Source organism: Oreochromis aureus, linkage group 7, assembly GCF_013358895.1.
Source record: "Oreochromis aureus strain Israel breed Guangdong linkage group 7, ZZ_aureus, whole genome shotgun sequence".
Taxonomy (NCBI): Eukaryota; Metazoa; Chordata; class Actinopteri; order Cichliformes; family Cichlidae; genus Oreochromis; species Oreochromis aureus.
In genome coordinates, this window is record NC_052948.1 from 31,343,072 (window position 1) to 31,894,066 (window position 550,995).

The 550,995-nt window shown below is 40.4% G+C and overlaps 2 protein-coding genes and 2 long non-coding RNA genes across 5 annotated transcripts; 2 read left to right on the top strand and 2 right to left on the bottom strand.

Annotated features, from left to right (window-relative positions):
- The first annotated feature begins 78,535 nt into the window (after positions 1-78,535).
- LOC120440869 lies at positions 78,536-80,939 on the top strand. Its single transcript, XR_005613586.1, has 3 exons — positions 78,536-78,672; positions 78,999-79,121; positions 80,059-80,939. It is a non-coding gene; the product is annotated as an uncharacterized LOC120440869 (long non-coding RNA).
- Positions 80,940-102,062: 21,123 nt separating this feature from the next.
- Positions 102,063-441,721, top strand: dcc (DCC netrin 1 receptor). Its single transcript, XM_039615624.1, has 29 exons — positions 102,063-102,628; positions 205,724-206,080; positions 220,324-220,611; positions 228,652-228,802; positions 231,745-231,881; positions 259,521-259,675; positions 261,021-261,141; positions 295,644-295,803; positions 307,639-307,793; positions 308,475-308,623; positions 308,807-308,945; positions 314,822-314,871; positions 337,656-337,797; positions 340,314-340,424; positions 341,833-342,027; positions 345,402-345,497; positions 352,865-353,103; positions 355,226-355,364; positions 360,523-360,630; positions 361,471-361,665; positions 361,773-361,805; positions 372,660-372,725; positions 383,181-383,337; positions 385,342-385,565; positions 385,888-386,004; positions 401,224-401,373; positions 406,002-406,304; positions 417,999-418,147; positions 432,702-441,721. Exons 1-29 carry the CDS (start codon positions 102,502-102,504, stop codon positions 432,789-432,791), a joined length of 4,503 nt encoding a protein of 1,500 aa, XP_039471558.1. The 5' UTR covers positions 102,063-102,501; the 3' UTR covers positions 432,792-441,721.
- Positions 441,722-523,632: 81,911 nt separating this feature from the next.
- LOC120440856 lies at positions 523,633-529,521 on the bottom strand. Of its 2 annotated transcripts, none has more exons than XR_005613575.1 (4): positions 529,446-529,521; positions 528,537-528,828; positions 528,322-528,446; positions 523,633-523,942 (listed from the first exon to the last, which is right to left on the bottom strand). It is a non-coding gene; the product is annotated as an uncharacterized LOC120440856 (long non-coding RNA). The 2 variants fall into 2 exon arrangements; XR_005613576.1 differs by lacking the exon at positions 523,633-523,942 and adding an exon at positions 525,205-525,241.
- Positions 529,522-539,495: 9,974 nt separating this feature from the next.
- tdgf1 (teratocarcinoma-derived growth factor 1) lies at positions 539,496-546,726 on the bottom strand. The gene is made up of 6 exons (XM_031728471.2): positions 546,374-546,726; positions 546,214-546,269; positions 544,064-544,351; positions 542,312-542,426; positions 542,014-542,123; positions 539,496-540,738 (listed from the first exon to the last, which is right to left on the bottom strand). Exons 1-6 carry the CDS (start codon positions 546,394-546,396, stop codon positions 540,632-540,634), a joined length of 699 nt encoding a protein of 232 aa, XP_031584331.1. The 5' UTR covers positions 546,397-546,726; the 3' UTR covers positions 539,496-540,631.
- Between the last annotated feature and the right edge of the window lie 4,269 nt (positions 546,727-550,995).

Consider the following 550,995-nt stretch of genomic DNA (forward strand, 5'->3'; position numbering starts at 1 on the left):
CACACACACACACACACACACACACACACACACACACACACACACACACACACAAACAGCAACAGCAGCAGCAAGTGAACAGGGGCTGTTAACAGCATGTTTCTAGGTCAGTCTTGCAAGCCTGGGAGCTGCTAAATTTGAATCCACCAATCAGAGAGGCTGTGTGCTTTTTCCCGCCAAAACTGGTGCACCAAGTGCAGGCTTTTACACATGCAGCACAGAGAGACAGGATTTTTGCAGTCTATTTCTCATAGTGAGAATTCCCCTCAAACAAACAGCCATGAATTTCTAACCGTAGGGGCTAAAACAGTCATTCTTAGACCATTTTATTCAGAAGACATGGGAGAATCTTGAAATGTTGACCATTTAAAATAAAAATATGAAATATCATAGATATATGACATAGATGATTGGTTGTCTTAGAAGCCATGATTGCCCCAATATGCAAGTTTGAATGTGCAAGGCCTAAGATATGATTGGCTGGCTGGGAAGCCATGAAGGCAACAATATGCAAATTTGAATGTGCCAGGCCTCAGATATGATTGGTTGTCTTAGAAGCCATATAAAAAGCAGTAAAACTGTACTATGATTTGGTAGAAAAACTATAATTAATCAAAATACTATATTTGGCAGAAATACTATTTTTAGCAGAAACACTATATTTAGCACAAATCTGATGAAATAGCAGAAATAGTATGATTTAGCAGAAATGCTGTATTTAGCACAAATACTGAAAAGCAGCAGAAATGCTATGACTTAGCACAATAGTAATAACTTAAATAGAAAAATTGGAAAAGCAAAATGGACAGCTGAAAAAATCTGAACATGCTAAGGGTCCCTCAAATGTAATTGTGAAATGAAAAAAAAATCAGCAAAAAAAAAGTATAACAGTCACACAATCACAAATATGGAAACATATGGAAACACACATGCACAGAGAGACACACACAGGATCAAATTCAGTCAACCAGGCTAAATATATTGAATTTAAATGACAGACAGACAGACAGACAGACAGACAGACAGCAGCATCAGCAAGTGAACAGGGGCTGTTAACAGCATGTTTCTAGGTCAGTCAAACAGCTGTGAGCTTCTCAATTTGAATCCACCAATCAGAGAGGCTGTGTGCTTTTTCCCGCCAAAACTGGTTCACTAAGTGCAGGCTTTTACACATGCAGCACAGAGAGAGACAGGATTTTTGCAGTCTATTTCTCATAGTGAGAATTCCCCTCAAACAAACAGCCATGAATTTCTAACCGTAGGGGCTAAAACAGTCATTCTTAGACCATTTTATTCAGAAGACATAGGGGAATCTTGAAATGCTGACCATTTAAAATAAAAATATGAAATATTAGAGATATATGACATAGATGATTGGTGGGCTTAGAAGCCACGAAGGTCCCAATATGCAAATTTGAATGTGCCAGGACTCAGATATGATTGGCTGGCTGGGAAGCCATGAAGGTCCCAATATGCAAATTTGAATGTGCCAGGACTCAGATATGATTGGCTGGCTGAGAAGCCATGAAGGTCCCAATATGCAAATTTGAATGTGCCAGGACTCAGATATGATTGGCTGGGTGGGAAGCCATGAAGGCAACAATATGCAAATTTGAATGTGCCAGGACTCAGATATGATTGGCTGGGTGGGAAGCCATGAATGCCCCAATATGCAAATTTAAATGTGCCAGGACTCAGATATGATTGGCTGGCTGAGAAGCCATGAAGGTCCCAATATGCAAATTTGAGTGTGCCAGGACTCAGATATGATTGGCTGGCTGGGAAGCCGTCCAGGTCCTGATATGTAAATTTGAATATTAGGACTGACTCCTGGGGACCTGGCAGAAATATATAGAAATACAATGATTACCCAGAAATCCTGCATTTAGTAGAAATACTATGTTTTAGCACAAATACTATAAAATGGCAGAAATACTATAATTAAGCAGAAATATTATATTAAGTACAAATCCTATAAAATAGCAGAAATAGTATGATTTAGCACAAATGCTGTATTTAGCACAAATCTTATAAAATAGCAGAAATAGTATGATTTAGCAGAAATGCTGTATTTAGCACAAATACTGAAAAGCAGCACAAATGCTATGACTTAGCACAATAGTAATAACTTAAATAGAAAAATTGGAAAAGCAAAATGGACAGCTGCAAAAGTCCCACAAGCACAGAGAGACACACACAGGATCAAATTCAGTCAACCAGTCTAAATATATTGAATTTAAATCATACAATAAGATGCTCCCATAAAAACTCTCTCTCGCCTCTCTCTCTCTCTCTCTCTCTCTCTCACACACACACACACACACACACACACACACACACACACACACACACGGAGAGAAAATCAAGTTTCTAGGTCAGTCAAGCAGCCTGGGAGCTGCTAAATTTGAATCCACCAATCAGAGAGGCTGTGTACTTTTTCCCGCCAAAACAGGTGCAGCCGTTTTTACACACACAGAGCACAGAGACAGGATTTCTGCAGTGAATTTCTCATAGTGAGGATTCCTCTCAAACAAATGGCCATAATTTCCTAACCGTAGGGGCTAGAACAGTCATTCTTACACCGTTTTGTTCAGAAGAGATGGGGAATCTTAAAGTGTTGACAATTTATCATTAAAATATGAATTATTGAAGATATTTGACTTCTAATGCACCATAACTGAGTAGAGGCAAGCGAAATCTGCCTTGACTTGCCCTCAAACAACGCATTCTAACTCTAAATCTATTTGGAGTATCAATATCATTCTTTCACCGTAAGAGACAGCAGGCTTTGGTGAACAGTCATGGAAATTTTCAGGTCTCTGTGGAAATCCAACAAAAGTTATGACGAGAGAAAAAGTGGTTCATTTCCAGAGTTTGAAATCTGAAGAAATCTGAGCGAAGGACGAATTTCCTACCCTCAAACAAGTCTAACTCATTTCAGAATGGTAATAGGTGAGAAACAAATTCTTGAATTGTGAGCGTCAGGAGTGTCTGAAGATATACGGGGACAAGCCTCATGTCGTAACTTTGCTTCGTTAAGGAGATATGACGATTCGAATATGCCTCTCATTACAGAAATCAAGCGGTGATTTTGAACAAACTCTCCATTGACTTTCTATGGAGAGTTTTCTGACTTTGTGTTGGTCTGAGGAGATTTGCGAAAATTCTATAAATCCCACAACAATGATAGTGACATTTTCAGAAAGCCAGCAAAAATACCTACGTTTTGATGTATAATTTGTGGGGTTGAGTGAAAATTGATCAAGTAGCAAGAAGTTGTTCGGACATGAACAGAAGACTGCAAAACCTTCAGTGGCACACTGAAAGCCAAGTGCATAGCAACCATAACAACGCATGTATTTTGTGAAAAATCACAAAAATGAAACTCAAAACTTAAAGAGGGATAAGATGAAAACTGTAACAGATATGAAAAAGCTGAATCACTCAGGAATAGCCCAATAATTTCAAAACATTTTAAAGTTTGAATGGCTGTTCTAGGTGAAAGTATGAGGAGGTAGTCAAGTTTCAAAATGAGCAAGTTTTAGCAGAATTTTGGAAGTTTTCCATTCATTTCAATGGGACAAAAATTGCATGAAAAGCTTAATATTTTAAAAAGTATAACAGCAAAAATACCAAAAGATATAGCGCACATTAGCAGAAATAGCAGAATAGTTTAAAATTTGAACGGTGAAAATCGGCTGAAAATTGTGGAAGTAGTTAAGTGCCAAAAAAAGTACAAAAATTGGCAACTAGAATAATAAAGTATAAAGAATAAAGAGAAACAGGAACTCAATAGTGTGGATGCAAAAAGCATCCACACAATAAAGAGAAACAGGAACTCAATAGTGTGGATGCTTAAAGCATCCACACAATAAAGTATAAAGAATAAAGAGAAACAGGAACTCAATAGTGTGGATGCAAAAAGCATCCACACAATTAAGACTGGCAGCAGCACAGATCAGCTGATCACCGTCTGCACCCAGAACCTACTGGAGCTCACAGAAGAAATCATTGTGACTTATTTCTAAGCTTTTCACACCACCACAGATGATTTTAGGTCTCCCACAGCTTTCACCCGTCCACACCGCAGGAAACCACACGTACAGCTGGATCCTTTGATTCCCTTTGATTTTTCTCTATTCTACATAATATGTTGAAGTTGAGTAGACTCATTAGAATTAGAGTTGAAATAAAAACTTATATTCCTGTTTTATTATAATATGACTTGAGGTTTTGTTAGCCTGACAAAAAGAAAAAAAAAGAAAAAAAACTGTCTTCCAAATCACTTTTTCCCCCTTTCATTTCAAAGCCTGCACTTTTCACTTTCACTTGAGTAAAGAAGTTGAATCAGTACTTCAGCTTCATTTAGAGCATTTCTAACACAAGTATCTACACTTTAAGTGAATAATGTGTGTATTTTTACCACCCCTGCCCAAGGTCAGCTACACGTGGCAGAGACTGAATAGGGTAATCTTGTCAACGCTTGGGGACGGTGTATTTAGTAAATACTCTGAAAACGTGACTGTTCACAACATGTGCACATGTTCCATATGTCTGATCGTCCGTATGCCAAATGCTTTAACTTCTAGCATTTTTAACAGGTTGTTAAATGTACGTTGAACAATAAACACATTGTTCTAAACACAAGATTATCAACATAATAGTGGTTCTTTCTGTTGGTTATCCAAACTGGAAAGGGCACCAATGCCCTGATAACTGTGGAGACAATTTTATAAGGACTAATGATATGACTATGGTGGGATTTCTCTTTACATACACTTAAATTTGAGATGTATAAAATCCAGTCTGTAATGTGTAAAAATAAGCACTTGACCCACACTGGTCTAAAATATCAAAGTCTAACAGCAGTTATAAACATTTACTGGAGCTGTCAGCCACAGGCAGTCGAACTATAACAAAGTGAAAATGCAAAGGATACTGGACTTTGTGAAATTTCAGCTGTAGCACTGTCACACTGTCTCTGTATGAACTTCAGACAAGAACAGTGTTGGGTAAGTTACTTTAAAAAAGTAATTAATTACTAATTACTAATTACTTAGTCAATATTGTATTTAAAATACTTATCTAATTACTGTGTCAGAAAAGTAACTTAATTACTAAATAAGTAATTTAACTAAATACTTCTTAAAATCCCTATAAACCTTGAGTGGACAAACAATAGAAATTAAACTCTTTTAATAATAAATAAATTTTTTTAAAGACGGAGACTCTACAGTACGCAGCGGTAGCATGTCTTCCACAATGTAGCCTGCAATCATTTTTTTAAGCTCACCTTCAGACGCTTTCTGTGCTGCTTAAGTAAAATCAAGTTTTGCCTGCTTAGCAGGAGTTGCCGTGGTGTTATCCATGGATGATGAACAAGGATCACTCCGATATGGAAGGAATGGGCGGGAAGAGATCATGGAAAACTATGGACAATCGGAGAACTTCAGGAAAGTGTGAGAGGAGCCAAAAACCCAACTTAAATAATCACTATTTAGAATGATGCTTGTCATTATGAATTAATCTATGAATGCTAGAAATGTATGATAATGCTTTTTTTAATATGTTTGGCGAGGATACAATCCACAACATTAAATAATTGCTGAGCAACAGCTGAGCAATGCTCTTTTGGTGAAAACTTCTTATTCAAAATTCAATAAAATCTGGGTTAAGGTGATTTTTTTAAAAGCTTCTTTCAATGCTGGAATATTGATTGGTGATATGGTTTGTCATTGCTCGGTGGGGTTATGTGAGCAGGCTGGAAGGCCATCGCTGTAAAAGAAACAGGAGTGGGAATCCACTTCTACAGCTATTCCTACGGTTGTGTCTGGAGTGCTATGGCTTTCGCTCACCAGGCTGCGTGTAGAAAGAATATCTACAGAAATGGGCACAAAGTGTAATTTCCTCCAACAGAAGCTCTGAAACTACATCAGTAGGTCAACCCACACAAAAAAAACTCATCAGCTATATCTACCAACCTTCAACACACATGAAACAAAAATATTATAACTTGTTCCGCAAAAAACTCTGAAATGTAACAATAAAAGTGAATTTTTCAAATAGTACTTTGGACCATTTCAGGCATGTAGACAGACCCAGGAAGGGGGAGAGCCTATTGCTTATCACATTAATCTTCATTTAACTTGAGAAAAATGTTGAGACAGTCTGAACACACTGAGCCCAGAGGACCAGGTAAACACAGTGTGTGTATGTGTGTGCGTGATGGTCTGCTGGGAGGAATCAATCAAATAAACACCACCGTGACACCACACTCATCCACTTCCTCACTTTCCCCCCTTTTTCTTTCGTGCTCTCTCTCTCTGTGTCTGTCTAATGCTCAGATGCCCTGACAGCACCCCATTAGTGTGACTGACACTGACAGACAGAGAAGGAGAGACCATGTGAAACACTGTGACTCTGTGTGTGTGTGTGTGTGTGTGTGTGTGTGTGTGTGTGTGTGTGTGTGTGTGTGCAGATCTTGTTCTTGCTGACAGGCCCACCTGCTGTGAGTGTTTGACGTTCACATGCACTATATAACAAGGGTTACGCTGCAGAAAAATCCAGCTTTCTGATTGGCTGGTGCATGTCCTCATATACTAGACTGCTTCTCTGCCTATTTTTAATCTTTAATCTGAGTCCTGATAGTCTGACTGAAACACATTGAGGCCAGAACGGTTGTGGGATCATTCAGAGTGCATCTGGTGGTGTTGCATGCATCTCTGTCTATGCTTTGATGTGAATGACAAGTGTTTTTTTACATGTTCAAATGTGTTTCATGTTGATGATCTGGCACGTAGTTCAGGCAGACCAAGAGTCCAGCTTAAAGAAACAAACTGTCCACAATAACTCAGTCCACCATGTGCTGGCTGTTTTCCCAGGTGTGTGTGTTCATCGTCTTTCAGCCCTGCACCTACTATGTAAAAAGACAGATTAAACACCAGGTGTGACTCTCATCTCACTGGTGCACCCTAAATCACTCTGCCCCACATCTCTTCTTCCAGCTAAACTACAAACCACAACCCACTACTAGAAGTCCAGACGCTTTTCTTTGCAAACTCCTTTGACTACGATGACCTGGATGACTGAGAACCTTCACAGACACAACCCACTACCACATATCTAGCTGTCTTAAAGGCCAGAGCGAGTTTATACGAGCTAGTTTAGAATAACCAGTTATCCCTGGATGCTCCAGTTTCTTCCCACAACTAAACTCCACATAGAAAGCAGGCCAGCAGATTCAAACCCACAACCTTCTTGTTGTGAGGTGACAGTGTTTGGGTTGATATGCAGGTGAAGGAAAACTAAAATACCGCCTTGAGAGTTCACTGTGACTCCTTTTGATTGGCCACGGCGGCTTTAGGGTTTGGTTGGATCTCTGAAGGTTTGTGTGTCACGCTTGTAATGCTGTGCTAAGATAGTGTTTCAAGTGGGCCACAGATCAGCAGCTGCTCACGGCTGATCTGACTGTCACCCACGATGCTTCCTCTGAAGCCACTTTGCAACCCAACTCCATCCCAGTTCCTCGTTTTCATGCTGTTTCTGGTTTAAGTGTTTTGTGTTTTACAGTGGTCTTGTTGCTGCTTTCCACACACTAGGCTTTGGACATTTGCACACGAGGGACAAGAACAGAAATATAAATGACCGCAGATGAGAATAATAATCTTTTGGATTTTTCTCATATTTTCTATTATTCTTTTTTTTTTTTATTTCTGTGGATGCAAGAATTTTTGTGAGAACAAAGGAGGAAAAGCTGTTAGAATTTTTCCTTCCCTGCACTCCTTTTTCCAATTCTCTCATCATCCCTTCACCCCCTCCCCCCACCCCCCAGTGCTCCCTCTCGGTAGGAGGTGAACCAGTGTTAACTACCTCAAAAATAATAATCTTCTCTCCATCATAATTGCCGTTCTTCACAAATGTAAAGATGATTAAAAGTGGCTTAGCGGCTTCAGGGGGAGGATTGGTTGGGCAGTGTTGCTCCCCAGGGCACACACACACAGACTGTCTGTGTGTGTGTGTGTGTGTGTGTGTGTGTGTGTGTGTGTATTAATCTGGTAAAAGTTAGAAATGCAATTACAGACAGTGTGAGTGTGAAGCTCAACCTAACAAGGTCAGAGGAGCTGCATCAGAAATATTAAAGCAATACTCAGACCCTTTTTTAAAGGGTGATTTCACCTAAATTACACATAATTACACATAATGCATCTGCCAACCAGTCAAGTTGAAGATGTCTGCATGTGACCGTTGACCTTTTCAATAAAATCTAATCACTTTATTTTTTTCCTGTTAAACATTAGAGTAAAAGATTATTGTTTAAATCCTGAACTTAAAGAACTTTCCTCCACATATTGCCTTGAGAATGAGATGACTTTAGTGATAAACCACCAGAAAACATAACTTAGGCACTGAGGCCTTTTATTCAGTAAAAATTTGCTTCCTGTTAGCCTTTTATGAAGCTTTCAGGGCACATAAAAACACTCTCGCAAACAGCCAAGGACCCTCATTGACACAATTCTTTCAAGGGTCCTTTACCGTAACATTAATTGCAACTAAATGCCTTTCCTCAGCCTCAACCTTTATCTATACATGTCTCACACATGAGCTTCAGGAAGCTTTGCCTCAGTGGAAACCTGTTGAAATATCCTTATTTGCTCTCCCTCCCAATGTTTAATCTCTTAAAATGAATGTGTGAGACTTCCCTCGAAAGACCACATCTTCTAGTTTATGTGGGTATTGATAGATTAAACTCACAAAGCTAAAATACACACATAAATCCACAGCTTCCATCACCACATAGACCAGACAAAGGGAAGCAAAAGCAAAAGCAGTTTCAAATATAAAATTCAAAAAGAGTATCAAATCCAACTGACAGGGAAAACACAGAAAGAGATAACAACCACTCTGACAAGGAACAAGAGACAGACAGCACTATCAGTACGCAGGGGGCTAATCAGGGGAAGTGGACACAGCTGGGAAACACAAACACACGATTAAGATAATGATACAGGGGAGGAAGTGAGACTCAAAACAACATTAGAGAAAGAATTAAATATCAAATTAAAGCAGGAAATTAATATGAACAACTTAACAGAGGGAACATACTGACTACTGGCTCAATCTAATATCAGAAAAAACAGATGAAAAGTAAACCAATCACAAGCAACATAAGGCAATAATTCTACCACCAGTAAACCTAAGAATGAACGTAGAATCAATCCAAAGGATAACCTAACACACTAAAGTCAAAGTACCATAAACTTCATAAAACTGAAAATCCTGGGAAGAAGATCCAGCATGACGCGCCTATTCTGACTGTCTTTAAAAGTAATTCATGAATGCTCAAAAATATTGAATTGAATGTGAATGTAAATGTAAATGATGTAAATAATCTACTCCCAACTCCAAATATAATATATAATAATAAACTGCCTTGTTTATAATTAATAAATATATGATGCAAGCTCTTCAGTCACCCCCCCCGAAAGCATGTAATGTAATCACAGTTTTGATTTTCACCAGATTTTTTGGGCTTGGGCTTGGGGGACATGATTACCTAGGTTGGCTAAGCATTTGACTTTGACCTTCATTGTTAGCAGGATCAAAGTTGACCTTTGGAAAAAAAAAGTTTCAATCAACCATATTTTATCATTTGAAAGTGTACGGAGCTGTACAACACTTTGTCAAAGTCACAGTGATGCCATAACAGGCTGACGGCATCATAGTGTAATAAAAAAAGGGGGACACCAGCATGTCTTATTAAAAACAGTATAACTTTTACCCTCCGAGGGGAGTCTGAGTACTTGTTTCTTCATATTTTGCTCGTGAAATGGAAAAACAGTATTTTAGTATTTCAGCAGTTTCAGAAAACGGAATTTATCCAACTATGGGCGATTCAGTTTGGCACTTCTCAGTGGTGATAAATTATGTAGTGGTAAAAGTTTGTAACCACTTAGAAACCACAATCTAACATTCAACATTCAGCTTATTACTGAAAGCAGCTCAAGGTAAGGTCTCCAGCAGAACACCCACGCATGGAAACATAAGACATCTAGCACTTAGCGCCCTGATAGAAGATGGAGTATAAGAGTTTGCTATGACTACCTTTATTCTTCAACACAACCTGAACTCTCTGAGGCAGCTTTCTGTAATTTCTTTAAGCAGTCTTCAGGAGTATTTCTCCAGGCTTCTTGAAGGACATTCAAAACTCTTTTTTGGATGTTTCTGCCTTTTGTTCTGGTCTCTGTCAAGATGATCCCACACTTCTTCAGTAACGTTGAGGTTGGGTTCTAGACAGGCCATGATGTTCATAGCGCCGAGACTTCAGGTAGTCACTGTCATTCAAGTATTAAAAACAATCCTTATATGTTTCCTTATATGCTGTTTATAAAGTGATTACTAAACAGTTAGAATACCACTTTTGTCACAAACCCTGAATTAAAGCTGAAAGTCTGCACTTTTATTCACATATTGACAGTTTGATTTAAAATTGTGTATCAATACAATATCACTTGTAGCACATGAATGCATGTTTGGTCCACTCGGCCAGGAGGGGACAAGGAACAATATTCATGAAATTTTGCATAAACACTAAGCTACTGGGAGGGCCACCATCTGTATAGTGTGAAAAAAATATTTTATACATATCCTAAAACCATACACGTCATTTCAATTGAGCACTGAATGGCAACCTTACAACTGCATTCAGTGTACGCATGCATGCTCATTATACTACCTCTCTTAATGATAAGAGCAAATTTTTAATCTGCCCATTGCAGCCAAGGGACTGCTTATTATTAATAAAGTTATTGAAACAAGCTGCTATAAAAACATTCCAGTTCTAGAAAATAGTTCAACATCTATGTGGTGATGAGAAGATGAACTTAGCATAATGATGACAATTTACAAAGACCAGTTGGGTGTTAAATTTTCTATGTCTATAATTCATCATTTATTTAATTCATTATTTATTTATATATTTTTAATATTCTTCATTTTTCATATTTATATTGTTCAAAATATGTCAAAATTTACCTATGTCAAACAAATTTGTTACATTATTGCAATCAGAATTTAGAATCTGGATTTAAGTCTGGTAAATTTACCAGGTGGCTGGAGATTTCCTCCTGTTAAAAGGGAGTTTTTCCTTCTCACGGTCGCCAAAGTACTTCCTCATAGGGGGTCGTCTGATTGCTGGGGTGTTCCATATATTATTGTAGGGTATTTATCTTACAATATTAAGTGCCTTGAAATGAATATTGTCATGATTTGGCACTATATAAATAAAATTAAACTGTACTGAATTTTGGCCTAACACCAAAGCAAAGATGTGGGGGTTTATGCAAATTTTGTCATCATCGAAATACTTTCTGTATTTTTGACCGCTAATTTATAAATAATATGTCAAAATGTCAGCAGTAACACTGCTGTGGTATTCATATACTGTTTCATGATACTAGACTGAAAAAGGATTCGATCACTATTGAAATTCAGATTTTTTTTCTCAAACAATTATGAAACCCAACGAATTTATAAAGCAGAATATGCATTTAAATTCATTTCAGACTGTAAAAAATATTCCTTTCCATTTTTTTGTCCCCATCCGCAGAAACGTCCTTTAAAAGTGCCTTTCAACAAAATTAAAAGTACAGCTAGCCCCAACACACACACACACACACACACACACACACACACACACACACACACACACACACACACACACACACAGTTTCCACTACAACATGGGACAGCTCTTACTCCACCCATAAATCAGAACTTCACCATGTGTTAAATCATTTACATCTGCATTTGCATGCAATTATTCTTTTTTTATGTCCATACTTCTGGCTTATTTTATTCTTTATTTAGTTCAAGTTGAACAGAAAGAAAGGGAGTTTTTATTTTTTTATTCAGTCTTTCACCTTTCTTTCCTTCCCTGAGCCATCCACCCTTGTTTCCTCTCATCTTCACTGTCTGATTCCTCCTTCATCTGTCTTCGTCTCCCCCCGTTGCTCTCCTCCTTTAATCAATCACTCTGACCACTCATCTGTCCTTTCCCTCTCCGTCCCTCCCCCACTTGCTCTGTGCTACAGATCATCCATTTTAAAATCCTGTTACGGCCCTAGCAGGGCCTCATCCTGAAGGTGCCTGTGTGGGTGTGTGCTACAATCTCCCATCTGCCTGAGGTGCCACCTTCTTTCTTTTGTGCAGCTGACTCTCGTCAGTAATTAAGAGTATTTAAGCACAGGGAAAGGTGAGCTCTGGGCCAGAGTGCCATGTGAGTGGTTACAGCTAGTGAGCTGAGTGTTTTTGCCGTGGTTGCAGCTGGTGAGCTGTGTTTTGTGGTTTGCGGTTTGCAGCTAGTGAGCTGCGTGTCTGCGTGTCTGTGTTTGCAGCTGGTGAGCTGCTGTCTCTTTTTGACTTACTTTGTACTTTATTGACCAACGCTTGAGTTTTGTTTGTTTCTTTAAATGGTGATAGCGGCTTGTCCGTCTCTTTTAGTTAGTTTTAATACAAACTTTAATAAAGCTATTTACTTTAACCATTTTGCCTTCTTGTCTCCTTTTTCTGACCCGGACACTTTTTGTTACTTCCCCTCACCGCCTAGACCCCTCAGGGGAACGTAACAAGTGGGGGCTCGTCCGGGATTGTCGAAAAGGGAGTTTTGAGTTGGAATTGGTTTTTGATTATCTTGTTTTTTCTACCTTTAGAGATTCACAACTTCCCCAACTACCCAGTTAAGTTAGGTGAGTGTCCAGCTGAGCTTATTGAGTTCTTCCTTCGGGCACTCTTTTGTTGTTTTGCCTTTCTTATTTTCGGAGTAATCCTGGGTGGGGATAAGTTCCCTGTTGGGGGTAGGCAATTCAGGGCTCCGGTCGCTGAAGTTCTGCCTTTCAAGTTGCCTCGAGCCCAGCACGCTCCAGAAGATAGGTAGGTTAAGTTTGGTGTGCTTAGGAACTGGGTAAGTTGTGTTTGTTTAACGTGTATGCAGTAAGAGGTAAGTTGGTCAGTTAAAGTAAGTTGTGTAGTTTTCTGTTAATTGTTCAGTTGTCTCTGAGTCGGCACAGGTGTGTGGTGGTTTTCTTCAGGCTGAGATGGCGTTCAAGTTGAATCAGCTGGGGCTGACGAGCACTGGGCCTATATCTGTTGGTGAACAGGTGTCCAGAGGCTCGTTTGTGAGCAGTAACATCCACCTGGTTCCAGTTTTCTGTGAAGCCAGTGTTGAGAGCTTCTTCAGTGTGTTTGAACGCATAGCGACTGCATTGCAGTGGCCTCAAGATGTGTGGGGGGTGATGTTGCTGTGTAAGTTGACAGGTAAGGCTCAAGAAGCTTGTTCCAGTCTTTCTATGGATGACTGCTTAGTTTATGAGAAGCTTAAAAGTGCCGTCCTCCAAGCCTATGAACTGGTACCTGAGGCCTATAGGCAGCATTTTAGAGGTTTGGAGTTGGCACAGGGTCAGTCCTACCTTGACTTCGCAAGGGAGAAGGAAAAGCTCTTTGATAGGTGGTGTTCTGCATGCCAGGTTAACGATTTGGCGTCGTTACGTGAGCTTGTGCTAGTAGAGGACTTTAAGAATGCGGTGCCTGAGTGCGTGGCTTGGCATTTAAGTGAACAGAGGGTTTCCACTTTACAGCAGGCTGCCACACTGGCAGATGAGTTTACCCTTATTCATAAACCAAATGCTGTAGAATGTGACATCCCTTCTCGCCATAGTACATCTTGGAGAGGTAAGAGTGGGCCAGCTAACAAGGCTGAAAAAGTTGTGGTTTCGAGACCCAAAACGAAGCTTTGTTTCTTCTGCCACAAACCTGGACACCTCGTTGCTAACTGTTTGAAGTTGATACACAAACAGAAAGCCCACTCAAAGCAAAAAGGGCCTGCTTTGAGAAAGGTCAGTCGTAGTTCTCAAACCGACAAGGCTGCCAGGCCTACTAAAAGGCTAAACTTGGAGCATAATTGCTCAGTAGCGCCCTGTGGTCAGTGTAAGGGGTCAGCTAGCCCCAAGCTAATGCTGGTTGACAATTTCCCAGGTCCTCAAAATGGCCTACTGGGGGACAAGTCATGCATAGCACCACCACTCAGATCTGCACCACTGGCTAACAAACATGCTTGTACCCCTGACTTGAGGAATTGTCTGCGAAGTGTTTCTGGAAGGCCCACTAGCTGCCTGCTCAGTTCTCGACATGTGATGGTTCAAAGCCCTGGCTAGCACATGAGAGACTGTTTCGAGGGTCTGGGGCCACTCTCTGGCAATGTTGTGAACCCACTCAGATGGGTTGGCAGTTTCCACAGGAAATGCCTAACCGTTCCTATGGGGTTTGGTAGGTGGAAAGCCTACAGTTTTGGTGGTGCAACGGTTATGGGACTTTGTTTTGGTTATTGTAATCATTTGACAAACCACGGGTTTGTATATATGGGAGGGGGTGTTACGGCCCTAGCAGGGCCTCATCCTGAAGGTGCCTGTGTGGGTGTGTCCTACAATCTCCCATCTGCCTGAGGTGCCACCTTCTTTCTTTTGTGCAGCTGACTCTCGTCAGTAATTAAGAGTATTTAAGCACAGGGAAAGGTGAGCTCTGGGCCAGAGTGCCATGTGAGTGGTTACAGCTAGTGAGCTGAGTGTTTTTGCCGTGGTTGCAGCTGGTGAGCTGTGTTTTGTGGTTTGCGGTTTGCAGCTGGTGAGCTGCTGTCTCTTTTTGACTTACTTTGTACTTTATTGACCAACGCTTGAGTTTTGTTTGTTTCTTTAAATGGTGATAGCGGCTTGTCCGTCTCTTTTAGTTAGTTTTAATACAAACTTTAATAAAGCTATTTACTTTAACCATTTTGCCTTCTTGTCTCCTTTTTCTGACCCGGACACTTTTTGTTACTTCCCCTCACCGCCTAGACCCCTCAGGGGAACGTAACAATCCTCACAGGTGTATTTCCTCCTGCTGTTTGGACTCTTAGTGTCTCGTGTCCACATTTATTTAAAGTACTACCAAATACTGCAGAGCAGGATAGTTTTTTATAAACGTATTTGTAATGTTTAAAACTATTTGTGTAATATGACCTAAAGAAAAAGTCAGATGCAAAGGCAGAGAGAAAAATACGAGTGAAACATGTAGGCTGTTCAAATGAGCTTCAGGAAAAGATTCACTGAGTGAAGTGCAGAGAAGGTCTCAGCCTTGGCTGTCAGTCATCTTGACTTATACATTCGTCAGAAGGTTCAGATTTATGCTGAACCTTATGATTAATTTCATGATTGATAATCTGTCCATTACTGTTTCAATAAGACACATGGAAGCAATAAATTATGCCTATCCAGAGCTCAAGGCAACAACTTTGCAACATAATGACTTAAGGTTTCAGCCCAAAAGGCAAGACATTCAATTAGAAAAATCACAGAAAGTATTTTCCATTTTTCAGTATAGCATTCTATTTATTTCTGACAATTTTAAACACCAATAACATAAATTTACAAGTAGCTGCATTCAGGAAGAAGCCTGACAAGCACTGATCCGTTTTTCCTCTTCAAAATGTTTATTGTGCTCAATATTTATGGCAAAATCTGATGTTCACACTTTTCCCTTTTGAGCAGAAAAAGTTGCTTTCACACAAGACAGTCTTTGGAGAATCAGATCACGACATCATCCACTGCTGTCTTGATATGTAGTGAAGGCAGGACACAAAATATACTCTTTAACTGTGGCTTTACTGGCACTTTACCTGTGCTTTTGCCATGGACTGGCAGGAAGTGGAATGCAAGAAATCCAGGTAAATGGCAGATGACGAACACATGCTAAGACAAAGGCTATAAATATACATATATATGTGTGTGTGTGTGTGTGTGTGTGTGTGTGTGTGTGTGTGTGTGTGTGTGTGTACACAAAACAAATAACCAAATCAAAGATGATGACACAAGGGAAGTAAAGGTGAATACAATATACAAGCAGACAGTGGGGAACCTCGACTAAACCTTGATCAGGACCCGTGTCATGGTCCTGGTCAATAAAACAGTATTTTGAATTTTGTTCTGGATTTGTTGTTTATTTCTGTGAAAATATAAAATAATGTAGGTTTTAGTTCCTGAGTATATAATCTTTGTGTGCCTCTGAATTTGCTCTTTATTTCTTATTTTATGTTAATTCCCCCTTCTTGTCCACTCTGTCTCGTCTCTGTGACTCTCAGTGTCCCCATGTTTATCTTCGACCTCTCCAGTCCTCATGTCTGTCTGGTGTTTCTTTGGCTGTGTCTCAATTCAGGGGCCGCATCCTCCTGAGGCTCCATTTGAAGGCTGATTACGTCACAGTGGCGCGATGAAGGCTGTCCCAATTTGAAGGCTGCTCCAAATGCGGCCGACAAATGCGGCCTTCAATTCCCCGAATTTGAACGATGGGTGTACTCTTCGTGGCCCAACCAATCCCAGAATTCATAGCCTGGCCCAGCCAATTCCAGTTTCCAACAATGGCGGCAGCTACTTCCATCCATCCATCCATCTTCATCCGCTTTATCCGAGATCGGGTCGCGGGGGCAGCAGCCTAAGCAGAGAAGCCCAGACCTCCCTCTCCCCAGCCACCTCCTCCAGCTCATCCGGGGGAACACCAAGGCGTTCCCAGGCCAGCCGTGAGATATAATCTCTCCAGCGCATCCTGGGTCTGCCCCGGGGCCTCCTCCCGGTGGGACATGCCCGGAACACCTCACCCAGGAGGCGCCCAGGGGACATCCTTGTCAGATGCCCGAACCACCTCAACTGGCTCCTTTCGATGTGGAGGAGCAGCGGCTCTACTCTGAGCCCCTCCCGGATGGCCGAACTTCTCACCCTATCTCTAAGGGAGAGGCCAGCCACCCTTCGGAGGAAGCTCATTTCTGCCGCTGGTATCCGCGATCTCGTTCTTTCGGTCACTACCCACAGCTCGTGGCCATAGGTGAGGGTCGGAACGTAGATCGACCGGTAAATTGAGAGCTTCGCTTTTACACTCAGCTCCCTCTTCACCACGACGGACCGGTGCAGCGTCCGCATCACTGCAGCTGCAGCACCAATCCGTCTGTCGATCTCCGGCTCGCTTCTCCCATCACTCGCGAACAAGACCCCGAGATACTTAAACTCCTCCACTTGGGGCAGGAACTCATCCCGACCGGAGTGGGCACTCCACCCTTTTCCGGCTGAGAACCATGGCCTCAGATTTGGAGGTGCTGATCCTCATTCCCGCTGCTTCACACTCGGCTGCGAACCGTTCCAGTGCGAGCTGGAGGCCCTCACCCGATGAAGCCAACAGAACCACATCATCCGCAAAAGCAGAGATGAGATTCTAAGGCCACCAAGTGAAAGCCCTCCGCCACTTGGCTGCGCCTAGAAATCCTGTCCATAAAAATTATGAACAGAATCGGTGATAAAGGGCAGCCCTGGCGGAGCCCATCACCCACCGGGAACGAGTCCGACTTATTGCCGGCAATGCGAACCAAACTCTTACAACGGTTGTATAGGGATCGAATGGCCCGTAGCAATGGGCCAGACACCCCATACTCCCGCAACACCTCCCACAGGACACCCGAGGGACACGGTCGAATGCCTTCTCCAAGTCCACAAAACACATGTAGACTGGTTGGGCAAACTCCCATGCACCCTCAAGTATCCTTGAGAGGATAAAGAGCTGGTCCAGTGTTCCGCGACCAGGACGAAAACCGCATTGTTCCTCCTGTATCCGAGGTTCGACTAACGAACGAACTCTCCTTTCCAGCACCCTGGCATAGACTTTCCCAGGGAGGCTGAGGAGTGATCCCCTGTAGTTGGAACACACCCTCCGGTCTCCCTTCTTAAAGATGGGGACCACCACCCCGGTCTGCCAGTCCAGGGTACTGCCCTGATCTCCACGCAACATTGTAGAGGCGTGTCAACCAGGACAGCCCTACAACGTCCAGAGCCTTCAGGAACTCGGGCGGACCTCATCAACACCAGGGGCTCTGCCACCGAGGAGTTGTTTAACTGCCTCAGTGACCTCGACCCCAGAAATTGGCGGGTCATTCCCTCATCCCCAGACTCTGCTTCCTCCTCGGAAGACATGTCAGTGGGATTAAGGAGGTCCTCAAGTATTCCTTCCACCGTCTGACAATTTTCTCAGTCGGCGTCAGCAGCGCACCGCCAGCACTATACACAGTGCAGGTAGAGCACCGCTTTCCCCTCCTGAGGCGCCTGACGGTTTGCCAGAATCTCTTGAGGCAGTCCGAAAGTCTTTTTCCATGGCCTCTCGAACTCCTCCCACACCCGAGTTTTTTGCTTCAGCCACTGCCCGAGCCGCTTTCCGCTTGGCCTGTCGATACCTGTCAGCTGCCTCTGGAGTCCCACAGGCTAACCAAGCCCGATAGGGACTCCTTCTTCAGCCTGGTGGCTCCCTTCACCTCTGGTGTCCACCATTTGGTTCGGGATTACCACCACGGCAGGCACCAACCACCTTGTGGCCGCAGCTCAATGCAGCAGCTTGCAATGGAGACGCTGAACATGGTCCATTCGGACTCAATGTCCCCAGTCTCCCTCGGAATGTTGTTGAAGCTCTGCCGGAGGTGTGCGTTGAAGATCTCGCGGACTGGGGCCTCTGCTAGACGTTCCCAGCACACCCTCACTCACGCGTTTAGGTGCACCGGGTCTGTCCAGCGTCCTCCCCCGTCACCTGATCCAACTCACCACCAGGTGGTGATCAGTTGACAGCTCAGCCCCTCTCTTTACCCGAGTGTCCAGAACATATGGTCGCAGGTCTGGTGATACGATTACAAAATCGATCATCGACCTGCGGCCTAGAGCATCCTGGTGCCACGTGCACTTATGGACACTCTTATGTTCGAACAAGGTGTTCGTTATGGCCAAACTGTGATTTGCACAGAAGTCCAATAACAAAACACCACTCGGGTTCAGATCAGGGAGGCCGTTCCTCCCAATCACGCCCCTCCAGGTCTCGCTGTCGTTACCCACGTGAGCATTGAAGTCTCCCAGCAGGACAACAGAGTCTCCAGGTGGGGCACCTTCCAGCACCCCCCCCCAGGGACTCTAAGAAGGCTGGGTACTCTGAACTGCCACTCGGCGCATAAGCGCAGATGACAGTCAGGACCCGTTCCCCGACCCTGAGGCGCAGGGAACAAACCCTCTCATCCACCGGGAAAAACCCCAACGTACCGGCAGCAAGCCGGGGGGATATTAGGCAGCTACTTAGTTGTAATATTACTCTTATTACTCTTTTCAATACTTTATTAATTAAATTATTATTCATAATATTTCCATAATAATATAAAACTACTTTTCAAAAGCGGCAATGGCGGAGGAGCACGGCTAAAGAGTTTGAAGTATTACTCTTTTTGACTTTTAAACTTTTAACATATTTTCAGGCGAGAATGTAGCTGTGTAAACTACAAATATGTGCTCGGTTTATCAAGACACCACATATTTGCAAAAGTGCTCCGACGTTTTCGTAGACTTTTGTTACCCACGGCCTCATACGGCATGTGGCGCGCGGTGAGAGATGCCAAACGCCGGTACCGGGAGCGTGTGGAGTCCCGCTTCCACCAGGGCGACACACAGAGTATGTGGCACGGACTACGCACCATTACGGACTACAAACCCAGGGATACTGCGCCGATCAACGCCGACTCTGCATTCACCAATGAGCTGAACCAGTTCTACGCCCGTTTCGAGGTTAGCCAGGTGGCTAATGCTATCTACCGCCTGACTACCGAGGATAGTGACGTCATCAGCGAGAGACCGGTGACCAGCATCGCGGAGCATGACGTCCGAGCAGCATTGAGGAGAGCGAACACAAGGAAAGCGCCGGGGCCAGACGGCATCATAGGCCGTCTGCTGCGCTGCTGTGCTGACCAGCTAGCAGGTGTGTTCACTTACATCTTCAACGAGTCCCTGGCAAAGTCTGTGGTCCCCACATGCTTCAAAAGATCCACCATCATCCCTGTGCCCAAGAACAGCAAACCCTCATCCCTGAACGATTACCGTCCAGTTGCACTGACCTCGGTAGTAATGAAGGTGTTTGAGAGGCTGCTGAAGAACATCATCTCCTCCTCCATCCCAGACACCACAGATCCGCTGCAGTTTGCCTACCGACCCAACAGATCCACAGAGGATGCCATCACCCACGTCCTGCACACCACCCTCAGCCACGTGAACAAGAAACAGGGTAACTATGTGAGAATGCTGTTTGTTGATTACAGTTCAGCGTTTAACACAATAGTGCCCAGCAGACTGTTCACAAAGCTCAGGGATCTAGGACTCAACAGCCGTCTGTGTGCGTGGGTGTTGGACTTCCTCACCGGCAGAATTCAGGTGGTGAGTGTGGGTAGATGCGTCTCTAACAGCATCACCATCAACACAGGAGCACCACAGGGATGTGTCCTCTCACCACTGCTCTACTCCCTCTACACTTCAGATTGTGTGGCCACCCACGGCTCCAATACCATTGTGAAGTTTGCTGACGACACAGTGGTGTTGGGTGCCATCTCCAACAACGATGAGGCGGCCTACATGGATGAAGTGAAGAATCTGGCATCATGGTGCCAGGACAACCATCTCCAGCTGAACATCGGCAAGACCAAGGAGCTGGTGGTGGACTTCAGAAGGAGTGAGCACAGAGACTACAAGCCCATTATCATCAATGGAGCTCCAGTGGAGAGGGTGCAGTCCTTCAAGAATCTTGGTGTCCACATCTCCTCAGACCTGACATGGGCTGCCCACATTCAGGTCCAGACCAACAAGGCTAGGCAGTGCCTGTACCACCTACGACAACTGAGGAAGTTCAGGGTCTCTCCAGAGATCCTCAGGATTTTCTATACAGGCGCTGTGGAGAGCATCCTCACACAGAACATCACATCGTGGTTTGGGACCAGCTGTGTGAAGGACCAAAAAGCTCTCCAGAGAGTGATCCGTACAGCAGAACGCTGCTGCAGGATTGCTCTCCCCCCACTTCAGGACACCTACACCAGGAGATGCCTGACTAGAGCAGTGCAGATTCTGAAGGACCCGTCACATCCTGGCAACAAACTGTTCCAACTTCTGCAATCTGGTAGAAGGTTCCGCATCATCCGGGCAAGGACAGAGAGACTCAAGAGGAGCTTCTATCCCCAAGCCATCCGGGCCCTAAACACGCACACACCCGCTCTCTCACATCATCTATAATTGACTGAGACAGGACTCTCTTTTCCAGACACTCTAAACCCAGGCACAATGTACATTTCAAATTCCTTTAATTTTAAATATGTTTATATTGTCTATTCTGTAAAATAGTCAGATGTCTATTCTTATTAATGTACAGAATTCACCTGCTTGCTGCTACTACTGCACATTCACCCAATGTATATACTATATATATATATATCATGTTCTTCCTCTACCCCCCCCATTTTTGCACATGTCGAGGAGCATGTCAGGATACATTTCACTGTGTTATACTTGTATAACTATGCATGTGACAAATAAAGAACCTTGAACCTTGAACCTTGAACCACCAGCTCAATAACTAGCCAGGAGGTCAAGGCTCACTAGAGCCAGCGAGAACAGCGGACTCGCACATCATTTTCAGACCCTGCGCAGTCTTTTGCTACTCAGGTTAAACATATAAGTCACTTAGATAACTTAAACATGTTATTGTTTGGCTTTTTTCAGTGTTTTATTTGTTCCTCAGTAAATCGGTTTGGCTGAGATTAAAGTTAATAGTTTTCACACAGCTGAATAAATGTCAAACAGAAAAATGATTAAACAGAAGTGTGAGATGATAGAGAATTTACTCATGTTATATTTTAGATAGCAAGGAGCGGAAGACTGACTTTATTAAACTCGGCCGAGACAGTGGTGACGCAAATTTAAAGGCTAGACCATCCCATTTCACAGCCTCGCACTTCCGGCCTTCTCGGTCTTCTGAGGACCCGGCCCACGTAGACCGCGAAGGCCGGGTCCTCCGAAGGATGCAGCCCCTGAATTGAGACAGCTTGTGTGCTGTCTCTGTGAAGACATTTGTAGTCTTGTCCCTGTATCCCCCTTCCTGTTCCCTTGTTCTTCTCTCTGTGCTTTGTCCCCGGTGTGGTCTCTGGCCTCCTGCAGGGGAGGGGGGGCACAGTGAGCTCTCAGGGAGGTGCAGAGGTGTGCCAGGAAGGCAGGTGCATGTGCTCAGGCTAATGATCCTTTTTTCCTTCTCTGTGCATTTAGTGACGAGAGAGTCGGGGGAGAAGGAGGCTTATGCCAGCAGCTAACGAATGCCTGTTCCCTGTGTACCGCATACCAAAACAACAGAAAATGCTGCTGAGGGTTGAATAAAGCCTCAACCACAGACTGTGTGTCAGGTCTGTTCTTCACAGTCCCATTGTCTCCTCAGTTTGTCCCAGTCCTCGTCTCAGGTTCACGTGTCCTAGTACGAGTTTCTGAGTTTCAGCGTGTGTGTGTTTCTTCATGTTTGATTTTGATAGTGTCCTGTCTCGTGGATGTGGTGTTCAGTTTTGTGTCCCCTGTCTCATTAGTTATGATTCTGTTCAGCTGTGTTCCTATGCATCTCTACTTCCCTTACAACTTATACCGGTAAGTAGATTTGTAATCAGCCCCAAGAGATTAAGATTTATAAACTCTAAAGTTTACCTAAAGAAAAAAATCTTCTTTTTTTTCCCAACCATTTTCTTCCTTTCTTCAAGAAAAAAACTCAAATTTTGCATGGATTTCACCTTTGGCTTTCCTTTGAACATCACATCTGCTATCTGAAAGACACATCTGTCCTCCCGCAGAGCGAGACTAAAGCAACACTTTGTTAAACAGCTGCTCTTAATACCTCACTCATCACACTGTATCAATCCATTTTGCTTTAGAGCTTCAGCCCTCACCTTTTTTTCTCTCTCTTCACTCCGCACTCTGTAATCATGGCACAAGTGGCCTTGAAATGAGTTTTGCAGGTAATTTTCTGATATTTTCATCAGGACTCTCAAAACGTCTCATCAGTTAAGAGGATTATTTAGAGAAAAACACACACAGATAAAGAGAAAGATGAGGGTCTCATTTATGTGCTCTTTAACAAACAGGAGCCGTGTGATTTTTTTAAAAATGACAAAGACGAGAGAGGAGAGTGATAGAGATGAAGGCTTTCAAACTCTCTTCTTTCTCCACGCTGTGTGGAAAAGTCAAGGTGTCCTGAACTGTCAGTTAAAGCCTTTGTCATGCTCAAAATTAAATCCAGTATTTTTATGTCTCCATTTTTGCTACAATGAAACAAAAGACTTTCTTCTCATGTGTACCCACTGGACACCTACTAAAATCCAGGACTGACTGCTGTGATGTTTGTTTTTTTGTTAATAACAGGGAGCTGTTTTGCTCGATCTGGGGTGAGTTTTTAAAAGACAACAACTGTTGCTCCATTATAAGATCTTTTCCTCCGAGGAAAATGGGATACCATCTTTGAAAGCACATTTGAGTCCGGACTGCTATAATCAAAATGGGTTTTGTAATTTGTGTTTTGTGGTGTAGCTTTGTCCTCAGACCTCTTCCGTGTACATCCCCGTAGGCTAGAGTAACAGCAACACGCCAGAGCAGAATAATGTGAGGCTGAAGTTCCAATAACCCTAAGACCTTGGTTATACTCTCCTGTGGATTAAAAAAAAACCCACTGTAATGGTAATTCATCCTTTGTGAACTTTCATTATTTTATTTTTTTAAAAGACTTCCATCAATGATAAAATGGAAATTTCTGTAGATTTCCAGCATATTTTTCATACCATTAACGAATACTTCCTCTACTGGTAAAATTGTATTTATAGTGACTGTTAAAAAAAAGTCACTCATTAAATGTACTTCTTTATATCCTTAAGCAGTGTTGGGAAGGTTACTTTTAAAATGTATTCCACTACAGATTACAGAATACATGCCCCAAAATGTACTTTGTAACGTATTCCATTACGTTACTCAATGAGAGCAACGTATTCTGAATACTTTGGATTACTTAATATATTATCATGCTTTTTACAACTACATGTATGTACTACACACTAAACAGCTAATACATGAAAGAAAAAAAAAACTTACAATCTTCTCTAGAATCATTGCCTTGCAGTTGTTTTTCCCCAGCCAAGCTGTTAAGTTGCTGTTTACATCCATGTCTGACCACTCATGAGTGTACTGACTCACAGTGGTACTGACCACTGACCAACAAACTGCAGTGAACACTTGTCAGAGATTAATACTGTAAAGTCTTCAACTTAAAATATTAGAAGTGCTTTGAGTTACCTGATGCTATATGAATAAAAGTGAATAGATGTAAAGAAGTTGTTCATGAAATGTGTTTATTACAATGGGACAGATGGATGAAAGAAGCCCTCTCAGCACAAATAGAAGTCCTTGTTATGACAAAATAAAGAGTAGCAAAGTTATCTGTGTCCCCACTTTGGTGTTTTTGTGTCCATTTTCTATAAAATGCAAACTTCAGTTCTTAAGCACCTCAGTTCAAAATCCCCCTTGTTGCACAGCATTTTCTCTGCACTTTTCTAAAAGCTCTCAGCTGTTTAAGGTTTAATGGTCATGAAATATAGCAAGCCTTTCTCCCCTACCAAAAGTTAGAGTAGCCTCTGAAAATGAGGTCACAGTCACATCCAGTGTAAAAACCTCTCCCTGCGGAGACAGACTCTAAATCGCAACAAATAAGATAATGAGACTGCTAAGTGATACAGGAGGGTAGGGGAAGCGCAAACATTGAGTGAGATGCTGTGTCTGTGAACACAGCTTTCAGTCTGCATGTTCACTCTACCACGTTCCACCTGAGCTTTGGAGAAAATAAGCTTGACTTTTCACTGGAGTTTCAGAGTTCATACAGGAAGTCCGGCAGTCTGAGCAGATGTGTTGCTGTTTTGTTCCTCCGTCTGTGTTTTGAGCTTTGTCACAATTTCTTCAGATAAAAAATAAGGGAAGCTATTTTTTTATTGTTGTTTTTCTTTTAGAGCAACAACCTTTGTGTGATAAAGGTACTCACAGAAATCCACAGCAGCTCTAAAACAGTTAGCAGTTCGACCAGTAAGGTGTTGGAGCCCAATCACTGGTGGCTCGGTATGTTTCCTTTAAAAAAAAAGAAAAAGAAAACAGGTCCCTTGGTTAGACGAGTCAGAGTTTTTCCAGAACTTTTTTGTGCAAGTACTTTAAGTACAAAACCAGAAAATCTAAAGTCCCCACCAGCAATGTCTGCTTTTCACTGACTGCTGGCTGTTTCTGTTGTGCGGGACAGTGTGTGTGGACTGTAGATTGATCACTCCTGTCATAGCAGGATTGCTGCAGAGTGCTGAACACAAGCTGCTAATTGATAGAGCTCCTCTGGGCCTCATTCACTCCGACAGCCTGGAGAGGAGACAGAAAAACTCTCCAGGTTCAAAAAAACAACAGAAACAAGAAGAGCCCAGTAAAACCTAATCTACATGGACGGATAATATGTCATCACCATGGGCACCGTCATCGTGGGCGTCAGAGTCATTTCAGGTAAATACTGATAGAGGTGATTCACTGCCTCTGAAAATGTTGGATTAAATGTCATTTTAGGGCTATGAAGACCTCCGTCTGTAGGTAATTGCCGGTGAGAATGGAAGAATTTATCATCAGTACCAAAAGTGAGACAAGAAACATCACTGTCTGAAATGTGAACATAGCCACTGTAAAGTAACACACTGTGAACTATGTGAATTAAAGCTTCCAGTTACCTGAAGCTGACTGACGTTCCATTAGCCCTACATCCTCTATGAAATTCCAAAAATGTCCCTAAGCCTTATTATGCATTCCTTGTTTGTCCTCCAATATAGACACACTATTACTTTATTACTGTAGGTAAAATTGTTCAACTTGTTAATGAAAATATCTAATCATCAAACACATGACAGCAATCCAGTGCACTGAGGCATGTAGACACGGTCAAGATCACCCACTGAAGTCCAAACTATGCACCAGTATTGGGAAGACAAATTATTTAAATGTGTTGTAGAACACATGTTCTAAATGTGTTGTAGTTGTTGGTGCCACACATGCTGGTCTGAGTATTTCAGAAACTGTTTATCTTCACAAACTAACATCTCTAGGCTTTACGGGGAATGTTCTCAGGGCAAAAATGCTTTCCTGATGATACAGGTCAGAGGAGAGTATGCAGACTGCTTCAAGCTGTTCCAGCCAAAGTATGTAGAAGAGCATCTCTGAATGCACAAAACATCGAATCTCAAAGGAGACTACAGCAGTCACCAGGCCATACCTGGGTGCTCATCATGTCCATCCCTTTACAGTCACAGTATTCCCATCTTCTGATGGCTGCTTCCAACAAGATAACACGTCATGTCACAAAGCGCAGATGATCTCAAACTGGTTTCTCGAACATGGCAGTAAGTTCACTCTACTGAAATGGCCTCAGCAGTCACCAGACTATAGAGCCAATAGAGCACCTTTGTGACGTGGTTTGGATCTGAACCAACTGTGTCAGTATATTATAGCATCAATATAAACCAAACCTTTGAGGAATGTTTCTTGCTCCTTGTTGAATCTGTGCTGTAAAGAATTAAGACACATATGAAGGAAAAACATCCAACCGGGTACTAGCAATGTGTACCTAATAATGTGTCATGTGAGTGTATCTGATTCGGAAGTGGAAGGTTTGATGTCATTTGTCTTATCCGACGTGTAACATTTGTCTCTAAGTGCTTCTTCCCTCAAAACATCTGTATTGGCTTTTGTTTAAATTAATGTTTGTTCATTTTTATAATCATTTTTTTTTCTTCTGGCTGGAAGGTTCTGAAATAATCTTCTCATATGACACCCTGGGAGAGACACACTGCATTTAGTGTACATGTCTGGTATATTTGCATTAACACTGCAGTAGTTGAACATGGTTGCTTTAACCAGTTCAGTCAGTGTTTGGAGCATGAGCTCCACACAAGCTCAATTCCATGGTCACATATTTTATATGGAGTGGATTTCTCTGATGTGTGCACCTGAAAGAATCCCTCATGATGAATATGGAAGAACAGAAACTGGCATTAAATACTGCAAATGGCTTGTCAGCCTTCCCCCACTCTGGTGTCAGTGCTTCACATCTTTCACACTGTTCAATATTTGATGAGTGGATGATTTGACGGATGCTGATGAACCACAGGGTCTGATTCCTCCTGCCCTCTTTCCTTCAACATTCCTCCTCCCCCTCCCCTTCATCATCCTCCTCCTCATTCCAGACTGTGGGCCAATGAGGCCATTTGACCTGTCACTCCAAGGCAACCATCATTTAACAAATGCTATGTCAGCTGAGCTACAAGATGACCGCTCAGCTGTAAACCAGAGCCTCAGGCTCATGTCTCTGCTGCTGCTCGGATTTTATGCATCTTCACAAATATACAGGACTGTGCAAAAGTCTTGAGTTGCCCTTTGTGTCTTTATATGTTGGTAGAAAAATTGAAAATAGGTGCAGCGAATTTCCATTCATGTTTGCATAAGCCGTTACAGGGCTTTCAGAGTTTTCAAGCTTTAGTATATATTTGATGTAACAAGCTTTTCTTATTCTTCAATACAGCCTTCAGAATAGTTCTCTGGGCTTCTTGAAGGACATTCAAAGCTCTTCTTTGGATGTTGGCTGCCTTTTGTTCTTTTCTCTGTTAAGATGATCCCACATTGCTTCAGTAATGTTGAGGTCTGGGCTCTAGGGAGGATAACCAATGAATGATAGTGTTCCATTGTGTGTATGCAGGTATGTTTTTACTGCATTGGCAGTATTTTTGGGATCATTGTCAAGCTTACAAAGGAAGCCCTTGCCAGTCAGACACTTTCCAGATGGAATTCCATGGTGGATCCACATCTGTACTTTTCTTCATTTGTAATTCTGTCAGTTTGAGAACATCTGCAACACCACTGGCTGAAATCCCTAAACCGCAATAGACTCTCCACTCTGTTTTATAGACGGCTGAAGGCACAGTGTTGGACCTCTCAATTGACCTTCTCCATACGTACTGGATTGATCACTCCATCAGACCTGCTGCCACAGATTTCCAGTCCAGGTCTTGTGTAATGTGGTACATCAGCCTTCTCTCCATTCCCTTGCCTTAAGAATGCCCTTGCCTTCTTCACAGCCACCCTTCCACTGAGAGCATGTCTGATGAGGCTCCAGTGAACAGTAGAGGGATTGGCTGAAGATCCAGATCCACTACCTAGGTCTGTGTCAGAGCTTTGCTTGATTTTTTTCTAAGACATTCAGAAACTGTTTATCTGGCGTTTTCACATTTTCTTCTTCTGTCCTCCACTTGTCCAGTTTCCACATTTTTTTAAGAAGACATTGCAGATGCTAAGATATGCGACATTTCAACTAACAGCTCTTTGAGAATCACCTCGATATTAAGACTATTTTAACACTATTTTTATGCCTGTTAAACTAAGACAGACACCACTGTCTAGAGGTGCAATTTAAGTTACCTGTAGACACAACCTGAATGCTTCATAGGTCAGTGTTAAAAAGCTTAAGTAAAAACATTTACTGAGTGGAGTCAGCTTTAAGATCAGAAGAGTCAATTTAATCTAAGTTTAATCTGATGTATACACAGAGAGTCCATCACTAGCTGACTCAATGGACTTTCTATAAAAAATAGGGACATTGTGGAAATGTCCTACCTTCTTTCAGATAGCCAGCAGGTGGCGACTTCCCTAGTAGAAGTCCTGTCAGTCCTGTAGACCTCTGTTGGGAAATCTCCCTTAATTTATGACCCTGATAAATATTTTCCCGATGAGTTTGTGGTATCAGTTGTTACTTTTAAGTCTTTATTTATTTATTCATTATTATTATTATTATTATTGTTGTTGTTGTTGTTGTTGTTGTTATTATTACTACTATATTACTATTTATTTTTTATTGTAGTGGAAGGTTTACAGTATAAATTATTGTCTTTATTAATGCCCAAATGGAGATAAAGCAGGATATGTTTTAGACCTACCTTAAACCATATGATGTTAAAGTATCTTTTAATATTTAGTTAACATTTCTATTGTCTTATGCTCTGAAAATTCATATTCAAATCATGAAATAGTGTACATTTAAAGTCATTTGCAATCATCACCATCATCATCCAAAGAAACCACATGTGACAGCTCTGTGACCCACATTCAGAGAAAACCATACAAAATTGTTCTGTGATTGTGAAAATAGAAAAAGAAATGATATGGTTTCCTTTTCTTCTGACAAAATTGGTATGTTTGGCCCACTGTCTGATTACAGGTTGTGAAGGTAATTTTGCTGCAGAGTCCATATAGTAAATGTCAGAGACAGTCTCAGTATTGAGTGGGCGAGGTAATGAGTCTGTGGCCTTCGAATTGATCAGTTTCCTAACAAGTTCGATGGTCAAACAAGTCCAGCAGCATGACAGGCCTCTGCCTCATGCTGTCAGACCCCCCCCCCGGACCCTTCCTTCTTGTCCTTTGACAAAACCTTAATGAACCATTTTCTGTCTCTGACTTGTATCCTTGATGCTGTGCTCCGCTCACAAAACTGGATACATAACAAACCCACGCAAGTCATTGTTATCTGCCTATATAATATCCACTTATCAAAAGCATACAGAAATATGCAGTATATTCATATAGGAATTGTTAGTGGAACTAACTGTGAGAGAGAAGCCAAAGACTCATGAGTTCCATGGAGATCATTTTGCAGGTTAGCATAGTTTAGAGCCCTGAATTTTATTTATGCTTGAATAATCTTTCATTTTTGTTTGCAGCACAAAAATAAATTTTGTGATAGAGCAACGTGTTCCCTTTCAGTCGATTCACTCGGTACAACACATAAGTATGGGATATCACGCCCTCGCGTGTCCTGGCTGAAGAAACTTTTATTCACGCCTTTAAGGCAGATGACGTGTGATGACACGTGCACGGCCCCGCCTGCACATATAGCCGCTGTCATCACAGTCATCCCTCAGTTCTTACGCTCTTCACCTCGCTGAGAACACCTCTGCTGAGTTGGGCTAGCTAGCTGCTGCTAGTTAGCTCTGTTGTCTGCCGACTTGAACTTAGCTTAACTGCCCCTGTTGGTGTTAGCCTCCACCGCCCAGTTGGTGTGTAGGCTGCCCGCGGAGCGCTAATTTCAAGTTTTTCCTGTGCAGCGTTTCGCTTTGCGTTTTGGAATGGACTCCAAACCGAAGCGAGCAAAGCAGAAATCTTCGGTTCGCCCCTGTCCTCAGGGATGTGGTTTCTGTTTGCACGACAGCGACCAGCACGATGCCTGCCCTGTCTGCCTGGGGATCGTCCACGCTAGGAGAGCGTTGACGGAGCCCGAAGCCTGTGCGTTTTGTCGCCAGCTCCGGCACTCGACCCTGGAAAGACGGGTGACGTTTGTGGAAAAAGTGCTGGGACGCTCGGCTGTCGCACGGCATGACCCTCTCCTTTCCGAGTCTGGAGCCCCGGCTTCGTCCGAGTCCGAAGACGAGGATTTTCCAGTCGATGTCCCCGCAATTAGCTGGGCTGACCACATGGAATATGTTGACGGGTTAGCCGATGACGAGCCGGAACCATGCAGGAGCGCTGACGGGCTTCAGCCTGGGTTGAAGCCCGCCAGCGCTCCCCAGGAAGACGATGACGTGCTGGACATCGGCCTGGACATCCATGGTTTGTCGGAGGATGAGCAGGAGAGCTCATTGTCGGCCCAATGTGCCGCCGCTGCTGCGCTGGTCGGCCACGATGACACCTCTCTTTTTTCCCTGTTTCGCCGCTGCTGCTGAGAAGCTGCAGGTGGACTGGCCCTCTCCTCCGCCAGCTCAGAAGCCGTCGCGGTTCGCGGGTTTTTCCTCCCACCGAGCCCGCAACAGCCAAAAACTGCCTTCCCATGTTCCCAGACTTTCTCTGCGAGCTAACAGCATCATGGGACAAACCTCTGTCTACCCGCGTCACTGTGCCCGGCTATGGACAGTACATGGATTTGGACGGCGCCGAGGGGCTGGCTTAGCTAACCCACCCCTATGGAGCCGTCTCTGGCTGCTTATCTGGCCCGTCCCCATAACCATGGTGTCGGCGGCCCCGCAACTCTGCCGTCCAAGCACTGCAGATTCTCTGCGTCGCAGCTGGAGAAGATTTATCGGGCTCAGGCCGGCACTGCTCGCGCCATGAGCTCCGTCACCATGCTCCAGACGTACCAGGCAATGTGCCTGGCGGAGCTCGGATCGCTGGTTCCTGATGACAGCCCTTTGGCACCTCTTCTTAACGAGGTCAGAGTCGCCACAGATTACATCCTCCGTGCGTCTCGCTGTGCAGCGCTCTCCCTGGGCAGAGGGATGGCTTCGACAGTAGTGGCGCAGAGGCACCTGTGGCTGACCCTCTCTGACGTCCCGGATAGGGACAGAGCTGTATATCTGGACGCACCAGTGTCTGCGGCTGGGTTATTCGGACATTCACTTGAAGCCATTCAGGCTAGATTCGATCTGAGGAAGAAGCAGACGGAAGCTCTGCGCGACATCATCCCCAGACATCAGCCGAAGCCCAAGCCCGCAGCTAGCTCTCACAGGCCCGCCGCTCCTCTGCCGACTGGCAAGAGACCGGCGCCCACTGCTGAAGTGGGTGCGCCGCCAGCGAGAGCACAGCCTCCGGCCCGAGCTCCACGCCAGTCGGCCTGGAGCAGAGGCCCACCCTCGGGCCCCCGGCGGGACCCGACGCCCAGGAGGAAGAAGCCTCAGCCCTCCTAGCTGTGGTTTCGAGTGGAGAAGGGGTCCAGCAGCAGGGAGACGCTGCTTTTACCCCTCTGTTGCCGCCCAAGAGGTGCCGCTTAAGTTCTGTTCAGGTTGTCAGCCCCAGAAGGCGCTGCACTTTCCTAACACTGTCTCCCAAGCACAAAACTCCTGCACACAAAATGCCTCAGGTAACTCCCTGTTCAGGTGTGTTAAATGTTCAGGTGACCACATCAAGTGTTCCCGCTGTTTTTCTTTGTTGTGCCCCAGAAAAGGTGCCTCCAACAAAATGTATGAATGTACATGTTCCCATGTTACAATCAATAAAGAGTGTTGTTTATTCTCAATCACAAATGCTCAGCCTGCGGGCAGAATGAGCCAGGTCAGGCAGGTGATGCAGTCCCCTGCAGACACACTGGGGGGCGACAACGCCCCGCCGACGGTGCTGCAGGTCAGCCGGCTGGCTGCTCACTTCCCTCAGTGGCGCGCTTGCGCCCCTCTCTCGTGGGTGCTGCGAACCGTTGCCATGGGTTACCGGTTGCAGTTCCGGGTCAAGCCGCCTCGTTTCCAAGGAGTCGTAAACACGACTGTCAACACCGAGGCGGCCATGATACTCAGAGAGGAAATAAAGGCGCTATTGCAGAAAAGAGCAATACGAGTGGTCCCTGCTTCGGAGACAGACAAAGGTTGGTACAGCCGCTATTTTGTTGTTCCGAAAAGAGGGGGAGGGCTTCGTCCCATCCTCGACCTGCGAGTCTTGAACACGTATCTACGTACGTACAGGTTCAAGATGCTAACACTCAGACAGCTCTTGAATGCAGTCGGCCCGGGAGATTGGTTTGCGACAATCGATCTAACAGATGCTTATTTTCATGTGGCTATACACCCGAAACACAGGCAGTTTCTGAGGTTTGCATTCGAGGGCGTAGCCTACGAATACCTAGTGCTGCCGTTCGGGCTGTCGCTCGCTCCTCGCACCTTTACGAAATGTGCCGAAGCAGCGCTAGCGCCCCTCAGAGAGAGGCATCCGCATCTTAGCCTACCTAGACGACTGGGCTCTCGTAGCTTGCTCCAGAGAGCAGGCGGAGACACAGCTGTCACTGGTTCTGTCACACATTCAGACACTGGGGTTCTCTGTGAACTTTCAAAAGAGCTCGCTAATCCCGAGTCAGCAGATTTCTTTCCTCGGTTTGGAAATATGCTCGCTTTCCAGCCGCCAAGCACGTTTGTCGGAGCACAGAGTGGCGCGTTTCATCGCTGCCTCGCTCAGTTTCAGCTGGGACGCAGACTGCGTTTCCAGACGATATTACGCTTGTTGGGCATGATGGCATCTATGATCGCCGTAGTGCCACTTGGACTGTTAAAAATGAGAGCGTTTCAATACTGGACTCTCTCTCACCGCCTGTGTGCATCGCGTCACCTCCGGAGGAGGCTGCCGGTAACCGCGTCTTGCATGCTAGCTCTCCGTCTTGGAGGGAGCCCAGGCTGCTGCGCTCTCTTCCCCTGTTGAAGCTGTCTCGCTCTCTGCTGTTATGGTGCAGTGTTCATTTTCTGTCTCTGAGAGCCACCCATGTCCCGGGCCACCTGAACCTGGGGCGGACCTTCTCTCAGGGGGGCCCTCTGGTGAGAGAATGGAGGTTACACCCTTTAATAGTGGCTCAGATTTGGGATCTATTTGGCAAGGCGCAAATAGATCTTTTTGCTTCCAGGGTAAATACTCACTGCCCCCTGTTCTTCTCCATAATCGACCACGATGCACCCTTGGACTTGGACGCACTAGCGCACCAATGGCCAGACGTGCTCCTGTATGCATTTCCCCCAGTGGAAATGATATCTCCAGTTCTAGAGAGAGTGCGTCGGCATTCTCTCTCTCTGATTCTAGTGGCCCCTTGGTGGCCCACAAGGTTGTGGTATGCAGAGATAATCAGCCTGCTAGCAGCGAGTCCTTGGCAGCTTCCTCTCCGCAGGGATCTCCTCTCTCAGGCGGGAGGAGAAGTGTTTCATCCGCGCCCAGATCTGTGGCGCCTTCATGCTTACCCGCTGAGAGGCTAAACTTGATTGCTAAGGGTTTGCCACCCAGTGTGATAGCGACAATCCAGAGCGCTAGGGCCTCATCTACTAGAGGCTTGTACGCTTACAAATGGCGAGCCTTCGAGCAATGGTGCCAGGACCGCCACACTCTCCCATTTCAGTGCTCTATTGTGGATGTTTTGTCATTCCTGCAGGAGCTGCTGGATAAGGGCCTTTCATTTTCGACAATTAAGGTTTATTTAGCAGCTATATCTGCTTGTCATGTTGGCTTTGACGGGGTGACACCAGGTGCACATCCCCTCGCCATACGTTTTCTGAAAGGGGTTCGCCGGCTGAGACCCGTGCTTAAGTCCAGTGTCCCTGCTTGGGACTTGTCTTTGGTGCTGGAGGCCCTTTGTAGCCCCCCGTTTGAACCCATCGAGTCTGTGGATATGAAATTTCTTTCATATAAGACTGCATTACTTCGCTTTGGCTTCGCAAAGCGAGTGGGTGACCTTCATGCGCTGTCCGTGCATCCCGCCTGCACACAGTTTTCTCCTGATGGCCACAAGGTCGTATTGCGTCCAAATGCTGCCTATTTTCCCAAGATCATACCTGCATCTTATAGCTCAATGGAGTTTGAGTTGCTGAGCTTTTGCTCCCTCCTTTTTGCATCTGAGGAGCAGAGGAGGATGCATTCTCTTTGTCCAGTGCGTGTGCTACGCACTCACATTGAGCGCACTCAGAATGTGCGTTTATGTGATCAGCTGTTTGTCTGCTTTGCCAATCCAAATAGAGGTAGATCTCTGTCCAAACAGAGGCTGTCCCACTGGATTATAGAAGCTATCTCACTGGCATACGGCACCAGAGGTCTTGCTTTGCCCCACGGGGTGAGAGCTCATTCCACCAGGGGGATGGCAACCTCATGGGCTCTTTTAAAGGGGTGTCTGTAGCTGATATTTGTGCGGCAGCTAGTTGGGCATCACCGCACACTTTTGTGCAGTTTTATCGGTTGGACGTTACAGCCCCTTCGGTGGCTCATACTGTCCTTTCTGCTGGGTCTACCACTCACTAAGGAAGTGGTGGCCCGATTCCGGTTCGGTGGCTGCTCTGCGGGGCGTGTATATATGTCCCATACTTATGTGTTGTACCGAGTGAATCGACTGAAAGGGAACGAATAGTTATGTCTATAACTTCTGTTCCCTGAAGGAGAGGAACGAGTACAACACAAGGTAACCCCACTGAGCAGTTTGGCTCGGTGAAGAGCGGCTATCGAACTGAGGGATGACTGTGATGACAGCGGCTATATGTGCAGGCGGGGCCGTGCACGTGTCATCACACGTCATCTGCCTTAAAGGCGTGAATAAAGGTTTCTTCAGCCAGGACACGCGAGGGCGTGATATCCCATACTTATGTGTTGTACCTCGTTCCTCTCCTTCAGGGAACAGAAGTTATAGACATAACTATTCGTTCTCATTCCAGGCCATCAAATTCTGCTGTTCTCTGTGACCAAAAGCTCTTTCACCCATACAGAGGGATCACAGAGATGTCCTTAATGTCCCGGCAGTGGCAAGATTTGATGCTAAAATAGACGTCTTCTGCACCTTTCTGCTCTCCTGTTTGGCTGAAACATTGAAAAGATTATTACTTCAGTAGTTATTATATGAATCTTTACTGTTTGCAAGTGGTGGAGGATTTTTTTGTTTTTTGGAACCATTTGTTTCGTAAATAGTAGCAATTAAAAACAATAAAGTGAGTGGTGTTACTGGGCTTGTTAAAATCTGCCAGGGGTTTGGAGGACAAACACATTTACAAGGAGCTCCAACAGTAAGAACTGTAAGTAGTAAAAGACTTAATCAGACTGTTTGAGTTTCTCCTGTGGACCTGTTTAAACATCAGGGGGTACATTAAAGGGTCAGACAGTGAAATGGGAAAAGGTTTTTCAGAGCCTCTCACAGGTAGTGCTGTTCTAACTTTGTTTACCATCCTGCAGCTGTTGTTGTGCATTAATACTTGTGATTTCGGTATTTTAGCATCACCATCAGGACAAATTACATTTTTAAAAAAATCTTTAACGGTAAGAAGTTAAAGCGATGAACACATGGGAAGACTAGGAGATGTGGCGGCAATGAAAATGTTAGTGAAGTCCAGTGACTTGTAGCAATGTCAATAACTGCTAGCAAATCAAAGTAGGCACGATCATTCACGTGTGATTCACGTTCAGTATTATTATCAACATGTTTATTGTCAATTCCCTTATGATCATCTACAAACAGTGTTGGGAAGGTTACTTTTAAAATGCATTCCATTACAGAATACAGAATACATGCCCCAAAATGTATTCTGTAACGTATTCCGTTACGTTACTCAATGAGGGTAACGTATTCTGAATACTTTGGATTACTTAATATATTATCATGCTGTTTACAACCACGTGAATGTACTATTGCTGTGATTTATTACTGTTACTAAAGGTCCGCGGCTCCGAACCGTAGTAAAGGGACCTCTGGCTAATACGGTGGGTTCCATGTCGGGCTCGTAGCCGAAAACTAGCTTTACTTTGTTGTCTGGGTCAACTTTGCTAGCTAGAGACAGAGAGAGGCGTTGAAAGGCTGCTCCAACGGAACTTATTTTTTTCCGAAGGAAAACACGAACACAGTGTACAGTTGAGTCTTAATAGCTTACTTACAGCTGGGCTCGTCAGGCACTCTTCTTGGCTGCAGTGGTTATTATTATATTTACATGCTTCCAGCTCCCGTTTTTGCTCCGTGACAGCTCGGACTTTTCCTTTCTCTCCCTCCCTCGCTCACAGACACATAACGAGTATGGCAGCCCATTCTCGCTGCAGCACGGACTACACTGCCCATGAGGCTACATTCTTTAGGGAATCATGCCTGTAGCATTCTGCCTTTTAGCTTAGCACAACAACAACAACAAAAAAGCGCTCTCTCACCCAGGAAACACGCAGAGAGAGAGCGTGTCACCCTGTAACCATGGCAACCGTAACGCTGCCGCCTGGAACAACAGAACGTAGCTGTCAAACAAACCCAAACAGTCCTGACCCGCGATAATATGAAACAGGAAAGTACCGCCGTGTAATCCATTTATTTCAACAAAGTAACTGTATTCTGAAGACCACCTTTTTAAACGGTAACTGTAACGGAATACAGTTACTCATATTTTGTATTCTAAATACGTAACGGCGGTACATGTATTCCGTTACTCCCCAACACTGTCTACAAACTACAAGCAAGACTGAATTTTCATTCTTTTTCTTCAGATGTTCAACAATACTAGCACTAGTATCCAAGTATCACCCCCAATACTATCCAAATCTGGAGTGGGCAAGATAGAAACTGTTAGGACTGCTGTGGTAGGCCACACCAATGGGCTTATAAAAAGATATTAAATTATACAATAATAATAATCAGCAGAATTGAGTTCATCTTATTGATGTGACTCTCAACAGCAGTCCCAGTTTCTCATGTGGCCCCCTTGGGAAAATGAATTGCGCACCCTTGCTTTAAACGTTCCCTGGATTTGTATGCTACTTTTGCCCTGAAGCCATTGACCTGACTTAATTCAGCAGAAACGACTTGTGCGCAGCAAATAAGACATGTGGGAATTTATTTCACATTTCTTTAAAGCAATGGAGTGGTAGCGGTCTTCCAAGTTAGGAATTACAACACCAAATGAATGCACAGTTAATTTACTCATCTATTCTTCTCTTGGAAAGGAAGATAGGAGTTCCTCAAAAACGTCTTATTCACCAGCATAGGTTCAACCATATATGTGAATTTTGACACATCCAGTAGATACAGAGGTGTTGCCAATATGATTTTATTTGAGTGGACTTGACAAATTAATATGATGAGGTGGATGACGACACAAAGCATACAGCTGAGGGGGATCACGGAGTGAAAAGATAATTTTGCAGTTTTTTGTGGTTCATCACTATCAGTCATTTTATTCCTTTCTTGCGTATGAAAACACAGATTTTATTGCATGTGCTTTAAGCAAACGCTGACTGTTCAGCTCCTCCTTGAAACATTCATTTGAGTGCATTTGTGTTAATGTCTCTAGCATACCACCTCTGCCACTCTGCTGTTTAGACACCAGACAGTCCTGCTGCTCTGAGTCTGAAACAGCAGGGGAATAGCGTCCGCCTCATCTGAAGTCTCTGCGATAGAAATAAAGTGCCACGTTCGAAGCAGTGTGCTGTTGGTCAGCCTGATTATGGTTTTCATGGCCAAATGAAGAGGTGGATGCCACATTAAACATATCTCTGTGGTGAAGAGACTCAGGGCTACAGGTTAACTGACTACCCTGATGCAGGATGACACGAACACACTGCAAAAATTTCCTGAAGGCCAAAGAGCGGTGGCTAGCCTAGACTTTCCTCCACAGTAATCTGACTTTAAATCCCACTAAATTACTGATTACTGAGAGTAATAATCCACAGATCCTGAGACTTTGGAACATGGTCATTCTGGGATAACCTGGGTTATACGTATGAAATACCAACAGAAACCAACTGTCCTGGTTTTGTGTTTAAATTCATGTCAATACAAAGAATTGCTCTTTTTGTGTTACTTTCAAGTTTTTTTTTTTGATTACCTTACCTTTCCTAGTCCATATCACCTGCGTTCTGCTATCCAGTCACTCCTGTCAGTTTTCACATTTCTTGTATTTTCCCAGAGTTTCTAGTTCTTCCAGAAATTCTTGTGTTCGTTGTGCTCTTTGTGTTTTCCTTTCCAGTTTCCAATTTTCCTTGTTTTCCTTCACATTTCTCATTCCTGGTGTTTGCTAAAATTTATGAAATTGCCTGATTGTTTCTTGAGTTTTTATTGCATTTCTCATATTCCCAATGTTCCTTTCCTAGTTGGTTTTTTTACCCTCAGCATTTTTTGTGCTTCCATTTATGTTCCTTGTGTTTCTAGCAAAGCTTGTGTTTTATAGGTTTTTTGAGCATTTCTCATGTAACTTGTCTTTTCCTATATTTATTCCCCCCCAGCCTTTATAACATGAGTGTGTAGGTTCTCAGCTGTCTGTGTCAAGGTAGTCTGAAGTGCTTGAGCTGAAGGCACCTGGTCTTTGTGTTTGGGTTACTTGAGTTTTCCTATGTTTTCTAGCATTTCTTACATTTCAAGTGTTCTTTGTGATTTCTTAGTTTATCCAGCATTTCTTATATTCCTATAGTGTCTCTATGTTTTCCTAGTTTTCTTAGCATTTTTCACTTGACTTGTATTGCTCCCAAGGAAAGCATGCATGCTAGATGAGGGGCATTTTCTCATACACCTTTGTGACACTGGACTTGCTTTTGCACCCATCCTGCTGGCTGTTAGAAACAATGTTACATACAGTTCTAAGGCACTGTGTGCTCATCCTCATGTGTTCAGATGATCTGAATCCTTTGCAGTGTGCGCTGGACGTTTGTCACCAATAGGTTCCCTGTGTTGTAAATAACAAATATGAACGAGCTCAGTCACCAAAGAGACAGAGAAGACAAACAGAGTGATGACAGCAAAATTATGTAAGATGACACGCACAAACGCCTACACACACTCATCTACAGCGAGAGCAATGAATGATGTGAAACAAAAAACTGTAGAGCAACAAAGAGAGGTGTAATCATTGGACAGACTCCACAGAGGAAGATTTTGTGTACAGATCAATACAGTAAATCAGAGTTTCAAACTCACACAAGCAACCACACACTTTAGTGCTTTATTAGCAATGGTTCAACTCAATGTGAGAAAATGCATTTACACACTATCTGGAAAATAGCCCGGATGAATGAATAGAGTGGTACAAACAGTGTGTTTGATTACAGAATATTGAATGTTATGCTACATTTGCTTTGGCTAGAAGAAGAAGACAGACAGAATGAGAGATATAGTTACAACAAAGTTGCAAGAGTTTAAGAAATGTAATCAGATACTGTTTGAGGAATCAGCAAACATAAATGTGGACCATCTGTGAGAGCTCACCAGACTGATACAAACTCTGTATCCATACATCTGCACAAGAAACCAGCCATTTTGCAGTCCAGGATCATGCTTGATTAGATCCTTCTTTTTTGACCTACCTCCTTCCTATCTTGAGGATGAAGAGATGTTCCCAAGCCAGCTGAGAGATATCATCTCTCCATCTTGACTCCTCTACTACCCAAAATATCTAATCTGAGACGTCCAAGTGTCATCCTGGTCAAATGCCTGAACAACCTTGACTGGTGATGTGGAAGAGCAGCAGCATTACTCTGAGCTGCTCCTGAATGTACAATCTCCTCTCTCTAAGAGGCTGAGCCCAGCCACACTTGAATGAAGCACATTTATATTATTTGTATCCTCAGTCTAACTCTTCCAGTCACTACCCAAAGATCATAACTAGGAGTCTCTCTGGAAATATAGTTACATTTATAGTAAATTTACAGCTTCATTTTTTACACTCAGTTTTCTCCTTGCCACTGAGGACGGGTGGTATCCATATCACACCATATCACATACTACGCGGTACGTTCCGGAGTTAATAAAACTGCAAAAAGTAGAATGCTGGAAACTGAAAAACTTCAGCCTTCAGAGTAAAAGTCACACCTTTGGAAACTTGGTGGTTGTAGCAATAAGGCACAATTTTTACTGTGAAGGTGGAAATTCACCATTTCCAGTTTACTTTTTCATTGGTAAGATTCTATAACATCTTTTGATCGCAGCAACCTGCTACCACCCAAAGCAATTATATCTTATAATTGTCTATAATAAGTCTTTTTTGTGGAGCACCCATTTTGCAACCGATTTACAGCCACAACCAGCAAACTTCAGGAACCACTAACAAGTTGAGCAATTGAGCAATATGCATTTTTTCACTAGATTGTGGCCAGAATTTGCAAACTGGTCTGTAGGGTTGTGTGACCAAGGCTTAACTAAGACAGCCACTGGTGCAAAAAAGAAAAAAAGACACCTTTTTTGCATTTTTGCATCAAGTACTTTAAGTGCCAGCACTGATGTTCGTAGCACTCGTTGCCTCGGTTCTCCTCAGTAAGCATTGATAGGGAAACTTCAGTTGCAGTTCTTTATTAAATTACCGAGAAAAATGCAATCTGGCAGTCAATCTGAAGCTGTAATTTTTATTTTTTCTAAACCCCAGTCACACAGACCTAGAGATAGATTGGTAACCATCTGACAACCATCCCATACAAAGGCAAAATGTGTATTCCCCGACCTGTTGTGAATGGTTGTGGCAGTTGCTGTGAAATTGACTGCAAAAGTACAGAAATGGAGACCCTTCAAAGTAAGCATTTTTTAAATGTGTTGGTTGCAGTCCTGAGGCACAACTTTTACTCTGAAGATGAACAATAGAAAGTAAAGGCAAATGTTTGCAGACAAGTTAGCATCTTCCATGCAAAAGAGGCTGCCACAGAAATCTGCTAGGTTCTACATTAATCAACAGGAGGTTTTTAGTGCACCTTCTTTGCAAGACATTTCGCGCAATGACATCCAGAACCTTCAATAACAAAGGTACATTTTTTTTTCTAGTGAGTGACTAAGGCCTGAGAATCAGTAATGCAGTAAGTCAGGAGATAAAATGTGTTAGAACAACAAAAATCCTATTTGTGATCATTAATTTGTATTTGTGTGTTAATGTGTGAATCAGGTGTTAACATTCCATCCATCACTCTAACAAAAGTCTAATGTCGATAACATTAGCATTCAGCGAGCACATTTCCCAATTAAACATTGACACTCCGTCAAATCCTCGTGGGAGCTGTCATGTGTTGTTGCAGCCACTGTCTCTACAGTCTGTCAGAGGGACTGTTCATCAGCTGTTTATGCAGAACACCAGAGGTAAAAGTTCAGCACACACTCACATAATTTTTCTTCTTAGGGGTGACCAACCATGTGTGGAGGACAGATTGATACTGCCCGGCCTGAAGACCCACTGAAGTATGGCAAGCAATATAAAAACTTAATTTAAGTGTGAGTGTTTAACATCAGCTGCTTCATACAAGTACAAAGTAAGAAACAGACAGAGGTAGAAATCGAAGCAGACATGGAACATACAGCTGGACTCACAAAGAGAAAATATGTAAATCAAGACAGCCCATATTATATTTACCCTGAGAAACACTCGACAGACCGACAGACCGAGGATCAAAGGCTGGGAGGGTTTCACTGCAGAGGAAAATCCATGCTGCTTGGTTCTTTATTTGAATAGCAACATATGGATAAAATGCCAAAAGATGATGGAGCATCACAGACGTCAGATGAAGAGAGTGGATGATTTCCAATTCAATCAACCAATTCAGTGGATTAGAAAGTCAAAATCAGACCAGATAAATTCACGGCGAACTGTTTACAAAGTATGTCTTCTTATTATTATTAAATCTCTGACAAGGACACTAAAATGTTTCCCATGTATTTGTAGATAAACTATACAACTATTGTGTTCCCAGTGCTGCAGCAGCAACAGCAACTCTAAAGGCAAAACTTTAGCTGCACAAAGACAACTCGTGAACAGCCTGTATTTTAAAGAGATTCATGTGGCAGCCCACTGGTTTTCCGAGCTTAACATTCAATTTTAATCCTAATGTCAGATTGTTGGAGCCAGAAATGAAAATATTTGGACAAGAAGCTAGGGTGCTAACTTAGCACAATCACAATCAGACTTTTAAGAAAAGGAGTATAGTATCAATGCATTTAGCATCCGGACAAGAAAATTAAGCCCATACAGAAGTGCCTTAAACTTTCATGCAATCTGAAGCCCACCCGTACTTATTAAAATGTCCTGACCTCTCCAAACACTTTCACATAGAGTTGTGGACTCTGTCACTCATTTCAGGTCATATGGAGCTAAAAAAAAGTTAATCTATGTTGCAAATTGGTCATACCATGTTTCAAATTGGAGGATTACCTGTGAAAATTAACTACATGCTCATTGGTTAATGACTTAACAGTCACCAATTATTACTCAGTGAGTATATGGTTTCATAGGCCACTCCCATTTTGAAGTCTAAAAAGCATCCAAATGGATGAAAAACAACCACTCCACTTACAGTTGTTACAAAGGGTAAATTATTTATAGCTAAATCGATTGACTGAACTGGATATCGCAATCACGTTTCTGGTTTTGGAAGTTTTGCAGATTTTTTTTTAACTCTTCGCTTTCTGAATGAATTTGATCTAACATGATCTTTAAGCCATCACTGTCATTCGTTATCTACCAGGTCACTGTTAACCCGTCTAACTGTAGATGGGTTAACTTCCCGCCTGACTAGATACCCCTCACCCCCAACTGGTCGTGGCAGATAGCCGCTCCTCCCTGAGCCTGTTTCTGCCAGAGGTTTCTTGATGTTAAAAGGGAATTTTTCCTTCCCAAGTACTTGCTCATAGGGGGTCTCTAGATTGTTGAGGTCTTTACAGTATAAAGCATCTTGAAGTGATTGGTTTTGATTTGGCTCTATATCAATAAAAATGAAATTAAATGAATTTCTTAATGGGAATTACCCAAACTTTCAGGACCCTACTATGAAAATGACATTTTCTACAAAACTACTTTCAAAAATTTAGGGTTAAATATCTGGCTCTATGACTCTATGGATACAAACTCTCAGGGTTGTAAATCAAGCATGCATGGTTCTATGTTAACTTGAAATCCCTGAATATTTGGATACCTGATCTCAGACAGCAGATGTGGAGGCCACAGTTTTGCAGGTTGGGGACTGATATTGTATTTACAGCTTGTCGTATACAACGTTTGGACTGTTATGGCAGTCCAAATCAGGTGAATGGTTTCACAGATATTAAAGCTTGAATATGGAAACAAAAACACATTTTCATCCAACTTCATTGTGATATTCCCCAGGTATGACACCACGCACAAAATCCAGATGAACCTTAGAAAAAGCAAGTTACTAATAGTATTGTATCTAAAAATACCCGGGGAATATCACACTGAAGTTGCATGAAAACATAGTTTTGTTTCCATATTCAAGCTTTAATATCTGTGAAAATATTCACCTAACTTGAACTGTTCTCAATAAAATGTTGTGCTTTGTGTATGAGAAGCTGTAAATAAAATGTCAGTTCCTTACCTGCACAACCATGGTTTCTATAGGCCTCTGCCACCAGTAATTGGACAACAAGATCTTAGCCTCATCCAGTATCTGTTTCTACATTGGATCTGTAAAGTTTGTGGATGCAGCTTTCTTAGTCATAATATGATGAGCTGATAGTGTGAGGCCCATCTCGCTAGTATTTTAATGTACAATACAAGGAGCTTTGACAAAACAGCAGAAAATAAACCAATGGATTGATCATATTCTGATTGCAACAGGTGGTTTCCCTGTCAAGACTGAACAATAATGATACAGATCACATGTTAATAGCAGGTGGAAATGGGGGCAGAGTTACCGTTTTAACTGCCTGGTGATTTCATTTCGTTTTGTTTCATATTGGCTCTTTAAAGGCTCCAGACATAATAAAACGTGTTTTTTTCCCTTGTTCTTGAAGGGCTGCTCCTTTGTGGAAAAATGTTTCTTTTTAACAAGGCCATGAACATCACAGGATAGATCATATGTGATTGGTACGAAGTGAATCTGTGCAATAAAATGGATTCCAGCTGTCAGTGTGGCTGAGTTATTCAGGATATTTCTCCTCAGAGGGACTCATTGAAATTCAATGGGTACATTAGTTATCTGACTGTGGGCCCGGTGGCGACACAGTGTGACGCTGCCACTGTTTTCCATTAATTTTTATCTGACTGGAAACAAGTTTTGTTTTCATAAAATTCATTTCTTTATCGACAGTTTACAGCAAAGAACGTAGAAGAAGTGGTGTGCAGATACACAAAAAGAATAACACAAAGACAGGGACAGTGTCTTTGGAAACACTCCAAACCTCTGCAGCTTTCACATAAAAACATCAGTGTTTCAGCCATAATCAGCCTTTGTCAGGTCAGAAGTTCCCATTCTTATCTAACACAAAACAAATACTCACTGACGTTAAACTGGAGCTCTTAGCACTTTATGGCAGTCTGTCACATTAATGAGGACATTCATGTTTCCTCCAAATGGCTCAGTGTAGAAATAACACCCACTCGCACCCTCTTTGTAAGTGTAATTCACTTTGTTACAAATCGGTGTCCTTTTCTGCAGTGATAATAGTTTTGTATTCACCAGAAAAGCTCTGGGAACACTATGACATAACTAAAAATGAATCACATTGGTCAACAAGCATCAGCAGTCACACGTAGAGATCCTGCAGGGCTGTGCACGTTTTCTAGGGAACCAACATCAGATCAAACCCATGCCAGTAAGGATCTGATTTTACTGGACATGTCTCAGGCTGTTTTTGCCCATGGGGAGTAGCTGGGGTGTCCCCCTGGGAATCTGATGCGGTTTTATCCAATTCTTTGGAGGGATACAAATCATAAATGGAATGCTTGAGCGGATTTGGGGTCACTGATTATGAAAGCTCTATGGTTTTTTATGTTTGGCTTCCTGCCCTTCACCTTTTGCTTCCAGCAGCTTCTGTTAAATATAGACTCTGCGTCATGGAGTGGGATGCTTCTGAAACCCACTGTGGCACATCTGGTGGAATTACAAGCATTGTCTTGGTGGATGTGCTCAGAGTATGATCAGTGTATACAAGGTTAAGATGGCCAGCACCTTTGTGTGGCCAATTGACCCCATAGGAGCATCTTTATGGCAGTTTTCAGAGGAGAAAATAGAACCTAATTCAGGGTAGATCTTTCTAAGCAGCCCTAAAAACCTGTTGAGAACTGGAAAAAACTCACAGAATACTGATTTGTTAAGCTCACAGTCAGCCAGAACAAAAACAGGAACCTTGTAGTCATCGACAGTGTTGGGCGTAATGCATAATTTAATGCATTATTGCAATTACATCACTATATTTTTTCAATAATGCAATAACCCATCACGTTACTGTACTAAATTCATCACAATCAGTGGAGTTTGCAGGATCACTGAACAGCAGACAGTTCCTTGTGGAGTTCTGGTTACGGTAAATTCAATAAAAGAGATCATTTGAAAGAATTGTCAAGAATTATTGTAGTGCAGAGGCTGAAGTATAAACTATACAGTGATTAGATTCAGATGACGGCAAGATAGCAGAGCAGATTCCTGACAATGTTAGAAAGTAGGATTAGACCTCTAGAGTCTAAATGCTGGTGGTGGCAGAGATGAAGTAAATGGAGAATGAGGCTATGAGTGATCAGTCAGGATGTGGTGGAGATGGAGATTACACACATTGCACAAATGAGAGTCTCAAAGGCAGAACGGTGAGAGGTACTGAGATCTAAACCATATGGCCCACAGAAGGCGAGCAAGAAAATGATCTGTTCAGAGCGATGATGACAGAACTGAGTTTGACAGCCTGGGAAGTAGTAATAAAAAATAGACTAGAACTCAAATGCCCACTAATGTAGGCAGACATGCATACAGATCTTTAAGCTTCGTGAGAAGAAAACTCAACTGATATGACCACAACATAAGACCTGAAGTACAGGACAAAAGCATTCTTCAAGGAACAGTCCAAAGAAAGTGGAGGAAAGCAGAGGACAACAGAAACTAATGGTCCAACAACAGTGAGGAGTAGACAGGATAAAACTCCAGAAAATTAAATGTCTTCTATTCTATTCTATTGGTGTCCAGTTTATACGGGTAGTGACTCCATCAGGAATTAAGGGGCATAGCAAGCAAGACCGATACATTCTACTGGATGATCGGGGAGAAACTTATAGGCGTTTGAAAGAAGGTATGCAAATAGTATCACAGAGCATTCAGGTTAATATTAGGAAATATTTCACAATGCAATTTTTTGAAGACTTTCAGTTTTGGCTAAAAGGTCAAAAATTTACTCAACGCAAATTTTTAAAAGAATGTGGGGGTTTTATCAACCCATTCTCCTCCACTTATCCTTGTCAGGGTCAGAGGGGGCCTGGAGTCTATCCCAGCTGTCTTAGGGCGAGAGGCAGGGTACACCCTGGACAGCTCGCCAGTCTGTTGCAGGGCTAAAACACAGAGACAGACAACCATTCACACTCACGTTCACACCTATAGGCAATTTAGAGTTACCAATTAACCTATCCCCACTAACTGCATGTCAGCTGGAGTACCTGGAGAGAACCCACGCAAACACGGGGAGAACATGCAAACTCCACACAGAAAGATCCCGGCCTGATAGTGGAATTAAACTCAGGACCTTCTTGCTGTGAGGCAACAGTGCTAACCACCATGCCAGCATGCTGCCTGTGGGATGTGCCAGGATATAAAATCCTGTGGGATTTTATATTGAAATATATTTGCTTTTCTTTTCGGTATCAAGAATTAAGTTACCAATTACCAATAATGACATTGTTCCTGTGGCTCTCATCTTAATGATCGGATGAAAGACATTTAGTGTCATGTCTCTAATAAACTGTGTTGTAATCCTGAGGGCTCTCCTCCGTGAGCTCTCTAAAGTAGAGACAGTTTATTTTGATGAGTGTTTAAACCCCATTGCTGTGAGCAAAAGTCAATAAACCTGTTTGTTTGACTTTTTATGTTTTGTTTAACTGGTATCTTCAGTGTTTGCACACATTTCTGTATGCTGGTTAAAAAAGATTTCAGGTGAGCTATGGTCCAATTTCACGTGGTCTACGGTTATTATTCCACCTCTTTTATGCTGTACCTTATGGTCTTTTGTGCCTCCCTAAATAATATTACAGTTTCTACTTTTTGTGTTTACTCCAGAGTCACTGTTGGATGTTTACTATTAGGATTACAATGGCTTTACTCTGTTAACTTTATCTCTGTGCTGTTTAGTTTGTTTGGTGCATATATATCAGACCTTTTTTGCTTGTTGGTGTTGAAAATAGTTTCATGTGATAAGAGGAAAACAACAGCAGGAAGATAAACACATTGGGGAACTAAGTAGCTGGTTTCTATTAAAATAGCAACTTCCAGAAGTGCCAAAAAGTGCAGTTCCTCCAATGACCACATGGTGTAATCATCAGAAAATATACTCCCAGTTTAAAATGTCCACCATTACAGCACAAACTAAGACACTGGAAAATATTTTAAAAACAAACATTTTTAATCATTTTAGTTTCATCTCGTTGTTTAGTAGTCCCGAAGTAGCAGCAATGGAGGTTAAAATCATTATGGCGCCTCTGCCATGCTTCAATTTTGGAACAATTTTTTCATGTTGTTATGGATTGTTCTTTCTTCTTCCCAAATAATTCAACTTCAGGACACAAAACATTTTGATGTTGTTTCATTAATAGTTTATCTCAAGAAGCGCTCTGGTAGCCAATAAGTAGCCAATAAGCATCCTCCTTTTTGACTCTGAGTAGGATCCTCATTTCCTAAATGAGTTGGCATAGTCAGCAAGATGTCAGCCTTGTGACTGAGACCAACAACATAAACTCATCAGGAAAGTGTTTGCTATAGTTCAAAAGAGCCATTTCTCATTGATTTCTGTACAAGGAGAAGCTTTTTTACCAATCAGAGAAGTTGCCCCCTGCTGGGCATTCAAAAAAAAAATGCATATTTAAGACATTTCTTTGCTTGTTGACTTTATAAACCCCACAAGCTGTGCAAATTTTTTATAGTCAGTCTGTGGTTCATCACTACCTGTTATTAACTTTATCACATGATCCACTGTTAATATCTCGGTACTGATAAGAGCAGTTTTCAAATTTCAGTTCTCTTCAAAAAGTGTGCATCATTGTCTGTAAATCCCTTATTTTCCTCACTGTGAATCCAATCTGAATCCAGTCAACATTCAAAGCCATTATATCCGGAGAGATAATTGCACCATGTTATAGCACTTACAGGCTCTTGCTGAGGAAGGGCTGGCCATAAACACAGAAATGATGCAATGGAAACCTCAGGGATCATCCCTTTACATTCACACCAGCTGATTTTTGCTGCTGAAGGAATCTGTAGGTGTCTCCTGGTTATTTCTGTCTTTCTGATTTGGTTCCTGTCCTGTCTCCCTCCTACATTCAATCACTGTCTTTGTCTCTCGCTCTGTTCCACTCTCCGCTGTGCTCTCTACGCAACGACCACATGCAGCCTCAGGCTCTCCATTAAATCTTCATATTAGAGAGACGTCGTGCTGCCGTCACTGTAATGACTGTGGGATTGCGGCGCATCTCTTCATTTGCTTTCAGGTCGATTCTCCACGCTTTACATCTCTCATTTTCCCCTCCATATGTTCCTCGCAGGATTTATTACCGCCTATCTGCGGCTTTCCCATATCTGCGATGCAGCCGGGGGGGTCATTTGAAGAGTAAAAGCTGTGGCTGTGGGAGCTAATCTGCCTGCATGTAAAGGCTTAATCCACATTGATCTACAGATGAACCCAGATCAGAGGAGATTAGATAAGGCTTGCTCACCAAACTGCCACCATGCTTCCTGCATCGCATGCTGCTCTGAAGCTCTGAAGATGAACATGAATCATGTCTCGCTGCATGAGCTTCAGCAACAGGAGCATCTGCCACTCAACATAGAAATAAAAAAACACCGTTGTTACAAAATGACAAAGGTCAAAGGTCAGGGACACTGAAAGTGCTGTTTTCAGTTGTATTTGAATCCAGGCTTGGTCTTTTTCTTCTGCATCACTGTTTTAGTGGTTTTACTGAGAGTTTTGTGCAAAGATAAGAGGTGAGAAAAGCATCCGTTTCTCTTTTCAAGCTGCTGTGATTCGGTTTGAGCCGTTCAATAATGAATGGCATATTCTGTGTGAATGAGGCAACAGACATCCTGCTGCTCTTCACTTCAATAATAAAACAAACATCAGATGCTCTCTGTGTCAACACAACAGGCATGCTGAGTACCGCTGTGTGTGTGTGTGTGTGTGTGTGTGTGTGTGTGTGTTGTGCAGCTGCAGGTGGCGTACTCACTTTGTCAACCACAACTGGAAATAAAAACAAAACAAAACAAAAAAATATACCTTATATTAAGGATAGTTTTTACCATCACATGACTAAAATAAAAAGTAAACTCTGACAAAATAGTTGAGGGGCAGTGAAGTTTCTGAGTACGCTACAGCTCCTGATTATTAATTGTATTAACATCAGAAGCTGATTTGAGTGCTTAAGCCACTTATAATATTTTAATACTATATAAATATGTAAAAAAAAACAAACACCCAGCACGCCCCTGCGGGCGGTTTATCCTTCAAGCTCGGGTCCTCTACCAGAGGCCTGGGAGCTTGAGGGTCCTGCGCAGTATCTTAGCTGTTCCCAGGACTGCGCTCTTCTGGACAGAGATCTCCGATGTTGTTCCCGGGATCTGCTGGAGCCACTCGCCTAGCTTGGGAGTCACCGCACCTAGTGCTCCGATTACCACGGGGACCACCGTCACCTTCACCCTCCACATCCTCTCGAGCTCTTCTCTGAGCCCTTGGTATTTCTCCAGCTTCTCGTGTTCCTTCTTCCTGATATTGCTGTCATTCGAACCGCTACATCGATCACTACAGCCGTCTTCTTCTGTTTGTCTACCACCACTATGTCCGGTTGGTTAGCCACCACCATTTTGTCCGTCTGCATCTGGAAGTCCCACAGGATCTTAGCTCGGTCATTCTCCACCACCCTTGGGGGCATCTCCCATTTTGACCTCGGGACTTCCAGGTTATACTCGGCACAGATGTTCCTGTACACTATGCCGGCCACTTGGTTATGGCGCTCCATGTATGCCTTGCCTGCTAGCATCTTGCACCCTGCTGTTATGTGCTGGATTGTCTCAGGGGCATCTTTACACAGCCTGCACCTGGGGTCTTGCCTGGTGTGATAGACCCCAGCCTCTATGGATCTTGTACTCAGAGCTTGTTCTTGTGCTGCCATGATTAGTGCCTCTGTGCTGTCTTTCAGTCCAGCTTTGTCCAGCCACTGGTAGGATTTCTGGATATCAGCCACCTCCTCTATCTGCCGGTGGTACATACCGTGCAGGGGCCTGTCCTTCCATGATGGTTCCTCGCCTTCCTCCTCTTTCTTGGGTTTCTGCTGCCTGAGGTATTCACTGAGCACGCTGTCAGTTGGGGCCATCTTCGTGATGTATTTGTGGATGTTTCTTGTCTCATCCTGGACTGTGGTGCTGACACTCACCAGTCCCCGGCCCCCTTCCTTCCGCTTAGCATACAGCCTCAGGGTGCTGGACTTGGGGTGAAACCCTCCATGCATGGTAAGGAGCTTTCTTGTCTTTATGTCAGTGGCTTCTATCTCCTCCTTTGGCCAGCCTATTACCCCAGCAGGGTACCTGATCACGGGCAGAGCGTGGGTGTTGATGGCCCGGATCTTGTTCTTACCGTTCAGCTGACTCCTCAGGACTTGCCTGACCCTCTGCAGGTACTTGGTGGTTGCAGCTTTCCTAGCGCCCTCTTCATGGTTCCCATTCACTTGCGGGATCCCCAGGTACTTGTAACTGTCCTCTATGTCTGCAATGTTGCCTTCTGGTAGTTCAATCCCCTCAGTTCTGACTACCTTCCCTCTTTTGTTACCATCCGACTACACTTCTCCAGTCCGAACGACATTCCAATGTCATTGCTGTATAGCCTGGTAGTGTGTATCAGTGAATCGATGTCTCGTTCACTCTTGGCATACAACTTGATGTCATCCATGTACAGGAGGTGGCTGACAACCGCTCCGTTCCGTAGTCGGTATCCGTAGCCAGTCTTGTTAATGATCTCACTGAGGGGTTCAGGCCTATGCAGAACAGCAGTGGGGACAGAGCATCTCCTTGGTAGATCCCGCACTTGATGGTGACTTGTGCTATGGGCTTGGAGTTGGCCTCTAGTGTTGTACGCCACATCCCCATTGAGTTCCTGATGAAGGCTCTTAGGGTCCTGTTGATCTTGTACAATTCTAGGCATTCCAGTATCCAGCTGTGGGGCAATATATATATATATATATATATATATATATATATATATATATATATATATATATATATATATATATATATATATATATATGTATATATGTATAGCTTACAAGGCTCAGTGAGAGAGAGAGAGAGAGAGAGAGAGAGAGATTATAATATTATAACGTGTATAATATTAATAACTTTTATTAGAATATAATATGCATTTTATCTCTAATAACTTTATTTCTCTGTGTGTAATTCAGGATTAGTCAATAATCGCCCCCAAACTCTACATTCTTAATGTCTTCTCATGCAAGAGGATCAGAAAATGCTGTTTTGTCAGATGCCATCTGTGTCTCTTCACACATGATGTTTTCCGGCATGAGTGGATGCTTTCAGAACACCGCACTGCAGTATTTTAGAGAACTACAATGTCCTAATAGGTTACATAAGAGTAAAACTGGACAGCAACCTCTGTGTGACTAGGACAAACCTGAGGTTATCTGTTGATTGTGTTTAATTTTTTCACATTTGACGGCTGACTCTAAGTAGCTGCAGTGAACTTAAAAGGAAGCTTAAGGTCAGGAAGAAACCTCTAGTTTACGAGGCTCAGGGCCTGGCGGGGATCTGCCATGACTAGTTGGGGGTGAGGGGATGAAGACAGAGGACTTCTCAAAAATGTCTAATGCATACTCTTGTGCATACAGACGTGGTTCCAAAGAATTAGAAAATACAGAAATTTCTGGCCCTAGTTGAAAAGCTAAAGTTAAGCTAAAACTAAAAGCCAGTGCTAACCAACTTTATTGTTACTATAAATACAATATATATATATATATATATATATATATACATAAAAATCAAAAGTCATTATTTAAGAGTAAAACTGCATACAGTAAGTAGTAAAAAGAGGAAAATAAAAAGCAACATTAATATGCAATCTCCTGTACACATAGATGAAATTTAGGACATAAAATGACATTGATTTGTTTTCACATTTAAAGGGCACTAGTGAGATGTCTATCTTTAACTAGTGAAGCAGAAATGTCTGTTATTGAATTTAGTGGAGCTTAGAGTATTGATCTGGCAATTAAATTAGCAGTGCACCAATGAGGTTTGGTGACTAGCACTATTATATATAATCTATCCATCCATCCATCCATCCATCCATCGCTCATCAGGGTCAGCCTAATGGGCAGCCTAATCAGCCCTCAGAGAAGGTTCATTTGTGCTTCATATATCTGCAGTGTATCCGTGAATCACCATATTGTCAGTGGCAGTTTGTCTGGTAGTATCTTCCTGCATGAGCTGATTTTTTTCAGCTGAATGAGCCCCACGATCCAGTCCTCCTGTTGATCCATCCCCAACACGAGGTGCCGTCAAGGTCAAGAAGAATGTGAATGGTGGTCAAAGACAGAGGCCTGGATGGTCTGAGCCCTGGTTGCTCATGTAACATAACAGATCATTAACTGGGCTGATATACGGTGACTGTGAAGAACATAAAGTTGACTATCTTGATACACACTTGACTAGGGCTGCTCGATTATGGCAAAAATGATAATCACGATTATTTTCACTGAAATTGAGATCTCGATTATTTATCTAACAATAACAATGTATTGAATAATGGCTTTAAAGATGTCAAAAAATAATATAAAATAGTGTGCAAATACTGACAACAGTGCAAATGTTTGCAATATAAAAAATAAATGAAAAATGTAAACATCTATGTTTAGTGAACTTCAAAATACTGCATAATACTGGTTGTTCACTGTGTTAATTGAGCAGTGGTCTTTGGCGAGTGAAAACGTTACCGCGTTTGTTATCTCCTTGTGTCTCTGGGAGCTGGTGGGATATTTAGTCGCGTTGTACAGGGTAGCATGAATGGAGGTCTGTGAGGATGAAGCAGGTGTTGTCAAGAGTTTTTCTCTATGTTCCTTCATTGTTTGATCGTATGTCACTTTGTGAGCGGTCTTCAACTGTTTGAATAAATTTGTAGTGTTGCTCTGTGGTGCAGCTACGACACCGTAGCAAAGTTTACACACTATGTCTACTTGATCCACGTCTGACTCTGCGAAACCATAATGTTTCCACACCACTGAAGTCGTTTTATCTCTTTTCAACCAACGGCATTCTTTCTTCAGCAGCCATTATCCTCTCCTCTCCAAATAACTTCTGCTTAGCTTTCCGAGCTTCCCTCGGGTCCTCTTAATTGTTGTGACGCGTGTTCGAAACGCGGAGAGGTGCGCTCGATTTGCCACACGGAGCAGCGCGAGAGTAAAGCACGAGGGAGGTGCTAATAATCGGTTCAGTCATTTTTAATGATCGTTGAAAGCCCAGATCGTAATCTAGATTAAAATTTGATTAATTGAGCAGCCCTACACTTGACCATATTTTCAAGAACTATAAAGTGTGTGTAAAAAGGTTTGCGAGATTACAGTCCCTTAAATTGGAGGTTTATAGGGTAGAAAACTTTATTTTTGTCACTTATGAACATTTGTGTTCTGCACTCCATTATGTTTTCCCCACTTTGTTTTTACCTTTATTTGCTCAACCAAAAGATTCCAGTCTGGGTTCAATACACCTTTTCACATTAATAGCATTGCACATGAAAACCCAGAAACTGGGAATGACACCTTCCACCTTTGAGATTTGTCCAGCTGTGCTCTTAACAATAGATCAGAGTTATCAGATCCACCACAAGGGGACTGTAGTGTGCCAAAGGAAAGCACTGCTTTTGAGCCACCAGCCCTCTCATATAAAGCAATTAAAGCCTGGAATATGCTTACATATCATGTGTGTATAAATGTATGTGTATGTTTGTTTTGCTTATTGATTTTAATTGTATCTGGCTGTTTGTTTTTAGTCTTGCCCAGAGACGGGGAATTGAGCTGATAGCTCAGTCTGGTACAATGCAGCTTTTCCTTTTATGTGATTAATGCATTTTATACATGGTTGCTGAAATAAAAAAAATGAAAACAGATACTAAGTCTCACTCATGTCATAACCTGGTGCCTAACACACTGCCATCATAAGACATCTTGTAAAGACCAGAGACACAGAAGCAACTTTGATCAAATTGCATTATTTTACAGCTTGGAAATGAAAACAGACAGACATTATATTACTCAGAATTCTGGATTGTTTCATTATTTACTTTAATTCTTTGTTATTATTTATTTGAAAGCAAAACTTTATGATAAATATGTACAGATTTTTCTCAGTTTTGCCTTCCATAACACCTCCTGTGCTTCTGGTCTATAGAGGTGGCAATCCCTGTGGCTGAAAAAACAAAGCCAGTGACTGCAGTTCCTCTAGTGGCCACCAGACGGTGGCTCCAAAAGTGACTCGATCCACATAGACTCCCATGTTAAAATATTCCATTTACAGTTGAAATACACATATCTGCAGACCACTACAAAAACAGGTTTCTGTATATAGTTTTCCAATTCATAACAAGTGTACAGATTATAGTTAATGTCTGTGTTCGTGCATTGCAGTTGTACACTCTTATGTGCAACTTGCTAACGAAAGCTGTGGTTTATAATTTAGCATGCTGCACCACTTTGAGCTCCAAAGACCAACATGGTGACATTGAGGCTTTAAAATTTGGAGTCTTAAACCTATTGCTGACATCACAGTGGCTATATTTTATACATTCAGTGTGTGGCTATGTAGTTATCCCCAAACAACATGGCTGCCTGAGGCTCGCATTGATGTGTGAATCCTATATTTTCCTTTTATGCTGTCTGTATACATTACACTGGCAGGAAAGACATCATTAAGAAATATCTATTAAGGATAAAGTAGACTATCCATGTTCAAAAGCATATCTATGCACAATGTGGATTTAATGTGATTTTATACATGAAATGTGGGGATTTGTGTGTTTCTCTGTAGCTGTGATCTCAGGCTGTGTCCATGCAGTTAAAAAATAGGTGGGTGGGTGTGTGTGTGGGTGTATTTGTGTGTGTCAGTAGCAACGCAAAGGGCAGAGCAGTGAGATGGAGGAGAGGATCTTCCATTATAGATCTGACCTGAGGGGTCACACACACACACACACATACACTGAGCTGAGGGAAGTTGACCATTAGTTTCCTCCCCATCACTCCACCTGCTGACTGCAACTGTCTCGCTCTGATTTATTTCCTCTTATTGACTGTCTGCTTGTGCGTCTGTTTGTCTTCCACTGCAGAGCAAATCTTTCCTCTGAAATCAACCATTTGCTCCTCTACGATGCCGTTTTGAGTCTCGTGATTATCTCAACTGGCAGCTGACCTTCTCCTGTGCCGATGCTGATCTTGTTGAAGTTGCCTTTTGTTGGTGTCATGCAGTTGATAATCCTCTCTGAGGATCCCCGAGGCAACACTAAACAAGGTGAAGGTGAGTGTCCTCCTTAGTTTGTTATCATCTCTCTGAGGACATGGTTGGAGGAGCTTGTGGTGGTGCCCACGTCCATCCCTCATTTAGCTGGGGTTACACTAGCATCAGTCTCTCTGACAAGCTTAAATGGGAGGTTTCAGTCAATATTCTCAGATAAATGGATCCCTTTCACCGTCTACTAAGCAGTAACTACAGTAACAGTGAAACTGAGAAGAAAAGGATTTAGCTCAATTTTATGTTTGGAAACCAACATATTTACTGCCGCTTCATATTTATATGTTACCATCAACAAACAGAAAACCAAGCATTTATTCAGTTGATCAGTTTTTAGATGACTACGTGCTGGAATAGTTGCTACTCTTCCACATCAAAAGGAGCAAGTTGAGGTGATCTGGCGATCCCAGGGTGCCTCCTGGGTGCAACCTAAGTGAGGAGTTTTGGGATGTCCTACCATGAGGAGGCTCTCGGGCAGATCCAGGACACTGGAGAGATTACATCTGTCACCTGGCACAGGAACACCTGAGGAGAAGGAGGTCTGGGCATCCCAGTTTAGACTGCAGCCTCCGCAACCCGGACCAGATAAACACTAGAAAATGGATGGATGAAAGAAATGTAAAAGTCATATTTTGGTCTTAATAATTCAATTTGGACTAAATATTTAGAGTTAATATTTTACTTTGTAGTACAGTTTGCTCATATATTAATATATCCAAGATTTTAGCAGTGGCCCTCATTTAAAGCCCTGTGGAACCTGCCATTGCTGAATGTGAACAATATCTTATTGTCAGAACTTATTATTAAACACTAAGAAGTCCTTAAATCTGATAAACACTTTTTCCAAATATAGGGCAATGTTTATAAATGTGTTTGATCTTCTATATTTATTATTGTTTTAAGAATAGAGGTATCTGGTCCTGAAGATGGCATTATAGGTTGTTTGCATTTATTGGTCACTTTCTAGCATTTCTCTTAGACTCAGCCAAATGTAAGCTTCACAAGTTTCTGACAGCTTGTGAATCGTGTTTTTTTTTCTTTTTGTTAACGTATAATCAAAGTTGTCTTTTGACGTCTTAACTACAGAAATGGAACTGGAGCTGCATCATCTGTCAAGCAGCCAAGAATTACTGCTGTCACTGATGATCGGGGCCTCAAAGAGAGGGAAAAAAAGACTGACAAGAACGTATGACAGCAGTGTAACTTATACATAAGCTGGAAAAATGTGGAATTTTTTTTTTTAGTGCTGAACTTTTTATATATATATTTTACATTTAGGGCTTTGAACTGACAGCATCAAGGGGGAAAGTTTCCCAGCAGAATGAGTTTGAAGGGTTTTTAATCATACATATGTGGACAAAAGTGACCCTTGTTTGCCGAGCTGCAGTTGGGTAAAATCTCATTGTTACATTATGCTATGATGTTTTAGACATGAGTTTGCTTTAATCATCCATCTTTGTGGGCAAAGAAAAAAGTTTTTTTCATTGTCATCAATCATGGTTGGAGCAGCAACACAGTCAACAAATCAGCCTTTTAATTACAATAATAAATGTACTGCACCCCCTGAACTGTCAGTCCTAAGATGACAGCAGTGCAGAATAAACCCTGACTGCCTTCATGACATGATGTGTCCAAACAAATGAACACAAGTTGGAACATCACGTTTTCTCCAAAAGTGGTCCACAAACTTCAGACAAAATTTACATGCTTAAATTCACATACCTCCAACTCTAATCTCTGATCTGTAAGTGATTATTAATGAGTCTCATTACAATCTTATCTAGGCGTCATGAAATATTCATAGGAGCTAAAGTTGTGTTTGTTGCCTTCAGCAGTTTGTAGGAGTCTTTCCTTTTATTGTCTCACGTTCTGTCACCATCACTGGGTGCTATGCACAGTGTTGGGAAGGTTACTTTTAAAATGTATTCCACTACAGAATACTGAATACATGCCCCAAAATGTATTCTGTAACGTATTCCGTTACGTTACTCAATGAGGGTAACGTATTCTGAATACTTTGGAATACTTAATATATTATCATGCTGTTTACAACTACGTGAATGTACTATTGCTGTGATTTATTACTGTTACTGAAGGTCCGAAACGTAGTAAAGGGACCTCTGGCTAATACGTCGGGTTCGTGTCGGGCTGGTAGCCGAAAACTAGCTTTACTTTGTTGTCTGGGTCAACTTTGCTTGTGGGAGACAGAGAGAGGCGTTGAAAGGCTGCTCCAACGGACCTTATTGTTTCCGGAGGAAAACACGAACACAGTGTACAGTTGAGTCTTAATAGCTTACTTACAAATGGGCTCCTCAGGCACTCTTCTTGGCTGCAGTGGTTATTATTATATTTACATGCTTCCAGCTCCCGTTTTTGCTCCGTGACAGCTCGGACTTTTCCTTTCTCTCCCTCCCTCGCTCACAGACACATAACGTGTATGGCAGTCCATTCTCCCTGCAGCACGGACTACACTGCCCATCAGGCTACATGCTTTAGAGCTATGCCTGTAGCATTCTGTCTATTAGCTTAGCACAACAACAACAACAAAAAAGCGCTCTCTCACCCAGGAAACACGCAGAGAGAGAGCGCGTCACTATGTAACCATGGCAACCGTAACGCTGCCGCCTGGAACAACATTACGTAGCTGTCAAACAAACCTAAACAGTCCTGACCCGCGACAATATGAAACAGGGAAGTACCGCCGTGTATTCCATTTATTTCACCAAAGTAACTGTATTCTGAATACCACCTTTTTAAACGGTAACTGTAACGGAATACAGTTACTCATATTTTGTATTCTGAATACGTAACGGCGGTACATGTATTCCGTTACTCCCCAACACTGGCTATGCACATTGCCTGATGGTGGTAACAACTCCAGCAGTACATTCAAACCACGCTCATATGCATGAACTCTGAGAAAACAATTCTTCTTGATTGACCTGTTTCAAGACTTGATGTCAAAGCAAACATGGCAACACTGAGGTTTAAATAAGTGAGGTACAACGTTGGAGGGTTGGTTTCTGCCTTTTTGGAGCTAATATTTCTTTTTCCAGCCTACATACTTTGTCTCTGTGCTGTGACTTAACAAACTCAAAAGAAAATAGAAACATGTTGCAAAAGCAGACAAAACCCAGCAAAAATGAAAAAAAAAAAAAAAAAAAAACCCCAGCAAAAAAACAAAAACAAAAACCAAGAAAAAAAAACATGAAACAAAACGGAAGTGCTTTTGGGGAGAAAATAATGTGACGCAACAGCCGCAGAAGTGACAAGCTAACGGTAAATGGCTGATAGCAAACATGAATCTACAGATTTTATGAACCACATGATTAAAACACATATTACTGCATCTTTTTCTCCCCCACAAGCATATGAACTTTCTGTTTATTTTAAGCGTGTCTAACTGCGATCCTTTGCACGGTTTGGTTTCTGTCACTTCTGCAAGTGGTCCGTAATCTTATTGTTTCCCCAGAAACACTAATGTTGTGTTTTGTGAGAGTTTGTTTTTTCTGCTTTCATTGTGCTTTATTCAAACTCTGTTGTGTTTTTTTGCTTTTTCAACATTTTTTTATTTGCTGGTGTCTTCTTAAGCTGCTGTTGGTTGACCTTTCAGGGGCACCGTACATCATTAATTAAGACTCAGCAGAATCTGATGGATTGTAATCGAGTGTTTCATTGGATTCTATTAAACGTTTTAAACTTTTTATTCTTTCATCTGTTGCCTTGGTGCTGTTTAATGGTGTGAGAGAAAGTAATGACTAAATATAAAAACAGAATTCAAAAGTAGACCTAGTCTGCATGCAAATTTGATGTAAAAACAAATAGAAATCCTTTTTCAGGATCATGTTATTACTTGTAGAACATGAAATCTGTTAAGAAATTGGTTCAGTGCATTATTATCGGTGCGCTGAATAACTGAATTTAAACATTTAAACTGTTGGATCTGAAGTCACATGTCTCCAGATTTGAATTCAGAGCTGTTTGGTCTCTTTAATAAATAATATACTAATTTATTTACTCAGAAGATATTTAATTGGTATACAGATCAAGTTAATTGCTGATATCCTGCTTGCCTGTGTTTCTACCTCTGCTTTCTCTTTAGTTAGACACTTTCATTTTAAACTCCTATCCAGTTTTTCTCACCAAAAATCTTTTCATTGCAGAGGTCTAATCTTTTGTGTATTCTCATAAATACATTTTTGAAGGATTTTTTATACTTTGTTCCTTTGTATCCAGAGACCTTTCATTGCTCTCTTGCTGTGGGTGACGCTTACCTTTGTAAAGAAAATCACAATATAAAAGCACCTGACCTGAAACCTAAAAATATGGAAGTATCGACACACAAATCCAATTTAACAGATAGTGTTAAATTGGACCCAGTACCGACTTATGAGCTGATTGAGCTCAGGTGTATCAGCCTCCCCCACAGCCGCGCCATGAACCACGCCCTGCCACACAGATATTGGTCCAACCATACATTTTCTTAATCCAGCCACTTATCCACTAATCCAACTCACAGTCAAGGTGAGAGAACCTGTGGTCTGGAAGCTATCCCAGCAATTATTAAACAGCGTGACATTCATTTTGAAATTATATTGCCATTTAGAAGAAAAATGATGACATGTCCCCAACAAATCATGACGATTTTTCAGTGTGTTTCACTCCAGAAACATTTTGGATTCAGAAAATGATCTTCAGCTTTTGGTACTAATCAACACTGAAGAGTTAGCAGCTTAGTTTTATCAGTAGATATGTTTAGTTACGGTTCAGTTATGGTCCTATCCGCTCCAAAAGAAAACAAAAGTTAGATACCGTTATCCAGAAATACAAAAACATGAGGCTACAAGATGATGGGTTACATCACTGAGGAGAACAGGCTCCAGGTCAGGCCTACGTGGTGATTGACGAGTTGCTATCGTATGAGTGTGTGGCGTTCCTCGGATACACAGTCAATCCACCTGATATTTGTGACATCTGGTTTCAAAAATCTAAGAAAGTGACATTTGAAAAACCTCAGCTTGAAACTTGAATGCATGCTATTGTCCACATCACACACACACACACACACACACACACACACACACACACACACACACACACACACACACACACACACACACTGTCGCGGGGTCCTCTCTTAAACAAACAAATGCAGGCGTAGTCGGGAAGCATTCAGTGTGGATAGTTTATTCTGCCGGCCTCCCAGGTGCACAAAAGGTTATTTACAAGGAAAATAGAAAACTAACTTAATTCAACACAAAACAAACATCTATATACAAAACACAGTCTGCATGTTACCCTCTCTGTAACATCTCACCAACTCCTCAGGTAGGCCCTGACAGCCTCTTTTATACCCCATTGCCCCTCCCACTAGGCATAATAGTCATCTCTTTATTATTTCGTTTCCCAAACATTCTTTTTCCCACAGCTTATTTCCTGCTGTATTCCTACAATACATTTATATGTACATACAGACATTTATGGCCAATTCCAGGCATCCTACAGTGTTTCACAATAAAAAACAAAACCAAAAATAATGCGGTTCACGTGACCTTTCAAGCGCGAACCCACTATTTGAACCCCGAACACCATACCATCGGCTTGCATAACCACCCGTATAATCGGCGATCACAGCGAGTCTCACGCGACCGGCTTTATTAAAGGTAAGCGGGAAAATATGTTGGCCCCACGCTGCGCCGCTCAAAATATACCTCTCACCCCTTTTGTTTATCCGCCCGGTCGATTTAAACGACGCCAGCAGCCACGGTAATGGTAGAAACTAATGGTGGTGGTGCGTGTATGCGCCCAGATCAGCTGTCTGCGGCCCGGGACGGTGTAACTCCGTCACACACACACACACACACACACACACACACACACACACACTGTAAACACACAGCTCTCTGTCATGGTCCTGGGTCATTTGACCCAGCCTTTTGAGTTTTCTTGTGTTTTGATGTCATTTTGTATTGTGATTTATATTTAAGTCCACCTTGTTAGTCTTGAGTTTATTCTGTAGTGCCTAGGTTGTTCTGTTTAGCATCTGATTATAAGATAAGATAAGATAAGATAAGATAACCTTTATTAGTCCCACACGTGGGAAATTTGATTTGTCACAGCAGGAAGTGGACAGTGCAAAAGTTATGAAGCAAAAATTAGAATAAAATAGAATAAGAATAAATACAGTACACAACTGTACAGAATAGAATAAAATAAAATACTATATACAGTAGAATAAAATAGAATAAAATATACAATAAGATAAAAATAGAATACAAATGCTATATACAACTGAGTAAAAATACAACGATGCCAGAAAAGATTATTGCACATTAGTGTTATTGCACATGTGTGGATGTGTGTGTTTGATCAGTTAAAGTCTTTGTTGTGGAGTCTGACAGCAGTGGGGAGGAAAGACCTGCGAAATCTCTCCGTCCCACACCGTGGGTGCCGCAGTCTCCCACTGAAGGAGCTGCTCAGTGCTGTCACAGTCTCATGCATGGGGTGGGAGATGTTGTCCAACAGGGATGACAGCTTAGCCACCATTCTCCTGTCACTCACCACCTCCACTGGGTCCAGAGGGCATCCTAGAACAGAGCTGGCCCTGCGGATCAGCCTGTTCAGTCTCTTCCTGTCCCCAGCAGAGATGCTGCCGCCCCAGCAGACCACACCGTAAAAGATGGCTGAGGCCACCACAGAGTCATAGAAGGTCTTCAGGAGTGGGCCCTCCACTCCAAACGACCTGAGTCTCCGCAGCAGGTAGAGCCTGCTCCGCCCTTTCCTGTAGAGGGTGTCTGCTGTTCAGATGAACACCAAGGTACCTGTAGCTGTCCACAGCCTCAATGTCCATACCTTGGATGTTCAGTGGTTGCAGTGGAGGATGTTTGTGCCTGCGGAAGTCTACCACCAGCTCCTTGGTTTTACTGGCATTGATCTGGAGGTAGTTCAGTTGGCACCAGTCCACAAAGTCCTGAGTCAGTCCTCTGTACTCCTTGTCGTCCCCATCAGTGATGAGGCCGACTATTGCAGAGTCATCAGAGAACTTCTGCAGGAAGCACTGGGTGGAGTTGTGGGAGAAGTCTGCAGTGTAGATGGTGAAGAGGAACGGAGCCAGAACCGTTCCCTGTGGGGCCCCCGTACTGCAGACCACCCTGTCTGACACACAGCCCTGAGTCCTCACATACTGTGGTCGGTCGGTGAGGTAGTCCAAAATCCAGGTAGTGAGGTGATGGTCCACTCCAGAGTTCTCCAGCTTGTCCTTCAGAACCGAGGGAAGAATAGTGTTGAAGGCACTGGAGAAATCAAAGAGCATGAAGCTGAGCCAGGACCAACCGCTCCAGGGTCTTCATCAGGTGGGACGTCAGAGCCACCGGCCTGTAGCTGTTGTCCTTGGGGCGTGAAGTCTTTGGCACTGGTACAACACAGGAGGTTTTCCAGAGCTGTGGGACTCTTCCCAGTCTCAGGCTCAGGTTGAAGAGGTGCTCCATCACCCCACACAGTTGGTCCGCGCAGGACCTGACGACCCTCGAGCTGATGCCATCTGGACCCGCTGCCTTCTTGGCTTTAATCCTCCGCAGTTCCCTCCTAACCTGGGTGGTTGAGAGAGACAGGCTGGAGCTTTGTGTTGAGTGTGTATTGGATGCTGTTGTTGGGGGTGGAGAGGAGTGAGCAGGGTGAATAGAGGAGGTGTGAAGTGTCAGAGGTGGAACAGCAGCAGTGGGGGTGGGTGAGTCAGCAGCCGATGTTGGAGACTGCCTCATGGATGAATCAAATCTGTTGAAGAAATTATTCAGTTCATTTGCCCACCTCACATCCCTCCCAGGCAGAGAGTTCTGATGTTTGTGGCCTGAGATGGTTCTGAGGCCTCTCCAGACTTCACCAACGTTATTTTGCTGAAGCTGGTTCTCCATCTTCTGCCTGTAGCTGTCCTTCCCATTCCTTATCAGTCCCCTCAACTCTCTCTGCACCCTTTTCAACTCCTCTTTGTCTTTGGATTTGAAGGCCCTCCTCTTCTGCTTGAGGACAGCTTTAATTTCTGGAGTAATCCAAGGTTTGTTGTTGGAGAAACACCGTACAGTCCTGGTAGGTACGGTGTTATCCACACAGAAATTAATATAGTCAGTAATGCATGTAGTAAGGCTGTCAATGTCCTCTCCGTGGTCGTCACAGATCACCTCCCACACAGTCGACTCAAAACAATCCTTAAGAGCCTCCTCGCTCTCCTCCAACCATCTCTGCACTGTGCGGGTGGCTGGTGGCTCCCTGCGCACTAAGGGCTCATACACAGGGACAAGGTGCACCAGGTTATGATCAGATTCCCTCTTGTGTCTTTGCCCTCTGTGTCTCTCTCTGTGCGTCTGTGTGTGTATATGTTGTGCGAGTTCTTGTGTCTTGTTTCCTTCCTCATGTTTCATTCTATGCTTGTCATGTTTATCCATGTTTGCCCTGTCCGTTATGTCTCTCTCGTCTCCTCTTTCTCTCCTTTGTGCTCCTCCGTGTTCCCTCGCTTCCTCTCGTCTGCCTCTCCTCCACTCCTGTGTCATGTTCCTCAGTTTCCTGTTTTATTTCCTATGTTCGGTGTGTCTTGTTTTGCTTCCCCTGTGGCATCATGTTAATTCGTGTCAGCTGTGTTCCCTCTGTGTTCACACTTTCTCGTTATCCTCCTGTATATTTATGTCAGCGTCTCCCTCGGTCCTGTGTCGCGATCTCCCTCTCATCCGGCTGTGTATTCTTTAACTAGTTTTGATTCTAGCATTCCCAGTTTAGTATTCTGTATTGACTTGTTTCAGCAATAAAGCTGTATTTTGTGTTAAAGTCCTGTCTATAGTCTGAGTTTGGGTCCAATCCTGCCTGCCACACACAGTTTATGACAGATCTCAGTCAGCAGCTGCACAGCTTCTCCTCTACAGTGTGTTCACACAGCCTGTTTGACAGCCATGTAAGAGCAGGGAGATAAAGGAGAAAAAGGCCACACATTTTTCAAAAACTCTAAAATCTAAGTATGTTTTGCTTTTGAAGTTTTGTTTTGTTTTTGGTAATTCTCTAACTAATGTTATTTGTTCTTGCGTGCCCTTGTTTTGAGTCAGTGTGAAACCAGGCAAAAAGAGTACAGAGTAAATTGTGCCTATACGTGTGTTGACTCAGCCGGGAATATTAAATGAAAAAACTGAGCATAATTATTTGAAAGCAATACAGAATGCCCAGAAGGCTTGCTGCATTATAATCCAGTATATCTGTAACTGTTTCTTTACATTTACGCTCTCAGTACTACTCAAAAATTTAGATCAGTTCACATTTTTACAGATACTGAAATCCCAGTTAGACAAACTCACAATTTTCTTTTTATGAGTATTTAACATGACCCCTTTTACAAAAATTCAGTCATCAATATATAAGGATAGAGACAGAAGTTATGTAACGGATTTATTATCAGATCACAATCAAATATATAGGCTCCATCTAACATCTGACTCTGACTCTGGAGAGTAAAGCATCTTCTAGACTGTTGGCCCATTTCCATGTACTCTAGCAATCGCTGTTTAAATAAATCTAATCTGTATAAAGACACATAACACACTGAACAATGATCAACTCTTATAATCAGTCACAAAGATGGGAAAATGTGTGTCACAGTTAGGATCTTGGAGGTATAAATATTTAAATGAAGCTGAAATTGAGACTCTAAAACTGAACTAAAGGTGTTTAAATTGACTATTTAAATGCAGCCTGGAGACAGTCTGATTGTAATTTCAGAGTCAGAGAGTTCAGAGTCCAATCCTCAACATATTTTCTATGGAAATCACCTAAATCAGTCTAAGTGTAGAACTAATCCACCTTAAGGCATTGTGGTTTTCTGATCCATAACGGATCAGCAAAAAACGTTGAGGCCGAAGTCTACTCACACAGCAAGATAGATTCATGGATTTAGACTAAACCAAGCCTGGATCCAATGTGGCTCTGGTCAGTACCCAGCTCATTTGTAGTGCCCTTTCAAATAAGGAATACAGATGGTATTCCATAGTCCTTCCTGTAAAACTGCAGGCTACTTATATATAAGATTTATTTATCCAAAATATACACAGCTCTTTAAAAGCTGAGACATTTCTTTTAACATGTTTGCCTTCACTGATAAATCTTCACATTCATTAAAGACTTGGCACGCTGCTGTGCATTTACAATGACTGAACTCTGCCTATTAACAGTAACTGAGTAAAACTTTTCTGCTAAAAGAGCCATCAGTGAGCTGATATTAGATCAAATTATAAATGGTTGAACTGAGGAGAATTAAAGCTGAGTTGAAATTGTCTATAAAAAAATAGTGAGTTTCTATCCCATGAGTACATGACGTTTTTACTGAATACTTATTGAAAAAAATCAACTGTATTTTTTTTTCACTATAATAAAAATACAGGCTTGCAAAATTAGCTTTGTCCAGCCTTGTCTAATGAACACTCAAGTTGGTTAAATGATCACCACAGATCAAACTTTTATTTTATCTTTGATGTTGACAGAGTGGCCTAAGCTGATTTAAATCACGCTTTTCTCCCCTCATGTGTTTAATGATAAATATGGTGGTCAGCGCTGACATGCATTCATATTCCTCAATTCACTGGATCAACATGGAGGCTCTGCTCTTTATTTACTTGTTGCCATGGTGAATCCTGGTGTTGGCGCTCCATTGATGATAGCTTTCTTTTTCTACTCACACATGCACTTAGCTCAGGGTGAACACTCAGAGTTGAACTTACTCTGATTGGCGGTTCTGGAATGGGAAACTCAGAGTTGCAGATCTCAGAGTTAATCAGCTCTGACTAGGGATGGGTATCGTTTAGGTTTTATCCGATACCGGTGCCAAACCGGTACTTTTGAAACGGTGCCGGTGCTTAAACGGTGCTTAACACGGCGCATTTCTCGGCTTTAAAAAAACCGCTATGCGTCGCCAGGTGTTTCATCGGATTTGAGGTGTTACCTCCTTTGACAGTATCACAGTATCAGCTTAAAGCACTTGTTGCAGGCTGCTGAGTTTGCATCTTTTGCTGTGAAGTACAGCCAGACTTTTGATCGCTTTGCCTTGGGCATTTTTAATCTGTAGCTCTGCTCTAAAAGAACTTACGTACCTGACCCCGCCTACTATCCTCAGAAACGTAAAATGATTGGCTAGAATTGGCTCAGGAAAAAAAAAAAAGCACCGAAATGTGCGCTGCTTTTCGGTCTGGTTACTACCGTTTATGTCAGAATGCCTAGCCTAACTTTGACTTTTAAACACATGCTTCTTCTGAATGTTTCCCTGCTGGCTCATACTGAAAATATTATGTCTGGTGTTTCTGGGTTAAAAAAAAACCCCCAATGCTCTCAGTTTATGTCAGTCCACAAGAAATCTCAACTGCACATTTCTCAGTCGTCCAAAGCTGTGTTTTGCATTGCATTCAAAGACTATTCATGATGTTGCTGAATTGTCTGTCTCAATATCTGTTTGTGTTACTCGGTCATCTCATTCAGACTGCCGTGCTGACCCTCCCAGAGACTCTATATTCTGTATATATAGGTGTTTGTGATTAACGGGAAAAAAACTCCAAAACCTGCGTGAAAAAGTGATTATCCCAAGAGCGCAGTGACACCTCATCTAAGAGGTCACAAAAGGCTCCAGAACAACATCCAAAAACCTGCAGGCCTTACTTGCCTCAGTTGAGGTCAGTTTTCTTGACTCCATCATAAGAAAAAGACTGGTCAAAAAATGGCCTGCATGATGGATTTCCAAGAGAAAAACCACCGCTGAGCAAAAGAAACATAAAGACTCCTCTCAGTTTTGCCAGAAAACATCTTGATGATCCCCAAGACTTTTGGAACCACGGTGGCAATAGTGTGATGGTCTGGGGGTGTACTGCTGCCTCAGGACCTGGAAGACTTGCTGTGGTAAATTGAACCATGAATTCTGTCGTCTGCTAAAACATCCTGAAGAAGACTGTCTGGCCATCTGTTTGTGATCTCCAGCTAAAGCGCATTTGGTTCTGCAGCAGGGCAATGATCCGAAACACACCAGCAAGTCCACCATTGAATGGCTTAAGGAAAACAAAATGAAGACATTTAGGTGTCCAAGTCAAAGTAATGACCTGAATCCGATTGAGATGCTGTGGCATGACCCTAAAAAGGCAGTTCGTTCTTGAAAACCCTCCAGTGTGCTTAAATTATAACAATTCTGTAAAGATGAGTGGGTCAAAATTCCTCCACAGCTGTAAAAGACTCATTGCAAGTTATCGCAAACGCTTGATTGCAGTTGTTGCTGCTAAGGGTGGCCCAATCGGTTATTAAATTTAGGGAGCAATCACAAACCTCACCTGGCATATGGAACAGCCACAGTCCCTGTCTTCAGAAAAATTTACTGTATTCTCTGATGAGCAGCCCCAGCCTCCAGCATCCCCAAAGAATCCCGTGTGTCCTGTGCTCCTTGGGTATCCTGTGTTCCCAGAACTTGAGCCAATGGGTCCTGTGTTGCCTGAACCCGTGGATCTTCCTCTGCCCTTGGTAGCCTCCTGCCAAGTCATTTGAGGGTTGTTGTCCTCAGCCCCTGTCAGACTACCAGGTGTCCTACTTTATCCTCCTTCTCTTCCTTTGACGCTGTTGCTGGCCTTCTGCAGAACCATCAGCAGGACTCCACCTTAGCTGCTGGCCACCTGGTCTGTCTCATCACTGTGGGCCTTCGATCTGTCTTGCTGATGGGCTCTGTCTTTGTCATTACTGGCATCCTGTCAGTCCTCCAGAGTGGCCCTGTCGTCTCTTTTGCCTGTCAATTTTAAAGCATCCTGAGGGGGCCCATCAAAGCTTCTTCATCTTGAAGTCACTTATTATTTGTTAAAAACCTGCAAACAAGTATGACTATATATGTGAAAGCCTGCACTGCACTCTATTGTATTCTAAACTCTGACAAGGTTTCACCAAGGCCTCACAGCCTGGTAAGACCTGATCACATGGCTAACACATACAGACTGTGTTGCATTTAGTGCACTAACCTTCACATTTGAAGAGATGAGCGACATCCTTGTGTGTTTTTAGGCATTTCTAGATTAATTTGTGTAACCTGACCTCATACTTGGATGGATGTGTGATTCCATATATTCCAAACTAGACTACTCACCAGCATAATGGAGGTCTGTCCATCTGGAACTGTAGTAAGTTTGAAACCTTTATCAAACTTTGTCTATCCATGAAGCCAGAAAACACACACAAATTAGTTATACTGCAGAAATGTCTTAAAGTATAAAGACCTGGATGACCTTTAATTTTCTGCTTCTATAATCAGATGAAACTGACGCAGTTGTGTTTGGCCCCAAACATTTTCGAATATCTAACCAGATGCTTACTCTGGATGGTATTACCTATGCCTCCAATATCACTGTGAGGAATCTTGAAGTCATTTTTGACCAGGATATGTCTGTCAATGTACATATTAAACAAATATCTAAAATTAGAAAATTCCTGTCTCAGAGTGATGCTGAAAAACTAGTTAATAATGAATTACAATAGTCCAGACTACAAGTAATACATGCATTGACAGCTTGTCCTGTTACTCTCTGAAAAGCCTTCAGCTGATCCAAACTGCTAGTGCGAGAGTACTGACAGGGACTAAAAAGAGAGCGTATTTCTCCAATATTGGTTACTCTTGACTGGATGCCTGTTAAATCCAGAATTGAATATAAAAAATCCTGCTCCTCATATACAAGGGCTCAAATAATCTGTTTTTGAATAATCTAAAGACCTCATAGTACTGTATCAACCTAATAAAGAACCTTGCTATCAGACTGCTGTTTCATTTGTGGCTCCTAGGTTATTTAAAAGTAGAATGGGGTTAAGCTTTCAAGTCGCTCTTCTTTGGAACCAACTCCGAGTTTGGATTCAGGAACGACACACTGTTACATCCCCCAGGAGGATGTCTCTTCTCCCTACTAACTCTTTGGGCGTTTCTCAATATGCGTACTTGTGCGTACTTGCGTTCTCGTGTACTCGTGATACGTCATCAGTCGGAGACCAAGTACTGTTCCAATTGGCACGCATCAAGCCGAGAACGCGAAAAAAGTCCCGGATGTGTTCTCGCTCCGCCCGTTTTATGGAGCATGCATCGGTGTGGACTTGGTACAGCTAAATATCCCAGAATGCATTTCGTCCAAAACTCAACAGCGGACTCCCGGCACATCGTTTTCAACCCCCCCGCTCATGGGTCTTCTCACTACTCAGGTTAAAGAAACCCCAGCAGCTGTCTATAGTATTGAGTGTCCACTAGAATAGAAATAAAAGTGTTCTAACATCTCACCTGCTTGTTTTTATTAAGGTATGTACACGTATGTACATGTACACTATTTTTATTAGTAGAGGTTTCACTACTGAGGTTAAAAATGATATATAAGTCACTTAGATCACTTCTAAATGTTAATGTTTGGTTTATTTCAGTGTTTTATTTGTTCCTGAGTAAACCGGTTTGGCTGTGATTAAAGTTAAGCTTCATAACATGTTACTCACAGTTAAATTAAGAGGGGACGGCAGTAAAAACTCCGGACCTGTGACATCATCACGTACGCAGGTGTTCCAATTGTACATATCGCGAGACCGTGCTCGCGTTCTCGGCGGGTACGTACTCCCGTGCATTCTCGGCGAGTACGTACTCACCAAGAACGCGAGTACGTACTCGCGTACTTGAGAATTGAGAAACGGCCTTTGTTTTGTCTAGGCTCCACCTCCTCTGTCCTGATTGGATGCTGCTCAGAGCCCAGCTAATTGTTAATCAGCAGAGCACTACTTAAGGCCTGTGGAGCTGTGTTTCTGTGCCCTCTGGCCATTTTGGTTGCCATACCTGTGCAGGCTTGCATGCCTCTGCGACGTGTATGTGCATTTTGTTTTCATGTTCAGACTGCTTGTAGGGGACAGCTGCCTTTTGTTTTGACATCCTGTTTTCTCCTGTTTATGTGTTGTTAGGTAGGTTATGGTTATAGGTTGTATATTTTGTTTTCTTTGGAGTTAGGTAAGTTTATTTTATTTTTACATCAGGGATGTTTTTGTTTGTTATGTTGGCCTTGGCTCTCCCTGAAGTTATACCTCAGTCTGAACCCAAATCTCATCACATGCATTAAATAAACCTTTTAAAATTACCATCTTGGCTCCTCCTTCACTATCCACCTTTATGTTCATCCCTTCAACCCCCTAGACTAGCCAGGGGACGTAACACACACCTTCTCCACTTTTAAGATTAGGCTTAGAATTTTCCTTTTTAGTAAAGTAATAGCTAAATATCCAGTAAGTGCTGGATCAGGTGACCTTGAATCCTCTCCTAGTTATGTTGCAATATGTCTAGGCTGCTGGCGGCTTCCCATGATGCACTGACTGTTTTTTCTTCACTTGTCTCTTTTCACTCGCTATGCCACATTATAAACCATTAGTTAATAATAATCTCTGGCTCTTTTCTTACCTCCAAATGTTCACGGCAGATGGCTCCTCCTCCCTGAGCCTGGTTCTGCCTGAGGTTTCTTCCTGTTAGAAGGGTTTTTTCCTTTCCACTGTCTCAAGTGCTTGCTCATAGGGGGGTTGTCTGATTGTTGGGGTTTTCTCTGTGTTATTGTGTGGTCTTTACCTTACATTATAAGGCACCTCACAGCTCTGGCCACTAGGCTGAAGAGATATGACAGAGAAACAGAGGCCAAGAGAATAAATGACCTGTTCTCCAAAGATCCATCTAGGTTTTACTCCCAGCTAAAAAGGCAATAAAGATCTGGTAACCACCCTTTGCAAGGGAAAAATTAATATCCCCTGGCTGTTGCAAGTTTGGGATAAAATCTCTGAAACTAATCCAGTGGTTGAAATTCTGCCTAAAGCTTTCAAATTTTATACAATGTTATTAGTTTTACTAAAAAAGACTCAAGGTAAAAGGAAACTTTGAATGTTTCTAAGAAAACTGTATTAAATACCATTACTTCCTTTTAGAGTAAGGTTGGACATTTCGATCAAAAAGCAATCCATCATGGCTGCCACACAACTGTTTAATTTTCCACCAGCTTTTCTTTTTATCTCTGTTCACTCCCATACGGAAAAGATATATATAAATCTTATAAAGTTTGTATCTGTCTTGTGTGAAACTTGTATGAAAAGCATACAAGAGTGAAAACAGATATAAGATCCCTTTAAAAATTATATAAATGAAACTTGTATGTTTCGGATACTTACTAAAACAATATATGAAAATAATGAGAAAGTGGCCACTTTCATGAGTAAATCATATAAGCCTTAAATGATTCACTATATGAAGTAGGCTACGTCTTATGCAAGTTTTTTCTATTTCTTTTCCATAGGGGCTACTCCGCAAAGCTTAACCTTGTCAGTTAAAAACCATGCAGTTCCATGTTTGCGACACGTTCACAGGTAAAGCCTGTTCACTGCTTTGTGTATGGCTTTTTTGCCAAGTCAAAAATACACAACAATTATACTACAGTTACAAGTTTTACAGTTTCATACTGTGTAGAGTGCACAGGTGACATTTTAGATAATGAAGTCAGGGTCAGGAGGACTTCTCCAACTTTGAGTGGGAAACTCAACTTGAGGTTAATAAAAGACTTTTGTTGTTCTACAAAACTTGGCAAGCAGGTTGAAAATAGTTTCTTTTTTAACCTTGCCTTGATCTGGTGACGGACTTGTTGGATCCCTGTGCAGATGGCATCAGCTACTGCCTTGAAGACCTGATTGTGGCACCATGTACATCTCCCCACTACCAGGGCTTTGGGGCAACAGCTCAAAATCTCTGCCGCTCTTACTGTATACACTGCCTTTCTACTCTACTGGTGATCTCAGTGCTTTACATAACATGTCTTGTACAAGCACTTACTTCTATTCTTACGGGCTTTGTATTAAACATTCACACAAAGATATCAAGCATGGAAACTGGAGCAACCATCAAACTCCGAGTAGTAGATGACTTGCTCTACCTTGTGAGCCTCATGCCTTTTTCCAAACAATGCCCTGAATGATATTACGTTCCCGTTGGTGAATCTTAGACTGCAGCTGCCGTAGTAGTTTGAAAGCTAAGCTTGCATCACGTTCTCTGGAACATGATGTGCCACCAGGGTCGCTTAGGAGGAACAGATCTGTAAGCTATGGCAAGGTCAAGCCAAGAGACTGACATATCTTCTTGGTTCTCTTTTTCTTTGAGAATTGGTTGTGATACTACTCCTGTGTTCTCCACACTGAGCCAGTTAGCAACCATGTTGAAAAAGATCTTACCTTCTGTAGCAGGATGAATATTATATGTGCCGGTTGATCCCACTTTTAGTCAGGCACATTAGGGGGCGCTAGTATAAATAGGAGCGGCCATCTGAGCATCCCCGAATGGCGTATCTGTCATCTCTTCCCCCGGTGTTGCAGAGATCACCCGTGGATTCCTTTCCTGAAGCCCCCATCGTGGCTGGTATGTGTTGATTTGGCGCATGCGTACATTATTTCACTCGGTGGTCAACCAATGTTGTTTATAGGTCGTAGCTGCAGAAGCCTCCTATGAGCCACTCTGTTAATAAGTCGAGTGAGGCCGTTTAATTGGTACGTAACTCAGCTTTGTTATGATCTCTGCCTTTTATTGTTTTTTTTTTATAGTAAACACTCATTATTATGCATTGCAGGAAGTGTGGGCCTTAGTGGGCAGCCAGTAGCTTTACAGCGGGGCCGCCACGGCTTTTTTAAGCTACGCTAAAAGAAGTGCTGCTGCTTTGCCTTTCCCCGTCTGTTTCCGTTTGCGAGGGTTCTATTTCTCTGCTGTTGCCAGCCTCTTAGGAGTGGACTTCGGTGTGGACAGCGGCTACATACATGCCGGCTACGGGAGCCGGCTGGCGTGCATGTTGATTGACTTAATTATTAAATTAGAGTAGTCAGGCAGACGGCAATTTGGAGTAGTACGGTGACTCCGTCTGCTCCAGATTTAAGGTTTTATTTAGTTTGTATGTCTGGCTCTGTTGTCTTGATTTGTAATTTGGTTTTTGTTACACCACTGGTAGGAGGCCCTTTGTCAGCTGGTGATCAGCTGATCACGGGGCCGGGTTTAAAAGAGAGACGCCACCCACCTGTTCGCCGCTCAGACATCGTTCTCTTCATGTCAGGAGCTCCGAAACCTTGCCTACGTCAGTCTCCGCCTGATTCAGCAACTGTGAGTGTTTTTCCTCTCGATTCTTTTTCTCATCCCGGCTCCGCTCGCTCTCCGTCTGTAACGCCAGTTCCGAAGCCACGCTTCGTGCACTGATCATTACTAGAATAACTGCGTGTCTGTTCCAACCCACCGCTAGCCTTCGCCGCGTTTGGGTCTAGCCAGCACACCACACGGGCACGTCGAATTACTGTGTGTAATTCGCCCGATCGTGACAAGATGTCTGAGCCACGTATAGACCCAGCGGAATTCGAACGGCTGAAAGCTGAAGTACTATATCTTCACGGTGTGGTAGATCGGATGAGCACAAAACTGGAGTCTCTCACCGAAACTGTCCTCCAACTTTCCACTTCCGTCACCTCGCTGCAATGTCAGCCGGCGCCGGTGAGCGCGGAGCCCCAGATCGGACTACCAGATAAGTGGAACGGAGTTGATGGCCGGCCTGATGGTTTGCTTGCCACTTTAGACATGCTGTTTGAATGTCAGCCCACTAAATACGCCACCGCCCGTGCAAAAGTTGCAATGCTAACCTCTCTCTTGTCTGGCCAGGCTCAGGAATGGGCCGCGGCTCTTTACAACAATAAATCTGCAGCTTGCAATGACTATGCCCTGTTTGTGGAGGAATTAAAAAAGACATTTGTTCCCCCGAGCAGTGAAGTGGAGGTGGAGTCACAGCTGCTTCATTTACGCCAGGGCAGTCGACCCGTCTGTCACTTTGCCTCCCAATTTCGTACCCTGGCCGCTAAGCTAAAGTGGGGAGATGCTTCTCTACGCTCCATTTTTGTGGAGGGACTGGCTGATTACATCCGAGATGAGATGACCGGCCGTGAGGCCCCTAAAACCCTGGATGAGGCCGTGGACCTCGCCCTGAAGATCAACCAACGAGTGATGTCGCGGCCTCGCCACACCCCTCGGGCCTTCAAACCCTTCCAGCCTCAGAGGGCCACGTCTTCGCAGCCTCCTCCCCCCTCTGAAGGAGCCGCTGCTAGCCCAAGCAGTACATCCAGCGAGGAGCCCATGCAGCTGGGCAGACTCTCCAAAGAGGAGAGAGAGAGAAGCTGGCGTGAGGGTCTCTGCGCCTACTGTGGATCAGCTCGACACCGTCGTCCCCAGTGCCCGCTACGTCCGGGAAACGACGACGCCAGGTAGACTGCGGGGGTGTCCCACCTGGCCTTTCGCACTCCTCTGACCCCTCTCGCTTTCTGCTACCAGTAATATTTCACCTGAAACGCCAACAGTTCTCATCTGAAGCCCTCCTGGACACCGGAGCTGCTGAGAACTTCATCGACCAAAAACTAGCCTCCCGACTTCGCATTCCGTTAACTCCTGTGGATCGATTCCTCCCGGTGACCTCAGTAGATGGGCGACCCCTCCAACCCTACCCGATCCAGTTCCAGACCCAGCCGGTTCGCGTGTCTGTCGGAGATCATCAGGAGGAGATCCGGTTTCTAGTAGTCTCGGCCACTTCCTCACCTCTCATCCTTGGATACCCCTGGTTCCGTCAACACGACCCCCACATCTCCTGGTCTTCCTGCCAAATCCTGGGTTGGGGTCCCCAGTGTCCACGCCGCTGCCTTCTCTCTCGGACCCAAAAGAACCCAAAGTCAGAAGAGGCCTCTCCCCCGGAGCCTATTGATCTGGATAAGATCCCTCCGGCTTACCACGACCTATCTGAGGTCTTTAGTAAGAGGCGAGCCTCTACTCTACCTCCTCATCGCTCCTACGACATGGCCATTGAGCTCCTCCCGGGAGCGGTCCCTCCTCGTGGTCGCCTGTTTTCCCTGTCTCCCGCAGAGAATAAGGCCATGCAGGAGTACGTTGCTGAGGCTCTCCAACAGGGCTTTATTCGCCCCTCTACCTCTCCTGCTGCTGCTGGATTCTTCTTTGTCAAGAAGAAAGACGGCGGGCTCCGCCCCTGTATAGACTATCGGGGCTTGAATAAAGTCACTATCAAGAACCGCCATCCTCTTCCTCTGCTATCCACCGCACTCGATTCCCTCTCCCAGGCCTGCATCTTCACCAAACTAGACCTACGCAGCGCCTATAATTTGGTGCGCATTAGGGAAGGGGATGAATGGAAGACGGCCTTCATCACCCCTAACGGGCACTGGGAGTACCTGGTGATGCCCTTCGGCCTCTGCAACAGCCCTGCCGTCTTCCAACATCTGATCAACGATGTCTTGCGGGATATGCTAGGCCGGTGGGTGTTTGCTTATCTCGACGACATCTTGATCTACTCCCGCACCGAAGTGGACCATGTTCGCCATGTGAGGGCCGTGCTGAGCAGGCTGCTCGGGTACCAGCTGTTCTGCAAACTGGAGAAGTGTGCTTTCCATCAGCGGTCCACCACCTTCCTGGGCTTCACCATCTCCTCCGATGGCCTGACCATGGATCCGCAAAAGGTCCAAGCGGTGACCCAGTGGCCTCAGCCCTCCAGCCTTAAGCAGCTACAGAGCTTCCTGGGCTTTGCCAATTTCTATCGGCGTTTTATCCGTAATTTCAGCACTGTTGTCGCCCCACTGACATCCCTCACCAAACCAGCTGACCTGCCTAAGCCCTTCTGCCTCTCCCCGGGTGCAAAACAGGCATTCCGAGACCTTATGCACCGGTTCACTACGGCCCCCGTCCTGCTCCACCCTGATCCTGCCAGAGACTTTGTGGTGGAGGTGGATGCCTCCAATGTTGGCGCTGGCGCCATCCTTTCTCAACACGGCCCGGAAGGAAAACTTCACCCATGCTGCTATTTCTCAAGGAAATTTTCTCCCACGCAGCAACGGTATGGTGTCGGAGACCGAGAACTCCTGGCCATTAAGTGGGCCTTAGAAGAGTGGCGGCATTGGCTCCTGGGAGCGAAAGACCCTTTTCTGATCTGGACTGATCATCAGAACCTGATCCATATTCACTCTGCCAAGCAACTCAACCCAAGGCAGGCCCGTTGGGCCTTATTCTTTGAGCCTTACAACTTCCACCTCGCCTACCGCCCTGGTTCCAAGAACGCTAAGGCAGACGCTCTCTCCAGACAGTTCGCCCAGGACGACCTCACGTCAGACCCTGAACCTATCCTACCTTCTCATTGCTTCACTGCCCCCCTTCGGTGGCCCCTGGAGGACTCTATCCGGGATGCCCTGACCACCGAACCACCTCCGCCTGACACCCCTGCTAGGAGACTCTATGTACCATCCCGGTGCCGTCAGGAGGCCTTGCTCTGGGCTCACTCCTCCCCGCTCTCTGGTCACCCGGGGCCTGACAGGACCCTCCAGCTCCTCCGTCGTGCCTTCTGGTAGCCCTCCATGACTCGGGACGTCCGTGAATTCGTTTCCGCCTGTGACACCTGTGCTCGGGCTAAGTCCTCCACTCAGCCTCCCGCTGGCGACCTTCGCCCTCTCCCTGTGCCGGGACGTCCCTGGTCCCATGTCGGCCTTGACTTTGTTACCGGCCTCTTGACACCATCCTCACCTTTGTAGACCGGTTTTCAAAGGCGGTGCACCTGGTCGCCCTGGCCGGCCTCCCTTCCACCAAATGGACAGCTGAGCTCTTCTTAGACCATGTCGTCCGGCTTCACGGGTTCCCCAAGGACATAGTCTCCGACAGGGGGCCCCAGTTCACCGCCAGGTTCTGGAAAGCTTTTTGCCGCCTGATTGGAGCATCTCCCAGCCTCTCGTCCGGCTATCACCCTCAGACCAATGGGCAGGTTGAACGGACCAATCAACAACTGGGGCGCTTCTTGAGGTGCTTCGTCTCCGCCCAACCGTCGCTTTGGCCTCGTTACCTGTTGTGGGCTGAGCTGTCTCATAACCTTCACGTCTCTTCTGCCACCGGTCTCTCGCCCTTTGAAGTCTGTCATGGCTTTCATCCTCCTATCTTCAGCCACCAGGAGGCGGAGGTCGACGTGCCCGCTGCTGAACGGATGGTCTGCCGCTGTCGTCAGGCCTGGATCAAGGCGCGGGCTGCCATTTCCCGAGCCAACGCTCTGTACGCCAAGCAGCATCGTCGCCGCCACTGCCCGGCTCATCCTCTTCAGCCGGGGGATCGCGTCTGGCTCTCCACAAGGCACCTGCGGCTCCGCACCGAGTCCAAGAAGCTCACTCCCAGGTTCGTTGGCCCATACGAGGTCACTGCCCGGCTCAACCCCGTGACTTATCGTCTCCGGCTTCCGCCCGCCATGAAGGTCCATCCGGTTTTCCACGTCTCGCAGCTTAAACGGCACGTTACTTCCTCACTGGCGCCCCCCTCCCCAGCCCCGCCCCCGCCCAGGTTCGTCGATGGGGGTCCAGTCTACACTGTCCGGCGGATCTTGGACTCCCCTCCCCGGGGTCGGGGGGTCCAGTATTTGGTGGACTGGGCTGGCTACGGTCCGGAGGAGCGCTCCTGGGTGCCGTCCCGCTTCGTCTTGGATCCCTCCCTCATCTCGGATTTCCGTCGCCGCCGTCCTGGACCGTCGGGTGCCGGTCTTCGGGGGGGGGGGTCCTGTCAGCTGGTGATCAGCTGATCACGGGGCCGGGTTTAAAAGAGAGACGCCACCCACCTGTTCGCCGCTCAGACATCGTTCTCTTCATGTCAGGAGCTCCGAAACCTTGCCTACGTCAGTCTCCGCCTGATTCAGCAACTGTGAGTGTTTTTCCTCTCGATTCTTTTTCTCATCCCGGCTCCGCTTGCTCTCCATCTGTAACGCCAGTTCCGAAGCCACGCTTCGTGCACTGATCGTTACTAGAATAACTGCGTGTCTGTTCCAACCCACCGCTAGCCTTTGCCGCGTTTGGGTCTAGCCAGCACGCCACACGGGCACGCCGAATTACTGTGTGTAATTCGCCCGATCGTGACACCCTTTTTCTAGCTGCGGATCACAAGTGTGTTCCTGCACTTGGGCTAACCCCAGCGTGTGCATATTAGTTTTTTTAGAATATATTATAATTTTCTTTGTTTCTTTTATTCAGATGCGGAGGTCCTGACGTGGAGGAGACTGGGGTGCCTTGGTGGTGGGATCCTTTGAGTATTACACACCTGCGCTTTTAGTTCACTAGTGCGAGTGTGTGACAGTGTGCTGCACTTGTGTATTGGTGAGTTTTCCTTTTTTTTTTTTTAATTGTTTCTGTGTGGTATCCCTGTCCCCCCACTGGTAAGCCTTGGCTCTGAATACTTTTTTAGAATATTTGTATATTGATATTTATGCTTGTGCTTTTATATGCTGTTTTAAATAATTATTAACAAAATGTCAACCTGTTTTATCATTGAACCACGTCTCTGTACTAAATATAACGAACCTAAGTGCCTTCTTGGTGATTAGTATTACTTCTATCCAGTATTCTCTGGGTGAAATTCCCAGGGTGGTGTAACAGACAACAGTCTGTTAAATTGTGAAGAGCATTTATTCCATCCCCACCTCCTGCTGCCACACTTCCATACTCAACAAGGAGATGGTACAGAATCGCATGATGTCCTTTGCATGCTTCTCCTTTGAAATCCAAAATGCTTCTGCATGGTGCCACTGTTTAGCTACCTTCACCCTCTGCTGCACTACCCCAGTGATTCTCCACAGCCTCTGCAGGAGTCTCGGGCAATGTTTGTAGACTTTGTATGGCACTCCACTTGGCCTTGGAGCAGTGCTGCCCCAAGCCATTCTAACTACTTCCCTGCCTTCTGCCAGGGTGGGTGCATTGATGTTAAGTTGAGGGGAAGGTTCGAGTGATGGAAGAAGCTCTCTATTGTTGATTAGTTTCTGTTTGACTTTGGTTTGTTTACTATAAACAGAACTTAGAAGTGACGAAATCCAGGACCATGACATGATCAGAGGCTGTGATAACAATATGTTAGTGCCACTAGTTTTGGAATTACAAAAAATATTATTAATGCTTAGAAATCTACAGCAATTTAATTAGCACATAATTATCAGGGACTTTCCTTTTTTTTTTACTTCACGCATGAGTCTCATTTTCTCCCTCCACTTCTCCTTTTTATGTTTTTGTGTGTGTCTGCATGTGTGAGGCTGTTTCCCAGTCTTTCCACGTGCGTCTCGTCCGCTGCAGCCGGCTGTTCGATGAGAACATTCAACTAAATGTCTGATCGATAGGTGCTGGCAGCGCTCCCCGCTGCTGCTGCTGCCAGAATACAGAGGAGGTGGAGAAGGTGGAGGCAGGGCTCAGACTCGTTATGTGTGAGCACTTGTTTCTCTTTATGTGCTTTCTGTAGGTGTTGCCTTTCTATGTAATGTCAGGTATAATCTCATTTGAAAGAGATACACCTGTAGGAAACCTGACCCATGAGTTTCTATTGTCAATGTCCTCACATGAACTGAATGTGTTTTACTATGTTACAGAAATCACAGTGACAACAAAGGCAACCTATTTATTTACAGTCACCATCTCTAGTTTGTGTTTTATTCATATTCAGCTCTGTGTTTGCGTCTTTTTTCAGAAGGTATGTGTTGATATAAAACAGGAAGTCCTCGCCTCATCTGGAGAAGCTATTCCGCTCATACTGACAGCAGGGAACCACCTGCAGAGTTTCTGCAGGTGGGACTTTGTTCGTCTTCGGTCCCCTGTGGAATCCCAACATGCTGTTTTCCTCTGAACTTTTTTTTTCTTGTGTAGTACAACAAAAAAACACTCAACAACATATTTTCACATTCATCATATAGCACAGTATATGAATGAATGATTCATGAGTCTTTTATCGTCATGTTTATGTGTTTGAATCATATTGTGAAAAGTAAAACATTTCTCACTCTTTTAAATGCATTACTTTGTGCTAAGTTGTAACACTGAGGCAGGTTTTGTTTTTTTATACATGTACTTTGGCCAATTATAATACAATAGGGTCAAAATATTTTCTGCACAGCAAAAGTAGAGATAGTCTGTTTCAAATGAAGATGCAGCCGACTTGGCAAACAAAGAATAAATGCAGCAGAATTCACACTTCTCCAAAATCTGACTTCATCAGTTAAAGACTTTATCAGTTAAAAACTTCATAATGTCTGTCACATGCACCTCTGTTGGATAAGTTCTAGAAAAGTTCAGGGCTGAACTACGTGTGTGAAAACAGTGTGTTATTTTCGATTGATTGATTTTCAGCCACTCTTCCTGCAGATCTCTTTAATTTATAACATGTTTTCAAACTGTTTAATTTTAACTGCTCTTACCATCAGAAGATTCTGATGGGCTTTCTAAAAGTCTCAGACCATCTTTCTTAAAATAGTTGACTGGGGATTTGGGGATCTGATTTGGACCCTTATTTTCATTCATTGTCTTTATTTATTACAAGAAATTTGCAGTCACACTATTTTACACCATTGACTGTATGTAAAAGATGAATGTACATGGTCTGAAAAGTGAAACCAGTGCTCAAGTTCCTTAAACCCACACCTTTCTAATGGGCAGAAAGGGGCACCTTCTCTGGTTGTGTACACATCCTTGGAAACGTGGCACTTGGCCCTGAGTCTGTGACATATGATCCTGAAACAAATAACCATTGATTAGTTAATGCCTTGCAATTGAGCAGCAGTGTCCAGTTTCAAAAAGCCAAAACAAACAAACAGACAAACAAAAAAAACAGCAAACCAATAGGTGACATCACAAAAAATGAAGATTTTTGGATGAAAAAGTGAAGCACTAACAGCTATCATTACCATCATGCATAGGAAGCTGCGTCCTTATACTGCACAGTATGGTGTACTGTACTCGACTGCAAACGTGTATTTCTCTTCTAAAGTTCAACATTTTAACATGTAACTCTGTGGGGATTCACTCACTCTAGAGGCAGCTCTTTGGCCTCCACACAACCCCAAAACCTTTTTTTCTCCAATCATACCTTTATGATTGGGGTGATCGTGGCTCAAGAGTTGGGAGTTCGCCTTGCAATCGGAAGGTTGCCGGTTCGATCCCCGGCTCGGACAGTCTCGGTTGTTGTGTCCTTGGGCAAGACACTTCACCCGCTGCCTACTGGTGGTGGTCAGAGGGCCCGGTGGCGCCAGTGTCCGGCAGCCTCGCCTCTGTCAGTGCGCCCCAGGGTGGCTGTGGCTACAACATAGCTTGCCATCACCAGTGTGTGAATGTGTGTGTGAATGGGTGGATGACTGGATATGTAAAGCGCTTTGGGTCCTTATGGACTAGTAAAGCGCTATATAAATACAGGCCATTTACCATTTACCATACCTTTAGTCAGCGAGCTCAGTTTGGGCTTCGTCCACAGAACTTGTTCCTGAAGCCACTCTGTGATGTTTACAGTTAAGCTTTTTTTTTTTTTTATGACTCTTTCATGTTAATCCACTTAGTACATCAGTGCTGTACACTGGAATCTGTAGGTTTATCCAACAGTTCTCTTTTACTTATACCTTCTCTGTAACTACCATTACTTAATGGCAGTTTAGCTGAAACTGAAAGCTCCTTTTATCTTCCTAAAGCTTCTCCTACATCTTGGTATCAGTTGGCTTCAAATGAAATCACTGGGTCACTGTTCCTAATGACAGTTCTTCACCTGCCTCACAGGTTTAATGATTTCATGAATACTTTACAAGTACAGCAGCATCTACACTTTCACGCATGCCACAATGTTGAATTTTTTAAGATGTTTTGCTATGTATTAATATTTAAAGATACATTTTAATGTCACAAAAGTTGTACTCCTTTTCATTTTCAAAAAGAATCAAAATTGTTGTTTGCCCAATTGCATATAAATTTAACTCAGTGATATCACTTTGCACAAGTAGCTCAGCTATTTAATATAAATGCAACCGAAAACCACACTAAAAAACATTTAATGCATTTTTAATATATTTATAATTTCAGTGTTTAGTTTTAAACAGTAGCACTGGAGATTTTTAAAGGACACATTCAGTGTTCTTTTAGTAGTTCACAGTACAGAATAATTACTAATGTTCGAAACCAATTTCTCTAGCAATTTATATATAGAAAACAAATGTGTAACAAAGACTGCTTTTTCTATATGTTTTTATTAAAGCTCATATGTTGTTGACATCTGTCTAACTTTAACCTTTCAACAGCCACCAGGTTACAGGAAAGTTGTTCAGGGTTAGTTTTTGGGATCTAAGCTAGAATTCTTCTATAATTAGGGATTTTCCCAAAGCGATATCTGTAGTATTTACGGAGAACAGTGCAAAAAGGGAAAATATCCAGTAAGTGGCCATTTGCTATGAGAAAATGCTTTGTTGATGCCAGAGGCCAGAGAAGAATTGCCAGACTGCTTGCAGCAACTGTAAATCAAATAACTACTCAAATTGCAACTCACTACAACCAAGGTACAACATGTTGAACTTTAAAACAGCAGAAGAAGACAAAACAGGGCGCCACTTCTTTTAGCTAAGAATTCACAATTCACTCAGGTTCACCAAAACTGGACAGTAAACAACATAAAAGCACAGATCCATCCTGCCTCATATCAGTGGCTTGGCTTGGGGGGTGGTGAGCTAATGGTGTTGGGGACAATTATTGGCACACTTTGGGTTTCTTAGTATCAACTGAGCATTGTTTAAATGTGCTCAGGTAGGCTGTTTAAAACACAACAGAAGTTGGAACTTAACCCCAGTGTCATCACCTGAGGATATGTTTGCATATCAGGGACACACCAGTGGCTTTAACAAAATGTCAGCATTTGACACCCTTAAAATAAATTATTGTTTATTGTACTAAGTACAAAAAAACTGATTCCTAAGGGACATGAACTGGAGTCATCCAGTAGACAGTACTTTGCAACAGTGTTGAGGAACCTCATTTTCTTTTGCTATAAAGGAGACAAACATTCTTGAACATTTTAAAAGTGGTCTTGAGAAATATTTCTCCAGGCTTTCTGAAGAACCTTCTCCAGATATATTGGCTGCTTTTTCACTCCTTTTCACTCCAGTCCTCATTTTCAGACACATGATGGGTTTTTGTTTTGTTAAACTGCTTAACACTGAGGTGAAAGTCACAAAAACTCCAGCAAACACCTGGCACAGGACACCAAGAGAGATGGTTCTATAGTTCATCAAAGCTTCATCAGAAATTGTGTCAATAGAAGAGTTGTTGTCAAGAAGCCATTTCTGAGCCAAGAAAAGAAGGAAAAGGCAGAGGTATGCCAAATTACTGAAAATCAGTGACGTCAAGTCTTATGGAATGATGATTGCAAATTTCAAATTTTTTGCTTTTAATCATCGTTAATACATTCAGAGGAGTTAGGAGAGAGTTATAACATAGAATGTCTACAGCCATCTGTAAACATGGTGGAGGCTCTGTCATTGTTTGGAGCTGTGTACAGCTATTTTGATGGCATATGGGAAACCAACAAATCTAAATTGCAGGGGTGGTCATTTGGCTTATAATGGATTTTTGCCTTCCAGGAGGATTTTGTGGTTAATCTGCACTGCATCCAATATCAGTACCACACAAAATGCTGGTGTCATTTATGGACCCCAGCTACAGAGTTTTATATATTTGGTGGATCTTTGTTCAATAAAAGGCAGAGCAGAATTCTCTCCTTTTTCCATCTTCATTCCTGTGCCTTTCACATTCCGGCTGTCTGTACCTCTCTATCCCCTCCCTCCATCCATGGCTGAGCAGCATTGATTAAAGTCTCAGTCCTCTCCTTTCTCTCTGTTTGCCGTCTCTCTGCTGCTCTTTGTTTTGCAGATACGATCCGACTTTCAGCCGACAGACACAAACAGCAGCTTGTTCTAGTCCATTTAGCTGCTGTTTGGACCCAGGCTACATTACAACCTTATCAGGGGAGTCTCTGGCACAGCACTGCTGCTAATAAACTGATAACACCTCTGAGTGTTGATTCTGGCCTCAAACAGGCCAACTTTATCCTACAGTCTGGCCAACACCGATAATTGCCACCAGGAACTGGTTTCAGCTTTTAAGAATTTTACATGTTTGAAACATAGGACTGTGTATTTCATATTTCTGCCGTTTCACATTTACAAAACCCATCAGTTAGGGCTGAGATTGATTTTCATTGGTGTCAGTTCATCTGTAGGAACAATAAACTTGCAGGGACTTAAAATGTGTTGCAAACAAAAAGATAATACATCACAGTTGATGATAAACTATGTTTTCAGATGAGTTCCACTGTCGTTATGTAAAACAGCTGGAGTCTGCAGAACAGAACTTAGCAAATTTGATGACACAGACCACAAACTGTCAATACCACCTCTATATTTGAAATATGGTACTGAACTTTTCTGCCTTTATTATTTTCACTGGTAAACAAACCAATTGCAGAAAACACTGGACATGTAAAATGTAAATAAAAAAAGAATGTAATTATTTTTAAATTTCATAAATCCATATTTTATTCAGTACAGAACAGAGAAAACATTAAGTCTTTAAATAGAGACAAAGGACAATTTTAAGAAAAATTTAAGGTTTGAATTTCATGGGAACAACACATTTCATAAAAATAAGGACAAGGTGTCATGGTGCTGGGTCATTTGACCCAGCGTTTTGTGTTTATTATTATTATGATCTTGTGTTCTAGTTCATTCTGATTATGTGTTCGGGTTTAGACCTTTTAGTTCTTAGGGTTTGGGGTCTGTGTTCCCTCTGTTCTCTGTCTGTACCGTGTCTCTGAGTCCAGTCTGTGCATTTCCTGTTTTACTTTGAAGGTCTGTGTCTTATGTCACTGTGTTCAGTTTTGTGCTCTCCTTGTCTCGTCTGTGTAATTAGTGTCAGCCGTGCCTCCCAGCTGTTTCCTCTTAGTCCTGTTCACCTCTTGTATTTAGTGTCTGCGTCTGCCCCTGCTCGTCGCCGTGTCGTCCCTCATACTACAGGGTGGGCCATTTATATGGATACACCGTAATAAAATGGGAATGGTTGGCGATATTAAAGGCCTGTTTGTGGCACATTAGTATATGTGAGGGGGCAAACTCCTCAAGATGGGTGGTGACCATGGTGGCCATTTAGAAGTCGGCCATCTTGGATACAACTTTTGTTTTTTCAATAGGAAGAGGGCCATGTGACACATCAAACTTATTGGTAATGTCACAAGAAAAACAATGGTGTGCTTGGTTTCAACGTAACTTTATTCTTTCATGAGTTATTTACACTTAAGTTATATCACTTATAAAATGTGTTCAATGTGCTGCCCATTGTGTTGGATTGTCAATGCAACCCTCTTCTCCCACTCTTCACACACTGATAGCAACACCGCAGGAGAAATGCCAGCACAGGCATCCAGTATCCGTAGTTTCAGGTGCTGCACATCTCGTATCTTCACATCTTAGACAATTGCCTTCAGATGACCCCAAAGATAAAAGTCTAAGGGGGTCAGATCGGGAGACCTTGGGGGCCATTCAACTGGCCCACGACGACCAATCCACTTTCCAGGAAACTGTTCATCTAGGAATGCTCGGACCTGGCACCCATAATGTGGTGGTGCACCATCTTGCTGGAAAAACTCAGGGAACATGCCAGCTTCAGTGCATAAAGAGGGAAACACATCATTATGTAGCAATTTCAAATATCCAGTGGCCTTGAGGTTTCCATTGATGAAGAATGGACCCACTATCGCTGTACCCCATATACCACACCAAACCATCACTTTTGTTGTTCCAACAGTCTTGGAGGGATCCATCCAATGTGGGTTAGTGTCAGACCAATAGCGGTGGTCTTGTTTGTTAGCTTCACCATTCACATAAAAGTTTGCCTCATCACTGAACAAAATCTTCTGCGTGAACTGAGGGTCCTGTTCCAATTTTTGTTTTGCCCATTCTGCAAATTCTGTGCGCCGATCTGGGTCATCCTCGTTGAGATGCTGCAGTAGCTGGAGTTTGTAAGGGTGCTATTTGTGAGTAGCTAATATCCTCCGAAGGGATGTTCGACTAATGCCACTCTCCAGTGACATGCGGCGAGTGCTACGCTGTGGGCTCTTGCTGAATGAAGCTAGGACAGCCACTGATGTTTCTTCATTAGTGACAGTTTTCTTGCGTCCACATTTTGGCAAATCCAACACTGAACCAGTTTCATGAAATGTAGCAAGCAGTTTGCTAACTGTAGCATGGGAGATGGGTGGTCTCGTAGGGTGTCTTGCATTGAAATCTGCTGCAATGACCCGGTTACTGCGTTCACCAGATATCAACATAATTTCAATCCGCTCCTCACGTGTTAACCTCTTCGACATGTCAATGGCTGTGAACAAAGAGAAACTTGTAAATTACTCATGAAAGAATAAAGTTAGGTTGAAACCAAGCACACCATTGTTTTTCTTGTGACATTGCCAATAAGTTCGATGTGTCACATGGCCCTCTTCCTATTGAAAAAACAAAAGTTGTATCCAAGATGGCCGACTTCTAAATGGCCACCATGGTCACCACCCATCTTGAGGAGTTTGCCCCGTCACATATACTAATGTGCCACAAACAGGCCTTTAATATCACCAACCATTCCCGTTTTATTATGGTGTATCCATATAAATGGCCCACCCTGTACTCTGTCTGTTCCATTTGCCAACTTGCCTGCCTGTTAGTTTTTGCTTTCCCAGTTTAGCTAGTTTTCTGTTCTGTCTGCAATCCCGCAATAAAGTGTGTGTTTTGAGTTCACTTTGCCTCTGTGAGTCCAGATCTTGGATCCACAATTCCTGCCTGTCTCCACACATTCATGACAAAAGACAATGCTTTCCCTTAGGTAGCATCCTCCTTTGTTTTAACTACAGTCCATAAATGTCTTGGAATCGAGGAGACAAATGGCTGGACGTTAGGAAAGGAATGTTGTTCTGTTCTTGACTGATAGAGGAGTCTAGCTGCTCCACAGTCCCAGGTCTTTTTTGTTGTATTTATTGTTTCACAATACTCCAAATCTTTTTTTACTTCTGACAGTGGACTCACCTCTGTGCTTGTCCTGCTAGACCTCAGTGCAGGCACGTGCAGAGGGGCTTGAGTACATGCCCCCTTCCTGATGGGTGCCCCATGTGCCCTTTTCCTGGAGTCTTGCCTGTGTCCCCCCAAAATAACGTTTAACTATTAATCACAATTTTGCTAAATAAAAGGATCTGGCTTGCATGAGTCACATGATGACCATTAACCAATGCTCACCCTTGACGGCAGAGCAGGCTGGTTACGAGCCGGGAATAAACTCGCAAAGAGCACGTGCATTTTTTGTCGCCCAGGTGGTGCAGAGCTGTAGGAGAAACACACAAATTAACTGGGAGATGCAGACTGATGCAACAAAAACCAGTAAGTAGGGTGTACAGTGTATTCTATGTCTATAGCACACAGGAGAATTAGCTATTAGAAACATATTCAATTCAATTTTATTTATACAGCGCCAAATCACAACAACAGTCTTCTCAAGGCATTTTATATTGTAAGTAAACCCTACAAAAATACATACAGAGAAAAACCCAACAGTCATATGACCCCACTATGAGCAAGCACTTTGGCTGCAGTGGGAAGGAAAAACTCCCTTTTAACAGGAAGGAACCTCTGGCAAAACCAGGCTCAGGGAGGGGTGGGGCCATCTGCCACAATACCGGGGTGAGAGAAGGAAGACAGGATAAAGACATGCTGTGGAAGAGAGCCAGAGATTAATCAGCGTGCCCTGTGTGTAACAGCGCAACAAAACATTACCTGTTCTTTTATTAACTGCACAAGTGGTGGTGGTCATTAGTTGCTAGCTAACTGGGTAATGGTGTCATGGGTCTGTAGCTCTGTTCACCGTTTTAGGGAACATATTTGGTTTTGAAGTAAGTTACAGGGCTTTTCCCTGCCTTTCTGGGGGGCTTATAATTCACTAAAAAGTATCTAATATGGATTATTATAATTATGCTATTTTTAAAAAAAACGTGTTTTAAAGTAAATGCATTAAGAAACCGATGATATTAGATTTATATTTCAAATATGACAAAATGCTGATTTTACAAAAGCAAAATTATTGTATCTGTACAGTTTAAACATTTCTGCCTGCACAGAGTGGTTAGTCAAACAAATTGAATCATTGTAAAAAATCATTATTATGATATCATCATTATTTTGTAATCTTTACTTTATTTTTTATTCTCATTACTTTATTATTATAGCACTAGGAATAAATAATAAGGGAAGGATTCTGGATCAGCACCATAATGAAAACTTGTGGCCATAGTATATACAGTATTCTGGAGAAGGTATAAAATGTGTGTGTGTGTGTGTGTGTGTGTGTGTGTGTGTGTGTGTGTGTGTGTGTGTGTGTGTGTGTGTGTGTGTGTGTGTGTGTGTGTGTGTGTGTAATTACTCATGATATAACATTGTTTCCTCCTCCTGTCCATCCAGTATGTCTGGACAGTGACAAAAGGAGCTATGTGAGGCTGCTAAAGGCAGTGAACCCCTCACCAGCTGGATTAAAAAGAGCACAGTTAAAAATAACATATGTACCAGTTGTTGCATTGCAGAGTTATTCAACTATAAAAACAATAATAACTATAACAACAGTAAGTCTTAAAGATATAAAGACCTGGATGTCCTCTAATTTTCTGCTTCTGAATTCAGATAAAACTGAGGTTATTGTACCTAAAAAATCTTAGAAATATTGTATCTAACCAGATGTTTATTCTAGATGCCATTACCTTGGCCTCCAGTAACACTGTGAGGAACCTTGGAGTCATTTTTGACCAGGATATGTCCTTCAATGCACATATTAAACAAATATGTAAGCCTGCCTTCCATTTGCGCAACATCTCTTAAATTAGAAATATTCTGTCTCAGAGTGACGCTGAAAAACTAGTTATCAGGATGTCCTAAAGACTTCCTGAAAAGCCTTCAGTTAATCCAAAATGCTGCAGCAAGAGTACTGACAGGGACTAGAAACAGAGAGCGGATTTCTCCAATATTAGCTTCCCTTCATTTGCCCCCTATTAAATTCAGAGTTGAATTCACATACAAGGTACACATACACTTCACTCTCAGACTGCGGGCTTACTTATTGTTCCTAGAGCAGCGGTCCCCAACCCCTGGGCCGGTCCGTGAGTTGTTTGGTACCGGGCTGTGAGAGTTGAGGCTCCGGTGGGAAATTGATGGTTTTCAGGGTTTGTATCGGTTTTTATCGTTATTTTTTTAAATCGTTTTTATCGTTTACTCGGTTTCTCTGGGTCTTTTCCCGTGTGTTATGAATAAATCTTTTTTTTTTTTTTTTGGGTGGCGGTACTGGTTTTATTTTTTTGTATTTATCTGCGACACCTTAAAGGCTGGTCTGTGAAAATATTGTCAGACTGCTGTTCTAGAGTATTTAAAAGCCTTCAGCATTCAGGCCTTTCTTCTGTGGAAGAGAGAAGAGAGTTTTTCCTTCCCACTGTTGGCAAAGTGCTTGTGGTCATTATTGTGGTGATTTCACGCTCTACAAATAAAACTGAATGGAATTGAAATTAAGCTATAAATATTTGAAATAAGATATTAAGATATAAAATTTATTTATTTCAAATTGGACTTCTCTTTGATGTTTTTATATTTTTATAGAATGTGATTTTTAATTCTGCAGCTCAGTCCTGCTTGTGGCTCTTATTTCTTTCTGTTATTTCAGAATCATATGAAAGATGAAATTCTGTTGCTTTGTAACAGACAATGAAGTTATTATTCTATTCTATTCTATTCTATTCTATTCTATTCTATTCTATTCATTAGCCTTCTTTGAAGGATGTCAGTGCTGTGTTAGAGAGGGTGAAGAACTCAGTGTCTCACATGAGACTGAATCAGAGTGAAATCTTGGATGTCTCCTGGATGCCTTCCAGTTAATGTGCTTCAGGCATGTCTAAGCCAGCTGACAGACCTCTCCTCTCCTCCTGTCTGTGGTCTCCCCCCACCCAAACATGCCAAAAAACCCCTAAAGGTGTCCAGCAGGCAACCTAATGAGGTTGCAGGCAACCTAATGGGACTGCCTGCTGTACCTCTTAGCTGGTTCACTTCGTTGTGTAAAAGCAGATCCTATTGATAGTCTTATTTCAGTCACTACCCACAGCTCGTGGCCAAAGGTGAGGGTAGTGAAGCAAATAGAGATCAATCTACTTTCTAGTTTTTATTTTTCAAAAAGGCATACAGATCTTCCAAATGGGAATTTCATTTCCAAGTATGTACTTATTAGACACAAGAAACCCAGTCTCATTAACAGTCTTTGCTTGATGGCGCTGTCTAAACATTCATGCCCCTGCCTGTATCCCAACCCACACATGAACACAGAAATGCCTGGATTTGTACAAAGACTGTTAATGAGACTCAACAAGGCAAGTATTGCAGAAGAGAAAAATGCTAAATGAGCACTTCTCTATTTTAAAGTGCTTAATCTTGATCATTGGCAGTCGTTGTCACTTTCTATCGCGTATGGAAGGTGAAATCATAACACCACCTTTTGATACAATACTTCTTTGCAAATGTGTTTTATTTCCCAGATTAGGTGTCATTAAACGCATCACCAGGGTTGGCTCCATGAGGAACAGGAATCTTACTGATTTTACATTTGTGTGGTGTGACAAGTGATGTTGATGAGCAACATTTAACCAAACTTGATTAAACCTTCTGCTTCCAAATTGTAACTCAGTAGATCACTGGATTACATCATGATTAGAAAAGTTCCGACCACAAGCCACTTGGTGTTGTTACTTTTCCTTCCGTCTCTGTCTAGATGATACAGAAAGTTAATTAAAGTAATTTCTTGTGTGCTAACACTGTGATTTTGTACTGCATGCGCTGCATGAGGATGAAGCTCATCCAATTAATTATCCTCCATTAAAGAACTCATTACATTTGGAGCTCTTTGTGTTTGTCAGAGTGTGGTGACGAGTTTGTGTTGAATTAGGTGAATTAGCAGCCCGGACTGTACTCTACAGCGAGATAATTATTTCCAGACAGTGAAGTACATATCCTCAGCTTTGACAAGGGCACACCTGTGCACATGCACATTCAAATCTCAGTACCAGAATTCACCTTCTGCCACATCAATCAGACCTTACATGACCTGCAAATGTAAGGCCCCCAACCCAGCATGTGTAATAAGACAGGGTTGTGGGTGCTTAGCTGCTGCCTAAAGCGGTAAAGGTAAGAGCTTTGAGCGTTAACTCATTTTGTACTGCTCTGTGAAATAATAATAATAATGCATGCTTTAGTAAAATATAAAAAAATATATTAAATTATTCAACTGTTGTCTGTTTGTGTTATTCTAAAATTAGAAGAAGACCACTCATAAAAAGGTAAAGAGCTACGTTTTGTCCTTGCATGACATTTAAACATGCAAACAGATAATTAGTGTTTCTGTTAAAGAGGCAAACTAAACTTTTTTTTAAAACTTTTATTTATATTTGTAATTTTTGCTCGAAATAGAGTAATGGGAAGTGATTGGCCGAGGCCATTAAAATTTGAAATGTGTGTGTTTTCTGGCATCCAAGTGGCCTCATACTGCTGTAAAAACCAGGCTGTGACCTTTATAAATTGCCACTCCTCACCTCGTTAGACAAATACTAACAAGATACTTGAGCTGACACTTCTATGTTTCATTGTAAGACTCTACATACATCAGTTTTCGTTCCTTGATTTGTGCATTAATTAAAAAAAATTTTTTGAAAAGCTACAGAGGCTCTGTACATGAAAGAATGTATGCAAATAGTCTACCATCCTGAAACAAAGATCAGGCTTAGGGCGGTTAGGTTTGCATCTACACCTTTATTTGCAATTCTCACATATTTGGCATAATCCTATAAGAGAAGAATTTTAAATGCAAAATGCCCAAATGCATATTAGAGCTGAACTAAAAACTTATTTTAATTTCTAAAACCATGCTTGGTTAGATGAGTTTCGAGGCAACCTTGTGCATTAAGTTTCTTCTTGTTTAATGTTGTTAGTTCTCTGTCTTGATTAGTCTTGTTTTGTTTCAGCTGTGTCCACATCCCCTAATTACCTTGAGCGTTTTGTGGGCATTAAAGGAACTGCTCTACGGTGTAAGTCTTACTTCATGAATAGAAGCTTCTCACTCTAGATAGATATTTATTCCTCAGCTGCAGCACCGCTTACTTTTGGAGTTCCTCAGGGATCGACCCTGAGCCAGTTTTATTTTCCTTATATATGCTGCCCCTGGGGTCTACTTTTAGGAAATAAAAATCTCTTTCCGCTGCTTTGTTGATGACATTCAAATTTATCAGCCCATTCATAAAAAGAAAACGAAAAACAAAAACCTTGAAAGTGTTATTGGACTGTCTGTCTGGCTGACTGATATAAAAGCCTGGATGAACTCAAACTTCCTCCACCTCAACAATAATAAAATGGAGATTATGGTATTTGGGAGATCAATATGGTCATGAAGCAGAGATCGGCAGTAACACGTAATACGATTACTTTTTTCAAGTAACGAGTAAAGTAAGGGATTACTATTGCAAAAAAAGTAATTCAATTACTAAATCGTGATTAAGTTTGTGAGAGTATCTCATGACAATGATGTACGCGCGTGCAACGTCCGTGGTAAGACGTGTGCAGATCAACAATAGAGTGCTTGGAAGTACTGACCTTAGTTTGCGTTTGACACTGTAAAAAGTGACAAAAACATTAGCGTCCACTCTACATGCTGGGTGGGAAAAAAACTTCTTTCTACAGCAAAAAAATTAAACCTCAAATCTGAGCAAGCACTTAGCAAGCTGCCACGGGAATGTGAAATTCACAGAGAAACCCCTGGATCCTCCCACTGACATGACTCGCTCCTGCTAAACAGGTGAAAGTAGATTTAGGAGCAACAAGACTTAGTGCTGCTGAATCTTTGATTTTATTTATTGCTGTGTTTTACTTGCATCTATTTGAAAGAGTGAGTGTAAGCACAACAAATTGTTTCATTTTATATGCTGGAATATGAAGAACATAGCTTGATGCAATGTGTATAAAGTTAAAAGATTAAAACTAATAAAGCAAGTTTTAAAAAGAGACCTTTTCATTTGATTCAATTTTATATGATGGATTATGCAGAAACAATAGAATTGGGCTGAAAGGTCTATTGCTTTATTACCTATTCAAGTTGTGTATCATGTTTTTTAAAAGTAACTAAGTAATAAAGTAACTAGTTACTTTTTAAAATACGTTATCAGTAAAGTAATGTGATTACTTTTTGGAGAAGTAATCAGTAATTAGTAACTAATTACTTTTTTCAAGTAACTGAACAACACTGTCTGGAAGTCCTAAAATCAAAATGTGACATGCCTCCAAGGGTGGCTGAGAATTACTAAGCTAATATCCTGTGAGACTTCCAGATACAGATGATAAAACTGCTGATGGCTAGCCAACTGGACATAGTAATGGGGGATAAGCATATGAAGAGTGATATATTTAGCTATACCAAGTGATAGCAACATCACGAGGAAGGAACACAAAACGCTAGAGGCACTAGAGAAGATGTGGGAGATAAAGACAACAGTGGTAATCGGAACACAGGGGGAAATGACCCCTCCCCAAACTGTGCATGACAAAGGCAGTCCCTATATGTTCTTTATAGATTTTTTTTCATTATCTGATCACATCTCTTTTTCATTTTGTGCAGAAAAAGTGATATGATATGTAAAACATCATTGTTTTGTGAGTATCTGAAGCAGAGAGCATAGGTTTAAGAATAAAGTTAATATCCACTGTCCTCCTACCCATTATCTCTATCTGGGGTTTTCAGTTTAGCAAAGTCAGCAAATACAATGAGAGCTTGGTTGTGTTGTGTACAGCTTCATAGTATACCCCTCTGGAATACACAAAGCAACATTAAGAGGCAAAGTGTGTGTGTGTGTGTGTGTGTGTGTGTGTGTGTGTGTGTGTGTGTGTGTGTGTGTGGGCTGATTGGACCTAATGATAATAATGGGCTTGTCAATTATGAAGGAGAGAACCTATATGAAGAAAAAGTTCTGGAGAGGATAAGTAACTATTAAAAGTAACTAAAGGACAGAAAACACAAAAAACATAGAAAACAGTGTGTAAATACCACCAGAAACATAAAAAGCTATAGGATAAATTAGAAAACATGAAAAAAAAAAACTTGTATGTTGTATCATAACACATCAGCTGACTAAACCTGAGGGTTTGGACCATGCTGGAAACACAGATAACACAAGGATGAAGAACTTTTGCTCTCAGTAAAATTTCTGGACATTAGGTCCTTGAGCAGCCTAAATGTAGATTTAGAGCCCTGAGAGGACTCACAGCAGGGAAGGGAGCTGTAGACTTATGATATGTTTTCATGAAGAAGTCTGTGGACATCTTTGTATCTTTTTCTTCAGTTTCCTGATCCAGCAGCACGTAGCTGCATCAGAGACTAAAAAGCTAAAGCAGTATGCTATGTGTGGCTATCTGAAAGCACACACACACACACACACACACACACACACACACACACACACACACACACACACACACACACACACACACACACACACACACACACACAAACACACCATACTGTCTTACTCTGTCTTCACAAACCTGGTTTTTAATTTCCCGTCTGACACTAATATCCGTTCACACATGAACACACACACTCATGCACTCTGGGGTTTCAATGTCCTCAACTGCTGTGTTGGTAGATCTGAGATGCTGATGAAACAGAGGGAGAGAAAAGGTAATCTAACCTGTGAAAGGAAAAGAAGTAGAAATGATAAAAGTACAGGAAATATTCCTTTCCATCAAAGGAAATATTCTCAAAGTCATGGACACTCACTTAAAATTTGCAGGCATCCACCTGCTACAAGATATCACTTTTTTTAACTTAAACATATAAATAATCATAATACAAGTGGACAGGCTGCAACTTGGCTAATAAATGAATGTGTAAGTCATTTGAATAAGGTAGAAAATGTAAAGATGATCGCTTGTCACCACAGACGTCCCTGCTATACCATTAAAACTGCTCTGATCGTTTTGGTGATGAGCACAGATGTCCAGTGGGGCCTTTCATCTAGTTTCAGTGAATCCTTTGGGCTGATCCGAGTGGAGTTTGAGTTTTTTTAACACCTCAGTGCATAAACTGTAGCAAAGGTATATTTTTACAGCCTCAGTAATAGCTGTTTGAATGGCATCAAGTTAGCTTTTAGCTAAGCCAGACATGACCACATTTGGACGTGAAGCTAGAGGGTTAACAAACTGCATTGATTTTATGTACGCTTTCCTGTCATTTCCTGAGCCTTTTCTCAGTTTTAGTGACAGGGCTGGGTGCTATGTCCTGCTGAGGGAGGCTGCTGCTGCAGCTGCGGGTTGTCTTTATAACTTCACCCTGAATGCTGGGACCCAATGGCTTGCCAGCGGAGCATTGTACTTCAAAAGTGGCCACCCTCTGAGAACCCTGGCTATAGAGCAAAAGGTCTGTGATCTGGTTTTATCCACATCTGTTGCTGCCACATTCTGCTGCCTGCGGCAGGTCAAATCACCTCACTGAAACCTTAGAAGTTTAAAGTTAGTGATAAACTATTAGGTCTGTGAAGGTTCTCAGTCATCCAGGTCATCGTAGTCAAAGGAGTTTGCAAAGAAAAGCGTCTGGACTTCTTTAAGTTGCTTGAAGACGTTTCACCTCTCATCTGAGAAGCTTCTTCAGTCCTAAGGTCAAATGGCCGAGAGTCCCAGATTTAAACCCAGTGGGAGTAACTTGACTCACAAAGAATATTTGCTATAGAAATTTTGAGCTAGAAAAAAAAAAACTTCCATATGAACAATAAATCAATCAGTTCAGGAATTCAGACATAATCAGCTGGTCTGAACATTTCAGGGAGAATGCAGTCAGACTGCGATCGTGACCTCTCAAAGAGGAGGAGGAGTGGGCAGCAGGCTGATAAATACTTGCTATCAGCTGTATTGTGCTCTAATTGGCTTCTATTCGAGGGTTTTCAATGTGAAATAAAGAGGGCTTTGTTAGACAGCGTCTCTCTCTCTCCCACACACACACACACACACACACACACACACACACACACACACACACACACACACACACACACACACACACACACGCACACACACACACGAAGAGGGCTGTAGTGTTTAGTCTGCTGTGAGTTCACAGTCTGATAATCAGTAATTAGGTAATTGTGTGTGTGCAGGTTGTTATCAGGCTCACAGTGAGAACAGAAGCACACACTGATCTGTGTTTGTGTTGATTTGTCACCTGAGCTGTGTGTGTGTTTGAGGCGGGGGGTGTGGATAAAAATGGTTGCCAAGTGTTCTCAGAAAGTTTTCAAAGTTGAGCACGTTTATCAGGCAGCGCTTGTTTAACTGCGAGTGTCTGAAGCGTTGCTACTGTCTCCATGCTTACCTGCACACTCGAGGACACTCGAATCTTTGACTTCCTGTAAAAGAGTGGATCAGTTGCTCAGTGAGGTGTCCACATATGATCAATAAGTCCAAGGCTACAGTGAGTGTGTAGTGCAACGTTATAATCATTGAAAGAGACGTGTGTGCAGTGGATAAATTATCTATATGAGCCACAGATATCCGCACCATAAATGTATAAATAGACTAGTTTTCTATATTTTGCAATGTTTGCATGGTTATTTTACTGAGGCTGCATAAAGAAACCAGTCGTAGTAAAAAGCAGCAAAGCATCCCTGAAATTTTGAGGCTAAAGTTATAGATTTATGAGGAAAAAAACACAGAATTTCTACAATAAAACTCAGTTAAGTTTTACTTTTTACAGTCAGTCTCAGCACAGTCACCTCAAAGCCAGCTGCAAACACAGAGCAGTGCTGCTAATCAAGACAGAGGACTTATTTTAATGAATATGAGCTTGTAGTTGTCTGCCTAAATCATATGATTCAAAAGACGTTTTATAGGTGACCTTTATTTGAGTGAACTTTATTTTTTAACTTAACTTTGAAAAATCAAGGACGATCATTTCAGGCCAAAAGACCCCCAAACCCTATTTTTCATTAGTTTTTCTCTCGCAAATTTGTCTCTTTTTTCCCCTTGTTTTGGGGGGCTTTTTGCCTCTGAGATGACCGTTGGTTTAACAGTAGGTATACCATCACCTTGATTTTCCCTATTGTTGTGCTGTTTGTGTTGCTTGCAAATGACATTACAGGATTTTCGGCTGCGTTGCTTTAACGACCCCAAGCAGACTGACGTGGTATCCAGTTGTAAAGGAAAATGACCGAAGCACATCTCATTAACACATCTAATTAGCCAATCAAATGGCAGCAACTAATTGCATGTGGGTATGGTAAAGACCACCTGGTGAAGTTCAAACTGATCATAGAATGGGGAAGAAATATGATTTAAGCAAGTTGAAAGAGTTGGTGATCCTAGATGAATTCTTCTGAGAATTTCAGAAACTGCTGATCTGCAGGGATTTTCCCACACAACCCTCTCTATGGTTTGGAAAGTGTGGTCTGAAAACAGAGAAAATATCCAGTGAGTCTCAGTTCTCTCGGTGAAAATGCCTTGTTGATCCCAGGAGCTAATTCAAAAATTCAGACACTTGGGACTCAAAACCTCTCTTCGTAACTGGTCACTGGAGTTGCTTGCTGGGAGGCCACAAAATGTGCAGATAGGCAGTAACACTTCAAAGACCATTATGCTGACCACTAGGGCCCCACAAGGCCTACTGCTCTTTATCCTGCTTACCTATGTGTGTGCACCAACCTACAGCACAAACTGCATCATCAAGTTCAAAACAGCTCAATCTCGCTTCTAGTTCCTCCACAAATTCAGGACAGCATGAGTCCCACCTCTTGTCTTGTGCTCATTCTACAAATGAGAGGGTCCTCCTTGGCTGCATCACTGTGTGCTATCGAGGCTGCATGACCTCCTGCTGGAAGATTCTGTAATGCAAAGTGAATAAGCCAGCAGGACCCTGGGGTAGGGCAGGGTCTGAACTGAAACAAGAAAGTGATGGATTTGGTGTACTGCATGACCAGCCACGGAAGCCAGTGCTACAGAATGACAGTCTTTATAACCAGATGGGAGGGCCTTCTTTGAGACAACACCTTGGCTCAGAAAGATGTTAAAGTTGTCACTGAAAGCATTTGTGACTAGAGCCAGATATATGGTCATGCACTGTGCTTCTCTGCTGTTACTGAAGTGTCCAGATAGTTTTTTTTACAGTACTGTCGTTTGCTTTCCTGACACCACGGGACAGGTTGGTCTTTGGTTGTTACTAGTCCTGCGGTGTTACCAGACCTAAAGGCTGCGTGCTGAGGACTCAGGAGCCTCGAACCTCTGCTGTCAGCCATTGTTTCTGGTTAGCATGGACAGACATAGTTTTGTGGTGATCATCAGTTAGTTTTGCATTGTCTGCTGCAACAGACTCGGTGTATTCCTCTATGTCTGTGTGGTGGCGATATCCTCGTTTATAGTGCTGAAACAGTCCTTCATAGGAGGCCTCTCAGGCCACACATGTACCTGCTTTTTGTTACAGGTCTGGGCACAATGGTGATGTGATGAAAGAGACTAGACTGGGAGGCGGGAGGCCTTGTATGCTCCCTTACAAGTTGTGTACACCAAATCCAGTAAGTTATGTCCTCTTTTTGTAAAGCCCACATGTTGGTGTAGTTTGGATAGTAAAAGCTTTAAATGTGTGTGATTAAAGTCTCCTGATGTGATGAGGAATCTGTTGTTCACTGATGCCTTGGTAGAGTTCACAAAGTTCCTCGCTCCTATCGCTGGTGTTGGTGGTGGGAGGAAGGTAAACAGCGGCGAGCATAATAGATGTAAATTCCCTCCCAGGTAGAAGGGTCGGCTTAATGATAATAAACTCCAGCAGTGGAGAAGAGTGTTTGTGCAAAACAGCAGCATTTCATCACCAAGAATCTCTGATGTCACTTACTGGGGGGTCCAATATGGCACTAACAAGGTGTAACCAATAAAGTGCCTGTAAACTACCGTGGATAAAACTACTATTAAAATAAAAACTAGGCCCTCACAATATTAAAAAAAAGTCAAAAGTGAAACGTGAAAGAATATTAGTTTTTAAAATTTGAACTATAATTGAAAAACTTAAAATGATTTATTAGTTAGTGTGTCTCAAAGTTGGTGTTTAGTGGACAAAAAAACATGGCTTATTGTTCTACTTTCTGTTATTTGTTTGCTAACAAGACTCGGGGTCTGTGCAGCCACAGCAGCAGTCACGGTTGTTATGGGGATGCCTCTGCTGTCAACCCATTGTGACCTGCTGTAAATATGAAACCACAGTCAATTCATCCTGAATTGAAAGCTGTGGATGCCTCATAAACTGGCAAACAGAGAAACCAAGTGTTTTCTAATGCAAGGCATCAGAGAAGTGCTCAACAATATTGTCTTATATAAGAAGATAAGTTGAAGTCTCTTAAACAGCCATAAAATTATATTTCTACTAAACAAAGGACTCCCATCACTAAGAACTTTTTTTTCTTTTTGTTCTTTGCAGGACCTTATGATCATTATTGACACCTTTAGGATGGATTTTTTTCATCAGGGAGCTGGGATGATTTAATGATGCCTCCCCTGGTCAATGATTTTAATCATATCATCAGACTGTGTATGAGAAATCTCTCCATGCTCAGTAATAAAGCTGAAATTGGTGCCAGTTTTAAGTGAAACAACTTTCTTTGTTTTGGTGCCAGAGGAAGGGTTTTGTGTTTGATTGGGGTCATTTCAAATTTGACTTTGGTTTAAAAATATGAAAGCTACTTTTGCCTGTTGTGTGTAAGTAAAAATGCTGCATTTAACTTACGGGGACACTGCAGGAGAACTCAGAGAAGCAAATCTCAGCAGTTGGCAGCCATCTTGGTAATTCCTTTTGCTTAGTATGTGTTAACTACAGCTCTAATATGCCACAGTGCCATAATATCGCTAATGTTTATTGTTTTCGCAAATGAGTGCCAATAATATTCTACCGAAACTATTAGCGCAAGGGTGTCAAACATAAGGCCCAGTGGACAGAATCGGCCCAGCAAAGACTCCAGTACACACTTTAAAATATATTTAGAGTTTACGTTTTACAGCTTTTTTCCCCTGATAACGATCTAAGTAACAGATAAACAATTAAATAGCAGTAAAGTTCCTTTTTCACTAAAGGTTAAAAAAAGAAACCAGGAAACAGGACATTTTCTGTAAATTAATAGAAACCTTCTGTTTTATAATTACAGGGCAGTCTGGACAATGACCACCCAGAACTTTTTCTGTAATTTTACACATTTATTTCTTATATTTTATGCCCAAAGATTTGTGCGGACACATTTCTCTCATTTACAACAACAGCATTTCTTTAGCATGGAGGAAAACTAAGAAACACTGTTGAAATTGCATTCATTTTTTATTATGTTAGGACATGTGTATTTAAACCAATCCTGCCTCTTTTGATAGGGTACAACTTTAATGATTTGTCAAAATAAATTACACTGTACACACACACACACACACACACACACACACACACACACATATATATATATATATATATATATATATATATATATATATATATATATATATATATATATAAATATTATATATAATTATATATAATTACATATATAATAATTATAAAATGTAATCCAATTATAATTTCTATGTAATTTTTTAAAGGTCAAAACATATTAACTAATAAATATTCATTCCTGGGTAGAAAATAAGCTTACATTTAACATCTTTTCTTGGCTGCATTTTACTTCCATATCTTTGAATCAGTCTGGGTTACGTTGTCTATTTGACATAAATACACATAGTAATAATAATAATATCATGCATATCATGATTTTATACCTGTGAAGTGATGGAGACTCTCTTCCAGCTGTGACTGATGTTTATATTCCCTGTGTGACCAGAGAGGGCAGGAGAGTTCAGCTAATCTCTCCCCGCCGTTCTGCCTCCTCCGCCGGGTTCCAACTCCCGCTCCGTCCCGCTCCCTGCTTCTACTCCCGCTCCGAGGTTTACCTCCAGCCTCTTTAGATCAATGGCTCCATACTCCAACAGGGTCTCTCGACCCTCTCTCTCTCCAGCTGTATAGCCCTACAGAGAAAAGAGAGAGAGAGAGTGGGTTCGACTCTTTCCCTCCACCCTCCGCCTCCCCCCCTCCTCTTCCGACCCTCTCCATCAGTCCTCCACGGCAGACGGAGCAGACCTCCGGGAAGGCAGCGTGGATTTTAACCATCCTCTCATCTGTGTGAATGGGAAGCAGCAGCAGCAGCGAGCAGGAGTGATGGAGACTCTTCACTTGTAGTTACTGGAACTTATTCTCGACTCTAAAAGGAGGAAACTGATCTGCATTTGTGTATTTTGGAAATTCCTTTCCCTTTTTCTTTTCTTTGGGGGATCCTAGCCCGACTGGGGATCAGGGATATTTTTGGGGAGAAGAGAAGCTGTTTTACCCCCTCTCTTTCTCTCTCCTCACCATCCTCTTGACTCAACACACTGTGGGTTTTTTCTCCTTTATTTTTTATTTTCTTAATTAACAGTTGGATTCTGTTGAGGATTTAAAAACAAAAACAAAAAAACACTGAAAGAACAGCGGGATTGTGTGTGTGTGTGTGTGTTTCTGTGCTTCCACGGACTCATCGGGACTGGAGCAGGGCAGCATGGAGCTGGTTTTGGTTGGATGTACCGGTGATGTTTGGGAGGTGCTGGTGCTGAGGAGGAGGAGAACAGGAGGACTGTACCTGCTGGTGCTCTGCTGGCTGCTGGCTGCTCACACCACAGCGCACGGTGAGTGGGGGGGTACATGCATGATTGCTGCCTCCATCCCGCAGTGTGTGTTTGTGCGTGAGTGTCCGTGCGGGCTCAGAGTGTGTGTGTGAGTGTGCGTGTGCCTTTGCTGGGTGCCGCAGACCTAACGATAATTGGCACATTTGTTGCGCGTCCCTTTTGGCTTTAGAGCCTCTGTTCTGACCCGGATGGACTCGGGTCTGACCATGCGGGTTCCTGTATGTGTTCTGAGGCCCTGGAAGGTTTGACAAGCTTCAGCATGTGATCAATGTTGCCTAAGAGGTTTCTAGTTTTTTTATTATTATTATTATTATTATTATTATTATTATTATTATTATTATTATTATGTCTTTGTTATTACTTATATTCCATTTTTACCTTCATTATAAGCTCCAGTAACCGAGTTACTGCATAGCTGTGAGACTGCTGGTCCTTCCCTCGGTTCTTGTGTGTTTCATGTGGCTGATCTGTTGGCTGACTGAGGGTTTGTTAAACCTTTCTGGATCTTTGCAGCCGGGTTAGACTGTCTGTGTGTTTTTGTGTTTTTTTTGTTGTTGTTTTTTTACCTACAATCCCTTGTCTGCACCGGATTTTCTTCAATTACCTTAATTTTCAGTTATTACTATGCTTAATTTTAAATTGCTCTTTGTAAGTCTGTTTCACCTTCATTTCATAGTGCTGAAGTTTAGGCTGCTGGATCATATTGGTGTGTATTTTTTAACTGCATATGCATCTCTTTACCAATTTGTCCCTGATATTTAGATTTATATATATATATATATATATATATATATATATATATATATATATATATATATATTTTACCAGGTTGCACTGAGTGTAAATAGTTTTTACTGGGCCTTAGCTAGTTTCTTAGAGTCTGATCATGTGCTAGCCTGTGGCTTTGACTGAATCTTTTTTTCCCCCTCAACTCTGGTTTAGTTTCACCTGATATGATTAAGTTTACAAGCCAGTGGCATGTTGGGCTGCTGGCTCTGATCTGCTTTTTCCAGGTTTTCCTCTCTGGCAGTCTATCTGTATATGAAACCAAGTGGGACAAGCAGACTGCAGTGAATCTTTTTAGTGGAGGATTATTTGTGTTTACCTTAATGTCCATTCGTTCCGGCTTACACTAATGATTGATTGGAGTGACTACTTTAATAATCCCAAAAGGAAGTGATCTATGAAAAACAAAAACAGAAATCCAACGAGACAGACAATTAATAAATAAATAACAGCTAGATAAAAAAAAATCGAGTTTCAAGCCTTAAAGCAGGATCATAATCCAAACAGTGATCTTCTAGATTTCACTGTATTATTGCCCCAAAAATGCAAATAGTACGAATGCTGCTGTGCAGGGAGGTGCTATCTAGGTCTGGCTTTGACTAGGAAGCAGCACACTGTCATGAATATCACTTAAACACTAAGTGCCATCAGATATCCTAACATGTCCAACCCATCAGTGTAACACCCTCCTTCTTTCTTCTGGTGTTTATTAGTGAAGATACAACACGTAATCTAAATAAATAAATTGTATTACAACTAGATCTGTCACACATCTTGTTGTAAGCAGCTCATTTGAGTGAATTTTTAATTTAATCTTTGTTCAATAATGAAAATCATAAAAGCAAAAGAGCAAACACTGCAAAACCAAACAGATCAGAGAGAGCTGCTGGACTCGGGCTCTCTCGCTCTCTCTCCTGCTGTCAATAAATTATGTCCAAACACTTTAATTAAGCTAATTGATGATATGAGAGTACACATTCACACAGACACACACACACACACACAATGTAGCTGCTGGATCAGCTGAGCAGCTCTGACTCAGAGTGTGCGTGTGTTTATTTGTGTGTTGCTGATATTTCTTCAACAGCTCAGCCATAAAATCTTCTTCTGAATATTTTACCCACACCAAGCATTTATCTGTGGGGAGGCTAAACACACACACGCACCCACACACGAAGGCCTGACTCTCGAAACCTTCCTACACACCAATTCAGAAAATCTCCTGCACAGCTGAAGCAGGTCCTGCTCACTTTCACAGGTGAATCTGCCTGTTTTTAGTCCAGCCAGTCGTCTCAGCAGGTGGTTTCACTGATGAGTTCCTTCACTTCACCTGAAGGAGAGTTAATCACTTGGTGGAGTCTTTGGTTGGATCGAAAACCCGCAGGCTGTTGGCAGACGATCATCTGAGGATTGGGCCAAAATCCATATTTAAAAAGACTGAATTTTATGCCAAAATCCACTCATTTTCAACTGAACTGCAGAAAGACTTAAGTAAAGCCACACAAATAGGACACGTTGAGTCTGACTTTATTGAACTTTGGCATGCAAAATCATTTCCCAGCCCAATGCTTAACTTCCTTACTGTAGGTGCTGAGCCAAAAGGCCCAAAGTCATGGTGCATTTGTTTACCTTCAGGACTTTAACTTACTCCACTAAAGAAAACTGGGTTCCTGAAAGTTAAAAGACAGCAGTGGGTTCCTTGAGGAGACAGAGTTTACAGAGCAGCTATGTGCACAGGAGACAGAATGGAAAATACAAAGAATTAATCCATCCATAGGGGCATTGTATCAATACCTTTCTATACATCTTAGTCCAAATCTTGTGTAGGACACAGTATTTAAACTGCCTTAACCTACAATTAGTTGCTACTATCACTACAAGCAGCTTTGCAACCCACCCCACCTTCTTTTCATGCAATTTTTTTGCTGATTTCAATGTTTAGAAAGGTGGTAAGGTCCAAGAAAAGACCCGTAATACCAACTATGAATTAAATTTGTGCAGTTTTGACTGAAGTAGTCCTTGCACAAATGGTGGGAACCCTGCAAGGTTCAACAGTTGTATAGCAGATCTTCTTGTGGAACCAGTTTTCCAGGGAAAGTGTACAAATAACCCAGACCCAAATAGGCTTGGTCTGTTTTTATTCTAGTAGGATCATGTTGTTTACAAATCTAAGGGTTCTAAATTAGGATGTATTTATGTTTAACAAAATGCTGTGTGCTTATATATTACTTCCAGTCTCGTAACATCTGTAATGTCACATGCTAACCACTTAGCAGCTGGGTTAGACTAAGTTTTAGCCACATGTTAAGCAAGATTTTACCCTGAAAGAACAGCTTTGTCCTTACATTTCTTGTGTCATAAGATTTCTATTTTGGTGTATGTCATATAAATGAAACCTCAGTATCAAGGATGTGACACCAACCCAAGCTTTAGATTAGTCACTAGTGAATTGGCAGATATTAAAAAAAATGAATTTTCCAGATCAATCAGAAACACAGCTACTAACACTCTTCTGTGGCAGCTTTTTTCACCACATTTAACTAAAAATTTCACTAAAACATCCGAAAAAACAATACACTGATGTTTTTTTCACTTCAAAATGTTTTTTTGAGATAAGTCTTAAATTTCCATGGCTTCCACTCAGAAAATGAAAATGTGGCTTAAAAAGACGTGGCTGAAAATGCACATTTGAGAATCTCACGACTTTTACCGGTCGCAGTTTAATTAGATTGAAGTCTGCAAGATCATTGCCTGACAGGAAATGTCTCGTGCCTGCTGTTAGACAATGTTACCACTTTCAAAGAAAGGATGAAAGCAACATGAGCTGAAAAGTGCTCAAAACTCTCTCTCGCACTTCTTCCCCCCACTAGGATGTTTCAGTCTATGACCAAATTATGATGGATGGAGTGTTTGATGAAGTGACAGAAAGGTGAATGCCTCATATTTGTTTTTGTTTTGGCCATCTTATTAGATTACTCCCAATGAGCTTTAACCTCCATGATTCATCATCGAACTTGACATGAGGCCGGTTAACCTGATGGAGCGAGAGCATCACCTTCATATTTAAAACTGTCACTGTAGGAAAGCAGCAACTTCTTTGTCTGCTTTTTGGTTTTTATGGGGTCACTTGTGGCCAGCAGGATGATGGGTAAGCAGCTGAACAGGACCTGATTGATATACACCATCCGAGAGTCGAGGAATCATTTTTTACATCGATCAGAGCTGATGGACAATTGGTTATATTCCAAGAATCCAGATAGCAACATGGGCCTAACCTGGGATCATTTTGGCATACATAGCTCCTTTACAGCACTCCCAACTTCTTGGTTAAGCAGATGTGGCCCAAAAGTCATGAGCTCGGCATGACATGGGTTGTCACAGCACAGCTGACATCTGACCTAAATAGGATGGATCTGTGGCACAGCTCACTCAGCAGTACTGACTTGTGTCAACACTGTCAGTCAAGTCCAAATGTGGCCTATAGGAAACTGCAGCATTAGGCCATATTTCAGACAAACATTCACTTTATTCTATAACCAGCTGCAATAATATGCTGATTTTTATTTCATTTTCTATACAGGATATATTATTTAGTGTCCAAAATCATACTTTAGTCAGGCCCACACTATATATAACATGACTATTTTATATGCCCCTTATAGAACAGATAAGGTATCGGTGATAGTAGGAGAACCATTAAATCAGAACCTGCACCCTGAAAATGAGGAGCAGTGATTGGGGGGATGTTGCAAAGCAGCTTGCAGATGCAGCAGCAGCTGCACGCTGGCTTCTTGGTGTGCTTGTTTGGTTTAGTGCGTTTAACATGTTAATATTTGCTGAATACAGCTTCCAGTATTTTTAAAAATTTTGCAGGAATTTAGTGATAAATATAAGTACTGGGTAGTTTCTGATGGTTGATAGTGCTGAACAAAACATTAGGGAGGTTGCTACACTTAATCCTAATGGTTGGAGGTCAGTTTTAAAGGAAATTAAATGGAACTCCAGCCACTTCTTCACTCACCACTTTTCACTTTGTCTTCACACCACTTTGAATTTAATCATGAGTTTAATCATGAGGCTGTCCTCCACAGTGTGTCTTTTGTCTTCCTCCCCCCAACCCCTATCGGCTGCAGCACTGGCTGCCCCTCCTGCAGTCTGGTCCTTAAGGAGGTATTTGCTGTTTAAAAGGAGTTTTTCCTTCCCACTGTTGCCAAAGTACTTGCTCACAGGGGGTTGTCTGATTGTTGGGGTTTTCTTTGTATTACTGTAGAGACTTTACCTTATCATATACAACACCTAGCGGTGACTGTTGTGGTAATTTGGTGCTATATAAATAAAACTGAATAGAATAGTTATGTCCCTCTATAGAAAAAAAAACGATCATTTAGGATTGTATTCATCCTCTTGGTAGCACAGATCACTGTATTGAATCTCCAAAATAAAATCCATCAGATTATTCATTAGAGTTTACTATAAACCAAAACTTTCTACTCTCTGCAGCTGCTGCTCAGGAAAAAGCCATCGGCTCAGGATCAAACCAGCAGGATTTAGCTTCTCTAGAAAAATTCAGGACGACCCATCAAACAGCTGCTGAAGTACTCCAGTTAAAAACCAGTTTAAAGCCATAAAAAAACAGTGTTATTCTCGGGGTGCTGCTCAGGTCTTTACAGCAGATTATTGTTATTGTTGTTGATGCCAGGTTTCAAGCTTTCATGGGTGTGAGGTGATTTTCCTCCACCTTTAAAGAACCCACTGCTCAAATGAAAATTCCTGGTTTTTTCGCCCTCCAACACAAAACTACACACTCAGTTCTCCTGCTGCTTCTGTGCCGTTTCTTTTTCTTTCTTGGACCTCGTCAAACGTCTTCTTCTTCATCTTCTCTCGTGCGGCGTCTCAGGGGATTATCAGCGTTTCATTCTTTTGGTTTAAGGCTTATGTGTGTATACACTAGCAACATGTGGGGGCGTGGTCATTTGAAGAATGCTTTAGAGTAAGTATTATTAATATTAAGACTGAGCAGATTTATCAAAGAAGCTTTGTTTTTATCCTGAGAGGATTTGCTTTACTGTTTCTGAAGTCAACACCTAATCTTCTGACATGCAGAATAACGCTGTTTTCATTTTTACATTATCTGCTCATGGTTCTGTATGTTCATGTTTGATGTTTGTTCATATATACAATAGCTTTGGACTAATTTGGCTAATCCGTCTTATATTTGACTGGTCTGCCTGGATTCCCTTCTGTCATCTGCTCACCATGAAATGAGGCACACCAACGCTTCTGATATGATTTATTACAATTATTAAACAACACTGTTTAGAAGCTTCCTGCTGAAAGCAGAAAGTTGAGGAGAGGAGTGAGCTCTGAATTCAATTCAAACTAGCCCAGACACGTCTGTGCTATTTTTAATCAATCAGTTCCACAAAGTCTATCCAGTCTTATCACATTTTATGATTTATTATCTCACAGACATATTCTTCAGCCCCATCCCTTCTCGACTTGTTAAGTCTACTCATCTTTGTCCCATCCAATCTTATGTCTCATTTTTAGGATAATTTCGCTCCCTTTCTCATTTCTTTTCCTGCAAAGTCCATCTAATCTCCTTTTGTCCTGTCACTTCACATATTATACCATCTTGTGCAATCTTGTCTTATTTTACTTAGAGGTGTAACACTAAAGCATGGCATGTATAAAATTTTATTTGTATTTATTTATTTTTTTTGTCTATAAAAATGTAAACCTTGCTTAATCCATCCTACTTTTTACCAGTTATAATTACCATCACATCAGGGCAGCTTCCTCTGGGGTCACTCTTTGTTGAAGGACCCCACAGTGGGGCGAGCTTTTCTCTGCTCAAGTATCAGCTTCTCATTTATCCTGAAGCGTTTTCAATATCACTTTTTTTCTGGATTTGCAGTGATTTACACGAAATAGATGAGAGCTCCCTGAGTTCCTGAGGAGCTCAGAGTCTGTCCTCTTGTCCATGATATGTTATCCTCGTCATGGAAAGGATGGCAAACTGTCCCCAAATGAGTGAAAAGTTTTCATCACGAGTAATTGTATAAAAAATCTTTACTGCGTTTCTTAAACAGTAATACCTCTGACCTAAAATACAGTTTTTAGATATGACCCATGGTATTCCATGTTCTTTTAACAAAAGCTGCTTTCATAGAAAATACCAAGATGCAAATTGGGGTTTTTTTGCAATTCAGCCTTACCTCTCAGCTCTAACCCGGATACATTTGGGTCTATTCTAGGCTACTCTTGGCTCTTACAGCTCAGTTCAAGCTTTGGTCCAAGTTCTGTGAGACACATGTGTCTCAAAAGTCATGAAGAGGGCTTGACTTGGACCTGTAGCTGAAGTGAGGCAGCCAGAGTCTCCATGAGTTAATGCAATCAATACAGGCCAAATGTGGCCCATAGAAAACTGCAGATGTGGCCAGAGCTGAGCAGGAGATTCATCACTATCTGCTAATATATGGCTTGGAAAACTCTTACAAGTATTCATAATGGTGCATATTAGAGAAGTAATTGTTCACCTTGTTTCATAAAGGACTGAAAAGCTGCTGCAGTACTTCACCACTCTAACTGGGATTATTCATATGTATGTGTGGTTAATGTCTCTGCTGTTTCTGGAAAGCTGAGGTTGAGATGGAGCCTTTGAAAAACCAGGTGTTTTTTCAGCATCGCCTTGAATAACAATCTACAGGTTTTCAGCCGACGGCAACAACTGAACTCGAAACTCTGAAAAACAACACACAATGGAAGCAAGAGAAACTAAATTCAATCAAGAATCACATTAAAGCTAAAAGCTCAAAGCAGTAAAACCTTTTTCATTAATAAGCAGAGCTGAATAATAAAGCCAGGGACGATCCATTAGAGACACAGCAGGCTTTTAACACCAAGAGGATGTTAATTTACACCTCCAACCATCCAGCCCTCCAAGAAGCTATCAATTAATTGTGTATGAAGGAGAAAATACCTGCATAATTAAACATGATGTGACTCTTCCGTGTTCACCCAAGTCCAAAGCAACAAGCATCGCTATGCTGCCATAATTAACGTGATTGGTGAAATTATTTGCCACCCTTTTTTTATGTGGTAATAGTCCCCCATGCTTGCAGCTAGAAATATGGTGCAATAACTCAAATATTAAACTTCTTTAGAGCGTCTGTGCTTTAACTTTTGAGGTGGCGTAATATATATGTATGTAGAATTTTTTTTCCAAAACATGCTGAAATAAGATGAATATTTAAGTGAAAATAGCCCTGTGAAATCAGCTTGCAACTACTGCAAACAGTTTTATCTAATATTCTGTAAAACATGAGGCTCATCAGGGAAAAGATCTATTTTTTATTCATTTTGTTTCTATTAATTCAGTGAATTATGCTGAAAAACTGGTACGTGCAAAGAAATGTTCCCATTTCTTGCTAAACATATTTTTGATTTCCTAATCTAGATATTTCATCCAGTCTTTACACAAGCTAATGTATCGTATTAGCTTAAGGTTGCCATTAGCCAATTTGCACATACAGAAACAAAACTAGAAGTTTCAGTATGGAATATTAAATGTTTTGTTGAGTTGTTGATATATCCAGTTATATGGCTAATTAATGGCTGCAGATGATGCTTAGCATCATTAATATGTATCACAAGGAATTGTATAGTTCATGCACGTTAGGTTAATTGGTGATTTTAAATTGGCCATGGATGTGAGGTACATAAAGTGCTTTAAGAGTATAAAGTGCTGTGTGAATGTATGGTTAAAAATGTGACTTTTGGTCTAAAGTGCTTTGAGTGTTGGTAAGGCTAAAAAGTGTTATATAAAAGCCATGTACATGGCTTCACATGGAATTAGGTGGTCTTGTCGTGGAAACTTTGAAGTACTCCATTCTTAACACTTTTTAATCAACTTGGGACTCACATGGGATTTGACTTGGACATGGTTAGTTTTGATTGATGATTTCTTTGTCTGGGTCTTGAAACTTAATCTTGACCTCCTGGTCCTGATTTGGGTTGTTGATCTTCATCTGGGATTTCTCTTGGGGCTTGATGATCTGACTTGGGACTTGTTAAACTGAGCCAGTCTCGGTCCTTCACTGTGTGTTGAGCCCCAGCTCTGGACTGGACTCTTTTTCTGTAAAATATGAAGTGTGCGGCGGTGAGATCTTGGAGGTCGATCCATTGGCCTAATGAAAAAGACTCCCTGTGACTAATCACAGCCAGGAGCAGTGGATTAATACGGCGGACGAGCAAAAGCAATGTGTTAGCTGCTTTCAGCTCACTTTTAATTTGGTTTTTCACTCTAGCAGCGGACAGAACGTCATTTACAAATCGGAAAATATAATTCACCGGGAAACCCTCAGAGGGTTACTGTGTGTTGGTGCAGCAGACCTTCATTTGTCAGACAGAGGTGGACCTGAAGCAAAATCACAGCTGTGTGGGAATGAAAAAAGACAAATATGACACATTGTGAAAGTACCCGCACAAATATTGCTTATCAACAAAATAAATTCCCCTATTGTGGTTAAACTGGCTCAGATTTCAAGGCTCCCTGTTGCCAGATTTATTTTATGATGTAACATTTCACATATTTCATGTTTTCTCAGACTCATAGCATGAGTTTTTGAGAGTCTATACAGATGGTGATTATGTTTCTGTGTGTGCCTTTACTGTATTTATGGCTGGTTCTATGAATATGAATACTCAATTCAGAGTCTAAGGTACTGCCGTTTTACATTGTATAACTTGTAAAGTTATTTAAGAAAAACAATCTTTACTCCAATGTTAAGTCCTGTTGGTTGCAAAGCAACGTTGGGAGATTCCAAACTTTGAAGACTAGTCTCAGATCAAAAAGTGTGACACTTGATTTGGAACGTCTGTCAGTATTTTGCAGATGTTTTGATGATGTGTGGCCTACAATGACTAAACAGTAACCAGTAAGATGTCAATACCTTGATACACTGTCGGCAGCACTTGTGGCTCTTGTGGTCAGCACTGTCGCCTCACCTTAAGATTAAGAAGGTGCCTGGTTTGAATCCTGGCTGGGAGCTTTCTGGAGTGCTGCACGTTCTCCTTGTGGGTTTCCAACAGTCCTCTCAGACTCCAAAGATGTGCATGTTAGGTTAACTGTTGATTCTAAATTGTTCATGGATGTGAGAAAGTGACTGAAGTGTTCAAAGTGTGTAAAATAAAATGCTACATGGATGCAAGGTTAAATATGTGTCTTGTATTCTAAAGTGCTTTGAGTGGCCAGTAAGAGGAGGAAAGTGCTGTATAAATACATAACACTGATATTAAGTGAGCATATTAAGTGGACCTTGTTGACATAGTGTTTATCTATAGGAAATTAATGGCTCTGTAGCTCCTCAATCTTATCTATTTTTACCATGTGCTCTAATCATGTGTGTCTACTGCTGCTGTGCTGTGTTGGTACAGCATCAGCACACAACTACATTACGTATTTGGATTTTCTTCTTCTTTAGGAAACAGTGATTCGAAATCATGATGATGAGAATGGCGAGACTTAAGAAAGCAAATTCCTTTGATAGGTTCAAGACTAGAATTGTGAGATTTGACCTAAGAAAAGGAAGAATTCTGTGGTTGGAGACGACTTTTCAATTCAAAATACTTGCCGTGTTTATGGGTTTCTATAAAGTTACTTTCTAATCAGGTTTCAGTCTCAGAAAACTTGACGCAAGCTCTGACAGAGATTCAAAAACTTTTTCAGCAGTGACAATGTTATGCTTCAAAAACACCTCAGCAGTAATTTCCAACCCGAATGTTTAGCATTTATGGCCTTAAAGCCTTGGTGTATATTTTAATTAAGCCTCTCAATGTGTCTCTGCATTATTCAGATGGTGGAATGAAAACAAAACAAAAAAAAGAAATGGGCCTGTGAGTAATTTACAGGAAGATAATTTGCCTCGCCTCTGAACATTAGTGTTTCATTTACGTCTTCTGCTCTCAGCTCTCTATATTTAACATCCACTGCTCTGCTCTGACATTCATACATTATTCATGTTGGGAACCTGCATTACCTGCCTGAGGAGCACTACATCTCCCTCACCTTTAAGTCCTACTCATCAACGCGCCTGCATGCTTTTACATTAATTGGTCTTTATTTATTTCATTCCTATGTGCTGCTTTTTTGTTGTTGTGGGTGTTTTTTTTTCTATCACAAGAGAAATTAAGGTCTGATTAAAAAGCAGAGAACAACTGGAGAGGTTTTCATACTTGCAGTCTTCATGCTTGCGCGCTTCTGTTCACAACATGATAGTAAAAAGTTGTGTGACGTAACTGAACAATGTTAGCTTAGTCTGTGTCTTAGTTGGTGAAGTTGTTTTGTCTTTTGGTGACCAAAAGAGTGAGTGCCTACCTGTGTACAGTGGTGCTACATTAATATTTCTAATTTGTTTCTTCTTTTTATGTAAATTATTCAAATCTTCTCTGATTCCAGATTCTCTCGTGGGAGGAGCTGCCAGGTTACTGTTTGATGATGCATATTTAACATCTTTGGCTTTGGGGTGCAAGCCCAACACAAATAACAAGAAGCTGAAAGCCACTGACTTCACTTCCTCTAATATCCACTAGAGATGGACCGATCCGATATTACGTATCGGTATCGGTCCGATACTGACCTAAATTACTGGATCGGATATCGGCGAAAAATAAAAAATGTAATCGATCCATTAAATATCAAAAAAGCATCTCACAAAACTTGCAACACGGCGTAACTCGGCTCATAACCGTAGCATGTCGGAGCAGTATGCATCACGTGATAGAACGGCTGTGTGTATTTGTAGCCTCGCTACCAAACCAGCATTTCATCTCCGAGGAAGTTATCCCAGAGAGAAGTAAAGCAAGTGTGTAAGTTCATCTCTGAATGTTTGTAAAGCATTCCAGCGTTAAGCTTAACAACCGATATATGGAGCGACTGCCTCTCCCTCACCTTCCTGCGCTACTTCAATCGTGAAACTGCTTAACGATCAGCTGATCGGCTTTTCTGTCGTGAGTCCGTCTCTCTTCTTTGTTTTTGGCCCACTTTGCACCAGAAAGAGGAAACCAGCGGCTGAACAACAGCAGCACGTTTAAGCTTGATAAGCTGTTGTTAGAATTTATTTAATATTACTTTCTACACCAGGATCCTTTTCTACGTAGCTGACAGCTGGTAACTGTGCAGGGGCGGATCTAGCAAAGTTTAGCCAGGGGGGCCGATAGGGCATGAACAGGGAAAAGGGGGCACAAAGACATACTTTTCTTTCTTATTCTCATTTAAAATGTCTAGCTTTTAATAATTAATTATCCGAATCTTACACCCAAAGTTTTATTCTGATGTAAAATGTATAGAAGTCCATTACTATGTATAGTAACTCTTAAGTCTATATACCCTAGTAAGCTATAGTACTTTTTCCTTTGGGAAGGTACCATCTGTGAATTCTGCAATTCTGTTGAAGAAAGATGTTGAATCTATTTAATTATTCTTGAAAAATAATTTGTTTCTGTGCATTTTTTTTCACCCTGCATCAAATTAAAGTTGATTACATCGATTAAGCATCATGAGGTGGAGGGTGGGGGTGGTTCCTATTTTTTTTTTTTTGCTGGGAGTTTGCAACCCTATTAGTTAGGTTGCTTAATATTTCTGCTAAGTACTCTTTAAAATGCCAGAATAGGGAGGATGGAGTAGGTTTAAGTTAGGTTTTAAGTTAGGTAAGGTTTATTAGATTGATCAGTGTTGCTGAACTATGAAATATTTTGGGTACAGTGTATTTTTTACATACAGGTATAACAGAATAGCTTTAGTGTTGTTGTTTATTTAAACTTGAGTATGAACTTATACAAAATGCAGCAAGATATTTAAAAAAAACAGTTTTATTGATTAAAAAACACACAATATCGGATTCATATCGGTATCGGCAGATATCCAAATTTATGATATCGGTATCGGTATCGGACATAAAAAAGTGGTATCGTGCCATCTCTAATATCCACCTGAGGTTGGTCAGAAATGTGTCCCCTGTGTTACGATGACTAACTTTACAGCAGAAATAAACAAGATGACACTCTCTATGAATAGTTTATCCCAGAAGGGTGTTGTCGAGGCTTAAGGACACACAGCAGAAATCACGGACCCGGATCTTTTTCATATTTCTGTGCTGTTTGTAATATTGATGCCTTTCAAGGTATTTTTAGTGGACTTGCTTTACAAATAATATGTCTACTAGAGTGATATAAGAAGTTTGCTGAGTGAAATTTTAGTATTATTAGTCTGTTACTTGGCAGTTTTTGGAATATGCCTGCGTGTCTGAGTAGTTTATGGATGCAGCTTACTATCATTAGCTAATAACCACCCTTTTATCCAAATAGGGTCACTTTTGACTCAATATATTGGCTGTAATTTGAATGCTCATCCTTTAAAAAGTCTAATTTTACCTATATGGAAAAGAAATGCAAAGGAAAAACCTATTCTTCCAGTTTATGTTTCATGAGTCTTCAAAATCAATATGATGTTAACCTGACACACATTAAATTCATATTGTTATATCAGCTCTCATGCTGAAATCAGTACACTCACAAAATTGAGGGTGAAAAAAAAAATAAAGCCAGTAGCAGCAAATTTTAGGCACAAATATGCTGCACCCATTTTTAAATCTTCAATGAATGGGCAGCATTTTAAAACATGGTGGCGGGTTGCATTTTAATAGCAGATACAAGCTGGCCCAAACCCAGGAACCTCCAGGGTTAAGAGGTTTAACTCAGCTTTTGCTGAGAATGCCTCATGGCAAACTTTTGTTCCTCCGGGCAGAGCAAATCAAGCTGCTAAGCCCAGTTTTACAAACACGTAACCGGCACATTACCCATAATTATCTCTAAAGCTCTCCACTTGAACCATAAGTGCAAAACCTGTGCCCTGAGCCAGAGCTGTAGTCAGACAGGCTCAGCTGCTGGTGTAGTCAGAATAAGTAAAGAACAACAGAGACTGTGCAGCCATTTGCTCTTCACTGACTCAATGTTTTCACTGTTAAAGTGTAGTTCACAGCTAATTTCACTAACGCAGGTAAAATAAGTACTCCATGCTAGTGTGAATCTTCTAGTAACATCTAATAACTGGAAGTTATTTGTATTTTAAACAAACAGGTGGCTAACAGGCTATTTGTCTGTCGGCCCTGAAAAAAAAAGTTTTTGTGTTCCAAAACAAACCCTTTACCCTAATTTACGCTAAGAAGGAGGGTAATATTAGCACCTGCCTACTATTGTGTAGGTCCCTCTCATGTCACCAAAATGACCTGGAAGCTCCCAGCAGAGGGTCCTGGAGGATGTGGTCTCTGTGGGCTTGTTCTGGGGTTCCCAGCAGATGGTGACCTGGTGAGTGTGGTGGGTGAGTCTATGCCTGTAGATCAGTTTTTGTGTGCTGCTTGAGGTGTTCCTGAACCTTTTTTTTCCAGTGGTGTAATATCACAGTGTGTAGAGGTGTGTGTGCTTGGTCTGGAACACTGTTTGGGTCACAGTAACATCCAAATGAATGCCATGATTTCCAGTCTGAATACTGCTTCCCACCTGTTATTTGGTTTAAGAAACAAAACACTCATCCACATGGATATCTCTGTAGTGTACTTCTGGTGCTGTAATTTTGTTGTCTTGGTCTACATTGGACTGCTTAGTTTCTCTAAAGGAAAATATCAATGCTTCCTCACAAAAGCATAGTAAGGACAGCTGTGCACATCAGACTTTGTTATTCAGTTTGTGTGTGATTCTTTGCAGATGATAGTGACTTCCCCAGTTTGATGTGAAGAGTTGAAATGGCTCGTTTAGCCTTCTTCACCAGTTACCTCTCCTCTTGATATTGTCTGTGTTTATACACTGTCTGAATCACGTCTTGTCCGTTGTTGTGCTGTCACTCATAGCTCTATCTTACGGAGCCCCGCAAGGGACATTGGAGGGAAAAAAAAGAAGATCCAGACATCCCGAGTTACTTTTGCGAGATCTCACAAAACCTTTTGCAGGATCCCGCAAAAGTAACTCAGGAGCGAGATCCCGGCCGCATCCTTCGAAGGACCCAGCCTTCGCGGTTTACGTGGATCGGGTCCTTCGAAGACCGAGAAGGCCGGAAGTGCGAGGCTGTGAAATGGGACAGTCTAGCCTTCAGATTTGTGTCACTAAAATATAACAGGACATTGGAGTAAATTCTCTACCATCTCACACTTCTGTTTAATCAGTTTTCTGCTTGACGTTTATTCATCTGTGTGAAAACTATAACTTTAATCTCAGCCAAACCAATTGTCATGATCCTGAGTCTGCCGACTCAGCGTTTTGTGTTTCCTTATGCTTTTGTTTATTCTGAGTATATATCCTGTTATGATTTGCCATTTGTTAGGTTTCTGTTCTTTGCTTGCCCTGGTCCCACTTCTGTGTTCTGTCTGTCTATGGTGTCACACTGTCTGTTTGTTAGTCAGCCTGTTTAGTTCAGCGTCTTGTCTGGTTCCCTGTGTCTGAGTTTCCTGTTTTATTGTGAAGGTCTGTGTCTTATGTGAGTGTGCTCAGTTTACGTTTCCCCTGTCTCGTCAGCTGTGATTTCTCCCAGGTGTGTTCCCCTCCTGTCTCTCATCCCTTGATTACTGCCGTGTGTATATTAGCCCTGTGTTTCCTTTGTTCTCTGTCGCGTCGTTAACGCCTCCTGCCCTCTAGTTATCTGTGTGTTCCGTCTGCTAGCCTGCCTGCCTCGTGGTTTATTTCTGTATTCTCAGTTTAGTTAAGTTCATGCACCTTTTTCTGCCCAGCAATAAAGCTGTGTGTTTTTGAGTTCACATCTACCTCTGAGTCCTGCATTTTGGGTCCTTTCCCCGTGCCTGCCTGCACACAGCCATGACACCAATTTACTCAGAAACAAATAAAACACAGAAAAAAGCCAAACAATAACATGTTTAAGTTGTCTAAGTGACTTATATATCATAACCTGAGTAGCGAAAGATTGCGGGGGGTTTGAAAACGATGTGCCGGGAGTCCGCTGTTCTCTAGTGAGCCTTGAACCCCCGGCTAGCTATCGAGGTGGTGACAGATGTCTCCGAAAACGTCGGCGCACTTTTGCAAATATGTGATGTCTTGAGCCTTCAAATTGGGACAGCCTTTGTCACCTGGCTGAGACGTAATTGGCCTTGAAATGTGGCCTCCGAAGGATGCAGCCTATTTTGTGAGATCTCGCCCAAAAAACTTTTCTCCAGTGTCCCTTGTGGGGCTCCGTACTATCTCACCTTGCACTGTGTCTTCCTAAGATTTGTATTATTTGGATTACCTGCAGATGTTTTGGACTCTGTATTCCTGTGAGTTGTCAGCATTACTGCTGTTTCTGACTTTAATTCCTGTCTCCTAAGTTCTGCTTTGGGGTTGACAATCTATCTGCTACACAGCTAAACCGTGACACTTTATCTCAGTGGCTTCCTTTGAGGATTTGTTGGACTATGTTTTTGAATTGCCTTTCAACATAAATAAAAGCATCAATATTTTGTAATCCTGACTGCCCTGAGTCCTGCATTATGGTTTTTGATTCTCACCACATTTGTGCACCTGCATTTTGAGTTGAATTTGCTTTTTGCCATATCTATTCTTAGAAATAGAAGCTTTTCACACAGCTTCGATTCTTGACGGTATATGTGTCTAATGATTTTGGAAGGTATTTTTCCTAGTGTGGTTGTCAAAGTGACACAAAACAATCACTCACAAGGTAAAAAAGCTTTGATTTGCATTTAACATGAGCTAGGCTTCCCACCTGTTCCCTCATCTCATACAACAGGATGATTAGTAACCGCAATGATCAACTTCTCCTTTGTTTTGACAGTAAATGACATCAGGCTGTGTAAACGTTACCTCACTGTCTCAATATTTTCCCAACGTGTGTTCTTTTTCTGAGTAGTTCATCATCACTTGAATTTTAATAATCACAATTTTCAGTTTTCTCAGCTCTTCAGCACAGCCAAAGCAACAGATCCACAGTTCCAATTGGAAACGCATGACGTCACCTCATTCAAAGTGAAAGAGAGGTGAGAGCCTCATGCCTGACACATGTAATGGCTTCAGGATGACACATCAGTAGTGTGGTTTCAATAAGCCGTGACTGACTACCGTCTCTACCTTTATTTAGAGGTGAGAGAAGAGGAGGTGTGGCCACTGTGATTCAGTGTCACAGTGCAGGGCTCCTACAGCTGCTTTTAGAGTAAAATGTATAACCTTTTCATTCTCCTGGACTTCTGTCCTGCTGTAAACAAAGAGGCAAATCGAGTCGCTGAGGTCTGTAGGTGACAAACAGTCAACTGTGGCTGGATTTAATCCAGAAACATTGAGAATGGTGTGAAGCACGATCACTTCCTGTGCAGCGCTGCAGCTCTGACCAGATGAGATGAATCGCCTCAACTGCAGCAGTTTCCTCTCATAAATATTCATATGGTTTGGCGTGGCATCACGCAAGCGAGAGAGAAGATGACTCCAGGAAACCAGTGAACCCCTCACCGAGCACCGCACCCAACTCCCACCACCCTCCCCCTACACCAGCAGCAGCAGCACGCTGCCCAGCACCACAGCACAGCCAGATTTATAGCCACTTATAAAGATTAGTGATGCATCCTGCATGCCGCACTCTCTTACTCACACATACACACGCAGAGATTGCAGTCTTACACACTGAACTATTCGATGAAACATTGCAAGTCTTCGTTTTGATGATTTATTTCGTTCCCTTGTGCAGCAGGCCTCACTGAGTGAGGTCATGCTCTGCTTCTTTGGTTCTAATAGAGAACACATGTTGCTGTTAAATAGGAAAAATATTACATGCTGATTGGACACGGGTTTGTATCTGTGTGCCAATGAACTCTAAAGTATGGGGACAAGGACACAGAGTTTTCAGACCACAGGCATCGAGTGACCCCCACCATCAATATCAGCACAGGGACGAGAGGGAAAAGGACATGTAAAACATGAGCATGACATTATAAACAAGAAGGAACAAATGAGAGAGAGTGGCAGAAACAAAGCTGTCGTTAGCACTCGGTGATAACAGCAAATCATTCACTTTGAAGACAGGTGTATTCTGGTTTGGATTCATCTGTTCATTATCTCCATTCACATACTACAGTCACCCCACAGTAAATACAAAGACCAGCAGAATTGCATTTTGTTGATGCCTTGTGTGCTGGTGCTTTGAAAACCTGAATAAAATCTAGTTTGTTTTCTGCCTTTGTAAGAGTCATGTAGCTATTTGAACAGTGATTTTATGTAGATGTTATCCAAATGGACAAACAAATGCTGGACTGGTTTGCTTCTGCTTAATGGCTTAGGTAACCAGGCAGTTTGCATACATATAAATGCAGATTAATATGGACACTAATGACAGAATTAATTGAGACTTTCAAACATGCTTCTGCTGTCAGCTAAATCATAGGAACTGCAAAAATCTCAAGAGCTATATCTCAGACTCTAAAGGCCTGAGTTAGGATGTTAAATGTTAAAGTTAATGACAATCAAAACCAATACCAAAAAAAACTGAACATGTACGCCTTGTTTGGAAGAGCTGCCAAACATGTCAGCATCTGAAGAAATCACAAGACTTCTGGAAAAGTGTCTTTTAGACACACAGAGTGGAGATATTTGTCCATGGTGTGCAGCATCACATTTGGAGGAAACCAAGCACAACATATCAGCACAAACACCTCATACCAACCATTAGGCATGATGTTGGAGGACTGATGATTTGGGCACCTTGCACTCAGTGAGTTGAACTCCTCTCTATATCAAAGTGACCTAAGTGAGGCCATCTCTCTGACATCTACAGTTGGCCCAAATTGGGTCATGAGACAAAGCACAGATCCCAAGCACAGCGAAAGTGGTCCAGTCACAGTCCAGAAATGAACCTGACTGAAATAATGTAGCAGGACATTAAGAGCTGTGCATAAAAGAATACACACAAACCTCAATGAACTGAAGCAATGTTGTAAAGACAAGTGGCTCAGTGGTTGTTTCTCCACAACCACGTGAGTGATTTATAAAATCATACAGTTTAATTGTACTCTCTCTGTCGTGGACTTCGACAAAATCCTTCAAAGTCTTCACTCAGACGTTTCTGTAGGTCGTTTTTTTTTATAGATGCGACCCGAAAGTAGTGACAAGTTTGATTTACAGCTGATGTGATTAAATTTGATTTTTTTAAAGTGTTATGGCCATTTAAAGAAGCTTTTAAATCCAGCAGTTTGTGTCTCCTGGCTTCCATCCCCGGAGAAATAAAAGTTAGGCATCACTATGTCAGCCACTTCAATCTTGTCAGTCTTCATCACGAGCCAGGAAGTTCAAACAGGTCGTGACCTTCAGAGATTTCGGCGCTGTGTTCAAAACAGGAGCATCTTCGCTGACCTGGAAAACTTCCACATTTCAGTTGGTTTTAACAGACCTGAACTTCAGAGAAATGTCACATCAGCTTAAGCAGCCAGAGTCACACATGCTCATACACAAAGTCACAGTAGCACGCCGCTTGCAGCCACATCAGTGGGTATTCTGCGTGTAACGCTGGGCCACGAAGCCTGAAGCTGTGACATCAAACTGCATCAGCAGTAGGAGGTGACAGCATGGCTGCAGGATGGCACACTGCTGACATCATAGTATTGTTAATTATTCCCAGTGATGAGGAATTTTTTTGTGATGTAGTGTAAAAAGTTGTTTGATGTCAGAGTTTCAATCAACAGCACAGTATGCTCTGAACAACAGGAAGTTAGGGCATACTGTTGAACCTCTTTTTGATGATATAAGCCCAGGTACTTGCATGTTTTGGCTTTTTATTCAGAGACTGAAGCATGAATAATTTAAATTTTAGTAAATATTTAGTTTGAATTAAAACATGCTGCTTTTTGATTGGCTGGTTCGTGTGTTAACCTTACTTTTAGTGCCATTCTTTTGTATTAAGTTTTGCTTCTTTGTGAGTTCTAGTAGAGAAACTGTTTTGGTTTACAGTTTACAATAATACTTGATTATCTTTTACAGTGTTGGTTCAGCTCCTCCACTTTTAAGGCCACCCTTCCTTTAAACCCATGAGGTCTAAATCATTTAACACTACGTCTTTTTTCTAAAATACAGGGTTTGTGAGTTTGGGGCTGGACCTGAGGCTTGGGTAGGTTTTCAAAGATGACAAAATAGACCTCACACTGTTATGGTAACTATCTTCTGATTGGCTGTCCAATGCAAACAGAAATTTTGACTAGCAGGTGGGTTGGGCTTCTGTACTGTGTGCCTGTGTGACCACCAGTGTTGGTCAAGTTACTTGAAAAAAGTAATCAGTAACTAATTACTGATTACTTCCCCAAAAAAGTAATCCCGTTACTTTACTGATTACTTATTTTCAAAAGTAATTAATTACTTAGTTACTTAGTTACTTTTTAAAACACGATTTACAACCTGAATAGATAAAGCAATAGATCTTTCAGCCCAATTCTACTTTTTCCTGCATAATCCATCATACAAAATGTAATCAAATGGAAACGTCTCTTTTTAAAACTTTAAACTTTAAATCTTTTACCTTTATGCATCAAGCAAAAACTTAATTATATGCAACATTCTCTGACTGGAAGAAATTTGTTTAACATTTAAACCTATTTTCTGCACATTCCAGCACATAAAATAAAATATGTTTTTGTGTTTACACTCACTCTTTCAAATAGATGAAAGTAAAACACAGAAGGAAATAAATAAAATCAAAGACTAGCGGTCCTGTTGCTCTATTTTCACCTGTAAAGCAGGAGTGGGTTAGGCGGAGGTGTACCCTGGTGCAGGTGTGCCGCAGCGGTCAGTGGAAGAATCTGCGAGTTTCTCTGTGAATTTCACATTACGTCGTAGCGCACTCGCTGCTTGCTTGGAAGTTTATGGCTTTTTTTTCACTGTAAAAAGAAGTTTTCTTCCCACGCACAACGGACACTAATGTTTTTGTCACTTTTTATGGAATCAAACTCAAAATAAGGTCAGTACTTCCACGCTTTAAACGCTGCACGCTCATACTCTCTCCCGCACTCGATATATTATCCATTGTTGATCGGTGTCGCTACCCGATCCGTACCGGAAACCCGATCGGTACCCCGCATGCGCAAATCTTACGTCACTTCCCCTCTTTGCCAGCATTGCGACATTCAATATATTTGAATGATACGGTTAGCGCCCAGTTAGCGCCTAGCATTTCTCAACAGCTCTGCCTCCTTTTCGACTACCGGGACATTTAAACTATGGATAATCTGTATACAAACAAATTCATGCTTTTCTCCTCAACACAGAGCATTACCCGATTGAACAACAGCGCCGTAAAATAAGAAGAATGGCGCCTAATTACAATTGTTTACTGACAATTGACAGTGATAGCAGACACCATCATCACTATTCCAATCAATCCTCTCCACACAGACAAGCATAAAGACACTCGACTCTCACTAAATCAAAATTAACACACGTTTGTAATGACGCTAATTCAGTTTACAATAGGGTTCATTCACTTGGTCAGCAGGTGGCGGTATCCTCCAACACTGGGGAGTAAACTGCCATTAAACAAACAGAAGAAGAAGAAAACCCCTGCACATGCGCAGTACGCATCGGGTAGACCCGATTTGTACGGTCCGACTTTGCAGATGCGCAGTAAGGATCGGGGAGTCCTGATCCGTAACTATCTTTTTATTTTTTTGTTTTTGTCTACATTATATTAAATGTTTCATTATCTGAAACATTTTAAGAGATAATTATTATTCTTAACATCTTAACAGATACTCTGACCCGTAACTATCGTAAAATGCTAAGACCGGAAGTAGACACCTTTCGCGCATGCAGGGTACCGATCGGGTTTCCGGTACGGATCGGGTAGTGACAATCTGCAGACAGCTGTTGTCACGAACGTCGCACTCGCTTACGTCACTGTCATGAGACATTCTCGCAAAAAATCACGGTTTTAGTAACGCAGTAACGCAGCGTTCCTACGGGAAAGTAACGGTAATCTAATTACCGTTTTTGCAATGGTAATCCCTTACATTATTCGTTACTTGAAAAAAGTAATCAGAATACAGTAACGCGTTACTGCCCATCTCTGGTGACCACATTAGGGATATTCTTCCCCTTCTCGTCATACAGAGCCAACAGTAGAAATGACTGCTTTTGGCTCACAAGAATTATGTATACATAAACTTAGATGATCTCCACAACTAATGACTATGTTTTCATTATCATAAGTGCTGATATTTTGTGAATCCCCTGACCGACCCTTCCTCCAACCCACCATCAGGACAGTTCCTAATTTGTCATAAGATATCAAATTATAAAATTAAATGATCCGACTCCGATCCTAGTCACAAGAGGATGAATCATCCTGTCATTCTGTGTCTAAATTTAGCTAAACATAACTCAGCATAAGTCAAGTGCTGTGCTGGCTGTTAAATTCAATTCAATTCCTTTTTATGAAGCTTATTAATGCATGACTGAATTAATCCTGTCAGTCTCTCGCTACACTCTCCACTCAGTTGTGGACAAGACCCCATGATATGTGAACTCCACCACTTGCAGTTGGTCCCTGACCTGGAGTCAGCACACCACCCTTTTCCGGCTTTTCTGGTTGACAGACGGATTGGTACTGGTAGTGATGCATATACTGTACCAGTCAGCTGTGGTTTAAGAGAGCTGAGTGTGAAAGCAAGGGTAGAATATCCTTCCTACCTTCACTGATGGCCATGGGCGAGCTACGGGTAGTGGCTGAGAGAATGAGACTGCAGATATAAGAGGCTGAAATGAGCTTTCTCTAATGGGCTCTCTCCTAGAGCCAGGTGTGGAGCTCAGTCAGTCGGAGGGGCTCAGAGTGGAGCGCTACTCTTCCACAATGAAAGGAGCCTTCTGAGGTGGTTCAGGCATCTGACTAGGATGCTTCCTGGAGACCTTCTTGGGTCGATGTTTTGGGCATGCCTACCAGAAGAAGGCCTCAGGGCAGACCCAGGATATTTTGGAGAGTTGCATTTAGGGGAAATGGATGGGGATAGGGTAGTCTGGTCATCTTTGCTTGGGCTGCTGCCGAAACAACCTGGAATCAAATAACAGGTTTAAAATGGATAGATTCATGGTTGAATGGACAAATTAACCCTATGTACTCTAAGTCATAATTAGATGGTGCTTTGAAAGCACCATCTTCTAACTTCTAAAACTACCTCGTTTACCAGTTCCCTGGTGATTTCTGATTCTTTCCTCACATGTTGTTTAGTAACTAAGCAAGTCTGTGTGACCATTATTGTGAAGTGTTAAAATATTTTTACAGTCCAATTGTACATAAGCAAGAAAGAAGGTCTAAAATATTTATACTGATTGTGTTACTGGCAGATTTTTCATAGTTGTATCGCTCGACTGTTCTTGGACCAAACAGCATCGATGACAGGCCAGCCTCATCCCATTTCCAGCTTTAATTATCATCCAGTCAGTGCCCAGTGTTTGTCAGGATACCTTGTTTATTCTTTCCAAGTGTTTTGTAGTACTTGTTGTAATGAACTCTACAGGCTTTAGCAGATGCCAACAGGGCTTTATGCTGTTTGTGTGCTTCCTTTGATCTGGATGTAGTTACTGTGTATTTTAAACGTAGTAATGCTGTCTTGTTCCGACTGCACCTGGCAATGACTTTCCTCCTCCTCCACCTTCCATTCTGGCTCTGAATCAGATGCTTTAAATGTCTGGATTGGTTTTAATTGCAGCTCCTATAGCGAGCTCAACGCCTCCCTCTGTGACCCTCATTCATATTCAGCAAACTACCTTCATCTTTACAAGTCATTTTAATTTTCCACACAGATTTCAAATCACATTTATTAAGCTTTTCATTCCCCCTCAGGTGTGATACAAGTGAAAGAAGCAATGTTTTTCAATGAGAAGAAACTCATCAGACATCTTCGTCTGTCAGGTCACATTAGGAACCAAATAACACAGAGGTTTCAGTGCACCGGCTTATTAAAATATGTCGAAATAGCTTCCGGGGAATCCAAATAATCAAAACTCCAAAAGTTCTACTCTTAACATTAACATTTGAGGAATCTGAGCCTCATCTGAACATTTCCACTAAAGCTTCTTCAATATTTACGTTAACAAGGCTGTGACTCATGCACGCTGTCACCTCTCAGTCTGCAGGTTTCCTTCTGACAGATTGGACGGTCTAACGAGCTTTTCCATCCTCCCACTCTGACAGCTGATTGGCTGCGGTCCCGGCTCTGTTTTACCCGGCAGCTCCATTAATGTTTCTCTTTGAGAGTCTCTGACACAGCAGGTGACAGAGATGCTGCCAGAGCCGATTTAGCATTTAAGTATCAATTATTCAGGAGGACCTGTCGATCATTTGCTGATAAGTCAGTGAATGCTCTTTAAGTAATCTCTCATGATCTTTTTTTTTTGAACAGTGGGATATCCAAACAAGTACAAGCTATATTTGAGAAATGCAGCTTGATGCCAATTACTTTCCTCAAGTAACCAAAATGTGGTGCTGAGCCCGAGAAAAAATCTAAGATGGTTATACTAAAACTTTAATTTTCTGTGAAGGCTGATACACAAGTGTTTTCAGTGGCCGACTTTGAGCTGCAAAAACTTTTTCTATTGACCCCAAACTGGTATTTGTTTCTGGAACAGCTCTCTAGTACCACAGCAAAGGTTGCTAAGAATCCAAAGGCTAATTTTTTTAAGAACACTAGTATGACCACGCACAGGACAAACCTTGTTGTGCTTTCCGTTGTCTTCTTCTATCTGTAGCAGACACATTTTGGGTACCTCTGGCCATTATGGCTTGGTTTTGCACTGATACATTTGTGTCTCAAACATCATGACCCCGGCTTGACATGGGTTATGGCAAGTGCTGGGTGGGATAGATGTGGTCCAGATATTACACCCCACCTGACATCTGGATCACATAATATGGAACTGTGGATGAGCTGTGGCAGCCAAAATCATCCTGGGTTTATGCCATCAGTCAAGGCTGAAAGGTACTCATAGAAAAATGCAGATATGGGCCACATGTGGGCCAAACTTTTAGTACCATCTGGTCTCTAATGTGCATTATGTGGTCAACCAAGGGCACATCATATCATCCGATTTCTTAACCCCTTATCCTACTCAGGCTAATGGAGGTCTGTAGCCCGTTATGGCCGTCACTGTGAGAGATGATCCAGCTCGATTTGTTACAAACATGCTATTAATGATGGACAAAGAGACAAAAAGGAGCACAAGCCTCATGTTTTAGTTCACTCGTCCTCATTCTCACAGATGCATATGCTTCACTGCATCATCATCTCTACATTACTGTAAATGGAGTACTTTCTGTCTAATGATTTATTTAAAACTGCAAATCACACACAGCATGACTGTTCATGCTTAACTACAGCAGGCATTAATGGTACAGAAATAAATGCAGAGCATTACAGTCAGAAGGAATGGCTTCTAACGGCAGATATTTGTTTAAACATTTTTACATTAAAAACATTAGAAAACACTGTAAAAATATCTTCTCCTGACTTGAGGTGGAAAAGTCTGTGATACAAGATGAAACACAGGCTCATGAAGTTTTTTTCCCCTTTTTTAAACCTTCCTTACAGCTGCTTCTTCATGGTCTGTGTTCGATAAAATGATTATATCCTGGTGCCAGACTATTTAAAAATATGATGTGGGAAGTAGCTGGAGGCAAATATTAAGTGGAGGCTTGGCAAAGTAGTGCTCACCCGGGATTGGATGGATATCAATGACTCTTGGTGCATATTTACATGAAAGGTTAAGTACCTAGTTCCACCAGAATACTCGACTATGCCACAATAATAAACCCTCAAGATCATTCAAGTAAAGAGCCTTACCAGTTTGCTCAAGGAAGGCCAGCCCAGATTCAGAGACTATGGCTGGCCGAGTAACCACGGTCCATTCAGCACCTTCACTCTCACAACGTGAGCTTCAGTCTTTGACTTCACTATTTATGTTTGCATCAGCACCATCTACCCAGCATCTCTCATTAACTTGTATTTCTTTTTCCACAAATTTTTGAAGGCCTTGAATAAATCCTTAAAGGAGAAGGGAAACTTTCAGAGATTTCTCAAGTACAAAGCCCTCATTTTCTCCTTGTCTAGACTAGAATGTGTTTGGAAACAACTACAGTGAGTCAGTTTTTAACCTGTTTCTTAAAATTATGAACTAAAAAATGACCAAATCTGTAACAAAAATGAGAAAAATAGTGTTATATTCATTTCAACCTTCATCAATTATCAGTCATACACGAAACTGGAGGTGTGTTGGATTTTAATAGCAAACGTCAGCACAGATTTTCACGTTTGCAATATTTGATGTACCATCTCAACAAGAACACATGTCTTGGTTTAAAATAGACTATAAATAAAATCTTTCTGCTCTACATCTTTAATAATCCTTTCATACATTTCTGGAAATTTATAAAAATCTTTTAATATTATCTTTTAATCATTTAGCTAGAAAAAGGAAAGCAATTTTTTTTCTATATGTGCACACTTGTTATGCACTGTGACAGTCCAAATAATAAATAAATATTATATGGTGTACATGTGTGACATAAAAGTGTTTTTATTTTTTTTTTAAAAAGAAGAAAGAATAGATGTTGTGTGACTGTTTGATCATAACAAAATAGACTGTAAATCAAATAAAATTGTAGTTAGTATGATCCATATTTTCTGGTGAGAGGGTCTCCCCGGACCATTTTTGTACATGGTGACTTCAGGGCCATGTGGCCACTGTTTCAACTGCATTTGGTTGGAAACAGCCCTGTGTTGTGGGAAAGTGTAAATCATTGTGTTCTTTATGTGCTTTGTCCTTGGGAGTTGGGTATTGTCAAATAGCCAAATATTTGTAGTGTAACCTAATCAGATTACAGTGGTATTGACTTCTGTCTAATCACGAAGCCAAACAGGTCGACTGTGGTTCAGCTCATATAGTTCAGTGATTTATTTCAGCAGCAGAAGACTACAGGTGGATGTCAGGGTGGTGGAATAGTTGAAACCACAGGCAGCAATGCAGCACAGCAGTGGCAGGAATGGCAGAGAGTGTTTGGTGACGTGATGGGAGGAGGCCAGCTTGCCGCCTTTGTTCTGTTTGGGAGGATTCAACAAACAATACACATGTCAGAGGTTTGGCTGAAGAACACCAAAAATGAACAGCAAACTAGATCTATGCAGACAGACGTGTTGTTTTAATAGGGTTGAGTTTTAGTTCAGTTTTTCTTTTAATCAGTTTCAGCATTAGAGTTTTGAATTATTTCAGTTTTGGCAGTGCAGCTTTATTTTTCATTAAGAAGACTTCAAAGGGCCTCAGTGAACAGGCATTGGTTTTGTTTGAGCATTTTTTGGGGGGGGGCATCAAGCTCAGGGTCTGTAGGTTCTCCCATGAAACTTTGGACACCAAACACTTCGTTCCTAGTTGAGTTTGTACCTTCACTAGATTTATTTTAAATGGAAACGTCTTTATTATATGTGTCTGTTGTTCCTCCTACAGTAAGTCTTTTGTTTCTTTCATGTTGTCATTGAAGAACATGGCAAATCCATGTGATTCAAATCTACACCCATGCACCAACACCTTGTCCGACTTATTTGTTGCCAATTTTAACCAAACTAAAAAAGACTAAAACTAAAGACATTTAACTTTGGAAGATTTTTCAACAACTGCTTTTAGTTTTTAGTTTTAACTTTTTTGAAACTTTGTGCTTTACATCTTTAATAAAAACATCTTTAAAAATCTTGCCCTGCATTTCAGTGTGCTGACAGAGATACGATGAAACCAGAGGAGAATACAGACTGACAGAATATGTGTGTGTGTGTATGTGTGTGTGCGCGCGGGCTAAAAGGGTTTGCCCTCATCTCCATGACAATCAACACTTGTCGCCCCATCTGTCCAACACTCACACACACTTAGTGACTTCATACAGTGCTGTTAGTCACACACAGTCAGGGGTTGTGGCAGATGTAGTGGGATATAGGAAGAAGGGGAGGAGGTCATTGTTGGCTTTTTGACCCACACACACACACACACACACACACAGAGTTGGCAGATGGGCCCGTCTTAAAACAAAGACTGGCTGCAGCTTGGCTGGACTAATAAACTGACTCTTCCTCTTGGAGGAGACAGCGAGTTTATTTAAACAGATCTGAAGGCAGATGTGTGAGGAGACTGGAAATGCTGTGAAATGTAACTGCTTGAATTTAAATTTTACAGGAGTGGAGGTTTGACCTCACTCTGAGTCATAAGCTGCTCTTTTCTGCTAAATATTTATAAAAAAGCTTTCTAGAAAAATGACTCTGTGTTGGAAAGCTCACTGATCGTCTCCCGTGTATGCGTCCAGAGTTTTCTCTTCCAGTAGAGCTCAAAAAGAGCTCAACATGTAAGTTTTATCAATATAGTGCCAGTTCACAACAATGGTCATCTCAGGGTGATGTCTATTAGGCAGACAGCCCAAGGATACATTATGTTTCTATCTGTATCTGTACAGGATGGTCTGTTATGTCTGCCAGGCTCACAGCTGACAATAATAACCATCAAATGCACTCAGATATTTTCAAAATGAGACGTCTTATTGCATCCTGCTTTCATTTTTGTTTCAGCACTGCTTAATGTATTAAATTTTCCTGTTATCACAAGTAAAAATATAAATTTTAAAGAACAAATATAAATGTGTTTTCTTGCGACTATTCAGTTAAGAAATCAGACAATATTATTAAATAATAAAAACATCTTATTCAGTCTTTAGTCTTGGTTTAATATTCAGCTGCCAGTACCTTAGGGGAAACTCTTAACTGCTGATTTTATAAAAGGCAGTTTACGCTGTAAGAATAATCAGGTTCTAAATTCTGCGCAATTATTGGCCTAAAATCCTGAATTACATATGTATTTATCCTCACATATAGATTTTTCTTAACATCTTAATCCAGCAGTCACCAGCAGAGAGCACAAAGCGGTTTTATGGCCTCAGATGTCTGTAATTTCATGCAATTTAAAAGCATCAGTGGCTTTCTTTGCCTCTTTCAGCTGTGATCCTTTGATTTCACCCTTTCATCTGAGCGCATGTCGAGCTACACAAATACACATATCAGACATGAAAGACAGAATAATTGTTTTTATGCCTTCAGCCGCGGACGGCTGCGTTTTGTTTTTCCGTCCAGCCATCCGTACATCCAGGTCTCATGACATGAAATCGCTAGAAAGCCTCGTTTCTTCAAGAAGGCTCTTCACATTTGGAACAAACGATCACCTCAGATTTGGTATACAAAGGTGAAGGGTCGTTGTGTCTTCACATATGCATTTGGGAGTAATTTAAGAATTCATGCGCACAAATGTCCAACAGGATAACAATTATGTACTTCTTTTGTTTTTGGTCCCTCCCCCTTCTTTTTCTTGTCCTTTTCTTCTTCTTCTTTCTTGTCCTTTTTCTCACCCCTCTTCTTTTTGTTGCCCATCCTATCTTCCTGTCCTTTTCTTTCCTTCAAAGTCTTAACTGCACATATTATATACTTCTGGACATAAATGCAGCTTTGTTAGAGAATTTTAAAGCTATAAATAAATAAAACTGTACATTTACATAACGCAAGGCTGTAACGGAAATCAACTTTAAAATTAGCAGCTGTAAATTAGTGGGAAATGAGAACTAAGCCTGCTTGTTAGTCTTAGTTAGGAATGTAGTTTCACACTATCAGAGCCCACTAAGCTGAGATGTTAATACAACAAAATGTGCGTGTACACAATGACTCATCCTAACCATGGTGACATGGAGACAGCTCAGCTGCTTTTCAAGTGAACTGCAGCTCAGTTTTCACACAAAATTATGACAATCACATTAATTAAGTATATAAATCCACTCATAGCTGCAGCTGACCAGTTGCAGAATAGCTTAAAAGATCACAGCAGGCTGCATAATGTAAATTATTATTATTGTTATGCAACATCTAACAAATGCTCTTGCTAAAAACAACAACTTTGTTTACCACTTTGATTTAACTTTCACTTCACTGTGTTATATGAATTTGAGTAAATCAGGTAAAGTTAAAAGCTAAAGCTACTTTTACTTGCACCGTGTTGCAGTGCTGTAAATTGCAATAAAAATTATAGATTTAATTTGAAAATTGCACACAGATAAAATCTGAAGAGGTGCTGACCAAGCACAGGTGCTACCACTGAACAGGACCTCACATATTTGTGCTGCTGGAGGATTTTGGGGTATTTTAAATGGGAATGTCTTGATATGGTTTGCTGTCCAGTTAACTGTTCTAGCAGACCTCCAAAGAAGCCTGCAGTTTGGGAGAGAATTTCTAGTATTAAATTTGTATCTTAAGGAGAGTTAATTAGCAATCTGTTTTTATCAATTTTACACGGTAGCTTGTTAAACCAGGATGCTAGAATTAGCTGTTAATTACATTCTTGTACAAATAAGGCTTCCTCTAGCTTCTGCTGTAGCTCTCTTCCTGTTAAAGGGGAGTTCTTCCTCCCCACATTTGCCAAGTGATTGCTCATAGTGAATTATTTAATCAGCGTGGTTCTCCCTCTTTCCTTTCTTCCCAACATGAAGCGCTTTTTTCATTCCTTTTGTCATGAACTGGTGCTAGAAGAAAACTCTACTGAATTGTATTACATTATGTCCTCCTGTGAGACTCAGTTTATATCATCAAAACACTGAAAAGGCATCAAATCACAGCAAACCAGACTCCAGCTTTTATCTTTTATTCCTTTCCAAACCAATTTGTACATTTTTGTAGTTTCAAAACGCATTAAAAAGTTATTTTTGTTCAGATGATAAAGCTCATTAGTGTGTAGTCTAAATTAAGCCCTCCCTTTCTTTCTCATGAAGTAACAACAGACCACAGTGAGGAGCATCCGCCTGCAGCAGCTCTCAGTTCCCCTGGAAACTGTTTAATTGAACTTTTAATAAGTTTCAGTTCTGCCTCATTATATCCAAACGCAACAGAATAAAACAACATGTTGACCACATTCTCCGCTTTGCCTCACACACACTTCCATCTGCAGTGAAGAAACACGATCCCATCAGAAATATAAACACAGAATTAAAAACACAAACATTTTTAAGAGGAGATTGGCTCACACTTACCACTGCATTACTAATCCTGTGAGCAACCTCAGTGATGTATTACAAGCCCTCATATCTACCAAAAACACAGGTGTTAACCCTTAAACAGCCTTTTGGAGATGACAAAAATATCCCTGACCTTCGAGACAGAAGTGCAAAAAGTCTCTCTCAAGTGAGTGCGCGGGCGCGAACACACACGCACACATGCACACATATACACACACACACACAGTAGAAGGTGGCAGCTGGACATTTGGCATCTGTTCAGTCTTTCAGAAACGCTGACACTCCCTCCAACATCACACATCACTGTGTGTGTGTGCGTGTGTGTGCATGTGTGTGTGCATGTGTGTATGTGTGTGTGTGTGCGTGTCTGTAGGATTAATTGTTGACTTCGTATGCCTGTGTGTGTGTGTGTGTGTGTGTGTGTGTGTGGATGGGGCAGGGATTAGTTGCTTTCTACACTCATGCGTATGCATGTGTGTGTACGTGTGTGTGTGTGGATGTGAGAGAGTGTCTTATGACAATAGGGGCGGGGTGGCAGTTCTCTAAAAATGTCCTTAAACCGTGTTGAACCTCCGTAAGACTTTAATCTCATGTAAATTATAATTTAATTAGTGAATTTGAATAAGAAAGTGACTGGAGTACAGTGTGAGTGTGTGCATGTTTGTGTGTGTGTGTGTGGCTATAAGCTGCTGACTTCATTGTGTGTGTATGAGATTAATTTCCTACCATGTGCATGAGCAGCATTATTATGAGTCAGTGTGTGTGTGTGGACCCGGGGGTGAGGGTAGTGCAGGGGTGGGGGGTCTGGGCAGCAGGTTTCTGGGCATGCTGCAGACCCTCTGCAGCTTCTTTCACCATCTGTGTGACATCACACTAACTATACTTTTTCTCATTTACTACTACTATTTTGTTCTGTTCAATAACTCAAAAAAGCAGCTTGGCTTTGAAAGCTGCTTCAGTGGAGACTCAGCAAATTAAAAAAAAAAACAACTAACACAAAGTTAATTTGTATGTGAGGATGAGTAAGACAGACATAAGAAACTCTGGACTCGTGACAGGGCAAAAGATCCCTTCAGGTCTTTGGAGGACCTTTAAGCATCATCTATACTATAGCCATTCTCAACCTTTGTTTTAAAACTAAAACCAAGAACTGAGTGACACTAGCTGATAGTCGAGTTTCTCCCTTCCATGTAATTCTCTTCTGGTAAATTTGAATTTAACATAACTTAAATCCACTTTTAGGTCGTTTAGTATTTGGACGATGCCTTGTAGAACATGTCAGGGGAGGAAAATAGAAGGATTTTTTTTTTAAGTATTAAAAAAATGTTACATTTAAAATGATCAGCTAATTAGCTAATAAGGTGATCCACTACTAGCTGACAATTCTACCGTTTACACTGCATGTAACTCTTTCATTAACACTTGTGTTAGCAAGTGGTAGTGTTTTGTAGGCGTTTAGAATATCCATCCACTACTTTTAGCTACTACACTTAATAGCAATTTGCCAATCAGTGTTTTATTCATTCAGCAAAGAAATTTAAACTTTTCTTGATTTATTTTTCTGGCACTTGCTCAGAAAATTCAGTTAATTTGTTTAACCATGTTGTTGCATAACAATGTCATGTGGCATTCATGCATTTAACAAACAATTTTAACACATTTTTACTCTTTGACTTGTACGTTTCTGTTTTGCTAAATCTTCTAGCATTTTTGCTAAAAGGAAATACTTCTCTGCTCAAGCTTTTTCCACTCAACTGAGTTTTTTAATTGAATTTTAATTCATGGTTTTTCAGATTAGTTGAGCTAATCTTTCCACCTTGGTTACTGTGGGAGTAACCCTCGGGGTAAGCCTGCTTGTTGGGCTAAGGTTGAACTGGTGGGGAATCACAGTACACAGCGCTGATCTTTGGTTTTAATTTACTTTCAGGAAAAATGGCTTCACTATCCCATACTTTCCATACCAAGAAATCTAAATTACACAGTTTTTAAAAGTCATGAAATCCTATGGCTGCATATAATTGCTTTGAAAGTGAGACTCTCTGAAGGATAGTGGGGTGTCCATGTAACTAAGGCAAAGACTGCTCAGTGGGTGTATTTTGGCTTGGTGTGTGTATTTGTATTGGAGAAGCTCCAGGAACAGCAGGGGGCTCTCTGGACTCACAAAGCCCTGCAGGGCAGCAGATTTCTGGGCACGCCGAATGTCCCGACCCGCTGAACCCTCTGGAGGTTCAGGGACACCATCTGCACAGGGAGACAATATCTATTGTACTACAACATTACACTACAAAGACTGCATTTTAGTCACAGTGTGAGTTGTAACTTCTTGCAAATGTTAATCAACTACTAATGCATTGATTATTATTGACCATAAAGTTTGACAGCCATTGGTGTTCATCTGTTCATCTTTTCTTTCTCATTACTTTGACTGCAGATGGTTCACAGTACATGTTTAAACCAAGTCACAAGTGTGTCCTACATGCAGCTTTCATCCACTTTGCTGTGGAACGTTCAGTGTCTTAGTCTTTGAAGTAAATTGGACTCAGTGTTTTCTTCTGATTCATAATACAAAAAAAGTGTTTAAAAAATCAAGGGAATGCTGTTTCAGTAAGTAGTTCTTCTCCTCCAGAGGACAGAGGAGTGGTGGAAACTGAGTAAGAGAACAAGTAACTGTGTGTGTGTGTGTGTGTGTGTGTGTGTGTGTGTGTGTGTGTGTGTGTGTGTGTGTGTGTGTGTGTGTGTGTGTGTGTGTGTGACAAAGGCCTGAGGCTACAGCAGGTTGTTTGTTTCATTCATTCTGTTGGTTTAAGACTTGATCCTACAGGGAGAAGGAGCAAAAGGAGCAACACACGAGAGCAAGGGTATAAGTAAAATTAAAATTAAAAATCCCCAGATACTCACATGTATTTTTACTGTAGTACACTTTCTATGTTTGACTTGTGTGTTTCTTATCTTGGGGAAGAAGAACCAGAGTAAGAAGCCCAACAGTTCAATATATTTTCCACTGTGAAAACAATCTCTGTGATCTCTGTCCTAACACACTGGTTCAGTGTTGATTGATTAAAGTGTGCCCTTTACAAAAAAAAGAAAAAAAGAAGCACATTGATTTCATATTATTTCTATTTTCATGTGATTTGGGGTTTGGATCAAAATCTGGATGCAGGTGCAGAATCGGCACATGTACCTATGTCTGCTCTTTATGGATGAGTGCTGACTGAATGCCGTGTGTGTCTCAGGTGTTTCAGCCTTTCTTTTGTTCTCTTCATCAATTTCACTTTCTTTCCAACAAAGGAGCTTAATGAACTGTGCTGTGGGCCAGGAAGGGATCTTTTCAGAGGAAGGAGGAAGTATTACAGAGAGCAATTACTCTCTGAAATGGCTTATATTGTATATGAAAAAGGCCTTTGAAAAAAAAAGATAAAGATAAAAAAACTTTTATCTTTTAAAGTCAGTGAAACCCTGTGAATAAAGCAATGATGTGAGCCTAAATGTAACTTTCTGTTGAATAAAGTGACCGTGATTGAAATATTCATAAACAGTGTGTCATTAGCTTGGCTCACACTGCAGCCTTCCTACTCTTTGTATTTCACCTGTTACTCAGATTATATTTGCTACTTTTGCTAAAGGAGGCTTTTGCTTTTGCTAGATTCATTCCAGCTGCATAAAGGGAAGGATTACTGCTGTCTGCTTTTGAGAGCTGGAGAAATAAGCAAAGCTTCAATCTATTCATCTGACTCAGAGAGCATTTGGGAGCAAGCTTGAGCTTTTCAGACAGATGCATTGTGGTACTGTAGGAAGACAGCATGAGAAAACTGCAGATAAAACAGGTAGAAACCAAAGCAGCACACCCTGTTATGCTGTAGGTCATTTATGGAGTGTTTTACCTGGCAGGAAAAAGAAACAATAAACTAGTGTGTTACCACGATCTCTTCCACATGTATGGAACAAGAAGACTGCATAATGTGAACAACAATGCATCTTTCTGCAAGGGTGTAATCCTGATCAAGCCTGCATCATGGGGGCATGATTTAGGGAATTTGCCACAGTTTCTTGTGTTTGTCTCACCAGCATCTCAGTCAGGACTGCTACAGTCAAAAGACAGATTTTGCTTCCACGTGCAGTAATGTATATTTGGTGGTATCACTTAGCTTGGTAGGTTACATCAACTGAGAAAACCATAGACTTAAAAGACGGGAAGTTGATCTTGAGGAGACGTACAGAGGGATGGTGTGACAGAGGAGGATGCTGGGAATAGGATGAGATGGAGTCAGATGATCTGCGGCGGCGACCCCTAAAGAGAACGGCCAAGAGAAGAAGACTATAAACCAAGCGTATGCCGTCCGGGCTGGGTGGATATGGTTGGGTTGCTGGCAGAGCTTGACTTTGATGATTATTTGACTATCGCTTTGGCTGATTCATGTAAGTAAATCACTCAAATAAGCTTATGGCACATGTTAGTTTGCTTTCCCATTCAGGGTGACATTTGACCTTTTAGTCTGCCTGTTTTTGTAAAAATCTTAGGTAATAATGTGATCATAGTGTGCTGTACAAACCAGCAGTTAGACACATCCTTGATCAAACTGCTCAGTTTATGTGTTTTTCTTTAGAAAAGTCAGAGCAGAGACACAGTCATGTGATGCGTGTCCCCTGATGTGTGCTTTATGGCCTGTGTTTGAAAGCCAGCCAGGAGCTTCATGTCGAGCGACAGTTAATGAAGCCGCTGAGTCTCAGAAAAGCAGCAACAGCAGGAAGGGAGGGCGTTTAACTGAGCCTTTAGCACAGATATTTGTCCAACCTGGCCTCGTGTTTGCTCCAGGTTGACTTCGAGATACATCTTTAACCAGAAAGAAAAGTGTGTTTTTTAATCTTTACATGAATAAATCTCCTCTAAGATTGGCTTCATTTTTATGTTCTCCACATTACTGAGAAGTTGTTTCATCCTTTTCGTCATTCAGCTGAGCGGGGCTTCACAATTTTACAGTCACATCCTACTGCGTGCAGACTTCATTTAACCTCAGAAACCGTGTATCCAGCAGCTCTGATTAGAATTCAAACAGAGTTGTGTTTTAATTTATCTCCTGGGAAGGCCTGCAGACCTGAAGGTATGCAGACCTTCACTCATTTATCTGGAATTACCTTGAACAGAGCAGCAGGCTGACAGAGAATCAGTGTAGTTCAAGAAAGAAAAAGAAAGAGGCGGGAACGTGAAAAGCAGCAGAACAGAAAGCATAAAGTTTCTCCTCTGCCGGCTGAGGAGTTTTATTTCTCCCCCAAGGAGCAGTAGAAACAATGTTTTTACGGTTTCCACTCAATATAACACTAAAAGCTTCAGCAAGGACAAACCAGCAGTGAATAACCTGCAGCGCTGCTTTGTTTACAAACCACACAAATAATTCTGATATTACAACTTCGCCATCAATCAGAGGAAAAAGGGGGACGATTGTCATAAATAGAGAGAGAGGCTTTTTCTCTGTCAGGTGTCCTTTAAGACAAAGGTGTGAAAAACAAAAGGAAGAGCGATGAAAAGAGCGAACTGCTCAGTGCTTCTCTTTGATAGTCGAATCCTGCTGAGATTATTCACTCTTCTATGTAAACATTTATAAACTAATGGAACACACATGTCACAATTATCATCACATTAACAATAGGTTTAAAATTACTGCAAATATTCTGCTATGTTGTGATATTTTTCTCTATTGAGGTTAGTTAGAAAACATGTAATTAAACCTTTCCATACCAAAACTGAAAAATGCGATGCTAGGTTTTTTGTGTTGAGTTGTAGTTTTCTTTTCAGACCAAGTGCGCTTAGACTTGCAGGTAACCTGTAATGATTATTAATCATCTTATTATTATTTAAATGTTGATTTTATGCCTTTAAACACTATTTACCAGTTTGTCCGAAACATTGAAACTTCAACTGTTCTGTATCACCTTTTGTTATGAACACTCGTTTCACTATATGTAGAGTGTGTCTTTCTTCTGTCTGTGGCTCCTCAGCTGGAGGTTTCTTCCTGTTAAAAGTGAGTTTTTCCACCTGCTTATTCAGTGGGGGTCATCTGATATTTAGGTTTTTCTCTTTATTATTGTAGGGTCTTTGTTTTACAATACAAAGAGCCACGAGATGATTGCTGTTGTGATTTGGTGCTATATGAATAACATTGACTTGAATTGAATATAACTGAATTAAAAGTTTCTTTTTGTGAGCCTTAGTTGTTGTTCTGCTGATTTATTTCAGTGTCTTCCTCTTCTTTGTTCCCCACACTCCATCTCTATTAGCTTGGTCCTTCTTTCAGTTTACTTCCTGCTTTATTTTGAAGTCTAGTTTCCTTGAGTAGCTTCTGTATTTACTTCCTACCTTTGTTCCTCTTCCCACCCTCGTTATTGTGTTCACCTGTGCCTCATCATCCCTTCCCCCTGTGGCTGTATTTAGATGGAGTATCCTCAGCTGGACTCCTGAGTTGGGGGGTAGTCTTGTGCAGTGGTCCACTTGCTTCCTGTAATGAACATTTCATTCAGTAATGTCAGTGTTTTTACATAAACATATGGTTGAATCGCTTACTGAAATACATTTGTTTTATTTTGAAAAGTTAAGTAAAAGTTAAAAACCAATTCAGCTCTTAGTCACATGAACACAGAAAAACTTGAAGATGTTGAGTCGGTACAAAGGCAATTTTAAAGCCCATTCCTGGAGACCATGAGAGAAATGACTACATTAGTCTGCTCACGTAGAGAATAAATTTACTATTAATCATCTTCAGGATTAGAACTGCTTTTTTTAATCACAAAAAACCACCTTGGCTGAATTTAACATTCAGACTTAATGTTGGTATTTCTTCAGACAAAATAAACAGATTCTTGTGCTCTGTGTTTCTTATAAATCTAATTTAATACATATGTGTGACTGGCTACACTGGTAACACTAATGCACTACAGGTGAGCGTGATGAAGACATGGTAAATTGCACGGGAAGGGACAGTGACAGAAAGTGTACACTGATCAGAAATGAAAGTAAGGTTAACAGTTCATTGCACTGATAGCTGGGTATCCAACTCATATAGTAGTGTTTTCTTTTAAAAACACATCCTGAATTTGTAATGGCATCACAAATATATTTTCCACTTGCTTTAATATGCATGACTAGAAGATTACAATCATAATGATGGTTCAGCTAAATCTTTTATTTATAGTTTTCACTCAAACACAGGTTCTCTGTTTATGCAAAGAGTCATTTAACCCGAGAAAAACTACAAAAGTGTGCTTTTAAGCATGCATCTTCATTAAAAACCATCAGCATGGCAAATAAAGTGAGGAAAAATAGTTTTTTAGTCTTAAAGAACTCATGATACCAAAAATGTGTGTGTCTAAAAGAATCAGATTAATTATTCCTCTACCTTCAGAGTAGCTTTCCGGAGGTGCATCCAGCTGTAAACATCATAAGGACTCGGCTCCTGTGAAGGACACCTCTGAAGCAGCTAAAGTCACAGAGGAGACGTTAATATTTGTGCAGATGTTAGTGGTGATTCTGCTGCCGAAGCTGATGCTAATGTACGACATGAAAGTCAGGACGTCTCCCGGTGCAACATATGCACACACCTCCCCACACACAAGCTCGCAGGTACATAACACACAGACAATGCATTTTAAGGTATCAATCAGGCTCGATGTGACAAGGAGGAACGTCCTTGAATGTAAATTATTCAGCAGAACAAGACAAAGAAAAAAAGAAGAGACTTATTTTCTAGCATATGACTTCTAAGCAGTTAGATTCAAGGGTATTTTTTGTTTAATTCCATAGTTTCTTAATGTGTTTAAAGCTGTGTTAATCAGCTTTTTTCCACGAAGAGATAGGAAAGCTTAGTATCAAGCTGAGGGGCACAGCCCTCATATCACCTGCTACAGTCTTGGCCAGTGGCATTGTCTAGCTGCAGAAATGTCAGCTTTGTATAGGCGTCTACAGAAACTGGACCAATTTTCCCACTTCAATAACTACCTTAGCATACATTTCACTCCACGGAAATCTTTCAACTCATCTTTAATATAGCTGGACGTTCATTTTATGGATATTAAGGTCACAGCCATTCATCGATTTTCTACCATTTATGTGGATCATAGGCAATCTAATCTAAGAGACACCCAGACCTCCTCCTCCCTAACCACCTTGGGTCTACCCTGGGGCCTCCTGGAGGAGCTGGAGGAGGACCCAGAGCACCTAACCTACAAGGCATCCAGGACACATTCAAATTCCACTTGAACTGGATCCTTTTGATGTGGAGGAGTAGCAGCTCTACTCTGAGCCCCTAACAAATCACTGAACTTGAGAGCCCAGTCATCCTGGGGAGGGAGCTCATTTTCAGTGCTTGTATGAACAGCCTCATTCTTTTGGTCACTAATTAGTACTGGATTGGACAGCAAAGGCAGAGGACTCGATGTTCCTGGAAGAGCAAGATAACCCAGGGTGTTATTTAGAGAGTGGTCACCTTGTGATTGACAAGTTAATACATGCATGTCTTCAAGACTTGCAAACCCTAATATTTCAGATAATGACAGGTCTAAGACAGCTTAATGAAGTCAGTCAGTACATTTTTGTGCTGCTCCATAGACTTCCTCAAGGCTTTGCAGGACTTTGTAGGTCTCCAAATAGGACTTTTTCTTTTTTGTTTTTTTGGCATCCAAAATTGGTGGTGTCAAGGCACCATCCTCAAAAGGCTTCTGTGTAATGTTGAAACACAGGTGGTGCTCTGGGACGTGAACATAATTTTCCTGTCACATTGAGTTGCTTTTTAAACCCCTCTGGTCTTTTGGAGAAAGAAAAGGGGGTTTAAAAAAATGTAAATACTTTTTGATGTGTGTTAGTTAGAATTACTCATTTTCTTCACCTGATTGCCAAGACTTATGAGAACCATTTCCAAAAGCAGTCACATATTTTTAAAGCAGACGGTTAGGGATTAGAGTTAGGGTATTGGTGATGATAGCTTAGAAACTACCTCTGACAATAAGCTCGCTTACTGCAGCTACCGGCAGCTGAAATGAAAGGTTACAGAGCAGCTTTCCTTGCACGTGGTCTGGGTCGGGATTGCATTGAAATTTTGGGTCCGGATATTGTTGCAGATTAAACTGTATTTTGGCCTGGAGCCCGTCTGTATGTGGGGAAATAGGAGAGCCAAGTGTTAGAGCGGTTAAATGGAAAAGGCCAGTCAACCAGGAGAAGCATTGATATTCAGAACACACACACACATACGCATCAACACACACACACGCACGCTGGTCCTGTAGCTCATTCTAGCTCTCCACACATCAGTGGCAGCATCGAATGAAGATTGAATATCCAGAGAGAGAGGTAGAGAGAGAGAGGGTGATAAAATGAGATGTGTGTGCTGCCTCAGTCGTTGGCTGAAACCTCTGACTTTAAAGTGCGTTCTGATTGGGTAAAATTGCAAATAAATAAATAAACAAACAGCACGTCTGTAATCAGAGCTTGTGATTCCTCTCTGCTGCACTGCTTAATTATGCGTGTTTATGTAAATGCAGACTCTTGATGAGATGGTAATGGATATCCCAGATTGACTTTAATGGATTCCAGAGAGACTGAGAATTAAACCAGCCTGTCTATTAAAGGGCGCAGAGGTGAAGGAACCCCCCACCAGGAACCCGCCACCTCCACACATCCACCCCCCTTTTCTGGCAGCCATGTTGGAGGCTTAGCTCTCTGTGAAGCTAATGGTGGTGATGTCTTTCACAGCTGAGTTCAACAATCTTGTCTGCTCCATGTGGCTGATCATCTCAGTACCAGCTCATCATGTTTGTGTTTATATGATTAGAAGTTTTGGCCAGCTAATCGCAGCAGACAGAACTGATATGGAAGGGTTTTCAGTGGAAACCTTAATGACAATGTTCTGAGGGCTGTTTCCAAGAATTTTGTAGGCTCTTTTAAGAAGTTATTAAGATTTTTCAGGGACATTTTAAGACAGTTAAGTTTTGAGTAAGTTTTTTTTTTTGGAAAGATTATTCAAGATGCTGTAACAATTTCTGGGTAAGGCTAATGTTATTGGGCAGGTTTGATTGAGGTTAATATTAAATAAATCCAAGGTATGAAGAAAAAATTTCAAAAATGGTCTTGGCAGCATGTAACCAATCAAAAAAGGGTCTTTCACAGGTCATAATACTCTCATTCCACAGAAAATGATCCCTATGAGTGCCACCTACTCCAGACTCAGCATATGATGATTAAAAATCTAAATAAAAATGCACCAGTAAACTAGTGTTGTAAAAAGGACATGAGGCGAATGCTGCAGCAAAAATATACATTTGGTAATTTGGACTGGTAAAATAAACATTTTAATTCCAGATGATAATGCCTATCAGGGATAGAAAAAGACTTTACATGCAACTGAAAAACTTCACACCTTTCTTATCTCTTGGCGAAAGATCTTCCAGGGATGGTGACAATATTTTATTTAGAATTGTTTGTTTGCTGATTCTAAAGCTTGATCTCTGATCTAATCAAACTTGTTCTGGAGCAAGTTAGGTCTACAGCATAAGCTACACCATTACAGCTGCTAGTTGTCTGCTAGGTTTCACCTCTGCTACTTGGAGTCACTCAGCTGGAGTTACTGGATGGGTTGAAGCACACTGCATGTTCCAACAAATGTATTAACAACAACAAAGAAGTTTGCTCTTCACCTTTGGTGAGTGAAATTCTCTTATCTAACTAAATGCAAATGTTGAGGCTTCAAAAGGTGGTTGGTGATATCGTTTTGGCTACAGTTATCCTGAAAGGAGAAGGAGAGACAGTGGGAAATGTATTTTTCCACTTCCACCATGAAGAAAAAGTAACTTAGGCTTAGGAGAGCACAGAATTGTCATCAACCTAAAGAATAACTTGCTTTATTTTGCCTTCTTCATCATTGCATGTTCTCGACCTTCTTTAGAGTTGTTGATTGTATAAGAATAGTTAGGGAAATGGAGAGCTAAAAGGAGCACACCGAATGTTTGCAACATTAGGATACTCACATAGGCCCATTGGAGATTTAACTGCCAGCTTTGCATTACAGTGGTAGAAACCCTGACATACATATATTCTTTAAATTGGACTACAGCAATAAGTAAATACTGTGTGTATGTGTGCTTCTGTGTGTATGTGTGTGAGAGATGAGCGATCCAGCAGATTGACAGAGGAATTAGAAGCTGTCTGCACACACAGAGAACAGGCTGATTACAATCAATAATCTATCAACCACTGCCTGACAAGATGTATTGATCAGTATGAAGGAGAGAGAGCAGCGAACAGCCCATAAATACACAAAGATGAACACACCCACACAAACACGCACACACACACGCAGCTGTCAGGCAGCAGTTTCTGTTTCAAAGTTGGTTTATAAGTTGACTGAAGTCGGGCAGTTCAAACGGGATGAAGCTCGGGGAATATCTTTAAATATCTTTCATTGAGTGATATTTTTAAAATGGCCTTTTGGTGTTATTACATTAAAAACACTCAACTGTAATCTAAATGTCAGGTACACATTTCTTTTAAGTGCTGTTGGAATGATGTCTCCATTTGATGTAAGCCAGACAATTTGGCAGTGTTAACATGCTGGTTAGCACCACAGGCACTTGTTTTCATCTTGCTTTTGAATGCAGACATTAGAATCAAAAGCAGCTTTTAAAAAATATTTATAAGGCAATTTTTGCGATGGATGCTTGACTTCTGTTAGATTCAGTTCAGCTTTTATATTGTGCCAGTTCACAGTTGACTTAAGGTGCATTTTTACAATGCTACAGCATAACCTAAACATATGCTACAGTTTTAGACACAGGTAGCACAGAAAGTTTTTGGTTTCCATTTACAGTTCATTTAAGTCCGAGGTCTACTGACCAAAGAATTTCTAAAGACAGAACAGGGCTGCAGCCACTGACAATCTGCTGAGTCATGTCTTACACTGCTAGTTTGTAGTATTGTGTTTCTTAGTTTCATCTATTTTCAAGGCCCACTCAGGCTCAGGCATTTAAAGTTATTACAATCAATATAACACTCAGGTGTAATCTTAATGTCTGGCTGTGATTTAAGTGCGAAGACATCTTTATTTGATGTAAGATGGATAAGGCAGAAAAACTGCAGGATTGCTCAGATTTGATAGCGACTGCTAGCATGCTGGTCATGGCCACAGGCTTCAAATGCTTTCATCTAACATCAGGAGCTTTTTTCAAATACTTGTAAAGGTAGTTTTTTTAAAACTATCGATATGATAGAAATCTATGTGAAGCAATAGATGGTTAAATACAGACATTAGTTCAACTTTGTGAACACATTCTGCATATTAATAAGTAGAATATACAAATTAGGGAAAAGACTCTTGGTACAGGAATGGGTTTGGTTTGCTTTTTATTATGACTTGTTTTTTTTTTAATCAACCCGCATTCATAGATAGATCTATCCTTTGGATAGCATTGCTACATCAGAATCCCCCCCCCAAAATCTATCAGTGGCTCCAAGGGGTTAGTCAGCTGACTGTATTTGGGATCCACATATGGGATCTTTAGCATTTTAATGTTCTGTAATGGCGCAAATCCCGGACAAGCCTCCAATTTGTCACAGTCTGACTTTAGAGGAATGAAGAGATATCACTTAACTTTTTGGAGAAAAATTAATTGCAGTTAGTTCATTTGTAATATGTGTAGTGTGTGTGGCTGTGTGTACAGGTGTGCTAAAAAGCCAAAAACAAAGAACCAATTGCCAGTAACAGAGATCCAGCCTGTTTACGGCTTGTCCACTGTTCACTATATAATGTATGTGAAGCTGAACTGTAGTTGTTATCTGCTTATATAGTGCAATATAATGGTGGTTTGAAACAACACAAGCTAGTGTTCAGAGGATGTACATTACATTACTCGACTAGTAGCATCTTGCATTGTTGCCTGTTTGTTATCAGGGGTAAAAGGGGGAAAGTAGAGGTGGTCGATATGGACACAGTGTGTTTTTCTTACATTTTGAGAGTACCTGGGATGCATAATAATTCTCAGATGTTTCAGCCTTGCAGCAGAATTCTTTAAATAATATTCAAATACCAGAACCCCCATTGAGATTTCAGTTTCTCAATCCAAACTGTAAATATGTTTTTGATATGTTGTGAAATGGCTCTCATGAATATTATACCTTAAGGTGTAGTTTTTTTTTAATACCAAATACATTCATCAAAAGCAGGCGAGCTGTAGCTGTAGTTACTATCAAGCTTAGGTAGCTAAATACAGTCCAGTATGTTATGAAACAAGTTAAATGTGCACATATATGCAATATTGTTTTGTTTTGGGTATTTTTCTGTGAAAATATTTCAACTCCCTGCTGTACTTAACCAAAGATACCAGTGCTGAGGTTTCTGTGTGCTGAGGTTTCTGTGGCCTATTGTTTTAGGAGCAGCAATAATTAGGAATGTAATTATGTAGCAGTGATACAGTGCAGTGTCTGAAATGTATCAACAGATTTCTGCACTTGTACCCAAGTAAGTGCATTACTTAGCAAACACTATATAGTGGGTGAATATGTGGCGAAACAGATGGACAACTTAAACACAGCTCCAGAAACTCAGTTATATGTATAAGCAATCACAATCAGTCAAGCAGTCAAACCAGCCCACTCCCTTTCACAAGTGTACCATTATTTATATTAGCTATTAAAATGTGATCATAATACCATAAGGAAACAAATGGATTAAAAGCTGACCCAAACCCAAAACCAGACAGGCATGGAGACATTAGGCACACACACACAGAAACATATGGTTGGTGTGTAACGTGTGTGTGAAGGTCATTAGTTCCTGTCTGCTCTCTGCATGCTCGGAGCCTCGTTGGCATGATTTCTTCCATATCTGACCAAATTACCCACAACACCACAGCTACTGCCAACACACACAGCCCTGAGTGTTTGCATGTGTCCCCGCTCACCATACGGTGCACGCATGGACTATCTGCACCTCGGCCCTTCAATACTCAAGGAAACTGTGAAGGAAAAAAGGAGGGGAAAAAAACTCCTGGAGGAGAATCTCTGTTTGTACAATGAAGCACTTTATTGTTGCCTGTTTTGATAAAACTCACAGAGGAGGATTATCACAGTGTGATATTAATGTGCTTCTGTATAAAAGAAAGCCTGAGGTTCAGTCTCAATATTCACTGGAAATTCTACAAATCAAAACAAGCAGAAAGCCAAAAAAGAGAACACAATAGAACAGAAAAAAACAGACAGTGTGTAACAAAATCAACTCATTTAAATGATAAGATATAAACTAAGAGGTTTTAGAAATGATAATAGCAGCAGGATAAGATGAACAATGCCAACAAGCTATTCATATTCTTCATTTTGGCGGGATGTCTTCTGGAGGAAGTCCAGCTCTTCCTGCGGAGGCCCCATCCTCAGCCAAGATGCCCGGGCAGCTCCTCCATATGCCGACAGGACATTCAGAGTGTGCTCATTAGGTCCCCCTGGCAAAAACCCCACAACTCCAAGGTCAGGAGACGGCTCGTTAGGAAGGAGAAGCCTAATGAGCGGAGAGATCCTTAACGAAGGAGACATTGTTAACGAGCCCAATGAGCAGCAGCTTTAAACTCTTCTGGGCTCGTTTTTGGATGAAGACGGGAAGATAACAATGACTGATGCAGTTCAGATCACCTCCACAGTCGTTTGTAATAAATAAAAAAACTTCTTACAAATCATCAAAACATAGTTGCTACATAAATAAACTCCAGGAAAGCAGAAAATTAAATAGAAATATACTCACTTTACTCATGTATGCTAATTTGTACATGTGGTAAAAGTGGTAAAGCTTCAAATCTGGGATGGAGTAAGACCAGATTTGGTTTAGATGTGCACGCCCCTTTACAGTGTTTTATGAAAATTTGGTGAACTTCTTAGTTCTCATATCGTGCTATCATGTGTTAAAATGACTGTAAAACTATGGACATTTCCATCAGTGGCCATGTTAAGACACTAAACATGCCAAACAAGCTGATTTTAACATTGGCACTAACATGTCACCTTACTCAGTGCTACTGAGCCTCAGGGTCATGAATACAGATCTCTTAAGCTCCATCCAAAAGGGACAGAACATTAGCCCATCTGTTGGTGATATTACACAAACCCATTAATGGGGTATTGCTGTAATGGGTCTCTGTTTTATCGAGATACACAATTGCCTTTAATTGCTGGCAAAGTGTGTACTCTTATACACAACTTGGCACGAACAAATGCTCGGCACTGACCACCTGGTGTCACATTTGAACCCACTGGCTATCGTTTTGCAGTGTGCACAGTTAATGTTGTTACATGTAGTGTAAGCCACACATCACACAGGTAAGTTATGACTATGAACAGGAGGGACAGTGTCATTTTCAGTCAGAAGCCAGGGCTTTTTAAGCGGACTCTGCTCTGTTCTACTTTTGAACTATATTCAGGAACATAATTTACAACATGAATCATCATGTTGCATTAAATAAGATGTGAAACTAGGGACTGAGGCCATCAGTTTAACAGGAAAGTGTTTACTGTGGGTGGGGATCAAAGGAAATAAGCATTGTTTTCCCTCAGACTTTTATACACTGGATTTATATACAGATTTCTTTACGCAACCAGGGGACTTGCCTCCTCCTGTTCATTAGAGAAAAAAATATATAAAATTTTATAGCTGGAAGCTGCATCCATGGGTAAAACAGTGTCACACTTGTTGCCCAATATTGAGGTGACCACAACGAAAAACACCTAGTTTCTCTCTGTGGAGCCAGTGGTTCTGATAACCCAGCAGTATCTGAGGCCCTGTGATGAGAATGGTTTAGTGTTTCCATCAGTTTGCCAATAGCTTTTTCGACTTCCTCCATTTCCTTCAAGTCAAATTCCAGACCAAACTGATAAAAAGCAGGAAATGCAAAGAATATTTTCCAGTGGAAATTATTTCAGCTGGGGGAAGAAATCTTTATTCTGAGGCAAGTTAGCCCTACCTTGGGCTTTTACCATGCATGACACTTGGAAAAACTGACCCAGTATAAATGCATGTACATGTGTTATTACAGCGGAAAGTGTAATATTAAATCAATTCATTTAAATTTTATTTTTATATACTTAAATTATCATTTTTTGATGAGGTATAGAATTTTCTGTTCATATTGATGGGACTGAAATGATTATGCAGTACAGTATGAACTCTGAGGGGCTTGACTTCTTCATACTCAGTAAATCTGAGGTTGGTTCAGTCACTGGGGAGTCAGTGTGGACTGCCTGTTATAGTCTCCATCCTCCTCTTCCTCGTACTCCTCCTCCAAATAGACGGCAGTATCTCTGCCACCTCATCCACATATAAAAGATTCTTCTTTTCTTTCTCCCTCTCCTCTTCCCCACCTCCTTTCTTCTTCTTCCTCCTCTTTTCTTAGCTTCTGCCCCCCTTCCTTCCTCTTCCTCCTCCACCTCGGCCTTGCAGTGAAATAAAAGATTACGGGCAGACGAGTCATTATTTTCAGTGATGGCAGTCATACATCATTGAGACTGCACTGGTGAGAGCGAGAGAGGGCGAGAGACCTAGACACTGAGAAGGCAAAATGAGAGAGTGAGAGAGAGGGGAAGGTGAGTGGATCGAGACTGAACGAGAATGAAGCTGAGGATGAGCTTAGAGCTTCTTCCTCTCGTTTTTTTCTCCCCTCTGTCTGAACCAGTCTGTGTGAAATTAATGGCTGCTACACTGACCATGGATCAGACTCTGAGCACGTTTGTGCTCAAACAACTCAAACCAAAAAGTAAAACAGATCAACAACGGGGCCGTGTTGATGGGGTTTATTAAAAATTTACTGTAGTTAATTGAACTTGCAGATGGAGGCAGATTTCATCACAATTTAATCTGATCAGTTGAGGGATTTTCATTTGATTAGATGTATTTTTCAGACACAAATGAAGATCCGATTTTATTTTAGGTGCAGCTTCGAAAAGTTTTAAAATCACAGTGGGAGAATAGGCTGTATATAAAACATCGACTCAAGCCAGTTTATTTGTCTGTGATTTAAACCTGTTTTCTATTAAAAGCCAGCAAAAAATTGACTTTAGCTAAGTCAAAGGACCAATTTAAACAGCCCATCTCCCTCAGGTAGGCCCACATCTTTACCTGCAAAGGTATTGTCACATAATTTGATACCCAGGTTGTCGCACAATGTTGCTATACCCAAAAGACCGCAAAACAAATGGACACAATTAACTTTAATTGCAAAAAGGTTTTAAGCAGTCAACAGGGACACATCACTACCACCATGATGATTGGAGCTTTTGGATCCGAAAAGATATACTAAACAGGTTTTATGGTCCTGCAAATGTATTGGTCTGCGTACACAATAGGGTGGGGGGGTCACCCACCCCAGATGTGCTCCTGTGCAGATGTAAGCATCATGGCTTATTGATTGACAAGTGGGCCTGAATAGAGAAAGATGCAAAAACTGTGTTCACTAGGAACAAGACAGCCACGAAAAACTTCAAGGTTCAAGTTATAACTTCACTCTTCTCTGAAGCTGATGGACCACAAGCAAAAATGTCCCACCGGCCAGTTGTACCACATACTTTGTACACTGCCTCCATCTGATGAAACGCCTCTTTGTACAAAGATGGACAGGAACATGCAACCCGCACTGGAGCAGAAATCTTGCTAAATGTGGAAGTCCATTAAACTTGCATTCTCTGTTATGACCAGCAGGGGGCATTGGTTTTAAAATGCTGTCTGAATGACGCTACTGCTCAGTTGGTTTGAGACTTCAGTACACACTTTCCTTTTGAATTCTGATTTTAAATGTGGGTTTCACATCTTATTTTATACAAGAGATTTATTTTGTAAATTATGGTCCCATTTAGAATAAAACAGACAACAAAAGCAGAGTAGCTCTAGGCTATGACTACCTTGCAATTAGCTATGCTACTGCTGCTACTGCTACTGATGCTACTGGATGAGTGTGCAGTTAGTTCCAATTCATATAACAACAGTTTCTACAGAGTTCCAGCAGCTTTTCTCTCATGATGTCCAGTTAGAATAAAACAAATATGGGGGCAGCCACACATCTAAAGTCAGCGCTTCAAAACATGAATTTACTGTATATGATGGTGAGGACAAAACCTGAGCTCATCACTAAACCCTGTACTGCAAACTGAGATGCTACTAGGGACTAGAGTCCGTTCCAGATGATCAGTCCACAGGAAGTAAACAATCACTTGTCTGACAGTTTACAACAGGAAAACGCCAAACTCATTGTGTTAGTGTGTTTGCACACCAAACTAGCATGTGTGCACTTTTCTGCACTGTTTTTGAACGTACAGCTATTATTACTGCTGCATTGATCTCGAAAATCTGTGTAGGCATACTTCTCCCCCCACACACTGAAATTTGATGAGGAATCAATAAGGGAATTAATAAGGAATCTGACCTATAAGCAGAATTAATAAGGGCATTGCTGTCAATATAACTGAATATAACCAGTGGGGAGATGAATTGAATTGATTATAGTGTTAGTTTAGACAGGCCATGAAGTCAGGCTTAGCCTACAACAGCTGATGGTTCAGCTCATAAACAGCTTTTTAACTTGCTTCAACTTAGTTTTGCTAAACTGCCAGCCACTTTGAAACCCACCCCAACCTCAGCTTTATGTTTCATGCTGATTCTAACTTAATTATCATCCATGCCTATTGTGTTCTGTAAGGTATTCCAGCATCTGCCCTCCAACCTTTTGGCTAGCCATGTGTACATGTCGAAAGAGATTTCCCAGAACAGCGCCATACTAAACTGTCCTTTATAGCTGAGCTTTAGAGCTTTGGCTACTTGTAAATGTAAACTTCAAATTTAGAGCTCTCTCCACTTTTTCCTTGCCTACAGCTCTGTCTTCATGGGTTAAGGCTGGTTATATCATATGTATACCTACAATTCTGCAGTTCTTTAAAAAGAGGAAATAGCTGCTTTGTCGGGGAACCCTTTCAGCCGTGGATGATTGTAGCTTTAGTTTGGTGGTGAGTATTTGGGACAGCAGGATGGTGTATAGGGGGCTGAATTCATGGAAATGACACAACATGTCATCGAGTGCATCAGTTTGGCTCACTGATGTCTTTTGAACAGTTATTCCCCTGAGCCATAGAGCTTCATTGTTGGAGAAGAAGATATCCACACACAGCTCTCTTGCTGGGAGGATACAGTGTTGGTGTGGATCTTTTAAAGGGATTTTTTTTTTACTCTAGAAGAACAGAACATTAACCCAAAGACCTGAGAGTTTTATTTATCTTCTCTTTTTACTTTCTGAAAAAAATCAAATAAGAGTGTAGAGTTAAACTAAAGGACTATTTTTATGTTCGAACAGTTTTCTCCACCATGCAGTTGCACCATCTTTGTGCAATTTCGTCTTCTCTGTGTTATCATCATCATCATCTCTGGTGGCGGTGTCATCATCTAACAAGTGACTCGAGCAGGCAGAGAAGTTGGTTTTCAGGGCAAGCAGCTACGAGGCAGTAAACCTTCAGGGGAAAGCTTTATGTTCCCTCAGTTATTTTTTCTCATAAAATACCTGCTGGGATAATTGGCTTGATTGTTTGACGCTGTGCAGAGTTGCACTTTAATTTGCCACTCAAGCACCAACATAGCTACGCCTGTATTAGAGAAGGATATTTATTCAAGGATTTGCTTCCCTTTGTGTCTCTAAGTAGTGTAAATTTACTAAGTAATAGAAGTAGCACTGAAAATTGCATATTTGGATTCATTATAGTGAATATGTATATCAGAGCGCTCCTGTTGAGGCTAAAATTTGCGATGGGGAATAGATATTTATATGATGGAAAGATTTGTAAAACTGTTATCTTAAGACCCACCTGGAAGGGATTTACTCATCTTTGGGGGTTAGTTGATTTCACCTGACCCAGTCAGTGAGTTTTAATCCAGTCCAGAGGTGAGGTATTTGCCATTCCTCACCAGTAATAATTAGAGCAGATATGACTTGGTTTAAAGCAAATCAGTGAGTCCCCCCCCAGCACTTTATCAGTTAACTGGAAAATTCAAGTTTTGTGTGTAAATATATTAGTTAGACGTCTGCCAAGACAACTACACCCTTACACTCAATGAGCCACCATTAATACCACGTTTATCTAACTGGCTTGTACTCACCTTTTAAGCTTTCAAACACTCATAGATCCACATGAAGTCCCTCCTATCTATTAAAGCTGCCAGTGAATCCTCCTTAATACTATTAGAAGATCCCTTAAATAAAACCAAAGATTATTCAGTTGTTGAACTGGTTTCAAGTAGAATACATTTCGAGTAGATTTTGATAGAATACTAAAGTGAAATGACACCAAGGACCTGCTGGAAGCTGAGCTGGTCCTACCTCTGGATCCATTAATACCTGAGATAATAAAATAAGATAAGATAAGATAATTCTTTATTGTCATTGCACAGTCATACATAGTACAGTAGTACAATGAAATTGGAAAAACTGTCCTACGTCGGCACTACATATAACACAACACGACACGATATGACACATCACAACGCAACACAAACAACACAACACAGTATATTAACTTAGAAATAAAAAAGAAGAATAAGTGTTATGTGTATTGCACACTGTTATTATTGCACATTAATTATTATTGCACCTTGTTATAAATATAAATATTATTATTGTTATTGTTTTAAACATTGTTACCTCCCCTAAAAAAGTCCAGGGAGGTAGCCAATCAGGTCAGCTATTTGCATTGATTAGGGCTATTGCCCTATTGTAAAAGCTGTCCTTGAGTCTGTTTGTTCGGGACCTCAGCAGCCTGAACCTCCTGCCAGACGGCAGCAGCTTAAACACCCGATGTCCTGGGTGTGTACAGTCTCGTAGGATGCTGCGTGCCCTCTTGAGACAGCGAGTGCTGTACAGGTCCTTCAGGGAGGAAGAGGATGTCCAATGATTTTTGGGCCATATTGATGACCCTCTGGAGTGCCTTTCTGTGTGCTGTGGTGCAGCTGGAGAACCATACACCGATGCAATATGTCAGCACACTTTCAATGGAGCAGCGGTAGAAGGCGGTCAGCAGCTCCTTCTTCAGGTCCATTTTCTGAGGATTCTCAGAAAGTGGAGACGCTGTTGGGCCTTCTTTAAGACCGCAGAGGTGTTAGAGCTCCATTGGAGGTCTGTGTCTATGTGCACACCCAGAAACTTGAAACTGGAGACCCTTTCCACACACTCCCGTTGATGCTGACAGGCTGCAGCTCAGACTTCCTCCTTCTGAAGTCGACTACCAGTTCTTTTGTCTTGGTGGTATTGAGGTCCAGGTTGTTATCTACACACCAATCTGACAGCCTCTGAACTTCAGCTCTGTACGCCGTCTCATCTCCCCTGAGATGAGCCCCACCACGGTGGTATCATCTGCAAACTTGATGACTGCGTTGTCTGGGTGGGTACTAACACAGTCATGTGTGTACAGAGTGCACAGTAGGGGACTCAGTACACAGCCTTGTGGAGAGCCGGTGTTGAGGCTGAGGGCTGAGGAAAGATGAGGCCCCACTCTAACTCTCTGTACACGGTCTGACAGGAAGTCTCTGATCCAGCGGCAGATGGTAGAAGGAAGTCCGATTTCCAGCAGTTTAACTATTAGTCTGTCCGGGAGTATCGTATTGAAAGCAGAGCTAAAGTCAACAAAGAGCAGCCTGGCGTAACGGCCCTGCACTTCCAGGTGAGAGATGGTGGTGTGGGCGTTGTAGCAATGGCATCTTCAGTTGATCTGTTAGCTCTGTATGCGAACTGGAGTGGGTCGAGTGTGGGTGGCAGGCAGGACATGATGTGACGTCGGACCAGTTTCTCAAAGCACTTCATTATAACAGGTGTTAGAGCAACTGGTCGGTAGTCGTTGAGGCTGCTAATGTTAGTACACTTTGGCAGTGGGACAATTGTGGCTGACTTAAGGCACGGTGGGATGCAGGACTGGGACAGTGAAGTGTTGAAGATCTTAGTGAAGACCCCAGCCAGCTGGTCTGCACACTCTTTTAGGACCTTTGCGGTTACCCCATCTGGTCCGGCGGCCTTCCTGGGGTTCACTGCCCTCAGTGTGCGCCTCACCTCATATTCCTGCACTATGAGGCTTGGGCTGCTGCTGCTGTCCGATGTTTTTGCTGCTGCTGCCTCTGGTCCCTTCACCTCAAAGCGTGCGAAGAAGTGGTTCAGCTCCTCCGCAAGCTCCGCATTGCCCTCAGTCAACGTGGTATTGCAAGGTTTGTAGTTGGTTAAGTGCTGAACTCCTTGCCATACCTGTCGTGAGTTGTTGGTGCTGAAGTGGTCTGAGTGAAGAGTCAGCATAGCAGTGGGTTAAGAAGTCACTTCATAGTTTTTGTGTAATTACTGGATGTGAGCCGTGGTATGCACTGATGCCAAGTGGAAAGATGTGTGCTATCATTCAGCACAACTGATGGGAAGTTGGTCTGATGGTTTGTTTGTCCCTGAAGCAGGAACTTCTGTCCGGATTTAACATCCCGCTGCTCTTGAAATCCTGTCAGAGCACATCTTCTCTTTCTTCTTCTTTTTCTTCTTTGTCTCCTTCTTCACTGCTTTTTTTTAAAACGGGGGATTTATTTGCAGATCAAATTGATCTGAACACGCACAGCCTCAACTCCTCGCGGTTGGCTCGCAAAATCACACTTTCTGTGACACTCGGCTGCCTTAAATAATCATCTGCCCAGCAGCAGCGATCCATGCAGCCAGCTGTTGATCCATGTTGGCTGTCAGTTCTGACAGCTTTGTCTTTAGCAGGATCCTCATTTTATTTGCATCTCTTGTCACAAGGAAAAATATGTGCAAGTAAAAGGTTTAGGTCATTTAGGGACCATCTGTTGATGCCAAATTCATTCTGCAGAGGTCTAAGGTCATAGGTGAAAACAAGAATTGACTTTTCTTTTTGAAAATAAATGTAAGTTTTTATGCTTTCAGTAAGAATGTTTATTTTACCTTTTTTCTGAATTGTCACAACTTGGGAGATCAATTCAATAGTGAAATTTAAACACTGGGGGATCAGCTAGGGTTGGGATTGGAGGTTAGGGTTGCCGCCTATCATAACTTAGACATCAGAGAACTATCTTGCTGGAGTCCTGCAACAGATGCTCTGGCTGTCAGATGCATCACCTATGAGTGGAAAACATGTCTGCAGTCTAGTATTTGAAGGCCTTGTGTGTCAGCCTGAAGGCTGTGTACACGTCATAAAAGATATTAATGCTAAAAGCAGTCGACCGTCATCCTCCTGAATCAGCCAGACCTCGTCATTAACAACCTGCCGGTGCCCTTCTGACATGTTATTGGACGCTGAGACAGGTGGAGTCAAACTGAGAGTTGATGAACCTGCTGCTCCTGCTGCAAGGTTTTCACTTAAGCCTATCAAAAACTACAACCCAGGAAGACAGGCAGAACATGTGCTGCAGAGACTGAACAAGGCCACGAGGGATTTAAAAAAATAATAATTTAACAAAATTGAAGTTGACAAGTGGACCAGGAGGAAGTGGTTCACATATTTAGATCTCAGCAGTTTTTTGAAGGAAGCTGGTGTCTGATCAGTGATGTGACAGTGATTTTTGTTGGCATTCTTATTCCGAGGCAAGTTTGTAGGGAGCTGCGAAGTCAGACCCAGCAAGGCTTAATAATACATACCCCTCTGAACCTGCTGAGATACGTTCAAGAACAATAACACAAGTTCACATCTGATTTTTGTACTTTAAGTGAAAGGCTGCAAGTGTTACTCTTCAGAGGAAGAGTTTGAATCAGTGTGAAGTATCAAACGTGAAAGAACTCATTTGAGGCCCTGTGCTCATGTGTTTCCACCAAAAAGGTTTAGTTTCCAGAACTGGTTGGATTTAGGTACCATCCCACAAGCAAAAACTCACTGAAGAGACGACAGCCTTCAATAAAAGAGTGAAAAACCCTCTATCCAGCACGATGTTTACATCTCTCCAGCATGTCCTGGGTCTGCCCCTGACTGGACATGCCTGAAATACCTCATCTAGGGAGCATCTTTGTCAGAGCCATTTATGAATTGCAGCTATATTGTTGTGGAGATTTTTGCATGCCTGAGTGATCCCAAAAGCTGTGTTGTCTGGGAACTAGACTCCCAAGGAAATGCGGCAAAGGGTCAGGGTTGGTGTGACTTTTGGTCACCCATTAAAACAATAAAAATACACCACAACAGATACCAGACACTTGCTTCCAAGTCTGCCCATCTTCTAACAAATATTTACTTCTTTAGTAACATCAACACTTTGGAGTCTTTTTTAATTGTTATTCTATTCATTTTGTATTTATTTTTATTCACTTTAACTCAAAAGAACAGGAGGAGACTTTGTGATGATGACTGCAAATCATCTGCAGTTTAGTAGAAACAGTGCGATGTTACTTTTACATCATTACCAGACCAAAAATTTTTTTGTCACTTTACTATTTGGGAAAGAGTTTGAATTTCATCTATACTTTCACAGTAATGTCCATTTTATGTTTTAATATTATAACAAATCTAATTAACAGCTCACATGAGAAAGCTGGTAGCTGGAGGTGAAAGGTAAAAGACTGACCTCTTCAGCTTAACTTGCTTTATGGAAGTTGTTAAGGAACCAGAATTGCATGACAGGAACTTCTGAGTAAAAAAAATATATAAATATGCATACGGGTAAATAAATTGTTGTGAGAAGTATTAAAGTAAAAGACTCATAATATCCACAGAAACGACCTTGAGCACTTTTCTCACTGAGGGATGACTTTGATGGGATGCGGCTGTAATTACAGGACTCAGTGAGCTATGTACAGCATGCCTCCTCCTCTCAGTAACAAACAAGCATCATCGAGTTATTTGCACTTTTGTTTCCTCCTCTGAATCACCGTGTCCTTGTCATGTCGTTCCAACGTCTATCATTAGAAACGAATGGCGTTTGTATGCGTGAGAGTTTTCTTCCCCAGGGCTCAGAAACAGGAACGCCTGCGCTGTAGGGCTACTGTGGCAGGGCTGCTGAATCGCTCATGTCACTTTCCTATATGCATAAATTAGCAGCATGTTTACATTTTTAACCATTTACCCCCTGATGTGATCCAGTTTCCAGCATCCTAGGGTTGGGAATTTCACAGCACAGTGTGATGCAGATGTGCTGTAGGCATCAGTTTTTATTTTGGAAGGTTCGGTGGGGGACGATTTTGTTTTTTTAGGTGGCACAGAGATAAAAATGTCTTTACCAGCAGTGGTTGGCTTCCTCAGGGAGATTGCAGAGGACATTAATTAAAAGGTGTTGCCTTTTTTTATTATGCTTCAGTTTGAATCTCCCTACATAAACAAACAAAAAGAGGTAGGAAAAAACCTTCACAACCAACAAATTGTGCTCATGAGCATCTTTAACAAACCTTTAGATGTGTTTAGACTCTGACTGGATTCCACCTGTAATAAACTTGAAGCACTGACTGGATGTACAGTACTGTAGAAGGTTACAAACTCGTCTACATAAAAAAACTGCAGACTTCTGCCAACACAAGTTTTCTTGTTGTCAGTGTCTTTCAGGGTCTGAGTAACGATATAAAGTCATGTATTTTTCACAGTTGTCCTTTAAAAGAAAGGGAAAAAAGGGACACGTGACAGGTATTTCCATTAGTATGAACACACTGAAAGAAACTACTTTCTTTGTGTGATTTAGGTGATGTAGCTACCTGTATACAGTTTGAAGAAGCCAGCACACTCTCCTAAAATACACCTGACTGTTAGCTGCACAAGACACAATCAAACATCAGGGGGCCTGGCAGATTGCAGATCTGATCCTGAGAGTTCAGGGCTGGAGAGCATATGTGAATGTGTCTGCATGGCTGATGGAACAGAGTCCCAAAAGGTCTGTGAAACCACTGTGGTTGTTCAGTAATGTTCACTGTTCATCATCCAACATCTTCAACACAGTGAAGCATGTTGGTGGTAGCATCATGATACGGGGTTGTAATCTCAGCAGCGGAGACTTTACAACTAAGGAAAGGAAGAATGGAGTGTAAAGAAAGCTTGTTATGAATTTCACCATAGTAAGACTAGAGTAAAAAAGGCCTTACCTTTCAATTTGACAGTAACACAACACTTTAGATGCCTCAGGATAAGTGCCTAACTGCCCTTCTATTGTCTAGCCAAAGGGCCTTCAGCAAAGTACCAAACAAAAGATTTGAATACTTTCAGAAATGAGAGTCTTTGATTAACGAGTTCTAATAAATTTTGTAAAGATGGCTTATACTTTATCCCTTTTAAAGTGAATTTATAACACAAAGTCTGTTTTTGCAATTAGTGGGAGCTAGTTTTCTTTTAAAAATACTTTTTTAAGAATTTTAAGTTTGTACAGCAAGTCCTTTCATCTCATGACGTCTACTTCTTTTCCATTATGATGTGGAAGTTGCATCCTCACTGCTTCTGAGTCAAACTCAACTTTCCTTTGCCACAGGGAGTGTTAAACTCCACGTTGGAAACTGCAGATGTAGCCACATTTGAGCCAAACATTCACTGCATGGAGGGTCTGCTTGTCGTTATGCTCTTTGGTCTGTTAGCAGGTTTCTCTTAAGTTAAAGTCAGCAGTGTTTCACTCTGAATTTCATCACATTGCTGTTGTGGTTCTCTGTCTAATGTACTGTGCAGTTTCAGTTTCACTCACCGATGAGCTCAAAGTGGAGCCGAAGCCTCTGTGTCAGTGTTGGTCTTGTTTAGTGTTCGGTGCTGAACTGTTGACTCTGCTCAGCAATGACAGGTTGGTGGTGTTACCGTCCCATCTGTTCGGCCCCGGAGCCCCTCTGTCATGCAGGTCACCTCCGCATTAATCTCACTAATTAGCCTAATGAGCCTGTTTCTTGGTGGGCCGACAAACGAGTACGACCTGAACACACAGGAACCAGACGGCTTTGCTTTGCAGGACCAGAAAACACAGATTTCCTGGCAGCTTCTGACCTAAATACAGCTCAAACCCGCGCGCGCACACACACACACACACACACACACACACACACACACACACGATGCTTATTTTCTGTTTAAAACAGCATGAATACACAGAAACACAGAACAAATGTGGTGACACACAGACTTAGTTAATATAATCCATCACACATACTTGTGTAAATAAACACAAAGAAAATGAAAGAATGAATGAAGAATCTCAGAGCAGAAAATCCATTGTGACCGGTCCAAAACGCTAAGTGACAAACCTTTTGGTTTGCTTGGTAAATTATGTAAAATCTTTTCATGTGTTTTCTTTTAGAGAAAAGAAAAAGGCAAACATACATAAATTTAAGAATAAGAAAAAAGTAATAAAACACACAGAGGTTGCATTTGAACTTGTCAATGGAACTTTAGGCTTAGTTTTTTAACATACAAAGGTGTGGAAAATCATTTTTAGGTACTTGATGTAAAAAGAAAAATGTATTAAGAAAAATTCTGCATTTGCAAAACTAACTGTAACACAGTATAGGAATGAGGACATTTCATGTACATTAGGGAAAACTGTTTGTTTCGTAATAATTTTTTGGAATATCTGAAGTCTAGATCATTTTACATTTGAGCATGAGATGAGGAGAAGGTGGATCCATCCATCCATCCATCCATTTTCTTTTCTGCTTATCCAAGTAGGATTGTTGATAATCTTAGGCAACACCTCCATCAGCATCACCATGATGGAGACAAAGAGTCACCAATCTACCAACACCTCTGCAACTAAACCAAGCCACAAAAAATAAAGCTACAGTCTGTTATGTCAACTATTAATTGATAAACCTAGTTACCTAACCAAAGAGCTGCATGGTGAACTTTTACTATGGCTGGAAACTCTTTAAAGAAGTGCTGGGGAGATGGATAAAGTGAAGCAGTTCACAATGTCAAGCTCAGCTGTAGTCCTGCTGGATCAGCTGATATCAGTGCAAGCACACATTGGCCATGCCATGCTGTTTAAGCTGCTTTAGTCTGCCTGCAGTTGCTGCAAGCTGCTTTGCAACCCTCCTCCTCTTCAGCTCCTCTTTTCATGCCATATACCTTATGCACTGACTGGTGTTTGCTTTGCTCTGTACAGGGGGTCTTGCTGCTTCTTTCCAAGCCTCTGGCTGTGCCCCTTTTAGTTATTTCATATAAGCATTGTGGAAAATACAGAAAAGTCCCAGAAGAGAACCAAGCCATAAAATAGAAATCTTTTAACTACAGCAGTCATGACTGAACTGTTTATGAAAAATTCATGATGATCAGCAGTTTGTACTTATCATTCTTACCATAAATGTCACAGTCGTTGGTTTTACTGCCACATCTAAGCCATTTGCACTGTCCACATCTCAATGTATCTGCTGTGGCTTTGGACATGATCCAAGCAACATTGGGAGAAGCTAAGGCTAATAGTTTTATATGCTGACATCAGGAATGTGCTCTGATAGCAGACTGCATTGCTTTATTAGATTTTAATATGTTAAAAAACTTTATTAATAAGCTCTTATTGGATCTTTTGACTTGTATCCACTGTTTGAATGTCTTGGCTTTGATGCCACAGACACAAGCAAAGAAAAAAGAAATCCACAGCCTTTGATAGCCATAGCAAACTTTCTTTAAAGTCCTAAAGTCAATAAAATCAGTGGAAAATGCGGAAAATGCAATATCTGCAGGAGAGTGGAGAAGGGTGGGGGTGGAGTAAAATTAGAGCTCGTGGCATTTTAAATGGTCAGACTTGGTGACCTTCAGGTAACATTAAATGTATTATCCATTCAGAACATAGACTTATTAACATTAGCTCCACTGTTGCTGGTTTTTACTGTCAACTGTAGCAAAGCCCCCTGGTCAGGAGCAAACACCATTTGTCCTCAGAAGAGGCAGGACAGGGTTAATGAACATGTCATGGAGCAGTGGCAGAATGCGTGGCGAAAGCCCTACAATCCTTCAGCACAGCCGAATGGCCCGGTTTAGCTGTGATAGTTAATTAAAAACCTTATTAATGTCATATTAGTGTCACTGCCGTGCTTGTCTGGTAATTGGTGCCTAAAACACAATTAAAATTATGTTATTAACTGAGAGAAAGGAGCGAGATGCCTCCGTGTGAAGTTATGTCTTTTGTTACAGAGAGTGAACCAACTGGCGAAATACAAAGTGTACACTTTTAAAACTCACCCCTGAATAAGTCAAAGTCATTTCCATTTGTCTGCTGAAAAGTGTTCCTTCAAACATGAAAATGTCTTTTCCCTTCCTCTGATTCTGATTGACTAACGCATGGCAATCAAACTTCTTTCTCTTCTTCCATTAACCAAGTCACTCACCAATTCACTGCCATTTAATTCACATTATTTCTATTTTAGCTGAACCGAGTACCTTGTTGCAGAGGTCACATTCCTTCATCATTATTATCATCAAGAGCATTATCATTACACTGAGGCATCATCAGTACATTATCACTGGAGTCTCTGGAGACCTTTAACATTCTGCAGACTCCCTGCAGACAACGGATTTTAAATGCTGTTTGTCTCTCATTCCTATGGACACAGCTCACAGGCTGCAGGCTTTGGAACACAATATAACATGCCACTTTTGTTTTCTTTGTAGTTAACAGTATAAATGGGGATCCTGCAGATACATGATTTTTCTTTTGCTACACTCTGTATGTATATGCAGAGCCAGTTATAGTCAACATGGTGGTGGGTGAGTCAAAGCAGATATATGGACTGTAACATGTTAACTGCACTCTTCAGGGATGCTGAGCTCTTTTGTTGCTGAGCGGTGAATTTACAAGATTCTCTTCTTCACTTTTTCATCATCCATAAGCTCGTCCAGGCTCCACACTCAGTGGCTTCATCCTGATTGGTTGTAAATGCCTGGCTGCTTTCTATACAGCTCCATGTACCGTATTGGTCTGAATGTAAGATGACCCTGATTACAAGACGACCCCATCCCCATTGTCCAATACCAGAGAATAGATAAGAAACACGTTATCAGACCAGTCCAAATGGGAAAGTTTCCCCCGACACACTAATACCATGAAAATCGTCTTTATCCTGGAAGCTTTTTCTGTGGTAACGATGAGAAATAGTTCTGTAAAGGCAGAAACTGGTGTGGCTTTTCCAATGCAATGAATTCAGAATCAGTCTTTTCTTTAAACGTCTGATCACGACATCCTGTGACCCAAAAACAATTAAAAGATAGTAAGACGTTGGGTGTTTTTGTCTGGTGAAAGTGAGCTGAAATAGTTTTCTGGTGGGAGTGAGTTTTCATCCCAGCTCGTCAGTTTAATGTTGTAAGGCCACTTCCCTTCTGTTTCTTAGTGTTTGCCTTCTCACCGCGTTTTCAGTTTCCATGTTTTCTCCTGGTTTGTTTCTGTGTTGGTGTCCTCGATTTCACTTCACTTGCATGTTGGCAATTTCATTTCCTTGTATGCATCCTGCTGCTCTACTTCCCGTCTTTGCCTCAGCATTTTTGCAATTCCCCAACCGTTACCAGCTGTGTTTCATTACCAATCAGCCTTCACTATATAGTTAGCCTTGCCTCTGCTTGTGTCTCTGTTACTTTGGCTGTCTGTGCTCTTTGTACCCTGAGTTTTTCCCTGGTTCTCCTTTTTCTCCTCCTGCCGTTTCAAATTATTTCCATTTTAGACTCTAGTTGGATTCAACCTGCAGTGCCCTTTGTTTTTTTGAACACCAGTTTTATGTCTGTGTACATTAGACAAATGTAATTTTTTTTTAAAATAATTATTTAATTTGAATATGTTTTAATATGCAGCTTTAATATGTTTGTCTGGAACAGGTCTCTCTTCCAAATGAGACATTGGGTCTCAATGGGACGACCTGTATAAATAAAAGTTAAAATATGTATATATATATATATATATATATATATATATATATATATATATATATATATATATATATATATATATATGTACTTCAAAACATGACTCTATTCATAAAACCACAGCCACAAGCAGCTGAAAGAAAAAGGCTCTTGTTTGCATGGAGCAAAGGATGATGTTGGGTGGTTTTGAGATGTATGTCTATAAAGTCTGTCCACAGGAATAGATTTCCTTTGACACAACCACAATAATTTTCTAACCTTCATGCTCACTGACCTGAATCCAGCCCGAGTGAAAATTTGTCACTGTTTTCTGAACATTAGCCCATTCTTCACAAAGAATTTAAAACCCTTAGATTTTAAATGGTGTGAACTATTTTAAGGTACCAACATTAAAGCAACAATAGTTCCTTGCTTTGTACAAAGAGAGCACTGAAAAGTGGTAGTGATTACCTTTTCTGTAGACAGTAGGCGAACATACTTGCTGAATCACTTCACAATGCGAGCACAACGAACAAAAGGCTTTTCAGCCTCGATTCTTTTCATGTAAAAAGGTGCGGTGATGATTAAGAGGTTAACCACAGGGTCATTGTACCCACAACACTGGTGATGGTGTCATTCTGAAGGTCCATGTAGTACAACTGAGGCATTTCTGTATTTAAAACAAATCCTTACCTGTGGAAGGTAAATAGGAGATGTATTGCTTTGGTCTCATTTTGTGTTGTTTATTTTTAGAGGTGTCGTTGTTAGTTTTTAGACCAGATTCAGTAGAATCAATGTGACAGACTCATTGTCGGTTGGCATTGTCTGTGTAAGGTTTCTGGGTCACCTCTCAGAGATAAGGTGGGGAGCTCGGTCATTGTGATGGGGATCAGATTAGGAAAGAGCCAGTTGAGGTGGTTCAGCCTTTGCCTAGGAAGCCAGCGGGACACCTCCTAGGTGAGATGTTTGGGCATGTCCAACTGCCAGACTCATTCACACAGGAGTAATTATGTCTCTCAGCTGGCCTGGGAACACCTCAGTATTCTCCAGATTAGGTGGAGGAGGAAAGAGAGAGGTGCAGGCTTTTCGGTTAGATTGTTGGCTCTGTGACACTGATTCAGACAGGTGGCAGAAAAAGGATTGAAGGTCAGACTTGGTGTATATTGGTGTTTCATGATTGAACACTGTCAATCATGTCTTAACCGTTTCCAAAAAGTGGAAGGACATTTTGAAACCATTGCTGCCAGTGTTTGCTGCCAACACAAGCAATCCACGAGGTGAGTCATGTGGTTGGATCCTTGGTCAGGCGTAAGCTTTGACCACACATGTGACTCTTGGTTCAGATAAATTGCTAGAAAAACTTTTTGGATAAAGTAATAAAGAAGTGAAGACTACTAGTAACGACAACTACCATTTTTAAGGGTTCTTTGGTGCACAAAGGCAATCATGAAAATGTCTCTGGTTTACTGGAGCAGATGCTGCTGGGAAACAAATGAAATATACAATTTGGAGATGCATTTATTAAAATGATAAAACATATAATTTTGTTACAATGCTTTGCAAAAAATTGATGGAATACAAATTTGATTTCTCTGTGCCCCCAGAGTTGGATGGTCAGCAAATAAGAGAGCAGTGGTCTTTCCACAGCACACACAGCGCACACACACACACACACACACACACACACACACACACACACACACACACACACACACACACACACACACACACACACACACACACAGTACAGGAACAGGATAAAGCTTGAAGGACGATCTCACAAACATAAAACTCCAGAGAGATTGTTTGATAGTGAGGTCTTCACATTGCTGACAGCTACTGTGCAGTCTACCCATAATCCCCTGCAGGTCTATAGCCAGCACTGGTGTGTTGACCCCTAAACGTATGCTGCAGGGTGTGTGTGTGTGTGAGAGTGTGTGTATTAATATTCAGTCTGCAGGCAGGGGAAGAGGAAAGGATTAAAGTAAACTGCTTTGAGTTAAAGCAGAATAAATTCATTCAGAAAATTTGTTTTATTTTATTTTTTAACACATTGATTGGCTCAGACGGGTAGTAAAGTTATTCAGATCCATACATTAACAAGCTTGATGCATACATTTTTTGCAAAAACATGTACTTTTTTTTCACTGTTTATAAAGATTAGAATTTAAATTCTTTAATGAAATCACATTTAGATAAATATTAAAATGCAGTAACAATATAGGAAATCAATTAGAATCAGTGCATTGGAATAAATCCATATATAAAGTCATTTTAAAGATTTTTCATTTTAAATTAAATAAATAACAGTACAAGGAAGGAAAGACAAGAAAGAAAAATAGAGGCAGTGAAAGGAAAGATTTGAGGAAACAAGAGAACGAAAGAGGAAAAGTGGGGATCTCTTCATCGCTCCCCAAGGCAACGCCCCTCCTCCATCTTCACGCTCCGCTGACACTGATTGACAGCCACCAACCCCCCTACTCACACATGCACACCCACCGGTGACTAAACATGTACACTAAATATAAACCGAAAGCCTCTGGATGTTTGTTGAGGGGGCTTTTTGTTGACTCTTTGTGCGCCTGTATTTGTGTTTGTCTGCGTCTGTTGTGAAGTCTGAAAGTATCTGAAAACCTCACTGTGGATTTATTTTTTGTGGAACATCATCAGCTGTTTACAGACAGTTAACAGCATGTTTCTACTCAATTAACTGGTCATACTCAATTAACTGGTCAAAATCTACAGTCCTTCCGATTAATTGCTCCTTCCATAATTCCTCTTCTACTCCACTGCAATCGGGAAATATAAAATATTTAGGTATTAATGTATCTCCCAAGCTTGCAGATCTAACTAAATTAAACCATATCCCACTTTTAAAGAAGGTAGAAGGTGATCTGGCTAGGTGGAAATGTCTACCCATATCACTCATGGGAAGGGTTGCCGCTATAAAAATGATGGTATTACCAAAAATAAATTATTTATTCTCAATGATCCCAACTAAACCGCCGCAAGATTGGTTCAGATCTCTAGATTCATATATGTCCAAATTCCTTTGGAAAAATAAGCCCCCACGTATAAGCTTAAAAACACTACAAAAGACCAAGGATAAAGGAGGATTAGAACTACCTAACTTTCAGCACTACTTCTTAGCCAACAGGCTTCAGTTTATCTCAGGATGGCAAAAACATACCCTCTTAGATGAACCTTGGCTAGATGTAGAACAAGCACTTTGCAATAATCTAGAGATTTCAGATCTACCATTTATCAGCTCAAACATCCAACGACATGAATGCTTCAAAAGCATCAACATCAGCTCTTCTCTGACAGCGTGGTGGGAGTTTCTGAAGTTGACAGAGTCTTCATTAATCCCATGCAAACGTACACCTATCTGGAACAACCCTGACATATTACAAAACAATAATATGATAAACTTTTCAGATTGGAGTAGTAAAGGAATCAAATACTTAGAACATATACTAGAAGGAACAGAATTTATTTCATTTGACAGACTAGTTACACAATATGGGATCAACAAGAAAAGATTTTTAGAATATCAACAAATTAAATCCATAATAAAAAGAGATTTAAACCGGGTCAAGTTGAACTACAAACGCCACCAAGTGTGGTTCAATTTCTTACTCTTAAAACCCCAAATTACTATCCAAAATATACAGAATGCTTTCTAAAACAGATGAATCAATATCACTTCCTATTGCAAAATGGGAAGCGGATTTATCAGTTAACTTTGACCAAAACTTCTGGTCTCAGATTTGCTTAAAACCTTTCATCTAATTAGAAATCCCAGTCTTCAATTAATTCAATACAAAATACTACATAGAGTGCACTATACAGGCCATCGGATGTTCAAGATGGGCTTTACGTCTACCAACAACTGCTCACACTGCCAAACCAATTCACCGGACAATTATATCCACGCTCTTTGGTTCTGTCCACCAGTTCAGAAGTTTTGGCGTGAGATATGTGAAGACTTATCAAAGTGTCTGAAATGTAACATTCCAACTTCCCTTTAGTATGTTTGTTGGGCAGCTTAGATAATGTCACTCCGGAAAAGAATATAGCCCATATGGTTTTCACTGCCCTATGCATAGCCAAGAAAACAGTCCTCATGAACTGGAAAAATAAAAATAATCTTAATTCTAACCAATATAGAAATTATCTATTAGATTACATTAGTCTTGATACAGCCTCTGCCACCACATCAGATCAATTGCTCTGGGCTCCTTTGATCAGCTCCATCACCTAGTGGGGGTGGGGGGTCTTAGTTTGGTCCCACCTTCACTGTTGTGATTGGTGTGGGGGTAGGGACGGGCTTAGGGCATCAGGGGTTCCCGGGAGCATCTTCCTTGGGGGCTCAACCCGGGATAACGGTCATGGCCAATTAGGGGCTCTGTTGGCTCTTAGGTGACGGTTTCCTCGTGGCTGCGTGCAGCAGGGCTAGGGGAGGGTCTGTGCTGACGGACGTGGGTTACTGACCTGGTAGCCTGGCTGCCCCTGGGTGGGTCCGGGATGGGCGTGAGGTTCTGGGGCACTCCGTCTCTGGGCTGGGGCCCTGGCCAAGCCTCAGGGGCTTGGGTCCTGGTTGGTGTGTTGCCGGGTTGTGGGCGGGTGGGTGTATGGGGGCCCAGTCCTGGCGCAGGGTGCCGCCTGTGCATCGAACCACCTGGGGGGCTCTTCAACTGGTGGGGGAGGTTGTCAAATCCTGCAGGAGATTTCCTCTCTTCAGGAACTCTCTCTGCAGGAGGGGGAGATACAGGAGAGGTGGAGGAAGATCTCAGCCTGGGCGTCTATTGTCTTGTGTAGTCTGGAAGATGAGTGGATGATGGGGTGGGTGCAGTTTTCTCTGTGGTGGGGTCGGGTGGACTGTCCCGGGCTCTGTGGGGCTGGGCGGCGTTGCTGCACTGGGCCCCGGTCCGGATGGGCCTGGGCCCCTTTCCCTGGCGGGTTGCAGAGTATGGGGGTGCCTACTGGGGTCAGCGGGGAGCTGGCCCCAGGAGGGGTCACTGCCCCTCCTTCCTTCCCTCCCATCTCCAGCTGCCTCCCTCTTCCCGCTCCACCACAATCACCCACACATGCAGGGCCTTGGGGTAGGGGTGTGTCACCAGGGTGCAGAGGAGACATCCCCCTCTGTCCCCTTCTGGCTGCCTCTGCCTCAATTTTATCCCACAACTTAGACATTCACATTACTCACACTCTCATTACACATACATATAGGATCTTGGGGTGGGCACGCTACACGGATTCCAAATTACCATCAGGGTGTACACCTCACCCCTGGCGTCGCTGCCCACCTCTCAATTTTAAATACACGTAGACATTGAGGGCTAGCAGGAGGGGCTATACGCTTACCTGCTGCTCTGGCAGGTAGCTCCATGCCCTCCTGGGTTTTAAATGCACCTTAGAACACACATACATCAACACTACATAAGAGCGGGTGGAGGGAGGTTTGGAGTCTTCCCCACACCCCGTTCTCTGCGACCTGCTGGAGCGGGGGCTAGGAGGAGGAGTTGGCCGTCCGACTGGGGTCTGGAATGTGGGGCCTCCTGCTGCTGCTGGAGTCGGGCAGTCTGCTTCTCCCACCGCAGGGAAAGGGTAACATCACCTGGGTCTGGGCGCAGTTTCCCCCTCCAGGGGCAAGGGTACCTAGACCCGGGGCTTAGAGTACGCTTGGGGAGTGTGATTGTGTGTACAGCGTCTCTTTATGTCCGTCTCCACGTTGGGTGAGTGTTGAGTAATTGTATATGAGAGCATGAGGGTGGGAATAGATGTTTGTATCTGTGTGTGCCTGTTTGTCTGTGTCTTTATGTCAGGTTGGGTATCAGACGCCACCTCTCTGGGACATCTCAGGCCCTCCAAGGTTTGAGGCCCATCTCCCCACCACTTCCCCTGCCGGTGGCAGACGCCTCAGACATCGGTGCGTTGGTGGTTCTTTGTGTCCGGGGGGGCGCCCAGGTACCCACCGGCTCACTCCTTGGCGGCTGCTTATCGGGGCCTGGAGCCTGGGGCTCGCTCGGGCCACTGGGGATGGGGTGCCCTCGGCCTCTCAGCCCGGGCTCGGTCACTCAGGCACAGCTGGCTGCCGGCGGAGCTCACGGGCACGCCACTGCAACCCCCGGCTTCTGCTCATGCTGCTGAGTGACCCCTCATCTGGGACTCTCCTCAGCTCTTTCTGGGATAGTGGCGCGGCTGCCCCTCTGTTGGTCTTCCTTGGTCTCTTGTGTTCTGGGGGCCTCTGGATGTCTGGAGTTTTGATCTCCTCCATACCTGCTTCATGCCCTGGAGGACGGGGCAGTGGCCCCCCACACCCTCTAGCAGATCATTACATGAAGGAACCTTTTAAAAACAAGCGCGTTCATGCTCACAGGTGCACACACGGGTGATCACACACACAAACTACACCCTTTTGGCTCCTACCTCAAAGCACACTGTGCGCTGTCGATCCTACGTGCTGCACAATAATGTTTAATATTTAGTATTTACTGTCATATTCCCATATATCATTGTGATGTTGTTTATTACTCTCGTTTTCTTCTGCTTGCTTTCTTTTTTTCTTTCTCAACAGGTGATCCAGGTGATCGATATATGTATTTTTTGTCTGCTTATTCTGTTGGTTTTTGGTTTTTGCCCTTCTCCCCCGTCCCTCTTCTCAGCTGTTTTTCTTTCCCTCTTTCTTTCTCCCCTTTCTAGTAAAAAAAGATTTTAATTTGAAAAAAAAAAAAAAAAAAAAAAAAAAAAAAAAAAAAAAAAAACAGCATGTTTCTACCTATAGTCAAATTCAGGGTTTTTGCCGTTTACTCTAAAACAGGATTCATTGGAGAAATTCCAATAGAGTCAACAACCTGGAAGATGATACATGTTGTTTGGCTTTACTGTCCACAATCAAGCCTTTCTGCAGTATCTGAGGTGACAGCAGATACTTGGCCGGATCAGTAGTTTGCTGTAGTGGTGGATGATTATTCAGAATTTAATTTAATTTGGAATTTTTGCAAAAATCCTAAATTTTAGAGTTCTTTATAAGGAAAACAAGATTACTGGGATAAAATTATTAGTTTTTTGGATTCAGTTTTTGCTACAGTGCACCTGAACTTAATCGTGATTTGGTTCAGGTAGAGCCAAGATGGCGGAAAGAATCAACAATAACTTGTAATAATGTTTCCATACGTGTAAAAGAGGTGTCACTAACCCTCAGGTATGGTGGTCCACTTTTGGTGGAATCCGGCAGAGAAGTCACTTGGCTGTTCTTCAACTCCACATTGCTCTCTCCATGGCAACTGCGCAGGGTTATACTTGAGTCCGTTACCACTTGGACCTCTTTGTTAGCTCCATCTGCGCCAACAGAGATCCTACAGTGAAAGGTGCTGGCTAACATGGACTGTATGTTGCTCTTGATGATATTTGAGCTAATGGAAAATAGGATTGAAAAAATCACCATAATGATCACTGACAAAAAATAATCATGATTGTGCTTTTTGCCACCAGAGCAGCCCTGTTTCATTCTTCATTGTTCTTGAGGAGCACAGGAATTAGATTGCTAAACCCTAAATGCTTTCCGAACCCATTCTTAATCCTAGATTTGATCTCAATCAATGAAGAAGTCTCTGTATGTGTTTTCCATTCACTGATTGTATGTGCACTTGCAAGCAGTCTTTGAACAAAATAAAATATACAGCAGATACACAGATATTTTCTTACATTCTTTTTTCTTTCTGTATGATGGCATAGAGATTGGGTATCCCCAATATGGTTATTTCAGGCACAGAAGCCCCACCCACCTGCTGTCAAATCAAAAGAAAGTGGGAACTAGCTAAAAGATGTAGTAGGAATACTGCACTAAGGCCAAATATTAGATAAAGAAGCCTTATTCTGATCTCTGAATCATGCAAAGTTTCTTTAGTAAAATCCAAGAATAAAAATATGGAGCTGAAAATTAACAAAACAAATCTGTTTTAAGGAAACATTTGGTGACAACTGGAGGGCAGTGACGATGACAAGTTTCATCGCAAAAGGGACAACTAAAATTCAAATCCTAAATGTCCTCTAATACTAAAAAACAAAACAAAAAACCCTTGGATGACATTTTTTAAAAGTGTTAATGGAAATATCAACAGAGATCCACTGTTGTGGTTTTCTGTATGCACTGCAAATTTGAATTTGCTTAACAAACCAGTTTAATGGTTTTGAATAAGCACTGACAGCGAAGTGCTTTGTCAGCTTTGATAGTGTAGATTTGTATTGTTTACATTTTATTCCCCCAAAAATGGGCGATCAGTGAGTGGAATTTGATTTCAATGTACATTATTCTCCTGCAGTTCTTCTCTTGTTACTTTAATGACGAGTGAGAAAATGACTACAGGACAGGCAGCTGTTGGAGTATTTCAGCAGTTTCAGTTATTTGCCTTCAAAGGGTTGCGCTGATGTAAAGTGAAAAAATTAATCTGTGTCACTGCAATCAGTTATAATTGTGTCCAGTATTTTTCTCATCAGACATCTGACTAATAGGCTCTCTTATTATGTGAGTAATGTAATGATGTAGCTGTGATGCAGAAATTGGATAAGGATGATTAGATGAATGAATTCCATACTGAAGCAATAATGAGACCTTTTTAAAATTTGTATCGGGTAAATTGTCTCTGAGCTGGCAATAATAATATGATGGTAAGAATAACTGATTAGTCATTACATTAATACTAATCCAAAGGTGATTTTTGATGTTATTTTTTAATATTATTTAATTTTCAAAAATCATCATAATCATTAGCTGTAGCCCTACATATTATTTCCAGGGCCAACAACTAATACTGGGAAGGTTCTAGTGGTACCAGTGGACATTTCCACAGCAGGTAACACTTCAGAATCCTTCTCAAGGCTTCTTGTTCGATGGGCCAGTCAAATTTAAATAATCAAAATCCCTCTTTTTCTCTTCACATGGACTCTTTGCCAGTGTGCAACTAAAGCTGCTGCGACATAATAGACCGAGGTTTCGAAGCATACTACAAATGGAAACCAGAAAGCTTTAACCTTTAAATGTCAGAGTTAAAAACCTTGTAAAAATTAATGCTATTAATTCTCCTGTCTCTTTATATTTCTTGTTGCTCGTAGCACCTGTCTTCCTGGTTTGGAAATTTGGGAACACAGAAAACCAAATATTAATACAAAAGCCCAGGGTCCATGGCACTACAGAATATCGCAGTTTTGCTGCAAGTGGATAAACTTGTGCCTCCATAACAAACACTTCTAATGTCACCTTCTGAACTTGTTGTTATGTCTGCTGACTATAAACCGCCAACACCTGTGTCTGACGTCTCTGAGCTCTTTGAACGCAGAGGTCCTACTTTCATCACGGCTCTCTATGAAATTGCACCCAAAGCCTGTGCTGTGATTGGTCCTTTTTGAATGTCAAGGAGCTTCTGTGGTGCGAGTGAAGGGGCTCTTGACCATGTGAGAGAACATGTTGGATAAAAGGCTGATTGTGGGTAATCAACGTGTTTGATTCCCTCATTAGCAATGCCTGCGTTATCCCCCATTTCTTTGGTGGCCTCGATCTGCACGCCAGGTCAACATGCTATTGACCTTTGACCTTAAATTGCACCCTGTTAAATTTCTTTTTACACCTACACGTACATACCCAGCCTTTGTTCCGGGGGTCACACTGTTGACTCCCAGTCGCCAGACGTTCCCTGTTTGTTTCCTGCTTTAATACACAACTCACACATGCAGGGCTATTGTTTGTGTGTGTGTGTGTGTGTGTGTGTGTGTGTGTGTGTGTGTGTGTGTGTGTGTGTGAGGAGGAGGAGGTCTGAGGGTGATGACTGATGATGGTGAAGAAAGAGGCTCCCTCTGTCTGTTAACACCCATAAACTAGCAATCTGTCACCCTTACACCGTATGTGTGTGTGTGTGTGTGTCATACTGGCCAGTCGCTGCTTCGTCTCGAGGGACGGCAGTTGGAAAGCCTGTGGCTTCTGTCTTGATTGGTCACGGATGTCACACACATACACAGACACACACATGCACACAAAGAGGCGTGCTGTGTGCGGTGACAGGGTTGCGGTGTCCTCGCAGCAGCAGATGTGTCTGAGCTTTGATGAGTCTTCAGCGTCTGTCGGGCAACAAAAGTCCTCACTTTCAATGTTCTTATTATAAAGAATAAACATCAGCTGATTGAGCTCACTGCACAATTATCCAGGAAGGAGAATACCCTAATATTAATAATGAGGGAGAAAAACCAATCCTTTCATTAAAATGACAAAAAAAAAACCAATGGCTGCAATAATGCAGCTCACTTGTTAAAGTGGCAGTTTAAATGTTCTTTGATGAATACTAATCAATTTTATGTTAAACTGTCTGGGAACAATACATTTCAATATTTACAATGCAACAGTTGATGGAGGCAAGCATGAAAATTTGTGTGTGCAGTTTATTAAAAAACATTTCACTATCAATGTCAAAGATAAGGGAAACAACAGTTGTACAACAGAGTCTCAGTTTCAAAGGATTACCCTGATTTCTATGATTCTGAGTGGCAAGTAGGGATAGGAAGTGGAAATCAGTTCTCTTGTTCAATTCCCTGGAATTGCTTGCTTATCAGTCCTCCTTATCTATTGTATTTGCACTTACACTACAGTCAGCTGATTTCAGTTCTTGTGGGATGGTCAAGTACAAACTGCATCCAAGACAGAGACAAACAAGTTGCTAACACAACTTTGGCTCTTTGCATGTATCTGCAAAGACCGCATGCTAACGCTAAGCTAGTCAAGAATCCGGAGTCTTTTTCTCATATGTTACATAAAATGTTACAAGTGAAACATAAAACGTTAGATAATTGCAATGAAACAGTCTTATTATGTTATGTGAAAAAGCTTAAATAACCACTTTGGCATAAAAAAAAAAAAACTTGAACTAACTATGTTCAGAATTACATTATTAGTCTTTCACTGAATTTTGGCCCACTCTTCTTTACAACATTGCTTCAGTTCACAAGACAGAAGAGGGTGCCAGGCACAGGGTAAGAGACTTTGGTGAACCCTAACAGAAGCAGCCAAAGAAAATGGTCTCAAAATTACAGTACATCATATTTTACATTAACTTATTGAGTAAAGTTTAGTGTATTTAGGTACTACATTGAGTTTAATGTTGGATAAGTAGGTTTACAAAAGTGCTTAAGGATAAGGATATAAGTCTAGCCAACAAAATTCCTTTTTTTTCCCAGCTTGTTATTATATCGTCTTTGTGCATGTTTTGAAATATATATAGACAGTACTTGTGATCCCCTTATTAAACTTATTGCACTTCATCACCATGGGCAGTCTCCAGGTGACAAGTGTAATAGTTACACACAATTACACAATTTTTAGTCAGCAGACGGTTGATGTGAGCTCAAGTCATGCATAGAAACGGAAACAGATTGTTTGTCACATTCGTAGTATTGTCTATGGGACCCACTAATGATTCAAAGAACAGTGGCAATTTTTACGATGGCTTTCTTGAATTTGTAAATTACTCATGTTTTTTATCAAAAGAGTGATGATTAAAAAAAAGTGCCAGTTGTGTTTTTTGTATCCCTTTGCAAGGTTTTCAGTAGAATGTCACATTACCTTCTGCAGTGTCACATTGGAAGTAGGACGAACTCCTCCTAAAAGTAACCTTGCTGCCTCCACATAATTTTATTCTAATAACACCATGTTACAAAGTTACAAATGATCTTAGGCTGAACCAACGTATTCATTTTTACAGTGACTGCAGCTTCTGCAGCACTCTACGAAACACCAGCATAAGTGGTACTCTTAATTAAGCCTTAAACATAGGGAATAAAAAAATGTCTGCGATGCATAAATGAGTCAAGGTTAGTTATTTGTGTTAAGTGGATGAGAAATCAACAGATAAAACTGCCATTATCCAGCATTTTGTATGTTTGATGAATGTGTCTATATGAGAAGATTATGTCCCCATTCTTTATCTGACATGCTCAGCTCTGATTCATCACGGTCGGGCCGGGTGTGGGCAGATATACTCTGAAAACATATGTGTTCAGGATAGTGGGTGTGTGCGTCACACTGGGAGGCAAATTGTAAAGTGCTGTATAAATGCAGCCATTAATGCAGAAAGTTTAATCTTCAGGCTCGCTTTTAGTGTTCCATATGGCAGGGTCAAAGCCTCTATCTGGTAAAACCCATTTTCACATGCTGTACCGTGCTCTACGTGACTCATAAATGGATATGTAAAACAGGAAATGACCCTTTAATGCACTTGAACCTTAAATTTGCTTATTTCTCACAGGTGCAATCAAATATATACAAACAACAACAGAGGCTAAAATTAATGTGCAAGGAAATGGAAAAAAAAAAATGCCCAGAAGGGTTTAGTGACTGCCTAAATTACATGCATAAATATAAAAAAAGAACAGCAAGGTTACACTTTTATTAACCAAAACAAAATTAATAAGCACAAAATAACAGAAGGACAGGCTCTTAAAGTATTAAAACATTAAATAGTACTCAAGGCAACCACAACCTCTGTTTTTTTTTTTAGTCCATATTATACCGTGTATTTACCTGTACTGTGGGTGCCTGTACAAACAATTTCATATGTTTACATAACCAGCTTAGTACAACCATTTTTACACTGAGACTGGACTCCTCATTGGACACAGTAATTATGAATGGAGGGAAAAGGAGGTGATACAATTCTACGGGGTTAAACACCGACACTCTGTCAGGTGCTGCTTGTGTCATAGATCAACACACAGGATGTCCCGCCACCATTGTAGCCTGGTGGCGGGACATCCATTGTACCATTGTATCCTATGTTTTTTTACACATTGATAGGTTTAGGTTAGTCCTAAACCTATCAATGTAGATGGATTAATTATAGTCATAGTCTATATAGTGTAATGGGATTCAGTGGTTTCACAGTATAGAGAGGTTGTCAGGGTGGAGCGATGGGTAAACACCAGTGTTGGGCAAGTTACTTTGAAAAAGTAATTAATTATAGTTACTAGTTACTTCTTCAAAAAAGTAACTGAGTTAGTAACTGAGTTACAATATTCTAAAAGTAATTAATTACTTGAAAAGTAACTATTGCGTTACTTTAAAAAAACGTTTAACCCTCTGGGGTCCAGGGTATATTTGGCCATGTTTAACTACTTTTGATTTTCTCTCCACATTTTACCTTTAAAAACGATTTACTTTGCCTTGTTTGGTATCATCCTCTTCAGCACAACCTCACGTGTCTGAATTTACAGTCATGTTTTCATTTTGACATACTGTATTAACACAATTGATATAAAATCAGACAAAAAACAGAAAATCAGAGTAGAAAAAGTTATATTTTTTACCATAACAACCACAAACATGTTTAATTAATCATATTTCATAACTTTAAATGCAAATATAAATTGTCAATTTTAAAATCCTATGCACAAGTTTTGCAAACAACAAAGTTATTTGCATCCATTTACCTTTTACCCTTTTTTAAAATAACCATTTCAAACTATTTACAGAACAATCAGCTGTTCTTCAATAAGATGCCACACAAATTATTTGTGCCACTCCAAAAAAATTATGTGTCCACTATAAAGGAGAACATCACAGCCTGATACCTGCAGGTCTGACAGCAGCAGGTGTATCACTCCTGTTTCTACCTGGAGACAGCAGTTGCCTCATTGTTCTGACACACAACACAAAACTATCCACAACACTAGACACTTACTACACACGACAACACATGAACTACACACTCCAAACACGCTAAACATCACAAATCTCTCACATCTCAAAACTCGCTCTTTCTCTTTTTCTGCTCTCTCTCTCTCTCTGTCTCTCTCTCTCTGTCACTCCTAAAACTTCCCCTGTTTTGGGGGTTGGTCATAAGCAGAGAGTGCTTGTAAGTGCTGTCCTTAGACAGTAAGCGTGACGAAACTATTGAGGAAAAACCGGCGCGTATATATTGTTTATCAGGACTCTGGTTTTACGTGGCCTATCAACACAATTTATAAACTGGTATATATCACCTTGTTGCTTTGTCTTTAAGTGGTCACGTGATTGGCTTACCACAATTACTTTATTCTTCCTCAGTCAAACAGCAGCACTCATGCGATTGTTTTGCCTCCTTAGCTCCAGGTGTTGTGCCAAAAAGTGATCGTGATTACCGTCCGCGGGAGCGCGCAGCTGCTTAAAGCTGTAGCATCCAGATTACTTACAGCTACTTCCTGCAGCTGATATAAGATGCGGTAAGCTGAACACAGCTTCAACCGTCTGTTTGTTGAAAAATAGTAACGGACCGCGTTACCTTGTTAGTAACTGTAACGCCGTTGTAACGATAGGAATAGTAATTAGTTAGATTACTCGTTACTGAAAATAGTAACGCCGTTACTTGTAACGCCGTTATTTCCATCACTGGTAAACACAACACTGGACTTAACCCAGGAGTCTGCTGCTCTCTGTTTATTTTACCAATCACTGCTCTATAGCCTCATAGGACTGCTGTTTATGTATTTATCTTTAACCATGACTGTATCACAACCTGAAACACATATTGTAACCATGGCAAAGAAAGGCTGCTGTTCATTTGTTGTCATAAACAAAAACTTTACTGTATGTCACTGTTGAAACATGACAAAATAGTACATCTATTATCTTCCTTTTTTGGCCCTTAAACTTGATCAAACATATATGTGACACATTCGGTCATTTATATCAGTGATACACCATGACACTATCTGTTGGAGTATGCCTGCCACGGGACCTCTGAAGGTTTCTACAGATGCCATTGCTTTTGTATACCGTGTTCTCAAGATGTTCTTAGCAGATCCTTTTAGGTCCTGTAGGTTCCGCTTTGGTTCTCAAACAAATTGTTGGTGTTGCTGTTTTTTTGGTTTATTCCATTTTGGACACTAAACATTGCTGAGCAAGACAACCCTACAAAAATGTCACTTGCATCAATTGTGAAAAAAAGGCATGATGCTAATATTCAGGGGAACCATACTTTCTATTTCTGACCAAGTTGACTAATCTGAGTATAAAAGCCTCATAAAAGCCTGTTTGGGTTGTTTATCTCATTTTCCTTGCATTCTGTTTTTTATTATGTCCCTGGACATCTAGTCCAGTAGATGTACAAGGAGTCCTGCCTTATCTCCCACACCTTGAAATGTGGCGTTATTCTGTGAGGAGTCAGAATGTTTTGGCTTGTTGATATATACTATAAGTGTCTATATTAATAATGAATGTGTGCTTCAGGTTAACCTGACTTTTAGGTTTGCGGTATTTGCTCGAGGTTACTGCTTTCATGTTGTAAAGCAGTTACGCACAGTTTGTTTTAATATTGCTCCTGAAATATTTATGCTGTGCTTTTGCAGCCTGGCTTAGAGGAATAAGTGAAAACATCACATTTTCAACATGTGTAGAAATGTTAGAAAAGAGTCTCATTCTATGAACCTGGTTTGATTCAAAAGGTTTTAAAATAAAACACATAAATACATGCCCTCTCTCCTCCACACACACACACACACACACACACACACACACACACACACACACACACACAGTGTGACAGTATTTGTCAAGCTTTGACAGAAAATGTGATAAGATGTCAGTCGATCTGTCTGCACAACCCCCATCCTGTCACACACTCAGGATCAGAGGGGTCTCAGTGTTTATACTTTCAGATCAGGAGCGTGACAGGAGAGGCTTCCCCAGAGACGTGGAGACTGAAAGAAGAAAAGTGAAAGATAGAAAACGAAGAGCGCCAAAGGATGGACAGAATGTGGGTGTGTTGCCCCCTGTTGGTAGATTAAAAAATGTGAGGTCATTAAATAGAATAGCATAGAAATTATAAATTAAGTCTTTTTCGCTGGCCAAAGATTCACATTTTTTTCAATAACTGTCAAGCTACCATTAGTGAAAGGAAACCCTTTCTGCAGATGTTGGATTGTTAAAAGGCTTTTTAAAACTTTTTACTGAGATGGTTTAGACCATGGAGGCGAATATCAATTTCACTAAGGGCCGTACCGGGAAATGAGAATCACGTCAAGATCCGGGCATGTACAGTTTATTGACATTTTAAATTTATTATGAAATGCATGTTCCAGATAGGTTTCTCTCATCCAGTTTGCTCAAGATAAAGCCCTAAACAGCTCCACAAAGAGTACAAACCTAATTACGTTGTGTAAAATGTACATAAAAACAGTGTGATGATTTGCAGATCTCATAAACTCATCCTTTATTCACAGACAAAAGTAGAAACTTGGTTTTCAACATGAGGTAGATACAAAAAAGATACCAGCTGTTTCTGCCTGGCAAAGGTCGCTCGGACCTAAAAGTTATCATTTAATAAAAAATAATGGTATGAGAGACAGTGTGTGGAGGTTATATATATATATATATTTTTATAAAGATTTTTTTTTTTAATGGAATTAGTGGCTGTTGTCTAGAAAGGCACAAGCAATGTTGAAAGGCATACACAGGTTTTAGATCAGTGTGTGGCCCCATCCAGACAATGTCTTCTTCAGTGAAGTACTTGGATATTTCTATTACAAAGCCATACTGTTGTAATACCTCCAGCACTGTCTTACTGAAATATCCAAGTGATGATCTGGCTAGATCTTCCTTGAACTGAAAACAACTGGCTCACTATAAAGCAAAAAAAAAAAAAATCTCACTTTGAGCACTTAGAGATTTGCAAATCATCATATAGGCCACAGGTAACACATAACAAGCTTTTCACAAGCATGAAAATGGCAGGTACTGGCAGAATTGGCCATTTGATTAAATAAAATACATCCATTTGTCAAAGTAAAATAATGAGGTTTTCATTTTGTTCTTGTACATATTTCAATATCAGATCTTTGCATGCTTGTTAAAATTTAGAGGGAAAACTTATTGGTCATGTGGATTACCTTTACCTAAACATCTTAGTCTTCTGGCACGTGGCAAACTTTGTTTCTCAGACGATCTCTGTCTAAATCTCTGTCTGTTTTGATAAAACTTTACAGCTTCATCACCTTTAGCAGTTGCATGTCTCTTTTCAGCTCAGCAACTTTATGCCTTTGCTCGTTGTCCATCTCTCCACATCTCTGCTGATGTGTAGATTCAAAATGCCGAGTCAAATCACATTCTTAAAAACAGAAATCATCTTTTGACAATCAGATAGAAGAGCCTTCCTTTCCACCCACTGAAGAAACACTCAGTTTTCCACTTGTCTTGAAGTTGTCTGCTTTCAGCATCAACCTTCCTCTTTTGTGTCATTTTGTGTTAGTGAGGTCTTTAACTTGAAGCGGCAGTGCATTCGTGTCTGTGTGGTGTGTGCATGGATTCTGTTTCACTGTGCAGACCACAGCTATAAATAGGTGAGCTTAAATTTATCGGTAATTTAAAGTGATTTCTGGCCTTGAGTGTGACACATGACTTAGAAAGAAGCACCTTGCTAAAAATTTATGTTGTTTTTTTTAAATATTTAGATTCCTTGTTAGACTTTTTCATGTTTTTACATTGTAAAAAGTGTAAACGCAAACCTGCTTAATTTATTGATTTTGACCTTGTTTTAAGATTGCAATCCAGATATTCAGCGTTTATGTGTTACTTCATTCCTTTGATCATTTCTTGGTGTTTTAGAAGTTTATCACTTCTTTTCTTTGTATAAATTTCAAAACATTTGTTGTTTTTTGAGTGAGACCTTCACAATCCCCCTGCTAGTTTTTCTTTTTAAAAAGGGAATTGAAATTATTTTGATTGTGTCTTACCTGTTGAGTACTATAGAGATGCTACTTATGATGCATAGAGTGTGTCTGTTTGATTTTTTTTATATCAAATTGTGCTCCGAATTGTGTTGATTCTCTAATGAGTATTTTAAGGCCTTCCGACATATTTCTATTGAAAATTCTAGTAGTATTGGATTCTAGGACAAAAACTGAACAGTGATTTTTTCCCTCTTTAATCTCCTACTATCCTTTGAGATTGCGGCTTTAATGTGACATATATGTGTGCAAGAAGAGTTGTTTCTTTAATCTTTACGATGGTATGGAATTTGTAGGAAATAGCATTTCACTTTGAGAGTTCAACTAAAATGTTATTACTAATCTGATCAGTGCTGTAGAAATGCACATAATACTGAAATTATTAAGAGGACAGATAATTATGGAGGAAACGTTGACTTTCCATCAAATTTGTGTTTTAATTTTTCTATTTAATGATTCATGTTGTCTAATATCGCAGATGTTCGGTTCATAACTATAACAGACAGAACCTCAAACTTTTGGCAAGAGGTGGAGAGTGGTCACTAGTGGTCCTGGGATCCTTCAGGATTGCTTCTTTGCAGATGATGTGGTCTTCTTCTGTGTCATCTGGAAAAAGAGGGAACGCCTTATTTCCTGTATCAAGTGGATGACTTCAACCTTCAGTCTCACAGGAGGACGAGTGGAGTGGGAGATTCACTTCCTAATCTCAACTTTCATCATGAGCTGTGGCATATATGAAGTGTGTGGGGACTCACACTTAGAGATAGGTCAACGCATTCAGTGATTAAGGTTTCATTCATTATTGTGCTATTGCTTCTCCACATTCAAAGCAGCCGTTTAAGACGATTCTGGCATCAGACTTGCACGGCTGTGCAACCAGGAGGAGACCCTGGGGCACAACCAGGAGAGATTATGTCTTCCAGCCCAAAGAAGTGGTGTGAGATGGGGAGATGTAGAAGGTTATTAAAAAATGATGGCTCATCACAGAACTATTTCAAGTTTTTATTTAACTATGGTTAAACCTGTGAGGTTTAAACTGAGAATGGTTTTAAGGAAAAACTATTTTAATAGAATAAAAACTGTAGAAGCTGGTGTCCACACACAGCGGAAAGAGCTGCTGAAAGGAGTTGAAACATTAACAGGCTATAAAAACTTAAATACAGAATCAGTTCTTTCACAGATTGTATGGGAATGCTTCACTGTCAAAGCATTTAAATGTTAAAAAAAGGATAAAACCCCAGAGCCTTCAGGCTGAGCCGAGCTTTCACCTCGGTCTCGACGCTAACACAAAGAGAAGAAAACCCCTTCAGTACAGGCACCTACAGTGATCTCGCACACAAAGAGGAATGATATGATTTCCTGACTGTTTCTCAGCAGTCGGTCCGATATAAAAACATACTGACATCCAACACAGCTGTTAGCAAGCTGCACAAATCTGCAGAGTTTCTTTCTGCAGCTAAGATTTCTGCTGAGCTTAGACCTCACATCATTAAACATACAGCAACAGAAACCCAAACATCAGCAGGGAGACAAACACACACGCACTCATTTACCCAGCAAGCAACACTTTTCATATGCCTTTCAAGTTAGACCCTGAACTGAAGCCTTTAAGTCTATTAACTCTGTGTGCAGGTGTATATTGTATGTTGTTGTATATTTCGGGTGATCTTAATAACTGCACTGTCACACATACATGAACACATAACACACCATAGCTTGCGAGTTACTAACAAGAACCTCACTGCCTTCAATGTAGAAAAGACAAAACAATCTGCATTTTTTTCTTTGCACATATATTGTCATGTATAGCAAACCAAATTTAAAGCATTGAACTTCCTGCTATAGGAACTGTACACATCCTCCCTGGAGTGCAACAGCGGGCTCTGCAAGATAATCTTTAATGAATACGACTTAATGGAGCTAAATGGCTAAAATAGTCCTTCACATCTGTTTCTAGAGAAAATCAACATTTTACTTAGTTTTTGCAAGGTTGATTATCGGTCCAGGCTGAAATAAAACAACAATTATTGAGTCTGTTTTTCTTACTTGAAAGCCACTATTGCCAATAAAAAAAACTAGTATTCTGCTAAGCAGATTGGTCTGTTAAGGATTTATGACCTCTGTGATGGTGCCCATTTCCAAACTTAACCACATGTTAGAAGTTTAGTTAAACCACAGCAGAAACTCCCGTGTGTGTAAAAGAAACGGCGTGCTGTGGTGTTTGAAGGTGATATTATCAAATGTCTATCAAAAAACTTTATTAAAATTGACAAAAGGTTCCATGAAACATACACTTTTGGGCTATAGTTAAGGCAGGGCCCATTTATTTAGGGCTATCCCCCTTATGGCAGCATTTGGAAGTCATTCTGAATTACAACTCATTTGTACTTTGACAAACATATAAAAACTGTAGAAAATCATAAAAATCAGCTTCTTAAAAATGTACTAATTAATTATTTTTTACCAAGTCTGGGCTTCAGTACACCTTTACAGGAATTCACATACACAAATGTTTGGCAATGCTAAATACCTGCTAACAGCAGCCCATGAGTATATAGATGGGGTACAACCTATTCCCAAGATTTTCATATTTTTAGCCCTTATGAGATGGGATGGGTTGACCTTTTCATTTTAAATCAAAAGCACCATCATTTGAAGTATGATTAAAACTCCCTTAACTTAAAACACAGACTCTCTGTAAGAATCATACATATTCTAACACAGTCTATCCAACCAGCTAGCCTGAACCTGCTTTTCTGTGGAACAAAATAAAAAATGATGCATTTTGCAGATTGAAAGAAATGTTGACGTATGGCTTTATCTAGCTTGCAGTTACATTTGTTCCAAAACATATTTGTCAAAGTAAATTCACAGAATAGAAATGTTTGCAGCAGGAAATTAGAGGATTTCATGTCAACCCAAAGCATGTCATCTGCCATTATCTACGCTGCAGGAACCTTGGATGCCAGGATGATTGACAGCCTCTTTTAATATGCTGAGTGTGAAGAGCTTCATGGACTTTTATTTTTAGTGTGTAAACACTCACCGCAGCGTGAAGGTCACTCCACTTCCAGGGTTGGATGGACCGTGACGACAGTTGTCCTCGTAAACTGTCTTTTTACCACCAGAGAAAGATGAATTTACATAAATCATTTATGCAAGAAGGCCAGGCAACAAGCACTCATTTACATTTTATTTTGTGTGTGTGTGTGTGTGTGTGTGTGTGTGTGTGTGTGTGTGTGTGTGTGTGTGTGTGTAAATAAGGTCAAATCTCAACATTTTACTTTATTCTCATTAAATCCAAACGGGTCAATGCGTGCAAACAGTGACCAGCATGAAATCGATATGCAAACAAACATTTAGGGTATACACACATGTAAATTCATGCATGCATACAACTGCAAAAACACATACACAACACCAGTTAGAAGGGGACTCAGAAATGTGATCAATAATATTGATCCACCCTGGCCTTGCGATGCTGAAGGCTGATGCAGTGAGGTAATCAGGGTTATAGCTGCGCACTGAACGGGAAGAAAAGCGGAGAGAAGGAGAATGATGGAAGGGATAAAAAATATTAGGCGATGAAGCAAAGAATAAAAGAGAGGAAGGAAGAAATGAAGGCTGGAAAGGACTTGATAAGGAGAAGAGGCAGAAATGATATGAGCAATGGGAGGAAAGTATAACAAGCTGGAAAACATGCAAAGGCATACAGGCAAAATGTATGAGGATCTCTACAGAAACCTGTTCTAGAAGCTTGACACTTACAAAGATATCACACCAACATGCCATATGTTGGCAAATGATCATTACTATCCTCAGCCTGAGAACCCCAGGGCCTCTTCTTGCTCTTAATGTTCTCATTCTTCTTCCTTCTCACTTTATACCTTGTAGTCAGCCATTTGAGCTGTAGCCCTTTAGTTACCAGGTGTTCCACCCCATGTCCTAAACATTGTTCTCAAGGCTTTTTAATTCTAACTCTCAACTTTGTAGCTAGCATCAGCACTTTCACTTCATGCTATGTTTGTTGTAGTAAATCTCTTTCAAGGATTTCAAGTCGTGGCTGCTCTCTGTTTCTTCCTCTTTGCTCTCTACTAGTGCTTCTTTCATTATCGTAGTTTTTCTTCTTTGATTTAACAGTGATTGTAGAGAAAAATATGAAACATCTAGAGAAAGAAGGAGATGACTTTTTTTTGTTTATACAACTCAAACATAGCTGGAAATGGAAAAGGTTATGTGTGTCACCATAGGCATAACTCCACAAGAGTGCCCTGGTTCATAGGCTTTAATATAACAGTCATGGGCCGTTGCCACTGGAACTGTAGACAGAGACTGTCCTCCCCCAGAGAACAGACGGATGGGTCCTTTGTGCAAGCTGTCATAACAATCTATAGTTACATCTTTAGGTTAAGCGAGCTATTGCAGCTCTGTGAATAGTTGAAGATAAAATGTGCCCTTGTTTCCTACTAGAACTGGAACAGAGCAAGTTGTATTTTAAGTATAAGTATACAATGTTCCTAATGCTAGTCAAGTAGCTGGACTACCCATACAAAATAAAATTGCACTGAAAACATCTGTAAACAGTGAAAGACTTTAATCCTCCCTAACTTTACCTCCTAATGCAGACCTAACATTGCATTATGTGGCATTTACCTTCAAATATAGTGTCTCTATCTCTCTTAGTCTAGCCCTTTTATTCGATCTTGCCTGAAGCCTTGTCTTCCCCCTAGACTACTCACTACTCTTAGTTGCCTTGGTCGTTCATAACATCATAGTTATTCTAGCCCTAGCTGTTGTTGTATGTTCTCTATAGCTCTTACTGTTTTTGTTGGTTCTTCCAGCCCTTTACTATATCTAGAAGAAGACGTGTTGCTTTTTATGTCTAATGGTCATGTTTTTCCTTACTTTGAGCCATTGAGAGTTCTGTCTTGGAAATTTCAAGGTCCTAACACAATTTCAGCTGTGGGCCGCACCATTGTTCTACCACTATGCTTTAGAGTCGTACATGAAGAGTTTTAAGTTTAGCTTGGTTCTGCCTTGCTATTGTTCTACTTCGTTATCCTTAGAACCTATCTGTTGTAGATCCAGGTCTTTTCTATCTTAATTCTAGGCCCTCTCATCCTATAAGCTGTTGTTCAATCAATCTAATTCTAGATTGATTTTTTTTCCATTCACTGGCAGTTATTATTGTTTTTTTCGTTCTTGAATGTGTAGCATTGAAGCTGGCTAAACCCTCTAGCTGTTCATTTGCTTTAAGCCCTGTTCATGTTTTACTCTTACAGTAATTGTTGCCCTTAGTTATTCTACATGTTCTAGCTATTCTAGCTCCAATTATTGTACTATCATTCTTTTTCTAGTTGTGCCAGTTTTTGTTGGTTGTGCCTATACGCATGTTCATTGCTCCTGATATAAAGCCAGATGTACTTCTTGTTGTAACTCAAGGCTGAGTCGTTATACTCACTCTAAGCGTTTGAAAATCATGCCTATGAATTCTCAAAGACCTCTTCTCCTTTTAGCTTCAGGCTGATAATTATTCCAGGCCCTAGACTCCATAGTTTTTTTGGCTTTCAATCTAGCATGTCTTGATACATGAATACGAATCTTATATAACACTCATATGACACAGTTAAACAACTTGTATTGATTTTACTGTCACCTGTTTTGGATATAAACACTGAGTAAAATTTAGCAATATTTTTTTCAATATGAGAGCAACAGGCCTTGTAGTTGTTGAAGCTCAAGGTTTTCTAGTAAATTCTACTACTAGGCCTTGTGATCATGTAGCACTGACCTTTTCCACTACTGTAGAGGTTTGTGGCAGCATTCATTTGGAGACAGATTGCTGGACCGTCTGACTGAGCCACACACTGCTGACCTTCCACCTCTGAAAATGGTTTCCAGCTGAGAGACATTTTCTCAGCATGGAACCAATTTCAGTTTCTTCCTGTTCAGTTTGCACAGGGACAGATCTGTTACTGAAACTCAACCTGTGGGAGATTCTGTGTGTTTTAAAAACCCACATCAGCAGTTTGAATTGACGATATCAGAATCACTTACCAAAACTTGGAATTAGTGTTAAAGATTTCCTAAAGAAAAGCAGATATTTGCTTTTTTTATTTATATCATCAACAACATTTTAGATGATTATTACTTGACATTTAAAATGCATAGAAACAACATTTATTTAAACAAACACCAGGAAAAAGACAAATTGGGGGAAAGGAGAGAAGATTAAAATATAAACTTAAGTCTGATGAGGAAAAATGAATTAATGGCTTTCGAATGAAAACCCCAAACACGTTCACACTTCTCTCCTTCTCTGATATTTCTTTTCATCCTGATCTTCCTTATCATCCCACAGCTTTCGGCTCCTATGTTTTATTTCCCAACTCTCTGCATTTTCAGGATGTGAATCTGTGATCAAAGACGACTTAAAACTGCTTCGACACCATTTTCGCTTCACACTAAAGATTTCATCCCTGATGCTATCCTGCTGTGAGCACACCAGATTGGTCTCTGAATACTCTTCCTCTCTCTGTGATCACATGACACCTCGGCTTATTGATCAGCTTGTATTGATTTTGAGTGATTAGTAGCCTTTTTTTTAGGGTTATTTTCCAACAGAGCGGGATTTGGTGCATTCATCCCATCGAAATACTTTCTGGATTTGGCCTATTAAAAAGGATTTAAAACTGCTTGTTTGGCTCAGGTTTTACATTTTACATTTACATTACCAATGCTGACAAGATTCACTGGCAGCTAAGCACTAACACCTCCTACAGTTTGTCTTCACCACTTCCCTCAGTCCTCTGGTACACTTTAAAGGTTGAAACCTCTCTCTGACCTTCTTCAGAAATCCAAGCTATCTGCCTGTCAATTAGACCCTCTTCCTACTAACTTAATAAAAGCTTGCTACTCTCTCTGTCCACCATAATAAATACTATTGTTCTTTCCTTCCTTATGTCTGGTATTGTTTCCTCATTTCTCAAGTCACGTGTACATAAGTAACCTGTTGCAGATCCCAGCAATTTCAATAATTTTCATCCAACCTACCCTTTCTATCTAAAATCCTTGAGGAAATAGTGGGTTCACAGGTTCATGCTCAGTTGTCTGGCCATAACCTGTATAAACAATTTAAGCTTGGTTTATTTGCCTTTCATAGTACAGAAACAGCCCTGGAAAAAAATCAGTAATGACCTCCTTATGACAATTGACAGTGACTCTTAACCATTCTCATCCTCTTAGATCTGAGCATATATCTCATAACATTCTTAGCATTAGTTTCCATTGGTATGCTGATGACACCCAACTCTGTGTCCACCAAACCTATCACCACACTCACACCCATCACCCTCTGTGTTTGTCTCCAGGAAATCAAATCCTGATTTTCTCGTAACATTCTCAAATTGAACAGAGATAAAATCAGTGTTCTCCTCATTGGCACCAAATCCGCTTTGTCTAAATATAACAGCTTTTTGCTCCTCTCATGTTAAGAGTCTGGGTGTCATCCTGGACATCATGCTTTCTTTTCAAGTGCACATCAATAACATCCCTAGGTCCTCATGTTTTCATCTTCGTAACGTAAATCACCTTTGTCCATGTTTCACACACAATATTACTGCCATCCTTTCCAGACCTTGCTTACATCCTGCATCGATTACTGTAATTCTTTTCTTTTCAGTCTTTAGAGTCCATACATAAACTTCAACTGGTCCACATTTCAATTGGTAGCATGATCACCAGAAATTCTTCCATTAGTCACAATGTACCTGTCCTTCAGTACCTCCAATGGCTTCCAGTTAAATAACTGTATTGATTTCAAGATTCTACTCCTCGTCTTTAAGGTAATCCATAATCTTGCTCTGCAGTACGCGTCTGAACTTCTGAACGTCAATACACCCATTTGCACTTTCAGGTCTTCTCTCCATCTCACTGTCCCTTCCCCCCATTTTACTATTATGATTACCGTTTTGCTAAGAACATTTTAACATATCTATGGAGATTGACTCACTCTGGTGCTGCCTCCAGTGAACATTAGAGGGACTGCAGTTTCTTTGGTTTTCCTGGTTAGCTTTAACTGTACAGTTTAATTATACAGTTTAATTTTTCAGCTGCTTACAAGTAACAATGAAAAAGCTACTGCTGTAAAGAGGGGATTTGTGAGTTTGACTGATAGGTAGCATAATAACAGCAGTGGCAGTATTGACCCCAGTCATGCTCGGGAATGCGTTTGACTATCTCATATACCTGTGCTGGGCATCTGGAGGCCAAAACAGTGAGCAGCTGTGAACAGTGTAAGTTTGTTATGTAAAACTTTATATTCAACAATGTATTTTCAAATTTACCACACGTTTCAATGTCCATTAATGTCCATTAAAACCGAACTTTAGATCAAACTGTGAGCCTGTCCAGATGACTTTAACCTTATTTAATCTCACCTTTCGCCTTCATTTTAGATCTAATCAATATTTTGACCTTTTACCTCCTATCAAGACACAACTCAAGAAAAACCATGAATTTTAATTTAATCTCCCACTAAAAGTGATGACCCCATCTACACAAAACTCCTATAGTGAATTCATAAACTCATTAATAGTTAATCTGATGGTGATTAATCTGATTGTTAAAATGACAGTTAATTAAATACAAATAGGTCAGTGGGAGTGGGGACAAAGTGGACCTGAGGTGTCATTGTCCTGTGTATCAGTGGGTGTCAGTGACATGTATGACATTTATTCTCTTTGTACTGGGACAAAAAGCTACTTTAAAATTGTCATTTATGAATTTGTGTGTGTTATGACAGCTACTCCCTTCTTGCCACTTTGACACTAAGCTACCTTGTTATTGTCATTGTATTTCGTGTGTGCATGTCTGTGTGTGTGTGTGCGTGTGTGTGTCTGTATAATTGGCCTCCTGTTGACCGGTTGGTAATTGTGTCTGACAGCAGTAAAGGTCTCCGTTAACAATGTGCAGCCCAAACACTTATTGGGGTTTTAACCTGCAAACACTCACACACACACACACACACACACACACACACACACACACACACACACACAAGGGTGTGTGTTTTCCATTTGGTCCTTGTCAAAATGCATCCACAGACAGCAGTGACACTGCATCCCATGAGACAAACATGATCATATTCACTGTATAAGTGTGTGTGTGTGTGTGTGTGTGTGTGTGTGTGTGTGTGTGTCCTTTCATTTCGTTTCCTTTTTCAGTATTTGTTCATGTTGTTCTGTCATTTTTTGACAGATACCATTTTCTTTTATTCTGAATCAGTTTTGACAAAATCTATGTCGTCTGCTATATAAATTGCTCTCTTGTTCAATTCAGACCTTCAAACAACCCTGATGAAATGAGGAACGGCTTTGAAATTTTTATTTTTAATATTGTTTTTAGAAAGCTGAAAAGAAAACTGCTCATTTTTCACATTAGAGTTTTTTTCACTCAGATTTTCGATTGTTGTTACGTACAGTTGTTGTTGGAGTCTGCTATTAGCACCCAGACCACTTATTCGGATGACTGCTTTATGGATAATATATTACTGACAACAACTTATCAGAGGCTCCTGAGGACTAAATATTGCTCTTACATCTAACTATGTACAATCTTCTAAGCAGGGATGACAAGCTCATGTTACTTTGTGGGACACATACAACACAATTTGATCATAAGTGGGCCAGACCATTAAAACTATGGCCCTATAATAAATAAAAAAGACAAGCATATTGTTGCTCTGTGGAATGGCAAGGCATCATGGCAGTTGGCTATCACTCTCTCTGTTGTAGGCCTCTTCAATGTAAATTGGAGTTCTTCATTTCTACTGTTGCCAAGTGCTGCTCATAGTGGATAATCAGGCTGTTGGGGTTTGGGGGTAGGGGCTTTATTTTATTGTATAAAGTAAAAGAAAAGTAAAGTATTGTATAAAGTGTCTTAATGTGGATGTTGTTGTTAACAGATACTATATAAATAGAACTGAAGTGAAGAAAATGTCTTACTGTGAACCCACTAACAGAAAGCTCTGTGTTAAACAGTGAAAAAAAGAACTTTTCTTATGTTTAGAGGGACACTTACAATGAAAAAAACATGTAATTACCCCTCAGCTGTAAAAGGTTGACGGGGTATTGTTATTACCCTGCTGGGTGGGCAGGCGTGCGATGTGGACACCTATGTTTGTCAATGTACATGTAGCTACTAAAAATGTCAGACACGTTTGAATCTGAGAGACCTCCATCTCAAAGTCAAGGTCAAATTAGAGCTGGGCGATATACCGAATTTTTTAAAAATATCGATATATTTTTATACGAGATATAAGATGTGACAATATCCTTTATATCGATATAGTCTATGTTACGTTATAATTATAGTTGCGGAGCCGCAAGTTTGCCTCTCTTTCGTCCACTTTTGTCTTTACGCAACGTTACTCGACCTCGCCTCTCCTTCACTGAACACAACTCCCCCTCCTCCCCCATCGCTTCACCTGCAGGCAGCGACAAGATGGACACGGCAAATCTCCGTTAATGAGTTACTGCGCATCGCCCCGTGCGTGGGGCTGGAACGCCATGCACGGCCTGAAATCCTTTCATTTTCTCAAAAGTTCACTGCGCGCCTTTTGTGTGAATTCTGGTTGTGCTTGATGACTGCGAACCGATTTTATGTGATACACAGCGCTCAGCAATCTGTCAAAAAAATTTTTAGTACGACTTCGGTAAGCTACGGAGCTGCACTGCCTGATGGATTGTCGGAGCATTACGGCTACCGAGGAGCCTCGCGGAGTGATACGTACTGTGCTTCAACGTAATATTACCGTATTGTGTGTGTATAAGGACCATAAATGACACCTGTTCAGAGACATGGTTACGAAGCGGATTTCAAACTCCAGGCTGTCAGTCACGCAGTAGAAGTTGGGAACAGAGCAGCTGTGAAATCTGTCTATGTTATTGACAAATGATGAACCTAAGTAGGTAGTTGACATGAAAGTGCAACAACTTCAGTTTTTCTCTTTACTTTTTGAAGTCTTAACCTTCAAAAAGTGTTTGATATGTTCTTTCTCCATCACTGAATACAAGCAATAATTTTGTCACGTATGTGTCTCTGTCTCTGACTTTGTTCCATTGCTGTTTAGAATAGCATGTCTTATAACATCTATTGTGATTGTACTTATTTAAGGTTTCACTTTTAGTTCAACTAAACCAAAGCAATTTTCCAAGTATTTCAGTATTTCAGAGCTCTGATTGCTATTTGTTTTTTCTGTTTTTATTCGATACCACTTTTATGTATGTCTGAGATGAAACATTTCAGCAAATCCAAGCATCTCGCTGACACATATCATGAGAAGATTAAAAAAATGCTGCCTCACACCTCTTCGCAGAGCATCACACATTCAGTAAAAATCACTTTCTGTTAATCTGAATGTGTTGTGCACACACGCACACTTCACCCGCTCTGATATTAACACCAATTGGTCTTAATTAGCCTAGTCCCATTCAGCCTGCTGTGTTTCCTGCTAATTACTGTGTGAGTGTGTGTCTTTCTGTCAGCACAATCAATTGCAGTCTGTTTCTTTTCAGAGTGTAAATTAAATTAACGACAGCAGATGTTTAAACACTTTGGAAAAATATTAAAGCTTTCGCATTTCCTTTCCTTTTTAAAAAAAACAAAATACAGCTCTATTTGTAGACTTTTGTGAAATAAAACATAAAAAAACATGGACCATATAAAATTAACTTTGTACATATGGAAATTAATTTTGATATATATAATAACTGTGATAAATCAGCAGTGATTGCATGTTTTTTTATTTGAATCTCGTGATATCTTTGCCTGTTTGTCACCAGGTATGACTATTTTAATCATACTGGGTGTTACCAAATGTCCTTCATATTTTATTGGTATTTTTAGTATAGTGTCAGTGGAGCTTCTGAAAGACACCCTATTAAAAGCTGATATTACTGATCACCTTCATGTTTTCCCCTACCGACTTCTCTAAAAAACACAGGGATTAATGCATAAAAGCTCACTGTTAGCTCTGTATTCATATTATTGGCTTAGTAGTTGCATAATTCACAGTTGCAAATAATCCTTATTCATGTTAGACTGAGCCTTGGTACAGGCCCTCAGTTCATCCTCTGGATGAAAGAAGCTATTTTAGCTCCCATTTCAAGTCAGCTGTCTTCCGATTGGCTGCCCCTTATAAAACACAAGGTGAAACAACACCTGGGCAGGGTTTCTGTGATCTACCATGAGATGACCATAAAGAGCCCTGAGTAGTCTGAGTGTTTGGAGCTTTTGGCTCACATGGATTACTTGTACATGCTCTGAGCTTATCATTTGAAACTTTGGCCATGTTTTATGTGAACATTCACCATGGAAACTGGAGTTATATTACAGGAAAGAAGGAGAAGTAAAGTAGGCCTCTTTTATGCTACAGTTACACAGCTAAATATAGGGACCATGTTTTTGACCACTCACAGTTGGTTGCCATCTTCAAACATATTTTGGTAGATCAAGATAAACAAAATAATAATAAAATAATAATAATACTATATAATGTCTGTGATATTCAATACATATAATATAGTAATATAGATCACCCTGCTATCAGTCTACAATTAAATGAGGTCAAGTTGGCAATTATGTGATAATATAGCAATTAACAGTAATGACTTAGTGATGATCACAAAACTCTTACTGTCTTACAAACTTGTTGTCATGTACATACACAGAAATTCCCATTAAACAATAGTTCACTACTTACATGGACTGGCTCTTATCTAGCCCTACCTAAGCACTTTATATGATGTGTCTCATTCATCCCAGCACTTTTTCTATGACATATGTACTATCACACTAACATTCACACTCCAGTGGATGGATAACAGAACAAGTTGGGGTTAGTATCTTGCTTGAAGATATTTGGCATGCAGACTGATGCAGCCAGGGACTGAACCACCAACCATCCAGTTGGTAGATGACCTGGTCTACCTCCTTAGCTACAGGCACCCAGATACCGCCACAAATAGTGACACATTTGCTTCAGGTTGGCATTTTAACTGCAAAATGTGATAAGTATTTGGCAGCAATGGTATAGAATCAAAGTGCAACCATTTAAGTCAAATCCACTATACAAAGAGATGCATTCCAGACGAGTTGCGCTCATCAGCACAGACTGACTTAGAGTGCTCGTAACATGTTAGAGTACTATTATTTGCAAACCTTCACCAATTTGTCTGAGAGTGATTGCAGTGAGTCTGACTTAAACTGTGATTGTTTTGACACAGGTTGCCTCCCATTGGTTCACTTGTGCAACCGCCTCTTGATCAAAAATTTGAGCCATCCTGTTTTTATTGCGTGTCTAGTGTGACAGAGCAGCTGAATTCAAGTAATGCTGAATTATTTCAAAATAAAGTATTCCAGTCCATGACGCCTATTGTTGCTGTTGCTATTGTCTTTAAGCACTGCTCTTTATGATCTCTTAACAAGCAATAATAAAGATGTTTAATTGAAGTGATATCCTTCTGCTGCCCGTTGACTATGGATTGGCTGGTGCGTGTGGTGAGCTTAGCTGGGAGTTTTAACTCAATGAGACATGGAGGGTGGACAGCAGGTGAGGCTTGTTAATAAAGGCTTAATGCTAAACACGCACACACTGCTGTCCAGCTGGTGTCATAGCTCACTGCAGATGGGACCTTAACAAACTGTGTGCCTACATGCATTGCTAATTTCGGGGGGTGAGGGGATATAAATACTGTATGTTTGCACAGTGTTGTAGTGAGGACTCCGAGACTTTGTCTTTGGGGACAAAAAGCAAGTCCCCGGCGTCGGGGTGGAGCCAGTATTTCATGCTGTTGACCAGCCCACTTTTTTGTGGTGAAACAATAAAATAAATGAAGCTACCGTTCAGTTCTTATTGTCCTGCAGTTTTTATTGAGTTGATATTTAATATTAGTGATTGGAAGTTGATATTGATATGCTAATCAGTTACTTCAGGATGACTCGCATCTGACTGAGGTTGCAGTTGCAGTTTGTCTGTCTGCCTTTCTTTCTCTTTTCCTTTTTCTCATCATCAGACTCTCAGTACTGAATGGTGTTGAGAGCCACAAGGACACAGCAGAGACTTTACATCACAGAGCAGCTACTGATTCTGTATTATTATTGAGTGACTGCACATAAAAATACCACTCTTCAAAATGTCCTCAAAGAATACTTTTATTTTTCTTTAAATGATCTTAGAGGCACCCTGCCTCTCACTCTGTTATCTGGATTAAGCTCCAACCTTGCCTTCTTAAATGCTTGGGAAAGTATTTAGGAAAACAGATGGATGGATTGAAATTTTGAGGCAAATTGTGCGAGACACTGAGTTACATGAATAACAGCATGTTTGACTAAACTGAGAATTTTTGCTTGGTAAATTTGCCAGTGTTGTTTTCAGTAACAACTTACAGACTTGATGTTTGGGTTAAGCCAGCTCTAGTGTTTTTAGTGACTGACATGTCCAGTCGCCCTTACTGACCCTAGTAATGACCATATATTACATAATGAATAAGCACCTAAACAAACATGAATGTTTTTTCATGAGGGATGTTTTCTCACAAACTTCTGCAGGACCAGAAGCCTTTGTAGAACCACTGTAGTCATCCATTGCTGGCCTTTAGAAATAATGCAAGTTTAAGGCAGTTCTGGAATCCATCTTTTATATTGTCTACAATCAGTATCCAAAGGCTGTCTCGCAGCTATTGAAAGCAGAATATGAAGCCTACCTTTGCAGAAGCATAACTAACTTGATTATTGCTGAATTATATTAATCTGCATGAGTGAAACACAGCTCTTGAAGCTTCCAGTGACCACCTCAGTACTGCAAGTCACCTTAAAGTTTTGGCAATGTTAAATTAAGGGTGGATTCGGTATAAGGTTAAAATCATGGTGGAGCCCAGAGCTTTTATTTACTAATTACTTTTTACTAATGATGAAATAACATTGAACAGTAAAATTACCACAAAGTTGTCCTGCTCATTAACAGTTATCAGAGATAGTGATATTATTTCACAAACTCTGTAGAAAGTTTTGGGAGGTTATGTTTGCTCACAGCTGAAAACGTGTTCTTATTTCATAGTATTTTTTTTCTTATTTATAGATTGCACGACCACCTGATATAGGTGTTTTTCATTCTCAAGTCTGCCATTACAGTAGCACAGTAGTTACAGTAGTTCAGTTAAATGTGTTTTAGCCTGTGAAACTGGAGAGACTTGGGTTACACATTTTCAACAGTCACCCACTTCAGCAGACAAAGTGAGTCTGTACGAATGTGAAACCTCCACGTGTGAGTCTAAAATTACTTATTATGAGACAGGCTTTGGAGGGAAAAAATGCCATTAATGTACCACTTGTGTCTGACCTTCACAATCTGTGCTGTCAAGTAATAAAACTCAGTACATTACCAGCTTAAATTATTAAACTCAAAATCTATGAGTTGAAATAAAACAGTTTTCAGACTATGGGTGAACGAGAGGTGCCACATGGTAGCATGATCAGTGCTGCATAAAAGCCTAAAATCCAGATTACTCTATACTGTACTGTATGTGAACAGATGTTATATGGATAATTTGAAAGGGTTAACTTGGGATTTATAATGTTGGGGGGATAGGATTGGCTTGCATATGTACTTCTGCAGCAATGTCAGGAAAAGCATTTGTACATGCAACTACCTACAAAGAGAAGAACACTATATTTGCCAAAAGTATTTGCTCGTCTGCCTTTGCACACAAATGAAGTTCTTAATCCAGCTTTAACTCTTCAGTCTTTCCACAAGTTTTAGAAATGTGTTCATGGGTATATGTTTTTGCCCATTCTTCCAGAAGTTTATTTGTGAGGTCAGACACTGATGTTGGTCGAGAAGGCCTGGCTCGCAGTCTTCACTCTAATTCATTCCAAAAGTGTTCTATCAGGTTAAGGTCAGGACTCTTTGCAGGCCAGTCCAGTTCTTCCACACCACACTCACTCATTCCTGTCTTTATGGACCTTTCTTCGTGCATTGATGAGCAGTCATGTCATGTCAATGTCATCATGAACAGGAAGAGCTATATAACAGAGACTGAAAGCAATAGAGCTACCGCAGACAAAGCAGTGGTATGAGTGTGTGTGAGAGGAAAAGCACTGTACAGTAGTTTAGTATTAAAAATCCTTGGTATTAAAAGGTCTTACCACAGGACCATTGAATTATAGGGTGTGTTTAGTTTTTCACACAACTACAGAGGGTGCTGGAAAAAACTGTCTTTGTGCACATCAGCTCTGCTCTGAAGTTCAGCAACAATGATTTTTGTTTCACTTTTGAGATTTTAAGGTAATTGCACTGACGCTAATCATGATGATTATTCTTAATGTGCACAGAGACAACAAAAAACTGGTTTCCAGTCAAAGTTACGTAAAAGAAAAAAACAATCAGTAAGTTGCTGATCAGACAGGAAGTGGTGCCAAAGTCTGGTGTAGCTCTGGGTGTCAAGAAGATATGAAGAAAGTGGCTGTGTGCTGCTTCTGTCAGGTTTCAGTTAGGTCACTTTGAGATGAGTCAGCTTGTGTGATGATGCTTACTGGGTGACAGCGTGAGCTTTGAGTCAGTGTGTAAGGGGTCAGACCTCCATTTAACTCTATCAAACTTTCCTTTTCTGCTTCACTTTTCACTGCTTCCTGCTAACTTAGCACTTCTTTTCCTGGAGTTCATTCTTAGAGGTTCTACAACTTTTTCAAGCCTAACAAGCAGAAATTTTCAGCCTTCAGCAATCACAAACGTTTACTCCAGAAAATAGTGCATACATCCAGGTTTCTTCTTTTCTTTTTCTCCTTCTTTCTTGTGTTATTTGTCTTTCATTTCAACTCAATTAAATTAATGACAATCAATAACATCCAATTATATTTACATAGGACTATAAAACAAGCTTTTTTAAATTTGATATCAACCTTAACCTTATCATGCATAGTGGTCACTACAGTGGACAGCTATTCAAAGGCTGTTTCTTGTATTTGTGTCAGTGTTGATGGTATACTTGCACATAAACCATTACATTGGACACTGATGTGTCACTCGATACCGTGCCACCCACTCAAAACACATGTTGTCCACCTAAGTGGACACGTAAAAAACTCTTTGAAAGGTACATGTTTAAAAAAATGAAGTTCAAAAATCTTTTTTTCATGCCTAAAGATGAATAAAAATACTTAAGAAAAAAATCCTGATTGAGGTTGTCACAATTCATGCAAGAAAGGGTTAAAAACGTTTCATTAATTAAAGTTCATTAATTCTATTTTTTTCAAGTTCATGAGAACGCAATTTTTACTTCTTTTTATTTACTTTTTGAGGCAATGAATTTTAAGTAACACCAACATATTAAATCTGATCTGTTTTAGATACTGGAACTCCTTTCTAAAGGTGATGAGCAGACCGTTTGGGATTTTTTGATGATCTGAGATCTTGATAGTCCGGTACTTACAGGTTACATAAAGTTTTGGGCAAAAGTACTGGGCCACCTCCACATTACAGGAGGAGGCTTTTGTGCTGATGTTACTGCCTGTAGTTGAGTCAGCAGAGCATTGCTAACTTTTACGTACTATACACCTCAGTACTCCGTAACTTTGTGTGGTTTTTCACTTTGTGGCTGAATTGCTGTGGTTCCTCAACAATCCCACTTACATGGTCATGGAATATCTAGAGGGGAAGAAATTTCATGAAGTGACTTGTTGCACCTGTGGCACCTTTTAAATGCTCAAGTTATGTCAGGTCTTTGGACTGATCCATACCCTTAGAAGTGTTTGTAAAGGCAGGCAACATGGATATGGGCTTGATTTATACACCTGCAAACACACACCGCAATGTGACTGAAAACACCTGAATTCAAAGATTAAGAGCTTGTACCCAATACTCATTTATAAATTGGCAAATGGATGCCAAATAAGTGCAGGAATTCTTATAGAAACTTAGTGTACACAATGTACAGTATATGTACAACAGACAGATCTCTGTTTTTGGTCACATCGCTGTGCCCCATATACCACACAGACATATAAACACTCTTTCTCACCATCTGAACAACCCCGAACACTGACTAGGGGTCCTTAATCACTATGACCTATGTTATATTATAATATCTACACCCTCGCATGGCTCTTAGTCAGTCTGAAAACTTCATCACCATGCAACTCTAAACCTAAACACAATATAACTGAAATAATGATCACAGCACAACAGAAAAGAATTTGAATTTTAAAAACATTAGCAGTATGTCTCTTTGCACTCTCTGTTGCTGTACTGAAAAAATCAAACTTTTAAATAAGTATGAACAACTTTACTCCTCAACTAATTTCCTCTATTATTTTTCTTCTGTCAACTTTTCAAGCTTTACACGGTTGAAATGCTGTTTTTTTCATTTAGCAACACATTGTTGGTTTATTTCCTGATATGTTGCTGCTGTCTGATGGTTTCATGGTTTGATTGTGACAGAGATGGGTTTCCTTTTTTGGGCATCTTTTTCCTTCCTCTTCCTTCCTGCTGCCTTCTTTCAGTCAAGCTGATTCTCTGCTGGCAGGCAGCAGCTGGCAGAGACTTCAAACACGCACACAGTATCTGGACGTTGTCCAGAGCCGTAATGCAGTCGTTTTTTTTTTTTTCCAGACACTAACCCACAGTGTCAGCCACTGTGAGAATGCGTGCTTGTGTGTTCAGATGGTCTTGGCTGTTGTCCACCTTGCTGTCACCGACTCTCATCTTATCATTTAAACTCCTGGATGGCTCTATATCCTTCCACTTCTTTACCTCTGTGACAAAACTGACTAGTGGAGCGTCTTCCATAGAGGTCTTTACATGGCTTTTCTGTCCCTGCTAACAAATTTGTGATCTGGACCAGGTCTGAAGTGTTTTGTTTGGTCTTGTAACGTTCTGTTAAGTGTTGAATATTTATTCTACTGCAGTGTGTTAATTAGCTGCTCCAGCATTCAGATCAACACATTTTAGGATCTTGTAATCAGCGGAGACTGCTATGGATCAGGATCAGTGTGCTTTTGACCTTTATATGCTTTTGAAGACAAACGCATATAAGTACAAAAAATATTGTGAATGCCACGAGATTAACAGGTCTTATAGTTAGTTACTGAAGACTTGAATGATTTTAAACATCTAAAATTGAATGCACAACCAAAGCCTACACGATTTAGTAATATTTCATATTGCATGTTGCTCATTTTTCAGTCTAGCTTTTTATCAGGATTAAACTGAACAAACACACAGCATCTCAGCTGTTGAATTTCAAGTTTCTATCATCATCATCAGTTCTACTTGACTAATATGATCTGGGTGAAATTCTGCTTTCTTGATTGAATATATACAGGCATGCAGGGATAAAGGAAGAGGATGTCTCTGAGTCTTAGCCCCTGTTTACTGTAGATGACTGTCATCAGTTTTCAGGGAGAGACACATCAAGCAACTACAAAGAAATGTGAAATTACATCAAAAAGGAACAAAGCGACCAAAAAAACAAAAGCCAAAAGTCCACAAATGGAAAACTAATCCAATACAAAGAGACGCACATCAATCACAAAGGGACCCAAAAAACACAAAGGCAGGAAAAAAATTACAGAATCTCCAAAAAAGAGAGACAGAAGTGAGACCTCAAACAGCTACAAAGAGATGCAAAATGACCAGAAGAAATTGTAGATTCAGAAGAACAGCCACAATTACCACAAGGTAACAAAAAAAATCACAGACACTCAAAATGACCACAAAGAGAAGCACACCGACTACAGAGACATGTAAACAGACCATAAAAGTGTAAACACACAATAAAAAGAGACAAGTACAAAAAAGTGTAAAATGACCACAAAGAGGTGACAATCCACACCAGGGAAATAGAATCAAACACAAGAAATGCTAAAAAACAACCACAAAGACACAAAATGACGAGTGAAAATCGTGAAGAGAGTGAAAATCCACAACCTAAGGAAGAAAGAAGAAATCAAACACAAGGCGTGCTAAAAAGACGGCAAAGAGACTGTAAGCAAAAACCAATGGGACCAAAAAACAACCATATGACCACAAACAAGTGGAAATTCACAAAAATGACCATGAAATCAAACAAAAGGTGACAAATCAGTAAAAATTCACAGCAAAACGAAAGAACAAAAGATTCACATTCACCACAAAGAGATACCAAACTACTGTGAAGAGATGGACTGACCACAATGACAGACAAAAAAACTAAATGACGGGAAAGGGGTTGAAACATAAAACAGTAAATAACAGTAAATGATAAATATTCATCAATCACAAAGAGAGATAAAACACATTTCAGTCTGGCCAACTTGCTCCAGTGGAAGCAGGGAGCGAGGTCTCATACATTTGCCTGTCTAAAGGACTTTGACAGCATGTATGTTCAGTGTTTGGACAATCTGTGTAGAAATGCACAAGTATTCTTCTTAGAAAACCTCTTAACTTGTGTAATCAATATATACTTAGAAGCTAGACTCAGAATGCATTTATCTGATTTTAAATTGCTGTCAAGAGTGCTCATTATCACTCTCTCTACAGTCCTTTTATTTTACTTGTTTTTTCAGAGTCTTTGCTTCTGACAGATTTTAAGTGTCAGGAAATAAAATCAGTGAGGAGAGAAATCAGATGCAAGTGGAAGGTTTTCATATTTTGTCAAGTTGAAACTAACAGTTATTCATTACGTTTTCTATTGAGTCTTGAAATTGGCACCAAAATACTGGTAACATTCTCCGTACTCACATTTAATTGTCTTATTTTGCCCCAAAAAAGTCCAGAATTGAAAGACATTACATTTATTGAGTATTAACATTAAAATGTGAAAATGATCAAATTTGAAAAGCTGGAAGTGGAAAACTGTCATTTTTAGAAATCTTTTAAATGACTCATTTACTGATTATAATAATTGCCACCTGTCAGCTAATCAGTAACACAAGAAATCTCTTCAATTTCACTTTTTTTTATTAACTTGTTGAGATTGTCGTCAAATTTTGTCTATTCCCCATATATTTATAATATATATTTAATATACATTAATTTTATGCTGCATTCATACATATTCTGTGTTATGAAGACAAGATTTTCTCGGTGTACTAACACTGTAAGAAAAATATATGACTTTCTTTTAAAAGAAAAAATCCTAAAAGTTCATAAAAAAATATGTCTGGAAGAGTTTGTGGTCAGATAATAAAGTGAAGACCGGCTTCATGTTACAGATGAAATATGAAGATAAAGTGACTGAGAGGCAACAAAGAGAGAAGAAGAGAGTAGAGACGAAGGCTGAGCAGAGACTGATAGCATCAAACTGCAGGACAACGAGGACAAGGACAAGCTGATGAAGTGACTGGCTCTGAGCGTGTGTGTGTGTGTGTGTGTGTGTGTGTGTGTGTGTGTGTGTGTGTGTGTGTGTGTGTGTGTGTGGAAGTGAATACAGATAGAGCTGTCAAGATAGTGAGTTACTGATAGAGAGAGAGGGGGAGGACTGCTGAAGGAGAATCAATAAGAAGGAAACCATGAAGGAAAAGAGCGAGCGAAAAAAGAAATAAGAAAGGGAGAAGGAGCAAGATTGAGATAAACAAGGGATGATGGGTGGGGAAGGAAACTAGGATGTTTTGGAAGGAGTGAGGGATCCTCAGGTGTGGGTGGGGGCTTGGTTGCAGGCGGAGTTACCTGTGATACCTGTGATGTTGCTCTTCTACAATATTCTTTTCTGTACTGTATGTGTGCTGTTAATGTTATTGTCTCTCAGTTTAACACACTAATACTTTTAAGGCCTTTTGTTTGTTAATAAAAAGCCCTTAAAAAGACTTTAAGCACCCTTAGCCACGCTCTCTTAGCCTCAATATGACAGATGGGTGTGCAGGGTATCTGCCAGGTCTGTTCTTTGGAGAGATGAAGGTGGGAAATTGTTGTAAGTAACAGCTTTGTAGCAGCTAACGAGTCTAAATTAAGAACAATTAACTTGATTCTCATGGGGTGTTTTTTTGAATGGCCAGTGTTAAGTACATTAGAATAAAGTACCTTTGGGGAATTGGAGTTGTACTGCACATGCATCTATAAATATATATATTGGGAATTCGTTGTTGGTTGACAAATGTTTCAACTAAATCGTTTTATTCACTGACTGTGATGTGTATTGGCATCCACCTTGTACATAGAGTTTAGTTAGTTTTATTGATAAAGTGCCAATCCACAAGATAAGTCATTTCACGGCTCTTGTTATAGTGAGGTAAGGAGAAACCTGATCATTTGCAATGAAAACACACTCAGCACTATATTGTCACCCGAGAAAAAGACGTTGCTTTGCTGAAAGCAAATCCCAGTTCTTAGAGATAAAGACTTTTTTATGAAGTGTTGTTCGTTTGTTTTCTCTGGTCCCAATTGGAACAGGCCCAACTGGGATTAGCTTTTATACAGAAGTTTTTGCTCTGATTAGTTTTCCTATAGGAGCAACTGAAATGAAAAACACACAAAAAAGAACATCTGCTGCTCTTCAAAGTCGACTCTGCGCTGCAACGTTGTGACTCCAGGTCGTTCTGAGCCTCCATTCAGGTTTTCCGGGAAATGCGGAGACGTTGAACGGCGGCTTTGACTGAACAAACTGCCTCTCTGATCACGATGAAAGACGTTTAAGCAGACTCAACATCAAAGAAGGGAGGAGATGCCGCCACTGCTCGCCGCTGTCAGAGCCTTTCAGGAGATTAAAGAAAGTCTATAAACCTAAAAACAAAGAATACAGCAGGTTGCTGTGGCTTTGATAGCAGTGATGAGTTATCCTGCAGAGTGAAGCTCTACAGGTTGGGGGTTAATACTCAGAGCCACGCTCTCTTCTCTGAAGAGACATGTCTGGCAGAGCTAATGACAAATATGGATAAAAATGTAAAGCAAAAAGAGATAAACATGTATTAGAATTCTAGTCCTGATTGATCTGCTGTAGAAAACAGAACAAAGCCCTGCAGAGCAAGGCATTATTGGTTTGGAGTTCAATTTTGAAAAAAATGACAGGAACAAAAGTACATAAAGCTACAAAAACAAGCAACAAGATGCACCTTTAACTTCAGTCATACTATATATGTATATATAATGCATTTACTGTCACACTGTGTGGGTGGTTACTGGGTTTCAAATTTGTTTTAGGGGTTGATGAATTAGCTGTTATCTTTGTTTTTTGCTGTGGCAATATCAATCAGTGGTAGCTTTTTTGACCTGTGCTACGGTTTACAAATTGCTGAGTCCTGAGGAGTTTATTTATTACATGAATTATTTCTACAATGTTTATGTTGGTTGTCTGCCTGCTTTTGTGATTGGCCAGTTTAACTGATGAATATGGGCGGCAAAATCGCTGTCTTCCAGAAATGTGCCCTGAATGTATTTGTATAGAAAGAGAACAGTACAGACTGAACACTATCCCCTCTGAGGATCTTTTAGCAATTTTATGCTTTACATTTTTTTATGATTTAAAATCAGCATAATACGAGATTTATTTATATTTTTATTATTTATAAGTATAAATAAATAAATGGTGATTTCCAAATGTGTGTTAAAGCACACCTGTATTTGATGTAGATGAGTTTATTTGTCGTGTTTGTGTCTTGCTTCCCACTAACTCCTCTTCGTCTCCTTTGCTTTTTCCTGCAGCCTCAGATGCCTCCTCATCTTCTTCCTCCTCGTCTGGTCTTGGAGGTTTTGTGGACTTCATTTTCACCCAGGAGCCTCAGGACACGGTGACAGTACGCGGCGGTGTGCTGCAGCTAGACTGCCAGGCACAGTCAGATGCCGTGGCAGGAGCCCCCACCATCACATGGCGTAAGGATGGAGTGCTACTTAGCACGGTGGTCGATGAGCGGCGGCGACAGCTGAGCAACGGTTCGCTGCTGGTGCAGAATGTGATGCACTCGCGGCACCACCGGCCCGATGAGGGAGAATATCAGTGCCTCGCCACGCTGGATGGACTGGGAAGCATTGTGAGCCGGACAGCAAGGGTGACTGTGGCAGGTAAGAGACTACTTGCATTTAGAGCTGAACAAGTATCTATTCAGTCAAACAGACTCATGAACTCAAAATGCAAAAAATGTGATTTCATAGCTCACACTTAAAAGTAGTTGATTTCTCAGTTTGAAGATCCTGTAATTTTCAGGAAACTATGAAATCATTTTCTTTCTCGTGTCTACAATAGTAACAAGTTCAGTGGATAAACCGTTTTCACTCAGTTCGAGATAGTTTAGGTTCTTTGTGAGCTAAACCTTTGCTTTGTCAGGAACAAATGCTCTGTGAACTTTTGATCCACAGTTGGTGGATGAAGATGCTAGATGTTGTTAGGTGAAATTGTGATTGGTTGGGTCTTTAGCAAATTGCTTTAGTCACCTATACTTTGTCTGCACACACTCTTCAAAAAAAAGGGCTTTAAAATAAAAGCTGTGCCTCACCATGCATTCATATCAAGTAGGGTAGACGATTGTAAAACTTTATTCGCAGTATAATGCAAATCATTGGTACAACAACTTCAACTCCATCACAATGCAGCAACCACTGTCCTGAAACTCACATGGAAATGTGAACATAATACCCCAGTACTGAAGTCCCTTTACTGGCTCTCAGTTCAGTCCTTTTAGAAAAGCTCACAATGCTTTGACCCCTTCAGTACATCGCTGACTGGTCGGTGTTCATAACCCAATCAGACTTTTCAGGTCATCAGGTGCCGACCTTTTAAGTGTTCCCAGAATTAGATGTGTGCTCAGGGTTCCCTCACTCTGGTCCAGTTCGTTGAAACAAGCTGGCTGCTGACCTGAGGTCAATTACAACAGTGTGTGTTTAGTTGAAACACACACACAAAGATTTTATGTGATTTTATATAAATAGACGTTTTTTCCTCACCGCAAATGGTTATCCAGAGGCCACTGACTGGTCCATGGGTCTGCTTCACTGGGGCTTTAACAGTCGATTTCACAGCAACTACCATCAACTTCCAGCAACCATTCACCAACCGATTGGGAAATACACATTATTCCCTCCAAATTCATGCTTGCCAGATGATTTCTAGACCTCTGTGCTTTGAGCTTTAGCTGTTAGTAATTGTAGCTCGCAAAACTTGGAGGTTTTTCTAATACTTGGTGTGTGAGTTAGTTTAAAATATATTGATATACTTTATATTTGAATCTATTCATCTGAAGTTTATTAACTTTAGCCGTGTCCACTGAACCTGCTAATATTAAAATATACAACAAATAAATAAACAGCACATTCATGCTGTTATAAGCCATGGTGTCCCTCAGGGGTCGTCTTTGATCTTCTTTTCGTTGTGTGACTGGTTTTCCAGTATGTCGTGCAATAATAGAAAAGAAGAGAGTCATCCCATTGTTTTTCGTAGCCAAATGAAATGGGATTTGGATGCTATAAATAGACTCAGAGTTGTATTAAAGATTAAAGCACAGATTGTTTTTGACTTTGTCTTTGACTGTCAACCATAATCACACCAGCTGGTATTTGTTGGAGTTGTAAGTTCGGGTTCTTGTGTGGAGCCTCATGGTTTTTGGTTGCTGATTTTGTTTTTTTTTCTCCACTGATATCAACCATCATGCATTGTAAGAACACATCATTTGTTTGTGTATTTTGCTTGGATACAAAAAGAATAGAAGCGATCCAGTATTCACTGAATAAGAAATCACTGGACTTGAAAATAAGGATAGAGCAACATTGTTGAAAGACCTATCCTTCATCTGACAGATACAGGTATGTCTCAAACCTGGGCTTTGTAACCAGTAAATATTTGCATGTTGTCCACATGTGTATTTACATAACATAAAATTTCTATACAACAGAAGAGAAAATTTAAGTATAAAAAACTGAAAAAATGGCAACAGTGTGTCCCGAATTCTTTTGCTTGAGGGATGAGACAAACGACCACTGGTCCAGATGTGTCAAAACAATGATTTTATTAAACTTCCTGTTGATGTTCTTCTTCTCGCTTATCTCTGGAACATCAGGAGCACATTCTGCAAAAACTGTTGCTTATGCAGTTACAAAATGCAGTTACAAGCAAAAATATGTCTCACCTCTACCCTAGAAATAAATCTACATGATGTCTGTGTCTTTAACCTTACTGCACTCTGTATCACCTTTCACCTCGCCACATGAAGCTTGTAACCCTCAGAAACAGAATGCCAACTCTTTTATGAGCACACTTGCAGTATGTGTAACAACATGATTAAAACTGCATGTTTAATAAATGTTTTCAAAAAATGCCACTACTCAAAGCTGAATAAAAATGATATAGAAGAATAAAAATGATATAATTCCCACACTCCCCCTCTTTGACCTTCGAAGAAGGTCAACATCCTTCACATTGTCTCACTCCTCGGTCCAACATCCTTCACATTGTCTCACTCCTCGGTCCATTCAGCCACCTCCACCAACGGCATCATAGACCCTGGACCGGTTGGCCCCGAATCCACAACCCTCTCTATTACCTTCTCCAGCACTCTTCTGGCACAAGGAATGAGACAACAACCTGTGACCAATAAAAGTAGCAAGAGAAAACATGGCAGACATAAACAACCCCTTCCATTGCCCAAATACAGAGGTCATCCAGCTCTCCAGTGCATTATTGACTCCCGAATGTTCATGAATAGTTTTGGATAAAGTTTTCAGGCCCTCCAGAGCTCTGGTTACAGAGCCGTCTGGAGCGGTGTTGTTGGGAATATAGGTACAACACATGTCACCAAACATGGCACACACGCCCCCTTTGTCGGCCAACAACATGTCCAGGGCCATTCGATTTTGCACTCCCACTAACGACGTCGGCCCCAGCTGCTGTGCAAACCCTTCCATGGCGTCTCTGGTTAGGTTAGAGAGTCTCAGCAAATTATAATGGACATAATTAATGCGATCAACATTTTTATTCGGTGTTACCCATATGACTATGCTCTCAAACCCTGCAGCTATTTGATCAACTAATTTATCAGGAACTCCCCTTGGGACTCCTATTGAGTCAGTCCAGGTAGGCGAGTCCGTTCTGGGTCATAAGCATGCGTACCTTTTGTGCCTCTCTTTACCAGAATATGTCTCCTACGTCTGGCTGCCAATGTGCGTGTGTCATGTTGGGGTATGACTTTTACCTTACTCCCCATAAGCATCAGAGGGGCTCCCAACCGCACCATTGTGCATGTCCCCACACTTCCCAAGGGAACACGCAGTAGTAATACAACCCACTTCTAGCCCAGGTGCCTATTATGGTGTTTGTATCACTCACATTATTTGTGGTCCTCCCCGTAAGTGTCGTGGTGCACCAACTGGGGTCAGTTTCTCCCAGAGTGTATTTTACTATGTCTGTTGAGAATTTAAAACACGTGTAATTGTCTTGTTTAGGTATGAATGGTCCTACTTGTGTGCGCTTATCAATTGGTCGATATAAACTGGACAGTGTGGTACAATTACCGGTGCTCACAGCTTCTCTAGTTAGCCTCAGCATACAGTTGTAACCGCACTCGTCCTCCGGATACAGTGGCACAGGCTCAGTGAACAACCTAGGTCTAGCTGTGGCACAGGCAACACAATCATCTACGTGCTGTTCCCTAGCATTTTGGGCCACCCAATCCAGCCAGAGATTACTGTCACTGAATCCTGTGGCACGCTCAATTAAATCTTGTGGTTTCAGCCGGGTGTAGTCGACTACAACTACCTTCCCGTTGGAGTTGCGGTTGTCTTTTATCAGTGATGTCCCATTATCATTTGTTTCAGGCTTTGTTGGCCTGGCTTTCTTAATGAAATTAACTTTTATTAACCCCTTTGGATCTGTCCCTGCGGTCTCAACACCTAGAACTAGATATATGGGTCTTTTACTCCACCAGTTCCCCATGGACAGGGTCAGTGGATTCTGGGTCGGACTATAATCTATAAAGAATACTATAAAGAAAGAAATAATGAGCAGAAGAAGAATGATATAGAAGGAGATGATTGAATGAATAAAGAACATCGAAGAGGAAATTCCCCTCATTTAGATCAACATGGCCACAACACCTTCACCTCTCCTTGAAAGTTATAGCAGCACAACACACACACACACGCTCCCTTGCCTTTTCCATTTATTTTACTGTTCATATTTACTTAATAACACCAAAGTAATTCACCTGTAATGTAATTTAGTAAGTGGAGCCAGGCTTAAGATCAATACAGTTTATGGAAGACATTAATAGAAAGCAGTTCTGAGGCTTTAGTGCATCACCATGACCATCAGTCTGCGCAGCCTGTACTGTGTGCACTATGTTGTATGACAGCTTATTGAAAGTGTGATGGGATTAAGACAAATGCAACTAATCATATATTCTGTCACGCAACAACACGCCAGAAAGTGACCCGTGCGTGACATCTCAACAGGTAAAGATTAATGCAGTCAAAAAAAATTCAGAAAAAATAACATTCAGTGGCTTGTGAAGTTTAACATTTATATTGCAGATCTAAACCATTTGGATCATGTTTAAAAAGGAGAGCAGCTGCACAAGGTTTCAGACATTTCTAATCGTATAGTAGCTCATTGATACTTTTACTTTTGGAGGTTTTTCATTGCCACACTGGTGGTTAGGCAGTTTATTGATACATACTGGCAGTAGTCGTATTTTTAAGTGGTTTGCTCTTTGCTGACTTCTAACATGCAAACTCATGCACGCAGTCATCCAGCAGCAACGTGGTTAATCCTGGGGGGGCTGAACTGGAGCAGGTTCCTTTTGCATTTTTTAAGTCAAAAGATGATCATTATATTTATGAGTCACTGACATTTTTTCTTTCTTTCTATTTGTGTCAGTGTGTTATAAGTGCATAGTATATGCACCCCTATATCTAAAATGTAACATTATATTGAGATTCTAAATGAACTCACAGAGCAGTTGTTAAGAATGTGAAAATTATCCATGGAGCCAAAGATGTCTTTTTTGTTGTTGTTTTTTGTTGTTGTTTCTTTGTTTGTAACATAAAAGCCTATGGGGATTAACTTACTTTTCAAGACACCCTAAAATTTTCTGCCCTGGATACTGCAGCATTGTCAAGACATAAGGATGAGATAAGTTGATGCCAAAACGCCTACTAAATCAAGATGACTCTGAGTGTAGTCAAACCCCTCCAGGAGGCTGAGACAAGTCTGAGTCAAGATGAAATAAGGAGGGAAAACAGGACAACTTGCTCATTTCATGGTCTGTTTGGCATGTGAGTGAGGAAAGAATAAGTGGAGCTGAGATGGTCAAGCTTAAACTGATGCACCAAAATAGATCGTGGGGCACTGGCTCGGCTCAGCACTGGCCCAGAATGCACTGGTTATACGAACTGCCTGATACCAGTGCAATGGTAAAATGGTTCCAGCTATGGTGAACAGCACTGCGGGACATGCAGCACACCTAAGATACTTCAGCGAAAGAACTCACTGTGAATTTTAAACTCTTATCCAAACCTGACCGGAATCATTAAACACACATGTTGCAATCAAAGTCAATTAGCCCACATTCAAGCATTACATTAAAATATGAATCAGCCCTACCTGCATGTCATTCACACAAACGCACACATAGACACGCATGGGCAACACTCAAGCAAGCACACAATGCATTACATGGCAAAATGCTAATGAAAGGCAGAGGCTTAAAAATTCAATTAGCAGTCTGGCTGTGTGCGCGTGTGTGTGTTCAGAGATGACTGTAAACTGGGAATTAATTAGAAACACTGAACTCTCAGAGGAAGAGGGAGAGAATGCATATAAGACTGAACAGAGAAGAAACTCTATTGAAGAATGAAAAGAGAGAACAAAGAAACCGAATCTATTGCTGAGGGATGGTAGAAAGAGAAAAGAAGAAAAAAAGAGACAACCTACACAAAGTGAATACCAAGTAAAATAAAGTGGACACACTGGGAAAAGAGAGAGATCAGATCAAAATGAGGAGTACCCATTTATGAAGAGAGTTTAAACTGAAACTTCATTTATCTACACAAAAGGTACATTTTACCATTGAGATATCTGTAAGACTCAGTGTCTATAAAAACCTTAAACAAACATTTAAAGTGTGGTTTAATACTGTTTAAAAAAAAGAATTATAGTTTAATACATTTGATTGTAAAATCAGTCAAGTCAGCCATGTTGTTATAGAGCATGGTGTAATGTATTTCTTACTTTTGGTTTTCACTTTTCAATTCTCTAACCTACTGTTGTTTGTTTAATAATTCAGGTATTGGTGACATTTAAGGAGAATAGTTAATACTTACTGTGACTGCACCACAAGCCCTCTCAAATCTGCTTTCATGAAGCTCATAAACCCTCATGAGTCAATTGTTTATTATTTCCACAAGAATTTAAAGTCAAAACCGAAACAGAACAAATGCATTATTTACCTTATTTATGAATAGCTTTGTATATACTTTAGGTTAAAAGGTCAGTAAAGCCAAAATTCACTTTTTTAAATTATATGCACTTAATAATGGAAGCTACTCAGGTTATTCCTTGTCTCCAGTGAGATTTTACACTGTACATTTGTAAAAAATCCAACTAAGAAAAAGCACAGAAAAATTGAAGTAAGCGTCCATCCATTTTCTTCCATTTGACCAGTGTGTGTGGTAGGTTTAAAATGATTTCTCAGGCCACACAGTGGTGGAGGTGTAAAGATAAAACAGCCTCCAGCATGCCCATTCCCAATTAGCCATCAACTCTTAGAGGATTTGTGTCCCAATTAATGTTGGTGAGGAGGAGCGAGGTTCAACCCACAGAAGCAAATAATAATCGTTCCCAAGGCGAAGACTCGAAGCAGGAACGTCCCGCAAAATCCCTCCGCTGCCCTCGCCTGTTTGCTGTGATTTGCATGTTATTATTAGTCTGAGTCATTTTGGTCTATTTGTGTAATGAGGATGAAAACAGCAAGAGACAGCAGCCACCACCATAAAAATGTGGTTGTTAGTGTATATATATATATATGTACTTTTATACACACAGGTTTTATACACACACTGTGTGTTTGTGTGTCAGTGTGAAGTTTAAGTACCTTCATGCTGAGTTCAGGGTCAAAGTTTGTTCTTTTCTTTTAAGTGTTTTCGTATTCCTCCCCATCATTCCTCAGTCCCGACTCCTGACAGACTGACCTATTTCTTGTCCTCTCAGAATTTCTGTCCTGCTGCTTTCCTTCATTTTCTTTTGTTGTTTCATTCTTTGTGATCAGAATTTCATCTCTGACTGAAGATCCCCTTTGATGCTCCTCACTTTTGATAAATGAGGCTCAGTTTTATTAAATTCAAACAGGATGTTCTGAGATCCCATCCAATGAAAAGAGACACAATGCCTCATGGAATAACAAAAAAATCTGCTCATCGGATTTCAGTTTCTAGAAAATGCCAAGAAAAGGGTTGAACAATGTAAAAATTTAAACAGCTGCCTTAAGAATATTCATTAATGTGAAGTTAAGAAGAGCACTTTAATCTAATATTTGTTTAGAGTGTGCAGTGCTGAAGGAGGATGAGTGACATGACCTGAACTTTAATGATCCTTTGAGTTTTTGCACTTTTTCATTGAATTAGAGAAATCAAGTATTAACAATTAAGCATGAAGCCATATTCAAAGATTTAAAATAATAAACTTCAAAAGCAAAAAAAATAAGTTCAGTGTACTCATTTAAATAATTTGAGGGCATCCTGTAAATTTCACTTGATTATAATCATATCTGTCTGCCAATTAACCGTGATTATACATGACAAATCAATTCACACATCTTTATTTGAACAGAAGAGGCCATTTGCATCAGTCAGTTACAGGCTAGGAGAAAATCTTATTGGTAAAACTGGAGTTATTATTAACTTCTCTTCCATTTTCAGTCATTTCAAACTCATCCAGTCATGCTGATCTGACAGGCCAGTTTTGTCCCCCTGGGCCACATGTTTAATGAGCGGAGTTAAATGCCTCACACAGCATAACAGACCTTAAAGTTTACACAGCTGTATACATCTTAGAAACCCCCACTTGTTGGCCGTGTTCGTGAATATACCAGCTATGCAGCAAAACATGTCCCAAATCATAATTTTGCCTATTAGGTTTAAAATGGATGACTGATTCTCCAGCCAGCGTAAACTGCAGTCAGCCGGCACAACAGCTGATTAAATATGAAGCTCTGTCTGGACAGACATCTTTTCAGCCACAGTCGTCTCATGAGTGTCTGGTGGAACAGAAAACACTCCTATTCTAATCAGTCCAGATGTCCACACAGGCTGTGGAGTAGGCTGAATTTTACCCTGTAAATGAATCTCTGAATCTCATTTTATTGTGGTTTATGTGCACAGTATCATTGTGTTTTACGTCTAGAATTAGATTGACAGCAGTATTTATTTTGTGAAATTACATTCATATGTCCTGGCAATGAAAAAAGCCAAAGGCTTGCTGTCAGCTTAAATCTTCATACTGTTCCCAGGAGTCCTACTTGTACAATATTCTATTGTAGTCATGGCCAAATAAGCTCAAATGAATAAAAATGCAAAGGGTACCCGATACGGGCTCAGTGTTTTTGTGTTCAGTGTTAACCTTTGACCACACAGTACAATGGAAAGCACCGTTTTACATCTTATATGTTGCTTAAGGTTTGTGGGTTAGACAGGTAGCAGGATTGGTTACGCCTCCAGGAACGAGTCCCTGCAAGTAACAAAAACAAGAATCTGTGTATGTGTGTGTGCCATTTCTTTCCAGCTGCAGGCAGCATAGTGATCCATATAGGAGACGACAGCAGCAGAACTTATGTAAGACGCACAATCCAAATTCACATCGGTGTTACCGTCGTCTCCGATATGTGTGATGTCACAGCCGCTCAAGTCCCCGCCGCTGTGAAACCCTGTATCCAGCGGCGGCTCGTCTGACGATACGAGAGTCAAACTGGAGCTTCTCTAATGTCTCAGAACAGAAAGAGAAGAAAGCTGACGTTTGTTTCCGAGTTCAGGTTTCCAGGCTGTTTGTGTGTCGAGGTAAAATGGGGGAAGCATAAACCGATTCAAACCAGCATGAAAACAAAAACACAAACCGCAAGAAAATCAGACCCCAAACTGCATTTTCCAGATGAAAATATTTCAGAGTATGAGTATGCTGACAGAAATGTAGGACTCCTGGGATTTGGAAACTTGCTCAAAACACAAGAAAATAAACACTGCTTGTCTATCAAACTTTTTCTACATGAAGCAGGTGTTCTTTCTCCAAAATTGTATTTTAAACTTGTTAAAATGCACCTTTAAGACATCACATTTTGAGAAATTAAGGAGACTAAATGGTTGAATGTATGTTATATGTATGCTGGAAGCTCAGCAGTTGGGATGCCAGAAAACTGACCTAAAAACTAGGCCTTGAACTAGCTAACCTCAAACAGCTAACAGATCATCTGCAGAGGAATGGCTTATTTGAAGCGTTTCAGTCAGGTTTCAGAGGTCATCACAGCACAGAAACAGCTTTAGTGAAGGTTACAAATGATCTTCTTATGGCCTCTGACAGTGGACTCATCTCTGTGCTTGTCCTGCTAGACCTTAGTGCTGCGTTCGATACTGTTGACCATAATATCCTATTAGAGCGATTAGAACATGCTGTAGGTATTACAGGTACTGCACTGCAGTGGTTTGTATCATATCTATCTAATAGACTCCAATTTGTTCAAGTAAATGGAGAGTCCTCTTCACCCACTAAGGTCAATTATGGTGTTCCACAGGGTTCAGTGCTAGGACCAATTCTATTTACATTGTACATGCTTCCCTTAGGCAGCATCATTAGAAGACATAGCATAAATTTTCACTGCTATGCAGATGACACGCAGCTCTATCTATCCATGAAGCCAGGTAACACACACCAATTAGTTAAACTGCAGGAATGTCTTAAAGACATAAAGACCTGGATGGCCGCTAACTTTCTGCTGCTTAATTCAGATAAAACTGAGGTTATTGTACTCGGCCCTGAAAATCTTAGAAATATGGTATCTAAGCAGATTCTTACTCTGGATGGCATTACCTTGGCCTCCAGTAATGCTGTGAGGAACCTTGGAGTCATTTTTGACCAGGACATGTCCTTTAACGCACATATTAAACAAATATGTAAGACTGCTTTCTTCCATTTGCGCAACATCTCTAAAATTAGAAATATCCTGTCTCAGAGTGATGCTGAAAAACTAGTTCATGCATTTATTACTTCCAGGCTGGACTACTGTAATTCACTATTATCAGGATGTCCTAAAAACTCACTGAAAAGCCTTCAGCTGATCCAAAATGCTGCAGCAAGAGTACTGACAGGGACTAGAAAGAGAGAGCATATTTCTCCTGTTTTGGCTTCCTTCATTGGCTTCCTGTTAAATCCAGAATTGAATTCAAAATCCTGCTCCTCACATACAAGGTCTTAAATAATCAGGCCCCATCTTATCTTAATGACCTTGTAGTACCATATCACCCCATTAGAGCACTTCGCTCTCGCTCTGCAGGCCTACTTGTTGTTCCTAGAGTATTTAAAAGTAGAATGGGAGGCAGAGCCTTCAGTTTTCAGGCCCCTCTTCTGTGGAACCAGCTTCCAGTTTGGATTCGGAGACAGACACTATCTCTACTTTCAAGATTAGGCTTAAAACTTTCCTTTTGCTAAAGCATATAGTTAGGGCTGGACCAGGTGACCCTGAATCCTCCCTTAGTTATGCTGCAATAGACGTGAGCTGCCGGGGATTCCCATGATGCATTGAGTTTTTCCTTCCAGTCACCTTTCTCACTCACTATGTGTTAATAGACCTCTCTGCATCGAATCATATCTGTTATTAATCTCTGTCTCTCTTCCACAGCATGTCTTTATCCTGTTTTTCTTCTCTCACCCCAACCGGTCTCAGCAGATGGCCGCCCCTCCCTGAGCCTGGTTCTGCCGGAGGTTTCTTCCTGTTAAAGGGAGTTTTTCCTTCCCACTGTCGCCAAAGTGCTTGCTCATAGGGGTCATATGATTGTTGGGTTTTTCTCTGTATTTATTATTGTGCTATCTACTGTACAATATAAAGCGCCTTGAGGCGACTTTTGTTCTGATTTGGCGCTATATAAATAAAATTGAATTGAATTGAATTGAATAGGCCTTATCAGCTGTCAAACAAAACTGATTTTAGAGACACTGCTAGGCTCATTTCATTCTTTCATACATTTTGTGTGATCACAAACTAAAAGAATAGTAAGAAGAGTAAATAACAAAAACAATATATATAAATCTAAATATAAGTAGAGAATTTACTCAGGCAGGCCCAGGTATATTTGGATGCAGATAATACCCATCTGAGAGAACGATATCCTGAGCCACTAATTTATTACTCAGCAGTCCACCTGCTCTTATTTTGAAATTTCAGGTGCTGCTAATAACAAGCCCAGGCACTTCCTCTCTTCTGTTCCCCTACAAGCTGGTTCACCTGCTGTGTCACTATTGTGATGGTGCTTGTTATTCAGCTGCATCTCCGTGGGTTTCCTCAGAGGTACTCCAGCTCTACCATTTTGGACTGCAGCTTGTGTTGGTAGTTCTTTTTATCCTCTGAGGTCCACATCAACCTTGATTGTCTCTCTAACCAAAACCTGCACGTATTACAGGTGTACCCATGTACATGTGGAAAACTGAGTCTGTCATGATAGAACAGCTGTTTGTTTGTATTGTGTTACCAATTGTAGTGATTTTCTAAAGAGGTCAAACCCTGATCATCCTTCAGCTTGTATATTCTTCCAATTCTTGCATGGTATACTTCCTGGACCGATGGTTTCTCACGTTAGCTTAAAATTCATGTCACCCTTGACCAGTGTACTAGCTCACACCTGGACTGGTAACCGAGCACACCTGCTCCACTGGTCCCAACAGCGATGGGATAAATAAAGACAAGTTTTCCTACCTAGTTTATGAAACAGAAAATATAACTAATTTGAATGCTGTGTATTAGCCTGCTCTCAGTGAGGGTTTTGTAGACGGCTTTGCAGTGTAAATATAGCTTCAATATATCAGAGTTTACATCATAAAGACACTATAAATCCAGGTGGATGTGAACCTCTGCTCAGGCAGCATGTGGTATGCTGTGACCAGCCTTCCTTTTTTTTTTTTTTTTGTCACAGTGCATGGATGATCAAACCTCTTCCCCTCTGAGATTTATGTAGATGTCTAATCTTATCATAATCACAGTATTTCCTACCTTTTGCCTCGAATAGTGACTTCCCTTGGAGACTTGTTGTCATGGAACCAGCAGATATGCTGCACACAAGTACTAAAGTGGATGAATAAAGTAGTATATGTCAGGAATACAATATTCACAGCTGTGTCTTTGAGGAGGAAAAAAAGAGCCCACGTGAAGACCTGAATGAATTGCGTGTCAAAAAGCTCAGATTCACATTTAATCAATTAATCTGCTTTACATTCTCAGAGAGAATAGAGAGGAAAACAACACTGCTCTTTATTGAATTCCTGACATTCCTGCACCTTCTTCTTAATCTACTCAGAGCTCCCTGCAGCCACATTGAAATTAAAACACAACTGCACTAGAGCTTCAGATAATAAAATACCCTGTAAGAGCCGAGCGAGGCCGGCAGTCAGAACGTTCCTGTGTTTCTGTTGCTACAGGCTGTTTGTTGTTGAAGGGAATCTGATCAGACGGGAAACGATGTGGGTCCTGAACACAGCAGGCCCTACGTTGCTTGGCCGCGCTGTCCCTGTCTCTCCGTCTCTTGTCTGACTTTCATATGTCCTCCCGCTGGTCCCAGTCTAACTCTCTCTGGAGTTTTTCACGTTTTCACCCGCTGAGTTTCGCTGCTTCTTCTGCTCCATCTTTGTCTTTATTATTTTCTCCCTGTTGACCTGAGAAACCTTTGCTGTCAGCTCCCCTCTTCTTCACCTCTGCTGCTTGTGTCTTTTGTTTCTCACGCAGAGGCTGTTGGTATTAACGGTAATGTTTTCATGTCGCATTTAGACTACACAGGCTTTTCATCTGGTTACTTTGACAATGTAGGTGATTAGAAACCACAAACTGGTCACTGACCAAACAAGACCTGCTTGATTCACTTTGACTGAACTTTATAGAGCACTAATTAACGACACCCAGGAGCTCAGGATGCTTTATATTGAAAGCAAAGTACAATACTAGAGAGACAGACACAGGCAATAGTGGGAAGGACGAACTCCTGTTGAACAGGAAGAACAACGTTAATGACATGCAGTGGTGGTGCTGGAGTGACGGTCACTGATTGGAAGTTAACTACTTAATCTCTACTTCCAGCCACAGTGGTTCTTTGCTACCTAAACCTTTACACTTTACTCTTGAAACCACACTGCACATTCTTAATAATCAAAGTACAAATGCAACATAATAGAAATGGCCATCCCTATACTTCTAGATTATCTGAACTTAAGCATGTACCATAGCATGAAACTTTGCACTTGGCAGCATAATCCATAAAGGTGACCTGGGTTGCTGCAACGGCTTTTTAATTTCTTTATGCTGACTCAGTGCCAAATGACCAAGAGCGGCTTGCTATTTATATTCTCTCCCACAAAGACAGCATTTAAAGTATTGGACTGCACGGTTTGCAATTGATAGTTTTTAGACATATTTAATAACTCATTTAAGCATTTGTATTTTTTTTCCTGTGTGTGACAATGACATCCTCATCGATTTATTTGTGGTCTCCTCTGTATTCTAACCAGTTAGTTGCCGGTGCTTTGTGTCTTGTGCTTTCTGGCTGGCTTGCTTGTTTGTTATTTCTGTGGAGATCCTCTCTGGTCCAGCGGTTGGATGTCTGAAGACCACCATGTTTGATTGCAGCTGGTCGAGTAGTTCTTCTACTGATCTGGAGAGCTGCTAGGAGTTGGATAGGCACTCTAACCAAAGTACTGGTTCATCGTCAGTAATCCAAGATCACTGAAGCAGCAAAAACTAAAATCCAAGATGATGGAAGTTAGATACATTATACGTTATTTAAGAAAGAACGAAGTGATTTATTGCAGTGTACACAGTTCAGGGCAGCTTTTCCCCTTGTAGTATCCGCTTACACAGTTCTGATTTGAAGTGTACAAAACCTGAAGCTGCTGATTGTTTTCTCTATCTTTAATTTTCAGTTTGTTTTCTTCTGGGTGAGCCTGACATAACTCCATGCTGAGAAAACTGAATACTCTCACACACAGTTTTCAACAAAATCCACTGTGTGTATATATTTACACTAAATGACTTGTTGTCATAACTTTTCTTACTCATAAAACTCTTATTTCCCAACAGGTCCGCTCAAAGTGGTCGTCCCCACTGAGTCCGTCTCATCGTACCTCGGCGATACTGCCCTGCTCCGCTGCGAGGTATCAGGTGACCCAACACCTGTGATCCGCTGGCAGAAGAACCGAGAGGACTTGCCACTGACCTTTGAACCTGACTCCCGTCTCGCTGTGCTGCCATCAGGTTCGCTGCAGGTGAGCCGAGTCCAGCCACCGGACTCGGCTACATACCGCTGTCTGGCTGATAACCCCAGCAGCACCAGGACGGGGACGGACGCAGAGCTCCGTGTGCTCCCAGGTAACTGATGGAACACTGTTGGCCTCCAAACACATGATTTTAGATCTATTGATCTACTGGCTCACTGACGAATGTTCATTGGCTTAAAGAACTTTTGAGACTAAGTTGATTTCATTTATCTTGTTGCATTGCAATATTTGTAAACATGTATAATACAGGATGCATATTTCAAATGTTTGTATTATCACAGTTAATCGGACTGGTTTAGATTTCCAGTCTTTTTATGGTTAGGTGCTGCACCAGCAGTTTTTACTTAGCGGTGAGTTGTACTTTTCCTACAGTCATCACTCTGTCAGGTAGTAATTCTTGTTCATTTCCTCCCAGTCCTGGATGTCTCATTTTAAAATGAAATGTGATGTAATGAATATATGTGAATTTAATAACACGTCTCCAGGCTGAGAGGGAGCAGCTTCTCCGCGGTCTGCAGGGAGTCTGTCAGCCGCTGATGGTCCGTACACTCCACATCATCCAATTATACGAGTCTATACGCCGTCCACTTCATCACTCAGATTACAGCTCGTGTTAGCTCACGCTCTCCGCAGTTAAACACCACTTTGAGTCGAGCTGGTGAAGTATTCTCGCGCTCGTTCCCAGCGGGGGCTCCGTGCAGCCGAAGCGTCGACCTTCAGAGGGATAATCACATGTACTTTGCATTTCAAAGTACATGTATTGACTCTCAGCTAAACTGCTCTTTCATCACCACACACAGTGACACAGAAAGCCCCATTCACAACTCAACTTACTTTTAAGAATTACACAAATATGAATAAAAACTTACAATAGCTTTGTCAGAACTGACAAAAATTATAAGTACAAAACAAATAAAATATAACTGAAACAAAGTTATAAAGAAGGAAAAATGCCAAATATGATAAAAAAAAAAAAAATTGATTATTAATTTTATAGTAGTTTGTAATAAAGATTTCATTACCAATCACCTGAGCCCATCCTCATTACCAGGATATCAAATGCTGGTGTTTTGTTGAAGCTGGCTCCACAAGGTCCTTAATCATTGTCCCGGGATACATGCGTTACAGCAGGAGTGAGAATTTTCACCGCTTTGCTTTAGGAATATCATGTTTTCTGATCCATGTAAGATGTGCATTTTAGAAGTGTCCCAGAAGTGGTTCCTTGCAACACAGATAGCGCTGTATCCATCTCTTAATGCAAAACCATCAAGCTGCATGGAGCAGATAAAGAAACCAGGAAGTCAGATACAAGAATGGCATAGAACATCTATTTAAATTTCAAAATAAAAGACTCCATGCAGACTAAATACTCTGCTTCTGACTAGAAGCCATGCAGAGAATGGAAAAACTGCTTCAGAGATGCACTGTCACAGGTATACTCTTGGGGTAACATTTTGCATTTTAAGCACAATCTTTCCTTAAAATGACTCAATTTTGGTGACTTTTTTCTAGAATTTTTGCCACATATCGCACCAGCTTTCTTAAACAATTTTTGCAAGCACTATTAACATCATTTAAAACTTAATACAACCATCAAAATGATGTTGTACAAAGCAATTAACCACTTAGTAAAACTAAAAATGACTGTTCATTTGACATTTCTTAATAATTATTACTACAAAGTCCTATGAGGATACATTTATCTGGATTAATCAATAAAAAGATGTAAAAGAAAACAATGTTGAAGTTTCAATAATAATAATAATAATAATAATAATAATAATAGCAAAATTCCAAAATATAAATCACCTACATATTTTCTGATTGCACTTCACGACTGTTGTTGTAAGCCTGGCGGAGCATTTTATTTTGAAGGCTGTGTATCTGCTCTGCAGCATCCTGCAGAGATGTGGCTGTAAAGTGCGATTCTCACAGATACTTGACACAGACTCAGCTACCTGAGCCGAATCTGTTGCCAGATAAATGGACACTGAGTCATTTCACACATACAGTTTGAGTGGTGAAAGAGCAGAAAACAGAAAACTGTTGCAACATGTAAGCTGAATGAAGTCAGGCTTTTTTAGTCTTTAGTGAAGCAGTTTTCCTTCCATTTCCACATGTTGTGCAATATTTGATAAGACTTGTATGCCTCTCCTTTGTGAAGCGAATATCTTGACCTGATTTTGGTGTCAGCAGAAACAAAAAGAAAAAAAAAAATTCTGACTTGTTACCTTTGATGTATAAAGTTTGATGGTTTCAGTCCACTAAAGTTTTGGTTAAGGGTGACATACAGCGTTTCCCCACTGTGTTGCAAAGCCACTGGCTTTGACAAGGTTTTCCCTTTAATCCTTTCATGTTTTTTTTTTTTTTTTTTTATCCTCTTTGATCTATATGAAGTTTTAATGGGTCACATGATTAAGCTTTAATCATTCTAATTCATGAAGATTTGATTAACTTTGCCTTTGTAAAGTTTTTATCAAATGGAGCCATCAGAGAAAATCGGAGGTTAAAGGTCAGGGATTATCAGATGGTGATGTGATTTCCATGTGTCTCCTCTGAATGGTCTCTCTCTCTCTCTCTCTCTCTCTCTCTCTCTCTCTCTGTCACTCAGGAAAATATATTTTAGAAATAATACACCTTCTGCTGAGGAAATACCCTCTAAGATACTGCTATTGTGTCCTTGACAGCAAAGTTTTGTACCCGTGTTGTTTCTACCAGCTTTTAATGTCTTGCAACAATTTTGCACCTTAACGCAACACAGAGCTCTTAAAAGTTTCATTTGCTGTCTAGTCTCACTGACCTCATAGGTTTATCAGACTCACATCTGTGCCTACTGTCAATTTAGAATCCTAATTAAAATCTTTTAACCTGTCATTTAGGTTAATTTAATCAAATGACAGGTGCCACATGGGAGGAACTACTACAGGTGTACTATGGGAGGAACCTGGAGAAAGCCAACCAGTAAGATTCAAATCCCAAATCTGTGAAGTGGACGCACTATTCTCTGCACCTCTGTGCTGATATAAGAAACAGCATAAATATGCCCTTTTTACTGCTGAGGAACATATGCAAGCCATTAAAGGTTAAATAGTTACACATAATTACCTTGTGCCTCAATATGCAGTTAGCCTTATGGGGTGCATCCATTCAGACTGTACCTCTGTGTTGTTATAAAAATCTAAAACAAATGATCTACACACAAACGTGTCGTCTTTGTGAGGTTTTAATTTGCCTTTGCAAAGGGGTCAAAACAATAATACAGAATGCAACAGCAATTTGCATCACTTTTAATAAACAACAACAATAACAACAAGTGTAGACAAGCAACATTACCTAATCACCACTGTCCACAGAATACATTCAGAAAATTCCACATAAGATAACTTGCAGTACAGTCCAGTATATCTAGTATTAAAACATTATATAAAGACAAAACAGGATACTATGGATCTTTCCATTGAGCCAGGCCAGCTTCACACAGAGAAGGGCAGAACTTTTCAATTATCCATGACACAGGACAGAAAAATAAGTTTCTGAGAGACTTTTCCAAACTGTGCCTCTCAGACTCCACTGCAGCAAGAAAACACTATTTCTTGGAAATTCAAATATGGAAATTTATTACAGGAAGCATACCTTAATTTGCTAAACTCAAACTGCTGATGCTTCATTTTACCTTCAGATGAACCCGAATTAAGAAAGGACAGCCTCTGTGAACAGAAGGCAGGATCGCAGCGAGCCAAAACTGTCCTCTTCCATCCTGCTCTGAGATACACTAAAGCTTAAAATTACACCTTGGAAGTCCTGATGAACAAAAAAATTCATCAGGTTGAATCCTATCAGAATCCAGACAGGACTGGGATTAATCCACTTACCTTGGAAATGGGATTTGTTCCCAACAGTGAACAAAGAAGTGCCTTGATTTTGATCTCTTAGCACACTTACTGACCCTAAACACTTAGCTGTTTAGGGTCCGGCTGTGTTCATATTTATCACTTTAAAAATGAGATTTTCTAGTTTCTGAAACTATGCATGTTTTGTTCTTGGCTTAAACACCCTAATCCTAACCGTACCCTTAAGTGGTTGGTTGGTGACGTGGTGAAGGCTGAAAGGTCAAACCTCTGATTCATTATAACTCAATGCAGAATCACAAGTGGGTAAGAGGAGTACCGAAAGCTACCGACTGCACCAAACACCAGGAAATCCACACAGTCCCAGACTTTTTCTGGTTTGTGAATTAAAATTCTACCTTAAATGCAAAAGAACACATAAAAATAAAAGCAATATATATATATTAGATTTACTTTTCTAGCATTTAAAAGAGCAACTCTTAAGTGTATGATTTATTACCTTTATTAATACAGGGTAGTTTGGTGTAGCATGAAAACTAAAGAAGAAACAAGGTCATGTGACGAGAACACAGTAATAACATGATATGAGAACACGCCTCTTGGTCTGTTAGATACAAATAATAACTCTGAGCGTGTTTGTGCAGTGAACTGAGCTGAAGGTCTGGGAAAAGGATGACTTATCTAATAATTAGTTTCGAAAATGCATTAAAGGGACAGTTTATCTTTGTTTCAACATTTCAGAGGAGAGCAGCGGTGAATATATTTGTCGTCGTTCCTCACAGGTGTTGTGTGTCTTTGTCTGCATGCAGCGAATAGCTCGTGTCTGCGTGTGTGTCCTCGTCGTTGTGATGCGAGGGGTGTCGGTGTGTCATCTGATTTGCTGACAGCCTCCTTCGGCGACGTGCCCGTGAAAATATTAAAGGATCAACGCTTCTGTTCAGTGATTATCTCTGTGATCCCTTGCTCTTTACTCGCCTCTGCGACCAGCACACACAAAAAGAAAATCTGCTGCGAGGACGTTTCTCCCGCTTCTTCTTCTTTTGTTTGATCGTGTTCACCACTCGGGGTTTTCTGCTGATGATCTTGTTTTCCGTTTCTGATTCTTTTCTTTTCTTTTCTTTTTTTTCCCCAGAATCACGAAGTTGCACAGCTTTACATCTTATTTATTATCCATGTGTATATTTTTGAACCTCACAGATGGGATCATAGTGCAGGGAACACTTGCTGAATTAAATATGTAAATATGTAAACGCATAGACAAACGGGCAGTTTGTTGTTTTACTTGAACTGTTATTGAGATAGTTTTTGTATCAGCTGAATTCGTTCAGGGGTTCGTTCAGGTCAGCTCAGTCACCTCAAGGTGCTTTGTATTGTAAGGTAAATACCCTGTATTATTCTAGAGAAGCACACAGTGCATAAATTATGGAATTTTAGCTGTATTTTCACAAGTTTTACACTTTTTCAGACTCATAAAGACCTCCCTCATGGCTGTTCATGCTACACTAAAGTAAATAAGAAGCAGGTGAATAATTAAATGACACAAAGTTCCTGTTTTTTCACTAACTACAATAGAAATGTGGGATTCATATTAACACATTCCACTAATAAACAGGAATGTTAAGTTTTAGAATGGCAGGACAGTCTGCACGAGCTAACGGCATGTTTTCTGTCATTTTATACATTTCTTACAGTTTAAGAGTTGTGCTGACAGATGTACAGATTTACTACTTTTTACTATTTTTTGCTTTGTACATTAAATGTGTAATTTAACTTCTATACATGGAGAAAAAAGGGCAGTTTCACTGGTTTGGCACTCTTAAGATCAAAGTGACATCCCTGCTCTTGGTGATACTTGGAAGGAAAAACTGCCTTTTTAACAGGCTGGTTGGGTAGTGAGGGCAATGAGAAAAGAAAGGCTGATTTTAGTGAATTTAAATGTATGGTGGTACATCCCTGAGGAATGTTTCCAGCACCTTGTTGAGTTTTTAAGGCAGTTCTGGAAGTAAGAGGTCTGATTTACTTCCTGAATCTGCAGAGGGTCACACAAGTTTGAAAATTAATCTTTGAAAATTCATGCTCTGATCACCTTAATTCACTTTCAGGGGGAAACGGCTCGACTGTTTCTTATTTCACGACGAGCAGCAGATGTGAAATAACTTCATGCTTATTCATAGATAAGGAGTAAAAGATGATTACAAAATATTTCAGGTTAGAGGTGCATATCTGTGTGTGTCAGTGCCACTGGCGGATGATGGTGATTATGATAATGATGTAACTTCCTGTCTACTAAAGGAAATAGTCTGGTTCTGGGTCTAGTCACGCTGAGTCAGGTTTCTTTCACCCTGAGGGGGTGCCTGAGGGTGAACACAAACCTGACCCCGTATAGACATAGATGTCGTGTGTGTGTGTGTGTGTGTGTGTGTGTGTGTGTGTGTGTGTGTGTGTGTGTGTGTGTGTGTGTGTGTGTGTGTGCGCGTGTGTATGTGTTCCTTCAGGCCCTTAGGTTTTCTTAGATGAAAGCTTGTGTTGGATATCACACCACTAAATGCCTTTGCCAGTGGATGAAACACAACGCGACTTCTTCTGGTTTGTCCATCAAAGGAGAACATTCACACTGATTTCTTGGAGATGCATTTGGGTTTCTAATCAGCTTGGTGGAAAACTGCATGAGCTCATCAAGGTTAGGCTTCAAACAGAGAAATATCAATGTGAAAGCAGAATTAGATGGTGAACGAGAGATGATTACGCATAACACATTCAGTATTTTAATCTAAATTGTTGATTTTTTTCCCACTAAACTACATACAGATGCTTACCTCACAGTTATTTACAAGCTTTTTTTTTTTAACTAAGCCCAGTCTCATAGAGTAAACTGAAAGATTTTAGCTAGGAGACGTGGTATGTTTTAAGAACCCCTTGCAGGGACATCACCCTGGCAAACAAGAACAAAAACAGTAGCAGCCATTATATTCCACTCCAAACTGGGATATTTTTTTTATGTCTTTGAAGAAAACATTTTATTGCATCAGCCTGAGAACTTTTATATCTCCAACCAATAACCATTTTCCATTTTAATTTGCTGTGTTTACAGTTAGGATTACAACCCAACAGAGCTTTTTGTTTAAGCTTGTTTTTTTCCTCTCCATACAGATCTATTCAACCTTGGAGAAATCCAATAGCTGCTTTCTAATTAGTGTCAGTTCCTCAGCTGAGATGTCATCCAAGGAACTCCTCCCAAGAGCAAAGAAAGAAACAAAAGCAGAACCTTTGACTTTAGCTTATGCTTCTCATAGCTTACTTTCACTGACAAGGACTCTAAGACTCTCTGAAGTCAATGGTTAAATTCAAGCAGGTTTATGATGAAGAAAAAGCTCTTTCACTGTACAATCCACATTTTTCTCAATAAGCTGGTTACTCGTTGGCATGTAAATGATTACTGATTAGCTGTTCACGTCTGTCCTCAGAACCAGCTAATCTTGCAGCACCAAGGTCAGCTATCATGTCAACCAGCAATCTTATAAATATGAAAAACTTTCTAAACAATGCATCTATCATGGTTTAAGAATCTCCATTGGTTTACATGCTGATAAGATGAAAATGAGGGCATTTATTTAATTTCCAGGGCAGCACGGTGGTCAGCACTGTTGCCTCGCAGCAAGAAGTGAGTTCAATTCCAGCTTCAGGCCGGGGTCTTTCTGTGTGGAGTTTGCATGTTCTCCCCATGTTTGTGTGGGGGCTGTGTTTCTCCAGAGAGGTACCCTCTCCAGGTACTCTCTGGAGAGAACCCGCTAGTCAGGGATAGGTTAATTGGAAACTCTAAATTGCCCATAGGTGTGTGGCAGACTGCCGACCTGTCCAGGGTGTATCCTCCCGCTAAGACAGCTGTGATAGCACCCCCAGCCCCGAAAAGGATAAAAGGATAAGCAGAAGAGAGGGAATATTTTATTTCCTGCCCACTTAGCGAAGGCTTTTTCTGGTTCAACATGACCAGCCATTATATCCATCCATGCACAAAATTGCTGTAAGGAAATTATTTGTCCAGTTTTGTGCAGAATTCTCCTCCAGTACCTTTGGGAAACACTAGAACACAAAACTAGAACACAGGTCAACACAATGAATGCTAAAAATGCTCTTTTGGCTGACTGGTTAACAACCAGTTGATTGCTGTTGTTTTCACATGACATCCTTATAAAATGACACGTGGCCAAATTGTGTGTCTCGGAATGTACTGGACTATGTTTGACCTTTACCATCTCCTTTTCTCCTTTTCTTCTCTCTTTCAGAACCTGGGGTCAGCAGGAACCTCCAGTTCCTTCAGAGCCCGACCCGAGAAACAGCTCTGCTGGGATCAGATGGGGTGCTTGAGTGTTCAGCCTCTGGTTACCCGACTCCGAGCATCCAGTGGAGGAGAGGAGAGGAACTGATTCAGAGCTGGTCTGTCTGCTTTACTGTGTTAATCCATGTTTAAACCACCAACAGCACACATCCGATTTTACCCACACTGATCCCAGTATGACCCAGTGATTGCTGTGCCCTGGTGGTAAATGTTTGAATGATTTTGTGCGTTCATAGCATGATATTTTTTCATTCCTTTGTGGAAAAGAGCTATTACAACATATTAGTGAGTCACAGTAATACACTGAATTACATTCTGTTTAGTAATAGACATGGTGCTATAAAACTGAAGTTTTGGACTCTTTATGTAAAGATACAACCTGAAACAACCTTTTGTAAACAACCTAAACTGTGGGGGATCTTCACTGACCCTACTTGCCCAACTTGTCTCCAAGAAATTTCATCCTCATCACCCCCATGTCTGAAATTTATGTTGACAGGTTGATGTTTTAACAAATTGGAAGAGATAACAGTAAGAACAAGATTTAGAATAAGAGTTAATAAGATGTTTTTATTTATATTCGTATTCCCTAATTCTTCTTTAACACTGTTTGTCCCCTCTCATTTCCATCCACTCTGTCTCATCTCAGTGTGTAGCCCTTGTCTCTGTTTTGGTTTACCTTTGGTCTGTGTCTAGTTTGTAGTATTATATCTAGCTCGTAGTGTGCTCAATTATAGGACCCCATATGAGCAAGCACTTTCGTGACAGTGGGAAGGAAAAACTTTTAAAAGGAAGAAACCCCCAGAAAAACCACACTCAGGCCATCTACCATGACCGGTTTGGGTTGGGGGAGGAAGACAGGCTTTGGAAGTGAGCCAGAGATTAATGATGACTAATGATTAAATGCAGAGTGGTGTATAAACAATAGAATAGGCTTTTATTGTCATTGTACAACAAAATTTTGGGTGTTCCACACAAACGGTGCAGGAATATATATAAATATTAAGACAGCAAGAATAAATAACAGACAAGGAGACAATATACAAGCAAGAGGAATATATATAAAACAGGGAGAAGGCACACATTAGAGGACACGTTGCAAAGTGCTTGAAAGGAGTGCAAAAGACTTGGTCTGTGTGCAAGTGGCCTGAGTGATGAGCATTGCTCAGATCATGGCTCAGATTGGTGAGGGTTGTTTGTTTGCTGTCCGAATGACCCAGAGGATGAAGCTGTTCCTGAGTCTGATCGTGTGGGACCTGATTGACCTGAGGCGGTCCAGAGGGCATTGGGTCAAACAGGTGGGGGGCTGTAATTGGTCACCTGTGCCTTGTGTCTGTGAAGGTTCTCAGTCATCCAGGTCATCATAGTCAAAGTAGCTAACTGAAGAAGCTTCTCGGATGAGAGGTAAAACGTCTTCAAGCAACTTAAAGAAGTCCAGACGCTTTTGTTTCCAAGCTCCTTTGACTGTGATGGCCTTGGTTTTTCTGAGACAGGAGGATCTGGCAATGGCATCTAGGGACGGCAGAGGGCAGTCAATGTTTTTTGGGGGAGTGTTAATTACCCTCTGCACAGCCTTCCTTTTCTCAGTAGCACACCTGTGTACCAAACACCCAGGCAGTAGGAGAGCTTACTGTCCACTGAGGAGAGGTAGAAGGCCAGGAGCAGCTTATCACGTGTTGATGTGTGGCTGGCAGTTCGCAGACACGGAGATGGAAACTGAGCTCGGGCAGCTTTTTATTGCTGGAGCTTCAGAAAACCAAAATGTACACTTAGAGAAAATGCAGACTAACACAGACATGAGGAGAAACAAAAATGGTGTGACAAGGAACAGAGGAAAACTGAGGACGTAAATACAGAGGATAGTGAGAGGAAGCGAAACAGGTGGAAACACAGCTGCAACAAGTCCAACTAACGAAACAGGGAAAGCAAAACTAAACAAACACACATGGGACGAGGAACTGTCAAAATAAAACAGGAAGTGACATGCACACTGAGACAGACATGAGCTTGACATTAGGACAGTGGATAAAGAGACATGGAAGCACACGGCAGACAGAGGAGACAAAACACTGACTGGACACGAAAAAGGGAAGAGGCATGACAGCAATAACAAAAAAACTGGTCATGTTAGTTTTATCAGGTGACTCTTGTGTCCTCTCTCACTCATGTCTCTATGATTACCCTTTTCCTACATAGAGTTTGCATGAGTCTGGGTCTCTGTCTATAAGCTTATATTCCCTGTCTTAATTTTCTCGTGTCCCACGTCTATTTTGTTTTGCTTTCCTTCCCTTAGTTTGTTAGTAGAATCTGTTCACCTGTGTTCTTTAAGTGTTTTCATTCTGTTCTTACGTCATGTGTGTATTTAAGTCTTCCATCTTCCTTTGTTCGTAGTCACGTTGTTGTCATACTTCTCCTTGCGTGTGCTCTGTATTATTAGTATTGGAAACTAGTTTTTGAATTGTGTCAAGTTAGAGTTTTGGTATTTTTGTATCTCCCTCCTCAAACTCCAGCAATAAAACTGTTTTGTGTTCAGTCCTGTGTTCTGCAATTGGGTCAACACTTTGCCAGCCAGACACTGACTCATGACAAAATGAGTGTGGCCAGTCTTCTCTGACCTCTAACCGTAACAAAGCACTTTTAGAGAATTGTTACTCAATATGTATTTTTGCTTTTATGGACCATTCTCTGTAAACTTTAGAGATGGTTGTGTGGGAAAATCCCAGTAGATTATTGTTTTTTGAAATATTCAACCAGCCTGTCTGACATAATGAACCATGCCAAGTTCAAAGTCACTTAAATCCCCTTCCTTCACATTTCTGATGCTCCGTTTGTACCTTATCACATTGTCTTGACCATATCTACATGTCTAAATGCACTGAGCTGCTGCCATGGCTCAGATAGTTGCGTAGATCAGTTGCATGGCCAACAAGTGTACATAGAAAAAACTTATTATTTAGGTATCAAAGCTAGGCTGATCTTTCCTCTATGCAAGTAACAAAGAAGCAATAATGAAATGCAAAAACTCTTTCCGTCTTTCTAGGAACAAGAAGTACTCTCTACTGGCGGGCAGCAACTTGATCATCAGAAGTGTCACTGACGACGACTCTGGCAGTTACAGCTGTACAGCCTCCAACAAGAACCACAACATCACTGCATACGCTGAGCTCAGTGTACTCGGTGAGGAAATACAAGTATTATTTGACCCTTTCCCACCAGGCACATGACAGTCCTCACTTGGTCAAATATTAACTTAACGTCCTAACTTGGATAGAAAAACAAGAATGCACAAAGGTTTCTGTGTAAAATTAAAGAGCAAAACTGTGCCATTCACCAGTGCTCATTGGGGAGAAAAGGAAAAAAAAAACAACAACACCATGGAAATTAAAAAAAAAAAAAAAGCAAATAGGGCGAAAACAGTTGGCATTCCTACATTGACAGATAACCTCCAGAATCAAATGCAGTGTTGTTGTTTTTTTTTCCTGAGCTTACTGTTTGCTTCAGGAGGTTTTCATAAATAAAATATATTTGTATTTATTGTCTGACTGCTCCTCAGCAGCTGGTACATTCACACTGAAGGTGTTCAAGGATTCTGTTGATTGTTTGGTTTGAAGCAATTACTTTCAAAATTTCTTTTTTTCCTGAAATCTTATTCATTTTATATCACTGCTAGCAATTTTTACTGTGAAGTGATTGTGTAGAGGTAATTATGAACATCCTAGGACTGTAATTCAGCAGCTGTGAAAAACCGTTGCCCCCCCCAAAGCAAAGTGTTTACTGACAAAATATTTAAAAGGCTAAATGATAAACTGATATTGCTAAGCATTGGTAAAGATGAAAATCACAATATGACTGTCTAGAGACTTCTGTAGTTTTTATTTTTATTTTTTTATTCATAGTGTATTCAGATATCTCCTGAAATACTTCACGTTCAACAAGATGAAATTAGTTGTAAACACAGATGAAACTGAGAATATGTAACAGAAGAGTTCTGAAAATTTACTCTTCACTGACAGAGAAATAACTGACCTAACTACTGGTATGCTAGAAAAGCTTTTTGGTGAAATATGCAGATAAAATACTTTCTGTGTGGAGTAAGTAGCATTTAGCATTTAGAAAAAGCCTGGTAATAATGTGCTTATGTGATGATGTGCAAATTAACCATGCACTTATGTCGGTTATGCCAGTTAACTACGTGGAGTTGTACATGTCATGTTAAAAGCATAAAGTCTGCTGATAGCTACAATGTGCACAGGCCATTCAGGTAAAGCGGGAGCTACAAATAAACTTAGTTAATTTTTAATCTATGATCTAACTGAGGAATCACACCTGTGGTAAAAATTGGTTTCCCCTCATTATTAATATCCATCCCCACTAACAAAACAAAACAAAAACTATAGACTGTGGAAAGAAAAATGGAGGTATCCACTCTGAAGTGTGGATTTTGAGAATTACACCTCTACTAAATATTTAAATAAAAGGTCTTTCAGTTGCCAGAATCACTCCTAATGTTGTAATCAAGGCTCTGGTGGGGCCAGACCATCTGTTTTAGGAGTGAAGCTGGTTCTTTAGGACTTCTGGTAGTGTCAGTTTGAGACCAAACAGAAACTTTCCTGTATTCCAGATCAGAAAACAAACACATATAATTTGGGATTCAGTATCACAAATAATGTTCTAAGTTGTTATTTTCCTCTAATTACAGTAAAATGTAGCATCTTTCAAAACTTTGTTGTTTGCTTCACAGATGTAGGCTTACCCTAAAATTATACGGATATATTCACATCAAGCTTTGCGAAAGCTAAACTTCCCCCAGGCTTCTTACAAGACTGAAAGCAATCTATATTTGTAGTTGAATCCCATCAGGCTGCTGCTGTGCTTTAAAGTCAGCACAATCTGTTGGTGAAGTTTATCGTGCATGAAGTCTCTCAGCATCACCTCAGGAACAGCGCTGGACTGCAGGGTGAAATTCGTCCTGCGGTGACCAGAGCCAGAATTAGGTCAGTGGTCAAATGACGCCCACTGGGCCGAAAATACTTTTTTCCCCCCACATAAACACACATAGAAAAAAAACAAAAGCTGTGAGTGCCAGTAACAGTGAACTCATCTGTGTCATAAGGAGTTAAACATGACCGTTACAGCAATTTGTTTTTGCACCACTCATGTTTGTGAGGAGTCAGCAAGAAGTCACTGCCTCAGGCAGAGGAAGTGTTTGGGGGGGCGGTGTTGCATGTGCGGCTTACTTAAATTAAACCAAAGATCCTGTTTAACTTTCAATCCTGTTTTAAAGTGCTCACCTGGACTACAGTAAGGGAACTCAGAGCTGTTTTCCCCACGACTATACAATGAGTAGTTGTTTGCAACCGGAGAAGTGCGGCTGCTGGTCATTAGAAGAATGCAGGTTTGAGGCCCATTTATATTGGGTTCACTTTTCAGACCTGACAGCTACATCAGTCTTTTCTGCTTTCTATAGTTTGAGGAAAGGATAAATTTGAAATATTCTTTAAGTGGATTTAAGTTGCAGAAACTTTATCCCAGATGACCCTATATTCTTTTTGCACAACTTAATTGGCGTTCTCTCTCTCAATGGCTAGGCTTTGTTTTTTTTCACACAGAACTAAAGTTAGGAAGTGACAGACGGAAAAGTTTTCTTCCCACATAAAGACATTAGGTCTTCTTCAGACTAGCTGATGAACAGGTGTTTTTTTTAAAATCCTGTCAGTATCACAAGATTTTTCGCTACAATTAGAATCCGTGGTAGCACCTCTAATGAAACATAAGCCAGTCTTATTTTTCTACAGCAGAGAAAGCGGAAATCAAACAGAAGCAGCTGTTGTTTGTTGGACTCCGGAGAAAATCTGCAAATTAACCTTCGGGTATTTTCAGTCTCCTTCCAGCTGGGCCTCTCTGCTCGTCTCTGTCCTTTCATGTTTTTGTCTCAGTGTCCCCTCTGAGTCTTTCTCTGTGCTCGCACCGCATTCATATTCTGTTTACACTCTGCTCTCAACGGCCGCCGCCTGCAAACATCACATGATGTTTACAATAAACAGGAGAAGAGTCTGCGTCTTCAGTGTGTCACGCCTCAAATCTGATCATAAAGTGGCATGTTCTGACATGTAAACACGAGTGGCACATTTCCAAAAATGTGTGTATTTGTTCCTGAAATGTACCGTAACACACAATGGTCCCAGAGACTGTGTTGGTTTGTGTTGCAGAGAATTTCAGGAGGAGTGCTATAAGCCTTCATATGTAAAGGAGAGAACCCTTTTAGAAAACCTCTTGAATCTTTGTTTTCTTCCACTTATGCAGCTCAGAGTTACAGAGAAATGGCTGAAAAAAGTGTGCACATGTGTCTTTCCTCTTGTAGATGTGAAATAGCAATAAGCTGGATGAGCTGGGAGTGAACAGAAGGCCCTGCTCTTTTATTCTCTAATAGCTAATGTGCAGTCGCTAATATATATTGATCCACTTGTGCTATTCCTGAAAACAAACATTCTTTTTACATAAATCTCTAAAGGCAAAGGTTAAAAAGGGATAATTTTGGGTTGAGAAGAAAAGTCCCCTGATTCCCCAAAAAGAGAAGATTTAACAAACAATAATGTAAAAAATAAAAGGCTTAAAGTGGACCGTTCTGCTCATTTCAGCTCCAGATTTATTTTAGTTTTGGATTTTACTAGAGCAGCTGTGTATAATGCAGTTTAAAATAATGCTCATTTGTCTTTTAATTCTATTCAATTCAATTCAACTGAGTTCTATTTATATAGCGCGGAATCACAGTTGCCTCAAACTGGTGTATGTTTTAGGGTAAAGACCCTATAATGAAAGAAAGAAAACCCCAGCAATCAGCCAACTATCTGTGAGCAAGCACATTGTGACAGTAGGAAGGAAAAACTCCCGTTTAACTGGAACAGGCAGCACCAGGCTCATGGAGCGGCGGCCATCTGCCACGACTGGATGAGGATGATGGGATTGGGAGTTGGCCAAAAAAATCATGCTCTGAGCTGTTTTAGCTCCTCCCCCTTTAAGTTAGTTTTCTGATCAGTTGCCCCACATAACATCAAATGTAAAGCAAGTGGGTGGGGCTGGTGTGCAACTCATGGATGTAGGGCTGAGATAAGTGTATACACAATACCTTCTGCTATACAGAGCCAAGAGTATAAAGACTGTGAAGCTGAGCATCGAGAGCTTGCACTTGTACGTACGCTAACATTTTTTTTTAACTCCGGCCATGTTTTGTATGAGGATTCGCCATTGTAACAGTAAAATCATCAAAAGCATATTAGCCTCCCTTAAAGTCACAATACTGACCGCCATCTGCCAGACCTTTACCATGGAGGTCTTTGTACAGCTACGCTACGTTCTTGAATTATATTTAACTGCACTCCAGTCTCCGTGCAATTAAATGTCTGAGTGGATTACATTCAGAGGTAACATTTTATGAATGAAAGGAAATGTTCAGGTAAGGCCGTCAAATGAAGGAATCCAATTCAGACAGATTTGAAATCAAAAACAAACTTTAATCAAAGTTACCTACATGCACAGGAGAAAATAGCTGGATAATCAGCAAGAAATCCAGCATAAGATGATGAAACTGAAGAACAGCAACTTAAAACAAAAAAAGGGATACATGGAAACACTGTAGAGGAGGTGATAACGCAAGTAGGTGAATAACGAATGATGCTAAAAGAAAAAACATGACATGAAGTGTACCAGAGCTGGCAGGAGGTGGGTGGGATTGATGGGGGGCATATAAAGCACATGACTGTCACACCAGAGACGTTTGATCTAGACCTCTGTCACTTGTTAAGCTCAGACAATAAAGAAAAATACTTTTTTTAAACCCTGTAGGCACTCAGATGTGCTTTTGAATGTTCTACCTGGAAAAGAATAAAATAAATGAATATAAATCAGTCGGTAACAGCTCCACACCTGTAAGGCCAAACAGCCTGGGGCTCTGTGAATAAGCATCACTTGGAGAGTTTTGAAATAGAATTAAAGTCCTTCCCCATCATAATTTCAGTGAGCAGAAGCCCCATTGCAGTAACTCAATTAATGATGATGTTAGCACAATGATGCAGCCCACGGCTATTATTCCAAAGAACAATTATAAACAGACACATAAAAAAATACCAAAAGTCAAAGCAACCATTTTAATAACTTTAAATGAGAACTACAATTACTCTACACATCATGGGCTCATGGTCAGACTCACCAAAGCACTACAAATCATTTTGAAAGCACCAAAACTTTAAAGGTCACCAGTCTAGAGGCATCCAGAGTGTGATGTTAATCTTTAGCTGTCAGTGAACCAGGTGTGGGCTTGGTGGTTTATTAGTTGGTTTTGAAAACTGAACAGAACAACAGTTCTTCAAAAACAGGGAAAGGTGTTTGTCCTGAAGTCCTTTTTCACACTTCCACCTGCAGCCACTTACAGCACACCTGCACAGGCATAAAAGCCAAATTATAGAGGAGGCCAGTATCTGAGATCTTCTCAGGACAACACTTATCACATCTTTGAGCACATAATTAAACTGAACCTCTCTCCAGAGTGAGCTTTGTGTCTTCTCTCTATAATGGCAGCTTTTCTTTCTGCAAAGAAGTGTCAGTAACCATGTGCCACTCATTACAGAGGGAAAAAACAAAGGATTAAGCAGATGTAAGAAGAAGCAGGAGAATAAGGAGAAAGAATCCAACTTTAAAAAGTGAAGTAAAGCTGATGCATTTCTGATAAACACGTGGAGGCCGACAGTGAAGTCTTTCTACACTTTGTGCATTTTAATCAGTCGCTCCATCATTTCCCCTCTTTAAATGTTTTTTGATTCCTCATTTCAGAGCTGAAGGCGACATGGTATTAAACTGAAGTTTCTCTTATCATGACGAGCCTCGAGCTATCTGTAAATCCACTCTCAATTTATTCATTCATCCCTCCTGTGTCTGCCTTTTATCTCAGTTTGCTTCATCTGCAAATTAAATATATTTGATAACGTGAGCAGTTTACCTACACGCTCCATTTACACACTTTTTCTGCATATTTTTGGACAAAATAACATGAAGATGCATACACACACAGAGGGGAAATACACTCACCGGTCACTTTATTAGCTATACCTTGCTCGTACTAGGTTGGACCTCCTCTTTGTGGCACAGATTGAACAAGGCGCTGGAAACATTCCTCTGAGATTTCGATATCAAATGTCGTCACACACAGTTTCTCCAGATTTGTTGGCATCGCATCCATAACGATAATCTTCCATTCTGCCAAATCCCAAATTTTTTCCATTGGACCAAGAGAACAACTGAACAGGTCTGCCTAAGACAGTGCCCTGTGAGTGTTTCTGCATGGATATGCCAGAGTCATATTACACTTACCATTCTTCTTCTCATTTAACTCAAATGCCACCTTTTTAACTTCAGCTTGTTACAACTTTGCTTTCCTTTTCATCACTGTTCAGCTCCACCAGCCATTCTAGGGGAGCTACTTCACTTCCTATTAATCCCAGTGTGCAGATATTGGCTGCAATTCAGCTGAACTCACAGCAGGAAGTGCAAGGATAAGAGCAAAGTGGCTAAATTATGATTTACAACTGCTTCTAGACAAAAAAAATCCCACATTTTGTTTGAGGTCTCACAAAAGTCTCCTAATGTGTCTGAACTGAACTCATGTGCATTATTATTTCTTTGTTTAAGAAGTTATCATTTGGAAATGGGCAAGGGTATCTTTAGCAAGATGCTAAGCGGATGTTAGAAGCTAAGCTAAACCGCTGCAGAAACTTCAGTGTGTGTATAAGAAGCAGGTTTTTGTGGTCATTGAAGGCTGCTGCCCTCTTCATACCTCAAATCAAAATGGTACATGCCGTAGGTGCTCTGAGGTCCTCATGACTCACAGAAATACATAAATTATTACAATCAAATTTCATAAACGCTTCACATTAAAGGTCTTCGAGCAGCTGAGCAAGAATGTTATCTTGCTCTTGTTGGAGGCTTTTAATGTGAAACGTCTTCAGGAGACCCTAATTTGCCTTGAACTCTTATAAAGTGGTAGCAAAGTAAAAGTAAAGAGAAAGATGTGCTTAAAAAAGAAACTGAGGTGGTGTCATATTTAGCGTTTGTTTTTATTTTTATACACATATTCAGTCTCTTCATAACCTGCATTTTCTTTTTCGCATGGTGCCATAAATGCTGCATATATTTTACATTTTATCAGCTCATTAGCTTTAAGGATTTGGAAATGAAATCTCGGTGTTTATGTCCTCTAAAACATTTTGCTGAGTTCAAAAGTCCTCTGAGGACAAAGTAAACAGTTCAAGAGTGTTTATTGCTGCTTTCTCTTTAAGTGTAAAATATGAGAAGCCATAAAAACCCTACATTTTAATGGCAAAGTTTCCCGGACACGTGACCGACTCACTTCCCCAGCGTCTCCCCTGCATTGGCATTAAACTAAGAAATATGTTGTGCTAATATGCCCCATTACACTTTGTTTTTTTGCTAAATGGAGGCAGTTAGATGCTGATGAATATCCACAGCTAGGTGAAGTATGGAGATGTGTGTGTTCTGACTCCACAGGGCAGTGACCATGATTAGATGATTAGGATAACGAATGTGTGTGTTGTTTTCCATAATAATGAGTGCAGCCCGGCTCATTAGCCACTTCCTGTTAGCAGCTTAATGAAAGCTGTGAGAAACAAAGCCAGCGCTGCAGCTATCAGTCATATTCACGGTGCTGCTGTCAGCACAGCCGGCTAATATTTCAGGAGGATGCTAATAGAAAAAAACAAGACAAAAGCATCTTACAGGTCAGAGGAGAAATGTTTATTTTGTTATTGTTTAGATTTTATAATGTTATCATCAGAGGTTCTTCTTGCTTTTATATTTTGTACAAGTTGTTTTTAGTTGCAAGACTTTGTTGTATTATTTTAATATTATATATGAGATTCTAGTGCTGTTATAGTATTTATGACATAATCTGTTTCTCAAATCTAAACTAATTTTCACTAAAAAACCAGGGCTCAGACTATCCCAGGGGTGTCGTCATATTATATATATAATATCTTTTGTTTATTTTTATTTATTTTACTTGTGATTTAGTGAAGTCCTGTTATGAAGCCTCAAGCTGAGTTTTTGCTTAGTGTTTTAAAACTGGATGTGACCAGTAAGTGCTGTATCTGACTGAGATTCATAACTTGGGTTAACCAAGTAAATCCTGGATCTGCAAAATAGAATTAACTCAATAAGACTGAAGAAAATAGCAGATATTAGCTTTGGGTTAGATTTGACTAAAAATAATCAAATGATCCCTCCAAGATTCAAATGCCGTTCTTATGCTGACTGTTGAACGCTGCCTTGTTTGATGAGTCAGGCTTCACTAAATTAAATTAGCTAGATAACATTAGCTTACTTGTTAACACAGACAAAATATATGATCCCCCAACATAACCAGCTGTGCATAGTGAACTTGCAATCTTGTTGGCTTTGAAATCGTTGCTGTTTGATGTCTTCAAAGCAATTTTGGTGTAAACAGTAATAAAACTGCAATAGGACTGAGTTAGTGTGCTAACCAATGTTCCCTCTAAGCTGCGCACGTGCGCAATTGCGCACTGCTGGCACGGTCTCTGCGCACAGAAAATCTGTGTTGCGCACAAAAAAAATTAACCTGAATTGAAATTAAAATTAATACTTTAACAATTCTGTTTTGCAGTGTTAGTAAGTGACTGGCTGCTCCCATATTGTATTAGAACGATGCCACCTTACCCCATAGTCCAGCCAATAATGCGATTTACATTCGTATATACGCAGCCAATCAACGTTGTTGACAGGCTATGACAGCGTCCTTATGTGCCGACACCGGTGTTTTAGCTAGCAAAGCGGCGTGGCTGATGTGCAGTGAAGCCACGTTAATGACAACGTGTACAACCACTGGAGATGTGAGCAGGACAGACGAACAATTGACGGAAAAAGTGTGGACTTTATACCAGGTTTTAAATTGTGTTGATAGTCCACGTAAAACCAGAGTTATGATAAAAATATATGCAATGTTTGCTTTTCTTCCTGAATACTATCGCTGTTTATATTTACTGCGGGAAGAAACGGTAAAAACGGCGTTTTATAAGGAAAAAGGCTCGAAAGCACTCTCTGCCTGTGAGCAAAAACAAACTCCACCCCCCTCTCTCTTTCCTATTTGTCCAAAAAAGTACCATGTTGACCAATCAAAAAATGAGATGGCAACGTGGCATCTAGTTGTTAAGAAACGGGGGGAAGTTTTAGGAGTGACGGCGGTGCTTTGATATGTGAGAGATTTGCGAAGTTTAACGCAAATCTTGTGTAGTTAGTGTGTAGTGTAGTTTTGCTGTGTGTGTCAGAACAATGAGGCAGCTGCTGAATGTTACAGGTGTTACAGGAGTGATACATCTCCTGTTGTCAGGCCTGCAGGTATCAGGCTGTTGTTCTCCTTTATCTCATAGTGGACAGAAATTAGTTTTTGGAGTGGCACAAATAATTTGTGTGGCATCAGATTTGATGCAGAACAGCTGATTGTTCTGTAAATAGTTTGACATGTTTTTAAATAAACGCCTTGGCTGCATTTAAAAAAAATAGCTGCAAAAATCTTTGTTGTTTGCCAAACTGAGTTACTTTTTTTGAAGACGTAACTATATAATTAATTGCCCAGCATTGGTCATTATATACTATATTTTGCAGACAGAGTTACAGGACTCTCTCCTAGACCACAGACTCATAATACAAGTCAGAGCTTTTTTTTAAAAAAGAAAGAAAGTTGTGTTTTCAAAATTGGAGTTCAAGTTATTTTTACTTCCAATAGTGTTAACATGACTGGATTAACAGTCATAACAATAACAATGACTAGATTTTTTTTACATTTTCATTGTAAGTGGGCTAAAGCAGTTAATTAAAAGTAGTCTAACATAAATGTAAATGCTGTAATTTGATTATTTTAATAAACCATGTAACTTGGATGGATTAGATGCTGGCGTGACCACAGTGCACACGTCTGATGTCGCTCACAGTGGTCCAAGGGATCGCTCAGGGAGTTTGTGTGTTCGCTCAGACACGTGAAAAATTAGAGGGAACATTGGTGCTAACACTCAGCTATCAGTCTGTGATTGCATATAATTGTTATCTTGATACCATTCATTAGTTCATTGTCATTATTTTAACAGTGATAAATTGGCAAAAACTACTAATCTGTTGCCATTTCTTATAAATCTACATACAAAGAAATTCCCATTAAACAGAAAGTAGCATGAAGTACTTAGATTTAGAGTCAACCCAGAATCTCGTAAATGTGAAACACATTCAGAAATTCCTCCACAAATAGTGATATAGTTGCTGCAGGGGAGCACAATAACCCAGAATTACTTTGTGTACCTTTTTTTAGAGGAATATAAACAGTATACAGTAGACCCTGTGCACGAGAAAATGCTAACTTCCTGTTTTAAGAGCGGATGTAGAGTTGTACATTTCCGGTAGCTTTATTTTGTGGTCAATCGCTACTGCGAAGTTTGACCCAAAAATCATGTCCAAAACACAAAAACAGAAAGATGGCGTTAAGTTACAAAGAGCAGAAGGTGGGAACACTCACCATTGCTGTGTCATAAAAAAATCAAATTATCAATTTTGACGTTTAAAGATCGATTGGTTGTTTACATCACTCAACACAAGCAGAACTGCATTACAAAATCAGAAGACACATCGTCCACATTCAGAAGCACATCTCTGTATAGTGACAGTTCCTATGATTTAAACAGGCAAATGTTCAGCATTCAAACTACATGTGAACAATAGTCAAATCCAGATGTTTCCCCCATAAAGTCAGTATCAGCTAGTCAAGTACACACCTACACAGCATGACAACAAACTGTGGAAAAAAGCCACAAAAAAATAAAAATAAAAAATGAATGATTGCTTGTAAGGGTGTCTATATTAGTATTTACAAAGGGTATGTTGTGACTTACCTTCAAAATTACAGTGGTCCCTCGCTTTAACTCGGTTCACCTTTTGCAGCCTCGCTGTTTCGCCGATTTTTTTTTGTGCAATTTTGCATGCTTTTTTTTTTTTTTTTTACAGCGTATTGTGTTCTGCGTCCTGATCGGCTGTCAGTCTCGTGCCGTGTCTCCTGTACAGTACAGAATCGCTACATCGATCGCTAGGAGTGTGACTCTGAAGTGCTGTACTTTTCTCCCCAACATAAACAATGTTGACGAAACATTTTGCACCGTCAAAGGCACCTGCGGTAGCACGCAAAAAGTTGGACTTCTGATTCATTGATTTATTAATGATTCATTGACGTTGAATTCTCGCGCAGCTGCTCTATTCCCATGTTCTGGACCTGAAAACAGGGTTTGATCTTTGGTTTCATTCTATAATACTGGACTTATTTTTCTACAAAGGTTTGAACTTTGAGAGTGTTTAAACAAGAGAAAAAAGTGTGAAAATGTTCATGCCTGTATGAGAAAAGTGTACAAAGTGTGTAGTGAGGGGTTTTACAGCCTTAAAACATCTATAATAATTGTAAAAAATAAAGTTGGCTACTTTGCAGATTTGACCTATCACGGGTTATTTTTAGAACATAACAACCGCGATAAACAAGGGACCACTGTATACAAATACTGAGAAATATAAAATTTGAATCCTTTCTCTCTTTTGCTCTACTGCGCAGGGGAAAAAATATCAACAAGTCAATGAACATCATCTACAGATATATTCAGTAAATGCCCAAGACATCTTGAGAAATGTAAATCGCTGCTTGATTCATCATTTGGTTGACTTGTTTTGGAAAACCCGACTGTAAACAAGGAGTGAATATCACACCAGAAACGAAGCGCTATTCAAGAGTTTCCCCACCGGAAGTAGGATGTGCTAAGACACACATAGTCTATCAGCTGGCATTCATTTGAGTCAGACGGCTACTTTAAAGAGACGCAATGGAGACTGACATTAATTGATTGCAGCATGCAGGCAATCTGTCTGCATTTGCAACGTGCCTCGAGGCAACTGCTGCAAACTGAATTAAATTGAATTGCAATTATTTGCAAACCAATCTGATAGTGACTGCAGTTGGTCCAAGTCAGACTGTGATTGTTTGGAGACAGGTTGCCTCCCACCTAGAAATCTTTACATCATCTTGTAATCAGAAGAGCCACCTAGAGTTTGAGGATTAACACCCTCAACCTCTGCGTGTCCAGTTGGTCACAACTACTTTTATTTGGTCTCAAACAACAAAAGAATTAATTGCAGTCATCAGGCAAACACCATTTTTTTTCTAGTCACAAGGAGGTTGCTGTTCTGTCTTTAGTGTGACTGAGCCACAACGTTAGCTGCGTTGCTAACTGCTGACCCAGAGGAAAATTCAACTGATGTTCTTCTCATAGAAGATACTCCATAGGCTGTTGCGAGCAACAGTCTGTGGTACTGGCAATAAAAATCTGTTAAATTATAAAACACAAGTTACCTAAAATAGCTGGACTGTTCAGGGAATGGTTGCTGCAAGCAGAAGTGAGTGAGTCCTGAAGGTGCGACTGAAGCGTTACGTGCTTGTATTTAAAAGGAGAGCGTTGTGGTGTAAATTGAAACACTGTTAATGCAGCTACAGATTCACTGCAGTCACACGCACACGGGCACACAAACATGGCTAAACCACTAACGACACACGCACACACAAAAACTAATTCACAGCAGCAAAACTGAGATTGGTTTAGTCTCTGTGGTCTGCGGTGATTGTCTCACTTTGCTGTAGAATCATTAAGTCTCTCTGTTTAAAAAAAAAAAGAAGGATGGCAAACACACACTAACACCCACACACACACACCCTCCTGGTTGTGGCCTGCGGGGTTCCTCTCCTGATTAATTACCGGCTCTGTGAATTACTGTGGGTGTTTTAGAAAACATTTAACAAGCTGCCAAACTCCCCCACTGAGCCGCCGGCCGGCCCTGCCGCCGCTCGCCTAAAGAGACTGAAAGACATGAAAGAAAGAGCGGAGAGATAGAGGGGGCGGGGTCACAGGGCTCCTGTAGAGAGAGGGAAGTCTTCACTAATACAGAGGGAGGATTTAAGCGTGTCAATATGTCTGCCAGTGCAGCCAAGACCAGAACGTTTTAACACTCTCAGAACGGACAAACTGCCAGAAGTGCCCCTGGCTCTCAGATATTTTAGAGTTGTCCCTTTGTGGCTTCTTGCTGGATAAAAGCACAGTGTCCTGGAAAGTGTTTTTAGCATAAAAACAGCTTCAATTTAATTTGAAGTATCATGGGGAGTTGGAGAGAGCAGAGAGATGAATAACACTTGAAACGAACTAATGGGCAATAAACAATACAGTAAGTAAGTGAGGTGAAAGTTTAACTTAAAGTCTTTAGTTGTAAAGCGTGTTAGCATCTACTCTGATAATGTCTGAGTATACTAAAGGTTTCATATCCAGGACATAGGTAGAGACCTAGAAGCTACATCCATCTATTATTCAGTCTATATGGACACAGCTAGCTAGCCCCCACGAATGTTTTCAGACTCCAGTGCTGTCACTGCAAGTATAGACACAGAAAAACAAAAAAACCCGATGTAACAAAAGTTAGTTAACTTTTTTTTTACTTGCCTTTTTTACTTACTTTCTTACTTGCCTCCATGCTTTGTTCCTTCAGTAGATGCTATTGTTTCAGTGGTACACTTTGTTTCATTGCATTCCTTTTCTAGACCATATTTGATTTGATTAATTAGTGAATAGTCAGAACATATCTCTAGTTTTCTCTGTCTCCCACTGATGAATAATCCTTCCAAACATTTTTTGATCCAGATGAACTTCAAAAGCCTCATCTCTGGTAACATTTTCATGTAATTCAGTCTATACCTTTTGGAGTAATTCTGCCTGCAAACACAAGAAATTCAAGTGAGAACTTTAGAGGGTGAAATTTGGCTAAACTTTTGTGAGAGGTATAAGGTTGGGAAAACATGGATTAGTATCTTACATTACTATTACTATCACTATCTTATTACAAAACCCCTTGAATGATCCCAAAATTAGCACATGGTGTTCTCATCCCGTGGTGTCAGACCTTACATCTCACAATGTGTTTTTTGTTGTTTGTGTTTTATTGTACCGACTACATCAATATTGTTTGTAGTCCCAAGTTTATCAGCCACCTCTGTTTTGGACCTTTGAAACGTTTTGGTTTGGATAAAAATGTGCGCGTTTGTAACATTGACCTCTAAGTTGATAATAAATGCCCTGGTCTCATCCATGCCATGAACTGGTTTTCTGGACCTTGTGATGAAAGACACCTTGCAGGTTACTCAGATGCCAGAAGGTTTGACAAAACAACATTATTTGGTAATGATGGGGTTAGACAGAAAATCATGACCTTGGGCCAGGACACTTTCCAGAAACTTTCCACCAACCTGTCATTGTCTTATGTTCTACATCTGGCACAGTCAGCACAATATATACAGCCGAAGGAGTCCAAAACACACTTTTTCTTCAAAGAAAAGTCAAACAGTCTTACCCTAGTTCATTTGTAACATTATGAAATCTTAGAACATTTTAAATACAGTAAAACATATAAAATATCTTAAGTTCAAAGGTGCCTTGTCTCCAAGACCCTGGACATGTAATCAAGCTTAGAAGAATAGTGTAGGAATTACAAAAGCCTGCTAGCAAGAGGTGTTTGATATCATCCTGAACAGACATCCTGAAGTTTCTGAAGACTAACCACCGGCCGCCATGAATCCCATCATATCCAGTGAACATTATTTATGACTGCTTTAGATTTTACAGAGCAGTTCTATAAAATTCCAATACATATCATTCTCTTCTGTCTCTATTCTTTTATAACCCCTCCTTTCCCCTCCATATCCACTATTCTACAGATTAAAGCACTGCTGGCTCTTTGGTCACGTATGTTCACGCCATGTAATCCTTCTCAGTCTGTCCAGCGCGCCGCTACTGCCGCTGCTCATTTCTTTCTGCCTGATCTCAGGTTTTTAATGCATCCGCAGAGGCCGACAAATCAAATCATCCTGACCCGTCCTTTGTCTCTTAAGCTTTGTAATCCAGGATTTGAACTCAATCAAGTCGCAGTGGGGGAAAGAAAAAGGACTTTGTGTGACTTTTCCCTAGAGCTGACCCCGAAGGGAACTAACCTGCCTCATGTTTTATACCCATCAGGCTCCCTTTGAGCTGGAATTTCAGAGCCGATTATAAAATGTCACTCTTGTGGAGGAATATCTTCTTCAGCTTGTCCATAAGACAAATGAAAGTAAAATGCAGGAGGTGATCAGTTGCAGACATCTGTTCGTTTTTACCATCTGTTGATGCTGCAGATTGTTTGGATGTTTGTGATAAATGTTGGGAGATTCCCAGTTCCTTCTCGCCAGTCGGATCAGCGCCCGTTTCGTTCTTGTTTGCCGTCTTTATTCCTGCCATCTGTGTCTGCTGTTTGGGAATTTTTGTTATATAAAATTCTACTGCTTTGAGGTGATTTAAGAACTGAAGGTTGTTCTGATTCTTTACTTTTAGTACAGTTTGTCCTTCTAGTCTGTCCTTTAAGAAGATATGATGCCTAGACACTCATTTTCTACGCTGCAGATAGTTTCTACACTCAGCGGCTTGTTTGACCTTTGGCCTTGCGCTGCTCTCTCTCAGTCTGGTCTGGTTTTTCCTTACTACAATGTCACAGTTTGTCAGTGTCCTCCCTCCTGCGTGTTTGTCTGAGGTGATTACCTTCACGCTGGTTTCACCTGTTCGTCCGGATGGACAGCTCCGGCAGGGAAGGGCAGGTGATGTGGGCCTCGGGGGTCTCGACCCGGCTGCATCTCTCAGCATGGAACACGACTTCACTGATATGACAGGATTTAGGTCAGGGCTGTCGGACAGCGAGGGCCACGCTGAGCTAATTAGACTTTATAAATATCCACTGTGTCATCCCGTCATGATGACCACCGCTGTTGCCTGTTAAACTGCTGCCATGGCAACCAGCTGGAAGTCAGTCTTCCTGCTGTGAGCTGCATCTGAGGAAGAAATCCCATGTAAGCTCAGCTGTCTTTCACTTCTGTGTTCAGACAGCAACGAACAATCAGCAGAGAACAATCGTTCTGAGAAGGATTTGAATGCTCAAAATTGTAGTAACATCAAGGGGGCCAATATGTTCGTGCCAAAAACTGGAATTTCTCTAATGACCCATACAGATTGGCACCACAGTGAATCAATTACCCTGGACTTCACTGTTAAAACACCTTATAGAGGAAATAAACATGGATACACTTTGCTCCATTTTCTCTTGATAACAACTGAAAAGAGAGTGATTTTTAATTTTTTTTTATGAATTCACATTCTTAAGTTGTATTAAAGTTTAAAGTCTCCATTGTTAGGGCCTTGAATGGATATCAGCTCAGTCTGTTTGGCACTGAACTTGATTACTAGACTGTTTTGTAGTGTTGAAGCCTTATTGACTTTGTATATCAAAAAATGACTTGTTGTGCAGTCATGGTGATTTACATGATAATTTAACATTTTATTAGGTCTTCATTAGAAAACACCTACCATCAGATTGAACAGAAAGTCTTGACCTAAGATGCTGGGTGCACTGAAAATCTGGAAGATTCACCTCATAGGATAAATCAGCAGACAAGACAATGGGTTTTGAGATTGTACTTGTACTAACAGACCATCGAAAAAGTCGAGTACATGAAATATGAATGTTACCTAGCACTAATTACCAGATATGTGTACTTTATGAATGCAGCTTGCTAACCAAACTAGCTAGCATTAGCCAACTTGTAATTGGCACTGTATCCTTTAATTTATAAGAGGTCACTCTTCTATTCTTCTACAAAAGCAAAAGGAGGGGGCTACCGTAGAACCAGATTCAGTTAATCTAGTGTCAACTATCCACATGCAAAACCATAAATGGCAACAAGATGTTCTGTGACATTCATGCTAGCACACTCCTCTTCAACAACAGCCCCAAGGTCTTACAGGATTCAGGATCTGGTAACTGTGAAGGTCACTGAGGTCCACTCCACCTGTTTCCATGTTTATCAAACCAACTTTAGAGTATTGTTTCTTTTTGACATGATTTGTCATGCTGTTAGAAGTAACCATTAAAAGATGGTAAACTGCTGCCATTAAGGGACACACGTGGTCAGCAGATATACTCAGTTATGGTATGGTATTAAAAACATAGTTGATTGGAAAGACAACATTACACAATTTACAACACCAGCAGCAGCAGCCTGGACTGTTGACACAGGGCAGGTTGAATCCATGGATTCATGCTGCAAATGCCAAATTCTGGACTGACCATCTGCAGCCTCTGCGGAAATGGAGATTCAGCAGACCAGACCACATTTTCCCAATCTTAAACTGTCGAGTTTTGGTGAGCCTGTGCCCACTGAAGTCTCAGATTTCTGTTCTTGGCTGAAAGGACATGGAACCCAGAGTGGTCATCTGCTGCTGTAGTGCCATCTGCCTTTAAGGGTGGATGTGTTGTGGATTCTGAGAAACTTTTCTGTGGTGAAAATGCAGGAGATCACCAGTTTAAAACACACAATCAGAATCACTGAGGTTCCACTTTTCCCAGTTTTATTTGTAATGTGAACATTAACTAAATCTCCTATTTTAAAAATGTTATTTTTTTAAACAACTATTTACATCATAATTTTTTTTTGTCTGTTGCCTGGATATCTGACCTTCTCTCTCTTTTTTACTTTTGTGTTGGGAAATAATTTCATTGTAATTCAGTCCATAAAGGAAATTTCAGTTGCGTTTTGATCAAAGATGCACTATTTAAATAGTGAGTCTTTGCTCCCTCAATTACCCATTAAAAACATCTCTAAAGGCTTTTCAGTTTCACCTTGAGTAATGTAAAACCGAATACTATAGTTTACATGAATATAGTTAATGTGATTGAACTATAAAAAATGTCTGAACCCAATAACTTTAATGTAGTTTTTATCTTTTCTAAGTTTTTACATTTTTACCTCACAGTGTTATACCAGTAGTTCCCAGATGATGTGCTGATGCAAATTCAGGTTTATGACAGCCATACATTATTTCTTGAACGTATATTAGACAACAAGGGAGTTATGAAATAAATGGTAATTTATTGTAGTAGTGATTTTTTCAAAATTCGATTCAGGTGCTTTATATTGTTCAAACCTCTCAGTCAGAGACATGATTTCAAAGACACGTACACGGTAGATCCTGAGATTATGAAAACACGACACATTAAAGGCTCTGACTGATTGTGAAGAGGGTAATAAAGAGGGAGAAATCTATCACTTGTGTGGAGCCCTGCAACAAAAAAATAGTTTAAAAAACTGTCAGGAAACAGTTCTGTGACAGAAAAGTCTAATGGCTTCATCTGTATGATGAACAGCCAGAAATAATCTAATGCTAACATGGTGTCAAAACTTAACATCCTCTCTGGGAGAAATCTGGGAAAAAACAACCAGATGTAAGAAGTTTGTCAGCTTGTTTGTCTCTGGTAAGACAGTGGTAGGTAAGGTCTATGCTAAGGGAATGGTGATAGTCTTAAAACCAGTCCAGATCCTGCAAATGGGCTCAGAAAAGCTCAAATTATAATTAAAAGAACTGATTGTGTGTCACATGACTAAAAACTGTTTTGAAACTAGGAATTTTCAAAAGCATTTATCTAATGAAGTCCAGTCGCTTTCTTTCAAGATGCTTAGACCACATTTCTGTACAATACCACATTTTTAAAGTGGTGAATAGAGAAAACAATGTATTCTGATTATTATTACATGTAACCTCTTTAAATCCACCAGGTCACTGATGACGTATTCAGGCCTAAGATTAGGTAACCACCTAGCCCTTTTTGGAGGTTTTGCCTGATTGGAAAAACCCAAATACAAAAGCTTGTAACCTTCTAAGATCTAGCTTGTCTCCAGTGATGATCCCAGTTCTAAGTCTTGCTCAGAGCAATTTTCATGTAAAATTTAATTTGAATGTGCCTTAAACCCAACCCACCCCTAACAGTACCCAAATGAGCGTTGACCTGGATGTTCAACTGTTAAAAGTAACTCGATACATTACAAGGTTACAGCCATTACGGAGTAGTCTGTTACTTTATAGTGTCCTATAAGGAAAAGTAAGTTGTTAAAGTGACCACTACATTTCCATTGAGAATATTGGTGATAATATGCAGAGAGGGTGTGTACGTTATTGTACCTCCTGAGTGTACTGAAGTTTCCTCTTTTAAATGGGAAATGGTATCTGTAGCGTGCTCTCCACATTAACCAGCAACAACCTTGTTAATTCTCTCAGTGACAGCTTTTTGCCGAACTAAGAATAAGCCAGTTTGGTTCCTGAGCTGTTGCACCTGCATCATTCTCCTTCTCAGCTGGCCTCGTCATCATTGAGGTGCAGCTGTATTTAGCCTGTAGGTGCTTCTTTAATTAGTGAAGCAGCTAACAGTACTTATTGTCACTCTGGCACAAAATAATACAAAACTTTATCCCTTAGCCTAGATACATTGACTGTAACCAGGTGGCAGTTAAGAGGTTAACATGCTCCCTGATACTTATTTAAGACTGAATAGTCTCAGAGTAATTCCAGATACTTGGAGTCAAAGAAAAACAGAAAGTCCCCAATGCACTTGGACTTTTCCGCAGGGACACGCGTTAACTAACTAAATTACTAATTACATGAATTGTAAAACTAATACATTACTTGTTACATTAAAAACAAAATCCTTGATATCACAATAAATCCCCAATAACTCAATGCTACAAACAACTCCTTGCTCTCTCGTGGACAGACACCAGTTTAAGTGTTTCCTTCGCTGCTCTCTGAACTCGCCCTGCTCTCACACATCGATTCATGCCAGGACGCGCGTCTTGATTTGCAAATTGATTACCTTTCCTCTTTGCTTTGTGCTCGCTCAGTAATTCTGTTGAAAATGAGCACTTGTTTAAAAATGCGCAGACAGAAGATTCAGCAGCTCTCGGTGTGAACAGTTAGAGTCTCTGTAATGAGAAGTCTTGTGCTGGAGTTGAAATGAATCTGGCTCTGCTGAGACATGGAAGCCTAAAGTGCCTCATTTTGATTGAAAATTGTTTGTTTTCAGTGGCACACAGAAACAAAAAGGTGCTTGTGATGAGTTTTCTCATTTTCTCAGCTTTGACAAACACAACAAATAGTGCATGAAAAGTACCTGTTGGCATCACATTTGCCACATCGGAGACAGAGTACATTTGTTTGGGTGGTGCAGTAGAGTATGAATGTAATTGTCAAAGCTGACACAGATTTAGAGTTAAAAAACTGGTAGTGAGCTGCTAAGTCCCGATCCTTGAAACATGCAAGGCATTGGTAAGAAAGAACCTGAAAGCATCATCTGTCTACAAATCCAGTTCCCTGATGGACAAGGATGAATGTGTCATTAGGAATAATCCAAGATTGTGCTAATACATAGACATATGGCACTCCTCTTCAAATTATTGCATGTGCTTACAGTTGCACAAAATGGAGTCATTTTCCAGAAGCCATTTTTATTTTATTTCTTTTTACATTTCTGCCTAAAATCACACGCAAATTCAACCAAAGCTGCTCCACAGCTGTGAGGTCAAACCGAGCAACCTTGAGCTGTTTAAATAACACTTGGGAGATTTTAAAATGCAGTAAATCTTTGTGTTCCCATCGCAAGGACAGGATCTGGTTTGAAACACAAATGAAAACTGACATTTTTACTCCTACATAATCATAATGGTAAATTCACTGAGACCGATATTAATCAATCTGTTAGAAAAAAAATTCCTCTAAGACTCCACCAGATTTGTTCCTTTAAGTGAATATGTCCCTTTTGGCAGCTGCAGCAGGTTGTTTTTAAAATTCAGATCAGATATAACTTGGCCCCGTCACAAGGACCTCAGTGGTGGAAAGTGATAAGGGTTTAAAGCGAATACACAGGCAGTGAATGAGGAAGTGCTAGAAGAAAACCCTTTGATTCATAAAACTAGTCACCTTGTATTCTTTATTCGGCACCTAATGAGTCTTTTAATTCTATTTAAGTTGCACAAGAAAATCTTGATGCATCCTTTTTCCATCCAGTGGTGGAAACCCACAGATTTAAACAGTATTGTGCTGATGCCAAAAGATGAACATTTCATCTTTGCAGCCTTAATTCTTTTAAATCAGACATTATGAGTGAGGCATGGTTCTGACGGGGAAACCAATGCTGCTCATATGGTGCATCAACATAGTCTCCACATGCAAACATGCTGCTTATTTTATTGTAAATAGGGTCCGCAGTTCATGGATTGATCATCATATGCATTAAATAAGACCTGCAAGCAGCAACTGAGGCTATACACGCATCAGGAACGTATTTAATGAGGTCACAAATCAAGAGAGAAGTAGGGCTCATTGATGACTTCTATATAACCAGATTTCTTTTTGAGAGTTTTAAGAGAACATTGTGTAAGTCTGAAAATAATATTACTGTTAATATTATTAATATTATATGATCAGCACCATGGACAGCAACTACAGCCAGAGGTCCAGGGAACACACATGTATCAAAATTTATGCTTTAAACTCACTCAGTTTTCTTCAGTTAGGCTGACAGAAGCCCGAAAGAGATTCAGCCTCACTAAAGTAACATAACATAACATAGGTGCTGTAGTGTCTATGAGTGTGAAACCAAAGAGTCCATTAACTCAGGTCCTCACAGACTGACTGGATTGATCGCTATATAACAGACAAAGTCATTTACAGATATCATCATTCAACATTTATTTCCAATGGACTAGCTTCTCTCTATATGTGTATATATATCAGTATGGGTGCATATTCTCAATATATAACTGAAAACAAAGTTTAAATCCTCTACAAAATCACAAACACAACCGACTCATCCATCAGGGCCCATTTGGGCCTTGATCTGCTCAAATCCAAGGTCCTGGTGATACCCTGTCTTTCTGCCTTTGAGCACCATTTCTTTCTGTTGGTTTGCTAAACATAATTTAGAAAGCCGTTGCGTTGAATCTATGACAGACTTGCTGCTGCAAAAATTGTCACAGGCAATTCGCACAAATGAAATGATGCAAGGTCAGGAAGTACAAGTAATATATTTCCTAGCATGCAACTCCACTAAGGATGTCTGTTCTTTGTAGCTAAAATTCAATTCATGGCCCCTCATGTAGGCCATGTACATAGATTCAACACAGAACATAAATAAAGCTTAAGGACTCGTCATTAGCCAGTGTGAGTGCAGTGTTCCTCAGTTTCACAGTCACATCTACCCCACACTCACAGCTCCAAAACTCTCTAAAGGCTTGAAGTTTCACAGTGGGACTTTGCTAACCAGTGGGTGACGTCTTGGTGGCTCTGTCTAGGTCTCCTGTACGGTCTGTCACTAGAAACTACTACTGCAGAGGCTGATGTGTCAGTATTTTTTATCTGTCTCCCCAACTTTACAGAAGTCTTTCACTAAATTGCTGCAGTTTCCCTCTAAACGTCCCCACATTATGGACAATACATTTACATCACTTAAAATTAAGGTCAGCAGTGGTAGATGAAAATGATATGCAAAATGGGCTCGGCATCCAGCAGCAGCCATGTTAGCCCTTCACTCTTCAATGATAGTGGCTTTACAGCCCATTAACTCTTTGAGGCATCCTGCACGCAGAGTGGATGATAAGGTGTGTGTGCGGGTGTTTGAGCCTCCATGGATAAACTTAATGACTAATAATTGGTAGTTAAGTGCAGATTGAAAGAGCCCGCTAACGAGTGCCTGCTCAGAATTCATCTGTGTGTGTGTGTGTGTGTGTGTGTATGTCTAAAGCTATAGCTGTGTGTGAGTGCCCTTCACTGGATGCTATCATCATCATCACACACACACAGCAGATGTTCACTGAAATGAATGATGGTGCTGATTTCCATTTGAATGCTGAGTGGAAGTTCTCAGGTGCAGCTATGGAGGGACAGCATTGCTGATGCTGTGTATGAGGCAGATGATGAAAAGATCACAACAGCGCATAACAGTCGTATTGTTTCAGATTCTCTTTGTTTTGTGGCTTTGCATTAACTTTTCTCTATGATATGATGGGAAATGATAATCCATGTTTACCCAGACGAGGTGGAGTCAGACTTGTTGTGTCTGGCTGGGGTGGGAGAGGGTCAGCTAGTTGTTGATGCATGCCATTACCATATGAATGACCGCTCTTCCAGCAGGAAATCGCATTAATACGCCGCTCTGCCTGCTGTTGTTCGCATTATTAAAAGAAAGAAAAAAAAGGAAAAATAGGTGCCAGGAAGCGCACACACACACTTTTGTATAAACCTCTCCTCAGATGACCAGGTAATCAGTGCTAAACTTGCAACATCCAAACAATCGACGGATGCTCAGGGACTTCCCCAAACAGAACAAAGGCTGCTGGGTAATCAGCCAGTGAGCTTCGACTGTAACGAGAGAGATTGCTGAAGAGGAAGAAACGGACAACATTTATTCTTTAGTCGATTCTTTTTTTTCTTAGTTTGTTTAAGGAAAACTTTTTATATTCTTTTTTGTCTTTTCTTAACAAAGACAGAACAAGCAGACAGCAAACGCATGAAAACACACCTGAGAATCGTTGAGCTTGTCAGGTACAATCTTACGTGTTCCCCTATATTTTGTTCATGTTACCTATTGGGTCCTCACAGAACATGCTGTCATCCTACAACCCTGAACGTAAAATATTATTATCTAAAGAGTGGGCCTTCACGGCGTAGTTGCTAAGACATTTGCCTTATGCACAGGAGATCTTCACTTTGAGTGCAGGAGAAGACACAAACTCATCCCCAGGGGAAAAAACAAAACAAAACTGTGCCAAGTTAAAAATGAGGGAGCAAGTGGAATTAGCTGTATTATATAAAGAGGAAATCCTGGCCTCATTGGCAGAAACACAAGTAGCTTCTGGGGGAAAACAACATGAAGGTTGAAACTGAAGTCCGTATCCTGCTATTTTAGGGACAAATTGACCAAATTTGGTGTTTGCATTTAAAAAAGGACTGTCGGTATTTACAAAACAGGTTGCATGTAAGAGGTGGGGACTCTGATTTTTGTGACTGACCTGTTGCATATTCTGGGAGTTATAGGAAGGATTCTTTTTTAACATTTTGCCATTCTTTGGCTGCTGATTTATAAAAAACTATTCAGTGTTTTTTTTTCCCTCCAGTTTTTATTAGCACCATTCATGTGCAGCACTCCTTTAAGCTTCTTGAAGGCTTCAGCTGTGGGCTGACTAAGATTTCAGTGTGGGCACCTTAGATGAAGCTTAGAATCAGGACTTCTTCATTTCAAACCCCACAAGAACATTATTATTAATGTGGATGGATCATGTACCAATGACAGACGTGAATCATTTTACACAGTTTACCTTTTTTCAGCAGGTTCGATGAATGTTTTTGACCAAACAAGGTCAGCAAATAAAAAAATAAAATGACTTGATCATTTCCACTACTTGTTCTTCACTTTTTCTTACAAAACTATAGACTCAACATTAAAATTTAAATGGATTTAAGGTTAATTCTGAAAAAAGTCTTCCAGAGTGTAGTCAGTCTTCAAAACTTTGAATAGTTCCACGTGTCCTAGCTTTGTTTATCAAATGAAATGTCTGTGCCCATCTGGGATTTCTTACACCAATTAGAAAAATAATTGGCTAACCAGAGCCGATGCTGTTTGCATGTCACATGGGAGGTAAGGTAATGATAGGAAACACTCTGGAGATTCAGCTGTGCTGATCGATTGACACTAACAACACAACACAATACAAGACAGAGAGACACAAACTGCATTTTAGCTAACAGACTGTAACAATGCTGGTCTTGTATTTTTAGACTTTATGGACTTTGGCAGAGATTTTGTGAGCACTTCTGTATGTTTTAGTTATATTAACATTTTTACAGATATTTTAATTTCAACTGAAACTTTAGTTATATTGACTAAGCAATATTTATTTCAAAGTATAAAAGCAGGTAAACTGTATTACTGCAATACAGGTAACAGATACAGCACATAAGTTGGTATAGAATTGTATTAAACAAGATATGTCTCTAAACAAATGTCTTATATTGTAAGGAAAAGACCCTACATTATTTAACAGAAAACCCAATGACCTGACATTCACCATCAGCAAAAATTCAGATGTGGTGGGTAGGAATAATTTAATAGGAATAGATTTCTGGCAGGTCAGTGACATTGTAAGGAATAGATGTAGCTTCTGGAAAACAGCCTTCAGTTTGCTCTCTCTGTGACCTCAGTAAACACTTCCGATTATTAAGGGTTAGTTTCAGGTCAAAATGAATTAAACATGAAGGTCATTTTGAAAATTATGGTCATTATTAAAGTCAGAAAGGAAGATTATCCAGGGTATGTTCACTGGCTAATGACTTGTCAATCACCATGTTCAGCTAAAAGCCTCAAAATAAGACTTCACCAACCAACCAGCGATGTTGTGTTGGCTACAGCTATCTTTTATACTCGTTATGAGGAGCCATTTATGGGCAGGGGAGGGGGCAGCCATCTGCCATGACTAGTTGGGGGTAGAGGGGAAAGTGAAGAGCGACTTATTCTGAAGGTCAAATCACAACACCGGATAAGGCATTAGCCATAAAATACTGTTTACACATTTCACTTTCTATATTACTGAATATTTGAATTGTTTTCTGATCTCCACTGGGAAAGGTGAACCTAAAAATAAAATTAAATGTGGAGTTTTGTTTTGTTTTACATGTCCAAATATTCACTGTTTGCAGGTGAATGTTAGAGTACACTACGCCGGCATAAATATCCCGCAATGATGATTGCTGAGATCTCACAAACGCTGTCATTAAAAAGTAAAAGTAAAAAAAACAAATAAAGCTCTGACAGGCACAGCTGACAAAAGCTAGAGCAAACTTGTTATCCTCAGGATTGAGTAAGCAGCATGTTGTGGTCTTAAAAACTCATATAACTCTGTATTACAGTGAGTGCGAGAACACACAACTTTTTATTTGCAAATACAAAGTTTCTCTGGAGCTGCTAAACCCACTTGAACTGTGACCTCAGCACTGAACTGAAGAGGAAGCTGATTACTTTAGACGTGTTCTCCTGTGTCTCCTGTGTTTAGTTACTTAGACTAATTCTTGGAAGCCGTGTTGTGATCTGTGTCGTATGTACCTGAGTGTGTAGTTTGTTGGTGTGGTGAAGAGGCAGCCGCTCACACTTTAAAGGAAATCGTTACCTCTTAATTAGAGCATTACTGCAGTGATAAAGTTACACCTCCAGATAATGATGTGTCTATCTGAGGCACATACAGAGCTCTACCTCTGCTAACTTTCTTCCTTTTCTGTTCTCTTGCTTTGTTCATTCAACCTTTAGTCTTTCTTGCCTCCCTCTATTCTTTCTCACCTTTTATTTTCTTTTTCTTTATTTCCAACTCTTCTTCTCACAGTCGATCATTTTCTTTTTTTAAATTCTTTTTGATTCAAGCTGCAGTTCCTCTAATGGCCACTTGATGCCGCTTCCAAAAGTGAGTCAATATCCATAGACTCCCATGTTAAAATGTCCAAACTTACAGCAGAAATAAACATGTTTACTTTAAATTAAAATGTGTGCCAATACAAGATGCACCAGCCAGCTGCTTACTTTTGAATGTTTTAGGTTTAATTCAGCAAAACTATATTCCTAACCACAAGTCTGAGCTTGGGAGCAAAGCAAAAAGGACTTTTTGAAAACAAAAAAAAAACTGTTGTCAGTTTTTGATGGCATGCCAGTTAGAATGATTACTTTTTGTCTCCTGGTTTCCAAGGCATGCTTCTGTCTTTCTGTCTCTCTTGGCTCTTCACCATATTCTTTGTGTTTTTACATTTAACAGCTCTTACATGCTGTGGCATCATGTATATGTGTGAGTCTGGTGACAGTTACAGGACATTCCCGTGTGTGTGTTTGCTGACACGCAGTGTTTGTAGTCTCGCAGCGCTGACAGCGTCAGCGTGGCGCTCGGTGCTACACGAGGCCCTTCAGGCTTCCTCCTCCTCTCTGCTGAGGCTCAAAATGGCTTCTGTCTCACATCTCCGTTCTCAGTCATGAGCTACTGACGTGTATTCAAAGACGACAACAGAGCTTGAACATGGCAGCCGCTTCACCCGCCTTCAAACCTGTTTACAATCGAGTGAGCTGAAGACAGTTCGCTATGACCTCATACCTGAACGCTGCTGAGTCTGTCAGCTGCTTCAGTCACTTTGCATCTTAATGGCTTGAACCTCTCCCACAGAATCCAGACCACTGATACGATTAAAAGGGTTAATTTGTGGTGTCAAATGACTGGCAGTGACTCCCAGTCTCCCAATATCTGTGATATTGATTCATGTTGTAATGCTCGTGTCTGTTTGTTGGAAGTACTGAAACACCGTAATGTTTGTTAACTAGGTGCTATGTTTTCTGTTGTTTGATTCAAACTAAGAATTTACCAGATTAATCTGCTGCTGTGTTAAATTAGCTAAGCCTCAAGAATTGCAGCCATCCTCCAACAAACACCTGAAAATGTTAATCAGCAGCTGTCTGTGAGGAGATGAATGTGTGATGATCCACTGAGGCTAATGAGATCAAACACATTCAGGGCTTTACTAATAAGCTGATGGCTCAGGTTATATTTCTGTTAATTAGTCAGTAATTAACTGAGGCTGTTATAGAAACTTGTTAATGTGAAACATAATCCCAAAAGGCAACTAAGTAAAGGTGTGTGAACACTCGGACTGAGCAGCAGCAGCATTGACGCAGAGATGCTCCAACATATAGGAAGAGGTGGTTGTTTATTTGTGCTGTTTTCACTCTATGTTTTTGCAGTGCCTCCTCAGTTCCTCAACTACCCGACCAACACGTACGCCTATGAGTCAACCGACATCGAGCTGGAGTGTGCCGTGACAGGAAACCCGCCGCCGACCGTCCGCTGGATGAAGAACGGGGAGGAAGTCATCCCGAGTGACTACTTCCAGATAGTGGTGAGTCACTCAGAAAAGTATACACATACAGTCCCTGTGAAAAATGTGGACACACCTACAGAGGAAAGCTAAAGCCACCACAGCTATGAAATACCACATATGGAGTTCTGTAGCAAATAAACAAGTGTTAAAAAACAGGTTGTTTCACATTGTAGGCCATAGCCTTACATGCGTCATCTGCTACTACATGTTATATCTCATCCACCTGTATGATTTCATCTTTTCACCAGTATTAATTCAAAAGCTTTCAACCTACAGTAATTACTGTGTGTGTAAAGTATCCATCTGAAAAAAATGGCAAACAGACTGTAACTGTAAGATAAATATACACGTATCGCAACTTTACTAAGTGCATATTGTTAGTACCGTTTTTTGCCTTAAGACAAGCTTAAATTTTTGGTGTCTTAGATTTACCAAGGTGCTAGAAACAGAGGTTTTGGTCCATATTAGCATGACAGCATCACCTAGTTCCTGCAGAGTTGTCAACTGCACATCCATGAAGCAAGTCTCTCATGCTACCACTTCCCAAAGGTGCTGTATTGGATTGAGATCTGGTGACTGTGGAGACCGTTTGAGTACAGAACTCACTGTCATGTTCAAGAAACCAGTTTGAAATGATTTGAGCATTCTGACTTGGCGTGTTGTCCTGCTGGAAGCAGCCTTCAGATGATGGGTTTTGCTATGCTGCTCTGACTTCAATCAGCAAGGCATTTTTGCCCACAGAACTGCTGCTCGCTGGATATTTTCTCTTTTTCAGACCATGCCATAAACCCTAGAGACGGGCGTGTGAAAGAATCCCAGCAGATTTCTGATATACTCAGACCAGCCCACCTGGCACTAACAACCATGCCACATTCAAAGTCACTTTAATCTGATGCTGGGTTTGTCTTCACCTTGCCTACATGCATGTGATTACATTTTCCAATAAATAAGCATTTTAATAAACAAAAACAGAATCTTATAAAAACCCACAAGTAAATAAAGCAGCATGGACACACCATTTTTTCCCATACATGCTTTTAATGTGATAAATGTACAGGAAGTATCTCGTTTGACTGCAGTTATAACGGAACTGCAGGGGACTGTGAAATCAGTGAATTTGAGAAATAAACCAATATATGTGTTTAAAAAGGGAACGTGAAGAGAGAGAGCTAGAATATGGACTCTTGTAACTGAATAATCCAATAATCTGGGTCATCCAACATATTCTGCTGCAGACATTTTTGCTCAAGCACACTTTTTGATTTGGTGTAACTGACATATTTTTCACTTGCACAAAGCTCTTAGCCAGACTCTTGTATTTTGCTGATTTTCTGACATGTTGTTTGTCTTTCTTGTCTCTTAGGACGGCAGTAACCTGCAGATTTTGGGCTTGGTGAAATCGGATGAAGGATTTTATCAGTGCATCGCGGAGAACTCTGCTGGCAGCTCGCAGGCGATGGCTCAGCTGCTGCTCCGAGAGCCAGGTAGGAAAACACACACACACACAGCTTACACATGTCATATCCCTCCGCTGGTTACAACCTAAACATCCTGCTGCCATCACCTGCCATCCTCATTTCTATCATTACCTCTTCAGTTTCAAACTTTTGTTCATATTTCTGTCCCTGTGTGGTGGTAGCGAGTAAAAATAATCACAGAAAGAGAATCTAATTAACTGGCAGATGTCACTGATTTGAGTTATTTAAGTTTTGATTATATGTGAGGGAAGCAATAATTATAAATTATAACTTTACTAGGGTTTTATAAAGGAATGGTCTAAAGTCCTGACCAGAAGTCCTGGTAAAAGTAATATTAATATATATTTAGATATAAATAAGCATTAATAATCTTTTTGTTGACTTACAGTATTTTTCAAATGACAAATATTCTGAAATTCCTATTCTCAAGCCCAACGGTTTCTCTGCAGTCTGCTTTAAGGGTAAATTTTGTTCCATGTGAAATATTTCCTATTCATGTATTCACTTTAGCTCCATGAATTATGCTAACTTTGCCAAAAAGAACAAGATGACTTAAACACCCTGCACGACATCAGTCATGTTCATCCATGTATATCAGGTTTTTTAAACGTGTGAGCCAGGTCCGTTTAAGCTCTGGGTTCAGTCTGTCCCAAACAGATTCATTGTTAATCAGCCAATGGAAAGATTAGTACATAACATCTAGCATGTGACTGGGTGAGGAGCCTATGCTTACCTTCAAAGTGTCCCACTACAGACCCTCTCAATAATACCCTACAAAGATGCACCTGTTTTGTTAGGGTGTGTTAGCTGGATACAGGCGTGTGCAGCTATGAACTCTGGGCTTGCTGTAGCTCTTTTAGCTGCTTTTGTGTTGGTATTGCATACAGTGATGCTCTTCCTTTTTCTTTCTTTGTCTACACATTTAATGTAACAGTAGATAATTAGCATGTGTTTGCTGTGTTTGCTGTTTTGGTTGTTAAATTTGTTGATTTTGGCTTTTTTCTGACTGGCTGCAGGGTGTTGAGAGTGAGAGTGCTAATGCGTATTAACAGTTTAATTAGATGCACATTGTAATGTTAAATTGTTATCTGTAATATTCTTGTGTTAGTTTATGGAAGGGCAGCCTTGATTGAGCAGTCTAAAGACATTACATTTTGTTTATTGGATATTAACTCTAGCCATTAATTATTTTCATCTTGCTTCTACTGCAGCTACTCAGAGGAGATTGGTTATAGCTACAGACCAGAGATGGACAATTCATTTTCTCAGGAGGCCACATGAGAAACTGGAACTGTTTTGGAGAGGCACAACAATCAACTGAACTTGATTCTACTCAATATTAATTGTATCTGTTTATAAGCTTAACAACAGTTCCAGATTCTCATGTATCCCATTGGGAAAATTAATTGCCCACCCCTACATGAAGACTGTATAAAAGATGAACATACTTTCTAGGTCTGAATATTGAAGCCATTGGAGAGGTTCCTTAAACCTGCATATTTTTAATAACCTCTAGGGTGCAATACCTGTGGCGGGAAAAGGACTTCTGGTCCTATGGAGGTCTATGGGAAAACGGCCCTCGAGCTTGAATCATGAGCTTTCCTGAGGAGCTCATGATTCAGTTCAGTCAGACTTGTAAACTTTAGCCACTGTTTGTAGTATATAGGTGAAAGATTCCTGGTTCATTCTCAGGAGGAGACACAAATTGTTTTGGGGCTGCATGACATCTTGGTGTATATCAATACAGATGTGGTTTGATGACCATTGGAACTGTTTCTGGGTTTCTCCTGCTCTGATTCAAATCCAGTCATTTTACTCTATAAGTAGGCTGAAATAGGAGCGAAAATACTCAGAGTAACCCTTGAAACTCTTTCTGAACTGAGTAAACTTTCAAGAGGTAAAGAGTTCAACCTTGATAGCTGCAGAGGCTGCTGTTCTTCAGCCTGTAAAAAGCATCCTAATGCTGTTCCAAAAGAGCTTAGAACTAGTGCTGGTTAGGTTTTTTTTATACTTTATGCTTATTTTGTCTGGGAATATCTATGAAAAAAATTAAGGGTGTTTTCACACCTTTGATTTGTTTACTCTGGCTCGAATCAATTGATGAGTCTGTAAACGTGCAGCTTTATCCCGTGGCAAACCAAATGCATCACTATAAACTATATGACAATGTTCAGTCTGCTTATTGGGTGGATTTGTGTGGGTCAGGAGCAAGAACAGTAAATATAGGAAGAAGGTGCTGTGTTCTGGACTGGTGGAGAAAATGGAGAATTTACGTTCATTTCACAGCTAGTTGCTAGCCCACACAGACCTTTGCACATCTATAGCACCTTCCAGCAACCCAGAACACAGGGCAGATACGTTGCTACGGGATGTTTTTTTTTTAACTCAAACTTGTAATGTACACCTGGTAGTTGGTTCAGATCAAGGTCAGATCATGATCACACCATAGAGAAATCGCTTTTGAGTTAATTTGGTGTTTTGGTTGTTTCGGTCAACACCCGAGTGCGATTATTGTGTTCACATCTGCACAAACGACCCAAACCAAGGAGTTAAATGAACCAGAATTCAATTTAAATGGATTAAATGCAGCAGGTGTGAAAACACTAAAAACACAAAACAAAATCTATATCAAAGACCACCTGACTCAAATCAGCAGCCTGCAGGTTACTGGTCAACTGCTCAAACCACTTGATCATCCCGAGTTTTCCACCTTTTGTTTTTTAGCTGCCCCACCCTAACTGATGCTGGATACACATTTATTAGACTTTATTTACCATACAGAGGGCTGGCCCTTTCAGGGCGGTCTGCTCGAGCCCTAAAATCAAGTAATGATCCGTTTGCCCTGTCCCCGGTGGATGTGGCCTGTTCTTACATTTGGTTTTGTCAGTAATCACATCACAGTCACAGCTGAGAGAACAGCAGGAGCTGGCCCATTTTGGCAAAGCCATTATTTGTTGTGTTGTTGTTTGTGTTGGTGTTGAAATCCAGTTAGTCATGTGGAGCGACATAAGCTACTACCATCTGACACACCCACAGACACACACACATGCACAGTTATAGGGAGATGTGAACAGCTCAGCCACTCTGCAGAACACCTGAGTCAGCACAATAGAATCATTTTGCATCTAAATGGACCAGCAGCTGTGTGCATGTGTGGATGTGTGCATTTATGTATGTGTGCAGCTATAACCACTCTGAATTATCCTGGTTGTGATCCTGGACTGTGTAGTATCTGTTTATTTGAAACCTAGATGTTTTAGAGAAGCTAAGCTCGTTGCGAGATAATTGTGACAGGAGCTCGGATATGTGCGCTCGTGTAAACAGCTGAAGCAGGCTACTGGTCACAGTCTGCAGCCTGCAGTCTTCAGCTGAAGTCACATGATGTGAGTGGAACAAATGTGCTGCCAGCAGCAAATAATCATCTTTTTTTATTTTTAGATTGCATTTTTATTCTCAGAGTCACAGAGGAGCACACAGCTTTATTTACTGCACAGACAACCGGGCTTTAATTGGAGATGGGCTGCGTGTCTTCTGTTATCATTTAAACTTAACTCGCCACAGCTGCTTATTGTTGTCAACACGAACTCCAGGCTTTTTTCATCTGTTTTATATTAAAACCCTCGCAGAAATGCAGCAAGTCAGCATCGCCAGCCTTTATTGTGAAATGACAGCAAGAAAATATTTTTAAAAAGAATCCTGATTACAAAGACATGTATAGCCTATTGTAACACGAACATCAGCTAATTTATATCTGGTATTAAAAAAGGCTACATCAGTTATTTTATGGAACCTTTTTCATTTGAATGTAAGTGTAATGTAACCGACAAGGAAAATAGAGCAGACCTTACTGAAACAGCTACTCTACATTTTAATTTTGTTTTATTTATATTGCACCACATCACAACAATAGTTGCTCCAAGGAGCTTCAAGGTAGAGACCTTACAGTAATACTTGGTGACAGTGGGAAGGAAAAACTCCCTTTTGGCAGGAAGAAGCCTCCTGCAGGACCAGGCTCACAGAGGAGGAGCCATCTGACATGAACGGTTAGAGGAGAGACAGGACAAAAGGCACACTGGAAGAGAACCAAGCAAGAGAGAGCGCCACTTCTCCCCTTTTTGTAATTAGCTGTTAGAGGTTAGATGCCTTATGCTAACAGTACTTTCACAGATTAGTGTGGCGGGCGTGGTTTGTGGAGAGGCGGCAGGGCAGGCCGACATACCGGAGCACCATCAGTAATCACGTCTCCCTACATAAAAAGAAGGAACTGGGTCTTGAGTTGTTGTTGATGTTGTTGTGTATGTGTGGTTGGTAGCTGATAAGCTGCAGCTGGGTGTGTAAGCCTACGTTCACACTGCAGGCGAAAGCGCATCAAATCCGACTTTTTTGACCCTATGCGACCCGTATCCGATCATGGTATGACAGCGTGAACGGCACAAATCCGATAATTTCAAAACCGATCTGGGTCACTTTCGTATGTGGTACTGAATCCGATACATATCTGATGTTTTAGAAAGCGACTGCTGTGTGAACGGTCATGTCGCATTAAATCTGTCTTTTACGTCACTGACACAGGACAGACGCCAATTATCAGCGCCGGAGAAGACATCGCGAACGCTTCCTGGCCATCCAGTGTAGATGTCAGTGAAACTGTTGGGAAGACAACGTGAACATTTTATTTGTACTGTATAATCTGCAGATTCTGACAGAAATCTGCAACTATCCTTTGAAGCACCGCTCCTCTAAAACAGCAAAAAGGATCATTATTAGGCCATATGTAAATAACAAAATAAGGCTGTGAGTTTGATGACCTGAGGCTGTGGTATAAATCAGCGGTCCCCAACCTTTTTTGCGCCACGGACCGGTTTATGCCCGACAATATTTTCACGGACCGGCCTTTAAGGTGTCGCGGATAAATACAACAAAATAAAACTAGTGCCGGTACCGAAAAAAAGAAGATTTATTCATAACACACGTGAAAAGACCCAGGAAAACCGAGTTAACGATAAAAACGATAACAAAATAACGCTGAAAACCGATAAAAACCCTGAAAACCATACATTTCACACCTGAGCCTCAACTCTCGCGGCCCGGTACCAAACGACTCACGGACCGGTACCGGTCCGAGGCCCGGGGGTTGGGGACCGCTGGTATAAATGGTATCACCACTCAAATAAAACCTTCACATCAGTGCTGGTATAGTAGTAGAAAAAGTTGAACTGCAAAGACGTAATCACCATTACTGACCACACGAGTGTTTGGGACCACTAACTGATCAGTGGCAAGGCACACATGGACAACAGCAGTGAAGTCTGGAAGAAATAAATGTATGGATGAACTATTCTATATCAAAGTGACACATGAATGACCAGATTTTAGATGTATGTATAAGCTAAATTAAATCACTGCAGACTTTTTTACACTTTTTGTATTAAACCTGGCCTAGAGGAAAGATCCATGGCATGCTGGTGCTGGGGGAAGTGTGTCATTATAATTCTGGTTGGGGACAACAGTCATTTACTTTAAGTTTGGGCGTCCAGTTCTTGACTTTGGTCAGAGAAAAACCAATGCTAGGTTTTAACATTCCCTTATTTTCTTTTGATTGGGAAATACAATTAATAGCAGCACATTGTATATTTGTTTCCTACTTTGTGGATTGCTGCTTTGCACAGGAAAGAAATGAGTTCCTTTGTAGGTCAAAATATATTTAGTATTTTTAAAATAATAAACATATTTGTTTTTAACAGCATGCTTCAACGGGAGAGGGCATTTGTATTATATCAACACTAACAGGTTGAAATATTTTGTGATTAATATCACGAGACAAAACGTGAATATTTGACAGCATATCGTCTGTGCATTAACCTGCGCAGTTACCTGTGCTGTCACCTGTATGCCTTCATCTAACCTGCTCTGTCATCTTGTCTTTCTTTTGTTCTCTCTTTCTTTGTCTTGACTTTAATCACTGTTCAGTGTGTTGCTTCTCCCCCGAGCCAGCAGCACAGATGGCGACACACACTCAGACATTAACAGGGTCAGATGGTTGGTGTTATCACTTGGTTACTATCGCCACGGGAACCAAGCTTCCCAGCAGGCTCACAGCGGCCAATCAGACATTCCCATGAGAACTCACGGCGGGTGTGTGCATCTGTGTGTATGGGCCGGGTGTGATTGTCAGCATACCACCTTGTTACCCTTGACGATGCCAGGCCTCTTGATACTTGGAGTGACTCTTCTCTGACACATGCTCACACACACACACACACACACACACACACACACACACACACACACACACACACACACACACACACATAATAATAGGATGGTTTTGTTCTCTCACATAGTTAAAATCACTCTCAGCATGCATTTACGCAAATACGTTGTTCATTCATGGAAATTCCAGAACACACACTCACCATGTAGTGCAGCTAAGTGGTTTCATTAATGCAGAATAAAAGCAGGTGGTGATGCTCTCTGAATAAAGACACAATTTTAACCACTCATCTGGCTTTTTTTCTCATTTATGCCAGTAACATAAAGAGCCAGCTTTCCCTACTGTTAGTATAACTAAGTAAAAGATATTCTGTGTATTCATTAGCACATTTGTTACTACTGTACGTAATATGGAAACTTAACTAACTGTAGTGTTGAAATCAGTAATTAGTTAACTTGATTGCATTTCATCAAACTGGAATGTGACCAGGAACTTTATAATTCAATTCATGGAGGGAATTTTGTTTTGTTTGAGCATCAAAAAAACCTTGAGATATCTGTCTGTTTGCTAATATTAGCTATTGCTAGCCAGGATGGTGCTCTAACTGCAAGACGATTTAGGTCCTTGGGTATCTTGCTTTAATATAGGAATATAACCAGTTGGCAAAAAGTCCATTGATTGTAACATGTTGGCAATCTGCAGTCTGCATTCATAAATTAGATGTCAATTATTTATAAACCTTTTCCAGTCTATGTGAGAACAACTGCAGTCAGTCTCAATCTTACTGTAACTGTTTGGAGACATGTTGTTTCCCACCAGATGATATTGAATTGTTTGATACCATCCTGACCTGCCACCTTGATATGCCACCTATAAAGTAGTTAAAAATCTCATTGCATATTAAACGAAAAACCATTTCTATCTAAAATATCGAGTGCCCTTCTTGAGAAACTGACATAAAATCCTATTATTCTCTAGTTTTTTTAGTGCACTTTATTTTTGTGTTAATATATGCTGACAATCAGTAGGAATATCTGAGAGAGACAGATAGGGGTCGACAGAGGTTGATGGTGTAAATTCTTTATTTGGTGTGTATGATAATGGGTTCATACATGAGTAGAAAAGACAAAAAAGATATCACACTTATCTCCCCGTCTCTGTTTTACAGTCTCCTCAGTCCTCTCTTACCCCTCTCTGCAGTACAGTCTCAGTTAAATCCTGGTCTGGATGCAATCTAGAATCTGGAACAGGATCTAAACTGGTGGAATGAAGACATGACTGGACTGCAGTCTCTTTTATTACTTTGTCCTCTCTCATTTTCTTGTAATTATTCACACCTATCCATTCACCTTTCCTCTCCTCTCTGTCAGAATCTCTTGTTGGACACTTTAATTCTTCCATAATCCACAGTTTATCTTCCATGTCAGTCCAGCCATCCTTCTCTCCTCTTTTTAAAATCTCTCTTCTTTTGTTTCCACATGCAGAAATTTACCAGTATTATAAAGTTCAGGGCAAGAAAGAAAAGATGTTAAACTTTTTGAACATTTTCTCTCACACACTAACACTGTCATCTGCTCTTTGATTAGTCGTTAATTACTGAAATTTGTCACAGATTGTAGTTGAGTGCAGCTTCTGTCACTGTGTGCGTCCTTGTTTTGGGCTATAAATCTCTTTAACATGTGACATGGTGGGGACCTACCTCCCTTCTGGGAACAGATGAGTTCCCATGTAATAAATCATTGAATTTTTAGGCTGAGACTTCGGTTACGCCTAGGTCACGAATAGAGTCAGACTCAAGGTATGCCTTAAGGAGGTGAATTTCTGTGCAAGCATTTTATAGGGGACAAAAAGTCCATTAAAAGTTTTAAGGTGTAATTTAAATTTACTTTTAGTCAAACTTTTAGATATCTATCTATCTTCCTTCTTTAGGAAAAAAAATGTCAGTATGTCCTCTGAAGTGGGTAAAACACTAGACTCTGCTCTGCATCGCAAATGTATGTTATTACAGCTTGAAGGTCAGGATGACAGCACACACTTTTCATTGTTTCCTCGTATTTGTCTACTTCCCTTTCATTTTCATTTCTTATTGGCTCCTTTTATTTCATATGTCCCTGCTGTCTGCTATCCTCACAACACTTAATTGGTCCCCTTCTTTTCTTTTTAATTGCTTCTTTTGTTCTTTAATTGTCTCCCTTTTTTTCTCTTCCTGCTCTATGCTTTTCTTTTACTCTTTGAGTAACTCAATCTTCTTTCATTTAGATTGAAGCCTGCTGTTTTTCAATTTCATATACCTTCATGTTTGCCCAGAGTGTTTTCTCTTTGCCATACATCCTGACACTAAATCACTCTCATTAGTTGCTTTTGCTTGGCATGCTGTCTTTATTTGTTTTACCAAGTTGTTTGATTGCCCTGATTTGCTACATAATGGCTGACCTCTTGGTCTTTACCAGTGGTTAGTTGATTTGTTTGCTTCTCAGCCACTTACAAAAAAAAGAAAAGAAAGATAATTAATCAAGTCTCAGAGGAAAATACTCTGATAACTGTTCACCTGTAACAACCCTGATACAGCTTGACATTGGGTTGTCCTCTTTTGGAACTCTGTGTTTTGCTGAGCTAAGGTAATGTTTGGAATTAAGATAAGGCATCATTTTCAAGTTGGCTACAGTCAAAATTTGGGTAAAGTTAATTTCAGTAATATTTATTGTGAATTACAGCATATGCAGGATATCTTCTCCTTGTCTGCCTTCACTGTCCCTGGTTATCAGCTCAGATAATTTCCTAGATATTTGTAGAACATGACATGTATGGACAGGTCTACTGGAAACCGAACAACTTATTGGTAAAACAGTTTGCTTTTCATCTGTAAAAGCTCAAGTAGAAAAAAACACAGCTTTTAGCAAAAAGCAAAGGTCTGTGACTCAATGTTTAATAGAAAAATGTTCTATAGTTCCAGGATAATACAGTGGTGGGGTGTGGTTTGTGGCTCAGCTGCCAGGGAGGGGTGGGGCAGTGGGTTCAGGGTCTGGTGTCAGGGGAGGTTGACCAGCACAGCACATCTAATCATGCCTCCCCTGTTTCAGTAGGACACCAGGGCCTGACAAGAGAGCTGCGCTGTGCTGAACTAGAGTAAGGCAGCAGGAAAGCTGCACACGCAGAGGGATTGAAGAGACAGTGTGAAAAAACAGCCACTTGTCTGGCAACACTGTGTGCATTGGGTCCTTCTGTTACAGATACGTAACCCAATATTTATCCCTCTGAGGTCTAAATCACAACAGGCGGTAACCCAAATCGTGAAACTACTAAACCTAGTATTTTGGAGAAGGGCAAGAATTCCTTGTTTTAATGAAAAATGTGACAAGTTTTTCATATGTATCAGTTAGAATGATTATTTGTGTCTTTCCCATGATATTTTAGAGTCAGGAGAACAATTGAATAAAAATGAAAATTCCCTTTTCTGAATGTCAGCATTTAGGGTTTGTGTTGGGATTACAGTTGTCACAGATGATGGATTAGATCTCAAAAGGGAAAAAAAAAAAAAAAAAAACCCAACCAAACAAACAAAAGAAAACAAAAAAGAAAAACTTTCTGAGAGCAATTTAAAAAAATAGAAAGCAAAACAAAATATCTTTAAAATTGTTTGGAAGCATCAGGAAATGGTAACAGTTACATTTGTTGTTAATAATCTTTATTTTTTATTAATGCTTGTCAGAGAAAAGCAAATTTTAGAAACTATAGACATTACTACTATCTGCCCACTGAGAGCCAAGGGATTTCCCAGGCAAGTAAACTATCTGGAGTAGTAATTGATCAGTTTTTGGTGGTTTTGTACCTGCACAACTCAAACATAACCTTTGTCAGAGCAGGTTAAGTGTCCAGTATGTGTTATCACATCGATTTATCCAGGATTAAACCTGCAGTTGACTTGTTAATCCCCTTTTACATTAGTGTAAGATTAAGGTCAGTGTCAAGGGTTGCTTTTGTTTAGGTTTATGTTAGAGTGAGTTTACAGTAAGGGTAAGGTCAGGCTGAGGTCAGGGTAAGGGTGAGATTGGAGCTGTACACAGTACAAGCAACGTGATTAACAAACAACAAATGTGAAGCAGAAGATTTGCCTGCTTTTGTCGATGTTGTCAGCAGCTGGAGCTTCAACAGCAGTTGTTTACGTGCAGATGATCAAGAATCCTTTTCAATCATATCTCAGTCAGATCTGACGTGATACACCATACACTCAGGTTAAGTCAGACTCATATGTTCTAAGAATACTGTTACATCTAATCTCAAGTAACTTTCCATAAATTCTCTTTAACTGAGGCCCTGAATCTTGTCTGAGAAACATCAGCTTTTTAAATGTCATTAAAAATAAAAATCGTTCAGTAATAATTGTGTGCAACAGGATCTGCAAAACGGTTGTAAATATGCAATTTTTCCCGTTGTTGAACAAACATGGGCTAAAACCACTGGGTTCACTTTGTAACCTTTTGCTTTTTCTGCAAGTGGAAAGATCGCGCTAGAGAGGAAAAAGCCATCCCAGATCGTATCCAGGTGGCTGGTGGAGAAGAGGTAGAAAGAGAGGATCAAGATGAATGGAAAGAGTGGGGGTAGAGGGAGAAATGGGAATTAAAAAAAGTGAGGGGATAAGAGATGAAATTCAATCAGCTGGTGTGATTCTGTGTGAGAGAAAAAGAGAGAGGGAGGGAGGGATGGAAGGAGAGAGGGGAAGAGAGGAAGAAAAAGGAGAGATTAAGAAAAGGTAGGGTCAAGCGAAGGGCAGAGCGAGTGAGAGGCAGAGGAGGAAGTGTGTCAGCCATGACAGATTTGTATTCCACACTGAACGTCTGACCTTAGCAAACCCATCACACAACACAGACACACACACACACACTTTGTTACACACACACAGAGAAATGCTTTTACTCCATCACCTCTGCTCTCTCTCTCTCTCCCCACACACACGTGCCAATACTCTACCCCCACGCTACAACTCGTGTGTGTAGGAGCGTGTGTATAGGGCGGCGATGTCTGTTGCTATGGTGACAGTAGCTTTCTTTCCTCTTCCATCCTCTAGCCTGTTAGGAACAGATGAGAGACGGTGTGTGAGAGACAGGTAGAGATACATATTAAGTGTTCCCCTTAAAGCAGAAGAAAAAAGTGCCTGTGTGTGTGTGTGTGTGTGTGTGTGTGTGTGTGTGTGTGTGTGTGTGTGTGTGTGTGTGTGTGTGTGTGTGTGTGTGTGTGTGTGTGTGTGTGTGAATGACTGTTGAACTGATTTTCTTGAAAAAAAAAAAAACTATGCACATGGGCCTGTTTTTTGTTTTTTAATAAGAAGACAGTCCTAAACCATATTATCTTCATATTCCACAAAATATAAAGTCTGTGTGTTGACTCAGCCTCCAGTCTGGACTGGGTAACCACAAAGTTTGCCACTTTATGAGATCAATAATACAAATGAAGAAAGAGCTGAAATTCTTTAAATGTTGATTTTGAAAGGACGCCTTAAACTGCTAAATGCATTCACATGGTTGTTGAAAGTGGTTGTTGTTGTAGCATTTAATGCTTAAGTGTTTAAGCATTTTTTACATTTTACATTCCTTTTATCCGCATTGAACACAGCATCCAAAGTATTTTTCGATGGAAAAGCACTTATTCATACTTTTATTAATAAATGCTGAATAAGTGGTGTTTAAATGAACTGGAACACTATCATTCCCTTTTTTGCTGCTGTACTATTTTTTTTTTTAGTTTATAATTGGGTTGCATCAATCACACAAATAATACATCTGCATAGAGTAAGGTTTTATTTTTCAGAACACTTTACTGGGTAACTTTTATTCTACAAATACAATTTTCTTCCTGACCCTCCATCACTGTCCTCTCCACCTTCTTGTTGATTATCTTTATGTCATCTTACTCCCATGCATAGACCCTCCTCTCCTCCTCCTGAGAATCATCGTCTTTTCCAGCTGCTCATCCACCTCCTCTCCTTGGTCATTTTCTTTCTGTCCTTCTTCCTTCCATCTTTTCCTCATTCTTCTTCTTCTGTTCTTTTTTTTTTTTCATTTCCTCCTCTCTTTTTTTTAAGTGACAGGCAGGATTGGTTCCAGCTCTAAAAACAACACCTTCAGAACAAAACAACCTGAGACACAGCAGCTATCTGTCTGCTGAGTGTCATTTCAATCCACAGCCAGCGGTGAGCGGCGACCTGGCGACGCCCAGAAAGGGCTTCAAAGCACCGGGGGACTAGAGATTTAATGAAATTCAGCTCAGTAATACCGGTCTGATATGGAAAGAGACACACAGAGAGATAGACAGGGGATCGTAACAGCCTTTGTGATTCATACTAAAGCTATTTGTATCATTGCTGGCTTCATCATTCTGCAAAAGTGATTGCATTCCCTCATTCAGACATAAGTCACCTTTATGTTGATTCATCCAGACAGACCCACAACTGACAAAGACAGCCATGGTTGACACAATGCATCTCATAGTAAACACAACACTAAATGGAAAATCTTTTCTTTGTGGAGCTTTAACATTCTTCCTAACTTTCTTTCATGTACACCAGTGTTTATTTATGGAAATGATTTTTAAGCTTTAAAGTTTTTGTGACAAAGGCTGGCCATCCAGATTTCAGTCACAGAAAAATGGACAGTTGATGGGGTTTAAAAAAAAACAAAACAAAAACAAAATCAAATTTGTTCATGAGCTTCCATTGTGGAGATTTAATGTTATTTCGTAGCCTTGTAACAAACTGGCGACCGGTCCACCATCTACCCTGCCTATCGCACTATGATGGATGGATGGATCCTATTTCTAAAACAGACTAAGTAAACCTTTGCAAATGCCACTTTTCTGTTCTTTAGCCCTCTGAGGTCTAAGTCATCCATGAACGCTGTAGGTGTTATGTCAGAGTCATTACTTTCTTTATGCCCTGAATGCCAAGACTTTGAGAATAATTAATTAATTAATTAATTAATTAAGTAAATAAATGATCTATCTGTCCAAATGTTTTGTCTTAAGATAAGTTCAAATGTGTGTTGGGCTTTTGTGTCAACCCTACATTACTACTGTGATAGCACCAGTAAGCCAAAAGAAAAGGACAAAGAAGAACTGTCATAACTGTTACACAGTCTACCTGGCTTATGGACCAGGCTTCAGCAACCTGCAATTTGAATTCTTCAACTGTTGGGAGAAATGGAGTAATACTAACCTGGTGCCAAACAAGCCCTTCTAACAGAAAGCAGAAGCAGCATTATGGTTGCACCAGGTGAAAGTGTCTGATAAGGTGCATGTCATGCTTGACGTCTTCATCTAACAATAAAACCAAAAGAAGAATTCACAATTATAGAGAAGCTATTTTGCACAGATATAAACATAGAGGTGCTTTGACATTTTCTCTTTCCTTTGGTTGTATCTAGAATGCAAAATGTTTGAAGATAAAAACAAAAACTCAACAACCTCACTGCTGTCACATCTAGCGATAAGTTTGGATTTGATTAAATCTGTGAGGTCTACAACATCAATATGATCTCAGCCCTAACCGTAATCTAAGCATTTGGCATCCAGAATATATGATTTTTAATTATTTAGAATTATGTGCAGTAATTTTGACTTTCTCCAAAATGTACTAGTACAGCAGTGTTTGGGTTATTACCAGTGATGACTTAGCCCTCAGATGGTTAAAGTCTGCCTCCTTTTATAAAATCTTTACCTGAAACAACTAAAAAGGGAAAATGCACTTATATTGCATGTGGCTGAAATAAAACCCAATAATATCCCTACCCCCATGTAGTTCTGGCATCCTGATGGATGTTAAGAGGTTAGGTTCAAGAAGGAAGAGGTAGCCGTCATTATCAGCTGGCTGCGGCCCGGGAGGTAGAGTGGGTTATCCACCAGTTGGAAGGTTGAAGTGTCCTTGGGCAAGAAATTGAGCCCCAAATTGCCCTTGAGGGCACTTTGAGTGGTCAATAAGACCAGAAAAGCAATATATAACTGCCAGTCCACTTACCATTTGAAGAAAGGCAAATGAGTGTTTGCTGCAGGGGTCTAATTTACTGTCATTACTTTTAGACTAATATAAGCTAAAGTAAATACTCTGGTAATACAGAAGACAGAAAATGTCTGCTTCTCTTTGTGTAATTGAGGTAAATAAAGATAATGCTCATTACAGAGAACAAACCTTATTCATTTGTTTTGTCTGTTTGGTTTGCTTCACTGCTTTCATTTGCTTTCCCACCCCCCTCCACCTTTTCCTAGTAATCATTTTCCAGGTCACTCACCTCATCTCTCATCAGATCATCCCTCCTCTTTCTGCCGATAAAAACCTCCCGGTCACTGCTCTGCATAAAGCAAACAAAAAAATCCACAAAGAAGAGAGCTAGAGATGTAGGAATATTTGTCTTATCTTCTCTCATAGTGCTGATGTTTCCGCGACGTCGGCCATTATCGATCTGAGAGTGGAAGGTCATACATAGAGTGTGTGTGCACGCGCGCGTATGTGTGTATGCAAGCCTATCGATCGGTTAGAGGTTGGAGGTTTGTACCTCACCACCTACGCCTAAATGTGTCGCCATGCAGTGTGTTTGTGTGTGGCAGTGTGTGTTTATATGGTTGTGTGTTGTGACCTCCAACATTGATCTCCTTTGTGATGAAACACCTTCCCATCAGCCCCTTCATCATCACTCAGCAGGAAGAGGAGGAGAGGGTGTGTGTGTGTGTGTGTGTGTGTGTGTGTGTGTGTGTGTGTGTGTGTGTGTGTGTGTCATAATGGAACCACAGTTGTGTGTCTGGTACCTTCAGTTCACAGAAAATTTAACTCCAGGAAGTGTTTTGCTTTAAATGAACAGTTTACTATGCAACACAGCTAGTATACCGTTAGCTTGTGTTAGCCCATTTTTTGGTGTCTCTTTTGTTTTTTTGAGTTTCACTCTTAGCTGCTGATATCCTTGGAGGAGTTGCAGCTTGGGCTTATTAATACAGGGAGGTGGGTGATTCCTCATGGACAGTGTGCTTCTTGATACCATTCTGTGGGTAATGCAAGAAAGGTTGCAAAGGTTGTCTGTTCATTTGGTTTGTTGAGTTGTCATTGGAAATAATCATTCTTAGTAATTGGTGAGACAGAAAACCACAGCTTCTGTTTCTTGATAAGTGTACACTCCAGTCTCTGGACCTCATCAAACAGTCCAGAATGGGTTTCTGTAGAGCACTAGAACAAAAATGTGAATTCTCCAGGGTAACCATTTTTCATCTGCAACACCTTTCAATGCATTTTATGGACTTAATAGCTTCATGCGCTTCTGACATTTTGATTTTCAGACATAAACCGAGAAGCAACAGAGAACTGATAGCATCACCTCTGAACATCTGTTTCTTATGAACACATGGACATTTTTGGCGTGGTTTAACTATGCTTTTAGTTTCTAGTTAACTTTAGAGGAAATTGACAAGGCAGGACATCCTGTTATAAATCCTGAAGTCATCAATCTACATTCATTAGCAGAATGCTAGTATTTAATGCACAAAACAAAGCATTGTTTTATCTCAATTTGGATAATGTTTAATAATGTATGAAGGAAGTACAAAGTATAATAGTGAATAACACTGCTGATCTTACTCTTTTGGGACACCCTGCGTCCTGGCATTCATACAGTTGTTACTTTAGCATAAATATTTGCCAGTATTGCAGATTCACTCCCATCAGCAGTGTCCTACCCTTCCACAACAATGCATTCTGACACACCACAAAAACCCTGAACACAATGCCTTGAGGAACATGACAAAGAGCCCAAGATATTGGACCTGGCCTCATAAGCTCCAGGTTCCCGATTAATTTAAGCTTCTGTTGGGTGCCTGCTCCACAGAGACCCCACCTCATACCACATAGGACCCAAAAGATTTAATGCCAATGTCATGGTGCCAGACACCACAGCAAAAGGCCCAGGTCTGTGGCTTGGCAGGATGAAGTTTTGGCACCAAGTGGTTTTTATGTTGCGACTGATTAAAATTCCTGGATGACTTGAGATTATGCTGGATGATTGCAGTTTCTTGTTTCTTCGGGATAGTGAATAATTCCTGGACATCTGCAGCTGACTGCTCATTCATGCATACTTTTGTTTATGCACAGCGCTGAATTATTCCCAGATGACTGCTGCTTGTGCTTATTCATTCGGGGCTGTGGTTATTTCTGGAAAACAGTGGCTCTTACTCATTAGCGTGTATGAAAATAGATGGATTCAGGTGAGACGTAGATGTTACATTATGCTACACATAATGCTTTCCCCTTTTTTCCCCTCTAACTCCAACACAGAATATCAAACAGTCTGTTTTCCCCAAACGCATTTTACAAGTTTAATTGCATCAATCAGAGGCTCAGACTCCCTGCTATGTTTAGTTTTATCTTGTGCTGTCAGTCCTTTAGCGGCACTTTTTTTTTTTCCCTCATGTCGTGTTTAAAGTGATTTTGTTGCAAATTATTCAAAACATGAGGTACTAAAACATACACTGTGATAAGATGTGACAGCTTCACATCTGCTGGAAAACTGAGATAGAGAGGCAGGAACATGAGAGGAATCGAGATAAAGCCGGGTACATCTGGTTTTACAGATTTGTTATACTCTGTTAAACCAGCCAGCAAATATTATGGGTTTCTCTCCTCAATCATTTCATTCTCCTAACGAAAACATCCAAATAACTATATGTCAGATTGTTTTCATGTTTCCTGAAAGTCTCCATACTCCCCAGATGATGAAACCTGTGTCACCTGTACTCATGTAGAAATGAATTACTACTTACCATCTTGAAGGGCAAAAATACTGATCTGTGGTTTTGTTTCAAGCACTGGTATCTTTAAAATCAATGGCTTGATGTAATTCATCATTGAGGGACAAGGTATTGAATTTCACAGTGTGGAAAGTGTGCTTTTACTTTCTTCTTTAACCATTATGGTCTGTGACCATCACACACAATGCCATCTGTAAAGTGAAAGAAAACCATAAAGTCTGAACTAATCCAGAACCATAATACATACAGCAGCTTGATGCCATTTCACCCTCTCCCACAAAATAGACATTTCTGTACCTGTCGCATTGTGAAAACAACTATATTATGTTGCAAATGCAAGCTGAATGTTAAGGAAAGTTTATGCAAAGCATATTTTAGAGGAATTTAAGCTGTGTAAAAACCTCAAAAGTAACAGAACCACAAACTGGTAGTATTTTAGCTCTTATTTGATCCCTACCAATTTGCATATACAGTAATGCTGGGAGAAGTACTGATGATGCTTTTATTACTACAATTCATTTGAGTTAAAGAAGAAAAGAAACATTTAGGGATGCTGTTAGCTTCTGCACGGCTATTATTTATGGATCTAAGCCCAACGTTTAATAGCATACTTCCTAATACACCGTTAAATACCATGATACAAATTAAAGTAAATCCCTATATAATCAGATGATACTTGGCCTTTTTAATTAAAAGACAGCAGCAACTGAATGTTAATTATACTCTTCCACACATACAGGTTATAAGTACAGGAGCTCCACAGGTGTCAAGGTTGGTTGAAGGAGGACCCAGATGCGAAATGTTCTGAATGGAAAAAGTGTTTATTTACAAAAAGCTATGAAACAGTGCCAACAATCCAGTGTGTTCCCAATTACCAGGCCGTGATTCCTCTCCTTGATATGTGGTGAAGTTTTGTCCTCCTTGGTGCCTATGTACACAGTGTGCTGCTCCTTCCACACATTTCTGCATTTGACCTAGAAACGAGAGATGCCACATTTAGTCCTATCCACCGTCCGACAAAAACTTAAACCATTCCACAGGAGACAACAGAAACCACAATCACAGCGCTGAAGAACCAACTGTGTTCCCAGTGTAACTATCCCACACCAACTACTGCGCCACTGCTCTCTTAAGTAGGTCTCCTTGATTAGGCAGATTGGCAACAGGCGAGTGATTAATCCCAGGTGTGGCTGGCTCAAGGGCGGGAGACTCTCCAGGCCTGGTGTGGCAGCAAAACCAACATACCTCAGCACACACACAAACACACACACACTCACTCCAACTCGTACACAGGGAAACGAGGGACCAGGAGCAGATCACACCAACAAAGTTACAGTGTCGAGTATATGTTCATGAATCAGTCAGTGCTTGCATTTTTAAGAAGGCTTGAGGTTCACGGGGTGGATAAATGGATTTTATTACTTTTTTACTATTTTGTTGAGCAACTGTTGAATTACTGTTACTGTTAGGGCATCATGACGCAGTTTGGTAACCTTTCTGTCAAACTCAGTTTACAAACTCTAAATTTGATTAAAAGGGCTGGAAAGATAATTAGCATTCTCCCTCCATTTTCCCTCCAGGAGATATTTGAAAGGTCTGTGACAAAACAGGGTCTAAAAATCACTAAAGATATAAATCACATCTTTCAAATATATATTAGGTGATGTCCTCAGGAAAAAGGTACAGGATACCAAATTGTAAGTTGCAAGTACAAATTCACTCTAATGCCATTCTCAGTTAAAATATTGGTCATTAGTAGGTGAAACTATGAAATGTGTGATTTTAATGTTATGATAGTTTATGTGATGTGTCTGGCATGACATAGACCAAGGAAACAATAAAGTCTAATCTAATCTAAAAATCTAAAAAGAAAGATCTCCTTCATTGAAAACCATGAAATCGAAAAGATGAAGAATGTAGAATGCAGAAGTAGTGTAGACTATGTGTTTTTGGAAAAAATCAAAGATTGGTCTCAACAATCTCTGCAGAAATGAAATGGATCGTTTATGGTGGATCAAAGGTCATTGTTTTTGTATGGTTTAAAAATTATACAGATACAATTAATAGTCATACAAGTCCCATATCAGCTCTATCCCATTTTACTCTTATGAAGTAAAAAAGAATACAAATCAATCACATGTCAATATTATAAAGCGTTTGGGTTAACCTCTTAATATCCACTAGACTTACTTTAGTCTAGGTAGAGTTAGGGTTAGGCCTTTTTTCTTCTACTCTTCATCTATGGAAATTTTATAATAAATAAATAATAATAATACTAGAACAGTGAAGCCAAAATATAAGAGGATTTATTTGAAAGATTACTTGGCAACCTTTTTGCAACTAGGAAAAATTTGTCTTTGCCCACTGACTGCATTTGTGTTTTCAGTGGATGATCAATTGCAAGTACTTACCAATTTGACACGTAGAACTTGAGCAGGTGAGACTGTCAAGAACCTCAACCAGATGCGTTTCCTGGCGGGCAGCAACCTGTCTCCAAACAAAAGTTGCTCGACTTGGATTGACTACAGATTGCATATAACTGACTACTTGCCCCCAATAAATCTGAAACTGATACCAAACTGACAGCAGACTGACTGTATCATTTCCGCTCGACGCACTGATGTTGCTTTAAAGAGGGTAATTGACTGTGAGTGGTTGCAGATCTCGTCCCGGTCTTGGAAGCAACAGTTTCAAAGTCAACAAAATTGCAACAAAAAGTTTTTGCACAGAGTTCTAATAATTTTGGTCATGATGCATTGTCCAACCATTGTTTACATGCAGTAAAAGACAATCTAAACTAGGGACAATAATGTTGGTCAAAAAGGAAATAGGAAAACCAAAACTCAGGCAACTACTACAGGACAGCTCACAGAAGCAGCATTTTAACCCAGTCAGGGCTGAGCAAACAATAACAAAGATATATGAAGTAAAAAAAAAAAAAAAAAAACGAACAACATGACATAGAAGGAAAGTGACCTAAAAGATAAGATAGGAAGTGACTGAAAAAAGAAATATGGAGAACATCATGGACAAGGAACCTCTTTACAACACTTCCATCTAAAAAGTGACAAATCATAATGGGAATATTTTCTTATAAGAAACACACATATCCCAGTAAGCCAGCTGGGATATGTGTGTTTATGGGATATGTGTATTACATTGTGTGGGGTTTTTTTTTTACACTAAATACACATTTTCCTTTTTCGTGTTATATTTTTCACGAATTTTAAGTGCATATCGCTACACTTACAGGCTTCATCTAACATACATGCACACTCATTTTTTTTCACCGGTTAACCTAACATCCATGCCTTTGGATTTTTGGAAGCGAGAGGCACAGGGGGGAACATGCAAACTTTACATAGAAAGGCCCGAGCCAACCAGGTGACTGAAAATGTGAACACATTTTGTCTTTTTCAATATTTACCAGAGATCACAACTTTCCTGAAGCATAATTAAGTAATTAGATTGGCTAATCAGAGCCACAAAAAGGCTTATCGGGCTATAATTATTACAAGTACATATTATATTAAAACAAATTAAACTTTAGTGAACAAATTACAGTTTTATGCGTAGGTTCATTGTAAGCATTTCCCTATTATGCTAATTTAAAAAATGTAATCTGGGTGGCATTGTACTCTAATGACTTTTTTCTTTACTTAATGGATGTTATATGATTTTACTCACTTTATTTAATCAGAAGATTTCAATTTGCAATACTAACTTTTATTGAATCTTGGGAGACAGAAATGCCTAAGCTTCAGGAGATACATACAAATTGCTATGAACTGTGGCAGTGCTCTCGCTTTTTGATTTGTTCATAAGTTCTGCATGAACTTGAACTCTGCGTTTGTCTTTCAGTTGATCACTGCTGGATTCATATTGACCTACTCAGACCACTGCTGGCTTCTGAGATGCTTCAGCCTAGTCTTTTTGTGACCATTCTCAGTCAGTTGTCATATTCAAAGTGACTTTGGTGTGTCTAGATGGCAAAAAGGAGGGCAATGAGACAGAATCAGTCTGTTGTCAGAAGCTATTGTGATTGAATGGGGTCAAGTTGGAAATTGCGTGCAATCTGTTTGTGATAATAATACAGTGATTATTTGCCATCAATTGTTGATAATCTGTTTTCTTCTATTGCAAATTGATCACTGTCTAGATACACAAACATTCACATACTTACATTCAGAGTCCAGACCGAACCTCGAGCTGAGACAGAAATCAAAGAATTTCCCTGTAGTTGCTACAGGATGGTAATTTAAAAGCAAAATGACATAGGTGCTCTGCAAATTTGCATTTATATAGGAGTATAGCCAAAGTACAACCATGTGGCAACCAGTTGAGTCAATTTTCCTATCGTAAAGAGACATGGATGAGTTCCCCTCTCTGGAGCACAATGACTTATATCGATTGCAACATGTTGCCAATCTGCCTGAGAGTGATTGCAATCAGTCCTTATTGGCCCACAACTGTTTGGTGACAGGTTGCCTCCCACCAGGCAACCTATGCATTTGCTTGCAATTAGAAGTGGTCACCCAGAAGTTGCATGTGTTGCTCTTTCAACCTCTGAGCAACCAGCTGGTTGGTGCTACTTGCAATGGGTCGCCGAACACAGTAAAAGTCAATGCAGTCAACCAGATCTTTCCTAGTCGCAAGTATGTTGCTGTCCTCTGTTTATGAGATGAAGGTTGGGGTCATCAGTATAGTTTTCAAACATTCCCAAGGCTTCATTTATTATCTGTTAAATTTCCTCATTCCTTGTCCCTGACGTAAATGTCCACAGCGTTTTGCAGTCTAGAGTTTGGAGGTCTGGATTTTTGTTATGTAATGCTCTGCTGAACATCAGAATGAGTCGGTTTCAAAAGAAAATGTGGTGTAATAAGGTCAAAATAACTTTCAGTTGCTATGCTGAGCTACTGCCAGAGATTTGATTATTACTCTGTAGTGTAGGTTATTACAGGCTGAGCAGGATATCAGGCCTGAGCTTTCCTCCATGCACATCTGCGTTTTTCTGCACTGAAAGTTCGCTATGTGACCTGTGTTCCCTTGCTTTCACAGTAATAACATCAGGGCTCCGGACACAGAGAACACCACATTGCGTGACAGAAAAGCACCTGGAATTACTTCACAGTAACACCAAGCTTTTACTGGAAATTACACAGGCAGGCGAACACACACAGCTTTCACAGAGTGTAACTGTCAGTGCACAACACCCACAGAGCACAAAGCTTTCAGGGGAAATTCATACGCACACACACTTAGCTTTCATGGTACATTATTGCAAACAGAGACGCATACTGTCATGAGCAAGTTAAAAAGTACAGACAGAGCTTTCACAATAAATTAGAAACTGCACACACTTTTTACCTGACTCAGGCAAAGCGAAGGAATCATTCGGTATCATTAATGATAATTTTGTAAGAAAAGAGCCAGAGAAGATAGATATCTGCTTCATGCTCTGCATGCAAAACTTGCTAGTAGTGGCGAGGCGTTAGCTTCTGAATGAATGTTGAACAAATTCAGAGATTCTGATCAGTGTGCAGGTTAGCCTAGCGTAATACTTTAATTATTAAATTACACTTTGTGGTTTGGTTTGTTTTGGTTTGGTTTAGCTTTTTTACTATCTTGTTAGAAAGTTAAAAGAAACCAACAAATTCCAAAAGATGCAACTGTTACTTTAAAGGCACACAGTTTCCAATCAAACTATGGATAACTGCAGGAGCCGGCTAGCAACCAAAGCAATCAACAAGAGGTTTTCAGTTGAACAGTAAAGATCTCTTTGTGACTAATTTCATCAGGCAACACGTAACCCTGCGCCAGCCGGTCAGGCAAGGTGACTAGCCGGTTCAGCCCTGTGTTGTTGGAGCTTTAGCAATCAATTTCACAGCAATAGCCAGCAGCCTCCAGCAGCCACTTGTAAAAAGCAAATCATACTAATTACAGTTCAGGAAAGGAAAAAAGCCTGAAAGCTTGAAACCATATTTATTACAATATTAGTTCATCAAACGCACAACAAAACACTCATTCTGCCAATGAGCAAACATGGAGACAAACAGGAAATCATTTAAACTGAGAAATTTAAAAAGGAAAAGCAATTAATACATTCTAGAAAGGCTTTCGGATAAAAATATGTTTAAGAAGATTTCAGAGTTCACCGACTCTGCTGACCTGATTTTCATTAGGTACGTCATGCAACAGCTTCGGGGCTCTGACTGCAAATGCACTTTCAGTTTTCAGCAACACCCCAGGAAATGATAGACATCTGCCTGAGGCAAGAGGACATGAAGAGCCTTGAGATTCAACTTTAAGATCTTCATATCTAGTCTAAAGGATGCTGGGAGCCAGTATGAGGAGGATAAAGCAGGTCACTTCTCTTGGTTACTATAAGCTGGAGCCGCTCTGTGGATTAATGCAATATTAAATTGCTAAAGTGTTTCAATTCAATATTTCAACCAAGAAAAAAGTCCAACATGCACATCTTGTATGTATTGTACAACGAGTGTACTTACCTCTTCACTAGAACCTGCTCACTAAACAAAGATTAAAATTCTTTATCTTACGATATTCTGCACCATTTCGTTGTGTCTCACTTCACCTTAAAGACAACACAAAGGAAGGAGAAGGGACAAAGAGGGAAAAGAAGTGTGTCCAAAGCACCCATTTGTATGCATCTGACATGCGGGTGCTATATATAAAAATGCCCAGTAGGTCTAAATGTCATATATAACACCTCTAAAGATAAGAAACCTTACAAATATGCAAAAAAATAATGACTCTGTGTAGTCCCAAAGCACTTGGGGGCATATAGGAGCAAACACTGCATTTATTGGCGACTATTTTCAGCAGTGGGTTAATCCACATTTGTTGCCAGTGTTTGTCACAGCAGGATAATGTATGCTATGTGGGTCTGATTGTTCATCATAATAAAGGAGCAGTTCAGTGCAATGGTGTGGCTCAGCACAAAGAAATATGACGCACATGGTTCGGGAATGCACAAAACGTGGAAGTAGTGTACGTTAATTGTTAGTTTGGCTCATATACATGAGATTTATTGGCAGAAGAAAAAATATATTTAAAATAAATCTAAAAGGAAATGCTGTACTTCTTTTTGTCTACGCTCCTTTATTCAGCTTTCAGCCACTACAGGTCAGTCAGGTCACACACAAATACACACACATGCACACACACTTTTGTATGTACTTAAGATGCTGGAGATTTTACTCACTCACCCACATCGCTGCAGATTTACAGGAATAAATATCCATTTTAGAGGAATTTAAAGCTAGAGGGCAGACAGGAGCGTGCATGTGCGTTCGTATATGCGTGTGTGTGTGTGATACAGGCGTTTTTAACGGCAGCTGGCTGAAATGAGCCCTGAAATTGAGTGCAGAGAGAGGGAAAGGAAGACTGAGAGTGTGAGCGAGAGAGAGAGAGAGAGAGAGAAAGAGAGAACCAATGTGAAGAAGAATGAAGCTGAAGCAAGAGAGCGAGCTCAGCAGTCTTCTTCAGCATAACTGGAGGTTAAAAAAGACAGAATAAGAGGATGAGGAGACAGGGGTTAGGGAGAATATTTATAAGTGAGATGATAAGGAGGAAGAGACAGATTCAGTCTGCATCGACTCTACATATCAGAAGTGGGCACCAATCCTGCTCATTTCCTGCTCCGTATTTTTATTTCTGGACTCTATTGGAGTAGCTCAGCATGAGTCATATCTGAAATAGTTCATATTAAATTTACACTGGGCTTTGTTTCAGCTCCTCAGTTTAGCCTAGCCCCTCCCTTTATCCCAGTTTTCGTCTGATTGGCTACCTTTTGCAAACAGAAGGTCTAAACAACAGGTGGGGGGGCTTGGAATGAGCTTCCTCTGTAGGGTGCTTTGGCTCAGTCTGAGAGTGAGTGAAACTAAACTCACAGAGATTGCTAGGTGAACATTAACCAATCCAACAGATGAGACGAGAACCAGATGAGAAAATATGGAGAAGCTTGTGAGGTTGACTTTAAAGAGGTTTTCAGATTTTAATAAGAAGCCTTAGCAGGTCAGTTTTTCTTGTGAACACAGATTAAGATACGTGAACATGCATAAGGCACTGGGGGGTGGAATGATGCCAGCCGAATTGCCAGAATGAAATGCTGACAAAACAAAAACACAGACAAAAGCAAAAGTACATTTTCATATCAGCATTTTTAGATGTGCGTGTATATTTAGAGCCAAGCTAGGAAAGCCATTATCCCACTGTACAGATGCTGCAACAGCTACCTCTACAGCACAGCAAAGGGCAGTCATGACATAGTCTTCAATGACAAGGAGTGAATAGTGCTAAATGGCAAAAAAACACAACACCCCCCAAAAAAACTCTTTTTTTTGCAAATACAGTATTAATGTGTGTGAAGTTAAATAAAACAGCACCTAATCCTTTAGTTTCTCTTGCAAGGAACCAGACATTGCACATAAAGGTGTGCATTTTGCTGTTTGGTTGTTAATGATGGATTTCTGACAGAGCACACTCCCTTTGTGCTCCTTTCCAAACCAAAGCTATTGGAAGACATTGGAAGTTAAACCTCAGCAGACACTTGGATGTGTGTGTGTGTGTGTGTGTGTGTGTGTGTGTGTGTGTGTGTGTGTGTGTGTGTGTGTGTGTGTGTGTGTGTGTGTGTGTGTGTGTGTGTGATAGATTTAGGGTGAGGAGCTCAGTCATTGGGGAGGGCCTCAGAGTTGAGACATTAGTCCTCCACACTGAAAGGAGCCAGGTGAGGTGGCTTGTGCTGCACTCAACAGGAATAAAAAGTCTAATGGATAGTGACCCACTGAAAACTCTCATAGATATTAATGAGAACATCAGCACTCACAGATGCACATACAGGCCAAAATGACCAGGATGCCCACTAGGACGCCTCCTGACGGTGACACTTTGGAATGGCTCAGTATCCACCCTGCAGGGGCTGGAGGAGGTGGCTGGAGAGAGAGGGGTCTGGGCCTCTCTGTTAGACTATTGATGGTTGTAATAGTGGATGTCCTACATATATAAGCGTATGGATCAATGGTCAGATTCACCCACTCCCCCTCTCCTCCACCCCAATTTAATTTAATTTAATTGTGTGTGACATGCATGGATATATTTTATGATTTATGCGCACATTAATAGGCCTATTCTTAGGAGTCCCCTGGGATGATTGGTTTGGGTTTCAGTGACGAGGTAAATTGATTTTTAGAATGTTAGCAGCCATATTTTGCATTGCTGTGAGTGAGTTTTATGTTGTCTGCATCCGTTATCCATAACAACTTATCCTTTGGAGTGTCAAAGCAGAGGAGAGGTTAGAGCTGACCCTTCCACAGGAAAGTGTTTCCTCTCCATGTGCGCTTCACAGTCTCTTATTTGTTACATGTCCTGCGTGCAGCTGGCCTTGTACACACTTGTGCATCAGAGCTATTGGTAACAATTTTCCCATTTTGCTTTGTGTTCCTCTAACCTCTTCACCTACTCACAACACCACAGCAATTCTTATCAGTTGTGAGTCACGTTGTGAGTTTCCCTGATGAGTCTGAAGGAAGCTGAATAAACGTTGTTTCAAAACGGGAGGAAAAAAAATTAAATGTACAGTGCTTGTATAAAAATAAGTTTTCACACAGGATGCCGCACCTGTTCTGTCATTCTCAGAAAACAGTTATTTTCAGTAGCTTATCCTGCACAATAACAACCTGTTGCCATTACTGAGCATAACCCAAAGTCATCGCTGCATGCAATCTGCATGCAATTTGGGAGCTTTTGCAGGCACCGTGGTCAAAGTCAGATAAATTTGCATTGTGTGACCTCCATAGTGATTAAAAACAAGAGGGAAGCAAAATGTAAGAAAGGTTGATAAAGTACCCAAATTCATGGAACTATGGAATCATGCAGCTCAAGTTTAAGTTTGCATCAAAGTCACAGGAGGAAAAACCTGTTCTTGGAAGAATGTTTCTCTGATTGTAGACTACATCACGTCTGACTGGCAGCAGTCGCTTTGCTTATTGATGGTCAGCACTGTGTCTAAACACAGCTTCCATTTGGTGTGTGCTCCATAAGCTTTACAGATCTGTTAAAGCTCTTAAGAAAATGAGGTACAGGAAAAAGACAGACGTGATTTGAACTCCACCTATATTGGTCTGACCTCTATGTTCCCCCGAATAGTACACTGAGCGTTGTTTTTATGATGCACTAAGGATAACAGTTAATTACCAAAAAGCTCAGTTTTACCTGATGTACTTTTTTTTTCAAACTTGACCAAAGCTTTTATACTTGCAGGGCGCTGGTACGTCTGCATTGCGCTGCCGTTGTGACTCAAACTGAGTATCAGATAGGGCCTATTTTTATTATAGGGCACCTTGATATGTGAAGCTCGTATTAATTGTAAATTGAATATTTTAGGGTTTTGAACTGTTGAAGAAAATAATGAAACTTCTGCTCATCAGGCTGTTCAAATAAAGGCACTTTTTATTTTTATAATTCATAAGTCAGAGAATAGTTAAGTGGTTAAATTGCTGTTTTGGTGGTTTGTTGTGTTTTGTTGACAGAAAAAAAGCTTTTTAAAGGATACCAAGTCACTAGAAGGGTAGCTGGTAACCTGCCGGATCCTGTAACAGTGTAAAACAATAAATGCTGAAGCAGATGAAATCTAAATCCTCGGTTTCTGAATAGCATCTTAAGTGTAGCACACTCTGTTTTGCCTCTGTGCTGCATGTATGAGTTATAATACTCCAGTGCATTGTCTTTTTAAATAATCCATATATGCAATGCAGACACGCAGAGGTCTGATATCTTGGGTGTAGAATCCTCAGAGCTGAAAACAAACTCCCCCAAAGATCATCCAGGCAGCAGAAACAATATAAATGCAGAGCAGCTTGTAGGAAATGGACAGAGGCTCTTTGTATGTGTGTTTGTGTATGCGTGTGTGCGTGCACAGGTATCATCTGTCGCAGGACAGACTGCAGTGTAATTTTCAGCACTTATTCAGATTGTTTTCCTGCTCTTCTTCTGTGGTGTCTGACTCTATTATTTAGCCCACCCGTCTATTTTCAGCAGAGAGTGACGCTTTACTGCTCAGCGTCGGCTCAGTTTTTTTGGCTGGGTCACCGAGCAGGAACGAATCCGCCCTTCACACCCTGAAATCTCATCTCACCGAGTCAAGAGGAGGTGTGTTAAAACTCCTCAGTTTCGCACTGTGCTTCTTTTTCCCCTCTTCACTTCCTTCTCTTCTTTCCCTTCATTTCCTGATCTTTCTTTTGCTTTCGCTCTCAGTCTTTTTTCCTTCTCCGTTTCTTGCTTCTTCCCTTCTTCTCCTTTTCTCCTCTTCCTTTTCTTTATCTTCTGTATTTTCTTACTACCCTCTACCATCTTGAATCATCTTTTCCCTTTTTCATATTGTTGCATCTGTATTACTTCTTCTTCTTCCTTTATTTCACTATCCTTGTTTTCATTCCTCCTTTTTTCTACAGCATTTCCTTCATTTTCTCCTCGATCATCTGTCTTTCTCTTGCTTCCCTCTTTCATTTCATTGCACCATAAAGTGTGAAATGTGCGCTTGTGAATTCAGTGAAGCTTTATTGACAAGTGCGGATGGACAAAAGCATTTAAAGACTCTGTGGGGAGTCGCGACCTCTGACCGCAGGGATAAATTGGATTTCTCTCAGCTTATGACGGAGGAGTGGAGAGGAGAAAAGGAGTTGTGACATTTGATGGTATCAATTTAGTTTCACATGAGTAGTTTTCGGTTAGGAGTTGTTGAGAGATGACATCTTTCCATAATTACCCTTCACACGCAGGTACAGTATATAGGTCACTGCACTTTTATTGTTGAAGTGGTGATATGAACACATCATCCATCTAAACTGTGTGTGTGTGTGTGTGTGTGTGTGTGTGTGTGTGTGTGTGTGTGTGTGTGTGTGTGTGTGTGTGTGTGTGTGTGCGCGCGCGCACACTTATCTTTGCAAGGAATAATTTGAGTTTTAGAGGCATCTGTAGAACATTTTGGATGATCCTCTCTTCAGGACCGACAGTCAAATGGCTGCTCAATTGTTAAGACTTAGTTTTATCGTTAAGGTAATGGCTGGGTTATGGACTCCCAGATAGCTGGTCTGAAATCAACTGTGTTTAATGTCCTTCCAATGACAGAAGAGTGGTGAACTGTTTCTGACAGTTTCTGCAGGGAGACACTGAGAGTGTTGTTTGGTTTCAGACAGACCATAAATCCTCTTTTAGAATTGGGTTAAGGGTACGATTAAGGTTGGGCTAACCTCTTAACTTCCACGTAGCTATAGGGGTAAGATGACATTTTCACCTGATGTTGAACCAGCAGTTTTATAAACTAAGGGTGATCCCTTTCAAATAAAGTCTCTTACATGCATTTTGGTCTTACAGTTCTTTTTGCCACACAGGCAAAGGTTCAGGGGTAGATATGGACCCACTTCTAATGCCACTGCTCATTCCGGACAGGTAAACACCTGGAGGATGTTAAGTGGTTAAACCATAGACTGAAAAGATAGATGTACTTTAGAAGTCTGGTCCTTTAGTTCCTTTGGTCTGTTACCCTACTAAACTTCTTTTCTGATGAGTTCTAGGCCTCAAATGGTAGTTTCAGGGCTTACTTAATAGCAGCTGAGGCTCTCTTAATCTCATGAGTTAAAATGAGTGTTAGACTTAAAACCTTTTTTGGTGGAGATCGTGAGTGAATTTTCTTTGGGGTCCAAAACCCCGTCTCAGAAACCGGATGGTAATGTTCATTTTGTAAATCATGGTCCAAATTAGAATGAAATAATAAACTGATAAAACATGGTGTGCCTTAAAATGGGGTGGCATAGTTGTACAGGTTAGCACTGTTGAATTAGAGCAAGAGGTCCTGGACTTAAATCCAGTCTGGGCCTTTCTCTGTGGAGTTTGCATGTTGTCTAAATGCCTGCATGGGGGGAAGACATGCCGGTCTATTTTAAGGCATACCATCTCGTTTGGGTTAGGTTAATTGGTAATCCTAAATTAGTCCTTGGTGTGATTGTGATTGTGATTGGTTGCAGGTCTGAGGGTGGACCCTGCCTCATAAATAAAGATAGATGCCTTAAAATCAGTTTGATAAGTTCCTTGGCAATGGGCATGTAGCATCCCTAGCTTCTCAGTCAGATTCACCCCTCCTTTGTCACATTCAATTTCAAAATAAGAAGAAGTCTTCACTGGTGATGACCCCAATCATATCCCTGTATTTTTTAAAATGGCAATCAGGGAACAAAGAAATGAATTATTCGAACTAACATGCATTAATGTGTTGTGGTTGATTTTGACCTCAAAGGGTTAAAACACTTGAGGCTCGCGGCTTCATTGCAGTGCTTCATTATCCAAAGAGTAGCAGTGGAGTAGTTCTCAGCAGACCTAATTTACTGAATATGCTACATTCACCCACAATCATTGTAGGTACAACACATACTCTACCTCCAGTGAGGTCTAAGTCATGTGATGACCCCAAACTCTAGTCCCAGCCCTGTCTCCAACTATGTTTTGGAGCAAACCAAATTGACTTTGTTGAACCAAAAATATTAATTGTTTGTGATATGTGTTAGTTTAATTGATTATTTTCTTTGTAACCTGATTGGCTATACTTGGGAGAACATCCTTGAAAAAACCTCAAATTACATATTTTGGTAGCATAAGGTTATGCTATGATAACTTAGACCTCCCAGGATAAAAAATAATCCAGTATGGGTTATTTTGGTAACACATTTGCTGCGTCAAATGAGAAGAAATACACAACCGGGTTATTTTGATGCAGCACAGTGATTTTAACAGTCAACCAAACCATCTTTATCCATCTTTATCCATCTTAAGACTATTAATAACGGCACACAGCCCAATGTGTAGATCATACATTTTAAGCTGTGTAAAAGTTGTGTAAAAGTTTGTAGACTGTAACATTATTTCTGCAGCTTTGTCACATTTGAACAGCTCAGGTGTACTTTACATCTGGGAATATGTCATGGTTTCATTTTTTCCTGTCTTGGAGGCAGAGACTGTAGGAAAGGAAAATATGCTTTTCATTTCTAACGGTATACTTTGCGAACAAATTCTTTTCTTTTCAGTATTTAACTAACTGAAATTAGTGCAAAGTGGAAAAACAGGTGATGGTTGATAGATGTACATAGTTTTTGTGTATGTGTAAGCCCCTACAGCATGCCTTGAAAAAGGTCCAGAACATTGTTAAAAACTGAGCTATAGTAAAGTCACTTATCCATGCACAGTTTTTGGTGTAGCCACTTAAAACTTGCTATTCTGAGAAGTTTTATCCATGTTGTGGTCATCAAATAACATCTTTTCTTCACACTAATTCTCCATATATCCTACTCTACTGCCTCTCAAGACACTGGGTTTGAGTCTTGGAATACTGGAGGCCACTGAAATATACGAATAATGTCCTGTTGATGAGACCGGTTTGAGACTTCAGTTTTCTTTTTGACATGATGCATTATAATTAGAAGATGGTAAACTACAGGACCCAAATGGTCACCAACAATACTCAAATGGACTGTAGCATTCAAACTGTAATTGGTTGTCATTAAGGGGCCAAAAGTGTGTACCAAAAACTTTCTCCACACTGCCCATGCCCATGATTTCATGCTGCTCACGCCAAATTCCGAGGCTACCATCTGTTTCTATGTATCCCCAGTTTTTGGAGAGCCTGTACACACTGCAGATTAGAAATCGTTTTCTTGGATGAAAAGTGAAGTGGAACCTTGAGCCTGCTGGCTTCAAGAAAACTTTTGTATTCTACTGGTCATTACAGTTGTGCATATCTGAGATACCCTAACCTTTCTGTCAACTCCGGCGAGTCTGGGTATTCACCTTGCATGAATAAGCAGGTCTAAAGGTCCTCCTGATAAATTGCTTTTTAATAAATAACACCATGTCCACAACCTTAGACTCAGGTTTGATGTCAAATAATTGTTGCTGTCAAAATGGTTTGCCTGAAAGTATCATTATTGCGCAGGGTGGCTATTTTTGTCTAAGAATTATATAGAGACCTTGAAGTTCCTGTAAAGTTATGGCATTATTAACAGGTACACACTGAGGTGCAGTTTTGAATATTTCTATTCTGGTTCCACGTTCTTCAAAGTTTGGGACTCTCAATGACATGAGTTTAAACCTTACAGGCAGTCACCTCATTAGCCATTGAACTGGCCTTGTGACATAGAGCAATTGTCCTTTATTTTATTGCCTATCACAGCTGTCATTGGAGATTTTACTGAGATACATTAAAAGTATGAAGGCAGTCAGGAAAGGGAGGATGGAGCTGTTCAGAAAGTGTGCCTGAAACCTTCATAGTGACAAGTAGAAACAGCAGCAATTATTTGATTGAATAAATCCGCAGAGGCACAGCAATATTCTGTGGTTGGTCAATTTGAATGTTAATCATAAGTACAGGTAGGCAGCCTGGAACAAATGGAGTGGTCTTCATGCTGACAGGTGAAAGTCTGAAGAGAAGAGATTAAACTGCTTCACTGCACTTGTCTAAGAGATTTAAGAAAATGACTAAAAATGAATGTTCCGGAACATGTCGTTCATTTTATTTTTATTTTTTAAAAACTTTACTTTTTGCTCAAAACAGAAAAACTTAGACATAATACAGAATATTTAAACCTCTCAAATGAGTTTCAGATAATACTGAACACTAAGAATCTGAACAAGCAGAAAGTAAAATGTGAGTATCCTGCACATCCAGAGGAGAGCAGTCATTCTTGATTTCATTCTCATCTTCATTTACTTTTCTTATAATCTACCCAGTAACATATTTTCATACTGATCAGAGCATTTCATACTTGTACCACATTGAGCAAGAGTTATTGGTTTCTATTTCCATACCTCTCGAGATTGGATGTGTAGTAGATTTGTGGTTTAAAGATTTGCCAGGATTGGTCAGGAGGAGATATTGGTAATACAGATGGAAATAACACTCATGACATCTTAACCCTCCGCGATGTAACCCTAACCCTAACTTACCCCTAAATTTTGGAGAAAAGCAAAATTTGATATTTGTATGAAGAGTTTTTGAACTCTGTCAGATTGAATGATTAGTTTCTTTGTTCCCTGAATGTCAAGACCAAGAAGAACAATTTAATAAAAACAAAAATGACAAATTTCCATTGCCTAGGGCTAGACTTGAGGTCTTTGTTAGCAATGACATAGACCTCAGATGTTTAAGAAATACCCAGCTGCCAGTTAAAATGCTACAGACGTAGCTACTTTGAAAAATGAATTGAATCTTAAGGAACATCTACATGGCATTGGCAGCTGTCCCACCTTTGCTTTGATTATATTCATACAGTATAAAAGGTAAAAATCTGCTGCAGTCAAGCAGTAGTTGTAATAGAAGGGTCAACATGAACAGTCAGCAGGAACTCTTTGGTAAAGGTACGTGAGTTAGTGTTAATGGCCAAGAGTAAACCATTTTGAAAGAAAGCACGAGTCTGAAATGAAAACTGCTATTATCTTTTTAGTTAGGAAGCATCATCAACTTGCAAAATACACAAATCTTTGCTTTTTTTAAAACAGCTAAACTTTGAATTTTAACACTATTCAACCTATTGTATCTCTTGATGATGCCTATGTACCATTTAGACATCTTTTAAACTTACTTAAATTGCTTAGTGGGTAAATGTCAGTTAGTAAATGGTTAAAATTAGGTCGAGTTTAAGTCTTTGTATTCGCCCTGGTGCTAGATTTGCTCAGCTACAGGGCCAGTGTCCTGTTAATAGCTACTACATTCTTAGCTGTATCATGCCTGGCCATTTAGGCATATGAAACAAAGGGCCTCAAAAACACTGTAGGTGCTGAGAAAGTAAAGGTCATGTCAGAAAAATGTACATTTTTTCAGTGTGTTTTGTTTCCTTGCAGTAATTAAGATATTTTGGAAAACTGGGTAAACACATTCATAACAATTCAGATTTGTTTGTAACTTCTGAGAACTGAACTGAACATTGTTAGAAAAGTAGGAACTTTAAAGCACCATGTTCACATAAAATTAATATACCATGTGTGTTTTAATGTCAAGGCATTAAAACAGTGTTAACTTTCAGATGACTGATATCTGTTTGATATCTGATTGATAACTAAGCTCTTCAGATGCTCTGCTGCTTTTTCTTCTTGGCTGTGATCTTCTTTACCACTCTTCTTCCTTCTTTTCTTCCTTCTTGTCTCTTCCACGTCTTTTCCGTTCCTTATCTGCTCATCTCATCTGTCCTTTGCTCGTTTTGTTTTTTTTTCTTTGCTCTGTCTCCTTTGCTCGCCTCCCGCACCTCCCCTCCACCTCCCTCCCGTCGTCCCTCATCCTTGTCCCTGCTTCCCCTTTCCTTTCCCCTCCCTTCCCTGGATAAACTGTTAACAGAGGCCACGCCCACTCAGAATAGACCTTCCTTCACACCTCCTCCTCTTCCCCGCCCTTCTCCTGCTCCTCCTGCTCCTTCTGGCACCCCTTTGACTTACTCCTCCTCCTCTGATCCCCCACCAGTGTCCCCCAGCCCAGGCGTTGCCCTCCCCTCTGCCCCCCGCGACCTGGTCCCTGTCCTAGTGTCCAGCCGATTTGTCCGACTCAGCTGGCGCCCCCCAGAGGAGACCGGAGGAGCTGTTCAGACCTACGGTGTTTATTACTCCCAGGATGGAGTCGATAGGTAAGATAAGCCTGTTTTTCTTTTTTCTTTCTTTCTTTTTAAAAAAATTGTCTTTGTTTGCTCTGACACAGTCGGTGAATCTGCATTATCCCTGTAGTTAAAAGCACAACAGATAAACAGGCTGTATGCATGCGCAGGAGTGCTGTGAAGTGAAGCACAAATTTGAAATCTTTACCACGTTATGGAATAGAATAATATAGCCCTTTAGTGTCCTTGTGCATGTACAACAACATTGTTGAAATGGAGGATCTATTGTTTCACTTCATCCAGAGGGAAGTGGTAATGTGGACAATCACAGGAAAAAAATGCATTTTATTTAAAATTTGACAGGTGCCAGTAGTAGGCCATCATTAACTACGATTAACAAGTTTAAAACCCAAAAAGCAGCATTTTAAAGTTGTGTTTAAATATGGCTGGATTATTAGTCACATAAGTGCCACCCCCTGGGGATGAATAATTAAGCCAGTGGGAAAGTGCAATTTCTCTAATGGCCTGCTGAAGTTGGCCATTAGAGGGCCTTGGTGAGTAAAGTCACATAGACAACCATTAAAATGGCCAAATTTACAGAAGAAAATGTTCAAAATGTTCAAAGTCTGGAACAAAAAAATGATTTTCACATTTTGGGTTACTTTCCCCTTTAAACCAACTGTAGTTGGGATTTTTTTATAACTCTGGATGCTTTGGATATGGTAAGTTACTGCATTTGTCTCAGAATGTGGTTGTGGTGCTGTGCCATTAATTGTAGTAACAGACTGTATTAATTGTAAGCTTCAAAGAAGGCTGCCAACAGCACTTACACCTGGTCCTAAGCCTGGTCACATTTATCAGTGTTCATAAAAATTAATGAATATGCTGACTGTAATAAGGTAGAAGCAGCTATGGAGAATCAAAGTGAAAGAAATAGCAATTTAATCAATGTTCACATAAGAAAAAAAGAAAATTAAGAGCTATACAGACACCACGAGAAAACAATAAAAATCAACGAATTAAACCTGAAGAAAGAGGTGACTGTGACATGATTAATTGTTCTAATTAAAGAAACTTTCAATCATAAAGTGAAAAAAAAAACACCGGTGAAGCAAAGCAAATAATATAATATGTATTATTTCCTACACAACCATAAGCTCTCATTCATGTCATCCTGCTGAAAGTCTGCTAGTTATAAACCCGAGACATGACACCCAACTTTGGCTTTATAGTTACAAGCGCTACAGACACAGACAAGATTTTTCCTTTGATCCTGCTCCTAACTAGATGTAAGATTTCGGGTTTGGGTGGTAGCAGCAAGAAAAACAAGGTGGGAATCCTTGACACAATTACCCACATCCCAGAGTTTTTCCTAAAATATTCTACTTACAGTTATTTAAACAAAAGGAGAATTTTAAAAAGAGCAGCATGAAAGATTTCTTTTGTTTCTCTTATTTATTTGAAAATGGATTAACTGGATAACCATTTAAATATAAATTTTAATTCTTTATTTGCATATATATATATATATATATATATATATATATATATATATATATATATATATGTGTGTTTAAAAAACCTTAATTTGCAAATTTGCAATGTTCAGTTATCCAGGTAAGGAAATCTCACTGATCACTGATTATGAGCGTGATTCACAGAGAGAGAGCTGGAGAAAGGCTGTAATCACAGTATTGTGATGGTGAAAAATATCTCCTCAACCAAAGAACGGTCAAGGTGATCCAGGAGAGAAGAAAGAGAATCATTGCCTAAGTGTTACGTCCCTCTGCAGCCTCTAATCTGCTCAGTGTGTTCAGCTGGTGCTAATTGGCCACACCTAGTCAGGTGTGGATAAAACCATACCTGAGGCAAGCTTCCGGGGAGCTCACTTGCTTTTGCCTTGGTAAATGGCCTGTATTTATATAGCGCCTTCTAGTCCCTAAGGACCCCAAAGCGCTTTACATATCCAGTCATTCACCCATTCACACACACATTCACACACTGGTGATAGCAAGCTACGTTGTAGCCACAGCCACCCTGGGGCGCACTGACAGAGGCGAGGCTGCCGGACACTGGCGCCACCGGGCCCTCTGACCACCACCAGTAGGCAACAGGTGAAGTGTCTTGCCCAAGGACACAACGACCGAGACTGTCCGAGCCGGGGCTCGAACCGGTAACCTTCCGATTACAAGGCGAACTCCCAACTCTTGAGCCACGATTGGTGGCACCAGCCATTTTAGCCAACCTCCTATGCCATTTTAAGATAAAACCTCTTCCTACCTACACTCTGCTATTCGTCTCCTTTTTTTATGTTGCGGCCTCGAGCCGGGTCGTAACACTAAGCAAAAAGATTTGGTGATCCCATATGTGACAGAAAAGCTGAGATACACTTTTTAAAAACACTGAACATTTCTACATCTTTCAAACCCCAAAATGCACTATGCCAAAAATTGTAATATATGTAATATAGTGGGTAATAGAGTGCAAATTTTAACCACCATATAATGCTTTGATTGCAGCCATCCCCCAGCTCTCTATAAATAGTACTCATAACCACTAATCACTGATCATGACAGTTTGCATATTAATAATCGTGAAATGTAGCCCATGGCTATTGTTAGTCAATGGTGCTAGTTTCAGTCATTGTGCATCTGTACTGTTTATGAGGTTGGTGGATACCTCAGAGCAAGACTGTAGCAGTCTCTTGGTAACAAAACGTTTCTCACAATAAAAATCCAGATAAACAAAACTGTCTGGGAATAAACAGACAAATGTCTAAGAGCAAATTCCCTGATCAATCAGATGCCATGTAGTAAGAGTAAACATGTCTTGGAATACTCAAACATAGCATCTGAGTACTGTGTACTTATATCCCATTATGGTGGGGAGTTTTTTGGTAAGATGCCATGTCATTATAAAGTAACTGGCAAGACATTTCACACAAATCCTGAAGTCATGCCTTGTGGCTCCAAATGAACTATCTGCAGACTGGTAGAGCTGTGTGGACAGATCCTCTAGCAACCATAAATTTCTGTATAAAGTCTCTACATTATCCATAAGAAGTCGATGAGGTATTTTCGTCAGGAACAAACTGGCCAGCAGTGACATTGTTTTACAGAGACTTGCTGCTTACTTGGCTGAAAAAGACAGATGAACTCATGTTGTTGACTCAAAGGCATCTGCAACCAAGATCCTGATTTAGCAGTTGTTAGCTTATAAAGGGATAAAAGTCTGATGGTGCAGAGTTGTGTACCAACAGTGTGTAAAAGACAACAGTGCATTTCTTAGATCACAGCTCTGGTGCACACAGCAGCTCAAAGCACTGAGTAGAAAAAGCTCTGGGTGACACATTGGTGACTCCCATGCTGATGTTAAATGGTTACCTCTGACAGTCGGGGCTCCAGCTGAAGGCTTTCACATCCAGGCTTTTAAGCTTTGTTACCTCAGAGACAATCTAGGCCTGCAGAGCTCTGGGCCTCTGAACGGTAGGCTGGACAAAAGAGCCACTGAAGTTTGTGTCATGAAACGATTCGATAGAGAGATTCTGTCAGTCCTAATGACTTACAGAAGGAATAGACACAGAGGTTTTGTCAGTTCTAATGACTTTGAGAAAAATGCCGAGATGGGTTTTGTCAGTGCTAATAACTTGCAGAAAATGAGAGGGGAGGGAGACTGAGAGAGAAAACAATGAAAGATTACAAAAGAAGGGGAAGTGGCTGGGGGGAAGGGTGAGGATGACTTTTTTTTGTCAGCTGTAATGACTTCCTGGAAATATATTGACAGCAAAATAGAGAAATATCTCAGCAGATCAAGAAAGAAAATGGAAAAAGAAAGAAGGCAGAAGGGATTAGACGATGAAAAGATGTTTTGAGGTAGACATCCGTACGAGTTGTTACACCTCTTTCCAAAGCAGGTCATACTGATTACTGTTATTTTCAGGATATGTTAGGGTTCTCATAATTACCATCATTTTACATGCCAATGATACCTATTTCTTTCTCTTTTCTTTCCCTCTAAATGTTCCCCAGCAATAGCCATTACTTTGGACTCAATTAGCAGTAAAATTAGAACACGTCCTTATACATAGATGCTGTGAGACCAATAAGACGCGCTGTTAAATGTACCCTAAAGCCTTTGGCAGGAACTACTACAGGTTTCACTTCAGCTAATCCACCTGACAGGTATAGAAACCTGTTTAATGTTAGTCATTATTAGTCTCTGGTTCTCTTCCACAGGGGGTCATTTGCCCTGTATCCCTCCCCTCAACCCCAACCAGTCATGGCAGATGGCTTCCTATCCCTGAGCCTGGTTCTGCTGGAAGCTTCCTCCTGTTAAAAGAGAGTTTTTCCTTCCCACTGTTGCCAAGTACAGGGGGTTATCTTATAGTTTGGGTTTCTCTCTAATACTGTGGGCGTTTATCTTACAATATAAAGCTTCTTGGGTCAAAGTAGTGGATGAACTGATATACAGATAATCTCTGTGTCTGCATTGTTTAGTACTGCTTGTTGAATTAGCAAAATGGACAAATAATACAAAAGAGTTTCTTCTTAACTCAGAGCTGAGATGTTATAAATCTGATCTTCAAGTTGCAGTAGATAGTAAATCGCATTGACACATTTCTGGTATTTATTGGTGCCAAGATACGTACTAATACCACAGCTGACAAAAAGGAGTATAGGGATATCCCTCAGTATATTGGGATTGTTAAAATGTCTTAATGTACTGAAGGACTGTCATTTATATTACTGAGTTGAGTAGTTCTTGCCATAACTTTGATTAATACAGCACTTAAATAAGGAGATAGCATTTGGAGAAAATAGCATGTATTGTGACATTTAGACATAAATTTTTGGCTGCTGGACTTCAGTGAGGAATGGCATTATTGTGCAGAATCCCAGATGAAGGTAGGAAAACTGCTCTGTCTCGACTTTGGTAGTGGTAGCAGAGCGGAGACAGCAAATGGCCCATAGAGACTTTGGATGAGATGTCCCGGCTCACAAGGAGGGCTGCACATTAGATGGCTGGAAGGGCAGAGTGAGATATAACAGGAAACTTAGATGAACTAGGAGCAGATTGGCGGATAACACTGGCAGATAGATTATTGTACAAGAGCAGTTAAATTTAAATTTTGAATGATGTGATTTTGACAGCATGGGGAAACTGAACTGACTGAAAATCACCCATATTACCAAGAGAAATGGAAATCACATGTGAGAACAGCTATTTCCATTTGATTTGAATAGGCCTTTTTGCTGTATACTCACACTTTTTCACTGATGCTCTCAAAATAAGGAAGGAAATTCCCCCAATTAAATTTTGAAAAAGCCCATCTGTTAACTAATAAAGTTGTATACAGTACTACCAATACTTTGCAAAGCTGCCTTCAAATCAAATACATAGTGTGCCTGTGTCTGAATAATGAAGCCTGTTCAAAAGTGCCTTAAGATTCTTTTTAATGGTCAACACTGGGTGAGTCCTCTGGCTGCAAAAAGAAGTTACATTGCTTAGTCTCTGTTTGTCTATGAGAAAATGAGCCTGTTTCACACTTCATGAATGCTTCAGTAAAGCAATTTATATTAGGTTTAAGGTCTCAGTTTTTTACTTCAGATCTTATTTAATGCAAAATTATGTTCATTTTTTTTTAAAAACATCAGCATGATGACGAGTGAAATGACCAGTTTGAGGAACAGAAATAGGATTTTGTAAATGTCTATGTTTTATATAATGTCTATGGAAGCTTTTATTGTTGTTTATACACTGTTCAAAAATTCCACACTACTTAATCAGCGTATAGCATCAAGTCAGTTAAACTTCTGAATTATTGATCTGGTCAGTTATATAGTGAACGGGTTGTTAATCAGTTACACCTGCTTTGGTGTTATTAAAATTAACAACAGGTGCACTAGAGGGACAGCAATGCCTCAACCCCCAAAGCAGGAATGTTTTTACTGGTGGAGGCCACTGACATTTTTCCCTCCTCACTTTTTATGACTATTTTTTCACTAGTTTTGTTTTGGCTGTGGTCTAGGGCATGAGGTGATACCTGGAGCCTACAGAGGTTGCACTGGTAGTCTAACTCCTCCAGGATGGCACATCAATACCTGCCACTGACAGAAGGTTGCCTGTGCCTCCCAGCACAGTCTCCAGAGCATGGAGGAGATTCAAGGAGATAGACATTTACCCTAGGAGAGCTGGACAGAGCCATAGAAGGTCCTTAATCTATCAGCAGGACCAGTATCTGCTCCTTTATGCAAGGAGGAACTGGACGAGCACTGCCAGAGCTACTAAATGACCTCCAACAGGCCACCACTGTAAATGTCTCCAACCAGTCAATCAGAAACTGACTTCATGACAGTGACCCGACGGCCTGACATCAGTGTTTTCCAACCTTTTGGAGCCACGGCACATACTTCACATTAGAAAAATCACACTGCACACCACCAAACAAAAATGTCACAAAAAGCATATTGATAATTTTGCCCCGCACACCAGGTATAGCGGAATTGGCTCAGTTTGTCCCCAGTATACCTTTTTTGCTTTCTTCTGACCACTACTCATGCTAGAGCCTTCACCTGGGTCGGAATTTTCTCCATGACCCAGGTCAGACTGACAACTTTTTCTTTTCAAATATGTATCTATTGCTATTACGCGCTGCGTTGTCTCACTCACAGCATGACTATTATGTAATTTCTACTTCGTCTTCCTCTGTTTTACTGGCAGTTGGCAACCCATTTAATTAGAGCAAGTAGTTAGTTGTACTGCCCTCTAGTGGAAGAGAATGTAATTGTTCTGCCCCTTATTCACGCCGATTACTTAGAGCAGCGGTCCCCAAACCCCGGTCCACGGACCGGTCCGTGAGTTGTTTGGTACCGCGCCACGAGAATTGAGGCTTGGGTGTGAAATTTATGGTTTTCAGGGTTTTTATCGTTAACTCAGTTTCCCTGGGTCTTTTCCCGTGTTGTAGTTGTGTGTCTTATTTTGAAAGAAATATTTACATGTTACCATAGCGACCAGAGAGCATTAAGGGGCAGAGAGAAGGATGTTACTCTCAATGTTGTTGGCGCATTCCAGGAAGATGCTGCTAATAAAAGTTTCACAATTACACACTGAATTCGCATTTATTATTATATTTACAAAATACCACAGACACCTTAAAGGCCGATCCGTGAAAATATTGTCTGACATTAAACCGGTCCGTGGCGCAAAAAAGGTTGGGGACCACTGGCTTAGAGTATTAATCAGGTGGAACCATAATAATCTTCCACGGCACACCTATGTGCTGCGGCACAGTGGTTGGGAAACACTGCTCCAGTGGGCCCTCTACTCACTGTCTGGTACTGTGGTCCCCGATTGGCATTTAGAATACCAGTATTGTCACGTCTACCACTGGCACGATGCTTTTCACAGATGAGAGCAGTTTCACTGTGAGCACATGTGACAGACATGAAAGGGTCTGGAGAAACCGTCGAGAAGATGTAATGCTGCCTGTAACATCGTGCAGCATGACCGGTTTGGTGGTGGGTCAGTGATGATCTGGGGAGGCATATCTATGGAGGGACAGAGCTCTACATGCAACAACATCCTGACAGCCATTAGGTATTGGGATGAAATCCTTGGACACATTGTCAGACTCTACCCTGGTGCAATGGGTCCTGGGTTCCTCCTGGAGCACAACATCACCGAGCTCCAGGAGCTCAGTGATGTCCTGGTCCAGATCTGGGAGGTCCCCGGGACACCATCTATCGTCTCATTAGGACCCCCAATGTTGTCAGTCATTCATATGAGCACATGGAGTCCATATAAACTACTGAGCACCATTTTGAGTTGCTGCAATGAAATTTCGGCAAAATGAACTAGCCTGCTGCATGATGATGTTTTCAAAGTGTTCTTTTAACATTATCAGTATATTTTCTAATTACATGCATTGATATTTGTCATTTGGAGTTTAATGTGAATCCTTTGAATGCTGTAATTATAGGTACATCCAAGCTCAAATGCAGTTTGTAATGTTAAAGGAGAAAACCAGATGCTCAGAGTGAAAACGTGCCAGCAGTATGGGACAATAGGCGGTAAATTAATAATGCTGTTTTTAAATTTAGCAAGCCTGTTTAATGCAGGTGGGTTTTTAGTGCCATGGTAAAATTCAGTCTCACTTGAGAGCGATGTTGTTGCTGCTAAACTGCAGCTATATTGGCTGATGAGATTAGGGTGGAACAGAAAGTCTGCAGGGTGAGGAAAGGGAGAGATAAAAACAGAAAGAGGTGAGATCCTTAGAGAGCGGGGAAAAAAATGAGAAGAAAGGCCAGAGAGATGAGAAGGACTCAGTAAAGACGTAAGCAGAGGAGGAACTATTTTTTTTCTCTCTCTGTGGGTTATTCCTGTACGAGCCGACTTACTGCCCTCACACGGTGGCCTTTTCAAGGCCAAACAGAGTTCACACTGTATCCAGCCTGCTGGTTACCTCCACATCCAGCTTCGTGTCTGTGCCTTTTTACTCGCAGCCTTGGAAAAAAAACCATGGATTTATATACCCCGAGAACTCCACTCACCTTTTGTGTTTTCTTTAACCTTTGTGTGTCACTGCTGCTGCCGGTGATAGCGCTTGATTTGATGCTCTGTCAGTGTGTCAGATTGCCATGTAATTTACCGTGTACATCTGTGGTCTGCGGATGATAAATTCTGATAACCTCTTGACAAACTGCGCCCCCCCCCCCAAAAAAAAATCACCTAAGGTCCTCGTTCAGAATGGCTGATATACTGCACATGGTGTAAGTTGTTTATTGAACAATTGTGCGAAGCTTAAAGAGGATAAGCGCAGCAAATGCTACATCCGTTTTAATCATAGTATGACCAGGCAGCTTTGTCATTGAATCTGCCACATGCAACAATCTTCTCTCAGTGGCAGTGTGTGGAATTACATGAAGATCTTGGTATATGAACCTTTTAGAATGGAGCTTTTAAGTTTTTAATTGGGTAAAGCCCAAATCTGATGTAGTTAACCATGTGACGACCCTAAACACAACCCTGAGCAATCTGAATATATAATTTTTGTTTTTATTATACTGTCCTCAAAAGAATTGGCAGTCAGTGAGCAAAGACAAAAACATTCTGATAAACTTTAAAGGTAATAATATGTCCATTTTACCCTTTAGGGCTAGGCTTCATCCTTAACAAAAAGCAGTAAAGGCTTAACAACCTATTAAAAAACAACCCTTAAAAACGTAATTTCTTTAGAACACCAATTTAATCGTTACACTCAATCCAATTCACTTAATTAATCAAATAGCAAAGCTATAGCTGTGGTGGAAAGTAGGTGGTGGTTTGGTTTAGGAGGCTCATTGCTTTCCCCCATGCAGCTTCTCCCAGTTGCATTCACCATCAAGCTCAAGGTTGCTCATTTAGGCCTCACATTTGTGGATTTATGATTGAGTTCATTTAAGACAGTTTCTTTAGTCAAAATGTCAGAAATCCCATCGTAATACATGTGATTAGCCTCAATCTTGCCTCTGCCACATGCCCTTTAACAATAAAAGCTGAAGTGAAATGAACAAATCCACACTGGTGAGTAACTGAAACTCAATTTAAAAACAAAGAGTCAAAATGAAATTAAAATTCTAACTAATTAGAAAATGCAACTACAATAACAAAATACTGCTTTTCTGTCAGATGCTGCTGATAAGGTGTCCTTAGGAGTCAGTACCTGGACTCATGGGCTGCAAAACAAAAAGGAGGTTGGCGGTTAGTCTTTCACATGATTGCTGTTGCTGAACTGCTTTATATCCAAGCGTATTAGCCAACAACAGTACACGAAGTATCTGAAATCAAGTAACAGTAACATATTTTTATAACTTACCAGGAAGTCCTATTTTTTTCATCTGTCTATATATAAAATGAAGTTGACTCATACAGCTCCCACCGTTGCCAGTAAAATGGAGACTCCCATTTCTGACTATCAGCTAGAAGACTGAGATTTATGTACCATATAAACTTTGAGTATATGATTTGTCTGTGATTTGTGGTTTGTCTGCTGGTTAGATTTAAGCCTGTAGTTGTCTAACATGTTAGGTTTAACAACAATAACCTGACACAGTGGTTTAATCCACATGTTTAAATGTGAGTCTAGTGGCGTCTTTAACAGACTTTATATGTGAGAAGCAGGGAATGAGACACTTGTGTGTCAGGCTTGCACAACAAACAAAAGAAGAAATGTGTTCTCAAATTTTTAACTGATTGATCAGCGCTAACGAGAAGTGTGAAACAGCTAATTGTTCTTTTCCTGTAATTTTAAAATAGAGCCAAAATGCCTCCAAATGAACATATTATATCTGGTTTGTTTAATCTGTACACAAAGGAGACAGAACATCAGTGTTTGTAGGAGTTATAAAGAACTCCTTCTTAGAGAACAGGCACATTTTACTTGTGACTGTTCTGCATTTTGTACATATTGAGACAAATTGAAATCCTCTCTAGTATTTAAAAGACTACACTGCAGGATAGACGGTTTTCTAAAATACAGGTTTTCTCCAACTGCTATAAAGGAAAAAAGGGAAGGCTGGCATTATAGGTCAAGGTTAACTTTCACCGTATGTAGCTGTTGACACCACCAGCGTCCAGTGGAATAAAAACGTACAAGTCACTACAAAGTCTATGTTACAAATTTGCAGACTGGAGGGGAATATGATGGAAATTGCCACAGAGAAAAGAAAAAACAGATATAATAAAGGCTGGAAAACTGCTTTTAACTTTGTGAGGTGGGTGTAAAACAATTCTCTGGGAGGTTTTACTCACTTATTTGCAGTGTTTCACTGGGGAAAACATGATGTGAACCAGTATTGGAAATTGTGCCTCAGCGTTCGTTTAATTTAGGGAAGTAGCAAAGATTTTGGACCTGGAAAAGGTTAGTGAAGCCAGACTTTACAAGTGGATTGTTTGCCATGAAATATTTCCCCCTAAAAGCAACAAGCTGACACTTTACGGTGTCTTATGTTAAGGTAGGCTAGCAGAGCCCTGTTGCAAATCCACAGTTAAAAGACATAAAGTTCATTTGTATTTGTCCCACAACTCTAAGCTATGACTGCAAGAGTCTCTCTTTATGTTAAACCTTCTTGAAATGAGCTGAACAGACGTGCACATTGAACTAATGATGAGCTTGTAATTGCACTGAATTCATCACTGCTTATTTAAAACCTTTCACACCATCCCCAGCTACAGTAATTTATTTACAGTACATATCTGAGCAGTTCCCATTTCCCTTCTGTCTGAATTAAGGACGAGTTACAAAGTTCTTTTGTGCTTCTCAGTGGTAAAGTCAAGATTTGGCATGCAGTGAACATCAGTGCAGGGATGTTTTATCTGTTTTCATCAAAAGGAAGCAAAATCCTGCCAACAAGTTTCCTTTTATGTTTTATCTCCAGGAATATTTTCAGTATTCTTTATGAAAAATGCAACAGCATGTTTTCCTTACAGTGAACTGAAGCCACAGTGTGTGTTTGATGTTGCTGTGGAAACATGCTAATCATTGCATCTGGGTTCGTCTCATCTGTGGTCTGGCGATTAGTTGAGAACTGCGAGGCTGCAGAGGTGCTGTAATCTGAGGATTAGCTGCAGACAGTGAGGGATTACACAGATTGCAGCTGATTACAGCAGCGATTATCTGTGCTGTTACAAAGTAGAGATGGACTCTCTTTTTGGCAGGATTACCTCCCAGTTTAAATCTATTTAAATAAAACCCCAAATAAAAAGAAAAGGGTGTAGTTGTTACATGTAATTACCATTACTTTCAGGAAAACACACTTGGTTCTTTTTCCTTTCTTTTCTTGTTTTTCCTGTAATAAGCAGTTAATCCATGGTGCTTTTTTTCCATTTCAGGGAGAGGTCGGTAAACGTGTCAGAGCCGGAGTCTCTGGAGCTGACAGTTTCCAACCTGAAGCCGGAGGAGAGCTACAGCTTCAGAGTTGTCGCTTATAACGACATAGGGCCAGGAGAGAGCTCCGCCCCCCTCAAGATCACCACAAAACCTGATCGTAAGACACAAACACTCCATCACACACAAACACACACTTATACTGTGCTTGGTCATCTGTATGAAACGTCTTTTTCTTTTTGCCCATTATTTCATATTTTGGGTCAGACTACAGTTATCTGAGCTCAATGAGGCAGACTGTCAAGACCAACATCCAGCTATGGAGTTCTCTGTTAGCCAATAGGAGAAGGAGAAAATAGGTAGAAAGATCCAGACTTGCTGTGATGCATGGATGGATCCATGGCTGTTGTTGGTTCCTTACACCTCTTTCCTCGTGATCTCACTCAGGTGGAAAACAAGGAATGTCTGGCCCAGATGTGGCCCACATTTGGCCTTGAATAATGTCCAAGTTATATAGGCCAGATGTTATTATAGCAGGCTCGCTCAGTGGGTTGGATAAGCTGTTGTAAATCTAAATGTCAAATTGTTAAAAATGTATCCCATATTCCAGTCAGTATACAGTCTTTTTTTAAAGACATTAAACCTGTCCATGCTAAATTTAGTGATACAGGAGTGAAATAGGCCTTTATTTTGATGTGACACAAAAATGACAGCTAGCTAACCTATAGACTCTCATGAAAATCAGGGTATTTAGAACAGGATCATTCTGTCCCTGCGGTAATGGTAACACGTGTCTAAAAGTAGCAGCACTGGTAACAGAAGTGTTTGTGTGTGCCTTCAGTCCAAGTTCCCAGCAAGGTGGAGTCTCTGCGAGCATTGGCTCTTTCTCCAACCTCCGTTCAGGTTAGCTGGGAGCCACCCAGCCTTCCGAACGGCCCCATTCTGGGCTACAGGCTGCTGTGGACCGAGAGCCCATCGGGCAAGGAGCAGGTGAGTGCCATTGCAGATGGAGTACGATGCTTTAATCAGAATCAGAATACTTGACATGACATCAGAATACTTTATTGATCCCTAGGGGAAATTATTTACATAGTCTGAGTCATTGTTTTGGAGTTCATTTGAGCTTACTCGGTTGTTTGTTGAATGTGATCAATACTCTGTGTTTGTGTTCAGAGTGTGGAGGTGAATGGACAAAACTACAAGATGGAGGGACTCAACAAGTTCACAGAGTACACAGTTCGAGTTTTGGCCATCAATCGCTATGGACCAGGGACCGCCTCAGATGCCGTCAGTGTCACCACCCAATCAGATGGTGAGCTGTGTCTTAACATTTCCTCATTTATTCAGTGTGGCAAGTCACATGTATCAGGAAATGAAACAAGGCATGACCATGTTATAACAGAAGGAAGGTCACAGGGGCTTTTTCTCTGTGACTGAAATTCCACTGGTCTTCAGTATCCCATTATCCACTCTTTCAGCTTCTTCTTTTCTCATGTTTGATAGTAACCTTAACATCCACTCACTCACCAGTGAACAGTACTTGTGTTGTATGAGTCCCATTTGGGTACGCAAAGAGGTAAAACTTCTTTATAAAGGAGTAGATATAGTTCTGTGCACGTTCGCAGACGTGAGCCTTTATTTCCTTATGTTCTGGTTGGAAAATTGGAAATGTAGTGATTTATTGAAGCACTATTCCCATAGTAGTCTTCAGGAAAACTTCTCCAAGCCTTTTGTTCCATAAAATATACCACACTATTTCATAATGATCTGGGCTCTGGGAAGGCCAATATATGATGGATATTGTTCCATTATATCTGTTTCTATCTAGGTATCAGATCATTGTGATCCTGAAAAATGAAGCCATTATCAGTCAGATACGTTTAGCCTGGTATTGCATGGTGGATCAAAATCTGATGGTACTTTTCTGCATTCATAATTCCATAAAATTTGATAAGATCTGCAAAACCACTGGATAAAAGGGTATCCCCAAACCATGACAGAGCCTCCACTGTGTTTTGCAGGTTGTAAGAACCTTTTTGACAGCCACCCATTCAGTGAAACTTTTTTTCTTATTTCTTAAGGACATCACTTTCAGATCCTGTTCATCTGTAGATAGTTTTTAAGGCCTGCAACATTGTCTTTTGCCCTTTACTCGTCTCATTGCCTCAGATTTTATAATGATGGAGTGCACAGCATGCTGAAATATGCTAACTTTTACTAACAACTTTTGAACTTCTGAATGAGCAGGTACCAAAGATTCGAACCTAACCCTCACCGTTAATACATCTCTGGAAAATTGGTGGATGTTAAGAGGATTAAAATAGCAGCTCACTGTCTGCTTTGGGGTATGCTGTATATATGTCATTTTTGGCTAGACTGATTAAACACAGTACAGTAATAAATACCAAACTTCTTGTAAGAATTGTCAGTGTCATACAGTAACAACAAGAAAAACTAATTTATTATATTTACAGGATCTGTTGCAGTTTCTTCCAGCCACGTCCACTGTTAATATCTAACATCAGCACAACAATGACACACTGGTGCACAGGCCTTTTTTTTTAAGTTGCCCACAATAGGCTGCTAAAAATCCACTCTCTCGGAAATACCAAGGACATGCTCTCAAAGGAAGCTATCACTGTGGTTATGGAAGAAAGTATTGATTTTGGTGGATGTTCAAGAGTGAACTTAACCCATCCAGTTTAAAAGAATCTGAAGAGGATTTTATTGTTTTTGCAAACTGATACTTGTTATAACACGAGTGTCTTATCTCAGTCCGAGGTAGTCCACGCTGAAAATTCATCCGCTCGGGCCATACATCGCCCATGCAACATACATTTTATTCAGCTGGGTCCTCAAAAGTCTGAAATACAAATTTGCACAAAGTACATTTTTATGATCAATAAACTGTCTTGAACTTTGTTTAGATGGGTTATGAATATATTTAGTCACATAACCATTTTCAGGCTCACTAAACATTTAGCTCACACAAAGTGACTGCATCTTTAATGTCATGCTATTTTTGGAACAATCTAGACTCCAATTCTGACGACTATATCAGCGGGAGATAACCAGACCTCACTTTAAGACACAGTGGTTTCACTTTTCAGACCCTGAAGCAATGTCCAAATGATAAAGTACAGCTTGTTAGTACTGGGTTGGACCGCCTTTTGACTTCATTCTTCATGGCACAGTTTCAACAGGGTGCTAGAAACATTCCTCAGACATGAACATGACATGATCACACAGTTGCTGCAGATTTGAATCTCTTTATTCACCACATCTCAGAGGTGCTCTGTTAGATTGGGATCTGGTGAATGTGGATGCCATTTGAGTACAGTGTCACGTTCAAGAAACCAATTTGAGATGATTTGAAGACATTATTAATATGTTATTAATATCCTTCACCACAAGGAGTCCAGAATATTAAAGAGTGACTTGTGCAGCCTGACTGGTTTGAACTGGTCCTAGTTTCAAGCAGCACTTCAACTTGGACCTGAAAACTGCTGGGCGAGGTGGTGTCTATTACCTGGCACTGTGTGTATGTGTGTGAGAGAAGGAGACCAAGAGAAGAGCCAACAGCAACACAGTCTTTAGCCCTTCTCATAGACAGCCCCCCCTCTTGCTGTCAGGAGTTTCATTAGGAGACTCGGGGGTCTTTAATTAAGTAGGCAGAGGAAGGAGCAGCTTCATTTAAACCTCCTTTTAGCCTGACACATTAAATGGAGTCCACACACACACTCACACTTAATCTTTCACATGGTTTAGTTTTAAAGTTCGTCATGTGTGGGGCAGAAAAGAGGAAGAAACGAGGAAGTTCATAAGTCATGAAAACATTGAGAGAAAAAGTAGGAAAAGAAATAGATTCAAGTTAAGAAACTTGTACTTGCATGCAGTCAAATCATCTTGACTTGCTGATTGTTTGACAAAATCCTCATATCTTACATCTTATTTTAATGTCACCACATAATCACCCATTAAAGGCATGGATGCCTTGACGTATTCTGAGAGGGGAAAAAAAGACATCAACTCTATTTTTACAATCACTGATTTGATTAATTTGACCTTTGATTGCCCACTACAGACACAGGGATTTAAATGTCAGTGAGTGACACTGGGAGCCTAATATGTTATCACAGATACTATTAAAAAGTCTGTGGCCTGTAAATAGTGGGCATTTGTGTGGTTTAAAGAGCTGTCTGTGGAATTTAATGCTTCACTAGATAAATACATCAGACTAGACGTTCTCAGGGTGAAAAAGGATTGTTCTAAGTGTCACTGTGGATTGTTCACTTCGTAGACATTTAAAAAAAAAAAAAGGACTATTACAAAGTACTCAGCATACATTTATGGATGTCCACATCTAGTTGCCTCCACTAGTTGCCATCAGAAAGACTAGTTAGTTAAACTAATATTTTTTTTAATTGTCCATCAGTTGATGCCAACTTGCCAGCATTGAGAGATGTAGACATATTCAAACTGAGGATGAGGATGGGGGAAAAAAGGTGACTGAAGTCTTGAGTCTGACATGGTTGTTGGTGCCACACATGCTGAGAATTTCAGAAACTGCTGATCTGTTGGGATTTTCCTACACAACCATCTCTAGGGTTTAGAGAGAATGGTCCGAATAATGAGAAAATTTCCAGTTAGTGGTGACTGTCTGAGTGAAAACACCTTGTTGGTGTGAGAGGCCAAAAGAGAATAGCCAGACTGCTTCGAGCAGAAATGAAGGTAACAGTAACAGAGATAACCGCTCATTACAACGAGGGTATACACTAGAGCATTTCAAAACGCACAACACAACAAACCTCGAAGCAGGGCTACAGAAGACTAGACTGGGTGTCATTTCTGTATAAGGACAGGGAACACCGATTCACCAAAAGTGACTAATAGTAGAATCCAAAAATGTTGCCTGGTCTGATGTGACACTCTGACCCTAGCATGGGATCAGAATTTGGCACCAACAACATGAAAGCCTAAATCTGTCCTGCCTTGTGTTAGCACTTTAGGCTGCTGGTGAATGTGTAATAGTGTTTGGGATATGTTCATCATGTCAATCCCTTTATAACCACAGTGTGCTCATCAGCTTGATAACATGCCATGTAACAAAGTTCGCATAATCTCAAACTAGTTTCTATTTGGGTTTAATTACGGGAATTCACAGTCGCCAGTCCAATAGAGCACCTTTGAGATGTGGTGGAACCAAAGATTCACTTCATGGATATGCGGCCGGAAAATCTGCAGCAACAATGTGATGCTTTCATGTGTGTGCCATGAAAAATTAATGCAGGTCCAAGGCCATCAGGGGGTATAATCTGGCACTAGCAAGGTTTCTCGTGAAGTATCTGTTAAGTATATACGTCACTTTTGGCCTGAAGAAAAGGAATACATTATTAGCTTGAGGTCGAGTAATTAGCCCTCGTGGGTATGATTGTTTAAACTGTAATGGACTCACTAGCATGTAAGCACTCGACTTACGCAATATCCAACCAAATTCTGCGCTGTGTGGACATTTCCCTCCAAGAAAAAATGCTGCTGGTGCTAGCACTGCTAATATTAGCCACACTCTGCAAACAAATCTGACAATTGACACATATTTTAACTGTACTTAAATTATAATTTCAGTACTGAAAATCAGTTTCAAATGGCCCTACAACATAGTTCTGAGTGAGTCCTGAATGAGGTTTAAGAAGTCCCAGTTTCACTCTGGCTCCCTATTCTCTCCTAGCTTTTGCATGGTAGGACAGTGTGCTTTACATTTTCTCCACAGACTGAGTCTTTTAATATCAATGCAACATTCAGCTTCTGATGGGTGTGCAGAGAGGGACACTGTCATTAATAAACTTCCACAGAGACAGAGAGAACGGAGGCGTGCGTCCAGCTGCAGTCACACCATAAAAATGATCTGAAATAACACAAACACACACTCGCAGATGCAGAGCGGCTGTATTGTGAATCTTCCGGCTGCGTCTCGATGATAACGGTGACTTGTGGGCTAATTGAATTTACAATAAAACTGATTCATAGACACACGCAGGAAGATACACACACACACACACACACACACACACACACACACACACACACACACACACACACACACACACACACACAGACATAAATAGCGAGCAGCTGAATCAATAGATAAGCCGTTGACAGTTAATCAGGCATCTGATTGGACAGTTCACTCAAACCAAAACTCCCTGATTCTCAATGTGAATGTTGCACTTTGCCTCTGATTTGCTGGACACAAAAACACATCTGCTGCTTTTTGTAGAAGTCTGTCAACTCTTTCTTCTATTATTCATTCATCTCTTCTTCTTCACCATCATCCTCTCTTTTGTGTTGGGTATTTTTCAGTGCTTTTTGTCTCTCTGTGAGTCAGTTAGCAAGATTACACAAAAACTTCGGAGCCAAATTTCATGAAACTTCGGGAGGTAGAGCTCTTCCAGTTTGTGTTTGTCTTCCTCGTTCATCCATTTATTTTTTCTTGTCTTTGTTTGATCTCTTTTTAGCCTTCTCCTCTTTGTTTTGATTATTTTTCTTTCCTTTGCATCTTCCTCTTCATCTTTTTTGTGCTTTTATGTACTAAAACCGAGTTCTTTCCTCTCTAAACTTAAGAGCTCTTATGTTTCATTCTTTTTCATCTTCTGATCTTCATGCTTACTCTTTCATTTTCTTCCTATTATCTTCTTTTTTTATTTTTTCTTCATCTTTCGTCATCATCCCATTTTCCCCCTGTGATCATCGTGTTCACTTTGCCCCCCCTTTGTTTTTACTTGTATGTTTCATTTTTGTCTCTTTTAGGAAATAAATCACATTTTTAATAAACAAAAGTTTCAGAATGACTTAAGTAGCCATGTTAAAAACTTTCGATCTCAGTATGTGAATTCATGTTCGTGGTGGTAATCTTACTATAGCGTTCCTATTCACACATGTACATGTGTAGTTGTCATTTTGGAGGAGCATAGATTTGTTTGCATATTCAGGATTGAACCAGCATCTTAAACTTTAAATTTTAAAATCATGTTCAAATGTAAAACCAGAAAGACACTTTTTCTCCATAGCTTCTTCCTTTTTTATTAAGAAATAATATAATTAGAGCTATTGTTGTATTTTCGTATTGACTTATATGTTGCATTGTTTGTTTTTCTGACATTTTCCTTTCCTTTATATTTGTCTCTGCAGTACCCAGCGCTCCTCCACAGAACATCACCTTAGAGGTCGTCCTGTCCAGGGTGAGTTTAAATACCCATATTTTTATTCCCTCTTCTCTCTGCTCAGTACACTGCAACAACATCCACATCATAATCTGCTCCATTCGCGGTGGTATTACCAGTAAAATCCAACGTTATCCCCTTGAACAGACAAACTCTTTCACCTTTTACGATCTGAGCTTACGGACTTTAACATCACTGCCTGACTTTCCAGGTTCTGTCTCCCTTGAAGTGACTGATGGCTGCTTATTCTAACACACATCTAAACAGTGACACAGCCATCAGTCAGCAGTCGCTCTCTAGTGATCTGGCCTCATTTTACTGATTGATGGGATCCTAGAATGTGCATAAATAAATGTCTTTCCGCATTTTTCCCAACTCATTTATGTTTCCTCTGTTGACTGTCCAAGCTGCTCATGTGATTTATGTGTTGAAAAATATTTACATGCTCTAATTCACACACAGTCAATACAGAAATTGACGTTTTATGTCACAAAAAACGAGTGACACCCCCTCTGTGCCCACCAACAGATCAGACAGCTGGTGCAAAGGCTGTAGCCATGAAGGGAAGGAGCTTTTCTAACATCTTTAAACCTGTGAGAGCTACAGTACTGTGCAAAAGTCTTGAATCAGCCTTCATTTCTTGATATTTTCGTAGGAAAATAGTAAATAAGCACAGTGATTTACTGGAATGTGTGCAAAATTAAAAGGAAATATAGTGCACTGCTCAAATAAATGAAGTAACAGTGATCAGAGTTTGGCATCAAGTCAGTAAAACCTCTGAGATATTGATCTGGTCAGTTAAGTAACAGAAGGGGTTGTTAATCACTCTCAACTGCTTTCATTTAAATGAAATTAACAATGGATGCAGTACAGGAACAACAATAAGAAGCTTTGCATTGTTTTGGACTTGGCTAGGGTCAGTGCCACTACTGTGACCAGGTGATAGATGAACCCTGCAGAGATTACACAGGTAGCCCAACTCCTCTAGGATGGTACACCAATACATGTCATTGCTAGAAGGTTTGCCACAATAACAGAAAGCAAACAGAGAAAACACCAACAAACATACCCCCTTATGAGCAGGCGCTTTGGGGACAGCGGGAAGGAAAAACTCCCTTTTAAAGGGAAGAAACCTCCAAGAGCACCAAGCTGAGGAGGTGCAACTATCTGCTGTAAACAAATCTTTAAAGCTAAAAGTAATTTGTAATATTTGAGTGTTGCAATTTGCAAGATCAAAAGTCTTACAATAAATTTGGTCAATCTCAAATTCAAGATTATCCTCTTAGATATGTCCAGACAGCTTCCAGGATGGCTGCTCTGTAGGTTCACTACAGACCTCAAACTTGGACAGATAGTAAACGTCATCTTTGGTTTTAAGCTGGATGCATTTCATGTTGATGATTAATTTTGATGATGAGCAGCTACAGCCAGCAGTTTTGAGTGGAAGCATCAACAGTTTTCAAACCCAAAGGCAGCACGTCAGGTGACGAGCAAAGCTAGGAGAGGGCATGAACCATGAAGACACTGTGAATTAATCCCTGAGTGTGAGTCTGACAACACGTCAGTTCTACTGTTGTTTCTACTGACTTCTACTCTTAAGTCCAGCGGTGTCTTAGGAAAGAACAGTTAGAACAAACAATATGAGCTATGGTATGTTCCAGTGTGCCTCTTGAAAATGCATAGAAAGGCTGTTGTCTTGACTTTGCCTCAGGAGGAGCCCACAGCGTAGGTTTTGAAGAGCTCTTGTTTAAAAGTATACTTCTCAAATATAACAGAAAATGTGTCTGGTAGGAGACACTGGGGGGGAAAAAGCAAAATGTAGCATATTAGCAAGGATCAGCCTTGTTTAAATAAAATTACTCAAATGAAAAAATAACTTGGAAAGCATGTTATTTTTAACAGTAGTCACTGCCTCCATTCATTTTGAGTGGTACTAAATATGATTTTAAACTGAATTAATTCCTGAACTGCATAAAATCAGCAGGAGGTGGCTGGAATGGATGGTGGGCGTACAAAGTACTCAAGTTTTACACCAGCAGCTAGAGTTCACGGGCTGACTGCTGTCTGTGGTTTAATCATCAAAGCATTGGTTCAAGCTTTGATTAAATTTAAATAAACATCTTCAGTCAATGTGCACTTTTATTTATTAAAACACACTACCAACCTTCTGAAACCTTCTTATATTATATTATATTATATTAATGGTTTTTCTGTTTTGCTATTACTTTTCTAGTAATGTTATTATGTTTACTGGTACATCCAATAGAGCTGCCATTACCAACAGGTTGTCCATTAGTATTAGTTGTGTGATATGCTCCCAACATGGCATACAGTAGGATCAGAAAGATCTTTATCTGGTTTACAGAGCAGGTATTAACCAGTTTCAAAATATTAATATTTTACTGTCAGACTGTGAAATACACCAAAAAAAAAAAAAGGTAAAGTTCAATGAATTTTTAATTTATCATTTGTTATAGTTAAGGTGCTGTGATAGTGTTTATAACAATATTATAATAATCTTTGAACAAACTGGATAAGCATTCATTTTTTGACTCAGTGTTGTACAGGAGGATATTTAAATCCTAATGTCTTTCTTAGATTTTGGTACCCAAACCTAAAACCTAAAAGCAAATGCTCCTAAGCACAATATGAACTGCTGTCCCTGGTCAACAAACTTCCACCTTTTCCTGTTCTTGCCCCTCTGACTTCCTGCTGCAGACTTTGCAGCTTTTTAAAAGATTGCAATCTTCTTTCATTGTCCTGTGTGATGGCAGTAACACAAAAAATCTATATTTGAGTATGTTTGTGAAAATGTTTGGCTGTAACACAGTTTCTAAATTATCCCAGGATCTTTTGTCAGTTATGGTTTTCATATGAGATACAATCATGATATTTAACATACAGAAATTCATAGAGATACATCTATGGCTGGGAAGTACTGCCAAATAATATTATCTGACAAGTTTGGCCAGAACCGTAAAATCAACAGCTTAACAATGCTGCAGTTACAACCTCTGTAAAATGTGATAATAAAATATTATTTTACTATAACACCAAAATCCCAAATTACCCAAATGTGTTTTGAAGAGATGATGATAAGCTGAGAAGAAACCTCTGATGCAAAAATCCATTCCAAAGTTTGGTTTAAATTCAGCCCAGCCCACTGAGGTAAACCAAATCAATACCAAAGATAAAGTCAGATTAGTCCAAAGTTCTTGCTTCCCCAGCAGCCAAAAGCACAACAGCTTGGTTACGGCCGCAGGATCCATTTAAGTAGTCCTGGGAAGGTTTTTGCAGTTTCTCCTGCCTTTTCTCTGTTTTTAATACCTTGGTCGGGTATTTGAATGTAGAGAAGTGGTGGAGATGCAAGTTTGAATAAACTCACCACCTTCTTTCACTCTGTTTCATCAGATGTTGTGTGATCAGGTTATTTCATGTTACTCAGAAAGCAGCAGTGGAAAAGAAAATCATGAATGTTTCTGTTGGCTGTGTGAGCGACTTATAATTTATGTCCATACAAATGGAAGTTCAGACAGTCTGTGGAGAGTTGACCTCATTTAGTTTCCGTCCACTTATTTTTCTGCATGTGATTGATATTTCTCTGACGACTGGCTCTTAGGTCAAGGCTGATTGATTGGCGATGTCAGAGGTGTTTGATGGCTGAAAGCCTCAGGATACATGTCTAACAAAGAGCAATGTGGTTGTCTGTTGTTGAAAGATGAATGCCAAACATACTGGAGCTACACCCTGACCTCAACTTGCACTCAGACAAAGAGAAGAACAAAAAACATTTTACATAGGGGCAAGATAATTAGAGATTACTATTACTGTTATCGCTTGTTCTAACAGTATCACTGGAAGCAACAGTGGTACTGAAGAGAAAAGAAAAGTCACATTTCAAGTAAGAGTCTCTGGGTTAGTTGAAAATGTTTTTGCTACCAAATGCTGACTCTCTGGTAAACATTACAAATTTCAGACACATCAGAGGCAATCAAAAAGATCTGCTTAAGCTGATTGTCCTCTAAAAAGATGTTCTCCATGCAGCAGACATTATGAATTTGGTGAAAGTTATGTAAGATGATCATCAGTCAACACCACCAGTGAGAACATCAAATTTATATTGTCAACATAGTGAAGTGCGTATCCTCAGGCACCCCAATATTCTTTCAAAGTCAGATTTTTCTTCTTTTTTTCAGCTTGATGAGATGAGAAAAAGCATCCATGCAGTTGGTGACTAACTGTGTGCACAGTTTGTTTCTGTAGATTTCGGCACTTTCTCTGTGTGTCTTCCTTCATGATACTGAGATCAGGGTTGTGGCCAAACTTTGAAACTTTGAAAGGAAACTCAGTGAAGCGACTGCAGTGTCTGTACAGTAGCTTTTATAAGAGCTGTTTGATTTCTCTAAATAATAACAAAAATCCAAGGTGCATCAATGCTGCCTTTATTAAGGATCAAGGATTTCTTTATCTTTCACAGTTTTTACATTTAGCAGAGATTATGCAACCATCAAGCAAACTTATATAAACAGACAATACATAAAAAAACACTGAGATTTAAAAGTCTGGAATAAAATAACAACATTAAAAATATAGAAAGTTATTTAAAAGATCAGTCAGTCAGTATATACCAAACACATTTTAATTATTTGAATAAATAAACCTTTGATTTTCTCAAAATTATAGCTACATGATTGCTACACACTTTGACAACACACCCCGTTAGCAGAGGGTGTATGTTAGCGTTTTTACAGAAGGAAAGGAAACACGTTGATTCTTTGAATTGCAGCACACACTATGTGATTGTTCATGAAACTAACTGGTTTTAAAAGAATAATTTGAATGTGTCATCTTCTATTTTCTGGTAATTTTGCAATTTTGCAATTTAGCATGTGCTAAAATAAAAACAACCCATTTACTGGAGTGTACAGGAGAGCTTTGTGCTGGTAATCAGAGTGCTGCTGCACAGGTGATGTTTGGTCTGTAGTTTACATGGGTCAAAAAATGTCCACACGATTCACAGGTTCATAGGTCTCCCAGGAGAAAGCTGGATTGCAACTAGACGATTGCAGCTTCACCTGTCAGTGGTTTTAATCCAGCTGATTGGTGTATTTTGCAGTGGACGTTTTAATTCAATCAGCCAACTAACACTCACTATGGGAATGTACAGCGCTTATACTGGCTTTGACCTCATTACTCCCAAGATCAAAACACCAAGCTCAGCACAGCACAGCGCTGCAGGGAGTGGGGAGTGACAGCAGTAATTTGCATGATTGCATTAGATGTTTGCTGAAGTGACAGTATCATATGTAGATGAAGAACCTGCTCAAGTCGACTGCCTGAACTGGTTTGCAGGCTTTGCTTTATTCCGTAGCCCTCCTGCCCAAATCATTTTCACAGGAGGCTCAAAGATGTGAAAGTTGAAGTATACCAGTGACTTAAAAAAGACTTATTCTGCTTATCCTCATTTTCTGTCGCACATATACTGCCTCACTAGGGATGTTCATATTAAGCATGGCCAAAGTTTCAAAGAATGAGGTCAGTGCAAGTGCGAATAAACCCAATGAGCCAGAAGATTCCGTTACAGACAGTTTTTTCTATTATTTTCTCAGCATGATGTCACAGAGAACATATATGCTTATATGGTCATCTTACACAAAAAGTCCCACCCACCTGCTGTTCATATGTCTTCTCAAAGAGGAGATATCAGCCTGAAGAAAGCTGGCCAAAAGAGCAAGAGAAAAGAGTCCAGTGTAAGACAAATAATGATTATCTTAAACAGTGAATGACACAAAGATACTCACGCTAGAAGAGGTGAAGAATAAAAAATGGAAGGGGAGCAGAACAGATCCACTTCAAAGTAAAGAAATGTGAGCTTTAATGATCCTGATGCAACAAAAACATGTTAACTACTTTAAGCTGTATTTGGTTGATCATAAATAAGCATCAACAGAAATGTGTTTCACAGTGAAATATTTAAAAACTTAATATAAATTATAAACTTCTGCAGTGACCAAATCACGTCTTAATTGTGTGTCTCACAAACATACACACACAAACAGCTATCCAGAGTGTGTCTGTGTGTATGTGAGTCCTGCCTCAGTCAGTTTCTCTGCAGCTTGTTGCTGAAGGAAAAAAATGTGAATCTTTCCGCTCTTGTCAAGTTTCTGCTGTCAAACCAACTTTTCAGACAAATCTGACATTTCCTCAACTTTCCTCCAGTCAGTGGAGCGTTACTGTGAGTGTGTGTTGTTGAATGCTTGGCTGAACACACAGCACAGAGTTTACAGTATGTCAGGCTGTGGGGCTTTTACCCAGAATTCTCTGGAGAGTCCATCTAGGGTCACTCTGTGTATATGTATGGCTCTCAGACTGAGGATCAGGAGTGGATTTCGGTAAGAATCAGCTCATACTACAAACTTTTAGCTCCTCTGTTGGTCCAAAATTTCCTCAAAAAAGGTTCCTGCTGAAGCAGTTTAACCTCCTAGTGAGTCTCCACAGGAATCAGATATGTTAGTCTGGAGACTTTGGAGACTTGTCTAAATATTAATTAAAGGAAATAGCAGTGAGGAGTCCATCTGAGCTCAATACAAGATGTTAATTTAACTTTTTAGGGCATGAAATTGGGTTTTTCAGAGTTAATTATGAAATTTCACTTCTTAATTTTGACAGTTGACAAGACAAGAATGTTAACATCCTCGTTGGGGAGTTGCATAAGGCCTCTTGATTTCCTTCCACATGTATTCTTATATAAACTCTTAAATGTGGTCACACACGAATTTATCCAAAAGTCTAAAAATCTGTCATATTTCCACAAAAACCTGGAAATAATCAGTAAAAATTTTAAGATTCAGAAACATTTAAAAACAAAAGAATCTGTCATGTGAAGTCAATGAGAAATATTTACGGTATTTAGACTGAGGCAAATCAATGACTGTGGCAACCTTTACATCTTTGTACTAAAGGACAGATTTGTTGTAGTCATATCTTTGTATTAATGCTTCAGGTGATACTCGTCTGGATTTGATTGACTCATCAGAGGCTTGTTCTACTAAATCAGCCTGCAGCTATTACTGTGTTAATGTTAGAAATGTGAAATGTGATGAAAAAGTTCTGAGAATGAGCTTAAATCCCAAACTCTTCTCACATTAAAATATGGCAGATATCTCATTCATGATCATTTTCTGATTACATCTGGACTGTTTTCAGCACAACTGCTGCTTTTAAATTTCTCCCTGGAAGTCCTCTTACTTTGTTCCTTTGTCCCCGTGCCTCTATGATCGGTGCTGGGTCTCCTCCAGTGTGTCAAAAACAGTGATTCTTCAGCTTAATTTTCAGTTTTCAAGAAGTCGACAGAGTTGCAGGGAATCAAACAGAATGATTATTGGGTGGTGAGCAAAGATTGTGACGGACTGCTTTCAGATTTAGAAACTGTGGATGCTTCAACTGCTAAAAAACTGTGTGGTCTTGTGGCTGGGTCACACATTGTGTAAATAGCACTGCAACCTCCTCACGACTAGGAAAAATATGGTGACTGATTGCAAAAAGCTGCAAGGGAGGCCCGTTGTGTCTGAACAGCTTTGCAAAAAATTACTGTGTAATTTCTAAATAAAGGCAGATTGTCAACATGTTTCACTCAGTCTGCGTCAGTCTACTGATGAGCGACTTGACTCAGCTGTTTGCCTTCTGGATATATTCCTACATAGAAGCAAGGTGTTATTTTGCAGTTAAATTGTTTCTGTTTCTAGAGACTGCAAAAGACTTGCAACAGATGGAAGCAGATTTGTAATTTTTATAGATTTATCAGATTGTACATGAATGCCAAAACATAATGCAATAAAACTGATTTGACAATAGCAACTGACTGCAAGTGGTCACAGTCTTGGTTTCTGACTTTAAAGAACACTAGAGAACGCAAAAGCGTTGCGTATGGTCACAACAATTTTTTTTGCCTGAGGATAGCTGTCTTCCCTAGTGAGGCTGTGGCATTAGCCAGAGACCCAGCGCTAAATTACCACTGAATATGTTAACCAAGAAATCCTGGTCGATTTTATCTCATAAGTCTGTGGTGATGGCTAAGTTTAAGTGGTTGGAAAAGAAATTCAAAAGACATGTCTGAGAAAATGACCTGGAAGGATCGACTGTCCACATTATGTTAAGGCTTGTTTGTTTCTTGTGGGTGTTCCTGAAACTTTTTGTTCACACCTCAAATGGCTGATTAAGCTCAATTCTGATATCAGAAGCAAAAGTGTCAGAAGTTAAATAGTTATTCTGAACAAAAAAGTCTTTTTTATAGCAAATAATGGCTTAACTGAAATTTCTAAAGCAGGCAGACAAAAGTGAGAAGAATCAGAAGATCAAGCTTTGTTCACTGGGAAAGAGAAAAACACATTCACCACAGATACAGATTTTAATAAATAGAGAAAAATTAACAAAGACTTCGTTCGGCTTGTATTCTAGAATTGTAGTTCAGAAATGCCAGCAGACCACAAGTGGATGATGGAAAAAAGCTTTTCTTATCTAAGACGGTTTGTGATGGTAACAAAAGTAAGAATGTAAGAAGACAGATACAAGAGAGAGAATCATATTCATTCTAGTAAATCCCTGAACACGAAATTTTTCTATTTAAGTTCTTAACTGTGCCATCCATGAATGGCAGCATAGTGGTGGAGTAATTGGCACCAAAACCTCATAGAAAAAAGTTCCTGGCTTCATATCCACTGGCTGGTTGGGGCCTTTCTGCAGGTTCTCCTGATATCTGCAGCACTTGGTCCTCCTGCTTACTCCCACAGTCCAAAGATGATTGGTGTTAAGCTGAAGGGCTAACTTATATAGGGTGATTTTATGTGGAGAGGCTGTAGGTGTGAATGTGAATAGTCTTGTGTTAGCCCTGTGATATACTGACATGTCCAGGGTGTACCTCGACTATTGCGCTATGGCAGCTAGGATAGGTGCCAGCACCCCAGTCTCCACCTTCACCCACCCACAAAGGTGGCGCTAGCAGGAACTAAGTTAGCAGCAGCACATGTAGCATGAAAAGACTATGTGACTGAAACCCACACAGTTGTTGTTACATTAATACCCTGAGATTAGGTTTCAATTAGATGTCTGTGATAGTTTTTTTTTTTCAAAGAATTGATTATTATTTCAATCAAGTTCCCCCCCAAAGACAGCTATTGTACCAATATGTTACTACAGAAAACAATCCCTTCTGTGTTTTCATGCAATTCCAGACTCTTTAGATCATGCCTCTGCTGGGATCACACCATCTGTTGTTGTTTCAAAAGATACTTCTTTATGAGTCAGATGCCTCCCTGATGACACTGCGTGATAGAATTGAAACAATAGTGCTTAAAGCTTTTGCACAGTTCTCTATATATTATGGATGGCATAGCTCCTCGTGGTGTCTCTATTTCATTTTTTTTTTTTTTTTACCTTTTTTTTTTAGTCAACTTCAACAACGTTTGGCTCTTGTCAGAGCAGCTGGGTTTCAGGCACAATTCAAAATTGCTTTTAAACCTTAAATCTGGAGGAGGTCTGTAATGGAAAATCACAGCAGTTTCTTTTTTGACCATAACAAGTATAAAAGTTCTCCTTCAAACTGAAACACAAAAGACCACGTAGAATGATTCAGTTAATTAAAATAATTTACATATCAGACCTCGTCTCAAACTTAACTCTTGACTGTTGTTGCCAGGGGAAAATATCCTTCGGGGCCTTTGATGCAGCGGTTTAACTGAATTTTGTTTTTGACATCGTGACATCATACACCTTGGAGTTATTTCAGGAGCGTTTTGATCCATGAAGTACTGCTGACCGTGACCTTTACAAAGAAGCTCAAATTTTAAAACTTTCCACCATTTTGAATTTAGACAATGTTAAGGTTCAAAAATATAGGGAAGGACACACAGGAGGAATGCAAGTAACCACACTGGTCCAAAGGGTAAAGACGATGATTTTAATGAAATGACACGCGTGGGAGAATGAGCGGACTCCGTAAGCAGACAGCCCCACAATCTCATCCTCCTAACATCAAAATACAGTTTTATATGCATCAGAGTATATTTAGTGACGCCCCCTCATTGCGTCATCACATACATCAGCTTCAAAACCACAAATGTTCTATTTGACAACTTAAGGCACAATTAAAAAGTACACTGGCTTCCATCTTCTCCCCGGTGGTTTCCCGTAAGCCAGCTCAGCTCTCGCATCGTGCATCTACTGCTTCATCAGTCAACTCTCACCTACACCCTAACAGTGTGTGTGTGTGTGTGTGTGTCTGTGCGTGTTACGCGTGCGGGCGGCGTGCATGCTGTGTACTGCGTACGTGTCATGACCTCTCACTATTTGTCTGTCTGTGCGTGCACAGAGTGTGCATCTGCTCTCTGCACCTTAGTTGACCTCAACTTAGGCAACCAACCAGGCTCAGGCCATCCTGTGTGTAATGATCTTAACTTCTATGTAAAATGTATAAACTCATTATACAAACTCAGACTCTGGTTTTGGTTTCACTTTTGCAAAGCCTGCAACTTCAAAAGCCTATAACTTCCTGTCTCATCTTGGAGTTACTCTTTCACCCTGCAGTCTGCATAAACATTAACATTAACATTAACATCCACAGTTTAAAGTGGTTCTTTTACTGGACCTGTAATAAAACTAATATGATACCAATATGTTTGAACATCTGAATGCATCTAGGAAAGCAACATCACTATTAACACTGAAATGTTAATGATGATTATAAAAAATAGCAGCAACTAATAGCAGGACAATATTTCTATTCCTGACACTCCCTCTCTTGGTGACCCTTAAAAGGGTCACCATACACTATAACATTACTCTGACCCTCTCTAGCAATGCCCGCTCCCCCTAAGAACACTCCATGGGTAAAGTCAGGTTCGTCCTTGGTCCCTCTCTCGTGGAATCTCTCCTCCTGTAAAGGATAGAAAACACTTTCTCCCTACTTTATTCAAACCTGATTCCAGCTAATATTACTCAAAACATGAACCTAATTTTGTATTTGGTTTTTTGACTTTTATTTTTATATCTCATTCAACCGTACTCAGCATTTGTAAAACTCTCAAAGCACTGCTTGCACGTCTCTGCAGGCTTCCTGTTGGTTCCTTATCTGATCACCCACATCCTGTACACATAACTGTCGCTGCTGCAAGTTCCTCTCACCTAAAGTCACCTATCACAAGAAAAATCCTAAACACTTATTCTACTAAAGGATCAAAGGAAAACAACCACTTTAATCAACTAAGTTTAAGCATACAATCAATTACTCCTAAATAACTTTCATCAAAGCTAAAAGCTCCCTAGGAACAACTTCTGTGTGTTGACACTAACTTCATTGTAACACTCACAGTTCCTGTGTTATAACCTGTTTTAATATATCATTTTATTTCAGTTTACTACTCTTAATGTAATGGTACATTCTAATTATATTTTATCAGTCATTATAACACACTGACTTAAATTCATTTCCTGGTGACAAAACTCAACCCTCACCCTGCCGGTACACTATATCCTCACTATTAAATTCAAATATCACTCATTGTCTCAACAGAAATATGTCCCCACAGCTTCTGTACAAATACAATTGCACACACACTTTTTTCCATTGCCATTGTACTATAAGTCATTTCTTATTCACATAGAGAACTTTAATCAATCATCCAGAAGGTAAAAAGACAAATTCTAGTTATGGTTTTATTGATTTATTGGAAAACCTTTATCTGCTCATTTACTTATTTAGCTTTGAGTCGTTCTCCCAGTCACAAACTCCTGTTAACGGTACTTTAGAAAAAAGTACTAACAGCAAGCAGTTGTACAATTTAATATGTAATTCTCTATTTTTTCTTTGGTGAACACAAAGACTAATAGGATTGTAGATCTTTAATTTCACATAATTTATTTAGAAGTGTTGTCAAGTCAGTCAAACTTTATTAGAGCCTCTTAATGCGTGTTTTGTTTGTGTTTCGACCAGCGTGGAATTACCAAAAATAGAGAGCATACCCTAACATATGAAACAGGAAAATACCGCTGTGTAATCCATTTATATTCAAGAAAGTAACTGTATTCTGAATACCACCTTTTAAAAAGGTAACTGTAACAGAATACAGTTACTCATATTTTGGATTTTAAATACGTACGGTACTTGTATTCCATTACTCCCCAACACTGGTTACAATGTAGTTAGTGATGGGCCACCATGACCAAGACTCCTGCAGTGATTGATCTAATCTGATCAACATTCATCTCCAGGGTGGGTTTTGAAATGCTCATTAGGAATCCTCCTAACCTCGTAGGACAGTTGTGACGAACAACAAAACAATAAACTGGATTCAGGTTACATAATTGAGGACATGAAACTATGAGGTCACAGGACCCTCCCTGGTCCAATCAGAGTGGAACTGTTTACCACTCTGATATTATCCTGATGAGGTCGGCGGAGCGTCAGGTGATGTTACAATGATGGTGATTTGGAGGGAAGGACGCATGGGACCTGATGAATGACAGCAAACTGATGATTATGCTTTTCGCTTTGTTTCTGAGGGTGTAATCATCCTGTTACCACGACGACTCCACACAAAACTCCACGATTGGAGATGAGTAACAACACCGGTGAGTGTCAGGCAGTGGGTGTCTGGGAACATCTGGTATAAAGAATCAGGCTGGAAGAACAGTTTCTTATAATGCATATGATGGTTTCCACTCACTCCAGATACATGCTTGTTAGGTTGTTTGGTGATTCTGCATCGACAGCGTGAATGCCAGGCTTTTAAATAATCTTTCCCAATGAAAAACAGAGAAACAGTGCCTGTTTTATATGAATATCCTCTTTAGAGATAAGTGTACATCTATAGATATGTGAGTACATATAATCCTTATAATACTTTTTTTTACTCTTGGATCTGTATGATATCATAGGGAGGGGATATGTTCGCATTTCATGCTAGGCAGAAAAACGCCCCGTCCACCTGCTGTTCAAAACTGTTGTTCATGAGTGACAGCCAACAAGCAGAAACTTAGCTTTAAGGAAGGAGCCGCTTAAAGGGCTTATTTCATACAGGATGAATTGTGGGTTTGCGCAGACGGCCAGTATTAGATAAATGAGGGTTTTTAAACTGTGAATCATGCAGAGCTACTCTAGCAGAGCCCAGGAATAAAAATACAGAGCTGAAACTAAACAGGATGGGTCCTTTCTATTAATATTCTCTATATGCAAATGACCAACTCCTCATACACACACACACATATACCAAGTGTATTTTTGGTATAAACCCTAACAGCTGTTAGTTTTCTGAACACACACACTGAACAGTGCAGCATGGCATTGCATGTTTTGTTGCAGACCAAATAGAGACATTTTGCCCTCCATGTGATTGCTCCTTTTACCCAGAGGGCATTTAAACACAAGCGCGCACACACACCTACAGACACACACACTGGCACACAGTCAATGTGATTGCAGCTCTCACCCAGAGGACATAAACAAACAATCACAGATTGAATTCAGGGAGTGTTTACCCACCTGGTCCTTTGTGTGTGTGTGTGTGTGTGTGTGTGTGTGTGTGTGTGTGTGTGTGTGTGTGTGTGTGTGTGTGTGTGTGTGTGTGTGTGAGGTCACAGGGCGGATGAGCCATTCTGTATGCGGTACTCACACTGCAGCTCAGCATATAGAAAGAGAGGAGAAGCCCACTGAATTAATTCCAGGTTCACTTGAACATTTTGTTGTTCTTCAAAGCTTTTTCATACATCGATCGCACAAATTGCTCAGCAGCACAAACAGTCGAAGTACAGCTCCAAATACAATAACACCGAGTGTACCCATAAATTAAATGGACCAGTGCGACTGCATGTCCTGAATCAGCAGCACTGGAGTTTCTAAATACCTGCACTGGTTTACAGAGCCAGAGAAGATACAAGAGGTTTGTAAGAGGAAGTGATCATCATTTAAAGCGACAGAATCGAATACGGCATTAGTTTAGGCAGGCCACGAAGCCAAGCTCAGCTATAATCCCAGCAGATCAGCTGATATCAACAGCAACAGATATTGCCAAGTATAAATTACTGCAGGAATTGGGACTTTGCCACTGTGAATATCACCTGACTTTTAATCCATCCATCAGGTTTCTTAACCACTTGCGGAGGGCTGAAGCCTGTCTCAGCAGTCATTGGGTGAGAGACAAGGGACAGGTTGTCAGTCAATCACAGGGCCAACACAGAGACACAGACAACAATTCCCTCTCACATTTACATCAGACTTTTTGATACCAGACTCTTTACCACTATTTTTCATTTGGGACTTTTTAAACTCTTTACCCCTTGAAAGCTGACTAGTAACCCTCGAGGCTTTTCTGAAGCTAGTAATTTCTGTCATATTTCACATTTTTCTAGAATACATGACTGGGCGAGCATCATCCAGGTAAAAACATGGAAACTATTTTAATGGTTGTCATCAAACAATTGTCTCTATTGAAGTATACTGAGGTGTCAAAATTTGGGCAAAATGGACAAGATGCAAAATGTTAGATGGTGACCAGATGGAAGAATTGTTGCCTCAAAGGAAGAAAGTTCTGGGTTCAAATCTGCCGGTTGCTTGGGAATCTTATGTATGAGGTATGCATGTACTTCCTGACCTTGTGTGGGTCCTGTTTCTTCCTACAGTCCAAAGGCATACTTGTTAGCTTAACAGATGATTCTGAATTGATGTGGGTGACAGTGTTTGGTTGTCAGTCTCTTTGTCTTGGCTCTGTAATGGGTCAGTGTTCTCTTTAGAGTGCACCCCACCTGTTTCCCTGTGTCAGGTGGGGCAGGCTCTTTGGGGGTCATATGTTTCACAAGCAGTTAAGAAGATGGATAATATAGGACACACTTGCATTAGTGTGATTTCATATAAACCCATATTTCTTAAAAAACAAGAAATGTATTTAGCTTAAAAAATAAAAGGATGACCTTTTTGTATTTTTCAGTTTGTTTTCTTTGCAGTTCTGTTGGTTTTCTGCTACTCAAAATTTGTTGTGGTTATTGTGTTTTGTCTTTGGTGGTGATGCTCATCCATCCATTTTCATCCAAGTTCCCAGTGTGGCCGGACTCTCAGCAGCCCCAGTGTTAAGCAGACTACTCCCTCGACTTGGATTGCCAGATAGGGCAGCTTGAATCAAGGGTTTGGCACTAAATGGCTGTTTTCAGAATATCCTGCCTGGTGTGAAGAGTATGTCTGAACCTTGTCTTGGCTCAGTTTTAGGGTCAGTTTTAGGCCCTGTACTTTTTAATTTGTATATGCTCCCTCTTGGCGGTGTCATCAGGAGGCATGGAGTGAACTTCCACAGTTACGCTGATGACACTCAGCTGTACATCTCCGTGTCTCCTGATGACACCAGACCAATGGATGCCCTTTTTAACTGTATTTTAGATATAAGATCTTGGATGGCAGAAAACTTTTTACAGCTTAACCAGGACAAAACTGAAGTTTTAATCATCGGTCCTGAGGCTCAGAGAGAGAAACTCTTGTCTAAATTACAGGCATTTTCACTATGTCCTTCGCTACAAGTGAAAAACTTGGGTGTTATTTTTGACTCTGAGCTTGGTTTTATCCCACATATTAAACATGTAACCAAAATTGGATTTTATCATCTAAAAAACATAGCCAGAGTCCGCCCTATTCTCTCTCGGGCCAACACGGAGATGTTGATGCATGCTTTTATTACCAGTCGCATTGATTACTGTAATGCCCTGCTCTCTGGTCTCCCCAAAAAGAATATTTTACCCTTACAACTTTTACAAAACTCCGCAGCTCGTGTGCTGACGAAGACCAGAGGGCGGGCCCACATTACACCGGTTTTAGAATCGCTGCATTGGCTCCCCGTGTGTTTCAGGATCGATTTTAAAGTTCTTTTATTGTTTTTCAAATGTCTTAATGGTCTTGGGGCTTCTTATCTCTCAGATTTGCTTTTACCATATGAACCCTCGCGGACCCTGAGGTCCTCTGGTACTGGCCTTTTGATTGTCCCTAAAGTCAGGACACATACTCACGGAGAGGCAGCTTTTCAGTGGTATGGTCCTCGTCTGTGGAACAGCCTGCCGGAGGAGCTCAGGGCTGCAGAGAACGTACATGTTTTTAAGAACAGGCTCAAGACCCACCTTTTTAATTTAGCTTTCACCTAACGTTTATCTATTTTATGCTTATTTATTCTATCCTGTTATTCTATTTATATTATTAATTTAGGTTTTACCTAGAAGAATGTGTGTGTATGTACCCATGATCGTTTATGTTAATGAGAGTGTGGGGAGTGAGTTGGAGGGCGGGGTGGGGTGGGCTGCTTTTAACCATGTAAAGCACTTTGTGCTACATGTCTGTATGAAAAGTGCTTTATAAATAAAGATAGATTGATTGATTGATTAAACACTTTCCTGGTTCATCAGAGAACTTAATAAGCTTTGAAGCCTGTGTTGCACATAGAAGAATTTACGTGAAGCACGAGACACCAGAGCAGGGTTGGTATGTCTTTGGTTATCTTCATTAAATTTCTGCAAGATGTGTGCGCCCTTGCTTTGATTATCAGGGCTGTCTGATTATTATCTGTATTATTATCAGCGTTATCTTCATCAGCTTTCTGCGGACCTCCGTGTATTTTCCTGGTGTCCTCTGAGGGAAAATTAAAAGAGACGGAAGCGCTCTGCCTGTTTAAAGGCTGTGAATGAGGCCGTGCCTTCGCTTGCCCTACTGCTTTACAATGTCATCTACCTCTGAATATAAAGCAGCTGCAGGAGGGGTTTCTGTTCCTGACATTTTCTGCTCCAGTCAGACTAGGATAAAATAGAATGAAATCATCCAGTGTTTCAATACAGCCGTAGGCCAATTCACCTCTAAAGAAAATACTTCTGATATGAGCTTAATTGTTCCATGGATCCCATTTAGTTCATTCACTGACATTTAAGGCATGAAACTCAATAAATGAATGGACACAGCACACTTTGGTTGAGAGACATGATTTCTACCAATTATATACAATGTACATCTGACAGTAATAAATGAGACTTTCTTTAGCTGCACAAATCTGAAAATAAAGGCAGCAGAAAATCAGGAATCTGTGTTATGGAGGTATATGGGTCTCAGCAATTAGTTGAGTATACGCTGGTGGTTGGATTTGTGAGGCAGTTCTTTCTGATGATTGTGATTTTTGACATTATTTTGTTACCCCAAGCGAAGGAGTTTAACTATCTCTGGATCTTATTCATGAAAAGTGGGAAGGTGGAGTGTGAGACGAACTGGCAGTTTTATGCAGTATCCATAGTAATGCTGGTGTTATAGCGGGCTATTTTGGGGAAGAGTGAGCTGAGCAATAAGGTTTTTGATTTACCAGTCGTTGTACATTCGCTGAACTATAGTCATGCACTCTGGTTGGTGACAGAAAGAATAAAGTTGTGAATACAAATGGCCAGAATGAGTTTTCTTTCTAGGGAGGCAGAGGTCAGTCTTAGAGATAGGCTACCTCCTTTGCATTGAAAAGAGCCAGACGAGGTGGCTGGTGCAACTGATCAAGCCTCCTGGGTGTCTCTTCTTGGAGATTTTATGGCTATGAAAATTTGAAGGAGAGCCCAGAGCAAACCCACGGCTTGCCACAAGGATTCTATATCTCATCTGGTTCAAAATGCCTTGGGATCCCTTAGGACAGAGGTTCCCAAAGTGTGGGGCCCGCCCCCTAGGGGGGGCGCAGAGCCATTGCGGGGGGGGCGTGGCATGAAAAGAAAAAAAAAAAGAAAAAGAAAGCTTGGACACTGCTAGCATTATGGACAGGTTTTTGACGGGGCTCCCACACAAACGCAAAGCAGGAGATGAAGCATCGCCAAATATGTTTCCAAACCAACTTCCTTCCAAGCCAAAGACTAGAAAATAAAAGCGTATCTTCCCTTTGGCTTCACCTGCACAAGTGCCAAGGTAGGTCTCCCCTGCAAAATTAGTTTTCCCTGCGTCGGGAGCAGCGCTGGGCTCTCCAAATCACGGACAAACAGTATCTCACATTCTTGATTTTTAGTTCACAAACACTTCTTGTAATAACTAACTACTCCTGACATTTTGGACATGTTAGCTCTTTATGCAGTAAAGTTACAGTGGGATACAAATACAAATGTTTGATACATACCTGCTTATTCTCCTACCACCTGGATGGATGGATGGCTATTTTAGAGGCATGTTTTCAGTACATACATAATGAAGAATGAGAGTGTTCAGACTAAAAGCACACTGATGACAGCGTGCATCAATAAAACAAGAAATCATGAACTTCTGTTTCAAACTGATAAATTTTGTGAGAAGTATTTCATGAGTATTTCATGAGAACTGGGTGTCCGACTATGGCTGAGCAGTCGCGAAGGATTGTGCTTGTCTTTTTTCACCTTTGTGTGCCATTAATTTATCATCAAGACTTTCATTGTTAAAGTTTGACTGTAGCTTTTAAAGGAATCTGAGGGAGAACAGAGGAAAGATTTCTTTTGTTCCAGATAGGTCAGTCTGGTGACACACTGATGGAGATCCTGCTTGTGTCAATGAGACACAAGTGCAATTTGTCAAAACGATATTTCCATGCAGCCGAAAGCATTGCAGACGTTAATGATATGATGCCACTGAACATGAGGGAATGTTTTTTATTTTTATAGGGTAGGGTTTTTATAGAGTCAAGGAACATTATGATTTTACTTCATATAAATCCCTATTAAAAATTTATGGATACAGAAATTATATCCATATGTTTTGTTTTTGGACGATTTGTCCATGCCGGTTCAAACAGTGCCTGCCATTGGCTGGTGAGCAAAACTGCAAAACTGTGTTCAGGTTCACTGCAGAGTCACTGGTGTCGTACAACATGTGAGTTCATCTGTCCACCCGAGTGACTGTGAAATCTGACCTTGGTTCCTTAGAGGACAAATCCTAGATTGTGGAGTGGGATCAGCCTTAGTACCTGCAGTAGGTCTTGATTGCATTTAAAGTTACATGGGCAGTGGTATATTTAGTGAAAGAGCCTAAAATGAAAAAAATGAGCAGTTAAGGAGGAAGAGGAGCACTGCTCTCCAGATGGAGAGTAGGTATGCTAGCAGTATTGTCCTCCTTCACGGTTTCCCTCTTTTTGTTCCCATGGGAGTTGTTGCAACATGAATTTAACTTCTGAACTGTTTCCATGGAGACCTCACATCCAACTGTGTCCTGTCAAAGTGGCTAATTAGTTAATGAAGCGCGTGGAGATGCCCGACCAGAGAGAGTGAGAGAGTGAAAGAGAGTGAGAAAGAGTGTGTATGGAGGAATTTGGCCGACTCTCACATATATTCAGTTTGTCCCTATCCCCAGCCCCCTCCATCCTTCTGCCTCTCCTCTCTTCCCCCTCCTCCCTCTCTTTCCTCTCATAATCAGTTCTGCTGTAATCAATTAGCTGGATGAGGAGCAGCAGAGGGAACAGGTGCAGCTAAATGTTAATGAATTCCTCTGCGGCCATCCTCACAGTAACACTGGCTGAATATTTAAACTGCTTGTTGGCCCAATGACTTCACCGCAGCTGAAGCAGGGATCCACACACCATCGCTCTGTGTCTTTTTAAATATGTGTTAATATGACAACATGTGAATGCGTGTTGACATGTTGTCATATGACAATCCATCCAACAAAAGATGTTGGTTCCAGATTGGCTGGATAAAGAACCAAAGACCCAAATGCACAACACCATGAGAATGATTTGAAACTTTAACTTTAAGCACTGGTGATACACACGCGTCCGGTCAGTTTAGGCGAGTGGAAAGCAAAAGGCAAAGGCTTCAAAAAGACCAAAAGATCATACTGGAAACTGGGAAGAATAATTAACTGGTGAGATGCAACACTGAGGTAAAACTGATGAGAATTAACAGTCCATCTTTTACAAAATGAATAAAAACTCAAAACCATGACAGAGCTTCCAACATGTATCAAAAATGTCACATCAAAAATCACATTTAATTCAATAACGTTTAAAAAGCACTTTAAGGTGTGACTTCATGAACAACATGCACGAGCCCTGTGCAGCACCCCGTCCCAAGCATGTCGGGTCCTAATGGACATATACATCTTTTAAAAGACTAACATATAAAAAGTTGCATAACTTACTAAAGCTTTGCAGTTTTACTGAAGCACCTGGGCTCTGTAGTGCGATCATCTAATCACATTATTTTATTGCCACCTCTTTCAGCCAATGTCTCAGCTAATACCCTTCTACACATCTGAATAGAACTTCTCATATTGGGCAGGCTATACCACGTCCGCCATTCCCACACCCGTTGTTGTTGTACTACATCTGCAATGTAGTACACACCAAAGTGTAGGGATGTTTCCACTTCTTCACGAAGTTTAATGAAATTCAGCCAGGCCGGTTTTGCATGGTCAAGCTCATAATCAACAAATGCCACTCTAACAATACCATGAAAGAGAAATAACATAAATGAATAACGCGTAACAAGAAAAAGATATAGTCTGAGGTTAGTACAGAATTTCTAGATGTTTGTGTTTCTGCACATAGTCATTTCAGACCCCTTAAAGTTTTGCACTTTATTGTGTGGTAGATTTAATATTCAATGCATATAACTGAGGTTTGATCACATCTTGTATGCTCAATAAACTAAAAGAACGAAGCAAAAACATGTTTTAATTTGGGATATTTTAGATACGCATTTGTAGTGAGGATAAATTATCTTTATACGCAGGCTAAAGTTGCTAAACTACTAAGCAGTATATTTGCTGTGTCTGATCTCTACGGTAGGTGAATTTAATTAAAAGTCACATGACCTGTAATTCTGACTGAGGGTAATGATGTCAAAAACAAGCCATGGGGGATTAATTTATCCAATACACATCATTTCCTCATGTTAACCTGAAATTTCTAAATATCCTCCAGTTTAACTAAGTTGGGATTTCTATTATTATCAGTTACACCCACACCTATCAGGTGAACATCTGAAAGAGATTTATATGATGAGAGAAAAAAGCAATGGAGACACAGAGAGGATTTTTCTATTCTAATTCATTAATCTTCATTCATTAATGTTCAGCCCACCTGACACACACACACACATTTTGGGTCACACTGAGTATATCAGCAGGCTGGTTGATGGCAGCTGCCTCACAGAGCAGAGCACACTGGGGGCCAGGCAAACATCTGTTGTGTGTGCATACGCGTGTGTGTGTCTGTTTGTGTGTGTCAGAGGTGGGTTGTTAACATGCAAATAAAGCAATTAAAATTCATGCGACACACACCCAAACACACACAGATACACACTCATACACGTGCAAATTGAAATAGAAATACAACAGAAGCCAGATGAGCTTCTCTGTTGATTGCTGATCAGATTTGCATGCAGACCCTTTTCACACTCTCCTGCGATGAAAACAGCAATACTTTCAGACATTATGCAGTATTTATGTGTTTGTGATATATTTTGACAGCATGCAGTTGAAGTTCCACCCTCGGGGTTATTTAATATTTTTTTTGCCCATACATGCAGGATAAAAAACACTTTGTAATTCCCAAATCTATGGAGCATATCACAACCATGGTATCAATGTAAAGATCATACTGTCACGTCAACTTTGGTATGCCTCTAGATAATGAATACTACATATGAGCTGGTGAGGGTTAAAACTGAAAAAATGAGTCTTTAATGTTCTTTTTTTAATTCAAATTTTAAAAGTTAATTCGGACATGGGCTATTAAACTGAAAGTCACATTATCGCTCTGTTAATAGGTCTATAATTTTTGTACTAAATTTTATGTTGGTAGTTAGAAATGATTCTGAATTATTACCCAAAATTAAGAGATTTTAAATCTACATTAAATGACCCAAACTGCCCATAAAAGCTGTAAATCAAACCACATAGAGATGAAACTACTGCACCAGAAGTGAACAACAAAGACACAGAAAGTGAGATGCAAAAATGATTTCAAACTCTTACATGGACTACACAATAACCCAAATCATGAGATGAAAAGCAACTACCAATGAGCCCAACATGCTCACAAAGTGATACGTAACGATAATAAAGAAATCTAAAAAGATACAGTGGGATGCAGAAGAATTTTAAAGAAACAGAAACAATATATAATACAAAATATATAAATATACTACCTAAATAACTGAAACAAAGTATGATCAGCCCTAGGACTCTAGATCCATTGCCAGGTTTTTGTAGCTACATGGATTAGGGGAGTGGCTCACTTAGCATCAGTCACCATAGCAATAAGTGTCTCTTGCGCGGTCTTGCCTCCTGCTCTCATGGAGTTGTTTGGTCTTGTTTGATTTATGTCATTTTCTCCTGTGTGATCTCCATGTTTTGTCCTTCTCAATGAGTCGGGGTCATGACAATGGAAAACAACTGCAAAGACGTGCAAAATGGCGTCAAAAAGACTCAGAATGACCACAAAGAAGTCCAAGACATGATAGAGAGACCCACAAAGGACACAAAGAGAACCAATTCAGTTCAATTTTAGGTGCTTTATATTGTAAGGTAAAGACCCTACAATAATAGAGAGAAACCGTCAACAACCACCTTTGAATAATCATTTGTCCATAGGTGGAAGAAAAACTCTCTTTTAGGAGGACGAAACCTCTGGTAGAACCAGGGTCAGGACAACCACGAAAGACATTTGCAAGACAATAAAAATCGAAGTGAAACTGTCATATCCCAAATGAGTCACACCTCTTTCTCTATGAACCTCATCACCAGTCACATGATGTTTGGTACCTTTGTTTACTTTTTTCTATTGTTTTTTTTTTTTTTCTAGAGCATCAAAGTATCCTGGCAGCCTCCTCCACGCAGTGCCCAGAATGGGATCATCACAGCTTACAAGATCAAATACAGGAAGACGGGCCGACGTGGAGACCAGGAAGCCATCGAACCCAACAACTTCTGGTACCTGTTCACTGGTAAGTCTCTTCAAACTGGCATATGATTTGATTTAGTCTGAAGAAGAGAAACGGTTAAAGATGTATCTGCTGTTGGCTTTATAAAACATTCTTCAAGCAGGAGCATTTGTTGGGGAATTTAGCACAGAAGAAAGAAATATCTTGGTTTTTTCATGCACACAGTACTTGTTAGTAAGATCAATTCAGTCTCATCAGGGGGCTGTTATCTCTCAGAGACTACAATATATCACCAGACTCATCCTTTAGTATTTGCCCTCATTTTCTCTCCCAAATAAATCTTTTAAAGCTGGACTCTTTGTTCTTACAATGACTCTGCTTGTTTGGCCCAAACTACACAAAAACTGCTGTACAAATCTGCCTGACTGCAGCCAGACTGTGCTTTTATATATATATATATACGGGGATTTAATGAAAGCACAGAAGATTGTTTTCACTGAACGTGATGCGAGTCTGACAGTCGGCATGCGTAAATCTTCAAATAGAGACAAAGAAGACATAAATCCTAAAGATATGTGTGTGTGCTTTAATATGTCTGTGGAACTGTCAATTTATTTCTTTACTTTGGTGAAAAACAGCTGCATTAAAAGTCTGGGTCTGTGTGTGTGATTGTGTGTCTGCATTCAAACTGCCACCAGCTATTATTTCAATTTGAGGTTTGCAGGATTTGAATGAAACTGATCTTCCTTTTCATTATTTTCCACTGATGGTTATCTTCATCTGTCTGTCCGCATCAGAATTCATTCCCCAGTGGCAGCTCTGCTTTTGTGTGTGTGCGTGTTTGGAATCTGATCCGCCTGCTGAAAGCCCGGCCGTCAGCAGTAATCACTCCTTTTTATTGTCTGATAATAAAAAGACAAATTTAAATGAATAAAATGATTTCTTGAATAAAAAAACCCAGCTTCTCAGAGGAGGTGAAAAGAACTGCAGTTAAATAAACATACTTAACGCTATCATTAAAACTTTATTTTACTCCATTTATGTAATGACACGTATTACCTACGCCCCAAATCCAACCATGCATTTTCTCAACTGCTTATCCCACTTAGTGGAACAAGCAGTGGGATGGGAATTTCAAGGTAAAAAAAAAATTATATTTCCTTTTTTCAATGAGAATTATTAAATATTCTTCAGAGTGCTGTGGTCTCAAATGTCTGCGTAGTTGTGGACCGCATGACATGCTAGGTTTACGTGGCTATGTGGGTACTGGACGTCATTGTCACAGTTATTTAACACTTCTGAACTCGGCTCCTTAATGGACTGCAACGCTCTGAGAGGTCTGATATCAGGCTAGATGGCTTAAGTGGTCCAGTCATACAATCTGACAGCACCACACATTTAATCACTTTTCTGGTAGCTTTTAATTTGTTGTACTTTTTTGTAGCCTTGCTCAATTCCTCCCTACTGCAGCAGTAACGGTAACACCAGCTCCCACTTAAGTTAATTAGCATGGGCTACAAAATTGAGAAGGTAAGGCTCCTTTTAAAGCTGAGAGACTCAGCAGACCCAGCTATTCCAGCTGCCAATCTCGAAGCTCGCACAGGATGCAAGTGGAGAGCAACTCAAATGGTAGACAAGGCCTTAAATTTCCTGAAGCACCAGGAAATTGTTGGTCTTACACAATCCAACACAGGCGGCCTAGGGTGGGTTACAGTGCCAAAAAGATGATCCAAAGGCTACCAGAAAGGAGAGGAAAGAGCTTGCTGTCTTTATAGTAGCTACAGTGGATGAAGGGAAAGCGCAATATTATGGCTGTGAGCCAACAACAGCAAGGTAAATGGTCCACTTGGGAGACCGTCACTAACAAGACCATTACCAGGACCACATTTGGAAGATCTCCCAAGACTACAACCTGGCCAATCTGCCAGTAGCAAAACTTGACACAGGAAGGAGCAGAACTAGCTGGTTAGGAGCAACTGAATTTTAAGAATAAGGGTGAGGTCACTGTCCGGTCGTAAATTGAAATGTTGGCTCAAATGAATGAAAAACTCTTGAATCATAAAATAAACTTGGGTAGTGGCCAATCGAGCTAGAAAGCCTATCTAAGACTTCAGGTCTGTCAGCCAGGTCCATTAGAAATGTTACAAAAAAGGCACCAAAATCAGAAGTGCAGTCCAGAGGAGCCTTTCAGTGTTTTGAATTAGCGTAGGTGAAGACTAGCACACAGCTCTCTGCTACAGTTACCTGTGCTGACAGGTAACTCCATTTATGTAAAGTTTCAATTGCAAACTTTAATACTTTATAAAAATCCAAATATTAGAGTTAATCAATTAAAAAAAACACTCACCACACAGCTGATATGACAGTGAGCCTCAAGTGGCCATTTGAGGAATTGCATTTCTTTGTATTTCATTTTTCAGTCCTGGAGTGGCACTGGGTCCATATATGACCATTTATGACTGTGACACCGTGCTGATTGTGAAACGGTTATAACCAGCAAACCTGTGTTTTTACAGCCGTACAACAGGAAAACGATGAAGGTATAATGACATGCTTTCTTTCTTTTTTTCTCTTTCCAGGTCTAGAGAAGGGCAGTCAGTACAGTTTCCAGGTAGCAGCAATGACAGCAAATGGGACAGGCCCGGCCAGCGATTGGTACACCGCTGAGACGCCAGAGAATGACCTGGATGGTAAAAACAGAGAGTGATAGAGCGCGTTTGTTTTTGTGTGCATGTGTATGTGACAGCGGTGATCTGTATAACAGGATGTAAATACCTCCACTGCTCCAACACTCGCATAAATATTTAACCAGTTAAAGAAGGGTGTCAGGTGGATTGATGGAAGGTTTAGCTCAAGAGGGAGGGAAGGGAGGGGAGATGGAATAAAGCGGGAAGAAAAGGAAAGGCTGTCGTCTATGTGTAAGTATATCGAAAACAGAAGGATGCGCTTCATTTCAGCTTAAATGCTGATGAATAAGCAGTACATAAACAACGTAAAGGATTTGTACAATTGCATATGAGGGTAGATAAACAATGTGTTGAAGTTCTGGCCACAAAACAGCAGGAGAAAAAATGTCATTTGGGAGCTTTTTTTTATTTGTCCAAGTACAAAACATCTCTTTCTCCCTCTGCTTTCTTCTGAATTATGTAACGGTCACCCAGCCTTCCATTTGGACTGCTATTTAGCATTCAAAACAACGATAATGTAGTACTGAACAGATTTTGTCAGCAGCTACTCTATAAGACCCTCAGCAAAGACATAAGTGGAGGATTTAGTGCTTTAAAGTTAGCCTGTTCTCCTCATTTCCTGTTCTATATTTTTATTCATGGACTAAAGTACTAGAACAGCTTTGTATGACCCCTATTATCTTATACTGGGCCTTGGTGCATCCCCTCAGGTTATTAACTATCTGAGACACATTTCAGGCCCAGAATGTATATTTTGATAGGACATAAGTATAAAAGGTATTCTTTAAACTGATAACTCAGTTATAATGGTTACTGTATATTCATAAGCATTAAAACTATCTTCATATCTGCCTACAGCTACGTTATCGAGAGTTACAAAGCCATCATGAGGCTATAGACAGAAGCAAAAACAATAAGCAGAAACAAACTGGCTAGCAGCTCTGGGGATTTTCGACCCTATAACTCTTAGCAGAATAATTTAAAAAACGATAACCAGCTCAGCACCAGGATGTTCTGGTCAGCAGGATGCTGCAGAGATAAAAACAACAAACACATCCATGCTAACTGTGTTTCCGGGCCGGGACAGAGGGAGACCCAAATCTTATTTCGATGGATTATCACTCAATAAAGTGATATGAAGCATCTCCCCCCGAGGACCGAGAGTGCTCTAATCTCATCTAATCTGTTCCCGAGGAATAACACTAAGTGTCAGGTCTTTTTAGGGGTAACAGGGTTAGCATTTGTTACCCACAGCTGCTCTAAGTACCTGCCTCTGTGAGCACTAACAGGGTTAGCTTTAAGACTACTGGCGGTGGTAGAGGTCAGTGCTGTACAGAAATACTGATGTCCCCAAACCACAGTGCTGTCATCGTCTTTGTGTTTGACATTTTATTGTTGGTTTGTTTTGCAGAGAGTCAGGTGCCCGACCAGCCGAGCTCCCTGCACGTCAGGCCGCTTCCCAACAGCATCATCATGTCCTGGACTCCACCGCTCAGCCCTAACATCCTGGTCAGGGGTTACATTATTGGCTACGGAGTAGGCAGTCCCTACGCTGAGACGGTCAGAGTGGACAGCAAGCAGAGATACTACTCCATTGAAAACCTAGGTATGAAAGTGGCCGGAGTGGCTTCACCTATAGTTCACTAAGAAAATGGATACCATTTTCATCCAGGACACGTTCAGCCTACATTACCCGCCAGCTAGTGCCAACAAAAGGAGACAAAATAGGACTTCCAACTGAGAGCTGTGCTTTCAAAGTCTAATTTACTGCAAGCAGTGAACAGGTTTAATATTTGAGGCCAAAACAGGTCGCCATTTCTTATGGATCAACATAATTTTTCCAGCATTTTCAATACAGCTCAATGTACTGAAACAAAACAGTGACATATGCTGATAAATCATGAATACTGATAAAGTATGAGTATAAATATATAAACTGTAAAATTTACCCCAATTTTTGTCCCAAACACTGACATACACTGGGTACATTTAACTCTGTTGGGTTTGTTCACGTTAACTTCCTCATTTTGATTTTATTAATTATTAAAATACTTATATACTTAAATAATAATATGTATAATTGTTTTTTTTTTTTTTTTTTAAAATTAAAAAAAAAAAAAAAAATAATATGTATAATTGTTACTGACCAATAAATGCATTATTATCACTCACCAAAAAAGAAGCACAAACGTCTTGGACAGTCTGCACCTCACAACAGGACTGCAAAGGTGATTGAGAGGTCCATTTCACTGCCTCAGATTAGTAAGGGGAGGTCCAGCAGATTGGACTGTCTGTAGCTCTCTGTGCTGGGACCGGTCAATCAAAGTCACTAAGTTCCTAACTCCTGTATCCAGATGGATGAGTAATATAAAACTTCATCCCTGTGCAGTTGTTATGAAGGCTGAAATTATCCATAAAAACCAAAACTGTCATGAGTAAAAGGCTGTATACATGTTCATTTCTGCTGTAAAGTTGGACATTTTAACACAGGAGTCGGTGGTTATCAAAACGAGCCAGAAGATACCCACCACCAACTGGTCATTAGCGGAACTGCAGTTTTTGGCATTCCATCTTGTTTTGGGTTGGTTTTTTTGTTCATCCTGAGAGGCTGCTTGGCTTATTTTTACTGTAGAGGCACTCTTGTGTCACAAGTTGCTCATTTTTATAGGCTATTCACCCTTTTAGTAAAGTCAAAGTTTGTTAAAATTCAACCTTGCTTCCAAAGAGGACATCTTAGAGTATGAGATTATCCCCGTCCAGTGGGAACCGTCTTGATGTAATGGCTCTTATTTGACTGTGATTTTACATGATGAATGATGCATTCAGTGGAAAAAGGCCATTAGGACGAAGTATCACAGTTTGGGGAAAAAGTTTGGGATATTTATGATACTGAGACTGTGTACAATAACTAATGCGGACAGATTTTTACTTATTTCAGCAAACTGTTCATCCTTTAGCAGCTGACTGCCTTACTGTGAATTTAGGATATTCTGGATCTACTCAGTGTCTGGCTAAAGGGCAAACTGGCAGAGCTGTAGGACACCTGATGCAACACCAGGCCTCATAGCCAGAAACACCTGCAGTCATAAGCAGAATATTAATCACCAATAGTTTCCATCACTGTCAGAACCTTTTTCATTTCTTGTCCTTCCTCTTATCAGCACCAAAATAATTCATCATGTCATGGCATTTCCAGCATGCTTATCAACAGCACCTACTTAATAAGTTCATCCTTCATAAATCCAGCTGCTCCTGCTGACAGCGTGCCAATATTGACACAGCGTTTGCCTCTTCCATTAATTCATTATGATGATGAAATCCCCCATTTAATTACGATCAATAATTTAAAAGAATTTAATAAGAAAGCTGCTTGAGGTGGAAATCTAATTGTGAAAGGTTGAAAAAGAGAAAACATCCTCCCCAGTGAGCGCAACAACCAATTTGCATGCCAAAGAAGACAATAACAAATTGGGTGCAATTTTATATGCGGCTGAGAATTCCCATCTCAGGTCTCATAATGGAGGAGTGATGGAAAAAATAAAATCGGGCCGTTGTGTTGCATGCACACGTGGGAGTGAGTGCACATATGTACATGGTATTTATAATTCATAGCAATCATTAATTCATGCGGCGAGGCATCTGGGGAGCAGAGCCGCCGTGTTTGCCTAACTGCTGCGAAGGTTTGGCGCAACATGGCGAGAACATGCAGCATCATCGCGCGTGACCGGCCGTGGCAGGATGAGCCGCTGCATGATGATGAGCACAGATGTCTGCAGCAAGGGTGTGGCTAAGCAGGTGGCTTTGAGTGCTCCAACCCCTTCGGAAATTTGAACGCCACCCCCACTAACCCTGCCAAAATTGTGTTGTCACATCAGTGGAACTGTGGGCAGAAAATATGTGGGAAAAATAGAACAAAATAATCTAAAAAATAAAATGATATGTAGTGAAAGCTCTGACAGCTAATTATGACTTCATAACAATACATTTTTAGTTCTAAAAACTGAATCCCCCTCATATTCCTCATGGTGGTTTGGTCCACTGCCTACAATTCCGTAAGTCTTTTGAAAATTTACAACAAAGGATGTGTGTGACGATTTTCTTTACTTCTGCCACTCAGCTCAATAAAACATAATTTAGTTAGGGCTACTGTCACTGGGAGATTGATATTTACGCCAGCAGTAATTTATATTTGGCAGCACGGCTTTCTTCTGAGAGCTCTCCAGCCTTTCATGTGCATATGTGGAAAGCTGGAGAGCAAGCATGACCAGCAAAACCCCAAAACTGGGCAGTTCTGGGATCAATCATCACAAAACACATGACAAAGTCAGAAGTGGGTTGCCAATTTGCTTGCAGATGCACCGCTTAGATTGTGGTTATAGTTGACTTTGTGGCCCAAATAGAAAGGAATGTTTGACCTACATGACCCACTTGGCCTTGATTGTTGCTTCCTTAATTCAGCCACAGACCCTTATATGGGCCAGATTAGGCATTTGGACCACATGTGAACAGTAGGACACTTCTGACTGCATGCCTAAAGTATTCCAGGTTAGGCCCAAATGTGTCATCACCTCTTTACTGAATCTTGTGCTTTTGAGTTATACCAGCTAAAAACATGGCAGTCCCCCTGTAACACCTCATTTTAAAAATCCTGTAAAATTTGCAGATTTCATGTGACAAACTTGATTCGAGAAAAGTCCTGCATTTTGTTGGAGAAGCACAGCTTTCTGTGTTTACTGTCAAACTAGAGAAAAGTTACAGTCACTGAGCAGGATTTAGCTGAAGACTTATGCTCATGTCGAGTCAGTTCTGTCAAACTAGGCTTGACCTTTCCCCACTTACTTTTAATAATGCTTCCTTTAAGTAGACACTACTGAAACACATAGAAGACAGCAAGCAATCAGTTGCATCTTAACATGATAATGTACTGTGGTGGATGCCATTTAAAATGATTCCCTCTCTCTCCATCTTTCTTCTCCTCAGAGCCGAGCTCGCACTATGTGATTTCCCTGAAGGCTTTCAATAATGCCGGGGAGGGAGTCCCTCTGTACGAGAGCGCCGTCACTCGATCCCTGACAGGTAGGATGACTCACCAGGCACCGATAACAATCCTTGTAATCTGTGTTTACAGAGACCTAAGGCAGGAGATTTGATGAATATATAATAACATGCCAGTGCAGAATATAAGGCTTATATTAGCAGTATGTTATGCTGTATCACTAGATGGAGCATATGTGTCCAACAGCATTAGTAGCTGATTTGGCATTTTAAGTATTAGCATTAGTAGCTGTAGCTGAAATTCTTAACTTCAGTGGAAGCAGCGGTAGCAACCATTGTAGGAGCAAGCTTGAGACGTAATAACAGTATTATTATCCTTTTACATAATATTAAGGTTACTGTAATGGCCCACCTATCAAAGTAGACATATACCTAGTCATGCAGAGGTTTAAGTCCTGTTACTGTTTGAACTGGTGAGTAATATGAAGATTGTAGCAGGTTGTAAACATGTTTGCTTTCGCTCTCTTTTGGAGCCAGTTCGAGTGGCCACTAGAGAAACTGTGGAAGGTTTTGGCACTTCCACACTGGCCTCATTTTTCAGTGCTGGAGGCTGCAGCTTGATCAATATCCAAGTCAAACTCATGACTGGGAAAATCAAACTTTTTAAAAAGCTGATATATCTGGCTTTTAAACACTGAAGAAGGGGCTAAAGCAAGCAAACGGAGATGTCTTTAATCTCGTTTTTTGTTGTTTTGTTTGCAATTTCTCTTTCAGGCGTGTTTGAGCTGATGCTAGTGAAGCCAGTGTAGTTGTGTTTTTGATTTAGAAGAGGCGCTTTCTAATAATTGGGCTTCAATCTGGATGTGAAGTCCTGAAATATTAATGCAGAGGACTCTGCTAACATGTAACTCCGTAGCCTTTGGTGTGCTTATATTTGTTTATTTATTGATTGATATACTGTTTGATGGCTTAAACCCATGTCTTTACTATATGTGTGAGTGCATGAAAGAGAGAGAGACTCATTAGCTGTCCCTGCAGACGATGAGCTGCAGAAGTGAGATAAATGAAACACATCCAACTCAGAGCCAAGTTTCATCTTATGAATTAAACAGCTGGCCCTTCTCTGCACACCCAGCAGCCTGCAGCTGACATAAATCCTTTATAACTCTCATAAAACGTTTCTACCCTCATGATGTGATGATAGTCACAGGAAAAACCAGCAGTGGAGAAAACTTGGCTCACCAAGTTTCTTAACCTTCAGTGCTGGATGTTTTTGTGGCGAAACTCAAAACAAGGTTATTTTTAACTTGTTGTCTTTGATTGAGATTTCTTTAAGAGAGGAAGGGAGAGGCGGTGGAGGGGAGATAAGGGTCAGATGTGGATCTCATACAGAGAAAAACAGAGGAAAGGGTCGCTGGATAGAGAGACATTTCATCAACTTTAATGAAAGCCCATGGAAAGAGTACAGAGGCAGAAAAACAGATGACCAAGAAGGGCATAACAGTCCAAAAGAAGAGACAAAGGATCAGGTGTGGTCATGTTTACAGTGAGCAATACTTTATCTCTGTGTAGTTCTATAGATGTACAATGAAAAGTGAATTTTTTGTAGCGATATAGATACACCTGGAATTCTGCAGACATCTGTAAACATGCCTGGGATTCTGTAGTGATTTGTAAACACATCGAGAGACCTTTTGAATTACACAAACATGTTTGGTCTTGTGGAGAAACACATAAGGAGATGTTTAGATATTTGATAAACACCTGCGGCTGTACGGATCTTGTTGAAAACATCTGGAGTTCTGTAGTAATGCATCTCCACATGTGGACTTTTGTGGACATTTCTAAACACACCTGAGTGTCTGAGAGAGTGGAGGACATCTGTAGATCCGCAGAGATTTGTAAGTACATCTGGAGGTTCTCTTGGCATATGTAAACACATCTGGACTCCTATAGAGATACACGGACACATGTTGATTTATGAATACACTGAGTAGTACTACACGCTTCAGCACTTCCAGAGGCTTTCTGTAGATTGGTAGACTTACTGGTGTTCTGCACTGATCTACATAGGTGCATCTGGTTTTCTGTAGACACATACACATATAGCTAAAATTTTCTACAAGTGCAACAGGTCTCCAGTTGTCTAAATGAATCTCTGGTTATCTAGACAATAATACATATCTGTATTCTAGAGATTTAAAGGACATCCAGAGCTCCCTGAATGGGGATACTGTCCCGAGATATGTAAACATCTTGAGTTTCATAGAAATACAGACTCATTCAGATTTTGCATTGATACATGTTCTTCAGATGTTTTTGAGATTTGTGGACATGCTAAGTTTTATAAAGATTCAAAACCATGTAGGGTTATTGTAAATGTTTGAGGACACATTCAGAGTTTTGTTAGTAATGTATAGACACTGCAAGTTTTCTAGAGACATGATTTCTAGAGACTAGAGACATATATGATTTTGAGCAGATTTGAAGACATGTCTGTGGTTATTTAGAGATTTGCAGATATGCTAAAGTCAACCAAGGAGTTCACACACAAAAAAAGAATTTTCAGTATTTATAGACACATCTGGAGTTCTCTGGATATAGGTAGACACCCGTGGTATCTGGGAGATTCAGTTTTCAGGAAGAATGTACAATCTTGTAATCTAGAGTTTCTAAGATGCATCTTAACTTTTAAAGACCTGGAGATTTGTAGACATAAATGGAATAAACTAGAATTTTGTTGACAAAACTTAGAATTCCTAAGATTTGTAGACCTATCTGAAGTTTGGGATTCTCACAGAAACATCCAGAGTAGAGATACTTATACGTAGCTGGAGTTTTGCACTGATGCATACACAAAGCTGGAGCTCTTCAGCGATGCACAGATACAGGTGGAGTTCTTTACAGATATACAGTCTAACATGGCGTTGCAGTGTGACAGTCAGAAGTTGATAAGCCAAGACCCTGAGGGCTGAGGTAGAAACTAAACCCATTACTGTTCTGCCAAGGTCGTCAACAGTGACACACAGGCACACCTACACCCGCACGCACACACTGTCTGTCTGTCTTGTCATGGCAGCAGCCTGCTGGAGAGGCTTCTTCTTCTTCTTTTTCTTTTTTTTTTTTTTTTACGAGAGCTTTAAAAAATGGCTCGTTAACGGCGGGATCCTCGTTAATATACTGCCTCGTCCTCGCCTCGCCGCCCGCACACTGCAGAGGCAGAACTGATCCCTAACCAACCGCCATGCTGCCATTTAATCAACGACTGGAGGACCGCAGAGACAGGGAGACAGCGAGAGAGATGATGGGATGGATAAGAGGATAGTGGGAGAAAAAAGAATGGAGAGGAAGGAGGAAGTAAATACATAAGAGACAAAGTAATGGGAAGAGAGAAGGGAAGAAGGAATAGAAAGTTAGAGCAGGAGAAAGGAAGGAGGAAAAACACTAAGGGAAGGTAAGAGGGAGTGCAAAAAAATGTCGAAAGGATGAAGAAATGTGAGAATACAGAACAGGACTTTCGAGAGAAAGGAGGAGAAAAGAGAGAAGAGTGCAGTGGGGGTGGAGGAGGAGGCGTGTCCTTCATCCTCATCAGTATTCTGTCCTGACTGGAGCTTTATTGTGATGCTGGACGACCAGTTTAACCACGACACTGCCTGGTGCAGCTCGCCCTGCAGCTCCAAACACCTCCTCGATCAATCTCTCTCTCTCTCTCTCTTTCGTTCTCTCTCGTCAAGTCTCACTCTCTCTCTCTCTCTCGGCCTGCAGCTGTACATCTCTCTTCAACAGCGACGCATCAGATGTCACTGTTGATTCTCTCGTTTACACTGCAGATGCAACAGGATGAGCCTGTGTCGGGGGGGGTTCTTTTTTTTCATTCTGCAATATTTCCAACTCAGTTTCTTGGACTCTACCAGAGTAGCTCTGCATTAATTACAGTTCAAAATAATCCTTCTTTATCTTATGCAAGACTTTGGTGCTGCACCTTCGTTCACCCTTTATCTGAAACAAGTTTCTTTTCCTCTCTTTTCCTCTACTTGCCTCTGATTGGCTATCTCTTAGGAATGTAGAGATTTAAGCAGCAGGTGGGTGGGGCTGCCTGAGATGACCATATTAGGGTATACTTTCTCAATGACATGACAAAAACTGTCAAACCAAGTGTTTAGAACAGTTTGAAGTTTCTGTCTCACAGGAATTACTTCTAAATATTTTAAACTTGTTTAATTTTAGCATTGAATCTTTGTAACAAAATGTAAAACTTTAATCTTATTTTCATAGCTTTGTCCATGTATGTAAAAAAAAACAAAACATTAGTTTCCAACTGAACTTTTTTAATGCTGTAAATGTCAACACTATTCCCTTACTGAAAGAAACTGGTCTCTATACTGGTTCTATATAAATCCACATATCACAAATCTACTAATCCAGTCCCTAAAAGGTATTTGGAAACGTAAGCCACACTTAAGTCATTACTGTAAAAACAAATTTAGTCAGCGTACCTTATATTTGGTGCTGTTTGGAGACCTTTCAATGTTGGCAAAGCTGTATGTTGAAAGCTGGATGTCTGGAGAGCAGTTATTGTTAGTGACTAGGTCAGACGTAGCAGCAAAAGGAGGAGCAGAGGTGGAGGCAGGTTGTAGTGTGGCTTGCAGATGCATACCAATTGTGTACCAGAAATCCTCTACTTCCTGTCAGCTCTTCCTTTAAAAAAAAACATTTTTATGCTAGCTATGTGGCATAAAAATATCGATCTGTAGCACTGTCATATGAAAATGTAAGCTCTAGATTTGTTTGTTCTACAAAGAGATCTACTTTTATCTTACTGTAAGGCTTATTTCTTTCAGCAGTGGACACTTTTCTCTCTTTTTCTGTGTGTGTCTGTTATTTATTTCATGACTCATGCACAGCTACTCTAATAGAGTCCAAAAAAGATGAAATTATGTGTCTGGAAATGAGCATAATAAGTATTTTTCCATGTATCACATGGATTTAATCATTTCATTAAATTAATAATTTGAAGCACTCTTGTTCTTGTTACTTTAAACGGGGCTGCAAGAGAAGACTTTATACATTCAAACAAGACCAATGCTGGGTATATGGTTGAAATTACATGGATTCAGTAGAATCACTACTGATTAGTGTGTCGGTATAAGTAATGGGTGTAGTTTTGTGGTAGCCAGCAGACTTCCCACTTAAATCTATAGCCCAGTTTGACCCCTCGTGAAGTCCAGATAGTGTAGGTGGAATTTGAGGACTGTTAATGTGAAGCCTGAGGAGACAATGCAGTCTGAGCAGATGTAAAGTTCAAAATGGTTTGTTCGAGTTACAAATCTGTGTGTGTGGGTGTCAGACAGTAAGTGTGCTCGGTGAAAAGATGTTCGAATCATTAAAAAAAATAAAAATACTGCAGAAGGACAGACAAAGATCAGCTTTCTCTCGTCTTATTGTCTAGAAGTAAGTGTGAATAGAATGAGAAGAAGAAAAGCACTCTGAACTGGAGCTTACTGTCCTCTATTTTCACAGTAAAGTGAAGCAATAAAGTTGTTCTCATATTTTTTTGGCATCATTTAACTTTTCCATATTCCATATTTCCGATCTCAGTCATCAACATTTTGGCCAGTACCAAACCTGAAAAAAACACTGAAATTTTCCCGCATTACAAATGCTCATTTTTAGCTGCCCTGCAGGCTGTTTTGCTCATTAAATGAAAAAGACTAAAAATAACATTTCAGTTCAAATTCGTGTCAGCGGCTTTGCAGTGAACCAGTAAACAGCTCAACTTAACTCTACTGTGGGTGTGTTTGTGTGTATTTTAAATGATCTGCATCACTGTGTTTCTGCTTTCAGTAGGTTTGGCTGTCTGTAGATCAGAGGTCACAGAGCTGAAACCAGCAGAGTTGCTTTTATTTTATTCACTCTTTAGTTCGTTGTGTTTACCTCAGCTCGTTCCAGCTCTCTGTTAGCATCTGTTAACGCCTTTTATTCACATCCTACTGCCTTCAGGTGCTCTCCCATTTTTCTGGTTCAGAAGTCACATTCACTGAGGTATTCAGCCTGCATCTCCAGCTCCACTACTGACTTTTCTTATCTTTAGATTTACAAGTTACTAAAAGAGTATCTGTTCAGGGAGAGTGTAACCCTGTAAATGTCCTCCAAACACCTCACATGTAAGAAATGTGTTGTTGTGAAAGCGGACACACACATAATGCTACAGTTTCCTGAAGAGAACAACTAAGAGGATACAGTCAATGAAAATGTGGATGTACTTCACTGAGTGTACCCTCAGTGAAGTACATCCACATGTATTTTGTATACCCGTACAGTATACAAGCGTAATGAGCCTGGGGAACACAGCTAACTGATGGAAGTGCTAAAAATAATCCACTTGAAATGTAATCTGGTGGTAGTCCATTGCTTTGAAACACCAGGAACTGAGTAACATATTGTGAGAAGTGTTCTTGTAGGTTTACTTGTGGTGAATGATGCCATGACTAGAATTCACCAGTGTTCCCCTAAACATATCACACGTGGGTAGCTGGCAGTGTCATGAAATGTTTTTTTTAGCAATTACATTAAAACTACTGATCAGTATGTCTTCAAATTCAGCATTGTACTTAATTGGGTTCCTACCAAGTTTGATGTAGACGGGATTGTTGGCTGTACAGATAGGCAAAGGACAAACACACACACACACACACACACACACACACACACACACACACACACACACACACACAACGATTCCTTGATTTTGGAGAGAGTCCCAGTAATTCAATGACAAATAGGTGATTCACAAAATGGAGAAATTTGGGCAAAATCAGGTACATTTTTTAAACACAGTGTGTTTAATTTCTGTTCCTGAAACATTTCTTAAAGCATCTGAAGGTAGTGCAAGCTCTCTGGTTTGCTGGAACCACAGATCCACATAAATGACTTATTATTTGTTTAAATATGCAGAAGGCTCAGGATGGCTGGATTTCATTCACACAGGTACTTTTTTATAAGACCTGTTTTTCCTCAGTTTCTTCAATTAAAAAAAAAAAAGTGTCACTGGCCATTGGTTCTGTCTATTATAGTAACTGTGGGTTACTCACCAAAATGGGTTTGGGCCTGTAAGCCCCACCCCTTTGTGGGTCTGTGGATCCACTTGCTGTTTAGAATAATGTCTTTAATCTCTCTTTGTCTTCTTAATCTTTGTCTTTTTTCTCTCCTTTTCTCCTCTTTTTCACTTCCTCATCCACCACTCTTCCTTTTCCTCTCAAACAAACATGGCTGCCTGCTGCATGTCACTTCCAAACTTGCATGTCATCTTATCTATTTATTATTTATGTATTTATATATTTGTCTTCAATATGTTTCCATATATAAACGTCATTATTGCACTTCCATTGCTTTGTATGACTTCATTAAATGCTCCCAAACACCTTGGTTACCGCTAACCCCCCTCAAAGACCCCATTGACCCATCTGAGGATGACCTCTTCCACCTCTTTGATAAATACCCCACTCCCATGCCAGACACCAGCACTCCCATGATCCCCCCAGTGGGGGTCCAAGCTGTGGCTCTGTCCTCGGATTCAGTCCGTGTCTCCTGGGCCGACAACTCTATGACCAAGAACCAGAAGTCATCAGAAGTTCGTTACTACTCCGTCAAGTGGAAGACAAGCTACTCCACCAGTGGAAAGTACAAGGTAAATGACAGACTCTCATGTATGCTCTGGGTGTTGACATTACATTTGAGGACTTTTACTCTCAGACTTTTATTTTGAAAGTGAAATAAAACCTTTGATTGTGATTGGAGCGATTAAGTAATTAATAATAATGTTTAAAAATGAAACTATAAAAAAGCAAATGATCTAATTTTCAAACAGATATCTTTAGTACCACATAGTAATTTTGAATCAACAGTAGGGCCAAGAAAATTACTTTTGGATTTGTGTATATCTCAATTTCAGACTGATTATTATCTTGTCGCTGTGAAGTGCAAATAAGTAGTGGCTTCCACTTCAAAAGAAAATGAGCTTTTAGCAAGACATGTATTTTAAACTAATCCTGCAAAATAAACAAAACAGATTAAATACATTTTTTGAAAGCTTGGATTTAACTTAGGACTTACTTGGCTGTTATGCTGAGGCTCAAAGGTATGGGGCATACTTAGCTGACTTCAGTATTTCCTTGGGGGATTGACTTGGGCCTTTAGGACCTGACTTAGGAAACAAAGGTCATTAGAGATAATTTTGAGGATTTGACAGAAAATTTTGTCATGAGACTTGATTGCATGGATCTGACTTTTGTATTCTTCACTTGGAACCTGTCGATCCTTGTAGTTCAGCTTGGACAAGACTTACTTGTATTGGGTTAGGGTTAGTTCGGCAATCTTAACATTGTGCTTAACTTACCATCTACTGGTCCAGATTTACTAGATTTACTTTACCTCTTAATTAATGCCTTCTCAATTATTTAAAATTCTGGGACTACTCTTTACTCCTGATTTGTCTTATAACTTAGTTTGTTGATCCAAACTTGGAATTTGACATGAGGTTTAACATGGAGTTGGCAGTATCTTGACATTTTGCTTCCCTTAGCATCTACTCATTATGTAAAGCCTTATGATGCTATGTTAGAAGCAAAGATTGAAGTTAATATTGGGACTTTTCTTAACTTGGGCTTGACTTTGGATTTGTTTGTCCCACCTTAGGACGTGACTCTGGAGTTCATACAATTCGAGTCTTGCATGTAACTTACAACAACAATGAAACAATTACATATTTAGCCACATTTGCTCTTTTAGCTGTAGTCACAAATTCAAACGATGTTGAATACACATTTATTATTTACCCTAATTTCGAATATACCTTATCAGTATTTCTCCAGAATGAGCAGTCTCACAACTGCATCTCCACCCCCTGCTGCTGTTTATTTATCAGCTTACAGGAATTAAAGTTCATACCTTTCATCTCCATCTCCATTCATTCACTTACATTTTTACAAGTGCCCCATCTGTTGCTGCTGCTCAGTACCAGCAAGAATAATCATGCGCACCCCTCTTGGAGAATGGAGTCGTCTTACAAACCAAAGTTTATAAATACTTTTATACACTTTTGAAGCTTTTATTGATATATAAAAAACATCTCTCAGCTGGCAGAAAGAACTTAAAATTTTAGGCAGTACTGTTGCAGTGAAGTAGTAAAAACACAAGGCTTGTATCATTAATGGTGGTCTGAAAGCAAGATAAAAAAAAAAAAATCCTTGTTCGATTTTGGGTTACTGAGTTTCCTTGGGAAACCAAACTCTTGAGAACTTGTAAGGGTAAAAAAGACCTTGGAAAAAATAATCTGAACTGTGCTCCCAAAACAATATAAAAAGGAAATCTATACAAGGGCAGACTCCATTGTTCTTAATAAAGAAGTAGACAAAGAGAAAGTGAGCAACATCTTTGCTTCTACTTCCCTCTCATCACACATCAAAGTTTGGGGAATAGACACCATCAACGTTTAATAAAACTCTAAAGTTGTTGTTAGTTGTGTATGTTTAAACCCTTGAGCTCCACAATAATAATGATAAGTAACCCTGACCTCAGGGCTGGACTGGGACAAAAAATCGGCCCTGGCATTTTTGATCCAGGCGGCCCACCATGATCACTCCCACAGCATAAGGGTTTAGGGCTAGGCATGTGATTTATTTATTTATTTATTTTATTTTATCCCTTGATTGTATTTGCTGTATATTTTATCTTATAATAGCAGCTTTATTCTTGTATCCTTTAGTTTAACATAAAGCCATCTGAGCTTCCAAATAATGTCATGTGTCCAGTCTGCAGACACCACGGCCCTTAGCCACACGGTCACTGGCCTCAAACCAAACACCATGTACGAGTTTGCTGTTATGGTCACCAAAGGCCGCAAGTCCAGCACCTGGAGTATGACAGCGCATGCTACAACATATGAAGCAGGTAAGTCTCACAGCTTCTGTCCTTTGTGCGGATCCCATAAACATAACACTGACAGTAGGTCTGACTCTAACTTTAAGCTGAACCTATTTCTGACCCAAACGCAAGACCTCTCAAACAGGCCTTTAACCACATAATACTCAGGGAAGCGCTAAGGATTCTCATCACAGACAACCAACAGGTGCTCACATTCAACTGCAAGTGCACAAACTGTAGCTGTGCCAGATAGAGACAGAGCGCAGTTTGGCCACAGTTTTAGCACACCAGGAAATCTGAATTGTGTGAAGATGCTTTTTCACTTTCTGAAAGCTGCTTATTGGTAGGATAAAGGGGTCAAGTTGGTATAGCTCACTTTTTATAAGCTGGTAAAATTAAAAAACTGAACCTTATTGAAGATTGAAATTAGGCAGTAAGTTTATACAGCAAATATTTTGTCATGCATGAGTCAAATATGCAGATATTTTTAGATTCCTCTTTTCTATGCAGACATTAGCTTTCTACTACCTTTGTAAACCTATGAGAACTTATTCTAAAGGTATTTTATTAGTCTTCCAGTCCTTATTTCCACAACTTGTTTCAAGCTAGTGTAGAAGATTTTTTTACATGTTGCTTTTCACATACCTGTGACAAATCGCTTTAAAAAAAATAACCAAGAAGCAGGGTGCAAAACTAGATTTAAAGCAAAAATAATTTTGAAAATAATTTTCTGAAAATTTAAATTAGTTAAAGGTTTTTCAAGAACTGTGTTTCTCTGAGTACTGTTGGATGTCCTTGGTTTGAATCAACTTCATGCAAATGAAAAGCAGCCAACTATACATCTTATTGCCTTAAATGACTAGCTATGATGCCAGATTGCACTGCTGATTGCACAAACAGTGAATGAGAATGGTGAATATCCTGGTTTGAGGAGAATCATTTGTTTGTATTGTGAATCTTTGACTGACATTTATTCATTCATTGTGCAGAAACTTTTGTTTCTATTGAAAGTAATATTTAGGAAAACAGGGCAGCTTCAGGAAGCATTGGTGCACCAAACAATGAGATGCATTACTCTATTTTCTTCCCCTCCCTGAACAGCAATTACTTTTAATAAGAAGTTTAACTATGGATAGAAATGATGTTTTGGTTCAGTGAACAGTCATCTAGAAACTCCACTCTCCCCCGCAACAACACAACAACTCGTCTGCAGCAATGAAACCCAACCGCAGACTGAAATCAAAATGTCAAGGTATCCCTTTCAGGATGTTTACAATCATGTTTGCCGGATTTGTCACCCAATTAAGCGTGAACAGCATTATGGCCTCGGTTCCCTGGGGCCTGTTGGAATACATTGACATTCAGAGTGAGCAGACGGACTGAGCCCACTCAGTCCCTGCAGTGATCCACTGGCTCTGGAGGCACACACTGACCATATTTTCACAACAATACACATGACCACTTTTTCAAAAGCAAAACAAAGTAAATACTACATTTACTGCAGTTCATACCATCTCTGTCTTACTGTGAAAAATAAGAAAGAAAATATGAGAAATATTTCTGTATATTAGAGTGTATCACATAATGGTATTGGTGTATTTAAAAACTATAGTCTCTTAGACACCAGAGGATGAACCCTGATGAACCTGAAGATGATCCTTGTGTCATAATTGCATTACTGTTATTAGCAACATCTCATTTATGTGGTCCTCACATGGATTTGCCTGAAATAAATGATATAAATAGCATTCAGAGGATTTTGCTGAAACTAATGGGTCACTAGCAAGCCACTCAAGGGTAGGATTAGATGGCCTTCATCTAAGACATAAGCATAGTTTCATATTTTCATATTTTACCTCTGAAATTATGTCTCTTACATGCATTTCAGTATGCCAAACTGGTAAAAGGTCAATATAATGGATGGATGTGAACATAACCAAAACCAGAAACTTGGCAGTTTGAGGCTTCTGCACAGTGTCTTGTTCCTTGAACTCTTCTGGAGAGAGATCTCTATTATTGTTGGATTTTATTTTATTGGATTTTATTATTGGATCTTCCTGATGTTGCTGTCTGCTGGGATCGCCACATCTGTCACAACTGAGGTCTTGTCAGCCCGTCAACCTATCTGGTTGGTTAGACAGCAGCTGTTTGTCTGTCTGGAACTCAAAGTCCCAAAGGACTGAAGTTCTGTTGTTCTCAACCACCTTTGATGGTTTCACCCATCAGGACTTTGGGACTTGTAGTCCATATGCAGCAAATGTTGCTGTACGCTATCCCAGCCACTTGGTTGTGCCTCTCAGTGTGCATGACCCTAGCTTGCATCGTGCTACTATATACTGGATCATCTCCAGAGCACTTCTGTACAGTCTGCAACCCGTGTTCATAAGGAAATGACCATCTTTTTCTAAACATTTATTCAGTGAATTGAACTCAGTTATCTTTCACATTTCAGTTAAATCTGAGACATCTGGCAAAGATGTCTTTTCAATGTGTTTTGTTTTAATTTTCAAAATGATCTTGATTTTTGCCAATAAAAAAATGCATAATTATAAGTCCTGTGGGTGATTGATTGCTTGGTGGTGCAATGAATAGGCGATTAAGCTTTCATACAGTGTATGCTACTTAGACTGCATTTGTTGCTCTGGACAGTTTTGCCTAAGAACAACAATAATCCTCTTTTTCTCTCTCTCCCCCTCTCTAATGAGCTATTATTTTTAGGAATCTGAAGCTTGTTTTTGATTAGTTGTGATGGAGGTCTCTGCTGAGCCGAAATGGCTTTGAGCTAATACTCCAGCAAGGGTTTATAATGTTCCTGAGCTCACTGGGTTGCTGTACCACACAAGAATTTAGCCTTTTGACAAATGTTGATGTGTTGCAGTGCTGCAGCCTCCCCTGGGTGCTGATAATCTAAAATACCATCCAAATCCTTCAAAATAAAAAAACAAAAACCAAAAAAAAAACACAAAATATGTCTGCCCACAAGAATTACTCATAGTTTTGAACAAATAAATAAATAATCTCACTACCTAAAGCAATGCTATGGTTAGGGTTTGAAAAAGTTTCAAGGATAAAATAATGGTGTGGAATGAAATATGTTTCCCTTTAACATTTTTGTCATTATATAAAATGTATAAATTATATTCTTAGCTGATTCGAAATCCAAAATGATGGTCTTTCTATTTGCAATCAGAAAGCCATGTTGCAACATTCTGTAGCTCCTTGCACAACATATTTTCTAACTCAGTTTTAGCTTTAACAATTTTAGTTAATATAGTTGTAACCTAAAGAAATGTTTAATGAGAATACTGATTTGAAATCCTTAATATGTAATATAAAGAAGAGCCACACAAGAAGGCTGTATCTGTTATTTGCAAAGGCCTGTGACGTATCCTCTTAATATCTCACATTCTTATGCTTATTCTTTGATGGTTTAATTTGTTTTAAAAAAAAAAGCATCACTCACCTCCAACTCAACAGCACTCAAATCAGATCAATGACAACACTTGAACAACCTGTGTAGCTGCTCAAGACCTTCAGGTCCTACTGACAGTAATTCTCTGAGAGTAACTCTGTCATTTCGAAGTCCTTGGTGTCACATTTAAATTGTGTTGTGTTTCTAAGTTAAAATTGTTATTTTGGTGATATTTATTATGGTGATCATCTTCAATAGTCAACAATTCAGTAGCATTGACTACAAACTGAAAATAGTTTTAATTATATCTGCTTTGAGTGCTGGAACCACTACTTTAACCAGCAGGTGTGTGCACAATGTATTTTCTCAAGGTCTTCCTCTATATTTATGATAAGTACAGGTTGTCACCATCACTAACAGGCTCAGCAGGAACTTGTAATTTCCTCCAGCTCGTCGTGTCAGATTTAACAAGCAGTTTCATTAGCCAGCTCTGGGGTGCAAGCTTTGAATCCTGTCCTGTTGTGAAACTTAAAAACTCGTCTTTAATCACATCTGTAACTCAGGAAGCACCCGCAGCCATCACACACTACAGCTCTGATAGGCTGCCACTTAGTTTCCATGGCGATGGTTGGAGGAGGACAACAAGCCAGAGTCTTTCTCGTGAGGCCGAGCGCTTGACATTTTCACAACAGAAACAACACAAAAGGGCAGTTCAGGAAAGTGTTGAAAATTACCTTCTGTACAATTTCCGCAAGTTCAAACACAGCAGAAAGTCACAACAAAGCCAAAGAGCAGCTGAACTGAGCTCATTATAGATTATTGTCCACTCTGGAACTTCTCACACAGACAGAAGTTGTGCAAATGTTGAGACTAAACAGTGAAAGGGAAAAGGCATCTTTGTATGTCATTGCGTGACTGTCTGATCCAACCATCCATTTAACAACCAAGTATACAAATAGATAAAGTGTCAATCAAATGTCCAAAGTCACAAGAGTTTACATTATTAAACAAGAGCTAGGAAGGGGCTTTGTAGAACTCAAACAATTGATTCTCCCAACAGAAATTTAGTTGTATTTTTCAATAGGCTTTTGGACTAATGGACAAAATAAGTCTCAAAGGAAATAAAATCTTTTATTATTTACCCATTTATTCAGCAAGATAATTAATTCAGTTCAATTTAATTTATATAGCGTCACTTCACAACAACAGCCAGCTCTAGGGACTTGAGATTGTAAAGTACAGACCCTAGAGAGAAAACCACCGGTTACAGGACCTCTTATGACCAAGTACTTGGTGACAGTGAGAAGGAAAAACTCCCTTTTAACAGGAAGTGGGGTGTCATCTGCCGTGACAGGTTGGGGTGAAAATTGTCATGAATTTACTGTATTTTTATTATATTCAAAGAATAAATTCGCCTCATGCTACACTATCAACCGACTACACTACATAAATGACTTTAATATAATCACCATTAACCTCCTCTGTTTAACATGTTACAGACAATTAGCCACCTGTTAGCAAATGCCTTCTCTAGCCAAAAAGCTCTTCAGGTTTTACGAGTCTTTCCTGTGACACTCCACGTTTGAGCAGGGTTTGGTTGTTAAATGTAAGTAAGAAGTGTGAAGTGTGTAACAAATGAAAAGAAATCATGGAGTGATATCGGTTCCATTAAAAACTGCCTACTTCTCAGATTGTCTATGCCCAGTTTCATTTGTGTTGTAACACCTCCAAACACTGTAACCTCTCTGCTAACTGCCTTTGTTTTGTTGACAGCTCCTAGCTCTGCCCCCAAAGATTTAACAGTGATAAGCCGTGAAGGACGACCCCGTGCCATTTTGATCAGCTGGCAACCGCCTATGGAGGCCAACGGGCGAATCACAGGTGAGTCTTTGTACATATACACACAGGTGTACCGATGTAGTTTTCTGTAATAACACATACTGTTGATTGTAGTTGCAGAGATAGTTACATTTCTGATTATTTTTTTCAGCTTAAGGTTCATCAGTTAGTCTGAAGGTAGAAAACATCAACACGCTGTTCAGGACTACATGAATCCAGCTCCTTTGTGTATCCAAACGCACACACCTAACACAATATCTTCCATTGTTCCATCTCTCTTCCTCTGGGCGATCAGCTCGGCTGTAAACCCGTCTGTTTTAACGAGCTCCACTGTTCCTGCAGCGTCCCCGAGGACGAATCAAACGCTCCCTGCAGGCATAACAGCACAACACAGCCTTACACTCAGAAACACAGATCGCATATTTTTAAACCCTCTACTTGTTTCTGTTTTACATCCTAAATGTTTTGTGTTTTCCTAAATGTTTTTAAGATTTGCTTCTAAATGGCATGTACCCAAACATTCCAGGTATCAGATCGTAGTTCTCTGATTTTTCACCATAATTATTCATATTTTGCATCACCTTTCTGCGACGCACTTGCAAAAAAAAAAATTCACGAATGCCGTTAACCTGTTAGAATTATGGGTCCAGTTGCAGTTGAGATCACATCCACCTGTTCTAACAGAAGAACTGTTATGTATGCAAAAGGCTTGTTTTTATATGACACTGTTCTATCTTCGGAAACTGTTTTTTAGCATCTAACTCAAATGTAACCTAACTCTACCCCCAAGTGGTTCACCAGTAGATGTTCATAGATTAAAAAGATGACTATTTTTTTTAAAAACATGTATTACTACTCATATAATTACAACTCGTTTGACAGGTTACATTCTGTATTACACACTGGATAAGAACATGCCGATAGACGACTGGGTGATGGAGGCAATTAGTGGCGACCGGCTAACCCATCAGGTTGTGGATCTGAACCTCGACACTGTTTACTACTTCAGGATTCAAGCCAAAAATGCCAAAGGAGTCGGCCCTCTATCCGAGGCCATCCACTTCAGGACAGCCAAAGGTGCATCCGAGTGTGTGTGACTGAACATCCGTTCCTGCTTTACCTGCAAATGTATTCCTTTGTTTCATATTTTATAAATTTGCTCACACTCTCTGTTGCTTTTTCAGTGGAGCATCCAGACAAGATGGCCAACGATCAAGGTAAGCTTTTTCATCTTCAAAGTGGTTTCTCATCAGACTGTCTGACTTCAAGGCAAATCATGTCTGAAGGTCTGAATCATCCTCAATCTCCAGTAAACAGTCATTTTAACTTTCATCTGAGCAGTTATTTTTCATTTTGAGTTCAATCTCAAAATTATACTCGTGTTATTTGATCTTCAAATCATGTTTTGATTACGATTAATCTTCGTCTCTCACAAGTTTATTTAAGTTTTATTTGTCTGTCTTTGCAACAAGTGGTAAAATATTACATACTCCTGAAATTGTGGCATGTCATTCAATTGAACTGAAAACCCGATTCACAGAGTTCAAAGATATAGAGCTGAACTCACAAACTCTACACTGACAGAGACTTTATAAGCTTTTCAGGATGAGGCTCAGACTGTACATGCATGTAGCCATTGTGACATCACTAACTGGTTTCCAGGCTTTGTACTTTTAAGTATCAGTGTTAACATTTTCCTGGCTTTCGGTTAACACATGAGCATGTATTTATACAGTGAAACTAGCTAGAATAATAAATAATAAACATATTTATATAACACCTTTCAAAACAAACTAATAAGGTGCTTTGAAGACAAGATAGAAAAAAAACTCCCAATGATAATACGTTTAAAAATATAAAGGTGAAACAACGTTAGGTAGGGAGGTAATAGCAGTGCTAGGAAATTAAAAGTGAGGAATGAAGATAATTAAAAATGGAAAACAGGTCAATTAAAACAAAATATGAAATAATTAAAGTGATTACTTGGAAAAGATGATGATAAAGAACACAACAAAACTCAAAATGGAGGCACGGTAAAGGTCAGCTTATAGAGAGAGAGAGAGAGAGTATGCATAGTGTGCAAACCGCTACCAAACAGCCATTGGTGGTGTGTGAGAGGCAGATGTTGTCCAAGATAAGGACAATGTTGGATAATACCTCCCACCCACTCCATGACACGCTGGCTAGTCACAGGAGCGTTCAGTGAGAAACTGAGATTACCAAAAAGCACCACTGACCAACACAGGAAATCATTCCTACCTGTGGCCATCTCCCTGTACAACTCCTCCATCTAACACAGTGTGAACACTGCAATAGTTACATCCTTTTTACACACACTCTTTTCTACTCTGTAATATTCTTTTCAGTTTTCTTGATATTTATTTATAATCACCTCTGTTAATCCTTGATATTTAGAACTGAGTGATCTGTATATATTAGTGCTATTTCTTAAATGTGTAAAATCTGTAACATATTGTATTGTTTGGAGTTTAGTCTGTAACTGTTACTATTTTTAGAATTTCTTCTTGGAGCAACTGTAACCCACATAATTTCCTTAGGGATTAATAAAGTATTCTGATTCTGATTGTTTCAGGATGACCTGCCATTATCCAATGACACATCTGCTTACCTGTATCTTTTGCTCGTTTCTCCTCCGCTTCTTTTCTCTTTTTTCTAAACTGAGCACCTGATGGTTTTGAACTTTTCTTGTCCATCTTCCATTGGTTTTAATTTTGCACTCCAGTATGAACACCCATCCCCCAACCAGAGGATCACCACAACATAACCTAACAGACCTACACCTTAGTTCACAGATTAACTTTGTCTAGGGTTTATTTCTGGGATTTTGCACAACCCAGGATTCAAATCATGAATACATAATGGGCTTGGATTTACAACATTATGAATGAAATGTGCTCTATTTGGAAGCAGCAGGTCTCCCTCCCCTTTCGACGGGTTGTGTGTGAGACTTTAAATCATCAAACTGTAAATTATAAATTTTAAATTGTTATTGATCCCTTTACCCCGAGTCCTAAAGTGTAGATTTATTTTCTTACTCTTCTTATATTTATTGTTTGTTTACTTGCACTGCTGTAACTGGAGGCTCGTCGTCTCGTCTCTCTATATACTGGACTGTATATAGCAATAAAGTTTACTTTGACTTCAGCAGCGCGCAGGCGCACCGAGGGCTCTCGCGCTCACTTTTCGCGTATAGAATTTCGAAAAAACATCGGTGCAAATTATAAGTCTGTATCATGATGTCTGGTGTTTTCATGTTTGTTGTTTTGTTTTTATTTTCTTTTATTTTGCGAGTTGGTTATTAGATGCTGCTCCAGAAAGCCAGAGAATCCCCCGCCACCCCGCCCTCTCCTCTCTGTGCCGCAAGCAGCAGGCGCACCTCGCAAACGAGGGCGCCCTTACTCCCAGCAAATGGGCGATAGAAAACCGATTGATGCCTATGACATTCCCAATATGCGCTGGCTGATGTCGGGGAAGCATGAGTACGAGCAAAAAAAATTATTATTTTTTTTTGCCAATGTCTGCGATGCCACGGGCAACCGCCCATGTCGCCCGTATCAAAAACCGCTACTGTATAGATATTTGAACAAGATGGTAGACTGTTAATAATGCAAACAAGCTATTCATAAACTGTACTGGTACAAGGCACACAAAAAGAAATATAAGAGTTAATGAGGAACAGGCCAATAAAATTCTAGAATTATAGGCTACTCACCAAAACTAAAGCACAGATTTCTTGGAGAGTCTGTTAGTGTAATTAACTGCAGAGCAAGCCTTATTATTTGTCAAATGATTCCACTAAAGAGGCTCCAAAAGGGCACAAACAGCATAAACACGGCTGAGAAAGTCTAGTTCAGTGAACTGAAAAATCAGTTCAGTGAAAAAAAATCACTTGCAGTTGTTATGATTGAGTAAGCTGTTTGTAGAGTTCAAAGACATGCTGTAAGCATGTTGATTTCTCTTGTTGGACATTTTAACATGGGAGTCTTTGTGGACTGACCTATTTTTAGAGTCAGCGTCAAGTGGTGACAAGTTGAACTGCTTTTTTTGGCACTTCTTCTCAAAGCACTGCTTCCCATTATGTTTCTAGAAACTGTAAGAACATCTAGTCAGCATGCAGTCTGAGTGCAAAATGCTAATGTGGTACTACAAGGTCATTAAAATATGATAGGGTTTGATCATTGAGTCCTTTATATGTGAGGAGGACTTTAAGTTCTGCATTTAACACTAAATTAAGGACTGTTAATGTTTTTGGGTTTGCTCATGGACGAGCTCATCAGCATCACTCAGACATAGCATGTTTGTAATTCTGAGAAGACTTTACACATCACAGAATCGGGGCTAAAGATTTTTTTATGCATGAGATATTATGGAAAAATTTAAGTATGTGTATCATGTCTTTGCATTCAAATGAATGAGGTCTATCTCCGCCAAGTGCCAATTTTATGTAAATTGCAGTAATCAGGCACTTAGGAGTTAAGAGTTGTCTCCGGGCAGTATTGCTTCAGCTCCTGTTTGTGTTGATGGCAACCAAATACCAAACAACAAAACTTTATTTTCCAACTGCAAGCAACTCTTCCATTCAGCTGAGGCAGTGTCTCTTCCTCCCGTTCTCCTTGAAGGGAGATCCCAGCATCCTAAGACTTGTGTGGACAAATCACTTAACAAAAGACAAACAGACTGCGAAGACAAATGTAAAAAGAGAAATTTACCCAATTTTCTTCATGTCTGAATTAATTTTTCACTGTAATCAAACAACCCCATCTTGAGCTGAATTAAAGTGTTTATTAAGTGTTGCGAAAAATAATTTTTCTTCTGAGAGCAAAATAAAAGCGGGAGAGAGGGGAGCTTTTATAATTATTAATCTAGACATATGAGAGGTGATGGGAAAGATGTGTTTACTACATTTAAGTTCATCAAATTAACTCAGGCATAATTAATGCGCTGTTCACAGGTTTCTATTCATCACCAGCAACAAACAGTAAGCAGAAGAGCACACGGTGTTAATGAATCTGCAAAACTTTTATTTCCAACACTAAACTTTGTTATCTCACTGCAGCCTGGAGAGCATTTCTTTATGTTGGATTTTATTTGTAATGAATGTTGGTATCAGTCCAAAACAGATTCTCAGAAACAAAGACAGCCACTGTGGCCCACTGGTCAGTCAAGTCCCATTCTCAAAGTTCAGACTCAGTGCTTTTTGCCTTTGTCATTATTAATTTAAAACCAGACATGATGAGCGAGGGGAGGATCTGACTGAAAAAGCTTACATCACATTGTTTGTGGTGTACATGATGAAGTCTCTTCTGCTTTATTCTTCTTTTTTAACATTATAGAGTTATATGGATGCTGAGGAAGGAGTAGCTAGAGAGATCGAGCTGGAAAGCATGTGCAGCAGGTTAGGGGGGGTCAAGGATAGAGATGGAAACGTATTGATGAGTGAAGAACGTGTGTTGGGATGCAAGGAGTACTTTGAGGAGCTGCTTGATGAAGAAAATGAAAAAGAGAGAACAGATGAAAGACAGTTATTGAATCATGAAGTGTAGCGTATTAGTAAGGAGAAAGAGAGGGCAGCTATGAAGAGGATGAAGAGTGGAAAATCTTGGTTGGTCCAGATGACACACCTGTGCAGTTATAGAGCTGTGTAGGAGACAGGGCAGTGGACATTTTAAACATATTCTTTAACACATAGAACATAGGTGATGTTCAGAGCTGTAGTAACTACAGAGGGATAGATTTGATGACTCATAACTTGAAGCTATGAGAAAGAACTGTTGAAGCTTGGTTAAGTAGTGAGGTGATGAAGCCATGCGACTTCATGCTTGTGAAAAATGTAGAAGGTCTGAAGACGTTGCACTGTGTCTTTTGGGGATTTGGAGAATGCAGATGATAGGGTGCTAAGAGAGGAACTGCATGAGGAAGTCAGGAGAGGCAGAGAAGTATTTAAAGGTGATACAGGACATGTACAAGGACAGTGCCACAGTGGTGAGGTGTGGTGTAGTGACAGATAGGTTCAAGGTGAGGGTGGGACTATATTAAGGATCTTCTCTGAGCCCCTTCTTGTTTGTTATGCTGATAGACATGAAAATGATCCATTTACTATATCCATTTACTCTTCATGCTATCATTCACCAACACAACTATTTTATCTTTTTGTCCACTGGGCAGGTGACCTGCAGAATCACGTCTGCCCCAGTTGGATACCTTCACACACACTGTGACGTCAGACACACTCACACTCGCTTCTGCTTAGAGCACAATTTCACTTCATTCGTCAACGATCCACACACCACGTGCTGCCCAATAAAAACTGAGAGGCAGCTCAGGTTGAGCATTTTGGACACAAAGTTCGAGAGACAAGGTTGAAATGGTTTGGACATGTGCAGAGGAGAAACATTGGGTATAGTACACAAAGGATTTTGGACAAGAACAAAACAAGAGAGAAAGAAAAAAGGCACACAGAAAACACCAACACCAAACACCAACTTCCTCCATGAGGACACGAAGACTGGAAACAGTCATCTGTTAAAATAAAATGTGAATATTCTTTCAGAAGTGCTTAATGTTGTACTAAAGTAAAAGTTTAAAATTTTTGGACATTTCTCACAATGAGACTGACTTCAGTCTTTATCACAATAATAATCAGTTAAACATAATAATTAACTACAAAAGTAAGCACACTCATATTTGACTGATTAGTTCAGTGCTTTGCAGAACGATGTGGCATCATATACGCATCGATGCATTCTTTGCCCCATTGGAACACCACCTATATCCACTGAGTCGCATCATTCAAATGACTGGATTGAATGAAGGCTGAGGTCTCCAGTTGGGCCTTCTTGAGTTAGTCTTTAACTGAAGAGGGCATTTCACCATTTTCAAGGACTGGGCTCCCATGGTGTGTTGTTATAGATAAAAAGAACTGCATCAACTTTGCACTTCTGAAACAGATAAACCACCACTGAGCGTGAGCTGTGATTGGCTGCTTTAACAGCTTGCTGCTTTGAGACTAGATATGCAATAATCTCTGTTCATTGTTCATGTTCATTGAAAAGTTTGTTTAATTTGATTTTGATTGATTTCACAGCTCATATCAAAATATTTAATTCAGTCAAAAACAGGTTATATGCAAAGATTTGGTTATTGCATGTAACCTGTGGTTATATGCAAAGAGCACACCCACTGTTAGATGACTGAGAGTGTTATTTTAGTTGGTTGAAATCATGTTTGCTAGATTAGCCAGGTTCATGTTTAATGTCTCAACATTAGGTTTGGTCAACATTCACTGTCCCCAGTTGTTCTTAAACCTTCTTTCAGCTCCTCCTGTTAAAGGTGGCCACTGCCTCCACCTCACCCATTGTGTCCTCCTCTGTCACATCAACCATCTACATATCCTCCTTCATTATATCCATGAACCTTCTGTGTATCCCTGTATCTTTTCTACAGTATTTTTCTCCAGCTAGAACTAGAAAAGATTTTAACAAAATGCCAAATTGTGTGAATCATTATTTAAAAGGTAAAATCTTCTAGTTTATGAATATATGCCTGTTCAGTGTGTGGTTAAACACAAATCCTTAACCCTAGATGGGTTGCCAATAAACTGATGTAGGTTAATGAACTGGGCTGTCCTCCAGTCTGACTTTCACCAGATTTCCAGTACTTAGTTCAGTGTAACAGAAACAGAACGGACCTCAGACCCTCTTTGTCCTGGGAATTTTTACTGCATCTGGACTTAAGTGCAGCGAAGCGCTTTAGGCGTTGGGACTTAGCTCATGTGTCAGGGTGTTAAATGGTGCTGTTTGTCACTGACAGTTGTGTGTATGTGGTATGTGCACATGTACACTCTGTGGTCCCTCTCCATATAAATCAGAGGTGTTGTCAGGGGAGGAGTGAAGATTGATGCCTGGCCCTGTTTCTGTGGACCTTATACTCTGTAAACACATTTACACGCTTTCACTCACACATAGCCATAAATACACTCGCACTGGCAGACTGAAGAAAAAGAATTGATTAAAGATTTTAAAATCCTACTTTAATGAAAACTGGGTTGTGTAGATTGAAAAACACAAACAATTCCAACATTTTTTATATTTCAACAAACTGAAAGTGAGCCTGGCTGCTGCTGCCCGATGGTACCAGAGAAAGAAATCAGCTTTTAAAATGTGACTTTAAGTGAATTTGAAATATGGGGGTCTGTAGCTTCAGTTTCCTGATGGGAGCGACAGTGCTGAGGTTTTGAAAATCTCTTTCATCAGTTTCCAGTCTGTCTTCTCTGGCAGCCCCGTGATGATCTACTTCCTCTTTAAAGTTCCTCCTCAGTGCTCTGCATTCACATATTGGCCTCGCCTGCTGCTTCATAAACTAGGGAAAAAACACAAAAATGACTATTCAGAAACATTTTTCACCAATGTAGTGGTCATGCAAATGAGGCAGACTATAAAAGCGACCCATATAAATGTATTGTTAAGTCAACGTCTTCCATCCACATCCATTTTGGAGCAACACCTAAAATTGTATACCCAAAAGAAACCACACTGAGGAACACTTACTTTATGAATAAAAATGATCTTACCTCAGCAAAAATATCCTACATTTCCTTACTCAAGTATTGGCAACACAGATAGAACAGCAGCTTTCTTCATTTTAAATAACTGTCTGTGGCCGTGTCTATACATACCAACTACTCTGTGGAACAGTACACAAAACTGCCAGCACTGAATTCTCATTACATTACTAATAGGGGTGTAACTGGAGATTTTAACCTCCTAGGACCTGGCGTCCACATATGTGGACATCACATTTTGGGTTATTTAGTCTACAAGGGCCTGATATCCACTTACGAGGACATTATACTGCTACTGTTCTATCGAAATTTTAAACGAAAATCCTCATATGTGGCTCTTATTTTTGTTAGAAACAAAAATTAGGTAAAAAAAAAAATCTGGTAATTCTTTGTTTTTACATTCTTCAGGTCCCAATCAGCCCAAATATCAAAGAGAAATTAAAAATGCATGCCATGGAAGAGTTCGGGTCTTAGGAGGTTAAAACTGCTGCAGCTCAGAATGCACAGAATGCCATTTGTATTGCCCGGTGCATCATGCTAATCAACCATCCTGTGCTGTGGTGGTTAATGTTTAAGGTTATTTTAAGTATAGTTAATTGAAATTAACAAAACATTTTAGTAAACTAAGATAGAAAATAAAAACTAGACTTCATAGAAAAAATAAAGTAATCAAAACCATTTTAGTAAACTTGGAAAACAGACACAATAAAACTAAAATAGAGAGGAAATATCTGTCAAACACATTTGTATTTTTATTTTAATTTGATTACTTTTGTAAAGACAAAAACTAAAACCAACACTGAAGCATTTTCAAACAATAAAACTAAACTAACTTACTAACTGAAACGGAACTGAATTAAAAACAAAAAGTCAACATAAAAATGAAATCTAATTAGAAAATAAAAATTATTAATGTCTGCTTATACAATGCTTGCAAGGTAAATACTGAACTAAATACTAAAATGTCTGTTTTCTATTATCTGTGGTCAATGTTTTCAAGGGCTTGTCAGCACAGTAGGTTAGCGCCAAGTGTTAATAATGCTAGGGTTGAGTCCCACTCTGACTGCCAGGAAATAGCCAGGTAACTATAGTAAAGTAAAGGTCCTGAAAACCTGCCAGTATATCAATATCATTATTGGCACCAGCTCTAAAAAGTTCCTGTTGGCTCAGCCTTTACTAGATATTCAAACAACAGTTGATTATTTGACAAATTAGTCTTTTAAATATTTTCCCCACAGTGTAGTTTAATAATATGAAGAACAACACAAAAATTAGACAAAGAATTGGATGATATAAGCACATTTTACTTGAGCTGTGTGCCTGCATTGCTCTGCCGTCATGAGAACAACTTAGCTGACTGCATTGGTTTTGTAGCTAATAAACACAGGAACTGACTGTGTCCATACACAAACTTTCAAAGCTATGAAAATTACAAAAACAACATATAATATGTCAATAATAGAGAAATGCTGTTAGATTATCTTTGTATAATTATCTTTATATAATTAAAGTATTGATTCTGTCTGAGCAGTTCAGAAAGTGAATACTATTGCATATAGAAGACTGGGTTCAGGATTACCATCTACATTTATTTAACTCTGAGGCAGAAACTAAGTCAATAAACTGGCTTTAGTTGGCTGTTTCTGATGTTCTTAGTGCATCAGCCAGTGAAGGTTACATTCTCTCGTTTTTGTGGATTTGTGTGGTGGATTTGATAGGTTGTTTTGCATTTGTGACACTGATTAGGCTTTAGGCACTGGAAATGACAATGTGGCAGAACATTTTGTTTTAAGTTGTTAACTTTAATCAGAAAACGTAATGAGAGTCACACTAAGTGTAGAAGTTTAAATTTTGAACTTTAAATTGTCCAATGAGAGAACAATCATAGAGAACTTTTTTGTCCTTTACCTAATCTGCCCGATAGTTACATCACTGTTTAGTAAGATGCAGTTATTTGAGATACATGAGTCCCCGAATTCAGAAGGATCCCAGATTGCGAGAACTTGGTGACATTGGCTATGTCAGTGTCTCCCAGTTTATCGTTTTTTAATTCCCTGCATATTTGTGAAGACAAGTATTGTCTTTCCAATTTTGTTCTATATTGAAGTGGTAAATAATCATTCCAAAAATTCCTCGATCCAGGTCTGGAATGACTCCAAAAGTCAAGTCTTATTCAAACAGGTCTCGAGACCGGATGGTGTTGTGTTCAAATTTTTCAGAAGGAATTTCAGGAGAAATATCTGTCGTTTTTTAACAATAGCAACCCCTTGGCAACATCCGAACCCCCCTGTGATTGCTTTGGTCACTTGCAGATTGCCTTGGTTACCTTTAGTTTCCATGAAAGACGCCAAATTGTTTGCAGACACTTGCTAACTAACCATTGAGCGAAAGTGCAACTTGAAAAAAATAGTGATACAAACTAGAACTGAAGAACTTGAAGGTCAACATTTTACATTTCCAGTTTGTGTCACACTCTTAACAGGTTCACTATTGTATAGCGAGTACTTGGTAAATGATTGCAGAGAAGTCTGGATAGCAACCAAAGCAGTCACAAGGAGCTTTTCAAGCTGTGTATACCTCTTTGTGACCAAGACGTGTACAGGGACAGCAAGCAAACACTCACCAGCTGGTCGAGAAATACATATTTACACATCCCTAGTAAAGGGTGGTTACCACTGACGAGTCAACTGGTCTTTGCACCTGGGGCCTAAACCACTTCTAAGCTGGACCAAGCCCCACATTCGTTAAAATTTTATTCATATCTTTCCATAACTTTTGGCGTCGTCTCAATGAATGTCTGCAAGTAATACACAATCCAACAGAACAGCTCTCTAGCCACTCCTTCATAACACCAACTGCATTGGGCATAAATCCAGGTTTCAGAGTGTAAACTGGCAAGCATAGATAGCAGCATCATTATTTACCCAGAAAGCAAAAAGTTTATAATACCAAATGACTTTAGGTATAAATCTACTTTGTGTTAGTTAATTAAACTCCATTTTAGAACATCTATCATGTTAGCACAAAAGTAATAAGAACACATACACATGGACCTCTGAAAGACAAAAAGACAAAACAAAAACAAAAATCTAAGCCTCTTCAAATCAAGTTTAAGTGGGTGATTTAAAGCTGCTGGCTTTGCCATTTTGATGATCCAGCCTTGAACCACTTCAATAACCATCTCCAATTTGTCTGTATGTCGTTACTATGGAAACCATTCTAAACATCCAATCCAGTGTCAGGATCCAGGTGGGTGGATAAAACCTGAGGATTTGGTCTAAATGCACTCTTAGGAGAAAGTGCACACACACATACACAGAGAGCGCATGTACAACATGACATGTGCCTTAGGACGGCAATTTATTTCCTAAGAAGGGAGCAATCTCTCTGTCAGATTCAGGTGTTCCATCCACAAAATTACTCTGAGCCCATTTTCTCTTCATTTATCCCTTTTCCTTAGTGATACTCCTTCTTCTTTCTCGCCTTTCAGGTCGAGGAGGAGAACACGCCTACTGGCCATCTGACACCAACCCAATTGACAGGAGCAGCATCAACGGTAACAGAAACTCATCTTCTGGATCTTCTGCTGAGTCTGTCAGAAAGCAGAATTACTTTTAGGTTCATTATTTTGCTCGATACAACAATGAGACTGAATCTCCTGAGAGCTGAGCTGGCTGTGTGTGCATGTCTGTTGTGATACTCTTGCAGCATCATCAGCTCATCACAGCCGCTCAACTGATTCCTCTAATCACTTGACTCAGTCATGTCTAAACTTACTTTAATAAGTCGCTCTGTCCTGACGAGGAGCTCCACCTCGCTGATTTACAGTCAGTGAGCATCGCTTCCTGTTCGCCGTCGCATCGCCCGTGGCAGGAAAATTTAATTAGATTCACTATCTCGTCATCAATCAGTGCTTCTATAAAGTGGAGGAAAATAATCATCTTTATGGACAAACAGGATTAAAAGAGTGGGGTGGCATATAAATCTTCAGCTTGTAGTTTTTAATATAATGACAACAACAGCAGCGTTATTGGACTGATTTGACATAGAGAAGAAAAGGATAGTTGCCTTTCATTTCTAATTAAAAACAGTACAACTAACAATATTAAACATGTGAATTATTTATATTCCGTGACTCTAACACTCTAATATTGAACACAGCTGTTTGTCTGTACTTCTAATGATAATGAAATATTGTCATCCTGCCGTGGTTTTTTGTTTCCCCAGAAAGTTAGCATGATGAAAGCGAGGCAGCATTTGTTGTGTACGTAACTGGCATTGTTCACTAAAGAGCTGTCAACTGTGAAGCATCAGTGTAGTCGATAACAGGACCTTATAACCACAAGTACTTTAAAACTTTCTCCTTGATGGTTCATTTTAGGTCCCAGTCAAAATGGCCTTGATACCCTGGCAAGCGCTTGTTGACCAGGTTGTGGGTGGCTGCGGGAAGCTGAGAGTTGTTAGATGAAAAAGCTTGCAAAGAGGTATATGGTGCTGCACCAGCAACTTCTTCAGATTGCTTTGGTCACAAATAGACTGCCTCAGTCGATTGTAGTTTGCATGGAAGATGCTGGCCCACTACTCACAACAGGAAACAAAGAACATTCGTCTTTGAGACTTTGAAATGAGGTCTTCTGAACATTGTCTTGGTTGCAGTGGTATGGCACAGCTTTTACTTTGTCCAGCTTGATTTGCACTTTTCACAGTTTGACTAATACTCAGCAAAGTAGTTAGTGTGTCCGGGAGCATGTTGACATCTTCCATCTTAGCATTCTGCTAATGACCAAATGAAACACAAGGAATTCTCTGTTGTAGCACCTTCTTTGCGACTGATTTCACTTAGCGGCAGGCAACAAACTTGAGCAACAGCTCGCAAACCGATCAAAGAACATACATTTGTCCATAGCGACTGGAGGTTGCCAAGGATTTGAAAGACAGTCCATAAATAACTGAGGCTTTTCACATACCCAAAGTACTAGACTATCAAAGACAAAACAGTGATTTTGTCAGACAGCTATATTGTTACAAAATTAGGACTTATATTAAATATATTAAATATTTTATATTATATATTAAATATTAAAATAAATTGGAAATCCCTACGTTTTCAGCATACGCATTCATGTTGAAAACGTAGGGATTTCCATGTTGTTGTGAGGACACTGCTTTTAGAAGCAAAAGCAATGCATCCGTTCCACACACACAGGAAAGCTCAATATGCAGCAGAGCTGGTTACGGAATGTGAAGCTTGATGTTGAGTGCAAAAGTGCACTTCACACACCAGACGTGTTAGTTTTGGCAACCTTACAAATACACTACTGTTAAAACCAGCGGGACAGTCTGGTTCAGCCTGGCTCGCCATGTTTAAAACACTTTAAATACCACTTTTAAAACCCCTGGGAGAGTCTGTACTCCACCGGAGAGCATTTAGACCCAGCTAATCCAGCACCTGTGTAGTAGCAGCTGTGCATGACAGGAGAGCTGACTGCTGGAAGTCAAAATCATCATTTTAGGGTTTTGTGCTGCTTGGTCAACTACTGTTTGATATTAAACACATAGAGAGATTGATTTTTTTCCGACTGCACACAATAGCTATGTTTAATACAAGGTGACTCTAATATCATACCAAGAACATCAGTAATGTCTATAAAGCAAATTTACTCATGCAGTCTGCAGTATTAATGCCACTTCTACTAATGCATATAAAAATACTATATATGCTGTAAACTACGCTACTACTGCGACTAATAATGCTGAAACCACTATAAAAGCTAAAGCTGTGGCTGACGATATAAACCATGGTCGTAATCATAATCATTCTTTCCAAGCTCCTTAGATAACTGTCCTCTCACGTTTCTGCTGGAGAAAGACTGTTACTCCTCCTCCACTGGTAGGTCAGAGGTCAGGGTCTATATCTGGTCTCACTGTCGGGCAGCGTGTGTGCTTGTGTGTATCTGAAGATGGACTCTGACATTTTGTCAGCGCAGTTGCTGCTGCTGCTGCCGGAGGAGATCATAAATCCGTCCTCTTTGACCTCCGTCCCCCTCCGGCTTTATTGTGGGTCGAGCAGGTCGCGGCCTCGTTCATCAGCTCAACGGTATTTCATCTTTAACGCGGTGTCGTCGTTTACGTCGCAGAGCTCCCTCTCACTTGAAAAATGAGCTTGAGGAGAAGATTCACCTCGGATTCTTTTCATTGGGCCACAGCTCTGTAGGTCTGACAGCTTCTGTGCAGTCTGATGTTCTGATCCACTGACATTGCCTCAACCGAGCGAAGACCTCCAGCGCTGCCACTCATTCACTAAAGTTACTCAGTTTTCTCTTCGTATCTCTTGGGAAGTAGATGCTGGCAGTTGTCGGGGATGAGAGGTCCATACCTCTCCACTCACAGTGCCAAGCTATTAAATTTAAAAATATCTCAGTCTTAAGTGAAGGGAAACAGCATCTCAAGAGTTTTAATCAAAAACATTAACTTCTTCATCTTTTATAACCCCCTGTAGCTTCACTTAAGTAGCTCAGAAATTTTCACGGACATTTTCTCTCTGCTCCTCAGAAAAATGGCTTTCATGTTTATACATTAATGGAAAGCATTGCATATTAATTTTACTAGTTTATATTCCTAAACTGAGAGATTAACATATTTGCTCATATGCTAATATGATGAAAATACTGAAAACCTAAACACACCAAATTGTTGGGAAAAGTGTTGGATTTGCAGGTGTGTAAACCAAAGTATTGGATGAAAAGATTTGTAATGTTGTCTGTGCCACACGCAAAGTTATTTCTGTCCATATCTGTGTGTAAGGTCAATCCATTAACTGCTGAGATGTTGCAGTTTTTTTACAGCATGTGGTTTCCATAGGATTCAGTTAAGGATCCTGCAAAAGAACCGTTCACGTGATACAGGTTTTACATTAATCCAATCCAATCCAGTTTTATTTATAAAGCACTTTAAAATACCCAGCACAGGAACAAAGTGCTGCACAGAAAATACATTAAAACAATAGAATAACAGAAAACAGCAAAGATAAATAAATAAAACACATAATAAATAAAATTAAAACAGCCCTATATTAAAATAAAAAACAAGATAAAACAGCATCGAATCACCTAAAAACAACTGAAATAAAAATAAAAATAAAATAAAAATAAAAACCAACATCTCACGTGGTGTCAAAGGTCAGGGTAAACAGGTGGGTTTTCAAGAGTGACTTAAAAACAGGTAAAGAACTGGCCTGTCTAATCTCTAAAGGAAGCTCGTTCCACAGTTTTGGAGCTGCTACAGCAAAAGCACGATCTCCTCTAAGTTTACGCCCAGTCCTGGTAGATTCAGGAGCAGCTGATCAGCTGACCTGAGAGAGCGGGTGGGTGTATTAGGCTGTAGCAGCTCAGAGAGATAAGATGGGGCGAGGCCATGGAGAGCTTTAAAAGCAAATAAAAGAATTTTAAAATGAATTCTAAAAGAAATGGGCAGCCAGTGAAGTGAAGCTAAAACAGGGGAAATTTGCTCAAACTTTCGAGTGCCAGTTAAAAGACGAGCTGCGGCATTTTGCACCCTCTGTAGATGACTAATATATGATGCACTGACCCCAATATAAAGTGCATTACAGTAATCCAGTCGAGTGCTAACAAAGGCGTGGATCACTGTCTCAAAGTGCTGCCGTGAAAGAATTGGTTTTATTTTTGCCAGCTGAGGTGAAAGAAGCTAGATTTTACCACTGCCTTAATCTGATTTTCAAACTTCAGATCACAGTCCACTTTGACCCCCAGGTTTGTGACAGTTGGCTTAACATACTGGGCCAAGGAATCTACATACACATTGGGGGTCTCAGTGGGGCTACCAAAAACCATTACCTCTGTCTTTTTATCATTGAATTTTAAAAAGTTAACAGACATCCAAGCCTTAATGTCGTCGAGACACTGAAGTAATGGCTGTGTAAGGTATCTGCCTTTTTTCTTTAGAGGGACATAGATCTGACAGTCATCAGCATAAAAGTGGAAAGCAATGCCGTGCTTTCTCAGTACAGAACCAAGAGGAAGCAGATATAAAGAGAAGAGGAGGGGGCCTAGAACTGAGCCCTGTGGGACACCACACAAGAGAGGAGCGGAGGACGACACATAGTCACCGAGACTGACACAAAAAGTTCGCCCCGGCAAGTAGGACCTAAACCACTCCAGTGCTGTGCCCCTAATGCCCAACCAGTGCTCCAAACGAGAGAATAAAATGGCATGATCCACAGTATCAAACGCAGCTGTCAAATCTAAAAGCACAAGAACAACACAGTCCCCAGCATCAGTTGCTAAAAATATGTCATTAAAAACTTTTAAAAGGGCTGATTCACTGCTATGAAAGGGTTTAAAACCAGATTGGAAAACCTCTAACACATTTTGCTTTTCCAGGAAGGCCATTATTTGGCTGTAAACTACCTTTTCAAGAATTTTAGAAAGAAAAGGTAGTTGGGAGATAGGCCTGTAATTTGCAAGAACCGTAGGATCAAGAGCAGGTTTTTTAATCAGGGGTTTGACTACTGCATGCTTAAAATCTTTAGGGACAACGCCTGACATCAGACTATGGTTTACCAGCTCAAGAACCAAAGGACCAACTGTAGGTAACACCTCTTTTAAAAGTCGAGGAGGGACAGCATCATTTGGAGACCCTGCAGGCTTAAGACGACCAACAGTCTCCTTTAGAAAGGACAGAGTCACAGGCTCAAACCTGTCAAAGACAGCAGAGCAGGAAACAGAGACTGAGGGGTCATGAGCACAAGGACAGATTTGAGCCCTTGTGGAGGAGACCTTCTCAATAAAAAAGTGTAAAACATTAACATCAACCCTTAATTAAATACTGAGGAGGCTTCAGTAATAATTTTGTGCACGCAATTGGACTCTATGATAGTATTGCGTTTGTCTCTCTGCTGGTACTGAGGACAGCACTGCTTTATTTCTCTGAAGTTTTTTAATGCTCATTTATTCAATTTTAAAACTTAACAAATGAAAAAAACCTGCTTGTTCATGAACAGTGGCAGGAACATAGTAAAAGTAGGACAAAATGTTATCCAATATGATGTTATTGTGACTGACAGTAATGTTCAGATTAAAGCCTCATTGATGTGTATACTCTGGTTTCTCTACAGAGATTTTTTTCCCCCCTGGGGTGGACCTTGTCTTTGATTTGTCCCTTCGGTGCTACAGTGCTTCATGCTCCAGTCTACAAAGAATAAACTTTAAGCTATAAAATAAAATTAATCGGAATCACGCTGCATTTTGATGTCTTTGTTTGCGTTGTCATCTTTGTAGCTGCTCAGTTTCGTTTCCCTGCTGGATTTCTGGGCTTTGCAAGGATTTCTGTGCTCTCCGTCGCCCTTGTGTTGATTTGTTGGTGTCATTGTGGCTTTAAACTGACTCAGCTGGCGAGAGTTTGTGATTTATTCTACACAGTTTCTCTGAGCTTCTGGGCCTGTGCTACTTTGCTGAAGGGCATCTCAGTAGAGGTTGTTACCACTCTTGTTATCATCAGTAACATACATTTTGCTCGCGGGTCAGTTTTGACTTCCTGTCAGTTGCTACTATTGTCACATCTGTTTGTTATTTAAAATTATGTCCTCTTTTTCTAGTTTATACTCAATAAAAATGTAATTTATTGTAAAAAAAAAAAAAAAAACCCAAACTATTACTTTGATGAAATACATTTTTGCCATGATCTTTCTTAATCTAAAAAGCTTTTTTAAGATGAAATTTAACAAGGTGCCAATAAGCGGCTGAGCAGAAGACTACTATTCAACTAACTAAAATCAAATCTTTGTCTCCACGGTTACCTTTAGTTAACATCAGATGACACAGTTCTTTCCATTAAACATCCAAGGAATTGTTCAAGAGTTTTAAACCTTCTTGCACATGTTGTCATTAATGTATAAATAGGAACAAGAAAAACATTAATGCTATTCTGTACAAACTAATCTACTCTGTCATGTAGCTACATGTGTATGCAGTGATATAATGCACACAAGTTATTTACCTTGTGGGATCAAGGTATTTTTCTCACGGACATGTCATTGTGGGAACAAGTTGTTTATCTTGTGAGAAACAAATATTTTATGTGTTCACAAAGCTCTGTTTCTTTTTTGAGAAACAAGTTGTGAGTACTGTGGGAACAACGTATTTCTCTTGTGAGAAAAATTTCATTATGTTGAAGGAACTTGTGGAAAAAGATGTTTTATCTATTGGTCGAACCAAATTACTTATCTCGCGGGAACAACTTGTTCATATTGTTGGAACAAGTATTTTGTCTCTCTGTTTGACTTGTGAAACACGTGTTTTAGCTCTTGGCTCTACAAAGCTGTTTATGTTGAGAATGGTTAAACTTGTGGGAACAAATGTTTTAAGCATTTATCCAGCTTGTGGGAACGAGTGTTTAACCAAGTAATTGGCGAATGCATTAGCATAACAGGAAAACACCTGAAAGTTACCTGAAGTTTAGCCAACTTGTTCCCACAACATAAACATCTTTATATACCCAAGATCTATCAAATATTTTAAGTTAGCAAATGACTCCTACTGATGGCAGTTCTGTTTTTTCATGCTAGAGTAGCATGAATTTAATTATGTGACATTGTTAGGTGTAAATCAGACCTAATTAGCTGAGTTCTCTCCATTTTGTGGTCGCCGAGTTCATCTGAAGTGGGTGGATAAGTGCTAAAGAAACAGAACTGTACCACATCTGCACAAAAAGCAAATGCTGATTAACAGGTGATGAAGGAGGGTAGGTAAATGACTTGATTTAAATCATTTTTATCTACACTTTCACATGTTTAACTTGTCATTTAGGAACAGTTGTTATCATTTTTAACCACTGGGGAAAAATTCAAAGCAATCAACGTGGTTGCAGTGTGAGTGAGGTGAAGGTACTGTCATCAATCACAAGACTTTCAGGACTTTGTAGATCTGCTATTTTTTCATTTGATCTTTTGGACATTTTATTGTCAGATTTTGTTTTTAGTTAGTTTTAATCACCAAAACTACTTGGTTTGGATTGAAATGCACATTTTTCACACAAAATGTTAGAAGGTAAGATTTTCCACAGGCATCCCTATCTTCTTACCACAGTGACAGATCCTGGTCAGTAGAGGATTGAGATCACGCTGCCTGTATATAACCCATGAATGTAACTGACGTTAACCATTGGTTTCTGGACTCTACATTTTGAAGCCTCAACATTAGCGTTTCACCAGCCACCACATTTGATTTTAGGAGCCAGATGTGATCACATGTGTAGAATAAAATCAAGCGCTAATCTATCAGTTAATGCCAGCAGGGGTCTAGTACATGTTTGTGGTAGACAGTAAAAATTCTACAATTTTACTCACAAAAATTGAAGCATAATCTTCCTTGATAGCACCAAACAGGAAAACATTATATTTGGCAATCAGATCAATTAAAATACTCTAAAAGGCACAAACAGCACACATGAATTCGCTATTGCCCTCTCTACAGCATGATTGTACAGCTGTTATAAAGGTCATAAAGGTCATACTGTCCATAAAAATGTACGTGCTTTTATCCATCCATGAAACTGAGCATTTTAACAACCAGCGTCACATGGCCACTTGAGGATCTGCAGTTTTCAGACCTGAAGGCTGACGCTTTCGTCAAAAAAGAAGTTGAACTGTCATCATTTGTTCTGGTGACATCAAAGGTTGAACTTAGTATATTTTAATTACCCCATAACCTTTGCTCTCGCAAAACAATGAAAGCAGAAGCTGCGTCAGCTGACGCTCAGAATTCTGTTTGAAGTTAAATAAAGCATTAAAAAAGAAAAAAAAGGAAGAAAGATGATGAAATTGTACTTTAAAAAGGAAAAGAAGGTGGTGTTGTAGCCTCTGTGCTGTGGCCGTAAGCTTTGATGGATTGTGGTTTTCATTGACAGAGACAAGCAAATGGAGAGAGAAGGTGAAAGAGGAAAAGTGCCCTGCTATCTCTTTCCCTTTGTCTTTCTCTTTGCACACATTTCTCTTGATATTCTGTTCATCCATCTTCTCCCTTTCTTTTTCTTTCATTCTCTCTCCCCTCTCAGTCATTTTATTGTCTCTCCATTCCTGCGTTTTCCTTTCCTCTTCTCTTTCCACCTCTCCAGCTCCTCCCTCTTTAACACACTTCCCTCGCCTCTGCATTTGGACTTCATGCCCCTTATGTGTTTCCTATTTTCTCCCTCTCTCTGCTCCAAGGTCGAGTTAATGAATGACAGAGCGTGTCATCAATTCCCCTCTTTCCCTTTACACCTGTCATACACTCATACACACACTGTGTATTGATCGGTAAAGCAGCAACAGCCGTAGCTTTGTGTTTTCAGTCCAGTCAAACCACTATGGGGTTCTTCTTTTTCCTTTGTCTCAATTTTGGGTATCGTGGAATAACATATATTGGTTACACAACTAAAACAGATATGGAAATGTGACTGTGGAGCAGTTAAATGTAGCAATTTGCCTAATTTGTTTCGGTATATCAACGTAGTATGGTTACCCTTCCCGTTCTGCTTTCCACATGATATTAAGAAAAAGGTAAAACCAAATTTAAATTTCAGTAAAATTCAATCTTCCTCTAATAGAAAAAAATAAATGATTCAGTTTTATTATCATGTTTATCTTCATATGATAATGTAGAAATGCACTATAAAATATTTTATAGTGCATAGAGTACTCACAATAGCCCTGTGCATTGACAACGATAATGACAATTAAAATAATGTGAATGGTATCGTAAGTATCATGTGCCATCTCACTTAGAAAACAAAGTTATGCACTAACTAACTAATTACCTCACGCAGCTTCAATTTATATAATTTGGTTGATTTTAACACTGTCCTGAAAATGTCCAGAGCAAACAAAAAAATCTTCCAGCACTGTGTTGAGAAGTAAAGCATGGACTCCGAATAGACAAGACATATAACAGTCATGTGAAAGGTGCTATGAAGTATTAAGTACACCCCATGATTTAATAGCTTTACAGCCATTTTCAGCAAGAATCGTTTTCCTGATGACTTTAGTCCCTCACATTGTTGAGGAGGAATTTTGGATCAGTCTTCTTCACAGCGTTGCTTCAGCTCATTGAGGCAAACTTTGGTCTCGTCTGTCAAAATCTTGAAGAAATCAAGAAATCTTGTGGTTTATTCAAATTAGAACCTTACAAACCTAAGCTGTGCTGCCATCTTCTCCTTAGCTAACAAAAGGGGTTCTCCTCGTAATCCTTCCAGACAAGTCATACTTGTTCAGTCTTTTTCTAATTATACTGTCACCATGTGACCTTAGGTTGAATTAAATTGAATTGAATTGAACTGTAAATAATCTTTCTCATTGGAGAATGATGGATGTCAAATTAACCTTCTCTGAATAGAGCAATAATTGCTTCTCTGAATACTCCTGATCAGCAAACTGCCAAAACGTCTGCATTTATTTAGGTGCTAACACTTGCTGGTGATCAGTTAATCAAATTCATTTGATTAGCAGCACTTGACTGTTACCCTAACCCTATGGAAGCGGTGATAGTGTACTTTGTTTTTAATGGGATTTCATTGAGTTCTGTGAAAACTCTCATTTTCATATTTAAGCACCTTAAGGCAGCTGTTATTGTGAGTTTATATAAATAAAACTGAATTGAATATAACTGTGTCATCAGCAGTCATCAAAATGTATGAAACAGCTTTTTTCTTCTGGTGAAATCTAGTTGGTTTAATAGATCTGTTGAGGGGGGAAAAAGGTAATTAGCATGAATGATTTCCCTGAGATATTACAATATATAGAGAGAATTTACTGTCCCAATTTTAATGTTGGCTACAATCAAGCATTTTAGTAGGTGAAGGTTTCAGAAAAAATGTTTCTTATACATAATGAATTCACAGTAAAAATGGCATAAACTTTATAAACTGATGTCCTATTAGTATATGCATTTTGAATATACAGATTTCAGTGTGTATTTATTCATGTTTCTAACTTCTGCCTCTCTTCTTGTATATATTCCAGAGTCTCCCATTGGTCAGATGCGTCCCCCTCACGGCACCCCTCAGAAGAACAGCAACCTTCTGGTCATCATTGTGGTTTCTGTGGGAGCCGTCACCGTGGTCGTGGTTGTCATCGTGGCCCTCATCTGCACACGGCGCTCCTCCGCCCAGCAGAGGAAGTAAGATGTTTCATTCATCTGTGTGATGGCAATAAACGGCTGTCACTGTAATGAGGCAGATGGTTAATGAGCTGCCCTGCATGTCTTGTTTTTTTTCACAGAGATTTACTTTGAAATTAATGTCCCTGCCAGCTCACACAGGTCTGAATATATGTACCAAATCACAAATAACCCAGCCAGCAAAAACCTCAGCTAGACCTCTCCGTTTAGACTTTATCGTCCCAGGAATGTCAGTTCATCAGGTTTTAACGTTATTTCATTGTAGTTTTTTTTCTCATAGTTTTCTTTTTATAAACACGCTCAAGAGGTTTTATTTACTGTTTCAAAACCACCTATTAGAAGTCAACTCATACAGATGACTTTTGTTACAGCAGGAATGGCAGTCTGCCTTTAAACTCGACTTCCAGCCTCTTTGAACCGATTTGTAAGAAATGCAACTGTGTTTGCATTTCCATCCCCCAAATCAATATGTCTTCCACTGTGGGTGCATCAGTGATGGTCGACCACTGCAGGCACCAATATACATCACATTTTCTGTGGCTACTTCACAAAAAGCCACCAGAGGTCAACCTGTAATTGTAGCGTGCTCCACTAGCATTAGTGCTAACCTACATCATGCTATAGAACATATAAAAAAGATCGATGTAGCTGCTGTGACATCACTCACTGGTTAAGGTCTTTGTGAAGCGCTGTGAAGCCCACCTGTTTGGATCGCTGGATCCCTGGAAGTTCTAGTTGGAGCCACTTGTTCTTCCAGTTTCGATGTCAAATCTTAACACACCAAACATCGACCAGAAGAAATCCTCTCAGGTCATTAGTATAACTAGCATCAGGATCATACCTTTAACTCAGTTCTATCGTTGTCAAAGGGAAACAGTATTCCCTCCTGATACTCACTGTATCACCAGATGTTCTCCCTCCACCTTTGTTCTGTTCTCCCAAATTAAACAGACAGAAGCTAAAGGATGGTGGTCCATTAGATATGAAGGTACCATTATTAGCCTGCCATATGTGAACACAAATCCTAAACAAAGATAATCAACCACTCGGAGGACAACAAGAATCAGTGTGGTGGTGTCATTGGACTGCTCATAATATCAGTCTGGAGAAAGTTCAGAGTAGAGGCGTTGCTTCTTTGTGTCAAAGGAGCTACTTAAGGTGGTTCAAGCATCTGTATCTGGTCATGATGCTTCCGAGGTGCCTCCCATTGGAGCTTTTCAGAGCACACTCGACTGGAAAGAGACTCAGAAACCAGTGGGGAGACTATGAAGTCTGTATGCCTGGGAATTCCTCGGGATTCCTGCAGGAAGAACTGGAGAATGTTGCTTGGGAGAAAAATACCCTGCTTAGCCCACTGCTACAGGGACAGAACTTCAGATAAGCAAAAAATAATGGATGGATGAACAATTTCAGTCCAGTTTTTGTTCATGAAATTATAATTTTTATTACTTTTCTTAGTTTTAGTCAAAATGATTATTTATATAGTTCATCAAATTAAAATCAGGGTCATATAATACACTAATAAACTGGATTCATTTCATCTTCCTTCCTTTAGTCCACCTTTATTGTAATCCTGTTCATGATCTCATACGGTGGCTAGGAGAGCTCAACATGCTGCATTAAAAAACCAAAAACATCTTTAATGATTTGAAACACAGGAAAACCCCTCAAAAATACAGCCACAAGTAGAAATGATTTGTTGGTTCATTGAGTTTCTGTATAATTCAATTTATATTGTCAGTATAATTTCATAATTCTCCCCTTCACATTTCAGTGAACATAATCTTGTTTCACAATCTTCAAGAGTTCAAGGCAGTTCAAGACATTAAGCCAAAATTCGTTTGAAGTCATACTGTTTTATGATCCAGATGATCAGATTTGGGTACAGGTGGGGAATTCACAGCCCTCTCCACCTCACAGTACTTTCATTTAGTGGAAATAAACGCTGATGGATGGAGTGTTTTCTTCTCCTGACCCTCCTCCCCGGTGCGTTTCTCTGTGCAGGAAGAGAGCAAGCCACAGTGCCAGTAAGAGGAAGGGCAGCCAGAAGGACCTGCGGCCTCCAGACCTCTGGATCCACCATGAGGAGATGGAGATGAAGAATATGGAGAAAGCTCCCAGCATTGCACCGTCTGGCCACGATTCACCAATCCAGTCCTGCCAGGACCTCCCCCAGGTGGCACACAGCCAATCGGAGAGCCAGATGGGCAGCAAAAGCAGCCACTCAGGTACAGCTCTGATTCTCATTTACCAATCAATTTAGTATATAATGTGTATAGCAAAGCCTCATTTAGTTACACTCATATTTTTTAAGTGTTTAATTAGATATAATGTTATAGTTCCTCTTTATTTAACATCATTACATTTAAGATAAATGCGTTATGAATCTTGGTTTAATTAGCTGTGTAAACAGGCCTAATTAATAATGATAAAAACACAAAAGTATCAAATAAAGGTCTTTTCCAAATGGAAAATGGAGCACTAAGCCTAAATCCTAATCCTAATGAAGATGTTTGAATCCCTGATTGGGTTTTGATTGCGATGTTCCAGGAGCAGACGCTGATGAGGTTTCCAGCAGTATCTCCACTTTGGAGCGCTCCCTGGCTGCCAGGAGAGGAACTCGAAGCAAAATGATGATTCCCATGGACTCGCAGCCGAGCAACACACGTAAGTAATGCAACAGAATATATGGATATTGCTACTATGTCTGTGAAGGTTCTCAGTCATCCAGGTCATCGTAGTCTAAGGAGCTTGGAAAGAAAAGCGTCTGGACCTCTTTAAGGGGCTTGAAGATGTTTCGCCTCTCATCCGAGAAGCTTCTTCAGTTCTAGGGTCAAATGATGGCAGACAGTTGGTGTCGTAAACCACCTCTTCTGTTCATAGATGGTCGCTCACAGTGGAGATAGATGGCTTCTTTTACTCCTCTTTCAAACCATCTGTCTTCTCTGTCCAAAATGTGAACATTGGCATCCTCGAAAGAGTGACCTTTGACCTTTAGTTTGTGAAGTGGCTGTTTGGTCTCTCCAATGTAGAGGTCTGGGCATTCCTCGCTACACCCTCGTCTGGCTGTTTGGTCTCTCTGCACTGGAGAGACCGAACAGCCACTTCATAAATGCATGGCACAACATAGAAGAGCCACCTCCACGGCACAAGACTCAGCAGTCCATCTGCATCTAAAGGACAAAGGTCACTCTTTCAAGGATGCCAATGTTCACATTTTGGACAGAGAGGACAGATGGTTTGAAAGAGGAGTGAAAGAGGCCATCTATGTCCACTGTGAGCGACCATCTTTGAACAGAGGCGGTGGTTTACGACACCAACTGTCTGCCATCTATAATCCAGTTTTGAGATCCCTTCCCAGACGCCTTAACACCCACTCACATCCTGGGCCATCTCACCTCAGGAAATCACATGATAGGGTGGGGCCAGGTTTCACAATGAGCTCACCCGAAACCTTGGCTGATTGTGACCCACACCCATTTTCACACCTTGGCTCATGTGATTAGGTAGAGGATCATCAGGGGGTCCATCGTCCCTCTCGGGGGGGACACTCCCACAGGGCTTAAATCTGGGACTCTCCACCATTTGACCCTAGAACTGAAGAAACTTCTCGGATGAGAGGTGAAACGTCTTCAAGCAACTTAAAGAAGTCCAGACGCTTTTCTTTCCAAGCTCCTTAGAATATTGCTACTATGACGCTAACCTTTAATATGTGAAGTCCCATTTTGAAGCATTTTGGTCTCTGCCATGGGTTTGTTTGATTGTTTTTTTTTTTTTTATAGCTAGAAATGCTAACTTGGTTAGCAAGTTGGATCCTAATAACTGTACAGGTAAAACACATATATTGCTAATATAGTACTAGACTTCTCTGAGGTCTGCTCATGCAGTTAACTTTACCACAAACCATTTTATTTGTCAGATAATTGCATTAAGGATGCCCCATAATAATAATGGATTGGATTTATATAGCGCTTTTCAAGGCACCCAAAGCGCTTTACAATTCCATTATTCATTCACTCTCGCATTCACACACTGGTAGAGGCAAGCTACAGTTGAAGCCACAGCTGCCCTGGGGCAGACTGACAGAAGCCAACACCAGTAGGCGGTAGGGTAAATTGTCTTGCCCAAGGACACAACGACAGGACAGAGAGCCCGGGGATCGAACCGGCGACCTTCCGGTTACAGATGCGCTTCCCTGCGCCACGGTCACCCAGCACTAGAGCACTAAAGGTCCAGTTCAGTGATTCCAATTAGTCTGATTGAATTGTTGGAATCACAGACTGTATATAAATGATGAACATAGCTTCTGGGAGATCCCCCCCTGGTTTATTGTAAAGCTTCAAATGTGAGGCTTTTTTTCACTCAATGAACATACCCCGGTTTAACCAAATGTTTTTACTTTAATTAGGACCTTAATTTATAAAATAAACTTTGTGTTTTCTTTAATAAGACTCATAACTAGTGATTGGGGAGCACACACTCATCAGAAAAGTGTTTATTGAGGTCAGAGTGCACCAGAGCTGAGAGTTATTTTTCATTAGAATTCTTAATAGCCTGAAGTGCGTTTTCTAACTACAGGAGTCGCCCCCCAGTGGACATCTGGAAGACTGTGGATTTAAGACACTTTTGGAGTGGCTTCACAATCATTTAAGCTCTTGTATTTATCATGATTGTTTAGAGCTCAAAGCATTGCCTGTCGATCGCTCTCCTCCTTGGTCATGCAGCCCTCACAGCCTGGAGGTTTGTTGCGGCTCATTGTCCTGCTGAAAACAAATAGTGTTCCCAGGGATGGTGTGAGCATTGTTTCACCATATGCTTCGCAGCAGGAACCTCCTTTTCTAGATCCCACAAACACATAAAACCAAAGTTCCTATCAGACCAAAGCCCTGATTTCCACTGGTCTGACGTCTATTCCTTTTCTCACTTCTTCCAAGTAGTTCTCTTCTTCTGCATATCATTGCCGTTCGGTAGTTCAGCTATGATGGCCTGATTCTCACAGTCAAACTAAGAGTGTTTGATCTTTGAAAGAGCGACTAAATTCCTTTTAAGGAGGATGGAGGGACGGTAGTGGCATAAATCAGATGACTTCTACCCAGGAGACATGAGTTTGAGATCCATGCGGGACTCTTTTTCTTTTTTGCATAGTTTTCTATTTTTTTTCTAGGTTAGTAGTCCACCAGAGATTTTATATGCACTTATTCACACAACTGCAAAAGCCCTGATGCTTTGATTACTTTCTGTTCATCGGTGATATGCAATGAGTGATTATTATTGATATCAATTGTTTTATGGACTAATAAACCCCCAAAGGATTGGATTTGATGGACAGCATTACAAAATTCTCTCAACTAAGCAACTAAGCTCTGACTTAGATTCATCAGTAAATTGATTGTCATTATCCAGTGTTAAACTTTTGTATGTCTTGGGCAACACAAACTTTTAGCCTTCTCCTTTCCTGAGAACTGGTTTAGCTCTAAGTTTACCAAATTGGGTCGAATATAAGTTCATGGATCTTCTGATGGTGTGGTCAGGTTTGTTCAGCCTCGTGGTGCTTTAGTCCTTATCCACCTTATCTAGTTGCTACAATTTGTTTTAAGGTTCATGGCACTCGCCCTTGAAACCTGACAATATAGCCATTATTTTATTATAATTAAGCTTCTACTAAGAATATGGGAATTTTGACAATATTACTTGGTTTTGATGCCATCATTTCTTCTACTGCAGGACACTTAATTTTCAGTCAAAGTGCTTGGTAGTTGTGAAATCGTACATACAGAAGAGCCACTCAATTTGTTCATAGCTGCTAGCAAAACGTAGAACATGGTATGGTATTTCAATCTAAAGCTAGTGAGATATGATTTTTCTTCTTTTACCATATTGGGCAACCCAGGTATAAAGTCACATTTGATGGCTCATGAAAATCTGTGACTGAAAATGTGAAAATCATGTGTATTTAAAGAGCTCTACAGTTTCTCAGATTAACTTGGGAGTATACTCAACTGAACGTATTTTACATTATGCTTAATATACGTCATTGCTCTTTCTATTGGTTCTTGAGCTACCACATGGTACCTCCAGATCATGTCTCCAGTGGTCAGTTGCCTTAGGGTGATGATGATGATGATGATGATAGTCAGAGAGTTCATCTTTCTTCGACTTTCCAACTTTCTTTGGGAGGTTTAGATGTAAAAAGTTTTTCAGGCAAAGGCAAAAGCAAAGTTGAAGAGCGAGGCGCTCACACTTGCACCAACTTTCTCACAGTGATAATTAGCCTGTTCATTCCTTCAGTACGACTCAGAGGACAGAGTGGGGGGGAGAAGATCTGAGGACATGCCAGTGACGAGGGGATGAGCCTGGGAAAGACAAAATGAGGAAGGAGAGGCAAGGAGTGAAAAACTGGAAGAGAGTTGGCAAGATGAAGGGGGGAAAAAAACGAATGTTGCTGTGAATCCTCAATGATTCGGTTTACAGTGTGGGACTCCAGCAGTGGCTCTGATCAGATCATATGAGGGGTTTTACATCAGACAGAAGAGCAGCTTCAGTCAGTCAACACGCCTGTGACTGTAGAAGTTTTACAGAAGACATGATTGCATTTGTACTTTTCTTTGTAACTCACACTGATTAATGAGTACTGAGCCATTAAATTCAGTGTTCTACAACCACCTAATGGAGTCTGGTGAAGTTAAACAGCAGTTTACGGTTGGCTGCTGAGCACAACTTTAATTTTAAAGACGTTCATTGTAATACATACCACACTATCTAAAAACAGACCCCTAAATCCTGCACTCTGTTTGGATGAATTTAAAGCATTAGTCTGTAACAGTGAGTCATCAGGGTAGAGAGAATCACTGGAGTTTGGCACAAACTGAATTTTCTCTCTCATTCACTACTGTTTTTCTCCAGATATCATCATATCTCAAAGATAATTTGACTATACATTGACTCTCTTTGGGGTGGTGGTCCCTGTATCAGAACAGGCTGTTTTCGATATTAAAATTCATTTAAAGGCACATTCTGCAAAGAGGTCTCTAGTGATCACTGCTGTGTAATTTGGCAGATTTGCAGTTTGCAGTTAGGAAGTTTTAGAAATGACTCATTGACTTAAGTACTCTTAACTTAAGTTTTGTGGAAAAAAACAATAAGTTGGTAGAACCTTGTAGAAGCTTTTCAGTTCACAGCATAAGGCCCTGTTCCTCTCAGAGAAGACTGTGGATAAAAGGAGCATGGCCACTGTGACATCAGCCATTCATTTGTGGTCACCTAATTTCAAAACTCAAGTTTAAGATTATTGATATCACTATCATTTTTTTTTCTAAAATTTGAGTATTTGGATGAGAGGGTCTGCAATACACTGGCAGCTTGTCCAGGCTGTACCCCAGCTCCTGCTCTATGAAAGCTAAAATAGGCTCTAGCCCAACAGTGAGGCACCAACATCCCAAACAAAATCAGTGATTTTCATTGATGCCTAGAAATGTCTGTCAGCTATGACTGCCTGACTGTGTCAGCAGTTCCCTAAAACACATTCCACAAAGGTTATGGTCATAACCCAAAATGTAGGTTACAATAAGCAAACACAACCAGTACTCATAAACATGAAACAGACGTATGTCAAACAATATCCCCTCAAACAGCACACAGGTGATGGCTTAGCCAACAAGGCTGAGATCTTCATAGAAACATGAAGTGACTGTAACGCCCCAGTCTTGCCATTAAAGAAAACCCACCCAAATGATTACCTCTTGTTACATGATTTAGGAAAGTGCAAACTGAGGGTTTAGGATTAAAATCTTTTACTTAAACCATTTAACACCATTAGAAGAATATTAAGTCTGGTTTAAAGAATCAGTCCAAGTCATCCCCTCCAGTATTTCTTCAGACATGTCATATCCCTTCATTTTTATCATAACCCTCAGAAGCTCTTGCAGTCCTTAATTACACCAGTCTCCTGTCATTTCCATAAGACACCTTTTAACTGTAGCACTTGTGAAGTCTCTAAAGCCGTCTAAGACTATGTCAAATTCTGTTTGATGTGCATCACCCTCATCGGCTCTTCTTCCTCGCACCAACTTTGTCCCACTTCCACAGTCGCAGTGACACCTCCTCCTATCCCAGCACCCATTGCACTGTGGGTGGAGATCATAGTGTAGGCACTTGACTTTAAACAGCTGTTTGTATAAAGCTGTTTCCTTTCACCACCAGGTTGATGCTCCATGATACCAAATTGTGTCTATGAACCAGTTTTGTGCACAGGAGCAGGTTGTCTAATTACGGTGTTCTCTCTCTGTGGAGTGAATATGTTTTCAGTCACATCAGTGAGCAGAATGTTTCACATTGTAATTACCCTGCTCTCAGTCTGGCTGCATGTCTTGAAGGATTTGTGTCCTCTTTTCTCTCTTTTATTTCTTCCTCGTCTGATGTGCAGTTGCTGCTGTTGTTTAACCCAGTTGTAACAAACTGGAGTCACTGAGCTGAAGCGTAGCATCCAGGTTATAATGCTGTGTGGTTATTTCTGGAGAGAGTGAGTCAGCGGTCGAGTGATAATTCTTGTTAGCATGTGACAAGGACTGTGAGTTTACATAAATGTGGGTGTTTGTGATATGTGGGTCACCGTAAAGCAGGAAAACCCTCTGGCTTCCTCTGCCAACACTCAGACCTGTTTCCTATTCTATTTTTTCCCTCTTCCTATCTTTTTTATTTGCTGTCATGTTTCACATTTCATAGATTTTCCTTTTATTTTATTGTTTTATGGAAGTTCTGTCAAAGACTTTTCTGTTTTAAGCTGTGGCAATGCATCTTTTAGAAATGCCGTTTCTCTTTCTGTAAAGATAGAAAAGCTTTAAGGCATTTTTTGTTCTTGGAGAGGGAAGTTAAAGAAGATATTGAACTGAAAAACACAAGAAAGTGTACGTTACAGTCATAGTTCATTAATCCAGAAATTAATAATCTGTTTAAATAGGCAGCATATTTGTGTTAGATTTAATTCACTAAACACCTAAAATGTAATAAAAATCAAGTTAACATTTGTTTATCTTCAAACTCGAGCGCATATAGTTAAAAAAAAATCTACAATGTTGTGCAAAAGTCTTGAGCCACCCTTCATTTCTTTATATTTTGCTTCCAAGGAACCAGACTTCCTTGTGATTTTTTTTAAAGTGGTATTGGGAGATGGTTTTCTTTCTGAAGATTTTCTTTGAGTATCGGCTGCTTTTTCACTGATGTTCAGTCCACTCCGGGTACCTGACCGTTTTCACAGGAATGTTTTTCGTTTGAGCCAGTTTAACATATCAATCATTCCAGCATAAAAATGCACCTATTTCAAAGGATGAACATGTGTTTTTTAGACATTTACACATTTTAATAAATCGCTGTACCTATTTCTCATTTTCCTGTGTAATTATAAAGGAATTCTGGTGGAGAGTCGCAGATTTTAAGCCCTATAGGATTGTCCCCAAGAGGGTCATGGACCCCTATTGAACCTCTACCTAATCCCACGAGCCAAGGTGTGAAAATGGGTGCGGGTCACAATTGATTTTATTGTGTCCATGACCCTCTTCGGACACTCCCATAGAGCTTAAAATCTGGGACTCTCCACCAGTGTCTCTTAGAACTGAAGAAGCTGCTTGGATGAGAGATGAAACGTCTTCAAGGAAACTTAAAGAAGTCCAGAAGCTTTTCTTTCCAAGCTTCTTAGACTACGATGACTGAGAACCTTCACAGACATAATTCTGAATGATTTTACACTCTTTCATACTACTGTATGCCGATAACTTTTTTATGGACAGGGAGTATCTAATGTAGCTACACAAAACACAAATCTTATATCATGATACTAAGAGTGTCGTAAGATTGAGGCAAGAGAGGACTTTATATCAGGATTAGGTAAACATAGTGATCTTGGTTAAAATATCAGTGTCTTTTATCTCGTGTCACTGGAACCTCGATTTGTTGAACATTTTGTTGAACAGAAGTCAGCGGGCCCCAGTTGTGCAAAGTCTCAAAAAAAGATGATGAAAAAAGATTTATTGCAACTTAGATCTTGAAGAGGGTTGTAAGCCATCAAGGGAATGGCTGTCTGGACTGAGAAGTGCTGATGGCATAAGTTGAAGGATTGCTCCAAAAAACTGCCAGCAAGGGCAGGGCGTGGATTGGAGAGGAGGAAACGGAGGGATGGTGGCGTTCCAACAGATGGCATGATCTGGGGCTTGCTGTCTGTGAGGCATATTGGATATCTCCGCAAGTGCAAGGACCAAACTCTCGTGCTAGAATTTTGATTTCAATTAAAAGAATTTAAAAATGTCTTATTATGACTGGAGACAGGCTGCAGTAAACAAAGGAACCGTGTTAGCATTAAAACAAACTACAACCACGACTGAACATTTTAGCATGAAAAAAATAAATGCAGAATAAAGTCAGTGTCAGTGAACATCCAACTGATACGTTCATTATGAAGATAGCTGCAAACTGACAAATACATTAAGAACATTTGCACATTAAATTAACATAAAAGGCAATTTGGCTGAAATTGCAAATAGTTTTTCAACACACTTTCTATGGCTTAGGTTTTTGTAATGTCATAGTAAAAATGACTGCACTACTTTTATTTATTTTGATTTATTTTGATTGGTTTTTATTTAATGGGGAAAATATTGAGAACATTTAAGTAAATTGTTTGTAATTGATTTGGTGGAATGTGCGTTATTCTTAAACCCCTGCAGGGTCCACACTGTTTCTCTCTTTGTTTCTGTCTCTTGTATTTTGCTTCTGCTAAAGTAGCTCCAGGCCTCTTCAATATTTTTCTTTTTCATTTTTTTTTAAACCCAGCTGTAACATCTCTGCTTTGCAGACGTCAGATGTGCTGATCTCTATATCTACCTGCTGTTTCTGTGTCTTTGTGTCTCCGGTCTGGCTTTCCTCTCTCACTCTCACAGTTTTCTATCAGTTTTATTTGGGTTTCATCTCAGTGTGCTTGTGTCATTCTTGATCAAACTCTTTTTTTGCTCAGTGTTTTTCTTTGTCTGATTTCTTTATCTCTCCTTCCTCTTTTTGATTTCTAGTTAATTTCTCTATGACTTTTACTTTTTTCTTTTTACATGACTTCATGTACCAGCATTTTCTTTTTAAATATCCTCTTTCCTGATCTCTATCTGTATTTCTGTCTCCTCTTATTTCTGGCCTCCTCCTCACCCTCCCACAAAACCGCCATAAACCTGTAGCTCCCCACCTCACTGCACCAAGCTCATCAATATTCTCCGCCAATAAGTGTATTGACCAGACTTGCTCATCTCTGGTCGTCCTGCTGCTGTAATGAAACCCTGACTCTGTTTGAATGAGCACACACACACACACACACACACACACACACACACACACACCTCCTAAAGCTGCTGATCACAGCCCTGCTGTTATCAATACTGTCTGATCGATCCTGGTATTGATGATGGTTTAGTGTAATAACCTCTGGGTTTCAAAGAGGAAGAAGCAGGAGGCAGAAGAAAACTGGCCATCTGTCTCTTTTGACAGTTAGAATTGAATTTAAAAATCTTTATTGACATGTGTGTTTTTGTGCAGGATTTTCCATCCATCCATCCATTTATTTTCTAGCCCTGATTCAGTATTCAGGTCTGGGTTCCTTGGGGAACTGTCTAAGCAGAGCTCCCTTTTCTCACCCACCTCCTCCAGCTTCTATCTGCTGCACAACAAAGCCTTTCCAAGTCAGTCAGGAGACATGATCTGTTCAGTGTGTCCTGGGTCTACCCCGGGGTTTCCAACTGGTAAAACTGATATAAAACACCTGGGGTGTGTCCAGGATGCATCCTGGTCAGGTGCCTGAAAAACCTCAACTGTCTTGCTTTGATGTGGAGGAGCAGTAGCTATACTCTAAGCTCCACCTGAAAGTCTCAGCTCCTCATCCTAAGGCTGCGCTCAGGACCTCTTCAGAGGAAGCTGATGTCTTATCCTTACAACAATAGACTGGTACCAATACACTTCCCCACTTACACAATGCAATACACTTATTTGTAAAAAAAAAAAAAAAGACCAACAAGACTGGGGAAGCACCTCATTCCCAACCACGAGTGGACATTCTGGCCTGGAGGAAGTGTACAACTTGATGAAGCCAACAGGGCCAGGTCACCTGGAGAAAGCAGATATGTGAACCTGAGGTCACCAGATCAGAAAGCTCCACACAACAAATCTTTGACAAAGGGCAAAGGGATGATGTCCAACTCTGACTGGGAACTAGTTTGGCCCCAGTGTATACCAAGCTCTCCTTATGGTTGCACAAGGACTGAATAGTCTGTAGCAATGGGCCAGACGCTGCATACACCAAAGCACTCCACACAGAACACCCCCGCCCCCAGGGACTTGTTGAACACAAATCACACGGAGAGTGGTTGGGCGAAGTCCTGCACACCATCCAATAACTTTGAGAGGGTAAAGAGAACTCTGTAGTAAAAGTAATGAAAAAAGTACATTTGATTCAATATTTTATGAATCTGTGTAATTTACCATCTGTTTGTTTTTGACACTGACTGAAACTCAGCAAGTCCTCCAGCTATACAGTTACACTGCTCATTTGTCATCCTACCATCTGAAAAGCCCCATACCAGTTTACACAATTTATTCTCATTCAAGTCGAATAAGTGTGTTTCACAAAGTGTTGAAAATATCAATTTAATAATCTTCACAATTATTATAATGACTAGTAAGAAAAATATCTTTATAAGCATTGTTATTCCCCAGATCTTTTATCTATCCTCTTTTGAGAAACCGTGATGACAAAACATTGATGAAAACAAAAACGGAGAAAACTGTTCACAACAAAATGTTAAACCTTCAGTCATGTTTCTTTCTTATGGGTTTTTTTTTTTGGATTGATTTCCTTACAGCGGGCTGGTGAGCCTTTAATTCAGTATTACACTGAAAATATTTTTGTAGAAAACAGAAATGGGCTGTTGCAAATGTTTTCTTTTGAACACATTTTTTTCCTTATTAAACATTCATTTATATTCAGAAACACAATGCTGAATTCACCTCCAGCCTGAATGGATGTGCGTAAAAAAGACACAGCTGGATAGAGACAAAGAGAGAAATATGTGCACCACACTCACACACACACACACACACACACACACACACAAACACAAACACAAACACAAACAAACAAACAAACAAACAAACAAACAAACAAACAAACAAACAAACAAACAAACAAACAAACAAACACTGACGGGTGCCTCTTATCTTCAACAGCTTGAAGAAGCACTGTGTGTGTGTGTGTGTGTGTGTGTGTGTGTGTGTGTGTGTGTGTGTAGACCTGAGGCAGTGTAATCAGTCTCAGTGAGTTTGAGTCCCTGCAGTTTCCTCTCAAGGTCACAATATGAACTCTGTTGGCTCTGACTGACTGTCTGCTTTACAGTCGGTGGGACTGTTACAGGGCTGCTGATGACATCATTAACACTATGACATTATAAGAAAAAAAAAAACTTCTTCCACCACAGATCGTGCTTCTTATGCTCCTGCCTTTCTGACCAACGGCATAGCTCTTTGGTTACCATGGATATGTACATGCAGATGCTTTACTGCTGTTCTTCAGTGCAGTGAACTTCCACGTCTCCTAGTTCATGTATGGCTGCAAAGGGAGCAGTCTATACATGATGAAAAATCATCTTTGCTGTCATGATATAAAAATACTAGAACGGTATGATTCAGGATACTTAGTGAAGTTTGAAATGCAGGTTTCCACGCAAAAAAAAATATTGTTAATAGTAGTCATAATAGTTCCATAACAGTGTTTAGAATAGTATTAGAATTCTGCTGCTGCTGTTTTTGTGATACTCTGAGTCTGAAATGTAATGTCTTCTAACATGTGAATGATGCTGTGCAGCTTTACAGTCATGTCAAAAAGACAGTTGTTTCAGGTTTCTCTGCAGTACTCTTTGCTTCATTAGTTTGGAAAACAACCTTTGTTTGACTGCAAGTGTCTCTCATCGCTCTGGAGGAATTTTGGCCCACTCATCTTTATGCGTTGCTTGTTTGACATTCAATTCAACTCAATTCAGTTTTATTTATACAGCGCCAAATCACAACAACAGTCACCTCAAGGCGCTTTATACTGTAAGGGAGACCCTACAATAATACATACAGAGAAAAACCCAACAATCAAATGACCCCCTAAGAGCAAGCACTTTGGCGACAGTGGGAAGGAAAAACTCCCTTTTAACAGAAAGAAACCTCCGGCAGAACCAGGCTCAGGGAGGGGCGGGGCCATCTTATGTGACCGCTTGAGGAGAGAGAAGGAAGACAGGATAAAGACATGCTGTGGAAGAGAGACAGAGATTAATAACAAGTATGATTAAATGCAGAGAGGTCTATTAACACATACTGAGTGAGAAAGGTGACTGGAAAGGAAAAACTCAATGCATCATGGGAATCCCCGGCAGCCTACGTCTATTGCAGCATAACTAAGGCTACGTTCACACTGCAGGTCTTAATGCTCAATTCCGATTTTTTGATCAAATCCCATTTTTTTGTCTGCTTGTTCACACTACAAATAAAATGCGACAGCAAACGCTCTCCAGTGTGAACGCTCAAAGCGGCCCGCATGCGCAAAAGAAGATGTCACACACAACGCGCTCTGTTTAGACCCAGAGCAAACAATATTGTTTGACTGATTGGCCTTAATATAAAGACTTCGGACTTTATGTTTCCAAATTTTTGCTTTAAGTTATTTTGTTATTTACATAATAATGCAAATAACCTAATAATGATCCTTTTTGCTGTTTTAGAGGAGCGGTGCTTCAAAGGATAGTTGCAGATTTCTGTCAGAATCTGCAGAAAATACAGTAAAAATAAAATGTTCACATTTCTCCAACGTGGTCTTCCCAACAGTTTCACCGGATGGCAAGAAACCGTTCGCGATGTCCTATCGGGCGCTTCTCCGGCGCTGATAATTGGCGTCTGTCCTGTGTCAGTGACGTAAAAGACGGATTTAATGCGACTTGACCGTTCACACAGCAGTCGCTTTCTAAAACATCGGATATGTATCGGATTCAGTACCACATACGAAAGTGACCCAGATCGGATTTGAAAATATCGGATTTGTGCCGTTCACACTGTCATACCATGATCGGATACGGGTTGCATAGGGTCAAAAAAATCGGATTTGATGCGCTTTTGCCTGCAGTGTGAACGTAGCCTAAGGGAGGATTCAGGGTCACCTGGTCCAGCCCTAACTATATGCTTTAGCAAAAAGGAAAGTTTTAAGCCTAATCTTGAAAGTAGAGATAGTGTCTGTCTCCCGAATCCAAACTGGAAGCTGGTTCCACAGAAGAGGGGCCTTAAAACTGAAGGCTCTGCCTCCCATTCTACTTTTAAATACTCTAGGAACAACAAGTAGGCCTGCAGAGCGAGAGCGAAGTGCTCTAATAGGGTGATATGGTACTACAAGGTCATTAAGATAAGATGGGGCCTGATTATTTAAGACCTTGTATGTGAGGAGCAGGATTTTGAATTCAATTCTGGATTTAACAGGAAGCCAATGAAGGGAAGCCAAAACAGGAGAAATATGCTCTCTCTTTCTAATCCCTGTCAGTACTCTTGCTGCAGCATTTTGGATTAGCTGAAGACTTTTCAGGGAGTTTTTAGGACTTCCTGATAATAATGAATTACAGTAGTCCAGCCTGGAAGTAATAAATGCATGAACTAGTTTTTCAGCGTCACTCTGAGACAGGATATTTCTAACTTTAGAGATGTTGCGCAAATGGAAGAAAGCAGTCTTACATATTTGTTTAATATGTGCATTGAAGGACATGTCCTGGTCAAAAATGACTCCAAGGTTCCTCACAGTGTTACTGGAGGCCAAGGTAATGCCATCCAGAGTAAGAATCTGGTTAGATACCATATTTCTAAGATTTTCAGGGCCGAGTACAATAACCTCAGTTTTATCTGAATTAAGAAGCAGAAAGTTAGCGGCCATCCAGGTCTTTATGTCTTTAAGACATTCCTGCAGTTTAACTAATTGGTGTGTGTTACCTGGCTTCATGGATAGAGAGAGCTGGGTGTCATCAGCATAGTAGTGAAATGTATACTATGTCTTCTGAGGATACTGCCTAAGGGAAGGGTATATGCCATTCTCTTAAGGTCCCATCACAGAATTTAAAGTCTCAGCTTTCACTAGAGTATTGCAATTTGAGTCTTTTTTTTCCAGCTATTATGTTGAAGAGTTTGTGCTGTACTTGGGATCATTGTCATGTTGAGTGATCCTACTGTAGCCAAGCTTTAACTGTCAGATGGACGGCCTCACATTCGAATACTTTGGTATAGAGAGGAGTTCATGCTTGAGTCCTGTGGCTTCAAGAACAAGCCCAAATCATCACCCCTCCACCACTGTGCTTGACGTTTGGTATGTGGTGTAATGCATTATGGCCACACATCTCCTGATAACCCTTCCAGTGATGCCAAACTTGTTCAGTCTTCTTCAATTTGTCATGAACTTTATTATTTAACCTGCTAACTGAGGCTTGATGAATCTGAAATGTAGCTTTTGGGTTTTGTTTGCAGTTTCTCTAAGGCTTGGAAGTCCTGACCTCTGGGTGAATTTGCTGGGAAAGATGGAAGGACAAAAACTTCTTCTTTTATACAGATGCTTACGTTTGCTGATTATATGAGCGCTGATTAGCACTTGATTAGCAGCATTGGGCTGGTACTCAACCTCCTAATTCCTCTTAATTGGAGTGCATAGAGTAAACTGACTTTCTCACATGACTGTACATGAGATAACTTTTTCTGAATGTCTGCTTAACACCATGAAAAAGATAAATGAGATCATCTGGGACCATCTAGCACTATAACACATACAGCAGCATAGACTTAAAGTAAGGATAAATTGTTGCGATATAGCCAATAGTAAATCATAAAACAACTTCTCAGTCAGTGTTGGCACAGTCTAGTCGGCTTTACTCTCACATTCTGAGTGTCAAGGTTCAAGGGTAAAAGAGTTAAACCTTTCCATTTAAAACTTCATACACAAAAACTTTGTATCAAATAAACAATTCATTGACAAAAAACAAAAAATATTTATTTTTTTAAGTCCACTTGCAAAACTGACTAAAATAAAAATAATATTTTTTTAGAAAATGCCTTCAGTTTGACTTTTTGTTAAAATGTGTAAATCTAACAAGTATGAGAAGGCATTTGTGCATTTTTAATGAGACCAAGGTTTCCACATGATTGTGAGTAAAAAAAACAATTTTTGAAATACCCTTTGTTAACCTCCGCTGACAAATATCCTCCTATTAGAATTAAGATTAAGAAGACATTAATGGTCAAAATAGGGATGAGCTAAAATGAGCAAACACACATCTGAAATTGAAAAACAAAAATGAAATAAATATAAAAACTTTCTGTGCAATAACAAATTTTTCTGGTGACCCTGACTCGGTTGGCTCTCTCGCTGGTTTGCTGACCCCTGTGATGCCTGCTCTGTCACTGCTATCAGCCTGCTTCTTTATACATCTGTTTCAGTGGTGCTCACAGTTTGTTTTCCCACTCTGACTCACGTACCGCTGCCTCATCTCTTGCGCTGGTTGAGTAATGCGATCAGTGCTGTGTGTTTGCTTGTTTGGCTTCTGCGTGTTTGTCAGCAAGATTACACAAACATGGCCGAGCCAGATTTCATGATGGTAGAGAGACGGTGGAGAGATGTGGCGTGATCAAAGGAAGAATCCGTTGAATTTTGGTCCTGATCAGTTTTTCATAAGCTTTATAAATAAGGCACTGGCATCGGTAGAAGGTGCAATCTCAATCAAGGTGTGGTCTGCTGGTTTACTGTCTCTGTTTCAGTATGGGTCACTGGAATACTCACCTTTTTTGTTCTTTCGGTTTCAGCGGTGGTCAGTGCCATCCCGGTGCCAACCCTGGACTCCTCGCAGTATCCCGGGATTCTGCCTTCTCCTTCGTGTGGCTTCACTCACAACAAGTTTAGCCTGAGACCAATGCCTTTCCCCAGCCTGACTGTGGACAGAGGATACACACCAGGTACTTTAATGCCATCACTATACTTCTAATAGTACTGCAGCAAAAATAAGCCTGAAAAAACTGCCACTGCACAGACAACAGGTAGCTCTGTGGCCAGGAGGCAATGAAATGTGTGACAGAAAGCTCTGAGGTCTGCTTTCTATACTTTCTTATTTCCATGTGATATATTTAGATTAACCTTTATTTTATGTTGTGCCAAAAACATAAAGTACTTTTGTTTGCACGCTCAGCAAAGCAGATTTCTTCCTATGTATAGTTATAACTGAACACTGGGGCCAAGAAACACGTTGTTGGTTACCAATATTAGTTCATTTTATTTGACTGTCTATACAATTTTCTTCTTTCGGCTGTCCAGCAATCATGACATTACAGGTGTACGTTTACAAATGTAGAGGATGTCCTCATTCTAAGGGACTTTTTCATTATTAAAAAGTCATCTTGCTAGTTAAGACATGTAAAATATAAAAGCTAAACAGTGAAACCAAGTAAATTTTAGAAAATGAAATATTACAAAGTGACAGTTGCAGTAACATTGCAGGTAAATCGCTTTGTTGTACATTGAACGTGACGCATGAAGAAACCAAAGCAACAACATGATATCGCACTCGCAAGAGGATGATGAAAGGAACGTAACATATTTGTATTTATAATGAATCTTTCTGAAAAAAAACATAGACGTTCATAACTGCTGTATATGTGATGATGTTCCTGCAAATTTTAGTTCAGTGCCACACACGAAGGAGGAGATATGGACATACATTATAATCATGGTATAAATTTGTCAACTAAACATGAAACATTAAATATTTGTGTTACTATTATTATTTATTCGTAAATATTTTTCAAGCCAAATCGTTGAATTAATGTTAGCTTACCTAGCTAGCCTGCAGATGTTTGAATGTATGACAGACACCTGTTACATAAAAATCCATAGTTGTTTGAATTTGCTAACCTCTATCTAAAATCAAAGAGCCATACTTATTTAAAAATAAATCTGTTGCCAAAGTAACGGTGATCAAATTTGAATGGCAGCAGTGAGGGGGCGGGGCCTAATGATTTGTCCGCTATGTAGCGGACAGCACTACCTTACCTACCTATCTTAGTACAACTAATGTGAGAGAAAATATGAGCACATTATCTTGCTACATGTGTATATGCCAATATTACTACAAGGTGTTATGCATGTAGAACTATCATAGATAGAAGTAAACATGTAAGTTTTCCAACTCTTTGCCCACTGTTCATTTCCTTTATCTCCCTGTTGTATTCAAGTCTTGGTTTGCTGCAGAGCTAAATGGTAAATGGCATGGTGGGGAGCAGTAATTCAGTAATTCAATAATTGGCTAATTCCTGGTTGGCTCGTATCAGTGATTTAACAACAGCAGAGAGGCGAAGAGAGGCTTCAGAGTCAGTGGACGGCCTGACACACCACGAGGGTTGATCGCTGCTGGCAAAGCACACAAGAGCGGAGGTGCGTGGGGCAGCTAATGATAGAGAGAGGCAAATATAATGAGAAAGCTGCTAATGAAGGAAAAACGATAGAGACATACACGCAATGAGATACAACAATGAACTCTGCTGATTATAAAGGAAAAGACAGAAGATTAGGGCCAGAACGAGTCAACTATGTTCCCCAAATAACACAGACAGTAGCAATACCCAATCAGGGAGCTTTAGACTCTGCTGCTATGTGACTAATTAAACTAAGACATTGATCCCTGTAGAACTTAGATAAATTTAAGTCAATTCATTAGCATGCTAAAATACTGAATCCTCCTGAATCTCGATGGCTACACCAGCATGCTCTTTGAATCCAAATGATCCAATTCATCTGCTTTCTGCTCTGAACAATTTAATGTTTATGTACTTTATAGCTCTCCTCTTTTTCAAGAACATGTTAGCCATCGACTCAAAGTCTGTTGGATGAAGAATCCTTTGGACTATTTTGGGAGGAAATTTCTGTGCGTCCTTTCATGCAGTTGGTAGCCCTGGACATGAGGACAGAAGCTGCGTGGTGTGGCTGAAAGAGTTCCACCATGTTCCTATTACCATGCCATCTCATGTCACATGACAGTGTTTTGGTCATGTGTTAAAATGTATGTATTTTTTTCTCTTTTTAGTCCAGGCTTACATTGCGTGTTTACTCTGTGCTAACTCTAATTCATGTCCATAACCCTAACCCAAGTAGAAGCACTTTTTTTGGGGAAAAAAACAATAGTTCTTGTAATGTATCAAATTGACTGATTATATTTTTTCCTCATTGCCAACATGTATATGGAGCACATTTTTTTAAATGACATATTCTAATAGTACAGAGTTATGGTTAAGGTTAAGGTTAGGATCATCACAAATGATGGTCTAGACCTCAGTGGGTTAAATTAAAGGACTTTAAAGCTAGATTTATTTAAGTTATAGTTTTCCTACTGTAATCTCTAATAAAAATCTATTTTTAATTCAGTTGGGTTTTATTCTATTTATATAGCACCAAATCACAACAACAGTCATCTCAAAGTGGTTTATGTTGTAATGTAAAGACAAAACCCCAACAATGTCACGACTGTCTATGAGCAAGTAGATGGCAACTGTGGGAAGGAAAAACTCCCTTTTGACAGGAAGAAACCTCAGCAGAACCAAGCTCAGGGAGGGGCAGCTATCTGTCACTGGTTAGAGGTAAGGGGAGGGAGACAGGACAGTTGTTAATAATTGAAGAGTAGTAAGGAAAAACAAAATGAACCACCTGTTTTTGTTTGTGAATTGTTTGTATATTTTGTTTTTTCCCGTCATTATTTCAGCAGGTGTTTTTGAGGGGTTTAGTAAGTGAGTCATGTTGATGTCCTATTACGAAACTTCTCAGTTGTAGATATTAAAAATGTATGCCTCAGACTTTATACCTCAGTTCTTTGAAAGATTTGATAACATCAGACCCATAATCTTTTCAAGGCCTTTGAAGGTGCAGCGAGTAAATGTAAGTGTCTGCTCTTCCTGGCAAATATGGTTACCCTGCACTGCGCCGTACTGACACATAAACTTTGGTTCTTTTAAATGTTTCCTCATGTCATACAAGGTTAAGCAGATTCTTACTTTAAAGAAGTTATGATGCCTGGGTGTAAAGAACATTTTAATGTTATCATTCATTTCTTATTTTAGTGTCCTTGCTGCAGTCTCCATTTATTACCAGAGCATATAACCACAGAGACTACAGTTTATTTTCTTTTATTTAAACCAGATTATCAGGTTTGCCTCATTTTCTTGAGTCCCTGCACTGTACAGTTACAGTAACTCTGCCGTATGTAGCATTTTCCCTACAGTCTAAACGTCTAAATGTAAAGTTCCTCAAATAACCATCTTCTAATATAACATTTACATTCCTGTGAGTTAGCCAAATGAAACGAATATTGTGTTTCTTGCTTTTCATTTTTTGCTTCAAAGGCATTTGGTATTTTCAGTATTCAAGTGTATTCATGACAACCTGCAGGTTACTATGGGAATTGTTATGGAGAATGTTACCAACTTTCCTCCTGATAGAGGAGGTAGTGTTGTGTTTCAATCTGGAGATAATGCAGATGTATTTTCTTGAAAACCTTCCTAATGAGTTGTGATAACACATGAACTAGCTTCATGGAAAAACACAAATTATTGTTAGTTTTCCTCGTTTCTTCTCATCTCTCTGTCTGAGCTTTTTGAAAGTCTTCCATTTTTATGTCTCAGTCCCCTCTTGTCACTTTTTTCCTCCCCCTCTCATTTTTACTCTTGAACTGCTCTCACGTTCCTTCTCTCGGCTCCCCCTCTACATTCTCCTTCTTGTCTCAGCTGCTTAATGAACACACAGCAGCTCTACATACAATAACCAGCTTTCCAATGTTCTCTCTGATCAAACTGGTTGTTGCTACACAAGCAGGAGTTTCATCTCTCATGACACACGAGAGTCGTGTTTCTACACGCTGAAGATTTTTTTTATTGTCTTTTCCTTTAACAAGAAGCTCTTTTTCTTTTTTCCTCTCATATGTGTCTTTGACAAGATAAAACAGGGTTTCGCACAGTGTGGCGAAATTCATCCAGCAGAGAAGCACCAGCATGAAGCTTCACATTCAACAAGAAATGGAATAAAACTAAGACCTGGCAGGGTTTCTCTATGCCTGAGGAGGAGATTGACGTTTTAAATAAAGTGTTAAATTATACAGATGAGGTTTTTTTAAATTTTAAAGACGACTGGATAAATGACAAGCTGTAACTTCGTAAGAGAAAGACAAACATAGTAACTGCAACACAGTAGTGGAATTTCAACAAGTTTAAGGTCCAAATTTACATGTTCCCTCTGGCCCGTTGTGATATTTATTACTACTTGAGTGTAAAGATGTCTGCTTTTTAAAGGATAATGGACAATTACTAGATTATACTTGCCTTGTAGTGCCAAAGAATACAATTAAAATTCAGCAGGATCTCTTTCCAGAATTTATAACCGTGTTACTCAGACTTGTTTTGATTAGTCTGTCTTTTCTCTGACCGTTCTTTTGCTCTTCGTAAATGGCTAATTGGATGTTTTGTCTTTTCTCTCAAATTCCCCTCCTTTTTTTTATCTCCTTCCTGCTTAACATCCTGCATCCCTTTATCTCCTTCCCCATTCTTAGCTTTGTCCACAGATGCCTCCTCCAATCCTCTTCTCCAGCAACAGCCTCCAACACAGCAGACTGCCCCTCTCCTCCCCGGTTCCTCAGCCCTGCCTGGGGAACACGTCCCCACGATAGGCCCAGTCCCGGGTGCCCCTGCAGCCACTGCAGCGGCAGAGGAGGCCCAGGGTGGGAGCGGTCGGACCATCCCGACAGCCTGCGTGCGGCCCACCCATCCGCTAAGAAGCTTCACCAATCCACTGCTGCCACCACCCATGGGGACCATCGACCCCAAGGTGTACACTTCTATGCTGCCACAGTCCAGTGAGTACAGCTGCTTAATACATGTGTTATGACTGATAATGTAGGATTTCCCCTTATAATGTTTAACTCCAGGACTGATTCTAGTGTTCTCGGCAGGAATATTTTTCCTGGAATCAGCAGCTAAACTCTAGCTGCTGATTGAGCATTCAAAAATGCTCAGATTTCAGTCTAAATTGTTCTTCTACCTTTATCTTTTGACTTTAGATGATTCTGCTGAAAGTTTCAAGTTTATCAGTGCTTGTTGTTGTTTCTTTGCTTAAGGCAGTGGTTCCCAAACTTTTTTTTGCCAGGCCCCCCTTTGTTTTACAAGAAAAATGTTCGCCCCCCCCACCCACCTAAACACATCCTCCAAACACACACACCCATATTTTGCTCCATTGCGCTTTTTTTCACACCTCAAAAATTTAGCAAACGATTAAGCAAATACAAGTAAATGGTAATAAATTACAGGCAGTAATAAACTATACTACTAACTCTTTTACGCTACGTCCACACCTACACGGATATTTTTGAAATCGCAGCTGTTTCTATGCGTTTGGGCTTTTCGTCAACACGTAAACGGCGTTGCGATTCACCGAAAACGGAGATTATTTAAAACTGCTTTTTTGCGTTTATGTGTGGAGTTCATCACACAACGACAAAGGTATGTGCCTCTTTTCACGTCACGCTGTGCGCCACGTTGTTGTTTACATGAGATGAATTGCAGAATGGCAGGCAGAGACAAAATACTGTTACTGTTAATCTGACTATCTTCAGGTTTTACACGCTTACATATACACGCAGTTACTGTCCCTCCATTTACAAAGGCAGAGGCGTCATGGTGTGATTATTTTACATATAGTTGTTTTTTTCCTGTGTAATAATTTTCAACATTGCTGTCAATACATTTTTCAAAAAATGCCTCTCTGTGCAAAATGGGTTTAAACACATAAACAGCTGTGGGATGCTGTTTGTCCGTGATTTGGAGAGCCCAGCACGTGCTCCCGACGCAGGGAAACTAATTTCGCAGGGGAGACCTACCTTGGCACTTGTGCAGGTGAAGCCAAAGGGAAGATATGCTTCACCATATTTTCTAGTCTTTGGCTTGGAAGGAAGTTGGTTTGGAAACATATTTGGCGATGCTTCATCTCCTGCTTTGCGTTTGTGTGGGAGCCCCGTCAAAAACCTGTCCATAATGCTAGCAGTGTCCAAGCTTTCTTTTTTTTTTTTTCTTTTCATGCTGCGCCCCACCCTGCAATGGCTCTGCGGGGGGGCGGGCCCCACACTTTGGGAGCCTCTGGCTTAAGGAATGATGGATTCAATTCAGTTTTATTTATATCGCACCAAATAATAACAACAGTTGCTTCAATGTGCTTTCTATTGTAATGTAAAAACCCTACAATAACACAACAAACTCTTCTCTTCTGGTCACACGTGGAGAGTCAGTGGCCGTACAGTAAGTAAAGTTTGTCTTGTAATGATGACACTTTTTTAAAAATTCCCCTTCTGCTTTGCATCTGCAGCCGTTCCCTGAGCTGCAGCCTGTTGCTGATTGGTTTGTCAGATTCCAGTGACTTTGTGTTTAAGCTTGGTTCTCTCCAGTGAGCCTCTGTGCTTTGTTTAATATTTTATTCAGGGAAGTTAAATGCATTAGCCTCAGGCTTCTACACTGTGTGTGTGTGTATTTGTAGAAAGATATACTGTAACTGGCCTTGACATTAGCCAGAGGGTTGGATCTGATCTGGACCGACCTTCCTCTGTTCTTTCTTTCACTTTTTATGTTACCTGTCGGTTTCTCCATATTCCATATATCAAATCTCCCTCTCTCACTCTTTCTCTCTCGCTCTTGCTCTGCCAGGCATTCTGTTTGACAAAAAAAAAAAACTGGTCTCACGGGAATCACGGGAGTCCCCCCTGATTCTATTTATTTGTGTTCTCAGTCAGTTAACCATGTTGGATTCACAGTTATCCAAGAAGACCAGAAAATGAACCCCCCAGCTTTGCTCAGTACCTAATTCTTCTCAATGTCTGTGATCAAAACTCATTTTTGTGGCTTCCTGGCAAAGAATTCAAGCAATGCAGAGGCTGTGAACCTGTCTGTGTAGTTGTTGAGTCCTGTCACATCTTAAAGACCTCACAAAATGATATTATTCCAGTAAAGCAGTTCACTCTCAGACTGCAGGCTTACTTGTGGTTCTAAAGCTAGAAAGACAGGCAGAGGCTTCAGCTATTAGGACCCTCTCCTGTAGAACCAGCTCCCAGTTTGGGTTCAGGACAGATATAACAACTCTGTAATAGGCCCCAGGGTAGATACCCAAGCAAACACAGTGTCTCTCTGTCTCCCTCTCTTTCTCTCTCTTATATACACACACACACACACACACACACACACACACACACACACACACACACACACACACACACTGTGTATAACAATAATCAATGATAACTGTAGCATCTTTCCAGCTTCCGATCAGCACCATGGACAGCAACTGGGTAACATAAGTTTATCCTTGTGATTTATATTCATGGCATCTTCTTCAACCAGACAACCCGGAGCTGAAACAGATTTAACCTTGCAAAAATCATTAAACACAACTGGAACATCTGTCATCGAGGAAAAAAGAGATTATTAACCACAGATCATCACAGGCTGACTGGGCCAGTTCAACGTAATGAACAAGTACAGTCATTTAGTTTTTCTTTTTGTTTGACTTGTTAAATGTCATTCACAATGCGACTGCACCGACTCTATGAGACATTTGCCCAGGAACAAAATGTCGCATAGCTGACAACTGGTCAACTGGTCACAAGTCTTTTCCATAAATGACAAATTTTCCACAAATTTCTACTAATGTTTTTGTTTTGGGGTTTTTTTCAGTAGGTTCGGAAGAAAGACACCTTCTCTACTTTGAAAAGTCAAACTTTCCATTTTGACAAAGCTAATAGTTATGACTGGCTCAGGTCAATCATCTCTTAGTTATGCTTCTGTAGGCTCTGGGTGCTTGGGAGACTTCCCATAATGCACTGAGCACTTTTCAGCCACTGTTAATAGCATTAAACTCTCTTCTATAGTTTGTGTTGTCGTCCTGTTTGCTGTTCCTGGTCTCTCTGTTTCTCTTTTCTGCTTATCTTTTGGCTCAAACCCCACCTGAGGTCTCTTCCTGTGAAAACAGATCTTTAGATTCTTGGCCCTCTTGGTCTAATGCTGTAAGGCCTTTGCTCTGTGATATAAAGCGCCTTGAGACAACTGAACTGACACTATGTCAGTGAAATAGAATTTAGTTGGAGAGGCGATTGAGCCGTCAGAACTCTGCAGGTGGCACTAAAGTGAGTTGTCAATCAGAGGTCAGTCCCTTGGCTCCGGGATGAGCTGAGTACCTCAGCACCTGCCCATCTGACATTATTTCACTTGTTGTTGCCACAAGTCACTGAACTTTATTGACTATCTCTGGTCTCATCACTCCTGACTTCTGCCCTTCTGAGCTTGTTCAGCAGTTTCATTGTGAATGTCTGTGCCCTACAATAAAGGCAAACAAAGTCAAGGTAACTACTATAATAATAATAATAATAATCAGGACTACTCCCAGCCGAATTTTTAAAGCTCTGGTTAATATTAGATTACACATCACTATGTGGTTCCACAATGTCCTTTTAAAACTTGTAATCCAGAAAGTGTTCCCCATGAGACACGAGAAAATGAAGTATACTGGAGGCAAGAGCACCACTCCTTTTAGACATTCCCTTATTCCCTCTTGGTTTTCTTTACTTTTTTCTTTCTTTGTCCTTTGTCTCGCTTGTTCACTGTCTGTTTTAGATCTTTCTGTCCCTCTGCGCCTCATCCTGTCATACTGTCTCTGGTAGCCTGCAGCAATGAGGAAAAAAGGGGGGAAAAAGCTGCTTACAGTACATGTGATCCCTGGGCTCTGTTTGTGCGTGTGTAGCTGTACGTGCATTTCCTCTTTCGTTAGGTGTGTATCACCTCTGTGTTGTGTGCGTGGGTGTATACAGTTCCATTATGGCTCTGTTTACATGCCCAGGTGGCCTCAGATTAACATTGATTTTTGGCTCCTGGAAACCTTTCGCTGAGAAATCGCAAGCCTGAGGCGACAACTCCGAGAGTCCTGCCGCTCGCCCCGTGACCCCGCCCGCCCTCACTTCAGCCCCCTTCCTACAACAGAGCCTCAAAGCCAGGCAGCACTACCTCTATTCCCCACCCCCCCTCCAGGGAGAAAAAACATACCAGTGAGCGATGGCTTTTGATGTTCATTGCTGGTCTTGTTTGTGTGTTTATCCAGGTCTGAATGACTCCCTGGATGAAAATAATGAGATGTTTTCATGGTATAATTGGATTGTTTGGGTGAGACAGAAAAGGAGAGAGGGGAAGAGAGAGCATGTGATGGAGCATGTGTGAGATGATGTGTTTTCTTTAGATCAGGGGTGTCAAACAATGCAGCCCAGGGGCCAGAACCTGTGCATCAATGGGCTAAGTGGAGGGTTTCGTAAAACATGAAAAATGCAATGAAGTCAGTAATTGCTGACTTTTTATTTTAGAAAAATTGACTATTATTGTCAGTATGTTGATGCCAGCAGTAGCCTGCTTAACAAGAGTAAAAATAAATAAAATATTTAATCTAAAAGCATTTCTATATTTAAAACTCTTTCAAAATCCTAAAGGCATAAAATAAAATTGTTGTTTTACTTACAAAATTTCTACATGTGGAGGTTTTATGCCTTTCCACTGTGCTCTGTAAATTTAAATGTGCGTGTCATGGCAACAGACTCCATGGATGTTGAAAAACTGAAATTGTACGTCTTAGGCTTACTAAAAATACTGAGTAAAATGTGTATTCCTCCAACCTCCACTGTAGGCTGTTAACCAATGATTGACATCACAGTTGCTTTTTTGTACAGTTTATGCTCAACTCAAGGATTAAAGATGAAGGGCTTTAGAAAGCAGGACTGCTGATAGCAGTACATCTTGAGCAAGAGGTCCAAGGAGACTGGTTGGCCGTCACTAGTCACTAGAGTAAAATGTGTGTTTCCTGATCTGTTGGCAGGTGGTTGGTGGCACTTGATAGGTTAAATTTGTTGCAAAGAGGTGTACAGTACTGTGTATTTTTTTGGTCACTGACAGATTGCTGTGGTTGCCCACAGTTCACATGGAAGACACCAACATTTCTTTAAGCAATCAGCAACTATTTGCCAAATGGGAGCGAAAAGAAAACTGGGAACTGAGACCATTCAGTTGAAAAAGTTTTGCATCAAGAGGTGCAACGCTTGGTTTGTAGAGCAATGATCTCCATTTCCTGTTTGGGCCACACTTTTTTAAGATTAATTGCCACTCCGAGAGTCGTTGGCAAATGTTTGCAAGCAGGTGGGTGTTTTCCATGAAAACTGTGGGTGACTGCAACTATCTGCTAGCAATCAAAGCAATGACAAGGAGGTTTTTGGTGCAGCACCCAGTTACAGCCAACAACACTGAGCCCAGCCTCTTGGCCACTGGTCATGGAATGCACATTTTTTCCCGCCAACCAGAGGTTGCCACAGTGTTGCTGACAGGTGTCTTGGTCTGCATGATGGAGGCTTAAACTAGTGTCTCCATTATTAATAAGTTCAGCGTTGTAAATCCAACCTCCTTCAGGCTTCTTTCTTGTAATATCCATGTTGCATCTATCAAAACAATGTGTTTGACTCATAAGTGAATGCTGTCAACAGCTTCTATTTCTGACCTTCATCTGAAACAGACCACAGAAACCTCCACCGCTCTGCTCACTTATTTTATATCACTTTATAAATTGAGACCTTCTTCTCTTTTTAAATCGAGTCTCCAAAGCCCATCTGCAGACTAAAGTGTGATGGTGGGCAGTTATTCACCTAAATTGGCCTGAATGTGCGGTTTAATGCTGGAAGCTGTAATGGGATTGTCTGACTCAGTGTCTGATACTGAGAAAAGACATTACAGCCACAGCTGGAGGCAGACACAGAGCCAGCTGTGATGGATGTTTTTAAGGGTACACCTTCATCTCGCCTCAGAGGAACAGCGTTATTACCAATGAAAAGCTCCGGTGCTTTAAAATGGTTATCTGTAGCAATTGAATGGTCATGTTAGGGCGGAGAAAGAAACGTGTTTTATTTTTTTTATATTCTCAAATCATCCATTTGACGACTCGTTTTCAAGGGATTTCGAATAATTGTTACCCTTCGCTATACACAAGCCGTGGTAGTTTATTCTAAGGGTGACACTACAGAAAATGTCAGGGGTTGGTAAAGTCATTATGGTTGAATATATAGCAAAAATATATTGGTGCAGTCAAGAAAAAACTAAGAACAGGATCTGAAACGGTGAAACACGGACCCACACTGACAAATAATTCATGTTGTGTAATTATTATTTAATTGTCATGCAGATAAAGACATGTCAAAGCTGTTATCTCGTATTCTTATGACCTTTTACTGGCCATATCATGTAAGAGATGAAAGATGAAGGAAAGAAGGTGTTTTGAAAGACTGTACCTGCAGGCATGCAGAAGTTCTGATGGGGGTGCAGAAGAGGATGGAGGAGGGAAGAGTTGGTCTTCAATCTGCGGTTTGATCAGACATGGTGAGGTGATCAGGATGTGCTCTGAGGCCTTAAAACATCAAAGGCTTCATACTCACTTTGTAATATTCAAATTAGAAAGTTTAAGGTACTTCAAGTCTCATTTTACAGAAGCCAGTTTTTACCAAAAAGACAGGAAAATAGGATTAACAAAACCTGATTAAGGGGTACAAAAAAATGTAAATGAGATGTTTTACTCACAAAAAAATCATATTGAATCTTTTTACGAGGTATTAAGTTATCAATAAAGTAAACTAAAACAATATTATAGGGTAGAAGGCTGTTATCGATATTATGAGATTTTGTCATTATGTATAGATGCTAAGAGAAATTGATGTGAAGTAAAAAATAATTACTACATCAGGACAATAATAACACTAACTTCTGACATATATTGATACCGTATCAGTAATAATATCATGATGTTTTAAATCGCCCTGCGATAGACTGGTGACCTGTCGAGGGTGCACTTGGTGTTTCGTCTTAGGCTCGTCTGGGATAGGCTCATATGAAAATGGATGGATATTACACAAAAGGAGAAGCACAGTTTATACAACAAACAAATTAGAAAAAAAGTTACATAAAACAAACAAAGAAGCTCAAATAATACAAAGTAGAAGACAATGTTAGAAAAAGGAACAAATGTATGAGGTAGGACAGACTTTCCATTTCCATTCCTGCGGCTGCAGAGCTAAATCAGTCTGCCTGTCCAGTAAGTGGTGCTGAGGGTGGTCGGGGTTTCCATGATGGATAACATTTGACTTCCTCTACACGACAGCCACAGTCATTTGGATGACCTTTGCATCAGCTGATGGAGGAATCCAAATAATGTATTGATTCAAACTGAATTCAGACTGAACCAAATCCATCTGCACTTATTTATTTTCGGCATACTGCCAGAAATAAATAAGTGCACATTGAAATAGCCATCTGCTTTAGACAGCCAGGTCACTGACTGAATTATGGCCAGCTCTGAATATAAACCACTTTCTGTTTCAGAGTTTCTCTCCAAATCTTGAATAGAAACTAATGGCAAGTCAAGATTGTAATATACTTCTATAATAATACAGAAAGATAAAATTAAGATATTAAACAGTATAAATAAATTCTAGATAAAGTGCCAAAAGTCCACATTTTAAATTTGAATATAGCTTTGAGATGTTATACTTTTAAAGTGTAGTGATTAGTCAGTTTTGTCGTACTCCCGTACTTTTTTGTTTTCCCACTAATGATAATAATAATGATAGTAATAATAATAGTTTTACTGTAAATTTTTTTTCTTCTGCCCTTTTTTGTATTTCTTTTCATCATAGAAACTGACCTTCATATAATTCCAGTAGAAGAAAACTATTCTTGCCTTGGATCACAAAAATCATTGGACAGGTAGCTAGAGACACACATGGGTCAAACCAGACAGAAAACGGGACAAAAGGTAAACAAGCAGACAAAGAAACATAAAACTTTTCTATGAAACGGATGAGACGTCATCTGACTCCCTCCAGAGATGAGATATCTTCTCAAAGACACTTTTTTTTGTTCTCAGGATCAATAACCCCGCCCCTTCCATCTTCATCTCCTATCACTGTAAATCCTTCCATCTTTGCTTTCGACCCAAAAGCAGACACAGACACCTCTGATGTGACCCCCGGCGGGCATTTCACACCTCCACTCCTGCTTGTCTGGTAAATATATCCACCTCTCTCTGAGCAGACGAGCCATGGGTCCCCCCACCTTCGCCCCCCATCCCTCTCTGACAAACCCCCTGAGGGTGAGCTAGGCACCGTGAAACTCTCTTTTATGGCTTTCTCCACTGTGGATGTGTAACCTTTGCTTCAGCTTTATACTGCGGCAGCTCATTGTGTTTTTCCACATTTCTTTTTTCTTTTTTTTTTCTGGAGCTCAGTTCAGTTTGGATTCGGTCTGACAGCAGCATGCTGAGAAGTCATACAAACACGTTTGGTCGTGCTTCAGTTGGAAATGAAGCTGGCAGCAATTTCTGCACCAGACGTAGAGACATTCAGAGCCACACAAGGTCAGTATTACTGTGAAAATAAAGTAGCTGGACTGAAAAATACAGACTCAAAGCCACTCTGGTGCCCCTCCAAGGTCAGTACACTCCACAAGTCTAGATAGATGAAAAATGCTAAGCGTGTTTATATTTTTAGTTCCTTCCTTCCATCTCTGGTGGGTGGAAAATGCACTGATACAGGTGGTCAGGTTCAAATTGTATACGCAACCCAGTGTAAATGACATCTGACTGTTGTGCCCACATTTCTAAAAGATATTAAAAAATGACAAAACAAGCTCGTCTTCAAAGGAAAAATAAGCAAATTGGAGGATCGGTGGTGTAGCAATCTCTGCTTACACTTATTACAGTACAACTGTGCTAACAGTATAAATCAGTTTCACACATTTGCAAAAAGTGTAGAAACCCAGATAATTGGTTAACTCCTCTATTAATTAAAAACAGTTAGATCAGAGAGCCATGCCAGCACTGAGACTGGCAAACTCATTTGCATGGGAGAGAAGATCTCTACAAATAGCAGCTAGATTTGTCATTTCATAAAGTACATATAAAAAAAATCTAATGAGAAGTCACTCAAATGCCATCATTGCTGAACCAAACAAGCGTATGTGTACGTATGTGTACGTACGTGTACTCTTATGGTTTATTGAAACCATAAAAGTACCATTAAAAAAATACTGTGACAGCTCTGGTTTCTGTCATTTATCACTTTAGCTACAAGTAAAGCCCAGCAGTGTCTGGTCACTACTGACCTACCATGTCGACGGTTTCTGTTGACAGTGTGCACATTTTGACACCTATTTTGTTTCTTTCAGTCAACATCAGCATGACTGCAGTGTTTCTCTAATCCCAAAAGAGCTACTTCCAAAGTCAGTTTTGCTTTTTGAATGTGATAAAAAGGACTCTGCTGCCTTCTTTCCAAATAGTGGATATTCTTTGTTGAGCGTGTGGACATTTTTGCGTTGTACTTCAGTTGTTCGTACAATTACACGTTTTCCCATTTTGTGCTTTTATAAATTACTGAGTACACAGTATAACGTGAAGTTTTCTACACTGTTAATGTTTAAAGCAGTTTAAAACTTGGCTGTCTCTGGTGTAATCCACTCCTATCGAAGATGTTCCAGGTGTTTTGTTTCTTAGGGAGCAGAATAGATGTATCGATCAAGTGAAGTGAAGTAGTGCAGGGCAGGGAGTGGAGGAGGGGGCTGTAGGTGGAAGAAGCCTCAGGACGTCTTCAGACATGAGGAGGCTATTCAGGGACTCAGAGATGAGGAAAAAAAGCCCTCTTTTGTCTCCAGTTTTTTTCTTTTCATCAACTTCGCTTTGTAGTGCGTATGGGGGGATGTTTCAATTTCCTGTTTGTATTGTGGAGACAGCAGTCAGATGTATTTATTGATATAGTTTGTCTTTTATTCATTAGTTTTTCTTCTGCTTGAATGCCAGTTTTATTTTGTTCCTAGTTGCTTTCTTTCCTCGTTAGTTGGCTTATTGGTCCATTCCAAGTATTTATTTGTTTGTATTTCATTTTCATTGACTAAGAGCGATGGAGGCCAAATGGACGATATGAATTGGATAGTGTTAGATGAATGGGTGGATGGATTTTCATGCAGATGAGTGAATGGCTCAGACTGTAAATCTGTTTGCAGTCTGATGACTCACTTAGTTACATGTGAATTTGTCATTTAGAGCAATCAATAGGAGCTCTGTGTTATCAGGTCAAACTACAGACTACATGGAGGTCAGTATTAAATAGCAATTTTCAGGAAACAAGCCGTTCTGCAAAACAAGGGCTGGCCTGATTATCCATTAATAAAATTTCACTTTGTGGAACAGCTCAATAGTAACTGCAGGCCACAGAGCCTCAGGCAGCCAGATTCGCAGCCAAAAGAGGAGAAAGAGCATTAGAACCTTTAATTGCTTTGACTAATACATTTGAAGTCTGTAGTACCCCCTGGTGGCCTGCCCAGTTAGCAGTTCTAGGTACTACCAGAGGATAAGTACCCACTCGGGATATCCCCAGGAAGTAAACAACTTTCAAGCCATTTTCCGTTTGCATATATGCATCTAATATTTTTAGGCAGCTGTAGCTTAGGAGGAAGAAGTTGAAGGCCAGTAATTGGAAGGTTGGTAGTCCCCATGTTGAAGTGTCCTTGGGTAAGATATTGAACCCGAATGTGCCTTCACTGCATCCATCAGTGTGTGATCATTTTATTCTGTGTGAGCACTCATACTACACACACATAATAAAGTGCTGTATGGATGTGTGTGTGAATAGATGAGTGTGGTTTGTAGATAAAAGTGCTTTGAGTGTCCAACAAGAAAAAGTACTGTGCAAGTACTCATCCATTTTAGAGGAACTCTAAAGTGATGCAATACCTGGCCAGCAGTTGGTAATACAAAGGTAACTCTTGTGGTCCATTCTTTTTTTCTCGTCGTCTTGTTTCAATCTGTGTTTTTTGTCTGCAGTTATTTGTTTTGTTTCTTTGTGGTGGATTCCTAGTAGCAAGTCGAAGGGAAATACTACCAAAGATTTTTTTATGTTTCACTTTGGTCTGCTGAGAAAACACCTGAACATTAGTCCATTGTAACAACACAATATCTGGAATTTTAACTGTTTCCCATCAACACTGTTGAAATGGGTTTCCTCTGAAAACAAACCAGAAGACAATTCCAGAGGCAAGTCAAAGCATATTTCTGTCAACAAGGTCAGCGTGCACATCCATCTCTGTTTGCAAGACCCAGCAGTTGTCACCCATCCTGCACAGATTCATCTTTCCCACATGGATTTTCCTTCTATATCTTGATAAAAACCTTCCATCCTCATCGCTGACATCACACAGATTTGGTGGAAAAAAACTCAAAATGAGAATGTAAAAAAGGCAGTGACATTCTGGCACTCATTAACTGATGTGCTTTCAGTACCTTATCAACAAGCAGCATTCATTAGGTTCAGTTCAGTCATCCTAGTTGTTGTTGGAACATCATAACTAAAAAAAGTGGACACTCAACATGGAAACGGTTTTAAAATTCGATGTCAGCACTTGTTAACCAGTGTAATATTTAAAAAAAACTTCATCTGTGTCTCCAGGTGCGAGCCTCCCGAAGCCCCAGGTGAAGACTGCCTCTCTGGGTCAGGCCGGTAAGGCTCGCTCTCCTCTGCTGCCTGTCTCAGTGCCCACGGCGCCGGACTTACCAGAAGAGGGAGGAACAAAACCCGCGGAGGATTCAGCTGCCAACGTAAGTCTGCATTGTGAGCATGTTGTAGTAGGCGTTGCTGACTGATGTTTTGCACTACACGAACATCACAGAGGCGAGTGTCCGCGTTACACATTGTTTCTGTGGGCTCTCACAGAAACATTGAATGTCTTTGTCTTTATGTTAAATTTAGTTCCAGCATTGATTTAAAACTGTTTAGACAGCTGTTGTTTCTAGGTGTTGTTATAGAAACCATGAATCACAAATAGTTACTACAGTACTTGGTTGTATCAACTGGTCTTTGGCTGCTCAGAACTGTTTGAGGTCATCTACTGAAATATCCTTTTGGAGGTTTCTTTGAATTACTGATTTTGGTCCTTACTGTTCCTAAATATCTTTTGGATATAGAGGGACCTTTGAGAAAAGATGGATACACAAGCCCCTCGTGAAAAAAGAGGCCTAGGAGTGGTTAAAAGTTACTGTACATTCCTAAACTATTATTCTAAAAATACTCAGTGAAATCCTACCTTTTAGAAAAATGCAGTTAAAATATTATAAGTTATATTTTGTGCTTCAAGTCTGTTTATTGAGGTGTGTCCTTATATTTAACAATATTATACTGCAAAGCTTTTTTACAGAACAGTATTGTAATTTTACTGTTGTTGTAGATTAGAGGAAGTTCACTGTAAAGTAATAGTTAAAAGCTAAAAGCCTGGAATTTTACAGCAACAGTGTAATGCCAGATTTTGTATGTTGTTTTGTCAGTTTCTCCTATATTGTTTCAGGTAATATTTTATTGTTTCTGTATAATATTATTGTTTCTGTAGTACTGATTTGTTTGAAATTGACTGAAGTAACTTCTGTGAAAGATTAAATATTATAAGCCAGTTATTTTACATGAGATGAACCCAATAATCTGAACCAAGTAGCAGTAGTTTCAGTATAGTAATGTGGTATATAGTAGCGGCAGCTGCAGTAAAAGTAGTACGGATTTGATATTTGGCATCTAGGCTCCATGAGGAAATACATAGCTCAGCATGGAGGGAGCAGAGAATCGGGAGTGATGATAATAACTTCCCCCCCCAGGGGAATATTGACTCAGAGCCTACAGGTGGATGTTTGCAGAGGTGGTTTTTGAAATGCTACGTGCACAGCATCAGCAGTGAGTGGCAGCAAAGCTCTCAGATGAGCTGAGTGAGCAGAGCGCCGACCGCTTCAGTGCTTCAGCTTGTGAAGTAGGTGTGACTGATATGTACTGATATGCACTTTGCACATCATGTCCTACCTATATTTTACACTCCACCCCTCCGCTCATAATCGCTACATATTTCTTATTTTCTCAGTTGTATTCTGTATCTGTCAGTAGTTGGCTTAAATCCCTTTTGTGTGTATTTATTTCTTATATTTGTGTGCCACTGTTTTTTTTTTGCCCTATGACACAAAAACAAATTCCTTGTTTGTTTACAATAAAAGTGATTCTGATTCTGATGTTTCGTTGCAGAGAAACACACTTTTATGGCAACAAGTACAATGTGTCATCAATATTATCATTACAGAGACTGTAAATTGCAATAGAGCTGATATCTTCACACAGTTTAGGAAAGCAACAGAATTCAGGGAACGTCGATGAGGAGATGCTGTTGTATTTTATAGTAAGAAACTGTGTATGGAGATTTCGCTAGAACCCCTAAATTGACAGTAAAACTGCAGTGAAGTAGCTTCATAGCAAGTTAATAGTCTACACAGTACAGCAGTGTCATTTTTATCAGTTTGCAACAACAAAAATTTAGCATAATTTCTTGCTTTTGTAGAGATCTTCAATCTTCTCAGAGTGCATCAATAGCTGATATAATGTGCCGTTAATATGAACAGTAAGTCTTGTTGTAAAATATAGAAAACCATACCCATAAAGATTAAATATAAACTCGGCACATATATAAACTTGCCCTAATTCTCCTATAGAACAGGAGCTGTAAAGCGTCTTGCTTTAGTAGACATAAACAGATGTGGTTGCTGGGGTTCTCTGTTACCTGTCATCTGGTCCACACTGACATGATAGCGTCTTTTTCAAATAACAGGAGGTTTCTATGTGCAGTGTTATTGTGTCCGGAGTGTGTTTCTTAACTGTTGCAGATAGGAAGTGTCCCTAATGTTCACAGAGTGACAAATAATTATGTAAAGTTCACATATTAAAACGGTGACAGAATCCCTTAAAATTATTTAGTGAAATGTGATGAATAAGTAAGAGTTACCACAATTAGCACTGAAAAAAAGGACACGCCTTCAATGTAACAACAATAAAAGTTTGAGTGAGACGATCACATTTAATTTAATTGATTTCATTTAAGGTGTTTCGGTTATCTTAACCTTAACTGCTATATTCATGCAATTAATTATGTATTCATCCAAGCACTGTATTTCCTCTTGATACGGCACAATAACACTTAATTAAAATGCACTGATGAAAGATATGCGTTCAATAATAAATTAATTCATAAAATAGGAAATTATAGAGTAAGACAAATTAATGATAATTTGTGGTAAAGCACAACTTGTGTAGTTGTGCTTTGCTTTAGTAGACATAAAAAAAAATGTGGTTGCTGGCATTCTCTGTTGCCTTCAGACCTGATATTGGTCCACATCGACGTGATAGTGTCACCACATCTGATCTGGTGACTGCTGAGAGCATTTAACTTAAGTTAACTCATTGTCATGTTCAAGAAAGCAATTTGTTGGGGTTTTTATGGCATGGTGCATTATCCTGCTGAAAAGAGGTCATAAAGGCATGGACGTGGTCAGCAAGAATACTCAAGCAGCATTCCAAGAAAATATCCCCCACACTGTTACACAACCAGCAGCAGCCTGAAAACAAAAAGCAAGCTACGGGATGGTATGTAACAAACAATAAAAAAAAACATGTTTCAGAGATAATTCTAATCCAGTAGACACCACAAAAACAAATGCAGTTGAATAGGAGGAGTTTGGAGAATAGAGTCACCCATCCTGCAGTTGTGAAGGAGGCAACTATCCATAGAAACCAAAGCTGTAGATCTTTCCAAGTTTCATGGTTTAACATGGAGGTCTGTGGAGAGGCCTTTAGTAGAACTGCAGTTCTTAGCATTTCTGCACTGGCTTTTAGGTCTGAAACTTGCAGCTTGATTCAAAAGTCAGTTAATGTCCTCCATCATGTGTTTGTTTAATATGGGAATGTCATCCATACTGGAAGGTGCAAACAAGCTGACAGTTATTCTAATCAACCTCTGATTTGATGACTCAATGATTTGATGAGTCAATTATGAAACAAACTCACCTCAAAAACTAACTGTAAAAATGAGCTTTGTTTATTGTTCATCATTTTAAAATAAAGGGGGGTCTTGCAAACCTTCCTGCAGATAACCAGAAACAGGTTTTAAAAACAAGGCACACAGAAAGAAAAATAGAACGGAAGGTTGACGGAGGTTGAAATAAACAGACATTCTCACACAGGTGCAGATTTGTCACTACACCTGTTTCCTTCCCTCCAGCGTGTCGGTGGTCTTTCGGCTAAAACAGCGTTCATTAGTGAGTGAAACTGACGAGTGGGGGAAAAGAAATGGAAGGGGAAAAGAAGGAGAGCAGGGGACACGGAAAGGGAGAGCCTCAGTAAGAAATGGGTGTAATAACAGAAAATAGAGGAGAAAATAGAAGAATATAGAAGGAAGCAGGGCTTTGTGGTGAGGGTGAGGTGGTAAAGGAAGAAAGAGGGCAGAGGAAGTTAGGTGGAGAAAGTGAAAGAAGGGGCAAAGAAAGGTTTAAAGGGCACAAAATGAAAAAGACAATGGTGGAGGCATTCAAATAAGGAAAGGATAAGTGTCAGAGAAAGAGGGAGTAATAAGAGATAAAGGGGTGACTCGGAGGAAGAGAAATGAAAATTGAGTAAACAGAGCAGCAAGGAGAAGATGGACTGAAGGAGGGCACAAAGGAGGAAAAGGAGAAAGAAGATGACTTAAAATCACAGTACAGGATAAGAAAGGAGAGGTAGATGAAGGAGAACTTATAGATGGAGACTCGGGAGTAAGCGGGGTGACAGATGGGGAGGCTGATGGAGAGGAGAAGAGTGAAGGAAGGAAGGGAAGAGGAGAAGCAGAAAGATAAATGACAAGAGATGATGTGGAGAGACATTGGACGTCGGGACTTGTTAAATATTCATATGTGACTCAAAGACAATAGGACAGGAATGGGGAGGGGGGGGTTTCCACGGCAACAGGAAAAGAGGAGAGAGGCCAGAGGAGGAGGAATAGAGGAGAGAGAGGTGAGGGAGGTAAAACGAAGGGAAGATTAGAAGACCAGGAGAAAAGAGGACAATATGTGGAAGAGAGGGGGACAGGGGGAAAGAGATGGTTACCACGACAACAAGGGGAGAGGGATGCTGTAATAAGGGAGGGGAGGAGCAGGACAGAGAAAAGGAGAGAAGAAGTTGGGAGGTTATAGAGGAAAGAAAATAAAGACTGGATGATAAAGATGAGAGCAAATCAGCAGAGAAGCTGATAAGGACGAGTGGAGAAAATGAATTGGAAGTATGGGAGGGAGGGAGAGAGGGAGGGAGAGGTCTTAAAGGTCAGCAGGTCTGTCCCTTCATCTGCTGCTCTATCTCTGTAATTGATCTAGTCTTTTCCCATCAGCCCCCTGGCCTATCCATCAAACACACACACACACAGAGCTAGTTAATAGACTGTGACACAGGGTGAGTGACTAATGTCAGTACAGCACAATGGTGCTTTTATTATATTGTTATACCTGCAAACTATCGTAGAAAGAAGGCGAGCGGAATAAAATTGGACTTCTATAATGTTTTTTTGCCTCAAGCACATTTTTTCTATTGAAAACACAACTCCTAGAAAAATAAGTCTGCATCATTCTTTAAATCAGCTATACATAATTTGGTTTTGAGGTATTTTCAGCAGTGTGTTTTTTCTTCTACAGTGACATAGATGTGTGGCTGTATGGCTCTGTTCTAGCAACTCTCCAGCCCTCCATGTGTGTATATTTAAATCCTGAGGGAGCCAGAGCAGCACCAAGCGGGCACCAATGAAAAGAGACATTGTATTAAATCAGAAACAGCAAGAAGGGGAAAAGTGGCTCGCAAAGTGGCTTGCAGAGAAAGCAACAATGGTAGCTAGAAGCAGCTTAAATAGTGTTTGTGATTTATCAATTAGATGTCAATAATGGAATCAGCTGAGCCATCAGCCATGAGACTGACCTTCTGGATTGCCAGACATATTACCATGCTTTTTCTATATACCCAATACGTGTAAGATGCTAACAAGGTAATTATCATATCTGCAAAAATATGAAAAATGAATCTCGACTGATGTTATACTGCTTCCCATTCCTGAAAACTGGATCTAAAACAAATATTCTGTTCTGCTTTTTATTTATTCATTATTCTGATATCTAATTCTGATATTCTCTTTTCAAACGAGAACCAAAAGTAGGAACAACTTTGCTGTCATAGTTTGGGTTCTGTTATCTCCTTAGAGGCAAAGATCACTGCAAATCTGTACCAAGCTTTGAAGATGATGATGAAGATGTCCTGTTACAGGATGATAATGCATCTATGCATAAAACACCTGGGCTTACTGAATCATTTCATGCAGGTGCTGTGACCTTCATTATCATTGGATTGCAATCCCAATGAAACACCTATGGGATATTTTAAATCAACTTGTTAGAGAGTTTTCCTCCACGATCATCATCAAAACTTAACATGAGGGGAATCTTTTGAAAAAAAGTGCAGGGACTAGGAGAATCAAGGCATATTTAAGCTTTTCTAGTGCCAGAACTGATTTTGACCTACCTGAAAAAAACCCGTTCACAGCAGTGCTTCTCTGCTGGGTGCCTGTCAGTGCAAGAGAAACCACAGACAAACTAAAAGCTAAAAATTCCAGCATACCCCAGGATATTAGGATGAAAACACCTTACTAAGACACTTCATGTTGGTATTTCCTCTAATTTGACTCCAGGAACTAAATGGAATTCAGTGAAATGTCTGTTGAAGTGACAGGAACATTTGTATGAGTGTCTGGCCTCAGTGTGATCTGGACAGCAGGCCGCAGATGGTCCATGGACATTCATAATGAACCAAGTGGCCTCTAACCTCAACCACCAAAGACTTCCTCAGACTTTTTATTCTTTGAGTTTTATTCACTCTGTGTGTAGAGTTCTGAATTTTAGAGTTTCTGAAAGTCAGAAACGGTTACTGAACATATACGTTATTGAACTCACTGAAGTGACATCTTATCCACAGTTCTTCCTGTTTGATCATCTCTGCTTCTATTCAAATGATAAAAATGATAGAAAGAAGTACATAAATCCAGATCTACAGGAAGTAGCACTTTCCCATGCTACCACATGGCCTTAAATATTCCCAACACTTGATCTTTACCTTCAAAACCTGCTCAGCATGTTTTCCAGTTTTATGTTATTGTGGACTTTTTATCCATGAAATACAAATGATTTGCAAATGCTATAAACCCATATTTGATTCAAAATAGGGGACAGACACTATATCCAGTGTTTAAATTGAGAAAACAGTTTAAGAGAAATATTAGCTCATGTAATTTCAGTATCTCTGGTACCATTACATTTCAGAATAAAGCATCTCTTCATTCTAAACAGGTCAGATGTCTGTAGCTTTGTCACTTTGCTTGTCCAGTTGGCCACACAACAGCCTCAGCAGGCAGTTATTGGGTGTAAACATTTAGTAGCATCTAATCTCAATGTGAAAATTAGTATGTGCGGTCCAGGCTCTTTGAATTTGTCCTTCATAAGCACAATTTGTTTGTAATCACTCCCAATTCACTATAATGCAATGCATCCTGCTTTACAGATGCCACAATGGCTGTTACAGCTGATGGTGAAGGTGCAAAATGATTAAAAGAGAACTTCTTCTTTGCTTCTTACTGTTGAATTATTGAATGTCCTGTGGGGAAAGAAAATAAGTCAACAAAGAGGTGATACCACTCAGACCCACATTTCCTTACTAACAGCTTATTCAGTATTTCTGGCATTTACTCAATGCAGCAGAAAGTCTGTCGATCAGCTCCTTTGTATTCAGCTCTGTTAAATGGCACCACGCCTCTTTGCATCTTTATGTCTCCTCCAAGTCTCCCTGATCACTCAGAACTACAAGACATTTAACACGTTTTGCATTTCATTGCTAACTTGCAGGAAAAGGGAGTGGGATACTTGGAGACATGGAGACATGTAACTGCATTTATCTAAGTCAGTGTGAAACAAGGTTTGCATATGCTCTGCTTGCTCTGCTGTGTTGGGATGAATACCTGACAGAACATAGAGGAGTTTCATTCAAGGTCAGCAGGTCGACAGGGATAACCGGATATCAGAGAGAAACATGGAGTATCGACGGGCGTTTTATCCCGTCAATGAAGCATTTACTGGCTCGTTGAAACTGCTGTTACAGGTCAACGATGAGATCAAGAGGTCACTGGGTTTTTTAAGGATTTTGTTTTACACCTGCTTGTGATTTATATAGAAGAATTTTCTGCCCATGTGAAGTGGGCAGTCTACAGCAGCTGAGTTCTGAGATGAGCTTTTATGTTCTCATTCGAAATAAAAGTGGAAGGTCACAAGGTCACACTCTGCGTGTGTTACACTGACAAAGGACAACCTTACAAGTGCAGTGTGTCCTTCCTTTTCCTTAATGTGAATCCACAACAGGTCTTTATGTCTAGAGCAAGCAAGAGAGATTTATGTCACCTGCTCAACAGCTATGCAGGAGAGATTAAAAATGAACAGAACCTGGTGAGGGAGTTTTCTAAAGCCTGTTTTTACAAAAAAAAACAAAAACAACATAATTTAAATGCTAATTTTAACCAAAATGTGTTTTAAATTAGATGGAAAATTGTCTTCACAGGAAGCTACATGAGCCACGAGATTAAATTATACTGGCAGACATACATGCCAAAGCTCATATAAAGGACAATGTGGAGCAATAGACAATAGAAAAATAGGCCTGGTAGAAGCCAAGAGTATTACAAGGTGAAGCAGCATTGGATATCCCCCAAATTAGTTATCGCAGGATAAATCTTTTTAACAAATCTGGAGAAACTTGAACAATGCATGAATATACTAAAACTATCCTGCAGTATCCATTGATTGGCCTCATAATTAATTTGGCATGAAATGCACAATTGGCATGCTGCATTCAGTATAATTTGAAAGAACAGTTTGTCATGTTTTTTCAATTACTAAAAACAGTTGACACCAATTTGGTGTCTCAGTTGAACAACAAGAGACATATTTTGCATATTGAGTATATTTTATCAACAGAACTGGGCTTGATCTTTCCCCTTCCATCCTGGAGGGTCCTTGTACTTGGATCAAGCTTGTTATAGTTATTAAATGCCATTATGAAGACGAAGGTTGCCAAGCATGGCACAGTCAGTACAGCAAAATCCATAATATAGCATTGTTTTTGTTACTGAATGGAAGGATAAGATTTTAGTACTGTGGAAGTACTTTTTCAGATCTCTTTGAGGCATCTCGATGGGGACAGACTTTCTGTATCTGAAAAATATCCCAAATGTTTTTGTTTGTTTGTTATTAATAATAATAATGGATTGCATTTATATAGCGCTTTTCAAGACCCTCAAAGCGCTTTACAATTCCACTATTCATTCACTCTCACACACTGGTGGAGGCAAGCTACAGTTGTAGCCACAGCTGCCCTGGGGTAGACTGACAGAAGCGAGGCTGCCATATCGCGCCATTGGCCAACACCAGTAGGCGAAGTGTCTTGCCCAAGGACACAACGACCAAGACAGACAGAGCTGGGGATCGAACCGGCAACCTTCCAGTTACAAGATGAGCTTCCCAACTCCCTGAACCACGGTTGCCCAAATAGCAGCATTCTTTTAAATCTTTAAATCAACATAATGTGAAAATAATCACAGGAAAGCATTTAAACAGAGATTATTAACACATTTACATGTAAATGCATATTAGCTGCCTAGGTTAATCGTTTCTGCTGATTAAGGGCCTTGGACTGTTCTTCATATGTTTTTTGCTCACTACCGACTTCTTGGCTTTTAAATATATTATCTCCCCCTGCGGGCAATGCAACTTCTGCATGCGTGTCCATTTGAATTTTTTTTCTAATTTCTTGATATTGTGAATCAGCGATTATGTAATTCTTGTTTTGAAATATTTCAGTTACCCTAAAAATGCAGAATGTAAAACAAAATCAAAAGTATCCATCAGGAAATTAAAAAAAATCATCAATAAATGAAATAAATCAGTAAAAACACAAGGAAGCATACAAGGGCTTTAACCATCAGTGGATGTATTCCAGTTGCCCAGCAGCTCCCTGAAGGGCTGTCTACACACGAAGCAATCCACTTGCCCTGCATTACTTTTAATTTGACAGGTGGTCACTAGCAGATATTGCAGGTTTCAGTTGCCTAGGTAACTCTGTGATGTATTTACTACTCAAAGGAAGCTGTGAGCTGTGTAGGAACAAATGCACAATGACATTTCACTTCACTGTAAACTGAGAAGCAAGATTCTTTACATGTTTGGCACTGCAGCTAATACTACACAGTAAATATTTGTAAAGAAGTGAAATCCGTGAATACGCTGTGTGATGTACTATACATCAAGTAAAACTAACCCAATCACATTTACTAACACTTACATTTCAATAGTGTGTATGATGTAACTGCATCAGTTGTTGGCATCAGAAGATTTTTCAAGGTGTGTTTACTTGACCAACGTTCCCCTTCTCAGAATGCGGCTAATGAAAGATAAAATAAAGGATGTGAGATATTATGCAACGATACCTGAAATTATTTCATTTTATTAAAAATAAACATTACCGCAGCTTTCAGTGTAAATTAAATTCTCTATGCTTTGAAAACTCTGACGTTCTGATGTCACAGGACTGTCAGTTAGGTGGTAACTGGTATATGGACTGCTGCTGCTGCTGGATATTTCTTTACTGCTGTTGATGTTTTAAATGGAGGCAGTATAAAAAAATCTATATATGACTGGAGGGGGTGTTAACTTGTCCCGAGGCAGAAAACCAGTCGAAAGTTGACCCAACATGTTTCCATCTGTTCAGGTTAAACTCTTTAACTGAACCGAACTCATGAGAGATGCTTAACTGTAGATCAGCAAGTTTAATTCCCCCCTCAAAAAAAGGATAATAATAATAATAATTAAAAAGTCAAGTTTTTAACTTGACTTGATATTTTTAAATATTGCATTGCACAGGCCTTTCAAATCCCACAAAAAGTAATATTACATTTTACAAAAAATTATTGACATCCTTTTTATATTTTACATTAAGGTGCCAAACATGCTGATTAGCATCATCAGGGTTGCAGATGAGTTGAGGTTAGAGGAAATCAGGGGATAATCTGACTTTTAAATAAAAAAAGTCTAAACAAAAATGTAAATTAGTATAATTGCAAGAGAAACAACATTTTCAGTTCATATTTAAGCATTACTTTCAATAACAGTGTACCCCAAAGTTTTCTTTATTATTTTATTGTGCTTGTAAGTAAACCACTATTTTTTGTGTGATCATACAAATCAAACTTTTTTATTTTTTGTCAGTAAGAATTATCTCAAAATCTAATTGATCACCTTAATCAGTCACAGAATGAGCAGATTTAAAGTGATTGTAAAATATTAAATAGTATTTTTTTTTCTCACACAATACGGCTGCTTGCGAAGCTTTGGTGTGTCGTATGTGTTATTAACCTAATAAATGTTGTATGAAAAAAATTGAGAAAGCTTTCAGATTCTGCATCAATATGACCGAACACAAGCCCACAAAGATGATGCACACCACCTCTGTTAAGCAGACCTGATCATTTATCCAATATTGTACATAATTAGAATTAACAGTAAATTGGAAGATGACATTACAGTCGCATGTTTGCAGTTAAGGGGGTGATTACCTGATCTGATACCTTTCAAAATGTGTGTGAGCAAGCGCATGATGGCACAGGCGATGACAAATTTTGGAATACCTCATAAAAAGAGTGGTTGGTGGGGTTTCTTTAGCTGGGAAGGATTATTAAACCGTCCTTGAAGATTTTCTGTCTGTCAGTCCACTGACAGACAGACTGTGTGCAGATGAAGGAATTTCAAGAGCATTGTTGCGCTCCACAGGAGGATCTGCAAGGTCACAAAGGAACCCCAAAAGTTTCTAAGAAACTAAAGTTCTCTATAACACAGAGGCTGATATTAATGTCGATGATTCCCCTGTCAGGAGAACAGAATGCACAACAATGGTGTGCATCATAGGGCTGGAAGGAGACAAAGAAATCTGTTGTCCATCTGCAGTTTGCTAAAGATTACATTGACTACTTGTATGTGACTTAAGGGGGTCAATTGAGAAAGCCAAGCATATGCACTGGAGCTCTGCAGTCATATTTTTGTAGAGTCGCTGCCATATAACGAAAGACTTACACAATGACTGTATACAACACTAATTCTTTACAAGTATATATTGAGGGTCTTGTACATTTACAAAATTTTTCGATTAAAGTGTGAGAAATATCTCCACAGGGCCTTTATCGGTTTTCCACAGCACACTGAGGAGAATATTGAATTTTTTTTTCCGACTGCAAGGACAAACTCTGCATGAAGGCCACGCTCAATATAACACGAATGTGTGTCTGTGAGAGACGAGCACTTGACTGTCACACACACACGCACACAGATGAAGCACTTAAGTTGGCACACTGAGAGGTGACAGTTTGTATAGCCGGACAGAACAGGCCATTACACAGTGATCACACATTTGCAGGATATTTAAGTGAAGCCATTCACTCTATAAGTGTGTCCCATCCTTGGAAACACTTGCAGACCAGTGACAGCAACAACTCTAACACATTTGATGCAGTCGTCTCGGGGGAGAACTGTTAGCTAAGCTCATTATTGCTGGTTTTATTCTTGATTAAGCCCATTAACTAGAAATCCTGTGAACTTTGAATTCCTGTTGATCGCTGTCCAACTTTTTACTCTGATTTCCCTCCCTCGGGCAGCCATTGGTTCCACATCAGTCAGACTGCAGAGACTTGAAACCTGCTGCTGATAGATAATCCATCACAGTCAACACGGAGTCACCTTTTATTTTATTCAGTTATAAGTGCATATTGAAAAGTTTGCACTGCACTGCCAGGCAACAATAACTGAACTCTTGACAGAAACAAAATCAGACATGAGGTTCACTGTGATAGATTAGGTATTTGCAGCCACTTACGACACTGTGCGATTTGACTCGCTCAAAAATGAATGAATGCATCAAAGAGTGCAGAAGAAACACGTTAAGCCTCTTAAAGGCATGGCTGGGGAAATGGTTTTTCAGCAGTGAAAAAGGTGTGATTTATGTCCTTTCACAGCCTAAATGTGTAGCATTCCTGTGCTCAGAGAGAAGGTCCAAATATGCTGACCTCCTTTTTGTTGTCTTAGTAAACTGATTGATTTACAATATTAGGTTGTAGAGCTAAAGTAAGCCGCAGTACGCCTGGCAGGTCAAAAAAGTGGTTACATCCACATGAAAATTGGTTGACAAGTGGATGATTTTCACATGTTTGGGTTTTACATAACTAGTGCTGAGTTGTCGGTCTGTAGCCCATACTCAGCCTCCCCATGAAGAGTGTGCTTTCGGGACATAGTTCTGTAATAAAACCCATAACGCCCCACAGAATGTCTCGCTTCCACGGCTGCTAACAGTGCTGTCAGCTGAAGTGGTAATCACACTGGTGCTACCAAAGTCTGGCTCAGTAGTAGTTCAGCCATTTTTACAAGCATTTGTGAGCACATTGCATGCAAATTACATGACTCTGTATTTCAGTATGAAACCAATGCTAACACCAAACTGAAATGTAGTCAGTCACTGACATACTGTTAAAAATTATATTTGTAACAGAGCAGAAAATAAAGTCCAGGCTTATTTATCGCCCTTCATTATTAAGCATTTTTGGAATCAAGTTTACTGAAACTGGAAAATAGCATTTTTCAAAAGCTGCTTAACTTTCAGTAGGGTTGGTAGCTGCTTCGGATTGTAGGAGGTTAAGTTTTAATCTTTGGGTAATTAACAAAAGCCTAACTGTTTTCTGGTTTGTTGGCAGACGATGATCGTTAGGATGTTTGTTTATGAGAGCATGAAGTGCAGGAGCCCTGACTGATTTGGTCACACTACCAACGAAGAAGCAAATGTTTACAAAAAATTTAAATAGAATTTGGTGGTATGATCAAACTGATATCTGGACTCGTCACAACATGACTACTGAACTACTGAAAGCAAAAAAATTCACATGCTTTCATACACAAACTTGTCGTCAGTCTTTAAGTGGCTTGAAGACGTTTCACCTCTCATCCAAGAAGCTTCTTCAGTTCTAAGGGTCAAATGGTGGAGAGTCCCAGATTTAAGCCCTGTGGGAGTGTCCCGCCCAAAGAGGGACAAAAGGACCCCCTGATGATCCTCTACCTAATCACATGAGCCAAGGTGTGAAAATGGGTGTGGGTCACAATCAGCCAGGGTTTCGGGTGAGCTCACTGTGAAACCTAGCCCCACCCTATCATGTGATTTCCTGAGGTCAGATGGCCCAGGATGTGAGTGGGCGTTAAGGCGTCTGGGAAGGGATCTCAAAACTGGATTATAGATGGCAGACAGTTGGTGTTGTAAACCACCGCCGCTGTTCAAAGATGGTCGCTCACAGTGGACATAGATGGCTTCTTTCACTCCTCTTTCAAACCATCTGTCCTCTCTGTCCAAAATGTGAACGTTGGCATCCTCGAAAGAGTGACCTTTATCCTTTAGATGCAGATGGACTGCTGAGTCTTGTCCTGTGGAGGTGGCTCTTCTATGTTGTGCCATGCGCTTGTGAAGTGGCTGTTTGGTCTCTCCAATGTAGAGGTCTGGGCATTCCTCGCTGCACTGTACAGCATACACCACATTGTTAAGTTTGTGTTTAGGAGTTTTGTCTTTGGGATGAACCAGTTTCTGTCTGAGTGTGTTGCTGGGTCTGAAGTACACTGGGATGTCGTGCTTGAAGAAAACTCTCCTGAGTTTCTCTGATACACCGGCTACATAGGGGATGACAATGTTGTTGCGTCTGTCTTTCTTGTCCTCCCTCGCTGGTGTCTGATCTTCTTTTCTGTGCATCTTTGCTGACTTTATGAACGCCCAATTAGGATAACCACATGTTTTAAGTGCTTCCTTTTAGTCCTTCGCTTTTCTTTTCAAGCTCCTTAGACTACGATGACCTGGATGACTGAGAACCTTCACAGACATAGTGTGAATGTAGTTTAAGAGAATAGAAGAATACAGTGGATCGATCCTGGGTTGGGTTTCTGGGTTTCTGGCTTGGGTGTTGCCTCAAGCCTGAAATACATATGCTTGAATCTCCCTCATGCACACTTACCCGCAATAAGTAAATTCAGTGGTGCATCGGTTGGTTCACAATTATAGCTTGATTGCATTTCTTCAAACTGTATCTATTGTAATTAGTTTTGACACACAACAGCCCATGGTTTTATAAAGCTATTAAACTCTGTGTTTTATTTCTCTTCATTTCAGATTTATGAGCAAGATGACCTGTCAGAGCAGATGGCCAGTCTAGAAGGACTGATGCAGCAGCTCAATGCCATAACAGGCTCCGCCTTCTAACCTCTGAGCCCGGCCCGGCCCCGAATCATGGCCCAGTCTGGAACCCTTCTTCAAGCCTCGATGTCACCTGTTGTCTGGTCTTTCAAGGCACCAACAGGTCAATCTGGGTTTAAAGATGCCTCTGTGGAATCAGATCTCCGTTTGTGCTGGGTTAAGTCTGTTTGGTTTCTACTGGTCTTGGCTACTATCCACTGGGACCGGGATTGGAAAAAGGGAATTCAAAAGAGGATAAACACTACAGCACACAGCATCAAGAACAGGACCAGTGTTGAGGGGCATCTTTAGGAGTTTAAACTGAAACCCCTTTAGACCCCTCAACCCCAAACACAAAACTAAAAAAAACCCAATGCCTAGCGCCTCGACTTAATGAAACAGGGGGAAAGGATTATCACAAAAAAAGAAGACAAAATTACAAGATCCCTCCTGTTTCTCTTATTTGTGATATTTATTAGCATCCTCCTCCGCTGAGTTATCTTCAACTCAGTTACTGTGACTGTACCTCACTTATTTTTCATTATCGCCATTCCTTTTTGTCTTTTGTCTTTCTTTGGGTATTCCAACTTTGCGCATTTACAGGATGTGCATATGGTTTGAAAATGCAAGACAAACCTAAGTGAGAAATGGAAAACACATCCTTAGCCACCAAAGTTTCAGCAAAACTTTTTTTTTTTCATGTGGATTCAAGGTTGCCTGTTACAACAGAGCGAGGTGATTCACAACGACATTTTTTCTCCCCGTCTTTTTCTGTCTTACACAAAACAGTATGATTTGACTGAAACACACATCACCCAAGCCCACGGTACCCTTCCACTTTCTGGATCTTGAGATTAAAATTGTAAAGTCCGGTCTGAATCATCTGGATCTGGATTCTACTAACTTTTTTTCTTACAGGACTGTATAAAAACCTCTTTAGACTCCCACAGTTGGTTGCTGCTCCTGACCAAGCCTTTACTCTCCCTAACGCAGAAAATGTCCAGTATTTACCCACAAGGACTTGTGTCGTTGCCAAATTCTCATCTCTGAAAGCTTACTGTAACTTATTTTTCGCTAGTTGTTCAAGTCTGGCCTAAAAATGGACTTGAAGTGGGTGAAAAAGATAAGATTTAAGGAACAAGGTGGAGCTGGTTTCGAGATGATCAATTCCATTGTGGAACAAAGAGAACAGTAATTGTTCATGTCAAACGTATGTTCAGTCACTCTAAACATGTTAGTCGCAAAGTGCAGCGTTGCCCCTGTTGTCTGGAGAACTAAAGAAGGGTTACAGTCTGTGAATATCAGTGTTGTTGGTCTTTGGGACACTAGTTCACGTGTTCTCCAAAGATGCATTTTGAAGGACACTCGCTGAATCATGGTTATTCTATCAAAAACATAATAAGCACTACCAAAATTGAGAAAAAGGTAATTGCGTCATGATCATAAGACGACAGTTTCGACTCTCAGATAACAAAACAATAATTTTGTTTTCCGTCATTAAGTTGTATGTATAATTAGCTACAAACCAACCACAGCAGGGTGCTGTGTTGCTCTTGTCAAAAATGGAAGACATTGAGATTTGATGTTACCTTCATTATTAATGTTTTTATTGGGATTGGAGATGATGGGGCAGCCACTGATGATGATAATGACACTGATCTCTGTCATTGTTTATTTTTCGACTGTGCCATTTTACAGTGTCTGGCTGGAGGTGAGTGTGCTGTATCTGGGCTTGCTTTTGATGAATCCATATTTATTTTTCATGAGACAAACACGAGTGTACCTCTGTCGACCTTGATCGCAATGGCAAAACCGTCAGCTTCGCTTTGAGTTTTCTTCAGGGGGTTCTGTTTTTATACAAAAAACGATAAGAGAAAATGTGACAAAAAGATCAACACAAATAATGCATAATCCTCAAAGTATATTTTTACATTTGATGTCCTGTCAGAGCTGAGTTTTTTTAAGTCAGGTTTTTTTAACCACATTTCTGCAGAGAGCTACTTTAACCGCAGTGAAATATGATAACCTCCAGCCTTTGAACATGTCAGACAGTTAGTTTAATTCAAAACATCTTTGTTAACTGGTATAAAGAAGCCCTTTTGTGCCATTTTTAGTTTTAATAGAAGCTGTCTAAAAAAAGGTGGACCGAGGAAACAAATTGCAAAGAGGGAATTTAAACCTGTAGCGATAGTGTTGAAGGTGTCCTCTGTTGCATCAGTGCAAAGAATATCTGCCTTCCCGTTCTTTAAAACAACTGCATTTGCATTGACAGCAGGCGAGAGAACCTGATTTTCAGAATTTGATGGAGATGAGATGGGTGGGGATGTTTTTGTTTCTCTTTCTGAAAGAGAAATCCTATTTGTGAAAAGCGGCATTAGGACAGTGAATAAGGTGTACACTGTAAAAAAAAAAAAAAAAAAAATCCTAACAAGTTGTTCTGCGCTGGAGTTTTTGTGAAGGTCTCACTTCTTTCTTTGCTGCTGCAGCAATCTATTTTTCTAAATATCACCCCTCATTCTTACAACATAATTGGAAGTATGTGGAATTACACCACCTGTAAAAAATCACATTTGAACACCTGGCTAAACGACTGGTAAGGATAGTCATTTTGTCTGTCTGCAGAAAACCAGGAATTCAAAATGACTAATGATTCATTAATCAGTTGGGAGAGAAAAAACAGGCAATCAGTATGCTCTGTATTTGACTCCATCACCCCAGCCTCCATATTGTAATTTACAGACCTTTATCTTTCTGTGATAAAAGGAAAAAGCCTGAGGGAGACAGAGAGAGGCAGAGCCATGAATTGATATTCAGGGGTGGTTTGTATGTGCGAGTTAGGGCACAGAGGAATGAGCCCGTGAATTCATTATAACGTAGTTTCAAATATTATGATTCAAGCTCACGCTCGCTGGGCCATTACACCGGCGGAGAAAAGTCCCGGGCACAGAAGGGATGGAAAGGTAACATCTCGGTAGTACGAGCGCGGGGATGAAAGGTGAACGAACGCTGGCAGGCGGACGGTGAGGGGATCAAACTCATCAGCCTGTTCTCGGAGAAAAATCCCTGTTTCACTCTGCTCTTCCTCCCCTCCCCTCCTCTCTGCAGAGCAGAGCTTTGTAAAGACGGAACAATCCTGTGCTGTGGGGTCAGACTAAAATTTGATTTTAAAAAAAGAAAATCAGACTCAACAATAAATTCTGAATCGAATGGCCTGTTGACACAAGACAAAAAGGTAGGAAAAGAAGGAATTATTAAAGTTAACGGCTCTTACTAGTGGATTTGCACATTTTAGCCCATTAAATGTGAATCACATCTATTTTTAAAAGTACTTCTTTTCCAGTTATCATCCATCCAGCTGGACCTTTCTGGCAGACGTTTGTTTGTTTCATTTCTGAAAGTCAGCTTGCAGACATTGTTTCCAGAACCCTCGTATCACTGCCAACTTGTCGGGTTTGATCCAGTGACTCAGACAGATGATGTGTCGGTGGAAATGGAAGCAACTGCACAGGTTACTTTAAGTCAACTTACAAAACAGCTCTTAAATCAAAAATTGTCAAAGTTAAAAAAAAAAATTAAGTTAAGCAGTACTAGGACTCTTTAAACTGGTGGATCCATCAGCCAGCCATCACACTCTGCATTTGAGCAACTTTATTTTAATCAGTGTTGCAGAATTTATCTGTATTTCATAAATGTTTCTTCTGAGTTTCCTAGAAATGGCTTGTAAATTTCAGCTGTTTCCATTTATAGACTGTATGCAAAAGATAGATACTGAGGTTGTCTCTCGTTTTAAGTCGTCACGCTCATCACTTAGGCCACTGTGATCTTAGTTTTTGAAAACAAGGAGCAGTAGGGATTCGCCACTACCTACAGCATGTGCTGCTTTAATGTCGATTTACACTGAATTGAACCCAAACTTACAAAATCAACACCAAACTATATAAAACAAATTACAAAACTAGTGACTGATTTCAAAACCTCCTTAGAAATGTGTTTACTGAGGTTTTCAAGTGCGAAGTTGGGCAGAGGTCAGAGTCTTTGATGGCCATTAGCACAAAAAAAGCAGGTTTAAGGCACTTAGTTTTCACTTTTCAACCTATAAGAAACATCCATCTTTTATGTCCACTCTTTGGTTTCCAACTGCCATTAGTTTTGTATATTTTCAATTCATAGACCCCTTCATAAGTCCAAATCAGGTCAAAGTGCTTTCTCAAATTATACTTTGACTAATCTGATCAAGAATACTTCTGTTACATAACGATGGGTTTGTCTCCAGATGTCTGTCTGATGCCTTGCTATACTCTATGCAGAAGGTATCAGGCCTACAAAAACCCCTCCACTTTGAAGTCTCTACTATTTGAAATTCATAAACTTGAGCTGAAACCAATGGGTGCCTGGAAGGAAGGAAATCAGTCTAAAAACTGATGCAGGATCTTGAAAATAATCAGTTGGGCTGAAACCTTTGAAAGTTTTTTAGGCACGAGCTAATACATGAAAGACCTGTACACTCTGTAGCGTTTACGTAGGACATTTGGTAACTCTTAGAAGGAGAAATCAGTTGGACTCAGATAAAACACTTCAAAGTAGCACGGATAAGCAGCTGATTAAATCTTTAAATAGGTGTTTTTCCTCTTAGCTGTCAAAAATCCGACTTTATACCAATGATGTGACTTGAAATGTTCTTTAAAGAGAACACCTAACTTTTTCTTATCCTTAGTCATTCGCCTGCATGAGTTTTTGTCATCGTTGAGATAAATAAGACATTCTCCGTAGCTATACTTTTCACTTCAGTGTTATTTTTCTTTCTCCATATTTAGTCACTTTATTTGAAGTCTTTGTGAAATGTTAAAATGTGCTCTGTGTTATGTTAATTTGTTCCTCCTGTAAAGTCGACACACGGGGACCAGATGAGACAGCGCTGTTCTGCTGAGGGCTTATCCCAAAAGCCCTGTGTCCCTTTAAAGGGAGAAACTAAAAAAGAAAAGTTGTTTCTTTTCTTTTTTTTGGGCAGCACAGATGCAGCCTTTCAGCACCTGCCGGGAAACACAGCAGACACATCAGATGTACTATATCCAGTGATGGCAGGGATCGTCCTGTACTTGAAATATCAAAGCTTGGATCCACAGAACGGCAAACGTGTCTATCAGAATGTTCCAGTGCAAGATGCTGTACCCCCAAATGGCTCACTCAGTGACTCATAATGCAGAAAACGTTCATCAAAACAAACCATTTCCTCTCAGTCTCAACCTAAATGTCCTTTTATTTCAGCAACAAAGATCATTTTATGGAAATCTGCCTACTTAACTTAGAACAGGGCAATGGCCAGATATATAAAAGAAGCTGATTTTTTTTGCTTGTTCAGAGATTTTTTTCCCATCAGTAACCAAACTTTAGGATCCACAGGCTTTGCTGTGCAGTGATGTTTGCCTTAATACCTGAAAACTTACCTGTATTGGCTGACCTTTAGTTATAGGAACTAAGAAACTCCAAGGGGAGAAATTCTGCCTGTATTCTCCCAATACTTGCAAGGATATTAGTTTCATTTACATTATCTGCATGTAACAGCTGTAGGACAGTCCGGTACTCTACCTGTTTTTTCATTTTTCAGGTTTCAGACATATTTTACTTTAATTTACAACTTGTTGTTTGACTGGTTTCAGTTGATTTCTAGTGTGAAAATCAGCTTTTTGAGATTTAACTATACAGTCATGACCAAAACCTTTGGCCATGACTGTAGGACTATGATCCATATATAGAAGATACATCAATATTATTCAGGGGAACCAAAATGTCAGCATGTCTACACGTCAGGGTGGACCTAAAATTACATTAGATTGAGGCAGATAGGTTGGCTCCTAGTGATCGACTACACACAATTGAATCTCCTCTCCTGCAAATATCAGCTAGAGTGGAGGCATTGTCAGACTGTGGATGGGGACAAGTGGCAATTCTTTCTGATGTCAGGCTGCTTTAGCACTATTTTAAGCCAAATCTCTTCCTAAAGTTTATTTTATCTCTGAAGCCAACAAAACATAGGTTTAAAAACTATGTTTTTATGTTCTGGTTATATTTCAAATTTATCAACGTTGTCATTTAGGTTAGAGGACTAGTTGACAGAAAAAAATATTGAGAGACAGAAAATGATGCAGACACTGTGACTGTCTGGACAACATGTTAAGAGCAAGCTTACATTTGTGGCAGTTAGAATAAACGTCTACTTAAAGGGGATGTAAATTTATCTGAACATATTCAGAAAATGTAAAGCTAAACCATGTGATTTACAGTCAATCGGCATAAAGATCCCAAAATATTGCTTTTTGAAATAGTGTTTCTTCATCTGATGCTGGAACAGCCTCAGAACCACCATCATCTCAACGTCATCATCTTATTTTATCATTCAGTGCAACACAAAATTCACAGTTTCACTTTTTCAGGTGTGAATTAAACAGTGCACAGGAATCTAAAAGGGAGACTAAGGACTGAAAAGGACCTATTCTTTAAGAGTCTGACCCCACCCTCACCCCACCTCCTAACAGCCAGATGTTGGGTTTTTACTTTGTGTGTATTTTACTGTGGAGAAAAACATTGCTGCAGCAGAACTACATTTTTAAAAAGTCATTTTTTTTTACAGTGTACAGTTCCACTAGAGTAGAAGTAACTTTTTTATAATCAAATTTAATATATTATTACTATTATTACTTTATTTCGAGTGCTCTTTAATTCTATTATTTATAACCATGTGATATTTCTGCAAATGTGCATTTAGATTAGCAAAGAACAAAAATGAAAAAAGAGGACTGAAGCAGTGTTTTATTTTTCTTATTTTAGGTTACTGCCTTAAAAGTTTTCAGTATTTCTTTTTATATTTTGCTTATTTGTATTCCTTGACGAAGCATTTTATTTGCCACCGTGATAGCTCGTTCCGAGGAGATGCAGTCACCTCTGATTTGTGTTTATTGTCAGTCTGAAATCTGGATGGTGGGGCTCCGATCGCATCTATGCAGTTCTTCTTCATAGCTACAGCAGACCCGCCATAGGGTCACATTTAAGTTTTATTCTTTGCCCACTATCTGGAGCCAGGAAATCCAAATCTGGGGCAAGAGAGAGGCGCCTAAGTGGAGCTCACGTGGAGTGTGTTTCGTCATGATATTAAAACTGAAGCTTGAGTTGAGCTGCATGCAACTGTTCACTATTAAATGGAGTAATTTGTATTTGGCTGTATGGCTCTGCATTCTTGAGCAGCAGCAAGAACGGAGCAGCTGGTACCAACAGCAGATATGACACTAGTCAAGCAAGATACAGCATGGATTAAAGCTGCAGTGGAGGTGAGTTCCAAAGCAGCTTGCAGAGTGCAGTTATTATGGGCAGGATTTAACTTTGTGGTGTGCTTGAGTCAACGCTAATCAGCTGAAAGTAGGACAATCAGTGCCTTTGGACAAACTCAGACATCAGATATTAGACAATAGCATCTATAGAATAAAAATCTTCCACCTCAGTAACTGTTTTTTTTCATGTGCTCAGATTTTTCTTCTTGCAATGACAATTTTTCTCTTTAAAAAAAACTGACTCCATTAAAAAAAAAAACAGATGTTGGCTTACGTTAAGTGTTCCCTCAGATTTGATTGTTAGAGACGTACCGATGTGTCAAATGGAATCAATATGAAATTATAAAAAGAATAATCATTTAAGGACAAGTAAAGCTCCACATGATGTTTTCACACTCCTTAGTTCAATTTTAGTAGAACAATTGCAGATCCCCTTTATTTTTAAAAGTATTTTTCTTCTCCAGTAGGTATCATTGGGTTGGCTGATTACTCTGATTACTGATACTCATCTGGAGACTGATACCTCACACCTAACTATAAAAGATCATTTAATACTGACCAGCACTACTAGTCAAACTTTACATCTCTCTATTAAGGCACATATGATGACTACTTCTCATATGTCTGAGTGTCTCTGAATGCACCGCCACAAAGCGTGTTCTAAATGCTTTCAGCTGCGTTTCTGGATGACTTCAGCATATCTTTGCTCACAAAGGTGTCATTAAATGGCAGCCTGGAAGGCAGGAAATCAGAGTAAAAGCTGATGCTCTGCAGGAAAGAAAAACCAGTGCTCTTTGTAGTTAATGGAGTAAAACCGGCAGAAACACACCGGGAAGGCCCCGTGAAAACACCTCGTCCTGTACGAGTGAAGGCTCCTTGTGAACTAGTATAGTGTCAATTGTGTGAAACTCAGAAACACCAAGCAGACTTGATAAGGTGGAAACTGGCTCAGCTCACCTCCCACATTTCAAAGGGAAACTCGACTTCATTAACTTCTTTCTTTGGGCGATTCACTCCTGCGTGGGAACCATTGAGGATCAAAAAAGGGACAAATTACATGGTGAAAAAAAATAAAATACAAAAAGGGAGGGTTAAAAAAGAGAAAAAATAAAGTTGGTCAGGGATGTGGTGACTGAGAGAGGTCTGGTGCCGTGTGAAACCATCTCCGTCAGCTCCATGGCAGACAGTTTGAGGCCAACAGCTTACAAAAAGAAAATAATAGAGTAGAAAAAAAACGAATGATGTGGACCTCATCTCTTCAGGGTGAAAGGGACCAAATTAAAACGACTCTTATCTCCTCTCACACAGACAATTACTTCATTTCCAGAACATCATTGTTGGACAGAGGAGCCGACAGATGGACGATTCAGAGTAAATACATTCAACTTCATCCTTTTAAAAAAAAAGTCCAAGCCTAGACTCATTATAACCAAATTAGCTTAGTGACTGCAATATTTAAGAGTGTACATTTTGTTCATTTGAGTGAAGGGGGGAAAGTGGATGATGATGACGAAGACAAAGTAAAGCGAAGTTTCTATCCACAATGTTGTATACAATTGCTGGTTTTGTAATGCACTGTAGAACAGTCCCATGGTCCTTTTTTATAGAAATGTTATTTCAATGGTGCATTCTTTTTGTTTGATAAATAAAGTTTTGATACAAAAACAAAACCCCTGTTTATGTGCCAGATTATTCACCACACAACTGAATGTGTGTATAATAGATGTTACGGAGACTTAAAAACCGAGTCACAACAAAGTTAAATACAGAATTTCAGGGCGAGACTTCACCTTACTTAACCTGATGCATGAGGAAAGGCTGCATAGGACTCGAGGGGAGTCTGTCATAGCCCATTATACAGTTAGTGTCAGAATTATCCATCAGGCTATAGTTAGAAAGGAAATTGTCCTTAACTGGAATATGCTGAGGAAAACCTGTTGGGTTCAGCTGGCGTAAAAAATCTGTGTTTTGTCAGAGCTGCTGTCATCTTACAGAGCATCCTCCAGGGGATCCAGGACATCTTACAGAGTGTTGATGTGGTGACAGAGTTACGGCAACACTAAGTCAGGTCTCTCACTATTAGTTTTCACATTTCAATGCCCACAAGGCATCCTTTGGCATCACATTTTAGCTTTTTTCCCAGCATGCAGGGTTAATGTTGTGAAGGGACATATTTTAATTTAAACCTTGATCTTTTCCTAAACTTACCCACAGAGTGAAATGGAAAGTAGACAGCTCAAAATATGACACAAACCACTAGAGGAATGGAGTGAAACAATAATTCAGCCTGTAAATTTGATTCAATGCCAGCCAGCCACTCAGGCTAAACCTGTGTGTTATTTAAGGCTGCCAACATATGAGATTTCTCTATGCTATTTAAGGAATTTACCTCATATTATTCACTTGATATTATTGGCTGTCTAGTATTGACAAAAGTGCTATCAGTCTGTTGTCTGCTTTTGACCAATTTATTAAACTCAAAATAATAGTAAAGGGAGGTCAGAGACAGAGTCTTCATCCAGAGTTTTGTATGCATGAAAGATGCACAAAAAGAACAATATATTTCTTCTTAAGACATTATGAACATATTTCATTTAGTTTCTTCAATACTAATTATCAGATGTTAAATTGGGATTTGGTTGAAGGGGAATCCTTACAATGGGTGTGGCGTAATGAATTACTTAGAAATAAGCCAAATAACAATTTGGTTTTTGAGTCTGAAAGATGTTTTATTGTATACAGACTGTATATCAGACCAGCTGATCTGTGGTGCTACTGTGATATCCACTGCTCTTTGTGGATTTAGCCAACTGAATCCACTAAGATAACCACAAACAACCAACTTTATTTGTATGAGCACCATGAACACATGAGAAGGGAAAAAAAGGATATGTGGGATTCTTATGACTAAGCAAATATTGCCTTATAGTCAGCTGTAGGCAACACCAGGCTGCACCACACGCAAGATTAACTCACCCAACAGTAACATGCACTAAACCTGCCCTTTAAATTTAGTTGCTTATTAACTGAAGGTGCAGGAACACACTTCTGGAGTCACTTCTAGCCCACTTTAACCCCCAGTAGTAGTAAATATAGCGATTCTTCTAAGGCTAAGAATCCTCCACTATATGTTTATCACAGAGGAAAATTATCCAAATAACAAACTCAGCAGAACTGGGAACCTATTTTGAGTTTAATAAATTGGTCAAAAACAGACAACAGACTGATAGAACTTTTTCAATACTAGACAGCCAATAATATCAAGTGAATAATATAAAATAAATAGCATAGAGAAATCTCATATGTTGGCAGCCTTAAATAACACACAGGTTTAGCCTGAGTGGCCTGGAATGGAATTAAAGCTATGAGAATACGCCAACCAGATGCTGAAATACAAAGAAATTAACTTGCATTTTTTAAAAAGAGAATGAGATACAGAGTGAGTGCAAAGCTTCAAATGATTATTTTTATAGTCAAAGATCGGGCTAGAGTATCAGAAACACAAACATTGACCTGATTAACTAACATTTCAGCATTTAGCCACATCTCTTATTTACTGTTATAACTGTTACTGTTCTTATTTACTACAATAATATCACTACTAAAGTTCACACTAGGCCAAACAGCCATCAGGTCACAAGGAAATGCTCCCTGCTGGTGATAGTCAGTCTGCTACTGCGAACCACATTTTCCTGACTGAAACACGTCTGACTTACCACACGGCACCCCTCTAATGCAGAACTTAAGAGGATAACAAGGTGTATGAAGGCACTAACACCATCTAAAAGACTGGCAGTATCTGATGCCCTGGTATGAGAATGTGTTATAGGGTTAGGCTTTAAAAAGCTCAGCAGTGCAGCATGTCATACAGGGAAACAGTTCAAAAGGGTAAAGCAACTGAGTTTAAAAAAAGACTCCTCCAGGGGGCTTTGACACAGCTGAAGCAGCCAAATGTGCCAATTATGTACCATAAGGCAAGACTGCATTATGATTTTCAATCACTAAAACAAGGCAATGAGAAAATGTGCAGCTGTTATCAGACATATTATCAGTAGTAAACCTCACATAACTTTAAGAGAGTTCAAACAAAGTCTTGTATCTTCTATTTTAATTTAGACTATGTCATAAGCATGGCAGCGAAGGCGCTCTTTTATCTCAAACCTTGATCTTTCACTGAATATGGACAAAACCAAAGTAACATGAAAGACATCTGAGCTATATCGTGTTCATATTGATCATACAGTACAGGGGCAAGGGGCCTATGGGTATAGAAGCACCACATCCACATCACTATCTCTTAGTTATGCTTAAAAGTCATTTGATATTACATGTTTAGAACAAAAACTGATTATTATTACAGGAAAGTCTGAATGTGCTGAACTCACACGAGCCAGTGAAGGGATCTGGGACGTTTGTAGTTGAACCTTACAAGTCTAAGAGCTCTGTAATGTGCAGATACTCATTAGTTTTAACATGCTCACAACAAAACTACTGATTAAGATGATCACATTCACAGACACTATAACATTAGCTCCATTTTAGCTTGTGGTGTTAGGGATCATGTCAAAAGTGCTGGAATTATAAAGACAGAAAAGCATTGTCAGATTTTGATCCACCATGCAAATCTATTATCGATAGCTTAATTTTTCAGTATGACAATGACCCTGAACACACAGTCAATGTAGCAAAAGCATGCCTGGATAGAAAACGCACAGGCATGTGAGTCATGGATAGGGCCCAGAGCCCGCACTGTGGAATCATCTTGACGAGCACAAAAGGTGACGCACATTCAAAGAGGAGCTTTGAATATGCGTCAAGAAGCCTGGAAACCTTTCCTGAAGGGCACTTACAGAAACTACAAGAACCCTTGCCTAAGAGAGCTCAGACTGTGATGAAGAATAATGGTGGTCATGCCAAATATTAACTTTCAATCTTGTGAGAATTGTACAAACTCTATTTTTGCCTTATATATTCTATTTCCATGTATGTTAGCATTTTTAATACATTTCTGTAACTCACCTACAAGCTGTTTGCCGACCCCTACTGAACAACAAAAGTAGACAGAAGTAACTAGCCGATGTCGGATCCGATGAGCTTGCGTGGTGCTGTGAGATTAGATGCTGCTGTTTCAAAGCCATCTACAGCCATCATAGAGCGGGACTCTTTGATTAAAAAAGTATAAATACGGGAAAGTGGCATAAATGTGTAATTTCAAAGTAAAATGCACTTAGCAGATTTTTTAATCTGACCCATTATAGAGCTCTGTGGTGAAATGGTGTCATCTAAAAATGTCTCCGTTTGTGTGGAGCTTTGGAGATTTCAGCTGTGTCTTTGTGGACATGCTGAACTTTAGGACAGCACACAGAGGCAGGTTTTTGAAGAGTTCTACTCATTCTGTTTGGTTCTACTGTCTCTTCTGCATGTCGACTGACGAGCTGCCAGCTTCTGTCTGCAGGCTGACGAGGCGGATGAAGGAGGCCTGTGGTGAGCTGGTTGTTAGCTGAGGACTGGACTGCAGGATAAACTGTCTGACAGCTTGTCTCCTTCCTCCATGCTGAGATGTGAGCCTCCATCTGCTGCCTGCCAGCCTGATGGCCACTGCTGTCCAGTCTGAGTGATTAGATAATTCAGAAAGAAAAGAAAATTATGGAGTTTTAAGCTAGGTTCAAGACAGGAGAAACCAACACGCGCTGTGAGTTGAATATTCATTTTAAATAAGATGCACCACTCACTCTTGAGTGAAGAGTTTGACTTGGATAAAATAAAGCTAACGTTTGGGACGAGTGACTTTGAGAAATCTTTATTAAACACCATTCTTTATTGATTTTGTTGGAAAAGCAATTTTTTTCAAAAATAAAAGTCTTACCTATTCCAGTAAAATAACAAAAACTGACTAAGAGAAATAACTCCAAGTCGAAGATGCTCAAAGTTACTATATCTGCAGTTTGATTTATTGTCACCAAAAGTTATTTTGTCAAATTTATATGATTTTTGGTAATTGAATAAGTTATGTTACAGCCCTTGCTTCCTAAACTTGTCTTTTTAATTTGTTTTTTTTAGAGTTCTGCAACAGGAGAGAGACGGTAACACAACCACACAGTCAAGTTTTAATGAGGTTGCATAAGTGGAGACCAACAATTCCTCAAATTAAAACGAGTTTTGCCAGGAAAAAAAAACACTTGATAAGAAAATCATCATCATTATTTCTGTAATAAACCACTTGTTATTAGTTAAGGTAATGTTTATTGTAGAATAAAAATGGAAACACTAAATGATTTCTCCCATGTCAAAATTTTGTTGTCCCAGCCACCCACCTAAACGTCCTCACTGATGCGATATTAACATGATCGCCACCACTGGCGGCTAAGGATTTCAAAATCTAAGGCCAGAAACGTCACCCATTGAATACTAGGTTCAGAATATATATGCAAGATTTTCACTTGCCAAAATGGAGCGGATATATCTCAGAAGAGAAACCAGCGAGCCATAGTATTTAGATAATATTAAGATATTTAGATTCAGATAATCCTACTGAAATGTTTCAAAGGGCACCAACATAAACACTTGCGTAAAGTTTTAACATGGGAGTCTTTGGAGACTCACTCGGTTTTGGAGCAGCCCCAAGTGGTCATAAGAGGAAATGCAGCTGCTCTGCATTGGCTGTATTTTCAGGTCCTGGAGGTTGTTGGTTGTCTAAGACAGCGGTCCCCAACCCCCGGGCCTCGGACCGGTACCGGTCCGTGAGCCGTTTGGTAACGGGCCGCGAGAGTTGAGGCTCAGGTGTGAAATGTATGGTTTTCAGGGTTTTTATCGGTTTTCAGCGTTATTTTATTATCGTTTTTATCGTTAACTCGGTTTTCCTGGGTCTTTTCACGTGTGTTATGAATAAATCTTCTTTTTTTCGGTACCGGTACTAGTTTTATTTTGTTGTATTTATCCGCGACACCTTAAAGGCCGGTCCGCGAAAATATTGTCGGCCATAAACCGGTCCGTGGCGCAAAAAAGGTTGGGGACCGCTGGTCTAAGACAAACGGATGGGATTACTGATGGTATAGTAGTAATAGCTTTGTTTTCTTAGACTTTCATTTTCATTTGTTATGTTTGCTTTAACCATAGAGCCAGTAGGCTATTTGTTGAATGGAAAAAAGAATCCTCAAATTCAGTCATGAACAGTTTATCAACATTAGGGTCAAAGTAATCAATGACAGGCTCCATGAATAATAAATTGTAGCAGTTTGAATATAAGACTAGTCACCAAAAGCAAATTTGGGAAAAATTCCAACACCAGATTATATCTTTACGTCTGCGTAACTAAAACTCAAAATCAGAGAGAATAAACCATTGTGTAAAAATCAATCAGTGACACAGATGTTATTTAACCTGTTCTAAATGTGATGCTCTAGGATGACATGTGCTATTTAGCCTCAAAGCAGCGATTGTGAAACTATAGATCTTTTATTCTCCAGTTTACTGTGGAGATTTGAACAGGTTTAAATATCGACTAATTGCCCACACTTCAAAGCTCCTGTCTGAGCTTTCCACGACTTTGAAGGAGTAACTGCTGAGTTAGAAATAAGATCCAACTGTTTTCCAGTGCAGGAGATGCAGCTTTGAATACAAACATGCTATTGTTAAGTTTTTAAGACTTTGTTTACCTTCCTCCACACTCCTGTAATACTTGAAATTTAACACATTCTTAAAATGTGCTCCATCAAACTCAGACAATGTAAGCAAGCTAAAGAACATCGTGTCTCGGCTGGGAGTAAGTTTAGAAAACACCTACATTTCAGGTGTTTGCTTCCATATACCAAATCCAAAGCATGATAAGGTAAGGTAAAGTGTTATTGCTGCAGGTCTCTTTATTACAACATATTACATGAAAATAAACAATAAAATAACCCACAATTGTCTAATGTGTATCTGTGTCTATGTGTACCCAAAGATATTCATATTGTGCCAATGAGCTCCAACCCCCTAGTGGATATGGAAACTTTTGTTAGACCATGTAACACATCTTGACTAACTTCTGTTCAATTAAATTTCATTTATATGGCGCCTGTCATGGTCCTGGATCATTTGACCCAGTGTTTTGTGTTTTGGGGTTAAGTTTTATTCTGTGAATTCTGTTTTTCTGGTTGTATTATATTTATTGTTCCTGGTTGTTAGGTTTCTTTTTTGTTTCTGTCCTGGTATTTCTAGCTTCCTAGTTCTGTGGTATTCCCTGAGTTCTGCTTCTTAGGTTTTGTTATTTGGCTTCCCTGTGTTCTGTGTTGTGTACTCTGTGCCTTCCTGTCCCACGTTTCAGGTCCTTATGTTCTGTCTCCCCGGTCTCTGCGCTACGTTTACGTATCTTGAGTCGGTGTGTTTCCTGTTTTACTTTGAAGGTCCGTGTCTTCTGTCAGTGTATTCAGTTTTGCTTCCTCCCTGTCTCATGTTAATTAGTTTTAGCCGTGTCTCCCTGCTGTGTGCAGTTTTCTTGTTTCCCTCTGTGCTTATATAGTGTGTGTTTTCCTTTGCGTATCACTGTTTCACCCTGCGTGTAATTCTGCATCTTCCTGCATATCATTCTGCGTGTCATGGTTTCAGGTTTGTTTTGTTAGCTTTCCCAGTTCAGGTTATTTCTTAGCTTTTGTCCTTGCCATCTCCGCTTCTGTTTGTATTCATTTTCATTTTCGTTTTATTTTGTAAGGTAAAGACCCTACAACAATAGACAGCAACCCCAGCAATCAAATGGCCCCCTATGAGCATACAACTGGCGACAGTGAGAATGAAAAACTCCCCTGTAACAGGCAGGCTTGACAGTCAATATTTCGTATGACCACCTTTATTTTTCAACACAGCCTGAGCTCTCTTAGGCAAGCTTTCATGTAATTTATTTAAGCAGTCTTCAGGAATTCTCCAAGCCTCTTGAAGGGCATTCAACACTCCTCTTTGGATGTTGGCTGCCTTTTGTTCTGTCGTCTTTCAAGATGATCCTTCACTGCTTCAGTAATGTTGAGGTCCAGGCTCTGCGGAGGGTTAGGGTAGGAATGGTTTTACTGCTCTGGTAGTGTGTTTGGGACCACTGTCATGCTCAAAAAGTATGCCAATGAGATACTTTCGAGATGGTACTGTGTGGTGTTGAAACTGGTGACTCACTGAGCTCATGAAGCAGAAATGGCCACCTGCTGGTCATCAGAAAGAATGCAGTTTTGATCCATTACTGCTCTGGCTTTATTTTTCATACCCAGAAGTCACATTCATCTTTTATATACAGGCCGGTTCCAATGCTTGCAACCTCCCACTCACTGAAGAGTGCAACGCTGTGTGAAATCACGCTTGCCGGTGCCGAAGAGTCTGTTATTAAAGTGGTACTGTAGAAATATACCAGCAAGCTTTGGAACCCTCTTGCCTTTCTCCCCTGAAACAAGAACTTCCAATCAGCATCTGCTGTGATTTATATTGCTATCAAATGGATGTATTAAGATCATCCATCACTTGCTGAAAAAAAAAAATGTGTCTATTCTCTTTCAAATGCATTCAGGCATATGCAATGGCGATAACAAACCATTTCCCAAAATGCTCCACTTTGCTTCATTATTTTCTTTTTCTGTTTGTTATTATCCTATATTTCAAAAAAGAAAAATTAAAAATAACTTTTCAAAAATGAACACAAATTATCTACAGGTTCCATCCATCCATTTTCCTAAATGCCTATCCGGTTCAGATTGGAGAGCAAGTTGGACCCTGTGCATGCTGGCATAGGGCAAAAAGTGGAGTGCAATATAAAACCACCAGTTAATCTAACATTTATGTTTTTGAACTGGTTGAGGACATGTGAGGCAATAGTGCTAACAACTGCACCTCTGTCAACCTAGTAATCTTACCTGCTCTTTCAGGATGTTGTTTACCCATGTGAAAATAACCATCAGGGAAAGAACACATTAGCTAAGGTCATGTGTGTGTGGTCAACAAAAATTGAAAAAATCAAAATACAAATAAATACGAGAAACTTTGGCCAAACAGGCGGCTGGGATATAAACACATGGGTGAAAAATCGCTGAAAGTAACAACTCTGCTAATTCATAGGCGATATTTTTAGGGATTTCCACTGATTGAAGCAAAACTAATAGCTCCATAGTAGGTGTATTGGTGAGCTTGTAAAGTACACAAAAGATGCTGCATCTTTAGAAGTGTTGTTATATCAATGTATCAGTGAAGAATATATCAATGAAGACTTGTCTTGGGGTTCCTGTTGCTGTTAATGGCTAGTTGGCTTAGAACAGCACTTAATGGAGCAGAAACTCCACGAAAATGCACAAATGAAAAAGGGATGAATGGGATATGAGTCATGGTTTGGCTTTCTGTTCACTCACTCCTTATTTCATCTTAAAATCACAAGCTTGCCTGAATTTTACTTGAGGTCATTGTTAAGTTTCCCTCTTTTGTGCACCACCTGTCACCGGTAATCCAGTTCTTGTCTGTGTCCTGTTTGATTTCACTGACCTCCTGTGAATGGTCTCTTGCTTAGTAATAAAAGGCATTTAAGGGGTTTTAAGCTTTTACCTACTTGTGTCCTCTTTTGTGGCATGCTTGTCATTTAAACCATTACAGTAGAAAAGTCAGAGTATATTCAGACAACAACAAAGAAATAGAAGTTCTAACAAAGTCAGTATACTGTGGCATGAAAAAGAAATTACATAAAAAATTTTTTCCTTTGCTGGATATGAAGCATCTGGACTGACATCTTTTCCTAGCAGTTTCAACAGATAATTAGTCCCAAGAACATCAGCCGTCAGTAAAACAGTGGAGGACAGAATGGTAAAGTTTGTTGCTTATGTGCTGTCTGAGCGAGCAGAAACAGGTGAGTCATGGAGAAAACAGAAGTTTTCCATTAAATGAAACATTGCAGGGATTATTTGCAATCCAATGGGATGCTACAGAACAGATGGAGAGTAGTTTATTGAGACGGCTGAGCTTTAACCTCTCACTTTCTCTGTCAAACACAATCTGAAATGAGGCTTGACTGAACTAAAAAAAAAAGAGAGAAAAGCAGAGAAGGTAAAAGATCAGTTAGAGTTAGGCACCACTATTTTTTTCATACCTGAAACCTTAGGAAGGTATAAAAAACACACTGTGAAAAAAATAAAGTTGCGATGTGATGAGCTGGTCCTGATGTTTCTAAACAAAACAAACCAAACCAAAAAAAAAAAAAATCGTAAGGAGGAGGCTGTATCACATCTGCTTTTGTACATACGTCAGGATGTCAGTGCGACAGTTTGAACTCTTGATTGGCAGCTGGGACCACATCTGAGAAGGCAGAGAAATCATTTCAGAGAGCCAACTGACCCAGAGCAGTGTCTAGCTGTGTGTCTCAGGTAAAACAGTATTATTTTACATGTATGTAAGATTGCACATTCAGTACCAGTGCACATTTTGAGCTACAGCACACTTGTTACCCAATGCAGTGGTCTGATCGGTCAGTTCTGTTTATTTTGTTGCAAAAAATCAAGCTTGGTTTGAAAAAATAAATGCCACAAATTCGTCCAGCAAAATTATGCGGTTTTTAATAATGGCTGCATTAAGAAAAAGTGAATCTGAAAAATATTTTTAACAAACAAAATATTTGTAATGATTTTACACATCTGGAGTGTAAAATCCTTTACTTTTAGAGTAGCTGCATTCTCATAATGCTCTTTCCATTCACATCTGGTGTGCAGACGTAAATTGAGTTTGAACTAGATTCAGTCTGCTTTTGAGGTTCATATATGCACTTCAAGGTCAACTTCACTGTCAGGTTTATTCTTGGCATTTTTACTATTTTTTCTTCAAAAAAGCTCCAAAGCTAAAACTTCTGCTTATGAGCACAGTTTACTTTGTTTGCAACAGTTTGTGTCTTTACAAGAACACAATCCCATCGATGTCCTCACCGTGAAGAAAGCAACAGAGACTGAAAAAGGAACCTCACTGTTTGTTATGTCAGGCAAAATGATGTGATTCAATGCTGAAAGTCTTCTTTCTGAGACTCTGATTGTTGTCTCTCTCTCACAGAAGCTCATCCTTCTCTTGTTTTGACTAAACAAGAACAAACACATCGCTGTGGATGCCACAAATCTTCCTGACCTCTCTGGTTTTTTATTATTTTGGTTTCTCTTTAACAGCTTTCTAAAATGGAAACTTCTTTGTGATTTATTAGAAAACAAGAGAAAAGTGCGCTTTGCCATTGAAACAACATAAGCTGCCAAGCAATAAAAGCAAAGCTGATGAGGATCACTTTTAAATTGAATTAAAGATGAATTCCTTCAGTAGAGCAGTGAAGTGGATTTGACAGCCTCAGTTTCTTTGCACGGTCACTCTCTCGCTGTGAGTGTCGCCCACGCATGCAGTTGAGGAACGTTAGTATCCATAGAAAATGGAAATGAAAGTGACTGTGGATGAAATTGGATTAGCTTCAGCTGCAGCGTGTTTCAGCTCAGTTTCAGAGGAGACAGACTGTCGCAAATGTCAGCTGAAGTAAGGAGATGTTACAGGGGTGAGATAAGTCGGGGGATAAGTTAACCGACTGCCCGTATCTGGCAACCCTAAGGTTTGCCAAAATAGTGGCTACGGGGCAAAATGATCAAGAGCTTCAAAATGAACTTTAGGGAAAGAGAGAAAATAGAACATAAAGACACAAACTGCAGGTGAAAGAAGACTAAAGTTAATGACATTCATTAATGCCATGTAAATGCATTAAGACTGAAAGGAGCAAAATGATGGAGAAGTAGTCACTAATGGGAAACCCTCCAGCAGAGCTTGAGCCCATAGCCAGGTATCCTGATCCGGCTCTAACTGTAAGCTTATTCTTCAGAAGATACGATGGGGCAGTGTTTTGGCAAACTGGGAACAAAAACTGCCATTAGGACATCTAGGTGTTTTCGTGGCTACTTTCATTTCTGCCTGAGTAGCTGAAAAAAATGTAATTGGATGAAATATGAATGAATTTAAGGTGATGATTAGCACTGTCACTTCACGGCAAGAAGGTCCTGGGTTCGAATCCAGTCTGTGACTTTTCTGTGTGGAGTTTGCAAGTTCTCCCCATGTCTGTGCGGCTCCCTCACACAGTCCAAAGACATACATGTGGCTACGCTAATTGTCCATAGGTGTAAATGTGAATGTGAATGGTTGTCTGGCTCTGTGTGTTTGGCTTGTGACATGTCCAGGGTGGACCCTGCCTCTTGCCCTATGACAGCTGGGAATAATGTGCAGACTCAAATGGACTCAGAGTCAGTCCAAACAGATTAATGAATTAGTCAAAATGTGTCTGGTGGGAATTGATTGTGTTCTGTGTGTTCAGCTGCTCTGACTTCATATTTACAGACACGATCCATCGCTCTCGATGCTCTTTAGCGTCCATCTGGGAGCCCTAACTGTCAGAGCAACACAGCTCAGGAGTTATTATTATTACTGCTGCTGTTTTTGTTAAATGACAGGCAAGAACACAGGGGGGGACCGACTTTACCAGTTAGCTTCTTATTAAATCTGCCCCTATGTGGCATGTCAGCGGGCGACTGAGGAAGCAGATACAAAGATGAGCTCTGTTAGAAACTGACAATTAATAAAACACACTATAGTAGTCTAAAGTTCAGCCATGCCTACATATGTTCTTTACTTTTACAGTTTTCCATTTATTTAAATACAAAAAACAATTAAAACGGTCAACTTTGGTTTGATAACAACTCCGATTTCTTGCATTTTTTCAACTGTCTTCATGCAGGCGTCTTCTTGGTTCTGACTAAACTGTATAGACAGGGTTATTTGCAGTATACCAACACTACTAAAGCGCATCATCAGCATCATCACATCAACAGCAGGAAAATCAAATACTATTCCAGGTGATGGCCTCATGAACCTCAGTAAGAGATCCACAAGCAGCTTACACAACAAATTGTGACAAATTTAGCTCTTCCGTACTGGGAAGTTTTGCTCATGCTCCTCTCACTTCCATCTTTACATGTGTGCATGTGGAACAGAGGATAGTTCAGAGAACAGAGCCATACCACCAAATATTAATTGCTATAGATAGAAACAGCAGTCTTCTTTTGACTGTAGTAGTCCTGACAGTGTTTTGATATCTTCAGTTTTGTTGTACACAATGATATGAACTCAAGAAAAACTTGAATAAGTGTCTCCAAACTTTTGACTGACACTGTGAGAGCTAGATGTGATCAGCAGGTATGAAAACACGGTTGTTGCACAAACATCTCTGCACAAGGCAACTCTGACTACTTCTCAACAGCAGCAACAACAGACACATTTTAACTCTAATGAAGGTTTTGTTTTCCTCTGCTAATTATATCATATTAAAAAAGACCAGGGGAAATGTTCATTCCACTTTTCATGTTTATCTAAACATATACACAAGAAAAAAAGATGACAGTAGATAGGAGTTAAGTAATCATTTAAATAAGTGGTATAAATATATGAAAATGCATTTAGGTTTCCTCTGAGGTTATTAGGAGCCGGGAGGGTATGTGCTGTGGATGGGCTGTCACGTTTCCTTTTTCAGAGCATGTGGGCAAGGCTGTGATCTGCAGTTTAGAGTCAGTTTAGAGTCAGTGCTTGTGAGATTGGGTGAATGTGGCATGTTGTATACAGCGCTTTGAGTAGTCCGGGAGAGTAGAAAAGCGCTATATAAGAATCAGTTCATTTACCATTTACTCCGCCAGTCACCATGCGCCCCCCGAATTGTGTTATTTTCTTTTGTCACTGTATATAAAACCACTGCACCATAACCAAACGTATCTGTGTGTTCTGCTCCCGAGGTCCACCCGTAGAGTATAGAATACTCCCACCATACTTATGGACCCAGCAGAACACACAGACCTGTCTCCCGGTTCCGATTAGTGCTCCGGCACCCCCACCCGCTCCACCCATTCAGCAGACTCCTGGTTCTGTTCATGACCCCGCTCCTCCGGCCTTTGTGCCGTTCACAGGGGCGCTGGGCCGCTGTGGGGGTTTCCTGATTCAGGGCTCCCTGCTTTTTCAACGTTTCCCTCAGGCATTCTCAGACAGTGCCACTAGAATTGCTCACGTAATCGGCTCCCTCCAACTATGCCCTAGTTAGTATGTTATTTTATTTTAAAATATATAATTTTTTAAGATCATTGTTGGTTTTAGTCTAGTTTAAACCAAACCACTCCACTGGGTTTAGCTACACTTTGCACTAGCTAGCGAGCTGATTGGAGACCAAAACAGCCAATCAGAATTTTTACATCCAAGTCTGTGATTGGTTGGTTTTGTGGCACATTTATAACACGTACAGAAAGAGTTGAGCACACAGAGTGCAGACATGTTGAGAGCAGGAGCGACACGCTGAGAGCAGGTCCGCAGATGTCCGTCAGCACCCAGAGCAGAGATCTGAGCAAAAGCAACAACTGAATGAGAGAGGCTGTTATTGTGTGTGCATATTGATAAAAGCAAACACTGAAATAAATTTTTTGCACGCAGCAGTCCAAAGTCCAAAAGGAAATGCTTGTGGCCCGGTTTAAGAACTCTATACTGGCCATCATAAAGTGGAAACGAGGGAGGCTGATGGGCATCGTGCCTGACAAAAACAAACCGAGAAGAGTCCAATGACCTCGGAACAAAAACGTTGGGGTCGAGGGACGTAGGAGCAGCGACATGTAAAGATGTGTGGCTGAGTTGCTCTGCAGGGATACGCTATTTTTTTCATATAAACACTGTGACATTGGGCACTAACGCGTTATCTGTTGTCAGCTGAGTTACCACTGCAAACGTGCGCATCACCCAAGGGAACTTTGCAACAATGTCAGGGTCCAAAAATACCAGAAAGACTGATGGAGCCAAGGCCATTGATAGCAATGCTACATCCCCGGACACGGCCGCGCTAATGGCTGCCATTGCTAGCTCGGAGAAAAACGTAGTCGCCAAAATTTCTACGCTGGAAGCAAAAGTCGAGACCAAGTGCCAAGCTCTCAATGACCTGATCAGTTTGCTTCGCAGCAGTGTTTCTGACCAAATAGATGAAGTGTGGACTGAACTTTGTGCTAAGATTGATGCACTAGCTACTACTTGCACTGACCACCATAGCTGGCTAACTAGCCTGGAAGAAGCTGCAAACATGTATTCAGACCGGGTTGTGGACTTGGAGAAGCAAGTTCACGACCTGAAAGAAATTGTATCAGCTCTTTCGGACAAGACCAAAGACCTTGAGGGGAGACAGCGCAGATGCAACATTCAGATAATTGGCATGAGGGAGCACTTTGAGACTGGGACGCACCCTGTCAACTCTGTGGCCCAGTTACTAAAGGAGGTTTTGGCCCTTGATACCGCTCCGACACTGGATCAGGCACATCGCAGCCTACAGCCCGTCCCTGCGAGAGACCAGGGACCCAGGCCACTTATTGTCAAATTTCACTACTTTCAAGAAAAGGAGGAGGTGCTTTGCAGGGCCGCGTTAAACAGTCCCCTGACCCATAATGGAGACAAAATCCTAATTTTCGCGGACCTGCCATCTGCAGTCGCGAAGAGACGGGGGGCTAAAGAAGCTAAAGATCTACTGTGCGGATGTCGGGGTGTGAGATTTGGGATGCTGTATGCAGCGAAGCTGAGGATTTCTTCTCCTCTTGGTGAGGAAATATTCACCAATCCAACGGCTGCTAAAGACTACGTCTTGACTGTGTGTGGGAATCAAGACATGGGCTGAGTGGACTGTGCGGATTCAATTGCTCTTTGACTCTATTGTTCACTGAGTCAGACTGCACTTTATTTTGCTGCGGACATTTAAGATACATGGACCCTTAATGCCACCTTTGGAGATAAAAGAGCTCAACATGGACCCTATAATTTCACAACCTAAACTTGTGTAACATTGAAAATTATGCCATCCCTCTTCCAGACCAGCAGGCAGTGGCAATGCACCAAAATGCACCAAACACAGGAAGAAGAACAATTGCTGCGCTTTCATTCGTAGGTTACAATTATTCATAAGCAAGCACAAAAAAGAAGCTTATGAGCCATATGTTCTGGACCTGCTCTGATTTGAACCAGCTGGGAATTAGTTTTTAAAGCGTTTTCATATGTGTGTGGGAAAACAATTGATCCTAATCCAATGACAGCAGTCTTTGGTGTTCTCCCAAACCAACACGGTATAACTTCTTATCAAATGAATGAAGTGGCTTTCTCATCTCTCCTGGCACGCAGGCTAATTTTTCTTAAATGGAAGGATTCAGGTCCGCCAGTGTTTGTTCAGTGGGTGAGAGAGGTGATGAGGTGCTTGCAGATAGAGCATTTAAGATGCAGTTTGAGAGGGTCTTAAAGTAAATACTACAAAACCTGGTCATCCTTTATTGAACATGTGGAGAAGTTGTCATTTACTGAAGTATGATGTGTTACTGCTTTTATCTGTGTGTTTTTTTCTCTTCTTTAAAGCCACCTACTATCTGTAGCAAGCCAACAAGAACTGCACACAATGCAGCCCCCCCCCCCCCCCTTTATTTATTTATTTTATTTTATTTTTGTTTGTTTGTTTGTTTTTTGGTGTTTTCTTGCCTTGTTCACATGGTAGTATTTTTTGTTTGTGTCCATAGATTATACATTTTATACATTTTCCTCAATCCAACTGGTTTGCCACTGCGTGGCGCAACTGGTTTCACAATGGCAATGTTTGTAATCGCAATTCCAATTATATTTTTCTGTGCTTTTGTCACATTAGAAAATCATAAATAAAGTTGTCAAAAAAAACAAAAACTTTGGGGTCACCAATGTGGAGGTATGGTACAGACAACACAGGAGCTCTAACTTTCCACTCCGACTTTATTCATCACAACACATCAACTGAACACATCGTGCCACACAACTCGACAAAACCCCTCCACTCACACCCAACTTAGGTGTGAGTGGAGCCCTCTAGTGGGTCGCCACAACTTTAATATTCAGTTTTATAAAAAAAAGAAAAAAACCTAAACAAATTTTGGTTGGTGGCAGAAAATGATGTGCTGTGCATAGGAAATTATTAAGCACTGCAAGTGACTTTATTAGTAGCAGTCTAATTATATCTTAAAATGTGTCTGTGAAGGTTCTCAGTCATCCAGGTCATCGTAGACTAAGGAGCTTGGAAAGAAAAGCGTCTGGACTTCTTGAGTTGCTTGAAGACGTTTCACCTCTCATCTGAGAAGCTTCTTCAGTTCTAAGGATCAGTGGTGGAGAGTCCCAGATTTAAACCCAGTGGGAGTTTCCCCCCCAAAGGGGGACAAAGGACCCCCTGATGATCCTCTACCTAATCACATGAGCCAAGGTGTGAAAGTGGGTGTGGGTCCTAATCAGCCAGGGTTTCGGGTGAGCTCATTGTGAAACCTGGCCCCACCCTATCATGTGATTTCCTGAGGTCAGATGGCCCAGGATGTGAGTGGGCGTTAAGGCGTCTGGGAAGGGATCTCAGAACTGGATTATAGATGGCAGACAGTTGGTGTCGTAAACCACCGCCGCTGTTCAAAGATGGTCACTCACAGTGGACATTAATGGCTTCTTTCACTCCTCTTTCAAACCATCTGTCCTCTCTGTCCAAAATGTGAACGTTGGCATCCTCGAAAGAGTGACCTTTGTCCTTTAGATGCAGATGAACTGCTGAGTCTTGTCCCGTGGAGGTGGCTTTTCTATGTTGTGCCATACGCTTGTGAAGTGGCTGTTTGGTTTCTCCGATTAGGCTGATTAGGACCCACACCCGCTTTCACACCTTGGATCATGTGATTAGGTAGAGGATCATCAGGGGGTCCTTTGTCCCCCTTTGGGGGGGATACTTCCACTGGGTTTAAATCTGGGACTCTCCACCACTGATCCTTAGAACTGAAGAAGCTTCTCGGATAAGAGGTGAAACGTCTTCAAGCAACTCAAGAAGTTCAGACGCTTTTCTTTGCAAATTCCTTTGACCCTGGTTGTTGATAGTTTCTCTGTGTTTGTTGGTGGTCAGTTATCGTTGTTGTGTCAGTATGACCATGACTTTGTATTCTCTGAGTACGTGGGATGTTTTGGCATGTTGGTGCCTTGACATTTAAAGCCTCAGTTGTGTTTTCCTAATTCTTGATATATGTTCCATTATTTCAGCTGCTGTAGTTCCTGCTTCTTCTTTTTTTAAGCACACTTAACTTCACAAACCTGTTTTTGATTATTGGGTTCTAATTTTGTTTGTTCATAATTTTCTTTAATTAAAACAAAGAACCACCTCTTTGTATTTCAAGCCCATGAAGGACCTTTTTATTTATTGGGGAGATGCCTGTATCAGATGGATACAATGAGAGCATAAGCCGGAGATAGGGGGGAAGTTAAGTCAGAAGAGGAAAGAGAGAGAGAAAAAGGCAAGAACGGAGAAACACCGGATTTAACTTGTTTGTATTTGTAATATCAAGGGAAGTGACAGCACAAAGTCTATCTCTATTAAAAATAATTGATGGCAGAAGACAGAACAGAATGAAAATGGATAACATGAGTGGAAGAAGAAAGAGACTCAGAGTGGAAGAGATAAAGAAGATGACAAGAAGACCCTGTCAAAAAACTCATTTCAGGATGAGTTTGTATATCAAAACAGAAATCAATTAACTTCTCGCATATACAGAGTGACTGTGTTTACATGAGTCACTATCACCAGGCAACCAACAGGATGAGCCGCCACTAACGAGCTGCAGCAAAGCAGCAACACGCAGCATAGAGCCTCCTCACAGCACCAGTGTGTTTGTGTGTGTGTGCGTCAGAGACGAGTGTGTATGGTTGTTTTTGAATGTTTGTGGTGCATGGAGGTGGAACTGATAACATGTATAAGAAGGTGTGTGCTGGTATATTCCTACTTTTGTGAGGACTTTTAAACTTAGAGTTTGTTTGGAGAAGGAGACAATTTTTTTTTTAATATACTGTGATATTTACACGAAATGGATCCCTTCACAACATTTCCACAGGTTACCTGTTAATGTTAATGTGCTAACAATATGTTCTAATAAAAAGTGTGCTGCACTGAATCTTAAAAGGTGACTAATAACTACTGGATATAATATGGACCCATCCATCATTAGATAGCCAGCTAACGCTAATTATCTAATATAATGTAAATATAAATGGACTGGTTTGTATATAACGCTTTTCTACCTGAACACTCAAAGTGCTTTATACAACTTGTCTCACTCATCCATTTACACCCATTAATACAAACACTTTTTCTATGCCTTCTATGTAACATTCACAAACACATTCATACTCTTGTAGATGCATTGGGGAGCAGCTTGTGGTTAGTATCTGAATATCTCACATGCAATAAGGTGCCACTTTTTTCTCTTCTCTTTCCTCTTACCCCTTAAATTGTTGTTACAAATGGCAGGCCTTCCCTCAGCCTGGCTATGCCAGAGGGTTCTTCCTTTTAAAATTTGAGTTTTTCCTTCCCACTGTCACCACTGTATGATCACTGGGATTCAGTCTCTAATATTGGTAGGTCTATTCTTTGGGTACATTGGTGTGGTAGTTAGCACTGTTGTGAAGAATTGTTCACATGATTGTAGTCCAGTTGCTCCTGGAACAACAGCAACATCAGTCTGTCACAGTCTGTCACATCAGTCTGTCACAGTCTGTCACATCAGTCTGTCACATCATTGTGGACTAATTCTGTCCCACTCTTCTTTATAACGTGGCCTCAGTGTGAAAGTGTTTATGTACAACTCTCTTACAGTCCTGCCACAGCACTCCAAGCTTTAGCTGTCAGACAGATGGCCTCACGTTTGATTCTGGAATACTTTGGCACAATTAGTGAAAGAAAGTCATCATCAGTGAAGCTCCTATATGATGATTCATTGTGACAAAAACAATTAGGGCACTCATTTTGATCTGTGTTGTCCACTTAGACAACTTTGAGTTTCCTTAAAAGCTGACGCTGGAATCCTACCAGATTTTATCTTTGATTTTTAAATGTAATTATTTAGACGCAACCTGACAGGGACAAAATTCAAGTTGCAGCAAATGGAAAGAAAAGGGAGCATTTTATAATGTTCTGTCTGAAAATCATGCCGTTGCTCAACACTAGTGATGACAATAATTCAACATATATTTCTATATGAGATGCTAACACAATACATTACAGCTTTCTTTACTCTATGTTTGGTCCTGATTTTCACTCAAATATCCACATTATGGCCACCATGAAGCCAACTACAATAGGGATTATGATTACAGCAAAACAAATGAATGTAGTAACAGTATATAGACGTACATAGCTGAATATAGGCAATATGTATATAGATGTTTGCCAGCAGGGGTGTTACGCGATCAATCTGGGGTGGTCTGGACTTTGACAGTGGGAATCTTGCTGCTCATTGCTGGAGGCTAAAGGATATTAAGCGTGCACAGACACTGAGCTTCTGTTTTTCTGTGCTTCGATGCTCAGCAGGAGGTTGAGGTCCTGACTGTCAGCATGTCCTCTTTTTTTGCCTGATGAGTTGTCACATTCTTCCTTACATTAGTCCAATTTTAAAATAGAGAGACAACGCTAAAAGCCTAACTATGAAAGAGAAGTTTCTTCTTTCAAGTGTGTGTATGTGTGTGTGTGTGTGTGTGTGTGTGTGTGTGTGTGTGTGTGTGTGTGTGTGTGTGTGTGTGTGTGTGTGTGTGTGTGTGTGTCTGGGTCTCGTGCTGAGATATGAACTTGTGCAAATCGCCTCAGTCCAGGCCTGAAGTTAGTCTGAGTTATTTTACACACACACACACACACACACACACACACACACACACACACACACACACACACACGGAGCACTGCAGGGTACCATCTCTGAACAGAGATTGAGCAGGCGGTCAAAGCGGCAGGGAGCAGACAGGAAGGGCTCTGAGTGGAGGGTCGATACAGTCGCTTCTGGCCATCAGAACTGAGTTTAAACAATGAGCAGAACTGTTACAGTTTAACCCTTTAAAGAAAACCAATTTTGAAGCCTCCAGTAATGCAGTGTTAGTAGAGGAATTTAATGACATGCTGCTTACTATGTAACAATGTTTGGAAATGTGATTATATTCACCAGCAGGATTTATGGATGATGTTATGCACTATTATGTTTGTACATGGTTTTAGATTGTTGTCAAATTTAAATTTCCATAAACCTAAAGTGAATTATTAGGTGGGTTTAGAGAGAAATGTGGATATGTGGGGTTCAAAAAAGTTTTAAACACTTTAATTAATTAGGCATTAACTTATTTGTAAATTGTTCGATTCTGTTTGCCTGTACATTTTACACAGCATCCCGATCTTTTATGAGATTAAGTTTGAGATTAGAGAGATTAACACATAATTTCTAACAAGTCATGACTTGTTGCAGCTTGAAGATTTCCCATAGAATTAAGTGGTTAATCGCTTGTTAACTTTTCACTCAGGTGGTATCAATAATTAATTAATTCTTTATTCTTAATTCTTTTTATTATATTCTTTTCTGCCAGCAGGGGAGAAAAGAATATAATAATTCTGTTACAATTATTGTGACTTTCATTTTTTTTTCCAGTTTTTTTCTCTTTGTGCTATAAATCATTGAAGTAAATGTACACACGGCATGTATGTATGCATGTACAAGTACCTCCAGAAAGCTAGCTGCTGTTGTTTTAATGGGATGGCTTTCTTAAGACTTTGCCATACTTGATATTTGGAGTTCCCAACTGCAGAGCAAAGTCATGTTAACATGCAGAAATCCTCAACTGTGGATTTGGAAGTGTTTCTGATTTCAGATGGGAGGCTACAGTGTGTCGGGCTGTGGAAAGTAGAACAACTCTCTGTGTAAGTGCCCTAAAAAATTAAACACTGGACATGCCAAGATGAGATTTGTGCATCTCTCACTGTGAATTATATATGTATTTTTCTATGCTTTCTGTTAATGGCCAGAGACTACTGATGTATTTTGTTTGTTTCTTTGTTTTTTCTTAATGCCACCTTTGGAGATAAAAGAGCTCAACGTGGACCCTATAATTTCACAACCTAAACTTGTGTAACATTGAAAATTATGCCATCCCTCTTCCAGACCAGCAGGCAGTGGCAATGCACCAAAATGCACCAAACACAGGAAGAAGAACAACTGCTGTGCTTTCATTTGTAGGTTACAATTATTCATAAGCAAGCACAAAAAAGAAGCTTTGTGTTTAAAGTCTACGTTCTCACCTGCAGACATCAGACCATCATTTAGAGCATATACAGAAAGAGCAGGTAGGTGTTTTATGTTGAAATGGATGAGGGTTTTCCTTTGGTGGTGTTGGACCACAGAAGCACGGCAAAAAGGTAAAATGGGGGAATTACTGTGACAAAAGAAAACTCCAAAACATATTATTTATTTGGTTATTTTGATTATTAGTCAAATTTATCTGTTTTGCAAAGTGTGCATGCAAAGTGGGGAAATGTTTTATGCAAAAGTTGGTTAACTAATTAAGTACACAGTTTAGTACACAGTTTTGGTTTTACTACAAATATTTCTCCCGGTTCAGTCTCCTGCAGATATGTCTGGCTGCGTCTGGCTGGTGTCAACCAGCTATTTTGTGCTGGTTTCAAAAGCTTTATTTGAAAATTATGAACATTTTGGATAAAACTGGATCACAATGTGAAAAAATGCTACTCACAAATGTGGTAGTTATTGTAATGCGGTAACTGAAGTGGGAAGGATGGAGGAGGAAGGGCACAGAGGCTTATAGGGCAACCCTGTCTCCTGGAATGTTGGCTTCAGGGTGGATAGTCGAACATACACTTAAGCTTCAGCAATGATGGTTTAGATCAATTTAAAACAGACATTTCTTCCCTGTGTTAACATATCGAGCATTCACGCACTAAATGATTTTGCTTTTTAACTTGTCAACAATGCCTCCTATTCAGAACTGCACCTCTCAGCTATGCTGATCAAAACTAAAATTGGCAATGCATTACTTGCATATTTGCAAGTTGTATTGTGTATATTTTTTAACTTACAGACAAAAAACTTTAGGCTTTTGTCCTTCTGTATAACAATTTAACTGTCATATTTAATTCTGAACATTAATAAAGTAGATTAATAGTATGATATAGGGATCTAATCAGCATAACACACCTTGACCGTGGATAATAATCTCTCAGACTTCTGTTGAAAAGCTTTTCACACATAATTTCCATTAAACCTGTGAATAAAGTGTAAAGCTGTGAACCAAGAAGAGGTGAAAAGCTCATTCGCAGCGTGCTTTCATTTATTCATTTCCACACTTAAACTGAGTGAAATTGTGAGTGTTGTGCGTGTTTCATGTGTGACTGCGGTTCTTGGATACTGTGATCAAGGCCTGTAATGTAAAATTCTGATTACTGCCCAGTGTGTTTTATGAATGAGACTCTTGCAGCTTGTCAGAAAAGACTTCACAGGAAACGTGCAGCTTGAAAGTTTTGGGAAACATGATTCAGCTGTTAATGTTTTGATCTGCCTCAACATTGACACGATGACAAACTCCTGAACAGTTATGTGTTCATACAATCTGCATTAGTGATTCCCACCACTTTTAGATTCACTGTGATTTATTACAGCAACTAAATCAGGTCTGGTTTGTAATGTTGCATGGAGACCTGGTTTTTAAAATAAGAAAAAACTGGCCTTTGCAGACTTTTAAAGATGTTTCTTTTACTATGTTGGTCTGTAGCAACATTTTTTTGTTGTTTTTTTTGTTGTTTTTTTCCAAAGCAAATGTTTTTATTGGCACTGCTACAGTGGTCCCAGTACATGTTGGTAGTTCTCAGACTAAATAGAGTAGTAACTACCACAGGGTAAGGTAATACAATGCTGTATATAGAAAAGCAGTAACTTCCACTTAGAAAGATTGAAGCAATTTTCTTTTTCCAAGAAGTCATTATGATTGAGATCGCTAAATCAACGGCCTCTAACTTAATGCTTGGTTAATAATATTTCAAGGATTATAAAAGGCTTTGATGTCCTCTGTGGAACCGCTGAATGAGATCTGTGATTGACTCGCATGCTGCTCTCTCTAGCTCATCGACTCACTCTATCTCCATTTTCTTTTAGTTTTTATTGAAACAATAAGCGAGCAGTGCAGTCGTGCGGTGGTTAGCTCTGTTGCAAGGTCTTGGTCTTGAATGCACCATCTGGCCAGGGCCTTTCTGTGATAAGTTTGCATGTTCTCCCCCTCCAGCTGTCCAAAGACATCCAATGGGTGATGTTAACTGGTGATTCCAAACTGCTTATTGGTGCGAATGGTTGGCTATCTCTGTATTAGCCCTGGTACTGACTGATGATCTGTCCAGATTAAATTCAATTCAATTTGCTTTTATTTATATAGCACTAAATCACTACAACAGTTGTCTCAGGGCACTTTATTTGTAAGGCAAACACCCTACAGCAGGGGTCGGCAACCCGCGGCTCCGGAGCCGCATGCGGCTCTTTAGTCCTTATACTGCGGCTCCGCCTGGTTTGGGAAAATAAATTAGAAGTATTTAGCTGAAGTGCATTTTATTTGTGTTTAGTTCTTTTTTTAAAAAAAAACTTGTAGTTCTATATTGGAAGATTGTTGTGATTTTGAAATATAAAAATAAAATTATATATATATATATATATATAATTTTTTTTTTTTTCATTGCTCAAAATAAGCGTCACACTCGGGGAAGCCGGTGTACCCGCCGAAACACCGTGCATGTATCGAGACTTTCAACCCCAGATAGGCCAATATGGATCTTCGGATCCACATTATGTCGGCAGCTGTTCTCAACCGTGAACTATGTTAAAAACAAACACCGCTCCCGCCTCACAGATGACAGCTTACAGTCCTGCGTAAAGATGAAAGCCCCGATTTGCAGACGCTGTGCGCAGAGGTTCGGGACCAGAAGTCTCATTGTAAACATATCACGGCAGACCCGACGATGTTTGCGTGAACATGCTTTTCAGCATCTCTTTATTGACCACTTTTCACACACGGTTGGTGTACGCGTACAGCCGGCTGTAGCTTTTCAGCTCACAGCCCGACAACACAACAGCAGAGAGAGCACAGGCTTTAAGGCGGCGAGGCGCGATTGCAGGTGCCGCTCAGGTGGGTCCGACTCCCATTCAGCGGCACTGCAGACCACGCCCCGCCACACACATTAACCAGGTAAAATAGATATTTAGGCAGAATTTTGCAAATATCTTTTTTTTTTTTTTTTTAGCGGCATAGTGCTTTTTTTCCAATTACTTTTTAAAAGGGTGGCGGCTCACAACAGTTTTTGTTTGCTACATGGATCGTTTTAGTTCAGCTGGGTGTCTTTCCTTTTTGTTATATTTCCTTAAGAGTTCAAAATGTGTTCATTACATAAATAAAATGTAATTTTCTCTGTAGCACTTCATGGATTTTATAAGCAACACACCTTAGTTGCTCTGTGGATTCTTTTAAAAAGCAGTTAAAAACCTTTCTGTTCAAACAAGCCTTTTGTTGATCTACGTATTTTATATTCTTTACATTATTTACATTTGATCTTTTACATTGTGTATAATGTCTATTGATTGTATTGTTTATTTTAATATTTGTGTACAGCGCTTTGTGACTGCCTGTCTGTGAAAAGCGCTTAATAAATAAACTTTACTTACTTACTTTAGTTGTTCACACAAAGCATAAAGGTAAAAAAAACAGTATATACAGTGTTATCTTCATTTTAGATTTCAAAAAGTATTTGCGGCTCCCAGTGTTTTCTTTTGCGTGGAAACCGGGTCCAAGTGGCTCTTTGGGTCTTAAAGGTTGCAGACCCCTGCCCTACAGTAATGCATAGAAAACTCCAACAATCGTACGACCCCCTCTGAGCAAGTGGTTTGACAACAGTGGGAAGGAAAAACTCCCTTTTAACAGGAAAAAACCTCCAGCAGAGCCAGGCTCAGGAATGGGCAGATAAGATAAGATAAACCTTTATTAGTCCCACAAGTGGGAAATTTTTTGGTCATAGCAGAAAGTGAACAGTACAAGTCAAGAGCATTAAAAGTTACAGTGGCTTGCAAAAGTATTCGGCCCCCTTGCACTTTCCCACATTTTGTCACATTACAGCCACAAACATGAATCAGTTTTATTGGAATTCCAGGTGAAAGACCAATACAAAGTGGTGTACACGTGAGAAGTGGAACGAAAATCATACATGATTCCAAACATGTTTTACAAATAAATAACTGTAAAGTGGGGTGTGCGTAATTATTCAGCCCCCTTTGGTCTGAGTGCAGTCAGTTGCCCATAGACATTGCCTGATGAGTGCTAATGACTAAATAGAGTGCACCTGTGTGTAATCTAATGTCAGTACAAATACAGCTGCTCTGTGACGGCCTCAGAGGTTGTCTAAGAGAATATTGGGAGCAACAATACCATGAAGTCCAAAGAACACACCAGACAGGTCAGGGATAAAGTTATTGAGAAGTTTAAAGCAGGCTTAGGCTACAAAAAGATTTCCCAAGCCTTGAACATCCCACGGAGCACTGTTCAAGCGATCATTCAGAAATGGAAAGAGTATGGCACAACTGTAAACCTACCAAGACAAGGCCGTCCACCTAAACTCACAGGCCGAACAAGGAGAGCGCTGATCAGAAATGCAGCCAAGAGGCCCATGGTGACTCTGGACGAGCTGCAGAGATCTACAGCTCAGGTGGGGGAATCTGTCCATAGGACAACTATTAGTCGTGCACTGCACAAAGTTGGCCTTTATGGAAGAGTGGCAAGAAGAAAGCCATTGTTAACAGAAAACCATAAGAAGTCCCGTTTGCAGTTTGCCACAAGCCATGTGGGGGACACAGCAAACATGTGGAAGAAGGTGCTCTGGTCAGATTAGACCAAAATGGAACTTTTTGGCCAAAATGCAAAACGCTATGTGTGGTGGAAAACTAACACTGCACATCACTCTGAACACACCATCCCCACTGTCAAATATGGTGGTGGCAGCATCATGCTCTGGGGGTGCTTCTCTTCAGCAGGGACAGGGAAGCTGGTCAGAGTTGATGGGAAGATGGATGGAGCCAAATACAGGGCAATCTTGGAAGAAAACCTCTTGGGGTCTGCAAAAGACTTGAGACTGGGGCGGAGGTTCACCTTCCAGCAGGACAACGACCCTAAACATAAAGCCAGGGCAACAATGGAATGGTTTCAAACAAAACATATCCATGTGTTAGAATGGCCCAGTCAAAGTCCAGATCTAAATCCAATCGAGAATCTGTGGCAAGATCTGAAAACTCCTGTTCACAAACGCTGTCCATCTAATCTGACTGAGCTGGAGCTGTTTTGCAAAGAAGAATAGGCAAGGATTTCAGTCTGTAGATGTGCAAAGCTGGTAGAGACATACCCTAAAAGACTAGCAGCTGTAATTGCAGATAAAGGTGGTTCTACAAAGTATTGACTCAGGGGGCTGAATAATTACGCACACCCCACTTTGCAGTTATTTATTTGTAAAAAATGTTTGGAATCATGTATGATTTTCGTTCCACTTCTCACGTGTGCACCACTTTGTATTGGTCTTTCACGTGGAATTCCAATAAAATTGATTCATGTTTGTGGCTGTAATGTGACAAAATGTGGAAAAGTTCATACTTTTGCAAGCCACTGTAAGAAACAAACAATAGAATAGAATAAGATAAACTAGAACAACATACTATACAAAATAGAATAAAATACTATACAAAGTAGAATAAAATACTTTGTTATATCAGGACAATTGCACTTGGTAATATTGCACATCAGGGAGACAGGGTGAAGGTTACCATTGTGTATTAGATGTGTGTGTGTGTGTCTGTCTGCACGTATGTGGTCATCTGTATAGTCTTTGTTGTAGAGTCTGACAGCAGCTGGAAGGAAAGAATTACAAAATCTCTCATCATCTGTATTTGTGGTTGTTGGGGTATCTAAGACCAAGAGATGCAGTTTCTCTTTTAGTCCACTTGATAAAAGCATGACTACCCAACAAATATTGTGAAACACATGGGGACTCGTTTTCTAATATTTGTGTGGAAATATTCTCATACTGCACTGCACTTAAACACTGTTAAAAAAAAGAAATCCTAAAAAAACAGTAATATTCCGGCAGCTGGGGTGCCAAAATAATACCAGAAAATAACAGAAAATAACTTTCTCATAAAAATACGGTCTCATAAAAAACTCGCGGGCCATTTGCGGCCCACGTGACCTGTACTTGCGGCCCGCATATTGATGTGAAGAAATATTTTTAAAAAACTATTACACGAAAAATTATTTAATACGACAGCAGAGTGTTACAGGCGTGGCCCTTTAAGACTGTAGCCTCATGGGCGGTGTAGTCCTTGCTGCAGGGAGAACATGTGGGACCGCCCCTCCCGCTGTGTGTGTGTGAGCGTGAGGGAGGGAGAAAAAGGAACGTTGAAAAGTACGAGGTGCTACCGAGCAGAAACGGGAGATGGAAGCATGTAAATATAAAAATAACTACTGCAGCCAAAAAGAGTGCCTGACGAGCCCAGTTGTAAGTAAGCTATTAAGACTCAACTGTACACTGTGTTCGGGTTTTCCTCCGAAACAATAAAGTTCTGCTGGAGCAGCCTTTCAATGCCTCTTTCTGTCTCTCGCAAATATGCAAATATGTTGAGAGATTGGCTGTGTTAGTTCAGTGAGAGTGTGGTGGACCACTAGAGGGCTCCACTCACACCCAGTGTTAAGGAAGTGTGTTCCTGTGTTGTGTGGCGCGATGTGTGCAGTTGATGTTGGAGAGGAATAAAGAAGGAGTGAGAACTGAGAGCTCTGTGCCGTTAATGCTTACCTCCACATTGGTGACCCCTGACTTGAGCATGCAACGGGCCGCAGATAACGCAGACTCCGCTATGGATGCATCAGCGGCCACCGGACCTCTGCCTCCTGTTGCAGCTACGTTCGCTGTGGCGCTGAAACTGCCGGACTTTTGGCTCCATGACCCCCCGTCATGGTTCGTTCACGTGGAGGCTCAGTTCGCCCTTCGCGGCATCTCGGCTGACGACACGAAGTATCACCATGTGGTGGCCTCGCTCGACCCGCTGGCCACCCGTCGTGCGATGACGCTCCTCCGGGACCCACCCGCCCAAGGGAAATACGCCGCCCTTAAAGAGCTGCTTCTTCGGCGTTATGCCCTCTCCGACGCTGAACGAGCCGAACAGCTCCTCAACCTGTCAGGCTTGGGTGGCGGTACCGTGCTCGAGCTCATGGAGAACATGCTATCGTTGCTCGGGCCGGATGACGGGGGATTCCTCTTCGTCCACCTCTTCCTCCGCCAACTACCGGCCGCCGTGAGAGCTGTCCTCGCAAACTCCCGCTTCTGCCTGCGCGGATTATCGCTCCCTGGCTGAAGAAGCGAATCGCATTCTCCTGGCTAGCCGCGCTTTCGGCGTTCACGCCCTGGCTACAGACTGCGCCGGCGGCGCCTTCCACGCCTCCACCTGCCTCCCCGGAGCATCCGCCCCTGCTGACGGCAGGGATTGCTACACGCCGGCACCGCCGAAAAGAGCATCTGTTTCTACCATCAGCGTTTTGGCGACAGAGCGCGTCGCTGCCTGCCGCCTTGTGCTTTCACGCCCAGGAAAGCGGACCCGCCAGCGCCCGTAGCAGCCGCGACCGCTGGCAATACAGAAAGGCTGCTCTTCATAGAGGACTCGCGCTCCGGAGACGTTTTCGTGGACTCCGGCTCCCAGAAGAGCCTCCTTCCCCCCCTACCGCTGCCGACGGACTAGCAGCGAACTGTGGACCGCAGCTCATGGCAGCTAATGGCTCTCCCATCAAAACGTTTGGGGAAAGGTTGGTGACTGTTTGTTTTCATGGCGGGATTTCCAGTGGAACTTTGTTGTTGCCGCTAGCTCTGTACCTATTTTAGGTGCTGATTTTCTGTGTGCTCATGGACTGCTTGTCGATGTTGCTAACAGACGTTTAATTGATGCTCTCTCGTTTTCTTCGCTACCCTGTTTTACTCGGGCTGCCGAGCCCCTGATTCGGGCTGATGTAGTGACCTCCGGGGATGCTTTTCAGCGTTTGCTTTTAGAGTTTCCATCGCTGTCTGTCCCTAATTTCTCTAGCACGGTAACGAAGCATGGGGTTGAGCATTATATTCCCACGGTTGGGCCCCTGGTGTTGGCGCGCAGCCGCCGCCTTCCGACGCCTCGCGAAACTGTCCGTCGCTCGGGAAGAGTTTGCAGCCATGGGCGCCTTGGCATTGTACAGTGTTCGAACAGTGCATGGGCCTCTCCGCTTCACATGGTGCCCAAATCGGATGGTCGGTGGCGGCCATGCGGAGATTTCCGCCGTTTGAATAATGCCACGGAGAATGACCGTTACCCCATCCCCCACATTCAGGATTTTTCTGCCAATCTCGCTGGACGTCGATTTTTCTAAAATTGACTTGGTGCGGGGTATCACCAAGTTCCCGCGGCGCGCCAAGACGTTCCTAAAACCGCTGTCATTGCCCCCTTTGGCTTGTTCGAGTTTTTGCGCATGCCGTTTGGCCTGAAAGGTGCCGCCCAGACCTTTCAGCGGCTGATGGACTCCGTTTTGCGTGGGCTGCCGTTCGTTTTTGTTTATCTGGACGATATATTGGTGGCCAGCTGCTCAGCGAGCCAGCATGAGTCCCATCTGCGCCAGGTTTTCCAGCGTTTGGCAGCGCACGGCCTGATCATCAACCCTTCCAAGTGCCAGTTTGGGTTGCCTGTTCTGGATTTCCTCGGGCACCGCATTTCCGCTGAAGGTGTGGTTCCGTTGCCCGACAAAGTCCGGGCTGTTTCAGCTTTTCCGCGTCCTACATCGGTTAAAGCGTTGCAGGAGTTCTTGGGGATGATAAATTTTTACAACCGCTTTCTCCCCAGAGCTGCCCACCTGCTACAGCCACTCTACGCTGCCATGGCCGCTGAACAACGTGCTGACCCGGACGTCCTTGCCCTTCAGTCAACGAAAACGGGCCTCGTGCTGGAGGACACCCCGGTGCGGGACGGCGGTCCGCACCTTCTTTGCGACGTTTCCACCGCCGCCCCGCCCAGTGGTTCCCCTTCGTGGCGTCGGCGTGTTTTTGACTCGGTGCATGCCCTCTCTCATCCCGGCGTCCGGGCCTCGGTTAAGCTGGTCAGCGCCAGGTTTGTTTGGCCGGGCCTTCGCAAAACGGTGAAGGAATGGGCGGCGGCTTGTATCCCATGCCAACGCTCAAAAATCCATCGGCACACGCAGGCACCCCTCGAACCTTTCCGTGTCCCCGGTAGGCGTTTCGATCACGTTCATGTGGACCTGGTTGGTCCCTTGCCGCAGTCACAGAGTTTCACGCACCTTTTGACTGTGGTGGACCGCACCACCAGGTGGCGGGGCGGTACCCTGGCGTCCCACGACAGCGGTGACGGTGGCCAGAGCATTTTGTCAACGTGGGTTTCACGTTTCGTCCCCTGCTGACATTACCTCGGACAGGGGCCCCCAGTTTGTTTCTGAGCTTTGGTCTGCTATGGCTGACGGCCTGGGGGTCAAGGTCCACCGCACCACGGCGTACCACCCGCAAGCTAACGGGATGTGCGAACGGTTTCACCGGTCACTTAAGGCCGCGCTCCGGGCTTCCTTAACAGGTGGCGACTGGGTCGACCGTCTTCCGTGGGTTTTGCTGGGATTGCGTGGCGCTGTTAAAGAAGACCTCGGGGTTTCCCGGCTGAACTGGTCTCGGCCAGCCCCTCCGGGTCCCCGGGAATTCTTACCTGAGAGCCCTCCCCATGTTTCGATACCTCTTTGTTGCCTTTTCGCCCCCCAAGAGACTCATTTCCTGTTCCTGGTCCTGTGCACCACTGCCTGCCTGACACTTTTGTTCCCAGTTCGTTGGACCCTGCTCGTTTCGTTTTCGTCAGGCACGATGCCCATAGGACTCCGCTGTGTCCACCATATGACGGGCCATACAGGGTTCTTAAACCAGGCAACAAACATAATAATAATAATAATGAACTTTATTTATAAAGCACACTAAAAAACCAAGGGTATACCAAGGTGCTTGACAAAAATAAAATAGGAAAAGGGAGATGGGAGGGAAAAGAGAAAGGACCTGGCACGTATCAATTATAAAACCTTGACAATCATAAGATATAAAAGTAGTTCACAAGCATAACGGATAAAAATGTACCAACGCACACCAAGTGTTAACTAGGTGGAAAGGCAAGATTAAAGAAATAAGTCTTCAGCCGTGATTTAAACAGAGGCAGAGAGTCAGACGCCCGGATAGACGCAGGAAGGTTGTCCCATAAGACCGGGGCAGCTACAGCAAACGCGCTGTCACCGCGAGACTTCAGCCGAGAACGAGGTTGCTCCAGAAGAATTTGGGTAGCAGATCTAAGTGCTCTGACAGGAGTGTGTAACCTGAGAAGCTCATTGAGGTAGCTCGGCGCCAAATTATTAATGGTTTTGTAGGTGAAAAGTAATATTTTAAATTGAATACGGTATTTAATTGGAAGCCAGTGCAAGCCAGCAAGAACAGGAGTGATGGAAGAAAACTTCCTGCTACCTGTCAAAAGGCGTGCCGCTGCATTCTGGACAGTCTGCAATCTAACCAGAAGGGTGGAGGAAAGGCCAATGTAAAGAGAGTTGCAGTAGTCCAACCTGGAAGTCACGAATGCGTGAATGAGTTTTTCCAGGTCATTGTGCGGAATGTAGCGCTTAGCCTTAGAAATGAGGCGCAGCTGATTAAAACTAGACCTCACAACAGCAGACGCTTGTCAAATTTAAGCGAGCTATCCAGTAGTATGCCCAAATTACTGGCATAATCAGAAGGAGAGCTAGCAAAAGGCATCAGAGCAGCACACAGTTGGTTGCGGGGGATTTTACTATCAAACACCACGATCTCCGTTTTCTTTTCGTTCAGGACAAGAGAATTACTCTTGAACCAATCTTTAACCTCACACATGCATTCACGAAAATAGTGAAAAGACATAGCAAGATCATCAGTAATCTCAAAATAAATCTGTATATCATCAGCATAGCAATGAAAGGCAATATTATACTTCTCAAAAATTGCTCCAAGAGGGAGCAGATATAGCGAAAAGAGAATAGGGCCTGATACAGATCCTTGAGGCACACCACAGCGTACAGGTACCGAGGAAGATGAGAAGTTGCCCAAATTAACCGAAAAAGACCTGTCAGCGAGATAAGATTTAAACCAGTTGAGGGCAGTGCCTCTTATACCCACAGTATGCTCAAGTCTTAGTAGAAGAATGTTATGATCAACCATATCAAAAGCAGAGGAAAGGTCCAATAAAACCAGGACCACAGAGCGTCCAGAGTCAGTGCTTACAAATAGGTCATTGAGAACTCTAAGCAAGGCCGTTTCAGTGCTGTGCCGTGGCTTAAAGGCAGACTGAAATTTCTCTGCAATGTTGTTCGCGTCTAGGTACGCCTGAAGCTGAGAGAGAACTAGTCGCTCCAGGATCTTGGACAGAAACGGAAGCTTAGAGATTGGTCGATAGTTCAAAAGATCATAACAATCAAGATTCTTTTTTTTCAGAATAGGCTGGACTACAGCATGCTTAAAGGCCAATGGGACAGATCCAGAGAGTAGAGAAAAATTCATTAGGAATAAAATGCTCGGTCCAATTACATCAAAGCAGCCCTTAACAATGCGTGATGGGAGAATATCAAACACAGTACTGGTGTTTTTCAGTTGATCAACCAGCTGCTTCAGAGTCGAAAGCGACACGGGCTCAAATTGATGAAAAGTTGAATTACACTCAGAGGAAAAGACGGGATAAGAGGCAGACGAAGAGGAAAGCTTAAGGGATGAAACCTTATCTAAAAAAAGAATTTGAAAACGCTCACAAAGAGCTTGTGAATACAGTAAAGGCATATCAGGACAGGGATTAACAACAGAATTAAAAATTTTAAATAGCATACGGGGGTTGTGACCATTAGCCAAAATGACTTTGGAAAGAAAAGATGCCTTAGCCATTCTAGCAGCAGTTTAAAACTGTGAACGGCTGGTCCGTAACATATCATAAGAAACCTGAAGTTTATCTTTTTTCCACCTCCTCTCATCACGGCGACAGACACGTCGTAAGGCACGTGTAGTATCATTTAGCCAGCAATGAGAGTAGGTTCTAGGGCGCTTCATTTTGATGGGAGCAACAGAATCAAGAATAAAAGAACAAACAGATAACAGGATATTAGCACAACCATCAACCGAACAGAGAGAACAGTCGTCAGGTACAGCCAAATCAGAGGTAGATGAAAATAATGATAGCAAAGTATCAGCATAACCATCAGATGAGCGAACTGAGCAACAGTCAGGAATTATAGGCGCCAAATCTCAAAAAGACACAGCAAACTTTGACACAGCTTCAGAGCTGAGTACGCGTAGCGGACGAGAAAGAGCTCCAGGGTGCAGTCCAGCGGCAGATTAGCCAATATCAAAGGAAATTAGAAAATGATCTGAAATCCCAGCATCATTTATATCCTTAATACAAATATCCAGGCCATACGTAAAAACCAAGTCCAAAGTATGGCCTTTAACGTGGGTTGGTTCATTTACCCATTGAAGGAGGTTAAAAGAGTCCATTAAAGCAAGAAACTCTTTAGCAAGCAGGTCATCCTTACAACAGATGTGTATGTTGAAATCACCAAGAATAAGAACAGAATCATATTTAAAAAGAATGGAACCCAAGAAGTCGGCAAAGTCCGAGGTAAAACACTTGTTATATTTGGGCGGTCGATAGACCAACACACATAAAGTGGTCGTGGAAGCAGTCATCTCCAATAACTGAACTTCAAAACTAGCAAAGTTAGGTGAGGAAAGTTGCCGAACATTATATACATTTTTAAAAACCGAGGCTAAACCACCTCCCCTACCAGAAAGCCTCGGTGAACTAAAAAAGGCACAGTCCAAAGGAAGAAGTTCAGAGAAAGGAATGAGCTCACCAGGGCGAATCCAGGTTTCTGTAAGGAATAAAACATCAAGGCCACTAGTAGAGAATAAGTCATTTAAAACAAAGGTCTTATTTACCAGCAACCTGACATTAAGCAGTGCCATCCGTGGCCAGGGTACTAAGTCACCTCTAGAAGCACGACGCAGAGTGCATAGATTGCTTCGACAAACTCCCCGTTGGCGCGATGTTATCCAAATCCGAGTAGGAAAGCGTGTCGCAGAGCGGGCAGATGCTTGGTGATCAGCCGGGTAAATCCAGCGACAAGTAAGCAGTTTAGCGTCCGGGCAATCCAGGTAGGAGGGAAAAAATGATGGCGTATCCAGATTAACATGTACATGGTCCGTAATTCTGGCTCTGAGAAAGGCCCTGAGACGGACGCGACGGCCACTCCGTCTTCCCCGCTTCCTGTAGCGTTTCTTGTGGAGACTAGGAAGCGGTAGGTAGGAGAAGCCGCAGGACGAATCCAGTTGTGGTAAGTTAGCTCTGCCCACACTCCAGCAGGGGTCGGCCCGAAACGAATGGAAAGTACGAAGATTTAAAAGTGTTTGCCTGTCATATGTAATCAGTCCACAACCACTAGATAAACATAAGACTAGAAAAATAAAGATAAAAAACACAGTGCCGAGGTCCATAAGGGAAGGGAAGGGAAAAAGGGAGGGTAAAAAGCGGCGAGACGGACGGCAAGCCAAGTACACCGGCGCCATCATTTTGGACTTTGGCGGTCGGCAGGAGGTTGTCTCTGTTGACAGACTTAAGCCTGCACATGTTATGCAAGAGGATCAGGTGGTCCCGGCCCAGGCCCCTCGCCGCGGCCGTCCACCTGCCACCGGGCTGATGGATTCTGTTTTTTCCCCCAGGAGCGACCCACAATCAACAGAGTCCGAGTCGTCTGCAGCTTTTTCTGACCGCCAGTGCCAGCCTCGCTCCCGGGCTGGGTTGCCCTCTGTCAGTTTCCCACCCCCCCAGTTCAGCCGTTCCGGCCGTTTGCTTAAGCCCCGGGTCCTGGACTAGTTCTGCTGGGTGTTCGGGGGGGGCATGTGTGGTGGACCACTAGAGGGCTCCACTCACACCCAGTGTTAAGGAAGTGTGTTCCTGTGTTGTGTGGCGCGATGTGTGCAGTTGATGTTGGAGAGGAATAAAGAAGGAGTGAGAACTGAGAGCTCTGTGCCGTTAATGCTTACCTCCACAAGAGATTTATTTGGAAAGAAAACAATTTTCACTTGCAGTCGGAAACTAATGTGTACGCTTATGTCTGCATTTTTATTTTGTTAAATACAAACATAATTGTAGCAAAAGTGCTGTCACGTGTCTGGCCAGAAAGAGCTGTTTATTTGGTAGTTCAATGGAACTACTGTACAATACTGTACTATACTGCTGAGTGACTGTCTTCTGCTCGTCAGATACATTTCATTGAAATGTTGACCCTGTGCTAACTTGCATATGACAAATGAAACTGAAAGGCTTCAGATAGTTAAGAGTGAGAAAAAAATTGCGTTCATGTTTGCAATTTTGTCTTGTTACACAATATTTGGAATTAAATAAATTAATTAAATAAAACAAACAAAACACTACATTTTAGGAAATCTTAGTGAGTGTTTTCGTGTTTGTTTTTTTGTACTACTTGGACACTAAAGTGGTCCTCCAATGAGATGATGGTGCCAGAAGTGGCCCGTGGCTCATTTGAGTTTGAGACCCCTGCCCTAAAGATTTCATGTACAAAAAGTTTATAAGAATCATTTTATATATTTTTCCATAGTATTACATTTGAATTTAACAGTTCAATCTTTCAAATAACAGACAAATATTTATGAAATTATGATACATTTGTGAATGTATTTTAACAATCTAAGTATGCATATGTACAGACAAATATATTTAAAAAACAAGAAAATTATGTTTTATTACATTTACAGTGATTTTATGTTATTTTACATTTGAAATGTGAAATCACAGTCTATTTATGTAAATTTAATGATATTCTAGAAAAACAGAATAAAACTGTAAAATACACAGTACAATACTTTTATATTACATTTTTTTTTGCAGTGTACTGCACTAATCACATCTGTGACACTCAGCTGAATGGCACTGTGCAAAAGCAAATACATATTTCTACTTTTTCATTGGTTGTTCAGTTTTTTTCTATCAGCTGAGATCATTAAAACCAGGAAGACGGAATTTAATAAGGTAGATGAATTTGAAAACGTCTCAACTCTACTTTTTCAGCATAGAGTTCTGTGCGTGTCTTTGTGTCTATGCTTTCCTATCTTTGTGCGTGTGTGGTTACGCAGTGTTTGTCCTTGCATGACTGAGAGCAGCTCCACTCTCTCAAAAGGATGATTCATCACTTTATATCAGACTGACGGCTGCATCCGAGTGCCCTGATCAATAATGGAATACTTTCATTTACATGATACTTTTCAAAGCTATGCAGCTGAATATGAGTGTGTGTGTGTGTGTGTTTTAATACTTTAATGCTTAAGCTGCTGACTGAACACCTTTTGCATTTTATACCTGCTAGCATATCAGTATGACCCTAATGAATGACCTCTGTTCATTTCAAAAGATGTCCCTGTTCAGACTGTAAAGTGTTTGAGTCATTTAGAGTTTTATGTTTGTTTTTCAACACTGAAGGCAACTAAAATAGGAGTGAAGACACACAGGGCCAATTATATTTAGATTTTCTTTTTCTAATAACCCTAATGCTCTATATACATTTTAGAAAGTGTTCCCAAGGAACAATAGGGACTTTACCCTCTTAACATTCATCAGGTCATCGCAGACATGTCTCGGATTAGGATTAGGTTTGTGTTAGGGTAACGTTCACTCCTTCTTATGGAAATAAGCAACAGAAAAGCCTTTTAACAAAGTGTGGAATCTCTGGAAGTAAATCTTTAGTGACCACAAGCATAGACAACAAGACACGTGCAGAACTCTATGTTGGAAAGGTAGAGTTGAGCCAATGGGAAAGAAGTGCAGCGATTTACTGAAATGTGCAAACACTGTTGGAAACATATGGTAAAAAAAACCCCAAAACAAAACCCCAAAACAGTATGTACAATTCAAGCTAGATCAGTGTTTAGTATGACCACCTTTATTCTTCAGAACAGCCTGAACTGCTTCTGTAATTTCTTTATGTAGTCTTCAGAAATAGTTCTCCAGGCTCCATGAAGGACACCCCAAAGCTTTTCCTTTTTGTTCTGTTCTCTCTCAAGATGATCCTACACTGCTCAACAATTTTGAGGTCTGGTTCTGGTGATGCCAGTTCATGACTGTTAGTGTTCCAGTGTGTTTTTCTTTTCAGGTATGCCTTTACTACATTGGCATTGTGTATAAACTCATTGTCATGCTGAAAAATTAAGCTGCCACCAATCAGGTGCCAAACCATGACAGAGCCTCCACCATGATTTCTACATAGCTGTATACTCTTATTATTGTTCTTCTCTCCTGACCTCCTCTGTAGATACTGATGGCAATTTGAACCAGAAATTTCAAATATGAATTCATCCCTTCATAAGTCATGTACTGCCTCTGCTATGGTTGGGCAGTCAGCTAAACTCCTTCCCCACATCAAGACTCTGACGACACGATTCCCGGTTCACAGGTTTATTGACACAGGGAAAGGTGAAACTGTAACAAACAGTACAAGACATAATCACTGTACTTATTCACCATGTACATATATAACGAAGAAAATATATTAACCCAGTTTTTTAATATGTCGACATGCAATGTTCATATGAATTACTTCCCTTTTTAACTCAAATACAAACATCAAATTATGATTTTAACAAGTCTTGCTACAATGAATGCCTCCAATTCGTTTATCGTTCCCCTTTAACTAGCTCCATAAGCGATTGCTAGCGTAAACTGCATAAGATTGCATCATCATTAAACTTATAGAAAAATGAACTTACTTGAAAGAAAGTGGTCTATACATGCACATAAAATATAAAACAAGTTTGTACATACCCACAATGCTACCAAAGGCAAAGGATGTATGTGGATGCCACTGGATTTGTCTGACTAAGGCCACCATGCTGCACATGCCTTCTCCTTAATTCACAGACTTACTTCCTGTTTACTGACGACATCATGTCCTACTACCGACTACAGGTTTTAAGGTGGCACCAGAGAGTTACAATCGCATATTTAAACATTTAGCAAATCCAAGAAAACAGTCTAACTTAAAATAACTTTCAATATCAGAACACTCCCGCCTGGCGTGATTAACGCCACCACACTTTGTCAATGACATTTCAACATCTAGACATCTGAAGCCAGAAGAAGTACTATTTCTGTAATGGGTCTCACAAACAATGTTTCTCCTCCTGGCTTGATGACCTTGAGCTCGACCTGGCGAACTTTACCATCTTTGCTTTGGAAGGTCTGTGTTACCAGACCAAGTGGCCACTTATTTCTTTGTACTTGGCTGTCCTTGAGGAGAACAACATCCCTGACTTAATGTTTGGGTTAGATGACTGCCACTTCCTACGTGATTGCAATGTTGGAAGGAACTGCTTGCGCCACCTGTCCCAGAAGGTGTTGGACAGGTGCTGGACTTGTCTCCACTGATGCTTGTAGAGGTCAGAGGGTCCAAACTCTCCTGGAGGAGCAGGAACACAGTTTACCTTCTGTGTTAGAAGAGCAGCTGGTGTAAGAATGAATGAGTTGTCGGGGTCAGTTGTTACAGGAACAAGAGGCCGGGCATTAATGATGCCTGCTACTTCTGCCATGAAAGTTACCAACACTTCATGGGTAAGCTGCCCCTTGAGCTGGAGGAACATGGAGTCAAGAATCCTCCTGGCCAGACCAATCATCCTTTCCCACGTTCCACCAAAGTGGGAGGCATGTGGAGGGTTGAATGTCCAAGAGCATCCTTGGGCTGACAGGTAAGACTTGACACCATTGTGGTCGATGTTAGAAGGTATCTTCAAGGCCTGACAAGCACCCACAAAGTTAGTGCCTCTGTCTGATCGAATACTTTTGACCGGCCCTCTAACTGCTAGAAACCGCCTCAATGCGTTGATAAAGCTGGACGTGTCGAGAGATTCTATGACTTCGATATGTACGGCTCTTACGCTCATACATGTGAAAATCACGGCCCACCTTTTGCTGTGTGAGAGGCCTCCTCTAGTCCGGCGTGCACAGAAACACTCCAAGGACCAAACACATCAAGGCCAACATTTGTGAAGGGAGGGTCTGTTGAGAGACGATCTGCCGGAAGGCTGGCCATTTTTTGGCAGCTTACTGGAGCTCTGAGTCTTCTGCATGTCACACATCGGTAGATGATGCTGCTCACTTTTCTCTTGCCACCAACTATCCAAAACCCAGCTGCACGGACAGCCCCTTCCGTAAAGAGACGCCCTTGATGGTGAACTTGTTCGTGGTACTGTCTAATGAGCAGGGTTGCAATATGATGATTGCCTGGAATAATCACAGGAGTCTTCTCACTCTGAGCAAGACTCGAATAGTGAAGACGACCTCCGACTCTTAGTAGGCCATGTGCATCAATAAAGGGATCGAGGCTTTTCAGAGGACTACTTCTGGGAACCTCTTTGTGTATTATGATACATTTGATCTCCTCGCCATAAACCTCTTCTTGGACTGTTCGAATGATGATGTCTGAGGCTTGGGTGGCTTCCTCAACACTAAATCCTGTCTTGCAAAGATGCCAGCCCTTACAAGGTTTGTTTGTTGTGATCATGTTGTAACAACTGGCAATATGTTTCAGATGGGTGATTGCACGAGTCAGTGACCGCCACGAAGAAAACTTGGTGAATCGTTGGGACCCAAGTTGCTTGGATGCTGTGGCAGTGCTTAATGTGGACACAAGCGGTCGGATGTCTGGATCCGAACCTGGGTCCACAAGATCAAAGGTGATGTCAGGGACGTTTTGCTTTGGTTTGGACAGAAACCTGGGTCCACTAAGCCAGTTGGTGTCTTTTAAAGTGCCCGCAGCAACCGAACGTGTTGCATGGTCTGCAGGGTTCTGGTTTGTGGCCACGTGCGCCACTGGCGTGGACTGGAGGATCTTCGAATGCGCAGGGACCCGATTACTTACGTACACATAAAAAAACGCCTGGTCTCATTGCAAATGTAGCCCAGAACCACCTTACTATCTGTGTAATAAGTCACAGCATTAAGCTGAAGATCAAGTTCTGCTGAGATCAGGTCTGACAACTCAACAGCCAGTACTGCTGCACAGAGCTCTAATCTCGGGATTGTGTGCTCTGGACGAGGTGCCAGCTTGGCCTTCCCATGACGAACCCCACATGATGTTTTCCAGCAGTGTCTGTGACTCTAAGATATGCTACTGCAGCAATAGCTTTTGTTGAAGCGTCAGAGAAAACACACAATTCTCTGTTGACAGCTGTCGATGGTGAAGTTTCAGTGTAGGGTCTGGGTATCATCAGACTTGACAACTCTGTCAGTGAAGCTCTCCACGAGGTCCAAGCTTCCTCCTTGTCTCGAGGTAATGGCGCATCCCAGTCACCATTCTCAGCAGTGAGCTCTCGCAGAATGGCCTTGCCTTGTATTACAACTGGTGCTACAAACCCAAGAGGGTCGTAGAGACTGTTAATGATAGATAAGACTCTCGGCGAGTATAAGGTTTTGTCTCCTGGGAGACACTGAAGACAAAGCAATCTGTTGTTGAAGGTTCCAGTTGAGCCCGAGACTGCGCTGCATTGGTACTGTGTCTGCATCGAGGTCAAGATCTTTAAGGTCACTTGCATAGTCTCTTGAAGGAAAGGCTCTCATGACCTCCTTCTTGTTTGCTGCGATCTTATGCAGCCTCAGGTTAGACCTGGAGAGGACATCCTGCGTCTTCTTTAACAAGTTGATAGCTGCTTCGACTGTAGGCAGAGACTTCAATCCATCATCTACATAAAAGTCTCGCATCACAAAATGCTTTACATCAGGGTCAATATGGAACTCACTGACCTGAACGGATTGATGCAGGCCATAAATAGCCACTGCAGGCGAGGGGCTATTCCCAAACACGTGGACTGTCATGCGGTAGTCCACGACATCTTTGGAGAGGTCATTATCACGGAACCATAGAAACCTCAAGAAGTTTCTGTCCTCTTCTCTGACCAAGAAAGAGTAGAACATTTGTTCTATGTCTGCTGAGAATGCAACAGCTTCCTTTCTAAAGCGCATCAATACACCCAGCAGTGTGTTGTTCAGGTCAGGCCCCGTCAACAGCACATCATTGAGTGACACACCATTGAATCGAGCACTGGAGTCAAAAACTATTCTGATCTTCTTGGGTTTCTTGGGATGGTACACACCGAATGTTGGTAAATACCATCGCTCTTCCTCCTCACCCAACGGAGGAGCCAACTCTGCATGACCATTTTTAAACATCTGTTCCATGAAGCTAAGGAAGTGTTCCCTCATTTCAGGCTTCCTCTCAAAGTTGTGAATGAGAGACTTGAGACGCTTCAGTGCCTGAGGCCTGTTGTTAGGAAGCTGCTGACGTGGACTCTTGAAGGGTAAAGGGCTACCCAGCTGTTATTTGTGTCTTTCTGTAGTCCATCCTTCATTATTTTCATGAATGAAGCGTCCTGAATCGAAGGAGCAACTTGGTTATCCTCTTTGGTCCTCTTGAACACATTGCATCCAAGATGGTCAACATCACAGGTGGACTCTTGTTCAGAACATGTTGGAAGATGGTCTGCAACCTGGATGGCGCTGTACCTTTCTTTAACACAAAACACATTAGGGCATGGGTTAAAGATAGATGGCCTTCGCAGCTCTGTGGTATTTGTATAGAAGGAGCTGATTGCTGATGGCCTATGGACACTGCCGAGACACACGTTGCCCACAACAACCCACCCCAGATCTAACTTCTGAGCATAGGGCTGGTTGTGTGAACCATTCACCTGTTTGCGGACTTTATGTACTCTGATAACGTCCCGCCCTAAGAGAAGCATGATCTGGGCATTTGGGTCCAGATCTGGGATGAGGTGTGCCAGTGACTTTAAATGTGCATGATGAAGAGCGACATCAGGGTTGGAATCTCATCCCTGTTGTTGGGAATTTCATTGCATTCTGTGAGACTGGGTAATGGAATGCGGGCAGTCCCATCAAGAGATTCCACCTCATAGCCACTTGCCCTCCTACCTGATGATTCTTTTACTCCTGCACATGTTCTCAGTATGTATGGCGCACTTGGGCTTTTGTCACCAAACACTTCAAAAAACTGTGAGCGAACTAACGACCTGTTACTTTGCTCATCCAAAATTGCATACAGCTTCACTGCTTTTTCTCTGTTCCCAGCTGGATATACCTTCACGAGGCATATTTTGGAACAGGATCGGTCCATCAGATCTCCCCATGAAACCTTTGTGCATTTGGCTGTGATGTCCGATTGAGGCAAAGTTTCAACTTCCTCCCGCCATGGTCTGGAGCAGGGTCCTTCACTTCTATCCAAGGTGCAGGCCCTGGATGTAGAACTGTGTTGTGCCTTTCACTTTTGCACTCAGAACACTGCACTTTGACCTTGCAATCCCTAGCAAGGTGCGATGATGCTGAACAGCATTTGAAACACAAATTGTGCTCCTTCAAGAACATCTTGCGCTCTTCAATCGGTTTTTCTCTGAATGCACGACATTTGCGTAATGGGTGTGGTTTCCCATGAATGGGGCATACTTTTCACAATCATCAAGCTTTGATGAAAATTTACTAGAATAAGAACTAGCTCTGGAGGATACGTCCATTTTACAGACTGAGATTTCTCTATGCTTGTTTGGCTGCCACGCTAACTTTTCAGTCCTGGGGCTGATGTCTGTCTGAGTGATGAAGTTGAAGCTTGGATCATTGGCAATGCTAGCCTCCTGGCTAACAAACTCTACAAAAAAGGTAAAGGGCGGATACGGCACATGCTCTCGCCGTTTGTACGATGCGCCAGCTGAAGCCCACTTTTCTTGCAGACGAAAGGGGAGCTTCTGCACGATTGGGTTGACACCTCTTGCTGTGTCAAGGAATGAAAGTCCAGGTAGGTCTCCTTCATCCTTAGCCGAAAGAAGTTCCATCAGAAGATCACTCAACTTTGTTAACTTAGCATAGTCTCGATTTCCTACCTTTGGAAATGTGTCAATGCGCTTGAAGAGAGAATCCTCTATTGCCTCTGTTGAGCCGTGGGTTCTATCGAGTCTTTCCCATATCATATCCAGCCCAGCTCCTGGATGATTGACATGAATTGCTCTGATCTGCTCTGCGTGTTCTTTTGACTCCTTGCCAAGCCACTTTAAAGAAGATCCATCTCTTCACTCGCAGTCAAATCTAAGCCACTGGTTGCAGATAGAAATGAGCGTTTCCAGGCTCTGTAATTCTGTGGCTTGTCATTAAATTGAAGTAAGCCTGTAGACACAAGTTCACGGCGTGCAAGATATCTCACAAAATCATTTGGGTTGGGGCTGCTATAGCTGGCGTTGGGAGAAATGGGATAGGCTGAGGAAAATGCACCACTATAGTCATTTTGAGATCCGAGATTCCGGGCTGGAGTATCAAAACTGTGTTCAAATCTTACTTGTCGTGGCTCGTGAACATCTTCTTCCTTACAGATCTGAACTCCATGTGAGCTGGGAATGGCTCTGATTTTATTGGCGTAACACTTTCATGCCGCTGATGCTCTGTCTCTGATACTTTGCCTTGGTCCGCAACATACTGTTGTGTCCGTTGAGTAGTTTCTAGAGGGTCGGAATCTAGTACAAGGTCACAACTACGTCTTTCACTATTGATATCAGCTGCAGCTTCTAGCACTTCTGCCTCCGCAATGGCTGCAGCAGTTTCTTTCTTATATTCTAGCATTTGCATTGAGGCTTCCAATTTAGCCTTTTCTAGTTTTAGGTTTATTTCCTCCTCAGCATAAGAAAGACGAGCCTTTGCTGCTTCTGCACGTGCTCGTGCCTTGGCTGCAGCAGACCCAGTTGATGATGCACAGGAGTGCACAGAAGGAGCGTCTTGAGTGCGTTTTTGACATGGTTGTTTCTTCTGACTTGGATTAAACAATTTCTTAGCGAATCTCTGCTCAGATGTGCTAATTGTCCATTAGTTGATTGTGATGATGGTCTCCCTACCATCTGTCGGCGTTTCCACGTTATCTTGCCCGCTAGGAAGTGTGGTTTCACTGTACTGCCTCTGCTATGGTTGGGCAGTCAGCTAAACTCCTTCCCCACATCAAGACTCTGACGACACGATTCCCGGTTCACAGGTTTATTGACACAGGAAAGGTGAAACTGTAACAAACAGTACAAGACATAATCACTGTACTTATTCACCATGTACATATATAACGAAGAAAATATATTAACCCAGTTTTTAATATGTCGACATGCAATGTTCATATGAATTACTTCCTTTTTAACTCAAATACAAACATCAAATTATGATTTTAACAAGTCTTGCTACAATGAATGCCTCCAATTAGTTTATCGTTCCCCTTTAACTAGCTCCATAAGCGATTGCTAGCGTAAACTGCATAAGATTGCATCATCATTAAACTTATAGAAAAATGAACTTACTTGAAAGAAAGTGGTCTATACATGCACATAAAATATAAAACAAGTTTGTACATACCCACAATGCTACCAAAGGCAAAGGATGTATGTGGATGCCACTGGATTTGTCTGACTAAGGCCACCATGCTGCACATGCCTTCTCCTTAATTCACAGACTTACTTCCTGTTTACTGACGACATCATGTCCTACTACCGACTACAGGTTTTAAGGTGGCACCAGAGAGTTACAATCGCATATTTAAACATTTAGCAAATCCAAGAAAACAGTCTAACTTAAAATAACTTTCAATATCAGAACAAGTCATGTTGCCACTATTTTCCAATCCAGTTCTTATGTGATTGACAATGTTCTTTGAAAGAAGCAAAGAACAAAAAACAAATAGAATTAAAAATGGGTTCTTTCCTAAGGATTCTTTTTATGTGTGGACACAATAACACGATAATAAATCGTATAAATAAACAAAATAATAGTTTTGATTCTTGTCTAATAAAACAGTTATATGAATTAAGTAAATTATGATTAGTGTAAAACATGCTTTAGGGTCTAACTTGTGACAGACAAGTCACAAAGTTGTGTGTGGTTGCAGCAACCTTTAACTGTTCCCACCCCTCACTTATCACATCCAGTTCCAAAAAACCAATATGGTGGTGATGGAAGGATAACAATGCAACTCTACTGACCAACGCATGGCATCACAGCCTGTTTTTTAGACGTAGTTTATGATGTTCCAGTTTAACATTTTGTCACTTAAATTTAGTTTCTCACTAGCAAATCAATAATTAATTCACAAATTCCTAACTGTACTGAAAAATTAAACCAGAGATTGAGAAGAAGAAGAAGAAGGAGAAATTACTGAAGACCACATCAGCATTTTATTTTTCAGTTCTTTCCTCTAGAGTACAAAACACTGCTTTTATTTTTGATCCTTTGTTCAAACACAACAAACTGCTGAGAAGTATTAAACTAACCAGGACAGATTAAAGTGGGGACAGCCCCAGAGGCTTCACTGGTCATTACAGCCATAGTATGAAAGTGTTGGACAGAACAAACACCCTCACAATTTAGCCCCCACCACCACCACCAACAGCAGCAGGAGTGCCGGCAAGATCAAAAACTCCTCAGTGGCATGGCCATGTGCTTAGTGAGCATCCAAACAGTGAGCTTTTAGCATCTCCACCTTCACTGGTATCACTGAGAATCCGTGGCGTATTTATATGCACCATTATTTGCCACTAACAACAGGTCCATCATCTGGTTTAAAAAAATAACCAAAATCTACCAGAAGCTACAAAAAGAACTAAAAACGTGTCTCACTGTGGTTCCTTTTATGCCCATTTTAAACATTTGTGACCTTTTATTCACCAAAATCAAGACCTGTAGAGAGATTTTATTTTCTCTAAACCCATTTTTCCTTTCAGTCCAGATTCCCCTCTGTCCTCTAGCAGCAGACCCGAGAGCTATCTGCATAAAATTTACATTATTCATGAACACCTACTTTGCTGATCATGAAGAATTAATTTTTGCCATTCATAAATTAGATCATTTAAAAACTGAACCTTAGCTTGAAAATGAAACAAAATGGTTACAAAAGGTGGTACATAAATCTGCATCATTCATGACTACCCACTCTGACAGGGTAGAAATTCAGTTCACCTCCATTCAGTACAAATCACCTATTATTTTCTACAACAAAAACACATTTTTTATACCAGGTCAGATCTTTTGAAGTGAAATAAGGACCTCTGGTTTAAGATGATAAAGTTGTGTCATCTTAGGTTAAGTTACCTTAAATTATTCTCCCAGTGTAGATAAAGGTTTCTGCCTAAGCTTTAGTTAATAATAGAGGGCATTGTGTCTATAAAACGTTTTGATGCATTCTCAATCATCCAGGAAAGTAAATCTCCAAAAAGTTGATTCTGTTCATCTGGACGTAGCATTTTGTGGGAGAAACGTTTCGTCACTCATCCAAGTGACTTCTTCAGTCTGACCAAAACTCACTGATTAAAGCCCACTGATCAATGACCATGAGTACCATTCACAGAGAGTTGGGGAATGGCTGCAATCACAGCATTGTAAGATGGTGAAAGATGTACCCTTAGGCCCCCTCCTCGATTCAGAGATGGTCTTTCCCTTTTCACGTAAATGGCCTCCTTGACTCCGCGCTCAAACCAACGTTCCTCCCTGTCCAGGATGTGTACATCCTCATCCTTGAAAGAGTGTCCATTGGCCTGTAGATTTGAATAGACTGCAGAGTCCTGGCCTGACGAGGTCTTCTGTGTTGTGCCATCTGCTTCGCCAGAGGTTGTTTGGTTTCCCCGATGTATAAATCCTGGCAATCCTCCTGGCACTTAACAGCGTACACTATGTTACTCTGTTTGTGTCGGGGACCCCATCCTTGGGGTGGACCAGTTTTTGGCGCAGCGTGTTTTGGGGTTTAAAAGCCACAGAGACCCGGTGTTTAGAAAAAATGCGTCTCAACTGCTCTGATACTCCTGACACATATGGGATCACTACAGGTTTTCGCTTGGGCAGCGGTTGTCCTTCTCTCCTGGATCGGCTGGAGCTTTCTTTAGGTGCCTTCCCAGCTTTGACAAAAGTCCACCTGGGATAACCACATTTACTCAGGGCCTTCTTGATGTGCCGTTAAGGAACTGACCTCCCAGCCCATTGTTCCTTCAGTGGGCTGGTTTGAGTCATTATGCAAATGTACTGTTTATAAAATTTGGTGAAACCTGCAGTCAGCTGAGACTGAAGAAGTCACTTGGATGAGTGACGAAACATTTCTCCCACAAAACGCTATGTCCAGATGAACAGAATCAACTTTTTGGAGATTGTCTATAAAAATACATGCAAATACTGCAAATAGCAGTTAACTTAAGTTAAAAGTTTAGCTTAATAAAAACAACACTTCCAATGTGTTGCTTTGCCTTTTATCTTTGTGTGCAAAGAAAATACCATATCAAGTTATGCATGCAAACCTAGATTGCATATAAAAGTTGGATATAACAATCATGATGTTATCTATTGACTTGTAGATGCTGTATTTTCAGCCTTGATGTTATTGTCAATTTCATCTTTGCTTTTTCAAGTAGAGGTGACTACATTTTAACAAGAGTGGAGCGCTAAGTCAACACATGACTGTCGCAAGTTTTGTTAGGAAGCTGCATTAACAAACCACAAACCCCTTGCAGGAATTAATTTTTGCACAACTATCTTAAGGTCCCACCACAGCATTTCAGACAGATTGAGGACTGGACTATGTTTGGACCATTGCAGGGTCTTGATTTTTTTTCTTTTTCACTCCATTCTGTGATGTACTGCTGTGTCTTATCCTGTACTTATCCTGTTGCATGACCCAATTTCAGCCAAGCTTTAGCTTTCTGACTGATGGCCTTGCATTGAACTACAGACTACTTTGGTATAAAGAGGAGTTCAAAATGGACTCAGTGGCTGCAAGGTGTCCAGGTCATGTGGCTGGAAAACAAGCCCAAATCATTACCCATCTGTCACTGTGTGACAGCTGAAAATTCCACTTCTACTTTTAGAGAGGGGTTTGTGCTTATGTGCTGTTTGGTTATCAACACAGCACATAATGGCCCAATATATCCAGTTTGGTGTCATCTGTCCAAGGACATCCAGAAGTGTTTTGTTTCCAGAAATGGTTTGTTCAGATGCAGATTTACAAATCTAAACCATTCTGCAACAGGCATTCTCCTGGCAACTCTTCCAAATGAACCATACTTACTAGGGCTGCACAATTAATCGTTAGAAAATCGCGATCTCAATTCATACTTATGTGCGATCTCATTTCCAAATGACAACGATTTTTTTAAAAAAAGAAGAAAAAAAAAAGATGACGATTGTACCGCATGATCCGGGACATAATCTGCATGAAAACAAGCGCTCACTCTTCCTGCTCAACAAATGACAAGGGCGGAGCCTCATACCACGTAATACCGAAGCCAGCTGGCAGGGAAAAAACAACGGAGAGCACGTGAGAGATGACGAAGCTGTAAAGGCCAAGAAAGTGACAGGAGAAAATTGTCCCGGTCAACCACATCAATAACGGGAACCTTATACAGCGCTTCCCCATACCCGTCGAACTCCCGCAGGCACAAAGAAATTACGGAGGCTATCACTTATCACCTGGCTAAAGATATGGCTCCCATCAACACTGTGCAAAACGAGGGATTTAGGAAAATGATCAACACCCTAGACAAACGCTACACAGTGCCGTCCCGCAACTATTTTTCAAATGTTGCACTACCTGCTCTATACACGCAGTGTCGAGCAACGGTGGAGACGGAATTACAAGCAGTACAACATTTTGCGGCAACGACAAAATGTGAGACATTTATTGTTTTTATGTTCATTTATTGTTTTTATGTTCAGTCTCAACTGTTACGAAGTTGATGTGCAGTTAATAAGTGCAATACATATTTATACTGGAAAAGAAAATCGTGAGAGAATCGTGATCTCAATTCTAAGCAAAAAAATCGTGATTCTCATTTTATGCAAAATCGTGCAGCCCTAATACTTATTCTGTTTTATTCTAATTGCACTGTCATGAACTTTAAAGTTTAACTTCCTAACTGAGACCTGTAGAATCTGAGGTGTAGTTCTCTTGTTTGGTTTTTGGTTTTTGTTTGTTTGTTTTTTCTGCTTTTCTGAGCATTGCACGGTCTGACCTTGGGGGAACTGGCTGGGACATGCACTCCTTGGAAAATCATACGACTGTATAAACATACACCTGAAGTGCATTTGATTAGCAAGACCTGACTTATCAAATGGACCTCTTGATCCCGGTGTAGCAGTGTACTTAGTCCTGTGAAAACATTTGTTTTCATATGGATGCATCACACGGGCATAAACCTGAAAATTAATGTTAAATAAGATTATATAATAAGATCCTAGAATTTCACTCACCAGAGTGCATAAAGAATTCTCCTAAAGGCGCAAACTAAGCTGTCCATTTAAGAGACTAGCTGAAAGCTAGCAGCACAATAGCAGCCCAGACTAATGCATACACTTTTGCCTTGATGATTTTTTTATTTTGTTTTAAGATGAATTATTTAAAAAAATCACCCCTTGCAAACTGACTATGGAGTGAGCCATTAGTTAAAGATCAAAGTCGTGTTTAGTTACAATTGCACCTTTGGAGTCTGCCTTAGAGAGAAAGAGGAATGCTCTTTATACAGCTGGACGTCATTTGGGTTGGTACTTGGATGGACATGAATATTCTGGGGACCAACTGAGTGTTTGCTTAAAGACTTAAAAAAGGTGATAGAACCAAAGGACTAACTGACTGGCATCACCATATCTGACATCTTTCACGGTGTTTAAACTAGGAAATTAACCTTTTATCCTTATTACCATTTCTCTTAGGACTGGACCTGACTTACTCACTTGCTGCTTCTTTTTTGTTTTTCCTCTGCCAGCTTCGTGTCCTGGAAAACAACATTAAAGCTGTGAGAACATTCACATCACATTTTAATCATTCAGCGTGACATAGGCTGTCGCTGATTCATTCACCTCATTATTCATGGCAAATCCATTTGTATTTGTCAGACAAGTTTCTCTCAACTCATTGTCCTGTGAACAATAGGAGTGCAGTGCTGTTTCGTTTGGTCTCTTCAGAGATCTTAGCTTTCATAGAGAGAGAGAGACCCATCTGAGGTTAAGATAGTGATCGACCGATCAAGTGATTAATTGTGTCTGGCTGCTGGACTTCTGCAGAAGCTCAAACGGGAGGTGTTTGATATACAGTGAAGGTGCCTGGTGATAGCAATGACAAGGACAGCGTAGTATAAATACATATTTCCTTCTGCTTTAGTATGTTCATATTAAATGTTTTAAAAACCAGAGAGTACAGAGTATTCATTTAAGAGACAGCATACTCTGACAGGTTGTGATTCTGACAGCCTTTCATAATATTTCCTTTGAGCCCACTGAGCTCTAATCACTTTCTGATGCTCTTTGGTTCAACTGTGGGAAGGTAACGAAGATCCCGCTGTTCTCCAACAGCTGTCTCAAACCCTGTCTGGTTAATGGCTCATAAATGACATGACTGGTTTCATTTCATTATTCTGAAATGTCTGATAGTAGCAGGATTATTTGAGATATCTGCAATCAGTGTCAGCTCATTAGCATCAATCATTTGATGGATAAAAGCTGACATGTACCACTTTGATACCTTGTAATTTAGTTTTTTCTTGAAAATTTCACTTAATTCTTTTTGTGTTAATATTAATGCTTTGAGAAAAATATATTTACTTGAGGTGCAGTCAAAATATTTCAGGACTTAGATTAAAATTGTGGAAGTTCATTTATAGAATATTAGGGGAATATGTGATGACGTAGAACTCATGCAACAATAATATAGTTTGTTTCCAGTGTGCTGTTAAGATTTGAATTCTCTTGATTTGAGTTACATTGCTGGAGATTATCTTCCAGATTAAAATATTTAAGCATAATATCCCACAGGTATTATTTTCTGCTATAATTCAAAAATCGATGAAAAATCCCAACCAAAAGAGCCAGGGTGATACCTGCCCCTGAGTTAGGCTGTAAAACCTCTTTGCAGTCAGACTGTCTACATTCTGTGCAAGCAAACTATGAACAGAAATGACAGAAGACCGCAAGACAGTCTTTCCTAATCAACTGTCTAATCACAAAGATCACTTAATGAAAAATATCAAGAGTATATATGGGGGGTACAATAGTGACATTCCACCTGGGCAAGCAAGGCAAGCAGTGCTTGTCCAGTGAAATCTAAATGTAGACATAAATTAAAACCAGTGAAAGTGAAAGTGATCCCTGCATCTCAGTGTTCTTTTCACATAAGCTTCTCTCTTTACTTTTTTGCATTGATCATTAAAATTACTTTCATCTTGTGGCCACAATTAGCTATTGTCACTGGAAGCAGCTTAACTCTGCTTTTCTCAGACTCCAGTGGAATCTGTAGCATATGTGGAAAGGCTGGAGCTGGGTAAGCTCAGAGACTAGCAGCTTTTTCTGGTTGTTTGTGCATATGCATTGTGGATAAACCTGTGGTCTATGAGGGAAAACTGTTGGGAGACTAGCATGCTAGACAGGCTGCTGCTGGCTCTGCTTTTGCTGCTCTGAAGTTAATTACAATCTGTGCTTTGGAAACACAGGTAGCATTAGCAAGTAAAAAAGCTTATGTGTGTTTTTTTGTTTGTTTGTTTTTTTTACCTCACTAAAGACTTTCTCAATCATGTGTGATGTAGAGTTAGACTGTAGAGTGAGGAAGTTTTAAAAACTTCTGTAGCACTTTAGCAAAGAAAACCTTGATAATGGAAATGAGGCATCAGTACCTAACGTGGCTGGTTCATTAAACCTTAAACGGGTGCAGGCTCTCCACCAGCATTTTCCGATTAGCATTTCTGAGAAATCACTTTGTTTATTGATTAAGTTTTGATTGATGCTAGTCATCACCTTCATTTTTATCATTTTTTTTAATTTACCCTGTAGATATTGACAAATAACCACTTCACACAGTGCTCAAGCCTTTTAATTCAACAGCGATTTTTTTCTTTTATTTTTTAATTAAGGTCTAGCCCTAGACCTTGATTAAACACAGACAAGCAAACATAGCTTATCAAAACCTGTGTTTGTATGTCTGTGTGTGTGATTGTGTGGTAGGGGAGGGGGGCAAATTTTATAAATGAACTTAACACAAGTGCCATGACTTCAAGTCATCACTGGCATTATTCTATAAATTTACCAAACACAAAACACTGAACACCACAGGGACGATAACTAAGCTCAATACAAGGAAAACCCATCCCTCTCCCTCTTTCATAGCAGATGGTTCAGTCCAATTTAATTTCAATCAGCCCCACCCTTATCCTCATCTTTTGTTAATGCAAGAAGGACTGGAGCAGCAGACAAGCAGCCCAAAACATAAACCAAAATACGATGCAGCTTGTATAAATGACAAAACAGTAACAGTTGTGCATGCCACGATACAGTGGTCATTTCTTTTTTACAGGAAGTGACCACAGAGAGGTCTGGGTTTCTCTGCTGCTGCCCCCCCGACCCAGCCTTGGATAAGTGGAAGGAAATGGATAGATTGATGGATGGTAACTGTTGCTGTAAACTAGTGCAATGTAAATAAAAACACATTGAATTAGACTAAAAAAAACTAAACTAAACAAACAAAATACATAATGTATAACTCAAATATGAGTATGAGTGTGAAACCACAAAAATGCATCCCTGATTTGTGTGTTGACTGTAATAAGTGAATAAACATTAAAAAGTTTTTTTTTTCAGTTGAATTTCAAGAAAACTACAGTAAATGTTTTGCTACATTGTGTGTGTGTTGATCCTGCTCTAATCTGCATGCATAAAGTGAGATAAAGTGAGAACATTAAGTGCAGTGTGAATGCTGTCGCTAGTCAGTCTCCTGAGCAGGCGTCTGTGTTTGCTGCCACTCTTCTCACTAAATTTGTCATTTTAGATTTCAATCGAGTTTCTTGCCTCCCCCGTCTGTCACTCAGTCACCTTCTTTTTGTTTTGTTTTTCTTCTGAATAGTTTTTCCTTTTATTAAACCCTGCAGGGTTTCTTTGAGCCACCCACTCTGGCGGTATATTTTTTGCTTCTATTCTTCTTATCTCATTTCTTTTAGTGTAAATATGAAGCCATATACTTTCTTTTGTTTCTCTCATCGGGGAGCTGGTGCAGCTGGAAGTACCCCAAAATTGTGCACTCTTTCATGAAGATTTGGTGCTATTGAAAATAATGTGTTAATTTTAATATTTGTCTGTGGAGAGTGTCTGTGGAAGAGTATTTTCTGGCAAATGCAAATAGTAATAAATAATACAAATTCCACAAACCAATGACTGAATGATTAGATGATGAAAGTTGCTCTACTGGAGGTCATAGGTTTATAATGAAGCATGAAACCAGTCAGAATTCATTTCCATGGAGTGTTTGTGACAGCCGCCGTGGTAATGGATTATGATTGGTGCTTCAGATGTGCTCAGACTGACACGTGAAAGCTAAGACTGCAACTCTGTGTTTATTGAGAAAGGGAGAGTTGGACTACAGTGGTGTGTGCAGAAAATACTGGTGAAAGTTAATAATACAGCAGATGTCTATGCAGCAAACAAAGAGCTGAGGCGCCTTCAAAGAGCCACACATCTCCTCACAGGTTTCCGTTTTTCTTCCATCTTGAGTCAAAACTTTAGTTCTTTGTGTTTGATGTCAACTATTGACAGTGCTGTGGAATCCAGACAGCAAGCAGCGTGGGCGTGACTCAGAATGACAAACTCATTCTAAGTGAAAATGGGAGCCCAATCCTCGGCATTTCTGTTGTATTAAATATTAGTCAGGCTAGAACACCAATGCGGCTATACTTCATAAAAAAAACTTTCATTGCATGCCTGTGATAGGACATGAAATTACCACCAAATTCTTTATTGACAGGTGGAGGAGTACCTGGGTGCAGCTCTTCTAATATGGATAGAAATCTCAGGAAAATGGATGAACTGTGATGGCAATGGCCACCCTGAACCAAAGATGTCAAATAAATAAAATAATGACATTTTGTCAAAGCCACTGACGTATCACAGAAAGTATTCTTTGGTTGTCGTGTGTATTGCCAGGTTGAGGTATCCATGGTCTGTTACTCTGTTATGACAGTTTTCAACTGACATCTCACCTGTTTCAACAGAGCATCTGCTTTTGTTGTTGTTTGGTTGTTTCTATCTAAACCAAGATTTTTCCCAAACCTAATACTGCAATCACACTAGCAGGAAATGGTGGTTTAAGACTGCAGCAAGGCCAAAATTATTATGACTTTGTCCAATCTTGTTGCCTATGAATAAAACTATAGTTCATTACTGTTCTCTGAATCAGTTGATGGCTTGTAGCTTTTCCCTATGGTTTAGTTTCTTCTCACACTGAGAAAAATCCAAGTGAACTCCAGGTGAGTGCGTCACTAAAAACCATGTTCAGTCTACTTATTGGCCAAATGTGTTGGGCGGGAACAACAAAAGTAAATATGTGAAGAAGGCGCTGTATTCTGGACTACTGGGAAACACTGAGACTCTACATTCATTTCAGCAGGCTGCTAGCTTGTACAGACATTTGCACATTGATAGTAACTTGCTGCATCCCAGAATACAAAGCATACGTGACAGAAAGTGTTTTTGCTCAAACCTGCAACATCCACCCGGAAGATTGTTCGAATCAAACTTGGTTCATGTTCACACCATAAACAAACTGCTCTGTTGGTGTTGGTGATTATGAGATAATGAGATTACCGTGTTCACATCTGCACAAACAAACTGCACCAAGGTGGAAAACGAACCAGAGTTTAATATAAACAGGTTAAACACCACGGGTGTGAAAACACCCTTAGACGGCACGTAATGGGCGACTACATATAGTGTATGATAATACAGCAATCAACTATTACAAATCAGCAACAATCACAAGTCTGTCACTGTCAGACACATACACAGAAAGTCACTTATATTCAGAGTACACTAGAACTTCATAGAGCTAAAAAAAAAATTCAAACTACTTCCACAAATCACTTCATAGAAACTGTGCGACTGTGATTTATAAAATGAACTTACAGTAGGCAGCTGATTACAAACCTCATCCAGTCTGAGTCAGACAGAGGTTGCCGTCCTATATTTACTGTAGTGTGATCAAGCCATAACCAGTGGGTTAGAGCAAAAGTAAAAATGTGTATAAAAAACTAAAATAATGAGGAGAAAGGAAAAGTCAGATGATGAGTCAAACCTTCATTATGGGGTGGATGTGGCTCAGGGGGTAGAGCAGGTCATCTACTATTCACTAGCTCCTGGTGTGTTCATCAGAGTGTGAATATGTGTGAAAGATAGAAAACACTTGGGTGTAGAAAAAAAAGATTATTTGAATGTATTGAAGAATGAAATATGTTTAATAGAGCACTTTGAGCTCTTGAGTAGAAAAGCACTATAGAAGAACCAGAACCAGAATTAATAACTGATATACACCCATTAACTGAGCTGTTGTTAGGATTTGTCAAGCCAGCTAACCCCTAGAAAACCCAGTTATGTTGAACTGGAAGATGTCATTGCTCTCTGTCCAGATTGGGATACTGTCAATATTGACTTTATGACATTTTATTTATGTTTCAATATAAAAAGCACATGTAGGCAGACTTGGTTTCATCAGACTTAAACTGTGAGTCCTTATGTGGCAGACGGCTGTAAAAGCTCATCTTCAGGCTTAACCTGCAGCTCCATCAATAATTGTTTTTGTGTGACCAAAATGTGCAACTTTTGTTTTCATTAAACTCATAACATCTATCTGCCGAGCTCATTAACACACACACGCACACACAAACACGACACAGTTTCTCTGCCGTTGTTTGCCGATATAATTGTGTTGTTGTTGTGTTGCATTTTCAATTTAAAACAAAAACAAAAACATGTGAGTTGGATGAATAATTCATTCACCATCTGTGTGTGTGGGTGAGGGTGTGTGTGTGTGCGTGAGACTGTGTGTTTAATCCCTTCAGTTTTGCTGCTGATTTTCTTCGTCAAGCGTGAGAGAGTAATTAATCAGATCTGAAATGAGATTCTGGAATTAAAACCAGAATCTGTGTGTGCGTGCGTGTGTGTGTGTGTGCACATGTGTGTGCGTGCGTGTGTGTGTCTGTGTGTCTTACCAGTTTGGCCCTAATGAATTCCGACAGGCAAATTATATCAGCTTCCTCCTCCTCATCACTTCTCTGCTGCATCTATCTTTTCTTCCAGTTTTTCTCTTTCCTCTGCCTCGTTTCTTTGTCTTTTCCCTCATTCTTACTGTTTGGCAAACACACTGGATTAATGTTTTTTTAGCCACTAAATGTGTTCTGCATAAATATAATAAATAATATTGACAATAATTTTATTTTAAAATGTGGCAAATTATATTTCAAAAACCAAAACATAACATAAAGTGAATCAATCCACACAGGCAATAATGTTCAAATTTCCACATTCACAATAGAAATAAGCATGTTCACAGTGTATGGATCATTTCTGCCTTCATAACAGAAATATGGAGGGAGTTTGACAGGTGTGGTAACGCAGGCAGCTGTAGCCAATCACTAATTAGCATCACTTAACTGGAGCTTGCTGTTGTGTTTGTGTTGCTGGTGCTTTTTGAAGCATTTTAATGGAATTATTTGATTTGATTTTGATATACCTTTATTAGTCCCACAAGGGGAAATTTCATGTTAAGGCTGCCGACCTATTGCACGCAATGGCGGCGCCATCTTACCCTCCGACCATACATACATTACACAAACATCACATGGGGAAGACAGGTCAGAGAGGTATAACAATGGAAAAAGCACCACATGAGGAAAGATAAGGAGAAAAAAATAACTCCCCCCAGACTGAGCTCCAACAGGGAGATCAGTTTGAGAACAGAAAAAAACACCTCTGCACATAGCACATCAAAAAACTCTTAATACACCAAAGAAACACATGACAAGCAACAGGGATGGGTAAAGGGTGAGAGACAGCTGATGTAGACAGTACATCCGGGCCTGCAGCCTATGCGCTGGTCTCCTTGATCCACCGTCAGCATCGGAAGGGAATAAGCGTCGAAGGCGTTTGGAGGGGGAGGGGGGATGAGTGTACATCTGCATGTGTATATATGTCTGTGTGCGTGTGTGTGTGTCCAGAGTTCAGCTGAGACAGTGTCCTTCGCCCTGCCAGGCTAAGTAAACAGTCTTCCAGCCAACCCAGGTGGCCTTGCATAGAATGGGAAGAACAGTCTAAACACAGTCGTTATCAGTGTGTTGTTGTTCAGCTCCAGCCTTGAGACCGCAGCTGGAGCCAAAGGGGTCTCCGCATGAAGTGATGGTGGTTTTTACTTTATTGCGAACAACTCATATGAATTTCAAAGCTGTTCTAACAGTACACTGGTCTCTCAATCTCCCATTGGAGAGCCGTGAGCTTCTCCATGATGTTATCAACCTTACACTCCGTGATGTTGTCATTCTTGTGCTCAAAGAGCCGATTCTGAGAACTCACGACTGCAGTGAGCTTCTCCAAGATGTGATCCAATTTGCGCTCAGAGGAGTTATTCCGAGCGAGCCCCTCCGGATGTTTATGTTATGTGATGACTATGCTTTCCTGTGTGGCGCAACCTGTGTGTCCTCCGGTTTTGGTGGGTGTAATTTGAGTATTTTATGATCTTTCTGATACAAAGTATTCTGCACTCATTTATGCTTTGGGAATTTTGCCTTTTGATCTTGGATGCAACATGCTAGCAGGCAGGGCATATATGGAAAACTATAACCAAGTGGCTTGCATAATATACATGCCAAATGTGGTCTGGAAGTTCCGAGGTCAAAATGGTATACACCCCCCAGGATACTCAAGAATGACCAAGCTAAGATCCTGTTGAACTTCCAGATACAGACAGGGACGCTACCCAGACACAGTAATGGACAAGCAGAGTAAAAAGGCCGTAGTGACAGATGCAGCTATAACAAGTGATAGCAACATCAGGAAGAATAAAAATGAGAAGCTGGAGAAATACCAAGGCCTACGAGAGGAGTTCGAGAGGATGTGGATGCTGAAGGCTACAGTGACCCCCGACCTGTGCAAGTGGCTACAGCAGATCCCAGAAACAACATCCAAGACCTTTGTCTAAAAGAGTGCTGTCAGGATTTGGTGTGTGAGGAACCACGATGTTTAACTATATGCTCTTTATTGAGCTAATATAAAAACAGCACGAGGCAAAAAAGAAACTGAAGGGCATAATTTGCTTTCCCTTCCTGTAAAACACCTGGAAGTTACCCACTCCTTAAAATTACTTATGCACTATAATAAATACTTTAACAAAAATTTAAATAATACACTTGCATCATTTAAATATCTCAAGATTGTCTGTAGTTTAGTTTGACATACACGAAAATAAATACCTTAGAGGATGAGAAAGAGTTCCTAGTTGTGTTGACATCACATGAAAGTGCTGCTATTGTTCAGGTGAAAGGAAGAGCTTGTGTGTCTGCTGCATTATTGGTAGGCAAAGTAAATGCAGCACACGTCATATCAGGTCTGCAGCACATGCCTAACCTCAAATTTACTGGTAATCAGGTAAGCTTATTGTGTTTTCCTGATTTAATCAGACCTAGTCTTCTGTCCATCATGCTGACAAAGAAAGTACAAATCATTCACTGTTACATCCTGCCAGAGCCTGAATAGCTGATAATTATAGGTAATTAGTCCAATGACCGCTGTTGAACCACATACTCTGGAGATGATCATCGGCCCTGCTGTTGTATTATGCTGTTGGTATTTAATTAATGCAGAGAGTAAACTGTTTAGCTGCTCAAAGCAACAAACAAAATCTAAGTTCCTGCTGAATTTGGGTTTTTTGCAATGACGTCAATGAAGAAGTCCTGCTGTCTGTGATCATGGGTAAAGAGGAGGAGTCAGATACTTGTGTTATTTCTGTACAGTCCAGCCCTGTAAAGTGCTCTGTTAACGTTTGTGCCAGTCTGACTATTAAATATGCTGCAGGCTTGAATTCACCTGCTCTGTGCTGTCAGAATGGCCTCATGTTTATGTGCTGTGGTGCTGAGGTTGAAGTGCACATAAAAACCAAATCTCTTGTTGTGTATCAATTTGTTGGTGAGAGTTGGTTCTCAGAATAGATGAAACGTGTGTAAAATGGGCTGTTATGACAGCATCTTGTACCAGCCTTTCTTTCAGAAAATTTCAAGCTGACATTTAGTGAATGCGATTTTAGTGAAGTTCAGGGAACAGGGAAGAAAGTGTGTGAACAAGGATATTTTGGAAGCTAGCTAGTTAACACATGAATGGAGTTTTTGTTGTAATAGTTGATGACATCAGATCAGTTAACAGATAGCAGTGGAAGACTCTTTTTCTTCCCGCAGTAAAGAATAGGATATTTCTGGGAGAGATTTCTGAATAATATTTTACATTTATATTTGGGGGCGGGATGTCAGTGTAGTGACTGTGAAATGGTCTGAGATGCTTAGGTTGACCCTGGTGAGTTGACATCCTGTGAAACCAGCAGAGCAGACCAAATCCATGATGTGAACACAGCTGCAAGTGTGGAAGGTTGATATGCTGTGTGAAGATGAAGGATTATAGCACCTCCAGGAACACTGTGGCATATTTTCGATGCAGAATGGGAGGTGCGCTTGACCTGTGACCCCTTCAGTTCATTGTGAAAACATATTCAGCTCCTCAGTGTTGCTGTTTACTTTCTGAGACTTTTTTTAGCCACAAGCTGTTTGCACCTGTTATCAGCAGGGCGAGGCGATGACACACACATTCACACACACAAGCGCGCCCTGCGTTGCCTCCGTTAGATCAGTGTATTGAGCTGTGAAATGACTTTTATTGGAGGACATTCGCTTATCCGTCACGCTAACATGCAAATGATGGTGTGTTGATTGCAAAAACCAAATATAAACAAAGATGAAATAAACAAAGTTTCTCCACCTTCTACACCCCCACACTTGGCTGCTGTGTGGCAGCTCGTTTGTCCAACATGAACACAGTGTATTAAAAACCTCAAATACAGGATTTTAGGAGAATGAGCAATACACTATTAGGTCCAAATTACTTGTCCATAGAATCATGTTGCCAGGTTTTAAGTATTATGTTGAAAAGACGTCAAATGACATTGAATTAGGGCTTCAAAACACTTCAAGTGGTTTCACTTTTATCATGACTTTCTACTCAAAGATCGTGCATTCAGTCAAACATGAGAGGACGCGGAAAGGATTCTAGTGAATGGCATAGGAAACAATTGCTGAGTCATCCGGAAAGCAACCACGGTGCACACAAAAACTAAACGGGAGAAGATGACACATCCATTGAGTTTCCTGCTGCTGACGACAGCCCTTGGAAAGTTCAAAGAGTGAAACATCATCTTGAGTATTTTTCTGAACTCACTCTACTTCTACTTTATAGACTAGCAAGATTGGAGATGCTAATGCTAACATTTTCTATGTAGCAAGGTTTTTTATGTTCTTGACATTTGTATCATTGTTTGGTTAGTTGGTCAAACATGGCGGACAAATTACACTTACTTTATCTGCTTCATCTCCTGACTGCTAAACTGAGACTCAGACCAAGCACTCCATTTTTTGTTTGTTATAACAAGGTCGACCACTAAAACAGAGCTAACTAAGACTTGTTTATCTTAAAGTTGGGTCTTTTGTGACTATTCATCTGACTTTACTGATTCGAACTGACTCAGGATTGACTGGCCTTTTTTTAGAACATAACTTGGGTTGTGTTAGTCTTTAGCTGAAACTGGATTGCCAGCGGTGAATTAAGTAAGTCTTGTCTTCTTTTAGGATGGGGCTTTGTCTTCATCTAAACTGTAGAGTGAGTCCAATTTAAAAACTGTCAAGGACTCAAAAAGTTTTCATACATTTTGTCACCAGTCTAAGTTCTTATACCAGATCCAACAAATCATTGTCACAGTACACACTCCTTTCTTAAAAACCTTAGTTTGTCCCTGTTCAGAAACATTAAAGTAGAACCCCCCTTTTATTCTAATTTGAAATCCCCTTCTTATTGCAGTGCCATTAAAATAAAACAGAGCAGTTTTCTAAGCAATTTGAAAGCGAAACATGTCACATCGATTCACAATCCAAGAATAGTGTCTGTTTAATTTTCATTGGGAAACTGGGCTAATTGGCTGTCAGTTAGCAAACAGAGAGCTGTCAGATCCACTCCCTGCTCATTTTAGGGAGATTAACAAAACAGCATGCTCATACTTGGAGCAGGGGAGGAAACAACACACACAGCTAATGCTCTAATCCAGAATGACCTGCAGTGATTCAGAGAAACGCTGAGCAAAATTAGATTTTAAAATTAATACAGGAAATTAAAACAGTTTACAGGGTGTTCTTACCTGCCAGTTAATGGTCCCCGTGCACTCAGATTCAGAGGGCTAATATTAGGATTTTAAAGTAACTGCTATCAATTTGATATTTATTCTGGGTCTTCAGTTGTTGAAAGTAAAGAACTGTAAGTGTGACCTTTCATTTTGTCAGTATAGTTTAGGATGTGGGCCACAGACAGTGTTGGGAAGGTTACTTTTAAAATGTATGCCGAAAAATGTATTTTGTAATGTATTCCGTTACATTACTCAATGAGAGTAACCTATCCTGAATACTTTGGATTACTTAATATATTATCATGCTTTTTTACAACTACATGAATGTACTACTGCTGTGTGATTTATTACTATTACTGAAGGTTACTTGCCATATCAATACCAGCTAGATTTTTAAATCTTAATATAAAATGAGTAACAGTAGGGTGGACATTAGGTAAAGCTGCACTTTTAGCAGCGATTTCGTATAGAAAACTATTCCGCACGTATATAAAACAGGTCCGTGGCTCCGAACCGTAGTAAAGGGACCTCTGGCTAATACGTCGGGCTCATAGCCGAAAACTAGCTTTACTTTGTTGTCTGGGTCAACTTTGCTAGCGAGAGACAGAGAGAGGTGCTGAAAGGCTGCTCCAACGGAACTTATTGTTTCGGAGGAAAACACAAACACAGTGTACAGTCGAGTCTTAATAGCTTAATTACAACTGGGCTTGTCAGGCACTCTTTTTGGCTGCTGTGGTTATTATTATATTTACATGCTTCCATCTCCCAGTCCATTCTCAATGCAACACGGGCTACACTGCCCATGAGGCTACATTCTTTAGGGCTGTGCCTGTAACACTCTGCCTATTGCTTTCTTATTAAATATTTTTTGAATAATTTTTAAAAATATTTCTTCACGTCATTATGCCGCAAGTAGAGGTGACATGGTCCGCGAGATTGAGACACAAGCATTAGAACCTCTTAATGAGTGTTTTGTTTGGTTTTCCACCAGAAATTGGAATTACCAAAAATAGAGAGGGCATAGCCTAACATATGAAACAGGAAAAGGCCGCCGTGTAATCCATTTATTTCAACAAAGTAACTGTATTCTGAATACCACCCTTTTAAACGGACAGAATACAGTTACTCATATTTTGTATTTTAAATACGTAACGCCGGTACATGTATTCCGTTACTCCCCAACACTGGCCACAGATAGGCCTACATTTATTTGTAAGTCCTATTGCAGCCTTAGAGTCAAACATTGGATTTTTAACTTCAAGATTCAACTTCCAATCCACTGGGTTGGTCTCAAATACATTTAGTTTGCATGTATTCCTGTTTTTGTAATGAGAATTCCTCTGTATGGCCTTGCTAATGTCAAGTTCATAGTTTTATTTATGGGGTGGCTCTGGCCTCACTCCTTTATTGTTCTCTACATTTCCAATATTTTGCAGAGAACTTCCAAATCTATTTCTTGTTTGACTACAACACCAAACCAGAGTAAAATCTATGATGTCATCTAACTGTTCATAGTTTTTTAGACAGACAGGTTGTAGGCAAACACAAAAGCTTATATCTGCATACCCCTCATACATTATACAATGTTTAGCCAGCTGTAAACTGAAATTGAAAACAGTCATTGATACTTGTGTTTCATAGTAACATTAATTTCAACTAAATTAAATATCTATGTGTTTGTTATTTTTAATTTCTTCATGAACATGTTTTTAACAAATGTTTAAACTTGACAAAATTGCCATGTAATGTCAAATCATCACTGGTGTTTTGTTTTATATGAGTTCTTATCTTGAAAAAGAAATATTCATGTTAATTTCTAATTAGTTGTTCTCAACAGGAACAAATGCTGGACACCTGGAGGTAAGAGATGTTTGTCTTTTTGTTTGTGTAAAATGTAAAAAAAACAAAATCTGCATAATAATAAATTCTCTTGATTCATAAAATTGTAACATATTCAAAAGAATGAACAGTGATGTAGTGGAATCAAAAATGATCTACATATGTTTATTTACATTTATTTTTTAACCTATGTATTGAGTTTGTGATCATTTGATATGTCCCCTTACTTGAGTGAACTATGAGTGAGCAGTAAAATATATAAAGAGTATACTAGTTCTTTGTGTAGTGTATTGTCTTAGAAATCTTTGTTGTGAGGCTTCAAACTTAATTTGCAATCTAAGAATACAACTAAGAATTACATTTTGGATACATTTTCAAACACAGTGGTGTCATCAGCAAACAACATGCATTTTAAAGTCAAACACCTTACAAGTATCAACCACCACCTGTGACGCTTAATAGCTGCGAGGTTGTATTTACATAGACTTACTCATATGAGTCTTTTAAATAACTGCGGTCCCATTTATTCCATACATAGCTGTTTTTAGGTAGGTTAGCCCCTACCTAGAAAATTATAGGTAGTGGCTAAAAATACTGGCAACCTCCGGGACTCGGTCACTGAGATTCATATTTCTCCAACACTATTAGCAAATACAACTATGGTATCAATCTGAAAAGTAACTTCTTTCTTATCTTATCGCACTCACAAGATTTTCAGAAAACTTGACCTCTGACCTTGAGAGGTTTTTAGTAGATATAACTAGTTGCTTTGGCCAAGTTATTCGATTCACAAACTTAGGTGTCCATGTCGCCTGCTTGCCCACCCAGTGGGGTGATGACAATACCCCATCAGTCTTTTACAGCTGAGGGGTAAAAACTTGTTGCTTGCATAATATTTGTCTATATTTCCTTAACACTGTATTGTAATTGAGTGCATTATTGTCTCCTTTTTACTCGGGCGATACACGACAATAACTATAAATAAATCATGAAGATATTTTAAAAACTGGGAGACGTCTATAATATTTTATCAGCCCTCTGTTTATGCAGCGATATCAAGGGTAAAACTCTTTGAGTAGTTCAGCATCTATCCTTACCTCACTCTCGACTGGATCGTGTCCCAGCAGATATTCAGTGGACCTTGTTCTGCTAGCAGGAAGCTTAGTATTCAGTCATCACTGCAGGTAACCACAACATAAAGCAAAAGGCCAAACAAGACAGTATTTCCCAAGCAAACATGTCATAGTATCAATACCTCCAAAACTCTGGAGATGTACTACAATATACCTCCAGCATCAGTTTAATAAAAAAAAGACATTTGTGGTCAGTATCGACAATGGCTGGGCATATCTTTAAAATATAATGAATTGGGAATCATTGGGGGAAAAGTGGTCAATCTAAATGTCAGTAAGCTGTACTTTCTCAATGCTGGAATACTTATGCTGATGTAAAGATAGACGTACTTTGGTCCCTCAATGCAGAGTGATGAATAATGAAAGATACAGACATAAGACAGTTCACAGCACACACTGCGTAATTACAATGATGCAACAATGATGATAGCTGTAGCATCAAAATGCATGACAAAAGTTTAATTAAGACTGATGAAAACTAAGCTAAACTTTTATGAACAAAAACTAACAAAATTCATGATTAAATTTGAACTTAAACTAATAAAGAACTGTTGTGAAAAAGAAGCTAAATAAATGGTGCTAAAAATAGAACTGTATGGACAGCTGGTGTGTTCAGGATTATTAAAAGTGGACTGAATGGAATCCACCGATGAAAGAGTGTCAACGATGATGTGATAGCTGGGCAGACCGTCAGATTAATTTCCTGCTTGATAAAATGCTAATTAACTGTCAGACAGGCAGCAGAGTCCTCTCTGTTAATCAGATCCACGGCGGCAGAATAATGAAGAGTCTCTCACTGTAAGATTTTTTTAGACATCTTATTGTCCAAAGGAGGACCTGTTAGGATGAAGCACAAAGAATAAAGCAAAGTATTAAAGGAAATAAGCTCCAAATGGATAAAAGAATAAAAACACAACCTCAAGTGGAAAATGTTAGAAAATGAATTTGCTACCCACACATTTCCTAATTGTTCATCTAAGTGGGGGTTTCAGTTAAAAGTAGTAGCTAGTAAACAATGATGATGACCTTGCACATGTGCACATTATATTTATTAATGCAGAGTAAACAGAACTGTGCTCCGGGGAACTAGAGGGAGCGTCATCTTTGGTTTCTGTTTTACAAATTTAAATTATTGTAGAACTGGGCATAAGTTCACAAACCTCATTTCAGCTTCAACGGATAGTGAAGTCCCAAAACATCTGTTTGCAGTTGAGTCTTGTGGCCCTGCTCCACTACTCATTAGACCCGTCATGGAGTAGAACAGCAAAGACAAAGTGCAATTCAACTGAGCGTGTCACAACAGCAAAGCTCTCCAACAGCAGAACAGCTGTCTTTACAAATGACTGCTCCATGCTGTGGACTGATATCTCAGTTATCATTATTTATTAATCAGGGATTGATTTATAGCACTCATACTGAAACAGACAAGATCAGATAAAATAAAAAGATCAGCCATGGGAAAATAATAGTGTCAAAAAAAGAAAATCAAAAAGTTGCTTTCCAAAGTTTAAAAAGAACAATCAGACTCAGACAAATGTTTGCATCTCTAATATTCTAGAAGAATCAGCCTAAACCATTTTTCATTTCTTTATGTGCAAACTTAGGTATTTAGGACCATAACGCCGTTTAGATTCTACTGTTGCATTCTACTTGCATGTCATACACTGTAGGGCTATATACTACATAGATTACATAAGACTGTTGCACTAGTTTTTGCATTATCTGAACATTTAGACTTTGCCAAGCCACTGGCCACACAAATTCTTTAACATTTTAATAATTTAACATGCATAAATACCACAACACATATTGTATTATTCCAGTGCTTGATGAAAATTTGTTACCTTGCTAGTTAGCTAGCTGTCGTTAAAAATGACAATTGCAACATGTTATGAACATGGACGTGGAAAATGTATGTTTCTAAGACATTTAATAGCCTGCTAACTTCTTCTACGGTGAAGATGGTTTAACATGCATGCACACCATAAACTAATACAGCACCTGTACAGCCTATTCTTGATAAAAATGTTATCTTGTAGGCAGGTTAGTTAGCTATTATTGACACTGTAGTCTGGCATGCATAAGGTGAATAAACTATCTACCCTGCTTTATGGATACATGGTTAAGAAAACAAATGAACGTATGGATGGATAGATGGATGGCATTGCGATCAGATGATGTATTCGCCTACTGGCTGAAAATTAGTTGGCAACAAAACCAAGAAGGTGACCACTGAAGTTGAGAAGTACAGCATTGTATATTCAACTCGCGTACCATGTACGTACATATGACTCTGTCATTTGTACAGAGTCATTTATGCACAGAAGAATAGAGAGTCTAAACGTGGAGCCGATGCTTTTACTCTTGGATTTGTGTTCATATTTGTAGCATTTCTGTTTTGGGTTGGTTTCTGTTCATGCTTGTGCCTTCCACTCATGAGTTCGCCTTGTCTTAAAAGCCTACTGTAGTCTTGAATGCTATACACACATTTAATGGCAGTCCCTTAAAGTAGACATAGCACAGTGCTTTATCCAGTGAGTCATTCAGGCAGCATGCTGATGTGGTTTCAGCTCTGTCAAACAGCAGGTGGTGAAGGCAGCCTTCTCTGACTTGAGCTGGAAGCACAGACGCTGATCAATAACTTGCTGTCGGGAGCTGAATGTATGAGCTTCCATCTGTGCCAAAAAAAGGCCAACTGTACGTCTATCGGGCTATATTGTCCTTATCTCTTCAGCCTGACAAACAGCTTTTTCCTGAGTGTTTGTGTTGTCACTGTCATCTAGAGTGTCTGTTAATGTAACGTATACGCCATCGGAGATCCTGGTTTCTAAACGGATGGCAGTTCAAACTTTTCTCTTTGCATTTTTTTCTTGTAACTACGCTTCACGTTGTGTTGCCATTAGGGGGTTACTGGAGTTTGACCCTTCAGCGTTCAGACAGAGTGCATTACTCAGTGCAAAATAACTGTATTGAACAGTAAATAAGGAGCTATTAGGCCTGAAATTCTACTTGAACAGAGAGAGGACCAGTTTCACAAAGTATTCCACAAAAAAGGTTGCATTTCCAGTCATTTACAGCCTTAATTTCACTCAACTGTAAAGTTTTTTTCAGTCCATTACTGTGAGTGACTAAAGGTGTTTGGTAAGTTCAGTTTGACCTCTTGTTGTCTACCAGGGCGCCAGTGAGGGTAGGATTAGGGTTAGGTTCGCATCTACACCTGTATATGGAATTTTCACTTGTATATCAAACCTAAATGGAAGTCTTACATTTTAAGGCAAACACATTTAAGGACTATAATTGAGATACTTAACCCAGGTTTGTTTAACATGTAGATAAAATGCAGTCCTAAATCTTTATGTTTTGGCAGGTTTGCTGGCGATCGTTTCTTTATGGACAACACTTACTTTACAGACAGCAAGATAATGTTTAAATGGATAAAAATCTGCATTCCTAAGGAGGCAGTGACTTTTTCTATTCTTTTACAAGCCTATGAGAAATTATGCACCTGCATCCATGGGTGGGCTTTGGGACTTTTTAACTTAAATAAAATAAAATTTAATCTTTATTTTAACTGAAAGGAATATGTTCTAAAAATGTGGACCAGTTAATCATTTGCACATTTTTATGAAACTGGACTGACATTCTCCATTCTAAATGCATCCCCTGTACACTGAACTGCACAACTGAAGGTGCTGTTGTGTTGCCATTATGCTTTTCATGCTTTGCATCTGGTTGTGCTCTGTATATTTAAGTATTAATCCAATCAAATACCTAAAGCCAACATTTAAATAACTCTGCAAACAAGTATTATATGCATATTCTGATAGACAGGGCTGTGGAGGAGACTAAATGCTCATAAACACTGTTTACCCACCTCTCAACTCTAAAGTAGTCTTTGCCCAACCGACTCTGAGTGTTTATACACACTTCACTTTGTCACATTGCACACCTGTTGGTGAGCTCTCGTGCTTGCTTTGTTTCCTGCTAGAACATTGTATTTTCATGTCATCAGTGTGCTCTTAGTACGACGCAGCATCTATCCACCAACCATGTGTGCAGGCAGTAAAACAAACACAACCAACTGAGAAACTCGAGAGGCAAACACAGCAAACAAAATCACAAAGAAACAGAGAGCATCTGTTTTATAAAATCACAGAAAATGTTTGAAGAAGAAAAAGAAGCAGCTCTGGATCTGGTTGAGAGACACGCGGTCTCTTAGAGGATGAAAAATTGAAGAGATTTTTTGCCAAAATTTAAATCTGACTAAATTAACAATACAGCATTAAAAAAGTGTTATGAATATGACTGACAGTGCATTTAATACAGGGGGTAACACTGTGTGATAAAGCAGCTACAGTGAGCGTTTTTCATTTCTGTCCTGATCAGTTAAAAACCACCAAATTCAAGTGGATTGCCTTCTGAAAACATCTATTAATAACCCCACATAATATACATATGTTGTTATGGTCCAAGATTTTATAGTGAGACAATATTTGATTAAAGTTTTTGCAACTGAAAAGCTTTTCCTCATCACAGCTGTGAAAAAATAGTGTAGCTGAGGAAGGCAGGGTTTAAGATGAGCTTAGCCATCATGCCATCACCCTTTGGTTTGTGAGGTGACCTTTGATGACATCTTGTTTTCTTGTTTTTTGTTTTGTTTTTTGTAGAAGGATGTAAACATGTTTATTTCTGCTATAAATTTGGACATTTTAAGATAGAAATCAATGGGGGCTGACTCACTTTTTGAGCTACCTTCAAAAATGAGCTGTAATTTTTAGTTTCCCCCCAACTCCCAGAGGTTGTCACTTTGGTTTACCAGAAAAACTCATGCCAAATACATATTAGTGCACTACTGGAAATGATCCCACACAAATGTATAAATTCTTCAAATCAAATCAAATCACTTTTATTGTCACATCACATGTGCAGGTACACTGGTACAGTACATGTGAGTGAAATTCCTGTGTGCGAGCTTCACAAGCAACAGAGGTGTGCAAAGTACAATAACATAAGAACAAGCAAATATAAGAATGGCTAAATCTGAGAATTATATGAATAAATATATGTACAATATAAGAGTGTATGCATATTACTGAATGTGTATACTAAATATGTATGTCTACGTATGTGTATATATGTGTGTGTGTGTGTGTGTGTGTGTATACATATTTTACAAATTAAATAGAGTAAAAATAAAATAAATATATAAAATATACAGAGGTTGGTATTTGGATATTGAAATCTTGTTACAAGTACGATTACGAGTAATTACAAAACAACAACAAAAAACTGAGCAGCAGCTATAATGTGGCACATTATAAATACAGTTGTGTGAAAAAGAAAGAAAACAAACTCCTAGGAATAAAGAGAGTAGGTAGCAGCCAAGTGGTGTTAATCAAATGCACTGGATTAACTGATCATCAGCAAGTGTGAGTACCTCTATAAAATCAAAACCTTTGGCAGTGAGCTTGTCTGGAGCAGGATTGGGTGTGTGTTAACACAATGCCACACTGCCCCTCCCAAAGTCAGGCCATCCAATGCTCAGAACAACAAACCAACCCAAGAGCTGCATCTAAGACTCTACATGCCACATGTTAAATGTTAAAAGTTCATGACAGTGCAAACTTCTGGAACAATGCCCTTTGGATAGATGAAACTAACATGGAGATGGTCCATGATGCACTGTGCCATGTTTGGCCAAAATCAGACCAACTGTCATGGAGGCCTGTTGATTTGCGCTTTCCCCCGTCTACCAAACATCTTAGATGAGTTTAAACCTCAGTGACCTTGACTTTAAGGGCAGAGGTCAAGTTTTCTGAAAATCTTGTAAATCTTTTAAATAACTTGAGAACAGTGGGAGGATTTTGAAATTGATACCATAGGTGGTCTACTAAAAGTCTGAAAGGGTGCCAGTTATTTTTTGTTTGCAGCCACAGGACCTGGGCACCGTCCAGTCATTGAATCAACCATGAACTCCTCTGTATACCAAAGACAGCATGACTCGATCTGTCCAACATATTGGATCATGTACTGGGACAGTGATCCACTCCAGCAAATCTACAGCAGATTGGCAGAAAAATAAAAGAATCAAGGTGCTGCAATGGCTCAGTCAGTCCAATCCCCAGCCTGACTAAAATGTGCTGATGGGACCTTAAGAGCATTGTGCATAAACAAAAGCCCACAAACCTAAAGCTATAACCTTGTTATAGCAATGGGATGTAGTCCCACGACATAATTAATATGTGACACAACCGCTACAACAAAGGTGGACGTCGAGGCAAGAATATACCTGCTGCTCGGTCTGTGGCTTGTTGTCAGACTTGGGGGAACACAGTGTTGTTTTTATAGCTATTTCCCCCAGTTGCCGGGTTTCAAAAATGGTGGTTTTAATTTTTGTGAACGAGACGCACTCATCACTCATCCAGTGATGCTACTGACCAGCCAATCGGTGGCATACAGCGTGATGACGTCACATTTTAGTAACACTTTAGTGGCCATCGTACCAAACAGGTACAATGACCTAATGGAAACCCTAACTGAAAACTGTGCCGAATTGATCTGAGTAGGTAATAATGGAAAAAGGGCTTAAATGTACTGAATCAGCAATATAAAAAAGCGTGGGTCAAAATTCATCCACACGGATGTGAGAAACTCAAAAAGTCATGCAGAAAACATTTTACTTCTAGTCATTGAGGCTTAAGATTTTTCTACAAAGACCTGAATCCTGATGTGTACAGTAAGAAGGTTTTTTACATGAGTGTCTGGCTAAACTAAACTAAACTAAACTAAATAATAGCTTCCTTTTACAGTGAGCATCCTGAGGAACCACAGTGTCCACTTGATTTAAAGAATTCCTGAGCATTTAAGAAAGAATGAAACTTCACCAATAAGTCACAAATTAACCACTTATCCAAATACCTTTGCTACAAAAAGAGCTATGACCTATCAGGGAGGATCTGGGAGTCCTGTGGGTTACAGTAGACACTTTGGGTTTCTGGGTTGAACACCTTGGGGTCTTTGTCAGGTTGCTCGAGCTGTTCCTGAGCAAGTTTCAGAGGTATGACAGAATGTATTGTAGTGCTTGAGGAGCTTGCTACCATGTTTGCTCTGCAGTCGTGTTTAGGTTGGTACCTGTCAACGTAAAATCCACAAGAATGGCAGTTTCCCAGCCAAGTGTTGCGCTGTTATTGTCTTTATTGTTATGGTGAATGTATGAGATATTTTTGAAGATTAGTGTGTTCAGCAGGAACCAGTGGGCTTAAAGTTTTGGGCTTTGTGTGTAACTTATTGATATTAACGTATGCTAAATTGTTTTAGTTTTCCTGCATTGACAGGTCTTTTTTTCCTTTGTTTCTGCCAAGTTACTTGCATTGTATCAGTGGTTTAACAGAACAAAGACCCCAGAAAGTCTGTCTGGGATTGTTTAGCTCAGTTGTGAACTGCATTGAGTCTCTAAGTACCAACAGTTTGCTGGAGAGGAAATTAGGGGATTTAGGGTCACTGCTGAGCACTTTAACCAAATGAGCTTTACTGTGTAAGAGCTTCAGTGTGTGAACAGGCCTCATAATGAGCTGCTGAGAGCTTCAGTCCTGAAAATCACAGAACAAACAGTCATCATGGAGGGGAGTCCGGCTGTTAAACTCAGCACTGATCCAGATCACATCAGATAATGTGAAAAACCAGCAGTCCCTCTCCGTTAGTTTGGATATCGTCAATGCCCCCTGCTGACCATAAATCACAATGCTGCTGTTGTTGATGCTGCCTCCTGATGATCAACTCCGACTGCAACTTACATCTAAAAATAACTTTAACTCGGATGGTAGTAGATTGTTTTCTGGGCTCAAGAAGTTCAAAAAGATTTTGAGCTTGTTAAGTGATGTTTAATTATAATCCTGAACTTTGTTCAGTTGTTAATCAACCTTTGCAGCCATCTGTGAAAAGAACCATTAAAAAAGATGTGCAGTAAAGCATACAGTGTGAATAACAGCTGTCAAGTGAATGGTGATTGTTACATAAAGATGAAAAAGTAAAGATTCTAAAACTTAGCACTCACAGTTCCCTCTGTGTCTCCAGTTAAAAGTGCATTTTTTCCCTATTTGTTAGACTGGAATTTGGCTGTAAACAATTACAATCTGTGCAGAAGGTACACAATGGAAGACAGTATTGGTATTAAAAAAAAAGGATTCAGCTTTAAAATATTTGAGGTTTTCGATATTTGTCAGCTGCTCATAGACTGTGGACTGCTTTTGTTAAAAACTGTACAAGACTCTGAAAGAGTCAGATTAAGCAGTTCAGCAGGATTTTTTGTAATACAGCCAAGACTGCAGAGGTGGCAACAAGATGGTCTCTCATAGTGAATGGTAGCTAGCAGAGATTGGAGGTTGGCAAAGTGAGATGAGCAGGTGGCTGTGGAATAGGGAGCTGGTCTGGGAAGCTTGGAAGCTGATGGTTCACTGGCAGGTAGCTAAGTGAGGCTGGCAGTAGTGGGTAATAGATTAGAACACACAAGCTACTATGAGGTCAAACAACACAAGGAAAAATGTGCTAACCTAGATTCTGGTATTGTATTAGTACCACACCGAGCAGTCTGGTGGAAAATCTACTGGAGACCTGAGGTTTATTTACTATGGATACTTAAGATAAGATAAGATAACTCTTTATTGTCATTGCACAGTCATACATAGTACAATAATACATCGAAATTGGAAAACTGTCCTACGTCGGCATTACATACAACACAACATGACACGATACAACAGATCACAATGCAACACAAACAACACAACACAGTAACTTAACTTAGTAATAAAAAATGAAGAATAAGTGTATGTGTATTGCACACTGTTATTATTGCACATTAAATATTATTGCACCATACTCCTAATGTTTTGTGCTAACAGGGAAATGATGCAATACAATAAAAGTGAAGTACTTCAGAAAATATTTCCTTTTGGCAGTGCAGTGTAGATGAATAATGTATTTCAGCAACACACTTAAAAATCAGTTGACCAAAGGGAACATGTCAGAGAGAAGTGTGGATTTGTGATGCAGCTTATATTTTAAAGAAGCTTCTAAAGAAGCAAATCATTTAATTTACAGATCCTTTAGGGTATTAACTTAAGTAAACGACTTTTATAATTAGCACAGTTGAATCAAAGCGACAGTGTTCTGGATTTGAACCTGCTCGTCTTTCTGTGTTCAGTTTGTGTTTTGTATTTTGGTTTGTCTGTTTTTGGGAGGGATCGGAATTAATTGATGAACCTGGCTATGGTTGGTAATCAGTCTGTTTCTCTCTGTTAGCCCAGTCCAAACTGGTAATTGTGTAATCTGGGGCGGATTGATGGGCTAACAAAGCATCAAACTGTCACTTTATCATAGAAAGCTGCTGTTTATTTCCCATTTTGAACCAAAGTTAATGCTTCTTTTGATCATAGCAGCATCAGAATAAACATTTATAGCCCACTCTATCTTTTCTTTAACCCTAAATAAATCTTTAAACCTAAAGAAGCTCAGTGAAATTATTACCTGTGCTATATTAGGCTCCTGTTGGTTAAATTGGACTGTGACCTACCTGTCTGCCCATTAGGTGATTTGTTATGTATGAAATTCATAAAATGTTATAATGTGTTGTTATGGTAACAAGTAAAAGCAAGCAGAAATGAGTAAAGTAAATAAAATGTTTTTAAACTCCAACTAATGTAAAGCAGGCGGTTTCAGCTTTGTGGCCCTTTCCTGCTTCTGATTTTGCCTCGTTTTTTGTTTTTTTAGTCACTACTGGCCTTTTTAAAAACTTTTATTAAATTGTAAGTCAGCAACCTTTCACTGAGCAGCCATTAAGGATTTTTCTATTGAAAAATGTGAATGAAGGGAAAGAGAAACCTCACACGCAGACTCATAGACAAGGTAAAGTACATTGGAACATACAGCCTGTTCTTTGCCAGTGAAGGACAATTCTTCTTGATGTTTCTGCTTTCATGATAAATCGGTAATTTCTTTGTACAGCAGTCTGTCCTCACACTCAGCCAACAGAAACATCTTTGTACCGTGACTCTCTTTTTCCAAATGGAAGCCGTTTTGAAGACGCTGTGACATTAATGTGCAGGTCCTTGTAACATGTCTCAGGACTGTAACATTTATGGCACACATTGGTGAACTAGCCTCTGAAATGCAGTGTGAAGATGATGCCAATCAGTGAATAATGATCTAAGTCTAATGATTTAATAGTGACTATGCTTAAAGACCCCTCTAGTCATGTTTATAAAGCGTGATCAAAAAGCTGTGGAATTTGGCCCATGAAAAATTACATTGTTCAAAATAATCTGTTAATGCAGTCCTGCTCATAGCCAGCCAACTTTATTTTTAAATGTGAAAGAAATGTGAAAAGAAATGGCATTAACTGGATAAACTTAAAAAATATCCATTCAGTAGGTATAAAGGTGTAAAAGCCAACAACTATAGAAAACTATTTGTAACCTTCTATACTTTTATTAAATAACAACCTTTTGTCCATTTTCCATGTTCCACTGACCTGCTGTGAACTGAATAAAGGACCCTTTTTACTTAATTAGAACATGTTCCTTCAAAGTGTACCAATTACACGCTGTCGACCTTTATCCTCTAATTAATTAAGGATTATTTTCGAGAACTCCATTGTTAATTTAAAGTTGCATATCACTTCTTTTGCAAGACATTGTTAGAATATTAGAATTATAGTGTCAAAAACATAATACAGGCTGTTTTTTATGGCCTCCAGCTATGTTTTATTGTGGCTCACTGACAAAGATAAGGATGTGGTGTGACAGAGGAACATAAAGTCTGTACAGGGACTGCAGAAAAGTTTTAAGCTCTTTAATGAAAGGGATTTATAAGCACTGGACTAAGGAACAAATTAAAAGCGTGTCTCTGTTTGTATCCCTTATGCTGTCAATGAATGTACTCCCTCATCCGAGAAGCAAAAGCTCTATTCCAGTCTTAAAAAACATTAAATCTTAAATATCGTCTGATGCTTTTCTTGGTTTTAAGCTCTGGTTTTTGTTACAGTGAGCTCCTCTTGTTTGCATTGAGCTGAAGAATTGTACCCTCGCAAGACAAATGCATCAATTACCATGTTTGGTTCCATGCTCCAGTCCAGCAGATACCACCAATGTGGCAGAATCATCAATTGTTAGATGGTTTGTAGGATCTTTATGCACTACTGCATATTTGCATAGCTGAAAAATAAGACAGTAATAGAAGCAGTAGAAGCAAACAAGGAAAACAATTCCTCTTATTTGTAAATATTATGAATTCTTTCGAATTAATTAAGATGATTCTTCTATCTGGCAGAGAAAAAGTCTACTGGACAGAATTTGTGTGAGTAATCAAGTCCAGAGAATATTAGCTGAAGTATAGAAATGCCAGAAATTAGTTTACTGAGTAGTGACAAGCGTATTTCTTCCACTAACACTTGTGCCCAGTTCATTTCAACTTATCCAGTTCTTCTTGTGTGTAAATAAAATGCAATTAGGATTTTCTTTTTCCATATGGGTTGCAGGAGTATAAACATAAGTCTTCAGCGCCTGGAGCTAAACGATTTGTCACTGTGCAAGGAAATCCAAACCTGCTGAACAGAATGAGGCACCAACACCACAAACATGACCAACAGGTCCTTTTTAGTGCCTCCAGTTAGCTGAGGTGAAGCTTTGTAGACGCCCCGGGGTCACAATGTGTCACAATGTTTGTGGGATTGGGTTTGTAGATAGAGTTTACACTAAAAGCTACATTCACACTACTTTATGGTTTGCACAAGAAGTGTTTTGAGTGGTGCTATATAGTACTATATACTGCTATATATATATGCCAGATAAGGTCCTGCCCTCTATTTACCTTCTGCCCAGTGAACCGTAATATTGGAGCTTCAATTTGCCTAATTCAGAAGAACAGCTGTTCTCACCCTTTACAGTGAAGGTTAGTCAGCTCACAGTCTACGGTCAGAGAATATCAAACTGTAACAGGCCCCAAGTCTCACCACCACTGGGACAAAAGCATCATCACCACTGTCATCATCATTATTTCTAATCGCAGAATATTTTTGTTTCCGCTCTCTCTGGGTTTTTATCAGCAGCAGCAGCAGCAATGACTCAGGTTTTCTCTTTGTCAGCAGCAAGGTTATTCTTTAAATTTAGCAGGTCACGTCCAGTCTCATCTATTCACAAAGTTTTTCCGAACCCGCAGGTCACCCAGCATGCACATCATCGTTTCCTTTCAGTGACACCACACTCGTGTCAAGGACACATCAGAAGCCAAGGATTCAACAGGTTTGTGCAAAATCAGATACCCAAAATGTTTGTTTTTCTCAATTTTCAAATTCCCTCATGTGTGGAGTTGATTTCAGGTCACTGTGGTGGAAAGTCCATGGCAGGGTTTAATCTTCAAGCCCTTCTTGAAAGATTTGAGGTGTGTTTGAGCTCATTATCCTGCTGCAGCATGATTCCTTCCCCACAAAGATGCAAACTGCAGAGTAAAGCATTTCTATGAAGAATGGAGGGCTGCTCTTCCTTTGTCAGTGGAAAAGTCGATTTGGACACCCCCTGATTTGAATAATATTTCACTGTGGGTTTGATCATCACAGTCATGTTCGAGAAATACTCACAAAATTGAATCTACTGAAATGTATTCCTGGACAGAAAGTTTTTGGTGAGGTTTAGGCAATAAAACTTCTCAATTAGGTTAGAGAAAGATCGCGGCTTTCATTAAAATGTGATTCTCACTTTTGTCGAAGCTGTATTTTCTTGGTTGCCAGCTGACATGTCCCCTCAGAGGATTACACTCTGAAAAATATATATTTTAATTTAAGGTATATTTTGTGCCTGCAGAGTTATGTTGTCTACAACAAAAGACCAGTGGACTGCTTTAATGGCACTGTTACACATTTTTCTGTTTTGTAAGATGTTATCATTCTCAGACTTCTGCTACTTCGGCTACTCATCTCTAACATGGATTAATCAATAATCTCAACTTTTAACCCCATGTAGGGATGTTGAAACTCACAAGAACAATTTGACCACATCTGCATTTCTTGAAATGACAAAACACTTGACCTCAGTAGACAATCTTTATTTTCCAGGACTTATGCTGATTGGAGTCTTAGTTTTCATTTTTCTTTCTTTTGTTTTTTTAGTAAATTCTATATCTATGGCAAAGTTGCTTTATTCGAATCTCTGTGTATGAAGTTTGGTTGTCATTTAATCGTGTTCTCAATTGTAAACGTGTCATAATCTAAAGTCTTTTAGACTGGTTTTACTTGACTAAATGTAAGATTATCATAAATCTGAAATCGATTCAGTTGACTAAAATATAAAGTGTAAAAGTTTGTTGTGTTTTTACCACACGGTTCACAAAGTGTTTTATTTTCCTTGAAGCTTGTCCTACCTTTCTACAAAATGTCATTATTTCTGATTGGATCTCATCTCTCAAGAACATTTTTATCTCATTTGTTTGTTAATGAAAATGTAAATCATCGCAGTTTTTGTCCTCATGCATCACTTTTTATTTACTTATTGTCATGTTTTTATCAGAAAGGTCATTGACTAAAATGATTTCTTAATGAAATAAACACTGTGTCTTGCCTTCCTTGTTTTACTACTTTCTTCTCGTTATCTTCTTCCTCCTTCATTTTCTCCCTCCTCCTCCTCTAAATTGTCTTTCTTCTTTTCTTCCATCGTCTTTCTTCCCATGACTTCTTGAGCTTATTCCCCCGTCATCATCGTCATCTTCTTCATCTTCCTCTCATTTTTGTACTTCTTTTTGAAATTCCATAAACTTTATTTTTGACCTTTCTCTTTTTCTTATGCCTGGCAACTCCATCTTCAGCATCATTCTCTCAGTATACACAGTATCCCTCCTGCTCACATGTCCAAACTAAGTGTCACCTCTCTTCTCTGTCTTATATACTCATTCTTAATCCTGTCCATCCGTGTCACTCCCACTGAAAATCTAAACTCAGTTGCCTCTGGCACCATCTCTTGTCTAGTCGAACCATGATTTGATGCCCTTCTTTGCACAGAATAACAATCTGACTTCTGACTCTTTCACTTAGCTCTGATACCATGTTTCTTGTCAGAATGCTGTTTGATATACATTTTCTGTAAAAACTTGAGGCACGGCCATATTTCTAAGGGGCAAACGGCAGCTGTGGATTGATTTCGTTGAATAAGTCGACTCATTCCATCCCAGGATCTTAATGTTGATCAATGGAAGGATAAAACTCAAAGAAATCTGTCTTTTCAAACAAAGGAGTCAACGTGGTCAGTGCCATTAATCTGCTTCAGATTGATCACTGACAGAAGAATAGGCCAGAATCTGAAATACTTTTTCCTTTTAACATTCAGAGCATCACACAAAGTTCACATCAACCCCTTTCTCTGATATTTTCACCCGTTTGGCAAGCCCAGATAGAAATCTTATAAGAACTATGAGACCAAACCATGTGACTAAAATGCAGTCTATCTCTAACCCAATATCAATAGCAAGAGGAAATTTGAAGTAAGGAAAAGGTAAGGAGATACTGGCATAGAAAAATCTAATTTACTGACATGCACAACATACTGAGCATCACCAGATGTATGAATACAGATGAACCTTTCAGCCATATGAGGCATTAATGTGCTGCTATATAGCCTCCGCCTTCTGTCTTTCCTGGAGATTCTAAATATGCTGCTGGGATTTTCTCTCTTTCAGACACAGCGTTAGTTCAGCTCTGACACTGCTTGATAAGGTCAGCAGAGTTTGCAGTAGGCATTCCAGTTCATCTCAAAGGTGTTAGACGGAGTTAAGGTCGAAAGTCTTTGCAATTCTTGCCCATCAAAGTGGAAAAAAATATTTCTTTCTTATAATGGCGGATGCTTGTAAGCACTGAAGCACTTTCTCTATGTGTTAGAAGCAACAAATTTCTCCAAACTACTGTTGTGCAAGTGCACCGCTGGCTTAATTGGCTATAAGGGATATAAAACAGGAACAAAACATGACAAACTGAGTTTAGACAGTGATGTCACATGTTTTGACTATGCAACACACGTAAGAAAAGTATTTCAGAGTTGCTGCATGTGTTTCTCTGTGTGTTGCTGCCATCTGGTGGTCACAAGAAGAAATGTAGAATCAGCACACCATGCACTAGTGCCGAGTATGTTCAGAAAACATTAAAAATATCAAGTTAACTACTCAGCTTACATTTTTATATTTATTTTCATACAGATATACAGTAGCTACTGATGAGGTACAGTATGCATTCAATTACACTGTGCATAGTACATGGTACACATTTTCACATGCATGATTAGTGTATTAAAATGTAAAGGCTTCAAAAGTCGCACCATAGTTTGAGCTACTCAAATGCATTAAATGACCTGTTATGGTTATTCTATCCTAGCTTCATATATTTATTCTAGGACTTTAATTTTGCTCAATTCACTGTTCAAAATAAACTTCAAGATAAAAAGATTAAAATATTTTTTAGACATATACTGGATCTGAGTACACAAGACCTTGTGCAGTGCTTAGAGTCACAATAAATATGCAAATATAAAACAAAGTGCACACTGGGGAAAAATAAGTTTTAATGTTTTTATCTTAGACAGGGCTTTGGTTCACCTGGCTTTTTCTATACTCACAGCAAGAGCCATATGCCTCAGGTGACCATATAGGGGATATCCCTTCTTACTGACATCAGAGAGAGCAAGGAGTTGATAAAATGTCTGAAACCAGGTGTTTAAAGCAGTTTGGAGTCTGAGAGGTTTTTAATGATAGAAAATATGGAAAAGCACAATTAATTTAAGCGGAGCTTCAAGACTGCACTCTATGATCCCAAACAGAGGGATTAAAGACTGTGTGGGTGGGGCTTCTGAGCTCACAAACAGAGCCGTATGCCTGAGATGTCTGTGCTAATGATAACCCTGTTTACTGATGCCATACAGAGCCTCCAACAGCACCAGGTTTTGGGAGGGGCAACCATCTACTGCAACACTCGGGGGGGGGGGGTAGAGTAAGGGAGAGAGGGGGAAAATGTTAATGCATGTTAATGTTAATGGCATATAAACATATGGGAGTGAAAAGAGGGGAGTGGAGGTTAAGTGCTCAGTGCATCATGGGAATCAGCAGCATAGTTAATGGATGATTCAGCACCTTCTGATACTGTAAGTGGATTCAAAAGGGAAGTTTAGAGCCTAATCTTAATCTACAGAGCATCTGTGTCTTGACGGGTGATAGCTGAAGGCTCTGCCTCCCATTCTACTTTCAGAAACTCTAGGAACCAAAAGTAAGCCTGCAGTCTGACAGTGAAGTGCTCTAATGGGATAACATCATACTTTGAGGTCTTTGAAATATTACAGGTCTTATTATTCAAGGCTGTGTACTTATACTAGTACAATTCTGGATTAACAATGAGCTAATTGAGCAAAGTCTAATATGGGAGGGATAGGGTCTCCATTTCTACTCCCTGTCAGTACTCTCACTGCAGTGCGTTGGATTAATTGAAGGCTTCAAAGGGAGCTATGAGAACAGCCTGATAATAATTAATTATAATAGGCCAGCCCTGAAGTAACAAATGCATGAATCTGTTTTCCAGCATCACTCTGAGACAGGATAGTTGCTATTGCTCAAAAATTAAAAAAGAAAAAAGACTAGTGCCAAAGTGAAAAGACATTTTTCACTTTGGCACTAGAAATTATCCAGACTAGAAAAACAGAGTTTAAAGCAAACGTGTATATTTCTCTAGCTACCTAAATAAAACAAAATAAGTAACTAATCATTAACCTAAAAGACAGAACACAGTAAACACTGGTCACAGTCTAATGGAGGTCAAATACTGGATTACCTGTAATATTACCTGCGCATTTAGGATTAGCATTCTTCCATAGCTGACACTTGTGGCCAGCATTAGCACTGCTAGCACTAAAAACCTGCCTCTCTCCCCGGTTAATGTCCATGTCCCTGTGCATTGCTTCAGCTCTGTGGTTAAATTCCAGTTTACTCTGTGATGAAGCTGCACTGTGTTATTCTTAATACCCACTGCCATGCTTTAATTCCCAAAACTGTTCATTCTCAACAATGCAGGGCATCAATAACAGCCAACACATGAAGCATTTTTAATCTTTTGATTTTATTACTGCAAATATAGACATCACATTTACTTACTTAAGAACACATTGTAGCATCAACATATTTACATGACACTGACTAAGCAGTGGCACCAGGCAGCAATAAAGTATAACAGTGTTCATGGAGTTTTAGTGGATTTAATTTATACTGAATATCGTTTTGTTTTTTGTTTGTTTTAGTTCCTCTGTTTCATAAAAATAAATGACAATACATGTGTAAAGGTCTAACCTTTAGCACCATAAACAATATCTGGACAGCAGCTGTTGGTCTTCAGCCTGATGGTGGAGGAGTTCTTTCTTTAACCACCTTCTGGCTTATCTTCTGGTTTCAGGGTGAATCAGTCTTTCCGAGGATTTGCTGGGATTTCTGCACTCGCCTCATTCTCTCCTCGAAGAAACTCTGCAGGTGTTGATTCCTCTGCTCCAACCTGATGACCCACTGCTCCCTCAGTCTGAAGGCAGCATTCACAGCAATGACAGGAGAGAGAAAAACAAGGAGGAGGTAAAGAATTATCCGGTGATTACGATGAAAATACCTATTTAAAAATGAGACATGAGTGTGGGTTTCATCAGAAACCCTTCACGGTGGTTTTTAATACTATGACACAAGATTTAGCAATGTCACAGTTCAGGTGAACGATGCAATTATGTTGTTAAAACTAATCTTGTATGCTCCGCATTAATGCGTGACATTGAGGCTCTTACCGTGTCACTCCATACAATGAAGCATTGAGCTCAACTCAGCAGGGAGAAGGCAGCAACAAGTACCCCAGGGGAGTCAGCAGTGGCAGGTGTGTGAGCTACACAATGTGCAGCAGTGAGAGTATGGCTTTTGAGCTTAGGCTTATTTTTGAGTAAAAATAGTATGTATTTTTAAAAGATGGTCGTGGCCACTGTGCAGAACTGCTGTGACAGGTTTGGGTTTTGTGTGTGTGTGTGTGGGGGGGGCTGATAAAACATCCATTTGTTGTATCAGATTGTACAGATACGTCACTTTCTATTGTAAAGTTGGACATTTGAAGATGGGAGTGTATTTAAAACAGCTGCAGTTCCTCACATGGCCATTTGAGGCTATCTCCAAAGTGAGTCAGTCGCCTTTCTGATTTTTTATTTGCCTGCCACAGGGCAAGACGCACAGTTTACCTTTGACAGGTAACCACTCCACCACAGGGTTAACAGGAAGAGACATACAAACATTCCTACAATCCTTCACTTTATGGATGTGCTTCACTCATTTGTCCAAATATGCTCCAAAACTAAAATTGTCATGGTCAAATTAATAAAGCTGCACCAACAGGCCTCCAAACAATGGGTAACATAGAACACAATAATATAGGATTTTTAAGACCAATATTGATATTTGGTGATATATAATATTCAATATGTAGCTCAATAATTCTTTTCTTTCTGACACACAAAGTATGAACATTTCTCTAACATTTTATGTGTAGTTACAGGTCCTTAACAACATATAATGACAATGCAATTTAATAATAATGTTTTATTGTCACAAAAAATCATGGATTACTTGTTTACACTATGCTCAGCTCCACTCAGATCATCTGGTTGCAGAGCGCCCTCTGGTCAATGAACTATGTCACATCAACAGACACTCTATTTAATTATTAGTTATTATTAATCTCTGGCTCTCTTCCACTGCGTGTCTTTGTTCTGTCTTTCTCGCCTCACCTCCATCCGGTCACGGCAGATGGCTGTACCTCCCTGAGCCTGGTTCTGCTGGAGGTTACTTCCTGTTAAAAGGTAGTTTTTCCTTGTCACTGTTGCCAAAGCACTTGCACATAGGGAACTTTTTGATTGTTGTAGTTTTCTCTGTATCATTGTAGGATCTTTACCTTATACAATACAATACAACACAATACTTTTTAAATTTTCATTTATTGGCTGCTATAAATGCCAATGCAGATATACTGCCAAATAGCTAATATTAGCCAATAGATCACTCAGCCAAAATATCATAGCTCTAGTAGCTACATCCAACCATTGATACGGAATTGTTCCCAGAACCACATTTAAGTGGCAATTGAAAGAACTGCTTTCAGTTTTTCCAGGTCAGGAGGCTGCTATATGCACAAAGGCAATCAAACATGAAGCTGCTATGGTACACATTATGGGAATAACCAAGCTGGTAATGTGTCTATCCAATAGTTATCAATACATTTCACAGATTTTTAACTTTGTTGTGGTTCTAGATTAATGATCAGAAGATCATTAGAGCAGAAGCATCCCTATCTGTAGGTTTCACAGCAATCCATGTAACTAGTGATGATATTTTAGCCTAGACAAGGTGATTCACTGACTGACTATGTGCTGATGAAACTTTACTTTTGCCTGAAATAAGGAAGGTATTGAAATTCTACACAGGAAAGATTATCCATCCTGTACCTCTGCAGCAGGGCTGTTCTTTAGATCTTTAGTTTACATAAAGCTATATATCACTGTGCAGTTAGGAACTACTTTACACTATATAAATGTTTCATAACCTGAGAGATTTTCACATTTTAATCAAAAATTTATTGCACATTTTTTTAAACTCACAAATCACAGAAAGAGCTGCTCCCCAGCAGCAGCACTGCGGTCCATTTGTTGGTGTAAAGCACAGATTTAAAATGTGTGAAAGAAGAAAAAGTCATTTGTGGCTTTTTTAGGATGTGTTCTATGTTTGGAAGCAGAGATGAGCATCAGAGTCCAGTATTTGCCCTGACACCATAACTCCTAGGCTTAAAGTAATCGTGCAGACATCCAGTGAAACTTGATCTTCGGTCATTGCTGTCACAGATAATTGTGTTACAGAAAGAGAGGAAGTGTGTGTGTGAGTCTGTGTGTGTGCGCTTGAGCGAAAGAGAACTAGGCTATGTTAGCTGTGGGATTAATATTGTTGTGTCTGTGCTCGTCTGTCAGCACGCGCCATCTTGCGTTGGTTAATCTGCTGCGCTCTGATTGTCTGTCCTCAAATATTCACGCTGATCTGCAGGATTCAAACGTATAGCCGAACTGGCTCTAATCAACATTCTCAGGGTATGCCGTGATGACAGACAGAAGAGCTGGAAACATAACAGAGCCATTTTCTGAACTAATCAAGTCATGACGCAGTGAGACGGAACAAAGGGCAGTTATCAAGTTTATTTTTGATGACCTTTTCTTTTCTCTGTGCCTCTCACGGACCCTGCTGCTCATCATCAAACACTGACTCAAAGCTCTTCACCAAGCTCATATAGATTTGATTACATAACATCTCAGCATATGGAAGCACCCATCATGCTGTCAAGCTGATGTTCAGTTGGAATGTGGAAGCTATGCTAACAAGCTTTGACTGGCGACACAATATGTCACATTTCAACTGGTGAAGTGTTTGCATCTGTTGGAATTTAACTGATATAATGAACTGTGTGTCAGCTGGTGGTAGTCCAGGGTGTTTAGAAATAAGCGAGTTTCATTGCGAAACACAGAGGTGTAGGGTTTGGGTTAGACTGCCTTTTAGTCACGAGCTACACAAATACAGTTTCAAGTCTCTAACATGCAGTTTGGTCGTACAGTTCTTCTGTTATATAATTTCCATCACCACCTATTGTTCAGAAGAATACTGCATTAAGTACTTGCACCCTCAGCACTAGTAGACATGGCACAGAGCTGTGGCAATGTCACTTTTTCCGTGCAACACAACTGGCTATATAAGTTAAATGGGCCCTGAAGTTAGCAGTGTTAGCCCCAGCACCTTTCTTTCCTTTTAGGTTTCCAAGATCTGTCCCTGGTTTATTTCCGTTTATGTCTGTTATGGATATTTGTGCAGGTGGACGGTAGCTGATGAGTTGCTGCTCGTTTTTGTACTCTGATATTAATAATTACTTTAATAAACTATTATTTTTAGTGAAGATGAACAAGAATAGCATCCATTCATCATCATTCATTGGGGCGCCATGATAAGCAGAGACAATCAGGTGTTTGATGCCTAAACCACCACAACTGGCTCCTTTCGATGTGGACGAGAAGTGCTTTACTCTGAGTCGCTCCGAAATGACCAAGCCCCTCATCCTATCTTTACTGAAGTGTTCGGTCACACTTCTGAGGAAGTTCATTTCCACTGCTCGTGTTCATAACCTCATTCTTTCAGTCACTGCCTGAAGCTCATGGTCATGGGTGAGGTCAGGAAGGTAGCGCGACCAGTAAATTGACAGCTTTAGTTTCACATCAGCTCAGTAGGAGTACCAGTCTCCCCTCACTCATGAACAAGAACCCAAGATAATTAAACTCAATGATTTCAGAGATGCTGATTCTCAACCCAACTGCTTAACATGTGGCTCCAAACTACCTTAGTGCACACTGGAGGTCCCCACCTGATGAGACCAAAAGCCAGGAGATGGTACCAAAGAGGTTACTTCCATATTTTATATACATTGTCTCACTGCAGCATATTGTTGTGGGTTGCTGTATTAATAAAATTGAAACAAATAGATAAGCAGTATTGTCAGTGTTAGGCACTGAAATACAATGACTGTTTGGGTTGGAGGAAGAATGTTTGAGGAGCAAAGAATGCTTGGTTAAAAAAGCGCTTTTACAGCACACATTGTTTCTATTGGGCAGAAACCAAGCTGACTTCATCCATCTTGGTTTTCCTGGGATGCATGCAAATCAGGGATACTGCACTCCGAAAGGTCATCCTTCTGCTGCTATCCAGCACATCACAGACAGGCTTTAGAAAGCAAATATTTTCCAGCCTGAAATCATCTGGAATGTTAATCAAGGTTTGCACTATGAAATTACACACTTGTAACATGAACTTTCCAGAACTTGTTATGTTTTTGTATTTGCTGACCGTGCCAAAGCGCTGTTCCTCATACGGTTCTCCTCATCATTCGTCTGCTCGCTGTGCTGAACAATCCTCTGCTCCCAGAATGACTTCAGCTTCTGTTTGTCATGAATTCGAGCTGCATTCATCACCTGACAACAGCAATTACACAGCAGCAGACGCAAATAGTCCACAAAAACTCAGATGTGGGTTCAATAAACTCTGAAAGTCTGTTTACTTACTGCTGGCTCTTTTCTCTTGTTTCCTTTTTTGTTTTCTTGTTTTCTTTCTTTGCCTCTTTGTGCTCTGTCACCGTCCTCTGTTTCCAGTTCACCTTTATTTCCTCTTTAACTCCTCCCCTCTGCTCCACATCTCTGTTTTATCGTCTCTCTCTGTCCTGCTCTCCATCCTCTGTCCAATGCTCTTCCTCTTTTAACTCATCTCCACCTTGTTGCTTCCTCTTTTCACAAATAAAATGATCTCTCTGCTTGTAGTTATTCATCTTTCTTATTACTTCTGTCCCCTTACTCCAGTCTGTGAATTAAGTAAAGACTTTTTCATACAGCAGAATAAAGCCTGTCAGCCATCATCATGTACACCAGCCAGGATTAACACTGAAAGGACTGGCAGGTGAAGAAAGAAACATTAATCACTGTATTTCAAAGGAAACTGTCAAAGGCTGATATATAGTGTCTGCTACTGAAATTATTACACAATATAATATACAGAGATAAGCAACATTTTAATGATGGAGTTCATTTTAACTCTTGTGTGCTGGATATAATGTGGTTCTTGGGATTTAATGAACAGAAGACAAATCCTTAACCTAAAGTCAGATGCAGAAGCTGTTTAATGGGATCTCTACAATACAGCAGGAGCATGAATATGAGATCCCACAGCCGCCCAAAGGGAAGCAATAATAACTCTGTTTTCATTTTGTCAGTGATTTGTAGCGACCCGCTGCGATTAAGGGAGCAGCCGAAAATAGCTTTAATCAGCAGTCGGCTAACAAGCGAATTAAACATTATGTTGTCATCATCATTAGTAAATAAATTCATTCATTTTAAATTGACATGAACTTAGTTGAACTTTAGCTAATAATCAGTTAACAGGTGTTTTTATGAAACTGAGACCACAAGCACAATACAAACCTCACTATTACATCTTCCTGTCCTTCTAAAGCGCAGTACTTAGGCTACGTTCACACTGCAGGCGAAAGCGCATCAAATCCGATTTTTTCGCCCCTATGCGACCCGTATCCGATCTTGGTATGACAGTGTGAACGACACAAATCCGATATTTTCAAATCCGATCTGGGTCACTTTCGTATGTGGTCCTGAATCCGATACGTATCCGATGTTTTAGAAAGCGACTGCTGTGTGAACGGTCAAGTCGCATTAAATCCGTCTTTTACGTCACTGACACAGGACAGACGCCAATTACCAGCGCCGAAGAAGCGCCCGATAGGACATCGCGAACGATTTCCTACCATCCGGTGAAACTGTTGGGAAGACAACGTTGGAGAAATGTGAACATTTTATTTTTACTGTATTTTCTGCAGATTCTGACAGAAATCTGCAACTATCCTTTGAAGCACCGCTCCTCTAAAACAGCAAAAAGGATCATTATTAGGTCATCTACATTATTATGTAAATAACAAAATAACTTAAAGCAAAAATCTGGAAACATAAAGTCCGAAGTCTTTATATTAAGGGCAATCAGTCAAACAATATTGTTTGCTCTGGGTCTAAACAGCGAGTTGTGTGTGACATCTTCTTTTGCGCATGCGGGCCGCTTTGAGCGTTCACACTGGAGAGCGTTTGATGTCGCATTTTATGTGTAGTGTGAACAAGCAGACAAAAAAATCGGATTTGATCAAAAAATCGGAATTGAGCATTAAGACCTGCAGTGTGAACGTAGCCTTAGTGCGCAAATCACTTAAAACTGAAAGTGGTAGAATCAGAACCAAATTAAAACTGATTCAAGAATTTTTAGAAGACTTCTTCACCATTGCATTTTGTGTCATATATTTATAGATGCATGTTAAATTAGAACCTAAAACACTGAGAGACAGTGTCTTCATGTCTTCAAGTAAAAAGACAAAAACTAATCACAATATCTTTTTGGACACAGACACTGGTCCATGGTGGTGTAGAGCAGCTTTTCAGGATTGGCAAAGCTATGGAGTCTCCTACTACTCATTAAAGTGTTATCACAACACATACTATCAGCTGTGGATGACTTATGTGAGCCATCATTCCCCACATTCACTGTAATAAAGACGCAGCTAAGCACATCACGTTCATATGATTTTCTGTCTGTCAGTTGGGATCTGATGCACAGTACTGATTGACACATAATGTATTTATTTCAGGGAAATTACTGTCGCTGCAAATGGGGAAAAAAGGCCTAAAACTGTACAGTAAAATCATAAACAGTTGTCTGGGGAAAGAGGGTTTTATGTCTGGCTCTCTTCCACAGCCTGTCTGTCCTTACTTCCCCCCCTCACCCCAAACTGGTCACGGCAGACAGCTGTCCCTCCCTGAGAGCTTTCTTCCCGTAAAAAAGGAAGTTTTTCCTTCCCACTGTCTACTGAATATGTTGTGTGTTGGGCTTTTTTCCTGTGATTTAGGGAACCAAGACATATGTTGGATCATACTCCGCGACAGAACTCAGACCACCAAAAAGTTAATGGATGTTAACGATGTTTATGTAACTCAAAGTCTCTCAGGTCACAGACAGGACGTTTCAATTTTTCTGTTTCTATTCATCTGTCCACAGTCATATTATTACACAGACAACACTCAGCACTGGACATGAAGACACAGATGTCACATGGCTTTACTGAAAGGCACCAGGATCTTACCGCAGCTTAGCTGTCTTTACACACACACACACAAAGAGAGAGACAGAGAGAGAGTGAGTGAGTGTGTGAGGGCTGAGAGTGAGCTAAAAAAAAAAGGCCATTGGTAAACATTTATTAAACTACACAATAAGTATGTATAAGTGTATTTACTTCAATGCCTGTCTGTTTGTTTGCAGAACCAGACGACCACACTGGTTGCCTCTCTTGTCAGATAAGAAACGAAAATTGAGGCCACAATTCACATGAACTCACTAATAGTGCAAAAATGAAGATGGGAAATATGCTGCCTGGTCTGACCAGTCTTGATTGCTGCTGTGGCATTCAGATGGTAGGGTTAGAATAACATGAAATCATGAATCCATCTGGCCCCTTAGTACCAATTGAACATTATTTTGGGGGTGTTTTTGCCTTTATTACATAGTTTAGTGAAAGTGGTGAAGAAACCAAGCAAAGGGCCTTGGATCACAGTCAGACATGGACTGCTGCGTTTAGCCTTTGGCATATGGGCGCCTGCTCACTCTGTGACCTAAACTAGTGCTCCATTTTAACATCTTTTAAACACATAGCATAGCTGAGTGTTGCTACTGACCTTCTTGATTCCTTTATGACCACAGCGTACCACCTTCTGATGACTGCTAACAGCAGGATAAAACACTGTCATGACAAACTGGTTTCTTTAGCATAACACTGGGATATTGTAAAACAGGAGAGTTGCATCACGGATGTGCAGCTCACAAATCTCTAGTGTGTGTCTGATGTAATCGTGTCAATTTGGCCACCTGAGAAATATTTCCAACCCCTTGTTGAATCTATGCCACAAAGTAGTAAAGCATTGGCTGATCTGTTTGTTATTGTCTGTTGTTCTGTATAGAAAATATGTGTAGTCATAGAAAGTAATATGATTGGCCTCGTTATTTGCAATTTAATTGTATATACCCACAGACTGACAACCACCATCCACTTTGTGTCACAAAACTTGCTTGTAAAATCCAGTTTACTTACTTATTTTCTCAACAACATTAAGCAGGGATTCAACCAGGTTCAAGACTGTTTGAAAGTGGCTGGATGCTGGTTTACACAAAGGCTTCATTGGGCATGTCCATCTTTTCTAAACATTCAGTAGCTCCATCCTGGACTGTCCACCAGTCCATCACAGGGCCAAGCTGAGGGTTTGGGTTTGAATCCACAACCTTCTTGCTGCACCACCACACCACCCAGTGATGGTGCGTTTAGTTCAACAGTTTTCACTGTTATTCAGTGATGAACTCACATATTATCTCCTGACTCACTGCCATCTACCCCCTTTCATGTGCATGAGGCTACTCACAAAATCCCTCAGCAGGTGAGTCATATGGAAGGCATGACAGAACTCTGATACGGTGTCAGACACGTACATGCAACAATGAGTTTTTTTCAAATCCATCCAAACAGCTGATCAGCACAAGAGAGCAAACTTCCCCGGCAGGATTAAAACAGCTGACAGTAGCGCGTGTGTGTTTGTATCAGTTAATAAAACTGAATGTTATTAAAGGACCATTCCACCATCTGTGAACTTGGTATCAGAAACTGTGTGACTGTGAAAAGCAGCGGCTGCAGTCAGTCTGAGTTCCTGCCAGATCAGTGATCTTGGTTTTGTACTGTGTAATCAGTCATGTTAATGTGGAAATGTGAGCAATAGTGGAAACATTGTCAGTGTATGCTAGGAAGCCATCAGACACGCAGTCAAAAATCTCTCAGACTGACAGGCGTGTTCTGGTTAAGTGATCCCGCTAAGCCAGTCAGATGCTTGTAATCAGGTGCCTGTAATACAACAACACCTCCCACTAGTCTTTAGCACCTAAACCAAGCCAAACAGATTTTAGTGCCTAAACCTAACAAAATAGTTTTGTTGTGCCAAATACTTTTTAGAATCTGAACACAACAAAGTAGATTTAGTGCTTAAATGTAACTGAGAAGTAATGAATACCTAAGTCTGATTATTTTTAATTAGAAAGTCTAAAAAGTGTGAAATTTAATCTGTGTCTCATGGTGTGAACTCATCAGTAGACAGTGGTTTTGTACCTGCCATCTCTTATCTTAAAAAGCTCTGGAGCGGGTTAGGTCTGCAACAGATGTTACCATGGTGATGTACTCCTGTTTTCATAGCCCCAAATTTAGACCGGAAGTTACCTCACTAAGATTTCAATCCTGCTTCACAGTACAGGCCTCTGGTTCTGGCATCGTTGCATTGTCCATATCATTAAAGTCCAAGCTTCTGAGTCCAGCACTGGAGTCATACTTGATGAATATGTAAACAGTCTGAAGGTTAATTTTTCAGTGTGCAGCCTGTAGTTGTTAGCAGAAACTGGCTGCTGCTCTGCTTCTTCTTCTTCTTCTTCTTTCTTCAGCTGCTCATTTTTGAGGTCACAATGAACATCATCTGCTTCCATCTCACCCTATCCTGAGCATCTTCTTCTGTCGTACCAGCCTTCTGTATGTCCTCCTTCACCACATCAATGACCATCCTCTGTGGTCTTTTTCTTTTCTTCCTGGATTGCAGCTCCATTTTCAACATCCTTTGTCCAGTTTATCCACTGTCATTCCTCTGTACATGTCCAAACCATCTCAGCCTTGCCTCTTTAACATTGTCTCGAGGCTCCTCAACCTGAGCTGTCTCTCTGATGTACTCATTTCTAGTCCTGGCCAATCGGCTCACTCCCACTGAAAATCTTAGGAAACCATACATCACAGCAGGTCTCACTACCATCGTTAAACCTTTCCTTTCTCTCTTGCTGCTCTCCTTCTGTCACACATCACTCCTCACACTCATCTCTACCTGCTCCACCTTGCCTGCACTCTCCATTGCTTTGGATGTCTGATCCCTCGTATTCAAACTCCTCTACCTTCACTATCTCTACTCCATCCATCCTCACCTTTCCATCTGTCTCCCTCTTAGGCTATGTCCACACTAGATTTGAGTGTTGCTACTGAAAACGATTTGAAAACGCTGTTTTCATTGGAAAACACTCTGCGTCCACACTAGCATTTTTCAGTCGTTTTCACAGAGTTGTGCGTTCACATTGAGACGGCCGAAAACACTTACGTTCCAGTACTGCGCATGTGTGAAACGCAAGACGATTCGACCTGCCTCATTTCTGTCTGCCGCTTATTTACTTTCCGCTGTTGTGCCAAAAAGTGATTGTCTGCCAAAAACTGATTGCTTTTATTTAAACTGCTATAAATAACTTGGTGGTCTATAATATGTGAAACATAAGTCAAATGTATCCCTCATGAATGATATCAAGTGATCTTAAGCAACAAACAACATTCCTGTAACAAGGTAGAAGCTGCAATCAGTTTTTGGCAGTGACTTTTATGTATCCTTTGTTTATGCAGTTAAAAAAAATCTTGTTGACTTTAAAAATGTGTCTTTTAAGAGTATTCTGGCCAAGAGGACAGCTGAAATTGCAACAAATGCAAAAATAGTTCTGTAAACATATTTTAAGTGGACAAAAGGAAGCTGATTGATTATAATCTAAGTATAATAACACAGTTACAAAGATACTTGAGAAACAGGTAAATTTTTAATTTTATATATAACCGCTTTGTAATACCTATTCACCAAAGTCTATTTAGCAACATACGTAACGATATTACACATAAAAAACACACGGAAAAATTGGAAATCCGTTTTTGGCAGGCTTTTTGGCACAACACCTGCTCTTTGAAACGTCGCGGCAAAATGTTGAGGAACAGCACTAAGTTTTTAAAATAGACTAACAATGAGGTGGAGTTGTTGCTGCGAGTAACACAAAAGTACAAAGTTGCAAAAGTGAGTGAGAATTAAAGAATTTGAAGAAAAGCTCTCTGGAGCATGTACAGACTGATATTAATCTTTAATAGGGCTGTCAAAATTGAGAGCAAACAAAACAACTGCTGTATAATGCCCTCTGCCATCTTAATTTAATTGATCATACGACTGCATCATATGACTAACATGCGTCATCATTTTAGAAAGTCTGCGTTGTTGCTGTCCACACTGCTACGCGAAAGCAGCGTTTCCAAATGTATGCGTTTTCGAGAGCATTTTCAAAACGCTGCATTTTCCATCAGCGAAAACGCCGTCTGAGTGTGGACGGGAGGGCAAAACGGAGAGAAAACGATGCGTTTTCAAGTGAAAACGCATTAGTGTGGACGTATCCTTACTCACACACATGTATTCCCCACCTCTCCAGGTTCTCTTCCACCTGCTCGCTAGTCTTAATACAGATCACAATGTTGTATGCAAGCATCTTAGTCCACAGGGACTCTTACCAGATATGCTCTGTAAGTTTGTCCCTCACTACAGCAAACAAGGACAGGTTCAGTGCAGATTCCTGATCCACCAGCACTCTCAAAGCAAGCATCACATCTGAAGTGCTCTTTCTCAGCATGAAGCCACACTGCTTCACCTCCTCACAACCTCTGTTTCCTTCACCTACATATGTAATGTACAGTCTCTTCCTCCAGGCTCTTTACCACTTAATCCAATTTACTCTGGAGTTCCTCATACTCTTCTGACATGTGACCCATGGAGCATATGCACTGACAACATTCAACATCCACCCCCTTCGATTTCCAGCTTCGAACTCATGATCCTTTCTCACACAACCCACATCCCCCCATGCCTGGGTTGGCTGCTGCTCAGCTGAGCTCCGTTTAAAGATAGAACTTCAAGTCTTTAATGAGGTAACATATTCATACTAAAAGAGCTGATAATTTGTCTTTGTGATTGAAGTAGTGTCACGTAGAGTCTCCAGGAGCGCAGAAATACAAATGTGTCTGTTAATGCCGTTATCTGCAGTGCTGCTATCAGCAAATAAAGCTGTTGTTTGAGGAACCTGGAGAGATAAGAAGCTCACCACAGTTTCCTCCTCATTACATTTATCTCTCCACTCTCCCTTTTCCAAGTTGTTTGCTTTACTCAGCTCAGAAACTAGATTATAAAACCTTTTCGGAATCTTGCACATCGGCTTTATGTAACAATACATGAGCATTAATGCACTAAAGTCACAGGAGAACATGGAAAAGTAGTATAAAGACATTAAGCATTCCTCTTCTCTTTCACATCCCCCTTTAATCCCCGCTCTTCCCTCCTGCTGCTCCTCCTCTGTTCAGACCCCCTTGCTCCACTCAGAGCTGCTTAAATCTGGTCCAATCCCTTTAACCTTTTCTCAGAGGGGATCAACAAACAGAACATCAACATTAATTTTCACAGGATCCAGAATGCACATTAGTTTAGACTGAAAGCTCCACCGGAGATCTGCTCAGAGATAGAAACAAAATTGAATGACTGAGAAGGCCTTTGTTTGGGAAATCACATTTTCCAGTAGTTTTTTCTTCCTCCAGTTGGAAGACTTACTTTAGACACATTTTTCTTTGGAGTAGTCCAGATAACAAAGGAGAGATTACACTCAGATTACCATGGGATTAAACTATGAAACCTCCTCTGCTGCTTGACAAAAGGCCTGACATCCGTGTTCTTTCTCTCCTCATTTTCCTTTTAAGTAGCATCACTCACGTTTTGTACCCCATCATTTAAACTGGAGGATAAGTAAAAGCAGCTACCTATAGACAGGCTTGCAGTCAAGGAAATAAACTAAGCAGATTTTAAATTCAATGGAGTTTCAGTCATACTGTGACAAATAATGAAAATAACTAATTTCACAGAGCTTTACATAGTTAGGTCGAGATTTTAACTGGATTACAAACTGAATGTTTGTAATCCTGTGGCAACGATAGGAGGAAAAAACTCCTTTTTAACAGTAAGATACCTTTAAGAGAAACAGGCTGAGGGAGGACATCTGATGGCCGTGAGTGGCTGTGGTAAAAGGAGAGTGAAAGGAGGAAAGATGAGCAGTGAGAATTAGAAACAATAAACACTGTGCCGGTGGTGAGGTCAGTCCCTGCAAAACAAGAACCAGAGCCAGAGATATCAGCAAAAATGCACAGGAGAGAGGAAACAGTTATGAACCACACGAGAGAGAGGGGACAAAGTTTACAACATGCAAAAGTTGCAAATGAGCTGCATGAAACATGAAAGAGAAGTGAGCAGAGGCGACGCGTTCTCAGCACAGTTTGACACACAGTTCTCTTTTGTCAGATGCTGTATGCTCTCATACAGGAGGCCTTAAGAGATAACAGTTGAGGCATACGAAGTCTGCATTAAGAGGCTTGAGGGGTGGTGGTGTCAGACATTGCATGATTATCAACTGAGCAGACATTAAAGAAGGATGTGACAGACGAATGCCGATTTCATGAAATCCCATGCACCATGGAGACCCTGTGTCTAACTGACACACCCCAGCAGTTTGGCCAAAACAGCATTATTTTATACTATAAAGAGGAGAGGTTCTCCTTGAATTGTCTGGAAATCCAGCTCAAACTATGACTCTTTACCTTTTCTCATTTACCAAGCAGTGCCTCAGAAGACCTGAGCCACTGCTTGGAAGATTTATAGACAAGTAGCAGGATTTCAATCTCTGCTCTGACACATTTGAAGCCAGTGCAGAGACCTAAGAAATTCTGTTATATGTTCATTTCTTTTTGTTCTTTGTTGTGACTCTGCTTTCTGGGAGACCAGACTATTGATGCTTTTGGATAGGAAAAGTGTGGCTTAGTTTCTCTCATTTCTGCATGGGCATAAATCTTTTGATTTGCTTTCTTTTTCAGATGACAGACTGTAACCAATTTATCTCTGAGTCCAGGATTATATCATGATCTCTGACAGATCTCAGATTTTCAGAGAGCACAGTCCAGGTAAGTGTTAACGCTCAGCATTTTTCTTCTTTTTCAGCTAACTCCTTGGTTTTATCTGCATCTAGCAGAGGTGTTTCAGGCACATCCATTTTATTTGTCCCTTGCAGAGATAATCTATGGAGCAGTTGTCACCTGGTGAATTAGGAAGGTGAAATTGTCATCTGCATAATTATGTTACAGTGTAGTTGATGTTTACTGTGGCTGAATGAATGCTAGTAAGAAGGGGTGGCCCCTCCCCCCACTCCCCCAAACTCCAAATTACCCACAGAACCCAATAACTCTGGTCTGTCCAACAGAACTATAACGGCAAGATTTAATCAGACTAGGAGTGAAATTTTGCCTGAATCACTTTCAGTCACTCAGTTTCACACAGTTCTTTCTACTCTTAGTACTACATGATGTCAGTGAGTGCAGATATCATCTGCTGTGAGCACAGAAGCCCCTCCCTTATTACATTTCTTTAGAAGCAGCCAATCAAAAGAAAGTTGTCTTAAAAATGGCTTGTGGGAGACAAAGAATGAATTAAGGAGCTACACCACAGACAGCTTAAGACAGAAATTATTTTAAACCATAAATCTAATGTAGTACAAACCAAGAATATAAAATCACTAATGAAGAAACTAAAAAATGGGAGCACATTATGTGAATAGGTCTCCTTTTATTAGAGTGGTCACAGCCCTTTAGTGGCACCAAACTTTAGACTGACATTTATCTAAAGCAGGCATTATACTTTCTGCATCCGTGAGTCCGCTCAGATCCCAGTGATGTAATTTTCATCATCATTATTTCTGGGACTGCGCAGACTTAACACTGTAATGCAACAGCTACACGTGCTCCCCAGGCTGCAGACTTCAGATGTCAAAAAAGTGTAACAGGTCTCCAGCTGTCCACGTCCACCAGTTTAATATAGGTTTAAGTAAGCATTTGAGGTTATATTGTATTAAATAGACAATATTTCATAGTGATATGTCAGTAATACGTATATATATCTACATATACACATTCTCTTATATTTACTTATATTTACTCTCCATGTAAGAGTTTCTGAAATTAAATTTGGAAATATTCCCAGTGTACATCTGAAATGTTTAAGTAAGCAAGAATAAGCCTAAGCTGTCAGTCAGAGAACAAATCAAACATGTTTTTTTTTTTTTTAAATACTCCGTTAGCACATATTTATCTAGGGGTTACTCCTTATCATTGTTGATAACTAAGACCTCCCAGGGTTACAGAGAAAGTCGTTATTACGAGGTAGACATGTTGCTGGTTGCACAAACACCTGATTTTCAAGTTTCTCTTTAACTTGCTGTTGGGATTTGTTTTGGGCAAGTTTACAACACTAAAGCACTAAGCTGAATTTACCAGGGTGCTTCGTTCTGCCTCCTGGACGGGTCACATCACCAGCAGCCCCTTTTCACTCAACCTCTAAAGGTCACTTATCTTTAAAAAAAAAACCAAAAAACAAACAAACAGCAGCTATGTGTTGTAATAAGAGTTTGCGCAATCAACACAACATTGTTTTTTCAATGAAGGACAGTCTTGTTCAATGAGACCTCTTCATTTTTTTTTTAAAGAGGAGTTTATTTTTACAGCTTCCAAGGCAGACAGAAACTGTAATGATTGTTTAACTCTGATATAAATTATTTTTACTCTGCCTGTTAATTATAGCGGTGATCTGTAGCAGCTGGCAGGGCGACAGACTACAGAACAACAGCTGATGTGTTTGTTTAAGATAAGAGAGCAGCAGATAATCAATCCTAACCTCATCAATAAACTCTGGAGATAACAGGCAGGGACAGAACAGCTCCCTCTGAAAATACCTACAGATAATAGAGTCACAGAGATGGAAAGGAAGGAAGAGCTGCAATGCAATCATATTAATTTGGTAAACTGAGTGTTATGGTTTAAATGAAGACAAAGCAATTTTCTCACCATACAGACACTATCAGTCGCACAGTACTGTGAATCTTTAATAAACACATAGTGCGTACATGTTTATATTTAAGGACAAAATGTCACGCTGGCTGAGTTTGTGCAAAAAGACAGAAGACACCAAGTGTAAAACAAGAAACTCTGCATCATCTTTTACAAAGAGAAAAAAAAATCTAATGTTTAGTAAGAGATCCTAAAATTACCAAAGAAAAAATTCTGTTTTTCATAAAAATCTTATGTACAGCTTCCTTCACATATTTCATTTCTTCTTCAAGACATCTGATGCATATATGGGTATGGAAACAGAGAAATAGTGGTACACGGTTTGTCTGAACGAGAAGAAGTTCTGAATGATATATTGAATTTTAATGGGGAGAATTATGTTGGCTGTATGTTGGGTCTTTTGGGTTGAGCCACGTTAACTTGGGAGTTCAGCAAATTCTTAAAAATGCTCATTGAAAGAGAAAGGTTGAGTCTACTGAGCTTTCAGTGCTCACACAAGAAGGGGGTATAAATAGATCTGGTTAGGGGACAGGGTGGCCAGTGGATCCCAATAAACCACAGCATCAAAAAGAGTCCCCATAAATCAGTCCAGTTCAGCTACAGTTTAAAGTCTGTCTCTTCCTTCTGGATGCAAAAATGATAGATTTCAGAAAATCTGTCCCTGTTAAGGACTCGCTTCTGATTCCAAGCTTTCAACAATATCCTGCTGAGGCTAAGACACAGTTCACAGTTTCACATAAATCCAGGTGTTTCAAGGCATCAGATGAAGAAATACAAAGGAGGAAGCAGCATCAGATAGAAGAAGAAGCCGGTGGGAATCATCCTGACAGCTGATGAACGATACCAGCGCACCTCATCGGAATCATCTGGAAAACAGAAACAGGAAAACTGTCATTTTGAGCAGAATTGAAGTTATGATTTGTTATCATTTTGTGTCTCAAAAGCTTTTTCACTAACTGTTTTATGGAATCATTTTATGTTCTGTAGTTGGTTATTTTTTAAGGCCCCGTTTATTACAGAAAAAACACACTTTCTCTCAAGAGGCCTCATCTTATACACAGCATGGTCACCTTTAGTTTTCCCCCCCAAACCTGCCTTTGTACTGCACAGTGGTGTCTCCTTCGTTATTTCTTGGGTTAGAAAAAAGATGAAGAGTGGATTGTACTACTGGCAGGCTAAAAAACCAACAAATATATTTTCTGCTTTTAATACTAAAAACATTTCAGGAGAAAAAAAAAAAAGCAGATACTTGCAGAAAAGACATGAGGCGCTATCAGCAAAAAAGAATTGGAAAACTGCACAAGAAGATTTAGGATGTCTGTATGTTCAGCAGACATTTTAGCAATGATAGGCCAAGTTATCCAAAGTATTGACTTTAGGTTATTTAGAAAGTTGGCTAAAGAATTTTGAAATAATGGAGCTCATGATAAATAAAATAATCACTCAAACAGCTGCAACTACTCATACCTCAACTAGAGCAGCTTGCTACACCATAGCTATCTTCAGTATGAGCTCTTTAATTAATTATTTATTTAGACATAAGTAGTTAAACTAAAGCCATAGTATGCAGCCTGATGAGAGGCAGAACAGAGGGGGGAGGAAACAAATTTCTTCTGCATGTAAAGCTCACTTCTTTCATTACGCTATGGGAATTTCTTCTCTTTGGGACCTGAAGTGTTTACTAAAAGCTTTTTAAATAATGTGGCAAAACTTTAAATCTTTAGATTCTTTTTGAAATAAAACTTTTTGTGGGGGAGGGGGTTTAAAAAAATGTTGGATCAGCTTTATCTTTATATTTAAAAGTGCTTACACGTTGTCATTGTTTGTGCTGGCGTTAAGGAGAAGGAATGCATTGCCTTGAGTTGTAAATGAGTGGGTGGGGTGTGAGTTTCAATACGGCACTTACACTTAAAAGAAAATTGTTTTTGTTTCAAGTCTGAAAAAGCGTGAACGACAGTTTTCAAACTGTCTGATGGCCATCAACAGCTCATCCACACGGAAACAAAAACAGCCCTCACTTACCTGATCATACATTTAAAGTAGAACGACACAGCCAAGACACGGGCCCTCTAGATTCTGAGAAAAAGCTAAACCTGGTCTGAACTGCAGCAAGTCTCCCTTTAGTCCCCATTGGATCTTACCGCAGTCTTTATGGAAGACGTTGGCGAAGCAGTGCAGCGTGCCATAACCACAGCGGCAGTAGGAGCAGCCTTTCTGAACCCACTCGCCGTGAGGAATCAAACCACAGTTCCTGCACACAGATGACGGAAGTTACAACCACACCCGAAGCACTCGATTCTTTAAGATATTTAAGATTTTTTAAACCCGTTAGCTTAGACCAAGTTGGCTCAACCAGTATAGTCAATATTTTTTTGCATTTTAGAGTAAGTGGAACATTATACAGGAGCACACATCTAATATTTTTGTATTCAGGTTTACCTTATTCGTTGGTCGTACTCGCAGGTTCTCCCGGTGAAATATGGAGGACAGGCACAGAAGCTGCCCAAGATGCAAGTTCCTCCATTCTTACAGCAGCTTCGACTCTGCTCAGCACCTCAAAAAACCCAACAAAAACAGATATTTACATGGGAAGCAACAACAAATCCATCCAGGTCATTCAAAATATAACCTGCATGCAATTCCTGCTGTATCTGTAAGTCACTTTGCAGACCACCTCCACCCGAGCTCCTCTGTTTCTGATCTCACCAATATCCTGGTGGTCTGCTGTTATCTCTAACATGTAAGGGCACCCTGCTACTGCTCTTACCACCTTTATGCTTTCCTTTATGAAGGCAGGAATGTGTCCCATCTCAGAACAAAACTGTTTTCTCTGCTACTTCTGTAGCAACTATACAGAAGAATTAACAGTCCTGTAATTAGTAATGGAGGTCTTTACAGAGCTGATCATCTCTTACATGAGCTTTTCAGAAATATTGATCATTTTCAGTGAGGAAAGAGCAACAAGAGCAACAAAAGTGTGATTAAATGAAAGTGCTTGCAATTTTAAGTGTGAATACAGTCAAGTATCTTACAGAATGATTATTTTTAAGTTTCTGCCAGCAAATATGTAGAAGTGTGCAACTCTACATAACTGTACAAGAGCTGGGCACATTTGGGATTTATACTATTTTCTTATCAATATTTTGTAAGAATTAGATATGGAGCTTGTGTCTGCAGAGCCATTAGGGATGTGCCCATTTCATGGTTGCTTAAACACCAAACCTTATGTATGCATTTCATATTTGTCACAGGATGATAAGGTTTCAGTTAAACTTTCTCACATGCCAAATATAGCAGCTATTTCCAGGTAAATGTCTATATGCTGGACCTGTAAACTCCATTACAGGTATTCAGTCCAGTATCATTAATATATAAACTTTTTCTTGTGTCTTCGTTCTTCTGATTGTCTTTCAGGGAGTTTTCCTTTAAGAGATGAACTTAGACTTCCTGATTTTAAATTTTGTAAGATTTACTGTTAGTATGATAAGATTTATTTTGTGTTTTAATTCGTTGTTCCCTGAACAACGAATTAAAACACAAAATAAAAACACAAAAGGCCACTGCTGTGCCCTCAGACCTCAGGTCAGGCATTTCTTTTTTTACTGTATCGGTATCTGTGAGATAAACCAGAGTCTCCAGCTGGCAGCACATTCCTGTGATCCTCTGCTTCACATCAGCAAACACAGAGTCTGAACAAACCTCCGAAAATGGCAGAAAAACACTAGAAGTGAACCAACAACAGCCCCACACAACCACGCCTTTTAATTAAGGGGTTGGTTTTAGTATCTATCTGGATGGCTAACAATGAAAATTGATTTGAATTAATTTTATTTTAAAAGCTCTCATTTAAATCAGAAGAGAGAATATACTGTTTTCATTTTAAACAACTGGCTCTTTAAACAAAGACTTTATTTAATCTGAATAGATGATGTTGCCGATTACCAGTTTTGTTTTCAGTTTTTCATATGATGTTTTATTTGAAGGTATATGACAGCATAAGACAACAAAACTTTCTAAGCAACTGGAAATTTATCTTAAATGCATTTAAAAAAAAATCTTTGGGAAAGTTACGGAACAGCATCAGGTAAACTGTTTTAGGTAAACTGCTGAATTCTTTCCTTCATTGGTTTTTGGGGTTCGTCTCCCCCTCCTGTCTCCATCTGTGTGTGCATTACTGAAGTGTGAACTTACTGCTGGTTAGGCCGATGAAGGGCAGGACGGCGCTGGCGTCACGGTGTTTACGGTCCCCGTTGTTTGGCGACCTCACCTGCGTAAACTGACCCAGGAAGTCCTGGGAGGTCTGTGAGGATTTCGCTAAAGAGGGAGAAGAGGAGGAAGCAGAGCTTGAAGGAGGAGAGGAAATGGAGGAGGAAAGAGATGAAATTACTGGAAGTGAAGGAGAAGAGGTAACAGAGGAGGAAGGAGGAACAGGCATTGTAGGGAAGGTGCCTTGTGTGCTGCATTTGTCTCCTTTGCAACCTGCAAAAGAGAAACACAACAAAATTTAAATTTTACACGTCACACAGAGCAAAGGCACATCTGAGCCAAAGAAACTGACCCCCAAAAAATAAAATCAAAGGAGATTGTTGGGTATTGGTCTTAGTGAGGTCCCACTAGCATCAACATAAAGTTACAAACTTAAGTGAAAACAAGCACCAACCATCCTGCCTAGCAGACCAGTAGGTTCTGCAGCAAAGAAGTCCACTACAACCAGGTTCTCTGTGTTTGCTGACTCAACAAAAAACCCCAGCCGGAGATAATGGGTATCACGACAGTGATTATCAACTTTCTCTGTTAAACTGGGCTCTCCGCTTTGGGCGCTGGGCACATTCAAATAAAAGGGGAAATTTACACATCATGCAGTTCTTCTGTATAAAATGATCCCCGCGAGTGCCACCTACTCCAATTTAAAAAAATGCTATTATAGAAAACACAACAGTAAAGCTCAACACTGTTGCAAATAAAACAGATTCACTCTGCAGAAAATTGTTGAAGTGATGATTTAGTGCACAGGGCAGTAAAATACACACTTTCATTTGATTTCGATATTTTAATGCTGATTGTGCTCTAAGAGCTAATGTTTACACGAAACATTAAAAGTCACTGTGGGTAATCCTTGTGTGTGTTCTGTGCTCTAGCAGCTACAGCCCCAGCAGATTAAAATCAATTATAACAACATTCAAACATGCTGTTCGAATACTGCCACAGTTCACTGACAATACGATACACAGTTTGAGCTGCTTTATGAAGTGGTACAACTTGTGATGTTAGTAAGGCATGGCTTAACAAGCTGCACAAATAAAACCCTCCCCCCAAATATTTTTGATCACCAGGAGCTCATTTTTGTATCACATGAATTAATATTCTGAATCATACGGTCATACAGGGGCTGATGACAAATTAAAGGAAGAAAAAAAGTCAAATAAATGTCTCAGTAAAGCGCTACAGCTCTGTACTCATTCTCCAAGTCTCTGCAGTCTACTGACATTAGGAAACACCATTCATCTCAGTTTTCTAATTTGGTGATCTGATGGTGGTGTTGGTTTACGCAGTCAGTCCAAAAATCTCCTGTAGCCACTCAACCAGGTTGACAACTGGTGAGTTCAAAGGCCAAAGCACACAAGTTACATCAATTCTATTATGTAACAGTCATGCTTTATGGATCCCATCGGATAAAAGGCGATCACTTTATATTGATTTGCAATACAGATAAGCTGTCCCACTAAAGAGGGCAAAATTAACTACCTGAAAAACCCCTGTCTTCATTCATTACATTTATTAGAAAACAGACAAAAAAAAGTAAATAAGTCGTTTTACATTTGACGAATAGAAACATGCAGGGAAAGGGGGGGGGGAATCTTCTCTGGAGACTGATTATGTCTCCAACACATTATTGTTAAGCTATCTGTTACCAAAGACAATAAAGGGCTATTCCACTCTATTCTATTTTTTTCTGTTCTGTTCTATTCTAGACTCAGCAATCAGTTTAGGCAGTTTAAGGGAGAACGGACCTGTGGTGGTGACCAATTATATCCTATTATATATCTTACACCAATTCAAAAGAAAAGAAAAATTGAAGTTTGCTGTTTTTTGGCCCTAACTCATAAATGGAACTCGGCCCAGAGACCGGAACTTGGCAAGTGACTCCAAAGGGCAACGACATGACCCGCACAGCATCATAGAGCCACCAGATCCCCGCACTGCAGGGATCAGAATTTACCAACAGTTTTTAAATTGGAGAATTTTCCAATTAATTGTGACATTTTGTTGTTATTATAAACTAAAAAACAAGAAGGGAAAAACAAGCACAGGTGACTGTATGTTGAGTGTGAGGATCAGACCTGAAGCAGACACAGCAGCAGCAGACTGGACACACATGAAGGCGCAGAGCACAAACCTGGAAACAGATACATTTGGCTTAAAACTCCTATTTTTAAAAAAAACAAAAAACAACAACAAAAACAACTCCCCCCCTATTTTCACAGAGTCATTTGGACTTACTTGAGCATCTCCTTCCAATTCATTTTAGCGAAGTGGTGAAAAAAACAATTAAAATAGTAAAAACTCCAAACCACCTTCTTGATTTCTTGGCCGTTCTTCAACTCAGTGGAGAAAAAAATACAATAAAACCGCGAATAACCGAAGGTCGCAAAAAATTCCCAGAAGTTTACTTTTGTAGCTCCAGAAGTCAGAGAAAAGTATCCATAGACATAAAAATAACTCAGACGCTAAGAACCTGAGCAGGTGCTACTCCAAAAGATATTTTAAAAACTCCCCTTTAAAGACTTCATAAAAGTGAAAACGCCGTATAAGAATCTAGTAAACCCTCCTCCGGCCTGAGTCTCCCCCTCGCAGTTCTGTGTCTCTAAAACTTATCTTCTCTCCAGGTGATTCTCCTGCAAGGGGGGAGGGGCTCCGGAAGCCACGCCCCCTCACGGCCTCTCTCTGTTTGACGTCTGGGTGGAGGTGAAGGTGGAATCAACAATACTGGGAACTGGCTGAAAGCTGTTCTGGTGGCCCAGAAAAATAACGTGTTTCCTAATTTAGTTATCAGGTAATTGGTTTTGTTTGCTGAGCTTTGCATAGAAGAAGAAGGATTAGATGGTTCTTACTCACGTATGTCAAGAAAAGTACAGCAATTCACTCAAAGCTACTTCATGTGGAAATGGGTTTTGTAAAATACTTCACATGCTGCACAAAGAAAGGAAATTTTGGAGAGCCAGAATCTCTCATCTGTTATACACTGGGTATAAAATGAGCCCAGTGATTTTTATACTGGTGAGTTTAACTTGATAAAAACATAACATATAGATAAAAGCCTTTTAGTTTAGGGGTTAATGTCTAAGAGAATATTGACTTATAAAGTTGACTTAATAATTGACTTTAAAGGTTTAAAATTTATTTAAAGTGGAAAAAATATTAGTATATAATGATTTTTCAGCAGTTTTTGGGAAGCTGACATTGAGGCATTAAAGAATTAAAGATCAAAGTACTTTTAACCGTCTGTGGTTCAGTGGATTCAGTTCTTTGCTCATATAAAACTTCACAGGCCTTCTTTCTTTCTTTGTTTCCCCCACCCCTCTCGCTGACATCCCCCACTCTCTCACCCTGTAAATATGCATATTAACCTCACCTTCACATGTTAATGACCCTGCTTCTGAAAGGAAATCCACCTTAACTGAAACTTTCTTCAGTGCACAACAAGAAACTTTGCTTTCTGTGTTTTACATGCGCGCGCGCACACACACACACACACACACACACACACACACACACACACACACACACACACACACACACACACACACACACACACACACACACTTCTGTATCACAGTTTCTTAAGCAGAAACAAACATATAGAAAACATATAGAAATCTGTTCTTGGTATAGTAAGATACTTAACTTTCAGCCGCTGATTTTTGGGAGTAAAATACCTTTTTAATAAGCTTTATTTTATGGGTTTTCTAAATAATTTGGTAAATAATTCCAGGTTCTCTAAATGTGATTTGGTAAATGTACAAAATAAAACAACTTAAAACCACTCCATAGATGCCCAAAAACCAAAATCGCAGCATTAAATTTAATTGCAAAGAATGACTGTATTATTTGTCATGAACCATTTATTTATCCAGGGGTAAATGCTTAAACAGATGTTCTGATTTCTTCACAAAAACTCTGCTTGCATTGTGCTGAATGGTTTCAATACCCAGTGGGTGAGGGGTATTCAGTGAGAGTGTAAACAGCAACCTCAGAGTCATGTGGCTCTAAGTTCTGTTTTTTCACTGCTCAGTTTTTTTTATGAATTTATAGCTTTTTATGTCATTTCTTTACATCACTGAAAAATGATAAGTAGTCATCAGACTGTGAATGAATGTAAAACATCCTGATAAACCTTGTGTAGAGTGTGCAGTGGTCCAAATAACATTGAATGTCTGGTTCACATGCATCCCGCATCTGCATATCTGTTACCAGCCACCTTTACCACCCTGAGTGGCAGCGCTGTCTCAGGGGTCACAGGCTCACCTTATATGAGCCAGAATCAGGACTTTCATGATATTTGGGCATTACATGTTCCATACAGCACCTGTTGGAACTGGTATTAAGTTTACTCTATTAATATTTGTCCACACTTAGATCACAAAATGTTTGCCACCAACTTAATGGAGCAACAAATGCCAAAAGTATCCCAAATGTGTCTGCTCTCTCCAGCTGCACATTGGGCCTGAGGCACAATAAACACATAGCATGTGTTGCTCCTTATCGATCAAGATGGTGAAAAAAATCTCCATTTAGAGAACCTCAGTGATTTTAGAAGAGAAGAAGATATGGAAGTGGTTTAGTTTTCAGAACATGAGGCTTTTTGCCTTGACTGGATGGGACAGTGCAGACAGCAGGGTGGGGAGAGAGTGGGAGGGCGAATGACACAGAAAATGTGAAGGTTCTCTGTCATTCAGATCATGGTAATCTAAGGAGCTCTGATGAGAGATGAAACATCTTCACGAAACTTAAAGAAGTCCTGTCGCTTTTCTTTCCCACCTTCTAAGATCACACAGGAAATGGTCTGGGGCGGACTCAAACCCAGGACTCTAATCTTCAGTACATGGGTCACCTGCACAAGGTGACCGGCTATGGTATGTAATCAGGCAGTTTGAAAATGATGATGAGTCTGGCTGTAACTCAGGTCCAAAACAAGTCCATCAGAGCCAGAAAGTGAAGAAATATGGATGTCCAGACATGGTAAAACTCAACGTGTGGGCAACTTTTTCTCCCAGATACCTTCTGATCTGATCAGACCAGACATCAGGTTTCATTTATATTTGTTAAGGATAAAATAAGATGTCTGTGATGGTTCTCAGTCATCCAGGTCATCGTAGTCCAAGGAGCTCGGGAAAAAAAGCATCTGGACTTCTTTAACTTTCTTGGAGATGTTTCACCTCTCATCAGAGAAGCTTCTTCAGCTCAGAACTAAAGAAGCTTCTCGGTTGATAAAATAAGATGTTTTTTCCATCCACATATTAGTTACAAATGATTTTCCTTTACATATTAACTGCACATGTTGCCTTTATTGCTTGAGACTGAGATAAAGTAAAGATTTTTCAATTGTTTTTCCAGAAATTGTTATGTATGCAGTCATTTAACAACACAATAATGTGGCCAGTCCACCACACTCACCAACACTGACATAGTAAGAAAAATAACAGCACGCAAGAAGTAATTAATTTTTATATATTATCACTTGTTTTTTTGTGTTGGGGAGGTTTAAATTTAAAGACATTTCCTGGACTCAAATCTAACTTGCAAAGCAGCAGTAGAAAAGCTCAGTTTGTTGCCTGTATTAGCATTAGAAGCTAACAGACAGACTGTAAACACTGCAGAACGAGTTCATTTGAATGACCTCCTAGTAGCAGTCACCTCACAGACCACAGAGCTACAAATCAGTTGTCATGCGCAATGACAGCTGGCATCCCAGCTAGCGTGAGCAGCCGATTTTGAGTTTTTGGTCAACTTTCAGCAAGTTCATATAGTTTCTTCATTTCACTTTATTTATAACCTAACAATTTCTTCTCTGTTCTCCTAATAAATACAAAATGCCATTTTTTCCATTTACAAGTCAAATGTCATTATAATGAAAGCTAAACTCCTAATATTTACTAATAATGAATGCCACATAGATTAGATAAGGCATCTTTTTTGGTTCTACTGGTCACAGATGAAGTAACCAAACTATCCAAACCAGTACTACAACTCTGCCCCACCCCCACTCCACTCACCTCTGTTAATCTGTCTCTACTTTGAGGACAGAGGGGCAATCAGAGGTGGAAATGGGTATTTTGTAATCTGTGCAGCATCACAATGCAGACTGATCTCATGCTAATACACAGCAGGAGAGTCAGCAGCAGGAGGGGAAGCCCTGATCTGAACACTACAAGAAATCTGCATGTGAAAGCTCACAAACTGCAGGGAGACTCGGAGGGGAAGCGAGAGACTTTGCAGGCTACAAGTTTATCATTATATAATGATGAAGAGACGCAGTGGAAGCCATCTCCTGGTGTGGAGCCGGAGAGAAAATAGAGCACTGAATTATTGGTCACCCTTTTTGTAAACTGCACTTGTGGCGGTTTCACAGTATTTGGTCTCTATTTGAGATAATAATGGCCATTCATGGAAAGTGATTTATAGGTTTAATATGAGTCTCAGAGAGTCTTTTATCCATTTTACCCATTCCAGACTGACCAGCAGTCTAATAAGTGATACAGATTTTACTTATTACTCCAAATTGACTTCATTATTTATCACTTCCTTCTAATATTATGTTAAGCGCTACATTATTTATCCTTATTTATCTTTTCCACTTTCACTGGTGTGTTCTGTGCACTGTCTGCTGGGCCTGTGCAGACTTCAGAGGCGAGCCAGACACTATTAGGAGTCTAAGGTACTCTGTCCTACGTACAGATGAACCTCATGGAGGTAGAACAACATCTCCCTCTAGTGGCTGCTTTATAAAATACAGTTAGCACAGACCTGAAAGTAGACGAGTGATTTTTTCAACCTGGGTTTGTGCCTTTGTTATTTCTTGTACCGTCACAAGTCAGAGCAAAGGTTTCCAAACACATTCGATA

Coding starts and splice junctions, on each gene's coding strand:
- tdgf1 (XM_031728471.2), bottom strand. CDS start 546,396: ATGAATTGGAAGGAGATGCTCAA. Junction 542,427..544,063: donor CTTCATCGGCCTAACCAGCA/GTAAGTTCACAC, acceptor GGGTTTTTTGAG/GTGCTGAGCAGAGTCGAAGC. Junction 540,739..542,013: donor CGTCTTCCATAAAGACTGCG/GTAAGATCCAAT, acceptor TCTGTTTTCCAG/ATGATTCCGATGAGGTGCGC.
- dcc (XM_039615624.1), top strand. CDS start 102,502: ATGGAGCTGGTTTTGGTTGGATGTACCGGTGATGTTTGGGAGGTGCTG. Junction 340,425..341,832: donor GCCAGAGAATGACCTGGATG/GTAAAAACAGAG, acceptor TTTGTTTTGCAG/AGAGTCAGGTGCCCGACCAG. Junction 385,566..385,887: donor CAGCAAAAGCAGCCACTCAG/GTACAGCTCTGA, acceptor GCGATGTTCCAG/GAGCAGACGCTGATGAGGTT.